Source organism: Bipolaris maydis (assembly GCF_028858645.1).
Source record: "Bipolaris maydis strain C4 unplaced genomic scaffold PSV08scaffold_6, whole genome shotgun sequence".
NCBI lineage: Eukaryota > Fungi > Ascomycota > Dothideomycetes > Pleosporales > Pleosporaceae > Bipolaris > Bipolaris maydis.
Window position 1 is genome coordinate 393,661 of NW_027093862.1, and position 473,106 is coordinate 866,766.

Below are 473,106 nucleotides of genomic sequence, written 5' to 3' on the forward strand. Positions count from 1 at the left end.
GCATCCTCGTCAGTAGCTCAAGTCAACAAACATCGAGCGAGAACATCAACAATAACATCGTCTAGACCAACTCACTACTCCTTCACACTACCACTTCACACTACCACTTCACACTATGCGTTTCGCAATCGCCGCTTTCTTCACTATGGCTGTGGCTGTTCTTGCTGCCCCCGCTGCCGAGCCTGTATAGTCTTCTACCAATGATTTTATTAGACTTGTATTGACACTCTTATAGAATGCTCAAGGCCCGAACAACTGTTGTTCTACATATATTGTTCCCGAAGGTTCCGGCTGCAAACCTGGCTGCTAAATGCTATAACCTATACATGTCACCCTGCGATAAGTGCTGCTAAGTGTTGGAAGTTATCCTGGGTCTGGGCTGTAACGTCACATTGGAACAATATAGAATTTAGCTACAATACAAATAAGGCTGCTGAGATTTGTCCTCTCTTTTGAGATTTGTCCACCGCGCTAGAGCTAGTGAAAGGTACTCCTTCAATTTAGTTTATCTCGTGGTCTATGAATGCGACAACATCAAGACGCCGCGCGTTTTTACAAGAGGTTAACAACCTTTAAAATAATTAACTAGTTATTGTCTTTGAAACAAAGCCATCGTTCACGTTATCTTTCTCCACAAGGAGTGAAAAAAACTTAAAAAACTGGATTTCAACTAACTATGTAGTATACTAACAATGTTGTGGTGCCGTGCTTCGCCGTACTATTACAAATCGCCGTCATCCCTTTTTAGTCGTCGTCTCTTTAACAGGAGCACAATAGCTGTTCGCGGTGGAAGAGGGCTTGGATATCAACTAGGACTAGCATTTGGTATAGGAAATCCCCGAAGGTTCCATTGACCTAGATCATCTAAATCATCCTCGCTCTTCTTGCGTTCTGGTGTATGGTTTAATTCTAGTGTTTGCGGTTGTGGTGAAGACAAGGGTGATAGAGATGACTTGAATGCTTTGACTCACCCCCTTGAAAGGCCCTCATTCAAGGATACGAAATATAACGGTGGTTTCACGATAGGTGCCTAATTATCTGCCTACAATAATCTTATTAGAAGTATCTAATAACAAGATCATAGAACGTATATATTCCTACATAAATATTAGCTATTAGAAACCTTACTCTTCGCAGGAAAACACTAGAGGCTACTAGCTAGGTTTCTTAATACAAATGGATATACGGATTCTACTATCAGTCGCGTGAAGCTTTGCGGCTTTGCGGCAAATGCCAATACTTCAGTCTTTAAACATGCGCGTTAGATTCTGTGGAGTGGATTTGGCTATTTTCTAGGGTGTGATAGTCACTAATTATAGGTATTAGGATAGCGACAAGTAGTAGCAATATGTATGAACAATTAGCGGAGTTGCATGCACGCTAAAACAAGCACGATTAAAAAGTAGACCATAGCCGCTAGCGCATTCAAATGTCCTCTACACGATTAATTAATCCTACTATCTAAGACAAAAGCGCTCCCACTAGTAGATAAAACCTGCAAGCGATTTCCCCATACGAAAGAGTGCCCTAATAAATAGCGCAATAGAACAGGATCCTCTGAAGGTCCTTTCTTAAGTAGATCTAATAGAGAGATTAGATTTTCTACTTAGCACGGCCGTGAAAGTCTTAGTATATCTTGCTCTAATAGCCTTTCCCTTAAGGATTAACTTCTATAACGATTGAAATAGGGTTTTTTTAAATACCTATTAAGGTGCTCTTAACGCCTTTTCTTACTTTATTAGCTATAGATACACGTAGAGCTAGATTAGTTAGAGAAAAGTTAAGGATACTATCTCTTAGAGCTTAAACTAAAAGAAACTCGCGGCGTTTACGAACTATCTAGCGTGCTAGAGGCAGTAATATCAAGCCGTGCTATTGAGATTTAGACTTCATCGTTTTCATGTATTTCGTAAATCTAGTAGGTGGAGGTAAGGTACAAGTAGAAGGAAACGGAAGGACTGCTAGATCTGATGCTTTTGTTGAATCCCTTTTAACGTTTGGGATTTGGCTGAGCTGTTGAATAGACACCCTATTTGAATTAGGATTGAGTGGGGTCTTCGAGGTAGAGATAAGGTGCGCTGGTGAAGTCTCAGATTGCGTAAAGACTTCGGCCTTCTGGGAACATGATTTAGTCCCGGGCGACGGCAGGAGCTCCGGGATTGACTGATGGGATAGGATAGGAGAGTTGAGAGGCTTCATGATGTGCCTATGTACGGTGAACTGAACAAAGCCTTTAGCAACGACGCTTTATTAACTTTAACTATAACTGCTAAAGATAGGTCTTTGCACTCACTAAATGTTTTGTTTCTCGCAAAGTAGTGTAAGTCGTGAGTTTGGTTTGATAATGGATTCATTGGCTAACTAAGGTAGTTGGAGCGCGAGTATATATAGGTGAAAATATTAGGTGGCTGGGTACCAGCCACCCCACAAGTCTTTCCTTCACCTTTAACGTTTCATACATTTAACACTCCCCCTTAGCTAATAATCTATAGCCTTATAAGTTAGCCTCGTTAAACTCTAAAACTATTAAGGAAAAAGGAGAAGAGTACTTATTTTTCTGCCTTGCTTGTGAGCCTAAGGGCTATGTAAAAACGTTTAAAAGGTTCTTATAGTAGTGCCTTCGTAAGGCTATTAGCTACTTATAGCGTTGTTAGAATATATTTAACCTTAACGTTGCTGTTTTCTTACGCTTCGCGAATAAAGTGCTATTTAATATTAATATACTTTACTCTTCTATAGTTAAATAGGTTGCTTACTAGAGCGATAGTACCTTAGTTATTTATAAGAATAGTAGTTAGCTCTTTATTACCCTTACCTTAGTTTAAATTAGCTAACAGCCGTCGTAGCTAAATTACCTTAGTAGCTACTTTTACCTAGCCTATATACTTAGCTTCGCATAAAGAAAGTATAATAGTTAGTTATTACTTTAATAACTAGCTAATTATACTACTACTAAGGTTAAATAAGTACTCTAAGGTTAAGCAGCGCGTTGCTATATCTCCTCTCTAGTTAGTATCTATATACCTCTTTAGCGGCTATAACTCTTCTATATAAGTTAGTACTAAGCTCTATAAACCATATAAGTAGTAAAGAAGGTACTTAACTACTAACTTATATTATATAGTAAGGTTTAATATATAGTAGCTAAGGTAAGAGACTATAAAAGCTATATTTAGTCTAGTACTTAGTATAAAATATATAAGGGAGCTAATAGCTTAGGTATAGGCGTAGATAGCTATTCTTATTACGTAGTAGCCTTTAGGCGCTAGCTTAAGCTTCTAGCTTATAGATATTATAACTATCTTATAGTTACTTATACTAAATTTCTTAAGTACTTACTATAGATAGCCTTATTAAGAGAGCTAGAGCGTTCTATTTAGCCTATTTTTAGTAATTTTTATCTTTAGATAGAAATAGTACTCTTTTAAATTACTTATTTTAAAATACTTTATAAAAGATAATTTTAGTTCTTAAATCTTATTAAGGCTTAGTTTAGTAATTAGTAGGTTATTAATATATATAGTAATATAGAGCTAGTTCTTAATAAAAATACTTATATCTAACTTAAGTATTATAAAATTTTAGCTTTTTATAAACTCTAATAGCGTTTAGTACTAAATTCTTAAACTATACTTTAGTTTATATAATACTTTCTAAAGTTAATATAGCTTACTTTTACTTCTCTTTAGCTCTTTGTTACACGGGGTTTGGATCTATACTTCTCTTGCCGGGTCCCACACTAAGGCCGGTGAGCTTTACGCTAGTGTTCCGTGAGGTTGTCTGGCGATTCGTAGTGGAAAAGAGTTATGGATGTAACCGGGGTTTTGACAACGCTAATCTATTCGATAGACTAACATGTAACTATCTTGTGAAGTAAACAATACTAGTAAGAAAGTACAATTTGAGTTGACCACAACGAGAGTAAATAATGAAATCCATCCATCCTTATATCCTCATTGCTTCTGTCCTGGTGCTCCCTATTCTCCCTTTCCTTTGGGAGCAGTGGGAGCATAATTCTCCCAAGGCCCCCCGTGCTCCGGGAGCAGGGCTCTTGGCGGGAGCACACATATCACGTGACCTCCAGCCCCGCGATGGTCGTTACCTTCTGACGTGGACGTGGTTGGTCTTTAACCTCGTCATCCCGCGTCAAGGAGAGAATCCTTCTTGTTACTTGTAACATTATCCCCCCTCTTAGGCGTATCGTCCCGATACCCTGGATTATCATTTTGCCGTGCCGCGTGTTGAATCGTCGGCTGCATATAAGGTCGGTAGGCCCCGGGCCATTGTAACCGTCCCTTCCTGACTCCAGCCTTCCTAACCATGCCCAAGGTTCCTTCTTCTGATCGCCAGACTTCCGTGATAACCTCGACTCAGCGTCGTCAGGCTCGGTCTGATCGAATTCGTCGCAGGGGAAAAGAGATGGCTTTCCGTTGCAAGCGCTGCGAGAAGAAGAATCTTCGTTGCTTCGTGGATACTGCGTCCGGGCAGTGCGCTGGTTGTATTGCTGTAAAGGCTGAGTGCAGCTTGTTTGTGACTGAAGAAGAGTGGGAAAAGGTGGAGGCAGAGAAGCGTCAAAAGCGTCTTGAGCTCGCTCGTTCTGAGGAGCAGACTGCGCGACTTCGTCGCGAGCTCCTAGAGGTTGAGGAGCGGGAGCGAGCGTACGCTGATCGTGATCACGCTCTTCTGAGTCTTCAGAATCGTGAAAAAGAGGAGGCTGAGGGGACCTCCGCCCCTGGTATGGGTTTTCCGACAACCGAACCATCGCTACCCGCACAGTCGACTGACCCGGGCTGGTTACAGGCTGATTATTCCTCTTCTTACGATCCTTTCTTGTCCTTTGATTATTACCTTCCCTTCGAGAATCCGGTTCTCGCTTCTTCGAATGTTTCCGGTGAAAATCACGTACCAGTGACTTGCAGTTCGTCAGATTTCCTTCAGGTTCCCAAGTGTTGTGGCTCTCGGGCCATCCTTGCCACTTGACCAAGTACTTCCACTGACTACCGATTTTCCGCAGGTCCCTAACTTCTTCGACCTCGTACTCGTCGTCTTCGAGCTCTATGTCCGTTGCTAGCTCGGCATCTGGAGGTGCTGGTTCCAGGAGTTTCTTGTGAAAGACAGGGTGGATTCGCATGCCTTGTGGGAGTTTCAACTTGTAGTTTACTTTTCCTATTTCCTCTAGGATCTCGAATGGTCCTACTCGGAGGTTGTCCAATTTTCTGCATGGTCGTTTAGTTTTCAGGTTTTGTCGTGACAGGAAAACTTTGTCCCCCTTCTTAAAGGTTGGTCCCTCAATCCTTTGTTTATTCGCTACCTTGGATGTCGTGAGGTTCCGTTGAGCTATGTTCCTGCTCAATTCTTCGTGCAAATCTCGCATAAGCTTCGCTTTGTCGTCTGCGCCTACTGCGATACTCTCAATGTCCTTCGGATCTCGATGAGCAATCGGCTCATATCCGTAGTTCGCGTAGTGCGGCGAATGCTTCGTCGTTGCGGATCTCGTGCTGTTGTAGGCCAATTGCGCTGTTGGCAACAACTCTACCCAGTTGTCCTGCAATTTGTTGGCGTACATCCGTAAGTACTGTTCTAATGTCTGGTTCGTTCTTTCCGTCTGGCCGTCTGTTTCCGGGTGAAAGCTCGTCGAGAGCTTCTTCTTAACACCTAACTTTGCCAGGAATGTGCTCCAGTATTTAGACGTAAACAGTTTATCACGATCGGTGATGAACTCTTCAGGTATCCCATGCTCTGACACCATTGCCTTAGAAACCTCGTACGCGCATTCGTCTGCCGTAATTGTTTCTTCCGTGGGCACAAACTTTGCTCCTTTAGTCAATCGACATACGATGATTAGGATTGTGTCGCATAATCGTCCGGATCCTGGTTCTCGCGATTTCGGGAGCTTCACTATGAAGTCCATCGTTACACTCGTCCATGGTCTAGATGGTGGCTGTAAGGGTTGTAACAGGCCATAGGGCTTATGTCTCTTGGGCTTGTTCTGGTGACATGCTAAACAGTTGCCTAGTATTTCCTGCACCTTCGTACGCATACGTGGTATCGCAAACACCTTAGACAGTCGTCTAACCATTTCTTCGATTCCTGCATGTCCGTATTCCGTGGACTCGTGCAGTTCCTGTATGAGACTCGATCTCATGTGTGGAGGTACATATGTTCGATCCTTCGAAACCATATCTCGGTACTCCCGTTCGTCGTTCAACAGTTCGTCGGAGTCTGCTTCGTCGGGCTCGAACTGCCAGCTGGCTGCTCGCTGCTGCCACTGTTGCTGTAGCGTTTCTACCTGCTCGGCCACCTTAGCTACCTTAGCTAGTTCCGGCTGGTTGTACTTCAGACTGCCGTCGGGCATCGTCTTAAGTAAGGCGTCATGTGGTTCCTTATGACCCTCTTCGCGCAAATCAGACCTTCTACTTAAAGCGTCTGCTGCTCCGTTGAGCGTTCCCGCGCGGTGCGTAATCTTGAAGTCGAACTGAGCAAGCGTCTCAGCCCATCGGACTTGTCGTCGGTTGAGTTTCTTTGTCGTCATGAAACTCATCAAGTTTTGGTGATCGGTAAAAACCTCGATCGTGTCGGGGAGTCCTAACAGGTACACCTCCCATTGTTCAAAGGCATCGACTACTCCAAGTAGTTCCTTATCGTGAACATCGTAGTTGAGTTCTGCTCCTGAGAACTTCCGTGAATGGTAGAACACTGGTCTCCATTTCTTATCCGTGCACTGCTGTGACAATACAGCTCCGAGTGCGTAGTCAGACGCGTCGGTCTCGACTCTGGTGGGTCGTTGAGGGTTGTACATCTCGAGTACTGGCGCCTCCAGGAATATCTGCTTGATTCGTTCAAAAGCCTCCTGATGTTCCTGTTCCCATTTGAAACCTACTTCCTTCTTCGTTATCTCCGTAAGGGGTGCCGTGATCTTCGAGTAATCTTTGATGAACTTTCGATAATAGTTCGCAAATCCTAAAAAGGATTGAACATCTTTGACTGTGTTGGGTTTTGGCCATTCCTGTACAGTCTGTATCTTCTTTGGGTTCATTTTCACTCCTTCGGTTGAGATGATAAATCCGAGGAATTCCGTTTCCTGCGTGTGAAACTCACACTTTCCTGGTTGAAGGTATAGCTTGTATTCCTTAAGCTTTCGTAAAACCTTCTTAACATGCTCGACATGTTCTTCGCGTGTGCCGCTGGAGTACACTAGTACATCGTCCAGATACGCGGTAACAAAGATTCCGAGGTATTCGTGGAGCGCGTTGTTGATGACTGATTGAAAGGTTGCCGGCGCATTCGTCAACCCGAATGGCATAACCGTATACTCAAAGAGTCCATACTTTGTCTTAAACGCCGTCATCCACTCGTGACCTTCCTTGATCCTAATTCGGTAAAATCCTTCCCGAACGTCGAACTTCGTGAACCACTTAGCTCCCTGGAGTCGATCCATGAGCTCTGTAATTAGTGGTAAGGGATATTGATTTTTCCGAGTAACGCTGTTCAACCTTCTGTAATCGACACACAGTCGCCACTTCCCATTAGGTTTCTTTACGAACAATATTGGTGAGGCCATTGGGCCTGATCCTGGTCGGATAAATCCCTTCTTCAAGTTCTTCTGGAGGTAATCCCGCAGCTCAGCATCGTGCTCGGGCGCTATAGGGTACATTCCTCCTGGGCTCAACTTCGCTCCTTCCTCCAGGATGATCTCGTGATCCCAATCCTGGTGTTCTGCTAAGTCTGTTGCTTCGTTTTCCTCGAACAGTTCCTTGAACTCTGATGTTCGGTATTCTGCTGGAACCGCCAGCAGTGGTTCGTCATGAACGGACGCAACCTGTGGTACCGGTCCTTCCTTCGTGGTCGCGACCTGCCGTATCCAGATGACTCCTACTCTCTGAGGGTCCTTCGCATAGATTCTCGCGATCTTATGCGGCGAAATCACACCGAATCGCCCATCCGGGTTCGCGCGTTGATTCATCGGGCGTGTTTCTCGTCGTACACCAGCAACCTTGTGCACAGGTTCTCGGCTGTGTATCGATTTCTTTTGCCAGTCAATGGCAGGGTTGTGTTCTAACAACCAGTCGTAGCCAATTATCATCTCGGTTTCTCCAAGATCCATAATACTAATCTTCGTTCGGCTTTCTTGACCAGCCAGGCGTAACGATACTGCCTCGGTCTCAAGTCGAATCCAGCCGTTCCCGTATGTCGTGGGACTGTCGTCGGCTAATACCACTCGCATCGGCACCTTCTTGGCCCGATAGGGTATGTTGTTCTTCTCCACCACTCGTGGTGAGATGACGGTTCGTGCGGCCCCACTGTCTATGAGCGCCGTCACCTCGTGTCCGTCTATAAGTACCGTAGCCTGCAGCCGCAAATCCTGCGCTCCCAGTTCGCGTACTTCCTTGAGGGTCGTTTTAGGACTGCCTTCACCAGCGTGACCCTGTCCCTGGCGGCATCCTAGTTTTTTGCCTGCTTATCTTTCCTTTGCGTAGGAAAGTAGCCTTCGCCGTCCTTGGCGGAATAGTGTACCGTACACTGGTCGTCGTAACAGAAGCTCCAATGGGTATTCTGGTGCGGTATGTCTTCCTTCGCAACCTCCCTCGTTGGTCCCGGCTTCTTTGTTCTGTGAATCGGGCATCCGTTTGCCTCACAGATGTTTGCTGACAGGGTGCTATGGAGGTAATCGTTCACTCCGCGAGCATCCTCAAACTGTTGTCGGTGGAAGGCGCATCCCTTCCTGCAATGCGTCCATAAGAGTCGTTCGTGGCTCTTTTCCCTTTCGGACTTTCCTTGATCCTGCCTAGGTACCCTAGTCGTCGTGACTTTTGGTCTTGCATCTCTGTGCATCCTGCAGTTCTTTGCATTGCATTCCTCGGCGGATATCGTGCTATGGTAGTAGTCGTCCACCTTTCGAGCTTTCCGTCGTTGTTCCCTGTGGAACTGGCAGTTGGTTGTACAGTTGACCCAGCATAGCTCCTCATGAGCTTCCTTTTTTCCTGGCTGGTGCATCTGACAATGCTGTACTCGACACTCGTTATGCCATAAGTTGATGTGGCAGCAATCGTCCTCGTTGTCCCTGGTTTCTTCTCGCTTCCCCAAGTGATACTCGCACTGTCTTGGGCAGTCAACCCAACGTAGGCGCTCGTGTTGCTCCATTCGCTCCTTAAACGTCCGAGGCGTCTCCTCGTCGTCAGATTCCTTGAATCTGGGTTGTTCCTGGGCAGCCCTGCAGGCAATCTCATCTGCTCGGGGTCCCGTGACTGTGATTCGTCCTTCGATATCGCAGTCGTTGGCTTGGTGCCTGGTATTTCCACAAATCCAGCACTGTTGGTGTCTTAGGCGGCGTAGTACCTCTGCCCCTTCAACCTGCCAATCCGTTGGTAGTGGTTTGTCCCACTTGAAGTCTTGGAGTCCTATTGCCTTCTGTACTAGCTCAAAGGCCTCGTCGGTGGCTTGTCTTGCTTCGTCGTACAGGTCTAGGTCGCTGAGGGTCTCGTCTAGCTCTTCAGTCGGGTATGGTGTTGTTATCCGTAGCATCCCGATCTTGACCGCTCCTTGCTTGACTTCGTTCTTCGGGCAGTCCCTGCGGAAGTGTCCTACTTCGCCGCAGCGGAGGCATGCCTTACTATCGTAACGCTTCTGGCGTTCTTCCTTAGAAAGACCGTCGTTAAACTTTCCTCGGGTTTTGTTCTTATCCTTGGACTTGTCTTGTACCTTGCCGGTCATGTATGTGTCTCCGTCGTGATCCTTATTGCTCCGATACCTTCGGGTGTTGGCAAAGGGTAGCCCTGGTCTGTATCCTTTCTGGGCTTCCTTTCGTTCCCATAATCGCGTGTCGATTCTTGTTGCCAACTCGATCAACGAGTACAAATCCTTTGGCTTGTCGTAATGCACAAGTTCGTCCTTGATGCTTTCCTTCAGACCTGCTTCGTATACCGTTCGGAGTGCCGAATCGTCCCAATTGATTCGTGCCTGTAGTTGCTTGAACTCCGCCGTATAGGCCGAAACTGCCTTGGTCTGCTTCAGGCGAGATATAGCCTTCTCCGCCTGGCTTTCCGCGTCTACCTCCCCGAAGATGCGTCCCATTTCCTCCTTGAAGTTGGCCCAACTGCTGAATAAGGTACGCGTCTCGTCCTTAGTTCCTTTGTTGTCGGTATCCTTTAGGAAATCCTCCACATACGGCTGCATCCAACTGGCTGCTTTTCCTTTTAGGTGAGAATTGGCCGTGAGTATCTTTTCTGCGTCGTTAGGTACCTCGTAGTACCCGCAGTATAACTCGATACTGGTGAGGAACGTCCGTAACCCTTCGCGGTTACCATCGTACTTGTCTGGGGTTGCCATCTTGGGTTTCTTGATAGGCTTTTCGTTTGGTGTGGCCATCAGCTGACTCGTGAGTTGGTTGATCATGTTCTGTAACTCGGCGATCTGTCTAGCCTGATTCTGGCCCTCGCGTCTAAGATTAACGAGTTCGTACTCGGGGCTCCCTGCCGCCGGCTCGTTGATACCTCCGTGGGTATCACCAGTCATGTCGATGTTCTCCTCAGGCCCCTGGCCCTGAACGTTGACATACTCGTTGGAGTTGCGTGACATGGTAAAATCTTAATCGGACGCTGTTGGTTAATCCTCCACTGAATCCGTGGGTGGTCAAAGTGTTACACGGGGTTTGGATCTATACTTCTCTTGCCGGGTCCCACACTAAGGCCGGTGAGCTTTACGCTAGTGTTCCGTGAGGTTGTCTGGCGATTCGTAGTGGAAAAGAGTTATGGATGTAACCGGGGTTTTGACAACGCTAATCTATTCGATAGACTAACATGTAACTATCTTGTGAAGTAAACAATACTAGTAAGAAAGTACAATTTGAGTTGACCACAACGAGAGTAAATAATGAAATCCATCCATCCTTATATCCTCATTGCTTCTGTCCTGGTGCTCCCTATTCTCCCTTTCCTTTGGGAGCAGTGGGAGCATAATTCTCCCAAGGCCCCCCGTGCTCCGGGAGCAGGGCTCTTGGCGGGAGCACACATATCACGTGACCTCCAGCCCCGCGATGGTCGTTACCTTCTGACGTGGACGTGGTTGGTCTTTAACCTCGTCATCCCGCGTCAAGGAGAGAATCCTTCTTGTTACTTGTAACACTCTTCTAGAGGCTTAATAAATATTTTATTATTAATATCTCTATAGAGAAAGGCTATCTTTATATCTATTTAGTAAATTTTAAAGTTAAAAGTAGTAGTAATTATAAAGATTACTTTATAGCTTATAAGTTTAATAACTAATATAAAAGTTTCTTAATAGTTAATTCTCTTTTATTTTTAAAAACCTCTTACTACTTAGTAAGTTTTATATTATATAACTTCGTCTTAGAGGCCGCGTTTAATCTTAAATACTTATTTACTTCTAAGCGTATATTTAATTATCTTTAAAACTAAGTTCTGTTGGAGATATAAGCTCACCAGCTAATCTCCGATAGAACCAAGTACTCAACCTTCAACCAAGACACGTCAATTAATCTATTACTAGAAGCTATTATGCTATTATCTAGTAATATCTATCTATTACGCCATAGATTACGCAAGCTACTACTAAGAAGACTCTTCTAGAATCTAAGACAACGAATATATAAGTAGTAGAAGAGCTAGTAGATAGAAAGTAGAGAAGAGTAGAGCGAATCCTACAGACTACCTTAGGAAGGCAATTTAACTATTCTCTCTCCCCTAGCAATATCTTTTTATCTCTTATTTATCTCTCTTTACTAGAACCTTCGATAAGCTGCCTCTAAGTCTATTACTAGACAAGTAGAAGGCAGAGACCTCTACCTCTGAGCTACTAGTAGAACAAGCAGCAACTTCCGCTACCTAAGTAGCAATATTCTAACAGGTTATGAGCCCGGATTACGCGATCTATCGAAGCTTCTAGTACTATACGTTTATTGCGATCTATTACGATCAGCGCTGTCTATATAAGAACTATACCTATCTAGGTTAGTTTCTTAGTAAGAGCTAGGGTAACAAGGGTTAAGAGGATAACCACGGCGAAGAGCTGAGAAACTCTGTCATCCGAAGTCAGATCAGCTGACTAGAACTATCTATCGATCAATTGAACAATCCAGCGATCGATCAATCCATCGATCGACTTACCAGCCCACCAATCTATCAATCCACCAATCTATCAATCTATCAATCTATCAATCTATCAATCTATCAATCTATCAATCTATCAATCTATCAATCTATCAATCTATCAATCTATCGATATTTCAACCTATCGATATTTCAACCTATCGATCTATCAATCAATCAATCGATCAATCAGTTTTTTCAATCTATCAAGCTGACGATCTGCAGCCAGAGTTCTTCATAGTAAGGACAGTAACTGCAATAGTATCAGCATAAGCTCGATCTAACCAATCAATCTATCAGTCTATCAAAATGGCTGACAGTATTTTCAAAGTACCAAAGCTTAAAGGAAGCTCAAATTACGACATGTGGGCTATAAGGATTCAATCAATTCTAATTCAACAAGATTGCGGCGATATAGCTGTAATAGCCGACCTTACACCAGAAGAACGTCCAGAATCGTTCAAAAACAATGAGACAAAGGTACTATCTACTATAAGACTTAGTCTTGAAGATGGACCTCTCCTACAAACAAAAGAAATCAATACTCCAGTAGAGCTATGGAACAACCTTAAAGCTCTATATGCGCAAGAAGGTTTTAGCTCAGACTTTCTTATCTGCAAAGAACTTATTAATACTACTGTTTCAAGCTGCCAAAACAACGTGGAAAACTATCTTCAAAAGCTATCAAGGCTTACTTTCAGCCTAAAAGCTCGAAGTATCGAATTACCAAGCAGGTTTATTGCTGCGCTAATACTCAATAACTTGAGTTCAGATTTCAATTATCTAGTCACAGCAATTACTCAAGATTTTAGATCAAATAAAGAAATTAATCTTGAAACAATGAGCAGTCAGATTATTGACGAAGCTCGACGACTAAAATCGATCAAAAACAGCTCCAACAACTCAATCCAAAGGAGCGATACCAAACCTTACCAAAGGCATCAAATCTATCAACCAGCTCATCGATCCAATCATCGATCAGATCATCGATTCGATCATCAATCCAATCATCGATCAGATCCAACCCATCGATCTGATCAATACCATCGATCCAATCAATCCTATCGAAACCAGCAGCCAAAGGATATCGAAATGACCTTACCAACCCAACAATATAAAAGCTCAAAAAACTGCAGCTTCTGCAGAAGAAATGGGCATACAATTGATCAGTGTTGGCAGAAAGATCCAAGCAAACGCCCCAACCAAGGCTCCAATAGATCTGAAACAGCTCTATCAACAATAGTATCAGTTAACCAAACTATCGCTGATATCAATATAACCCAATCGGTCAAAACAAACAAATCTATTGAATGGATACTAGACAGTGGAGCTAGTGCGCATATCTGTTCCGACCGAACGCTGTTCAGAAATATCAGCAGTATTTCCAACACCTATATCAAATGGGGTAATACAGGAACACTATTACCAGCGATTGGTAAAGGAGAAGTACCAATTACTTTTACTAGCACTAATCAATCAGTTGTGCTAAAAGAAGTACTCCTTGTACCAGAGTTTCGCGTCAACCTACTTAGTCTCTATCAAGCAGTTGAAAAAGGAGCTGAATTCAAGTTTGCGAGGGACTATAGTCTAATTACCCAATCCAGCCAAATACTAGCCAAGGGCTACTACAATCGAAAAGTCGCGATCTTTCACACGACTAGCGATATCCATCAAAACGATCAGATCCATATACAAGCCAATTATACAGCACTGCTGACAGAACAGCCCATACCATCCGAACTAACATCAGACGATACCAATATATCTGATCAGCTAAAGCTATCAGAACAGCCCAATCAGTCAAAATCGATGCCAACCGATCAAAACGATCAAAACTATCAAATCGATCAAATCGATCAAATCAATCAAACAGAAGAAAACGATCAAATCGATCTATTGCATCGACGTTTCGGCCATATTGGTAAAACAAGCTTAAATAAGCTTTGTGACAACACCAACGGCATGAATTCAAATATTAAAACAAACAACTCATTCAGCAACTGCGAGATCTGCTTAAAAAGCAAATTTACTAGCAAGATAAGCAGAAATCCACCAATAACTCAAGTCAATGAGTTTGGCGATCTTATATACTGCGATCTAGGAGGACCTATCAAGCCAAGAACGAACAAGGGCTATAGGTACTACATTACCTTCCTGGACTACCACACGAAATATCTAGAAGTGGACCTTCTCACATCAAGATCAGAGCTTATAACGCCAGTCAAAGCTTTTATTAAAAGAGCTGAAGTTCAGGATTCAAAGCTAATTAAGCTCATTCAATCAGATAATGAGCTAAATACCAAAGAATTACAAAAGCTATCAAATCGAAGAGGGTTTAAGTTACGTTTTACTTCCCCCTTCAATCCTGAAGCTAAAGGTGGCGCAGAACGAATCAATCGAACCCTATTCGACAAGATCAGAGCTCTGTTATTTGAAGCAAAAATGCCAAACAAACTTTGGGCAGAAGCCTTACTCGCAGCGGTATATCTATATAATAGAACACCGCATAGTTCTATCAATTTTCGAACACCTTTCGAAGCAAAATACGGAATAAAACCAAATATTAACAATATCAAAATTTGGGGATCACTAGCCTATCGAAAAGAACCAAAGGAATTCGTGGGTAAGCTCGATTCTCGAGTCCAACCGTACTACCTTACTGGCTATTTAAGTAACAATCTATATCGACTAATTGATCTAAAGTCGAATAAGATTGTAACTGCAAGGGATGTTCAAATACTTGAAGGAGTATTCAACGATCAAGCTTATGATCTTGAATCACAACTAGTAATCGATCAATACAACGATCAATCCGACGATCAATCCAACGATCAACTAAATGCTGATCCAAATACCAACCAAAACCTTCATCCAATGGTAGATCAGACGAAACCAGTGAATCAAAACGATCAGAAATCCACCAATCAAATGAAAACAGTTGGACGAAATCCAATTGTACTTATCAAGAATAGAGCTAGAACGACAGAATCAGCCCTATCTACCGAAGTTACAACAGAGGATATTATTCTTGAAGAAATCCTATTTACCTCCAAGGATATTACCGATCCAAAAAACTACTCCCAAGTTCTTAAGCATGACAATAAGGATCAATATCTATTGGCAATGCAAAAAGAGCTAGATCAGCTGCAAAAGAATAATACTTGGACGCTTGTACCAAGGCCTTCCAACCAACCAGTACTTAAAGGACGCTGGGTACTTAACAGAAAATATCAACAAAACAACGATTTTATCTTCAAAGCTCGTTGGGTAGCCAAAGGTTTTCAACAAGAGTTTGGCATTAACTATCAAGAAACGTTTGCCAATACTACAAGGCCCGATATTATCCGTCTGTTACTTGCGATTGCGACAGCCCAAGGCTGGGCTATACAGAGCTGGGATATAAAACAAGCTTTTCCAAATGCACTAATCGATACCACGATCTATATCGAACAACCAGAGGGATTTTCAAATTCAAATTATCCTAACCACGTTTGTTTACTCAACAAGGCTCTATATGGGCTTAAACAAGCTAGTCGACAATGGCAGAAACTGCTATCAAGCTTACTCTATCAACTAGGTTTTCAATCCTTGCCGATCGATACAGCTACCTATATCCATCAAAAACAGAAAATAATAATCGCAACCCATGTGGACGATTTACTCATTTTTGGACCAGACGAACAAAGGATTCAACAGCTATTCTACAAGCTATCTGATATATCAGAGCTTGAAATCAAAGACCTTGGCGATGTAACTGAATTCCTAGGTATCCAAATTAATCGATCTAATCGATCGATATATATCAGCCAAGAAAGCTATCTTCAACGGCTGCTTACTCGTTTCAATAAGCAGAACGTTAAGCCAAGAAAAATACCTTTACCACAAGGTACCAAGCTTGCAAAAAACGACCAAACAGCAACGCCAAAAGATATCAATCTATTTCAACAACAAATTGGCGCACTAATCTATCTATCTATCTTTACTCGGCCAGATATTACCTACGCAGTTAATCTTCTATCGCGATTTATGGCCAATCCAAGCCCTGAACATTTTAGCAACCTTGATCACCTATGGGGATACCTATCGCAATCAAGCCAAATTGGACTATTATATCAACTTAGCTCCAATATTCAAGAAGGCTCCATCAAAACTGATCAATCTACATCGATGAGATTAGATCAGATCAAACTGATCGGATCCACCGATGCAGATTGGGGGGGTGATTTTGATACCCGCAGATCCACCACAGGATATATCTTTTTACTCCAGTTGAACAAGAGTTATTGCACAATTTCATGGCTATCAAAGCTCCAACCAACCGTCGCGTTATCAAGCGCAGAAGCTGAATTCATGGCCTACCGCGAAGCTACAAAACAGAGTATCTATCTAAACCAGATTATTAAAAGTATCAAACCACTGTTTGATATATTATCAGATGGAACTGTTACTATATACTCTGACAGCCAAAGCGCAATTCAACTATCCAAAAATCCTACCTACCACGCGAGGACGAAACACATTGATATTCAATACTACTTTATTCGCGAAAAGGTGGAGGATAAACAGATCCAAATACAATACCAAAGTACCAACCAGCTACTAGCTGATTGTCTCACCAAAGCTACAAACGCTGATAAGATTCAAGATTTTCGATCGCAATCGAATCTAGTCAATCTATCAGATCTATCAAACCAATCTATCAAACCAATCCATCAAACCAATCCATCAAACCAATCCATCAAACCAATCCATCAAACCAATCCATCAAACCAATCCATCAAACCAATCCATCAAACCAATCCATCAAACCAATCCATCAAACCAATCCATCGAACCAATCTATCAAAACAATCCAACCCATCAGATCGATCGAATCTATCAGCCTAAGCTCATCGAAACAAACAAGCTAATCAAAACCAGCAGATCAATCAGATCTCAGCTGCCTAGCTTAAGGGGGTGTGTTGGAGATATAAGCTCACCAGCTAATCTCCGATAGAACCAAGTACTCAACCTTCAACCAAGACACGTCAATTAATCTATTACTAGAAGCTATTATGCTATTATCTAGTAATATCTATCTATTACGCCATAGATTACGCAAGCTACTACTAAGAAGACTCTTCTAGAATCTAAGACAACGAATATATAAGTAGTAGAAGAGCTAGTAGATAGAAAGTAGAGAAGAGTAGAGCGAATCCTACAGACTACCTTAGGAAGGCAATTTAACTATTCTCTCTCCCCTAGCAATATCTTTTTATCTCTTATTTATCTCTCTTTACTAGAACCTTCGATAAGCTGCCTCTAAGTCTATTACTAGACAAGTAGAAGGCAGAGACCTCTACCTCTGAGCTACTAGTAGAACAAGCAGCAACTTCCGCTACCTAAGTAGCAATATTCTAACAAGTTCTAAGTTTTATTTATTTAGAAGGAGGTTAGTTTTTTATTTATTATATTTAATTATTATATTTATTTAGAGGTTAATTTAGCGTATTAGTATAACTTTAGTTTAATAGATTCTATAAGTACTTTTACTTATATCTCTATAGCTATAAGTCTATAGACTACTCTAAACCTTATTAATATATATTTAGTAATATAAAGGTTTAAATAGTAGAATAGAGTTTTAGCTAGTACTATATAATCTAGTTTAGGTCTAGTAACTATAATACCTAAGGTAGATAAAGCTATACTAGTAGAGACTATCTTATTTTTAGCTTTTAGAGTTAATAGCCTAGATAATTTAGTACTATTTAAGTTTTCTTCTTTAGAGCTAGACTCTATTTTACTAAGTAGTATAGTATTTATTAGTATAGTCTATTTAAAATCGCTAAGTAGTTTAGTAGTATCTTCTATTTCTATAGAGCTTAATTTAGTTTTACTAGGTAGTTTAGTAGAGCTTAATTTAGTTTTACTAGGTAGTTTAGTAATTAATAGAGTAGTATATTTAGATCTACTAAGTAGTTTAGTATTATTATCTAATTTTATAGTTTATCTAAGTAGTATAGGCTTTAATAATCTATTAGCTTCTTATATCTTAAAGAATAAATTCTTACTCTCTTCTTTATAAAATACTTAAAGCTGCTTCTAAAGTTATTATAAAGTTATTTTAGACTTTTACTTTCCTTCTACTTAGAAGTTTACTAAATAAAGCCTAGTTTCTAAGTATATAAAGTTATATATAGTAGTAATAGTTCTATTATTTTATAGTATTTTATATACTAATACTCCTTTATAACTTAAGAGTCTATAGCTAACTTCTTTATCTTCTTTAATTTTATTTTATTAGCTTATCTTATAGCTTAGGTAGTAGCTACCTAAAAGTTTAAAATAGGCTATATCTAGTATTACTCTAAACTAGGCTTAATATAGTATTATATTTAAATAAATATATAGTATAAGTATATAAAAATATATAATTAAGCTTAAGATTTTAGACTAGTATTTTATTTAGAGCTTACTTTTAATAAGTACTATATAAAGCCTTTCTTCTAAAATTTAGTTTATAACTTTAGTTATACTATTTAACTAGTACTAGTCTATTATAGTATATTCTAGCTAGATTCTTTTATTAGTATAGTAAGCTTTTAATTTCTTACTAGTAAATTTACTAGCCTTATTTAAGTAAATTCTATAGTAGCGCTATTTATTCATTTCTTAATATTATATAAAGTAGTATAGCTACTATAAAAGCTATTATATTATTAATAATTATAATTTAATATTTCTCTCTATATCTCTCTTCTAGTAGAGGTCTAACTATATTAAGATAAATTAACTTAATAAAGTATTTATCTTTTTTTATTAGCTTCTTATATAGTATTTATATAAATTTTACTTTTATATAAGTTTTATAAATATAGGCTAGTAAAAATAGTTTTATATTTATAACTATTTCTTAGAGCTTTCTAAGGCTACTTTATTCTAAATAAGTAAAGCGCTTATACTAGAGTTCTAGCTAGTTCTAGCTTAATAAGTATATTATAAGTTTTATAAGGCTATACTAAAGTAGAAAAAAAAATAGCTTACTAATTTTATTAAAATATAGTGTAAGACCCCTAGTAGTAGATACTATAATAGTATTACTAGTTACTTAAAAGGTTCTACTATACTACTAAAGTTAAGAGAAAAAGATTAAGTTATAGCTAGCTTTTAGGTCGTAGATTATATTACTAAGCTTTATTTATCTCTTTTACTCTTTAATTTAAAGGTTAATAATTATAGTTTCTATTATTAATATAGTATACTTTATACTTCTATAGCTAATTATTAGTAACTTATTTTAGAGTCTTAAGAAGCTAAGTATAAAAATACTTTTATTATAAAAGATATAGTAGATATAGCTTATATTAAGAATTTAATTTTCTAAAAAAAAAGTTTAATTATATTACTAGTTAGCTATAAACGTAAAACTATTTATAGTATTAAATTTAAGTAGAGCTTATTAAAGAGCTAGGCTAGCTACGCCTTATAATTCTTTAGTTTTATCTATAGCTTTTATCTTTTATTCTAAATATTTCTTACCTCTTTTAGTTTTCTTCTACTACTTTCTTAAGTATAGGTATTTTAGAAAATAAGTACTCTTATAGTATAAGTAGTATTTATAAAAAGTATATAGTCTTTAAAGCTTATATATAATCTTTATAATAAGACTAACTTTATAGCTACTTATAGCCTTAAGTTTTTATTTAAAGCGCTTAGTAGCTATAATAGCTATATTAAAAATTACTACTTTTATAGTTAGCTTCTCTTTATTATTTTATTAAGTAATAAGGCTATAGATTTAGTAGAAAGTAGTAAGAAAAGTATAGTAGTTACTACCTAGCCTACTAAGAAATTAATTAATAAAGAAAGGTTTAGTAATAGTATAGTTCTTATTTAAGGCCTTTAGGTCTACTTTTATAGTTTAGAAGCGTTTAGTATATTTAGATATATTATAGTTATATAAGTTTAGAGTTAGTTACTTATAAGTCTAGTATAGTTTTTAAAAAACTACGCTTCTTATTAAGTAGTAGCGCGCCCTAAGCTTACTAATTACGCCTACTACTAATTTTTCTTTCTTAACTATAGCTTTTATATTAGTACTATAGTAACTTTTAATAGCTTATAGTATCTTATTCTAATTTTACTTCTATAATTTCTTATAAGTAACTTTTTCTTTTAAGTCTTTATTTTTATAAGTGTAGAGTCTATTAGTATTTAGTTTTTTTTTAAAGTATCTTCTATAGCTAGAGAAGCTAAGAAATTTAGTAATTTATCTTTTTTAGTAAATCTAGTTATTAGAGCTCTCTAGAGGTTTAATACTATAAAGACTAGTACTTAATAGCGTCTTATCTATAGTAGCGTTTTATATTTAAAGATATATCTCTTTTAGTAGCTTATTTTTACTTTATCTACTATATTATTACTTTCTTTATTTAGTATTTTAATTTACTATTAATAATATATTAAACGGGTATAGAGTGTGCTATAGCTATAAGTTCTACTATAGTGGACAGTTTAGTCGCGACCCTCCTCGCAGAGGGCTAGTTTAGTATGGGAATAGTAGATAAGAGGTAGTAAAATTTAAATTCTACTTAAGTGTATCTAAGTATATTCTATCCTAAAGTTCTTCTACTATAATTTATAGTTTATTATCCTTAGTAAGTAGGGACTATTTATATAATAGCTACTAGTAACTGTATATACTAGTATAAACCTCCCTAACCTATAAGCTTAGTCTTATTAAGTAGCCTCTCCTCTATACTTTCTTAAACTTATATACTAAAGAAAACTTAGAAAATTAAAACTACCTTCCTAAATACTAAAGATTACCTATCTACCTATTAGGCTAAAGAATCTAAGTATATAGTTAAGTACTTAGATTCTTTATTCCTCTTATAAGCTTATTCTCCCTTACTATCCTTTAACTATAGAGTCTACCTCTAACTTCTCTCTATAACTAGAGTCCCTCTATTTAACGCTACTATTTAGCTAGTAAAGAGAATAAGGCTATAGTTCTAGAGCTTAAACTTAACTCTTCCTCCTCTTTCTCTTCTCTATCTCTAGCTACCTTATTAGGTTCTATCTCTAATTCCTTTATAATTAGAGTTATAGCATCTTTATCTATTATATTATAGTTCTACGTCTCTTATTTCTCTCTAACCTTAGCTAGATATATACTTTTTATTAAGAAAAATAACTAATTAGGTACTTTCTCTTAACTATTACCCCTAAATACCTCTTTCTCTAGCTTCTTTATAATTAGTTAGAGGCGCTTAATCTTTAACGTAACGTAAGCTTAATACTTTTTAGTAAAAGTATTTATCTTACTAAGACTATAAAAGCTAAAAAACTCTTAGACCTTCCTTTTAACTAGTAGATCCTTCTATTAAACTTACCCTAGTAACACTTTCTAGATCTAAAACTTAAATTTAATATAGATATTAGCTAGGAATAGCTACTTAATTCCTCTATACTTATTTAGGTGTCCTAAAGGAGAGTATAATATAGTTACTAGGTTCTAGTAGGCCTTAGTAATCTTATTATAAGTACCTATCTTAGAGTTCTCTATAACTCTATCTTTAATAAGTATAAACTAAGGAAGAATTATTTATTATACCTTTATTATAGGTCCTATAGACCTATAGAGTAAGAGTAAGTATATAATATAAGCTACTCCTAGCTCTATAGCTTATCGCACCTACTTAACTTAAGAGTATTAATTACTTAACTTCTTAGCCTAGTCCTATTTATTATTCTAACCCTTAATATATCTAGTTATATACTTTCTTCTAGCTACTCTTTACTTTAAGTAGTTTAGTATAATTCTATAGAAGCCTATAAAAATAAGAGTATAGTTCTTATTATCCTCCTAATTAAATAAGATGCTATCTTAAATTATATCTTTCTTTATATCTTTAGTTATTACCTTATAGAGGTTAAGGTCTATATACTTAAACGCTATCTAATTACTAGGCTTAGCGTACTTAGTATAGTAAAGGTAAAATATAAGTAAGTATTTATTCTATAGGGCAGCGTATATAGCGTAATAACCTAAGTTAGTATAAATAACTTACTAGATAAGGGAGTAATACATATTACATAGCTATCCTAGGTTTAATTTACTATTAATACGCTGCTAATAGTAGTTATATATATTAAAAGACTTATTAATAATTATTACTAATTTAAGGTCCTTAAATATCTACCTAAAGAAACCTTTTATTATACTCCCTAGTTACTCTATCTATATTTACTAAGTTTATAATAGAACTATATTCTATACTATAGTCTAGTTAAACTCTAGTATATATAGATTTACTAGTTAGTATTAATAGCTTAATATATTATTATAGAATAGGCGATTCTAAAAAGGTTTAGTAAAGAGAACTACTTCTTTTACTTAAATTTCTCCCTATTAATTAGAGTTTAAGTAGAGTAGAGTAAGTATTTAATTAATAAATACCGCGTTTATACTATACTTACTTAATTCTATCCCTATAGTAATAGCTTTTAAATAGCTAAAGTAGATATAGTTATAGTTAAGATTAGTATTAGCGTCTTATCTTCTAATATTTACCTTATTATACTAAGCTCTAATTAGACGTCTCCTCTTATAGTCTTTAAAAGGCTTCTAGTAAAGTGCTACTTACTTAACTATTATAAGAAGTTTTAAGCCCTAGCCTATATAAAAGTAGCTAATATTTATAATCTTTAAAACCTTCTCTCTATTAATAGTAACTTCTTTATTAGTAGTTAGGTCTAGATAGCTTTTATAGGTAGCTTCTACTACCTATTTAGTACTTAAATATAAGGCTCGCTTAGTTACTACTAGTAGAGGTAGTATACTAGATTACCTTCCTCTTCTATTAAAGAGGGCTTATAGTCCTTAAGAGGCTTTAGTTTATTACCTAGTATACTATTACCCTAACTTAACTTCTTTTTCTACTATTAGCTTAGTATTTAGTATTAAAGTGCGTATATTAGAGTATAGCTAGTAGACTCTATACTCTTATTCCTCTTTAATAAAGTAGGTCGCTATACTTAAGAGCTCTCTAAGAGACTTAGCTATATTAGTATTAGTAGGTATAAATAATTAAAACCTTAAGTATTATTTAACTTCTAATATAGTAAGCTATATCTATAAAGCTAAGTAAAGATCTAACGCTAAGGTAGAATTAACTATAGAAGCTCTATCTTCTAGTCTAGTCTATATAAAATACTTAAACGCTATATTCTAGAATATAGCCTTTAAATTATTTAATCTATTAGTATTTCTTTTATAAGCGTATAGGATTACCTTCTATAAAATAAAGGTAATATTAGCTTCTTATATTCTAGCTTTCTTTATTATAGCTTTTAGCTAGTCGCGTATAACTATTCTAAGAGTACTAAGGTTAGTTAATATTAAGTAGGTGTTTCTTAGAGTAAAGTTAGAGAGTCTTTTTAGTATTATTTTAGCGTAACCCTAGTTAAACGTATAGATTACCTTATTATTTAAAACTCTTAGCCTTAGAATTTATTATATAGTATTAGTATTTATAAATATAGTAGTATACCTTAGTAGTACCTAGTAGAGAATAAATACTATATTAGTTATTACTATATATATAGCTAGAATTCTTAAGGTAAACTTTATAAAGTATCTTTTAATAAGATCTACTTTATTCTACTTAATTATAGCTAGTACGTTACTTATCTCTTATACTTTCTTATTACTAGCGTCCCTAAATATTTTTAGTATTAGCTAGTATCTTTTAAAGCTATTAATATTATTATAGATATCTATTAGCGCTACGTCCGCTTTAAATATAGACGCGGAGATATTAATTATATTAAAGAGTTTATCTAGATAGCTAAACTACACTATAAGTATCTTATTATATAATATCTATTAGTAGCTTACTAAAGCTTAATAAAAATTATAGACCTAATTTTTAAGACTATTATTTCTAAACTAAATATTTCCTCTAATACTAATAATAGCTATCTATTCTTATAAGAGGCCTTTATTATTATATAGTATATTATTAACGCTATAAGTTAGTAAGTCTAGAGTATTATCTTTTAGAAGGATTATTAGCGCTCTAAATCCTCGTAATAGATTAAGAGTTTATAGTTTAGTAGCTTAGCTAGGTATACTTAGAGTCTAGCCTCTCCGCTCCTAGTCTAGCTACTATATAATCTTTTACTATTCTACTCTCTTCTCCCTTTTAGCTTTTTTATAATCTTTAAGCGTAAGCATTATAAATAGACTAGAATTTAATAGAGTAAGGGGTAAGTTTAAGAAATAGGTTACTATAATAGGAGCTATATAACTATAGTAAGATAGTAGTAAGTTTATAGTCGCCTAAGTGTTTACCTACTACTTATTATTATTATTAAGTAAAATTAAAAACTTCTAGCTAATTAAACTAGCCGCTAGTAAGCGTAGTAGTAAAATTATAGTATAGTAATTATTATAGGTAAAATCTAGATATAGCTATAAGTACCTAAATTCTTTACCTCTTACTTAGAGTTCTTATATAGACGCTATAAGGTAGTTATTAAGGTTTATAATACGTTTTTCTTATAATTTCTTTACTAACTATAGCTAAGGCGAATCCTATTTAAGTATATATAGCTAGCTCTAGTAGGCTAAGGTAAAGGAGTCTTATAGCGCGTTCACTATAACCTATAGCTAGAGGGTAGACCTAGGTACTATTAGTATATAGTATAAGTTCTAGAATAGAGCTCTTATACTTAGAGTTAACTTATTAGTAGCTTAAATTAAGACTATATAAGGTTAATTATTATAGTTTTTTTAAATACCCGCCTCCCTCTTATATAGGAGTACCTTACTAAATTAGTCTCTACTAGTTATTATTAAATAGGTCTAGATTATTCTTTATCTAAGGATATAACTATATAGAAGAAGAATAACTAAGAAGAACTAAAGTATATATCGTACCTAAATACACTTAGTAGCTAGGCCCCTAAAGGTATACTTACTAATAGGTCACGCGCGGGGCCTACGATAGACTCTCTCTCCCTAACCTATAGGACCTAAGCTATTCTATAGCTATTAGTTTATTAAAATAATAGTTAGAACTCCTTATATAGGCCCCTATAGGCGATTACATGTTAAGAGTATAGCTCGAGTAGAAGTAATATAAGACTTCCGGTGTCAAGCTTCTTGTTGGTTGGTTTTCGCAGATAGAGCGGCAGGGTGCAATATTGGACGTAACGTGCAAGTAGAATAACTCTCTGTATTGTACTTGTACTCAAAACTTAAGTTGAACACATCGAGCCATAAGGGCTCAATGCCTATGCTATATACTAAGGGAATGTCCTATGTTCCATATTGTCCTACATGTGTCATGTTGTCCCATGCGTGGTACTTCGTGGGACATCGTGGGATCCGTGGGACACACGTGACTTGTCTCATGGTGGCGTTCCGCCAAGACCGTGGGACGCGGGGCGCTCATGCGTCATTGGTCTATATGTTCTTGTTACTTCGTGAGGCCTTGACATGGGCTTCTTCCTTTATTCTTCCTTTATCTTCTGGCTGTCCCTTCCTTAGGTTCGTAACACTATCCTCCCCTTCCTGGCTTCATGTCCTCATGAGCTAACTTGTCATGGTCTCTAGAAGTACTGCGCATCGTCATTCCGTTGGTGATCGAATTAACCGTACTGGGGGACTCGCGATGGTTTCTTGTCAATATTGTGCGAAGCGGGGTCTGGAGTGTCGAATGTCGTCGTTGAAGAAGGAGTGTGGGAATTGTTATCGGAATGGTGTGAAGTCGTGTGTTCCGGTGGAGGTTCCGGTTCCGAATTTCGAAAAGTTGGATCAAGAGTTGGCGCGTCTTGAACAACAAGAGGCTGAGGTTGATGCAGCGGAGTCTGCAGCTCTGGAGGCGCTAATGGCGGCGCGTGCGAAGAAAGATCGTCTTCGTAAACAAAGGAAAATCCTGAAACGTCGTGAACAACAGTGGGTTGACGAGTCGGGAAAGTATGTCGAGGATATTGAGGCGTTGGAGGCCATGGAGTGGGCAAATCGAGAGGTGTCCACCTTGGAGGGTGGCCTGATGCCGGGTACTCCTGCTTTGGATTGGAGTGTCTTCATGCCTACTTTCTTGGAGGGTGATCCGGGGTTCGCGGAGGCGATTGGTGATACTGTGCCAGGCGCTGGCGGCAGTTCGTGAGGTTGGTCTCTGGTTCCCATGTGTTTTCGCTGTCTGGGTATCCTAACCATTTGACTAGGTATTCGGTTTTGTTATTTTTAATTCGGTGGGATATAATTCTTTCGACTTCAAATTCGTTTTCTTCTTCGGGTTCGTAATGGAATGTTTTCTGTAGTGGCGTTTCGGGGTCTGCTGGTTCCAATAGTCGTACATGGAATCTTGGGTGTATCTTCGCGTCGGCTGGCAAGTCGAGTGTATAAGTAACTGGTCCGTTTTGTTTTGAAATTAAAAATGGTCCGACTTTGACGTGGTCTAGTCCCTTGCTTGGACGTTGGGTGCGAAGGTTCTTCGTGAGTAGATATACTCTATCCCCCTTCTTTAGCTGAGGTGCCATTTTTCTTTTCTTGTTCTGATAGGAAATGCTTTGGCGTTGAGCCTGTTCGAGTGACTCTCGTAGTTCTTCGTGGATTTTCTTAAGTTGTTCAGCCGTTGCGATGGCTGCTTCTGTCTTTAAGCTTGGATATGTTCTAGTAAAGAGATTTGGATGTCGTCCGTGGTTGGCGAAAAACGGTGTTTTGCCTGTTGCTTCTGATGTTTTGTTGTTGTATGCCATCTGTGCCATAGGTAGTAGTTGTACCCAATTGTCTTGCTGATGATTGGCGTAAATCCTGAGATATGTCTTCATTGTTCGATTTGTTCGTTCGGTCTGTCCATCGGTTTGCGGGTGGTAAGCTGTCGATAGCTTTCTCTTAGTCCCGATTGCTGCGAGTAGCGTCGTCCAAAAGTTGGATGTGAATAGTTTGTCTCTATCGCTGATGATTGACTTTGGTATTCCGTGATGTCGAATGATCCGGTCGTGGATAATGTGTGCTAAGTCCACTGCTGTGTAGTCGTTCCTGAATGGTATGTACTCCGCTTGCTTTGTAAAGCGATCCACTACAACAAGTATCGCGTTGTAGGTAACCTTGGTCGTTGGATCCTTTGAAGCTGGTAATCCTGTGACAAAGTCCATAGAGATGTCTGCCCACGGTTCTTGTGGCAGTTCTAAAGCTTGCATCTCTCCGTATGGTGCATGTGTGCTATGCTTGTTCTTCTGGCATTCTGCGCATTTGGCGATGTATGCTGTAACCTTGTCTTTCATGCCTTTGAATTGGTAATTCCGTTGAATGAGTTCCATCGTCCTGGCGATTCCTGGATGTCCGTGTACAGGATCGTTATGATGTTCTTCGATGATGGTTTGCTGTACTTCTTCGGGTACGTCGTTCCCGATTTTCATAATGATGCTGAGTTCGTGTGCGGGCCCTAATGTCCCGTCTTCATTGGTCCTGAGTATGGGTCTGTCGACTATCGTCTTAGTTCCTGCGATGTCGTGTCGTCGGCTGAGAGCGTCGGCTCTTCCGTTTTCTTTTCCTGGTGTGTAGACAATCTTGAACTTGTATTGTCCTAGTAGTTCAGCCCATCTGGTCTGTCTTCGGTTGAGTACCTTCGTCGTTGTGAAGTGTACTAGGTTCTTGTGATCCGTGTAGATCGTGAGTTCTGAGCAGCTTTCTGCGTATACTCTCCAGTGTTGTAAACATGCTACGATAGCTAGTAGTTCTTTGTCGTGTACGTCGTATCGTTCTTCTGGTCCTGAGAACTTCCTTGAATAGTATGCTACTGGGTGCCATTTGTCGTTGATGAATATGCTGGCACAGCCTCCTAGGGCTAGGTCTGATGCGTCCGTTTCAATCTTCATTGGTACGCCTGGGGTGAATATCCTAAAGCATGGTGGTGTAATACATGCTGTCTTGAGCTTGTTGAAGGCTTCGTCTGCTTCCTTGCTCCACACGAACGGCGTGTCCTTGCGCGTGAGTCGTGTCATTGGTATCGCGATCTTTGAGAAGTTCTGAATGAATTGTCGGTTAAAGTTTACAAATCCTAAGAATGATTGGATCTCTGTAACTGTGGTTGGTGTCGGCCAGTCCTTGATGACTTGAATCTTCTCTTCGCTCATCTGTACTCCGTTGACTCCTACTGTGTAGCCTAAGAAGTCGACCTTGGTCTTGTGGAATTCACACTTCTTCAGCTTGAGTCTAAGGCTGTGTTCACCTAAAGCCTTGAGCACTGTCTTCACATGTCTTATGTGATCCTTCTCATCTTCTGAATAGATAAGGATGTCGTCCAGGTAGGCGATAACGAATATGTCTAAGTATGGCCTAAGTACGTCGTTGATAAGTTCCTGGAACGTTGCTGGGGCGTTCGTAAGCCCAAATGGCATGACTAGATACTCGTAATGTCCGTATCGAGTTCTGAATGCTGTTTTCCATTCTTCACCTTTCTTCATTCTGATAAGGTGGTATCCATCTCGGAGATCTAGCGCCGTGAAGATCTTCGCACGAGATAATCGATCCCTGAGCTCTGTGATGTTCGGTAGTGGGTATCGATTCTTTACTGTGATGTCGTTGAGTCGCCGATAATCGACACATAGTCGATCCGTACCGTCCTTCTTTGGTACAAACATAATTGGATATCCTGCTGGTGACTTCGATGGTCGTATGTATCCCTTGGCTAGACTCTTGTCGATGTACTCTCTTAGTACCTTGAGCTCTCTTTCCGATAGTTGATATATGGGCCCGAAAGTCGGTGTCTTTCCTTCCTGTAAGACTATCTCATGGTCCCAGGGTTTATGCTCTGGTAACGCTGTTTCGTCTACCACTTCCTGAAATAGATGTTCGTATTCCTTATACTGTTCAGGGAACTCTGGAGTTGCGCTGTTCTCCCTTCCTCTCGCTTCGTGATCCGTTGGCCTAGTTTCGGTATCTGCGGAGTGTGGCTTCCTATCCTGGGAACTACCTTTCGAGTACGCTCTTCTCTCGGCGTTATTGCACTGCTTGGCAATGTTACTCTCATCTACCATCGAACTCTGCCGATGCGTAGGCTGGCTTGCGGTTGCGTCCGTTCCGCAGCACTCAAATTGAAACACCTTCGACTTCCAGTCGATCCGCGGGTTGTGTTTCCTGAGCCATGGGAGTCCTAAAATGATGTCGTGGGTAGCTAGTCCGATGACGTCTAGGTCAATCTCCTCCACATGCTCCTGGATGCTGAGTGTCACTTTTCTGACCTCGTGTGTAATCTCGTTTTCATTTGGCATTGGCTCGCCGTTGGCTACGTGTAGTGGGTAAGGCTGTTGTTTCCGTCGTACCTCGAGTCCGGCTCGGGTTACTACGTGCGCTGAAACATAGTTTGCCTGTGATCCTGAATCCACTAGTGCCTGCATCCGTATTCCGTTAAGCTTCGTCTTGAGCTTTATCAATCCTAGGGATTCTAGTACGTTGATTTCCCTGGAGGGGCCTTGTTGCCCTGTCGTTGGCCTAAAAAAGACTCTTCTTGTCGATATCCGTAGTAGTCTCTTGCCACTGCATGCTTCTCGCATTCGTTGCTGAGGCATGTGTACCATTGGTCTTCCCTGCATTCCGTCGAGGGACCGTCTGGGTACTGCACTTCGTATGCTGTTTGCATCTGTATAATGTCCTGGGGGTCTTCTCGTCCCGGAAAGTGCATTTTTTCTCGCTTGTCCCATAGGTGTTTTGGGCAGCTGTCGTCCTTGCATTCGTACCATAGCCATTTGCACTTAGGCATGCCTTTTGCGTGCTGTGGGCTCCATCCAGCTCCTCTCTTGTCCGAGTAGTGAGTTGGGCAGTAGTCATGCGTACACGCGGTCCATGATATACTCGCGTGGTTCCTGTTCCTTGCGTCGTACCAGTACCATACAGGTTCGCAGGAGTTGTTCCGTCCTTGCGTCTTCTGTACTCGTGTTTCCCCTTGGGGCGTGAGTCCCTGTTCTAACCTCGTAATGTTGGCCGTGATATGCGTATACGTTGGCAATCGCTGAGTTGTCTTGATCTTGTAAAAGTCGATGTCTGATCGTAGGTGCCATAGCGTGTTGTATTTGTCGAGTAGTGTCTTGTTATCGTTGTAGGCCTCGTTGGGTCGTCCAAGTAGCATGGATAGTGCGTTGATCCATTTGTCTACTTCTGCTGGGTTGTCTCTTGAATAGGTCTCGGGTGAGTCTGGTATCGCGCTGTCTTGCCTCTTTACGTAGGGCGTCGATGGTCTGTTTTCTTCCTGGAATCGTGCCATCTTCTCGTATTTAGACGCGAGGGATTGTTCTTCCTCGTCTGGCGTCTCATATTCCTCGTCGCTGACTGGTTCAGCTTCGGATGTGTCCTCAGACGTAGTTAGGGTTAGGTCGTCTAATCCGCTAATGACTTCCGTATCGTCTGGGTGATATTTGATCTCTGGTCGGGTGATAACGTTCCATGATTCGTTGTCATCTAGCTCCGACTTGTGGTGTAGGACGTTGAGCTGTCGTTTAACCTTGTTCTTGCTCATACAGTTGCGTGCTATGTGGCCTTCCTTGCCACATGCGTAGCAGTTGATTTTCTTCTTGTCGTCCTTATCCTTCTTGTAGTGAGGCTTGCTAGGTCCCTTTCCTTGATTGATGTTGTCGAGGTGCATAGGTTCATATCCATTGGTTGCGTATGCGCCGGGTGTCCTAGGCTGATAGCTCCTCTGTCGTCCCTGGTTGGGCTGTGAACGTCGGTGATGTTGTTGTCGAGGCCGATCGTTCCTATTGTCGTAGTTGCGCGTTCCCTGGTTGAATAGTCGTTCTTCCAATGCGAGCTCGTATAGCTCATTGTCGAGTCGAATAGCTTCTGCTATGAGTTCGTCGAGGTTGGTGACGTTGGCTCCACTTCTCATGAGTTCTCTGCGCACCATTGGCTTGAGGCCCTGTCGGTACATGCGCATAAGAGCGTTGTCGTCCCATTCAATGTTCGTTGCGTATTGCTGGAATTGAGTCGTGTAATCGGCGGCAGACCTGGTTTGGCGTAGGGTCTGAATCTTTTGTTCCGCGATTAGGGATTCCTTGAAGGGTGAAAAGTTTTGTCGCATCTTGGCTTTGAAAGCATCCCAGTCTTCGACTAGGTTAGCATTCTCGTTGTCGTCAACAGAGTCGTCCATGTATCGTCTGATAATAGGGTTGGACCATTTCTCTGCGTCACCTCGGTGGTAACTAGTGGCTAAGACGACTTTGTCCTTTTCGTCAATCTTGTCGCCGGCCAAGTGGAAGTATCGGTCGACCTGGAGGAGCCAGGCTTCGAGTTTGTTGCGGTCGCCATGGTAAAGGTCAGGCTTGTAGGCGTTGGCTGCAGTTCCTCCGGTCTGGGAAGCGGCTGGGGTGTCCATTGCAATATCGCTCATCGTGAGGGTGTTCAAAGTGTTAAGAGTATAGCTCGAGTAGAAGTAATATAAGACTTCCGGTGTCAAGCTTCTTGTTGGTTGGTTTTCGCAGATAGAGCGGCAGGGTGCAATATTGGACGTAACGTGCAAGTAGAATAACTCTCTGTATTGTACTTGTACTCAAAACTTAAGTTGAACACATCGAGCCATAAGGGCTCAATGCCTATGCTATATACTAAGGGAATGTCCTATGTTCCATATTGTCCTACATGTGTCATGTTGTCCCATGCGTGGTACTTCGTGGGACATCGTGGGATCCGTGGGACACACGTGACTTGTCTCATGGTGGCGTTCCGCCAAGACCGTGGGACGCGGGGCGCTCATGCGTCATTGGTCTATATGTTCTTGTTACTTCGTGAGGCCTTGACATGGGCTTCTTCCTTTATTCTTCCTTTATCTTCTGGCTGTCCCTTCCTTAGGTTCGTAACATTACATTAGTAGTTAAGAAAGTAAGGTTACTTAAACTTAGAATCTAAGTATATAAATATATACTTAGATTCTACGTCTATTCTATACTCTGAGCTCTATTAGCTAGATATCTAATCTAAATAATATATCGCTACTATCTTTAAAGTCTTAAAAGTAGGCTTTCTTTTCTATAGTTATTAAGCGCTTTATAATTACTACCTTAGGCCCTAGTAGTTTCTAGGGAGTAGTACTAGTTCTACACGCCTTACTCTTATTTCTTAATAATTCTACTACACTATCCTCCCTTAAATTAGATACCTTAGCGGGGCTAATCTATATAGTTATTAACTGTTGGAGATATAAGCTCACCAGCTAATCTCCGATAGAACCAAGTACTCAACCTTCAACCAAGACACGTCAATTAATCTATTACTAGAAGCTATTATGCTATTATCTAGTAATATCTATCTATTACGCCATAGATTACGCAAGCTACTACTAAGAAGACTCTTCTAGAATCTAAGACAACGAATATATAAGTAGTAGAAGAGCTAGTAGATAGAAAGTAGAGAAGAGTAGAGCGAATCCTACAGACTACCTTAGGAAGGCAATTTAACTATTCTCTCTCCCCTAGCAATATCTTTTTATCTCTTATTTATCTCTCTTTACTAGAACCTTCGATAAGCTGCCTCTAAGTCTATTACTAGACAAGTAGAAGGCAGAGACCTCTACCTCTGAGCTACTAGTAGAACAAGCAGCAACTTCCGCTACCTAAGTAGCAATATTCTAACAAAGAGTATATCTACCTAGCGCTTAGATACTCTTATTTAATATTTAGAGTATATTATAAGGTACGTTTAAACTTACTTATATATACTCTTCTACTAATACTACTAAGCTAGTAATAAGTAAACTCTATTAACTCCTCTATAGCTAATCTATTTATATACGTTCTAGATAGCTATAGTTTAAAGGTTTAGATTATTAATAACCTAATAAACTACTATATTTCTAAAGGTTTTCTAAAAAAGCTAGCTATTATAAATAAAGAAGTTTAGTGCTCTTTTCTTCTATACTCTAAGCTCTATAATATCTATTTTTATTAGTAGTTTTAGCTTAACTAAGAACTAAGCTTAAGCCTCTAACTTATTAGAGTACTTAGTTTTTAGGATTCTACTTATAGTTACTAGCTTAGTTACTTTAGAGTATCTTACTATATATTTAATAAAAGCCTCTAAGTCCTCCTCTAGTTTAATTAGAGAGACTTAGCCTTTAGGCTAAGAATATTAAGATAGAGTATCTATAATAACGTTTTTTCTTCTAAGTACGTACTTAATATTAAAGTCCTATAAAAGTATAGCTAAAATCTATTAATTTATAATAGATCTAAGAACGTTTATAAATAAATAATTAAGCTAAGCTATTAGAGTTACTATATTAGTTTTAATAGTAAAGCGGACCCTATATAGATATATATAGAACTTCTTTAGCGCTTATACTATAGCTTTATACTCTAGCTTTATAAAGTGCTAGTAGCTTTCTTATTCTAACTATAGAGTACTTTTAAATTAGACTAGGTACTATTTCCTATTTACTCTAAGCTATTTAATTACTACGCCCCCTCTAACGTAGCTAGCGTCTACTATTAAGAAGATAGAATATTTTAAGACGTTTAAGTAGTTAATATTAATAAGTATAGAAGCTTAAGTAATTACTATCTTAAGTAGAAGTATAGCTTACTTCTAAGCTTCGCCCTATATAAAGAGAGTCTCGCCCTTTATTAGTAAGAAGAGAGGTCTTATAATATAAGAGAAGTATTCTACTTAAATCTAATAGTAGATATAGAGGCTAATAAAGCTATATACCTCTTAGATATTTCTATAGGCTAGCTAGTCTAGAATCTTAGTAACCTTACTTTAGCTTAGATAACGCCCTTCTAGACTAACCTTATAACTTACTATCTCTAGTTAATTTATTATAAAGTAATACTTTTTACTAGAAATAGTACCTTCTACTCTTTTAATATTAGTAAGAACTTTATCTAGTTATATAATATACTTAAGCACGTACTTATAAATACTAAAGAAGGACTCCTCTTTATTATAGTTAGTCTTTAGGCCCCTATATATAACATTATTAATAAATACTATTATATTTAGCTAGTAGTCTTTTAGAATTTTTATTATTACTTATTAAAATATAGCTACTAAGTTTATAGCTTCTTAAACTATAGTATAACTATAGATAAGTCTAATTAGTATCTAGATTACTATTATATCCTAGCTATTAGAATATAATATAATTTAGTTATATTTAAAGAATAAGTCTATAAGAGAGAGTACCTAGCACTTTATAAAACGTTTTAAGAACTTATCTACTATTAGTAGTAGATTCGCGTTATAGATAGCTACGCTATTTATTTTCTAGGTATTAGTAATTATCTAGTAACTTTTATCCTTCTTTAGTACTAAGTACTAAAAGTTATAATATTAACTATTATAGAGCTTATAGATACCTTAATCTATTCTCTTAGTTACTATTTTTATAACTTTAAGTTTAAGAGACTTTAGAACTATAAAATCTCTAATCTACTAAGCTTAGTAAGAGATAGTTTAAATTCTATATAGTAGGTATATATCTAAACTAATATACCTAACTTCCTTAAAGGTCTATAATAGCGCCCTTTCTTAATTATATAGTATCTAAATTACGAGTTTATATTCTTATATACTTAGCTAGTCCCCTATATAAAGCTAGGTAATTCTTTACCCTATTAGTTAGGTTTCTTATAGAAATAGAGCGTAGCATTACTTAAAGAGGTAGTTATATAGCCTAATATCTAGCTTATAAACTCTTAGTTAGAATTACTATTACTTTCTTATAATTTCTTTCTAATCTATTTAGCTAAACTCTATTAGCTCTTCTAGGTATAAAATATTTATAAGTTAGACCTTCTTAGCTACTAACTTATATAGTATATATAGGTTAAAATTACGCTATAATATATTAAAATATTTATCTCTTAAGTTTTACTTATTTAGTTTATATATTATAGAGAATAGGCTTAGTCCTCTTAATACTAAAAGGTCCTCACTTTATATTATAATATAGAAGAAGACCTAGTTTTACTATTAGATTAGCTAGTTTTAGTCTTCTCTTATAAACGCTATAAGGTAAGGCCTAAAGCTAGTATTATAGTCTATCTATACTACTTCTTAAATATACTTTACTAATACTATATATAAAAGTAGTATTAGCGTAAAGTTTATAATTTTCTATAAGTATAGTATCTCTAAGGCTATACTTACTACTTATTTTTTAGGCTCTTATTATCTTCTTTATAGGCGTCTATATAAGCTAGATAAGTAGGCGTAGAATTTAAGGCTATAAAGATAATATTTTATTTCTTATTATCTAACACTACTTTATATATTACTCTTCTAAGAGCTATATATTAGATAGAGATACGCGTAGCTATATACTATAGTCTACTAAGTATAGCTAATCTTAATAGATTAGTAAGAATATAAAACGTTACTCTTATAATTACTAATTTAATTTTAATAGAAATATTATACGTAGTGCCTATAAAGGCGTTATATATTCTATTTACTAATATTACGCTCTACTTTAGCTCGCCTAGCTTCTACTCTATAATCTTATATAGAATTTTTAAGGCTTACGCCACACTAAGGCGTAAAATATTTATTTAAGCGCCTATATTAATTAAGCATTTTATAATATATCTATCTATTATAGCTTAGTACTTAGGTAGGTTAGTAACTACGTTTATAAGCTCTACTTATTAGTAGTAACTATAAATAGTCTTACTTATAAGCTAGTTAAGGTTATTATTTTATAAATCCCTTTACTTAGTAGCCTTATAATAAACCTACGCGCTAATATAATATATATTAGTATTATAGATTATTATAACGTTATAGTTTAGCTAAGGCTAGTTTTTAAGTCTTAATTAATTAAGCTAGTTAATAATAGGGTCTAGAGTATAAGTAGTAGTCTATATATACTATTAGGTTTAGTAGAGTAGAGAATCTAAGTAGTTATAAGAGCACTTAGATTCTTAGCCCTAAGTAGCAGCTATTATATTAACGCTTACGCCGCCTATTATATTACTATCTAGCTTATCTAATAGCTTATAAAGCTACTTCTAAATACTTAGCTACCTTATAAGGTTAGAAATCGTAATCTTATATACCTCCTAGGTAAGTATAGTAGTAGCAATTTAGTTTAGCCTACTTTACACTATCTTATAAAGCTTAGGGTCTCCTACTATATAAGAAAAGTATATAGTCTTCTTCTTTTAATTTTCTAATATTATAGAGTTAGCTAATACGCTATTAAGTACTAGAATACTTCTTAGTTTAATAATAGTAAAGGGGTCGTTATATAGTTAGCTAATATATAGAACCTTAGCCTACTTACCCCCTACGTCGCTAAGGTTACCTATTAAGCTATCTCTTAGCGCTAAATTAGTAACCTTATTATAAGTAGCTTTAAGATTAGAAGTATAAAATATTATTAGCTTTTTAAGTTATTCCTACTTTTATATATATCTATCCTAAACTCTCTTAATAGCCCCCTCCTCCTAAGGTTATATTTAATTAGCTATATTTATTTCTAATATATTAGTAGTATTAAACCTATCCTTAGCTAAGATAATTAACTATATATCTACGCTAGCTAGTAGTATAGTATATTCCTTACTTAAGTAATATATTATTAAATCTTAGAAATACTAGAACTTACGTAATACATTACTATCGCCTATACTATATAATAACTTAATAAGTATATTTATAGCTAGCTTAAGTAGGTATATAGTTAGGCTATTTATATAATAATACTAGTATAGTCTTAAGTTCTCCTTAAATTTCTTAGGCTAGATAAGAGAAGCTAGCTAAGTTATAATATTATTAGTAATATTAAAGAATTCTCTAACTTTTAACTTAATCTACTATAGCTAGAAGGTTAGAGGGCACTAGCTCTATATCTTCTTAAGCTACTTATAAGATAGGCTAAAGAAGTACGTTTTAGACTTTATATTCCTATTATAAATAAAGCTTATCTATCCTAGCCTTAGAAGCTTATTCTAGTCTAAATAGTTCTTACTAATATACCTAGACTAGCTATATATATAGGGGGGATGGCGCAGTGGTGAAGCGCCTGGAAAGCCTCTGCTGTCTCACGTCAGCAGAGCTCGAAGGTTCGATTCCTTCTCTCCTCGAAACCATATTAGTATGGTCCACCCACATAAGAGAGTGACTCATTGAAAACTACCCATTCGACCTAAGAGGAAGACTCATTAAAAGTGAAAGACCTGAGAGAGCTACTCACTAAAACTACTAGGCTACGAGTCTCACCTCGATTTAGATGACCCCCTCCCCCACCTACTCAATTTATATCTAGATTAAATCTAGCCTACTTAGATACTTGCAGGCTCAACCTGCACGTCTTATATAGCCTACCGGCTAAGAAAGGACGTTAATCTACAATAATAATAATAATAATAATAATAGCTATATATATTACACGTATTATAGAACTCTTAGTTACCTTCTTATCTTAAGCCCTAAGTAGAGTTTATATTAACTAGAGCACCTAATATAAATAATTTATTATTCCTTTTTATACTTATTCTATATATAGTTACTTAGAATACAAAATAAGTATAGTTACTAAGTTAGCTTAGTATCTTACTAATAGTAGTATGCTTTTAGAGTATATTAATAGCTCCTATTCTAATTTTTAGCTTTCTAACTACTTTAATAAGATTATTAACCTCTAGGTCTACGTCTAAGAGTCTTTCTAGCCTAGACCTAGTATCCTCTAAACCTCCACCTCTTACTACTAAACGTACGTCCTCTAGCGTAAATATTACTTTATAATTAGATGTTATAAGTAACAAGAAGGATTCTCTCCTTAACGAAGGGATAAAGGCAGGGAGCCTATAGACGTCCACGTTAGAAGGTAATAATTAACGTAGGGCGTAGATCACGTAACTTAGCATCTTACTAAGAGGTAATATCCTACCAAGAGGGCAGATACTATAACATTAAGAGATGCCAGGGACATCTCAAACATCTTAAGATACTAAAGTATTTAGGAGATATTATAGATATTAGGACTAGAAGCAATAAGAATATAAAGATAGATAGATTTTATTATTTACTCTCGTTATAGTTAACTTAAATTATACTTTCTTACTAGTATCTTTACTTAATAAGATTATTACCTATTAGTCTATAGCAATATAGATTAAGTTATCTAACCTTTTATTACCTTTCTATCTAAGTACACTACTCTACTATCTCGCTAGACAAACTTCACAGAATACTAACGTAAAGCTTATTAGCTATAGTAGTGGACTTAATTAGAGTAGTATAGACCTAAACCTTATATAACACTTTAACCACCTATAGATTTAGTAGACTTAGGAAGATTAACATTAAGACGCTTAATTAAGATTTAAGAATATCTCGCAACTAGGCTTAGTTATAGGCAAGTGCTAGTAGACTAGTCTAAAGTCCTAGACTAGTGCCTACTCTAGTAATTAATAACAAGATGCTAACCCTAAGTAATAACAAGGTAGATAACGACGCTTATAACTTATAAGAGTTGCGGAATCTTAAGCACTAGGCCACAATCTATATATAGTAGATAGCTAAAATATAAGCGATAATTAATTAGCTTACAAGTTAGCTAATAGCCACACTAAATAAAAAGCCTATTAAGAAACCTAAGATAGCAACTCTAGATAAATACAATAGTAACCGCGAAGGGTTACGAACGTTCCTTACTAATATTAAGTTATACTATAGCTATAACGATATACTAAACAATAAAGAAAAAATACTTATAGCTAACACTTATATAAAGGGAAAAGTAGTAAGCTAGATACAACCTTATATAGAGGACTTTCTAATAGACATTAATAATAAAGGAACGAAGGACGAGACGCGTACCTTATTTAGTAGTTAAGCTAACTTTAAGGAGGAATTAGGATATATCTTTAAAGAGGTAGATATAGAAAGCTAGGTAGAGAAGGCTATATCTCGCCTAAAGTAGACTAGAGTAGTTTTAGCTTATACAGCAGAGTTTAAGCAACTATAGATACAAATTAATTAGGATAATTTAGCACTCTAGATAGTATATAAAGTAGGTCTAAAGGAAAATATTAAGAATAAACTTATACACTACGATAAGCTAAAGGATTTATACTCGTTAATTAAGTTAGTAATAAGAATTAATATATAATTATAGGAATAGAAGAAAGCCTAGAAAGGATATAGACTAGAGCTACTCTTTACTAACACCTAAAGGTATTAGAATAATAAGAATCACAATAGAGACACGTATATAACTAGCAAAATATAAGATAGGTCTAAGAATAAGTATAAAGCCTAAGGAAAGTTTAACAACAACCTTTCTAAGGAAGAACACTAGAAGCGTTATAATAGTAAGGCATGCCTCTACTGCGGCGAAGTAGGACACTTCTATAGAGATTACCTAAAGAACGAAGTTAAGTAAGAAGCGATTAAGATTAGGATGCTACGGATAGTAATACCCTACCTAACTAAGGAGCTAGATAAGACTCTTAGCGACTTAGACCTGTATAATAAAGTAAGACAAGCTACTAACGAGGCCTTTAAGCTAGTATAGAAAGTAATAGGACTCTAAGACTTTAAGTAGGACGAACTACTACTAATAGATTAGTAGGTTAAAGGGGTAGAGGTACTACGCTGCCTAAGAAACTAATAGTACTAGATTTATAGAAATACTAGGCACTAAGCTAATAATTACAATATTAAAGGATAAATTATAATTATAGGACCCTATATAGAAGAGATTATCTGTAGAGCTACTTAGGAACAACCTAGATTTAAGAAATCTAATAATAAGAAGACGCCTTAGACGTTTAGAGAACAAATAGAGTAATATAAGCGCCTATATTAGGTTAACTACCTAAGATAGTGCGATTATTACTTAAGGAAGCGAGAAGAAACTAGGGATAACGAGGACGATTACTGCTATATTAACTTATAGTATAACGAGTGTTAAGTATAGTATTATTAGATATACTAGCTAGGAGAAAAAGAGGCTTACGAGGAGCTATACTAGATCTATTATACAACTAACTACTAGTTTTATAGGAAATAACGATAGAATACTTAAAAGGTAGACGACTACTACTATAGTATAATATCTGCCAAGGAATACAATATAAAGAACTATAGAATACATAGAGCTATAAGACTAAGAGTTATAATAACTAGGGTACCTAGGTAAGGTTAAGAAAGGTCTAATAAAGAAAAGAGCCACGAACAACTCTTATAGACGCATTATAAGAAGGGATATACCTTCTACTAATAATAGTTTAAGGATACTCGTGGAGTGAACGATTACCTCTATAGCACTCTATTAGTAAATATCTATAAGGTAGACAGATACTTAATTTATAGAACAAAAAAGCTAGGGCTAATAAGAGAGGTTATAAAGGAAGATATACTATACTAGAATACTTATTAGAGCTTCTATTACGACGACTAGTGTATAATACACTATTCTACTAAGAAAAGCGAAGGCTACTTTCTTAAGAAGAGGAGAAGTGAGTAGATAAAAAACTAGGATACTACTAGAGATAGAGTTACGCTAGTAAAGGTAGTCCTAAAACGACTCTTAAGGAAGTACGCGAACTAGGAGCGTAAGATTTATAGCTATAGGCTATAGTACTTATAAATAAATATAAGGTAACAGTGCTTATAAATAGTAGGGCTGTATAAACTATTATCTTACCCTAAGTAGTAGAGAAGAATAATATACTTTATTAGACTAAGAAGGTGCCGATGCGAGTGGTATTAGCCGACGATAGTTCTATAATATATAGGAATAGCTAGATTCAACTTAAGACTAAGGTAGTACTATTACATCTAGCTAGTTAAGAAAGCTAAATAAAGATTAGTATTATAGATCTTAGTGAGACTAAGATAATAATTAGCTACGACTAGTTATTAGAGTATAACTCTACTATTAACTAGTAAAAGAAATCGATATATAGCTAAGAACCTATATATAAGGTTACTAGTATATAATAAGAAACACGCCTAACGGATTAACGCGTAAACTTAAATAGGAGATTTAGTATAATTTCGCTATATAAGATTATAAGAATCTATATAAAGGACTCTTAGAGAATAGAAGTTATTTAGATATAGTAGGTCGCGACTATAAAGAAAGAACTAGTACTATAGGTTGCGTCCGTTTATAACGAACTATTACTAGCAGTTCTAGTAAAATACTAAATATTAGAGTTTAAAGAACTATTTAAGAAAAATAAAGTAATAGACTTAGTAGAACACTAGAATTAGGATTATAAGATTATCTTAGAAGAAAGAGCGAAGTTAAGCCTAAGAGGAATATACTCTATAGCGCCTAAGTATAATATTAAGCTATAGGATTACCTCTAGAAGAACTTAAAAAAGAGATTTATCTAACTAGGATTAGGCCTAATAGCCTCGCCTATATTATTCGTAAAGAAGCTTAATAAGAAGTAGTAACTATATATTAACTATAGGAGGTTAAACAGCGTTACTTAAAAGAATTAATATCTCTTACTACTAATTATAGAGCTTATAGATCAACTCTAAGGAGCTAAGTAGTTTACAAAGTTTAACATTTAGAAAGGATTTTACTAAATTAGAATTAAAGAAGGTTATAAGTAGATAATAGTATTTAAGACAAAGTATAGACTATTTAAGTATATAGTTATACTATTTAGGTTAATAAATACGCTAGTAACCTTTTAATTAGTTATTAATAACGCGCTCTACAAATACCTTAGAATCTTTGTTACTATATATCTAGATAATATACTAGTGTACTCTAGTAGTATACGCAAAGAATATATTAAGCATATTAAGAAGGTCTTATAGAAGCTTAAAGAATATAAGCTATACCTTTAACTAGGGAAGTGTAAGTTTTATATATAAGAAATAGAGTTCCTTAAATTTATTATCTTAACTAAAGGAGTGAAAATAAACCCTAAGAAGATATAGACTATATAGGAATGGCTAAAACCTAATATAGTTAAAGATATTTAGTCCTTTCTAAGATTTACAAACTATTATTAAAAGTTTATTAAAGATTACTTAAAGATTATAGCACCCCTTATAGAGATAATAAAGAAAGAAATAGGTTTTAGATAAGAATAGGAACATTAGAAGGCTTTTAATTAGATTAAGTAGATATTTCTAGAGGCGCTAGTACTTAAGATATATAACCCTTAACAACCTACTAGAGTTAAGACTAACACGTCTAACTACGCACTTAGAGCTGTATTATCACAGCAGTACACAGATAAGAAATAGAGACTAATATTCTACTATTTACAAAAGTTCTTAGGAGTAGAACTTAACTATAATATTTATAATAAGGAACTACTTAGAGTAGTTAATACCTTTAAATAATAGGAGGTATACCTATTAGGACTCCCTAACACAATCGAGGTTTTTACTAATTACTAGAATCTAATAAGTTTTATAATAATAAAGAAACTTAATTAATAATAAGTCTAATAGGCTAAGACGCTTACTTAGTTCAACTTTAAGATAACGCACTACGCAAGGACGCTTAATAGAGTAATAAACGCTTTAAGTAGAAGGTCTAATTTACGTAAAGAGAGTTATAAGGAACTATATAACGCCTTACTTAAGACAATGCCCAATAGTAGTCTAAAGTACAACCAGCTAGAACTAGCTAAGGTAGCTAAGGTAGCCAAGCAGGTAGAAACGCTATAGCAACAATAGTAGTAGTAAGCAGCTAGCTAGTAGTTCGAGCCCGACGAAACAGGCTCCAACAGACTATTAAATAATAAACAAGAGTACTAAGATATAGTTTTAAAGAATTAAACATATATACCTCTATATATAAGATCAAGTCTTATATAGGAACTATACAAGTTTATAAAATACAGACATATAGGAATTAAAGAAATAGTTAGACAACTATCTAAGGTATTTATAATACTACGTATACGTACAAAGGTATAGGAAATACTAAGTAATTATTTAGCATATCACTAAAACAAGCCTAAGAGATATAAGCTCTACAGCCTATTACAACCCTTATAGCCACTATCTAGACTATAGACTAGTATAACAATAGACTTTATAGTAAAGCTCCTAAGATTATTAGAACTAGGATTAGCTTAATTTTACGACACAATATTAGTAATTATAGACTAATTAACTAAGGTAGTAAAGTTTATACCTATAGAAGAGACTATTACAGCAAAGGAATACGCGTATAAAGTTACTAAAGCATTAATATTAAAGCATAGGATACCTAAAGAGTTCATTACTAATTATAATAAACTATTTACGTCTAAGTACTAAAATATATTCCTAGTAAAGTTAGGTGTTAAAAAGAAGCTTTTAATAAGCTTTTACCTAGAAATAGACGGCTAGATAGAGCAAATAAACTAAATATTAGAACAATACCTATAGATATACGCTAACAAATTATAGAATAACTAAGTAGAGCTACTACTAATAGCGCAATTAGCCTATAATAGCACGAGATCTACAATAACAAAGCATTTACCGCACTACGCGAACTATAAATATAAGCTAGTAGCTTATTAAGATCTAAAGGATATTAAGAGTATTACAATAGGGGTAGACGATAAAGCGAAGCTTATACAAGATTTATATAAAGAATTAAGTAAGAATATAGCTTAATAGAACCTTACAACATCTAAAGTAGCAAATAAATAAAGAATTAAGGGACTAACCTTTAAGAAAGAGGATAAAGTTTTTCTATTATAACAAAACTTAAAAACTAAATGACTATATAGAAAATTAGACAACCTCTAAGTAAGACTATTTAAAATCCTAAAAGAAATAAGAAAAGTAAACTATAAGTTAAAACTCCTATAAGGCATATAAATCCACCCTATCTTTTATAAGAAACTCCTAAAGCTAGTATCTCTAAATACTAAGCTAGTAATAAATATAGAGCTTAAAGACGACAAGTATAAGGTTAAAGAAGTTAAGAACCTATAAAAAATCAATAGTTAGTAAAAGTACTTAGTTAAGTAGTAAGAATAGCCTAAGAGCTACAACACTTAGGAACCTAAAGGAAATCTAACAAACTATAAGTCACTAGTACGTAATTTCTACTAGAGACAACTAGAGAAATAAAAGTCAACTCTAGAGCGGAGTAATTAGACTCTATAGAGAGAGAAAGAAGAAAAAAATAGTTAAAAGAAGAATTAAGAGGATTAGCCTATAACTAGCCCAAATTAGCTAATAGTTTAGATAGCGGTGGTTTAACAACAGAAGGGCCTGTACCCCTAGGGGCTAAGCTCCCCTCAGCCTACTCCTTCGCACGATCTTAGACGGCGATTATCGTAAGATTACAACGCGCAAAGGCACGTTTCCTATTCTTTACTTCTAGAAATTCTTAACACAAATAAAACAACTTAGCTATAGCTAGAGCTTAACGCTCTTTAGCCTAGGCTAACTCTAACTCTATACGCTTACATTTAGCCTAGACTTCTTCCCACTCTTTCTTAGAGACAAATAAACTACACTTAGCGCTAACTAAGATACACCTAGTATAACAGCTAGAGAACGTTTTAATAAAGTAATATATCTTCTTCTCCTTACAGCACTTACAACAAAAATCTATTTTAATACCCTCCTCTTTAGCTCGCGAAGCACGAGCACGCTTCTATTTAATTAAAGTTTAAGCATAAAGGGCACGTTATTTTTAGACCTTAAGTATAATTAGAAAGGCTAGAGTTAGGAAAAGAACGAATATAATAGCCTAGGGCCCACTAACCTTATATACAGCTAACGATTTAATACACGGCGCGGTAAAACGATAATCTAAAGTATTAAGATAATACGCCTAAGAGGGGGGATAATATTATAAGTAATAAGAAGGATTCTCTCCTTAATAAAGAGATAGAGGTAGGGAGCCTATAGACGTCCACGTTAGAAGGTAATAATTAACGCAAGGCGTAGATTACATAACTTAGTATCTCGCTAAGAGGTAACATCCTACTAAGAGGGTAGATGCTATAACATTAGGAGATACTAGAGATATCTTAAACATCTTAAGATACTAGGGCATTTAGGAGATATCACAGATATTAGAACTAGAAGTAATAAGAATATAAGGATAAATAGATTTTATTATTTACTCTCGTTATAGTCAACTTAAATTATACTTTCTTACTAGTATCTTTACTTAATAAGATTATTACCTATTAGTCTATAGCAATATAGATTAAGTTATCTAACTTTTTATTACCTTTCTATCTAAGCACACCACTCTACTATCTCGCTAGACAAACTTTACAGAACACTAACGTAAGGCTTATCAGCTATAGTAGCGGACCTGACCGGAGCAGTATAGACCTAAACCCCGTGTAATATTAGACTTAATAATCTACTATATCTATATAATATTACTATACTTCTACTAGTTAAGCTCTTATAGCTTCTCTCTCTTCTTCTAGAGAATTTTTAGATACTAGTATATAGTATTAGTATTATATAAGTTCTAATTCTTATCCTTAGGCCCTATAAGTATATAGAATAAAACTATCTTATAGTTAAATACTAGAAGTCTAGTAAAGAATAGATAGCTAATCTTATCTTTTATAATTTCTTTATTTTAAATATACTTATCTATAGATATTATAAACTATATATAGTAATTCTATAATTCTAGCTAATATTAGACGCTCTTCTAGATAAAGGTCTAAAGAAATAAACGTTTTCCTATTAGAATACTAGTATCTTAGTTATACTAGTACTCCCTTATTAATTTTTAGAGTAGTGTCTAGTCTCTATTATAGTAGCTCTTAAAATACTTAATAGTAAGTAAGAGGTATTAGTTATTAGTATCTATATAGTCTAAAAAAATAGAGACTCTTATCTTATTTAAGAGTCTCGCGTTTATAGCTTAATAATTAAACTTATATAGAAATTTAGTAATATCTTTACTAGTAAATAGTACTATATTATACTTAGGTCGCACTATATTAATCGCACTAGATAATATTATTAGGGGAGAATATAGTAGCTCTCTAGAACTATCATCTAAGAGAGAGGAAGTTAGTATAGTAAAAGAGCTTATCTTATAACTCTTTAGTTTTTATTATTCTTAGTTAGGAGCTTAGTTATTAGTTATTGCTTAGTAGGGCTCTTTTTTTTTTTTCTTCTTTTTCTTCTTTTTAACGACTAGCGTTCTCTTCTTATAAACCTTAATAATAGTCTATAGTTTTCTAAACTTCTTTACTTAAGGAGGCTATTCCCTTAGACGAGTTAGGCCCTTAGTATATACTTAAACTCTATTTCTAAGCTTCTTCGCTTAAGAAGGCTATTCCTCTAGATAAGTTAGGCCCTTAGTATATACCTAAACTCTATTTCTAAGCTTCTTCGCTTAAGAAGGCTATTTCTCTAGATAAGTTAGGCTCTTAGTATATGCCTAAACTCTATTCTAAGCTTCTTCACTTAAGGAGGCTATTCCCCTAGATAATTTAGGCCCTTAGTATATACCTAAACTCTATTTCTAAAAACTTTTCCTACTAGATAGTAGAACTACTTAGCTTAGCGTTTCTTATTAGTAGTAGTTTCCTATATAGATTAGCGCTATATTAGCTAGAGACCGCGTAAGGACCAAGCTAGTTTAGGTGTTTATTAGAATTATTAGAGTCTTAAGCTACCCCCTTCGTACAAGTGCTATATAAATATAGTAGTAGTATATTTTTATAATATAGTAATGCTAGTATTTAAATCTACTAAGTAGAAGCTTATAGCCCCTTAGGCTTCACTATTTAAATAGGTATAGAGTGTGCTGCAGCTATAAGTTCTACTATAGTAGATAGTTTAGTCGCGACCCTCCTCGTAGAGGGCTAGTTTAGTGTAGAAATAGTAGATAAGAGGTAGTAAAACTTAAATTCTACTTAAGTGTGTCTAAGCATGTCCTATTCTAAAGTTCTCCTACTATAATTTATAGTCTATCGTCCTTAGTGAGTAGAGACTATTCGCATAACGGCTACTAGTAACTGTGTGCACCAGTATAATATTTATATATCTTTAGATTTAGTTATAAAGTATTATAAAAGACTTATTCTTCTTTAAGTATTAAAAAGCTAGATAACTATAAAAGTATAGTAGTTACTTTAAGTTTAAAGAGTTTATAAGAACTTACTAAACTAGATTTATATTCTATTATATAGCTACTATAGTTACTTAAGACTATAACTTCTAACTAAGTTACTAGCTTATAGGAGTTATTATTAGTTAGTAAAGATAAAAACTTAAGAGTAGTAGTTATATACTAATAGAGTATAGTATTAAAAGTTTAATTTTATATAGCTAGCTTAAGTAGTTATAGTTAAAGGTTATAGTAGTAAAGTAGAGTTATTATTTTAAGTCTAGCTTTAAATTATTAAAAGGTAGCTAGTTCTAATATAGATTTTCTATCTCTAAGATTAGTATTAGTGTTATATTAAGTATAGACCCTTTAGTAATAGGTATTTTTAGCCTTACCTACTATCTTATTTTATTACTAACCTCTTTTTAGTTTCTCTACTACTATTCTATATAGCTAGATATTACTTTCTATAATTAAGTTTTTATAATTTTACTTAAGTAAGTACGTTTCTATTTAAAAGCTTATATAAAAAATTAACCTTTAAGTATTTTTCTAAGTAATTAACTACGCGACCTAAAAATTAAGCCTAATATTATTCTTATATCTTATATAAGTGTAACTCTAAAGGTAGTAGAGCTATAGTAGTACTATTATAAGTTAATTATATTAACTATCTACGCGCTAATACCTCTAGGTAAGCTATTAGCCTTAATTACTCTAGTAATATAAGATACTCTACTTACTATACTTCTAGTAGAGAACTATATAAAAAGCCTACTAGGTATATAAAGAAAATACGTAACTACTAATTAAGGCTATTTACTAAATAAAGTAGAGAGCGCTTATTAGGCGCTTTTATAGTTTAGCTAATAGAGGTTAGATTAAGGCACTTTAAATATAAGTAGCTTATAGTAGTAGAGTAAAACTAGTAATACTATATCGCTTATATCTTTAACTACTAAAGGCCCTACTAAGTATAGGTATATTTCTAGATATAAGTTCTAAACTTAAGTTATTCTAGTTAAAATACTAGCTAAGTCTACTTTTAGACATTTTTACTTAATACGCTATTATAATATTTTAGAGTAGTTAGCTATTACTAGTTTTATTTTTATAAGCTCTATTAGTTTTAATTTTAGCTTACTAAATTAACTAAGGGAGCTATTTGTTAGTAAATATTTTAAAAATAGGAGAGGAAGGGGTTATATTGCAGCGGAAGTATCTAGGCTCATAACCTATTTAATAATGGATTTATTAGCTAACTAAGGTAGTTGGAGCGCGAGTATATATAGGTGAAAATATTAGGTGGCTAGGTACTAGCCACCCCATAAGTCTTTCCTTCACCTTTAACGTTTCATACATTTAACAAGTTTAATATCAATATAGCGAGAAATTTAATCCATCAGCTAATATAAATGCTTCCAAGTCATACTTAAAATAAATTTGGAAACAAGTGGCGAAGGCTAGTCGGAGCGCTTACGCCCCGGTGTGCAGATACAGAAAAGGCATAGAGAATGATTTAGTAATTACGCATGCTAGGCATGTTTTATACTCTCAGTTTTCTACCTCTTACTCACTTAACTTAGTACATATTCTTAGTAGCATAGCCCGGCAAACCCATCGAGACCTCGCTACCTTACAGTATTAGTTTAGAGTTTCTCTACATTGCACTGAGGATTAACCGCTAAAGAAACTACTTAGTAAAATTTTGACGCTACGATTCTAACCTAATGATGTATTTGTGCTGAAAGCGAGTTGGTAGCCTATTATGTTCTTGATTGCTAGTGATTCACCGAGCCATAAAATCACAGCACTGGCTTTGGAGTAGATGTTTTTCATGCGGGGAGCAGATGCACGGGTAAAAGAAGGTTGTATTCGATGGAGAGTTATAAAGTTATCTATAAGAGAGCTTATATCTAAGTACGGATTGGACAGACATGTTCTCTTGTTGATCTCAGTGTCATTTTTACAGGCAACCTGCCGAGGTCTCACTGAGGATCTTACTAAGGGGGCCTTAGCCCATTACAAACTAGAGTCCCTCAAGGCCGGGTCTTGCAATTCGAGGCGTTTCTCGAAGTGGAGTAATTCCTTGACTACATGAGTTTGAAACACTGTGCCGTTGCGCACGGAATAGAAGATTGCATCGTCGTAAGAGGCAGTTAGGTTGCGCGACGAGACTATAGTGCGGCTCCCATCCGCCAAGAGAAATTCGCGGCGGAGATGAGGAGGGAAATAGTCGGCTGGGTCTGGCTCGTGTAGCCCCCACCCACCGTCCTCGGTAGCGTTTAAGTCTGCAACATGTGTCAACGATGATTTGAAAGAAATATAGATGTCATATGCACCCACCTCTGTTAGCAAGTTGATAATTTCCGTTGCCCTGGTACGAGTACTCGAACCCATCGTTCGCACCACCACCGTCAAGACAGTAAGGGCTGCATATTCGTTAGCAATAAAACAACAACAGCGAAGAGACTGTGGGGAATGGCGGGGGGAGGGTCAAGAAATCTTACGTTTGACCACCGCCTGGATTTCCAAAGGTAATCATGAAAGTGCAGGGTTGATTGCCACAGACGGAACTGAAAAATCCACTCAGTGCCGTACCCTCTGCCGTGTTCTCACTTAGCTGGGTGCACCGAAGAATTGCTCCGCTACCGCCTTCAACAACGGACGCGTAAGGATATTCGTCACAGGAGGTCTCATCAGTATTTGGCGTTGCCATCTTGCCATTGGTACATGGGGAAGAGGAAACGCAACCAGCCGCTCTCCGGCGTGCGGCAGCTTGGCCATCAGGGCCATTGTAGTTAAGGATCTGAAAGCAGGAGTCAGCGCTCAAATTTCCTCCTGAGGTAGGTGGTTCTTTCGTACCAACGGCTTGTTGGCGACATACGCCGCGTAGCAGTCATTGTTGCAAGGCCCTGGATAATCGGTGCAATCCAGGTTCAACAGATACTGCTGCCCAAGTACAAATGGAGCAAGACTAAGCAATGTGAAAGCGCGCATGTTGGATAGTTTCAGTTTAGTCAGGCTAAGAAACTGGCCAGACACGGTTGATGAAGAACGTGGAGAGAGATGTCTTGGAATAAAGAGAGAAGGAGAGGAAAGTGACAAGCAAGCCCGGCCCTTCCTCTTATAGTCAGCAGTAACCTAGTAGTGTTCAAAGTGGACTACTAGTGGCTCCGAGCCAAGAAAGGTGAGATATTGGTTTTCATCGTTACAGGTATGGATATGCAACCAACGAACGCATCGTCGATTCGGAGTGATAGGGTATGCGGGTACTTGAAAATTATTTATAAGGTACATGCACATACGCTGTATGTACACTACCTAGCGTTTTTGCGTTACTGACTGCTTATCTTGGATTGGAACGTTTGTTGAGCTAACTTTTATTTTGCCACGCTGTGGAAGAACTTTTGATTAACAACAATAAGTTCATATTGTGTATTGCCTCTCCCGAACCGATTGTTGTCTAGTCATTGCGTAACTACAAAAACCCGATTTGGATGCATTCCTGCAGAGTGATAGGGTAGGGGTGAAATATTGAGCACAAAGTATGTAAAGTGGAGTATGTAGGATTAATGGACTAAGCCCAAGCACGCAAGATGAAGGGTGGTCGCTTGATATGCAGGACGAAGGACGTAAAGCAAAGTATATTTGCTGATGTGCTATGGGTTATTGACGGGCCTGCCGTGAAGCTTTGCTGTGCCTTTATCCGCAAGGTTTGCAAACGTCTAAAAGGTTGAACGTGTGGCTGGAAGACAACAAGATTGTGCAATTTGGACTGAACCGGTCAGCATCATTTGGGGAATGTGAGACTAGAAGGCCTGGCCAATCATGATCGGACCCGCAGCGAGAATACCAACACGGCATATAGAATTCAGGGGGAGAAGTATTCTAATAAACTTTACGTGAATTTCCTTCATTGATTGATCGGATATCACCCGAGTAAGATGCGAGAACTTTTTTTAACGGAAAACTCAGTGGCCATTCCGCTTAGGTACCCAACTCGTTTGTGAGGCAAGTTAACTTGTATCCAAGCATTATTTCTGGATTCTTCTGTAAAGGCCTCCGGCCAATATCACGTCGCCATACTTTGTGAAAAGGTACAATAACGATGGTTATCGTTACAAAGCATGGAACAGTACATATTTTCATCATGGTCATATGTGCTTGCTTTCAAGAATGTCCTTAGGCCCTCGTGGTGAGGCAGATACTGTTGCTTAACAGGTGCGCACGAACCCTGCTGATCGTCACTACAGCGCATCACCACCTGATGGATATAGCCCCGCTAAGCCATGTTTGCTAAACCAATTGTCAATATACACTAGGCCCCCAGCAGCAGCAAGAAGCTCAATGAAGAGATGAGAAAGCAGATCTAGCTATGTTTGGTCCGCGGGCGAGGGGCACGGCGTAATCAGGCAACCGCGTTAGCCGAAACGGGCAGGGGACGCTGCACGCCTCAAAAGCCACTGACGTCGCACTGCTATCCTGTCCTGTTTGGTACTTTTGATCTTGTACAACTATTCTGTCTGTCACGTTGGATATTAACAACACCGGATTATCGAGAGAACCTCTTAAATTCTTTCTTCCTGGCTGTTACCCGGTTCCTACTATTCCAAACTCACCTAAACTTGGAAAGATGGGAGGTCTCTTGTTCCCTGTAGTATGCGCCGCTCCGCTACCCAAAGAGGTCAGTTGCGTCTATCCTCCCTCTACCCACTCCCTGGCCTTGGCTCCATACTAACCTCTAGCGAGGGCTGCAGGTCATGGATCGCTTCATTGAGGATAACGGCGTCGATGCGGACAATTGGAGACTTGTTTTCGTGGACAGCATTGACGACTATTACGACAAGGCATCAGAGGCACCAATGGAGCACGGAAGCAACCCAAACTCTCCATTTATCGGAAAGACGCCTCAAGAATGTCACCAACTGCTCTTGAAGCTTCGCGAGGACACGGGGTCGAAAATCATGACCGACGTTTTTGCCATTATGGACGAGAGGTCAACACAAGACGACACTGTACTACTCGTATGTGCAGAGAGGGATCTTGACGGCGAGCACCAAGTCTTGGCTATGCCGACTGTCCGTGCTACCTTCCAGGCTTCAGGTAGCGCGCTAATTTTATATGAAACGGGGCACAGCAGCGTAGACGAGGATGCCGAACGTGCTGCAAGCGAAGAAGACAATGTCTATCGCGGACAGTGGTCCACTATCACATAGTTTTTCCTGAGACAATGAAAATTAGTAATAATGAGGAGATCATCTTCGTGTAGTTTTTTTTCCTTGGCTGAGAAAGAGTAGTGTTAGATTCTTTTTGCATCATATGATCGCTGGTTGCAACCAGTTTTATATGGTAAGCAGCATCACAATTATGGCACTGAGCGTTTCCGCAGCTTAATTTAGAATAAGAAGTCTCCAAGTCTCCACGTCTAGTACGTCCATAACCGACATTCCCAACTATTCATCTTCACCAGTCAGCGCTGAACTCTCCCCAAGTTTTGGCTTTGCCCCAATATTGAGTTACGCTACCGCCAGTCTTCACGCTACTGCACCACACTCGAATACTTCTCGCTTCCTAGGTGCCCTCTCCTTGACAGCATAAGTCCATTAGCTATCGTTCACTTGTGCGACGTTCGACACAGTGGCGGCTTTGCTTTTATTAAGCTGGAATACATGCCAATCGACACCTGGAGGCATGATCTACCTACCGCCTCTCTATGACTCCACAGGATCCCAAAAGAATGAGAAAGTATTTTTTGGGAGGGAGAAGGGGTTAACTCTCCAGTATTATTATTATTCCATTATAGTCCTGTATCAGCCGTTGGCTATGTAGGACTTTGGCCGACGGCCGTTCTATCTAACTAGTTACAATTTGATACTTTGTGCTGTATTGCGTGACTGTGGTGCTTCGGCCTATATCTAGCTAAGCTGTTGCTAGCTTTCTAGACGCCTGGTGCTTAAGAGCAGTTTGGTAACAGGGAGAGATGTAGGGCAGCTAGGCTTCCTTCCAGCGAGCTCTCTTAGGGAGAAGGAAATAGTGCTAAATATTTCAAATTTTTAACTATTCTTTTTTTTTCCTTTTTTTTTTTTTTTTTTTTTCCTCTTTTGTTATTGTTTTTCTTATTTTTCTTTCTAGCCTTCTTGGCCGAGATGCCACTTTCTTGTTCCTATCCGCGTGCTAGTAATAAAAGCTAATGTAGCTTCTATACCGCTCGTGGTATGGAGTAGTCGTGGGAGTTTGAGTATTTTTTGGTTTAGAGTCTTTTTAAGCTGGTTTCTTTCTACGCTGTAAAAGCCGCAGTATCGAAGTAGGTGCTCTGCAGTTTGCGGTTTCCCACATCTACAAAGGTCGCATTCTCTTCTCTTTACTCTCTTTAGGTAGGAGTTAAAGTATCCGTGCCCTATCTTAAGAGAGTAGAAGGAGCTTAAAATGTCTCTTTTCGTGCCTCTAGGGATTGCTAGTTGGTTTTTGAGCTTTAGATCGAAGATAGCTCCGTAGCTGGTCTTCTTCTCTCTTACTTTTTCTCTATACTTTCTCCACTCTTCTGCCTGGCTAGCTCGTTGGAGGAGCTTAATCTTAGTGCCTAGGAAGGCTAGGCTTGTTTGTGATTTTTTTGGTGTTTGTTTTGTAGCTTCCTTTGCTAGAGCGTCTGCTCTTTCATTTCCTTCTATGTCTGTATGGCCTGGTGCCCATTTTAAGAAGATCTTTGCTTTTCTGTTAAGGATAGCTTTGGCTGCTTTTTGGCACCGAATTACCCATTGTTGGCCTGGCTTATCTGATAGACTTTGGAGCCTATAGATGGCAGCTTGGTTGTCAGCGTAAACGTGGATATTCTGGTCTTTTTGGGCTGTTTTAGCAGCGTATTCAAACGCTGCTGTAACGCCCTCAAGCTCTCCGTTATAGACTAGTTGTTGCTCGCCTATGTTCTTTGTCTCTGCGTAGATTTCTTCTTGGTTAGGGTTATAGACCGCTAGGCCTACTCCTATCCCATCTCTGTCTTTAGTTTTAGAGGCGTCTGAGTAGATTACTATAGAGTTATCCTCTATTGTTTGGATATAATCTTTGTGGGCGGCTGCCTCTTCTTCTTTGGATTTCTTTGATATAGAGATATTGTAGTTAAGAGAGTCCCATGGTCTGAACCTATATGAGATGATCTCTTCTATCTCTTTGGTAGATGGGATGGAGCTTGTGATAGCGCGTAGTTGTCTTGGTTTATTTGGCTGTTTTGATTGCTGAAGGGTTGTTTTTTGTAGCCTTGCAATAGCTTTTGTAATTGGATGGGTTGGAGCTAGTTGTATAGCTCGTAGAGCGTATTTTCGATTCGTTTGGCTTAGCCGTACGGCTGGTGACGGCAAGCTAGCTTCGATACTTGTTGGGATAGCTGGAGCTGTTTTAAATACTCCTAGTACCTTTCTACAAGCCGCGTTATGCAGCGGTTGAAGCTGATCTTTAATAAAGCTCTGGTTGCGCCAATAGATTGGCGACCCATAGTCTGCAATGCTGGTGACGCATGCTAGGTATAGTTGTCTGATAGCAAAGGGAGATAGCCCGCGGTCGATGTTAGCTAGTCTCCCTAGTCTATTAAAAGCTGTTTTTGCTTGGCTAGCTCTAATAGCTACGTGCTCTCTAAAGGATAGCTTATTGTCGAGGTATACCCCTAGCCACTTAATCGTATCTTTGTGGTATATTTTCTCCTTGCTAGGGAGTTCTAGAGGTATTTCTTTTCTTCTTTTGTTTTTTGTATAGTGGATTAGCTCTGTCTTTGCTATGTCGAATTCGATTGCTAGTTGTTTTCCTTTTGTAACTAGTTTGTTAACCTCGCGTTGTAGTATCTTCACGTTTTTCTTAATAGACGTTGACGAGGTTGTGATTGAGATATCGTCGATATAGGATAGCTGGAATCCATCTATTTGAGGGAATAGGTCTCTAATATAGATGAGAAAGAAGATTGGCGAGACTGGGCTGCCTTGTGGGATGCCCGCGTTAATCTCGCTAAACTCTTCTATTTGGCCGTCAAAGGCAAGCCTTAGAGATCTGTTAGATAGAAAGGTTTTAGCCCAAGTGATTAGGCTGATAGGTAGGCCTAGTCTTTTTAGTGTATCTAGGAACTGATTGTGCGAAACGTGGTCAAACGCTCCTTTAACGTCTAGAAAGACTGTTGATGTAGTATAGCCTTGTTGTTTTTGGTGCTGGATCTGATCTACAAGAAGTAGAGCTGCGTCTATAGCTGATTTCTTTAGTCTCCCTCCTATCTGCGAGTCGTGTAGGAGGTTGGTAGTCTCGGCTAGGTAGCCGAGTCTTTTAGCTATTATCCGTTCTGTTACTTTCCCTAGGCAGCTTAGTAGAGTAATTACCCTATAGGCCTTTGGGGTAGAATAGTCGGGCTTGGACGGCTTCTTTAGAATAGCTCCTGTAGCTCTTCTCCAGCAGGTTGGGTGGTATCCGTAGTTGAATAGCAGAGAGTAAGCTTTGAAGAACGTATTTGGCTGAGCTTGGTAGGCTGCTGTGATAATATCCTGTGATAAAGCGTCTGGGCCTGGTGAGCTACTTTTAACCTTATTAGAGCAAGCGCGTTCTAGCTCAGTTGTTGATAGCGCTGGCCACTCCCACTCTTTCTCTTGGTGGTTATTAAAGCTTGGTAGTGCTGTACTTGGTGGCGGTGGGAATAATGCTTTTCGAAAGGCTTTGCACTTTCCTTTAAAAGAGGTTTCTAGCGTCTCTCCCTGGATAGGAGGGATTCTTTCTACTCTCTTTTCCTTTGTATAGTCCATAGCTTTAAAGATAGATTGTGGGTCTTCTTTTTCTAGGAAGTTACTCCAGTGTTCTCTTTTAGCTCTCTTAATTGCCGTTTGGTACGTTGTTCGCGCTAGAAGGAAGTCTCTCTTAAAAAGATAGGCTTCTTCTATAGAGGTAGCTTGAAGTTGTTGTGCGAATATTCTTTGGCAGTGAGATACGTTTCTTCGTAGCTTAGTTAACTCCTGGTTCCACCAGGGCTTTGCTTTTAGCCCTTCTTTTAGTTGTGGAATAGCTTTATCTGCGGCTTGTTGGATTACTAGCGTAATAGCTTCTCCAATTGCGTCTAGTTGCAGCTTTAGCTTATTATCTTGGCCTAGGAGTAGGTTTCTTGAATCTGCTTTTCTTGGTTGGTGGATCTGATCTAGCGATTGTAGAGCTGCGTTGCTCTGGATAGCTTTGCCTAGCTCTTCTCTAAATAGGTCCCAGTCTGCCCTTTTTGTATTGTATCTTGTTTGGTTAGTAGGGCTATTAACTAGGTCCTTTGTTGTCTGGATTGAGAAGAGTATCCCATAGTGGTCAGATCCTGTTTCTGTTGTTGTTTGCCAGTCTCTTACTTTCGCGGCTAGGTCTGGTGTGGCGATAGTTAGATCTAGCGTTGTTTCTCTAGACAGGTGCGGTCTAAAGAAAGTGGCTGTTCCTGGCGTGTTAAGGAGGCTAAGGTCCTGGTCTTCTATCCAATCTGCTAATAGCTGGCCGTCTTGGCTAGTTTTACAGCCTGGGTCCCACCAAGGGTGGTGCTCGTTGGCGTCTATTAGTAGTAAGGTGGATATTGGTAGCTGAGTATTAGCGAGTAATCTTTGAAAGGTTTTTATATTTTCTGCGTTTTTTTGGTTGTATACGTTGTAGATGTTGAACTTTAGGCGTCCTTCTTGAATCGTGATAGCAATAGCGTCGTGGTCACCTATCTCCTCTCGCTGGCTAACCTCTGCTGTTAGAGATCTAGATATATAAAATAGAGCTCTTGGGCGGAGGTTTGGGTCTACTTTTGGAAAGATTTGGTAGAAGCTCTGGTGGGCTATTGACCTTGGGGCTTCGTAGTTATTACTGCTAGAAGGTGCAATCCACGGCTCTTGGATTGCGATAATGTCCACTTTAAGTTCAATTGCTAGTTGTAGCGTTGACTCTGTAGCGTGCATACTTTTGTTTAGGTTTACTTGTAGTACTTTAAGGTTTTCTACCATTATTTAATAGATAGGAATACCTCGCAGTCTTTGCTGTTAGCAAAGTGGGGTTGTTTGCAGTTTTTGCATTTTGGCAGGGTATGGTTGCAGGCCTTCCCTTTGGTTTTGCAAATACTGCAGTTGTGCTGAGTAGTTAGGTGGTTTTCAGCGCAAAACTGGCAGCTAGCTAGGTTTCTACACCTGCTATAGTTGTGTCCAAATCCTTGGCACTTGCTGCATTGCGCAGTTAGTGGGATTTGGCGGTATTTCTCTACCCGAAGGGATTGGCCAAGAATTGTTATTCTACTACCAATCTTCTTCGCCTCTTCTTCAGATTTAAAGGCAATTACAATAGAGCTTGTTTGCTTATTCTTCCAGCTTCTGGATAGCCAGTATGGGTTACCAACGATTGTTTGGTTCTTATTATACGTTGGGATTTCTGTATGGAGTAGCTGAAGGTTTTCAGCTCCGTCAAAGGTTGTTGGTACTCCATGTACAATAAGCTTAGTCCAGGACTCTAGCGGCTGGGCTTTCTTAATTGGGAGCTGGCTTTGCCATGTATTAACTTGCTTTAGAAGAAATTCTCCTGAGTATCCTTCTGTGGTTGTTAGGATAAGGTTATTTCTTCTGCTTGTTGAAACTTGCTGGATAACTGGGCCAGCGATGCCTGCCTTTTGGAAGGCTTGGTTGATCTTGTTTCTAACTAGTAGAGGGCTAATTATTTGGCCGTCTTCTAGTGTAACCAGCGTCTGGTAGTAAGATGCTGGTTTTTTAGCCTGTTGTGCTTGCTTCTTCCTTGGCTGTACTGTCGTCCAGGCCTGGTTTGAGTTGTTTGCTGCAATAGCTGCGTATGAGCTTTGGGCTGGTTTTTGGGTAGGTTGCGCAGCTATTGGTTGTGCCTTGTTTGAGGCTGCGATCGTCGCTTGTTTAAGCGTCTTTGTTGCTTGCTGTGAGGCGTTTGCGAGCGTGGCTGAGTGGTAAGCTAGTTTGGCAGATAGCTTTTCTGTGATTTGGTTGGCTACTCTGCCTGTTTCGGTATAGTCCCTAAAGACGTCTAGTAGCTCTAGTAGCTTGTTTTGGGCTATATGAGATTCTTCCATTGTAGAGGCCTGGAGAATTAGGTCTCTAGCCCAATAGATTGCCTGTTCAGCGTTCTTGGCAATTGGTTTTGGGCTGGAGGTGTTTTGGTATGGGTTTCTGCCTCTGTAGGTAGTCTCTGGCGAGAAGTTGGCGTATCGCTTGTTTAGTGGTAGTATTGGTATTTCAAACACGCTTGGTGTTTGTTGGTTTTGGGTGGGGGTGGCTGGTGGGGACTCTACGTCCATTTCTCTATTAATTTGAGCCTCTGGTCCTTGGCTCTCTTGCCCGTTTTCCTGCGTATTTACTATAATAGTATCACTATCAGGCGGCATTTTATTACTAAGCTTTTTCTCTTAGTAAGCTGCGGGGTGGTCTGTGTGTTCTTGTTTTCGTGAGTGAGACGTGTTCAAATTAGCTACTTTACCAGCTTCTAGCTCTATAGCGCGTGGGCTGCACGACTTGGCACTAGTTGCAATCGATTTCTTGGGATGGATTTGTATATATTGAGCTAAAATTACACCTATTCTAGAAAACTCGAAGTTGGTGTGTGGTGTTAACTCTCCAGTAGTTACCAAGAAAATCAACCGGATATTTCCTACAGCCTACATCGGGCTGATTTTGCGCCGAAGAATTGGATCGTAGGTCTTCTTTTTCTGATCACATGCCTATTTTGTTTCTAGCTTCAGCTCTAGGTCTCGGGCTAAAGTCTTGGGAGGCTCTAACGTCGATTTGCCATAGATCTTTCCGGTGCAGCCAGTTCTTCATCTTCGTTTGGAGTCCAGTCTTCTGGCATTCTACTGGGTTTTCCGCCATGGCCTCGAAAGATCTATTCTTAGCTGGTTAAATATGGCTACAATAAATAGGAAGGATATAAGATAGAGCGCAGTAGCCCTAGAATTAAAGCTTGCGCCCTAGTAAATAGACTTAACTAAGCGCTACTAGCAAAACGTCATCGTTACAAGCGCATACAAAAGCGGAAAGGCTCTACATGCAGCTGTCATACGGTTAAACAACCGGCGGCTCCTTACATAGCACCGCAATCGTTAGGGCGGTGGAGATATGCTGCAGTTCGACCTCTAACAGCTGTGTGGATTTTGAAATGTTCATGTTTGTGAGGGATGGGTACTAGCAGAGGCTGCAGAACTGCGGTGGTGGTCATGCTTGGCGATGTTATACTATACACTAAAGTTGCATCTAGCACTGTTTTCTTCAGCTTAGTCTACAAACTATTGCCTTCGGCGCAAGGGTCGGCCCGGTGTGGGTCGGCTGCCCTCCTTGCTAGCGCCACCAAGGCGTTCGTCCACTTAAGAGATAAGCATGGTCAGCCTAGTCGTTTGCTAATTCGCCCTCTGCTGCAGTCCCTGCATCTGCGTCCTCCACGATGGTCTTCCTCTCAATCCCCTCAACGACCCTTCGAAGGTTGGCTAGCTCATAAGTCAGAACAACTCGACATATCATGACACTTGCCATGAGCCGGACGATAACAATAACAGCATCGTCCACCGAAATAAACAGCACACCAGAAAACAGTATTGTGCCGTATACGATGTGGCATACTGCCAGTGCGTTGGTAAGCCAGTAGATGGCAAAGAAGAGCAGAGATTCTTCGAGAATTACAACGCGAAGCCGAGTTTGTTGTGCCATCGGCTTGAACTGGTTAAAGGCTGCGTTCACACAATGCCGATATTTGTGGCCACCCTCATGATCTCTCCTGAGAGTTGTGACCTTCGTTCTGAGGTAAAGCGCCAGCGCTCCCAATCCATGGATGACGAAGCCAAGGAAGGCCCAGAGGAAAAATGTATATTCATTGCCTGTGAATGTAGCCGTGAGAACTTGTGCTCCTAGTCGATAGCACAGCTCGGCAATATTTCCTATCGATGCAGCAGCAGCAAGGTACTCTAGGACGACAATGATTGGTTCGAGGCGGATGAAAAATGCGGGGCTTGAAAAATTGCGATCGTGCAGGTCCCCTATAGCTCTGGCATATTCGAATGACCGGAGAGCAAAGACTGCAGGTGATCCAGCTGCAAGAAAACCTGCTAGCAGTGGTCTTCGGGCAATCACAGAGAGCATAGCGGTTTCCTGGGGGCTTGTGCCGAGAGTCGCGAGGATTGATGGAGTAAGACTATGGCACGGGTTAGCTCAGCACCCTGCTACTTTGGCTTGGGAGCGAATGTACCCGAGAACAACCTGAACTTATTAGCGAGCTGTTCCGAAAACAGAATTGAAAGATTCCGACCTGCGCTGATGCCATTTTTGCTTTGATAAGTTCAGGGGTAGCCTCGAGAAGACACTGGACGACATCGTGCGTCATGGTGTCCATACCAAATATCTTCAGACCCGGATCAAGCCTAGTAATGTTTTCTCGATCCTCTAGATATCTGGTGTAGTTGCCAGCGCATTCTTTATTCAAGAGCTCTTGAAATCCACGGTTAAATTCTGGGAAGAACCCCGCGAAATTATCTGACCAGGTGGAGGAAACGAATGACAAGCTGCTGAGCAACACAAAGCCGCTCAGGAACCATGAAGAGAGCATTACCGCTTCAAATCACTAGTTGGAATACCTGTAGAATGCGGATATATGATGGAAACAAGAAGGAGGATAGGCGTTTAGGCAGAGGAAACGGGGTGACGAGTCAGACAAATATGCAGTTTCCTCCTCAGCCTGTCCCGAACCGTAAGCTGACGCGCTTGGCCGCTATTCCCGGGGCCGTACGACGTCAGTTCAGCCTTTATCGACCAATCAAGCACCCCCGCCACTATCTTCTGCTGCCACATATCTTGGTCTACTTGGCGAGAAACTCCCCGTGACGAACCCAATGTTCAGCCTTGCACCTCTGCCCAACTACGACTATTTACATATCTCTTAGTTCCGGAGCATTAAGACGATAGTCTTGTTGAAAAAGAAAATACTTTAAACTTTAAACACACTCCGCTGTGGAAAGTGTGCAATTCGGAATTCCTCTATGCGAGGGTATTTACGATGTGTCTTGGCGGAGGATTTAGTGCGCTTATAGTACTACTCGTCCCACGCGCTAAGGTCTTTGACCTTGTCCTGGCTGGTTCAACGCCAAAACATACCACCTGAACATTTTCCACACGCTATTTTTCTACACAACCCGTTGCAATCAAGGTTTGGCGCGTAAGAAAACGTGAAGCAGCGTATCTAGAATGCTTTCGACAGTATTGAAGACGATAAGAAACCCAATTTGAGTAGTTTAACCTATTTGCTAAAGCGCAGGCTTTAATTCTAGGGTTCTAGTAAACGGTGCCCGCATTCGCTCTATAAACTTGCATATGAGTCTTGTAACTAAAACTAATCAGCAATTGATACGTCAAATACCACAAAGTTCATCTTCCCCACGAAAATACGACTCAATTTCTCCCTCATCACCACTTCAAACACGTCCTTGAGCATACTGGCGGAGAACTTGAACCATCCATTGCATTGTATTTCCCCCGTGCCATCCCTGTATTTCGCAGTGATCGCCACCGGCTTCTTCATCTCCATATAGTCCCCAGACAGCAGCTTCACAAATGTGTCGTCACCGTCATCTGCATCAAAGCTCTCTAATGCCTCATCATCGATGACCATACACCATTCATGTTTTGGACTAAACAGTCCTTCTTCATTGTATGTGTCCTGGTAGCCAGGCTCAAATAGTCTCTCGGAATCGAGTATCCAAGCATAGCATGTGGGAAATGAGTGTATACCTCAGAGAGCAACGCGTTGGGCATAATAGCTGCAGGGATAAGAAGTACAGTATCTATCATGCCTTGGTTATAAGAAACGGGGTGAGAGTCACGCAGGTTTTCGGTTGCGAGGTCGTGGAATTTGTCTAGTAGCTTTTGGAAATAGGTGTTGTCGTCAACGACTTATACAGCGCATTAGTCACTCTCCTAGTACTATAGAGTAGAAAAATACCCCCTTTTTTGTCCGGGGAGCTATTTTGATCAGAATTGACCTCTTCTTGCTCTTGTGGGTGCGTGTAGGTGGTGTAAACGTAGAAGCCCCATGTTGGGTCCGGGCCGGTAGTAAAATTGTTCAAAAACTCCTTACATGCTTTCTTTTCATCGTTATATAGCCCCATAATAAATTCTTTGGAGTTACTTCTGATGTGATCGTTTTCGAAGGTTAAGGGTTAAGAGTGCACGAAAACGTAGTAAGAAGGCAGAAGTCACGGGTGAGCGGCCAAGACTTCACCTTGGCACCAAAATCACCCTGTTTTCAGCCCACATCAGCGCTTCGTAATCTTGTACGAATGATGTCACTTCATGCTAGAATAGACACAGTAGTAGTACAGTTTTGGTATGAACATGTCGCTACCTAGGTAGACATCAGGTCTATATTGTGAGTTAGTGCTCCTCACATCACACTGCAAAAGTCCTCCAACAGTAGGTAGACCCATGCGTCAGGAAGGCTCACAGACGAGGATTGTTAGTGATTCCGGGCGGACTGACTATTCTGGTGAGTTGAGGTGGCCTTGGAAGTCCTTACCCATGTTATTTCCTAGAAAGGCATCTACTTTTGGCAATGACTTCGATCAGAAGGCGGCTCAGCAACACTGGATATGCACTCTGGCTATCAGCTTGTGGCCTGCTAAAACCTTGTGGAGCTTAAAGTCAGCCTGATGGCCTGAAATAAGGTACCCTAGTACGGTAAAAAATTCTACGCAGGCGACCCACGGGCGAAATCCACTGCAATAACAGATGCCTGCGCCCATAGTGTGTGCGATCGCGTACCGTGCAGCCCGTGCCATCCAGGCGCCCAGGCACCCTACATACGCTAACGAGCAACTCATCACCGGATTCTATCACTTACCTGACAAGCAGCAATCCAGCGTTCAATAATTAACACTTGCTGGCATTATACTATTGTAGGCCCACTTTTTAAGGTCATATAGCTTGTAACTTCACCTTAGTATTGCTAGATACGCTATCTGCCTTTCTAAACGTTCGTTTGTAAAACAAATTGTAGCGCTAACCGAAATCGGTTTCAGGGTCTTGCACTTCGCTTGTTCTCGCCGCACAGTCCCCCAGCAAAGTACTTACTGTTCTAGTCCCAGCGCTATACACGGGGCTTGTCGTACTGTATCAATCCTACAGACTAGGATAACTTAGTCATTCCCTCTGACTCTTGTAGTAGCTTCAAAGGAGTACTTCTATAGTTGCCAGGGTATTCAGCACTAGTGCTTATGATAATGGTATCTAAGTCCTGGTATTGGCGCCATTCTTACCCTCTACCGTGTAGTAGGTTGCCTTTTCCTCGCTCCTATAATAGATAGTTCGTCAGAGCCTAACATTAGTAACCTTTTCCATGCTTTTTTCCAAACAGGGTCTGACAATATGCTGCGAGAATGTGACACATGTCTTCCATGCTTGGATCGATTACGAGAGGGTCGATCTTCAGGTAATACTCGGGAGGGTTGACGAGCATGTGCAGTTTTATGCTTTGTCTTTCGTGTGTGGTGTCTGCTTTTGCCTTTTTGTTCTTGTTTCGGGTTTTGATCTCCTACTCTCAATTCCCTCCTTTCAATAGGTTCTGTTACGGCTTTGGTTACGGCCTTGGTAACAGCAACCGACTTTGGGGGCTGCTTCTCCATAAACCCTTGAAGTAGCGAATGAGTTTCTGCATGCCCTCCTTTTGCTGCAGTGAGCAATGCACGATTCAGGCTCTCTTTTTGAAATATCTTTGTCTCGCAGAGTAATCTCACGATGCGCGCATTGCCAGTCTCGACAGCAAGCTCAAGGTGCTTCAATTCGAGATCTTCCGGGTCCTCTGTGACCAGCTTCTGCAGATGTTCTATCAGTCCTTGTTTGATCAAAAGCTGAAATAAGTATGCCTGATTGTCAGCTACGTCAAATTCCCACCCCAACTCAGCTCCATGTTCGAGCAGAAGTAGAGCTATATCATCTTTCCTAGCTCCGATAGCACAAGACAATGGCATACCTTCTTCCCGGCTGTGAACGTTCACGAATTCTGGTCTATGCTTAATAAGCATCTCGACAACACGTCGGCAACCCGATTGACAAGCAAATACGAATGCATGGCAACCGTAGTTGTGCCCGTCATCGACGTCGAGACAAGCTCCCATTTCAAGCATCATCTCGACTACAGCTTCGTTGCCAGTAGAACAAGGTGCCTGAAATTGCCCGCTCCAGTAGCATCTCAGTCCACCATTTTCGAATAAGAAGCGGATCCATCTCAGATCCCCGACTTGGCATGCATGATCCATGGCCGTCCGAAGACTTGGAGAGTCACGTTCATAGCTTGCAGTATTCGAACGAGCATAGGTGCGAATATCAAGGTGCTGAAGGCAGAGAGGATTCAGGCCTTCCGTGCAAGCACGCCACACTAGAGATCCAATAAGGTCTTCATGCTCCTTACATCCATAGATGTATGTCCATTTCTTATGGCACGCATTCTTGCAATCTCTCATGAAATCTGTCGTCTTCGCAAGGATGCCTTTCTCGTGCTCGGATGCAGCAGCATATGCCATCCAATTCTTGGAACTGTATCTTATGAATGGGAAGCTGATTTCCAGTTGAGAAACAGGCAAATCGTAATCGACATGCCGCAGGTAAGACATGCATACAACTGCCATGGAAGCTCGTGCAACCATTTCAGTAAACTTGTCAGAATGATTTGAGTACTTGACAAGATATTCTTGGACTGTGAAATGAGCGAGCCGTACTTTTGCTCCTGTGATGTTTTCTGGATCTGGTGTGACGAGCTTTATGAGACTGGAACAGTATTTTGTGACCTCAATGGGCTCGGGCATTCGATAGGCAGGGTGAAAAGCTGTTGGCTCATCTACTCGTACAGCGACAGCATCGACCAGCTCCTCAATTGACAACGGCTTTGGGCTGTAGAGAAGGAACTGTAGTACACATATAGTGTTTGCTTCATAATGGTCCGGCATGCGCGCGAGGATCCTTGCATATGTCTCATTTAGATCCTTTGGTAGATTTTCTAGTGCTTCGCTCAATGCAGTAGGGTCAAGGCAGTCCTCGAGCTCCTTGATCTGGCAAGCAACATACCGGAACCTGGCCTGTCAGCTTTATAAGGACCCACTTGTTAATTCGGTCAAAAGAAACTCACATTCCATTAGCTTTTGCAAGAAGCTTATTTTCAATCTCCATTTGTATAGTTGGTGAATTCTTCCAACGCTCGAGACCGGCGACCTCGTTCTTCACATAAGCGGCAATGTCCCCATCCAAACCTTCACCCTCCACAGCAATGAATCCATTTCGCGCGACTATTTTTTGGAAATATTTGCGTATCTCTTGTTCATCGCGGCTAGTTACCGCAAGATGAGCATTGCCATTCTTGAGATTGACCAGATCTGTGATCCAAGTCATTGCGTTCTTAGCATCCTTTTTGGAGCCCTCTAGCACAAGCTCGTCCAACGCATCAATAACTATCCACACTTCTTTCACAAGTCTCAGCATATTCAAAAATACCCTTTGCAGCTCCTCGGTCGTAGGCGGCCTAGGGGTTTTTTCAGGGTCGCTATCCTTGCAAGATGTATACAGGTCGTCGAGCACTGATCGTGTAGCATTAAATTTTTGGGAGAGCTGCCAAACGAGTGTGCGTATCAAGGTATGAATCGATAGAGTATCTTTCTGGTGGAAGGTAATGTAGAAATGGAGTAACAAATGCGTTTTTCCAACAGCTCTGATGATTGATGAGCTGAGCACCGTCTTACCACAGCCGGGAGATCCGTACAACCACAGGAAATTCTGAGAAGGCCCAAGCCAACGCTGAAATTGCTCATCGTTCAATAGCCAGCTTCCAGAATTTTGGAAATGTTGTTCGCACGCTTCGCGATGATATGTGGAGAAATCGAAAGGATTGAGCCACTGCACCAATTGTGACTGCTGTGTCTCTACGCTCAGTATTTTTAGCTTTGACTCAATCTCCGAAGTAGTCTGTTCAACTGCCGCATGTTACTCGACTGAACTGATGCACCGTAAAACTACTCGTGAACTAACTTGAATCAAGACGAGTTTCCAGTTTCTGCTCAGTATCGACTTTGCTAGGGGCTACCATAGCAAGCAATTCTTTCGTATACGCTGCTGCACACATTGCTGCGTATCCTTGCCACTGGTCATTCTTATGGGTGTCAGAATAATCGCAAATTCCGCGCACAACTAGACAGGGAAATCTGTCCATCAAGCCGGATGCCTCCATCTCGAAGCAAAGCACGCCAGTCTCATGAGAAAGTGTGTCTCGCTCCTTGGCATTCTTCATGAGAATGTCGGCAGAAGCGATAACACCATGAAACACCACAGACTTGTCGTATCGCTTTGGCCAGCCAGTCCGATCGACAATTCTCGCGGAGCCGAAACCGCAAACTGCATCACAGCTGCGGTGCAAGCCATTTTCGTCGTCTAAATGAATGAAATCAGAGTTGTAGAGTCGATCACTGGTCGGATGAGGTCGTCCAAATTCTGACTGCAGTCTGGGATATTTCGTGACAAGCGCATCCACAGATTCAGCGATTCTATTACCATTAATAGTGAATTTAGACTTTAAGCTAGCAACCGCTCCTAACAAAAGAGCGGTTGGTTTATTGAGATGTCCCGTGTACTGGAAGCTACGGTCTTGGATGTTTTTCCCATGCTGATATTGGAAGATGCCTACATTTCCGTTCTGAGGGACACTGACGACTACATCGCCTAGTTGAACGTTATTCGTTGGAGTAGGCGCGCCTCCGCCGATGCCAACCATCAGCCCGATGCGAATATTCTTGAAGGTACGGAGCATATCGCGTGCGACAGACGCTGCAGAACTAGTCCCATAGATGCCGTAGGGTAGCGTCGCAATCGCAACATTGTGCCCTTTGATACTGCCGAGGACATGGGCGTTGTCGTCGCGTGTGTCTTGTTGCTCTAGCCGTTCCGCGTGTAGGTCATCCAAGAAAAAGCGGGCAGCAGTCAGCTCGGTAGGCAGCGCACAGATCCAGCCTACTGTATACTGCTCTTTGGGAAGTGCGCCGGTGGGTTGAGCCGTCGCCATTATCATCGAATGTAGAATCATCTCAAAGGTCTGTGTGCGTTTACTCCCGTATTTATAGATAGGTCAATCGCTATGCCACGTCATTCATCCTGAAAAAGCTATCGCTACCTAAGGTCGCTTTTGCATGACCAAAACGGATTAGTGACACAGTATTCCTTTCATGCACCAGCGTTTCAGCCTGATGGTAAGCATTCTCAGCCTTGCAGAAACTACACAGTATGGTCTTCAGCTGTGGTGTCAGAGTGGCCAAATTCATATGCAATTTGTGGGAAGCCGCTGATCCAAGTCTTCACAAAAGACAATCAGTCCAAAGTTAGATTTGTTGACTGCAATGGAAATGAACATCTCCTAACGCGGAAGCGATAAACAGACTAAGAATTGAAGTCGATAGATGCATGATGAGATGTTGAGGGTAATATCTATTTGTCAGGGGACGGGTTCGCAGGGCTGATAGGAAAAATAGATATTAGGATAAATTATATGACGTAGCTCAAAAAACTACGTGCAGAAAATAAAACAGAATCTTAAATACACCTATTAGGACACGTACCAAGGCGTGCGGATCGCCATCCAGCACCTGCGTACGGCCCTTTCGGACTCTTCACGGCCACACCGTGACACTATCAAGATAAGGAAGTGTTTACGGCCGAGTAATTGAATATTGAAATTTTTTCATGAACGGATGCGCAACAATCTACCTATTTGTAGAAATACGACATCGTATATCAAATTCTTAGTAGCGAAGGCCGCCTAAGTGGAGGCTATAGATTTGAGAATTAGGTCCTTTTTCGGATAAATTTATGATTCCACCGGATTTTACTGTCGGCGGTATAGTTACGCAGAGCTATTTGTAAAGCTGATGCTATATAATACAGCATAATCATACTTTTTATAACCCTAGAAGAGCCAGTTGGTGTCAGATTGTGATAGTTGTTAAAGACCGTGTAGTAGACTGTGATAATTGTATTCTTCTGATGATTTTCTCTCGTGTTCTATATTCTGATAATCCCGTTTTATCGTGATTATTTACTAATCTAACTACTTTAGATTAGTTGTACTACGGTGGGTCGTGGTTGCTAACTAATCACAGAATCTGGGTGTTCTAGAGCACCGGACTTTATCCACCACCCCAAATATGCTCATATTCTGACAGTTAAAGGATTACCGTAACGATTCAGGCAAGACTGGAAGGATTAATATCGGCAGTAGTGCGACTCAGAGGCATAAGGGAGTGTGTGGGACAACAGAAGAACCTTGATTCAAGACAGAACACCTATAGGCCTTGTACGAAAGGATATCAGAAATCTACCGAACAACTACAGTCTCTCTGTCTACTCTGATCCTTCTCGAGCTGAGTGCTACGTACTAGTCCGAGCTAGATCTAGAGCTAGTCCGGTAGTGTCCCGGACTCGCGTAGCCCTCAGATACTTGGTGAAGAGCGGTGTCGTTACAGATTGGGCTTCTAACATGATTAAGTGCCCTACTTTAAATAGTGCGTGATATTGCCGGCGCTACCTTTTATCTCAGCTTTAGCTTATTTCATGTTAGCTTTGATAGGCACGAACCAGTCCCTACTTAGAGGAAGCGCTATGTATTCATAGATTGACTATATATTACTCTTTAGACACTTCGCTAACAGCTATGGTGCAATTCTACTTCGAACTATCTACTTACTACCCTCGGGGCTTTTTTGTTTTATTTAACTAAACATCACATATCTCTCAAGAACATGAAGTGTAATATAGATTCACTCTTAAAGCAAGCATATTAGTCTACATACTAACTTTTGTTATAATAGTCTCCACTCTATTCTTCGCGCTAAGCAGCTTTTCCTTAATAGCTGCCTATAATCCTAGGCACGTTGAGGGCCTAAAGCGCGCTGAAAATATTAAGCGCTCATCTCCCCCCGAGAGTGCTAAAATTCAGAAGAGATGGAATTGTGGTAGATGTTTCTTTGCCGCTTGTCCTGCAAACCACGAATGTTGCCATTGCAGCTATTGCAACACACTTAGCGGTAAGGATCCCAAAGTAACTTTATATATTAGTCATGTTTGCTAATTGTCACAGTGCATTGTTGGCCGGGCGGAGACGGCCACTGATTTCGATAAGAGTTAACTAGGATGTAGCTTCATGATTTATTGTTAGAAAAAATTGTGGATTGTTGTCAAAGATGGATTCGTTAACAGACACTAAAGTTCAAAGACGTAGTTAGTCTCGTCTATATTATACACGTTTTCTGGCAGTACGCATAGATCCTATAGTATCTGACTAATCACATCGAATCACTCTACTATCTTCTCGTATATATTGTTTCCGTTACGCTTCCAGTCTATAGATCTAATACTTCTCGCCTAGAGTTCGGGGTGACGCTTCTCAAACGTTCGTAGCTAGTTCTTCCCTTAGTTAAGCTAGGCTGAGCATAAAATAATCGTGGAAAAAATAACTGCAAAAAGCTCTCCAGCGAGTGAATGTTTTACTTCTACAACAGTAGCTAATGTTCTATCACCTTTCTGCGATAAACTAGCCCCTTGGCGTTGGTAGCATCGCCTTAAAGCGGCATCGCAGCGTTCAATTATCAGCATTGACTAGCTTTGTGCCTACTCTTTGAGAGAATGTGGCTTGCGACCTCACTTCGCTATCGTCCTATGATTCGCTATGTGTCTTTCTGAGTATTCACCTGTAAATTATATTACAGTCGTAACCATATAAGATAATGCGCAGCTTCGTTGTCTTACGTACTGCTTTTTTGGCGCATGGATGGAGTGTATTGTCGTACGCACAGCTCTCCCATTACACTTTGTTTTGCCGCGAAATAAAATTAAAGTAGGAAACCCTGCTGCAGCATTTACAGTGACGTGGCGGATGCGATCTTCAGCTGTGGCGCAAGGCAGATTTGAAGCGGTCATGCGCATAATTTTACTGTGATTCCAGACCGCGTCATAACGCACGTATTGCTCGGCAGCCGCACTTTCCCAACAGTGCGTCTTTCAGGAAAATCTTCCAGGGGGTCTCTAGGATTTTTTTTTTAAAATAGTAGACTTGTGTCTTCAGCTCTGTACGCCAAACTGTATATAATAGGACGTAGCGGAGTGTACTCACATCACAAATCTTCCCTTAACTGGAAGAAGACTTGCAATGCCCTCGAATATCATAACCTCAAGGTACTGGTTTGATTCTTTACCTATTATTATTATTATTATTATTGATTAACGTCCTGTCTCAGCTGGTAGGCTATATAAGACGTGCAGGCTATGCCTACAGGTAACTACGTAGTGCTATCAATTTGGTGTAGGTGGGGGAGGGGGCTATCTAAATCGAGGTGAGGCTCGTGGCCTAGTGTGGAGGAGGGTAGTAGGAGGTCTTGCGGGTGAGAGGAGAGGTAAGTTGGGTGTAGGGCGAAGGCACCTAGTGTAGGTGTTGTCCTAGTTGTCGAGGTTTCCTTTATACCAGGCCTGCGTTGCAGCCCTAGTTTCCTTAATAAAGGCAATAGTAGCCTGTACGCCTACTGTAGTATCTAGTAAGAAAGCTAGCGATAGGGGGTCCTTTGTAGTTTCTTGCATCTTCTTCCTAGCCTCCTTGTATAGCGTGCAGCTAAGGAGGATATGTGCAGGGTCTTGAGTAGCTCGATAGTTGCAGGGGCAAACTTTAGAGTCTACTTTTCCTCGCTTGAATAGGAAGTCTCGTAGATAGCAGTGACCTAACTTAAGCTGATAGAAGGCGCTAGAGGCTTCTCTACTAGTAGGAGGAGTAGCAATCTGCTTTCTAGTCTTCCACTTGTACCTTGCGGCGTAAGTAGTAGGATTTAGAGTAATAGCTTTTCTCCTGTATTGTCCTAGATAGCTAAGCCACTCTCGCTCGCCTAGCTGCTTTATTCGTGTGCCTATTACAGCTAGGCTCGTCCTGCTAGAGCTAGGATCTAGCTTTGTCGCCTCCTTTGCTAGCGCGTCTGCTCTCTCGTTTCCTATAACGCCCTGGTGTCCTGGTACCCACTGTATGGTAGGTAATATGCCTTTTTCTTGTAGCTTTTCTGCTGCTATAGTGCATCTAAGTTGCCACTCTTGCCCTGGGTAGTCAGAAGCAGTCTTTAGTCTGAATATTGCAGCCTGGTTATCTGCATATACTTGATTCTTTACCTATTATTATTATTATTATTATTATTATTGATTAACGTCCTGTCTCAGCTGGTAGGCTATATAAGACGTGCAGGCTATGCCTACAGGTAACTACGTAGTGCTATCAATTTGGTGTAGGTGGGGGAGGGGGCTATCTAAATCGAGGTGAGGCTCGTGGCCTAGTGTGGAGGAGGGTAGTAGGAGGTCTTGCGGGTGAGAGGAGAGGTAAGTTGGGTGTAGGGCGAAGGCACCTAGTGTAGGTGTTGTCCTAGTTGTCGAGGTTTCCTTTATACCAGGCCTGCGTTGCAGCCCTAGTTTCCTTAATAAAGGCAATAGTAGCCTGTACGCCTACTGTAGTATCTAGTAAGAAAGCTAGCGATAGGGGGTCCTTTGTAGTTTCTTGCATCTTCTTCCTAGCCTCCTTGTATAGCGTGCAGCTAAGGAGGATATGTGCAGGGTCTTGAGTAGCTCGATAGTTGCAGGGGCAAACTTTAGAGTCTACTTTTCCTCGCTTGAATAGGAAGTCTCGTAGATAGCAGTGACCTAACTTAAGCTGATAGAAGGCGCTAGAGGCTTCTCTACTAGTAGGAGGAGTAGCAATCTGCTTTCTAGTCTTCCACTTGTACCTTGCGGCGTAAGTAGTAGGATTTAGAGTAATAGCTTTTCTCCTGTATTGTCCTAGATAGCTAAGCCACTCTCGCTCGCCTAGCTGCTTTATTCGTGTGCCTATTACAGCTAGGCTCGTCCTGCTAGAGCTAGGATCTAGCTTTGTCGCCTCCTTTGCTAGCGCGTCTGCTCTCTCGTTTCCTATAACGCCCTGGTGTCCTGGTACCCACTGTATGGTAGGTAATATGCCTTTTTCTTGTAGCTTTTCTGCTGCTATAGTGCATCTAAGTTGCCACTCTTGCCCTGGGTAGTCAGAAGCAGTCTTTAGTCTGAATATTGCAGCCTGGTTATCTGCATATACTCTAACTTCAAGGTAGTCGTCTGCTAGGTCAAAAGCTTTCTCTAGGCCTAGGGTAATACCCTCTAGTTCTCCGTTGTAGACTAGCTGGTTGTATCCTATATTAACCTTTTCATAAGCTATGAGACTAGCTCCTTTGTAGAAAGCTACTCCTACTCCTATACCCTTGCCTTCCTTTGTAGCTGAGGCGTCTGAGTAGATCGAGAGGAGATATTCGTCTTCTAGAAGCTCCTTGTGGTGCTTTGCTTCGATTTCCTTTGACTTCTTAGATATATTAGTCTTGTAGGGCATTGTAGAGCTCCAGGGCATAGAGGCGTAGTGCTTGATCTCCTCACTATCGTCCGATAGAGCTGTTGAGATAGATCTAGTAATACGCTCTAGCTGCTTTCCTTGATTACTAGTGATAGCAATATTAAGAGGGTGGCTAGGAGCTAGCTTTCTTGCTCTAAAGGCGTATTGTCGTAGGGCGTTGTTAAGTCTAACTCTAGGAGGACATAGAGCTGCTTCTACCTCGCTAGGTATGGCAGGTGAGGTTCTGAAGGATCCTAGGATCTTTCTACAGGCTTGGTTCTGCAGCTTCTGTCTCTGGTTAAGCGCTGTCTGCTGCTCCCTCCAGAAGATTTGGCAGCCATAGTCAGCTACGCTGGTGATGCAGGCTAGGTAGAGCTGTCGTACTGCTCTAGGAGAGAGGCCTTTGTTTGAGTTAGCTAGCCTGCTAAGGCGGTGGAAGGCTGCGCTAGCCTGCTGGTTTCTAATAAGGCTGTGGTGCTTGAATTTGAGGCTGCAGTCAAAGTAGACACCTAGCCATCTAACTAGCTCCTTAGACTGTACTATCTCCTGATTAGGTAGAGTAAGTACTCTAGCTTGATCCTTTCTTGATCTTGTCCAGTTTACTAGTTCAGTCTTTGAGCTATCGAATTGGATGGCTGACTCCTCTGCTAGTCTAAAGAGATTCTGAATCTCCTTTTCTAGTAGCTTGATATTCTTCCTTACTGACGTAGATGATATTGAGATCTGGAGGTCGTCTATATAGGAGGAGGAGTAGATATTCGCATTAGTCTGAATTGCATTGAATAGTGGTTTTGAGTAGATCAGAAATAGGATGGGCGAGGCAGGGCTTCCTTGAGGGGTTCCTGTCGAGATTACCTGCGGCTCCTCAGTCTGTCCGTCAAAGGACAGCTGCAGTATTCTGTCCTCTAAAAAGGACTTTGTCCAGGCTAGTAGGCAGCAGGGGAGGCCTTGATCTTTCATGACTTCAAGAAGCTTGTTTTTTGAGACGTGATCGAAGGCTCCTTTGATATCAAGAAAGATAGTAGTAGTAGTCTTCTGCTTTCTTTTCTGCTGCTGTATGTTGTTGTAGAAGAGTAGCGCAGCGTCGATAGCGGATTTCTTTAGTCTTCCTCCTAGTTGAGAGGGGTGGAGTAGATCTGTTGTTTCCGCTAGTGCACCTAGTCTCCTAGCTACTAGTCTCTCTAGTACTTTGCCTAGGCAGTTTAGGAGTGAGATAACTCTATAGGCCTTAGGGATCGAGTAGTCAGGCTTGTTTGGCTTTCTTAAGATGACTCCCTTTGCTTTTCTCCAGCACCTTGGGTGGTAGCCTAGGTTGAATAGAGTAGAGTATATCCTAAATAGAGCTTCTGGCTGCGCTGAGTAGACCTTTTGGATCACCTCCTGGCTGATCAGATCAGGCCCTGGTGAGGTGGCTTTCACCTTACAGCAGGCAAAGGAGAGTTCGTCCTCTGTCAGGGCAGGCCAGGTCCATCTGCTGTCTCCCCTGTAGATGTGGAAGGAGGGGGTCGCTGTCGTAGGAGGCGGAGGAAAGAGATCCTCTCTAAAAGCCTTACATTTCTTAGTGAAGGATTCCTTGCCTTTAATAGCAGGTATTCGAGTACTAAGGTTATCTTTAGTATATGCTAGCGCTTTAAAGATCTCCTTAGGTGAGTCTTTTTGGAGGAAAGCCTCCCAGTGGCTCTGTTTAGCTCGTTGAATAGCTTTTAGGTATCTATTTTTTGTACGTAGATACTCTCGTTTCCACTGGTAGAGGGAGCTATTATTTTCCTTTGCTGCCTCCTTCTTGTAGGCTCTATAGGCTCTACTTAGGTCTCGCTTATGGCTATCTAGCTCGCTAGTCCACCAGGGCTTCGTCTTTGGCTTTTGGTTGACTAGTGGAGTTGACTTTTCTAGCGCTTTCTGTATAGCTCTCGTAAGATCTTCTCCTAGCTCGTCTAGCTTAGTTTCTAGTAGGATATTTTGTCCTAGGATAAGCTTTCTTGAGGTGTAGTTCGAGCAAGGAGGTAGTGTTGATAGGCGCTTCTCTAGATCTAGGACTTTGATCTCCTGTCCTAGCGTCTCCTTGAAAGTCGTCCAGTCCGTTCGTTTCGTATTATACTGTTTTGGCAGGCTGGCTGGCTGGCTAGGTAGCTGGCTAGTAGTATAGATACTAAATAGAATAGCGTGGTGGTCAGAACCTACTTCAGGTATAGTCTGCCAGTCCAGGATACTAGCAGCTGTATTGCTGGTTGCAAAAGTAAGGTCTAATACGCTTTCTTGCCGCATATGAGATCTCAAGAAAGTGCCTGCCCCTGGAGTATTTAGTAGAGTGAGATCTTGAGTATCTATCCACTCTACTAGTTCCTCTGCTTGTGTGCTAGGGCTGCGCTCCTCTAGGCTCCACCTAGGATGGTGGGTGTTGAAGTCTCCTAGGATAATTGACTGAGGCTGTAGGATCTCCTGCAGGAGGCGCCTCTGAATTGTCGTCTTATTTAGCCCTTCTTGGAGGCTTTTTTCGTTATAAATATTGTAGATATAGAGGCTAGAAGTAGAGGCTAGTACTTTGATAGCTAGGAAATCGTTATCGTCGCTAATAAAGGGATTAACCTCTCCTTTTAGGTCTTTTCTAATATAGAATAGTACTCTAGGCCTTAAGGAGGTATCCTTAGGGGTAGGTAGTATCTGAGTAAAGTCCTGGTGAGCGGTAGATCTAGTGTTTTCGTACGAGGATCCCTTAGGTAACCAGGGCTCCTGTACTGCGACGATCCTGGCGTCTACTTTAATAGCTAGGTCTAGGGCGCTCTCAGTAGCAGGGCTATTCCTATTAACATTTATTTGTAGGACTTTTAACATTCTAGTTAGAAGAGGTAGTCCTAGATATCCTAGCTTGTAGGATATCACATTCGTGGCTATTAGCTGCGTGAGGTTTGCTACAATTAACACACTTAAATATAGTGTGTACGCAGGCTTTGCCTTTAGTAGGGCAGGACTTGCATCTGTGTAGACTAGTGTGGTGAGCCTCACCACAAATCTGACAGGCTACTCTAGTGCACCTAGCCTCAAGGTGGCCAAAGCCTTGGCATTTAGAGCACTGCTTTAAGTTGTTAATAACTCGTAGCTTCTCTGCTCTTAGGCTCTCTCCTAGGATATAGAGCTTTCCTCTTATAGCCTTGAGGGCCTCCTCTTCAGTCGCAAAGGCGACGCAGGCGGAGCCATAGCTTTGCTGCCCTCTCTTAGACTCAGGAGTGAGCCAGAAGGGAGTGCCTACTACTTTAAGGCCTTTGTTAAAGGTCTCAATCTCCTCCTTGATTACCTCTAGGCCGTGGTTAGTAGGTAGCCTATGGACGACTATTTTAAACCACGAGGTAATTGGCTGCGCTACCTTAAAGGCTACTAGATCCTTCCAGATACCCTGGTTTTCCAGCAGGTAGTTGGCTGTAAAAGCAGGCGTGGTAGTGACTACCTTATTCCCTTTTGAGGATAGCGTGACTGAGGCGACTACGGGCGATTGCACCCCTCCTTTCAAGGTGAAGGCTTGGTTGAAGGCATTTCTTAGCCTAAGGGCGTCAAAGGCAGCAGGGCCTCCTTGGTTGACTAGGACGAGCTGCCTCTCCTTTAGGCTAGGCTTAGCCTTTTGAGGTGCCTTCTTCTGCATAGTAGTCCACTGTTGCTCCTTGTTTGCAGCTGCAATGGCAGCGTACGATATAGGCTGCGTAAGAGCAGCTGTCTGTCTATCACCCTGCTGGTTTGGTTGTGCAGGAATAGGCTTTTCAAGGCGTCGAACTTTGTCTCTAAGCTCCTTTGAGACATTTGAGAGAGAGGAGATCTGATCTCCTAGGATTGCTGAGTTCTTCTTACTAACTCTACCTGTCTCAGTATAGTCTCTGAAGACTTCTACTAGGTCTAGTAGACTAGTCTGCTGGGTAGGGTTGTTTTCAGCTAGATTAGCTGCTTGGATTACTAGGTTCCTAGCTATCTCAAGAGCCTCTTCTACTGTCGTTGCCTTAGGTGTCCTATTCTGGCTAGAGAAAGGGTTCCTTAGTGTCGAGCCTATAAAAGGAGAGAAGTTGCTCCTAGTACGTCTATGAGTGCGAGTCTTCTCTGGTGAGAAGTTTGCTTGTCTTTTATTTGGTGGTAGAATAGGTATTTCAAATATATTAGAGGTTTCTAGATTTTGAGTGGGGGTAGCAGGCTGCGTAGCTTCCATTTCTATCTCGTTCTGGATCTGTCCTTCTAGCTCTGCTATCTCCTGCCTTATCCTTGGTAGCTCGACGTCGATAGTATCGCTGTCTGGCGGCATCTTGCTTAGTAATCGGCGTGGTCTGTGTGTTCTGTCAGAAGTGAGACGTGTCCAAACGTGTCTACTTTTGAAGGCCTCTAGCTCTACAGCGCGTAGGCTGCACGTTTTAATAGTGGTTGTAATCGATTTCTTAGGGTTTATTTGTATATATTTGACTGATATTACACCTATTCTAGAAAACTCGAAGTTGGTGTGGTGTCTTGTTGATTCTTTACCTAGAAAGTATAGAGAATATGTGACAATCCACTCTCGTGAGGCTGAATTTCTCGACGCTTTCATCGACTTTTTTCTTGGGGTGATAAAAATTTTCCACAGGTGAGTTTCATCATTAGAAAAATGATCCAGCGGCGTGTAACGTAGCTAGATGCTCTGGTCACACGATGTTGATTTATAGCGACAGCGATCTAGAGACGGCGCTAGTAATTGGCACTATGACAGCGAGCCCGACTAGCATCCAAGAATGCATAAACAATTTTTTGCAGATGCGAAACCATCCATATTTCCGTAGCCAGTCGATAAATGAGCATAATGTCAAAGACAATGTGCTTCTCGTCATTGGCATCTGGACGCTCATGGTCGGATATTACACCCCGGGACCCCGTAGATGCTGACATATTCTGTAAACCTACTGCAATTAGAAAAGAACAGCCCTTGAAGAGAGCATTGGTCTCTAGAGCGCTCTCTCCGAATTGATTTCCGGATGTGGCTTACTCCCACACGAGGCAGAAGACCGCACTGAAGAGAGCAGCAACTATACTTCAGGCCCCACTTTTCCAGATCCTACTGCAACTTCAACACCACCAGATCCTACTACAACTTCAACATCGTTTATTCTGCATTAGTCATTTGATGAAACCATCAAAGCTCACCATCTAAATGCCTTCAAGCTCGCTACCCTTGCAGGCGTTCGTATTCGCTGGACAGATAACATTTCTCGTCATTTACTACTATATAAGAACGCGCAAACCTTCTACCTGGATCTTTTTTCACTGCCATGTGTGCTACAATTTTGGCTAGAGAAAAATTCAAATAAAAAAAATGAGAACCAACCATTTGCAGCTCTGGTTCCAGAGATCTTATGCTCGTATAGTCTTCTGTTCAATCCTACAGAGCCCTCACATCTTCACAGGTACTTGGCACCATTTATCGGTCTACGCTTCTGGTGCTAGTGCTTATGTTGCTCGTCACATCGCCTGTGTCAACGTGAACTCAAGAAACGCAAAAATCTCAAGGTCGATAACACGACTCGATTTCCATATAACGATAAACCGAACTCAGTCATGAGGCAAACGCCTACGGAGTGGGGTTCAAACACTAAAGCATGGGAGTACGCAGAATTCAAACTTCTATAGCCTAGAATTCTAGCTCTAGATTCGCACCTTCAAAAGGTCAAGCCTTAGAACTTCTAGGTAATTTTCAGAGATCGCCGAGATATAATACAGTTCTAGACGTTTTTATAAGTTAATTTAGGTTATCAGCGAATATATAAACAAACTAACGTAAAACTGTTTTAGAACTATAATTTTGTTTCTAATAGAAGTTTAAGTTTTTTTAGGAATTACTTATGTTGCTAGATTATTTAAATGATAAGATCTAGTTATAGTGACAATTTATACATAGGATAGCAATACTATAACTAGCTCTTCGTTCTCAGACTAAATCACTTAATTATATAGGAAAATCAACATTCCTGCACAATTGAGTGCTCTTCCAGTGCTTCTGGAACACAAAATGCTCCGTAAAAGGAAAGTTCACCTTTTTCGAGTCTTTTTCTCACCAAGTCATCACCCATACCCAATGAGATTTGGTAGTATTTATCTTGCACGAACGAAGTAAACCCCGCTATCTTTGCAAACTTGCTTCCATCGCCTCGCTCCTCGAGAACACAAATTGCTGTTCCGCATAGTCCGTCCAATCTTCAGGCCCGGGCTTTGTGGTAGAGACTTCCAATCCCTTGAAAGGACTCAGGACTTTCTCTATCCAGGTGGTCTTCTTGCGGGTGTTAATCACAGCTCGACCGATTATCTTCGAAATTGAATTAGAATGAAGTTTTGTTTAAATCCAAGTTATACAAACGTACGATGTTCTTAGACTCCTCGAAGGGAATATTCTTCACGATTTCCTCAGAACTACCTAGCAAATGAAGTTTCGAAGAGTTGCCAGGCTTGGGCTCACTCCATTCGGCATCTGACAACCAATCGGTAGGATAGGGGCATCTCAATGTATCTTGGAGATCATGTAATGTTGTAACTTCAACCAAACTTGTGTCGTGTAGAAAGCCAATGGGAAAGACGCCAGTCTCAGGATCGAAAGTGAGGGCTATACGGGCGTCCTGCGAACAGTAAGCATTCACGAAGAAACAAAAGCAGTGAAAGAAGAAACACGCACTTTTATAGTACCGCCTGCTGAGTACAGTTTGACGTTATCTTTCCATGAAACATCAAGATTGGCCACTTTTTTCGTCGACAACCAAGCTTCAGTGCCCATATGAGTGGAAACAGTGACGTACAGTCTGCCCTCAAACTTTGTCATGACTCCTATTCTTCCCTCGAAGTCCACAGCGCTACTCTTTGAGCCTGAAATTCGAGCTTTAATTAAACCGCCTATGCATAGCATTGTAGTAGTTGAAGTAGATGACTGATTTGCCTCTGCATTGAAGCTTATACTTGTCCGGCTGACACAAGGACGAGTTGTTTGCTGGATGTAACTGACTCTTGGTCCGCCAAATGTCTGTGGTTTGTGAGATAAAGTATCTGTAGAGTCAAAGCCTTCGTCGACAATGATCTGTAGCCAGCCATTCGCGAGGACGTAGAAATCTATGGGATTGTCGTATGTGTTGAAGATTGCATCAACCACCTTTTTCTTGAGCGAGATGCTCGGCGAAATGAGTTCTAGATGCGGGTCAAGAGGAGAACTCAACGCAGGTCTCAAATCGTATCTGAAGCTAACCGGAATGATCACAGGGGCCCCAGCTATAGTAAGAGGAATTGAGTCTAGCGATAGAGACGGTGATGGTGTAAGTGTCCAACACGGCGGCGATTGGTACAGTTCCGTATAATCTATATCCCATCGTAGCTCTTCGGGTACATGCTTGAGTATGAGTTCCCAAGTCTCGCTGCTAAGCAAGGTCGCAAATTCAGGAGTCCAATGAGTGTCAGTGAGAGAGAAAGCGGGCTTGATGTAGTTCTTCTCAAAAAGAAACTTGTGATACCCCCTGTCCACTAACCACGACAGCGGCGTCCGACCGTCATTGTCTGCGGCATTTAGATTCGCGCCTCTCTTAAGTAAGAGCTCGATAACTAATTCATTTTGATTCTTGACTACCCACGACAGTGGTGTCCAACCGTTGTTATCTGCAATGTCTGGATTGGCGTCTTTCTCAAGCAAAAGCTTGGCCCCGTACCAACGCCCATTTCCAGCTGCCCAAGAAAGTGGTGTCCGACCGTTGCTGTCTTTGGAGTCATGGTCAACACCTTCTTCCTTCAGCAAAAGCTCCATCGCTTCCTGATAGCCGCTCCCAGCTCCCCAAGAAAGTGGCGTCCCCCCCTTTTTTTCTAGAATGTTGGAATCAACGCCATCTTTCTCTAGTAAGAGCTCTACGACTGTCTTATGGAAGTTCGCTACTACCAGCAATAGTAGCGTTCGACCATCGTTGTCCTTTGCATTGAGATCAGAATCGCCTTCCTCAAGGAAGAGCTTCACAGCTACCTCGTCCCCCTCCTCAACTGCCAATGATAGTGGTGTCCGACCGCTGTTATCTATAGTGTTTAGATCGGCATCCGTCATATTCAGGATGCGCCCTGAAGAAATGGTAGCGTTATCGCCTTTTTTAGAGGTGAAGATCTGTAAGTCTGTTAGGAAGGTGGTTTTAGGATTCGGAATTAGGCAACGTAGTGTACTACTTGTTGGCTAATAAAAGATTATGGAAATGCCTTGTATGTAGCCTTGTCTCAGCTGTGGATTACGTTCTAGACCCTTGACCCCTCTTTCTGGGAAAAGCAACTTCAGCTGACTTTTGCAGCTTATCGAATTCTATGCACCCTTCTTCCCTTTCCATGTGTATTTCTTTATATATGAATCGTGTCCATGCAGACGAGATGTTTAGCTGGCGTCGGCGTTGGGCGACAGCACTATTGAGATCTAGGATGTGAGGAATTGTATGTGTCTGTAGATCCTCGAGCGTTATGACCTATATTAAAACACTATTGAGTAACCACCCAAAGGAACCCGCTATGGAAATAGTTGCGTTACAGGCTGATATATAGTACGACCTTACTTGGCTGTTGTTAAAGCAAAAGTTATTACCTTTTGCTTCTCCCAAAGCTAAGGTAGATATCCTGCGACAACTATATTATAGAAAGCAATGGCTCGAAAACGACGGGAGCCGCGAGAGGAAGTTCGACATTGTATTAACGGGAGATCGAGTTCTAATGGATTCGTGCCTTTAATAAAATGCGATATAGCGAATATATAGGTATAGGAGCGCTTTACGCAATATATTCTTATTATAACTATAGTTTATTATCTTATCGCAACTATAGTTTGCTGTACTACTACCTTCGTCGTAGCTAAATTTTAATTATTATACCTAATAGAGATTTATATATTTAATATATATCTCTTAAGAGGCTTTAGTAGTAATATTAACCTATTGTTTAGAGTTTAATAGAGTCTTGTAGAGGTCTACTTAAATCCTTTCATTTTATACTTTAACTATAAAGTTAAATTTTTTTTAATACCTAATTCTAGTAGGTTAGGGTGTGGCCTACTATTCTTTTCTAGGATAATTAATCTAATACGCTATATAGCAAACAGAGGGAAAAAAGTCAAGCGATAGAGTTATGATTATTCAGAATATCTCTGTAATAAATGTGGTTTTGTTATCCGAAGAAGAGCCTGATCTTCATTTCAGCGCGCCTCCACACACACACAACTTGTGCCATGTAGCGTTGTAGAGATAAGCTACTTGTTGTGACATAGAATGCCGGCAGATTGTAATGGAAGTTAGTATTAGCCATTTACAGTTAGATTGAATTTTTCGTTGCAAGATTAGAAGCCCGCCAGTCATATTCAAGCAGATGAGATTGACAATAGAATTCTTGGCATCTGTGTGCTTTTGAGGGAAAAAGCGTGAAAACTAGGTTGAAGCTCTACTAGGGCTGACCACAAGTATCCATTTGAAATATGCTATTCACAGTATAGCTAATGCGTTTGGAGGACCAGCAATCATGCTTGGAACATTGAGAGGAATTGAAGTTAGGAAGAAGGAATATTTTCCGGATTTATGGCAATGTTCCGACAGCTTGTCGAGATCCCACAACTCTCCAATAGGCATTCCAAACATAGTTAAGAACCAGTGATGGAGTGCTTGTTGATACTGTTAGTGAAAGGAGGAATATGTCTTAGGTTTGTACTCACGTAAGCCTGGAAATTCTGAGTTACTGGAAGTACTATTTGCACCCAGCGCCTCTACAGCTGGGTTGTCAGCAGCAACTGCAGCAAATTGATGATTCCAGATCCAACGAGCCATATTGCGACTCGGTTCTAGTCCTATATATTCCATACTCATTACGGCATTAATTTGTTCCGTTGCGTTCTGTTTGGAGAGCGCACCGATATATCCGGTCCTTACAACAAGTATATCTCCAGCACGAAATTCTGTACCTTGGAAGTTTGCAACTTCTTCAAGTACCTGTGCTGTGATACTGTGGTATTTGAACGGGGATATTTGAATACCTTTGGACTCCACGTATCTGGCGTAGTCAAGCAGAACTCCACGGCCAACAACCCCCCCCCTAAATTGCCACTGGTCGAGAGTCGGAAGTCTTGTAGAATTCGTTACAGTACCCTCAAGTTGTTCCCGTGTACATGAAACGCCATTGTATGCGATACCAGTTCCCTGATGTGGGTAATGACAATAGCTGTCCCAGTGACTGCTAATCTGAGTATTGAAGCTAATTTCCTGATCCCAACCGAATGAACAAAGACCAGCGTCTTTCAAACTTATGAATGTATTACCCATATCTTTTCGGTATGGAAGTGGGGCCTTGATTCCGTCTAAATTCCAGCTACACAAGTATTAGATTGTATCTGCAAATCCGCAGAGCTTACTCACTTTAAAGAAATGGAGATGCCTTCCGTAATCTCTTGTTTTGCACTGAGTATAACATCTTGTGTAAGAAAATTCAAAGTGCCATATATGTCTTTCACCTCAGACTTCTCAAAAACCCCCCATGCGCAACCTTGCGGCAAACCTGCACAAGATGGCAAATCATCGAACTCTGGTACAGATGGCAATGTTGAATTCAAATAGCCATTGGCAAACATCAAGGGATACAAAAATCTGTTAACACGTTCCATACTAAATAGAAATATGGTGCTAATTATTTTTCAGGGGGCTATTAAGGCAGATGAATTTATGTTTGGCGGTGTGACAGGTTCGATGCCGATCACGGGGAACTCTGTTTCCGTTCCGGCGGCGACATGGCCTAAACAGCATATGGCTAAGTTTCGCCTCTAATCACGGGAGGCTTTGTTTCCGTTCCGATGCCGACATCGTCTAGGGAGCATGTGGGTAGTGTTTCGTTGTGTCTATCAGTATGTGCTTCGCACTATTTTGCCGGTGTACAGTTGTTCAAGCTTGAGTTTTATTGCTCTTGTCTAGCTGGTTGGGGAGAGGCGCGGGGTCCGTCTTGGTCACGATGTATTCAGTGCAATGCTGTCTTACATGTCATTAACTGTTACAGAGTTACATGCCTATAAGTATTAAATTGCACTAGAATAATCAATTTAGATTACTCTCGTGCTTCCCTTTTTGGTAGGTAGGCGTAGCCTGACCGTTTGTCACGTAGTATTGACTTAGTGAGCATTGGTGCAGCTTACTAGTGGCGCACGTTAAGTATGCCGAAGCGCCGAGACTACGTAGCGTCAGAGAAAACTTTTGAGATGCACCTCCGTACGTGGTTCCAAGACAACAAACGGAACTCAGTCGTGTCCGACCCGAGGCGAAGCATGACTCGTCATATATCGAAGCATACAAATAGCACTGTTTTTGATTCACTGAACTGCATCCTCTCAACCTTTTTGACAACAAGTACTTGATTCTAAATCTAAATCGCTATGACGAGTGGAACAATGCGATCCCAAATCATCCCCGATCCCACCATCGAAAATCGTTACCAAACTGAACGCGAAAAAAGAATCAGGCCTGATGCCGCGGAACAATTCCTTAATCTGAACACGGCGGAGAACCTGTCCGATCTGAACAAGGACATCTGGGTTGATCATGATGCACTCAATAATTCTACTTCTCCCGTTCGCGACGGTGATTTTTACGATGTACTCATCTTAGGAGCTGGATACGGTGGTCTTCTGTTTGCTGCACGACTGGTTCAGGCTGGCATGTCGGCTGAAGGCATTCGAATCGTAGATAACGCAGGTGGCTTTGGGGGAACTTGGTACTGGAACAGATATCCTGGACTTATGTGCGATGTAGAAAGCTACATGTATATGCCGCTCCTAGAGGAGACAGGATACATGCCACAGCACAAGTATGCATATGGTCCAGAGCTACTGGAACATGCCAACCGGCTAGCAAGTCACTTTGATCTACAGGACAAAGCATTGTTCCGATCTCGTGTGACTGAGATGAGATGGAACGATGAAGCACGCTATTGGACATCCCAGATTTATGAGAACAGAGGCCCTACACAATCAGGTCGATCATTGAGGGTAAATTCTCGATTCGTCATCACTACGGGTGGTCTGCTGAACGTGCCACGTGTGCCGAATATTGAAGGCTTGAGTACCACAAAAATCCCACTATTTCACTCGGCCAGATGGAGGTATGACCTCACGGGCGGTACACCTACAGAGCAGGAGATGGAGAAGTTGAGAGACAAAAGAGTTGGAATTATTGGTACAGGGTCTACAGCTGTTCAAATTGTGCCAGAACTTGCAAAGTGGTCCAAGCATCTCCTCGTGTTCCAGCGCACTCCGACATCGTGCGATGTTCGTGGCCAGCGGAAGACTGACCTCGACGAATGGAAACAAATTACAGCTCAGAAGGGGTGGCAAAGAGAAAGAAACCATAACTTTAACCACTTCCTAAGAGGTGAGCCGCTTCAAGTGGATCTGGTCCGCGATGGTTGGTGCCAAATGCCAAGTTTTAGCGCGGTGATAGGGTCGGCTCGCGGGGGGATGGCGCAGTGGTGAAGCGCCTGGAAAGCCTCTGCTGTCTCACGTCAGCAGAGCTCGAAGGTTCGATTCCTTCTCTCCTCGAAACCATATTAGTATGGTCCACCCACATGAGAGAGTGACTCATTGAAAACTACCCATTCGACCTGAGAGGAAGACTCATTAAAAGTGAAAGACCTGAGAGAGCTACTCACTAAAACTACTAGGCTACGAGTCTCACCTCGATTTAGATGACCCCCTCCCCCACCTACTCAATTTGTATCTAGATTAAATCTAGCCTACTTAGATACTTGCAGGCTCAACCTGCACGTCTTATATAGCCTACCGGCTGAGAAAGGACGTTAATCTACAATAATAATAATAATAATAATAATAGGGTCGGCTCGCAAAGGGAAAATCCATCCAGAAGCAGTCGAAACCCATATTGCTGAGCTTAATGCTATTGACTTTCCAAGAGCACAAAGATTAAGAGAACGTGTCGATGATATCGTTCACGATAAAACAACGGCAGAGAAACTGAAATCATGGTATCCAACCTACTGCAAACGGCCAACTTTTCACGACGAGTACCTGCAATCCTTTAATCGACCGAATGTCGAGCTGATTGAGACATCAGGATTTGGTGTGGAGAGTATTACAGAGCATGGCGTAATTGTTAATGGTATTGAGCATGAGGTTGATTTGCTTGTACTGAGCACTGGTTTTCGAGCCAGGGCTACAGATGGTGCACACACACCATCACGGAATTGCAACATGGAAGTGTTCGGGCGAAACGGGCTTAACATGAACGACAAATGGGATGAAAAAGGACCAGTCACTTTTCACGGATGTTGCACACACGACTTTCCCAACTTTTTCTTCAGTGCACTCTCCCAGAGTGGCGTTGCTTGTAAGTTCAACCAATTTTGCAATGTTATAGGATGCTGAATAAGGACAGGCAATGCATCTTACCTTTTGGACAATCATGCAAGACTCGTGGCATACTACGTGCAATCAGCGCGCAAAGCAACGAAAACTGATGTGTTCGCAATTGAGCCATCGCGTGATGCAGAAGAAGAATGGGCGAACGAGTGTGCCAGCATGTCGACCTGGTTTGCTGCCGTTTCACCATGCACTCCAGGAAATTTCAACAACTTTGGGAAGAGGATCACAGATCCAGCGATTCAACAAAAGCTTGCGCGAGCTGCGCCATGGGGATTTGGCAGCCAGGACTACGTAGAGCGCATCGAAAAATGGTGCCAATCTGGAAGTCTCCAAGGACTTCTAATCTCTACTCGTCCTACTGCAATAAGGGCACCCTAGGTGCGCACGCACTCCTCGCTCCGCTCGTCGCCCTGTGCAGCTCAACGTAAATCTTGGTCCAAAAGGCCTACAGGATGTGGTCAGTGCAAGCAACAGGTCAGCCAATGCAACACCCCACCGAAACGCGCACCCATTAGAAAATAAAGCTTGTAACTACTACTAAAACGATATTATTACGAGATGTTTAGGTAAAATATGTAGTGCTACAATTATATATTTAACGTATTCCCCCACCGAGCCAGACACTTTTTCTAAGCATCGCGAAATTCACGTACAAAAGACAGTCCTTTGATGTCTCTTTCCGCTGGCCACCCATCTCCGAGCCTATAATTATTTCCAGTAGATTCAAGTTTGTGTTTCGAGAATACTGAGATGTCGTGCTCGATAATTGCTGGGTCGATGTCATGAAGCACAAAGTCCTGATGCTCGTCTCTTCGCACTTGGCTAAATCCGTGCTGGATAGGAACCTCAGGCCTGCTCGTCAGAAGCGCGCGTACTGGAGTACTCTGTAATGAACGTACAGCAGCTAGACAGCGCGGAATGATTTGAATGTTGTCTTGGCTGTCGCACTCATCAAGTGCATCAACAACAATAACATAGCTTGATCGGCAATCCTGGTCCTCACAGCTTGACAGTAGAACAAGTACCAGCTCCTGCCACTGATCGACAAGAGATAGGCTCGCAATATTGTTGTGTTTTCCTATCGCATCACAGACCTTACGCTTTAAGCCTGGTATACTATTGGCGATCCAGAATGCAATACTTGTAATGAACTTTCCTGCGTGGCTTACGTCTTCGTCTGCCCGTGAGAAGAAAAAGCTCGCAGCAAGCCGACTCTTCACGTGGTATCGCAAAGCCAATGTTTGCGCTATAGTAGATTTGTCAGTGCCGGCTAGACCGCTCAACCAGAAGATGCCTGGTGATTCTTCACTGTCTACCAAGTTGTCTATCTCGCGGAGGAGGTCTGTGCGGGTGTTGGGCAAGCAGGTTGGGTCGCGTTGCCGCTGGTATGCGTTAAAAGGTGCATCTTTGGCGATCGGAAGAGCGTGGAGAATCTCGTTCAGTGCTAGGCTACTAATTAATTTGCATGCTCACAGAATCTTAGTATAAAACATACTTGCAAGAGATATTGTCGTCGTCGTCGTTGTTATTGTTGTTGTTGTTGTTGTTGTTGTTGTTGTTGTTGATGGGAGCATGGTTTATGGTGCCGAGGTTGAGACTAGCAAAGCTCTGGCTGCCGTTCGTAGTACTAGACGTGCCATGGATGTAAAGAGAATGGGGTAGAGCACCGCTAGCCATCACAGAACAACACCGCCCACTATTGCGATCAGGTAGATGTGTCTTCCTAGGAAGCGCTGGAGTTATCTTTGTACATTAGAACAGGCTGAACAAGCACAAAGCTCTGAGATGACAGCGCCAAGGCATGCGCAATAATTGGTCATAGCCTCGCAGCCGCGTCCCACTGAGATTGCAGTGCCACAGCTCCCAAATCCTGCAGTCGCGTCCATCTTCTGGCTGCTATTGTCCCTTTATTCTAGATAAAAAAGCACAGCATTACTACTTCTATTGAAAGTATCACTATAGCTGCTCTTCAAAGAGTTTACTTCCTCACCAAGATAATCTACAGCATTATCCAAGCTTCCCACCACTGTCGCAAATATCAGCACTGACCTTCTAGCAATTTAGGCTAGTTTGTAAAGACTGGCTATGTTGTTGTAAGAACGTTATTCAGAACCACCACGCAACAAAAAAATGTTCAAACCAAAACAAAAAGATAAGCTCTCCAGCGGGGAGTTAAATTACTTTTGAATATTTAGAAATCTGTCTAAAGTTATAAAAAAGAAAAAAGCTCTAATAAGGAATTGAACTACTTTATAATACGTGGAAATCTATCCTAAGTTGCAAAAAAAAAGCTCTCCAGCGGGGAATTGAACTGCTTTTTAACATTTGCACATCCATCCAAAAAATGCAAGAAATGCAAAAAAGTAACAAACTCTCCAGCGGGGAATTGAACCCCGGTCTCCCGCGAGCTGTCAATTGATTGACAAGCGGAAATACTGACCACTATACTACTGAAGAAGGAGTTCTGTTGCTTTGATGAAGGGATGAAGATGTAATGGGGATATATTCGGTATGTTTTTGGTACTGCAACGGCCGCCGAACGCTTGTGTTGCGACAACTGAGGGGTAATCTCCGCACCTCCGTCGCGAAAAGCTATTTGTCGCGAAGCCCCACTTCAATTACTTCTCTAAAAAAGGCAGCATCCTTGAGACAAGCTGACGTCTCCACTCATTTGCTCAAACCTTCCTGTACGATGCAAATTTTCACGACGCTGTCAGTACCTCAGGCTGTCGCTACAGCGCAAGACACCTTTAGCTCATCTAAACTCAGAAACGCTCCCAAGCTTTGAATTCTTCACCAGAGCACCGTTAGCGAGCGAAAAGAAAAGCAATTCCAGGTTTAGCATATTAAAATCGTACTTCCTGCATTTTGCATTACTATACTAGCCAGGCACCCTGGACAAATTCATCGACATAACCACAGCGTTGCGTAAGTTGAACCAATAGCATCAACGTGTGATTAGGAGCCAATCACTTTGGTTATATTCTGTCCAGACCTACCCGGATGTGACTTGAATGGGTCTCAGCTGGACAGCCACTGCGTCTAGCCTGAGCGGCTAATTGTGAGCTGAGCTGCAGTGTCGCACTCAAGAAAGTCTTGATTCAGAGCATATTCTTTCCACCTGGTGTTGCGTCAAGCTGAAATGAACAGGCGACGGCAGGAAACCCTGAATTCCTTCACCCTATACACTAGTGCTTTACAAATCGATGCTTCAGGTAGTGTTTCCTCGCTAACTAAATACCTCACTGTTAACTTGTGAGGAAAAGCTGGATTATCCACGGAAAAAAGCTACCATATGCAAAGAGTTCTGGTGGCGATCTTATAGTATTTCAGCCTGAAGCACTAGAGACAAGGTGACAGGGAAGCCGATAATTAAAGATCATGGCATCATGATATTGCTGAATTTACTACACTAGATGCACTGTATGCCATAACATGTGCGCAACTTGGGCAGCAACATTCTACGCTGATATACCAATGTATTGAGTGTGTATAGAAAATTTAAACATGTGCGCAGCTGCAAGTCGGCTCCATTGATGGATGGCTTCTATTCCAATATTTCTGCCATCTTGCTTGATAAAGGGTAGTTGCTTACATTTTCTGTTCATACTTGAAGCCCAGCTGTGTGTAACTTGAACAAAATTCCTCTTCATGCCGAGCGCAGGGCACTGGTCAGGGGCTCGCAGCGTCAACACGCAGTATTTCATCATCGCCATCAATATTAATGGTAAACATAGGACATCTGAGGCTTCACGATTCATATCCTTGTATTGTAAACTCGGTAACGATCTACGCAACAAACTAGACTGTAGTCGCGGGTGGCATATCCGCGCTTAACCTCGATGTTAAGGAAGATCAAGAGTCTCGTCGGCGAATGAGGCTGTCTGATTCAACAAACGGGGCGGTTGCGCAGTATTTAGTACTGCAGAGCGTTTTGAAGCCTAGTTCAGTGTGGATTAGGACCGAAGACGTAATCGATACGTACAATTGTCCAGGTCACGGTAGAGGGCGGAATATCCGGCGAAAAAGGGCGATCTCAATAGTGGAGACCTCGGCAGGGTGTTCTGAAGCTTGTGTTAGCTCAAATCATGCGTTACGATTGCCGTCATGGACATGAATATGAACGATATCAATCTCCATATTAGGGACAGGTGCTTTAATCAAGCTGGCGAAGTGCTACCGCTGGAATCGCAATACCTCATAAAACAATCGAGTGTGCAAACAAATCTTAAAAAATTTGCGGCCGTCAGGATAAAAAGGCATCCTTTTGCAAAAGATTTGAAGCAGGCAAGGAACATGACTGTCGAGCACTAGTGCAAAATATCCATGAGAGTGTCTAGCAACAGTGGTCCTTGCCAGACAATTGTTTATACCCACCAAACTATTACACCAAATTCAACTCAAAGTACTCAAAACCCAAGTCTACCGGTGCCACCCCCAACATACCCATTCCGATTCTCTTCCAAAACCCCTGCTTTCCTTCCACCTCGCTCACAAGCATAATCCAACATACTCTTTCCCCCGTGATATCCAATTTTGGAGTCTGCCCACAAGTCAGTTAGCATTTCCATTGCCTTTCTCTCTCCAACCCCTCTCCAAGAATATCATGCTTACCTTCGCTTCCTCTCCAAACCTACTCGTGTCAAACATGAAGTTATACTTCATCAGCTCAGTCAATTTCATCTCGTCGAATTGCTCTGGTAATTCAAACTTCGAGACTGGGTTTTCTAAATACTGAGAAGACGGCATTGCGCTTGGAAGACGCGAAGGCAACATTAGACTTCCGTCAATATCAGGGACGACCATGTGGCTTCGTTCTTCCATGATAGGTGCCGATGTGCGGTCGAACGCACCACAGAGTCGCTGGCAGGAAGACAGGAGGATGCATTTCACTCGACTGGTTGTGGACACACAGTCAGGAACTACAGCATCGTCTAAGCTCGCGAGGCCAATAGCAGTCTCACGGTTAGGATTTCCAGGGTCGAAGAGAAAGAGCACAGGACGGCTTGTTGAATGCGCAAAGTACAGAAGTACGGATTCAGGAACCAGAGAGCATTCCCAGGGAATATGGTTCTGGGCGGCGATCCAGTTTCGACTCGTTTCTGTTGCTACGAGCGATGCCATCGGTACGGTGGTATTCAAGACTCCTGTCTCATCGATCCGAATACCGCCTTCTGTATGATTTACCGCGGTCAGGCTAAAGCCAAACTGCACCATTGTCTGCCAATAAAATTTCGGTCCACACCTGCTTGCAAAGCTCCAAGATGGCGCCTCTGGACCTTTGATATCGTACTCTGACCCCCTCATCACCCACAGTAGCAACTCTGGCATATGCGTCCAGACTCCAAAATGGTAGGAACCCTTCATGGTTGTCTTCATCTGACTGACGACACCTTCCAATGCAACACACCGGTCCATCTCGTACGTCAGATCGTCGGCGGAATACCGTTGCAGTAGCTCTGGCCACGACCGCTTCTCGTGCATGTCGTAGTAAACCTCGCGTTCGTTCCACTCACATTCTCTGCACTTCCATGATATGCCACCGTGTGTGAAGAAAAGCATGCGCCGAGAGAGAAACCATTCTTGACGTGCCCAAGCGCGTGAGCCCAGGCGAGTGTAATATGGGTGGTAGTTCTGCCATGGCGTTGCCGCGAAATGGATTGTCACCGGTACATTGTTTCTGCCGATGGATTGAACAGTGATCCGAGATGAGTTCGGTGGTGATGTTCTTTGCACGAAACTCGGCTTGTCTGTATTTACTTCTTCGACTATGGCACTCATTTCAGTGATGATTTTCGCCCTGAGGGCCTTTATCCTCTCATGTATGTCTTCAAGGTCTTGTCGTGCAGTCACAAAACAGCCTTCCGTACTGTCTCTAGCGTCCGTGGCCGCAATAGTGAGGCGAGCGTACTCATAGACAGCCCCCATATTCGCGGCTTCCTGTTTCCAGTCCTCAATGTCATCTTGAATTATGCAAAGAGAATCGATCCAGAGATACTTGACGCGGATATGTTTAGTGACCTTGACAGCGTCTCTGAAGGTCTTCGGTAAGTCTTTTAGTGGGATACCCGCGAGACGCTCAGCGTAATTTTCCTTTGTTGTCTTGAGTGGCTGGTTCTCTGAGTTCCCCCAGCAATGGCTCAACGCAACATAACACCCCTTCTGACCCTCTTTTGTTTCGACCAATTTGGCATGATCAGTGTATATGGCGAGAACACGGTGTGGAAGCGGCGCATCGGTGTCTTCCCACGGGAAACATGAGCTATCGAACTCTGAAAACCGGCCATCAATCCTCTTTCCCGCAAGCGAACGCATGCAGATTCCATGAGAGCATTCACAAACGCGCAGCCACTCGTTCAGATAATTCAGTGTCTCTTCTGACTCGTCGTCGACCAAGGCGCCGTATTTTCGATACGCAACATCGCTCGATGCGCATGCTTGGAACTGTGCCAACCGGTTATCCACAGGCTTGTCCGCTAGTATATGTTCGGAGATGAAGTTGGGTTTGTGGCGCGGGCATTCTGTTTCTGGAGGGATGTCGGCGCAGGGTGTGTCTTTCCAAACCGCGAGGCAGATTCTGCCACGTCGGATCTCGGCTTTCAGGCTCAGCCATTGGAATTCGAATACCACTTCGCTGACCCTCTCACATACATCCACTAAAATTTGAACTTTCACCTTCTTCTCCATACCTGTATTCGTCATAAATCCTAAATCCTCCGAAGCACGGATGGCTCTCTCATTGTTGAAGTAACTAAGGGAGGCGACCGGGGGCTCGAAATTATCCTGCCACTTGAATTCTACCGAGATTACAAGATTGCACAGATCGCACTCAGGGGAGGATTTCAGGATCTGCGATACGCTCTTGTGGAGTGTGTATGGTTTGAGTTTCGAGTTCATGCGGTCATGGAGGAGTGACACGAGGGCTTCGCATTCGGTGCAAAGAGGCATGGTATAGCACTATGACAAAGTGGAATGATGGGTCCAGGATGAATGTCTATGGTAGAACAGGAATAGCTGCTTGGTATACTGCTAAATTCGAGCTGAGAAAGATTCTTTATGAACAGAGAGAGTCGGCAACTTGGGCTGGAAGAAAAACGCGAGTCTTACTTGACATGTCCTCCCTACGTAGTTAAGGGTGTAGGACTTGGCGTGTCTAAGGAGAAAATTGAGGTTAGTTAATGGCGCGTATTTTCTTGGCTGATTGTGATATCCTCCCGCCACAGCGGCTACTCGTGCTGATTAAATGGCTAGCAAGCCCGCGTCTGTGGCTTGCATGTGCTGTCACTGGAGAGCGTGCAGGTCGAGGGTATGACATAGGGGTGCGGTTTGTACAACTGCTTGTGGATGTCTTGGAGGGGTTGTAGGGGAAACATCAAAACAAGAACATCGGTTAAACAAAGGAATGCATATGGCAAGTTGTACAATAGAAATAGCATGTATTTCATGAATTATGTAGACATTGTTTGGGAGGAAAATGAATAAGTTAAAATTGAATATCAAAATTCCTAGTAAACGGATTGAGAGGTCCAACGCCGTTTTGCAGTGTTGGAGGTAGCTATGGTGCGCAGCACCAACGCAGCCATCGCACAGCCACCACGAGCTGCGTAACTAGACTGCCTTTCACCTCATGTGTGGACAGAGAAAGTGTCACATGACTGTAAACATATTTCCATAGATCTTAATCTGGGGGTTAGCTATCTCATGCATAGCATTCGATCTATGTTTACATCGCGCGCCCCCGTATTAGTCTTTTACAGAAAGAGTGTTGATCTCCCGCCTGTTTCTTTGTTACTTATTCTTATGTACTAGATATTTTACAAGGCTCACAGTCGTGATGTAAACTGGTACTCGAAGGGAGCTATTCTAAAAGTAATTGTAGATGAATAATCGCAGCGTTAGAGACCATGCATATCTTGTGACTAAGTTGCATTGGGTTGTGCTATGTAAGCTACTGATCTTATAAACTATTACCAGTCGATGATACAAACAATCTTTCCCATTGTCTTGTTGCTTTCCATCAGTTCGTGAGCCGCTACAGTGTCCTCCCAGTTAAACGGTTCCTCAACATGATGTTTGAAACTTCCGTCCAAAATTTTCGGAAGCACGATAGACTCGAACAGTGCCCGTACTTTTGCTTGATACTCGACATCGCGACTCCTCAACGTGCTTCCTTCATAGCGCAATCTTTTCATGACAAACGGGCTTACATCAATTGCCATAGGCTCCGTCTTTGCACCACCAAGCAGGCCGAGATTGACGATTCTGCCATCACGAGCAGCCAGGTCGAGTAGCGAGGTAAAGCAAGAACCGCCGATAAAATCGATTATGACGTCGATGCCCTCGCCCCCATTCATGCGTCTGATTTCATCAACCCATGCTTTTGGCTCCAGAATATTGCGCGTATTGATCGCACCCGTGCAACCCAACTCTTTGATGCAAAATTCCTTCTTTGAGTCTTGTCTTGTCGTTGCGAAAACTTTGAGACCCATGGCAAGTGATATTTGGATACCGCAAATTGAGATTGTCGATGCACCAGCATTCCAGAGAATGGACCGCTTTGAAGAAAGCTCTTTGCCAACAACCATGTGTAGGACCTGTAGTGCTGTGAACCAGGACTCACATATACCACCCGCCATGGCCCAGCTCAATTTGGCGGGCTTCGCAATCAACAAGTTTTTATGCGCAACGACGTACTCCGCGTATGCGCCTCCGTAAACAAGACCAAACACCTCAGCATCCACGCCCCACCATTCTCCTGCCGCTTCGCCAACACTTACAACAACGCCACTGAACTCTAGCCCAAGAGTTTTGGGTGCGGTAGGCGGTGTTGGATACAGTCCTTGACGCTGCACGATGTCGCCCCGGTTGAGGCCAAAGGCATATACTCGAACAAGGCATTCATCAGGACCTGGTGTGGGCCTTGGTACTTCTTTATCGATAAAGAGAGCAGTGGCAGGACCGGAGCCGCCACGTATATCTAGAGCAAATAATCAGCACATCTTCAGCTAATAATGGGTCCAGGCGAGAATGATTCGCAGTATGGCGTGTGGGTCCCCTACCAATCGCACGCATGTACTTGCTAGTTGCTGCCATTGCACAGAATGCCATGAAGGTATGTTTGATTGAACAAAAATTTTGGGGGAAAAAGTATCGATTTGTATTGATGAGAGCTGATAGACTTTTACCGTTGGGGGACCGTATCTTTTATATGTAACCTCGGAATGCATGGGACCTTTTTGGACACGATCATGCAGAAGTCCCGCAGCATATCCTGGCTCTGTACGCTTTACATTCTACATTTATTTAGCCGAACCAACCAACCCTGCAAAACGCCTGATATCCCTCCTAGTTAATCTTTGCAGCTTCTCCACCATAACGCGAACTAGTCATACAGAAAAAGGTATTTCCAGTCGCTGAAAGAAACACAGCCTCTAGAAACCACCACTCTTCATCCTTTAGCTTCTCCCACGCGGCTAGCTGCTCGATTTCCTCCATTATCCATGTTTCCACTTGCAACAGGTAAGAGAAAGCTGCCGCTTTAGCAGCTTTCGCGCTTGGGAGGGACATCAAATTGTGCATCACAGCAACTATGTTGATCATATCCTTGGTTTCTCCAGTGCTCAGTGCCCGCGCCTCTTTCTCGTACGATGCTAGGTCATTGACAAGGCCCAGGTGATCTCCTATCAAACTCAAGAACCTGGCAAAGCGCGCGTCTGAAACGTCAACATTAGACTTGATAGTGAACTTCGCCGCCGCAATCACGAATCTAGAAAGAATCAGTATTCAATGTGTATGAAACTGGAAAGGTCTAAGAAATTACTTACCTTGCCCCGACGTTCAATCTCCTAAATGCAAGATAGCTATCAACTGTGGGAAAGTTGCCCTCTGGGTGGACGCAGCGGAAGGCACCTCGCAGCGCTTCAAGCATCTCATGCCCTCCGTTGCCCCCTGCAGCATCTTCTTCGTAGATGCCAGCCACTGTTTCATCCAAATGAGTCTGAAGTGCACTCGGTGCTCTCTCTGACCGTCTAGCCCTGGGACCATCAAATCGACTGAAGAAATCGTCTCTCAGATCCGAAAGCTGTGAATTGTCAATCTCCGCTAAACTTGGTTTTATCCATAGATAATCTTACCGCTGAACCTTCACTTTCTTCTATTTTGTCTGCGTTTTGTTAACTTTATGGACCGAGAATATGAAAAAGCATTCTCTACTCACCATCGAAAACAAAGTACATGATCATCAAAGTTGCTATAATCCGGATCCGCCGCTCGTCTCCACTTGGGAACATGTGGCTTGTTGCAATCACCATGCGGTTTTCGAGGCCCGGACGCAGCTCCTTTTTCGCGAGCTTGGCTAATGTTATGCCGTTTCCGACTTCGACATCAACGGTAGAAGTGTCGGTAGCAAGTAGCTCAAGGACCTTGATGGTCTCTTCCAGATTAGCCTTCCAGTGTTTGGCAGCCCGGACATAATCAAAACTCGATCGGTATGGAAGCCCTGCTGCTTGCGGTCGCAGCCGAATGGTGTTGTTTTGGATGTGTGCATTTGGCATAGATGCATGTTGAGGAAATGAGGCATACTTAGGACGAATGTACTGGGGTATGTTTGGCACCGGATCGTAAGCATAGCCAACTGCAGCTGCGTATACATGATCCCTTGGGGCTACGAGTAACTTTGGATTGAAAGCAAGAGGAAGAAGAAGGTTGTCTATTTTGCCACCCTTCTTGGCTTTGACAAGTTGCTCGAGGACATAGATAACGAGGTTGAAGAATGAATTCATTGTGAAGGCGGAGTTTGGGTGTATTGAATGAAGTTTGTAACCAGTAGCTGTTACTGAGCTTTCTTATATATGTTAATCTTGACTTTGCTGATACACCTATGATAGGATGTCCCAGACTTGATGGCTTGAATCAGCTGAAAGATCTCGGATACAAAATCGATATTACGGAACTGGTCCAAGAATCGCAACCGAGAAGTGAGGCGATTCTCTGTAACCTAGCCGTCTAGAGTATCACCTTGCAGTGGGTCTATGGTTTCAAATTCATGTTAAAAGTTAGAGTATGCGTTGCTGACCGGTATTTGCAGAGCTAGGGACGAATTCCTCAATATGGCAGGTACTATCTTTACACGGTTCGAGTACACTATCTCCTCAATGGCAATATACCAAGCTCCCCGGTTGAATACCCAACTAGAGCTAGGTACAGAGACACGTATACGGCAACTGACGGAGAAATCGGGTCTAACATAAGCGACATCTAAGTAATACATGCAACATTTCAAAAGATGCATCCACAAATATTTACAACATTAGTGCATGTTGGTTGTCCAAGGGTCATATTGATACATGACAAGGTTGCCGACAATATGCCGAACTCATCAAGAGCTGTGGGGGTACCACATCCCGTAAATCCCGCAGAAAATTCGAATCATAGTATTTAACCTGGGGGACCATGTTTTCTTGGTTCCATATAGACATAGTATTTGGGACAGGGAATAGTGAGACTCGGTTGCACCGAACGATGGGGACATGAATAGCGCATGCATGTGACCGATGCAGTCAAGTACACTCTCGTGGGGTTGATCCCGAGGCACTTATTCGATTTAGGCTGAACGATAACATGTACAGCGTCAGCTGGAAAGAAACGATGGATCAGAAGATTATGTAAATTTGTCAGACAGAGATTCCCCGGTCTGTCAGAGCTGCAGCTAACAGGCTCCTCGGATCTGCACTGTCAAGCTACGTTCCTCAGCTAGTAAGTTTCTATGGACGCCTAATTCTGCAACATTGGCCCTTTTCAGTATATTCAACGTATGCAAGAGGTTTGTGGCGTCGAGTTGGTACATTGACCCTTATTCCAACAGTTGTTCTGGTTAAGTTCAAGATAAGCTCATTGCACTTGGCACAAAGCTTAGCCGCTCAGATATTGTGGGATTCTTTCGGGACTAGCGTGATGGAGTGATTGTGAACCCTTGTTTAATGTATGATAACGATTTCTTAGAATGCATCTCAGTGTCAACGACGCATGTGCTTGGCTGCTAAGCGACAACTATAGTACCGGATTTCCTATCTTGACTGTCTTCTGATAGAACAGATATTGAAGAAACGTAATAACCTATTCTCTGCTCTTGAACAAGAACTTCACAGAGGGATCAGCAGTCGTCAACACTCCGACTACTCTTGCCATTGGGCTGTCCGCAAGCTTCTCCTTCAACTTGAAGTCATAGTTGAGAAGAACCCGTGCAAGTGCCACTTTCGCTTCGTGTATAGCGAAGAAGCGGCCCGGACATGCCTGTGAGCCATAACCAAAAACAAGATGGTCAGCTCCAGTGGTAACCGCCTAGACATGGCTGTCAGCAAAAAAAACTCAGTAATCGAATAAAATCAGAGACGTACCTGGTACTTCATCGCATTGCCTTCTTGCGTGCGCAACTTTTCAAACCTGAACCCATCAAATTTATGTGGATCTTCAAGTGTGGAGTTATTGAAAACCGCGTTTTGCGTATCAACGGCCAGCAACGTGCCGACCGGCAGCACGGTACCGTCAGGCAATGTCAGTGGCTGTATGACCTTCCTCATTGTTCCAACTAGATTGTTTAGTTAGTTGACTGTTAGATGGGCCAAGTGATCTAAAAGCGGTAAAGACTTACTCAGCATGAACTTGCTCCACCGCTGACACTCTCGGATGAAACTGTCCAATTTGACCAGCTTGGCCACATTGACCCTGTTCATCGGTACATCGCCCAAGTTGATGACCTCTTCGCGCAAGGGCTGGATGTATTCTGGATGAGTCGCAAGATCGTAGATAAGGTGAAAGACGGTGACCCCAGTGGTGAAGAGGGCGGCTCGACCAGTTCCAATTTGGGTAGCAACTTGAGTCTCAAGATTTCGGCCTTTGCCATTTTTGAACCCGTCAATGACAAGCTGGATCAGATCGGGGGGCGCCTTGAAGTCGGGGTCTTGCAAATCCTTGAGACGCTGATCCAGAACAGGTCGGATAAGTCTAGTGGCAAAGGGTTAGTAAAAACAGCACTGTTGAAAACAGTGAAATAGGATTTTTACGTACTCGCGGGCTTCTTCTTTGTATTTGCGGATTGAGCGAAGACCAGGATCGCGCCAAGCAACAAATGGTCGAGTCATCCAGTTGTATGTCCAGAGTTTGGTGACACTTCCAAAGGAGGCAGCAGTGCAGTTCAGAATAGTTTCAAGCTGGGGGATATTAGTGAGTGTTGAGGATGAGATTCAGAAGTGCTTGGACTTACCCAACGCTCATCACGGCAGAGTGGTTCACCAACGAAGACACGTTGAGAAACCTTGACAATCATGCGTACAGTCTTGGGGAGCAGCGTTACTTCCGTCCAGTCTGTTTTCAGGTTAGTCATGTCATTCTACTGAAGGCTCAAAAGATTTTGAGGAAATTAAGAAATTACCTTCACAAGGGCCAATCTCGTCCTTTAAGGCGTCCATTGCTTCATCATCCACAATCGTATACACACGATCCAACAAGCGTCCCACATCCCTTCGGATCAATGTTGCCATCTCCAAGTCATGTCCTGTAATACCCGTATGTTCGCCCATGAGCATATCGAAAGAACCCTGTTGAAAGCTCAATTTACCCTCTGGTGCGTTCTTGATCGCATCCATGTACTTGAATGGTAGGATTACAATCTCGCCTGGGTGGTGCTGGAACTTGTAGGGCCTATCGGGATACTATGATGCATTATTAAGGAATCTTTATGGTTTGGATAAGACCTTCAATACCTGCTTAGATCCGCGTGCCAGTAGCTCACGAAAGTTGCCTTCTTCCTTTATTTCCACGAGAGGGACATCGACTTTGGTGGGGTTGATACGCTGGATGAACTTGAAAGGCAAGAAGTGTGTGGGACGCTTCAAGAAAGTCTGCAAGAAGTCACTGATGGCGAAGTAGAGGTATGCAGAAGTGATAGAGAGGATGACAAGTCCAACCATGAGAGAGAGTGAGCTGGAAATCCTGCCCTCATAGAAGGCCGAATGAGTTGACTGAGTGAACAGAGTGGATTGGTTGGATTGATTCATGTTTGCAATAATGGAGGTGAGAATGAGATGCTTGAGGAGTAAGAAATTCCGGGCTTGCGTTCCCTTATCTGAAGGACTGCAGGTGTCAGCAATAAGGCTATATTTTCTCATAGCAGATTATTTCCCCACAGCGTTTGCTCCCTTACGACGCCTCATGACTACAGGATTTCATGTACCTGCCTTTCTGAGAGCCTCACAGCTCGCGCACGACAAGAATACGGACCGAAGCTGTAAAACAGGAGTACCGTAACCTTTGCCACTTTTGCCTTCTCTCGCACACATGGGTAGCTAGTTTTCATTCATGTAGCAAAGGTCATAATTAAACGTAACAGAAATCCCTGTCTGGTAGGTGTCTTGCGATATGCTGAACTCTGGAAGCACATGTGTAACGTGCATGTGTGTGGGGGTAAGCTTCGGTAGTAAATATTTGACCTAACCCAGAACAAGAAATTGGGGTCCTAACAATGATACGCATAGCTATATTCAGGCTGTTAAGGTTTTTGTGATTAAGAAAACGACAAGTCGCATAATACGGCAAGGATATCTAGTCTAGAGGCGCATACGAGGCTGTTGGAACTACTGTTTGAAACTGATAGACAGGGATGCCATGGCTTAGTGATCAGCCATTAGCTGTCTCTTATCACTCTTCTGGAACATCCTACATACGAATGATACGCAGCCATGTACCTAGTGTAGCCGAGATTATCTGGAGATACTATGTCAAGTCTGGTAGTGGCTTTCCCATCCGACGAAACGCCAAGGATTCGTTAGCTACGCACGGTAGTAGTAGTTGTGTCCGCGGGAACTAATCACCTTAGGCACCACCCTGGCCTCCGCGCGGCTTATATTGATTAAGCTCATCAAAATCCCGCGGATGATCGAAAAGATACAAACCGAGACACTTGACACCTCGGTAAGATGCAGGGTCCACTTTTGTGGCCCAACAGCCATGCTAGCTCAACCAGCCGTTAGTATGCTCTTCAAAAACGCGACTGCATTGCACCTCCGGAGTATTGCTGATAGACGGACCGACAAATACGTGCAAACAAAGTACTGGCATGAGGTGAAACTGTTGGGCTACACGCCGTAGATGCAACTAGAATGCGTGGCTGCACACACGGAACAACAGTCCCTGTCCTGAGGAGTAAAGACTCTACCGAAAGGGAATATCGGCGATACCGTGGATGCGACATCGGTTCTATGAGCGGAAGCTTGCGGTTGCCGCAAGTTGGCGCCCTCCATGTGCTGCCAGCATCCCAAGTAGTGTGCGCCTACAACATGCAACATGCTTGGATATGCAATCACACGTGCCGAAATTTTCCTTCCGTATGTCTCCACAGTTAGAAGCAGACGTTGTATGGGAGGCCATCACTAGGTGGACAGCATATCTCGACAACCTTCAGCTCCCCCGAAGTTTGCAATCCTCAACTCAGAATGTCGCTTTTTCGCAATTTTTTGATCCTGTTCGCAGGAGTAGCTACTCACATCGTTTATCTGCATGGTTCTGAACATCACATGTATGGTACTTGTTATCTACAGCTTCTGCTGCTCGTTCTCGTCACATATGTCTCGTTTTCGACCTTCACCTACTCTCTCAACGTTAGTGAAGCCTTGAAAGACGCTCTGACACATGTTTCCCTTTATCTCCTTGGCCTCTACACCAGCCTTATTACTTATCGTCTATTTTTCAGTCCTCTCCATCACTTTCCTGGCCCTGTGGGCTCTCGAATCTCCAACTTGTACCTTTCCTTGCACATCACCAAACTCAACGCACACGAAAAGCTCTTCTCTCTACACAAAGCATATGGCTCCTTCGTTCGCGTTGGTTCATCTGACCTTTCCATTACACATCCCAAAGCTGTACAAGCAATCTACGGGCCACAGTCACAGTGTACCAAAGCAGACTGGTATGATCTCACTCTTCCCATGGTTTCCATGCAAACAACGCGAAACCGTAGCCTGCATGACCGACGAAGACGAATCTGGAGCCAGGCTTTTGGAGAAAAGTCAATGCGCGGTTACGAACAAAGGATGCGTGTGTTCCAGGAACAACTTGTTGGTAAAATCGAAGCTGCAGTCTCCAAGGACAGCTCTATAAATGTGACCGAGGTGTTCAATCTCTATACTTTTGATGTTATGGGAGACCTGGCATTCGGCGAGGGATTCGATATGCTCAAGACTGATCAGCTGCACTGGGCAGTGCAATTGGTGGGGGAAGCAATGACACCATTGGGATTGATGTTACCGACGTGGATGTTTCGGGTACTAGTGTCGATACCATTTGCAACAAATGGATGGTGGAGTTTTATCCGCTATTGCTGTGACAGGCTGGATGAGAGAATGACAGTACGTATGCCTAACTTAACAGAAATACGATTTTTATATATGTACTAATCTGAAGTTCAGAAGAAGACAATCACTTCGGACATCCTATACACGTTGCTCAAGCCCTACAACGGAACTAAACCATCTGGTGCAGAGCTGAAAGTATTACAAGGCGATACGCAGCTTATCGTCGTAGCCGGAAGGTGCGTTAGCCCCTACGTTTGCGCAAAGACCTTGTTGACTTGGATGTAGTGACACTACGGCAACAACGTTGGCAAGTCTTTTCTACGAGCTTGTCCGAAACCCAGAACACATTGAATTAATCCGACAAGAAATCACACCTCATGTTAGTCCCAACGGCGACATATTGCACCAACCACTGCAATATCTTGAGCATCTGAATGCAGTCATCGATGAGACGCTGCGACTGCACCCCCCTGTTGGTACAGGCTTGCAACGTACGACGCCGCCTGAAGGTCTTGAGATTGGCGATACATACATACCCGGCAACACTACCGTCTCGTGCCCACAATACGTTATTGGGAGGAGTAAGTCTTGACATTTCCCTCCCTTCACAACCCTCAAACTCAACCCACAACCCAACCCGCTGGACTCTCGCATCATCAAAACTAACCATGGTATCTTTAGGCGAAGCCATCTACGAGAATGCACACAAATTTATTCCCGAACGCTGGTACAAATCCTCCACCTCCGTCAAGGAAAAAAGCGCCTACGCACCATTTTCCGCAGGACCATACAATTGCATCGGGAAACCGCTCGCGCTCATGAATCTGCGCACAACAGCCGCAAAACTGCTTCATCGATTCGACGTCTGCCTTGCGGATGGCGAAAACGGTACGGCGTTTGAAAGGGACATGAAGACGCAGTTTACCGCGGCTATGGGTGCTTTGAATCTCAAGTTCACTGAAAGAAAGGTTGGAGGCCTAAAGTGAGGTATGTTGATACCAGCCTCTGAGAGCAAGAAGTCAAAGTAAGTGGGGCGTAAGGTACTTACCCGGACGTCGATCTGGTGGAGTCCGCTAGCAGGGGGCGGGGCTGTTCGAGCTATGGAGATAGGTCCACTTTGTAGTCCTAAAATAGCTAGGCAGATTCTTCAATCATAATTGGTTCAGTTAAGCTTGAAGCCAAGCCGGTCCATAGAAGATTCTTACTAGTAGATTTAATCAAAATTACTGTGTAAGCTCGGGTACTTTACGCCCCAAGTTCTTGTTTGGGTTCGAAGGAGCCTTTCATGAGTCATTCTGCTAGTGTCCTTTAGAGTGGATATAGATCAAAACTCTACTGGAGCGTTAGCTGCAGATTCACAGAGGCCTTTGTAGAAGAGAAATACTTGTGATTACAAGGAACTATCAAGAAGAAGAATCTAGCATTTATCGGTTCTCGAGGCCGAGTACCATTACATATCCATCTGGCGTTCACCATCGCGCAGACTCATGTTGTCTAAATCCAAATCCCACAGAGTCTTTTCGACACGAAAAAGAGACACAGGAAGTCGATAGTCTGCCAAGCAGATCTACAAATTCACTTGAAACTTTGGGTGCGTCCTGATGCTCTCTCCATACTTGAGCAACAAGAACGGAACTGGAGTCATGGCAAGAGCAATGAAAGCCAAAGTACTGTTACCCCAGCCAAGTCCAAGAGCAGCATACAGACGGCGTCCAGCCAACGGAAGGAAAGCTCCGAACAACGATCTAACCACAGTGTTCGTGGCCAAGGCACTTGCGGCATAGACACCAAATGTATCAATGAGGTACATCTGGATTGGAAGGAAAGCGCACATGATGCCGAAGCCGATGAACGAAGTCCCAATAATAGGCACAATCCAGTGCACTTCATACTCAGCCGTCCAACCGTACCACAGCAGACCTGCAGGGATCAGGAACGCACCGACAATCAGGGGAGGGAGGCGGTGTTCCGGTTTTGTGGGTCCTTCGGCTGCTTTGCGCTTGTAGTATTTGTCTGCAGCACTGCCGACGCCGAATTGTCCAAGGATAAAGCCTACACCTAGACCTAGGTATGCGAGGCCAGACTCCCCGGCGTTGAAGTGGTATTGTCCTTGGAAGACGAATGTGAATGTTGTGAAGAGGAAGTAGAGGTAGCTGTAGATGATGGACATGTTGAGGGCGAGGATGGCGACAATGGGTGAACAGAACAACATCTTGGTCGGACGAATGATAGCCGACTTGAAGTATTGCGCTGGGCTAAGGCCTTTGTCGAATTTCGACTTGTAGTTGGGATCGCCGGTTTCTTTTCGAAGTCGCGCAGCTTTCTTGCCCAGCAGAGTAGGTGCATAGGTTTCTCGTAGGATGAAGTGTGATGCTATGACGCCGACACCAGTCTGAATATTGTCAGCCGTTTTCCTACTTGTGTCTAGTTTCCATTCCTACCATAATTGCAGTAAACCAAAAGGTCCAACGCCACCCAATGTTCTGAGCCATGAAACCACCAACCACAGGTCCAACCACGGGTCCCTAGCATCACCAGTCAGCTCTGTCGTTGATTGGATATCTTTCAATGACCTACAAGTAGGGGTCCCATTGACCAGATGGTAAGGGCCCGTCCTCGATCAACCGGAGCCATCAAGTCACCAATAGTCCCTCCACCAAGAACCAGTGGCGGACAAGCAGTGATGCCTTGACACAGGCGGAAGAAGATGAACATGCCCATGCCTGAGCTCACTGCGCATGCAATGGAAAAGATGAGAAAAAGGATGTTGGCAATGTAGTAGACCGGGAAGCGACCGTAGACTTCGCTGAGTGGCGCAAGGAGCAAAGGCCCAACGCAAAAGCCGAGAATGTAGATCGAGACGATGAAGGTTGCGAGTTCATCACTAGTGTTGTGGAAATCTCTCAGCAATTCCGGGACACCAGGCGCGAAGATGGTGGAACCAAATGAACTGTCAAAGCGTAGTCAGTAAATGCTTTGCTACAACTTTTGCTGGTCAACTTACGTGACAAAGGTGATATAAGCCACCAGAGTGATAGTAGACCACTTCTTGCTCTTCGGCCAGTTCATGGGGTTCTGCTGGTCGTCTGGCGAGTCCCAATCGACAACAATCGGCGTTACCGTCTTCTCGACATCGTCTACAGCTGTACCGTTCATGCTGGCATCGTTTGTAGTGTTTGACACAGCAGTGCCATCTTTGGTACTTTGGTCCGCCATGACTGGGATGTAGTGTTCTAAGAATCTCCAAAGCTCACAAGCTCATAAAGAAGGTCGCAAAACTTGTGGCGTATCCCAATTAGTATCTGAAATTTCCGGACTGTCATGTAGTCATGTAACAAAGGACTTTATTGCCCTAGCTCGAGACTTTGCCTAAAGAAGACATAAGGGCAACCCTTGTGTTGCTCCAAACCCAGCCTTGCGCGCTAGTGGGGTTAGTGTCCGGAGTTTGTGGAGACCATTCACTGCCTCGTCGGGGTTAACGGATTTAAATTTAACAGCTCTAAAGCTGGCGTTTGTGGGAGCATCCGCGGAGGCGTTCGGTAACGGCCCGTCTGACAAGCCAAGCAAGGTCAAGCTTGTGTAGACCTGACAAGCAATGCTACCTTGCTGTCCCAGTCCTTGCATGCATTAGTCGCTACCCATCCTGCACAAGATTACCAGGAGGCTCCTCGGACACAGTGACATGGGTATTCCATCTTGGTACAACACATTTCATCGAGGCACGTGTTCCTTTGCTTCTGGGTCAGCTCACACTCAATCAGACCTCTCCCTTGCTATATTTGTCTTTTATAATCTGGGGGCGCTGCCCCCTCAAGAAGAGCTCTATTGTACTAGACATTAGGCCGTATCATGAGCCAAGGAAGCTTCAATTGTAATCCTTGAGGCTAATGTTCCTACGCTTTACGCCCTGCTCCACCCACTATATGCTATGTTCTGACTAGTTTTAGCATAGTTCTTGAGCACCATGCTCCTCTTCATGCAAGGTATGCCAGTTTGTCTCTCTGCTACAGTAACATGCTGCTCACCGGAAGATTAGGCTATGCCGGTAACAGGTCGCTTACCTTTCCCGTGTGTGGTACAAACAGAAAAAAATCATGTCACATGCATATGCATCACTAAGGCCACCAGAAGACTAATTTTGGTGGAGAATGTCACCTTTGCACCAATCGCGATACTCTGACCAACACAAATAAATCTGACACAAAATTCCCTTTTTTTCCTTGTCCATCCAACTTCAGCCTATCATTTCCCAATATGTCACGCACAGCTCCGAGCCGAGATCAGCTAATCGCCACGGCGCTCGATTTTATCCAATCCTACAATCAGTGGGACTTGCAGGCTATCATGGCCATCCGAAGCCCAATTTGTGTTCACCATACCCTGCCGGCTACACTGGAAGTACCTCCACGCCCAAACGCCGACTACCAAACATTCATGGGGCCAATGCTCTCTGCATTTCGGGCCGTTCATTTTTCAGTCATCAGCGATGACGAGACTGTTGTTGACGCTGAAACACGGAGAGTCGTGTTGCATTGCAGCAATCGAGCGGATACGGATGCGGGAGAATATAGGAATGAGTACATGTTCACTTTGACCATGAGTGAAGATGGAAAAAAGATAGATAAGATTGTCGAGTTTATTGACGCAGCATATACTGCCGAGTTCAAGCGCCGTATGAGTCTGGTTCGCGCATCGGCGCATATAGTCAATGATGAATAGGCGGCGGTGTTTTACCGAGTGGGGGTGAACCGAGACATACGTCTTCTCGGGGGCCTTAGGGTGTTCCGCGGAACGGGGTTAAGGGAGGACGGGGGATGGCTTGCGAAAGTGGCAGGAGGTTCGGATCCTTCCTCATCCCATGCACCACCAAATAGCTCCCCATTCACCCGACCTGGTTGCTCGTTTCGAGACTGGGACCCGTACTCTCATTATCATAGGACTTTCAAAACCCCTGTCGTGGACACATCCTGTTCGGCCCTTACCTGTTGCTGGCTGACGGCGCCACTTCATGCTCAAACGCCCCAGAGTTCCATTCATAAGATTTGAGCACATGATATTTCTAAGCATTGAGTGGGATAGCAGGCGGTTATACGAGATGGAAGGTTAGATTCGGCCGGCTGTTGTTAGAAATTCTACATTTATATCAACATTGAATGAAATCAAAGTGAAAATTGTAACAACACAAACTTTGGTGCAAACAACCATGGATCACATGAACGAAAGTGCCTCTGTGGCTGTTAATCATCAACATTTCAATGGCAAATTCAGCAGCTCGAGTGCTACGACCTTTTGCATTTATATTCTCTTAATCGGATACTGCACGTCATTTGTGCTGAAAGCTGCTTCACAATCCAAACATGTTCTTAGAGCGCCGTACGCTGGGTATCGATCCATTTTTGAGCCTGCGTTCCTTGTACGCCTACGCTTCTCAAAGGGTGCACAACCTCAGATCAACGAGGGCTATCGCAAGGTAACGTCTTGAAAAGCAAACAGATGGCGAAAACACAAACCTACTAACACACTCGTAGTTCAAGGATGCCATCTTCAGACTCTCACGCAATGACCGAGATTTGGTAGTCATACCCAACAAATATGTTGACGAGCTGCGCAATCTTTCGCACGAAAAGCTTAACTCCGTCGAGGCACTGATCGCGGTAGGGAATCAATCCAAAGGCTAATAGCTGCTGAATTCTGATACAGTTGACACAGAACATATGTGGGCCTTATACTGCCTCGGAGATTATGCTCGAGGGAAATTTGCATACGCATCTCCTTCAGACCAAACTGACACCTAATCTCGCCGCATATTCTGCATTGATGAAGGAAGAAGCAGACCAGGCTATGGATACGCTCATTCCGGAGTGTAAAGGTCCGTGTGTACCTGTGAGGTATGTCCCATCCATGACGGATCGGCTAACATGGAACAGACGAGTGGATCCAAGTCCGCATCTACGAAGTTCTCGCTTTCATCATTGCGAGAATCTCAAACCGTGTATTCCTCGGTGAGCACGATGGCCGCAACGAAGAGTGGTTTCATGCTTCTATGGGTTACGCTCGAGAAGTGGCTTTTACAGTCATGGTCATGCGTTGTTTCCCTCCATGGATGCGGCCCGCTGTTGCAATGTGTCTGCCATCGAGCTGGAGACTACATGCTCATATGCGCCAGGCAAGAAAGGCGCTGCTTCCCATCATCTCCCGCCGTCGTCAAGCGCAGTGTGATCCAGACTACGTCAAGCCAAACGACTTCCTGCAGTGGATGATGGATAATGGCGTTGGAGACGAACAACGGCCGGAAAAGTTGGCCCAACGGCAGCTTATCCTCATCCTGGCGTCAGTGGATACAACAACAAGGGCTGGTGCGCATGCCATCTACGACATGTGCGCTAGACCCGAGTACTTTGATCCATTGAGAGAAGAGGTTGAGACAGTGCTTAGAGAGGATGGAGGCTGGGGAAAGCCAACTCTTACCAGAATGCGCAAGATGGACAGCTTCCTGAAAGAGTCCCAGCGACTAAGCCCAGCTAGTCTATGTAGGTCCGCCTCCCTGTACCCCTTTTTCTTCCAGTCTTTGTTCCTTTTGTAAACTGACTTCTCCTACAGTAAGCTTCCATCGAATCGTAAAAACCCCAATCACTCTCTCCGACGGTACACAGTTGCCGCAAGGCACACACATCTGCCTTGCCTCGGAAGCAACGTCCAAAGATCCATCTCTCATCCTTAATGCTGATACCTTTGACGGATTTCGCTACTACAACATGAGACAGATCCTAGGACAGGAGCACAAACATCAGTTTGCAACGACGGACAAGAATCACTTGCATTTTGGCCATGGAAAATATGCTTGCCCTGGGCGCTTCTTCGCATCTAATGAGCTCAAGGTTGTGCTCGCTAGTCTTATCACTAGATACGACATGAAGTATCCGGAGGGTGTGACTAGACCTGCAAATCTGAACGCAGATGAGTTTCTGTACTCGGATCCTTCCACAACTGTGCTGCTTAGGCGCAGGAAGTAAATAAACAAGGAGAGCGTTAGGCATGGTATGGGTCGTAGTACAGCTTTGGTGGGATGAGGTACATGGAATGGCAGAAAGTGCTGGATGGGTTATTGGACTGTGTGGGCCGACAGACTCCAAGGCCCAGGACTTCACGAGGATTTCAAGAAGATCTTCACGCATCTATTTGTTCCTTTGTATGGTATTTCCGGGGTTGCACATAAAAGCCGTAGTCAAACTCACCCGGTTTGATGCACCATCCATTACTCTTGACTCTTTCAAAGCTCAATCTCGCTTGACCACTGCTCATGTTATGAATTTAGTCGACGACTCAACAGTCAAAGATGGTGAAAATGTCTTTATTGCTACTCTTGCTGGTACAATGGTAGAGCCTTTACTATCGATGACTACATAGCGGAGTTACTAGTTGGCCATATGTTTGCCACAGCATTTACCTGTCAACGTAGGTGCCTAGATTTCCTTTCGCACTACACTAAGTCTGAGTTTAACTATATATCGCTTGACTTTTTTCCCTCTGTTTGCTATATAGCGTATCAGATCAATTATCTTAGAAAAGAATAGCAGGCCACACCCCAACCTGCTAGAATCGGGTATCAAAAAAATTGACTTTACAGTTAAAGTACGTAATAAAAGAACTCGAGTGGACCTCTGCGAGACCCTGTTAAATCCTAAAAAAATAGGTTAGTATTACTACTAAAGCCTCTCAACGGGTATATATTAAATAAAAAAATCTCTATTAGGTATAATAACTAAAATTTAGTTACGACGAAGGCAGTAGCACAGCGAACTGCGGTTGCGATGAGACAATAAACTATGGTTGCAATAAGAACACATTGCACAAAGCGCTCCTATGCCCATATATTCGCCATATCGCCTCCTTTGAAGTTAGCAATGATAATAGATGCGCAAAGAACCGAATTCCCTACATCTCATCAACGGCACGAATCCATCCGAACTTGATATCTCATCAACGGCACTTAACTATATATATTTGGCTAGCTCTTATAGATCCCATGACCTCTTTAGCTGTGTTGGGAGGGCGAGGGTGGTTGCGTTATCGCTGTTGGAGTTGTTACGGTGATTCATTCAGAAAACTGCCTCATATCTGGTCTCTTGATTAACCTCCTTATGTACGCCTTGTTGTTGCTACGCGCCTCTCGACTGCTAGTGAATGATGCGCTGTTCCATGAGATGTATGTCTCTGCATGTCTCACTACTTTACCAGTAGTATTTTCAATCAAAAGTAAGATAGTAATTACATGGAATTTCATAACTTGGCGATATTTAAGAGATAGTTTTTTACAATGTAGGTGCTTCTGTAAAGTCTCTCTTTTGCTGTTTCTCCTTCATCGTAATCAAACTCTCTCCTCTTGCTTACTCTCTCATGTTAGCATAATACATACTCGCCTTATTTTACAAGCCTATCTCTTAAAAAAAATGTGTTTTCTTCTCCATCTTCTGCTCACCTACCAATTTCTAGCAATAGGTCTAAGCGGCTCATTGCAGCGAAGACAACGTCAGCAATGCTCACCTCAATATGAACTAAGAATGAACTCGGTGTAAGCCAGGTATTGAGACCGTTCACGTGGTAAGCGTGGAATAAACTTTCAGGCTATGACTTTGTCACTTCTGGAGGTGTATTCTATGTCGTCACCCCAACAACAACAAACTGTGAAAACGTGATTCTGTGAGCTTTTCTTAGTTGTGTCCATTCAACATGTAAAATTTGCAATTTCTCTAATAAAAGATATTCCTGCGACTGGACATAGATACCAGGTACAAACATCAATAGGCATCATCATTTCATGATTTGACAATCTTATCCGAAGAGACATTGGTAGCATCACTAACACTAACACTTGCCACTTCCTGGTCATCTACTACGATGACATCGCGGCCCATCATCATATGCTCAACATTTACCTTGGGACCCGTGAACCACTTGTGCGCAGAGATGAACCACCAACAAATGATGATGAACATCGGGCCGCCGTAGCAAAGAGATGTCCAGTTCATAGTTTTAGCGCTGTTACGAATTTGTCAGTTTTTTGTTTATGAATGAAAAGAAAAACAATCGTAACAAAAAAGGAAGAAAAAACTTACGTCAATTGCGGGCCAGTGACACTGGGGAAGCAGAGAACCGGGATCATAAGAGCAACAAAAGAGCAGGCAACAGTACCGCAAGCGATAGAGTACTTGCCTAGGTTCCACGGACCAGGTCTGAAGCGGTCTCCGACGAAGAGAACGCGAATGGAAATGGGAACAGCAAAAGAACTGAAGGTCAAAGCATTAGCAAACAAAAGGATCATCCAGAAAAGATCTCGGGCGAAAAAAAACCCCATATAAACGCAGCAATACCTCCAATCGAAAACAACGCGCCAACAGCCAGATCGCCCCCGAAAATAAGGGTTAGAAGACAAATACCAATAAAAGCATTTCCCCAGACGGCATTGACGGGGGTTTTGGTATACGGGTTAACCGCCTTCCAGATGTCACTTCCAGGAAAGACATCATCACGCGGATACGCAAACGTGACTCTGCTCGCCGCAAGCATGCAACCCTGGCCCATAGTGAAACCCGCGATGACTGTCAGCGCGAGGATGCACAGGGCCATCTTCTGCGTCATGCACTGCATCAGACAGGCGGCGAATGGCTGGCCGAGCGGGGACGCAATTACAGCGGGGATATCGACGACGGTGTAAGCGACAACGAGCTGGAGGGCCCAGCCTAGAATGCCGCCGATAGTCGAAGTAGCGAGGATGGCGCGGGGCGCAGCAACGCTTGCGTTTGAGCATTCTTCCGAGAGGTGGATGGGCGCGCTGTAGCCGGACATGGTCCAGATGACGCCGATAAACGACATGAGCACGCAGATGCCCGGCGGGAACGAAGTACCCTGGTGGATGGTGCCCCAGACTTCGCTAGAGGGAGTGAAGCGCGAGAGGCCGCGCTCAGGGCGATCAGTGCCCGTGGGAATCATGATGAGGACGGGCGACAACGGCGAGGAAGTTGAAAGTCGAGCCTGCAGAGTTGAATTGGGCCAGCCACCGCGTTGGCATCGATGAGATGAGGCCGTGGATGATCATGATGCAGGATGCAAGCAGGAAAGTGTGGAGGTTGGTTGGTGATACTCGCCGCTGCGAGGATCATGGATGAAATTCCGTAGTTCACTGAGCGTTCACACAGTCAGCACAACTCATCCCTTTTTCTTTTTTTTTTCCCAAAGTTCGAAATATGTATGTTTACTGGCCAGAAGGAGCGCCCGTAATCTGCACCAGCCAGTTACTCCAGCACGTAACCCATGATGCAAACGGTGCCCATGCTGGAGGCGCCAGCACGGCAGCAGCATAGTACATTCCTCCGCTGGTATAGGCATACTGCTACACAGCTCCGCCATGCTCATAGCCACGCACTGAATGCCAATCATCGCTACTGGCCACCCCCAAGCCATGCCTGCGGTACCCGCATATCCCATGCTGAAAAATAGTGTCGACGCAAAACTCGGAAGCAGCCCTAGAATCGCAAAGCTCACCGCGCACGTGGCGAAGAGCGAAAACTCTCTCTTGAATTCAGACTTGTATCCTAACGCAGCCAGCGCTTCTTCGTCCGCATTAAAGGGCTGCTTCGCATTGTAGGGGTAGTCGCTGTCCGGTGGGCTTGCCGTCACGGGCTCCTCAGCCACAGGGCGGATCGTAAATGTGGTCATTGTTCTTGTTGCATTTGTATATTTGTGGAAGGGAAAAAAAACCCAGATCAATCAGAAAGGAAGCTTCCAATTGTGTCGGGTACCTCTCCCCAGATGAAAAAAAAGAAGTAAGGAGTTTAATGAGTAAAGACCTTGTCTCACAACGTTATTGCGTCTCCCTGTAATTCGGGGAGTAACGCCCTCCCAAAAAAAATGGTATATTAACATATATACATCTTCACCTACACTTTCAAGAGCGGAATTAGCATACCTGCATGTACTCTACGCGCTTCAACCCACCACAACACATTACGCACAGTTCCGGCGTCCCCCCTGCTCATGTTCCCAAACCAACGCCTTCTCTTCTACTTACTGTGTATAAATGCGCGCGATCCGTAGGACATGCCACACACAGACCCACACACCTGAAGCATACTCTACTTTAGTATTGTGATCGCTCAGCGATACCGGGGTGGTCGAACGCGTACCCCCGTTGAGAGTGACGAGGTCGGCGATAACAGAGCGACGCGGGCGTACGATTGGATGCAGAAGAACAGCGCCGCTTTCGCCTATCTCTTTATCAGTTACAGTGATGTGCGGGGGGGGAATTGTTCGGTCGCCGGGGTTCGTGTTTCAAGGGCTCACAGACGCTAAGCTGTGTACTACACAAACACTAAGGGTTTGTGTACCCAACGTAGAATACGCGGCCAAGTTGGTATGTCTAAACGCGTACTGTTGTAAACCGAGGTCTCCGGGGTATATCAGGTCCAACTTGGCAAAAAGGGTCGTTGCGACTCGGCGTGCTGGAGTGGATATGGGTGTGCTTCCATCGCATGGTGTTGTTTGAGGTGATGCCAGTTACTGCTTGGTGGTCGGACGGTTGTTGGGATAGAGGTGCCGGACGGGCCAACGCCGCGGACGGGCCAACGCCGGATTTTTCCCCAACAATACTATCACAAACTTGAAGCTGTAGAGCTCTATAAAAAAGCTATTATCGCAAGAAATTTTAGTGTATCAATCTAATAATATCATTAATTAGATCTATCTACTAATATTTGACTAGCAGCTTAATGGGGCGGCCTAAACGCGAGCGTAGTAATAGTAGTGCAGCTAATCAATTAGCTGGCTCTGCACTACCACTACTACCACCAACGATAATATTTTTAAATACTAGCTTGGTATAGCGCTTAGTGCTAGGCTTCTTACCTATTTTAGAGATTTTGATAGCTTTCTAAAGTCGTTTATAGGCAGCTTAGCGAGCTATTCAGTAGGTAGCTACTTCAGCTTTCTACCTCTCACGATCTAGTTTTGCCTATACCCGCGCCCACCACCGCGCATCTAGTTCTTAAGCTTTAAGTAGCTTTCTCTCCTCTCTAGCTTTAATCGCGATAGCTTTTTAGCGTTATAACTCCTTATAATCGCGCTGTTTCTACTTATATTACTAGCGAGCTTCTCGCACCTTCCGTGGAGACCAGAAAGTAGCTCCACTATAATAATTATTAGATAGCTTGAGCGTACTAGGCTAGATACGCTCCTTCTGCTACCTCTTATTAATAAGAGCTGCCTAGAGCTGCTCGTTTTCCCGCCGAAGAAACTCTATATTAGCGGATAGTTTTATTATAATTCTATTAAGTGCTGAGATTAATCTATTACTTGTAGGTAGATTAAGTAGCTGCCGAATCGTCCGCCAATTAGAAGCTAATACTACTAATGCGTCTCTATCGCTATTAGTAGCTATAGTTTTAAATTTTTAGAGTATAACTTCTAGATTAAATAGTAAGAGTCTAGTAGCTTTAAAAGCATAAAGAATTAATAATTCCTTAAACGCTGCGCACTAAGCTCTCTAGAATATTAGGAAGAAGTAAGATTTAGTAAATAGTATTAGCCCCTAGCTAGTATCGGTGAAGTTTAATAGCTTATTTAAGTATGCGGTAGATAGTAGCTTAAATAATCTAATATTAAGCGGCTGCAGCGTATGCGTTAAGTATAGTAGGAATATAGCTAATAGTATCTTATTCTAATCACAATAGTTAATAAAATCCATTGTTATATAACTATAGTGCCTATCTATAGTAAGTAATTAGTAAGAAGATTAAGCTTTTAGCTTAGTAGCTAGATCGAACACTTATTTAAGCCATTAGAGACTAATATTATTATTTAACTAGCTAGTGGGTGATGCGGTAATATATATAGTATAGATATCTAGATTAAAACCTTAGAGCTATAAGTTCTAGATAGAGCTGGATTTGCTAGAGTAGATGATGCTTAGATCTAGATACGATCTATCCGCGTAGATACATACGATTAGTGTAATCTATTCGCGATTACTATCTTAAATATTTAATCTTTTCAATTTAGACTAGAGAGTAGCTTTAGAAAAGATTTTAACTGAGCGGGACTGTACTGTTACACGGGGTTTGGGTCTATACTGCTCTGGTCGGGTCCGCCACTATGGCCGATGAGCCTTACGTTAGTGTTCCGTGAAGTTTGTCTGGCGAGACAGTGGAGTGGTGTGCTTAGATAGAAAGGTAACAAAGGTTAGACAACTTAATCTATATTGCTATAGACTAACAGGTAACAATCTTATTAAGTAAAGATACTAGTAAGAAAGTACAATTTGAGTTGACCACAACGAGAGTAAATAATGAAATCCATCCATCCTTATATCCTCATTGCTTCAGTCCTGGCATCTGGCCAAGCCGCTGGCATCTCAGATGTCGTTGGTATCTCCAGATGTCCTGGCATCTCCAGAGGACCTGGCATCTCCAGATGTCCTGTCTTGGCGAGATGCCAAGTCACGTGATCTACGCCCCGCGTTGATCATTACCTTCTGACGTGGACGTTCCATAGGCTCCCTGCCTCCCATCCCTTCGTCAAGGAGAGAATCCTTCTTGTTACTTGTAACATTATCCCCCCTCTTAGGCGTATCGTCCCGATACCCTGGATTATCGTTTTGCCGCGCCGCGTGTTGAATCGTCAGCTGCATATAAGGTCGGTGGGCCCCAGGCCATTGTGTCCGTCCTTTTCCTGACTCTAGCCTTCCTAACCATGCCCAAGGTCTAAAAACAACGTGCCCCCCGTGCTCAAACTTCGACTGAACAGAAGCGTGCTCGTGCTTTGCGAGCTGAAGAGGAGGGTGTCGAAATGGATTTTCGTTGTAAGCGCTGTGAGGAGAAGAAGATACGTTGCTTCGTTGAAACGTCCTCCGGCCGTTGTGCTGGGTGTATCTCGGTTGGCGCTGAGTGTAGTTTGTTCGTTTCTGAGAAAGAGTGGGAAGAAATCCAGGTTGAGCAGGAGCGTATAGAGCTGGAACTTGCTCTTGCTGAAGAGGCCGCTGCGCGTGCTCGTCGTGAGCTTCTGGAAGTGAAGAATAGGAAACGTGCCTTTGCGCGTCGTGATCTTGCGATAATCGCCGTCCAAGATCGTGCGAAGGAGCAGGCCGAGGGGAGCTCAGCCCCTGGGGGTACGGGCCCTCCTGTTGTCGAACCACCGCTATCCGAACCGTTGGCTGATTCGGGCTGGTTACAGGCTGATCCTCTTGATTCTTCTTTTGACTATTCTTTTCCCCTTTCTCTCCCCGTGGAGTCCGATTACTCCGCTCTAGGGTTGACTTTTGTTTCTCCGGTTGTCTCCGGTGGAAATCACGTACCAGTGACTTGCAGTTCGTCAGATTTCCTTCAGGTTCCCAAGTGTTGTGGCTCTCGGGCCATCCTTGCCACTTGACCAAGTACTTCCACTGACTACCGATTTTCCGCAGGTCCTTGACTTCTTCGACCTCGTACTCGTCGTCTTCGAGCTCTATGTCCGTTGCTAGCTCGGCATCTGGAGGTGCTGGCTCCAGGAGTTTCTTGTGAAAGACAGGGTGGATTCGCATGCCTTGTGGGAGTTTCAACTTGTAGTTTACTTTTCCTATTTCCTCTAGGATCTCGAATGGTCCTACTCGGAGGTTGTCCAATTTTCTGCATGGTCGTTTAGTTTTCAGGTTTTGTCGTGACAGGAAAACTTTGTCCCCCTTCTTAAAGGTTGGTCCCTCAATCCTTTGTTTATTCGCTGCTTTGGATGTCGTGAGGTTCCGTTGAGCTATATTCTTGCTCAATTCTTCGTGCAAATCTCGCATAAGCTTCGCTTTGTCGTCTGCCCCTACCGCGATACTCTCAATGTCCTTCGGATCTCGATGAGCTACCGGCTCATATCCGTAGTTCGCGTAGTGCGGCGAATGCTTCGTTGTTGCAGATCTCGTGCTGTTGTAGGCCAATTGCGCTGTCGGCAGCAACTCTACCCAGTTGTCCTGCAATTTGTTGGCGTACATCCGTAGGTATTGTTCTAATGTCTGGTTCGTTCGTTCCGTCTGGCCGTCTGTTTCCGGGTGAAAGCTCGTCGAAAGCTTCTTCTTGACACCTAACTTCGCCAGGAATGTATTCCAGTATTTAGACGTAAACAGTTTATCACGGTCGGTGATGAACTCTTCAGGTATCCCATGCTCTGACACTAATGCTTTGGTGACTTCGTACGCGCACTCCTCTGCCGTAATAGTCTCTTCCGTAGGCACAAACTTTGCCGCCTTAGTCAATCGGTCCACGATTACTAATATTGTGTCGCAAAATTGAGCTGATCCTGGTTCCAACGATCTCGGGAGCTTCACTATGAAGTCCATCGTTACACTTGTCCATGGTCTAGATGGTGGCTGTAAGGGTTGTAACAGGCCGTAGGGCTTATGTCTCTTGGGCTTGTTCTGGTGACATGCCAAACAGTTGCCTAGTATTTCCTGCACCTTCGTACGCATACGTGGTATCGCAAACACCTTAGACAGTCGTCTAACCATTTCTTCGATTCCTGCATGTCCGTATTCCGTGGACTCGTGCAGTTCCTGTATGAGACTCGATCTTATGTGTGGAGGTACATATGTTCGATCCTTCGAAACCATATCTCGGTACTCTCGTTCGTCGTTTAACAGTCCGTCGGAGCCTACTTCGTCGGGCTCGAACTGCCAGCTGGCTGCTTGCTGCTGCCATTGTTGCTGTAGCGTTTCTACCTGCTCGGCCACCTTAGCTACCTTAGCTAGTTCCGGCTGGTTGTACTTCAGACTGCCATCGGGCATCGTCTTAAGTAAGGCGTCATGTGGTTCCTTATGACCCTCTTCGCGCAAATCAGACCTTCTACTTAAAGCGTCTGCTGCTCCGTTGAGCGTCCCCGCGCGGTGCGTTATCTTAAAGTCGAACTGAGCAAGCGTCTCAGCCCATCGGACTTGTCGTCGATTGAGTTTCTTCGTTGTTATGAAACTCGTCAGATTCTGGTGATCGGTAAAAACCTCGATCGTGTCGGGGAGTCCTAACAGGTACACCTCCCATTGTTTAAAGGCATCGACTACTCTAAGTAGTTCCTTATCGTGAATATTATAGTTAAGTTCTGCTCCTGAGAACTTCTGTGAATGGTAGAACACCGGTCTCCATTTCTTATCCGTGCACTGCTGTGATAATACAGCTCCGAGTGCGTAGTTAGACGCGTCGGTCTCGACTCTAGTAGGTCGTTGAGGGTTGTACATCTCGAGTACTGGCGCCTCTAGGAATATCTGCTTGATCTGATTGAAAGCCTCCTGATGTTTCTGTTCCTATTTGAAACCTATTTCCTTCTTCGTTATCTCCGTAAGGGGTGCCGTGATCTTCGAGTAATCTTTGATGAACTTTCGATAGTAGTTCGCAAATCCTAGAAAGGATTGAACATCCTTGACTGTGTTGGGTTTTGGCCATTCCTGTACAGTCTGTATCTTCTTGGGGTTCATTTTCACTCCTTCGGTTGAGATGATAAATCCGAGGAATTCCGTTTCCTGCGTGTGAAACTCACACTTTCCTGGTTGAAGGTATAGCTTGTATTCCTTAAGCTTCCGTAAGACCTTCTTAACATGCTCGACATGTTCTTCGCGTGTGCCGCTGGAGTACACTAGTACATCGTCTAGATACGCGGTAACAAAGATTCCGAGGTATTCGTGGAGCGCGTTATTGATGACTGATTGAAAGGTTGCCGGCGCATTCGTCAACCCGAATGGCATAACCGTGTACTTGAACAGTCTATACTTCGTCTTGAACGCTGTTATCCACTCGTGACCTTCTTTGATCCTGATTTGGTAAAATCCTTCCCGAACGTCGAACTTCGTAAACTACTTGGCTCCCTGGAGTCGATCTATGAGCTCTGTAATTAGTGGTAAGGGATATCGATTTTTCCGGGTAACGCTGTTCAACCTCCTGTAGTCGACGCATAGTCGCCACTTCCCGTTAGGCTTCTTTACGAACAATATAGGCGAGGCCATCGGGCCTGATCCTGGTCGGATAAATCCCTTTTTCAAGTTCTTCTGGAGGTAATCCCGCAGCTCAGCATCGTGCTCGGGCGCTATAGGGTACATTCCTCCTGGGCTCAACTTCGCTCCTTCCTCTAAGATGATCTCGTGATCCTAATCCTGGTGTTCTGCTAAGTCTGTTGCTTCGTTTTCCTCGAACAGTTCCTTGAACTCTGATGTTCGGTATTCTGCTGGAACCGCCAGCAATGGTTCGTCATAAACGGACGCAACCTGTGGTACCGGTCCTTCCTTCGTGGTCGCGACCTGCCGTATCCAGATGACTCCTACTCTCTGAGGGTCCTTCGCATAGATTCTCGCGATCTTATGCGGCGAAATCACACCGAATCTCCCATCTGGGTGCGCGCGTTGATCCGTCGGGCGTGTTTCTCGTCGTATACCAGCAACCTTGTGCACAGGTTCTCGGCTGTGTATCGATTTCTTTTGCCAATCGATGGCAGGGTTGTGTTCTAACAACCAGTCGTAGCCAATTATCATCTCGGTCTCACCAAGATCCATAATACTAATCTTCCTTCGGCTTTCTTGACCAGCCAGGCGTAACGGTACTGCCTCGGTCTTAAGTCGAATCCAGCCGTTCCCGTATGTCGTGGGACTATCGTCGGCTAATACCACTCGCATCGGCACCTTCTTAGTCCGATAGGGTATGTTGTTCTTCTCCACCACTCGGGGTGAGATAACGGTTCGTGCGGCCCCACTGTCTATGAGCGCCGTCACCTCGTGTCCGTCTATAAGTACCGTAGCCTGCAGCCGCAAATCTTGCGCTCCCAGTTCGCGTACTTCCTTAAGGGTCGTTTTAGGACTGCCTTCACCAGCGTGACCCTGTCCCTGGCGGCATCCTAGTTTTTTTGTCTGCTCACTTTTCCTCTTCTTAGGAAAGTAGCCTTCGCCGTCCTTGGCGGAATAGTGTATCTTACACTGATCGTCGTAGCAGAAGCTCCAATGGGTGTTCTCGTGCGGTATATCTTCCTTCGCAAACCCCTTCGTTGGTCCCGGCTTCTTTGTTCTGTGAATCGGGCATCCGTCTGCCTCACAGATGTTTGCTGATAGGGTGCTATGGAGGTAATCGTTCACTCCGCGAGCGTCCTCAAACTGTTGTCGGTGGAAGGTACATCCCTTCCTGCAATGCGTCCATAAGAGTCGTTCGTGGCTCCTTTCTTTGTTGGACCTTTCCTGACCCTGCCTAGGTACCCTAGTCGTCGTGACTCTTGGTCTTGCAGCTCTGTGCATCCTGCAGTTCTTCGCATTGCATTCCTCGGCGGATATCGTGCTATGGTAGTAGTCGTCTACCTTTCGAGCATTCCGTCGTTGTTCCCTGTGGAACTGGCAATTGGTCGTACAATTGATCCAGCATAGCTCTTCGTGAGCTTCCTTTTCTCCTGGCTGGTGCATCTGGCAATGCTGTACTCGACACTCGTTATGCCACAAGTTGATGTGGCAGCAATCGTCCTCGTTGTTCCTGGTTTCTTCTCGCTTCCTCAAGTGATGATCGCACTGTCTTGGGCAGTCAACCCAACGTAGGCGCTCGTGTTGCTCCATTCGTTCCCTGAACGTCCGAGGCGTCTCCTCGTCATCAGATTCCTTGAACCTGGGTTGTTCCTGGGCAGCCCTGCAGGCAATCTCTTCTGCTCGGGGTCCCGTGATTGTGATTCGTCCTTCGATATCGCAATCGTTGGCTTGGTGCCTGGTATTTCCACAAATCCAGCACTGTTGGTGTCTTAGGCGGCGTAGTACTTCTGCCCCTTCAACCTGCCAATCCGTTGGTAGTGGTTCGTCCCACTTGAAGTCTTGGAGTCCTATTGCCTTCTGTACTAGCTCAAAGGCCTCGTCGGTGGCTTGTCTTGCTTCGTCGTACAGGTCTAGGTCGCTGAGGGTCTCGTCTAGTTCCTCAGTTGGGTAGGGTGTCGCTATCCGTAGCATCCCGATCTTAACTGCTCCTTGCTTGACTTCATTCTTCGGGCAATCCCTGCGGAAGTGTCCTACTTCGCCGCAGTGGAGGCATGCCTTACTGTCGTAACGCTTCTGGCGTTCTTCCTTGGAAAGACCATCGTTAAACTTTCCTCGGGTTTTGTTCTTATCCTTGGACTTGTCTTGTACTTTGCCGGTCATGTACGTGTCTCCGTCGTGATCCTTGTTGCTCCGATACCTTCGGGTGTTGGCAAAGGGTGGCCCTAGTCTGTATCCTTTCTGGGCTTCCTTCCGTTCCCATAATCGTGTGTCGATTCTTGTTGCCAACTCGATCAACGAGTACAAATCCTTCGGCTTGTCGTAGTGTACAAGTTCGTCCTTGATGTTTTCCTTCAGACCTGCTTCGTATACCGTCCGGAGTGCCGAATCGTCCCAATTGATTCGCGCTTGTAGTTGCTTGAACTCCGCCGTATAAGCTGAAACTGCTCTGGTCTGCTTCAGGCGAGATATAGCCTTCTCCGCCTGGCTTTCAGCATCTACCTCCCCGAAGATGCGTCCCAATTCCTCCTTGAAGTTGGCCCAACTGCTGAACAAGGTACGTGTCTCGTCCTTCGTTCCTTTGTTGTCGATGTTTGTCAGAAAGTCCTCCACATAAGGTTGCATCCAGCTCGCCGCTTTTCCCTTCATGTAAGTGTTGGCCATAAGTATTTTTTCTTCGTCGTTTGGCACATCGTTGTAGCCGCAGTACAACTCGATGTTGGTGAGGAACGTCCGTAACCCTTCTCGGTTACCATCGTATTTGTCTGGGGTAGCCATCTTGGGTTTCTTAATAGGCTTTTCGTTCGGTGTGGCCATCAGCTGACTCGTGAGCTGATTGATCATCGCTTGCATCTCGGCCATCTGCCGTGCATGGATCGTGGCCTGGTGCCTAAGATTCCGCAACTCTCGTAAGTTGTGTGCGTCGTCATCCACCTCGTCGTCACTCGGGGTCAGCATTTCGTCGTCGATTGCTGGATTGGGCCCTTGTCCGGGACTCTGAACTGGTCCACCGGCGCTAGCCTGTGATAGAGAGTGATTGTGAGACATCCTTGAATCTTAATCGGGCGTCCTAATGTTAATCTTCCTAAGTCCACTGAATCCGTGGGTGGTCAAAGTGTTACACGGGGTTTGGGTCTATACTGCTCTGGTCGGGTCCGCCACTATGGCCGATGAGCCTTACGTTAGTGTTCCGTGAAGTTTGTCTGGCGAGACAGTGGAGTGGTGTGCTTGGATAGAAAGGTAACAAAGGTTAGACAACTTAATCTATATTGCTATAGACTAACAGGTAACAATCTTATTAAGTAAAGATACTAGTAAGAAAGTACAATTTGAGTTGACCACAACGAGAGTAAATAATGAAATCCATCCATCCTTATATCCTCATTGCTTCAGTCCTGGCATCTGGCCAAGCCGCTGGCATCTCAGATGTCGTTGGCATCTCCAGATGTCCTGGCATCTCCAGAGGACCTGGCATCTCCAGATGTCCTGTCTTGGCGAGATGCCAAGTCACGTGATCTACGCCCCGCGTTGATCATTACCTTCTGACGTGGACGTTCCATAGGCTCCCTGCCTCCCATCCCTTCGTCAAGGAGAGAATCCTTCTTGTTACTTGTAACATGTACTCTAATTATAAAGCCCTTCTTATCTATATTATATATATGCCGCGGCTCTACTTTATATTAATTAATTTTTTAGCGTAGAAGCTTGAAGTAGAGCTAGTATTTCTTTTCTAAATTAGCTTAGCGCCGACTACAATCGATTGGCGTGGTGCGCTTGAGTATAATAAGATATAAGTTGCGATGAACAAAGCGATTAACCTAGTAGTATCTAAGCTACTTCTAAGCTAGCTGTAACGCGATATTTCGAATAATACTCCGTGTAGGTGGTAGGCCTCGCTTAGTGAGTCTATTAATATAATTAATAAGCTCAGCTTCATGTTGTGGGTAGACTACCTACTAGTTCTGTGTAGCTGCTTGTCTAGAGCTCAAAATACCTCGGTGGCGGCGGCTCAGCGTTCCTGGATCAACACCATACTTTTTCGCGATTTAAGAATATACAAGCTTTTCATTAGGCTTTAAAGCATTAATAGCAGCAAGGGCAGCGTCAATTAGTTGCATTGTGGTCACGTTATGGGTGGTTGAAGTGGATGGAATAATTGGTGTTGGAGAACGCGATCCGGCGTTGGCCCGTCCGCGGCGTTGGCCCGTCCGGCACCTCTAAGCTTCGGTCTTATTATTTCACTAATATTGGTTGGTGATAGCGAGAAGCCAGATAGGCAGTTTGGGAGTCAAGCAATACGCGTTTACTTGGGTCTCGACGTGATAGGCTTTTGCATGTGTAAAATAGTTAGATCACACTTATTTGTTATAGATAGTGAAATAGATATGGCAACCATAGACGTTAAAGCAAACCCCAAAGCAACGGGAAGAGCGACGTACAACCCACACAGACGTGGCTGTACAACGGAAACATTCCCTAGTGGATACCGACTTTACATTGACTCGATTTTAGATCCGGACAGTTAGTAATAACTGGTACTCGGAGTATAGTCTGCCTTTGTTCCTGGAAACGCTCCAGCAGGAGCGTCCCGCTCATCTTCGTCCGCGCTATCGTCTTCGTTGCCCTCGAACGCTTCGCTTGGGTCGGGAGGCGCCCTCATACGGACGAGTGCATGCTCGTCGAGTGCTGGTACAACAAACATCTTTGTCGTATGATATTCTCGGCCCGAAGGCATACTTGCAAGCAGTGGCTCTGAAGGAGGAATGAGTTGAACGCCAACCTGTAGGTGTTAACAACATGACTCGCGTATATGTATGTAGGAGAAGAAAATTACCGTGTCGTTCTGCTTCTCCCACTTCTTCAGAAGCATATCAACTATCCTTCCCTCTTCAAATTTTCCCGCATCAGTGCCCCAGTCTACCCCCTTCTCAATCTTGCGGTCTTCCCGCTTCTCCTGCCACTCTTTCTTCAGTTTAGACAAACCCGAAGACTTTTTATCTTCCTCTGCGCCCAGCGCTGCGAACCCCAGTTCTTTCTTCGCGCCACGTAACCACGCAATACCTTCTCCAGTTTTACCTCCTGCCTCGGCGTCACACGCGAGAAAACGACATGCCTTTCCCTTGGCAGTCCGTCTCAAATCGTCCACGTACTTGATTAAATCATCGCTGATCTTTGTTGAGCGCCCAAGCATAGCTTGAGCTTTCGCGGCGTGTTCGGCAGAAGCAAGGCACAGCCGAGCAAACAAGTGCGCGCGGACTTTGGGGATTTCCACGCCCCTGAACATCCAGTCTTTGCTCTGTTTGTTCCTATCCTCTATCACTACACTTGGGTAGGGGTCGTCTTTCAGAACCGTGATTAGGGTGGCTTCGGCCATGGTGAGCTCTGCAAGCGCCCCCAGCACCGCCGTTGAAATATCAACAGCCGCAGGCTGCGAACTATACTGCCCAGAGCGATTGAACAGATATGTGTGTATCGAATTTGCTTCGAGAAAGTGCTTCATAGCGGCACCAATCGCCGTTGCCCGTTGTTCAGGGGACGGTAGGGTTGCATTGTAGAGGGTGTGTAGCTGTGCTCGGGCTTGAAGGCTGTAGACATAGGCCAATGTCGACAGAGTGTAGCACAGCTCACTGTCCAGGCTCTTCAGCTTGACTCTTGCAGGCTCGCGCCCTGGGATTGAGGATCCTAGTGTCGAGCGCCATTCTACCTCCAGCTCTTTGACCAGCACCAGATCGATTTCTTCTCCCGCGCAGCTCGCACCACTCAGTCCGGCGTCCAGTGCAAATAGATATGGTATATAGTCATTGAGCGCGGATATTACAGTTGAAAAATTGGATGCTTGTGAGGAAGGCGGTATGCGCTTGTGCCGCTTTAGCACGTCGCGAAGAACACCCCGCGCAGTGGTCGCACAGTTTGGTAATGAGGGATGTGTGCTACTATTGAAGTATTCGGTAAAGGATATACTTGATGTAGTCGGCAGCACGAACGGAAAAGGCATCTTGCTGAGTGTTGGTTGCTATGGTTGGGAGCTGCCGACGCAGGTACGCGGTAGTGGGGGGCGGTGCAGTGAGTGAGCCTTGGCCTTATCGTGACACGACAAGAGGTTACTACAAGAAACAATGAGCATAGCCAGGGTTCCACAATTTATGTATATATTTTGTAAAGAATCACGTCAGTTTAGATAAGTATAGACCGTACCATTGCAGTTATGAATTGGGTTCCTATAATTCGTGCTACATCAGCCTCTTATACGGCACGCTTATGTACAGATTCGCCTGTAAAGAAGACTATCGCATCTCTCCTCACGATGCCCGTCGACCGCCAGAAACCCGACCTCTGCATTGTCCTCGTGCTGTTCCCTGTTGCTGTTCGGTAACATATGGTTCGCCTGGCATTCGTGTAATCGCGTGTACACCCATCGTTCTTTGCGGATTCGTCTATCGCTTGAGCGCCTCGTCGACGTAGTTTTGCTGTGCAAAGAGATATCCTTTAACCTTGGCGTCCTTGAGGAGCTCAAAGTATCGCTCTATGTAGCCATTGTCAGCAGTATTTCCATGCTTGTGTTTGCACTCTGCAACAAGTCCCGACACTCATGTTGTCGGCCCTCAACCCCAACGTCGTTTTTTGTTACAAACACTCAAATGTAATGTCAAATAATTCAAAGTATTTGAAAGTAAAGCGTACCTCGCAAATGTCCACACTTCTCCAAATGGTTGACTCCCTCCCTCCGGTAGCACTTGCCCATCTCTTCCCGAACTAACCTCGCCATCATGCTCCTGACCCACTGCTCCCTGATAATGGCATCCTGTGCAGCCTTCAATGCTTTGTTGTCCTCGTAGTCGACGCCATCAAAGGTTGGCGCAACCTTGGGCTTTTTGGCGAGAAAGAGTTCGGACTCGGGTGTCGGCATTGCGGCGGCGGCGAGGTGTGCGCGGGCGGATGAATCACGTCGATCTATCGGAGATGCTCTGTAGGGAGCAATCCAAGCGGTCCTGGTACGGTACTTGGCGTCGGCGGTGGTGTGGATGCACGCGAACGTCGGTGCTGGTGAGCTTTGAATGGGCTCCGCTGCGATTGGCGGCCAGTGCACGTGACACCGCATCACCACCTGCGGCCAGGGAGCGACACATTATCGTCATTAACATTTCTTTTTGCTCTTAGGTAAATTTACCGAGCGTCTTGGTAAATCCAGTGGCATCACCTCTGTTTGCACGCTTCCAATTTGCACTGCCTTTCAATTGCTCCGACGCTCATCACTCAGACGTATGGATGCAAAACATGCAATGGCGTATAAGCACGAATTTCGGGCTGCATTTGTATCTCACACAATTGAGCATTGTTTTTGATGTTTCTTTTTACTTGTGATGAGCTGGATTATCAGAAGGTGGAATGATTTTTCTTTTTTTCCTCCTCCAATAAAGGTTCATATTACAATGTAACAGTCCCCATGAGCAACGAGGACAAGACACTCAGACCGATGAAAATCTCGGTCTCGATGTACACCTCGCAAAATCGATTAGATAGAGCCGCCGCTCTATTAATTTAAATCACATTATGTAAATGAGTACCTGTCTATCATGCTTCAGTATTAGATATGTACATTCTTTTGGTCGCAAAAGCCTTCAAATTCATGGAACAAAACTCCGGCCATGATGCAACGCTAATGCAAACCCCAGAATTCAATTATATATTAAATCATGCAGTGGTTTCTTTGTCCTATTCCTTTCCAGCATCAGTTGCTTGCACCTCTGGGTCAATAGGTAGTGAGCCTTTGCTAGCTCTCTTCTTTCGCCTTTCAGCTCGCTCAGCTTCCCTTTCTAGCCTCTTGGTCCTCTCGACGTCGAGTCCAGTCTTGGTTTCCTCATGCTGCTTGTCAAGCTTATTACGCCCGATCAAGAAGCTGGCTATTAGTCCAGCGGCAGCAAATGCAACGTATAGTATCCACATGGTGCTTAGTGAGTCTCCAAACGCCCTTCTCGCCACAAACCTTTGTGCTGGGGGTAGAGCTTGGATGAGGCCTACATTTGCACGTGCAGAGCCTCCACTAAACGCTGCTGCTCGTTGTGCGCCCAGTGCGGCAGCCAGTTCGGGTTGTTTTGATTTCATCTGATTGTTAAAAACCACACCACCCACAACAACCGAAATGGCTGATCCAAGGTTGCGAACAAACCCAAAAGTGGCGGTTGCAGTAGCAATGTCTCGTTTCTGCAAAGCTTGTTAGCATCGGTGTCCTAGTTGCAGCAGTAATCATGGCCAAGCCAGCAACCCCGCTCCCTGCGTACAGCTTCGCATTGAGGTATGCATAAGCGACCCGAGGCACGGACTGGTGGAGGAACTTACCGGCACGAGACTTTGCAAGGCAATGAGGGGGCTTTGAAAGTTCGGTCCGATGCCGATACCTCCAATGATTTGGTAGATGATGATCTTGGCCCAGGATGAATTGACATTGAGATCGATAAACAATCCAAAGCCCAGAGTCATCATAAACACGCCGAACCAAATCATTGGCAGGTACTGACCAGTTTTCTTGATAAAGATACCGGTAAACGCCGAGAGGAGTGACAGCGATATCGCTTGTGGCAGGAGATAGACACCCGAAAGGATCGGTGTAGCTCCGAGAACAGACTGGAAGTAGAGCGGGAGGAAGTAGTTGCCGCTAATGAACACGAATGCGTGAAAGAAGCAGACAGCCAAGGCAGCTAGGTTGGACCGTTTTGAGAAAAGATCTAGAGGCATCAGGGGATAGGGTGCTACCCGCCACTCAATGAGGAAGAAGATGCCAATAACCACCGCCCCGAAGATGATGAGGCACAAAACAGTTGCAGAATCCCAGGGGTGTGTGATACCACCGAATTCTAGTCCCAGTAACAACATGATGACACCACCTACCATGGCCAATGAGCCTAGCCAATCAACGGCTTTGAGACCCTCACGCAGTGGGGTTTTGGGCGTTCTGACATCGAGGAAGAAGAAGAGAATGAAAAATGCAAGGCCATCAAACGGCAGATTGATGTAGAAGCACCTGTGGTAAGAGCAAAGTCAGTACAGGTTTCACGCATGTACCGTGCCATGCATGTGTGCATGCATGAGTGTCACTCACCATCTCCAGGAAACCTTTTGCGTAAACAGTCCTCCAACGACCGGTCCGAGTGAACTTGCCAGTGCCCAGACTCCGCCAATCATACCATAGTATGCGCCTCGGTCCCGCACAGAGAAAAGATCGGAGATGGTAATGTTGACCAGAATGGTCAGGCCACCGCCACCAATGCCTTGAATTGCTCTTGCAGCAATCAGCATATTCATATTGACGGCAACTCCAGCGAGGAGCGAGCCGACGAAGAATATGGCGTTGGTGAGCAGCAAGAGGGGCTTCCTTCCGAATATGTCCGAGACTTTACCCCAGATTGGCCCGGCCGCCGACTGAGCAATCAGATATGCCGTACCAATCCAAGTGTATCCTGCAGCATCTTTGAACTCTTCAGCAATCGTAGGCAAGGCCGTCGTGACGATGGTGACATCCAGGGCTACGAGAAGGATCGCGACGGCTAACGAGAACATGATCAGAGCGATCTGTAGTTTCGTTCTCGGTGGCCGCTCATCGCCCTGTGCGCCCTGTGCTGCAGCCGCACCACCAGTGGCGTCCACGGCAGCATCTTTCTCCTGTATGTCTTGCTGATCTCCTTCTACTGTGTTGTCTCGTGCTGCAATGCTGAGATCGCTCGATGAGGTGGACACATTCAGGTCTTTGTCAGGCAGTTGCGCATTCGTCTCTGGCAGGGTGCCCCCAGCGGGAGCTGCTGTGTCGTGGGTCGAAGTCATGTTGAATTGTCGTTGGATGACTGGAGAAAAACAAACGTTCGCGGCAGCACCGCGGCGGCACGTAGTATATACATATAGCTAATGGCACACGAAACGGTGGCGGTGACATTTTTGTCGCACGCGAATACGATCTTGGAAACAATACTAGGAAAGCCTCGCGCGATTCGGGGCTTTGAGAACAACGAAGACCGAGGCAACGTCATTTGCACCAGTGTCAGACCCTTGCAGAGTTGTTGCTCGGATCGATTTCAGCGCCGACCAATCTGTCAGCAGAAGTCTTCAGCCACATACACAGAGGGCCTAGACGCGCCTGGTAAAGAGTACGCCATGAGATGCGAACGTGCATACATGTGTGTATACAAACCGTTGATACATGCGTGCTGGACGCGTCAAGACGTTTGTGGCTGCTCCAAACGGTTGATCAGCCCTATGTCTGGGCGCCACCGCAGGATGGGTCCAAGGCTGCCGTACAACGTTCCACGGGCTGTCAACGTCTATCCACGAGTTCCATGCTCGCTGCAGAGCTTATCGCCTTCAACTGCTGCCATGAGTATTGCCGGAAGCCAAGGGACAGCTTCGCGTGGAATGCGGCTCGAAGACCGCGGAACGGAAACGTGTATTACGTAACACATGGCACACAGGAAAAGTACTAGTATGTGCCGCCCTCGACGGGACAAGAGCAGGGGAAAGGATGGGTGCGGGAGTGTAGTAGTAGTACGACGAGTGATGGTAGGGCAATACAGCTCGCATGACAACAAGCCTTGGTCGGAGGTGAGTGGTTTTTTTGTTCTCTCTTCAAACACGGCCATGATCCATGGAGGCTCGCCGTATCCACTGAAAGATAGCCCATGGTTGGCTTGTCCTTCGCGCGTTCCAGCAGGAGCTGAGCGGGCTCGAGGCATCGGGATTGAAAAGAGGGGACTGGGACACAGATATGTACAGCTGGGTGATGGGGTCAATGTCGTGTTGGCGCAGCACATGCAGGATAGGGCACCGATCATGATAAGGGCCCTTGAGGTGGATCCGGGGTCCTCCCGGGCCTCGACAGCAGGCGGATTTGCTTTGTTGAATTGCTGCACTGCTAGTCAACGTCATTCCCCACAGGTTCGCCAGCGCCGAGAGGTCGAAGCAGATGCGGAGGAGCAGGCGTTTGGCAGAGGGCTGTGGACGGTTTTCGTCATATGCCTGGGTATCGGCGTCGCAGTCGCGAGCAGTGGCTTGGTGTTGAGAAGCTAGGCCGAGGGCTAGTGAGGCGGGCATGCGTCGCATTGCATAGACTGGAGCGCAAGGCGGCCGCGGCATCTCGTCGAGCTGGGGCGGGAGTTGCTTCTGCGCCGGGGCAGCGCCCACCGGTGGTTCGCTCCGCCCGCGTCGTGAGGCCGGCCGGCCGGGCGCACAGCGCGAGGCTTCGACGCTCGTCGTGGTGTGGTCGCGGGCGCTCAGCGGCGCTGCAGCGTCGTCGACAGTGCGGCATGCATCCCCCGGCCACGGGGCGCTGGAGGCAGCCGGCGGCGAGGCGCGTTGTCAAGACGACTGCACCTAGCAGCGGTCTAGGCTTCCGGGTCCTTCAATCTGTTGGGCTGCATGCCGATCAAGCGGACAGGCCTGGCCTGCAGCGACTGGACAGCACGACGCAACGCTGTGGAGCCCGTCAACGCGTATGGGCCGTGGGCGAAGGGCGTCCGATTTGCCAGGGCGCAGTCGCGGGCTTGCGGGGTTGCGGCTAGCCTGCTGCGTCGCTGCGTCGGTGGGTGACGGTCTGGGTCGAAGCTCTGCGCACTATTGCCATCCATATCCAAACCTTCAATTCTCCAGTCCTCCCTCCCCAGGCCGCCTGCGAATCCCCTCACCCGCCGCCCTGCCCCGTCCTGCCCTGCCCTGCCCTGCCCTGCCCCCGGCGTCGACGACTCCCCCGCCCAAGAAGCCTCTCCCCGGTCTCTCCCCGCCGTCCCAACGCCCCAAATATACCTGGACCGCCTCGCCGCTCCGAGCCGCATGTCGACAACCACCACCCGGCCCAGCTCTGTCGACGCCGTGTGGCAGACCCTGTGATTGATACTGAGGCTCTCCACGCCTGCCAAAAGTCATGACGGCCATGCTGTCGCTACCCCGAGACGCCGCCCCCTTCCAACGCTCGCCCTCGTCGTCGTCGCTCGCCTACGACGCCTACTCGCCGCTCCGCAAGAACCAGTACTCGCTGCCCGACCTGCGCTCGCCCTCGCTGAGCTCCTCGCGCACCTCATCGCTCTACTCGACGCCCTGCAGCAGTCTGTCGCTCGACACAAAGTCGGACGACTCGGGCAGCGACGACGATGGCCTGTCGTTTCCCAGCTACAGCTCGGCACGCCAGCAGGACAAGAGCACGCTGTCGACCGATGCAGCCTCATCAAAACCCTCGAGTGCTGCGATGCAGTCGCCGGCGCCACCCTCTCCATCGCCCACGGAGGGCTTTTCGCCCGACTCACCGCTAACCACGCCGGACCCTCTGCCAATGTCCGAGGATGACACGGCCGTGCGCAAGGAGCCCTCGCACCATGTCGACTACCTCTCGTACGAGTGGCGCGAAGAAGACATTTGGTCGTCGTGGCGGCACATTGTCGAGCACCGCAACGTCTACGGCGAGCGCTCTAGACTGGAAAATGCCTCGTGGCGAACGTGGGCCAAGGCCCAGTTTAAGCTAAAGACGGTGTCGCCCGAAACACTGAATTGGTGAGTGCTGATGATTTCGATCGGCAGCCACGGCAGGGGTGTCGATCAACCCCCATCCGTGCGCCCTGCTTGCAGGTTTTTTTTTCTCTCGTGTCCTGTGCGGTGGCTAACCAATCGCTCAGGCTGAAAGATGTCGACGTGACATGGCTGTACGGCCCACTGCAGCCCGCGTCAAACCGCTTCTTCTCACAGCAAAATTCAGAGCCGCAAAGCCGGCTGTCCAAGACGAATTCGTTTGTCAATGGCGTCAAGAAGCCGATCCTCAAGAAGCGGAGCATGTCCGAGGCAATGCTGCAAAAGTCAATCTCATCGTCGTCGCTGGTGCAGCAAGCGGCCGAGTCGGTGCAGGCGCAGCGAACAACCGGTGTGACGCTGGAGCTGCGGAGGCCCCGACCAATCATCGGCCGAGTCACTCCCGACTTCCCCACATCGTCGACCCTGTCCCGAGGCCACTTCTCAGAAGGAACCGACTACTTTTCTTCAAAGTCCACCTCGGAGCTGCACACGCCGGATCACGGAGAAAAGCGCCACATCCGGTTCGACGATAAGGTAGAGCAATGCATTGCCGTCGAGTGCAAGGACGCCGACGACGAAGAGGACGACTGCAACCACAATCCCTGGGCAAAGTACCAGGACAATGATTCTTCGTCGGACGAGGGCGTCGTCATGATGAAGCGATCACGTAGAAAGAAGCCGCTTTCGCGCACAGCGTCGACAGCCAGCATCAGTGGTGACAACAAGACGATTGCCAAGCTGCCATCCACGACGCTCAAGTATCGCACCGACTCGCCAGATGTGCCCGAGACGCAGCAATCACATTCGCTTGGATTCTGGAAGCCGCGTGGGCTGTCTCCATCGCCATCTTCGGAAACACTCAAGCCTTCGAATCCCTCACGGAACTTTCTGCTTGCCGAGGATGACGAAGAGGGCGAAGAGTACTTTGATCCTGCCAGTGCATACGGCACAAATGGATCAAGTAGATCAAGTACACCAACAGGCTCGGAGCCTTACTCATTTCGACGCAGCGAATCATCAGCATCGCTGCAAAGTGGCCAACTTCGAAGGACGCCATCGGGCATGTTTATGCCGTTTGGAGACGAAGAGGAAGAGCCGCTGCCGCCCTCATTGCTAGGCAGGGTGGTTGACACAGTAAATACTGCACGAGACATAGGTCACGTTATATGGAATGCGGCATGGAGTAACTAGGACTTTGACTTTAGCGCATGGCGTTCGGGACTTGTACTATTCTTACGGACAGGACTGGGGCAAAGAGCATACTACACACTCGGGCCGCACTTGACGGCCTGGCTAGGCGGCGGTGTTTTGATATATACATCTCGATTGCAATGTTGCCTAGGAATGCATCTGTGGGCCTATAGCAATGGCTCCGTCACCAATGACAATGCATGAGTTAATTCCCACAATGGTCGACTGTAAGCGTGCGTGGGGCCTTGAGATGACATTGGGGACTAGTACGGAGGTGCCTTTCAAAAGTATTGTCTGCCAAGAATAATCTAGCCGATGTACGGCCGCCTTAGCCGAGGCTTGTCTCTCCCCTCTATGTACTCATTGCCACCTTGTAGCTCAATGATCTTTTGAATGTGTATAAGGATTCGCTCAATCCAGGCTTGGATCTTAAGTTGCGAGAGATCTCTCCAGCAGTTCTGCCAGACTCTGACTGCCTCAGCCCTTGACTGTGGAGCTCCTTTCTTCGTAGTCTCTCTTTTCATATAGAACTAGCATGGCTCAATACAGTTACAGTCTGGCGAGTTACCACACCAGAGTAGTCTCTCAACGTCGTGCAGGCGATAGATCACACTCTGGTAGTGGTGGGCGTGGCTAGGTGCCTTATCCTCCATTACAACAGTCTGAGGTCTATCTTGGAGGCATTCTTTGGCGAAAGGAATCAGCTTTGGGATCAGAACGCAGGTCTGATATCTCCACCAGTCTATGCCACCTCTAGACGTGCGCACCAGCTTGCCTGTCTTCTCTGTCCATCTCCATTGAGGCTTTCTGCCACGCTTATTACGTAGCCCTATCCTCCTCATAGACTCTAACAGCTCCCACTCCTCTCTCTGTAGAGGCTCAAGCTCAGCGTTCAGCTGCTCAATCCGACGAGCAGCATCCTCTTTCTCTGCCTTTGTCTCTGGCTGATAGACATGGCATGGACCTTTCTTGTCGTACGAGAAGCAGCCCCAGAACATGAACTCAGAGTATCCCTTCCACCTCTCACGGATGCAGCTCTTGACTACTCTCTCGTCTGCCTTTCTCCAGACTCTGTAGCCCCCACGTCGGTGGTTAATCACCACTGACGTCTCGTCTGTCTAGATGACATTCTTCCAGTCCTCCAACGTCCAGTCCTTATGCTCTAATGCCCACTTAAGACGAGCACTCCTCATCTCCTGTGTCAACCCAGGCTTCCTCGTTGGCTTGGTCTTCCTGTATCCTGCTGCTCTTAACACCCTCCAGACGGTAGAGGCAGAGATTTCGACTCCTTGGAGACTGAGCCCACCAGCAAGGTCAGCACAGCTCTTCTCTCGTCTATATCTATCGTGTCGTACTTGTTGGAATATCTGCTCCTTCACCTCCTCTGCCTGCTTAGCAGGTCTACTAGTCTTTGGAGCATCCTGAACGTGGTGTGGAAGAATCTTAATAGGAAGTTCGTTTGGCTCAAAGCCTGCAGCAATAGCTCTACTATAGATACGATCAACAGTACGAGGGTAAACACCAGTTAGCGCAGCAACTTGTGACGTATTCTTGCCAATAGGAGGTGACTTCAACGCGATTACTAAGGTACGGGTATATATATCAGTATAAGGAGCCATAGTAAGAAGATAACTACGTAGTAGCAGGTAGGCTGATCAAACAGCTCCTCAGCTCAAAGGTGGGAGTTGCGCCAAGAAGAGTTGCGCCGAATCGCCGAGATTAGCGTCAGACAATACTTTTGAAAGGCACCTCCGTATGCTTACTTACCATAATTACGGAGTCGCGCGGCTGAACAGGGCTGTGCGGGTGGTGCCAGGCGACGATGCCAAGGGTCTGCCTGTCTTTCAGTGGCCGTGCGACACCTCATTTGATTGCTTCAATCGTGACCTCGTCTCTCGCTACCCAGTGGCTTGAAGAGATAGATAGGTATCATGTACGCGAGGGCCTGTTGCCGCATCCACCGTTTTGAACGTCATGTTCAGACCGTTGAACAATACACCAGGCAAACCATGTTTCACGAGTTGGCCTCGAATGGCAACTTGAACAATGGCAAGGCATTCTTACATAACCACGAGTGGTAGTCGTGCTTATGCATTCGGGCTAGCGGGAATGCCAGGGGTGGTGGAGGTAAGTAGTCAGTGTCTCGCGCAATAAAGGCAGGAGCTATCGTGAATCCAAGACCGACTGCATAATTATACATACAGAATAGGCAATTGATCATATTTCATTCCACGGCTGCACAGGGCACTTGTATCAGGACCAACGTGCAAGAGGCCAGCTGTCAAATGCGCATGCGTACGTAGAGCGTTCTTCTGCGCGTTTCCATAGCCGTTGGCAGGGGTCCGTGGCACCCGGCCACTAACCGAGAATAGTGGAGAGCTTTGCTGCCCGCCTTCCCTGAAGTTGACCACCGTGGCCTTGAGCTAGAGTACGACGCCCGCATTTATTTAGCTACCACTTCGCCCCAGACTTCCCTCCAACCCTCCACTCCATCCTGATTCAAGTCCTCTGTTCTTCCTAGACGGCAGGCACGCACAATGCGCTTTGCAATTGGTGCTACCGCTGCGCTCGCTGCCGCCTTTGTGCGCGCAGAAGACGCCAGCTCCCCCGAAGCCGAGGCCTCGCCCTCATCCGCCATCACAAAGCCTACCTTCAAGGTATGTTTCCACACTGCTCCTCGTTCAAAAGAGGCATTCACTGACTTTTTTTTTGCAGGCCACAACCGTCAAGGCGCCCTTCCTCGAGCAATTCACTGACGACTGGGAAACTCGATGGAAACGCTCAAATGCGAAGAAGGAGGTCAATGACGAAGAGGAGTGGGCATACGTTGGTACCTGGGCCGTCGAGGAGCCTTCTGTGCTCAAGGGCATTGAGGGTGACAAGGGATTGGTTATCAAGGACCAGGCCGCTCACCATGCCATCTCCGCCAAGTTCCCCAAGGCCATTGACAACAAGGACAACACCCTCGTTGTTCAGTACGAAGTCAAGCTTCAGAGTGAGTTTTGTCGGTACGATTTGGGCTACATTGGCATTCTAACATGAAAACAGACGGTCTTGACTGCGGTGGTGCGTACCTGAAGCTCCTCCAGGACAACGCGGCCCTTCACGCCGAGGAATTCTCCAATGCCTCGCCATACATCATCATGTTTGGTCCCGACAAGTGCGGTGCTACCAACAAGGTACGCAATATTGACTTGCCGTTGTATACTTGAATGCTGACGTTCTAGGTTCACTTCATCTTCCGCCACAAGAACCCCAAGACCGGCGAGTACGAGGAGAAGCACCTCAAGAACCCTCCCATGGCGCGTATCGTCAAGACTTCGACCCTCTACACTCTCATTGTCAAGCCCGACCAGACCTTTGAGATCAAGATTGACGGCGAGTCTACTCGCAACGGTACCCTTCTTGAGGACTTTGATCCCTCTGTCAACCCCCCAGAGGAGATTGACGACCCCAAGGACTCCAAGCCCGAAGACTGGGTTGATGAGGCCCGTATTCCTGACCCCGAGGCTTCCAAGCCCGAGGACTGGGACGAAGACGCTCCATTTGAGATTGTCGACGAGGAGGCCACCAAGCCTGAGGACTGGCTCGAGGATGAGCCCAAGACCATTCCTGACCCGGAGGCTGAGAAGCCCGAGGACTGGGACGACGAGGAGGATGGTGACTGGATCCCACCCACTGTTCCCAACCCCAAGTGTGACGAAGTCTCTGGCTGCGGCAAGTGGGAGCCTCCTATGAAGAAGAACCCTGCCTACAAGGGCAAGTGGACCGCTCCTTTCATCGACAACCCTGCTTACAAGGGTGTCTGGGCTCCCCGCAAGATTGCCAACCCTGACTACTTTGAGGACAAGACCCCGGCCAACTTTGAGCCCATTGGCGCTGTAAGTTCCTCGTGTCGGATTTGTTGTAGCTTCTCGCTAACATTGCAATAGATTGGTTTCGAGATCTGGACCATGTCCAAGGACATTCTCTTCGACAACATCTATATTGGCCACTCCATCGAGGACGCCGAGAAGTTCAAGGCTGAGACATTTGACATCAAGCACCCCGCTGAGAAGGCGGAGGAGGAGGCCACCAAGCCCAAGTCTGAGGATAAGCCCAAGTCACCCTCTGATCTCGTCTTCCAGGATGACCCGGTTCTCTATGTCAAGGAGAAGTTCAACCTCTTTGTTGAGATTGCCAAGCGTGATCCCGTTGAGGCCATCAAGTTTGTTCCCGAGGTTGCTGGCGGTATCGGTGTTCTAGCCATCACCATCATTGCCATCCTCGCCACTGCTCTTCTTGGATCTGGTGGTGCTCCCTCAGCAGAGCAGGTCAAGGCCCAGGCGAAGAAGGCAAAGGACACTGCCGGAAAGGCCAAGGACAAGGCCGCCGAGGCTGTCGCTACTGGATCTGAGAAGGCTCAGGCCGAGGTCAACAAGCGCAACACACGGGCAAATGCCTCATAGATAGTCGAAAACGGTGTTGTTGTTGTTGTTGTTGCAAAAGGCACATCTAGTTGAGAGAGTGCGGGATGGGGAAAACATTAGTGCCTCGCGAATGTGACTTGGTCTGGGAGGATTCACCCGACCCGGCATGAAGGCTTTTTTTTTCAGAACTATGGTTATATAACAGTTTGAGTTCTATGGCGTTAATTGCTACCGTGTCGTGATCTAATACTAGGCAAATGAAGTATGCAATTTCTGAAGAAACAAAAATCAGCACACATTGAACGATGCAAGCAAAGTCATTGAAACTGAAACGTGCTCTTATGGGTACAGATGTGGTGTTGAGGGCGCGTGGTGGTAGTGTACGACATGTACGACCCCGTAGACGCCACAGACCACACAGACGCGGTAGACGCTGCGGAGGTGAGGATAAGCCTTGGATAGCCAGGGCTACCTCGGGAGTGGACTGCGGGGCCACTTCTCCAGAGTTCCGAGGGTTGGTTACAAACGGTAGCTCGGAACAAATTTCCTTTAACAGGTAGAGGTGCTTTTTTGGATAACACGTCGACTTGTTCTCTGATAATATAGTTCAATTCGCCTTGTGGATTGCGTTGCAAGACTTTCTCGGTTTCTCCTCGAGTCGGTCTTGAACTCTCGCATTGCATTCCCCCACGCTCGACCCGGCAACTGCCTTTGAGCAATACTATGGCCTCCCGCCGAGCGCTGGCCCGCCTTCCGACGCTGACCGCTCGTTCGTCCTTGGTTCGCGCAACTCCTCTATTCACCAGAATGTCGACTCCCATCAGTCAAAGCAAGGTTGCTGCTCGGCGGCTGCATGCCACCGCTCAGCACCTGAAGCCAGCATCGTCTGCAGCGGCCGAGTCGTACCCTATGAACCACGAGCCAATCCAATCGCCGGTAGACACACAGAACTTTATCGACAACCAGTTTGTGGCCTCCAAGGCTACGCAATGGATTGATCTGCACGACCCAGCGACCAACAACCTGGTGACACGGGTTCCGCAAAGCACGGATGAGGAGCTCAAGGCGGCCGTGGACAGCGCCGAAAAGGCCTTCAAGCCATGGAAGGAGACGAGTTTGCTTCACAGGCAGCAGATTTTGTTCAAATACACACACTTGATTCGCGAGAACTGGGACAGGCTGGCGGCCAGCATCACACTTGAACAGGGCAAGACGTTTGCAGACGCCCGAGGTGATGTGCTTCGCGGTCTCCAGGTCGCGGAGACAGCATGCGGTATCACAACCCAGATGACGGGCGAAGTGCTCGAGGTCGCCAAGGACATGGAGACACGCAGCTACAGGGAGCCACTGGGTGTTGTGGCTGCCATTTGCCCTTTTAGTGAGTACAAGAGCTGAGGTGCTACACAAGGATATTGCTAATGCATTTGGCAAGACTTTCCCGCGATGATTCCGCTCTGGACCATTCCCATCGCCGCCGTGACAGGTAACACTGTTGTCATCAAGCCCTCGGAACGCGACCCTGGCGCGTGTATGATTTTGGCTGAGCTTGCCGAGAAGGCTGGCTTCCCCCCTGGTGTCATCAACATCATTCACGGTTCGGCCAAGACTGTCGACTTCATCATTGACGAGCCCCGCATCAAGGCCATCAGCTTTGTAGGAAGCAACAAGGCCGGAGAATACATTTACGCACGCGCATCTGCCCAGGGCAAACGTGTACAGGCCAACTTGGGCGCCAAGAACCACGCTGCTGTGCTTCCTGACTGTAACAAGAACCATGCGCTCAATGCCATTGCCGGTGCTGCTTTCGGAGCGGCCGGGCAGCGATGCATGGCTTTGAGTACCTTGGTCATGATTGGCGAGACAAAGGACTGGGTTCCTGAGATTGCCGAGCGCGCAAAGGACCTTTCCATGAACGGTGGTTTCGAAGACGGCGCCGATCTTGGACCGGTCATCAGCCCAGAGTCTAAGAAGAGAATCGAAGAGCTGATTGCCAGCGCCGAGGAGGAGGGTGCGACTATTCTCCTTGACGGACGCGGCCAAAAGCCACCGTCTGAGAAGTATGCCAATGGCAACTGGGTAAGTAGCAGTGGCGACGTGTGGATTTGTAACATTAGACTAATCGAGGTCATAGGTTGGCCCTACGATTATCGCCAACGTCAAGCCCCACATGAAGTGCTACAAGGAGGAAATCTTCGGGCCAGTGCTTGTGTGCCTGAACGTCGAGACGATTGACGAGGCCATTGATATGATTAACGCAAACGAGTACGGAAACGGTACCGCCATCTTCACCCGCTCAGGGGCAACTGCCGGCCGTTTCCAGCGCGAGATTGAGGCAGGTCAAGTTGGTATCAACGTGCCGATTCCAGTCCCTGTAAGTGTGCCGACTAGTCTCGATGAATACGAAGGGATATTAACAATGGCGTAGCTCCCCATGTTCTCCTTCACCGGCAACAAGAAGTCGGTTGCAGGAGGCGGCGCAAACACATTCTACGGCAAGCCAGGCCTGCTGTTCTACACACAGCAAAAGACGGTAACTAGCCTGTGGAGGAGCGAGGATGCAGTCGCGACAAAGGCGTCGGTCAACATGCCGACTCAGAGCTAAGTAAACAAATCTGGCGTATTTTTTTGGTGGTGGTGGTGGTTGTTGCACGGCCTCTCTCGGGAGTGAGGTGGGCGTTCTGGTTTTATGAACAAAGAACCACACTATGTACACACAAAAAAAGAACCCCATTAAACGGCTGGAGGAATTTTAAAATGACCCATGTAGTACCAAAAACCTTAAATTTTGGAAATGAGAGAAGGAAACAAATAAGCTTACATGAACATTGTTTAACCGCCGTAATCTCTTTCAAGGTTCTGACTGTTCTGCATCAAGTTACCTTACTCTATACTATGCATGTAAAAGAGTCAGGTAAAATGCCAAGTCGCACCTTTTCTCTTTTAGGATAAAGTGCCACGTGACTCTAGCCAAGCGATCGGGGAAATGGGTAAAAAAGCAACAAGTGAGGTCATAATCACTCACAAACGGGCTGGGGGCAAATGTGTTCTCGGCTCCACTCGGAAACGCTTCAACGCTACCGGCCCGGGGGGCAATCCAACGAGAGAAATAATCAACCCCAGCTTCCAAGTCATTTTGTGCATTCAGTATGCAGAAGAAAAAAAACACATGTACACATAACACAGTGCATTTCCCCTTGAGCTTCTTTTGTTCTGTTCTCTTGCGACGCCCTCCCGTTGGCTGGAGGGCGGGGAGCAAAGCAGCAAGCAAGCAAGATTGCTGCCAAGGAACCAGACATACGCATACACGCCCGCCTTATTAGCAAAAGACGCGCCTCACCTGCCTTAGTACATACATACACACACATATACGCAGTCAAGTAAGAGAGTGAGAGAGAGAGGGCTATGCAATCGCCGATGCACACACACACACAGACACGCAGACAGACACGCACGGGTGGACCCCACACCCCACACACCCCCCCCCCCCCCCATGTCATCATTACCATGTGTTTGTGTATACACAGTTTATGTGTTTTTCAACTCCCCAAAAAAAACCCGCACGTTGCAGTTGCACACAACAGGTTTTGCAAGTTAAAAAAAAAGAGGTAGCGTGAAGGAAAAGTGTGTGATGAAGGCGGCCGCGTTTTTTTGCTGGCGCCGATTGCGGGCGTGATGCCAGCTTTGTCAAAGAAAGAGAGAGAGAGAAAAGGGCCAGACAGGGGGCGCTAAGGGCTTAGGGGTATGGCGGTGGGGGGTTTTTCTTGGTTTTTGGGGGGTGCGAGGTGCGTTGGTACGGTAGCGTGGGAAGGGAGGGGGAGGAAGGTCCTTTTTTTTTGTGAGAGAGAGGGAGAGGAGGGGATTAACGAGCGAAGGGGAAGGGCGAGCTACCTGGAGTGCTGATGCCAGGGTAAGAGGAGGGAGGGAGGAAGGTATTATGCAAGTGCTGATGCGGAGGGTGTGTTCTGGGCTTTGGAAGGGGGGTGCAGGGTAGCTTGCGTGCGTAGTGTACCCTTTGGGGAGTTGTTTTTGTTGCTGGCGGGCTGGGGGTCAGGGCTTGGCAACTTTGGGTGTGTTTGGCCCTTTGGTGATGGGGGTCAATTGATGGGTTGTGGACTGGCAAGGCAAAGCAAAATCAAGGCAGCGAGAAAGAGAGGGAAGAAACGTGTAATTTTTTCCGGTGGCTTTTTTTCGATTGTTTTATCTGTCCAACTGTCGAGTTGCAAAATAGAGTGGCGGAGAGGCGGAGGCTGGCTGTGCAGGTTTTTGATCATGGCAAACGCGGAGGTCAGATCATTGTGGCTGGGACCGGCGCGCGGGTAGTCAGACCCCATCTGGCAGACGGACTATCGATGCTGTCTAAATTTGTGCAGTCCATGTACATACTATCGGGCGATTCGCACATGTGGCCGCGGGGGATCGGGTTTTGGCTGGCGTGACAGATGGTGTGGATCGATGGACATGCTAAGAGGACGTGTATGCACTCGTTGTTTGTCGCTGGTCAGTCCATGTCTGAGTGAATGAAGCAGAGTAGATAAGACGGTAAGCCCACGGCGTAATCAAATAACGCCCATCTGCCGACTGTCCGCTTGCAACCGTCCGTTGTCTTGCTTGGCCCAGGTCCGAAGCAAGCTCCGCGCCAGGGCTTTGCTCTCTGCGTTTCAGAAAGTGGATCGGGCTGTGGGCGTAGATCATCTTAGACTCCAATCGGGATAGCTAGGCGGCGCCGTTGATGACGAGTCGTCGTGGGTAACTCGCAGGGCCGGGAGGGCGAGGCCTCTACGTACCGCGCGTCGTATTCGCAGCTTACTTTACCTGACCTGGCCTATGCCACAAAACCACAAGTACGATTGTTCCGGCCACCCATTTCCATCTCGCCCGCTCACATCGCCGCCAGCCTCTCTCTTACATCCTTCGTGTGCTCTTGCGACACCCATTGTCATAGCCATAGCCCCGTCCTACTCGCCTTATCATTTAACCCACTACCCACACTACCCACACTACCCACATCTTTATCGCGCTGGGATCACTTTCGCGTGCGTCCACACCCGCCGCCCACTCACAGACCTGGTCCGCCATACCCGTCCGCCGCCAGCCTGCTTGGAGCAAAGTGTAATAGTCGTCCTAAAAACAGGGAAAGCGAAAAAGGAAAGACAAAGTAGAAAAAAAACTGGGTAACTGAAGCGCGCGCTCCCCCCCAACCGAACCTGACTCCGCTTTTTACCATGGAGAACCCGACTCAGAAACCGCGCCAGCGAGGCCTCAGCTTCCACAGCAACAAAAGTCGCGACCCGCCCGCACCCAAGAGCCCAAAGAGTCCTTCCTCCAAGCACGAGCGCAAGTTCAGCGAGCACCTTGACCCTAATTCAAAGGCGGATCCAAACCACGCTATGAACGAGCTACAGCCTGGTATGTCTGCTGCTCTTCCTGCAGTCCTGCGCTGCTGTGCCCTGTCCAACCCTGCTTTTTGTTGAGTGCTCGACATGGCCTTTGCTGACCACTTGACCCAGTTGCCGCTGCGCTCGAGAAGCCTACGCTCCAGTCTCTGCGCTCATTCCAGCATACCGATTCCTCTGGTAACCCAATTGGTATGTTGTGCTTTTGTGCTTTTGCTATCCTTATTGCCATCGCGCGTTGAGCATCACAATCTAACCAACGGCCCACAGTCGACCCTGATCTCTCCAACCCCACTCGTTCTAGATGGGAGCGCCCGCTCGACACGATCCGCTCTTTCGAAGCCGCCATTGATGGCGAATACAGGCGTCGGTCGCAGTCTATGCGCGTCGACAACACGGACCATGGAAGCCGAAGAAGCAGCTACTATGGCGGAGGCTACAATGACCAGAACCGCCAATCCAACGCCAGCTACTTTCCCCAGAGACAATATGGTCGCGATAGTTATGCAGACGGTCATGGCTATGGCGGACCTGTTGGCGGAGGACCACCACCCCCACGGATGCGGTACGGCAACCGGATGCAGTCGGACCCGGGATGGACCAACAGGCAGAGTATGCAGGGCGTCTATCCCATGAACGGATACCAAAAGTCCCGCGACACGGTACATACCAACGGCTCCAACGGTAGTCATAGCGACGGTCCCTACTCCAACGACCCCAGCAGCGACAACAGCTCGATCGAGCGCGGCGTACCCGTCCAGCCACCCCAGCAAGATTTGTCATCACAATACGCCTTTATCAATAACTTTGGCAGAGGACCTATTCTCGAGGAGTTTGGCGAGCGCCCCGGTTATTCCTCCCAGGGAGCTCCGCCTCCGCCCCAGCACAACGGCATGTATTCAAACGGCTCACCCCCGCAACCCCCGAAACACGCCATGCAGCCTGCACCAGCCCCCATCAAATTGGACAGCGGCAGCGCCCCAGCCCCCGAGCAGTCACGGCCCAAGATGCTGTCCAAGAACAGCAGCAATGCAGGCGAAAAGCGCAAGAGCTGGCTTAAGAAGCGCTTCAGCAAGGGTTAAAAAGACCGCCAGCAAACGGGCTGATTAAACCAAGCGCTTTCCGTCAAAGGATTTTGATATACCCCAGGGTTGTGGTTGCTTATAAGAGCCTTGTAGCAGAAGTGGCGTATGTGTCTATATGCCACACATACACACTCACACATAAACCAAACCCATGACGATGAATTGATGAAGTCCTTTTTTTTTGCAGGCGAAGGGGAAGAGGAAATACAGAGAGAGCTGTCTCTGCTTCAACACTGGAAAAAGAAGGGAGAGGGCCGCAGGCGGTTTTAAACTTGAGATCCGCCGGCCGCATGTCATTCCTTTTTTCTCTGTTGTGCTTTAAAGCATTCTCTTGGCGTTTTCTTCTATCTGGCATCTTTTTTTGGTTCTTTTTGGTCGAGAGAGGAATTATTCACGATGGACAAAGGGAAATTATGGGATATACCGAGGGTTTCTGTGTGTGTGTGTGTTTTTTTTCTTGTTCCTTTTCTGCCTGTGTGTGTTCTCTTGGTCACTCCCTCCTTGTTATGAAGCGTCTTTTTAACTCTTTTTTTTTCTTCTCTGTTTTTCTGCACGCATGAAATTCTGTTATTATTTTTGCTACAACTATTTTTCCCCCCCGGGGGAGGAAGGCGGGATCTTGCTACAGTATATGGGAACCTAGTTTCTAGGTTTTTTTTTAATGTGGTAATCTTAATGCTTGAGATGAAAAGTAGTAACATCCCCCATCGTTTACCTTTGCTTTTTGACCTTGATGATGTTTAGAGCTGCATTTCTTTTTTTTTCTAGATGAACTTCTACAGTGACCCAAGTATTTTTTTTTTTGGCCTTGCCAGTTTGATTGCCATGTTGAATTCTTTCTGCAAGGACGCGAAGATAACTAAACTTGGTCTTATCTCAGTTCTTCGTTTCCCCTGCGCACCTTTTCCCTTCCCCTTCTAATTCATCATATGAAAAGCAAACGATTCCAAAAAAAACTACCCATACATCTCCTTGCTCACCTCGCCCCTTGTCAAGCCCCCATAATCCTATCCTTCTTGCTCCTCGCCTTGGCCTCCTCCCGACTAGCCTGTTGCTGCTCCTGCTCTGCCTGCTGCTGCTTGGCCTCGTACAACTTGCGTTGGCGCACCGCTTCCCATTGCTCAATGTCGTTTTGCGTAAGCGTGATTGTGGTGGGGGCGCGGCGGAGCATGGTTTTTGGCAAAGTAAAAAGAAGATGAATGTGTGTATGGGATGTGATTAAGGGGTGGCGCGGCGTGAGTTTTGTTTGGTTGGAGGAGGGCGGTTAAATGGGGAGGGGGTATTGTGTGGGAGAGCCCAGAGAGATGATTTGTTGGGTGGTAAGAGGGTTGGGGGGTGGATGGCGGTGAGAGTGGCGGGTGGGAAGTTGTTGTTTACAAGTTAACGAACGAATAATTGTATGAGTGGGTAAAGATCAGACGGGCGTCTTTGTGGTGGAATGCGTAAACGCCAAGTCACATGCACCAGTGAAGCACAGAGCACGTGGTGCGGAGTGTTTAACTTGGGGCAAAGGATCCCTGCTTCTGCCAAGACTTCGCGATCCGAAAGTTTGGAGGTTGAGCGTGCAATCGCACAATCGATTGCTATCCATTCCGGCATGGCTCAACGACAAATGTACGCTTCAATGGGTGCGCTGCGGCGCTCATTGGGAGCAGATGTAGCCTCGGTACAGGCTTGCTCATCGAGAGCATTGCACAGCTCGGCGAGGAGGCTGGAAGAGCAACCCAGCGATGCGTCGCCCGCCCAGCGTACGTCTTCAGTCCTTTCAATTGTACGCCCCAGAACTGCTGTATTGACACAAATGCAGCGCCAAACTCGCGCAAAGTACGCTCAGCCACTGCTCTCAAGCAGATTGCCTCGCTGCAATACCGCCGCCAGCCCGGCGCACTCGCAAGAGGTTCCTTCCCCAGCGGCCAAATGCTACGACGAACCCCCCGCTCGCCCACTCCTCAAGCCAACGAATACGGCTTCATCCCCGAAGATGGTGCTCCATCCAATACCCAGCAAGACGCCAGCCCCCGCACCGCACGCAACACAGCAGGCCCAAGGGCAATCCGCGGCTCGGCCCCTCCACCAGGCCAAATGGTCCGCGCCCCCTCCACACTGCGTATGAGCCGTTCAGCACCGGGAGCCGCCACTCGCGGTCCCAACCTGCGCGGTCGCGACGCCCGCAGACCAGCCGCCGGCGGAAAACGCAGCACAGCGGGGAACAACCGCGGCGAAGCGGGGCCCAAGCGTCGAGAAAAGACATCTGGAGGCGACGAGACCATGAGCACAAGGCTCGCGGATGTAGAGCTCGGTGATACCATTTCAGATGCTATGACGCAGCAGTTGCTCCGTTTGCAACGTAAAGAGTGGGATCGTGTTCCGTACGAGCCCAAGTATGCTAAAGGAAGCTTTGCCGCGAATGAATTGATACATGCGGGGCGAGAGTTGTTCAAGGGTGAGAGTCCGCCGGTTAAGATTTGGGGGCCGCTCGAGAAGCGGATTGGCGTTGTTGGCATGTTTGGCGCTGAGGCGCATTTGAAAGTCCGGCGGGTGCTGGATGGAGATGCTGAGCCGTTTGGACAGGAAGTGATTGAGGAGGCTGAGCCGGTGGAGGTCAAGGGCGTGGAAAAGAAGGAGAAGGCTGTTGTACAATAGAAGAAGAGGGGGCATGTGGATGATACTTGTATGATCTAGAGCAATTAAAGGATATGGACGGGGCATGAGACGGTCATTCATGTCTATGTCATGGATTTATACGTAGTATAGTCTATGGCTGTACTGCGAATCATCTTCCTACTCTGCCTGTTCAAACAGGAAACTGATCTCAACCCAGCCTATTTCGATGCCCAGACAACCTTGTACTTGAACTGCGTCGGGAAACTCTTGTCCGTAATAAGCAACTCCTCGCCCTCCTCGACCAAGTCAACCATCTTCTTCTCCAAGTTTGGTCGCGTCTGCTCCTCCAGGCCTGCAAGCTGCATGTAGAGCGACTTTTCACCTGTGCGAATCGAGGGTTTCTTGAGTTGCCTATGTTGTTCGTTAATAGGAAATTGGTATATAGCCAAGGCAAAAGGGTTACGTACGCTTCTGGACGTTCCGCCAACCCGTCAATGAACTCTTGCAGCGTGATACCGGGAAGAATCTGGAGGGGTCGCGCGATGTTCCCGGCGCCGCACACAGGACAATCATCCTTCTTCTGATGCTCAAACGTATACGTGTATACAGAGTCATCTCCAGTGTACATCATGTAGTTGTCCATGCCGGGGTAGCCCAGGAAAGGGTTGCTGTTGGTTGCGACCTTGAACGCCTCATTACAGCAGCTGGCTGCTACGATAGCGTTCGTACTGGCAATTGCTGGGATAATGTTCTTGACGACTCCTTGGGTCATGCTGTAGGTTACTCCGTCAATGTTGAATTCCTTGGCGCGGGCAGTGGCTTTGTTGAAGAGCCAGGTGATGTGTTCTGGGTCATCGGTATCGAGGGTAATGTCTTTGCGTTCCTCCTCCCACGCGATGATGTGCGCCCATTCGATGCAGTGTTGCGGCTGCCGGGGAATAGTGGCGAGTGTACAGAGCGGTACTGCAGCGCGGGGCGCGTGCATGTCTAATTGGCATTCAATGCACGAGGTCATGGTGGGGAAAATGACACGTGCTTGTCCTTTGAATCCCTCTGTGCCGCCATCGATCAAGGGCTTCATTGAATCTGGGTCGTTTTCGTCTACCATACCCACCAGTGTGGCGTTGATCCAGCGTCTTGCTTCTATGGAATCTAGGCCGCAAACAATGAGGCCAAATTGCATGTAGTACGCTTCGTCCTTGTCCTGGATCTTGCCGCAGTACGGAGTGATTTTGACGCCCTTGACGCGCTTTTCTACGAATGAAGCGGCGGTTTCTGCCTTGTACTTTCCTACGTCTGAAGCCCGGAAGAGGAATTGCCGATTCAGGTTGCTGACGTCAATTGTGTCCATGTCGATTACGTGGATGTCCTTGAAGCCTGAGAGGGCAAGGTTTTTGAGAATTTCACACCCTAGACCACCAGCTCCGCTGCATCTTGTCAGGAAACATGCTGGATAAAAGGGGCGGTCTCCATATGGCTTGATGATAGACTCACATGACTCTGCATCGGATTAGCTGGCATTTCGTGTAGTTACAAACACAACATGCTTACAGAACTTTGAGATTACTCAGATACTCAATGACTTGTTCACCGGCCATGAAGCTATCCTCATCTGTAAAAGGCCCCTTGCGAGTCAAGAACCTATCGAGGTACTTCCTATCGCGTGAGATCAGCGCTGAGCTAGGGTGTCTTCGGCTTTCTGTAGCTTACCATCGGGCCCGTGGATTGGCTGTTGATGCAGCCCCCATATCGTTGACATTAACAGCCATATTCGGTAAATGTGTAGAAGGTTGATATGGGATCAGTCCAGCAGAGCAAACAGTAGTCATAGGCATCAGAGTGTAGACGGTCCGCCAAGACACTAGCATGCGGGTCTGCGCATAAGAAGGAATCGCCGATTGGGCACAGTACACTACGCATCTCCCGCTACGCAACATTGCAGTAGGTTGGTAAAGTCACCGTTCTTGACGCCTTCATTCGCCTTTTTCCTTGGATGAATCGGATACCATGGCCGATTTCTTAACGGCGGTTTCTACCAGCAAAGTCAACCGTAGCGAGCCTCTCATTCAAGAGGTTAGGAGCCTAGATGCACAAGAAGATGCAGTAGCCATTGACTCTGCAGAATCAGCACTGAAAGCGTTAAAAAACCAGCCCAGTCGGACGACTGTAAACAGTGTTCTCGATTACCTCACTGTAGAGGGGTTTAGCCTCTTACTTCCGGACCCGCTCAATGCAAGCATCGCTCATCAACTTGTGAACGAAACCATTCCCAACTACTGGGGATCAATCAAAGACAAAAAAGAAGCAAAGAAGATTGGAAAAATCCTTCGGAATCCAACGAGTCTGGGACATATTATTACAAGACTTCGGTCACTTATCGTGGATAGTCGTCAGAAGAAGAAACTCGGAGAAGAGCGGAATACAGCTGAACACATCTCGGATGCGCTAGATGTTTTAGATCTGACACTACGCGGTAATGAGACTTCATTCCTAATATTGCAAGATACTTTTTTGTTCGGCAAGAACGTCATACAGAAGAAGCTTATATGGAAGGAGTATCTTGCCCAAGTAGCATCGGGACGTCTACTGTCGATTGCAGCAGAGGCTGAGGATGTTTTGAAGAAAAACAACGACATATCGAGAGTCTCCAGCTGGCTTGCAGAAGGCAAGGAGTATGCAGAATGGCTAGGTCGGAACACGGCTATTTTGCTGCAACGCGGGTCCGAAAGCGATGACCATCTCACTGCTACTGCAGAACTCTGCTCAAAGGCCCTGGGGTTGGGCTATACAGGTAGGCTAGTTTATCTGATTATTGAATGGTGCTGACGAGTCAGATCAAATCGTGAGCTCTCTACTTCTGACGATAATTAACGATGATAGCGTTGAGCACCTCGTGCGTTTGTTGTCCCACATGAAGACATTTGAGCAGCGAAAGTACATGAATGCAATCATCACGTTTGTGGCCAAGCAATATCTCTCAAACGAAGTTGTCAGTAAAGACTCGCCGGTTGCATCATCTCCTGTCATAGGTGCTGCTGCTGGTTTGTTTCATGACCTAATCCAAGATAACGATGTCCTCAAAGAACATCTCATCTCAACACTTACAAAATCAACGATACCCGTACTAGATGATTCGCTATCAGCCAGGCGAAGTGTCGTAGCTGCTTTGGCGAAAGATCATGGTAAGCAATGCCAGTATTCACGTATGTGAACAGTACTGACATCCATAGACAAGTTGCATACCCTTTTGGAAAACCTCATCAAACTCTTTGGAGATTTAGTCTATATCAGACACACACCAGTATTGCAACAAGAAGGCATGTAGCGATTTGTTTCTACGAAATTACTTCTAACGAAATGCAGCTCTTGCTCAGACGTTGGCACTTTGTAGTGGCTATGTCAAACGTTCAGAGCCTATGTTTCTCAATATGATGGCAAAATCATCACATCATGTCAACGGAATGTCGAACCGAATCGGCGCTGCCTCTGCGCGAGCCCGTTTTTTAGGGATCTCTGTTGGTATTGCCATCTCCAAGATGGTAGATAAACCGGAGTTGCAACTGAAGATTGAGCTGGAGGGCGCTGAAGCTGAAGAAGCAAGCTGGTACGAGCGGCTCACCAACATTGACGACAAAGTTGGGAAGGCTGCAGATCTCAAGACCCAGCAGAGCAGCACAGCCTCAGTGAAGAAGACGCAGCCGAAACCGAAATCACTTCCCAAGACCTCAAAATCTCCAGTGATAACCGAAATACAGGGACCACGAGTCATCGAAGTCGTGTCTGATTCAGAAGACGAGGATGCAGATCTGATGATGTATGATAAACCAGATTCTGACCCGGAGGACGACACAGATGACCCGACAGCCATCAACCGCAATAAACCCACAGCGCCCGTCTACATCCGGGATCTCATCGCCGGCCTTCGCGACCAAGAAAACTATGACCGACACGAGCTTGCTTTAGCCACAGCTGCATCTCTGATTCGCCGCAAAGCAAACTTTGGAACAGAAGTGACTGATCACCTTGAGGAACTTGCGACAATACTTGCAAGTCTGCAAGACAACTCGGAGCTAGAGGAGTTTGCGCAACAAAGACAGCAAGCTTTGATTGCTGTGCTGCTTGCAAAACCGGCGCAGATGGCGCAGTGGTTTGCACGGTCTTTCTTCTCTGGCGACTACAGTCTGCAACAACGCATAGCTATGCTCACGACCCTCGGTATTGGAGCGCGCGAACTGGCAGGAATGAAAGATACTTCAACCGATGACATGATACCCGCAAAACCAGACTTTCCTAGCAAGCAGCTTCCTCCACATCTCCACAGTATCTACTCAGAAGATAAAAATAGGCCATCGGTGGCGAAGATATCAAGTCACATGGCACGTGAAATGCTCTCCCCAATTGCATCACAAGCAGCCGACCAACTCAGTGGGCCCAATATTCTCAAAGTGCGAACCTTTTCTTCACGCATGGAAGTAGAAAAGAAGCGACATAAGCCAATTCCGAATGCCCTCGCCCAAATTGTAGCGGATAATTTCTTCTTTCCTCTCACTGGACGCTGGTGGCTCCAGGTTCGCGCTAGCAACGACTCCATCTACACTTCCACCCACCTTTTACCACCATTCCTACAAACGCTTTCTATACTTCTCAATGCATCGGGTCCAAATACCCTTGCACTGCCCCAGATGACACGTGAGTACTGGGATCTCTTGCTCTCGGTGCGTGGTTTGGCCAGTAAGGATAAGAACATACTCAATGCCGTTTTGTTCGGTTTCCTGATGTTGTTGGAAACAAACGAGAATAAGGAGAGACTTGCTACTGATCAAGGAAAAGAGCTCATGGAGACGCAGGCTTGGGTCAAGATGGTTTTTGACGGCCTGGGCGCTGGGAGTGAGGAGGATGAGAAGGTGAGAGTACTTGCAGCGGGCGTGGTAGTCAGGTGTCAAGAGGTAGTTGAGAAGTATCAGAGAAGGATGGCGGGTGTTTTGATGGACTACTAGGCATGTTCTATTCCATTGGTTTGGAGGTGGTGGTAAGAATGGAGCCGCGCGGCTCGTCAAACTCAGGACTTTAAGCGCCGTGATACTCAGGGTATGCGGCGCTCGAGTTCGCCGGTCCTATCACATAAGATCTTGTGGAGGATACCACAATGCAATAATTAACAGAGGGATATATGATCACTTGCCATTCATCCCACCATTAAGTTGCGATCGGATCAATACACTGAAATATGCTTTGTGAAGTATGCACTGGGGTAATTAGCCAGCACAAAGGAGCAACCAAGATCACCACCTTCGAATATGTATTCAGTCATCATAGGTCTACAAAGACACTTCAAAAATCATGGGACATGCATTGTTTGATATGTACCAAACTGGCCAAGACACTGAGTCTGGATACAGATTTCTCCCAAGATCCGCCTTTATACATCCGAGCAATACTGAATCCGGAAAGAGTCTACAGTAAGAAGACCGGAAAAAGAGCTTTCAGGCTAGATTTTCAGCTCGGAACAAATCACGAATGTAATTTTCTCTTAGCAGAAACAGGTAAACAAACATTTGGAAACACACACACCATTTTCTGACACTGATAGATCACAAAGACCACGCTAACACCCGTAGTCAAAGTCTAAGTGATGTCACGAAAGCAGCGCAGAATTGGATTGAGAGTTGTAAATGCGCAAGTTTCTGGGAAGAGCCTGGCACAAAATGGTACCCTCGCCGTCTGCTGGATTTGCAGGAGTTGCGCACCAGTCCTGATCCACACCAGACAAAAGTACGCCTGGTTGAGTCCAGGGACTGTATTCTGGAGCAAGAGATATGCATTGTATCTGATTGTCCTCCAGCTAAGCATCAGAACAATCGTTATGTCACACTGAGCCATTGCTGGGGCAACCCGAAACTTGGTTCACCACCACCGCTAAGCATGACTTTTGAAAATGAAGAGCGCTTCAAAACTGAGGGTATTGTCGTGAACGACCTACCCAAGACATTCCAAGACGCTGTCGTGTTCGCCGCGGGATTGGAAAAGGTCGGCTTCATATGGATCGACTCGCTTTGTATCCGACAACCTATCAAAGGCGATGGTGAAAATGAGGAAGAGCAGTTACAAGACTGGTTTGAACAGAGTCGTCATATGGGGAGTGTGTACCAAAGGGCTTTTCTGAACATCTCTGCAACTGCTGCGTGTGACACGCAAGGAGGCTTGTTTTTCGATCGCCGCCCAGAACTTCTCCGGGAAAACAAAATTGACGTGTATTATCCGGTAGACTCTCATTCTGCACTGGAAAACGGTGTCAATAGAACAGACGCCTACACGAAATGCTTGTTGATCGATACATCAGCTTGGGACGACCTCGTCGAGAATGCTCCAGTCAATCAACGAGCTTGGGTCTTCCAGGAGCGATTGTTGGCACCACGTGTACTCCACTTTGGATACAACCAGCTCGCCTGGGAATGTCACGAGTTCAACAGCACTGAAAGTTACTCCTCCAGTGAGTTAGCGGTCAATCCATCTGGTATCGACGGTTTTGCCGACAGAAGCCATCTGAAGCATCTCACAGTCTCTGCGGGGCGCTCATTGCGTGAAGCCAGACTAGGCAGCTTTCCAGATCCCGACCAGCATATCAAAGACGTATACATCTACGAACTGTGGAAGAAAATAGTGGAAAGCTATTCCCGAACACAACTTACGAAGCACAATGACAAGCTCACTGCACTGGGCGGCATAGCAAAACTTTTTCAAGACAAGCTATTCAGCCCAGACTACAACCAGACATATGTCGCCGGACTATGGAGTCACCACATCGAATGCCAGCTGCTATGGACTGTAAAAGTAGTCTATCGCGGCAACAACACATATGATAACCCAGGGCGACGTCACCCGGAAAGTGGACCCTCATGGTCTTGGGCCTCCATCACCACTCCACACGGAATAACCTACAACGGCACCACAGACTACGCCTCACTACAAGACAAATGCATCAAATCCCTCTTCTTCAAGGTCATATCCTACACCCTCTCACTCGCCGACCCAAACAACCCCTTTGGCATGCTAAAATCCGCCCACATACTCCTTGCTCCCGACTACCTCCACGCCATCAATCTCATACAGCATCCCGCCGGCCACGTCGTACCCTACACCTGGCACCTAAAATCTGATTCAGCATCTAAACACCCGAACGAGTTCGTCAACATCCATCTCGACGCCCCAACTTCCGACACCGACATCTTTGGTCCTGACGCCCAGTTGTATTGCATGCCAGCTGCGTATGGCAATCGTACAGAGTCAAAGGAAGTTCGGGCTTTGTACTGCTTGATGCTCAAGCATGAAGGTAGTGTTTTTCTTGAGTCGAGTGAGTTGGGGAAGGGAAAAGTGCAGTATAGGGCCTTTCGCCGTGTGGGTGTTGCGAAAGTAGGGTGGATGTACAGGAGAGAGCCAGCGATATTGAGGGAGGGGGAAACGCGCGAAGTTATCTGTATGTGCTGAGGAGACACTATGGTCTATTGTATAGACAGGTCAATTTCGCTTTCTACTCTAGAAAAAAAATTATTACGAAATGATATCTATATTTGATTTCGAGATTCCCATTCGCTATCTGCTGCCATGCTGGCGGCCCGTTTACCCCACTTCATCCTGGTACTGTATCACAACCATGTGATTATTTGTTAGCATTTGATGTTACCAGCCCTCGAATTATGTGATTTCTTCAATTCTTGTTTTCATAACCGGATCATAATGATACAAGCTCAACTTTTGTTCAACGATTACCTAATACCGGGCGCTTGGTCTAGGGGTATGATTTTCGCTTCGCATCTTCCGTGCGTACTTGTGAAAGGTCGTGGGTTCAATTCCCACAGCGTCCACATTGAGTTCTTTTTGCTTTTTTGATATTCCAACCGTTACGCTCATGCTAAGCACTTTGTCTGTGAAACTTTTTTTTGCCATCGTTTGTGGTCAGGTACGTATTTGTAAACAAGTTGCTCACATAATCGAGATTATACAAGTTCCATACATCGAAAAGTGTATGGGTACAAGTAATACATATGATAGTAATTCTGCTTAAATCCCCACCCACTTCCCTTCACAAGCCTTCTTCCTTTTCTCGGGAAAGCGTAACTAGGCATACGCCTCCTTCCCCAACTAACCACCCTTTACAACCATCGATGTACTTGATGTGAAACGACCATCTCGACTTGTCATGGCATTCGGCATGTCTTCCATGCTTCTGACACGAGCAATCGAAGCAACTGTCGATAATGCCCCAGTTATTCGTCGACGGGCACCTTGCATCGGAACTGGTACCGGTGTAGAAGTCGGAGTGGTCGATCATGCACGCGGCTTGTGTTGCGACTTCATCGTATGCATTGTTGTTTCCGGTATCGATGCATCGGCATCAGGAGAAGGGTGTTGCGGCGAGGATCTGGGGAGGAGGGAGATGAGGAAAGTGGTGGTGAGGGAGGTAGGGGTGTGCATAGTTTGCTTTAGTTGTAGGGATATGGATTAGATTTCTTTTTGCTGATGGAGTGTTGTCTCTCTCTCTCTCTCTCTCTCTCTCTCTCTCTCTCTCTGTGTGTGTGTGTGTGTGTGCGTGTGGCCTTTTTACTTGAGAGAATTTTTGTGGTGGCGGTGTTGCAGGAGAAAGTAGGTAGGGTATTTGAGAAGTGGGGATCTGCAAAAGGTGGATAGATGGAGAGTTATTGTGGATGGAGCAAGCGGCTCTCTATGTAGACCTGGCGAAAGGTTCAAGTACTAATATTGAAGGTAACAGAATAAGGCAAGGTAGTGGACTCGAGCTGCTTCTTTTGTTTGGTAACTTTCGGCAATGTCATTCTGTAAGCTTATAACATGTCAGTTCTCACCGTGTTTTCGTTATCCATCCAGCCCTTCATAGTGGTAAGCAGCTATCTTGACTCTTGCTCTAGGTTTAGGGTAAGGTAAGCACAAGTATTGCGCGTCCGCAACAGTAGAAGAACAAGAAAAGGAATAGGGAGTGCGATCAAGATGAGCGCAGTGGATTGGAGAATGTTTGGAGCAGATCACGAAAAGGATACGTTGCTGCTATTCTTGCAGAAGAAAGAAAAAGTATTTACAAAGAAAATATCATCAGGGTATACACATGTACTCCATAACCCCAGTCATAAACCAAAAGTCAACAACCAGCGTTGACCTTTTTCCCCTAATCACATCTTCCACAGCCAATTCTAGTGTTTTCCTTAAAGATGCACCGCTCTAGAACTTTGCATGGTGCCTTGTAATTCTCTGTCTGTGCTCCCTGAGGAACCTGGCCATGCGCGCGTTTCGTGCAGCAGGAGGAGCAGGGGCGGGGACAGGCGTTTCAGTGGGACTAGCTGTTACGGTAGCGTACACGGTTTCATAGACGGTGTAAACGGCTTGAACGGTGTCTGTGACGACAGGAACGACTGGGGCAGCTACGGGCGCAATGGCGGGACTAGTTGGGGCTGGTGCAGGTACTGGCGCTTCAGGAGCGGCCGCAGGACCTGAGGATTGAGGGATGCCCTGTGTGGGGCTGGGGACAGTGGCGGCATCACTGGAGTTTTGAGTGGGAGTACCAGTGTTTTGAGGAGGTGAGACGGCAGGTGCCGATGTTGGCACAGTGTCGTTGTCGTTGGAACCACCGGCACCTACAGGCCATTGGAAACCAGGCATGCCACCTGCGCCCGTCGGTGCTGGGCTTCGAGTTGGCGCTGCAATCTGGGTTGGCGGCGCAACAGGCTTTACGCCGTCTGCGATTTCGGAAGCGGTAGGGCTCTCGACTGGAGGGCTTAGAGTATCGGGAACGCTGGGGGCGCTGGGAGCTCCATAGGCGGGAGGAGTTACGATTGGGGCAGAGGCTGGGGCAGAGGCTGGGGCAGAGACAGTCTCGCTGGTAGGAATGGGCAAAGCAACACTGGATACAGACGGCTTGATAGCCGAAGTCGGTATAACAGGAGAGCCAGTTGGCACAGCAAGTGCAGAAGACACGGCAACTGTCTCGGTTGGGACAGGCTCTGGTACGTAAGCAGCACTGCTCTGCTGAGGCGCTGATGAAGGCACTGGAGCAGGAGCCTCGCCGTTGTCTTGGTAGACCTTCAAGGCATTGATCGTCCAGTATGCTTCTGCAAAGGCCTCTGGGTTGTTCTGTACCCACTCCTCGCATGTAGCAGCCTTCTTTGAGCACGAACTGGCTCCCCAGACACTGCTGCTGCCAGCCCATACACCACAGAAGGTGGTGTCGAAGACAATCTGTTGCTGTTTGAATGTGTTCTCAATATCACAACCACCTTCAAACTTGGCGGATGGCTTTCCCCATCCACTGGGGTCAGGGTTGTCACCAAGAACATCCTCCGGAACAGAGCCGCGAGGGAAGAAGAAGACACTAATGGCATCAGAAGTCCATTGAGTTGCGTAGACTCCTCCACCATTCGCATTCAAGCCTGCACCGTAACTCTTGGTTGATTGGTCTGCGATGGAGCATCCTGCGTTGTCCATTTGGCCTTTTGCTTTGACGTAGCAGTTCTTAGTGGTTACATTGCCGGCAAACTGAGTGGTGTCGGAACCAATTGTGCAGCCAGGACCTGTGTGGAGGGTCATGGAGTTGCTCATTTGGTCGTTGACGCCTTCAATGATGTCAATCTCGCCGTTGTTGGGCCAATTGGGTCCGGTTGTCCAGAATCTGTCAAGATTGAGCATTCGGTCATGGAAGGAATGGTATTTGGGTATACTCACGCTGGCCATGTGCCGCAACCGAAGGGCATGTGAGCGACATCAATGACAATCAAGCCACTGTCGTACTTCTTCTTGCTCTCTATGCGAATACTAGGCCTTCCCTCTGGACACTCGTTCTCGTGGTCCACGCCCCATGATGCTCCAGTAGTGACAGACGCGTTGATGAGATTGGTTTGCCTTGCCGTGTCCTCATCAACATACTTGACGAAGCCCTCTGTTGGGTCAGGTTGAGTGAAGAAATCAAACGATCCATAAAAGTCGGTCATGTAGTCATCCTCAAGAACATAGCCAGCTATGCTCAATTGGAAAAAGGCGGCAGCCGAAGTGAGTGTGGAGAAACGCATCGTCAAGATGGCAAGAGAAAATGAATCAAGTAAAGAATGACTGCGTACTAGACGCGCGAAGGGAAACAGACGCAAGAAGTGAATGCACGGGAGTACGGGACGGCAGCCAGGTGGTCGGAGAGATGCGACCTGCCTACCTATATACGGGGGCCAAATGCCGATACCCTAACCACAAAAGCCGGGCATTTGGCCATAAGCAGCCTCGCGGACAGGCTCAATGGGCCCGGGGGAGCGTACATCTCCCGTTAGGCCATATGAGCTTGGTTTCAACGGTGGGAGATTTGCAGGTGGATCGAGCATGTCCCCCGGGTTAGGCACAGTAAGGGGAGCTGCAGGAACCAGTCAGGTGCGCGGGGTGGAGGGCTGGTAGCGCTGGGGCAGGCTGGTCGGATGTTTAACCAAACGTGCGCTGTTTCATGCGAAATGGACGGATAGGCTGCTGGCAAGCGAGTGGTGGCGCTTGAAACAGGTGGATGCAGTACCCCCTGCGGACAGAGAGCATTGTTATCGATTGCCTGAGGCATCTCCGAAGTTGGCTGGCCATGATTCGCTGGTGCTGGCCTGAAACGCGGAGTGAATGAATATAGAATACACAAGAGGAGCCGCGAGCCAGTCGCGGGCGCTCGCGCTAGCGCTTTCAAAGCGAGCAAACATGTTCCGCCGCCCCTGAAACCAATCATCTCACCACCAAGGGCTACGTACGCAGCCGACGTGTACGCTAAGTAGTCGGCTATCATGCAGTTTTGCTTCTTTCTGTAATTCGCCCTCGAGGCGGGGTATGTCGGTGTAATTAACTTTTGTTTCTATTTCTAGCATGACTCGTCCTCCATCGACATCACACGTCTACTCCAGCGATTCGACAACAATGGCAGAGGCACCTCCACCTCCGTTGCAAATGCCAGCGCATCCAATCTTGCCCTTCTTCTGCCTTAGCACACCAAGCAGTGTGGTTGTGATCCTGGCACCTGAAGCACCCAGCGCGTGGCCGATCGCAACGGCACCACCATGTAGGTTGACCTTGTCCTCCTGAATACCAAGTATCTTCATGTTGGCGAGAGCAACAACGCTGAAGGCCTCGTTGATCTCGAAAGCATCAACGGCAGACAGCTCCACGCCGGCGTGCTTCAGCGCCTTTGGCATAGCGAGAGCGGGGGCCGTCGTGAACTTGGAGGGGTTCTGCTCAGCATCACCCCAGCCGAGGATCTTAGCAATGGGCTTGAGGCCGTGCTTCTTGACAGCCGCCTCGGAAGCAAGCACAAGGGCCGCGGCACCGTCAGAGAGTGGTGAGGCGTTGGCAGCAGTGACTGTGCCGTCCTTGGGCTTGAACACTGGCCTCAGTGTGCGCGTCTTGGATTCGTTGAACTAGACAAGGTGAGCAAGTGGTGTTTTATCGATTATTAAACACCATACGAGTGCTATGACTACTTACGTTCTTGGGCTCGTCATCGGCATCGACAACGACCGGGGGCTTGCCACGTCCCTGGGCGACCTCAACTGGAGCAATCTCCTCTTTGAAATAGCCGGCCTCTTGGGCGGCAATGGCCTTTTGGTATGAACGGATGCAGTATGCGTCCTGGTCCTCACGAGTAAAGCCATGGTCGCTGGCACACTCCTCTCCTTGAAGTCCCATGTGCTCCTTCTTGTAGGCGTCCGTCAGACCGTCCTTGATAAGACCGTCGATCAGTGACTGGTCTCCGAACTTAGCGCCGTTGCGCATGTTGGGGAGGTAGTGGGGTGTGTTGGACATGCTCTCGGCTCCGGCAGCAACGACGATTTCGGCAGTGCCAGTCATAATGGTCTGAGCACCAACAATGATGGCCTTGATGGACGAGGCGCACACCTTGTTGACGGTGGTAGCGATGGTCGACTCGGGGAGGCCAGCACCAATGGCACACTGGCGGGCGGGATTCTGGCCGAGGCTGGGAGCCACAAGTCAGCAACCCATCTGGTGGAGAATACATCAATTGGGTTTCTAGCATGCTTACTTTGCGGAGAGGACATTGCCAACAAAGACTTCCTCAACGTCGGTGGGCTTGATGCCGGCACGTTCAACGGCAGCTGTGCGGAAATGTCAGACTGAACACTGAGATGTCTAAACATGGAGAACATACACTTGATGGCGTGAGAGCCAAGCTGGACGGCACTCAGGCTTGAGAGAGAGCTGTTCTTTGTGTGAGCTGGCTACAGCCCCTCCTTTGCACATGGTAGCACAACATACCCCAAGAACATGCCCGTGGGCGTGCGGGCAGCCGAGACAATGTAGACTGGAGGGAGAGACGACATTTTGGGGTATCTTGCAGAAACTGGAAAGTAGAGAGAAAGATGGACGATGGCTGAAAGAGGATCAGACGACCGGACTGCCTCTGTACTTACTTATATATCCGATAGCAAAGTTGAACCTTTTCCAGATTAGTTTCTTGCGACAGCGGCGAGGCGACCAGGGCAACCTGCTTGTGCTCGGGCAGTTTTGGTCCCTGCAGCGCGCTTTCTCCCCTATTGGCCGCCGCCCTCACCGCCTACGCTAACCTGCCATACGCGGAAGTTACCTTTTCGCGACATTCCCGACTTTTGCGATAGCTTCGACCTGCTCGACGCGCACCATCCCCGCAGCCACCATGGACGACCTTTACGACGAGTTTGGAAACTTCATTGGCGAGGCTGAGTCTGACGAAGATGTCCAGAGCGTCGGCGATGCAGCCGATGCCTATGTCGTCGACGATGAAGACGAGACAGAGCCTAATAACCAGCAGTTGATGGAGGTCGACGATGGGCCCTCCAACGCCGTTGTCCTGCACGAGGATAAGCAGTACTACCCTTCCGCCTCGGACGTATACGGCCCCGATGTCGAGGTGCTGGTGCAAGAGGAAGACACGCAGTCGCTGGCCCAGCCCATTGTCGCGCCAGTCGTGCAGAAGAAGTTCTCGATTGAAGAGGCCGACTTGCCACCAGTCTACCATTCCAGAGAGCTACTGACTGATCTGATGAATTTTCCAGATCAGATTCGGAACATTGCCATTGCCGGACACCTGCACCACGGAAAGACTGCGTTTATGGACATGCTGGTCATGGAAACACACGACATCCAGGACCGCCTCGATTACAAGAGGGGAAAGAAGCGAGAGGAACAGCTGCGCTACACTGACGTACACGTGCTTGAACGCGAGCGTGGCCTCTCAATCAAGGCGGCGCCAATGAGCCTGGTGCTCCAGAACACAAAGTCAAAGTCGCACCTTTTCAACATACTTGACACACCCGGTCACGTAAACTTCGCCGACGAAGTCGCCGCCTCATTGCGCCTGGTTGATGGAGTGGTGTTGGTGGTGGACGTTGTTGAGGGTGTGCAGGTCAACACGGAGCAGGTCATCAAACATGCGGTCCTCGAGGACTTGCCTCTGACACTGGTGGTCAACAAGATGGATCGCCTGATTCTGGAGCTGAAGCTGCCGCCGAGTGACGCATACTTCAAGATCAAGCACGTAATCGAGGAGGTCAACACTGTCATTGAGAACACCATCCCTGGTCGTGGTGAGAGCAGGCGTGTAAGCCCTGAAAAAGGCAACGTCGCTTTCGCCTGCTCCAGCATGAGATGGTGCTTCACCATTCAGTCATTTGCCAAGATGTACTCCGATTTCTATCCCGGCCCTTCGAAGCTTCCAGGATTTGGCGTTCCCATGAAGGGATTGGACATTGACAAGTTTGCCATGCGACTTTGGGGCGATATTTTCTACAATCCAGGAAGCCGCAAGTTCAGTCGCAAGCGGCAAGAGGAGGGATCGCAACGGTCTTTTGTCCACTGGATCCTAGAGCCAGTCTACAAGATCTACTCGCATACGCTCAGTCAAAGTCCGGATGACCTCAAGGAAACACTAGAAACTCTTGGCATACGGCTCAAGCCATCCGAATACAAAGCGGACGCAAAGGAGCTAATGCGACTCGTATGCCAGCAGTACTTTGGTCCGTCCCTGGGTTTTGTAGACATGATCACGCAGCACGTTCCATCACCAGAGGAAGGTGCGCAACGACTTCTGCAAAAACACTACACCGGACCTTTGGACACAAAGACGGCCGAAGCGATGCAAAAGTGCGACCAGAACGGCCCCCTTGTCATACACGTCACAAAGCTCTTCAACGCGACGGATGCAAAGTCATTCACTGCACTGGGTCGAGTGCTGAGTGGTACCGCAACTTCGCCGCAGTCGGTGCGTGTACTTGGCGAAGGCTATACAATTGAGGATGAGGAAGACATGGTTGTTGCCACAGTGACGGATACTTGGATAGCCCAATCGAGGTATAATATCCCAGTCAGCGGCGTGCCAGCAGGCAATTGGGTGTTACTTGGCGGTGTCGACAACTCAATAGTCAAGACGGCAACAATCGTAGCGACCAAGCTGCCGGAAGAGGAGGACGCTTACATCTTCAAGCCTATCAAGCACTTTTTTGAATCCGTTTTCAAGGTCGCCGTCGAACCGATCAACCCCTCTGAACTGCCAAAGATGCTTGACGGTCTCCGCAAGATTAACAAGTCATATCCGTTAATCACAACAAAGGTCGAGGAGTCGGGAGAGCATGTGGTTCTCGGTACTGGCGAGCTTTATATGGACTGCGTATTGCACGATCTCCGACGACTGTATGCTGACATGGAGATCAAGGTCTCCGATCCAGTCACCCGGTTCTGCGAGACCGTCGTCGAGATGTCTTCAATGAAGTGCTACGCTTCCACTCCGAACAAGAAAAACAAGCTCACCATGATTGCTGAGCCGCTAGACCCAGGAATCGCTGAAGATATCGAGGCGGGCAAAGTCAACATCAAGGATCCTGTCCGTGTAGTCAGCAAGTTTTTTGAGCAAAACTATGGGTACGATCTGCTTGCAGCCCGCAATATCTGGGCTTTCGGGCCAGATGACATGGGCCCCAACATCCTACAAAACGACACACTCCCTACAGAGGTCGACGGTAAGATTCTTCGAAGCGTGCGAGACACTCTTCGACAGGGTTTTAGCTGGGCCACGCGTGAAGGCCCGCTTTGCGAAGAGCCTATTCGCAACACAAAGTTCCGTCTTACCGATGTTGAGCTTGCATCGGAAGCTATTTTCCGTGGTGGTGGCCAAATCATTCCCACGAGTCGACGAGCATGCTACTCATCATTCCTTATGGCGAGTCCCAGATTGATGGAGCCGGTATACTCGTGCAGTATGATTGGCCCAGCCGACACAAAGAGCAGTCTTTACACGGTTCTTGCACGGAGAAGAGGGCACGTCCTACAAGATGGACCTATTGCAGGTACTCCACTTTACAATGTGCGCGGACTGATCCCGGTCATCGACTCTTTTGGTTTCGAGACCGATTTGAGGGTACTTATACAATCCACTCGAAGGCAAACATATACTAACTCTGGGTAGATTCACACACAAGGCCAAGTCTCTCTCTCCCTTGTATTTGATCGCTGGTCTATTGTCCCTGGCGACCCTCTCGACACAAGCATCTCAACCCGCCCCCTCGAACCCGCCACCGCACAACAACTAGCACGTGATTTTGTGCTCAAGACGCGACGAAGAAAAGGTCTTGCCGAAGATGTTACTGTCAAAAAGTTTTTGGAGCCCGAGCTATGTCGTAGTTTGATGGAAAGCGGCGTGCTGGAAGGATAGGAGATGTATGTCTATAATATCATGCAATGGAGTAATGGCGTCAACGCAAGATTTTGAATGAATGGAGGAGGTAATTCAAAAGCATCATGAGTAGGAAATCCTGTGCCAGGGATCATCGAGTAGGATTGGCAATAAAATATACCCGTCGCCGTGTCCATTCTGCTCTCTATCTCTGTAATGTGCTTCGGTGTTCACAAGCGGACTTTATAAGCAAAGCAACATTGAATACAGACTCGATTTGCTAAAGTGAGCACCTAGACATGCGAATGTAAAGAAAATGGTATAGATATTCGGGTATCAAACACAAGCCATATCCACGACCGAGCCTCTTTAAAAAAAGAACCCCCCCACTTCGCCAACACGAAACAAACACCATAAAAAGAGACAAAACATACGCCCACCCTGCCCACCTGCACCAGACGACAAACAACAATGAGCCGCATCCCCTACTAGTATTCCTGCTCTTCCTCACTCTCCTCGGCAACAACCTCGTCCTCAATCTCCTCATTAACCAGAACCCCCATTTCGTACGTCTCCTCCCTGACCCCCTCGGCCTCGTCCCACTCGACGCCACAATCCTCCATGATAAGCAAGACGGCGGCCTCGGGCACCATAACCTGCTGCACAAACGCGGCGACACCGGACGCCTGGACAACGGCATCACGGCAGCCCTTGATATCGTGCTTGAGTAGATCGAGAATGTTCTCGGTGATGAGGCGGCGGCCGTGTGGACCGTAGTAGCCCGGGTACGCGGCGCGGTCGTCTAGAGCGTAAGCCTCGAGTTCTGCCTGGTGCGAGGGCGATAGATCTGTGCGTTTGGAGGGGATGGATGCTGCTTTTCCTGTTAGAGCCACGGGTTCGTATCTGGATCTGTGGGGGCTGGGGCGCTCGTTCAGTAATATTTGGCGGAGGGTGGATTCGTGGGATTTGAGGCGGCGAGGGAGGAGGGTCCAATTTATGGCGGGGTAACCCGCAGAGGTGTAGGCTTGTTGTGCGGAGAGCTTTTTGTGGAGGTGGCAGAATGCGGATTTGTGTTTTACGGTTTTGGGCTTGGAGGTCCAGAAGGTCCAGTAGTCGGAGGAGGAGACGGGGTGGCTGCAGAGGGGGCAGCGGGTGCCTTCTTCTTCGATTTCTGGGAGGTGCTCGATGTAGTTGCTTACTTCGTCGAGGTGGTTTTGGGCGGCGCTCGAGTCGGGTTGTGAGGAGGGAGGGTCGTTATTTTCTTTCCAGGAGTTGAGTTGTTTCAGTAGTTGGGCTGATTTTGCGGCTTTCTTGGACTTTTCTGACATGGGTTGTTCCGATATTGAATCGAGCACTTCGGATAGGTTTTCGTCATCATATGGGTCAGCCCCGGTGTCCTTGTCTTTGGTTTTCTTAGATTTTGTTGCTCTACTATTCACTCTCCGTAAATCGTCGTCATCGGAAAAATTAGGTTCACCCAGTTCTTCCGCGAGTTCTTGCAGCTCATCGTCATCCAACATGGAGACACTTGAGACACTATCAGAGTCCTGGCTTGGTTGCTTGTTCTTTAATTGACTTGCTGGTCCATATGTTCGCACAGCAGGTTTGGATAGACCCTTCCCAAACTTTTTTGGTGCTGATGAGTGAATGTTTTTCGTTTTTGAATCATATCCTTTCGCATTCTTGTTATTCTTCTGAGAGACGTGCTCCATACCCCACCGGATTGGCCCGTCGCTAGTTGACGCTTGGGAAGATGCGAGAGCATTCTCCTTGTCTTCAGTTTGCCTATCTCCCGCCTTGAGTTCTTGGCTATTTTTGAATGCACCCCTGGTTGGTGCTCGTATTGATGCATTCTTCTTCGCAGGCTTCCTCTGGGGTCTCTTCAATTCGGTATCCACGTTGCGAAGTGTTGGCATAGTGGGTTTCGAGGACTCGGCTGATCGTGGTGGGGGAGCACGTAGCTCATCGTCGGAGGACAGTGGATCGGCATTGATGTCGATTTCTTCTTGTTGCTTTGCAGGAATTGTCTTGTCCGCTCGTCTTTTTCCCGCCGGCTCTTCGTGATCATCATCGGTCGCATGGCGCTTCCCATTTACAGAGCGGAGCAGTGGACGAACATTCCGCCTAGTCAGACCCGCCATTGTCGCATAGGATACTGCCACCAGAATATCCTAGAATCAGATGGTGCCGGTAAGAACTGACACTATGTGAATCGATTATGCGCTCATGCGGAGACATGCGGACGATTTGTCCAACGCGAGACGCGCAGAGACCGCGTCTGCGCTAGTCTTATCTTATCGTCAAGCTCCGCCAAAAAAAGTTCCAGTCGCATAGCAGCGCATCTTCAATTCCACAGTCCACATACCTCTATCCCACAGCACAACCGCCCGCCATGGCCCTAGACGACTCCCTCCAGCAGCCGATCAATTTTACTGGCCATCGCCACCTGATTTCCCGCCTCCTACTTGCAACCCTCACCGGCCGACCCGTTCGCATATCGCAAATTCGCTCTTCGTCGACCAACCCCGGTTTAACTCGCCATGAAACAAACTTCATCCGACTCCTCGACTCGGTAACGAATGGCTCGCAGATACAATTTAGCATGACGGGCACAACGCTCGTCTACCGCCCAGGACTTATCACAGGCTCAGCCGAAGGCCTTGGCGCAAGCGGAGGCGTAATCCGCCATGAGATACCCGCAGAATGCAGAAAGCGAGGAGTAAGCTGGTGGCTAATTCCTCTATGCATCCTTTCGCCATTCAGCAAGGGCAACATGAACGTCATTTTCCACGGCGAAGGCTGCGTCACTTCATCCACAATCGCCGGCGACGTTTCAGCAGACACAGTCCGCACCGCTATACTGCCGCTCTACAAAAACTTTGCCATTGAACGAAACATCGAACTGCGCATCCTCAAGCGCTCATGCGCCCCTGCAGGCGGCAAAGGCGCAGGCGGCGAAGTCCAACTCGTATTCAACCACCAAGTCCGTCTCCCCAAGACGCTGCACCTCTTGAACCCAGGCCGCGTCAAGAAAATCCGCGGCGTAGCATACTGCGTCGAAGTCCCCAAGACAAACAACGAACGCATGACCTTCACCGCTCGAGGAATCCTTAACAAATTCGTACCAGATACGTACATCTTCTCAGACGCAAGTCCCGCACCTTTAATCCCTACCAACGCAAAGGGTCACGCCTCCGGCAAAGTCAAGGGCGCGGTGGGCTTCGGTATCAGTCTCGTCGCGGAAAGCAGCACAGGTTGTATATACTCGGCCGATGTGTGCTCCCCACCCGACGGTGGTGTCCCTGCAGACGAAATAGGCAAACAGTGCGCGTATCAGCTGCTCGAGAAGATTGCCCAGGGAGGTTGTGTGGAAAACGTAGCCGCACCCACGGTCCTCATGCTCATGGCTATGGGCAGTGAAGATGTCGGTAGAGTGGCGCTGGGCAAGGAGGTACTGGCCAGCGAGGAAATCATCCAGCTAGCCAGGGACGCAAAGATGTTCGGGGGTAGTGCATGGGGCTTTAGAGAAGCGGGGGGTGAAAGAGAAGAAATCGTTGTTAGCGTCGTAGGAAAAGGAGTGGGTAACGTGGGAAGAAAAGTGGCGTAAAGCCTTTTTTTTTCTATATTCATTCTTGGGACACACACAAAAAAAGCGAAAAAGAGCATCTTCTATCCGTGTATACAAATTAATGATACCCCTCAATATTCTTACCTCAATTGCACACACACACACACACACACACACATACACGCACATCCCAAGGCTGCACACACGCACAAAAAAACACAGGGGCAGTCAATTGTATTCTATCTCAAATAATTTTCATTCAGGCAAACGCGTTTGCTTCATGTCGAAATAAAGCCAGGCCATTCTTTCATATTCTATTCCGACTATAAAAGCCAAGCGCAACAAGGGATCTTTTACAAACGCCGCCCAAATGGAAGTCACCCGAGTTCAACGATTAGAAAACGAGAAGCAAAAAAAAACGCCTGTCGTACGTAGGACACGCAGATGCGAGCTTGAACTTCAAGACAACAAGACAGAGGGAGTATGTTTATGCATGAGGGAGAGAGAGGAATGGGCCATCTACTTCCTCCCTACGGAGCTGCCTCCACTTCCGCTTCCCTCTTCCTCCTCACTCTCTTCATCACGCGCATACTTCTCGTTGAAACGTTCCTGATCCCTATACGGACCCTCGTTGCCATCATCGTCACTCAGGAGATCCTCATCGGACTCGCCCGCAAAAGCATCGTAAAGCTCACCACCCCTCTTCGCACGCTTCTTCCTTGCACCAGCTCCGGCACCAGAAAGCAAGCCGGCATCATCTCTGTCCTCGTCACCATCCAGAACCTCGAATTCGTACGCGTCGCGCGAGTCCTTGATGCGCTTGCGGCGGGCAATGAAGAGGTAGGTGCAGAGGCCTGCGATGAAGACGAGGATGAGGCCGAGAGCACCATAGATCCAGATTTGGGTGTGCTTGGAGACACCAAAGGTGGGGAAGGGGCTGGGAAGGAAGTTTTCGCTCGCATCGGCGGTAACCTCCGTTGCTGTTGCGGTGGGCGCGGTGGCAACAGAAGTCTGGGAACTACTGTCAGCCGGCGTTGAAGTGGGTTTCTGGTTGACGGGGCGATCGGGATGGTCAGCAGGGAGGGAGGTGATGGTTGGCTCAGCACTAGAGGGGACAGCGACGCTGGTGACGTGCGCGGGATGATCGTCAATCTTGTCGTGGTCGTCGTCCTCGTGCTCATCGGGCATTGGATGGGGCTTGGCTTTGGATGCGTCAATGCATTCGCCCCAGAGACGCAGCTTCCAGTCGGTGAAAACGCCAGTCTTGCCGTTGCCTGCTTTTACATCTTTGATGATAACGGTCCAGTTGCCAATGGCGCTTTCGCCCCAGTGGGCGACTGACATAAAGGTCCAGTCAATGTAACCATAGGGCGCCTCGTCCGAGCGGCGCGCAGTTGAGAGGTGCGAGACCATACCATTTGGCGATCGCAACTCAACACTGAGGTCTCCACGACGCTGATGCTCTACGTTCATAGTCAAGGTAATATGCTCCACACGCTCAAAGTTTGCATTCTTGAGCATGTCTGGTGTGACTTCGAAAGAACTAGCGAGGCCCATGTCGCCCTCTGGGATTGGCTTTCGGACGTGCATCCAGGGTGAGTAGAACCAGGCTTGAGGCTTGACGAGCTCCCAGGTCTTGGCCTTTTCAACAATCGCATAAGCGTCGAGCTTTCCGTAACCAAATTGGTGGCTATACATGCGGCCAAAAGGCGTCTTGGTCCAGTCGCCAGGGGTAGTCAGAGGGACAGCGGTCATGACTGTGAGCCACTGGACATCGCGCCATGTCAATTCAGGCCGAGCTTGGAGCACCAGAGCATACACTCCCACGCCAATTGGCCCAGCAGCAGATGTGCCTCCGTGTGAGCTGGTACACTTGTTCAAGCCCACGTCGGTCGTGTGAATGGCATCGCCGCCGCCACTGCTGTACGTTACAACAAGCTGAGCAGAGCATGCCTCAGAGTAGTATGGGTGGTCATTGTTCTGGTCAATGGCGCCGACAGTGATGCTGTAGATGCTATTGGTATAACCGTCGAAGTTGCAGTTGTCGCCGCTGGCTGCGCCGTTGCCGGCTGCGAAGACATAAATGTTGCCCTTGCCGCCACGGCCGTTCTGGACAGCGTTTACCATGGCCTTCTCAATAAGAATTCCTGGTGCCTGCATGGTTTTGCCATCGTCAGGGGGACCCCACGAGCACGAGTAAATGTCATTCTTCTGCATCTCGTAGTTTATAGCAAGCGCCTCATCAACGTCTGTAATGTCGCCCGAGAGGATGCGCACGCCAGAGACCTTGGCTTCGTAGGCGAGTCCAAGTCCACAGGCATCGTTCTTTCCCGCAGCAATTTCTCCAGCACATCTTGTTCCGTGGCGGTCGTCAGAGAGTTTTGGGGTGGGTAAGTCTTCGTGATCATTATAGTCGTGAGAGCCCTCGGCGAAAAAATTGTCTTTCAAGTCGTTACTGGTGTAATCCAAACCATCGTCCACAACGCATGCAGTAACGCCTTTGCCCGTGATGCCCTGCAGCCACACGCCGGTGACGTTGATATCATTGCCCTGAGCCTTGACGTTGAAAATATGCCACTGCTCCTCGAAAATGGGGTCTTTGATTTGTAGCTGCTCTGCGACCTTGCGCTGAGCTGTGATGGCTTCCGTGACTGGGACGGCTCGATCTGGCAGGGGAGGTATTACACTGCGCTTCCAGTGGCGGGGCTTGAGCTTTTGCTTCTGCGCGAAACGGATGCTGTCAAGGGGGTGGTACTCGGCGCCGACCTCACGCTTCCGCCGACGCTTCTTGAGCTCTTGCCGTGCATCGTCTACAATGTCGTTGTCATGTTTCGGGGCTTTGAAGATGTAGTGATGGTCGAGCGAGTCGAAGGGGCCGTCGTACGTCAAGCCCAGGTGGGCGGCGACTTCTGAGGGAGACTCGGAGGGAGAGATGTGGATGGCATAGTAGTCGTGGCTCGTGTAGTTGCGGGGTGGGAGGCGATTTCCTGCTGCAGCGAGCGTCGCCACCGACAGCAGGCCCCAAAGGTGAATGCGCATGGCGAGGGCGCCGAAAGAAACGGAGACTATGAGCAGCCGGCTGCGATCATGTAGTAGCTGAGGCGCGTTGCACGGGGCTGGGCAGGTACAGACGACTGTCTATGTGCGGGGCGCAGGAAACCTGAGAGTTGAGGGGCTCGGGCTCAGGGATGAGGATACTGTGGTCGTCGGGTGAGGGTAGGGATGGATAGATGGCTAATTGTTGGGCTTATGGAGAAGCCAGATTGCGCCGGCTAACCTGAGGGATGCGGAGTACCAGAGACAGGGATAGGTCAGGCCAACCGTGCCAGCGGGTGTACAGGAAGCCAAAGAAAATGCAGCCAGGGGATGGATGCAGGCGAAGACGCGGAATGTCGAGTAATTGAAGAAGACAACAAGGGCTCTCGGCGCTGGTATGTGGTCTGGAGTGGGAACGTGGCTGAAGGGCGCGGTGAAACAAGCATTTGTGAGAGAGTGTACTCTGCTGTCTGCCCTCGCGCCACACACGCCTTGCCTGTTTGGGCAGTCCGCATCCGCACTTGTGCTTACATGTGCAGACGCCGATACTAACAGAGACAGCCCACTTAGGCGCCGAGCCTACTCGACTTGCTGCGTACTAGTGCTGCTAGCAGGCCTGCCAGGCCATGCCAGGCCAGGCCTGCTGCTCTGCTGCTCTGCTGTGCCGCCCGCCGGTGGGTGTGGGTGCATGTGCATGGGTCGAGGCGGGCGGGCGGGCGGGCGGCCGTGGCAGACGCTGTCTCCAGCCATCTCTTTCACGCCCTCCCGCCACCCATTTCCACCATGCGCTGACCATGGATATCAGTCTCTGCCCTGCTGCCCTCCCGCTCCTCCTCCTCCCTTGTATATAGCATCTTCCTGTAGTGTGGCTCCTCCGTCGTCATTGCGCTTCAGTTGGACCCGAGTTTTTTGCCCTGTCTGTCTGTCAGCGCCTCGACCGCACCGCCACACTTGTTCTTCGTACCACACCTACAGTAGGTAGCTACCGCAAATGTTACCACTCGAGCCGCTTCTCTAAGGGTCCATGTGACAGTGCTCCCTGCGCACAGAGTCTGCATCCAGCCTGAGATCTGTCCCTCTTGCACCCAGTGGTGGTGGCCCCCACTCGCTTCACCATTGCCCGCCTCATGAGCCCGTCGCAACATGGAAGATACCAAGCGGAACAGCGGCTCCTACGCCGAGCGAGCTGGCAATATTAATATTGCTCTCCGCAAGACGCCGGACAGCTCTGCCCCAAGGCGCGCAACGTCATACCGTCGCCCAGCCGATGCCCAACCAGCTGGCGCATCTCCACCCGAGACCGCCATGTCCACCGCCATGCCCAGTAACACTGCCCGCCCAGTCGTAGCTTCCTCCTCAGATCCTGTCACTCAGAGGCGCCGGAACAGCAAGATTATCCTTCCTCCCACCACCGGCGCAATGGGCGAGTCCATACCGGCTGCGCCAGACGTACCGCGCGCACCACCCTCGTCGTACAGAGACCCATACTCGAGGGGTGTCAGGGTCCCGGCACGCACAAGCTCTGGGCGGGCGCGCGATCCAGCTATCCAATTGAACCCTAGCAGGCAACAGGCGACCATCCAAACAGCCGCAGACAGACTCTACAACCTACGGTCACCGCCATATGCTCCCGTCGAGCCACTGGCAGGAGCTGTAGGGCGCCGAGGCTCCCAACGTGGTCCTTCTGTGCCAGACCGTTCACCGCTCCAGAAGCTGGAAGGCAAGCTGGATGACATCAGCAAAGAGGAGAGGAGAGCGAGGATACTGGAAGCCGAGTTGGCAGCGCAAGAGAAGGCTGAGGCCGAGGCACGGGAAAGGCGAGCGCGAGAAGCCGCTCAAAACCAGCAGCGAGTCGTATCTCAGCCCGTGGCAACACCAGACAACACCTCTGGTGCGCCCAACCGAGTAGGTAGTAGCAAGCGTCATGTTTCAATGCCAACAGAGAAGAAGCATGCGTCTCCGCAAATAACTCAGTGGGAATCCGACAATGGCTTCATTTACGATATCAACGAGCCCTGGGATCCTTCTCAACCCGAGGGCGGAGCAGTCCAACCCGCTCAACAGGCTACCAGGCACAAAGGCCAAGCTGTTCCGCGAAGCACCAGTCTAAAAGGCAAGGAGCCGGTTAGGGGCTCACCGCACAGTGGTAGTTATAGCGACCGAAGCTCACTTCCTTCGCAGAAAAACCACAAGCCTGCTGCTGATGCTGCAGGACTTGGCCTGGTCGGTGTAGACGATACATCTGCCGGGGCTGAAGTCACTCGTGCCGAAAGCAAAAGAGTCCAGGGGAAAAGAGATAGCCGAGGAGGCATCATGGCCGCGCAAACGGACATGCCGCAAGAGTCTGTTGACCAAAAGGCGGCGCCACGTGTTGTCGATATCCCACCAACCAAGCCTCGCATGCCACCTGTACCCAAGACTACCCCGGTTATGCCCCCAGTGCCCCAGACGAATCGAAAGAGTGTCGTTTTCTCCGAGTCAGAGTCTGAGTTGGATTTTCATGATCCCGAGAAGAAATCTCGCCATCGTTTCAGCCGCCACGGCGAGCCGGAGAGGACATACACGCCCAAGGCAGTGCTCGATGAATGGAAAAATGCCCCGGTCGGCGCCCTTGTTGCTGACGATCTTGACTTGAACGCCCCAGTCACGGCTAACAGCGGCAACAAGGCATGGTGGGAAGAAACCAAAATGGCCCGACGGAGACGTTCTAACAGCTACGCGGAACCCATGTACGATGGCTATGCCGATGACACACATTTGCCAACCAGCTTTAACCCGCCACTGTATCTCAAGTGTGGGCCGCTTCTGCGCTACACAGGCCTTCGCAAAGACCGCAGCAAACCAGGCCAAGAGCGCGAGATATGGCGAGGCAGTGTCATGATTGTCACTGTTGACGCGTCCTCGTCTTATTCCAAGCCACCGACGTTACGACTGTTCAAACAGCCAATGGATATCCTACCTCCACCACCGGAAGAGGTAGATCATGATCAGCTTGACCCATCATATATCGATCCTATCGAAGGCCAGACCAAAGTGTCGCGCACCGGCAAGACGTTGTTCGTCAGGCCTATTGATGAGATTGTCGAGGACGTAGATCTATCGCGCGTCGAGAACAGCACAGGGCTATTCTCCAAGACTAGGAGCACTGCTAACGGATCGGCTGCTAAGTCCACTCGCATCCACAAGCGAGACGGTGAGAAGCTAGGCAAAGTACGCGACTTCCCTGGTATTCGCCTGCACGCTGAGCGGGGTGTGACTTTCTGGCGCTTCAACATTGAAGTTGAACTCGGGACTAGCCAAACACGTATCGCCTACAAGATCAACCAGGGCCCAGCTATTGGGTTTTGGGTACCTGCTAAGGGCGAATCCATGAACATCATGTTCCACAGCTGCAACGGCTTTTCTGCTAGTGTCGATCCCGATGAGTTCTGTGGTCCAGATCCCATGTGGCGTGACGTCCTCAATACCCATCAGACCCGTCCGTTTCACGTAATGATTGGTGGGGGTGATCAAATTTACAACGATGCTGCTATGAGGCAGACAACCTTGTTCAGACAATGGACCGAAAACAGGAATCCATTGCACAAGCACCATCAACCATTTTCCGAGGAGATGCAGAATGAGCTTGAGCAGTTCTATCTAGATCGGTACGCGATGTGGTTTTCCCAGGGTATGTTTGGCTTGGCCAATTCACAGATTCCTATGATCAACATTTGGGATGATCATGACATTATCGACGTAAGTTTGGTCCTGCGATAGCATCTGAACGTTATCTAAATTAATGATTTAGGGCTTTGGTTCATACCCCCACCACTTCATGCAAACTCCGGTTTTCACAGGAGTTGGCGCCGTTGCCTTCAAGTACTACATGCTCTTCCAGCACCAGTCCGTGCCTGCAGAGACCGAAAAGACAGAGCCTTCATGGGTACTTGGTAAAAGTCCCGGTCCCTACATCAAAGAGCGATCAAGAAGCGTTTTTATGCGACTTGGTCGGCCTGTGGCCTTTCTTGGTCTTGACTGCCGTACGGAGCGGCAGCGGGACGAGATACTTACCGAGGACTCATACGACATCATCTTTGACCGTCTTGAAGATGAGATTATCAAGGGCGAGACTAAACACTTGATCGTACTCCTTGGCGTGCCCATTGCCTATCCTCGATTGAACTTTCTCGAGAATATCCTGACTAGTAGGATCATGGATCCCATCAAGGCTCTTGGTCGCACTGGTATGCTGGGTAACTTTGTGAACAAGTTTGACGGCGGCGTGGAGATTCTAGATGACTTGGATGATCACTGGACTGCAAAGCACCACAAGGAGGAACGCAACTGGTTCATTCGTGAGCTGCAACACATTGCCTCCACCAAATCTGTGCGTGTCACAATACTTGGTGGTGATGTCCATTTGGCAGCGGTTGGTCAATTCTACAGCAACAAAAAGCTCAACATACCAAAAGACAAAGATCATAGGTACATGCCAAATGTCATTTCCTCGGCCATAGTCAACACGCCGCCTCCCGATATGATGGCAGATATCATCAACAAACGAAACAAGATACATCATCTAGACTCGGAGACGGATGAAGACATGATAGCGCTATTCACCCATGGTGTGGATAGAAAAAAGAGAAACAACAATCATCTCCTCCCCCACCGAAACTGGTGCAGCATTCGAGAATACAAGCCAGGATCTACACCGTCACAGACACCGTCACCACCTGCGACCCCAGATGGTACTGGTGCGGGAAGATCATTCGCTGATTTTGCACCTGGTCAGCTGGTGAGACGGTTGAGTGGACAGCAAACCAGGCCTTCTGCACGGCGCCAGGGCCCTCCTGTATCATATCGCAATAACCCGGCTTATGCAGCTGCCGATGACCAGCAAGTGGGCCACCATCAGCTGAAGTCTTCGTTTTCACCCGATCGATCGGAGCCAGAGAGGCCTGCTCATCCTCGACGCAATTCTTTATCCTCTCTATTCCGTCGTCGACCTTCAATGGATGGCGACCGCCCAGGCACCTCGGAAAGCACAACGCCTCGAGGCCGCCGGAGCCAATCTCAGGACCGACCGTCCAACTTCCATCGTCGCCCTAGCGTACTAAGTAGAAAGAGCGTGAAGAAGCAGGAGTTCATCAACCTCGAAGGTGGTCTTGATATTTGCCTCAATGTCGAAGTTTCACAGCACGACCCAGCAGGTATCACAACACCATATCGGCTTCTTGTGCCAGCTCTCGATTATGTCGAACCTGAGTCTGATGCCGAGGTAAAGGAACCCCGTAAACCTCGAGGCTTCTTCCGCGCTTTTGGTGGAAGACGTAAGGCTACCATCGGTGAAGATGGTAACTCTATTTCGGGTAGCGAAAGCGGGAGCGAGCTTGGTGAGATTTCTAGTGAAGATGAAGAAGAACGCAAACGACAACAGTACAAAGTCGGGCCCAGGGTAGTGATTCCAGGTATTGGTCCACGTAACGGACGGGGGTCTGCCTCTGCTCCTACCACACCTGCAATACCAACTCCAGCCATGGCACCAGCCTCTACTGCTACTGCTGCTGCCGCTACCACCACTGCCCCTCGTAACGACCTCCTCAGCTCTGGTTTCCATGCCAATTCAGCCCGGACAGCAGGCCCAGCTCAGTCTGATGGGGCCGTTCACAATCCTGCGGCTCGAATCCAAGGACGTCGAAGTCTGGACACTGGGCCGAATGCCGGTGCTAGAGCCTTTGCTTGGGACAGTGTCGCTGCGAAGAGGAATGCGAGTGCGCCTCAGCATCCCCAAGCGACTGCACTTCCATCTCGCTCCGCTTCCACCCGCATCCAGCCTACATATAGCAACTCTTCCCACAAGTCACAACTACCAGCAACCCATCCGGATGATCCTCTGACAGTGAAAAGGAGACCAGTAGGGGCTACTGGAGGCCAGAGCCCTTACGGTCTCACTGCGACGCAATCACAAAGGCGAGCCAAGCGTGAATCATACCCACCACATCCCGCAATTGTTGGTGCAGGCCCCGGTTCGCCGTACGCACGCGACGGACAAGGTCTACAGCCCCGACAAGACACCGCAGGCGGCGACTACTTCAGCAGCGGCGGCCGCGACGGCCAAAGTCACCCCGCCATGGCCCCCAGACAAGTAATCGACCCCGAGTACACGGAAAAACCAGTCCAACGCGCAGACTACGCCGCCCAACCCTCCCGAGGCGGCTATGACCGAACAACCGCTACATACCCCACCTACCCGCAACGCAACGGCAGCGTCGGCACCGCAAATCGCTATCTCGGCGGCGGCGCCCCCTCTGACGATGAAGATAGCTTCGACAGCGCTACCGAAGAGGAAACGGGCTTCGCCGAGCAGCAGCAGCAAGGCGAACAGATGAGCCAGGACAGCTTCATTGTTCCCAAGCAGAAGAAGAAGTGGCAGATTTGGAAGTCTTGAGCTGCTGTTTCTTTTACTTTTTTGGGTTTCTTTAATATGATCTCAACCTTTCCCTTGTCCCCACGCTTTGGGGACAGGGAAAGAAACTTGGATTGGTAATGATGTTATGATTGGACTTTTTTCTTTCTTATGAACACACACTTTTTGGGGGGTGTTATTTCTTGGGGTGAAAAACCAGGGCGTATGATGGGCTCTTTTTTTTTGAGCGGTTCTTTTCACGTTCTAGATATCCTCCACTTGCTTTATTTTTACTCATTGTTGTTGATGAATCATACGTATTATCAGTCTTGATATTACTTTGCTATTGTGAATATGAGTTGATATGTTGATTTGTTGGTTTAGATCTTCAGCTCAAAAAATCTCAGCATATTTGTTCCTGTTATGGTTCTTTTGAGTATGTGTAGTTAATTCGTATAACATTAATTACATAAGAGTACCATTGCTTCAAAAAAAATTACTGCGTAAGTGTATGCATGCATACAGAACGCAAAAAAGCAAAAAAGCCTACCCAATATCGTAGTTGGAAGTAGGGCAAAAAGAAGGAGATATAGTCCTGGTGGGGCTGAAACAGCTGTTAGTAAAGAAAATCGAAATGATTTCTTGCGGGAGAAACCTACTTCGAACCCACGGCATCCGCATAACCTTGGATGAGGTCATAAGAGTCTGACGAATCTTATAAGAACGGCGCGCTACCACTGCGCCACAGGACTTGATGTCCTTGGACTGAATTTTAGTGTTTTTTGAAATTTTATAATTTATATTCACTGCAAGATACTGTGAGCAACGCAGCTCACGGCGTTCGAGACCCTTGGTTGTACAGGCAGCATCTTCGATCCCGAGCGGGGTAGCGCAATACCGGTGAGTGATGACACAAAGGGCGCCGCTAGCCGCTGGGGTGGCTGGCGTGAGGGGTCGGTCGGCCAACCACATCCGCGTAGTTCCACGTACCACGTCTACCACGGTGCTCTTTCACATTTGTTACTTGTCATTCTTGTTCTTACAAGACATTCCCGCATTTGAAAGAACACCTCTCTTAGTAAGTAGCACTTTTGGTGTCTCCTTATCTATTGCAAGGGCATCTCAAAGTGGCGGTCTGCATCCTTGCATATTGCTTGTTGGGAGAGCATCATGGACCTAGCAACGGAGCTGGGCATAAGCATACGACAACGCAAAGACTAACGATCTTATTTATCCATCTCATAATCTTGCAAGCTGACATCTCCAACAGGCGCCTGGTTTTCGCAGGCCACCATCATCATGACGATCAGAGCCTCCAAGTTTACGCCCAAGGTGCTCCTTGAAGCACCTCGGAGATCTCATGGCTCCCCAAACTCGGATGCATCAAAAATTTTGTATTCTGTATCGGCTTACTCTTTCTCTGAGCATGAAAAGAAATCCGAGATTCGCCTTTTGGATGTTGAAACTCAACAGACTAGCTTGGTGACTGATGACAAGGCTTTCAGCGAGCCTACGTGGCTCGATGATGAAACAATGCTCTTGTTGAAATCAAATGACGATCGCACAACAGAGCTGGTCATCGGGTCACCAGAGAATTTTGAAAAGAGGTATGTATGGCATTCAGATTACTGTTTTGTTGTCATTAAATCGTTGACTTGCTGCTAGCAAATACACAGCTGGTACTTTAGAGGGTCCAGTCAGCGATTCCAAGGTCTACTCACTCGGCAATGGTACATACGCGCTTGCACTTGTCGGTAAGGCAAAGCCAGATGGCACGATTTTCAACCCAGAAAAGGTCGAAAAATCTCATACATCAGGAAAGCTATACAAATCTGGCTTCGTCCGCCATTGGGATCATTATGTGACTGAGAACCGCAACGCAATATGGCTTGGCAAGTTGAGCACGAAGAAATCAGAAAGCTCAACAGTTCTCAAATTGGAGCAACCATTCAAGAACGCACTCAAGGGTACCTCTTTGGAGAGCCCAATTGAGCCATTTGGAGGCAAAGATCATTTTGATATCTCGAAGAATGGTCTTGTTTTCACATCGAAGGACCCTGACTTGAACCCAGCCACCCATACGAAGACCAATATTTATGTTTCCGCAGCCGAGGGATTTTGGGATGACTTGCATTCAAAGGGTATCCCTGAAATCAAAAAGACTTCGATTGACGGATTCGAAGGCGCGAGTACTTCTCCAGTTTGGTCAAACTCTGGCAAGATGATCGCGTTCTTGTCCATGAAGACTGATGGATACGAGTCAGATAAGAACCAAGCATTCATCATTCACGATTACAAAGACCCGTCGCGGGTCACTCTTCTTTACGCTTCTGAGGATGGCAAGGGCAAATGGGACCAAAGTCCGCAATCGATAGCTTGGAGTCCTGATGACTGGCACCTCTACTTCACAGCGGAGTCGCACGGTCGTGGAAATCTGTACAGCGCTGGTCCTCCTAAGCCAGGTAGTGAGAAAGAGCCTCTTCCCTCACTGGTTGTGAAGGGCGGGACTATCGGCGGTGCACATGTCCTCGATAACGGCGATTTATTCATAACCTCTACCAGCCTGACTGAGAACTCTTTATACTCGCTGGTACCTCTGAGTTCTCGTCCTAATAGCGTGGATACATATAATCTGCCTATTGATGACCGGCCATACGACTCGGATCCCGAAAATCTCACTACCAAGTACATTTCATCCAACACACGCTCAGGCTCCATGTTTGGGTTATCGCGCCATCAAATCGACGAGATCCACTGGGACGGCGCGGCGGAGGGTACCAAAGTCCATGCTTGGGTTATGAAGCCCAGTAACTTTTCGTCGAAAGAGAAGTATCCACTGGCATACCTGGTTCATGGTGGACCACAAGGCGCATGGACCGATGGATGGAGCACGCGATGGAACCCGGCTGTATTTGCCGAGCAAGGCTACGTCGTCATCTGCCCAAACCCAACAGGTAGCACGAGCTACGGCCAAGCCTTTACTGATGCCATCCAAGGCCAGTGGGGTGGATTGCCATACCAAGACCTTGAGTTGGGATTCAAATACATCGAGTCCAACGTCAGCTATGTCGACACAGATCGCGCCGTTGCTCTTGGTGCCTCCTACGGCGGTTACATGATGAATTGGATACAAGGTCACGATCTAGGCCGCAAGTTCAAAGCCCTTGTAACTCACGACGGCGTCTTCAGCATGCACGGCCAGATGTCTTCTGAAGAACTTTACTTCCCCTTCCATGATCTCAAAGGCACCCTCTGGGGTAACCATGATGGCTGGGATAAGTGGGATCCAAGCAGGTATTTCTACCCAGATGTATTCAGCTTTAAGCAGATGCTAATTTAATGATGCAGGTTTACAAAGAACTGGTCTACACCACAGCTTGTCATCCACAGTGAGTTGGATTACAGACTGACGATTGGTGAGGGACTGGCGGCATTCAACGTGTTGCAAAGCAAGGGGATCGAGAGCCAATTCTTGACCTTTCCAGACGAGAACCATTGGGTGCTTAACCCGGAGAACAGTCTGATGTGGCATGAGGTTGTACTGGACTGGATCAATGAGCATGTGGGGTTGGAAAAGTACACAGAGAGCGAGAAGGCGAGCAAGAGGGTGTAGGTCGATTGCATGAAAACATCAGATTGAACAGTTCAGGGCGTTCCATAGTTCAGCTATTGAAAATAAACATACACCCTAACTTTTGAACTACGAGCTCAATAAAAGGCTTTGATTGGACCGAGTGTGGGCGCGTTAAAGGGTGCAGTGCTAGCGCGACTTTGTTATCGATAACAATTATTTTCTCGGAACCTTTGAAGCTTCCTCGGCGGCCAGAACTTTTGCTCCCTCGCGCCGTCAATCCCATCACAACACCAGCAGCAGGTGCCATTCCCTTGCCGTTCACCCAATAGCACCTTGCGACTCATTTGCTGCTATATAATTGCCTGCGCCATCCAAATATACTCGATTACGGAAGAGGAGGCGCCGCCGCCTGCGCAGCTCTCAAGATGCCCAAGAAAGCCATCGACTCCCGCATTCCGGCGCTGATTCGAAATGGCGCACAGGAGAAGAAGCGTAGTTTCTTTGTCGTTGTTGGCGACCGCCAAAAGGACGTCATCGTCAACCTCTACCACATTCTGCTCAACGTCGACGTTAAGCTGAACAAGTCGGTGCTATGGGCATATAAGAACAAGCTACTGGGATTTTCCAGTCACCGCAAGAAGCGCGAAAAGAAGATCAAGAACGAGATCAAGCGCGGCATCCGTGATGTCGACACCGAGGATCCGTTCGAACTATTCATCTCGACGCAGAACATTCGATATGTCTACTACAAAGAGACGGAAAAGATTTTGGGTAACACATACGGCATGTGTATCCTGCAGGATTTCGAAGCGCTTACGCCCAACCTCCTTGCGCGGACAATAGAGACAGTCGAAGGTGGAGGACTGGTCATACTCTTGTTGAAGGGCATGAGCAGCTTGAAGCAGCTGTATACAATGTCTATGGATATCCACTCCAGATACCGAACAGAGGCGCATAGCGATGTCGTTGCGCGCTTCAATGAGCGCTTCCTGTTGTCACTTGGAAAGTGTGATAGCTGCCTGGTTGTCGACGATGAACTTAATGTGCTCCCCATTTCCGGTGGAAAGCACGTCAAGCAATTACCGCCACCGGACCCAGAGTTGGAAGGCAAGACACCAAAGGCGAAGGAATTGGCAGAGATAAAAGAGTCCCTAGCGGACTCGCCTCCCACTGGAGATCTGGTCAAGCTCGCAAAGACTGTGGATCAGGCAAAGGCTCTCCTCACATTTGTCGAGGCAATCGTGGAGAAGACCCTGCGAAGTACGGTTACACTAACAGCAGCACGTGGTCGAGGTAAATCAGCAGCTTTGGGTGTGGCTGTAGCAGCAGCAGTTGCGCACGGCTATAGCAACATCTACATCACATCGCCAAGTCCAGAGAACTTGAAGACGCTATTCGAATTCATCCTCAAGGGTTTTGATTCGCTCAACTATGTCGATCACCAGGACTACACCATTATGCAGTCCACCCAACCCGACCAGAACAAGGCGATTGTAAGAATCGAGTTACACCGCCAGCACCGACAAGTGATTCAATATATCAAGCCAGAAGATTCGCATGTTCTGGGTCAAGCGGAGCTGTTGGTCATTGACGAAGCTGCAGCTATTCCTCTGCCATTGGTACGGAAACTCATGGGTCCTTACCTTGTCTTCATGGCCTCGACGATCAACGGTTACGAAGGTACTGGCCGATCACTGTCTCTCAAGCTCATACAGCAACTTCGCGAACAATCACGAGGCAAGGGTACCAACGGCTCGACCCACGTCGTAGATCGCTCAACAGGAAAGGAGACAAAGGATGCTTCAGAGACTACGATGACAGGTCGCTCGCTGCGAGAAATTACGCTCTCAGAGCCCATACGATACGCACCAGGCGACTCCGTCGAGCGCTGGATGAACGACCTCTTGTGTCTCGACGCAACCCTGCCCCGAAAATCAGCCACACAAGGATGCCCTCATCCTGACAAGTGCCAGCTCCTTCACGTAAACCGTGATACACTTTTCTCTTACAATCCGGCTGCAGAAAAGTTCTTGCAGAAGATGATGGCGCTCTATGTTGCCAGTCACTACAAGAACACGCCCAACGACTTACAGCTCATGTCCGATGCGCCTGCGCACCACTTGTTCGTCCTTACCGGACCTGCAGAGGACAACAAGCTTCCTGAGCCTCTTTGTGTCATTCAAGTGGCATTGGAAGGTCAGATCAGCAGGGAAAGTGTGCTGAACAGTTTGAGCAGAGGGCAGCGGGCAGGTGGCGACTTGATCCCATGGATTGTGTCTCAGCAATTCCAGGATGAGAACTTTGCAAGTCTGTCGGGTGCCCGTGTGGTGCGGATAGCAACAAACCCGGAATACGTCAATATGGGATACGGATCAAAGGCCCTGCAACTCCTGGTTGATTTCTACGATGGCAAGCTCGCAAGCTTATCCGAGACGGAGCCTCAAGAGGTGGAGCAGATGCGAAGGGTCACAGAGGAAGACTTGGAAGATGCATCACTTCTTAAGGATAACGTCAAGGTTAGGGAAGCAAGCGAGATGCCGCCGCTGTTTGCTCGGTTACAAGAGTTGAAGTCTCCCAAGCTTGACTACGTTGGTGTATCATACGGCCTCACCTCGCAGTTGCACAAGTTCTGGAAACGCGCATCCTTTGTGCCAGTGTACCTTCGGCAAACACCCAATGATCTGACCGGAGAGCATACATGTATCATGTTACGCTCGCTCGAGACTACCTCATCAGATGGAAGCTGGGTGGCAGCTTTTGCCAAGGACTTCCAGAAGCGATTCCTCTCTCTCCTCTCCTATCAATTCCGCACATTCCCATCCACGACATCCCTCTCGATAGAAGAGTCTGCCTCAGCAGGATCCAAACTCGACGCCGACCTCGCCGCAAAACCCATCAGCAAAGCCGAACTCGACGCCCTCTTCACCCCCTTCGACCTCAAGCGCCTGGAATCCTATGCAAACAATATGCTAGACTACCACGTCATCCTCGACATGCTCCCTTCCATCGCCCACCTCTACTTCACCGGCCGCCTCAAAGACACAGTCAAACTCACCGGCATCCAAAAATCCCTCCTCCTCGCCATCGGCCTCCAGCGCAAAGAATTCTCCGATGTGGAAAAAGAACTCAAAGATGCAAACGCCAGCCAGCTCATGGCCATGTTCGTCAAGATCATCCGCAAAGTCGCCACCGCCTTCCGCAGCATCGTCGAGGGCGCAGTCCAGGAAACTATGCCTGACGTCATGGAAATTGAAGAGAACGCAGGAACGGCAGATGGGGATGCAGGCCGCTTCAAGCCGCTGGAGAAGAACTTGGAAGAGGAGTTGAAAGAGGGTGGAGAGGAGTTTCTTGCCGAGGATAGAGAGAGGCAGAGGAGTATGATTGATGCTTTGCCTTTGCACAAGTAAGTTTTTTTTCTCCTCTTACTCTACCTATTTTTGAACGCTCTGGCTAACTCGTGTTACCTCCAATAGATACGAAATCGGTGCCGGAGCTGCCGATTGGGAAGACGCCGAGCGCGCTATTAGCAATGCGGCGAAGAAGGGCGCTACAGGCAGCATGACGGTGTCTGTCAAGACGGGCGAGAAGAAGAGGAAAGTAGGGGAGGCGGTGGAGGAGGCGTATAAGGAGGCTGAGAAGTTCAAGGAGAGTGCGGGGAAGAAGAGTAAGAAGCATAAGTCTGGGAAGAGGACGTGAGATGAATGCATAGGGTATTAGGTTGGATGGGCGTTTGATATCCCGTTTTTTTTTTTGAAAAAATTTCGAATCTGGATTTTCTACGTACATGTGTTGTTTATATCGAATGTAATAAAAGTACGAAAGAAAAGTGAAATCTCTCTCGTACTTGCACATCTCTTGTCCATTACACAAGTGTAATTTGTCTAGGAAATCAAGACAAACATGAAATATTAAACAATAGCATTAGTAATCGAGTTGATCAAGAAAGAGAAAACAAGGGGAATAAGATGAGATAAGATAAAATAAGTTGACTACATAAAAGGCTACTACATAACACTTGTCGGGTTGTGTGGATGGGGGTGGCAGTTATAAACACAACTGAAGAACCGAAGGAAGAGAAAAACCCTCCAAAAATGCCAGAAAAGGAATACTGCCAAAGAAGGGTTTGTCAAAAAGAGAAGATTGAGGGGGAAATGGGATATCATGCGCTCTTTGAAAAAAAAAACGGACTGAAAACCAAATGCAAAGAAGGGCGTTGATGTGGAGAGAGGGTGGACGGATATGTGCATGTGTGTGTGTGTGCCTTTGGAACAATCTTCTTTCTTTCTACAGGTTCTCTCTGGTCCCAAAACACACGCATTTTAGGTAGGGAGATTGGGGAGAGCGATGTCGTGAGAGCATGCTTTGCCCCTGTTTCTTTCTTTTCTTTTGCTTAGGTCTCGGTGTGATTACACGCCCTGCGTTATGTATAATCTTCAACTGCATTGTTGAATTCTTCATCAAAGGGTGGGGACGTAGATAAGTTTTGGTTGGCATAGTCGGCATGAGTTCAAAGCTTTACTTAGAAAGCATCTTCGTTAGGGCAGGCCGTAACATCGTGACCCTCGCTTTCGCACAGGGCACACCATTTGTCTGGGTCGGCAATGGCGGCGCCCTTAGGGGGAACGAGGTCGGAGTTGGATGCGGTGAGGGAAGGGTTGGGGAGCGGGGCGGTGGGCGCGCTACCGGGGGTCTTGGAAGGGGTGAGGATGGATGGGCGGCGCTCGGAGAGAGAGCGGTCGGAGATGGAGAGACCGCGGAGGCCTTCAATGACGCCGTCTTTGCCGTTGTGGATGCTGTCGTTTGTGCGGGAGTAGGTGGATGCATCACCGCCCATGGCGGAGCAGTTGAGGATGTCATGGCCACCCGTCTCACAGATCTCGCACCAAAGATGGCTGCTGTTGACGGATGAGCGGCCGTCGGACTCGGGCATTATTGCAAGAGCGGGAGGAGTGTTGCGCTGTGACGAGTCCTTCCAGTTCATGATTGTGTCTTTGGAGTCACGATCCGACGGCTTCTTCTGTACAGCTGTGACTTCCGACACGCCATTGCTAATCATGCTGTCACGTTGCTCGGCAAGACCGAGCTGGCTCTTTAACTTTTCAACCTCACGCTCTAGTTCTTCTTCGCGGTAAGCCTTGCGTTCCACAAGACCACGGAGCTCTTCCTTTTCGCGCTCCAGGCGCTGTGCATCTGCCTTTGCTTGTGCAAGCTCTTCAGCGTCCACAGCAGGGCCTTGTGGTGATAGAGGCGAACGTACACGCTCTTCTCCACCGGAACTCAAGGAATGGATAATGGCTTTGAGCCCTCGGATCTCGTCGTCACGTTGCTCTACCTCTCTTTGACTTGGGCTTTGAGGCGTATCGACCATGGCACCCGCACCCTTCAGAGCTGCAGCGGCCTTCTCTCGCTCACGACGAAGCTCTGATCGGCCACGCTCCACTTCACCCCTGAGGAACTCCACTTCCCCTCGAGCTTCTGCCTCGCCTCGACGCGCATCTTCCAGGCCCTCCTCAAGCTCTTGCACGAGCTCCTCGAGTTGCTTTAGCTGCATAGCAACAGTCTCAACGTCTTCGGTACGAGACTGATATTCCCGTAGCTCTTCCGTTAGCTCCTCGACCTTCTTTTCGTATACACGCTCGGTTTCGGTGCTGGCTAGTTCAAGGGTATCAATGGTGCTTCGGAAGTCAGAGCGATGTGCGTCAAACTCGGACGTGAGCATGGCAATCTTATCGTTCTTCTCTCGCAGGAGTGCTCGCAATTGCGCTACGTCAGTGGGTTCGTTGCTACCATGCGCGGACCCCATGTCCATTCCGTCTTCTGGTATCAGGCTCTGGATCTCGGCAAGGCTTGCCTCCATTTCGCTCAGCGATGCAGCCTGCTCTTTCAGTTGCCTCTCTCGTTCATCCAAAAGCGCCTGTAGCCGCTGCACCTCTTCGCTGGGAGAGGAGCCCAGCCGTGAGCCGGGGCGGCGATGTTTGTAACTGGATATGGAATCATTGCTCGTGCGCGCTGCGCCGATGGGTGTCGTTTCAGTGTCTTCTTCAATAATATCTTGCTGGCCAACGCGAGAGCTGCTCCGCGAGTATGATCGCTGGGGGCCGGGTGTTCGCGGCTTCTGCAGAGGAGGAGCCCTGGGGACAGGACTGGCAAAGCGAGGAGGAGCCGGACTTGCAAAGCGCGGAGGTGCGCCGATTGCGCTCTTGGAGAAGCCAGAGGGTGTGCGTGAGCCACTGCGAGCCGGTGAGGCACTCAAGCCTTGCTTCTGACGATAGGGCGATTCAGGACGTGCAAAGGAGCGGCCCAGGCTGGATTTGCCCTGGGGACTGGTTGCGCGAACACCGGGCCCGATGGACTGGGAGAATTGCGACTTTGGGGCATCGTGGCCGAAGTTTGGTTTTTCGGTGGTGGAGAGGCTGAAGTTGGGATACGAAGGTGTGACTGGCTCAGGCGCAAAGTCAGATGAGCCTCCTGAGACCCGCTTTTGGGCGCGATGGACCGGGAGGAAGATGCCGGAGTTGGGGATCGAAGTGTCAAAGTACTGTGTGCTGTGTCGCCATCAGTGGATGTGCCCAGGAGGGTGTTCAGAAGAGCGGTGGGCATGCGTACCCATCGACTGAGCCGTTGTTCTTGCCCCGCGCGGCGTATTCTCTGTTGAGTTCGACGCCGGCGAAGACTCCTTGCTTGCCGCGAATGCTGCCGACAAACTTGACGACACCGACCATGCCACCAGGGACATCGACGGTGTCGCCTACATCAATGTCCTGGCCGTCGGCGCCCATGCGGTGTGCTGGCGAGTTGCCGCCTACGAGTGCTGAGAGGGAGGCTTGTCGGGCCATGTTTTTGCTGGCGGCGTTTAGGTTGGGCGATGAGGCAGTGGGATGTAGCATCGGTCGCGCCCCAAGGCGGCGAGGAGTCTGGGGATAGGCCATGCCAGGGCGTTGTTTGTCGCAGGGTAGACCTGTTCCTTAGTGTAGGGTAGGTTGGACAGACCAAGGACGGTGTTTGTTTTGATAAGAGGGGACTACAGGGGTCTGGACAGCCAAGTCATGGGCGACGGTAGAGCGTGATTATTTAACCGACAGCTGCCCAATGAATTGCGATCATCCCATTTGGGCGACATGGCGCTCCTAATTGTTCTTTATGCGCCCCGTCCCGCGTTCCCCTGGATGAAGACGCCTATAAACTCTGCGGCTTGACGCCTTGGGGAAATGTCGCTGCGATACTTACCACGCTCAACAAGGCCGCATCACGTCACCCAAACCTTGTGTGTGATAGGGCCGCCCGTGACCAGCCGTCGGTCCTTGGTTCCAAAACGGATCCAATAAAGTCTCCAGCACCAGGCTGTGGTTGCTCCTAGCATGGCAGGCAGGTCCTCGCTGATGCATGCTAGCCGGCTCAACACATAGAGAGGGTCGCCAGTTGTCAATTGTGACACCTCAGCGGTTTTGGCAAGACAAGTTGCATTCAACGCTGCCCCCCGTCTCTACAGGGGATGGTGGACGATAGGTCTAAGGATATACGTTTCCATCTGCGTGGACACGCTCAGCACATTGGCCTTGTACAAGGAAATGGAAAACGTCTGATGAACCGTGGACCGTACGTTGAAGTGGGAGCCGTGCCTTTGCCCACAGACCCGCGAGCTGGCCCTTGCGTGCCGAACATGCGCAAACGCGTGGGCACGTGAGGTCATATCGCCCGGACCAGCACTTCCACAAGTTCCCCTGGCGGCCTGCGTGTATGCAGACAATCTCGCAAAAAATACTCCATCGTGCTATTTAGATGGAGATGCCGTATCTGCTGCTTTCACTTATTAGAGTGGGTGCTATTACGAGCATCTGTTTCAGATTAAGCCAAGGAATATGTGTAGAGGCATGACAACCATCAAGAGTAAAAAAAGACTTTTGGAATCAGTGTCGGACATAACGGACCCAAATGTCAAGGAAACACAACTCCTTTTTTATGTTGATCTGTATTGAACAAGTCTTTTTCCAATGCTCATGCTCATCCCGATTCAGCTCGCTGCGGAGATGCAGCCACTCCCGACTCGCCGAGCCTGATTCCCCCATGTCCAACAATTGCCGAGGCTCATGGCTCGGTGATGCTCAACCGCGCCAGCTACATCACTGTGCGCCCGCGCTTGCCATGCGCTCTCTCCAGACGCACCCACCATGGCTGGCAATGTTCGGCAGCCCATTGATGTAGCCTCCTTGGAGCGCTACATCTCCGCTCATGTTCCTGAAATCAAGGTTCCCTTGGATGTGAAGCAGGTGCGTATGTAGTGGAATGGGAATCAAGCTTGGCCCAAGGAACACGATTTGCTGATACAGAAGCTAGTTTGGTTATGGACAATCGAACCCGACATACCAGTTGACGGATAAGACCGGAAAGAAGTATGTCTTGAGGAAGAAGCCTCCGGGTCAGCTCCTGTCAAAGGTACACACACTTCTACACATCACTCCTCTTTCAACCACCGAGAAAAAAGAAAGCTAACCTGCTTGCTTGCTTGCTCGCAGACTGCACACAAAGTCGATCGTGAATACCGCATCATCCATGCACTGGAAAACACCGACGTCCCCGTTCCACGAGCACTATGTCTCTGTCAAGACGAAAAAGTCATTGGCACCGACTTCTACATCATGGAGTTTCTCGACGGCCGTATTTTCGAAGACCCCGTCCTTCCTGATGTAACTCCAGAGGAACGAACAAAAATGTATGTCCTGAACACCAAACACTTTGTTCAACCTCGATACAATTAACTAACCTGCCCTGTCAGGTGGCACTCCGCCATCACAACCCTCGCAAAATTCCACCGCGTATCCCCTTCCTCCGTAAACCTCGCCTCTTACGGCAAATCCTCGGGCTTCTACACCCGCCAAATCGCAACCTTCAACACAATCTCTCAATCCCAAGCTTCCGCCAAAGATAAAGAAACCGGCGAACCCGTCGGTAAGATCCCGCACCAAGACGACATGGTCGCCTTCTTCAGCGATCACCGCACTCAACCAAAGGACCGCGCGACTTTCGTCCACGGCGACTACAAAATCGACAACGTCGTCTTCCACAAGACGGAACCCCGCGTCATCGGCATCCTAGACTGGGAAATGAGTACCATTGGTCACCCGCTTTCCGACTTGAACAACGTCTTGTCCCCGTACATCACGGCGTCTAGCCAAACTGCAATGTCGATTGGGCGTGCGCACCAGGGCTTTCAGTCCGGAGCTACACCCGGGCTACCCACCTGCGAGCAGCTTATCGCGTGGTACTCCGAGGTCGCAGGGTGGGATCCTCGCCCGGATTTCACGTGGGGGAATGCGTTTAGTACGTATAGGCTTGCTATCATCATGCAGGGTATTGCGGCGCGGTATGCGTTGAGGCAGGCGAGTAGTGCGCAGGCGCAGGAGTATGGGCAGATGATGAGGCCGTATGCTGAGATTGCGTGGGAGCTTGTGCAGGAGGTTAAGAGAGAGAATGAGAAGGCTAAGCTGTAGGCGTGACTGTAGCCGCTGTGTTCAGTTGTCAGTAGATCAATATTAAGCGCAATAAAGGAAGTCATGTTTTGGCATCCAATTGAAAAGCTGTTGCTTTACCCGATTCCGGTGTTGGAAATGCTGAATGGTTGGAGCCCATGGCACTGATTTGATTTCTTTCTCTATCGACCATATGACTCGGATCCTACTTGTGGCCCCCTCGAATGCTCTATTAGTGGCCCCTCTCTGCTATGGTCATATCGAGGGTACTATATATCGCGTAAATAATCCAGTCTGTCAACACAGATGTCGCGCAAGAAGAACAATAAAACACTGTTCTCTGTAAATGGTAAACTGCTCAGGAAAGGAGGAGACCAGGCAGTGAAAAGGAAAAGTGAAGAGGGAAACCTGGTCAAGGCATGCCCAGTAGTTTCTCTTCGCGCCTTATACGCCATATGCGCCGTGAAATAATCTTTCCATACTCTGTGCCATATCGCTTTCTGCTTTGATGCTTTATCTGGTATGCCGATGACTTTTGCTTCCTCATGTCAGGTCGTGTACACACACTCTTTACCGTCCGATCTTGGGGACGTCTTGGTTGATACGGTCGAGGGCCTGGAGCAGGTTGGTTAGCTTATGATTCACTACATTTGTTAGGGACATAGGGAAATTCGTACTTCAAGCATGACTACGGCATTTCCACGAATAACAACCATACCGATGCGCACCTTTTCGCCACCAGCCTTTTCCTCAAGCGCTTCGTCAAGCACAATGTTTAGGTAGACCTGCGCGGTGTGAGCTTTGTTTGGTGAGATCGGGGGGGGATGCGGAATGAGCTTACGTCGTATCCACGGAGAATACCCATGACTTTGCGACTGCCGTTCAACTGCACGAGGACGCGCTTCTCCAGGTACTATGGCTGGGTCAGTAAGAGTGGATTTGGAGACAGCAATTCGAAGCTTACCTTCTTCAACTCGGGCTGTGCTTGAGGCATGTTGGAAGCGGTGGTAAAGCGAAGAGAGATTGGTTGTTTTGTAGGCGGTAACTGGGCGTTTAGGTGACTACGCTCGTGTCGGTTGTGGGTAAACTGGAGTCGCGCGTGGTGTTCGACAAGCAAGAGCAAGTGCTACACATGGTGGGAGAGCTCTGGGGCTTTTTGCGGAGGGCCCGTGCACAGGCACCACCGCCGACATGTGAGCGCGACAGCCAGTCTTCCTCTACAAACTCCCCACGGACTCGAAGTAATTAGAAGAGCGTTGGGAAATAACAGAGAATCACCAAACATGAAACGATCTAGTTCTACGCGTGTGGCGCGCAAGATTGGCAGCTACGATGACGACGAGTCCGCCGATAGCACCAACAGCTCGCAGAGCGAAGTCCAGAAGCCTACAGGTTAGTTGTAACTTCTTCGCAATTGCCAGCCTTTCTGACGTTGGGGAAAATCGCAGCGAACCTTTCCACGCCCACGTGAAAAAGCTGGCAAAGGCTCTGTGCTAACTAAGCCTTGTAGTCGTCAAGCGGCCTGCGCTTGGTAAAGCAAAGAAGCGCTCTTCTCTACGCATGTCGTTTGGTGCTGGCGACGAGGCGAACAATGGCGAGGAATCGAGCGATTCAGCGGTTGTAACTCCAAAAAAGGCGAACCTCAGTCGCATAGCGTTGGAGAAGAGCGCACAACTACGGGCCCAGTCACCACTCGTATCGGAATCTGCGAAGCCTACCGAATACAGCAAGGATTATATTGCTGAACTAAGAAACTCGACGCCGTCAACACCCAGAGACCTCAAGATATCTGCCGAAGAAGAGGAGGAGATTCGCGAGCTGGATATTGCAGCAAAGTTTGGGCCCGTCGCGTCGCTCGAGACGACGTCATCTGCAATTCCTACCGAAGCAGAGATACGGGAAAAGAAAGCGCGGAGGCGACGCTTAGCACACGAGGAGAACGCATATGACGACGAAGATGCAGCCTGGGCATCCGATGACCAAGGAGAAGACGAATTCAGACAACACAGAGACAAGATTTCCCTTCGACCCAAGGACAAATGGGGAGAAAGCCGCCTAGTCCACGACGACGAAGACATCGCCGAAGGCTTCGACGACTACGTAGAAGACGGCAAGATAGCCCTTGGTCGCAAGTCGGAAAAGGAAGCCCAGCGACGACGGCGCGCCGAAATGGCCGAACTCATCAACGACGCAGAGGGCTCATCCGGAGACGACGGCTCAGGCGACTCGGATGAAGACCGCAACGTCGCATTCGCCGCAGCCCAAGCCCGCGCGGGTCGCTACGGCCAAAAAGTAGACGAAGACGACGACGGCACCAGAACGCCTCCTCGCATCACGCCTCTACCAGATCTAAACGACATCCTCCAGGGCCTCACCATCGACATGGAGGCCCGCAAGCAAAGAAAAGCACTGCTCCTCCAGAAAATGCAAGATCTCAAAGACGACAAAGTCAGAATCGAAGAACGCAAAAAGTATCTACAGGAACAACTCCAAAAGACGGGCGAGGAATACGAAAAACTGCGCCAGGAATCGGGGTTGCCGGCCTTACCAGCTAGTACTTTGGAAGGAGGAGGTGGTGGTGGTAGGTTGATTACAGAAAGAGGGTTGGATAGTCTGGGGACTACGCCGCTGGGTGGCACGCCGCTGGCTAATCGATCGAGCGAGGAGTCTGATTGAGTAGCGTTGGTTGTTTTGAATTGAATATAGAAAAAAAAAGAGTGACCTTTCTGGGTCGTGTCATCATACATTATTTCTCCATCTCCTTCCATGCTCCGTGACGCCTCATAAATCCCATCCAATATTTTTGTATACAAAAAAAGAACCTCTTTCTCCCACCAAAATGTAATCATCCCCTCCACTCTTCCCTCAAATCTTTCTTATTCTTACAACCCTCCCCCCTTCCTCCCCCTTCCTAAATCCTTTCTTCCTCCCCCTTTTTTGTAACGCCCTCTCACTTCGTTTCGTTTCGTTTCGTTCAGCGCTTTTATTTATTCTCGTCCAACTCCCTCCACACCTTCTGGATCCTCTCCCTCTTTTCCTTGGCCGCCTCGCGATTCTGGCGCGTGCGCTCAAGCCGGATGCCGCGCAGACACATGTTGACTTTGTGCTTGGCGTCGGTGCAATTGCCCGTTACTTTCCAGAGGAAGCCGTGGGCGTGGCATTCTTCGAGGGCGGCGACGACGTCGGCGCAGTCTGGGGTTGGGGTCGCGGGTTAGCTGGGGGGGGAGGGGGTGTGTTTGGGGAGAAGGGAGGGAGGGGAAGTTACTTTTTTGGACTTCTTCGGTGTGGAGGTGGGGGTGCATGGTTGGGCGAGGTGGGATTGGGGTGTCGCGAAAGGCGGGGAGAGTGTTTGGTTGGGTGTACTGTATGGGTGCAAGTGGTGGGAAGTGGAGGTTTGGTCGAGAGTGGTAGGTGTAGTTTGAACCAATCCGATCTCTGGCTTCTTGGACGAATCGCACGACATCTCAGCGTAGTACCCTAACGTTAACAACGTACGTCCGAGCGCGTCTTTCTTTGGCCTTTGCGCTTGCAACGTCGGTTTCGATCAACAACGCTTGCTTAATTTCTCACGGTCAGATTAGCCATACGCAGATTGGCGTATCCGTCTGCAAGTAGACTTTCATCCGCGTGGCTGTGAGTGCACTGCATTGGCCATTGCACGATCTTTTTTCTCTCATTCTTTCTCCCGAGTTCCCCGCAACCCAGAGTTGGCGTCTCTCACCCGCCACCCAAGTTCGCCATGGCGTCTCAAGCACAGCTGAAGAAGCAACAAGGTATATCTTTCTCTCTCCGTTTTTTAAAGGGTTGATTTCAAGTAAGCTAACACGAGGGCAGAGCTACAAACAACGTACCAGAATTACAAAAACACGCTGCAAACCATTGCATCCAAAATCGGGGATATTGAGCAAGAATCCGAAGAGCACAAGTAAGTTTTCCATGATTTGCATAGCGTGCTCAAACTTCAGTCACCTGCCCCTTCTCAATCACACCGCTTCTTCGGTGACTCGGCGTCTCCAACACCCCCTCCTTTGAGGAGATTGTCTATTCTTTACAGAAATGAGCAGGATGCCTGGATTGTGTCATGGAGTCAATGAGAATCATTAACTGATGTATACTAGACTCGTACTCGAGACGCTGCAGCCGCTTTCGGGAGACCGGAAATGCTTCCGCATGATCAACGGCGTCTTGACTGAGCGGACGGTCAAGGAGGTGGTGCCTATTCTGCAGACTAACTCGGAGGGGCTGAAGAAGGCGCTAGACGAGCTAGTCAAGCAGTACAAGTCGAAGCAGGATGAGATGGAAAAGTGGAAGGTACGTGTGTCTGATGTGTGAGAACGAGAGTTGCATATGACGACTGAGTCAATGATCTGGGGCTGGGAACGGACAGCTGACTTTGCCACTACAGAAGAAGAACAACATTCAGGTTGTTCAGCAGCCTGGGCAGTAGAATGGTGTCCGGATCATGCGGCACCCCTTTGACAGGGAGGGTACACGACGTATGCTTGGTTCCACATGGAATACTACCAGCATTAAGGCGGCAGAATCTCGGCCACCAGAGTCAGAACAGACGCAGTCAGGCCATGACGGAAGAATGAAAAGTGTTCCGGTTCTGGGAGCAAGGCCACAGTGTGTAGAGAGTGACTCGATGATGAGATGTTAGTACAGCATGTCACGATGTGACAGCATAGCTTTCCCCACAGCAATTCAAGAAGTACCCATAAGGGTATATGTATATAACCCCCGTACTATAGCTTCGGCAATGATGTGTGTGTGTGTAAAACTTGGAATGCAATGGGGGGGAGCCAGGCACAGCATGGCTGGGCAGTGCAATGGTCGATGACATGGATAGTCGTGTGCCCCCACATACCACATGGACTACCCACTGGTTTTATGTATGCAGGCATGATTTGACGAATGAAAAAGAACCGAACAAAGAGGGAGCGTGGGCTTGGAGGCCAAGTTTGCAACCGACCAGCACGTGCTCCCCACTCTAGGCGGGCCTTCTGCACGATGAGCTGTCGAGTTGGCTTTCAGTCGAGCCGACGCACCGATCTACGACCATGGTACCATGACCGTGGACACGTAGCTCATAGGGTACCGGCAGAGCTGGCTGCAAGGAGAAGGCGAACGGTGAGGTTCAGAGGCCGTTTGCGGCTAGGGGGGTGGACGTCATCTAGCGGCGGGCAATAGTGAAGCTGATAGCAAGGCTGTACTTACATGCAACCGAGCCCAACAAGAGAGATCGAGGGATTGACGTCTGCATGTGGCCGGGACTGTGCTGAGGATAAGGCGTGATTGTGGGAAAAGCAATGCTGGGGGTGGAGCAGACGTGGCGTGGTGGTGTGTATAGGTGCGTGGGAGAGGACACTGGTCTGATTTGTGCTCTAGTGACAAGAGCATGTTTGCACCTGGGGAGAAAGAGAGGGAAGAGCAAAGTGGAGTCCGGGCATGTGGAATGGGGAAAAAGAGGGACTTGCAACGTGGGATAGCGTAGGGCTGTCGAATAAAAGGTGGTGGCATGGCTTGCATAGAGGATCGCCGACTAGCGCCTGGGTGTTGCAGCTGTGCTTGTGACGACAGGCCCGAGGACGGCATGGTGATGGTGATGGCGAGGCTTGCCGGCCGTAGCCCGTGGCCCTGGACTGGGCCGAGACGGGTCGGGATGAAGCCGAGTGAGGCAGCGGCAGTTGGAGGCAGGCGATGGAGAGGACAGAATGGCTCGGGGCGGGCCGAGGATGGTGGGCGCAGGCGCACTGATGGCGGGAGTGGTAGCAGCAGCAGTAGCAGTAGCAAGTAGAGTAGAGCATGACATGGCCATGGCAATGCACCGTCTCTCCGCACGCTACTCTGGCCAACGTCCAAGCTTAGCCGCGCCGCCCCCATCTCGGGCGCTCAGAGCTTCGCACCCCATCTCATCTCCTCGCGCTCCTATTGGCAGGCGCGTCCCCAGCTGCTTCTCACCTCCGTTCGCGACCAAGGCGTACAGCTGCCGCAATCCATTGACTCGACCCGAATCACGGCCCTTTGCTCCAACTGGACCTTCTCCCCCACCGACTGCTTGCATCCCGTCCCACCGCCAATCCATCGCCACGGGGGACCGCCATCGTCGCACCGACTATCAGGCCGCCGCCGCAAGGCACACACACACACACGACTCCGCCGTCTCTCTTGCCGCCCCTCGGTCTACGTGTAAGTCAGCCTGTGTCTGTCGGTCTGCGTGCCTGTCTACGTGTGAGAGAAGGAGAGAGAAGGAAGGAGAGAGCCAGCAGGAGAAGGAGCGACCAGCCCGTCTGGGTCGCACCTGCCTGGCCCGTCGCCCACGGCCCGTCGCGCCTTCCTCGTCTGCTTGTCGATGGCTGACTGATGACCGACCGACTGACTGACTCCAGGCAGTTCGCGTGCCGTCGAGCCTCTCCACTCGGTCGCCGCCACCGTCGTAGCACGTCGTCAGCAACAGCAGTAGCAGCGGCAGCTTCCCAGCCTCCAAGCTCCCAAGCTACCTGCGCCTGCACCTGCTGCATGCCACTAACCGTTTCCCTTGCTCACCACCCTCGTTACACCAGTGACCCCCAGCCTGCATACTCGGCCGCCAACTCGCCCCATCTTCTCTCCCAGTGACGTGGTCGCCAACGAAATAGTCGCCAGCGCATACGCTTGCCGACCGCGCAACCGCTAATATGTCGGCCTCTCCCCCAAAGCAGGAGGGCGTGGAACCAGTCCAGTCGCCTGACGAAGAACAGCCCATGGGCCGGAACACAGAAGAGAACACAGCTCAGATAGGTTACGAGTTCGAAGTCAAGGAGCAAGACCGATGGCTTCCTATCGCCAATGGTACGTCCATTTCCCCAATGCCCTTTTTTTCCCCGCCCTTGGCCATGTTTGCGCGCCCGTCACTTCTTTGGTCTGCACGCCGACGGATTGCTCAAACGCGCGCAATCGCTCTCTGCATGTCCCCAGACTCTCTCTCCATTCGCGCGTGCCTGCGTCGAATCGCCTAAATCCGCACTTTGCTCCAGCCACTCAGCTGCGCGCTGTGCCTGGAATTTGGCCGACGTGCAGCCTGCGCCATGTCGTCGTCTTCTCCACCCTCGTCGTCGTCCCCGCTGCAAGCAACGCCAAAGAATGCAAACACAACCCAAAGTGCCGCTTCAGATGCTAACATTCGTAACTTTGCTCCAGTCGCCCGTATCATGAAGATGGCTCTACCCGAAAACGCCAAAATTGCAAAGGAGGCAAAGGAATGCATGCAGGAATGCGTCAGCGAGTTCATTTCCTTCATCACAAGCGAGGGTAAGTCTATTTGCCTCCTATTTGAACCTCCCCAAGTACCAGTCGGTAATCATGTTTGCAGCCTCCGAAAAGTGTCAGCAGGAGAAGCGCAAGACGGTCAATGGAGAGGATATTCTCTTCGCCATGACCTCCCTTGGCTTCGAAAACTACTCCGAAGCTCTCAAGATCTACCTTTCCAGGTACCGCGAAGTAAGCTACCCCTTTTTTCCTTCTAGCCCTCTCACTCTTCTTTTGTTGCCTATTGTTTGGCGAAAACGTTTATCTGAACTATTGGTATTGATTGGTGGTACGAGACCCTCCTCGCAAATCAGAACAAGCCACCCACTGGGCAGTTTGCAGCCGGGTCCGGCGGGCCCAACGCAGGCGGGTCAGAGAACCAACAGCATGTACTGAGCGGCGATTCCGAAATGGGCGACGACTCGACTGCCTTTGGCTATCCCGTCCACAATGGAAACGGAACCGAGTACTAGTTGCGCCGAGCTCTGGTAATCGCAGTGCAAAAGATGGAAGAAGAGGAAGCCATCGTCCAGGAAAGACATGGGAAAAGCTGCTGGATCACCAGAAAACGAGCGACTTACGAACAAGTTACTTGCCAAGAATTCATGAAGAGATGGGATTGAGAACATGTTTGTTGAAATCAGATTGTTCAAACTGCCGGAGCATCTGTTGTGGGGTTATAATGCGTGAGAACAGAATACCTGTTGTGTCGACAAGATGTCACCTTGACGTCTTGTCCCAGGACTCTGTACGGATAGGATGGACAGAGAAGGGCACACGTGGACGGTTCGGATACCTTTTGTCTTCTTACACGCTGGATTACTATTGGTCTAGATTTTATCTTTTGCTCACACGGGCCGACCGACACTCGTTATGCGACTGGGAATCAAACACATTAAAAATCGCTTTGCCAATGCTGCAGCCACTTGAGTATTCACTGTGATACCATTGTAGTGCGAAGAATCCTACGGACGGCTATACCCTGATGTCGACGCACCTTGCCTTCGAGCTATCAGTCGACTTAATGGTATGTCATCTTCCTGCTCATCATAAAACTCCACGTCCTCATCCACGCCAAAGTCCTTTAGCCGCTCACCCTCGGCATTGCGCCATGCAGCCTCTCCTTCCCGTCCCTTTTCGCCATACTTCTTCTCAGACTCTTCCTCTTCTTCCTGAGCGTCATCACTAGCATCATCTCCGTACGTATATCCTCCGTCGTCGTCACGAGTATTGCCATATTCTGCTTCTTCTTCTTCATCCTCCACCACCCTTTGCTGCGCCTGTCCCCCATACCCCCTCCTCCTCAACGCATCCTCCGCCTGCCTCGCCTTGAAAGCCTTGATCGTCTCCTCAGCACTCATCTCCGGCGCCTCCGCAAACTGAAACGCACCCACATTCACCGCTTTGGCATTCCTCCTGTACGCGCGATCGGGGTCTGGCGGCGGCCACACCGTACCTGGACTCTCGAACCCATTCGTCTCAAACGCCAGACCACTGGCCAGACTCGGCGTTGCATCAAACGGATTCAACCACGCGATCGGATTAGCAGAATTCATGCCCTGCACGATATTCGCCCAGATGCCAATGTCATAGGGAAATTCCTGTTTGCGGATGCGAATCTGCTGCGTACCGTCAGGCGAGGGCAGGTAGCCTCCGTGTTGGCGGGCGCGACGCAGCAGCGTTCTGTGGCGTTCAATCTCCCAGCCTTCGATGGTCGTGGTGTTGACGGCTAGGCACCAGACGTTGCGTAGGAAGAGGATGCCGAGGATGAAGAGCGTGAGGCTGTTTACCATGAGGATGGTGAAGAGGTGGGCGAGCTGGAAGGGGCTTGGGCCCATTGAGGATGGCATGTCGAGGTTTGACCAGAGGTAGGAGAGGCGGGTGAAGATGAAGGTTTCGAGGAGGGAGAGGCCGACGGTGGTGTAGAAGAGGAAGCGGATGAAGTGGGGGAAGGTGGTGTGGCTGACGCAGTTGTTTGTCCAGGGGCAGTGGTGGTCCATTTTGGGAATGCATCTGGGAAGGTGGTTAGCTGTGCTGTTGGTGAGATTGATATGATGGAAGGGTGATAGATTCCTTGTTACTCCAAAACTTCATCATATCTTCATCGAATCTTCCATGACCTTTTGGCTTAGACAAGCGTCTAGCCACGAAGCCTTTGCCTCCATATATATATCTCTCTTAACACGGACATAAACATATTAAAAATCAACCTACCTCTTACATTCCTTACAGTGATGCGCCCTCGGCGGCTTCGCAGCCTCACACCGAAAACACCACTTCCTACTCTTCCCCACTACATCTTCCGCTTCATTCCCCGTTCCTTCCTTACCCTCCGCCTTCACCGCACCCCCAACATTCCAATCCTTCGGTATCGTCCCCGGATCTACAAACACACTCTGCGTATATGTAATAAAAATAAGCACTAAAATAACATTGGCTGCGATAATCTCGTTCTTGCTCAATGGCGCGGGCTCGAGCTGCATCAGCAGGTACTGCGAGGGGTACCCAAGAAACAGTATCAACGCATAGACTGCGGGTACCGCGAGTTGGGAGAGTTCCATCTTAGTGACAACATCCGATGGAGAAAAAAAAACCGGGATAGAAAGATGGGAAATACAAGAGCGGAAATGGGGCGGGTTAAAGGAATGTTTCTTTACAAAGTCACGCTTAGAGGGTTTCGTGTTACAGGGTAGATCGCGAAAGCACGTGATTTTTTTGGCAGCCGGGGCCCTCCAAAAGAGCAAGTTGGACTTACTTCATCCGACCCAACGAAACTAACTGACCGCCATCCATACACACCATCTCACCGCCTTCAAACTGGATACCCTGGATTCCCTAAGCAGACAATTCTGACCCTGCGCAATTGCGCAAAGCTAGATGCAATGGCGTCAACGTGGCCTTTTTTGCTGCTCATCCCGACAGTCATCTTGATACACCTCTATGTATCGCCGTACACAAAAGTCGAGGAGTCATTTAATATCCAAGCCGTCCATGATATCCTTGTTCACGGTATTCCGACAGAGAACGTAGACCAGTTTCTGACTGCGAATTACGACCATGTTTCTTTTCCGGGGAGCGTGCCCAGGACGTTTGCGGGTGCGGCGGTGCTGAGCGGGTTGAGCAGGCCGTTTGTGGGGTTTGTGAAGGATTGGGAGTATGTGCAGATGCTTGGTGAGTTTTTACTTCAAAAAAAAATCCTTTGTGTGGGGCTTGTAAAAGGGGGAGGGCTGACGGTGAGGGGGTTAGTTAGGGCGGTGCTTGGGTTGCTTAATGCGGCGGCACTGATTGCGTTTGGGAGGAGTGTGCAGAGGGCTTTTGGGACTGCGGCAGGGATTTGGTATGCGTTGTTTCAGGCAAGTCAGTTTCATGCTATTTATTATGCTTCGAGGACGCTGCCGAATATGTTTGCTTTCATCTTTAGTAAGTTTGCGGAATGCTTGTCGAAGTGGTTGTTGGCTCATGGTTACAGGCAATATGGCATTGCGAAGTCTAGTTCTCGCGTGTAATTCGCCCAGTACTTCTTCGAGTGTCTCGGGACACTACCGGTTGAGTTTGTATCTGCTCACTATTGCTGGAGTTGTGTTCCGGTCTGAACTGGCTATCCTGGTCGCCACTATCACTGTGTATCTGTTTCTCACTCGCAAGATATCGATCGTCAGCGTCATCATTCCAGCCGGCATTGGAGGTCTCATCGTCGGTCTTATCTGTACAGTACCTCTGGACTCTTTCTTTTGGCAATCATTTCCCCTGTGGCCTGAGTGGACAGGTTTCTACTACAACACTATCCAAGGAAACTCGGCTAATTGGGGTGTCTCGCCATGGTATTTCTACTTTGCAAATGCACTGCCGCGACTCATGCTTAACCCTATAACCTACCTGGTCTGCATACCCATTGCTGTTTCGAACCCTGCAAGCCAAAGACGAAGCCTTGACCTACTCATCCCTCTACTCAGCTTTGTGGCGATATACAGCTTTCTTCCCCACAAAGAATGGCGTTTTATTCTCTACGTAATACCAGGATTGACGGCAGTAGCGGCGGATGGAGCAGCCTGGGTTTGGACTCGACGATCTAAGTCTATCATATATGCTTTCCTCAGCTTGGCTCTTGTAGGATCAGTCTTCGTGTCATTTGCTGCATCCACAGCCATCCTGGGTATTTCTAGTCTCAATTACCCCGGAGGAGAGGCTCTACACGATTTACACAAACGGATGGATCACCCGCACGATAAACACTTTAACGTATATTTTGACAACCTTGCGTGTCAAACAGGCGTTACACGTTTCCTGGAGAGCCACAGAGGCCCGCAGACAGTACTCGATGTTCTCGAAGAGCAAAATGTCCTGCAAAGCCGAACATGGGCCTATGACAAGACTGAGGATCCGAGCGCGCTATTGGATCCAATGTTCTGGACAAAATTTGATTATGTTCTTACCGAGAAGCCGGAGAGGATAATTGGAGCTTGGACTATTAAACATGTGGTGTACGGCTTCGGGGGGGTCAGGCTTCTGAAGCCAGGGGAGGAGAGCAAAGATGAATCCGAGCCTATGTACGAGGGGAACGGACCAACTGCTGATGTGCAAGTTGACTGGACTTCCAAAGTTGGAGCAGAATGGTATCGATTGGAAGGGCGATTGAGAAACAATTTGTTGAGGGGTTACTGGCCCATGATATGGATGCAGCCAAAGATCTATATTCTGGAGAACAGTATGAATCCGCCAACAAACATATAGATATACGGTCGTAATTTCAAAAAAAGAGATACATACCGCAGTACACGAAGCTTTGGGTGAAAGTGTCAAGCACGTCCAAGGACCCTTACGTACCCAACTTCTCACACGTACCCCGCCACGCTTGCTCTGCCCCACCAAGCTCTCTCCTTCGCGTCAACCCCAAAACTCTCTGCACCCCACCAGATACATTGTCAGCGCATAGAATAGCCGGCAGTTTGGCTGTTGGTACAATCACCATGTCTGACGATACAGTACCAAAACAAGTCATTTACTGCGGAGGTATGTAGATATTGCTGCGGGTAGCTTCCCTACTCATCTACTAACAAGAAGCAGTATGCAGTCTACCACCTGAAGTAGGTATGACACTGAGACGCGTCGATACCGAACTCAATAGTAATCCGAACCCCATTTAGTACTGCGAGTTTGGCGGCACAACAAAGAAGTGTGAAGAATGGCTTGCAGAAGCGCACCCAGACCTTCATGCCAAGTTGTACTCGGCAGGTATGTGCTGCTCAACTTCTGGGATGCGCTTGGTTGGCGCAATGAATTATAGCACGACAAATCATCTAACACTTCCTCTAGAGGCGCTACAGCAGAACATGGCCTCGCTCTCTGTCGATGCCCAAAAACGCGCGGAAAAGGATGCACAGAAGAAAGCCGCCAAAGCTGCGACCGCTGAGGCGCGAGCAGCCGAGACACGCGCATCCTCCAAGATTCTCATCAAGCGTATCGAGCGTAACAAGCGAAAATACGTGACTGCTGTTCAAGGACTTGAAGCATTCGGTCTCGACATCAAGAAGGTGGCCAAGGACTTTGGCAAGAAATTCGCGACTGGCTCAAGTGTGACCAAGATTCCCGGTGGCGGCGAGGAAATCACGGTACAGGGAGATTTGAGCGAGGATATACTTGAATTCTTGGTAGACAAGTATGATGAGGTGCCGGAGGACAATGTGGAGTTAGTCGAGGATAAGAAGAAGAAGAAGGCTGAGGGAGCTTGAATACTTTGGGTACAAAGTGCAGGTATGGAGAGACCAGAATATGGGATACCTGAAAGGCGTACAAAATGCGCATTTCAGCATGTGTATTGGAGTTGGTTGGTGAGAAATTGGAGATGCAGAATATGAAAGGCATGGGTCTCGTGAGCTGGGACAAACCAAACTGTAGAAGCAGTAACTATAGAATCAATGATAGTACCATTGTTTAACAAAAAAACGTCAGATTAGGCAGAAAAATCATATCAGCGATCAGAGACATGCAGAAAGAGGATATGGTCTGCCTAGAAAATGTGCGCGTGCGACATACAAGCCCCTTGGTGATAGCGGAGGTGATGCGGTGTCACGTGCTCTTGCTGCAGCCTTTGGAAGCTCCATCATTGAACTTTTCGAGATTCCGCCGCCGCTCATTTACATCCACCACCAGGGCGTGTCCACAGCCCGACCACACCCAATCGGACAACTCTTTTCTTTCGTTTGATCTTGATAGGACGGCGACTCGTTCTTTCGTCGTGTATTTTATTATATCTCGCGTGTAGACAGCTCGAGAAGACGAGACCAAAAAGCGCAAGCCGCGCAATACCACGATACCCACCGCCACCATGTCGAAAGATCAAAACAACCTCGCGCAGTTCAAATATGCGGCCATGTCCAACTTGGTCCTGCAGGCCGACAGACGATTTACGTCGCGCCGACCGGACGAGCACACTGGTGACCCCGAGTCGCTCGCAGGCCGCATCAACATCCGCGACATGGGCGCGCGTACTGCGCGTGACAGTGCAAGTGCGCAAACTAAGAAGCTCAAGGGGCCCGGTGTCGAACGAGGCAATCTTGGAGAGGGTGGCGATGTCCTGGAAAGAGAGCAGCGCAAGAGGAAACGGGACGATGGGACAAGCGCCTTTGGAGCTATTGCTACCGCCGACCTGAATATCGAAGGCCTTACATACAAGCCGCGGACACCTGCTACTCGCCAGACTTTCGAACTTATTACCACCATTGTGAGCAGAGCTCTCGGCGATGTCGACCCTGCGACTACACGAAGTGCGGCCGATCAAGTTCTGGAATACCTCAAAGATGACTCTATGAAGGATTTTGACAAGAAGAAGGAGGTGGATGATCTCTTGGGTACTTCTATGGGCGCAAAGGAGTTCAACGAGCTTGTGAACCTCGGCAAAAAGATTACGGATTACGACGCGCAAGACGACGAGGAAGGAGGCGATGAGGAGATGGCGGATGGCGATGGCGCAGATACTGGTGACAACCAGGGTGTAGCTGTCGTCTTCGATGATGAAGAGGAGGACGAGGACGGCCCTCAGACTTTTGAAGTGCGTGATGCCGACAGCTCGGATGAAGAGGATGAGGCAGAGGCGCCAATAGAACAAATTGGAGGCGACGACGCAAAGGACGCAGGTTTTGCGGAGACCGAGGAGACGATAATACAAGGCGATGCGGCCATTTCGGATCGCAAAAACGGCGCAGACCAGCTCATTCCCGCACACGAGATCGACGCATACTGGTTACAACGGCAGATTGGACAGATCTATGAGGACGCGCATATACAGCAAGAGAAGACACAGGAAGCGCTCAAGTTTCTTGCGGGAGTCTCGGAAGACGGTGAAGAGAAGGAGTTGCGTGAGGTTGAGAACGACCTCATGGATCTCTTTGATTACGAACATCACGAGCTGGTCGCCAAACTTGTTCTCAACCGTGATAGGGTCGTTTGGGTTACAAGGTGGCGACGCGCAGCGGAAGATAATGACGAGCGGACGGCTGTTGAGCGGGAGATGAAGGCTGCCGGCCAGCAACAAATCCTGCAAGAGCTGCGCGCACGAGAAACGGGCATCAAGGCGGAAGAGGGTGCTGGCACAGGAAAGATGAAGTTCAACCTCAAAGATATCAGTCTTCCCGAGGTGTCGAACGACGTCGAAATGGCCGACGCCAAACCAGAGGGCATTGTTGGTGGTCTACAACCATCAAGCCGACTTGTCAACTTGGACAACATCGTGTTTGACCAAGGTAACCATCTCATGACAAATGCGAGCGTCAAGCTGCCTCAAGGATCAACACGACGTCAGTTCAAGGGATACGAAGAGATTCATGTCCCTGCACCAAAGGCGAAGCGTGATCCTAACGAACCGCCACTCATGCCAACCTCCGAGCTCCCAGACTGGGCTCGCCCTGGTTTCGGTAACTCGAAGTCACTTAACCGTATCCAGACAAAGTGTTTCCCGACTGCCTTCAATGACGACGGCAACATGCTGATTTGCGCTCCCACTGGTTCCGGAAAGACCAACGTTGCCATGCTGACTATGTTGCGAGAGATTGGCAAACACCGCAATCCTCAGACAGGAGAAATCGCCCTCGACGACTTCAAGATCATCTACATTGCTCCGCTCAAGGCTTTGGTCGCGGAACAGGTCGGTAACTTTGGCAAGCGTCTTGAACCATATGGTATCAAGGTGTCTGAGCTTACTGGTGATCGTCAACTTACCAAGCAGCAAATCGCAGAAACCCAGATCATTGTCACCACTCCTGAGAAGTACGATGTTATCACTCGAAAGGCCACCGACACAAGCTACATTAATCTCGTCCGCCTCATCTGTATTGATGAAATCCATCTTCTTCACGATGATCGTGGTCCAGTCATTGAGAGCATTGTCAGCAGAACCCTTCGGCATAGCGAACAGACCGGTGATCACGTACGCATTGTAGGTTTGAGTGCTACTCTTCCCAACTACCGCGATGTTGCGAGTTTCCTTCGTGTAGACCCCGACAAGGGACTGTTCCATTTCGACGGTACTTTCAGGCCGTGTCCCCTGAAACAAGAGTTCATCGGTGTTACAGACAAGAAGGCTATCAAGCAGCTGAAGACCATGAACGATGTCTGCTACACTAAAGTTCTCGAGCAAGTTGGCGAGCACCGCAACCAGATGCTTATCTTTGTACACTCGCGAAAGGAAACTGCAAAGACTGCCAAGTATATTCGTGACAAGGCCCTTGAAGAGGAGACTATAGGCAAGATTCTCCGATCAGACGCTGCTAGTCGTGAAATTCTGAGGGAGGAGTCCGAGTCGATACAGAATGCCGATCTCAAGGACGTCATGCCCTACGGATTTGGTATACATCACGCTGGAATGTCGCGAGCGGACCGTACCTCTGTAGAAGATCTCTTTGCTGATGGTTCAATCCAAGTCTTGGTTTGTACAGCAACCTTAGCTTGGGGTGTTAACTTGCCAGCACATACCGTCATTATTAAGGGAACACAGATCTACTCTCCTGAGAAGGGTAGCTGGGTTGAACTCAGTCCACAAGACGTTCTGCAAATGCTTGGTCGTGCTGGTAGACCTCAATACGATACGTATGGAGAGGGCATTATCATCACTACACAGTCTGAGATTCAGTATTACCTGTCACTGCTCAATCAGCAGCTACCTATCGAGTCGCAACTCATCAGTAAGCTCGCAGACAACCTCAATGCCGAGATTGTTCTGGGCAACGTCCGGAGCAGAGATGAAGCTGTGGACTGGCTTGGTTACACATACCTCTTTGTTCGAATGCTTCGGTCACCGGCTTTGTATCGGGTAGGCCCCGAGTACGAGAACGATACAGTTTTGGAGCAAAGACGTGTAGACCTTATCCACGCAGCTGCGCACATTCTTGAAAAGTGTAGTCTTATCAAGTACGACAGGAAGACCGGAGCCCTTAACCCTACCGAACTCGGAAGAATTGCCTCCCACTACTACATCACCCATAACTCTATGGCTACTTACAACATGCATGTTCAGCCTGGTATCAGCGCAATTGAGCTTTTCCGAGTATTTGCACTGAGCGAGGAGTTCAAGTACATTCCTGTTCGTCAAGACGAGAAGTTGGAGCTTGCTAAGCTGCTTGGAAAAGTTCCTATTCCTGTCAAGGAGGGTGTGGAAGAGCCTCAAGCCAAGATCAATGTTCTTCTCCAGGCTTACATCTCTCGTCTCAAGCTCGAGGGTCTAGCGCTCATGGCGGATTTGGTCTACGTCACACAGTCAGCTGGACGTATTCTTCGCGCAATCTTTGAGATTTGTCTCAAGAAGGGTTGGTCGCAGGTTGCCAAGTTGGCTCTTGACATGTGCAAGATGGCCGAGAAGCGCATGTGGCCTACCATGACTCCTCTGCGACAGTTCCCCACTTGCCCCCGGGACATTGTGCAGAAAGCAGAGCGTATTGATGTCAGCTGGTCGAGCTACTTTGGCCTTGATCCACCCAGCATGGGCGAGTTGCTTGGTATGCCTAAGGCAGGCAGGCTCGTCTGCGGTTTGGTTGAGAAGTTTCCCCGACTTCAGATTGAAGCAACACCACGCCCGGTGACCAGATCGCTGCTCCGTCTGGAGCTTACCATTCGACCGGACTTTGTTTGGGATAACGAACTTCATGGAACATCTGAGGCTTTCTGGATTCTGGTTGAAGACTGCGATGGTGAACAAGTTCTGTTCCACGATACCTTTATTCTCCGTCGTGACTATGCTGATGGCGACGTCAATGAGCATCTGCTTGAGATCACAGTACCCATTGACGAGCCAATGCCACCAAACTATTTCGTCACAGTCCTTTCCGATCGATGGATGGCTTCTGAGACCAAGCTTGCTGTCTCGTTCCAAAAGCTTATCCTGCCTGCGAAATTCCCTGCTCATACGCCTGTTCTGGACTTGCAGCCATTGCCAGTCTCTGCTCTGAAGAAGAAGGAATATATGGGCTTGTATGAGAACATTGGTCGCTTCAACAAGGTTCAGACGCAAACTTTTAACACCCTCTACACCACAGACGACAACGCACTCATTGGTGCATCGGCCGGTATCGGAAAGACCATCTGCGCTGAATTCGCCATTTTGAGACACTGGGGCTCCGGTGACGAAGGCCGTATAGTTTACCTAGCGCCGTTCCAGGAACTTGTTGACAATCAATACAAGAACTGGAATGAGCGGTTGTCGGGTCTCTCTGGAGGCAAAGACATTGTCAAGCTTACTGGCGAAACTACGGCAGATCTGCGACTCCTTGAGAAGGGTGACCTCATTTTGGCTACACCTTCTCAATGGGACTCCCTCTCTCGTCAATGGCAGCGCCGAAAGAACGTGCAGTCTGTGTCGCTGTTGATCGCTGATGAATTGCACATGCTTGGCGGGTCCAACGGTCATGTATACGAGATTGTTGTGTCTCGTATGCAAGCTATGGCGACTCAGCTCGAGTCGAAGCTACGTATCGTTGGGCTGAGCGTCTCTTTGTCAAACGCACGAGACATTGGCGAGTGGATAGGTGCAAACAAGCACACCATCTACAACTTCAGCCCAGCTATCCGAGCTGTACCGCTCGAGCTCAAGATTCAATCGTTCACCATTCCCCATTTCCCATCTCTCATGATGGCTATGGCGAGACCGACATACTCTGCCATCACGCAAATGTCGCCCGATAAGCCAGCTATGGTCTTTGTTCCCAACAGGAAGCAAGCCCGCAACTCTGCTACTGATCTCTTCAACGCATGCATTGCGGATGATGATGAAGACCGCTTCCTCAATGTTGACCTATCGGAGATCCAACCCATCCTTGAGAAGATCAATGAGCAAGCGCTTGCGACTTCGCTTTCTCACGGTATCGGGTACTTCCATGAGGCTCTCAACTCGTTCGACAAGCGGGCTGTCCAGCATCTATTCAAGGTCGGTGCTATCCAGGTCATGATCGTTTCACGAGACTCTTGCTGGGAGATTGACAGCAGTGCTCATCTTGTTGTCGTCCAAGGTACCCAGTTCTACGAGGGACGTGAACACAGATATGTCGACTACCCCATCAGCGACATTCTGCAGATGTTTGGCAAGGCTGGCAGGGTTGGACTGGACAAGTCAGCCAAGGGTGTGCTCATGCTGCCTGCAGTGAAGCGCGAGTACTACAAGAAATTCTTGAATGAGGCGCTGCCGATTGAGAGTTACCTCCACGACTACCTCCACGATGCATTTGTCGCAGAGATTAGCGCAAAGACGATTGAGTCTACGCAGGAAGCTGTTGATTGGTCGACATACACATACTTCTACCGTCGCTTACTCGCCAACCCTAGCTACTACAATCTTCATGACACTTCTCACGAAGGACTCAGCGCGCATTTGTCCGACATGGTCGAACAGACCCTCAAGGAGCTGACGGATGCCAACCTCATTGAGCACGACGAGGACGAGGATGCCATCACGCCACTCAACCCATGCATGATTGCAGCATACTACAACATTTCGTTCATTACAATGCAGACACTCATGATGTCACTGAATGGTAGAACCAGCCTGAAGGGCGTACTGGAGATCATTACTGCAGCCACTGAGTTTGAAGATATCCAGATTCGACGACACGAAGATCATATTCTTCAGCGCATCTACGACCGTGTTCCATTCAAAATGCAAGAGCCAAACTTTGAGACGCCGCACTTCAAGGCTTTTGTCCTTCTCCAAGCTCACTTCTCGCGCATGCAGCTGCCTATTGATCTAGCCAAGGATCAAGAGATTGTCTTGCGAAAGGTCCTTACCATTCTCAGCGCCAGTGTCGACGTCCTCTCCTCAGAAGCACATCTCAACGCCATGTCCGCTATGGAGCTCTCCCAAATGGTCGTCCAAGCAATGTGGCAAAAGGACTCTCCCCTCAAGCAAATCCCGCACTTCGACGCCGACACCATCAAGGCCGCCCAGAAATTCGGCATCAATGACGTCGACGACTTCATCAATGCCATGGACGAAGACGAAAACCCAGACTACAAGCAACTCATCTCCGCTCTCAACGTCGACCAACGCCAACTCGCCGATATTGCAAACTTCACAAACAACTTCTACCCCAACGTCGAGCTCGAGCACCAGCTTGTCGACCCAGAGAACATCGCTTCGAACAGCCCTGCCCAACTCAAAGTCCGCGTCACGCGCAACCTCGAAGAAGACGAGGAGCCCAAGACCGAAGTCCACGCTCCGTTTTACCCTGCCGACAAGACGGAGAGCTGGTGGCTTGTGCTTGGAGACCAGAAGGAGCGCACGCTGCTTGCTATTAAGAAAGTACCGATCCTACGGAAGCTCGAGACGGTGCTGGAGTTTACGCTCGAGAAGCCGGGTAGCCATGAGTTGACGCTCTATCTGGTAAGCGATAGTTATCTTGGTGTTGATCAGGCGCCTACGTTTCAGGTTGAGGCTGCGGAGGGGATGGAAGAGGATAGTGATGAGGAGGAGGAGGATGAGTAGCGATGCCAAGAGGGGTATGAGGTTGTGCGGTAGATTATATACCTATTAGTGATTGAAAGGGAGAAAAATCAGATTATTGGGGTGTATGGGCGTTGAGAGACTGAGTTAAATTGGATGTAATTATATATAGTAATTTCATGATTGCCGTTCTTAGGTTGTTTTTCCTTTTCTAGTGCTTGAGCGAGGACGATTTCATCTCCTAATGTACCATCGATATGTGGCTTAGCCACTGTGATCTCGCCGTGTTGTAAGTGACTTGCGCGGATTTTGAGGGCCAGAGGTGAGGTATCTGATGGTCATCTCGAGTGATCACAGAAGTAAGTGAGAAAATAAGCATGTGATGCTCCTATGGAAGTGATCTCAGGGCAAATACAGAGATCTGATGTGCATTAGTGGTATCTCTGCCAACCGCCACTGGCATCAGCTCCGATTATTATTTTCCCGAACGGACAAGTAAGCCTCGGTAAGTCACAGAGATAGTCACTGAATATTCTGGCCTCTAAACCATGACGCGTCGAGCGCTTTTCACCCGAAGTCAGTCTGGAATCGGACCGACTCACATGGGAACTACTGGTGCGGGGTCTAAAGAGAAAGCCTTGGAAAACGTGTCCCTGTTGCCGCAGACTAATACAGTCACCATGTTGATCATTAATGCCAGCTTGCCAAGGCATCCGGTACGTACTCGGGTGTGTTTGATAACACGAGACGGTCTCATGTATGTATGCGATTGCTTCAACTTGCAATTTGGCCGAAGGAAAAAAAGAGTGGCTGCATGGACTAGTGCAAAGTCCCGTGTCTAATTCCGTGCCGGATCAGGCGAATAGTAACAGAATGATGCTACGATATATAGATAAGTCCGAGAACATGCCTGCCTACCGACCTTGGCGTAGTTGGATTTATAATGTATGACGGGTTGTCCATCGAGCTTATAGTTTGAATCCAACGTTTTGTTGTACTCTGTGTGTGTATTATCATGAATAAGACCTTGTCTCTCTGCTTGTTTCATGGGATTTACTTTTTATGAATCGCACACCATCATAGGGCTATCCTTCGGGATTTGAGACCCCTGTCGTCTTTGCATGCATTCACCGGTTACATGAACATCCATCTCCTCTAGAGGCATGCTAGCGTCGGGCTATCACACCATTTTACCGATTTGGTACTAAGCTGAGTATGCCTGGTCATCGCCCGAACAGATGCCAAGTGGTATCACAAATGCTGGCCCTAGGTAAGTACAGCGGCACCCCTCTTGTAAGGCCCATATCACAAGACTGAGCTGACGTCGCAGTCTGAGAAACCCGATCTGAGCTTCATTCAAACTGTTGAAATTATGGCACCTTCAGCTATTAGCGTGGACACACCAGTGGGCGACTACCCACCCAAAGGTAAGCCACACAGCACTACCTGGCAAAGCAACCAACACATCATGCACTCTGCTTACAATCAACAGTCTGGACAACACTCCTCACAAACACAGCCTACCTCACGGGTCTCTTAACGCTTGATTACTCACTGAAACGCTCCAAATCTCTCTACCCGCTCATCGTACTGTACACGGATGAACTACCAGCCGAAGCTCATGAGGCACTCGACCGCCGCGGTATCCGCAAGCGGCACGTTCCTTACCTACTACCTTCAGCTGGAAACGACTACAGCAATGACCCACGGTTTTACGACTGCTGGACCAAGATGGTTCCTTTTGGGCTAACAGAGTTTGAGCGAATCGTCCAGCTAGATAGTGACATGCTCGTCATGCGCAACATGGACGAGCTGATGACTATTAAACTTGATTCTCCCGCTCTCGAAGGCAAGGGCGACAGGGTCTTTGCAGCTTCGCATGCATGTGTGTGCAATCCCCTGAAGAGGGCACATTATCCTAGTGATTGGTAAGCTTACATCTTGTTAACACCCAAACGTCAATTCTTCCTTTTCAAACGCTATTGCTAGAAGATAAGTCGCTGATGAGTAGTAGGGTCCCTGAGAATTGCGCCTACACACATCAACATGGTAAACCGGATGAGGCGCAAACAACTGGATCTCCCTGCACCACTGGACTTCAGTACATGAACGGCGGCCTCCAGGTCGTCAACCCCAGCAAAGCAGTATACGACCTTATCTTGAAAACCCTGGACAAGCCCCAAACAGCAGACTACGCTTTTGCCGATCAGTCGCTGCTTTCTGATCTCTTCCGTGGCCGATGGGTTGGACTGCCGTATGTGTATAATGCGCTAAAGACTTTACGCTGGAAAGGCGTTCATGATTCTATTTGGAGAGATGAGGAGGTCAAGAATGTTCATTATATTTTGGCTCCTAAACCGTGGAATGGGAAAGAAGTGCATAATGAGGCGGATCTTGTGACACATGGGTGGTTCTGGGACATGAATGAGGAGAGGAAAAAGGCTGAAAAGGAGGCTGGAATTGATGACGACTATTAATCAGGACGTAAATAGATATAAGAGATACCGTCTCTGCGATCCGTTCGTATTTTTTTATTCCAAGCGGATTGTCCAAATAATTTACGATGGAGCTTCCACGAGTTCAACCCGAGTAGGTGCAGCTTTTGCCCTCAATTGCTGCAAACCATCTTCCTGAAGCTGCAGTGATTCCGCACCAAGAACACCTCTTAGTAAAGGTTCCCACCAAATCCCCAATCTTTAACTCTCGGCCTAAAATTCTTCGCATCCCCAAACAACCCCATAATACACGAATCCCATGCCTGATCCATTCCATCCCCATCCCTCTCCCCATCATCCTCACGTCTAACCCAAGCCCTAACCCTCTTGTCCCCTGATCACCTCCTGTAAAATACAACCCAAGCCGCACCTCGCCCAGCGCCCGAAAGCCCTTCAGCTTCCTAAACGCTATGTCCATATCCCCCACCAGCTCCCTGTATTTCTCGGGCAAACTCTCAGCAGGCGCACTCCTGTACCCATCTCGGAAAAACACCGTATCAACGCTGAACCGCGGGATCACAACGAACCGAATCAGCTTCCGCATTCGTTTGCCGATCTGCACATAGAATTCGCTCATCAGGGTCAGAAGGGAGTCGAAGTCGCTGTCAAGGCGGAAGATGAAATGTGTGAAGCAGTAGTGAAGGGTTTCATGGTTGATGAGGCGGTTCGTGAAGATTAAGCTCCGGATTGGTTCCAAGCCGTGTAGTTTGTAGTTATAGTTTCGACGGGTCATGGATATGGTGATTGTGCGGGTTTGGAGGGTTAGGACGAGGACGTAGTGGTAGATTTGTTGGCGGAGTTCGAGGGGGGAGTTTGAGCAGACCTGTGGGAGGGGTGGTCATTGTGGGACAGCGTCTTGGGATCTGATGGATGGCTTGCTAGTATTCGTGGTGCTTATTCATAGGCGCTGAGCAATATGAGATCTAGTGAGTTTCTTCAATCCGGTGGCATAGGTATGAGCATACTAGTAGGATAGTGTATTTTCTTATTTGCGGGGTTTCTGACTTACGCACATGGACTTACGTACTTGTAATATGAAAGGGTCGCAATAGCAGCAAGATGTTCTGCACGACAATATCTCTAGTTGTGTCTTTTTGTAACCCTTTAGGCTATGAGGTGCCAACCTGCATCTCATTCCTGAGCACCGTGGTTTTTGAGTGACCTGATTCATTTAGGCGAACATAAAACAGCACTACATTAGAAGTATTGGTGATATTCCCATTGGGGTAGAGTAGACGCCTTGGGCAAAAACATATCTCGCGGCTGGTAGACAGAGTTGGGGAAAGCTGGGCAAAAAAAAAAGAAATCAACAAACACTCGTTGGTCCACGACATTGGACGGATGGATGATCGAAATCCAGACCTCCCGCAATTTTGCTTGATGCAAAGCGGGCGCTCTACCACTGAGCTATACGCCCGATGGATCTTACGTAAGATGGAATAATAACAAATTAGATTAAGTATATACTAAAATTCAGAAAGTCCAAAACTGATGTGTGTTAGTTCGCACATGTCAGCTATGCTGAGCGGCCCCAAGTCTGTGGGGCATTGACCGGAGGGGGTTTCGAGCCTCCAGAAGCGTGACGTGAGCTACGAGTTCACAGCCACACCCTTGGCGCATCTCGGACGAACCACGCCGTCAGCTTCTCCGAACACCGTTGCGCCTTGCCTCAGCAAGCAACATCGTCTTTATAATTCCCACGACCGTACTCGGCATCTACAATAGTTTCGCTATATTCGCGGTGTGGTGTCCAATCAAAGCCTGTCCATCGACCGCGCGTCCGGCCTCTACGCTAGAATCGCGCCCCGAAAGTTGTTGATAGCTGGCAAACAGAGAGTATCGCAACTGCAACAACTGCAACCATGGGGTCACTAGGCACATACTTCCTCGACTTTGTCTATTCTTTCACAAACTGCATGGTTTGCTTTCCAAGCTCACCTCAACTGAAAGTCAATAGCCGAAGCTTCAAGATACTGCGGTTGCTGGGTGAGGTAAGTTCGCAAGGCGCGATCGAACTTGGGTTCAATTAATTGATCTCGATGCAGGGTGGTTTCTCTTATGTGTACCTTGTGCAAGACAATTCAAATCAGCAGCTTCTTGCGCTGAAGAAGATAAGATGTCCTTTTGGACAAGAAAGTGTCAGTCTTGCGCTGAAAGAGGTTGAGGCATATTCACTCTTTGCGCCACACCCGAACATTATTCACTCGATCGATTACTCCGTCGAGACCGACAAGTCAGACCCGTCTGCAAAGACCGTCTACATCCTCCTTCCATACTACCGCCGCGGCAACCTACAAGACATGATCAATGCGAACCTGGTCAACCACACAAAGTTCCCGGAACGTAGGCTGATGGAGCTATTCCTGGGCGTTTGTAAAGCTCTTAAGGCGATGCATCAATATAAGGTCAAAGAAGGACCCGGAGGCGGGGCGAGTGAGGGGAAAGCGAAGAAAGTCAGGAAAGACGCTAAGAGGGCAGACGCAGAGGCTGCGGAGAGTATGGAGATGCGGCCAAGCAGACGGAATCGCGACCATGATGAAGATGACGAGCAAGAAGCTGAAGGGCTGCTTGAGGAGTCTGAGGTTACAGCGGCACACGAAGGCATTGCGCCTGGCGGGGAGAGGGCATATGCGCACAGGGATATTAAGCCAGGTATGTAGCTCATCACATGAGCACCTCAATCGCGAAGACTAATAGAAATACCAGGGAACATTATGATAGATGACGACGGCAAGACACCCATCCTAATGGATCTTGGCTCCCTCGCGCCTTCACCGACGCCCATCACATCGCGCTCTCTTGCTCTACAAGTCCAAGATACCGCTGCTGAACACTCGACAATGCCTTACCGCGCACCTGAGCTATTTGATGTCAAGACTGGCTCCGTCATTGATACCAAAGTCGACATATGGTCGCTAGGTTGCACACTATACGCGTGTCTTGTAGGCAAGAGTCCTTTCGAAGCACGATCAGACGAGACTGGAGGTAGTTTAAGTATTTGCGTGCTGGGTGGAGACTGGAGGTTTCCAGACGAAGGCATCCAAAGGGGCAAGCAAAAGGCCAATCCCGAGGATGCCATCTCAGACAGCGTAAAGGAGGTGGTCAGGAAATGCTTGAGACTGGAACCAAGTGAACGCCCAGATGTGGACGAGCTGATTAGGATTGTAGAAGACGTGCTGAGGAATCTACCCGAGGATGGCTCAGACGACTAGATGGTACCAGCGTGGTCTAGCGTGGGGTAAAGGCTACACTGCTTGTCTTGGACAAAGAATGGCTTTCCTATTCTTTGTCCATGGGAAATTGAGTACTCCAATTCTACCTGATGGCGGACATGGTTTTGCATCAAAATATACCCCTTTAACACTGGAGTTGGTCTGGGTGGTGTGCTGTGACAGGCTTGGGTAGAAGCGAGATAGTGCTGTTGACAAGGAGAGTCCTGCTTGTCGGCGTCAAGCGTACCCAATAAATGAAGAATATCTCAAGTAGCTCGTGTGCTGGCCAGGTGTTGTGTGCCCCTAAAAGAAAAAGCATTGGCGGGGAAAGCGAAATCAGCGCTCAGGCATCCGAGATTGTACGGGCACGTCAAAGCGATCTGAAACACGCCGTTTGTGGACATTACCGAGAAGAGACGTAAGCAGATGGCAAATGTGTCCTCCCAAGTCGAGAAAACATGGCCAAATGGCAAAGAGCGAAAAGAGTGTTAGCGGAGATGGATTATAGTTCTGTAGCATCATAGCTAGCTGCATGACATGGTTATCCACGTGGACCTCCGCAGTCCGTCTTGGTCTTGGTGGCTGTTGGAGGTGGGGCGTGTCTGCAACGGCGGGAGTGCCCCTGCAGCAACAACAGACTGCTGAGATGAGAAGCCGGGGGCTGCTGCGGGCCGTACGGTCCTGGCCTGCCTGTAATCGTTATGCTTTCCCCTTTCACCATCTCCACTGCCTTGATCCGTACATAGGTACTTAGTTGCGCGCGCGCCTGGTTTCTGCTTGTTTACACACTTACACCTGTACCACCACCCCCCATCGCGCCCCGCCAGAAACCGCCGCTGCGCCAACAACCATCCATCATCCATACGCACCACAGCGATTAGCATATAGCAGCAATAAAAAAAGGCGTCATGACGCTCCGCGACACGTATGCCAAATTTCTGGCCACGCCCTCGACAGGCGCGCTGGCTGAGAACGCAACTCTTCACTACGTCTCTACCACAACTAGCATCAGTGATGCGACCGCCATCATCAAGCACTTGTCTGTCCAGGAGAAGCTGTTGAAGAAGACGAAGCAGAACATCCTCGACGCCGTTGAGGGCAGTCGCGCCCTGAGCGTTGATGTGGAGACGACCGTTGAGTTCAGCAACGGCGGCGGCGCATACCTCCCAGGCCTAGACGACAACTTTGTTGCAGACCGAACCGCCACGTTCCCCATGGTATGCATTGGCTTTCACCCACGCGATTCACCGACACTGACACGAACAGGTTCACGTGGTCCATTTCGATCACGCAGGCAAAATCACACAGATCCGCCAGTACTGGGACCAGGGCTCGCTCCTCAAGCAGATCGACGTCATCGGCGCGCGATCGCGCAACTGGCCTATTCGGGACGCCAGCGAACAGATCCGCTTGATATCCAACAATGCCTCTGCTTCTCAGCCTGAGTCTGCGGCTTCGTCGCGCCCAACAACCGCCGCTTCCCGCGGCGCAGACGAGGTTTCCATTTCCTCGCGTTCGCAGAGGTCGACAAGCAATGCCATGAATGACCCGCACGCGTCGCTCTCGCTGTTTGCGCCACGCGAAACTGAAGAAGAGCCAACTTACACAGGCCAACCTGGAGCACCCCGCGCTCAGTCGGCCAAACCTCCGCCACGCGAGTACTCCGAGTTGTTCGCTACCGCCGAGGGTGGCTCGCCTACTCCATCACAGAAGATCCCAGCCAAATCAGGCGCTGGAAAGAATTACAAGCCCAACCGCCTGTTCGAAGAAGACGACGATGAATCTGTTACCAGTGCGCCCTCGAGTGTCAAGACAAACTCAAAGAAGTACGACCACTTCCAGTTTGGTGACGGCGAGGAGACACCCAAGGCCCCGGAGGCCTTACGGCCAAGGCAGAACCAGCTCCGTACCAAGAACTCTGCGCACTGGGACTTTGACGATTTTGCTACTCCTGACAAGGCCAAGCCCAAGACTCACCCCCAAGCCGTTCGACACTTTGGCTGGAGCGATGATGAGGTTAGTTTATTTTGTCGGCTAGAGAGGGAGGCTGCGATTTTTCGTCTCTACTTGTCAATTAAGAAAAAAAACAAGATGCTAACATATCTCTACTCTAGGACGATGTCTCGCCCGTCCGCCGTCCAATAGTCCACAAGGCCCGCCCTGATGCGGATGCGCACTTTGAATTCAACGACGATGCCACACCCGAGGGGCAGCGCGCGCGCCCCGTGAAGAGTAAATTGGGCAACAAGGGTCAAGGTCTTTACGATGACCACGTCACCAACACGACCGACGACAGCCCCGGCGTAGGCAAGAAAGAGAACATCAAGTCGAGCCAAGCGGTGCGCAGTTCCATGAAGACACATTGGGGCATGCACGCTGATTCGCCCGAGAACCGCGGCATCAACATTGCCGGCAACGGCATGGGCGGCCGCAAGGGCACCGAAGCTGCCTGGTCCCTGTTCGACGAGAGTCCCGCCAAGAAAGAAAGCACAGGCAAACAGGTCGGCATTAAGACCGAGGGTGATGGTATGGGTGGGCGCAAGACAGCTGACAAGTCTTTCTGGGACTTTTAAAAATAACAAAAAAGGGCAAAGAAAGAGTACTAAACAAGAGAAACTCGGCATTTTAACGGCTTTCTTTACCGTCCTCCTCTTTTTGGGGGGGCTAGGCTTCCACGTGTAAACCGAACGGAATGCGGTCGACTTTCTGTCTTTTTTTTTTTGCCTCCTCTCAGTAGTATGCCATGAAAGCCTTGTTTTTTGGGGGGTTATTAACAAATGTCCCTCCTGACTTCCCCCCCCCTTCTGGCCCTTTTAACGATTGCGGGGTAATGCAACTTGGGCAGCGTCAATAAGAAGATTGTAAAAAGCCATCTTGCGTGTACATTAGTCTTTCTTCTTTCTTTCTTTCTTTCTTTCTTGTCTTTTTTTTTGGGGGGGGGGGGATCGATCGATACCCAAGGCTGACCTCGGGTTGTGTGCGTTTGTTTATTTGCTTTTACACGCGACTGAGCTATTAATGCCATGGAAACAATGATGTTATTTCGCAAGTCTTTGAGCCAGCCAAAAAAAAAATAATAATTCCAAACGCCAAATTGAGGTCTCCTGAATATCTAGCCTTCTTTTCGTACCCAGAACTGAATTTTTGGAAAAAAAAAAATTAAAATTAAACAGTTGGCTTTAATTTTTATTTTTATTTTTTGCCTCTTACTGACTATTCCTTTTAAGTCGGGTGGCTTGACTTGTTCCTTTGCATTTATGTAGTACAATTTTCCTCTCCCCCCCCCCCCACCTTGATACATTAAATCTCGCGAGTGAAAATAAATCACTCAAATCAAACATGTCCAACCGTCGGCATAATTATCGGGAGGAATGATCCCTAGTAAATACGACCTCGAGCTCGTCACCAACCCTGCCATTATCAATCTCGCCATCCCAAGGGACAAACGAGACGGCGGCACAAAGACCCCAGCGCTCGCCTAGCTCCTTGCGCTGCTCCAGAGGAATCCGTGCCTTCATGCCTTCCCACACTGCACGAAAGGCTTCGCCCTGGCCCTGGCGGTCATCCTCTTGCCCCTCGTCGGGAGCGTCAAACCAAACGCCCTCATCCACCATACGCGCCAGATCATCGGCAGGTTCCATTGACGCCCAGATATCCGTGGGGGCATAGCGAACCCGCACTTGTTGCAGACTCGTCGTCGTCGTCGCCGCCGTCGTCGATTCCGCACATCCGAGTGCACGCGGGGCAACGAGCATAAGTAGTGCGTGGACACAGACTTGGATCCAGTAGCGGATTTTCACGGGGAGCGCGTAGCCTGGGCGCGAGAGGTGGCGGTGGTGGTACGACTCGCGGGATATAAAGGCCAAGGGGAGGGTGATGCTGGTGAGGTTGAAGGAAGGCGAGGAGAGGTAGGTGAACAAAGGGGTTACTTCGAGGGAGACGAGGAGATCGAGTTTGCTGGATATGTCTGCAGCCGAGGCTTCCTGTGCGGGATCGCGGTTGGGGTCGATGAAGGGGTAGTGGGTTGAGAGGCCGAAGGGGTCGTTTGCGTTGGGGGGCTGGGAGGGGGTACGGTGGCGGAAGGAAGGGTATAGAGGCATGTTTGGAGGATCATACAGGTTGTCGTCGTAGTGTTGGCCTTCGTGGTCGTACTCGTCGTAGTGGGCGTTGTAGTATGCGCCTCGGATGTAGTCGACGTCAACTTCAACTTGGTCGTGCTCCCAGTAGTCATCGACTCGGGCCTCATCTCGCTCTGGGGGATAGTTGCGTAGGTTGGGGAGTGTCTCCCAGTCCAGGTGTATCTTTTTCAGCCACTTGAGCCATTGTCTGCCGGGACCATTTGGTTCTTCAATCTTTTGAAACAGGGTCTTGAGTACAAAGGGCCCACAGCTGAGATAGACGGTATGGTGCTTGAAGAGCACCTCGAGCGCTTCACGGGCGACTTGGCGGTTGAGGAGGAAGTAGTCATGGCGGGTTATGAGGAGAATGGCAGCGGCGCTGGGCTGGAAGTACTTTAGATTGCGCCGCTCAATGGGGCGCTGGCAACGGTGGTTTTGAGCAGCAAAGGCATAGTCATATATCTAACTCATATGTTAGTTGTGCAGCAGGATGTAGGCATGTGCATGGACGATATAGGTGAAGTGCGTACATGGTCTCTGAGCTCCCGAGGAAGTTTAAGAAAAGGGAAGATGGCTTGTTGCGGCAGTGCATCCTCACCTTGGCGTTTTACTGCATCGACATGGTACGCATCGCCGGCGGCCATTGTGCGTGCGCCGTGTTCTTTTTTTCTTTTCTGTAATTTAATTCTCCGCTTCACGCGTCGTGTTCCTGTCTGCAGACCAAGCGCTGCCCCGCAAGGCAGCAGCTAGGGAAGTGTTCCAGGTTCCCCGCCACGCCGATCCTCACGTGAAGGCAGATTTTCAGTGCCGACACCACCCCTGTCGCGCGGCAGCATGGCGGTGCAAGCGCCTGACACAGAGCTTGGAAGAACGGGCCGACTTGTGCCTGTAATGACCTTCATGCGCGTAGCGTGCCGTCTTTTCGGGTCGCTAGTAGTCGCGTCAGTAGGGAGCCCTGAAGCGACAAAAAGCCGTCGAGGCCAAGTCTCGTTGTGCTACTAGATTCGTGAGGCAATAGCCCCTCCGAGAAGGTTTTCTCGGCGCGCCCCGGAGCTAACAACACAACCAACCCTTCTCTGAAGGCCTTAGTCAGTCGACGCCAAGCGGAACCTGCTTTACTCATGGTCGCACGGCATCTAGGTAGGACTTGGTCCATGTACACATGTCGTATCTATGCGCATACATATGCATGTACGACTCCAGTCTGTGGCCGGCGCTGCAGGGCTATTCGGCTCCTTTGATTGCAGACATGTTACGGTACATTGCCTGTTCAGGTACTGTCGCCACCCCCGTCGGCCCATGGCACGCCGAGTTTGTCACCAGCAAAGCATGCAGAGACAAGGTGCAGAATACACATGTATCAAGGACGGGTCGGCAGTCGTCTCATTTCGTCGGTCATAACCCTATTAGCGCCGAGCTGACTGGATTGGATAGCACCAAACCAAATTAGCCAGCACCCCAAACTGGTCGAGCCCTTTGACAAGCGAATGCGCTTGAATCAATGCGTTGCGGAGGCTGTATACATACGGGTCGTGGGCCGACTAGTTTTTGTTGTTGTTGCCAACCGATACTCAGCGTGTAATGACGGGCTTGGGCTTGTCTTGCATGTGTACTACCCCCAGCGCCTCAACAGTTCCACCTATGAGCGGATACCAGCCGCTGGCAGGTTGACGCGTTGTGTTGTGAGTGCACAACATCCGTCCTTGACGCCCGTCTGCTGTGCGAATCTGGCGCATCTGGATAACGTGCCGGGCCATGTGATGATGATGATGATGATGATGATGCAGAAAGAGGGTGTTCAAATGCTGCAGCGTCATAAGTGGCATGTACTTGGTGTGTATGCCGTGTTTGAAACTTTATTAACAAAAAGTCCCTGGACCGTTCCTCTCGTGTGGGGTGTAGCCCTGCATGTACAACGGCGTCTGTGTCTGATGAGGCGCACATCTCTTACATGCTAATGATGCTGTGTTTGTAGCTCCAAGTGTTGACATGCATGTACAAAGCGGGACGGAAGCGTAAAGAGTGACGATGATTTGTTGCGTAGGAATGTTAGCACCTCGGTGCTAGGGCCATGTGGACGGTGTGATACTATTGGAACGACAATAATGGTGATTATGACGATGATGACAAATGACGGTGCTGGTGCCGTGGTCAAGCGATCCACGGTACTAATGTGGAATTGCAAAGCAGGCTGGCTAGACAGAGCAGATATGGAGCAGTGTGCTGAGGTACAAGACATCAGGTGGCACCTTGCACAAGGCCGTTGGATGTGCGGTTGAATGTATGGACCCGGTGGTTGGGCCTGGGTGGGGTGGCACCGTCAAAGTCGAGTAAGCAATTGCAGCGTGAGGAGAGGACAACATATACTACAGGCATGGTGCAATAGAGGGCCGAGGCCGGCACGAGGCGAAAGAGCGACAGGCGGTGCAAGAACAAGTGTCGGCGAGAGAATGCAGTCAGCAGCGTGGCCTGGCCGTGGCCCATGTGGGTGCTGGTCGCGGGACTAATGCTGGATTGATAGAAGCGGGTTTAGCCCTCGGTCGTGTCACTTGAGGATGGCATGGATACTGGATCTCGTCGGCCCCGGATGGGCGTGGTGGGCACTGGCACGTCGATGGAGAAAGCAGGGACGAGTGAATGTTTGTGGACGGGATGGAGTGGATTGAGGGTGCCAAGAGTGGCAGAAACACGGGACCGGCAGCGAATAGGCGTGCGGGCTCGGGCTACAGTGGCATGATTGCGGTGGCTGACGCGGGCAATCCTGGCTTTGTCGGACGGCTGCCTCGAGGGCCCAAGGATGGAAACAGCAGGTATGAAGGGCCATGGCCGGATGGTCTGCCTGGGCACAACGGTCACTGGCGATCTACGAGAGGGCCCCCGGCACGACAGGCACGGGGCTAGCAGAGTATGGCAATGGCAAAGGCGAAGGCGACGGGAGCTTGCGGGCAGGGGTGCATGTGCTGCCACGGACGGATGCAGAGGCGAGGCGCGCGTGTGAAGGAAGGGCGCGTGGATCGGGGTTATGGGGGGGGAGAGAGGAACGTGGAGCAAGAGGGTCCTGATGGCGCGGCGTGGCTGCAGCTTGGGCGGCGAGGAGTGGCCACGTCGATTTGTTTCGCCGCCGCTGCAGCAGAGCGAGGGCGGGCGTACAGTAGGCGTGAGAGCCGTGCTGTGCTGTGCTGTCCTGCCTGTCCTGCCTGTCCTGCCTGTCCTGTCGCAGAATTGGCTTGGGCTCGGCGCACTCGCCGGTTGGGTAGCATGTGCAGAGGGACATGTGGGACCTCGTGGCGGCACAGCGGGCAGCGGGCTAGCACCACCACGGCTTGGGCGACGGTGACGACAAAAGGACCAGCCTCTGCCATGTTCGCATCCCGCTTCCGCCGTCGTAGCCAAGGGCGAAGCAGTAGTAGGCGTCGTCCAAAGCAGCCCGAGTCGTGCCGTCTGCTCGCCTGTCGCCGTGCTGCCATGCCGTCTGTCCGTCTGCATCCATGTACACGCTGTATACATCCATAGTGCACATGCTATTACATAGTAGGCACTCTGCGCCGCCCCCCCTTCCCCCCCTTGGCCGCCCCGAGTCAATCCGCGTCCCCCGTCTGGAGCAGAGTCGGTAGCGCGGGCACCAGTTCACGCGTCGAGACAGGGTGCCCATATTAAAGTGCAGCTAGCCGCCGCTAGACGGGCTGCTGAGATACACGAGGCCTCGATTGAACGATTTCCCACGTGTGGCTCGCTCGTGTGCTCGGCGCCAGCATATCCATTAATTGGCTGTGCCCTGGCCCTGTCCACCCTTCACCCACACTCGACTCGACTCTCTCCGTTCTCTACAAGGCCTCGTCCGACGGTCGTACATTGCTCCCTGACCGCCAACCGCCGGCTGCCCGCTGCTTTGTTGTGCTGCCCGCTTGTGTTCCCCCCTCCCCCCTCCCCCCCCAGCGTCCTTCAAACTGCCTGGGGCCGTCTATGCAAGGCACCACTACTGCTGCTGTTGCTGTCCCGTCCTTCTCTCTCCCTCTCTCCCCTTCTTCTCCCTGCCCGGCTCCCTGTCCTTGTCCTGGTTCTTCTTCTTCTGCTTCTTCGTCCTCTTCCTCTTCCTCTTCTTCTTCTTCTTCTTCTTCTGCCGCTGCTGCTGCCTCTTATTATTCGGCCACTTCCTTCTTTTTCCCCCACCTTCTTTGCGACATGCACCCGACCTGCTTGTCTGCCGAGTGTGCTTAACGCCCTGGGTGCATTCTTCGGTCTCACGCGCCCTGGCCCTTCCAGAACCTGCTACCCGCATTCGACTTTCTTTTCACGCCTCGCCTCGCCTCATCGCACCTGAGCCTAGTAAGACGTCAACTCGTCGTGTGTACCACGCCAGCTCCACGCCACCCTCCCTCCCCGTCCAGCGAGTCGGCCCAGCCGGCCTGTCTCTTGCTCGAGCGCCCGCCCCGACGCTTCGCTTGACGCCTGAGTGCCGCAGTCCCTCTCCCCGTCGTGCCGATCCCAAATCCCACCATCTGGACGCCCTGGACCAATTGCGCCCGCCAGCACCCACTCCCACCCGCTCTCGTCGCAGCATTGCACCCGCAGCACCCTCCTTTTTTTTGCCTAGCCACTCGTCGTCCTGCCTCTGGTGTCATCGCCGTTGGTGCTGCTGTCCCAAGTCGCTGCTGCTGTCGCTGTCGTCGACGACGCAATTCAACGTGTGGCGTGCGCGCGCGCCCTCCCGCGTGCCTCGTCACATCGCGCTTACCCTCTGAGTCGGTGCCAGTCTGGCTTGGCGTAGCTTTATCCTGCCCTGCCCCACTTCATCGCCTGCGATTCTCTCGTTGGAGCAGGTGCAAACCAGTATCCCCTGCTGAGCTCGACTATCCTTCCCACCCCGCCTCGTCGCTCTGACTTCTCCGTTCCACGCTTCTACTACACGTCGATCCTTGGGAACAGGTCCCCTTTTATTTCTCAATCATTACTTTTGGACCCTCTTCCAGACCCTGGGTCCTGCCCTGACCCGTTACCACTTGCACGCCACCCTGTCAGCCTCCCTATTGGTCCTGTCTCTCGTCACCAGTCAACCCTGTGATCCAGTACCCTACCAAGAGACCTTTCTCACCGACGCAGAGGCCACACTGCCCACTACTATTAAACCGCTCGCTTGTGAGCAAAGCCCACAGCCATGGATTCCGCAGCACAACCGCGAGTGCAGCATGGCAATGGTGTGCATGGTAAACTGCCTCAAGGACAGCAATCACTGCCACCATTATCAACCCTCACAAACGGCTTGCCCACGGCCGAACACAGCCCGGCCCAGCCAAAGCAACAATTGGACAACCGGGACATCCGCGACTCGGGAAATTGGTCCATTGCTCCAAGCAAACGTGAGTATCCAACACCACCCGCCTGTCACCAACACGTTGTCCTAACGTGCACACCAGACTCATCCACTGTCTCGCAGCACATGGGGCTGCAGGTGCAAACGCTTCTGAACCCCTCAGACGATTCACCCTCGCGTGCATCGATACCAGAGACACCGTCTTCGGCGAGGTACTCTTCTGGCTTCTCTCAGTCTTTACAGCCAAGTGCTTTGCCATCTCTCAACCAAGGGTTTGACAACAGACTAAGTGTTGATGCTAGCTCACATCTAGAATCTCGACGCAGCAGTGTAGACAGCCGCATGAATGTCGGTATGGGCCATCTCAGCATCCATCCACAGTCGCCGTACGAGAGCCAGAATGCATCCCGCGTTTCCCTCGTCTCGAATCTGCAGCAGCAACGAGGCATTGCAAACCCCGAGTCGCGCCCCAATGGCACTTCTCCTCTGTCGCCTAATCGCAATGGTCCACGTGCCAACCACCCTCCACGCCGTGCTCCCGTCATTACTCCAAACCCCAAGAGTGTATCGGGAGCCCCTAATCCTACCGCCTCGGCACCGACTAAGGGATATGCTTGGGCCTTTCCAGCAGATGACTTTGAGCACGAGGACAAGAGAGCATCGAGTAGTGGTGAGTCTAGCATTGATCGCTCAAATGTGCCTTCGCGTCAAAACAGTATTGCAACTTCAATCAATAGTAGTATATACACTACTGACTCAAGATTACCCCAAGGTCAACAGCGGCTAGATGACGGCATGTATCCCAATCTGTCTCATGTGACGTTGCTGACTGGTGTAGACATTCCAAGTACCCACCATCATTCTATGCAACATCGTAGCGTTACGAATCTCCAAAGCATAGATCCCAGCAATCCTTTGACTCCTGGTGGCGGAAGCTATAGCCGGACGCCCGAGCTTCGCGTGAGCCACAAGATGGCTGAGAGGAAGCGCAGAAGCGAGATGAAGACTTTGTTTGATGACCTAAACAACATCTTGCCCAACTCGCCAGGCAGCAAATCAAGCAAGTGGGAGATACTTACCAAAGGTAGGCTTTGCCATGGTTTCTCCCATGTATCTTCCTAACAGATTACCAGCCATCGAGTACATACGAAATCTCACGAGAGCACATCAGACTGCTCGTGAAGAGATTGGTCGCTTACGACCTGACGCTGAATATTGTCGACGGGCCCAAGAAGAGAATGAGTTACTTCGCTCCGAATTGACAGCCGTATGGAATGCTCTTCGTCGTGTTGACCCAAACAATGCACACGTCTACGGAAGCATGACTGGTCATCTCGCTCAAGGGCATCCTACAACACCTGGTTCTGCCACCACCGTGCTCCCACCACTTCAGCAACAGCAGCAGCAACAGCAGCAACAACAACAACAACCGCCAGCTTCATGGGTGCCACCGCATGCGAATGCGATGCAGGGCGTCGAGTTTGGTGGAATGCGCCCATACGAACATTCACATCGCTAAAACCTTATTTCTCTTCCAATCCAGCCAGGTTGAACGCTTCTGCTCAACAGCCTGTCTACGGCACTATCCCACACAGTGTGCGGACGGATAAACACTTGCGCAATCATTGTCGATATAGCGTCGGATCCAGTCACGCCACATTTACGGGGTGTTCATCTTAATTTATTATTTTTTTGCTCTTTCTCATCGAGGGGTTCGAGGCACGTGTACTTTCCAGTGTTATATCGACATGTGTACATGCCTTAGTTGACTTTAGGTCAACTGAACCTCCTGAGTGTGGCGTTAATTACTTTCGAATGTGCTTTACGACCTTTTTCAGCATGGAAAAACTTCTCGTAGCATGGCCTTTGCGGCCTTTTTTTGGTCTCCCGGGGGGCGGGGCGGGGGGGGGGGGGGGGAGGGCACTTTTATTTCTACTATGTGAGCGTAGGGCATCATCTATTGGCAACAGGGAGTGATTACCCGACAAGCTGGACAAAATTTATACGCCATATGTTTCCAGGGTGGATTAAAAAAAAGATGAGAAAAACTCAAAAAGGCATCTGTTGGCGTGTACTTGTAGTTTATCACCGAAAAGGGACGGATGCTTGTGTATTTACCATAACCTGAAAACAAACAAGGTCAATATTGTTTATGATTTAGATTTCATTGTGATTTGTTCATTATGTATCATGCTGCTATCCTTGTTTAGTAGCTTAGGACCTATCTGCTGTTGTTTTTTACCAAGGTCAAAGTTAGTCACCATGGCTGGAATTTAACAGCTGCTTAGATTTGCAGCCACTAAAGACGGTGGTGAAATTCCCTTCACAGAGACTTCGCACAGATCCCTGCGTGCAACAACGGTCTTTGGAAATTTCACCTCGCCAACATCTTCTCTATCTAGCGTTAATGAAAAGAATTCTTCTTGCTACTAGCACTGCTTGTTTATACTCTTTGTCTCTCTTCATGCAACTTTTCAACTCGTACTATTCATTGGAGGAGAAAAGTTATCATGTATTAATTTCTTAACAATAACTATACCTTGTGTTAATCTTCTTCCTTTCTTTCGAATGTTTTTTTTTTTGGGGGGGGGGGGGGGGGGGGGGGTTTCAAGAGAGAAACAAAAAGAAACACGCTCGACATCATGCATATAGACGTCTAGTCAAGTATCTAATCAATCCACTTTTCCCCCCCTCCTTCTATTCCACTATAGTAACCTTTTCTTTTCTTGAAAAAAAAGGGAAATGAACTGTGGAATCTTCTTCCCCCAACGATGACAAAGGTGCGTTTTTTCCCCACCTCTCTCTCTCTTTCTCTCTTTTTGCCTCTCTCTATATGTTACGACTAGCTAGCTAATCCAAAAATGATGGATCTATTTTTTTTGTGGCTATATTTCTAGGGGCCAAGTAAGCTGTAAATGTAATTCCATCACAGCATAGATATATAACGGCTTATAGACGTTCAATTCATACCATGATTAGACAAAGGAGAAGGAAGTTTTACCGAGACCCAAAACGGGCATTAATTGAAGAAGCAAAAAAAGCAAAAAAAAGGTACTTGTGCTAATCTTCGTACGTGGGTAAAAAAAAAGACACTTCCAACTCAAATTCGTACTTGGTCGATGTAATACCTGCAAAAATCCCCCAAAAAGTTATCACCTGGTAGAAACGGTAATAGATGCTTCTTTTTTTTTTCCCTCGTGCAAGATGGCTGCTATATCGAGGACTCTGTTTTTTCTTCTTTGGGCGTCCATAGGTACCCCCCGTCCCTTTTTTGTTAGTGCGGAGGACGAACGTCAGCGGCATACCGGGTGGCATGCCGCTGGATAACTTGCAGGAACGGTATTTAGCATGCATACCGACGAAGAACATTGTAACGTTGCTAATGGCCGAATGGGCTGGAAATAGCCCCCTAACGAGCGAACGGGGTATGAGAGTCGACACTTGGGGAAATGAATGCCCCCCCCCCCCTACGCCATATAGTTCATATGCATGTATTTTTTTTTTCTTCTTTTCAACACCACAGATTCTGATTGACTTTGGTAGTATACAATTTGTGTGGCATTTTGCCGATATTTTCACAACTGGAGTAAATGTAGTTTCTGGAAAGGTTTACTTGGCAAAGTTTAAGGAGAGTGAGAGTGAGAGCTGTCTAGGCCCACCACGTGTTCAAACTCTGTTTGTTTTTTGCGTTTACCTTAATCTCTTGCATTAGGTTTCGGGACAGAGAATGCGGACAGGGGTAGTGTGTGTTTAGGTTAAGGGATCCACGTACAGGCGAGTCAGACATGGGGTGGGTTTATGGATGGGGACATGCCATTACTCGTACGTTTCCAGTTTGTCGAAACGGGAAGGTGGGCCAGGTGGGCGATATGGAGACGGCGGAGGGAAAAAAAAAACTCGCTCTTTACCTTTTTTGGGGAAGCTTAGGTTTGAAGGGAGAAAGAAAAGCGATGCAGGGAGGTGAAGAAAAGAGGAATGGTCAAAGTCGGATTCGGAAATGCAGAACAAGGTATAGCTTGATGCGGTCAGACTGAGTAATGCTGAATGAACAAATATGGTATTGTATGTGAAGGGAAATGGCAACCGAGACCGCCAAAGAGGGTATATGTCATTAAATCCAATACAACGACAACATGTCTTCTCACAAAACTTTTCTATACTATTTGAAAACAAAAGACGTAAGCGACAACGCTAGCAGTCTAACCGCGATGCACAATAGTGTCCAATGGATTCTTGGTCCTCAGACCCAACTTCTTATTCATCTGCTTCTTCTCCGTCTTATTCCTAAGACCTTTTGCCTTGATACCGCGTTCTTTCCTCAGCTTCTTGAGCGCTTCCTCCGTCATCTCTTGGCGGAGCATCTGCTCGACTACCAACGTCTTGCGGCTGCGCCGGTCGCCTCGGCCAATGAGGATACCGGCAGTAATGTTGCATGTAAGACTGAAGCTGAGGATGATAGCCGTGACTTCTTTGGGCCGATCCTTGTAGTAGATGCCCCATGTAGTGCCACCAAGGGCACATTGGAACATGGAGTGGAAGTCGAGAAGGACGATAATGGTGATGAGCAGGCGAATGGAGAAGGCATGGTGCGTATATGTTTCGTGAGGCCGATAAAACGTATGCGATTTGGCCAACTTGCTCTGGTGATGTTCCAGCTTCTTTTGCTCCTCCGCAGTCAACACAGGTATCTCTACATCTTCCTGCATCGCTTCTCCAGTTTCCCAGGCAGAAGACGGTGGCATAGCTGGTAGCTCATTGTGATCCTTGAGGTCCTTTAGGCCCCTCTCTTTGCGGACCCTCCAAGTTTTGTGCGCATAGTAGGCGACAAAAGCCATGTGGTAAGTGTCGACGAGGCGGAAGGGAAACATTGTGATTCCAACCACACAGAACAAAGCGGTAAGAATCTGGTCGGCGATTTCGACAAAATAGTCCTGTCGGTGGCCAACGTAGATCCAACCGATAAGAAACAGAACCCATGCTGCTCCCCAAAAGGTAATGAGGAAGAAGTATAACGTGACAATAAAGCCAAGCGGGTTGCGGACGTAGCGTCCGAAACCCTTCATGGTCCGCTTAAACTTTGCACGTCGCGAGTGGAGGAGGTGGCGCACATGGTCATCGAGAGCTGCCTTCTCCTCGTCTGTCCATCCTGTCAAGGAGGCCCCATGAGGGAGCACGGCATAGTGGTGACCAGGGCCTTCCTCCATGGTGGACAGAACCGAGTCGATTGAGTTTCGGCGAAGCAACTCACCATCATCGCCGCGTGTATCGTTCGTTGGTCGTCCTGCTTCGCCTGTTCGTGTCGTTTCTGCCCCCCTAGTCGTGCCCATTTCTTCATCCGATGACTCGGACTCAGTCTGTACTAGATCGTATGTAGGCTGGCGATTGTAGAGCCAGGGCAGATTGGGTATAAATAGCGAGTTTTGGACATTGTTTAGTGTCGTCAAGGTAGATATTTCGGGGTCTGGGAATTGCATTAGCCTACGATAGTGAACTGTTGAGAGATGACTAACCAATGACATCGAGTACGTCAACGACATTATCACCCATCATGCTTTGACGGGGAGTCTTCTCGTTGCGACGCATATGGAAGGCTGAAGAAGTCCGAATAAGGCCTCTTCGCGTGTCGCTAGTACCTTGAGCCGCCGGAGGACTGTTGCCGGAAAAACGGTTCGTAGCTTGCGATTCATGTTCGTACAAGGGCTGTAGATGTGGTGTTCCTGTCAATTGAGGGCGCAGGACATCGTCATTGAACATGGCTTGCGGAGGCGGGCGCGGCTCGGAACTGCTTCGTCTACGACCAGCTTGCCATGCATCGTCGACAGCCAGAGCTCGCTGTGAAGAAGGAGCGGGCGCTGCATCGGCCTCTTGGATAACCTGTGAAGTACTTGCAGGAGGGTGTGAAGTTCTGTGACTGCGGACGGAGGAACTGCGTAGTCTCAGCGGATACGAAGGCACTCGGTGCCCGCTCTGTTGTGAGGCAGAAGGTTGGGGCGCAGGTATGTGGGTGGTGGTGGTAACAGTAGGGTGAGTGATGGTAGTTGAGCCGTCTGGAGATTGTTGTAGCGTGGTCCCCTGTCCCGGGGTGGTGTCAGTGGTTGAGATAGTAGTATGGGGGCCATGGGTGGTAGTCGTGGTAGTAGTCGAAGTGGTGGGCGACGTCTGTGGGTGAGCTTGATCGTTTTGCCTGGGTTCCATGGTTGCAGTGGCGACGACGAGCGCTTCCCCAGAACAAAGAGCGTGGGGAGCAAAGGAGCCGGGCCCAGGAAGTGGAGAGGCAGATGGTTAGATGCAGTGCTTGCTAAGCGTGCGTCTGTCCGGTCGCAACCGGCAAGAGCTTGGCTGATGGTTCAGTAAGCGGACAGCGATGAGGCTAGGGCGGCGCTAGGAAGGGGACGGGCAGCCTGTGTACACATGCGGATGCAAGGCGTCCTGCAAAGGGTGTGGACAGAGGTTGTAAGGGAGCGGGCATGGATGTAGTCTTTGTAGTGCTGTGGCTGGAGGACGGGCGGCAGCGTGTACGGGGAGGGCTCGCCACAGCCACTCCGCGACGGCCGGCGCCCGGACCAAGCAGCAGCCGGGAACTTTGCGTCATAAGCACGCTGGCCGTGCGGGGAGGGCAAATGTCCGTGTTGCACAGCGCCGCCAGCTGCTGACACCCACACATGTATACTATGTACTGCTGCTTGATTACATCCCATGTGCATACAAACACGCGCTGTAACATAATGTGCCACCAAGACATAGACGAGCCGCCACCCTGGCCAGGTGCTAGCGTCCCAGCGTCAAGCTCGCTGTAGGGCTGAGACGCGTCTCTGCCTTGGCCCGTCACGCTTTGGCCAATGCTGTGACGCAACAGTCCCACGCCTACTGTCCCCATCTGTGCCTGAAACAGGGCCGCCTTTGCGCCTCAGCAGTTATAGAACCCAGGTCCTCTCTTCCCACCTATCGCCATCACTTCCCACCTCTCTCCACCATGAAACCCATTCGCGCCCTCTTGCCGGGCCTCATGGCTGTCAGCCATGTTGCTGCCGCTCCCCAGCAGGTAGTCCTGGACGCGTTGTCCAAGTCACCCACCAAGCCTGTAGGAGTCGGCCATTTCAGCGAATGGAGTCGCCAGACCAAGAAGGAGTTTTTGATCGATTGGCAAGCTGGAAAAGAGTCGGAGTGGATTTTGGTCCAGGGCAATGAGGGCGGTGACATGGACTCGATGACTGCAGCTCTTACTTGGGCATACCACCTCGAGCATGCCACCATGAACACCTCCAACCCCCTCAAGGCAATTGCCCTGCTGCAGACCCCGTCACATGCCCTTGACCTGAGGCCCGAGAACAAGCTGGCTCTGGACAATTCGCAAATGACGCCCGGCCACGAAGACCTACTGACACTGGACGAACTGCCCGAAGACCCAGAGACATTGAGCACCAAGCTTAAGGGCATTGTCCTCGTCGACCACTCGGAACCCCTTAAGAAATGGTCAGCCGCCAAGATTCTGAGTATTTTCGACCACCACAAAGACCGCGGCACCGCGCCAGACGCCGATCCCCGTGTCTTTGAGACAGCAGCGAGTTGCACAACCCTCGTCGCCCGTCAAATGCTCGACGAATTGGAGAAGCTCGACGAAGAATATCACATGCCGCACGAGCTCCTCGAGCTCATTCTCAGCGCCATTGCCATTGACTCTGGCGGCCTCACAGGTGACAAGACCACCAAAGCCGACATTGAGACTTCCAAGCGCGTTCTCGCACGCAGCAACTGGAGGAACGACGACCTCAAAGACGTCATGGAAGACCTCGACGACGAGCTCACCAAGGCCCAAAAGGACATTGACAACCTCGGCCTATACGACCTACTCCGCCGCGACTGGAAGTCCGACGCAATCGACACGCCTTCTCCACGCACCCCTGCCATAAGCGTCGGCTTCGCATCCATTCCTTACTCAATGGACGAGCAGATCCTCAAGACGGAGTTTCAGGAGCTATTCGGTATGTTTCCATTGTCCCTACTTCTTACCACCTAAAAATTCCAAGCTAACAATTTGCACAGACTGGTTCGCCATCCACGCCGCCTGGACCGCCCAAGCCAACGTCGACGTGTCCGTCTCAATCAACAAGTACAAGAAACACTACAAGGACGGCAGTAAAGAGAAGATCAGGGAAATCGTACTTGTTGTCCGCGACGACGTACGCATTGATCAAGATCAAGCGGATTCGCTCTTCAAGCTTGTCAAGGACGCGATTGAGAATAACAAAGAGGGCATCGATTTCCAGCCCTGGCACAGGGCCGATGAGCTGGCGCCTAGGCAAATGGTTTGGCAGCATAGATCGGATGCGGGCAGGAAGGTCATCAAGCCGCTTGTCGAGGAAGCTATTATGGAATGGGACTAAAAAAAACGCGTCTGGAAGAGAGGGACTTGTAAAATGACCCTGCTGTTAATCATCGCTGTATACCTATTGTCTTTTGAAGCCTCTGGATTAGGCTAGTCAAACACCACGACTATTGCTATGACGAAGAATGAAAACGTCATGTCATGATTCATCTCTCTCCTATACTACGTGAGCAAAGCCTTCATCGCTATGCAAAACTGAACAATCAGACAAGATCCAAAAACAAGAAAAACAAAAACAACAAAACTAATACACGATGCGAAGCGCAACCCCCACCTTCCCCCACCAATTCTAGCAAGATATACATCTCCTCCAACCCGGCTGTGTTCCGGAACTTCCCCCTCCCGTGAGAGCCTTCCCTTGCGGGCGGCTGGAACTCGAACGGGGGGAAAAACATTCCTTCATTCAAGCCAAGGGCGAAGAGAAAACAAATTGCCGAAACTCGATCAGGATGATGTGAAAGTCCTAGTGGAACAAAAACCGGATATTCAAAAAATCCAGGAAAAAAAAACAAAAAACAAAACAATCAAAAACTTTGAAAAAGCGCCGCCCAGATGCCATTTTAAAAAAAAGAGAGGGGGTATCATCATCATCAAACGCCAAAATTAACCAATGCTGTGCGTAACCATGTCCGTCTAAGGGCGCTACCGGGGGCGGACGCTACGTGCAGCAGGAGCGGGCTTGCGCGCGTTGGCTGCATTGGTCTTGGGAGAGAGTACATGGCCGCCGCTCGTAGGCTTGGTGCGAGATCCAGCCCGGGTCGAACGTGTGGTGCCTGTCGCCGTCTTCTCCGCCTTCTCAGTCTTCTCAGTTGCGGCCTTGGGAGCAACATTTCTAGTGCGCTTCTTGGGCACAGGCAGTTCAGAGTTTTCCTTGTCCTCGCCAGACATTTCGTCGCTGCTGCGCTTCTTTGCTCGGGCCGTCTTGGTTGCTTTGGCGTATGTGGGGACAGTCTTGGTAGTCTTGGGGTTGGAAGTCGACTTGATGCGCACTTCTGGGGAGGATGCGGGTCGTGAAGAAGGCGCGCTGGGTACAGCATTGCGGGGTTTGCGACCAGCAGTGCCAGTACCGGCTGTCTTCTTGGTGGCGGCAGTAGTGGTAGTTGCTGTTGTTGTGGTGGCGGTAGTTGTTGTGACCTTGGTTGGTGGGGCAGGCGCGGTGATAGGTTGTACTGGTGCTGACGCCTTGAGAAGGTTGGCAAGTGTGGTTTGGCGCGTCACGATCGGAATGCGGTTGACGCGTCGCTCGAGGCGCGACTGCATACTGGCGCACTGAGCCTCGCATTGGGCTCGTAGCTTCTCAATGCGCGAGTTGAGTTCGATTTGGAGGTTTGCAAGCATATTGGCCTTGGCCTCAGCCGTAAGTCCGCTGGCGATATTGTTCATGGTGATGGTGGGAGTGACGCGTGAACAGTCACCAGGTTGATGGCAGTAACGGGTATAAAGAGAAGTTTTCAGGAAACCCCTTAGAGTCTCGAAGATATCTTTGGGTAGTCCTAAGAAGCTTTGGCGTCGTCACTGCGATTGAGGTTGGGTCCTTCAGGTGCTGTGTCCAGAGAGTAAACAACGCGTATTCGGCCGCGACGCTGACAATGCAAGGGCAGATAGAAGGTGAAGAAAAACGCCGCAAGGCTATCCAGTACTTTTTGAAACAGCTGGAAGAGTTTTTGGGCTCTTCTGATGTGGTTGTGGGTGGTGTTGGCTGCGGCTTCTGAATCTGGTGTGGGATGGTAGAGGAAGGAAGGATGGACAGTAGGCGAGGCTTTTGTACTTATACCCACGCCAAGGTTGCCAGCCGCCTCCAGCCTGCACACGATGTAGAATAATAATTAAGATATTGAAGCCTCTTCGAACACCCAATGAGTCACTTCCAACAAAATGACTGCAACACAGCGCTGCACAGCAGGGCGCGCAATTCACGATATCTCAAAACACATGAGTAAGGTTTCGATTATCTGCATCGAAATACGAGTCATTTCTTCTAGTATAGTCGCGCACGGTCTCCCGCTGTCTCTCGTCTCCACGTGACGTCGGGGGTTTGCTCGCCAGCCTCCGGTCTCCGCTGCGGCGACCTAAGCTCAGCAGCATACCGTAACCGTCGATCTAATCAACTACCCCAAACTATCACTTCGACACCTAGGACAAATCACATTCAAGATGGTGTTAGAAGCCTCCATGATAGTGTACGTTTGCCTCCAAACCCCAGATGTGCCTTCCTTACTAACCTTCGCAGTGTTGACAACAGCGAAGCTAGTCGAAACGGCGATTATGTACCCTCGCGATGGGAAGCGCAACAGGATGCTGTCAACATGATCTTCTCCGCGAAGACTGGAGCAAACCCAGAGTCTTCTGTGGGTTTGATGAGCATGGGAGGCAACACTCCGGAGATCCTCACGACTCTGACAACGGACATTGGCAAGGTGCTTGATGGACTGCACAGGACAAAGATAAAGGGTAGCTCACATTTCGTCACCGGCATCAACGTGGCGGCGGTACGTTTCCCTACAACATTGGAAGAGGTCACTTCTGACTAGGTCGCGCAGCTGGCTCTCAAGCACAGGCAGAACAAGTCACAGAAGCAGAGAATAGTCATATTCAACTGCAGTCCTATCGAGGAAGAGGAGAAGAATCTGGTCAAGTTGGCAAAGAAGATGAAGAAGAGCGGTATTAGCATTGATATCATCGCGTTCGGCGAACTCAGTGACGACACCACGCGGAAACTCCAGGCCTTCAGCGACAACGTACAGAGCGCTGAAGGCTCCTACCTAGCCATCATTCCACCCAGCGCAAACCTACTCAGCGATTCTTTGATTACTACACCCATTGTCGGCGGAGAGGGCGCGTCTAACGCTGGAGGCGAGGGCGGTTCTGGAGGTGGTGGCGGCGGTGCATCGGGCGGCAACGACTTCGAGTTCGGCGTAGATCCGTCGGTCGATCCGGAACTTGCACTTGCGCTCAGAATGTCTTTCGAAGAAGAGAAGGCACGACAGGAGAAGGACAAGAAGGCAAAGGAGGCTGCGGAGGGCAAGTCGGAGCTAGAGCCAGTTGCTGAGGGCGATGAGAAGCAACCATTGCTAGATGATCAGGGCCAGCCTAGTGGAAGTGGAAGCAAGAACAAAAAGGACGATGACCCAGACAAGATGGACACAGCATGAGCCAGAGTAAGCGTGGCACGGCGTCAAGGTGCGTTTGGCATAGCTTCCGTATAGAGCCTTTATATCGGGCAAAGCATCTACGGCGTCTACTGTATGACTAGAGCTAGTGTCTACCACATCCGACACAGATGGATGAATGAAACAAATAATGACTCTGCCAGTCTGTTTAACCTGACATGGTCATGTGTCTTGTTTATTGATGACTCGTGTTTCTCGAGTCCGGCTATCCCTATCCAAACGACGCTTCAATGACGTCGACGTCTGTTGCAACTGCAGGAGCCATTGAGAGTCGTCTGTCTTTGAAGTCGCTGCTCTCAAGCTCAACAGTCTTTCCACAATCGCCGCGCTCCTTGATGCACACTATATATGCAAAAATGGGCGTGCAAGCTGGGCGCTTCCTATATGGCCATGTATATCTATTACGGCAACATGCCATGGCCAGCCCCTCATTCCGCGATCGTCATGTCCTGTCTTGCAGACTGTGCTGCCCTCACCCTCTCACCTTCACAAATCCATCCAACCCTCGATCGAACTTGTCGCATCGGATGGGCATTTCCACGGTGTAGAATGGATTCTTCATTACATAGTCGGCATACAATTCGTATATCTTCTTTATCATTGTGTCCACGTTTGGCTGTTGCGGCTCGGTGAAGAGTAGAAACTTTACTCCGGTTTGTGTTTGGAAGCATTGGATGCGGAAGTGGGAGCTCTCGAGTACTTCGATACCGGTAGCACGGACAGGGAAGGTTTGCAGATTTGGGGTAGTGGTTGAGGGAGGGGGTGGGCGAGCGGGTGGGACAGGAGAGAGTTGGGCGGTTATGGCGTGCATGCTGGAGTGGGGTCAGCAGAGCCATGATTGCGCTTGTAATAGGGCTGACCCATGGAAGGACCCAGCAAGCATAAGGTAGTCATTGCTGGTAAGCTTGTTCATGCCCGTATGAAACTCGCGGTTGTAGACGAGGCCGCCCGACTTGCTTATTATGAAGAGCGCAAAGACAACCCTGTGACCGTTAGCTATAACACTATGATACAAGTCCTGAGGCATACATGTTGCAGACGCAGCCTTATCTGCTAGCTATCGCGACAATTAGAGCGTGGTGTTGCGGCTTGGGTTCCGTGAGCGGTGACGGATTCTGCCCCTCCGCATGCATCTCCCTGCAACCCGAGCTACTAGGGCTCCGTTACCCATGCCTGCCTTGACACCATAACGATCTACGGTCTTCCTGCAAGTTCTTTCACTGTTGTCGACTGGGAGTACAAGGTCGCCCACATAGTACTTTGTTCTCTCCTCACTTTCTTCTAAACCACAACTCCACCCCCGTCGCGAAGTCGAGCAGACGAACCCACGAGGCTGTTGAATCGTGCCGGAATTGCGCATTTGACTGCCGATACGGTAGCCTAGAGGTGCCTGAGCGACTGCTTGTCGGCTGTCAGTCACTTTGCCCAATAACGACTTCCAGACCGTTCGATCAGCTGTCTCCTCTAGGCCGTCACTAAGCCCACCAACCCCGCGCCTCCAGCCCGCACAACCTACACACGTACGAGACCCTAGCAGAGACGTTGCCACGGGACCATGTCGAATCAGTGCATTCTCAGAATCACCCGTGAATTGGGCGAGATTCAGCGCGGATCCGATCTCTCAATAGCGGTCGCCTGCCGCGACATCGATGTGCGCCATGTGCGGGCACTCATCATAGGCCCGCCTGATACCCCATACGAGTTTGGCTTCTTCGAATTTGCCGTCAAGTTCACTCGAGACTACCCAACCAAAGCGCCGAGCGTGACAGCCATAACTACAAATGGCGGGCGCACGCGCTTTAATCCCAACATCTATGCAGGCGGAAAGGTGTGCCTGTCAATTCTTGGGTCAGCAAAATCACGTTCTCTACCTGTTCCAAAACTTACATGATCCAGTACATGGCGTGGCGAGCGTGGCGAAGAGTGGTCATCTGCACAAGGCCTCGAGTCAATCCTGATCTCCATCCAGAGCCTCATGTCTGGCAACCCGTACGAGAACGAGCCCGGTTTTGAAGACGCAAACTCCGACTACGATAAAAAGAACCAAGAGGCATACGTGGACAAGATTCGGCATGAGTCTCTCCGTATATCTGTTGTTGAACGGCTTGAGGAATACTTAGGCATCAACCGACAGAGACCTGGTGTGACAATCTACAATGCTGAAGAAGACTATCAATCCAACAGAGACGATGCGCCGTTCGAACCTTTCAAGGATCTCTGCAAGCGACGTTTTCTGTGGTACTATCAGTCCTATCTCACTCGGGTAGACGAAGCGGTCAAGCAGAACAAGGATGGAGATCGCTTTGAGAAGATGCCATTCGAAGGCCCAGGAAATACCATGGAAGGTGTTTTCCAATACACGTCTCTTCGGGAGCGTCTCGTCAAGATCTTTGAGACACTCAATAAGGAAATGGAATCTTGGGCCTTGGAAGGCATGTCGGCCGTTAGGAAAGAGATGAGCATTGCGAATAACCTTCAGCGCCAATACGAACAGATTGTCGAGAAATACAAGAAGCAAGACGCGATCGCATTGGACCTCGACTTGGTCGACAAGAATCCATTCGTATGGCAGCTAGTACTCTTTGGTCGGCCAATGACAAACCTCGACGGAGGCATGTTCAGGATCAGGCTGTACATCAGCCCCAAGTTTCCAGATGTCCTACCTAGAGTCAGGTTCGAGACACCAATTCTATACCACCATCGCGTGTCTCCCGACGGTATCCTCTGTTACGACGCTGCTCGCAAAGATGATATGCGATCCCACATTGAGGCTATCATTGCAGCTATTGAGGAGGAATCGCCTGCGTACGACCCACGCACGCTGGTGAATCCCGAGGCTGCAAAGCTTTTCTGGGGAAGTCCAGAAGACAAAAAGCTCTACAACCGCCGCTTGAGACGGTCCGCGCAAGACAGCGCTGAGTAGGTCTGCCAACTATCCTTTATTGACCATGTGCTGACCGAGACATAGAAATTTCTTCTAAGTAAAAAGAGGATTATGCGGATGACGATTTAACGGCCGACCGCATTAGTTATGATCTTACATGATACCCCAAGTCTGATCCAGGCTTGCATTATACGGCGTTTGTGGGCTCTACTAGGCATCGTAGTATGAAAGATGACCACCTCGAAATATGGCGTTAGTTAACCAATGGTGGTACAATTTATCATGAATACATCGAGTTCTTGCATGGGCGCACATGTGCGCGTAAATGCATCTACATGGGTTACAGGCACTGAACAAAAGCCAGATGATGCGAGCCAAGTCTATGCGTGCAAAATTTCGCTTCACATTTCCGAACAGGGTAAAATTCTCTTCTCGAAGAGCATTTACAAGAGCATGATTTAAAGAATGATGTGGGGTTGAAGATTGTAAAGACTCGTCCAGGTGTAGTAGAGCATGGCCGGACTAAGACCGTCCGGACCCTAAGCAACATGCGGGGACTGCCAATCCATGCAATACCCCTGGGCGGAAATAGATCCCCGACCTCTCTCCGCAAACAAACCTCAATACCCGTACCGTCGCTTTCGCCATTACCACACATCATCCACAATGTCGCGTGCGGAAGAAATACAGTCTCTCGGAAAGGTCCTCGTCGTCGGCGGGTGCGGCTTCCTGGGCAGTCACATTGTCAGCTTCATTGTGAAGCGTCACCCACAAACACAGATTGCAGTCCTTGATTTGCGGACCAGTTCAAATCGCCATGCCAGTCCAACCGTCTCCTATCACGATGGCGACATCACCGATGCTGCCGCAATGAAGGCTCTGTTTTCCCAGATCAAGCCCCATGCGGTCATTCACACAGCCTCTCCACACTTCGACCTGAAGCCTGAAATCCACGACAAGGTCAATGTTGGAGGAACCAAGGTCTTGCTGCAAGCGGCGCAAGAAGCTGGAGTCAAGGCCTTTGTCTACACAAGTTCAGCAAGCGTGATTCTTGATCCCCGGACAGAGCTCATCAATGCGGACGAAAGGTGGCCCCTTGTCACTGGCGCTGACCAGCCCGAGTACTACACCACTACCAAGGTAAGCGGACACTCTTTGTTTACTTGTCATCGCTAATTCGCACATGTAGGCCTATGCAGAGACCGCCGTACTCCAAGCGAACCGCAACCCCGAAAACTTCCTGACCTGCGCTATCCGTCCTGCAGGCATCTTCGGCGAGGGCGACGTTCAATTGCTTCCCAAGATGGTCGCCGCATGCCGCAAAGGACAAACAAAGTTCCAGGTCGGCGATAACACAAATTTGTTCGACTTTACATATGTTGAGAATGTCGCTCACGGTCACGTCCTCGCTGTTCTGGCTCTCCTTCATACCCACAAAGTTCTGCCCACCATCCCTCTAGACACAGAGCGTGTGGATGGTGAGGCCTTCTTCATCACCAATGGCCAGCCTGTCTACTTCTGGGACTTTGCCCGCAAGGTCTGGCATGAGGCAGGTGACCGCGTGCCCCTGAGCAGCGTCTGGCATCTCAGCGCTGACTTTGCATGGGCCATTGGCGCGGTCTTGGAGAATGTGTTCTGGCTCATGGGCAAGAAACCAAACCTGACCCGGGCTCAAGTAAAGTACAGTAGCATGTCCAAATACCACAACATCAACAAGGCAAGGCAGCGGCTGGGATATGAGCCGCTTGTTGATCTTGACGAGGGTATAAAGAGAGGTGTGCAATACATCTTGGAGCAGGAAAAGAAGGCAGGGGAGAAGAAGGGACAGTAGATGCGGTTTGGATAGGCTGAAAGAAGTCCTGAGCAACATGGTTGAGTAAATTTAATTTCATGTCATAGTTGATAGCATGATTGCATGCAGCAGAAGTAGTATTTAATACATATAATTGCGCCGTATGGCTCCGCGCAAGATGCATCAGGAAGGCTGAATGTAGTTAGAATCTCCCAGGCGGACCCACTCTTGTCTTGGTTAAGTAAACTCTGTCGCGCGCAAGCTCATTGACCTACTAGCAACCCCACGTCCATCCCCGCCACTATGGAGCCCAATTACGAAGTATGTCGCGCCCGCTACTTCCCGAGTCGGCATACGAAGCGCTCGGTCTGTCTCCTGAAGCGCTCAAAGACCTGATGAATCCCAAGCCTGCGCCGGAACCCACCAAGGTTCACGCCCCGAATCTGCTACAGAGCGACGAGGATAATGCGCGCCCCATGTTGCCCAACGAAACGTCGATAACACTGTACGCCGAGCTCTTGCTGCATATCCGTACGGTAACGCTGTTCGCGTCGCTGCGCACAAATCACTCGCGGCAGACAGACGCGAAGCTGTCCGCAGATGGCTCCTACATCACCGTGTCGCATGAGGGAGAGTCAGCGACAATACGTCTGCCGATTAATGTCAAGGGTGCTGGCGATGCCGCACTCGAATTACCACCGCGTCCTCCAAGCAAAGAGCTGACGCTACGCCTACAAATGGAAGAGAAGGAAGGAAGTGATCTTTTGGGTGCTCTGCAACGCCAAGACCGACAGGCTAACATTGTGCCTTGGGACGGTGCCTCGCTGAACGGCGCAGAGGATACAGAGATACTATGCAAGACCTGCGAGGGCGTTGTTGTGCCAAAGGGAAAGATTCAGCAGTGGAAAGATTTGCCTAATGAGAATTGGGCTGAGATGATGGATTTCTGGCACTGTCACAAACCAGATGAGCATCATTTACACAATCACACGCATGAACATGCGATTGGACAGAAGGGCTACGCGGCTGCCAACCGTCTGCAGGCCAAGGAAGGGGTAGGCTTTGTGGATCTGGCAAGCTTCCTCCTTGCGGAATCTGATTGCGAGGGCGCGCAGGTAAGCCCACAGCTTTCTTCTGCCTTTCTTGATTCGCGCGCCCGTATGTTGTTAATTCACTGCACGCGCGTCGGGGCGCAAAGAAGGCGATATAGCCTTTTTTTTCGTGGCACTATCGTCGATACAAGCGCCCCAGAGCAACAGGCTCATACACAGTCTCCCGGTTCCGGATGTACCCTCTCCTCTCGAGGTTGATGGGTTGCCGCTCTCGTGTAGACAGCGGCCTGGCGTTTCACTGTCTCTATACCCTTTGACCATTGGGATTGACAGGTTTAGCCCAAGGCTACATGCCCTTTCTTCATACTTGTCGATATCCTTTTTCTTCTTTGTGTGGTTCTAACACTTCGTAGCTATCAGCCGAAGAGAACAAGGAAGAAGAAAGACCGCACCCAATCCTCTGTAAACACTGTACCCAACCCCTCGGCACCCGTGATCCCCTCACAAACGGCTGGCGCATCCACAAATGGCGCTTAACCCTGACTTCCAAACTTTCCAATATCCCATCTTACTTCTACTCCCCCCGAAAATGGATCTCAGCCCGTCTGCTCTACCTCATCGAAAACACCGCAGTCCGCAAATTCCACATCCACACTCCTGCCCCTCCCTCAACCAACATAGTAGAACCCACACCCTCCATCCTTATATGGGTCTTCACCCCAGACCTCCTCTTCTCCTCCTCCATCCCCTCCCCCAACCGCTTCGATCCCACTCGCTGCATGAAAATCTTCTACAAAAGACAAACCTGGGAGCCGCTGCGACCCGGTGACGCCGAGAGCGCGAGTATAGAGGACGTCGAGTTTTCCAAAGATTTGTACGACGAGTTGGATCAAGCGTTACGGCAGAGTCAGCGGTTGTTGCCGCCGACGGCAAAGAAGTTTCAGGGATGGGATGTTGGGCTTTTGGAGCGGTTTGAGGTTGTGGAGGGGGGCATGGGGTGGGTTGGGGAAGAGGATGGAGAAGGCCAGGAAGAGGAGAATGAGTGGGGGATTCCTTCTGAGCCTGTTGATTGAATAGATCAACGGATGAATATATGATTACATGATGTATTGAATGCGTTTTTTCTGCCAAAAGTCTAATCTTGTAAGCGTGTTTTTGGTATTCTTGGATGCATGTCGAGTCGGCCCTACGCAGAGATGTCCGTAGCGCAACCAGCTCACTCGCAGCAACCAGTGCCAGAGACGACGCACAAGCCTTATCATCCCAGACTTCTTCTTATCATCTCCATGAGAGTTCCAGACTCCCAGTGCCCAGAACAACCAGTAAGCGGCAGTTGAGAGTCCGTGACTGGCAGACGATAAGTAGATTCATTCCTATGCTGAGCGTCGAAAGACCACTATCAGGTCCACAATAGTTCTATACTGACAACTGATCTGCCTAGTGCTTACTTTTTGCAGACTCTGAAGGTATAAACCGATCGGACATATGAAAGCCAAGCAGACAGGCGAAGCATAACACGGCGTAGTTAACACACTCTAGACATGAACGGGCCACCGACGCTTAAACTCGTATAATCTATTCCGATGAGTGACATACATAACTAGTAAACAAAGATTCTTCATTCGGGCTTGTTACAACCGACCCTCCGGATTCGGAAGCAACCATGTTGACCCTCCGGCGGGTCGCTACATCTTGAAGATCCGATGATTAATCATCAGTTCCGAGGCCTTCCTGTATTTAAAGCTAGCCAAGCTACTATGACATCTTCCATTTCTAAGTACGACCCCACGCTCCGCCACACTACTCAGTCCTACATAGAGCCATAATGTTTTCCAGTACGAAGAGTCATGAGGAGGATTCCAAGCTTGAAAGTCAAAGAATCCCGCATTGGAAGATGATTCTTGAGCCGGGGTTTGTTACCCGGGAAATTGCCGAGTGGAGCTATCGGGGCGCGGGTACTACAGAAGACCCTTATATTGTTGAGTGGATAGAGAATGATCCACGAAATCCCATGGAGTGGTCAAGCGTCCACAAGTGGATTCTCACCGTTTGCATGGGCTTCGCAACCCTTTCTATTTCTCTTGCCTCTTCTGCATATTCTGGAGGTAATGTGAACCCAACGTAGAGAAGAAGAAGAAGAAGAAGAAGAAGAAAACTTCGTTAGTAAACAGGCTGACTTGAGGATGGCCAGGTATCGAGGAAATCAGAGCTGAGTTCCGTGTCAGCGGAGAAGTCGCCACGCTCGGATTGTCCTTGTTTGTTCTGGGGTTTGCCTGTGGGCCTCTCCTTTGGGCGCCCTTTTCAGAATTATACGGTCGGCAGCCTGTTTTCTTCGGGACCTTCCTTGCCTTTGTTGCTTTCAGTGCCGGTGCAGCTGGATCACAAAACATCTGGACTCTCCTTATTCTTCGGTTCTTCGCAAGTGGATTTGGATCTAGTCCGCTAACAAATGGGGGCGGTGTCATTGCAGACCTCTTTCCAGCGCGGCAGCGCGGTCTAGCAATGACTATTTTCACTGCTGCCCCAACAATGGGACCTGTTATCGGACCTATCGTCGGAGGCTTTTTAGGAATGACTGAGGGTTGGAGATGGATTCAAGGAGTAATAGCTATCTTCTCTGGGGTTCTATTCTTTGTTAATATTGCCGTCGTACCGGAGACCTATGCGCCTGTTCTGCTCAGGAAAAGAGCACAAAACCTGTCGAAGATGACGAGCAAAGTGTACGTTTCGATAGCGGACGCCGAACGAAATAGGATTTCGCTTGGTGAGGCCATCTTGGTAGGCACGAAACGACCATGGATGCTGCTTTTCCGCGAGCCTATCGTCTTTCTTTTGTCTCTATACGCGTGAGTGTTCTAGGCACCATTGTCGTTCTCTCAAGCTTACAAGTCAAAAGGGCTATTGTATATGGCACACTTTATATGTTTTTCGCAGCCTACCCTATTGTTTACCGCTTAGGCCGCGGATGGAATGCAGGCATCAGTGGTCTTCCTTTCATTGGAATAGCCATTGGTATGATGGGTGCAATGGCCTACACCGTTTTCTACGAAAACAAGCGTTATATTCAATGCATGAAAAGGTCGGCCTCCGGATTTGCTGCACCCGAAGATCGATTACCGCCAGCTATGGTTGGCGGTATTGCTCTGCCAATCGGTCTTTTCTGGTTTGCCTGGACGAATTCTCCATCTCTCCCATGGGCAACAAGTGCAACAGCTGGAATACCATTTGGTTTTGGTATAGTGATGATCTTGTTGAGTATCATGAACTACCTTATCGATGCATACACGATCTTTGCAGCTTCAGCTTTAGCGGCCAACAATACCCTTCGTTCAGCCTTTGGTGCAGCCTTCCCTCTCTTTACTACGCAGATGTACTCTAGTCTAGGTAAGATACATCTGAGCAAATCATACTTTAGGGACTAACAGAACTAGGTATTCATTGGGCTTCCTCAATCCCGGCATTCCTTGCTGTAGCGTGCCTCCCTCTCCCGTTTATCTTCTATAAATACGGTGCTACTATCCGCAAGAAATGCGTGTACGCCGCCCAAGCGGATGAATACATGCAAAAAATTCGCGGCTAGATAGTGCAAAAAGAAGGCCTTTAATATCCCGGTAGTAACTACCGCGGTTCCCCTTTCAACACCAACGTGGAGTTTTTTTTGTAGAACAAGTGCAAGTAAGTGTCGTCAAATTTAAATATAAATCTACCACAAAAAAATTAATTACAACTCACACTAAAACATGCAGCCAGCGTACTATCGAACTACAGGCTATATGTTACAAGTAGCAGGAAAAGTTTCTCTCCATGACAAGTGATTGGAAAAGCAAAAGGCCCAAGGACGTCCACGCCAAAAAGTAACAAGCATCGCAGAACTAAGAGATGACCATCAGTAATGGCGGGTCAAAGTCTGATGGCAGGACCAGAAGCAATAACGATATAAGCATGGATAGATTTGATTCTTACATTCTTACATGTATCTTTATTTTTACAACAATCTTACTTATCAGTCCACAACAATACAGATTTAATATTTGTTAAAACTCCATTATCTTCTCTCCCTTCCCCCCGCTCCAAAATAATATATATATATATATATATATTGCACAACCTCCACCATAATCGCTACGCAAACATTCACTTAAAAAAAAGACGCTAGCAGTAAAGCTCACCACCAGCCCTTAGTCATGGGACCTAGCAAAAGAGAAAGTTATAGATCCCAAAACCTGTAAAAACCGGTCCAGGTATACTGACACAACAACCATAACTATCAAAATCCGGGTACTAGGATCCGAAACTAGTGTCCGATCCTCCCGCCTAGTAGTGGGTGGGTGGGTGGGGGGGGGGGGGGGGTGTGGAACCACGAATACAAACACCAGAACCTCTCTCCCTCCCATACTTTTTCACCCCGTAGAATTCTTTGATATTCTTTCGTAAAACAAGGGCCCCCTTTTTTTTTTTTAAAAATCAGAGATTCTTTGGCTCGGTTTTGTATACATGTTTACCCCCCCCACTAACACTTCCCCTATATATGCCCCTCTTGTGTGTGTGTGTGTGTAACCTCAACTGCCCGAAAACGTAGTATCCAATAACCAAGTACTTTTTGCCTGCAACGAAAGTGGTTCAATCCAAATCCGTGAAACGCAACAATAAACTTTCACATGCTTTCGTAAACACCCTTGTTACCCTTAGACTACACTACAGACACACACACACACCTTGCAACTACTGTACACTTATGCAGACTGCAAGGATGTGTGTGTGTGTGTGTGTGCAAATAGTGGGCGCTTTTATTATCGGCATTCTCCATGTGTGTGGGGCGCTGTGCAATGTGCATCGCCACCACAATCACATCGACCTAAGGCGCTAGCGCTGACTCACACATGCAACCAATGTAACTTGGAACCATGCATTTTGTACTACCCTTACTCAGCCCCAGAGTCATAATGGGTAGCGCGAACCAAATGACGAAAGAGAAAGAGAGAGAGAGTGGAGAGCAAGAGTGAGGGAGGGAGGGACAATATTGTTTGTTTGTTTGATTGTTTCGTATTTCTATCCTACACTATCTGATGATCTCTACCACAGCCTTGAAACTCCGTATGAGAGGGACAATCAAAAAAGTGATGAGGAGAAAGAAGGGGGGAGATCCAAATCAGTCGCAAAGAAGGAAAAACCCGCTCGCCATTTAAACAAAGGTCATTTGTTTTTTTTTTGTGAGGATTTTCTCTTTGGTAATTTTTTTCCCTCGAGGAAGTGGGACAAAAAAATGAGGATGAGATAATACGCGTTGATAATAACAGGAGTGAGAGGGATAAACATTCCTAAATTCCAGGTCCGATGGGACTTCCATCCTGATCCACCTCTTTTGTCATAAACAATCATGAGCGCTAGTTGCAAAAACGATGAGAAACGCCAGCTCGGGGGAATGAATCTGCTCCAACGTACAAAGGCAAAAAGAACTTGCGGAGAAATGGCTACACAAATGCGTGATAAGTGTATACAAATTAGCACCGGATTTACTGCGTGCTCATGAAATTCATGTAGTTGAGATCATCCAACGTAGTGGTGGGCTCTGGACAGAAATCGTCAAATTGGCCCCCAACCTGGTTGAACTCTGGGAAGAAGTTCGTTGTGTTGGTGAATGCCATTGTGCTGGGTGGCGAGGCGTCGAACAAAGTAAAGTCCTCGCCCGGAAGGTTGAAACATTGGTTCATGTCCATGTCGCCAAAACCTTCGTCCATGTGTGGTGAGAAGAGTGTCACATCGGGCTGAGCCAGTGGAGAAAGCTGGGGGTAACCGTTGTTCATTTGGTTATTCGATGTGAATTGCAATGGCTCAAAATCAAACGTAGTGCTCATAGGCGTTGGCTGTTGGAAGCCAGTGTTAACGTTGGTGTCGAGGTTGCACATGTTGTACACATCATTGTGGTTTACACCAATATCCTCGGGAGTCACGACCGCATCGTTGAACGATGTGGGCTCAACGGGTGAGTGTCCAGATGAATAAGTAAAGTGAGAACCGTCAGTGGCAATAGAGTCACGACGGAAGTCACCCTGGTAACCGTTTGCGCTCATTGCCGGTGTTCCGAAGCCAAAGTCCATCATGGGAACTTGAGGCGAGGGAATGAATGGCGTTACTGGCGTGGCCATGGTTGCAGACATGGGTGTGCCAATGAAGGGTGTGAGAGGGGTTGCGGGGCTGCGGTTGTTGTTGGAAGGAGCCTTCTTGCGACCGTTGCTCTTGGAGCGAACGTATTCCCAGCCGTGTGCCTTCTCCATGTGTTGCTTGCAGTTGGATTCTCGCTTTGAGGCGTATGTGCATGGAGGGTAGAGACACTTGTATTGTGCGGGGGCAGCAGAGTGCTTATCGTTCATGTGTCGGTCGCGTTCCTTCTCGGTTGGCCAGCCAAGATCAAAGTATTTGCAGTTCTTCTCAGAGCACTTCCACGGACGAGAATGGGTCTTCTCGTGTTTGGTCAAGTCGCATGGGCGTTTGAATTCCTTGTTGCAGTCACGGCAAGCATGAATGACATCACCTGGTTTCTCAGACTTGCGTCGCCGGGCCATGGAGCGGGTAACCTCGTCGCCGTCCATGTCGTCATCAACATCGGCATCCGACAGACGACGCTTGATCCTGAAAGTCTTTGCGGCATCCTCGTCAATGGAAATGACCTTTCCGTTCTTCTCCCGGACGAGCTCAACAGGACGGCCGTTGTGGCTGAGGCCACCACGGAGCGTGATCTTCTCATCGCTGTGGAAGGCTTTGTCAGTGCGGGAAAACAGAAAGGCGGCTGCGCGGTCATACCGTGAGTAGTCCATGTCGTCCAGGTCCTCGCCTTTGGATTCCTTTTCGCGGGTGGCGGCCATGATTGAAGCGTATCGTCTAATCTGTTCCATCAAGTCGAGGAAGTAGCCGTCAGTATAAGGGCGGTCGGTTGGCAGTCGCTGGTCTTGTTCGGAAAGGTACTGGACAGTCGTGGCCAAGAGCTGGATTGATCGTTCACAGAATCGGGAGTATTTGTCCGGTGTTGCCGAGAGCTCCTTTAAACCGCGAAGAATGCAATAAGCTTTTGCACTCCCAGAAAGACAACGAGTATCACTTACCGGAGCCAAGAAGATGAGAGTCTTCTCGAGATCACGAAGGTTGCGGATGTTCTTCTCACCTATGCGTCGGGGGACGTCTTTAATAAGTTCGTGGAAGTCCTTGAGGGACTCCTCGGCGAGAATGGGCTTGATAATGCTGTCGTGGATCTGCTTGCACGCGTACTCGCCGAGGGTGTGGCCTTGGTCAGAGGCACCCAGGGCAGAGAATGAGCGCGTGACGGCAGAGTGGGTTGAGCTGATTGAGGTGCTGATGGATTCACGGACGCTGGAGCGCCGGGAGCGGATGTCGTCTTTATGTATGTTAGAAAACGGGGCGTCCTGGTCTAGCATGGGTGGCTGCAGTGACTTCTTACCGTATCTCGATCCGCTAACGCTGGAACCAAGACCGCTATCAGAAGCGTGGTCGTGGGGGCTGTGGTCTTGTGCAGACGGCTTGGAGTCAATGTCCATGGGTGTGTGGTCCAGTACGGTGTTGTCTAGGAACAAGCTCGGAACAGGGAAGACCTCAGGGTCGCTGAGGATGTTGGAGGAGGAGGTCGATGGGCCTTTTTGACCGGCAATCTTGGCCTCGATGTCGTTGAGCAGGTTGGTAACACGGCGGACGCTGGGATCCTGGATGGACTCTTGGACAAGCTGTTCGAGTCGCTCCGTGTTAGTGGGCGAGCGCCTGGGCACAAAGTGTCGATCCAGATCACAGATGTCGGATGATATGTGGGTTGGCGACGAGAATGTACCGCTTTTGCGAAGCTGCATGGCATGGGTGCTAAGAGGGGAGGCCCCGCCCTTAAGTGGACGCCGCCGGGGATGGCGGTTCTGGTCGAGGGGTGCAGACATGGCGGGTGTGACTGGTTGAAGGACCGGTGCGAGGCGAAGAGGCGGCCTCAGGCTTATGAGTCACGGACTGGCACGGTTCCCCAGAGGCCAGGGATCCAACAGTCCAAGTGAGAGTGAATGGGCCAAGCCGAAGTCACGTTGTCATGAACTAGTGACGGTGGGACCTCGTCTGGAACAGAAACAGATGACAGGCCGGGGGGCGGGGGAAGAAGGCAATGAGGGAGTGGTAAGAGAGGGAAGGGCGCCGGAGAAGTGGAGGAGCAGTGGTGGTGCAGTATATAGGAAGGCGCAGCAGCCGGCCTGGCACGAGCGGTGGGCGGCGGGCGGCAAAGATGCAAAAAGGGCGGCGATAGTGCAAAAAGGACAACGGGCACTGGGGCGTCGGGGGGAGGCCTGAGGTGTCGAGGTTGAAGGTGGAGGAAGAATCAAGGCATTGGGGGGGAGGGGGTATAGGTGGTGGTAAAAGAGAAGCGTCGACTATGAGCTTTGGTGTCGCTGTTGCCTAAGCCAAGGATTGCACGTCCCCACAGCCGATGCGCCACAATGGCCTCTAGGCCGGATCAATACGAGTTGAGCGCAGAGCAGCGCAGAGCACCGCCCAGTGCTCGCCCACCACGGCCGTCATGAGCGGCCAACTGTCGACGCTCTGCCCGTTCTGCCTCCGCCTGCAGCGCCGGGCATGTGCAGTAGCGGCCCCAAGGTGCAGTTGTCGAGCACCACGCGCTGTCAAGCCAGAGCATCGGCGGCACAGAGGCCATGCCAAGGCTACCGGTCAGCCCCAAGCAGCGCAGGAACGGGTGTTAGTGCGAGCCCTTCACTCGCTCACCCTGCAAGGCGTCCAGGCTGTGCATGGACAAAGCCATCTCGCCATCTTCGCCCTCGTCGCCATTCTCGTCCGCCCGCGGCTGCTGATAAAACCCGCCGCCCCGCGACCTGCGACTTGCACAAATGCCCTGCTCCGCCCGATCCGCCCTTCCCCTAGTCGCCTGCTCGTGCCCTCGCGCTTCTCGTCGCCCGCAGCGCCGTCATGCTCCGGGTCCACGCAGACATACTACATACATACGTATGCAGCACCGCCTGATTGGCCCACGCCTGCCTCGACTTATTCACCGGTATCGTGTGGGGGCCGAAACAGTCGTCAACCTGCAGGTCATGTTTAGGGCTGCGCATGCAGGGCAGACGACCATTGTCGCTTTCGAGGCTGGCACCGCTTTGGACGGACCAAGAAAGACGCGCACCGCCGCCGTCCGCGGACACAGGCCACTCGCACCAACTACACCCTATCTATCTACACTTGCACTCACGATCCATACGGCGCCCCCTCTCCTCCCCTCTCTTCTCCAGCCCTTTTTGCACCAGCCCTTCCAACCATGCTATCCTTCTGTCCTCATCCCATTGCCCCCACCTTCTGAAATCTGACCTTCCACACAGTTCTCTGACCACCTCCGCCTTGCCTGTCATCTCAATCTCCCCTCTCATCGCACTGGCAATCTCCTCCTCGCATGGCTGCAGCATCTCCTGCCCTGTTGTACACTTGGCAACATACTCCTTCTTCTCCATGAACCACATCGCGCTGGGGTAGCCAAACTGTTCGATTGTGAAGTCTGCAATGTACTCTTCGCCCGACTTAGTCGTGATGCTAAAGACACTATGCCGTACCTTCAGCTGAAGCGGATAGTAGCACCAGTGGAAAAGTATGAGTGGCTTCGCATCCACCGCAAACCACTCGATCTTTGCATTCACCTCTCCAAGACGGCGCAAGAACAGGCCAAGAAACAGCCGGATACTATAGTCGCAGTGGTTGTACTTGTGACTACTTCTTCGGAGTTGGTGTGAGACCCATTGTGGATAGGCAGCCGCCCCGGATGCTTCGACTCGTTCCTCGAGAAAATGGACAAGTACAGGAGGCGAAGACGTCGATCTTCTCCACGGAATCAGCGCCCGTGTCTTCGGCCGTTGCTCGTGCTCCAGGACAAAGTTGAAAATGTGCCAATACGGCTCTAGTATCGCCATGATTGCAGCACAATCTGCTGACGGCTCTAGTAATCCCCCTTTAACTTTCTTTTTCATGCCAGACCAACATCCAAACCTACCCCAAATACACACCTTCCTGTACTGTTTCCTTCTTGTATATGATATAGACATCCTCGCCATTCTATGAAATTAGAATACTCCGTCTAGTGCGTCTTGTCGTCTTGCACCGCACACTTGGCCGCATGGCCGCTAGAAACTTGTCCTCTATGTATCTACACATAATTCGCGAAACAGACTTGGTGATGTGATGCTGTGGTTCCGAATCATTAAATCCGAGTCTAAATAGCCCAAACCGAATCCGATAAAAGGTAATGTATGATTCTCGGCCAGTGCTAGAGCACATTTCCCTAGGGCGAGGGGTTTTTTTTTTGCCATACATAGATGCGAAGTGTGTAGACCAAATTTAAGCGTCAACAAGTTTGAAGGTTCACAATCCCACCACAGTATCGTTTTATGACTGACCAATCACCGAACATGGATTATAATTCTCATCACGAAACGGCGTAACTCAACAGCGTGTGCCCATGAAACCATCATCGAACCACTCTGTGATGTCTTTCACTGGGCTTTCCCGTATATATATACTTCATTCCAAACACTCTGGAAGAATGTCATCGGGTAAGGTACCAAAACCCCAAGGCCACGCCCCTCTGGTTCTACCTAGCGCACTTCCCGCACTACACGTTGCCATAAACCTGTTACAAACACTTCGGTGGTAAGATCACTTCGACTCCAGGCTCTCCGCATCGGACCGTCTAACGCCCATTGTTTCTGCCAGTCTTGTTCTATCTTGGGCCAGCCCATCTTCTCTCACGGCCCTGTGCAAGTCTTGGCCAAAGCAAGCATTTAACAGCCCTGATGGGCGCATGGAATCCTGCGCCCATTAGCGAAACCATGACCTTTATTTGAACCCCAGCCTGGCCGAGCACGTCCCAAAGGGGTGGCTCACGGGCGAGAACCATCTCAATCTGACATCACATGGGACCGCGTTAAGCGGCTTGGCGCTAGGTGGTGGCTAGCGCCCTAGGGCGGGAGGCTGAGATCCAATGGGCGCGCGACGCACCACTCCTTCTGTTTCAAACGCTCCATCAAGCTCAAACCCCTCGCGCCATGTTGGTGTCGTCGCCGCCGCCGTCGCCGTCGTGAGCGTCCAGTCTCTGTTATCTCTTCCACAGTGAGCCTGTCACTCCCTTGACAGTCCATTCTCGTCGCTCTCTCGCCATCTCTATCTCCATTTCCTTTGGGTCCCTTTGTACCCGTCGCAGTCGCTATACGCACAGGTTCACGCTGGTCGTGCCTGCCTACGCTCCCTCTTCCGCGGTACACTGTTCTACCGCACATTCGAATATTCCAGGATAGGCTGTTTGGGTTTCTTTTGCAGAAAAAAAATGTTGGGTTTCCACAGGAGAACGCGGTCACTGATCCCAGTGAAGGATCTGGGCAAGTATGACAAGGTGTCTATGGTCGAAGAGGAGGAACAAGAAGTCGAGCAAGAGATGGATAGTCAAGATATACCGGATGGTGCGGATAAGTCGCAAAGAGGGCAACTGGTGCTCGTTTACCTCGTCTTCTTCGCTGAAGCGTATGTGTTCTCCGACTGGCGCTCACTTGTAACGGGCCGCCAAATCTCACTCGACTAGTACTAACCTTTACCTGCAGCATCATGGCATCGAGCCTACAGCCACAACTCCAAATGCTCCTCTCATCTTCCGACTACTGTGGCACTCTATCTTCATCCTACCTGCGAAGCATACTCGATTGCGCATACGCATTCGGCGGAACCACAGGCCTCTTCTGGGGCTACCTCGCGGATCGCATGGGCAGACGGCGTGTGACCCTCATTGGACTCTGGAGCATGTTTGTCTGCTGCTTATCCATGGGATTTGCGACCACACTTGTTGGCTGCACCATCTTCCGGTTCATTGCAGGCATGGTCAGTTCGGCCATTGTATGCACAACTTTAACCATGCTTGGAGATTTGAGTGTGACAGCAGAGGAACGCGCAAAAAACGTTGCTCGCCTACCCGTCATTTCCCTCGGTGGTTCCATGGGTCCAATTATGCAACTCATGGTCTCTGAAAGTCTGCAAGCATACAACATGGTATGGCAAAACTACCCCACCCTGGGCTCTGAGCTGGCATGCGGAATCGTCATGTTCATCATCGCACTTGTGGCAAGCATTTTCCTCAAGGAGACGCTGCCTCACTACAACGAGCGCACAGCAGACACTGCAGACGTCGACTGTGAGAGGGCAGCTTTCCTCCGCCGTGACTCGCACGACACAAATGTAACGCTCGTGGACTTTGCTCGCCCAGAACCCATCACCATCAGCCAGTTCCTCCAGGCCCCTTCCCTCATGGTTCTCCTATCCTCCTTCTGCCTCCTATCTCTCCACGCCTCCACCTTTGACGTCGTCCTGCCACACCTTGGCCACAGCAGCACCGAATCCGGCGGCATGGGCCTCCCCTGCGAATGGCTCAACATCATCGTCCTCGGCGTACGCGGCCTCGCCGGCGCCGTCGTCTTCTACGCCGTCCCCTACGCAACCTCCAAGCACGGCCTCGTCAAGCTCTACCGCTCTCTCTCCGCCCTCCTCCCCGCAACATACATCCTCACCCCTTTCCTCGCCGCCGTCGTCACCTGCTCCGGCTTCGGCCCCATCATCTCCACCTTCTCCATCTTCGCAAAACACCTCCTCACCGACGCCGCCGTAGTCGTCGTCTCCCTCCTCGTCCTCAACACCACCCCAGACGCCTTCTCCGCCGGTACCGTCGTAGGCATGATGCAAGTCGCAAGCCTCTTCAAGGCCTTTGCCGTCGCCGTCAGCGGCACCACCTACTACTTTAGCGACGACGTTAGCGTAGATACTACCAACCTCGCCCTCTGGACTTGTCTCGCCCTCTTTGGTATCGCCGGTGCGGGTCTCGCCTGGTTCGTGCGCGAGCGACCTAGCGTGGAGAAGGACTTCCCAAGCGAAGTCCTGTGCTGGGAGACGTGCTTCGATGCTGATGCTGAGAAGCAATTCGAGCTAGAGAATACCGATGTTGAGTCGGATGCCGAGAGTGTATAGTGGGGGTTTTTTTTTTGCCCATGGCTTACTCCAAACTCCATTCACACTCTTTTATTTTGTGCGTGTTGTGTCTGTGTGTTTTTTTGAGTTGCTCACTCACTTTCATTCATTTTTCGTCTATGCAAGTTTGTTCATGGCGTGGGGCTCTTTTGTTTTGTTTTGTCTTGTTTTGTTTTTGCGTAGTTACCCCCTCCTTTTTTTCTTCTTCTTCTTTTCGTGCTTGTTTTGTTAGTCTAACTTTGTTTCTTTGTCTCAGTCTTTCTTTCTCTTTTTAAAACATCACTCGTCATGTCTCTCGTTAGATAGTTGACTCGGAGGAGATGTGTCTCTGTGTGTGTGTACAACAATTCATTAAAGTTCTTGTCATATTCTGTGCCAACAACCTGTCAAATGTGTAGTTCTTGATCATCTAAGCAGTAGTAAGAGAGTGGTACGTGTGCCTGATCCCACCTAGACCTAGAGCAAACTCGGTACCACAGTTCCATGTGACATGTTGTCAGAACGAGATCTGACACAAGTGACAGTTTGTGTTACTGTCACTCCATAAACGCATTAACCACACGGTCTCAACTACATTACATCATGGCATAGAACACAAAGGCATGAATCATGTTTCAGCAAAGAGTTTCATACTCTAAAGATAACTAAAGCTATCACGACCCCAACCTATATAGCAAATGGTCGAGTCATCTAACCAAGCAACTTTTTATTCCCTCCCCCAGTAAACGCCATACACATCCCATAAGGGCGTGAAAAATAGGACCTCTCTCATGCGATAATCATGTCACACATCGTTATCGTACGGGCAAAAACCTCCACACATTACTTACTCTCTCTCTCTCACCTCGAGATGATCAAAGCAAATACACAGAATGCATACGAGCGACGTAGAAGTCTACAAGACGCTTAGTCAAAAGACTTCTTCTGGCCCTGGAAGTCGCCAAAGCCACCGCGGTTGAATGAACCACCACGGCCGCCTCCGCGAGCACCGCCACGGCCTCCACGACCGCCAAAGCCGCCGCCACCACGGCCACCTCCACGACCACCACGGTCGCCGAAGCCTCCGCGGCCGCCACGACCACCGCCACGACCTCCTCCAAAGCCGCCGCGGCCACCGCCACCGTTGTCATCACGGGGAGCGGCGAAGTCGACGCGAAGGGGGCGGCCTGCAACGTCCTGGCCCTGAAGAGCCTCGAGGGCAGCGGTAGCCTCCTCTTGGCTGCCAAAGTCAACGTATCCGAAGCCCTTGAGCGCGCCACTGTCGCGGTCAGTGGGCAGAGAGACACGAGTGACGTTGCCGTACTCGGCAAAGACCTCCTGGATGGTCTCGTTGGTGCAGTCGAATGAAAGGTTGCCAATGAAGAGAGTGTTGCTGGGAGCGCTGCGCTTGTCACCAAACTTGTTGGCACGGGCATTGGCGTCAGGCTTTTGGCGGGGAGTGCTGAAGTCGACGTTCAATGGGCGACCGTCGAGCTCGTACTCGTGCATGTCCTTCTGTGCCTTGGCGGCATCAGCAGCTTTGGCAAACTCGACGTAGCCGAATCTAAGTTGGTTAGTATTTGATCGGACAGAAAGACATGCATTTGTTGTAGAACATACCCCTTGGCACGGCCAGTCTCGCGGTCGGTGATGACACGGCAGCCAACGATCTCACCGAAGCTCTCGAACTCGCGGCGGAGCCAGTCCTCGTCGATGTTCCAGCTCAGGTTGCCAACAAACAGGTTCTTGACACCATCTTCAGCAACGGGCTCATCAGTCTTTGTCTTCTTGATGACAGGCTCGGCAACCTCCTCAGCCTTGCGCTTCTTGGAGGGAGCCTCGGCCTCATCGCTTTCAGATTCGGAGGAATCAGAGTCGGAGTCGGCGTCGGAGTCAGAGGAGTCGTCAGAGTCGGAGGTAGAGGCAGCCTGTATTCGTTAGTGAAAGATGATCAAACCATGGAAAAAGGCAAAAACTAACCTCAGCCTTGGCAGCAGGCTTCTCGTCCTTGGACTCGCTGCTGTCTGAGTCGGACTCAGATTCAGAGTCGCTCTCAGAGTCGCTGGACTCAGCCTTGGCTTTAGCAGCACCGTTTGTTTTGACACCGTTGGCCTTAGCCTTGGGGGCGGGTTTCTCCTCCTCGCTGCTGTCGCTGTCACTGTCGCTATCCTCCTCGCTGCTGTCGGAAGAGTCAGAATCGGAATCGGCCTTAGCAGCGGCCTTGGGAGCAGCTTTGGCTTTGGCGGCGGTCTTCTTGGTGACCTCCTCCTCCTCGCTGCTGCTCTCCTCGGATTCTTCGCTCTCGCTCTCGCTCTCGCTCTCGCTCTCGCTCTCAGACGAAGAATCAGATTCAGGCTCGGGGGTAGGAGCCTTCTTCGACTTCTTCTTGTCCTTCACGTTGGAAGCAACTGACTTGGCAATGTCCTTGCTCTTCGACTTGGGAGTCGCAGCAGGCTTGGTAACGCGACCGGCCTTGATGCTTGAAAGCTCAGCCTTCTTGTCCTTCTTGGACGACTTGTCCGCGACCTTGGTCTTGCCCATTTTGATGGTAGTGTACTAGATCTACAATGTATCAGTATTGTGACGTGCGCGACGTAAAAATTAATGGTATTGCGGTGAAAAAAAAGAAAATAGAGGAGCCGACTGCAATAGTGTCGTCGCTCAGGCGCTGATGCCCAAAGGCCATCGTATGCGCTAGCCTGCATGATCTGATTGTCTCAAATTGCGAAAAGCCCACTGGTATCTCTCGAGACCGCACGAAGCGGATATCCCTCAAGCCCACGGAAAGCCCACAAGAGCCCACAGAAAACCGAGCTTCAAGGCAGCGTGTTCCCACAATGGCCGAGAAGCCGGAAGATTAACCCTCATAGTAGCGCAAAGCCCTCTGGTTGATCTTGCCGTGCTCTGACGAGCGACAGACGTGCCCTCTAGATGTGTGTCAAGGAAATGCCAAACGTTGCCCACTGACTTGTGATATGATCTGGTACTGGATGTTGCCCTCAGTAGCCCACTTGAAGTTCGCGAAAGCCCTCAAATGATGCTCGAACTGATAATGTTCGAGGTAAAAGTAAGGTGAAAGATTGGTGATAGACGGTGAGTGCTTGAGTGGGAGAGGCTGGCATTTAATACCTGGAGGCGCAGAAAAGATCAGCGCCGAACTTTTCAGCGGAGACGGTGGCCCGTGCTCTGCGCCGCGACGCGTTGTGTGGCTACACAAGACGGAAACCGCCCCACTGGCGAACTTGGCCGGCCACGGTCAAGGCAGTATTTGGCAGCAAAGCAGCGGCTCAGGGTCCAGCAAGGGACGCTGTTTTTGCCATGGATACGCGGACGTAGATATCAGAGAGTGGAGCTGTATATTGCGAGCACGGCTCTTTACTGTGTAGATGCACATGCATGAGTATGCGCATGCTCTAAGAGCAAAATTGCCAGTTTTGGCTATGCGCAGAGCACTTTGCTTCCACACATGTTGCTCATACAAACTCGATAGACTGTAATCCAATTGACAATTCAAATGTATTCAATAGACCAGGCACTCCCGGTTGTGCTCTTGCACACCTGCTTCGACGTTGGAGACTACGACCTGCACAGTTTGCCAGAGCTTACGCGGGTCTACGCTAGCACCACTACGGTAAGGCGTAGTCATTCTTCCACGAGTCCGAACCATGAAGCCATGCAACTCCTGTTCAAGCAGTGTCATCATGGCTTCACCAGCAGTCCATAAACCGCGGCGGCGGAGAAAGATCGAAGAAGGCTCTCTTGCTCAGGTCGCACACGGGACCCTCGACCACGACCAATCCACAAACTCAACGAAACCAGCCTTTCCCCTTGTCGCGTTCCTGTGGCCTGCAAAAGGCACTGTGTCGCAATGGATCACCATACCCCTCATACTCATGGCCGTCGGCTTGTTCCGCTGGGCCGTTGGTCTCTGGGGATATTCGGGCTATCAATCGCCGCCAATGCATGGAGACTTTGAAGCGCAGCGCCACTGGATGGAAATCACGCAGCACGTCCCAGTCTCACTGTGGTACTTTTTTGACTTGCAGTGGTGGGGACTAGACTATCCGCCTCTGACTGCATACCACAGTTGGCTTCTGGGGGCCATGTATGTTTGGTTCATTAGACATGCAACGCTTATACTGACGATTGTCATAGCGGCTCTGCCATCAACCCCAAATGGTTCGAATTCCACGAGTCGCGCGGCCTCGATGATCCGTCCCTCAAAATTTACATGCGAGCCACCGTCCTTGTGTCCGAATACCTCATCTACGTCCCCGCCCTCGTCATCTTCCTCCGCCGATTCTCCCGCCTCGAAGGTGTCAACATCTGGGAATCGTCAATTGCATTGGTAGCCATATTGATGCAGCCAGGAGCCATATTGATTGACCATGGACACTTCCAATACAACACCGTTATGCTCGGCTTCGCTGTTGCCACACTGTCAAGCGTGGTCGCTGGGAGGCCTCTCTGGGGTTGTGTCTTCTTTGTTGGTGCTCTTGGGTTTAAGCAGATGGCGCTATTCTATGCGCCTGCCATCTTTGCCTATCTCCTGGGCATCTGCGTTTTCCCGCAAATCAACATTGTACGATTCTTTGCCATTGCGCTGACTACTGTCGCTGCTTTTGCTATATTGTATCTGCCATTTCTTGCAGGTGTGGCACATGATGTTTACATTGGCTTCTACCATGGCCTCCAAACACAACCTCCGCTACTAAATGTGGAATGGTTCATGACACCGTGGAACAGAGAGGCTTGGTACTACCCTTATGTTCTCGAGGTGGGGCAGTCCATCCATCGCATCTTTCCCTTTTCCCGAGGGCTATTCGAGGACAAAGTCGCCAACATCTGGTGTACCATCCATACCTTTCACAAGCTGCATCGCTATCCGATCCAGTCACTACAACGGCTGGCACTCCTCGCGACGTCAGTTGCCATTCTGCCGCCATGTCTGATCATCTTCCTCAAGCCGAAGAAACAAATTCTTCCGCTCGCCTTCGCAGCGGTTTCATGGGGCTTCTTCCTCTGCTCATACCAGGTGCATGAGAAGAATGTTTTGTTGCCATTGTTGCCTATGACTCTACTTCTTGGCGGACATGAAGGTCTACTACCAAGTACCCGCGCATGGGTAGGACTCGCAAACATGCTCGGTGTGTGGACCATGTTTCCGCTATTGAAGAGAGACGAACTGCGGGTCCCGTACTTTGTCGTTTCACTTCTATGGGCATATCTTTTAGGTCTTCCTCCCGTTTCATTCTCTGCCTATTATGAAGGCAGCCGAAGCGGACTTGATATTTTTAGCAAAGTGTTGCACATCAACATCTACATTGCTATGGTCGGATGGCATATCGTAGAGGCATTCTTCCCTCCGCCAGCAGACAAACCGGATCTCTGGGTTGTCGCAAACGCAATTGTCGGAACGGGGGGGTTCGGCCTTTGCTACCTGTGGTGCCTGTGGCGGCTTGTGGTCAAGAGTGAATTGGTCGGAAAGGCTAAAAGCAAAACAAACTAGGAACAAGGAAAATGATTGTGGGAGGATTTCAGTATTTCTTTGAGATACCCCGGCTAGATATTCGGAGCGAAGATTCCAATTCTGTTGATACATGTTGTACAACAAAGAAACGATGCCGTCTAACATTCAACGCCACCCATATGCTCGTGTTGTCCATGTTTTCCCACCCATTCATTAACTCAGTCGCCACAAGAGTCCATTGGCGTTATATCTTGAAGCCATAACCAGCCATGCATCGTCTGTAATCGTCGATGACGTTTGCGCATTCCTTTTGCGCGTCATTCGAGGTGGAGAACAGCATGCATTCGTCGCGCTTCGCTTTCTGGTCGGTACAGACGCAGCAGGGCTTCACTTTCGGTTTTTCGGATGTCTTGAGGTCTGAGCCCATATTGGCGGCAGCGGGTGGTACTGTAATTCCTTGTGTCAGCTAATTGGCGTCGCTGCTATAGTTGCATCTTCTTGGAAGCATACCTGAGGACATGTTTTATGCGTGTATGTGTGGTGATGGTGGTGAATGGAAAGATGCTTAGCAATCGGAATTGCGCACCAAAAGTTCCCGCCGGGCATGGTGTCATCAATCGGCCTGGTCTTGGCGCGCATTCCCGCGGCGGCCACTCCACGAGGCAAACCCCCCTGCAAGATTTCAACGGGTCTAGGCAAATCAGCCCCCACTACGCCCGCCAAAACATTGCGCCCCACGACTCACACGACCTTGTCGCCCGTTGAATATTATTCACTCGCCCCCTGCTAGACTGCATTTTACCACGACTACAAGGGACATTCAAACACAATTATGGCTGGCGCAAAGGTCTTTTCTATCGAGGGCAAGGGTCTGAAACTCACCACAGCGGCGGACATTGAGCCGCACATTCAGGAGTTGAAGATCAACGACGATGTGGAAGAGGTCAAGTTTCTGGGAAACACTCTGGGTATCGAAGCCAGCGAGGCGCTGGCCAAGGTTCTGGAGACCAAGAAGAATCTGCAGGTATGGAAAACTTCCCTTTGTTGTCGCCAACTGAGGGGCACTGACTGACATGAACAACAGGTCGCAAACCTCGCCGACATCTTCACCTCCCGTCTTCTCTCTGAGATTCCACCTGCGCTGTCGCACCTCCTCACGTCCCTCCTCACGCTACCAAAGCTCCACACCGTTGATCTCTCCGACAATGCCTTTGGCCTCAACACTGTTGCCCCGCTCGTCGACTTTCTGTCGCAACATACCCCACTTCGCTACCTCTACCTGAACAACAACGGTCTCGGCCCAGCTGCTGGTGTGCTTGTCGCTGATGCGCTGACTGCACTTGCCGCAAAGAAGGAAGCCGCGCGCAAGGAAGGCAAAGATGTACCAGACCTGGAGCTCGTCATCTGCGGTCGCAATCGACTAGAAAACGGCAGCATGGCCGCATGGGCAAAGGCATACGCAGCAAACAGCGGCGTCAAGACGATCAAGATGACACAAAACGGTATCAGGCAGGAAGGCATCTCCCACCTCATCACCAACGGGCTCGCACACCTGACCAAGCTCGACACCCTCGACCTCCAAGACAACACCTTCACTGCCATGGGCGCAAAAGCCCTCAGCCAGGCCGTAGTAAACTGGACCGACCTCCGCGAACTCGGCGTAGGCGACTGCCTTCTCAGCAGCCGCGGCGGCATCGCCCTCGCCGCCGCTCTGGAAAAGGGCAAAAACAAAAAAGTCGAAGTCCTGCGCCTCCAGTTCAACGAAATCAACGCAAAGGGTCTCGCAGGCCTCGCCTCCGCTTCCTCCACCGCCCTCCCCCTCCTCCGCCGCATCGAAATCAACGGCAACAAGTTTGACGAGGAAGACCCCAGCCTCGATAAGCTGCGCGAGGTCCTGGATGCTCGCAAGGAAGAGTCTGGCGAGAAGGCCGACGATGACGAGTACTGGGGTCTGGATGAGCTGGATGAGCTCGAGAGCGATGATGAGGAGGACGAGGACGAGAGCGACGAGGAGGAGAAGAGGGGAGAGGCGCAGGACCGTGCGGCGAAACAGATCGCTGATGACAAGAGGGCTGAGGAGAGTAATGTGGCTCAGGACAAGGATGCAAAGGTTGATGATCTGGCTGACTTGATGAGCAAGACGGAGATCAAGTAGTTTCTTGCTTCCTGATCTTTGTGTTTTCTTGTTTGGTCAATTGGGGTCGGGGTGGTGGTTGTGGGAGACCGTTTTGCATTCAGCGGTTCTGGGACTTTTTGTCATTAATTCCTTTTCTTCCCTTTTCTTTTGCCCGTTGATACTCAATGGGTTATGTAGCATTTTCGATACCATAGACAATGCTCCAGCATCATCACTTGTATGATGCCTTTTGTTATCTTGCGTTTGTCGTCTACCTACCAACTTGATTGCTACAGGCAGTGAATTGAGTTGGCCAATGTTACCAAAGACAGCAGCCTAAGAAAAAAAAAACAGAAGAAGAAAGAATTTGGTTTCAAGAAAGTACCGTTCATTAGCAAGATACTAGGCCGATTCATCTAAACATACATTCTCGTATTGTCCTTGTTGTTTAGCACATCTGGCTTCAACGTTCTCTGCACGCCTCACGAATTAATCTTCCTCCTCAAATATATGCTCGGAAACACCCCCATGATGATCTTCTCAAAAGCATGACAACGAACAAAGCTGCGTTGTTCGAAGTGATCTCACTGAGCCTCGTTCTCTGTTTTTAGCACATCGCCCAAGTCTCCCTCGACCTTCTTGGGCTCCTTGCCGACATTAATGTCTTCCTTGCGTGATTCAGTATCCGTTTCCGAGGGGTAAGGCGAGTTGGAAGTGTCACTGAGAGTTTTCTGCTGACGGGCAACAACAGACTGTGCTGTAGCGGCCAGTCCGCCCTTCTCAGTATGCCCATGAGCACGCATCTCGCACGAGTGAAGCTTGTTGGCTTCGGCTGCCATGACGGTGCCGTCTTGAATCTTCAGTCGGATTGGGAGCTCTACTTGGCGAAGGTTCTCTTCTTTGCTGTGGTAGGGTTGCTCTTTGGAGGATAGGGTATTCTTACTGTCAGCGCAAGGGCACGCATCGTTAGCATTCGACTCGCGCCTTGCAGTAGTTGATTGAGCAGTAGCAGCAATACCTCCCTTGGCGGTATCACCGTGAGCGCGAGATTCAAGGGATTGGAGATGGCTGGCCTCTGCTTTGGTCACAGTGCCCTCCTCTATCTTATCCTTGACGGCGTCCGCTGCCTGCAGAAGGTTTTCTTCCTTTTCATACTGAGATTGCTGTTCAGATGATGTAAAGCTTCCTTTGTTTCCTTGGGGCTGTTCACTGTCCGAGGGCTGTAAGGCCTCAGGGCCGCCACTTGGTGATAGCTGACGCTCACGTCTCGCGACAACAGACTGAGCGGCAGCAGTGATACCGCCCTTCTCGGTGTGTCCATGTGCACGAGCCTCGAGCGAATGGAGTCGATTAGCCTCAGCCTTTGTCACTGTGCCTTGGGCAATCTTGGGCTCGATCCTGGCGATTTCCTCCTGGAGCTCGTCTTCAACTTCTGGATGGAGAACGTTTGTGTTGCCAAGAGCCTTCTGCATTTCTGTGGCAGTGTCAGCGTGTGATCTAGACTTTTGATGCCTAATGAAGTCTTGTTCATGGACAAAAGATGTTTGGGGGGTGTGACAGGTGTCTACACTTACTGCTAACAATACTCTGTGTGGTGCGAAGGACCTCTGTAGTGACCTCCTCAGGGCTGTCATCCACGGCGCCATGCAGGTCCTTGGCGGCCGTCAACAGCGAGCGGCGATGAGTTTGAGTGTGACTAGATTCCTGATGGTGCACACCTTGTTAGCAATAGCTAGATATTCGACGGCGAAGATAATGCGCACCGCTCTCTCATCACGTGTAGTGAAGTTGTCAGACAGAAGACGAGCGTCATCAGCCGTGATACTACTTGGATCAGTCTTCAATTTGTCCAATATGGCCTCCAGTTGGTCCTGAAATTGGCTTGGCTGGCTGGTAGCAAGACTGCTCATATCGGAAGACATCTTCTCACTGAGAATTTCACTGATAGTGAGCAATGAGGATTCGAGGTAGTTGTAGGTGGTTCTTGAAGTGGAGGATGTAAGGTGAATGGAAGAGTTCGGGGAAGAAGTGGTGTTTTGGAATGAAGTGCGGTGTCTCGAGGTTTATATTTGGGGCCGATGACGTTGCTGGACGACAGGTGAAGGGAAGTGCAGGTGCCAAATGTACCTGCCTTTGATACAGCATTGATTTGATAGCATGCCACTCCGAGGAAACAACGCAAAGGAGATTCCTCGAGGATACATAATTGTATGCGGATGAGGCAAGCACAGTTGAGTGCATCGTGAAAGAAATAGGGGCTAGAAAGATCGAAGTGTAGTAAGTAGTAGTAGAGACCGAAAATGTCAATCGAGGCCTTAAACTATTATGTATCGCCAAATATACAATAGTGATTCCTAAAAATAGAACATGCACTTTTCTCAGTCTGTTTACCAAAAGTCAGCGAAGCATAGACACTGCTCATGGCGCCACATTCGAGAGCCGGCCATCGGCCAATCCCAGCCTCTCATCCATCACCTCCAAAAAGTCCCTTTCCCTGCCAAACTCTCCAATACTGGCAAGTTTTTCGAGTGTCTTCTCAGAACTCTCGCATTCATTGTACCACTTCCTTTCAAAATTGTAATCGCCATTCGATTCATCTGGGAGAATTACCCACTCAGGCAGCGCGCACTTTTCCTTCTCGCCATCCATGTACCACCAGAACCTCATCTTGCCTTGCTCTTTCCAAGCCTCCCTGTTCCATGACTTTGCCAGCGGTGAGTGCGACTCCCAGCCCCTTATTAGACTACGAAAGTAGGTGATGGGGTGAATGTACTCGTTCGTATCACCCAAGTCTCTTAATTTGGTCCATGTGTGCACTTTTGACTTTTCGTCATATTCTTCGCCGCTTTCATGACCAGGCATGCGTACATGCATGCCATTCAGGTAATACATTGTGGTGTACGAGTCAACGAGGGGGCCAGTGCCCCAGCTGAAGTCGAACTTCTCATGTGCATGTGGTGAGGAAGCACGCGGAAGTTTTAGCTCCTTGCCACGAGAGGTCAGGAATGGAATGGAAGGCAGTTTTGGGACGCTGTCCCACATCTTTTGCAGTGTGTTTGGGTGGTAATAAGTGCAGGCGTAGCGAATGCGGAATAGCCAACGCTTGTACTGGTTGAGATGCATTGAGAAGGCGTGTCGGTCTATAGTCAAGTGAGGAGAGATGACTTGAAGCATCCAGCACAGAGTCGCTGTTGATATGTCTAAGCATAGTTAGCATTTTCATTAGCTCAGTTCCAAATTGGGAACGAACTTTCTGAGTCCCCCTTCATCTCCCCAAGAGCGTCCTGTGAGCCGCCACCACAATTGATGTGTACACCAGGGAACTAAACAGATCGCTGTTAGCTTATTCGTTATCTCAAATACGCTGTGTTAGACTACGCACCCAGACCTGCTTGAGTTCAGGTGTAGGCCGGTTTGGATCGTCGACGAGATCCTTTGGAATATACCAAAGAGTCGGACGGAAAGCTTTGCGTCGTTCATCTAGCGCCAGTGCTTGAAATGCATGTTCAATATCTAGTGAGTGCTTAGCAGCAATCTCATGTTTCTAGTTGTGCGACTTACTCTCTGTCAGCTTGACATTATGGAAACCGTATTGCGTTCTCTGAGAGGCTAGATTGAAGCCCATCATATCCGGTATACCCAAAGATCCAACAGTGTCCCAAACACCGACGACTTTCACCTTTCTGCTGTCTTCACTGACGGCGAGTTCTCCATGCGGTCGAATTTCCCACACCTCTGCCAGTAGCTTGAGATCGTTCAGGCCAATTGCCTTAACATCCACACCCTGTTTCTTCATCTCTTCTCCCTTCTTGCTCAGTTTACCTTCAGTGAACCACCTCCATGCTTGTGTTTCACGAAAGTCAACCCCTTCATCATTTGTCTGATACAGGCTGTATAGTGTCGCGAAGAACTGCATGCTAATCGGTGCTATGACCCCAATGTCGGAAACGAGTCCTGCAACTGCACGCGCAGTGTAGGCGCCTCTTGAGAAGCCAAAGCAGAAGATCTCATCACCCGGCTCATAGTTTTGCACGATGAAGTTGTATGCTTCGATGACGTTCTCTGCTAACCCAGCTCCCGTACCACCTTGTCGGTTCCTTTCAGAAGAGCTGAGGTTTCCTGTTCCCACTCCAGAATCATAGTAGACAATCTGGTGAAACTTTTTTGAGGGGTTGTTCCGATCTGAGCCAACACGGGCAATCAAGCGGCATAATTTAGTGACGTTGGATGGGACGTTTGTTTCGATAGTGACGCTCGACTGCCAAGTCCCGTCGCAGCATATGACTAGGCGTCGTCCCCAGGCCTTGCTGTCGTCGTCGGTCATGGTAGATTGGGTCAAAGGCAGGGAATAAGATGCAATGATACTTGAGTGGAGGTGCTATGCCCGGGGACAGCAAAGTTTATTGCTGTATTTGTATGACGATTCCAAAATCGTACCAAGGCTGTAGTGGATGCAAACGTAGCAAAAGAAGGATTCGACTGTAACATTCAGGGGCAACCCCAGATAGCGGAAAAAAGAGAGAAAGGTAATAAGGCAACCAGACTGCGTGATCCTTCCTTTCAGCTGTCTATCCGCTAGAAAGCTCACACCGCGATAGATCGACGGAAAGCTGAGGGTTAGCCCCCAAATGGCCCAAGACAACGCCCCATCCCGTATGTTACGGCTGAGAGCTAGTACGGCGGGCTGCCAAGCAACATGTTTCCACCAGCTGCATAAGGCGATGCCGCTGCCTGCATTCTTGTGTTTCTCACTTTCTTCAACTGAGAGGTTGGATAAAGGGGTCGCTCAGATTTCTCTGGCTCCAAGCGAAAGGTGGAGGTGGGGCATTTCTTTTTCTGGCTTTTGACATGACAAATTGTGACGAGTTGTGAGGGGTTGAAGGTGTGCCGCTCGACTGTGCCAATGGTGACTGTTTGTTTGTTGGTTACAACATGACACTTGCTTCTCAGATGGAGTATGCCTATGTGCATGAACAGGTCATCTGCTCCTTTCCATGAACGGTAAATGGCTGAGGGAGAATAGGTGTGCTTATTCCCGACGTGGCGTGGGCAGTGCTTTTGTTCAGAGCAAGAGGAGGCGGCACGCGGGCCCACCCGACTCCCGTAGCCTGCGTTAACGACGGACCACGGGCATGTCGCAGCTGACCCTGTCTCTCTGAATAGCTTCAATGTTATGCACACAGCCACTGCTCAACCCAGTTCACTATAATATCACCGCATTATGTCAGCGTCATTACACCACATGCAATTCTCCAAATTGTTCGTGCTTATTTTCTTTTGTAGCGACACTACTACAACTCACTACGGGGCTGAAACTGCTTGTGCTGCTCTCAAAAGAGACAGAATACCGATGCTTCATTCTCTAAAGCCACTGGATGTACCAAAGGCGCGCGACCTGCGCTAACATGAAACATGAGATCATAACTATTTTTGCACAAAACAAAAGCAAGCTGATGGAGCCGACCACACATGTGTCGGACGTTGTGTGTCGCGATATGGCGCCATTTTCGCGCAATATGCGAAAGCCCTTGTGGTATATCTGCGCGCACCACCAGTACATAACGCCTGCCATCCAACAGTAAAGATGTCGCTGAATCGCTAAAAATCGTAACCAACAAATCTAGTATATGCCACCCAATAACCAAAACCATTCCAATATCGTAACCACCAAATCCTATCAAGAGCCTGCTCATTGAGAGCGAGGCGAGTTGCCAGCCGTATGCGGACGACTACCATACTGCGAGCCATCGTGGAACCCGTCAAAGCTTTCACCAGATGACATTCTTCGAAGGTCATCACCGTCGGCCATATCGATGTCTTCCTGCTCATACCTTCCCGACCCATTGGAACTCTGTGGCGGCCCCATGTTTGAGAAGGATGAGTATTGTCGCGGAGGTGCTGCAGGGGGCACACCAGCGTTGCTAATCTGCTCGGCCAGACTTGGTTTTTCTGCTAGGTTGCTGAGCATGGCGCGGCTAGCGTCCAGCATGGAGACTGCGTAATCGAGAAAGTCGGCGCGCTTGGAAGAGACGGACAGGGTCCAGCGGTATTCGCACAACCTCAGCTTGTAGAACTCGGCCTCTTCTTTGGCGGGTGCTGTAGCCCACAACAGCGATCCAAAAGTTCCGATGAGGGTAAAGTTGACCTTGGAAGCAAAGTACCAGAAGGCCTGCAGATGTTCTGGCTTAAGGCGGTTGACAAAGTCCATGGCAGAAATCAATCGCGTCTTGGCAGCACTGCGGCACATGAAAAGACCGTAAGAGTCTGGGTTGGTCGAGTCAAGAGACTGCACAATGCGTCGATGCAAAGTGATTTCTGTCGCAAAGTATGCGAGGTGCAGATAGCCGGTCGACGTGAGCTTGCCCTTGTCCGGTGTGTTCATCTTAACTTCAGCAGGCAACTTCTCGTGCCACTGGCGGAGCTTTATTTGTACAGGCTTGGCGCGTGCCAGAATGAGTTCAGTGGACTTTTTGCCTGCATTTGCGAAATCTTGAATGGCAGTTTGGGTGTAAAATGTGTCCATGACTTCTGCCATGATTTGGGTAAGTCCGATCATCTGGGCAAACAGTATTCGTCCTCGCTGGCTATCTGCTTTTTCGTCCTCAGTCTCTTCTTGCCGTGTTTCGTATCCGTCTCCTTCTTCAATAAAGTCTTCTTCAGTGATGGGCTTGACTGCCCAGTTAGCATTGAAGATGTGTGAGGGGCGACCGTGGATCAATGAGCTCCATTTATCCTGCATATACAATGCACATGCGATGCGCTTCCTCAATCCACGCTCCCAGAGAGGGACCGACCATGAGGAGCAGTCAAGATGGAGGCCTAATTCTTGACCAACGGCGACCAGTTGCGTAGTCAGACTCCATGAATCTGCTTCTGGACGCTGAAGCAACAACAAACCTGCCTGCACAGTTGACAGTTTAGGCCGCTCCATTGACAATGTCAATGCCTTCATTGCAACCGCTTCCAGCCGAGCGGCATCGGGTTTGGAATAGCTTGCGAGCTTGGGATTAAAGGACCACCAGTTTAGGGCCAGAATGTACATTCCAGCTAGAAGGGCGGGTGAGAAGCCCCGATCGCCACTGCGATAGCGCTCGACGAAAAGGTGCTTTTGGATAATGGGGTAGTTTGGATGTACTACTTGAAAGTACAGGTCTAGCAAGGCAGGGCCATGTGGGTGCACAAGCTGCTCGACCTGAGTCAGTGCCTCGGACTCGCCGGCAAAATCTTGCGTGTTCTCGTCAGGTAGCATGATGAAGCATTCATGATCGTTTACTCGTCGAAGGGTGCCGAGATCAAAAGTAGATTCGTTATGGGTATCGAATTGGGAGAGGCCAATGAGTAGAGAGTCGAAAGGGGAACTCAGACCAATGTATCTGCTGTGCTGGCGCCGTTGCAGGCCCAGCGTCTCTCCAAGCTGAGGTAGGTGCAGACTTTGCACGTGGGACAACTGTGGTTGTGGTGGTGATTGTGGTTGTAATGGGGGGCTTGGCGCCGTTGCTGTGATGGTGGGGGTCGACAGTGCCAATGGAGGAGGTTCCGAGTCGACGGATCTAGCAGACGGTATCAGTCATGCCATCTAGCTGGGGGTAAAGCACAAGCCGAAAACGAATATTCAAAAAGGCAATGGATACAAAAGCACACGAGGGGGTGGGGAGGAAAAGGCAGGTAGAGGGCATGGCACGTGAGCACGTGACAGTTTGGCGTGGTATATGTCCGTAGTGGTTGCTCCTTGGCCAAGCAAGCCATCGGACATTTTGTCGAACGCGGGGCAGTGGAGGAGCCTAGACATACCTCTTCTTTGTGTTGCTGGGCGAATCCTTTTTCTCGCCGTCGACGACTTTTCTCTTGCGGGGCAGAGGACTTTGGACAAAGGTACAGTCCTGCTTGTGGAACTCGCACAGGACACACAGGGCGGCGCCCTCGTGTATCACACAGCGACTCTTCCTCCGTCTGCAGGCGTCACAGGGGCGTTCTCTCCGCGAGCGGATGTTGGAGACGGGGCCGTTGGACGAGGTTGGCTTGGTCAGGTTCTCCTTGGTCGAGGGCGACTTGTGTACTGTGCGAGGGCGAGCTGGTGCTATGGAGACGACTGGGCGTGGGCCCATGGCAGGCTGCTGCATTGCTACGGCCGTCATGGCTGGGCAGCGGGCGTGGAAGGGGGCGATAAGGCTATGAGAGGCTATGGGCCGTTGGCCAGACTGCGGATCAGGATGCAAGTATCTTGCTATCGGAGCAGGGTATGTGGCAGGTCTTATCGCGTGGGAGATGGCGAGGTCACTTTGGATACTGGGCTATGCCAAGAAGAGCAAATATATTTGGGCAATGCAGCGGAGGGCGGGAGAGGGACAGGAGAGCGGCTGCTCAAGGGCCCAGATTGCCGGTGACGGCTGTGAGGAGAATGAGGTGGCTGATGGTTCGCGCCGTCATTGAACGTGTGGCCAACTACTACAGTGTAGAAGATGGAGCGACGTCGGCGGGGCGGGAGCGGCGTGGGAAGCCTGGGCTGGTGCCGGGGCGGAGAGCTAGGAGGTGGAGCGGGGAGAGGGGGGGTGCATGGTCGGGGAGGGTAGACGATGGGTGAATGGGTGTTTGTGTGTTTGCAAGTGTGTATGTATGTATGTATGTATGTATATGTTTTTGCCTTGGAGAGAGCGCCGGCACTGTCTTTTGTGCCAGACATGTGCTCGGGATGGGTTTGGACATGGACCGCGCACGGATGGGCAGGGCAGTAGGCCGGATGGGGCATAGCGCCGTCCCTGCTTTGTGCTATCTTACGTACAGCCGAGAGATAAGGAAGGCACGACGGGCCAATGGCCGGCGCACGACCGCTCCCCCACCTGCGTCGTTTGATCTTTCCATTACTCCAGCCCAGCAGCTTATCTGCTGCGCTGCACTACTCACGCCCCAGCTGGCCTGTCTGGGCCAGTTGCTCTTATGTACTCGTTACCAGACTCCATCCGTGGGGCCATTGGCATATGCACGTCACCCACGACTCGACGCACCCAACTGCCCATCACCGCGCCCGCCTGCCCACGACATCATTGCCCGTTGCTCTGCCTGTCCCTTTGCAACCGACCGTTCTGCCCCGATCCCGCCTCGCCACCTGCACATCTCAGGCGCTGCATCCGTGTACGTAACGGCTGGCTGCCTCCCAAGGGCCTGCTTACGTATACCGCACCCCGTTGCAGCAGCAGCAGCAGCAGCAGCAATTCCATGTCACTCTCCCGCGCGCTGACTATGCCAGGATTCCCCTCCGACCTGCCAATCACCCTTCTGCATGGCTTGTGCTTGCACTTGTGCCAGCGTACTCTAGGCGCCCTCCGCACGTGTCGCGCGACCGTCTTCTCCACAGTGCCCTAGAAATACTTACATGCGAGTGGGTCCCTTGGTTGCCATGTCTGCTCCGCTCCAACCCTGCCCACGATACCCTCACCGCTCGCCCTTCAGGCAAAACGTCTTGCCCTCCGACCACCGGCAATGCGCAGCCTCCGGAATGCTCCGCCAATCCCATCTCCCGTCCCTCTCTTTTCCCGGTGATGTCATACCCGCCTCGTCTGCTCCTCTGGAGCCCCATTCGAGCCCATGTCGCTCCCGAGCCGCGGTCAATTGCCCTCGCCTGCTGGGGTCGGACGGTCGAGATCTACGCTTGTGTACGTAAAAGCTCCAGCCTTTAGCCTTGCGCTGCCAGCGACCTCAGACTTGGGTCATGTTCGTTGCAAACCGACAGGTGGGTCTCCCAGCTGCACTCTCTGCGTTGCCCTATCTGGCCTCGCTAAAGGCCGTGTTCCAATTTCTCAACAACGGAACCTTGCCCTTAGTCGTTATCACCCTCCAAAGGCCCGTAACCACCCTTGACCTCTGCTCCGCCCGCTCAGACTCCGCGCTCCCTCACTGGTCCACCCCAAAGGATGTCTACTTCCGCCCAACCGCGTCAATTTTCCGACACATCAGCGTTCCATGGTTACGATTACGAGATCTTTGATCGCAGATCTGCATGTGACAGCATACTACGCGAGCGAACTATGCTTAGCCCAATGGCATCGTTTGGCAAGTCGGGCCGCTATTCTCCGGATCCAATCCTCCATGTTACCTGCTCTGCGCCCGTCTTCTTATGCGTCTATTGTCGCAGCTGCCGTCTATCAAGCATCAACCAGCCATGTTTACTTGTACTTACTTACATCAGCAACCTACACCGACAAGCCGCCTCTTCACGCCATGTTGTACCATCCGGCGGTGTGAGACTACATACTTGTGATAGCAATACAGCTACTGCATAGCCACTGAACATTTCTCATTGTCTCGCTGACGACACCTTCTGAAACACGGGAACTGTAGCGCGCGCACTGCATTTATTGAGATGTGGCTATAAGGTTGTTTTGACAAGGCGCATCGCCAATCCTTAAAATCTGGGATATCCTTTGCGTCTCATCCCTCCCTCTTGTCAGATTGATTTTCAGAGCTGGGATCTGGGGTCTGGGGGACTTGTTTTTCGCCCGTTTAAGCTTTAAAGTTTACAAGATTTGCCGCGGCATTTGGGGACCCCACGCCAATGCTGACATGGCAATATACTACTTACCAATATCGATGAAAATCAATCAATCTTCTTACAACACCTACTAGCATTAGCACCATACAATTTTACAAGAGCCACAGTGTCTTAGCTGCTCCCAGCGGCTTTCATGTCGATTTTCCTTCTCGAACTTTTTTTGGGGTTATTTCCACTACAATATAAACACATAAGTTGACTTTGTGGTAAGCAAAGCAAAAATCGGGCACAGAAATGCTCATTTTATACATTACTCTATGATCTTGTGAGAGAAACATCCGAATATCTATGTGTAATGGTGGGCATGGCTCTGCTTTGTTAATGAAGCAAAGTTCTTTTTTCCCCTCCATTCAAAACCATCTTCTTTTTTTTCCATCATCTCTGATAAAAGGTACATCTTTTCTTTTTCAAACATCCACTATACTACTTCTAAATGTTCGAGGGATTTTGATAACGAAAATGAAATTTCAACGTTGGGCGAAAGCACACGTGAGTATGATTACCATTACTAGGCCAATCAGCAACAAAAGCTCAAAGCTCTGTGACTGGCCATGAGTCTTCACCGTCACACCTGAGGTACTAATTTTTTTCTACTCTAACTACACTTTTTTGAGAGGGGCACAACGTGTGAAATACTCATCATGTTCGTGGCTTTCATCATCATGATTGGTCTGTGTGGCCCATCTTCCCTCAGAAACACCAGTCTCAAAGCCAAACTTCTTGACATCGCTAGCGGACAAGGGAATGCAGTGCAAAATGGGATCAGTTGTTGATTTTCTTACTACAACAGTCACTACCCGTGCACTAATTTCACGGAATCTGCTGATTGCTCATGCCCTCGGCGAAGCTCCTGTGATAATCATATGTACAAAGTCTGGGCACTCGTTCACCCCCCCAACCCCCCCTCGCATAATGGAATCCCAAAATACACGCCTCGTATGAAGGCCATGTAGCGCATCATGTGTTTTGCCATGATCATATCGTCGTTATATCTAGCGTCTCTCGCTCTAAATCGACAAACAAGCAGGAAGGTATCCCAAGGAAAAAAAAGGCTATGCCGAGTGCCGTCATAGTCTGCGCAAAGTGTTGCGCGTGTCGTGTTTGACGTGAAGAAAGCCGGAAGCCGCGCAGAGGCATCCTCTTCTTCAGTGCATGGGCGGCTGGTAGTTGATAGGTCGCCTGTATTCAGTCAGTCTGAGCTCTGCCGTATACACACAAAGAACAAAACGTACTTGAAGAGCAAAATATGCGGCTCTGGCTCATGTACCTCATAGTGTTCCCATCCCAAACTCTGTCTTCATGTCAGCAAGAGGTATGCATATTCAGTCGGTGCCCGTACCTGAGTGATTCCCAGTGCCCTCCATTCCTCTTCCCATAGCAGCTTCAGTGTGCCTCGTGCGCCATCAAAGTAGTCCTTGGGAATCGCCTTCAGCATCTGCTTAGGCAGTTGCACATGGCGATATTCGTAAACGTCGTCCGAGTACCTATCGCCAGCGTCAGTACAGCCCGCGCTGACCGCTCCTTGAACAAACAACCGACCTTGCCGAGTAGTGGATCGCGTCAACGAACTCATCCAGCTTCTCTTTCTCGTGCTCAGAAAGCGGGCGCGGTTTCTTGTTCCGGCGCGTGAAGTCGATATCCAAATCGCCCGACATGTTTGCAGCTGGGTGACGCGAATAGAGGCGTTCGTGTGCTCGTGCGGTGGGGTGTTCGCGGCGGAGGGAAGCGAGTGGGGCAGACGGCGGCGCGGTTTTGGTACGCAGCTGCGATTACGTATGCGGAAATGGGCGCGTTGATAGAGAGTTCTGGCCCTTGGATGCAGAGAGAGAGAGAGTCACCGTAACAGTGAACTAGAGGAGAAATAGCTCAAGGCATCAAGCCCAAACAGTCGTTGTTTACGAGAGTCATGAAATTTAGTCGCTGCGTCGGCCCGAGCTTCGGCGCTAGCCCCAAAACGGCCAAGGGTATCCGCTCCTCCATGTTCATACCGCAACGTCTTTCACCCCTGTATCTGCATCTCTGCTGATCAGCATTCGTTGCTCATGTCGGCGAGGCTTACGCCTTAGCCGGCGGAACAGGCATAAAAACAACAACTACGTGAGCTGCTCTATGCAGCTACTCATTGACCTTGTCTTACCATTAAACATATTGAATATCTCTGCTCGACGATGTGCTAGGTAAACCATTAGGCCACATAGAATTTGACAGTCCTCGATGGCATGATATCAGTTTTTGCGAGACCACTGACTGAGCAACCGATGCATAAAAGTGTGTTAATAGAATGCTGACATAGAACCATCTAAGGACAACGACACTGAGAACATTCGCATGCTCGGCGAAAACAATGGAGGCTCAAAACTAGCCGATGAACCAGCAATGCGATTGTTGCCCGTATATCCCAAATCAAACAGCAACATCGAGTGCCTTCTCCGGTCGGTATTCCGTACATGCTGTTCCGTCACCTTTTGTATCTCCAGCTACCCCCGCCACTCCGTCATGACTGTTCGTGTTTTCGTCTGTACATTTCCATCTCAGGTGTTTCTTTGGTTTCATGACCGCCATTTGTCGCATCTCGGGCTTCTTTTCTCCAAGGTCCCCGTCAACCACATTGAACCCCTTGTCGGTGACACCCTGTTCCAACCACTCACTTGCTCTGTCATCACTAGAACTAGTCTTGATCTCGGGAAGAAGTTCGATAGATGGTGGCCGTGACACTGATGAGTAGTGCTGCAGTAGGTCCTCTCGCTGCTCTTGCTGTGTTTGCTGTCGGGAAATTCGATGCGATAGACGAGACTCGCGACCACTTTCGGGGTCGAGAAGCCTCGGCTCGAAATCTTGTCGAGGATGAACTTTTCTCTTGTGCCGATTGACGAATCGAATGAGCAGGTAAATCATGATCACGATCAATATCGCTGAAGTCAAGACAACAAGGCCGAGGAAGAGATTGGCCGTGATGCTTGAGACAATCATGTCGCAACTTGAAGCTGCCAGTTGCCGTCTGAATATGCAAAAGGACGAGTCCAGAGATGTTGTTGATTTTGTGGTCCCTTCAGTAGCAAGCCTACTGCGTATTTAAGCCTGACATGAGCGACGTGCACTACGTCACTGCATCTCAATCAGGTGCAAAGAACAAGAAAATATGTGCGAGCCCATACATGAGCCTTACTGCACGAAGATCTGACCAAAACGTTGAGTTGTATCCTAACGTTGTGCAGAGTCGCACGACCATGGGCAATACATTCTGTGCGACAGTTGTGGACTCGAGGGATATGACTACCAGATTGGATTTTTCAAACACGGATACGATGAAGAAAAGGACAACTTTAAGATTCAGCAGATAAGCTCAATGAGGACGAGCTGACTCGTAGACGATACTTTATGCGGACTACTTCTCCAATGGACCAAGGTAATCGTAAACCATCGTCACCCTCACAACCGCACCCGTATCAATCTTCCTAACAGCAAACTTCTTGATCAACTTCCTCTGCCCGCCAGATTCAGCGAAGCCCCAAACGTTCCATGAAATCCACTTGCTCGCCGCATTGGACACGAAGCATTCTACAATATCTCCTTGTTGGGTTTCCTCCAACCACCCCTCAGTCATGTACTTGATATCTTCATCCGTCGCACCTGTTTCCCTGGACTCTTCCCGGAATTTCTCGAGAGTGGAGTAGCGGGAACGGCCTTTGAGGACGCCGAAGATAAAGTCGGTGTGATCGCGGTAGGTCCAGTCCAGGGTTCGTTTTTCGGGCGAACCCTTGAGGCCACCGGTGAGGACCTGGTCAATTTTAATGTGCGTGGTAGGCGCACCGTCTGAACCATCAACGGTGCTTTGGTTCAAGTATTGGGTCAGGGTTGCTGCATCAATGGCCTTTCGTGTGAGCCAGCCGATGCCCTGGAGGGAGAGAACTGGATCGAAGGCATCAGACTCAGACTTGTTCTGCAAGGTAACGTTAGAGGATCTGTTGAAGCATCGCTCATTTGGTAATCATGGCATTCGCCAGAGTCTTACCATACTCCATCGTCCAACGAGGTTCTTGATGTCAATGTTCGCGGGAGACGCCATGTTTGCTGGTACCGTGTTTTGCTGACTTTATAGATTCCTTAAAAGTGCGAAAGGCTGATGATTTATCTTTAATTATGTTGAGTTATCGACGTAGGAAGCTGCATGTCATCTGAGGGGTAGCCGTCGTCGGTATCCTTATACCGCCCCAACCCCACCTACACACCACGATTCCCGAGGACAGCCATTTAGGCATGCATCTCCTTTACTCCGCAAATGTACGCTGTCACATTCATTCCAAAAGCATGTGTAAGCCTTGTCGTACTGCCTACCGAGGCTTACCCCCTTTGGCGTTATCCCCTTTGGGATGATCCCCTTCAGGATAGTAGCGCCCCTCGGGAAACACTAAAATCGCCTGTCTCACACCAACCACACGGGAAATATGTAAGTCAGTACATGAGCAAAGACATTGTCAAAGCACCCCGATGGCTCAACGGACGATAGAAGATGGGCGGAAAAACAAACCGACGATGGCTTGGGAATGAGTGCGTCGGAGAGCGGTGAAGCGAGGCATAGAGTCCCAAAGCAGAAGGCGACGAATCCGAGAACTCAGGCTCATTTCACAGAGGATTTCTCCGCCATTCCGAAACCGCCGTCCCCCCGAGCCTTCAAAAACTTGTTGTTGCACCCCCATCTGCGACGAATTGGAATACCACGGTCCGGCTCTGGTAACACGCACACATACACATCCGGATAAACGAGCGCCTTCACAAGGTCGCAGACAACAAAAGACTATCTCACGATGATCCAATTGTAGGAAAGACATGCGGTGGTGTCGCAACTGGTTTCAAAAATCCTCGTTGTTGGTGCCTGTTCTTCCATCACCAGGACCATCGAATCTCAAACCGAAGACTTGAAAATCTCTCCCCTCCTCACGATGGCGCTACTACTTTCAGGGTCTATGTAATTTCCCTCAAAAGGCGCATATCACCTCAGGCACGAAGTACTTGGATTGGCCAGAATATCCCGAAACCTCCGTCCTGTTTCAACGGCCGCAGGTTTGGTGTGCCGTAGCGCAAACCCGTTGCGCCAACAATGACTTACCGCGTCGTGAACGCGGGGAGAAGAATATGAACACGGCACGTTTCCCTCGTTCAACGCTAAGGCTGCGACGCAGAATGTTTATGATATCCATAGACCGTGCCATGGTTCTACGGCCGAAAGAAATACATAATGTCTGTATCATCCTCACATGGGAGTGTTTTGGTTCTGGCTTTCGCTTTACTTTACCCTTGACTCCCTGCAATCCTTCGCTTTTACATTCATGCGCAAATACCTGTCAAAATAAGCGCCAACTGATTTTTTTACCCCCAAGTGTCTTTTGTTGCACACTCGGGCATTCAGATTGCAGAATTTGTCACGCAGAGTCTTGTCACTCTTTACTCATTGGCAGCGCGCACAAACTTATACCACTCTATTACCGCGTACGATCATCTCACAGCGTTACACATACTGGAAACGTGTACTTGTGCACATTCCAATCACCATTTCACAAATCCTCGACGTTGTACCTCTTCCAAGCAGGCTTACAATTCACGACTCTTGTTTTGAGCGACTGGAAATTGGATCTGAGGTACGGTGTGCAGGACACACAATAATTGGCGCGGATATTCTCTCGGTCCATCCTTAGCCCTCATCTCACGATACTATCCACGAACCAGACGAGTTTTTCTTCGAGCAGAGATCCTAGGGCGATCAAAAGCTTCTGCACAGACCCGTCAAGTTGGCCAGCCTCTCGTTCACTTGGTCGTTTTGGTCGCGCTGGCCGTTTGCTTGTTTATTAAAACCCCCTGGCTCACCCACAACCTCTCACCCGCGACACTTCAGCAGCCATTCTTTAATATCCGGTCCTTTAGATCAAGCCGCTCATTAGGTTCATCTCTCGACTACCCACGCAACCCTGCAAGCAGCGCACCCGTTTTATTCTCTCCACGATACCCAACATCTACATTACATCAGATAGCAAAACACCGACAAACACTGGCAAAATGAGACTAACAACCCTCTTCTTCGTCGCCAGCACAGCCATGGCATCTCGATTCCACTTACTTGAGGATAACAATGCCGCCAATATGCTTCTGGACCGTGCCATAGACCCTGCCGACATGAACCCCACACAGTTCTCCATACTGTCAGTGCTCAAGACCGCCATGCCATCTGGCACCAGCATTCCCATGCCGACGGGTACTTCTGAGCCAGATTGGTACAAGAACCTGCCTGATGACGTCAAGAGCCTGTTGCCTCAGTTTTACCCTGCAACTACTACTGCGTCTGTAGAGCGTACCAGTACCAGCAGTGAGGTTGTTAGCCAAGCGTCTTCGACACCAACTTCGACTCCGGTTTTGACAAGCAGTCTGGTGAGCGAGGAGGCATCATCATCATCTGCGTTTGTATCTGCCGCTGCAGTTACATCTGCCTCTGTGCAGGTTTCATCGGTAAGTAAACATAAACAACACATATCCCTTTCAAGTCTACTACCGTACACGGCCATCCCTACCAAAAAAACCTCTCCTCTGTTCTGAATTCTTTTTTGGGCATCCAACTAACCAGCCACAGTCTTCTCTCCCATCCACCTCCACACCAACAATCCCCCTTTTCTCCTCCACCGTCTCAACTTTCCCTTCTGCCTCTTCCAACAGTAGCACTACAGTCACTACGACATCCGCCTCGCCAACCCCGTCTGCGCTCTTTTCTGCTGGCCTGAGAAATACCGTGCATACAGGCTTGCTGGCAGCTGTGGCGTATGTTAGTGTTGCGCTGGGATTCTGTTTGTTTGCTTAGAGGATGAGTCAATGACGAGCCGTCGTTATTTGCGTGTTGACGCGTGATCGGTAGGCGAGTAATGTAGTCTAATGTCTTTATGCCCTTCTTATTTCTTCTCTTTTTTGTTAGTAACTGCTGTATGTGTATGCGGAAAGAGTAAGCAGGTGAAAGCCCTTGTGGTTGTGCGTTTTCAAGGAAGCGACAGAGGGAGACAACGATTAGTGTTCTTTTTTTTTCGAAGCGTGTGTATATTAAAATACCCCCAGTGGAGATATCCATCTGCATCACGATTACTATGAATCAAGTTTTTTTTTTCATTTTCCACACTTTACACTTTTCATGTAATCATCATATAGCCTCTCACAAACATAATACCCCAGCAACCCTAACCCCCAAATCCAGGACGGCAAGATGCTCATCACTCCCATCCACCAGCCTCTTATCCGTCTCACTAAACACTGCTGCAAGCCGCACTTTCTTCACATCCTCTACCCGCTCATCAAACATAAGCTGCTCGTACAACTGTCCAACCGTCTGCGCTGCACTCCACCCCTCTGCAACCATATTCTCGACTACCTTGGCAATCTCATGGTACCGTATCGACTTTTGTGCTGAAGACTTAGGGAAGAGCGCAGATGTGAAAGTAGAGAGGGTATCGGGGGGTAAAACGCCTGCGATTTCGGCAATAGTGGGGAGGGACACAGACGGTGTTGTCGCCGTGTTGCTTGAATCAATGTCCATCTCGTCATCCTCCGGGACCGCCGTACGCTTTTTTCCTTTTTTGTTGCTGCCGCCTTGAGATTGTATAGCGCCAACAAGCCGTGCAGCAGATTGTAAGAATGTGATTGCCTTTCGTAAATCGCCATCCGCTACACGCACTAGTTCCTCTGCTACACCGTCGTCCAGCCGCACATTCTCAAGCGCAGCGATGTCGCTAACGCGCTTGACGGCATTGCCCTGGTCGAGACTTTTGAAGCGGAATTTAGAGCAGCGGGAGGCGAGGGGGTCGATGATGCGGGTGACGTAGTTGCAGACGAGGCAGAAGCGCGTCATGCGGCTGTATGTTTCCATTGTGCGGCGGAGCGCGGATTGTGCGTCTTGCGTCATGCTGTCTGCCTCGTCGAGGACGATGATCTTGAAGGGTGGGCACGGGTACTTGTCCCGGTATCGTACCATGCCTCCTTCTCCTGTCCCGCTCTTGTCTTCTACCATGACGTTGTATGTTGGTGCTACGCTAAGTTGTTGGCGGGCAAAGTCTTTGACTTTTTGTCGTACGATGCTGATACCACGCTCGTCGGATGCGTTCAGTTCCAGCACGCGCGACTTCATGAGTTCGGGTCCGTAAAGTTCTTTAGCAAGGGCGAGGATAGTCGAGGTTTTTCCTGTTCCTGGGGGGCCGTAGAACAGCATGTGGGGGAGGTTGGAGGACTGCATTGTGCGGGAGAGGACTTGAATAGTGTTATCCTGGGCTGTAACTTCGGACAGCGTCTTGGGTCGGCTGCAATGGTTGTTAGCCTGGAGTCTATGAGGTTGTTACGTGGGGTTGTGTACTATTTCTCTACCCATGGTTGCAAGCGATTTGGCTCTTGCTTTGTTGTAGGGGCTTTGGACGAACTCGCTTGCGCAGCGGCCTGTTGCCGAGCCTTGATGTTGAAGAAATCGGCCATTGTCGCTTGTAGTGGCTGCGTTGAAGTTGGGCGAAGTTGGAGAGCTAAAGTGCGACGCGTCGACGCGAACTCGCGAAAGCACGTTATTGCCAACCGTGCGGTGGCTCACCAATCACGTCACCATCACTGCACATAGAATGTCATGTCGTTTGGAAGATCAAAGTATTTCTTGAATTATTGGATCTAAAGCTGAACATTACAGCTCAGTGCTTATCTCATGCACGCCTCGCTCATCTTGGCGTAATCCATTCGTTCATCAAGCCCACATGCCATCATAACTGGCGCTCTGCTACGCTGCCCATCATCGGTCGAAATTCGTACCTATGGTGTTAAGGGTCACGCCTCAGGAGCCAGACTAGAAACATCTAATCTACTTCCCATTCAGCCTAACCCCCTTGACCCGCTTAGCCAATTGTACTGAATCGGAATCTGAGCCATAGGAGGGCTGTCGCATTGTACGCTGGTGCTCCAGGGGAAGAGGTGCTGCAGCCCCCCTCCTGGCTGATTGAGAGGGAGAGGGAGACTGATAGGAACGTTTCGGGGGGCGCTCACCACTTTCTTTGAGAATGGTTAGAAGAGTTGCCCAGCCTGGCGTGTGCTGGAGTGCTGAGCCTTCTGACGTATCGTGCGTCGATGCAACCTTGAACAGAAGCGATTCTTCGTCCTTTTCACCAAATTAGTAAACACTGGCAGAATTCAGGAGGCAATTTACCTTTGATAGGATGCCCAGGTTGTGGATGAAGCAGAGCATATGAAAATTCGAAATCGCTTTCAGGCCACTGGCAGTGTTGAGAGCGAGACCATTTGCCTTGGCATTGAGAGCCTTGCTAAGATGCGTAATCTCGGGCATTTCGCCCATGGCTTCACGGTTTTCAATTGGAAACTTGCCGCCAGTAAAGAGAGGATTTGGCTGAGTAGGAAAACCATGAGTAAGTGTAAGAAGCAGATACTCAACTGGAAAGTCAGGTTTAGCAATTTCTTGTACGTTTGCGCCGTGCTCGTTGATCTTTCGGTAGAAAACTTCAGGGATATATCGCGTGCGGTTGAGGGCCTCGTTGTCTTCTTCTGACTGGACAAGCATGACCTTGGGTTCCGCCGAAGGCTCGATGATGTCGGCGCGCACCATCTCAACAGCATCGTTTGATACCTGATAAGATGAGATGCCAATCTGACCTTGGTCGTCACCGCTAATAACACATGTTACAAAGTTAGATCCATGTCGACCGGTGTCGCTCCATTTTGACGGCCGAGGGTACTTTGCCTGATACCGTGCCGCGAAGCAAACCTCAAGTGAAGACAGATAATAGGAATCTATATGTCGCTTGCAGATGACGGAGCCATCACCCTTGTCGGCGTCGAGAAGATCAGTAAAGATGACACCGACTCGCTGTAGCCCGCACTGTGCGGCGATGTCGTCAATAACCTGTTCGTTATCCCAATCACCCAACGATATCCCGTCTACTTCATTGATCTGTGGAGGCTCGTAGATGGTCTCAACCACAGCCTTTGTCCCTAGTGGCACCTCGGTGTACTCCTCATATCTGCCGTATAAGAAACCCAGTCGCTGACATCCAGTTTGCCTCCAGAAGTTGATCAAATCGTCGACAACCTGTATAGATGCAAACTCGACGTGGTCCACCATGCGATATTCTTGCGGCTTGAGCGAAATGGCGCTGGGCATGCACTTCGTACAGATGCCCTCCGGGAATGGCTTGTGTCCCGATGGACAGTCGGGTCGTACGCGGTAGTAGGGTTCGGTCAGAGGTGGGATGTAAGAACTTCCGAGCTCCGGTCTGTTTTTTGCCGAATTGACTTTGCGCAGATACGAATGGAAGGAAAGATGCTTGATCTTCTTTTCAGCAAGGTACTCGGGCGAGTAGGGTTCCAGCGGCATGCAGTAGTCGCACATGCCCTTAGGTCCGTGGGTACACATGCGGACGTCGCGTTTGCGGGGAATCTTGCCATCTTGCTTGTCGAGCCGATCGTCAAGCGGAGACTGCCTGATCACTTCCCATGGCTTCTTTATGATCTGCGTGGGGGCGTCGAGGGGCACAGAGGCGGTTTCGGAGGGTTGGACGGGTTTGCCATTTAGTCGCGCGCCACCAGAGGCAATTGCAGCATGACCATTCGATGGTGTAGATTGCTCTTCAAAGGATAGAAAGAGCTGTGCGCCGTTCCTGAAGAGACGTGAGCGGCGACATCAAGCTTGGCCAAGCTACTTACGACAGGTTCACTTGCTTGAAGCTCACGCCTTTGAGATCAACGAATTTCCTCGCATCACCACCTTGCGGACGGTTGCTGACGCTGAGGCTCTGGAGATCGATATTCTTGGGAAGCTTCTCGGCGATTTGTGGGAGAATGTCTGGGAAAGTATCTTCGGGCTGCACCGTCAATCTGAATTGGCCCTCTTTGCTAACGAACCTAAGTATCATGGCGGGACACTATCAGTTTTGAGGGGAGGGACAAATGCGTCGGGGGGTGGAACAGGCCAAGGAATAGAAGCGGTAGAGGTTGCAGGAGGAAGGAGAGGCGTAAATACAAACAGAGTCGGGATGTAATGAACGGTGGTTGTAGACTGATTACACACACAGTGACTAGGAGGGCGTCGAAGGCGGCAGAATGACGCGCGCGACGTTAGCGCACACCCTGGTTGTAGCGCGAAACCACCCGGGCCTTTGCCGAGTTGCGAACTGGCCAGATATTCTATCGATAACTGACCATACGGCGAGCGCATCCCACAACTACCTGGCCTTCACCCTCCTGCCCAACTGGATCTCACTTCTGAGGACACCGCCGCTCCTTTAGCACTTTTGCACAAACATTTGCCGTCACCTGCAACGTGTCCCGCCAACCAAACACTTCTCTACAACACCAATAGTAATTCCCGTGGCCCTCATCTGACGCCCACGATCCAAAATGTGGCCCTTTGACGCCGTCGACTGGCTTATGCTCACTGTACCCTTTGCCTACATTGGTATACTGGCTGGCTCTTTCGGTGTCTTCACAAACCTATATCGCAAGCGCAAGGCTGCCAACGCTGCGTCTCTCGAACCCTGGTTCCCCACCCACCTCCAGCGCAATGTCTACCTCTCCCTTCTGCACATGGAAGACCCCAAGGTGCCAGACAGCATCCTAAAGGCCGCCCTGCTGCGCCGGGCAACAGAAGATATCCACCGAATTGTCCAGATTAGGAATGCGAAGCAGGCGCTCCAGGTCCTGTTGCAGAGGGGTAGTGTGGGCGATGATTTGTGGCAGAGGTTCCAGCGCGCTGAGAAGGAAATAGAAGAAGAGCTCAGAGACGTTGTCAACGAGGTGAGTTTGCGCAACGCATTTGCGACATGCTGCATATGAACTGACGATTTGCAGGCCAATGCATTCGCACCAAACTGGGGCCAGACCATCTTCCAATCCGCTTCTGAAATGGCCCAGAACAACCACATCCGCGAGCGTCTGGCCGAGATTGAGTCAAAGGCCCCCGCCGAGAAGGAGTGGTGGGAGAACCGTCGGGCTGGTATCCAGTCAGAGTTCATGAAGGAATTGGATGACGAGAAAGCGAAGAGCGAGGAGGACGGTGTAATGGTGGAGAAGAGCAAGAACTGAGTGCCTTGCATGTCATGGTATACTTCAAGCTCCAATTCGAGTACATTTCTAGGGACGGGGGAAGAGGGATGAGGCTTTTGGCGTTTCTCAGCATTCGGGTGGCGCATTGTTTAGATGATTGCACACAACGGCATCATAGGCGTGAATACCATGATTTTTTTTAACTTGCTCAAATATTGATTGCACTGCTACCAAACGCCAATGATCCCATAGAGTACATGCTACTACGCTCTGCCATCCTAACCAATGGTTCTGATACACCATGTATAAAAGCCAAAACTTATACAGCTCAGCCTCCCTCTCTTGCTCTGTATCTATCCTCGTCGACTTACACCTCCGTCTCTTACACTTTATTCCTTACTAATTTCATTCCTTACACTTCATCTCTTGCACTACATTCTTCTACTTCCTCGCGGTGGGTCCGCTAACACCGGCACCAATGACGCTGGGAAGCTCCTCAGCACCCATTGAGTACAGCATGCCAATACCAGCCGAGACGAGGAAGGCCAGGATAACACCACTGCCGACAAATAGCCAGAACTGAACAGAGATGTCCTTCTTCTGGCAGGCGGGGCCTCCCCAGTAAGTCACCTTCTTCTTGGATTCCATGCCCTTGTCTTCGCCCACATGCTCAACTGTGGCTTTGCAGGCACATCCGTAGCAGTCGACCGTCTCTTGGTTGGATCCAGATCCGCGGCCCTTGTGGAGGAGCGTGCACTCGCCGTGGCTGGAGCAGTTGTGAGTCTGGCTCTGGCAAGCGTCCAGCGACTTGAAGCAGACGGGGAGGATGCCGCGCACGGGTCCCTTCTTATTCTTGCTGCTGTCGGCCTGGGCGATGGTAGAGAAGTCCTCGAGAACGGGAACCTTTGAGGTTGAGGGGGTGGCAGAGAGAACGGCTTCTGGGTTTTGGCGGCGCGCCTCCATGGCAGGGACGTCGTAGATGCCCCAGGGGTTGGCGGCACGCTTGGACTTGGACTTGGACGAGCGCGGCATCATGACTACGGTTGTGGAGAAACCAGCCTCCTCTGCCTTTTTGTTGACGTTGCTCAGCACCTGGGCGAGCTCCTCGGTCGTCATCTTGGAGCTCTCGTCGATGCGCCACATGTTGAGGTAGCCATTGTAGGCCTTTGATTTGCTCTTTGGAGGCAGCGCTGATTCAATCTCAAAGTTGGACTTGTATGTTCGCTGCTGGGGGTCTGGGTGTTCTGGCAGCGACTCGGCCTGTGTTATAAAGTCGTGGATCAGGCGGTCGTTGTCCGATGCAGAGGGCGCGCCGGATATCGAAAAGTCTAGTGTGCGATCTGATCCGTCGTTGATGATGACTGCAAGCTCGAGTTAGCCGGCAGCTTTCCGTGGCCGTGTTGGCCGTTGCCTCTGCCCACCTGTTGGTTCATCCTGGTCGACATCCTCTGCCCAGACTAGCAGATGCGCTTTGGAGACGTCTGCGTCATCTGCTCCAAACAGCGGCTGTCGCTTTCCTCCGTACGTGTTGATGTGGTGAATGGTGTCAGCATCTGCATGCTCGAGTGAGTGGAATCGCGACAGGCCCAGGCGCTGGGCGATGATAAGACGCGCAGTCTCTGGGCTGACGGTTGGCCGAGCTGCAAGCACAGCGCAGGACAGTGATGAGGCGAGAAAGGCCCCGGATAGCTTCATCGTGGGTGATGGGTTGGGGTTGGAGAGATTCGTTGCTGCGGCGGCGATGATGCAGTCGCCGGGGAAGCTGAGACCCAGATCTCGGAACTTGCCTTGGACGCCTCCGAGCCTATCGCCCACGCCTATAGCCAGAGCACCATTTGTCCACAACATGCAATCTATTCTTTGTCCAGCAAACTTGACCTGCATTTTTTGAGTCTACATTGCGCCTTCATGTCGCTTCTTGTCACTCACGTCTCTCATAATCTCTGCTTGCCATGTCCAGGCCACTGATGCTTCGGCGCAACTTCTCCCTCTTGAACAGGGTCCCTCATTCTCACATAGTGCGATCGGCCGCCCGCCATGGCCACGACAGCATCATAATCCAGCGAGTGCGTATACGCCGGCCTTTCTTTAGCAAGACGTGAGCAGTCTCACAAGTCCACTCCCGTCACATGCTGATTCATCTTGCAGACGTCTCGTTGGCACAGTCGCAGTCACTGCCGCAGCCTACGGCTTTGTCCAGTACTTGGGCTTAGAAATCGAGGTTGAAGAGGTACAAGAACAAGGCAGAAAAGACGGGTGGGAAGTGGCTGGCTCCGAGGAAGACGGTGAAGAAGAAGAGGACGATGACGCCATTCTATTCTTACCCACGGGCTTCTCGCGACCACGGCCAAGGACATTCTATAAAGGTTCGGATGCAGAGTGGAAGACGTTCAAGGAGATAGCCAACGACCGTGCAAGAGCGAGTAAGATACGTAGTAAGTACGGCTTGGCGAAGAAATAATCGCTCGTCACTAACAACACCATAGATGAGTTGGTTAGCATGGTGCGCAACAATGCCGAGAAGAAGACACTATACACTTCCCGCCTTGGCAAGATTGATACCTCAAGGGGCATGTCATGGGTGGAGATCCAGTTCCCAAACGGTCCGCCAGTTGAGTACGAGCGCCCAGGCATCGAGCTCACTGAGAATCTGCAATGGCGCAAGGCGACACGCCCGGTTGAAGATGCCCATCACCGGCGCCTGGAGAGGGTGCTGTATCCCAAAGAAGCCACGGATGCCTTATACAAAGATACCACAAGAAAAGCAGAAAAGGCATGGAAGAACTTCAAAATCTACATGGGCTGGGACCAAGAATCAAAATCAGAAACCGTCCAGGAACTCTTCCAACGCATCTCCACAAACCGCCAGCCCACCGGCGAATCAACAAGCATAGCCCCAAACACCTTTTCGGCCTCTGCAAATGATACCCAGCGACCGGGCGCCTCGCCCTCCCCAGCCCCCGTTGACGGCCCCGCGAGCATAGGCTTCGATCTCCCGGACCCAAAAAGCATGACGCTAGACCTTACTCAATTCCGCGCCGACTTTGCCAAAACCTATAGGCCCATCGTACTGCAACCTCCCCGTGGCGCATTCATAGTAAGAGCGCTCATAGAAATCTACGGTGACCGCGCCCGCTTGACGCTCAACGTGAGCGCCGTGTACGACCCCAAGCAAGGCCGATACGTCCAAATGTCGGTGGTTCCTTGGAACTATGTCGAGCATTACCAGCCTCCGCGGGGCGGACCGTGAGCGCGTTTCCTGGGTTGTTTGTGTGCATTGTTACTGGGCGTACTGGATTGGGGGGATTTGAGCGCTACATATTTGGATATCTTTGCATGGGTGGTGTCTGTTTTGGCGTAAAGCGTTCAAGCGGTATTATTGGCGAGTACATTACATGCTGTGTAGATGTGAAATGAAATATTCATGCTTGATGTGTTTTTTTTCTGTTGTTGATTTTGTTCCGTATACCAATAGAAGGCACGGTAAAATAGTATGTGTATCATTATATAATGCATGAGTAGTCTTTTGTGATTAATTTCTCCTTGTTGTAATTTCCATTTAAAAAAACTATCTGTGTTTCTTGGTTATAGTTTATTTTGTCATTCACCTTCTCCTCTCTACAAAGCACACCTTGCTTTTGTATCAACATTTACATCACGTTGTTGCCTGTAATTGATTCCTCGCTATCACTCTCATCCTGCACAGTCAATTAACCCCGCAAAATTATCTTGAGTCAAGAACTTTGATATGTGGCAACATGTGCACGGCTATCACCCTATCACCCTATTACTATTACTAACATTACTAACAGACTAAACTCATCTCACCAACTACGGCGCCGCACAACTCGAAAACCAGTATAAAACAACTCGTTTAGCCTGCCTCTAGCTTCTCCTGTTGTCTATATTAAACTATCAGCTCTACAGCATGCGCAAAACGCCTACAAAGTTGGCTTTTTTCGTCTATGTACTGTATCTTCTCTATCGATAACACTCTTAGCGTAGCCGTGGCTGTCACGTGGCTGCGCCCGACACCTTGAACAAGGTAGCCTAGGCCAATCCCCTGGCATTCTGATCCTCTCAAATTTTGCACTCATCAGTGACAAGGCACTCCTTTGTATCATCAAACCTCCAAAACCTTGTTAAAATAATAATATCCCTTCAAATCCGGGTCTAATTTTCATGTCCATATCTTACGTCTTATCTACCAATGCGGTAGTAGATGATATCAATTTGTTGTTGATGTACTGAGAAAGCCTTTTCTATCTAACTACCTATGTAGTGACCATACAATACGACTTCACTGAAACAAAATGAGACATTGCTGTACAGCAAGACTTGCAACGTCTTTCCTTCGAGATATGGGATGTGTGGAAAACGAAGAAGAAAAACGCTCAATACCTTCCTCCCTTCAAGATGAAGAGTCAAGATATCCTTCCAAATCCTATTCTAAGAGAGTTTTGATCTTTCCTTTTAGGTAATACATCTACGAGTTTCTGAGATTCAGTGTTAGAAAAGCTTCCTTGAGATTTTCTCCTTCTCTGATTACCGTCTATCCCTTAAAGTCTGCCTTTTGTATCTACACCACTATAGATACTCAAACGATACAGGAATCAAACGCGAAAGCCGACCAAGATATCTATAGTACGTAAACGACGATATTATGAAGCCAATGCTTCGCATTAGTGTGGGCTTCTTCACTTTGAGGTTATGGCTGTCGAGTACATGAGATGGGAGGATGTGCACGGTGAAAGCATGTGTGCTTGTGAGGGAAGTATTATTTATCAGGATTGCGCTTGCTGTACTTGGGCCTCTACCTTTTTTTACTATTAAAAGAATAAGACGATAGATGTAGTATTGGATTCCAACCCATCGATCTTAAGCGCCGAGTGCTTGGGGGCTAAGTCCTATAAATACCCGTTTTATATTTGGTCAAGTGACGCACGCCTACTGCACCACAAATTGTATTGCAGTTCTAGAATCTGCCGTGTTTGAACATAATGGTGAGCGGCAGTGGGAGAAGAATTCGGATAATAATCCGCAGCCGTCTCGTCTAGGTTGTGAATGCTCAAAACGGTCAAGATTATGGCCTGACAAGAGCACGACTTGGCAACCAACACGCCATCCCAACAGACCCATGTAGTCATCAACATTTTGTTTTTTCCAAGCTCTAAAGTTGTCTTTTGAAAACAGACGCGATGCAGACTCGCCTAAATACTCGCAATACAGCGTACGAGTCACTGACCGCATCGCACAGCAAGACAGCACGTACCCAGCGTCGTATGCATTGGCAGTGGAGTTTGAGTGGTGCCAAAAATTGTCGTATAGATAATAGCAGTTTCGTGCTATAGTGCTTGGATCGTCGTCATGACGCGACTTGGAAGACGCGTATGTTTGACACCGCCCCGGTAGCCCGGACATGCTCTTGTTTCTCAACTCGGGCTTGGAAAGATCAAAGGAGAGGTCGTACATGCGTGCTGCATAGCTCAATTAAACGCAGAACATGCGTAAATGGAATATATCGAAGTAGGGGCCAAGGTGCACTGGGGAGCACGTGCTCTGCTCTCTACCCAAAGTACATATGTACAGGTATACCACCAGAAAAGGCGTACCGTACTCTGCAGATAAGCAGATGGCTTACAATTGCCCCCCCCCCCCCCCCCCCCTGTGCTTCCCTCAGCTGGCGTTGCAGTGCATCGCCACCTCGTTCCTGACCTATACCGCATGGGATTGCTTTGGTCCTTCTCTTTCGAGACGTGTATCTACGTATCCGCTCGCCCCGACCTTCCTATCATGCCCAGCAAAACATCCTCAGGGGAATTCGGCCAAGTTGCATTAGTGCAACATAGCTTTTCTACCAAGAAAATGGCGTCGGTAGTGGAGGCGCGAGTGGCCCCTTTGGCGAAAAACCGTCTGGGCGTGTCCCCAAAATTCCGGTGCCTTCTAGCCCCAGCGCAAACTTTGGTGGGACCGAGTGTCTCTGGTGCTGTATCCTAAGTCGACGGTATTGGTACTTGGTAAAAGAACGAGTCAGGCGCTTCTAGGCGCCGGGTAGTGGAGGTACGAACAACGCAAGCGCCTCGAAATGAACAAAGAAGCAAAGAGGTTTGGTGTGAAACGGGCCGAGGGTGTGTAGATCGGCAAAGGGTGTACCTGACAGCAGCGCCTTGGAGTCCGACGCTCGCCACTCGTGTGCCAAGTACGCGGCCCAAGAGAGAAGACGTAAGTCCGCCAGTAATACGATACGCAAAGCCAAGTCACCACGCATTAACACCGTCCAAAGTTCTCGACCATCCCAACCCCCCACAGTGATATCACTCAAGCACTCAGACGTCGATATGGCGGGCAGGGAAAGACATCCTTCAGCTATGTTGAGAGCGCCACGTAAACACCGGAAGGGAAAGAAGGCGTGCCGCTGAGCTGTCGCCCGAATCCCCTCTCAAGCGCCCGAGTCGACTGAAGTTTAGCGGGAGATCACCGCCCGGGCAAGGCAGTCTTGGTAAAACTGATCTCATATATTCAGGTTTGGTATGTACAGATTAGCATTTGAGATTGCATAGGTAATTTTCACAACACAGAATGGATTTTCGTGATGCCTGGCCACAGTGGGTGCAGAAGGGAAAAAATGGGTGCCTGGCAGCTGTAGTGGTAGTTCGGGGCCCGGGACTAAAACCATGGTTTGGATGACAGCGTGCGTGGTAAGGCGTAATGGTGGGCTCGCAAACTCAAAAGATGGTAGGATCAGCGACGGGACGTTGGTTTTGCCGGACAAAGTACTTCCTGAAACGGACTGGTAGACATCGCTAAGGTACGCTGTGTGGGCTAGACGGCCAGCCAGAATCTTTTCCACGCCGGAATCCATTACCAAACATCGTTTGCTGCGGCCGTACCTGCGTAGGCACACCACTGATCTAGACAAGGGTTCCTGCGTTAGGCCCCTCTTAACGTCTTCTTCCCCGGGCGAAACCCACAGAGGTGGTGAAAAGCCTTTTTTTTCTTTCTCTTCGTGCATATGCCGCGGAACTCTACGTGGCTCCAGCAACCTGCCTGGTAACAGTGCACCGTTGCTGTCGTGATTCGACGACTGTGCCAAAATGCAATTTCCACAAAGTCTTAGCCATCGTAGCCCTATTGTGATTGACGAATGGCTAGACCCCACAGCCGACGCCGTGACGCCGGGCTGACGGGGCGTGCGGGAAAGGTGATCCATAATCTTATCGCACGTGTGGACCTTCTCTCTTCCCGAGTCGGCACCAAGTCTTGGATGAAACACTGTATCTGGGCAAACATAGCTTGTGCCATGTGTTGCTTACCCGCATCCGTGGTGGGCCCTTTCGAGGCTTTGTCCAGGCTTCTTTGTCCTATTCTCATTTCGCTACCTTGGTATAAGTATCGACATGGCCCCCAGTTCATGATATTCCCTTCCCAGCTCAGCACTCCAGCAACTCAGTCTCTCTTTTTTGACATTTTTGTCTATCCACGCTCTTGCTAGCACCCCACATTCCTTCTTGGACCCGTCAGGTATCACACTCCTTCAAAAATGCTTACCTCGACCTTCATCATGGCCCTTGCTGGCCTGTCCGCTCTCACTGAGGCCGCCCCTCTTCAGGCCCGCGCTACAGCCAAACGTGGTATTGCCTTTCCCAAGCAGCACAATGGCGTTGCCGGCTCCCAGTGGGCTCGCATGATGGCCCAGTCCTCCAAGATCTCCTGGATGTATGACTGGGAGGCTGTGATCGATGGTGAAGCCCCCGACCTAGAATACGTTCCTCTGCTCCACTCCAACCAGGAATGGTGCGCCTCAACCTGGGTCAACAATGTTGCCAACGCCCGCAAGAACTACAAGGTCTCCCATATCCTCAGCTTCAACGAGCCCGACCAAGTCGGTGGAGGCGGTTCCAACATGGACGTTGGCACTGCCATCGACACGCACCGCAAACTCATCCAGCCCCTTGCCAACGAGGGCCTCCGCATCGGCTCCCCCGCCGTGACCAACGGCAACGAGCCCGGCAAGGGCATCAACTGGCTCAAGTCCTTCATGGACGGCTGCACCGGCTGCAAGATTGACTTCGTCGTCGCCCACTACTACGCCTGGGCCAAGCCCCAAGACTTCAAGGACTACCTCAACAAGTTCCACAACACCTTCAACCTGCCCGTCTGGGTCACCGAGTTTGGTGTCACCGAGGGCAACGCCGACGAGTTCCTCAAGGACGTCCTTCCCTGGCTCGACGCCCAGCCTTGGATCGAGCGCTACGCTTACCACATGGCTGCCCCCAGCGACGGCAACCAGTTCCTCATCACTGCCGATGGTGGCAGCCTCTCCGCTGCTGGCCAAGTCTACGCCTCCACTTAAACATGAGAAAAAGTCTTTCCTTTCTCTCTCTCTCTCGCGCGAAGACAAGCATACGCATGCTGGCGGTTCCCCTCTTGCCCAGGACATGCAAATGACGATTTTACGACCAAACCACCCATTTCGCTTCTTGTTAGATACCATTTTACGATGTTGTTCTTTTTTAGACACTCTCTTTGTGGGGTCTTGAACTCCCCCTGAAGCAATATCAATCCATTCATCCATCTTGTTACTATTTTTGATTTGCCTTTGTGATGTTTTTTTTCCTTTGTCTACCCTACCAAACAGCATCCCTGCTTCTTTCCTTTATGCAGAACATTGATTGATGACGCAATACACCATGCATAAACACACATATACTGCTTGCAGAAACAAAATTTGTCCATCATGATCTCCGCACATACACACCCCACAATGCTTACAAAATTTCCGCGGGGAGGAGGGGGGGGGACAACACTTTGTTTTGTTCCAAGCACAGTCGCAGTTGCACTCAGAGTACGTACCAATCGACGAAAATAAAGTCTGGTCGTGTGGTCTAAGTAAGCGCCCACCCACCCCACCCCACCCCCAACCCAACCTAACCCAGCCTCCGCTTGAAATAGAAGTACAAGTCCCGAAAAAAAGGAACATGGAAATGAATAGGATCGATCTGTGGAATGACAAAGGAAAAAAAAGCAAGACAGCAGCAAGAAAGAAAATAAAAAAAACAAGTCAACATGGGAGTGGGTAGATTCACGCGGCTGAGTGATAACCCAACTGGGAATGATAGGGGGGTGGGAAAGAAGCCATGGAGAGAGTAAGTAACTCGAGTTGAAAAAAAAGTTTCCAAAAGGTTGAGGAAAGAAGGCTGTAAATCTGGGGATGTAGAAGACGTTGCATTACAATGTTGATCTCAATATACTTTGCATCTAAATCTGCATTGCATGATTAATTATAAACACCAATTGGTATATTTTCCATATGCATATTGGCAGTTTTAGAAGAGGTTAACATTAGACACTATATGCCCTTCCCCAAATCTCACTACACCCCGTCATCATCAGTCCTCGATATCATCATCACTCAACACTAGACCCGCACTCTTGTCCAAAAGCCCCGGTATCGCCGATTCGGGCTCTTGGGCTTTGGTCTCAAACCTTGCTCTTTTCTTCTTCTTGGGCGTTTCTGCGGCGGGTTTGTCCGTAGTCCACTGCTCCTGTTCGCCGGGGTCAAGCTCGTCTTCTAATTCGTCGTCGTCGTCGTCGTCACCGCCGGATGGAGCACCTCCGGTAAAGGCCGTGATTTTGCGCATCTCGCGTACTGTGGCAGCCGTTGATGGAGATGGCATGCGGGATTTGTGGAGGATAGTGACTAGATAAGGGAGGCGCTCGAGGAGCATCTCGTAGCGAGCTGAACCACCGCTTCCAAGGATGAGTGGGGCTGATGCATCGTCACCGGTAGGGTTTGAGCCTTGCGTCGACGCTTGTTGTGACGATGGACCGTTCCTTCTCCATGTGTGTACACCTCCACTGGGAACCGCTCCTTTTGGTGCGCCTGACGCAATTGAAAAAAGTTCGCCGTGTTGCGCGCGCGACACCCACATATCCAATAAGCCGCCAATTTCTTCTTGCTGTTTCCATATACGCAGCGATGCTGGGTAGTACATGACGAATGCATTGCCTTTGGGCATGCCGCCACTCGATCCCTGCCCCTTTGTTTTGAGTCCCATGACGCCTGGAGGGGGGGCCATTCGCTTTACGGGATGTGGTAGGTTATACAACAGACCTCGTACGCTCGTTTGGAAGCACATTTCATCTTGGCGCAGGTTGTCTGCACTTGTTCCTTGGATATTTCTGCGACCACCCCCAGCGCCAAAACGATCTGGAGAAAGAAGATCGGCGTCAGAGAGAGCGTCTATACACCCTTCAATCGAGTCCATGGTTTCTTCACTGTCTGCACCTCCACAAGATAGAACATAATTCTCATGTAATGCTGCAACAAAGGTCTGCGTATCGGTTCCTAGTTCATCGATAAGAGCATCGACGTTGATCTCGGAAGCTTTTGGTCTTCGTCGTTCGGGAAACCAGTTTGGTGGGTGCGCAAGTGGTACTTTGGGATCTTCTGGGATACGCTTATTGTAAACAACTTTGCCTACCGAGTGAAAAATACCCAGAGTGCTCTCCCGTTGTGTCACCATCTCGAGTGACTCTTGTTCAGTTTTGGTCATGGTGGTATCTTTGACCGTCTTCTTCTTTGTGAAATTGACCTTGGCGCCCCAGCCCTCGGCATCGTCGCCACGTAGACACAGGAATTCGAGCGATGAGATTGCGCTCCGAATATCACCAAGTTCAGCCAGGCGCTGGATAGCCTGTGGACTCAGGGTCTTTTTTCTGCCTGACCTCGTGGCCTCTTTGAGGATGATCGTGTCCAGCGCCTTCGTCATGTATGTGGGTGCAATTGGATTAAACTCGACAACGCTCACTCCAGGATGGGTCAGAATCTCAGGACCCAGGAGACGATGGGCGGTAAAGCTATCCGCTGCCGCCGTGTTGGTGGATAACAATGTCTCGGAAATGATCATAACGATTGGTGTCACAGAGTGTGTAGGATCGGCTTGACTTGAGAAGAAAGCAGTGGCTGACTGTGTATTTGCAGCGAGATACTTGAGGACAGAAGAGCGGAAAGACTGGACGGCCGAAGAAGTACGTGTAAATGTATTGGGAAACTCCTCTACTAGGACCAGCTGCTGTTTCCTACCAGTTTGAGTGGCGGGCGAAGCCGTCTGGGTGGCTGACACTTGCGTGTCAAAGGTCAGACTTCCAAAGGTGCCAGTTCTCGCCACAAAGTCTTCAAACTGAGCGGTGATGGAGACAAGACTATCGGAAGTCGACATGGCACCAGTGGGATTCTTCCACTCGTGCATGTCTATGTCCAATTCTTTGGATAGCAGGGCCATGGTGGTCGTCTTTCCGCTGCCAGCGGGGCCTTTGAGCAGGAGCAGTCTTTTACGCGATTTGCCAGCCAGGACATCAGTCAGCCATGTGCGGACATGTGCAACTTTCTTCTTGTGCACGGCAAGCTCATCAAGGGATACAGGGCCAAACTTTTCGGTCCATGGCCGGCCATCTTCGGCATCCCGCCGTGCTGGCTGGGAGGATGACGATGGAGGAGGCGTGCTCCGGGCTCCGGTTGCTGTTCGCAGGAACTTTTGGCGTGCAATCACATTTGGGCCATGGTCCGTTGGCGCTGTTGCGGCAATGGGCCGTTTGCGCAGAGGAAGCGCATTGGATACCTTGGCTGGCTTTGCTTGATCCTCGTCATAGTCGGAATCGAAAATGTCGTCAAAGTCGTCGACCGACGCAGCCGGCTTCTCCGGGCTGGGCGTGGGCTGGGAGGAGTGGGAGCGGGCGACGGTGGTGAAGAAGGACGTTATAGGCTTGTAGACAGGCCTTGGCTTGGCAGGGGATTTTGCAGGCGACTTGTTATTAGTAGTGGTGGAGTGCTCGGATGGATCTGGAGAGGCAGCACGTGTGCGTGGCCGGGTCGGCCTCGTCGTCTGACGGTGTGCATGCGAGGCAGAGGGGATGCTTGTTAGTGCGCGCCCCTTGCGAGTGCCGGGAGGCGGTGAAAGGGACTCGCTCTGCTCGGAGTCGGACGAGAGCACGACGGGCTTGTTCCGCGCCGACCGCAGCCTGGCCATCTTTGCGCCCAATCGCTGGATATGGACAAGTGGTGGGCGCAGGGCAACATTATCGCACAACGGAGGGCGGGCGTGGGAGCGAGTCTGGGTTGCTGTGTCGTGGTGGAGGAGTAGGGGCCGAGGCGGGCTACGGCAGGCAGACGGGCAGGCAGGGTGGGGCGGCAATGAGCCCTCTGCTGCCAGCGCATCTTTGCTTCTGCACCTTCACCCACACCGCTGCACCATCCATGTCGCGCCGCCCTTGGTGTCGAGGCTGGCATGCGGCTAGCAACACCATGCACAATGATGCGCTCCCCTGGCCCTCACCTGGCATGCACCATCGGTTCGCTGCACCGCTCTGCCTCGCCAGGACAGCGAGAGGCCGCAGCCGCCTCGTTCCATTGTCGGCTCGTCTCGCCGCTGCTGCTGGCCGTCGTGGTGCTGATGCCCGTACACACACGCCCACAGAGACACCCACCACGCGGCCGACACGCTGCGAGCCCCCGAGATACTCGAAGCCTTAGCGGTGGCTGGGAGCCGTGGGAATGCAATCGGTGCGCAGCAGCCTTGGGCCGCTCAGATTGTCGATGAGCTGGCAGTTCCCTGCCCCTCGCCCATTGGCCGGCACCGCCTTTTCACTCCGTACCATCGTAGTCCCGACGTTGCATTGGCGCCCTTATATACTTCTTATGCGCGTGCGCAGTCGTTTTTTTGCTCAATTTTCTGCCATTATGCCATGTCCACAAGCACACAGCCCTATATTTGCAAGTGCCCGCGTCTTCGGTGAGAGGTGAGAGGGACATTGATCAGTTTGGGACTTTCTCGTGGGCTCTGGGCTGTAAATAATTTTCTTCCGTAGTCAGCGGTAGTCAGAACCAAGAAGAAGAAAAAAAAAACAGCGACATCAACACCAACAGCAGCAGCAGCAGCAGAACAGAGTCAGAAACCAGTGGAGTCTGCGTCTCCACCTGACATTGTGCCAACCAACACGGGGGAGCCAGTCGCTGAAGCGCTTGCAATCCAAATGCCAGCAGAGCCGCCAGCCACGGATGCAATGTCCGGGGAGCAGTCAGTGCTATCCGCGTCCAGAGTGGAGCCCTTGGAGCCGACCATTCCCAAGCACTTGGAAACGTCCACAATTGCATCTTCAACTCTCTTCGACAGTTCACAGTCTAATCCCCACAGGGCTGCAGCTCCATTAGCTGCTGAAAGCACATCTGCCACACCACAAGATCCACTCATGGACGCACCACGCCAGCTTGAACCCCAACCTGCACCCCCCAAAGCCACACTATCCGACATAGCCAACGACAACGCTGAGGATCCCCGGCCGGCTGCCAATCAAATCGACCACTCTTTGCATGATGAGTTAGACGATTATTACTACCTAGAAGCAGGGTCCATTCCAGACCAAAGCCCGTCTCTGCAACAAGAGCAAGACGCCATGCAGCCAATCCAAGACCTCACTTCCACAACCGTGCTTCCAAGCCCAGACCTCGTCCAAGCCTCAGATTCACCGGGAGAGCCGCAATTAGATACCGCACCCCTAGACGACCCTGTTGTTGCCATGGCGCCTGAAGTGGAACAAGATGATTTCGCACAGAGCATCCCCACCGATGACCAAGTCGCAGATGTTCAAGAAGAGGAATTTCTAACGCCTATGGGGGAAGAGCGCCCAGAATATCCTCAACCGCTGAATTTCGATGCTCCCACGCCACCCACGGCTCCTGTCGCTCCTGTATCACAGACACCTGAGCCAGTTGAGCCGGCAGATATTGCTGCCCCACCTTCTGATAGCGAGCCAGTCGAAGGAACACCATCAACTCAACAAACAGAGCCTCCGTCTCTTCCTGATATCGACAATGATTCAGAAAACCCACCAGCCGACGAACCTCTTGACGTGCCCGAGGATCAGCCAATACCACATGAACTCCCCGAGGCGCCACCTGTGCAGACCGAGTCACTTGCAGACGAAGCTTCAGAAGAGCATACTGTACAGATGGAGACGCCTGCAGACGAATTTTCAGAAGAGCGTACTGTCGAATCAGCCACAGTGCCCGTGGTATTTTCCCACGATGAAATGCCTGAAGCTCCTATTGCATTTCCAGAGATGCCCCCAGCACACCAAGAATCCCATGATCCAGAAGAAGAAGCAATGAAGAAGGACAAAGTCGAGCGGCACGATACCATGCAAGAGAACGGATTTCCTCCTGGGCCTGTTCCAGACGCTCCAGAAAACGACGCTGAAGTCCACTGGCAAGAAAATCACCAAGAGAAGCTGAATCAAGAGAGTTCTGAACAGGAAATAAGAAGAAACGAGGAAACTAGGGCCAAAGAACTACTAAAGGAGCTCAAGCAAAAGATACACATGAAACAGGCTCGAGACGAGGCAGAAGCTGACGGAGAAGCCGAACAATCACATGGAGAAGCCAAGAGCAGGACCGAAGCGCAGGAGGCGTCCGAAACAAAGCAGCAAGAAGGCGCCATACGCGAGAAAATCGAGAGAGAGACTCTGGAGCAAGTCACAGAGGCCAAGAGGCTTCTCGCTCTGATGGAACAAGAAATACGTGCCACTGAGGCTCAAGATGAGATTGAAAAGGCTGCACTTGCTGAGCGGGCCAAGAGGGAGAATGAGCAGCTCGAGTATAAGCAGATGCAGCGGGAGAGGATGGAGCAACGGCGAAGAGATATGGAGGCTCGGATGGCTGCAAGTGGCACCACAAGTGCCCAGAAAGAAGCTGACCAAGTCGAGGCTGCACGAAAGGCTATTGAAGAAGCATCACGTGTTCGAGGACCCAACGGCGTGGGATCTCGTCCCATGGCATCCTCACCGGCTCAGGAACGGTGGCCAGGTGATGAACTACCACGCGCTCGGACGCCTCCGTCGGCTGGCTATCGTGCACACGACCGGTCTCCAAGCCAGTCTGATCGACCCTTTAGATCGTTCCGATCTTTTGCGCCACATGCACGGAAGCTTCGAACGCAGGAAGCGGGTCCCAACTATCCGCCAAAACCCTACTCAGTCTCCCATTTTCTCGAGGATGACATACCAGCTGCACCGAGTCCACCCATGAGCAGGGTACGGCCAAGGTATGTAGTCCAGTCCCTTTTTCCCTTGTTCTCCAGCCACGTTGTTCGGCTCTTCTCCGGCCAACACCACTTCACGGTCCGCACTGTAATGTGACGTCTTGCCAAACGCCGGCCTGCCCTAATCCTACTAACAAACTTGACGAGCTGGCTGGCTGACCACGCATTTCCCTGTAGGCATGCTCCTACTTTTGACAGCGACGACGACTCAGAATACAGCCTAATACCAAACGGGGTAGCGCCTGGGCGCCCATTTAGCGGTGAAGCGCATGAAGTGTCGAGGGCCCACTTGGGCCCGCATCAACCACGTAGCGTTTTTGCATCCCGAGTGCCTATCGAGCCGGCCTATCCCGCCCCTCCACCAAATTACCATCCTGGCTACCATGCCCCGCCATCCCAGCCGCCTCACTACCCAGATCATGGCTATGGTATGAGTCAGCAGGGTTGTCCCGCCCCTAACCCCAATCCTTACGGTCCTTCGTCACCCTCTTCCTCCTCTCCATACCAAGAAGCATGGAGCCAATACCCACCAGGGTATCCTCCTTACGGCAGTCCACTTCATCATCGTCATCGTCAGCAGGACTCCTCGGGTTCTAGAGACTACCCCTTGCATGCTTTGGAAGCCCGACCTGCCATTGAAGACGGGTCTGGTGACGCTTACACACGCATCGCGCAGAACGTACCTGACCTGCCCGCCTTGCTGGCCCGCTACAAGGACACTCACACCCAGCTAAGCGCAAGAGAAGACCTACTCCGCCGAGCAGGCGCCGAGAAGGAAGAGAAGCTGAGAGCAAAGGATGGTGAGATTTTTGAGCTGAAAGAGAAGATTCGTACCTTGGAGAATAGGCATTCAGCCGAGGCAAATCGACTACACTTCCAAATTGGTAACCTGGAAGAGCAAGTCCGGGACCTTCGAGCACAGATTGCCCAAAACAAAAAGGCAACACAAGAGGCCGAGGAGATAAAGCTCGTCTTAAATGCAGCAATGAAGTCGTGGGAAGACAGATACAGAGAGCTGGAAGATGTCCACCGCGCCCTCGAAAGGAGCACTGCGGAGGAGAGGGAGCGAACATGGAGGGACTTTGACGAATGGAAAGCTACGACCAATACCAAACACGACGCCGAGAAGATTGCCCTTGCTATCCAGTTCGACAAGAAGCTGAAGAAGGCCGAGGCCGCCGCCGATGAGTGGCGACAAGAAGCTTCCGAGGCAACTGAGCTTCGCGCAAGACTCGAAGAAGCTCTTCAGCGTGAGCGGGACAACCAAGAATCTTGGGCAACAGAGCGAGAATTGCTCATCAGAGAACGTGACTACTTCGAGAAGACGTGCGCGGAACAGCGCGAGCTCTTGGAAACGCACCACCTGCAAACTGAAGGCCACACCGACATCTTCAAAAAGGCCGTCGAGGAAGCAGCCAGAGCAGATGAGCTTGCGCGAGAAAAGGATGAACTGATGAAGCAATATGAACAGCTCAAGGCTGAAAGTCAGCAAGAGAAGGAGATCATCAAGAGCGTTGCCAGCAACCTCGAGTCCGAGAAGTCCAGGCTAGAGAAGATGATGGAATGCTACGGAGACATCGCAGAGATCAAGAGCAAAGGCGACACCTACTAGTAAGTCATTCTATCTTCCTTTCTTTTCCATTACAGATGTTCATCGCGTTGCTGTGGCTGCGCGTGCCAGAGGGGGAGGGGAGGGGTGGCCACGGGGTCTTCAGCTGGGCTGTACCCCGCAGTCACCCCCCCCCCTCCTTGCAGCTCCATGAAACGCACCGAAGCCCTTCAGCCAGTGCTATTGCCAGTGTCTATACGCGCTCGCTGGATGTCACCATAACTTACACTATGGCGGCTGTGTATTTATTGGTCTCACGATATATTGTTTCTTTCTTGGGACGGAGTTGGTCGCTAACTTATCACCTACAGCCTGACATCTTTCACCCATCTACAAAAGCAAATCATCGATCTGGCGAAAACTCACTTTGTCCACCTTCCAGTACGACCGCCGCCAGAGGATCTTGGACAAGTGCCTTCGAATCTGCCATCGTTCATCGGCGACACGATAGCTTCCAGGTAAGGAAGAAGATTGCGAAGGAAAGATTGCTTACTAACGAGACGACCCCGTTACAGACAAGTTCGAGCGGCATACATAGCTCACACGGTAGCCAAACTCATCACTTACCGCGTCTTTGGACCCTTCCTGTTCAGTCTTGGCCGTCGTTATGACAAAGCTGACTCGCTGTTCTCTTCAATGAGCCACCACATTCGCGAGAAGAGTACACGGAAAGAAGCAATCTGGCGTCAACAAACACTTCTTGCAGCTTTCACAAGCTCTGGCGCTAAACAGCGCATCAACACTGCTGCTGGAACGGTCGTAGAGGAAATCGTCAACGCCATCAAGCATTTTGCTGATCCAAGAGAAGAAGAAGGTATCAAGATTGCAGTGAAACGCATAGTGAAGCTTGCTGCCGAGACGTGGAGATTTGCACGTCTTGAACGTGAAATGATCACGGCCGTCATGCCGGCTTTGCACGACGAAGACCACCAATTCACCGGTAGCCAGTATTGGCCAGCTTACAAACCAGATGACACTGCAGGTTCTCCGATGGACACTTCCATTGATTCGCAACCGAAACTGCTTCTGAGAATTTTCCCTGTCGTCTTCCGAGAACCGAAGCACGAGAACTTCCAGATCAACGGAGAGCCGCGCGACGAAGGCTGCGTCCTTCACCATGGACTGGCTCTGTACGACAATTCCGAGCCCGTAGTGGCAAGGCTTGAAGAGCTGAAATCTGCTGGTTTGCCATCCCATACCACTGTATTAACGAGTCCGACTGACGAGGGCAAGTTTCCGGCGCCGGTACGTAACACAACCCGCATGTGTTTACCTGACCCCAACGCTCACCTTGGCATCTCCGAACTCTACCTGATCACTGCAATGCCCACGAACCACTCCAGACTTTCCCCGAGACGACGACTGCATAAAAACGCTTGGCTAACATCTTGCTATCGCAGGCATGCCCCCCGACCCGAGACGAGCAAACAAACCCCCCCGCTCCTCGTTCCCCGTCCAAAACCGAGTTGAATACGGCTGAGAAATCTACCCCGCGGCTACGTCCAACTTCACCAACCGAAAAGACTGAGAAACCTGAGAAACCCGAAAAGTCCTCGACCATCAAGCGGGCCCTAAGTCTTTTCTCTGGCCCTTCGTTGGGCGACAAGGGTGTGAAGCCACCTCTTTCCACATACTCACACATGCCGCCCCCACCTCCACCAACGTCTATCTTTACGTCCCCGAGGAACATTATTGGCATGCCAGTCGAAAGCCTGGCTCCTTCACATACACCAAGTTCAAAGAGGAAGCCGCCACCGCCACCACCTAAGCCTGCGTCCAAGCCAGAGGTACCATTGCCTTTTACGGAAACTCCACACCACCGCACGTTGTCTGAAAGTACTGGCTTACCCCCAATTTTCTCTCGAACCCCACTTGACGATACTGTCCCATATCACGATGTGGAGCCTGACACATGTCCTCCTACACCTGTAGATACAGTATCTCCAGTCTACGATGCCATAGACGAAATCGAGAGTCTGTTGCCTCAACGAACACGCACTTCCTCGACCACACACTCACGCCGTCGTTCTACACACACGCGCCGATCCGGCGAATCGGCCATTGACGACGAGCTAGAAGACTTTGCCACTCCTCGACCTGAATCCATCCGTCGAAGGAGCACCTACGCTTCTAGTGTCCGCACACACAAGTCTGCTGATACAGAGCGCACAGACAAGAGTGAGCGAACGGACAAAAGTGAGCGTACAGAGAAGAGCGAGCGCACCCACAAGAGTGAGCGCACTAGCCGGACAGAGAAGAGCGATCGCTCGGATAAAACCGAGCGTGAGAAGGCTCGCTACTTGTACGAGAGTCGAAGTGCAGGCGTCAAAGCTCTGTACCCCAGTCCTGCGACTGGGCAAAGTGCAAATGGAAGCACTAAGAATTCTACTCGAAGTGAAAAGAGCGAGCGGAGGAAGGAACGCGGCAGTAGGGACTCGACCAAGGAATCGAATTCCCTCAGGGATTCGAAAGAATCAAAGAGGGAGTCTCGTGAGATCAGGAAGATGAGGAGCATTTCTGATGCTGGCACTTGGGATACAAACAGTGTCTTCACGCACAATGATTTCGCACCTACGACGGTTTCCACCAATGTTCCCTACCCACACACCTATGATGCAAGGCGGGACTCGAAAGAGGTGAAGAGGGAGTCAAAGGAGATAAGGAGGCAAAGAAGTATCTCTGATGCTGGAACGTGGGATACCGCCAGCGAGGTTACTCGATTTGCGCCGCCTACGACCGTGTCTACAAATGTTCCTTACCCGACTGGGGTGTCCTGGAATCTGCGACGAGCAAGAAGCATCCCCGATGACGCTACCTGGGATACTAGCAGTGAGGTTACTCAACGAGCCCCCGAAACCACCGTCTCAACCAACATTCCATACCCTACGGAATTTGGCCGCGAGACTAGGAGAATGAGTGTCTCTGATGCTGGTACGTGGGACACTGAAAGTGTGTTCACGCAACGCCCTCCGCCGACCACGGTCTCGACCAATGTTCCGTATCCAACCAACGCCTCTATGAATGATGTTTCTTACGTGCCTCCCTCACCACGGCAGCTAAGACGACTAAGTGTTTCTGATGCCGGCACTTGGGATACCAATACTGAAATCACAACGCATCGTTCCCGCCCCCCACCTACGACTGTGTCAACGAACGTTCCGTACCCGACCAGCTTCTCCACTGACGAGGATTCTTCTGTGCCAACATCGCCACAACTATCAAGAAGACTTAGCGTCTCCGATGCTGGCACTTGGGACACTAACACGGAGATTACAACTCATCGCGCTGCGCCAACAACTGTGTCAACCAACATACCCTACCCAGCAGGGATGCCTTATGAGCGAAGAAGGCTAAGTGTCTCTGACGCTGGCACATGGGATACCGATAGTGTTGTGACACATCACCGTGCCCCACCTACAACCGTGTCAACCAATGTCCCCTATCCTAGGGGATTTGGGGCACCTCCATCTTCAGTCCACCTGCCCGGACCCTTTGAGAGATTGAAGAGAGAGCAGGAGCAGCACAGCTTTTCTGATGAAGGCTCTGACTCTGGCACCTGGGATACAAGCAGTGAGATCACCCATGCCAATAACGGGCCTTCTACAATCGTCTCAACCAATGCACCCTATAAGCCTGCGAAGCCAGCACGGCTTGAAAGGCCAAGGGTCTTGAGAAGTAAGACCAGCGTATCCGACGCCGGGACTTGGGACACCAACAGCGTGATTACGAATAATGACATGAAAACAACCGTTTCAACGAACGTCGCATACGCAGCTGAACGACGATCTCGCTAGAACAACCTAGCGAAAGGACATGAGTTCATTCCAGTAGTTTCGTTTTCTCCCGGTGTCACGCCGCGAGAACATTTCCTTGTTGTTGTTGTTGTTGTTGTTTTTCCTTGCTCGTTATCTGACTTTGACGTTTGTTTATTTTTTTTAACGTACGCTGCATGCTTTGTTGGACCATCTCATTGGTTATATGCTGAGGAGTAAGTGGAGATGAAATATATGAAATATGAATACGCACATGAAATACGAATATAACGGTTGAGCAAACACGAGTTGGAGAGAGTAATGCATTGATTTGTAGCACGGCGTTTTGGGTGTTTTAGCATGCGTTCTTTGGTCCGCAACTTAGATCAGTTTGAGTGATAGTCAAATATACAAGATTATTTTGCGGACATGACCTTCTAGTCTTTCTACACGTGACAAGAGTAATTAGAGACGTGACTTTAGATGTGAAGTGAAGTGAAGAAAGAAGCTGTCAAGGCAAACGCCGAGGCCAGCCCGCAATCCCCGAACGTCACAGCAGAGCTCAGAGCTACCACCCTCCAGAAACAATCCACACTACATCCCAGCACTCACAACCACTCTGACCACCCTACCAAAATCGCGCCATTACGCGTCAATTGATTGAAGAAACCACCACACAAAAATCCGCAAAATGACTGAACCATCCCCGAACCCTGCGCCAGAACACGACATGGACGCTCCGATCCTAAACGGCGAAGCCCAAATGCAACAGCAACTCGCAGACGTAGAAATGGCAGATTCTACAAGCGACCAACCGGTACTGTAACCCCCCTCCCTCCCTTGCTAGAAAAGAAGCCCTTGCTAACTCTACCAAAAAAACAATTAGCCTCAAGCAGAACCCTCACCTCCATCCCAAGCACCACCTCTCCAACAACCAACAACAACAACACAAACGCAACCCCCAACACCCTCTCAAACAACGACTACTACGCCCTCAGCGCCAGCGCCCAGCGCCCCAGCAGCACACCCGGCCACGGCACCCGCATCCTCGCGCAATTCGCCGCACCCGACGGCGCAGGCGCCCACGCAGCCGATTCCGCACGGGAGTCCGACGCGGGTGTATTTGAATCAGCATGTGACGCCGTATTTGCTCGAGGCGATGAAGCATCTTGCGACGCAGGAGCCGGAGAAGCCGTTGAAGTGGTTGAGCGAGTTTTTGGCGAAGAAGAGTGCCGAGGTTGAGGGGGCTTGAGAGAGAGAGTGTGTGTGTATGTGGGGGGAAATGAGATGAGTTGAGAAGAAGGTTTGGAGCGCGTGCGGGTATGGATTGGGGAGGAAGGGATAAGGGATTGGCAGAGGAAATGGAAAGCAAGCACGGCGGCAGGAGGGGTTTACCATGGTGTACAAAGAGGATACCAAGCAGGCATAGCTGGCGTTCATACAAGTTCCCAAGGCAGGCAGGCAGGCGGCATTTGCGAAAAAAGATACCCAGGTCAAACAAACATCAACATCACACACAACACACGCTCTGGCACCTTGATTGCAATTGGGTATAATTTCATCTTGAGATGATGCTTTTTGATTCATTCCGTATCGTGATGCTGCTAGATATCCGTAAAGCAAGCATCCATGCCCATAAACTCCACGTAAATGTCTTCCATCACGATTACCAGCCACACCAATCCTACATCTGCTTATGCGACGAGGGTAGAGGCGGTAGCGCTCTCGTACCTCCAGGTAGGGGGGAGGGCACCGACGGTCTTGTAGTAACGGGAGAGCTAAGAATTATTAGCTCGAGTCCTTTTTTTTCTCTCTTCCCACTTATATCTTCGGCTCAACTTACACGGTGGATACGGGACTCGATGAGAATGAGGCGGAACTTGCTGTCCCTGTCCTTGCGGTTGGTCTGGAGGTGCTTGCGGACGGCAACGGCCTTCTTGATAAGCATGTAGAGGTCCTCTGGGATGTCTGGGCTCAGGCCTTTATGCGCAAAATGTTAGCCTAGACCAACAAATGCAGATTTGTATAGCGCGCAGATGCTCACGCGGAGCAGAGCTGTGTCGACGTGCGCTTTTCATGTGTATAGGGCTATCGTACCGTTCGACTTGAGGATGCGGAGGATCTTGTTGCCGGTAACAACCTTGACCTGGGCGACACCGTGAGAGTCACGGAGGACCTCACCGATCCTGCACTCCTGTCAGTACATGCAATTCCTCCCAAAATCTCCTGTTGAAGTGGGTTCGGCTTACTGAGAAGGAGTAGCACCCTTCCTGGCGAGCTTGCAGATCTGGTCGACAACCTGCTCGGGGGTGGTCTTCAACCACGCAGGGGGGTTGCGAGAGTAGGGGATGGCAGAGGCTGATATGCCCTTTCCGTTGCTGTGAAGACGACCCATTTTGAATGAATGTACCGGGCGGCGAGCTGGTGGATTAGTACGGAGACGTGTGGAAGGCTTGAAGTCGTGTTGGAAGTTCGCGATCCAAGGACCAATTTCTCGCGGCTCGGCTAGGTGTGTGGTGGACCGTGCGCCGTTTTTAGCGTCAAAGCTCCTGCTGCCAGACAAAAAGTCTGTCGACCTCATCTTTTCACACTTCGCAGCTTCGGAACAACCACCATGCAGAAAGAGCCGTCTTTGTGCTTTGTTGCAGCCGGACGAGCTCCATGCTGATGGCGCTGTTGATACTGCTCTGCTGAAGCGCCCTACTAACACAGTTCGAGACAGGTCACATTCTCAAAGGTATGTTCATTCTTCCATCTCCTTTCTGCTACAGCACAGTGATGATCCACCAAAATTATTTTCTGATACCTCTTATTTTAGGCGAGGCCTTAACGGGTCTTGCCGGTGCATTCAACTTATATTCTGAAATATGCTATACCTATCTACTTCTTCACTTCAGACCTCGAAAGGAAACATGGACTGACTAGAAGCAGACTTTGAGATTACTGGTCGAGCGAGCTCTTGCCAAGTAGACGGTTTTCTACTGGTATTTGCTACGGTGCTTTGGGTGGCTCTTTATGTGCTACTCCTTGACGAGAATTTGCCTTGTTGCACTTTGAGCTGGAGATCGTCCTCGTCTCAGATAGGAGTTCGACACGGTTATGTAGCTACAATGTCTAATATAATCCATTTCGCAAGATTTCTTGATGACATTGATCGAGTGACGGCAGTGTGCTTGATGGACACGGGTTGTTCAGCACTAACTGCAGCCTCATTGTTCCTCTTGCATGCAGCGAAACTTAAAAGAAGCTACGTCAAGATACTTCCCAACTCTATACCTAAGCTTGTACTAGGTGCACCGACTCGCTCAGCCGTGTCAGGTCAGCTGATGACACCGGAAATGGAGGTTAAGTGGGTTAGGTTTACTAAACGAAGCTACATTTAGTACGAAGTATTACTATTGTGCTAAAGCCTGTTTTATCTAAAGCATAAATAGTAGAATACATATACTCCTTTTCTTACATACAAAATTAAGACACCTATATAGCTCCCATGAAAGGTAGAGGCCCACAGCGGAGCATGGGGTATCGATAGCGTCACGTGAGCCCTCTAGAACAATACCTCAGACTTATCATGCAAGTTCATATAATCAGCCCCAGACTGGTGCGCAAATAAAGTTTCATGCACACGCAAAAAGCTGTTTCCCCAACGTGTACAGTTTCAGCTGCAGCATTGTCCTCCGGCTCCGGTTCACATAGGCGCAACAGCGTGCGGCCCAAGCATACGTTACATACAATCGATGGCCTCAAGTAAGAGACATAAAACTACGGTGTATCAGCTCCTTAGCCAGAAAGTGACAAAAGGTCTTAGCCTCCGTAGCCATGAATGTCCTGCCAAAGGATGATTTGCCCGATTCGAAGAGTCCTAATCTCATCCTTCAACATCCGACTGAGGATGAGTGTATCACCATCTGGAACAACACTTCCGCTGAATGGATCGATTCTCTTACCCTTCCCCTCTATCTGAAAGAGTGTCGTCTCCTTAGAACAGTCCCTCTGGCTAGAAATGGGGGTATGACTACTTGGATTCTCGTCCACAAAGATTCCGTCCCAAACAAACGACATATCTTATGTTCGTGCGAAACTTTCAGGAAACAGTCTTTGACCAGTAACACACAAGGAGAAGTTAGCGATAGTATCGTACATGGAATTGCTAGCGTCTTCTGTGCACCATCGTACCGCCGTCGTGGTTACGCCGGTCGCATGATGCAAGAGTTGGTCAAGGAACTGTACAGATGGCAAACTGATAAATTTCCCTGCATTGGAACCACGCTCTACTCCGATATTGGGAAAGAGTACTACGCGAAGCTGGGATGGACTCCAAATATTACAAACTCACAAGTGGAATTTCCGCCGAAGCCCATCGTGTGGCCATCCCTGGTCAAGCCGATCCTGGAGAACGATCTTGACGACATCTGCAAGAGAGATGAAGCTTTGGTACGCTCTCAGATGTCAGTGCCTGCAGATGAGATCAAAAGCACACGTTTCACAATCGTACCGAACGTGGACCACATGGGCTGGCACATCGGAAAGGAACAATTTGCGACCGACTATCTCTTCGGAAAAACTCCAACTGCGAAGGGCGCCATCGCAGGATCTCCAGGCAAGCAAGTATGGGCAACATGGGTACACCGATATTATGGTTCCCTCGATGCCGAGAAGCCACGCAACGTTCTGTACATACTTCGGCTAGTCGTAGAGGCTGATGAAACGGCAACAAGGCTTCGCAGGGATGCTGTCAAAAGACCCGAAAAAGATGTCTACGACATGCAGATTGAGCTTTTGAAGGCTGTATTGCAAGCTGCGCAAGCTGAAGCTGCTGAATGGAAGCTCGACGTAGTGGAGCTGTGGGACCCAACGCCACTAGTATTGGGCATGCTGAAGGACAGCGGATTGGAACACACTGTCACAGAGCGGGAGAAGGATCACCTTGCTAGTTTGCTGTGGTACGACCAGCAGGGTGGAATGAGCAAAGAGCTGCCATTGTGGGTGAACAATGAGCACTATGCATGGCAGTAAGATATGCAGTGTTGGCCTAAGGAAACCTAGGTATAGTTTCGTATAGTAGCTTGATTAATCTAAATGAGCTTTGCGCATTGCATTGACGTACAATATCTTTGGAGATTATCATTGTTTCATTGTTGATATAACCGTCGAAAAAGGTCAAGATTGCAGTACATAATTAACGAATGCGTTATCTTTTAAACGCACGATGTGCAGTTGTGACGGTAGCTATGTTTAGCGATGCCAGTATTTCCGTGTCAAGTATCTTTGACTACAGGGCGAGTTCAGCTTCTTCAGCCTGCTACGCGTATCATCAACACTCTCCATCTAGTCGAGTTTTCAAAGTCATGCAGTATAATGTTGGCACAGTCGACTTTGCTCAACTATAGATTCTTACCAGAGAGTGCCCTGTCCATGCTGCCTGGCCGGTCATAGTATTCAAAAAGTCACATTTTGGAAATTTATATGATGTCGCCACTATGCCAGCCGGAAGAGCGCTCTCGATGGCTCAGCGTCTGGATCTTTGTGTTGAGATAGGCTCTGCCGTTATCAGTATGCATGCGAATAGTGAGTAATGAAAGCAACATTCTTTCGTTCAACTTGCTGAGATCTTGGTTGACATCATATACGGAGATTTGAAAACTGAAAATGTTCTTATGTTTCGGGATGAGAAAGAAGTCTACTGTGCAAAGGTCTCAGATTTCGGTTATTTCACCAGGTTCTTGAAACCCGACGAGGTCTGCCCCATGCCTAGATCACAGCCCTGGGACGCACCCGAACATCACTTCAACATGTTCACCATCAACCGATGCACAAAATATGGATATATTCTCCCTCGGTCTGGTTTGTTGTTGTTGGATCCTTTTCGAGAAGCATCTTGCTCGGGTGGCCCCACTACCAGCAAGCCTAGAATGGGCCGAAGACGTGCTTGTCTCAAAGAAAAGTTTAGACTGCAGCAAGGAGTCCATGAGTGAGCTGAAACGACTCAAAATGATCTTAACCTTCGCTGGACTGCTCTTGGCGAGAGGCCGAACCTAAATAAGCAATGTTCAAATTTCTCCGGGAGAGTTTAAGCTACGAACCAGATTTGCGGGGCTTTCCAGCTTGCTATTTGCACCAAAACTGGATCTAGAGCTCCCAAAAACAACGCCCATGCATTTCGACTTCTTTCCCAGTGTCAAAAAACGTCAGAAGATCTTGAAAGAGCTTTGAAGAAACTCAACACCGTGGACGGTCCTCAAACAGCCAATAACCCCACAACATGGCACATATTACGCAACGCTCACAATATAAAGTTGATCAATCTAGCCAAACAATACACACAATTGGGTGGGATTCGTGTGGCAGTGGAGGAGTTCAGCAAAGAACTAGCTGACATCGAGTACACCCTAGGAAGGAAAAATGGGGCAGTCTTGCTAAGACATGGCGGCTGACTCTAGACAAGATCATAGAATAGTTTTTGAGTTGTGTGCTAAATGATCGATAAAAGGGCTACAAGGACGATGTAGGTAGCCGAAACTAGCACCTGCTTCGCGGAAGCAGATTTCCCGTTTCGGGAGATGGGAAACATTCCAGCATGACAAGAGACGGCGGAGCGGACGAGAGAGAACTTGCTGTCACTCGTTCCGGTACCACAAAGACCGCTAAACTATCTGCTTTCAGTATCGCGCACCCCGTAGCAAGAGTGTTCTTTTTTGGAAGGCAGAAAGGAGAAGGATCTACTTGCGGTTACACTCCTTCGGGGGCTGCGCAGCAAATCACCCCGAAAACAGTGGAGCTCGAATGATTTCTTTAATCTACAATAAGCCACAAATCAGGGGGCTGACATGAAAAAACCTCCTACTAACCTTGACAGTCAAACCGCTCTACTAATTTTAGCAAAAGACGGCCTGGCTCACCAATCGTTTCCCTCCACTAGGGCAAAGAGGCGTGATAAACCACTAACATAATAGGCGCCGTGATCCCCCGATGCAGACAACTGCCGGCCGGAACGTGTTTGGTTCTGTCTCTCGTAAATTCCGCCCCCCCCTCAAGCATGTAAGACTACGTACTCGTCGGTTTTATACTTTGCACAACCAAGCCGTCGGTACTACCGAGCTCGCCCCTCCCTACATGGCTCAACACTGCTACACACTCAGTTTCACGCAGATTCAGTATATCAGTCATGCGCATAATATATACACTGCCCCGCCTTCCCCCCCCAATTTATAGTAATAAGTGTTTTTGTCGGTATTACGTGCCTTTTAGAATTGCGTGAGTAGCCATACGTACCATGCTGGATAGGTTCAACACCAAGAACCCAGACGTCATACCTGATATAAATTAGCGGTCTTGTGCGGGAACTTTTCAGCGCCAGGATATGATACATTTAGCAGGGGATTTGCTGGAGTTTCGCAGGATAAGGGGTCTCTATCCAGTAGATTGTGTTGTCGAGATTTATTCAGGAAACTAGATACAGGGGGGCGGCTCCTCTCACAGGGAAAGGTTTTACACGTTCCAGGCTGGAGGCTTAATAGATTGGACCATAGCCGTCTTTGTAAGAATTCACAGGGCACTTTACAGAACAGACGGAAAACACTCATCATGCACGAAAAGCAAAAGTTCAGGCAGATGTGGACGACAGAGGTCATTCCTTTTAATAATATCTTCATCGATCTACACCCATCTACTTCTATTACGTCTACTCCGCTACACCTTCCAACCTTGTTACGCTTAAGCGTAGACATATTCGACCTTGATGTTGGTAACGCACACATCGTTCCATGGCTGAGGAGCCGTGAAGGGAGCAACGTAAACTGGAGACGTGGGAGCAGCGTGATGAGCGGCGGCAGTGGAGGAACCAGTGGAGGAACCAGTGGAGGAACCAGGAACACGGGAGGGGTAAGGAACAGTAGCGTTTGAAGATCCAACAGAGGCGACGACAACGGAAGAAGCAGCCGCAGAGCCAGAGGAAACAGCAGCGCTTGAGGATGCAACAGCGGCAATGGTAACAGACGAGGCGACGGCAGAAGAAGAAGCGCTGGGCGAAGGTGTGGGAGCGTCACAGAGAGGGGCGACGGCATTGATCTTGTTAACGGCCCAGGTGGAGGCGTCGCCGGTGTACAGCTCAAAGTAGCTCAAGTGCTTGGAGAGGTCGTCGCCGTTGGCACAGATGGGGTCTCCCTTGGCGCAGTAAGAGCGCAGGACGGATGAGTAGCGGTTCAGGCGGGAAAGAGAGGGCTCGGGGCGACCGCTCTTCTGTAGACCAGCGCCGTCAAGAACGTTGTATGGCTCGTTAGCCTCGTGCAGGACATCGCCCCAGAGGAGAGCAGCAGCAACTAAGTTGCCATATTAGCACAGTCCAAGGTTCGAGTGTGTCGTGTCAAGAATACTTACTGGCATTACCAGGAGCCGTGGTAGGGTCAAGACCGGTGGTGAATTGGGAGCATCCACCAGGTCCAGCAAGGATATCACCCATGATCCAGGCACCCTGAGAGTAGCCATTGAGGATAAGGTGCGTGCAAGGGCACTTCTTGTTGAAAGCCGTGATCTGGGCTTGACCGTTGCGGACTCCATCGGCAATTTGTGGGCAGTAGTCGCCGCCATAGGGGAAGACAACCTCGATGTAGTCGCAGGTCTTGCCCTCAGCCCTCAGTTTGCCGCAGGTAGCTTCGACGAAGGGAAATGTACGTGAGTCATGGTACGGCGCATTGTTACCGCGGGCCATGAAGATGACAACATCGGCGCAGGGAGCGTCGAGCTTGGGGGCTGGGCCTGAGACTTGTTGAGCGACGGCGACGGAGGCGACAGCGCTGAGCGCGAGAAGGTTGCGGATGATGGAAGACATTATTAAGAATTAAAGAATGGTATTAGTTGGTCGTGGAAAAGCGAGTGTACTGGTTAAGTTGCGAGGTTGGAAGACCTGTGAGAAGAGAAAGTCGGCTTGGCTTTGGGGAAACAGAGTTTAATAGGAGCGTCCATTTTGCATTTCAGCCGAACTGGGTGTCGAGTCGGCTCAACTCCGCAGAAACGGGCGGAAAAGGGTGGTGTGCCTGACTAGATACGAGTTAGATCCCGTTTTGGATGAGCTACTGTGGTCGAATGGTGAATTCATGTGTATAAGCACTAGCAAGGGTGTAATACAGAACGGGGTAAAAGACAGAACTATACTGTATATAGTAGCCGCTAGGCCAGAAACGTAGCATTGTCCTGTATTCAATCATCCGAAGATGAGTCTGATCGGCATTTTAGCGTCTCCACTGCTGCACAAAGTGCACGCCCTTGGCCGCCGTGTCTATCTTGGGTCGTGCGCTAGCAGAAGCGCGGACAAAGGTCGTATTATTGAGATTGAGGCTACTAATAAGGTTTTGGAGGGTGACTCAGGGGCCGAATGTCCCCTTGATGGATACCGGCACACTCTGCTATGTTTGCGCAAGGGGTCAACGGGACACGGATAGTGACTGGTTAGCGCAGTCGTGAATGATGCTTCGGGGAGGCAGAGATGATCTGAGAGGTTGCCGTTGATGCTTGCCTCGAGGCTAATTTCTAGCTCAGGGGATCAAGCAAGAACTAAGAAAAACGCTAGCGTTGGCGTCAATAACCGACCTATGAGCTTGTCTTAGATAAGACTTGGTGCACGTTCCCTCGACCAACCCGAAATGTCTTGGCTTTCGCCACTGCATGAAGAGCATGCATACTGCCTGAAGCACCACCAACACTAGGCTGGCATAAGTACATGCTATCCTGCCGACCTCCCGTGCCGACCTCTTCGCAACCCACAGCTCTTGCCAATCTATACTTCAAAAAGAGCAGAGACATACATGATCCGCCGGTGGACGACGACTTGACGGCGTCGCCACCTTGAGCCTCGGAAGGGGTGGCATACGAAACCCCTCATCTCTCGCTCCGTATCGAATATAGCAACACGGATGGGCCGATACCGTCAAATCACTTACACGAGTCCATACGCAGCATATCCGAGTCGATAACCTCATCCATTGGGATATCAAGACTGCCTCTATGACAGCCGGCAGCACAAGAATCGCTGCCTTCCAGGGGCCATGTACACATCAGTGTGCGTGTGTGTGTGTGACATAAAATGGACTGTGAGCTGCCTGTATCCGGTTCTCCGCAAGCTTATAAGGGGTGGGGCCTCAGTTGTAGTATAAGGGAGTTATGTCAGCCTCCAGAGCAGGCTAGCAGTACTGTGATGTACTCAGCACAACCTACAGCATTATAGATACAGTTGGTGCCTAAGCAAGCATACGAGCGTACGCATGACGGAGGATGCTTTGTTGCTTCAAAGGCTGTTAGAAGCGGCAAACGAGATTCAGGTGGAGGCGTGGCACAGCTGCAGCAGTTGGAAGCGTCCGATTGCCGCGCACTTGCAGCAAAGAACCCGGAAACAGTATCTCGCTATCTAAGTAGTTGATCGGACAAGAGAACTTGACGTCTCCTGCCTGTTGAACACAATCGCCCTTAGACCTTCTGTTTGCGGCAAGTGGGAGTCGGACAAAACAGGAAGCAAGCAACTCGAAATAGGGGGTTTAGCCGCGTCATTCAGCCGCGTCATTCCCTGTACTACCCTTTGGCGCAGCAAGGTCGAATACGCGCTGACAAAAACCGCCAGCAGCTGGCTTAACTAGTAGCATTGCTCTGTTAATCATACTTAGCCATCGACCCGAGTCGCCATCCCTCTTGCGCGCCCTTGGCTTGCCCGGTGCAGCAGCCCTGCTCTTGAATCGTCAGAGCCAAGCTGCTGTGCCTCTTCCGCCCTTTGCGGCGTCACGGCGTCAGATGTTGTGGCTGGGCATGCTCACCAAGGCTCCCCGAGCGTCGTCGGGCTTACTTAGTCAGACCAAAGGACGATCCGTTCGTAGGTGAGCTTGCAACCTTAATGTCACATCCGACAAGTTGTACACCAGAAGCACATGTCGCGATAGCTATGTATACTCATAAAGATGTGGCCATGATGAGTAGCAGCCAACTCAGCACTGCACCAGGCGGGCATGCAGAACAATAGTTCCTCCACGAGTCAACAGTGTGGAACCAGGGGTTTGCGACAAACTGTGCTTAGCTCCTCCTGAAGCCTCAGCGGCTATATTATTTGTGTTTCCTTCCATCTATAAACACACACAGCCCCCCCCCCCCCCCCCCAAACGATTTTTCAGTCAATCTCTATCGTCTTGAACTCCAAATCGGGTAAATCGAGGTCTTCTCCTGCCATAAACCCATGGCAGTAAGCCTCGCCAATAAACTCCCAGGTTTGCGGGTTCGTAAGATGCGGTCTAAATACGTAAGGCTGCTCCGCTCCTGCAACAATCATGACAACGTCGCTTTTCTGCACCGTCCACGGCCCCGTACCTAGGTACTTGTTCTTCGTCAGGAATAAACACCGCTGCAGATATCTCGTCTCGAATACGTTTTCGTATGGTGGAGGATAGGCCTATTCCTTATACCGCACCTCAAAACGGACATGGTACCTAGCTTCAGCAAAGTTTCGTCGACTTAGCAGCTCGTGCCTTTCCCGAATCTCCTGGCATAGGGGATAATTTTTCAGAGTCGAAAGTATCAATAAACTTGCGAATCATGTTGATTCTCCGTTTGGCCCTGGCTCGGAGTCTAACGGCAAGAAATCCGCGATTTTCGAGACCTGCCTGATCGTTTTCATTGAACTGCATTTCATCGTTTGCCAGTATGTGTCGTCCGGCATGTTGGTCCGTAGAAAGCCGTAGTATCCACCATGACACCGAACCAATCGAGGAAGTCGCTGTTTTTTTCAATTCAGTCACACAGTCTTCGCCACGTGAGCTCACGGCAAATCTCTCGCCTGAGATTAGGGTTTTCCAAAAGGCAGTAACTGTGTCTTCGTCCGTAGGCTGATAGTGATCTTCAGCGAGGATGGGGGAGATTGAGTAAGGTCCAATAGGTATTACCAATGTCCTTGACATCTATGCAATCCCCAACGTGTTCAATGACATCAAGGACTGCTGCCTTGACTCGCAATGATCGACCGCCGTGATGGAAACTGAATTTCGCCTCCATTGATCCGGATGGCTTGGAACAATCGAAATGCTTGTTCTCGTCATGCCATAGTATGTCACGGAAGGGCAGGGGTCGAGTTTCCGTTATGAGATCTAGTACCCACGAAGGTAGTCCTTGGATCAAGTCGACACCCTTCATCAACTTTTTTAGTAGAGGCGACGGGAAATCTAGGGTGACTCTCACACCTGTCTCGTAACTGTCCAACAAGAGAAAGTAGGTGAATACCAGTTGGACCTTTGAGCATTTGTGCGGCGCAATCGCAGTAGATGTCAATGATGCATCTACTGTAGTCCACTTTATACCCAATCGGCGGGGATATTGAGACGACCGAGAAGAACTTGTCGTGGGCTTTAGTAGTTTTCCGTCTTCGTATCTCCAGAATAGCGTCTTCGAGCGGACATGGCGTACCGGTTTGGAATTTTTGTCTGGTGTTGTGTGCACATCTAAGACTGCTGAGTGCCATGCTGAACGATCCAGCAAGAAGATCCGGACCTCTCGTCTTTGATTCGGCTCTGTTGTAGTTTTGTTCTGTCGATTCAAGCTTTTCGGCTATCTCTAGGATACGTACGTAGGGGGTTCTTGATCGCCGAGCAAGAACACCATTTTCTTTGCTAGAACCACCTCTTGTAGTGTCCAGACGCGCTCAAAAAAGCCTCGAGTGAATATCCAATAGAATGCTGGAAGGTATGCCAGCAGGTTTAGTAATCTCAGCATATCCTTGTAGTTATGGGTTTTTTTTTGCAGTTTTCTGGTATAACGCAAGGACCTTCTCTTGTTCTGACTTTGGCATTGACATTGCCTGTTGGACCCACCTTGCAGCTATGCCGGAAAGCAGACTGCATCTCCCTAGCCAAACAACTACTGTTTTTGCAGAGCCAAAAATAGATTCCATGTTGCTGACTTGAGCACTCTTTTCAGCCTTCCGTTTTTTCTTCTCATCATCGCTCATGTCCTTGCTATTTGCTTGATCAATACAGATGGCATCAATCCAGATCGATGTGCCTCTGTTCAGGGATCTCAGCTGGAACAGCGCGTTGTGGAGATTCTGATGCACCTTAAGCGTTTTTCCATTACATATTATCGTGCGCATTCTTCCCTCAGTCGGGCTTCCGGTATCTCTGTCGATGTACCAAGTGTAGGATAGAGCCTCGAAATCGGTTATCTTGTCCAGTTCTTCTTCGACAGAACACCGGATTAGGTAGTCCCACGTCGGCGGTTGGATAGTGACAAGCCTGGGGTTTCTATTGTTATCCTTGAGTCGTTGGTGCTTAAACCTAGGAAGGTAAAAGTCCTGCAAATATCAGTAGACGAGGGTTGGTTTAGATCGATTTCCTTACCACAACCACCGCAGAGCAAAGACGTATCAATGGCTCAATGAACCAACAAAAGAAGGAACAGACTTTGTCAATTCCGCGATGAAGCATGGTGAGTCAACAGCCAAACCACTTGTGCAAGAGACAATGATCGCGCGTCCAAAAGATGGAAAGGAGGTCGAGTTATCCCTGGATGGATCGTTCAATACCAGGTGCCGGTGTAGAGGTGTGGCGTGAGAGACAGAGCTCGTCCCTCAAATAAATAGCAAATTTGTAATTCGGCAGCGTAGGAGGTGTGTTGGCGAACTTCCCTTATGTCAGCCTCCCTGTTCGCAGTGGCCATCCCTCTTGCAGGTGTAGAGACTCTTAGATTGCCACGCAGCGATCTATGGTGCCGCGCTAAGCTATACCTATTCTAGGCATTGGAAAGGAAGAATGACAACATAGTCTAGGGAATCCAAATATTATACAATGAAAGACGTTTATGATCTTCCTTAGACGAGCTCAAAATTTTCAACATTAACCAAAAGCAAACACTCGAGCAACTAAATGCAGATCCTTTAAACTTCCTTGCTTGACCACTTTTTTAGACGGCAGCTATAAAGAGAGAGACGGGCCAATAAGACCTCACAGCTGTGTAACTCTGACCCCGGGCAAAGTTTCCAAACTGCTTTTCAACGCCAAGTATCAGGATATTCCTTTTGCCATCGGAGGACCATCTCCTAATATGGAAAAGAAGTGGGGGGAAGATACAAGTCGGCACTGTATCTGGCAAACGGTCTCAGGGAGGATTCATTGAGCATGAACGGGTATGCAAATTTTTGGGACATGAGCAACTTTTAGGACAAATCTTCTACACTGACTCTCTGGCGTCTCCATGAGGAAGACGGAAAAAAAAGACGACTGCTCTCGTTTTCATGAAGATGCTACAATTCGCATCGTCCAGAATTCGTAACAGTGTGGCAAGTAGGTAAATGGCATTTTAAAATGACCCTGGTCGCCCCAATCGCTTCCCCACGAGTTTCGCACAATGAACACCTTCTCTTCCTTGTTGCAGCCGACAGCCATGAGCGAATGTGTGTGTTCGCCATTTGCCTTGTCTTCTCTCGTTGGCAATTCTGTGTAGAGGGTCAGTCTGCGAGTTGCTAAAACGATGTAGACGAAATGTACTTAGTTTGAAGTCCGGTCCTTCCAGCTTGTTACGTAGGTTGTATGTTTTCATCAAAAACACAAAAGGATACTTCTCGTTGAAGCATTTCAAGAGATCAGACAACAGTGACTTTTGGTTACTGTGACAAACCGAATAGTAGTTTGCCGTATGCTTGAGAGCAAGTTTTCCGACCGTTTTAGGCGGCAACTTTGCTGCCTTTGCTCCGGGTACAAAGTAACAGCTCTTCTTATTGTACTCTGCCACTTCGTACGACCAATCTTGCTCAGAACAGACTCCATGAGAATTTGCCTTTAAGGAATGGAGGGCATCTTTAAGGCCAACGTCGACGTTCATCCGGACGGCGTTTGGAATGGTTGATACGCTCCGGGCGTTGTACCAGATGAAGAGCCTTGATGGATCGAACTCGGTGTGCAGTTTCTTGTAGACACCATACTCGAATGCTCCCGCGACAGACTGCCATCAAATAAAATCGAGAGAAATGTTGTCGAGCTTACTGATTGCCCATCGTCCTCATCTTCGTCAAGTTGCTCTTCAATCAGCTCCCTGTCAGAGTGATGTGCAGATGTGCTATGTTAGATGTCAGATATAGCAAGTCGTTCTCATTGTCCCCAAGGGGGCTTACCTGCCCCCTCTCAATAGTGTTGCAGCACCTTGTCCTCCACTCAGGATTATATTCTCGCTGGCGTTGAAAGCAGCGTCGATAGCATTCTAAATTGGCGTGGGTATCAGATTTTTGATACCAATAGCGTAGAGGACACCGTTGTGAGTCCGATGGGCAACGTTAACTGCCTGGGCGGCTAACTCGGCGTTTTCATCAGTGGCATCTGCTAAGATGTTGAAGAACATATTGGACCACTGATTGAGGAAATAAGGGCAGTATTATGTGTACGAAGACAGAGGGGAACGGGATTGAAGTGGATTTGGCTTTGAAAAAAGTCTTGACAATAACAGTGAACAGATCTTTTATACGCAACATGTATTATTGGCATGGTCACGAGAAGTCAGTTGAACTAGGGTAAATTTCTCAACGGCTGCCTAGAGGGCAAACCTTAAAATCACTTCGGCCTGACGAGTGGGGATAATAGAAAGGGTATATGAGTAAGTTGTTGATCTTTTACCCCCCTCGAAGTGCTTCTCGCAGGTTGATGTTTGTCACATCCTCCCCCAAGCCGGCAAGCCGGAGACACTGAAGGCCCACTCTCGCGCCGCAAAACTTCTGCCCTCCCAACTGAACTGAAACATGTCCATCCGACTACAGCTCAGTGTGTGGCAATTCAATGATCAGCGCCAATGGCGGACCGTTCCGGCACGTGTGATGCGAGGCATACTATGACCCAAGATGGCAGATATGACGACTGACTCACCAGCGCACAGCGAGCAAGGCTGGGTTCGTGCATCGTGGCAGCAATGAACGGAAGACGTATTGGAACAATCAAATGAATATGCTTCGAGATTTCAAGAAACAAAATCCATCAAATTTCTGGGCCCCGTGTTTTTTGCTTTGTCATTAGCAGCTTTGTATCTTCATTCATGCAATTAATTCAGTCGCGACCGCAGGCACCTACATCCCAATCCGAACACGCTACTGCAAGTGAATCGCAGTGACATTGATTTGCTCCCACGGTGACTTGGGCTGTGGGCTGGAGGCCGGTAAGGCCGCTAGGCCTGGCTGCCTTCTACCCACCATGGGGCACTCGTTTACTGGAAGTCGTCTTCTGGAATAGTCTAGTCGTTACAAATGTCAGCACTATCAATCTATTGATCGACGCCACTAGCCGGTAATGCGGCTCGAATGATGGTGATCTGAACCTAAGGACGAAGCGCCTGGTTTCTCAACAGTTCCTGACTCTGAGGTCACGATGTTGGACACCAGCACACAAACATGAAAGCTGGGCTGGCAGCCAAAGAATTCAAGCCACTAACTTGGAGTTGCCTACCCTTTCGTTGCTGCCTCGTCGGCTAATCTGTCTTGCCAATTATTCTACTGTGTTTGCTCGCGTAATTGTCAGAGCCTAGCCTTCTCTAACCTCCTTACCAGTGTTGGCGAGTTCAGTATGTCACGGCCGGGACGGCCACCAAAAACGGACAGTATATATCAAAACAGTATGGTACAAGTGTCTATCCCGAGACTGCGGGAGGTGAGCTAAAGTACAGGATCCCAGCCAAGGCGCTATACCCAAACAGGCTGAGTCAAAGGCAGCGTCATAACACAGTATGTCACAAGGCGATGCTGTATTTGTACTTGGACTGCACCGCTAGAGGCGAAAGGTTACTGTCTTATCCCTACAATGTAAGAGTTGACGAATCATAACTTCATGACTCAACGCTGAAGCAAAACATTTCCCCTTAGGTCCTATTTATGATGTTTCATGTCGTCACTTAAAGAGAGAAGATATAGCAGAGATCTGGATTTCTTAAGGAGACTAGCGTCTACCCCTACAATGTCGTTTAAAACCGTGAACGAAAAGAGCTGTCAAGCTGTTGAGAATCCTTAGATAACTTCTCGCAACACTGACAACTCCTTCTCGTGATCCATGTCATCAGAAGAGTCGAATTGTAATTCAACTTTCTTGGTTACTGATACACCATCGGAAAAAGTGTGAGTATGGCGTCGAGTGATGGTTGGCATTGTAGCGTGTTACTATGACGCTGCCTTTGACTCAGCCTGTTTGGGTATAGCGCCTCGGCTGGGATCCTGTACTTTAGCTCACCTCCCGCAGTCTCGGGATAGACACTTGTACCATACTGTTTTGATATATACTGTCCGTTTTTGGTGGCCGTCCCGGCCGTGACATAGGGATGAAGAGATACAGGGTATTATGATTTTGATAATATTGCTATTCTGAGGTAAGCATGTGCACAGTGTTCTTAGCTTAGGGACATTCCTATTTCTCGAGGTGTTGTACGTATGGTTGGAACTCTCTTGAAACTGTGATGGCAACAACGATCGCGACGACTCTAATGTACTTTATACACAAAGCAGATTTTATCATTTACGTCACCAAAACGAAAATCGAGGTCCACGCTTTAGACTTATCAGCAGTATTTCCAAGCAATCTAGATTAGCTATCAGCCAGAAGCCACTTGAAAGGAGGACTACAAGGTGTTAGTGATAGGACAGCTAGACATGTATGAGGCTGTTTTAGTCTCACCGGAAGACTTCACAGCCTCCAAGGTGCACATGAAGGCTGCTATATAGCCAACCATATTGGCTCTGTTTTACTTTCAATAGTCCCCCCTCGTATCTGCACGAGCTGCTTCCTCCTGCTTCTTCTCCCATAGACTGGCAGCCAATTAGCAAAGAGAATCTGGGATCGAGAAGTGGAAAGGAGGACATCCCGTTTATGGGTAGGCCTTACTTCTAGCAACATAACCAACTAAGGGCGGATGCAGTCTAAGAACTTGAGAATCATGAAGATGCGGTTGGCTCGATGAGGTCGCTGAATCAGTTAGCAGAGACAGCAACCACAGGCGTCGGAGCTTGAGGGCATGATGGTACAGAAGGGGGACACATTGGGAAGCTGCATAAAGAGAGCTAGCAATTTGATTAATCGTATTGCAAGTTCTCCCTGTGCATCTCGTCTGCATCTATTGTGCAGTGCTCATAATCTTGGAGGTGCTGGAAGCGCATGGAGGCATGCTAAAACTTATTACGATAATAGAGCATGGTTTATCAAGAGACATCGCGCGGAAAAGCGCAGCATCATCGATGAAAAGAAGGTGGGGCTCTGATGGCAGCCTTCTGTAGCGCAGGTGTAAGGTGGGCTAAGCCATGACAGCCCTGGGCAGCCACAAGTCCTTCCCTTCAACGAAGAAGTGACTTTATCCTATGGCATCTCGTGCGCGCCGGAGCAAAGGCGTCCTGCATCTTCCTACTAGATTAAGGCAGCCAAGCCTTTTGGTGAAGCGATTCCACCTTGTACAATTAATCCGCAAACGATGCGTTGATATCGCAGCACTTGAAAGACGGAATTGATCTGGCGAAGCCATCACTAGCGATTATCTTTGAAGCAACACCCCTAGGTGTGATACCAAAATGGTTTAGTGGAAGTACAGTATGTCGCTTACACATTATCTTGAGATGTAGCCTGCGCGAAGCGTTAGTGAATATAGTGATAGTCGTGGGCTCTGTGAATATTAACTAAGAGGCAACACCACTAAATATACATGGATACAGCACCGTGAGTTTTAATATATCGAGCGAGATCTCTAGCTATTATTTCTAGCAGTTAAATGTAGTGTACTATAATACGGGTTTTCGGTTTAGTATATTGGTAGACAGGATGTGTATATACTGTGGCACGATAAAGGATCAAGCCCAAAAGATTAAGGGGCGACCAGCAATCGAGCTGGTATAACAGAGGTGAAATCTAATCATTATATTGTATTGAGTCAAAAAGGTAGTCTATCTACTCTGAAAAGAAAACCCAATGTAGATCCGCGGCCTGATCACGTGATGCTCACCACAGTACTAAGCTAGGCCTTAGGTAACTATATTTCTATAGAGCTCACGTGATGCTATCGGAATCACACGCGTCGCAGCAAGTTCCCAACTTTTGTGGTAGCTGGTAGTGACATAGGTGTATTGCCACTACGCATTTTACTGCCTATATTTTATACATTAAAAGACCATGTTGCGATGGTAATATTTCGTTCCGGGCATGGCTTGTTTTAGTAGGCTTTGCCCGCTTGACCTCTGTTTCCTGTTTTACTATGTACTAGTTGACCATGGGGTTCGGTGTTTTTCGATTCGGTATTGCTGCCTTCTCAGAATAAGGTTTGCTGTTGGACGCACCCCCGCTTTGGTTGGATGCAGCCAGTCCTTGTAGTATAAGCTCCAGTCCGATCTGAATGCTGTGCACTGGCGAAGAACAAGTACATCATCGGGAAGCATACACGGCAAGGATGCAGGCGCGGTAGATATGTTGTCTGTGGTAATGCGCAAGGCCCAGAAGGAATTTTCATACGCTCACGACTGAAGAGGGAAACGCACGACAGATGACATAGGAGCGCTGGGGTGGGATTGGTGATTACAAAAGGGAGTGGCAAAGTGGGTATGGTTTTCGGCTTGTGATTGCTCGGCGGTTGGGCTTGCCTAAGCGGGCACAAGAAACCGAGGTCTGTCGCGGTCACGATTCAGGCTCTCAAAGACCAGCCGTATCCCGGCCGACGGCAAGGCGCCCTCAGCTTTCCCCATCGCCCCCCATCCCATCTCCGTCACCCAAACCGTTCGCGCTCTTGTTCGTCTATCCGCGGGACTGCAAACGAGCGCGTGCAGTGACCGTCGACGCGGATCCGCTGTTTTGCGATTACAGCCCCCCGGCTTTCGGCAGGTTCCCCGCAAGAAGTCGCTCCTGCTTCCGTTGAATCGCCGCTGCTCACCAGCCTCTCAACCGTCGCACGCCCTCGCCATCTCGCTGCAATCCATCGCCGTCTGCACGTAAAGGGCAACGACGGGACACAAACGACACACACGACACAATGTCTTCGCCATCGCCGCCAAAGCCATGGGAAACCAGCGCCGGCGCGACAAGTGCCTCGGTTGGTCAGTTCCACCAGTCGATCGGAGGAACAGGGACAACCGTGACTAACGATTGCACAGGTCTCACAGGATCAAACACTAGCACAGCATCCACAACCGCCACATCCCCAACTTCTTCAACCGCTCCTCCATTGCCATCGGTACCCGACTCTCTTAGCACCGTCGCGAACCGCAACGCGACCGCGTATTCCGGCATGAACAGCCGATACACCTCACCCTACGGCACGGGCTACGGAGGCATGAGCAGCTACAACTCGCCATATTCCACCATGGGCGGCGCGTACGGCTCCATGTACGGCGGCATGGGTGGTATGGGAGGCATGTACGGAGGCATGGGAGGCATGTATGGCGGCATGTACGGAGGCATGGGCGGCATGCCGGGCGATCCAAACAGCAGCCTTACACAGTCCTTCAGCCAAAGCACAGCAGCGACATTCCAGCTCATCGAAAACATTGTCGGCGCCTTCGGTGGCTTCGCGCAAATGCTTCAAAGCACATACATGGCCACTCACTCGTCATTCTTTGGTATGTTCCTGCCCCGACTATTCTTCTCTGCCGGTTTTTAACGTGTTACAGCCATGGTATCCGTTGCCGAACAGTTCGGAAACCTGCGACAAACACTCGGTTCGGTTTTGGGCATATACACCGTCATGCGGTGGATAAGAACCGCCATTGCAAAACTTACCGGACGACCCTTGCCAGCCGACGCAACCGCCTTGACTCCCGCGAGTTTCGCAGCCTTCAATGGCCGCATGCCAGATGGCTCACCAGCACCCCCAAAGCCTTCAAAGAAGCCTTTCATCGTGTTCATGCTCGCGGTATTCGGTCTGCCATATCTAATGGGCAAGCTCATCAAGGCCCTTGCCCGATCACAAGAAGCCGAGGAGCAACGAAAAATGCTGGAGAACCCACACTCGGCACAACCGCTCGATCCCAACAAGCTCGAGTTCTGCCGTGCACTATATGACTTTACCCCCAATGCCAACATGCAGGGTATGGATCTCTCGGTTAAGAAGGGCGACATGGTTGCTGTTCTCAGCAAGAGTGACCCTATGGGCAACGCATCAGAGTGGTGGAAATGCCGGTCAAGAGACGGTCGAGTGGGCTATCTTCCCGGCATCTACCTGGAGACTATTCAGCGAAAGACACCCGCTCAGATCACCAGTGGAAGCCAGATCGGAAGCCCTGCTGGAAGCAGGTCCCAGACAATGACCAGCAGCAGTGCTACAAATGGAACTGCTACCATGACTGAGTCGAGCATGGGAAACAAGGTTGGACCAAAGATTGACAGCAAGGCGGGAGATATGGGTGTTGAGAGTTTCCAGAAGGGTGCATTCTACTCGTAGGCCTAAAGGGCTTGTTCTTGAGCAATCTGCTCGTTTCATTGCATAGGGCGTTTTTCATATCATCACTTCATGGCCTGCGGGCTTGTTGTACAAAGCTTGTTCGGGAAAAAGCTATGGTTAAGGCGTATGGCGCCCAAAGATATCACGGACGGGATCAATGACAAATTTAATGCTCAGAAACTATTCTATTGTTAATAGTACAATTTGACTATCACGTGAAAATGCATCTGTTTCTACTATGATCTAAGGCTGCATGTAACATGGGTGTGCGGATAGGCAGATCCGCGCTCACGTCACTCGCACATTGAACCTCAAAGCTTCGAAGCAAACCGCGCAAACTCCTGCCCTTCGCTTTTCCTGTATACCTGCCTTTACCCGCTCACAGCTCTGTCACCCTTTCTTCGATCTGAGCATCCTACACTTCCTTCCACTGCGACTTCTACGATACCAGGTTGCCACGTACAAAGGTCCACCGCTCTGCCCCTCCCCCACCGAGCGTCGTTTGTTGCGCCCGCGTAGACCGACAGCACCACAACACTACATCCAAAGCTTTAGCAAAGACAGTGCATTCTTTCGAACGAACTTGGAACTATTCAGCTTGATTTACACGTGGTAACCCATCCGAGGAAGCAGAAGGCGCAACTCAGTCTAACATGTTCGCGTCCAAACGGCTAGGCAAGGTACGTGTAAACAATCGGATGCAGACATAAAATTACGCGCAGTGGCAAGCATGCAAATGAAACAAGGCTAATCAACCTTGCAGGAGCTATCCAAGGTACCGTAACCCTCCTGTCCTTTGCGAATTACACCGCCTCGCATCACTGCGGTCAAGTCGACGCGCCCAAGACACAATACACAGAAACATACGAGTTTTATGCATGTATATGAAAAGGTCGCTAAATCAGAGGGATAGATGCATGAGAAGCTTCCGCCAGGCATAACGCTTGTTCAGGCTGACGACTTCCAAACCTGGCTCATGGACATCAAAGTCATGGACTCGAACCCCATCTACGAAGGCGAAACATACCGCTTGAAATTCAGTTTTAGCCCGCAGTATCCTATCGAGGTATTTGATTCCTGCTTCGAGCTAGTCGAATTCGCCTAGCTAGTTGCTAAACTCCCCACTTCATAGGCCCCCGAAGTCGTATTCGTCCGCGATGAAACTCATCCGATACCCTGGCATCCGCATATATACTCCAACGGCATCATCTGTCTCGACCTGCTAGACCGCTCGGGCTGGTCTCCTGTACACAATGTGGAGAGCGTATGTGTGAGCTTGCAGAGCATGCTCACGAGCAACACGAAGAAAGAAAGACCTCAAGGAGACGAGAATTTCGTAAGGTACAACACCCAGAGACCAAGGGACATCAGTTTCGTGTTCCACGACGAGAAAGTTTAAGGCTGTGACAAATTCTGGTTTACATGGCGGGGTTTTTTTTTTGCAGAATAAGGGGGCATTGGTGTATTATAGAGTTGGTGTATGGCGTTTTTTACGGGATGTGCAGGCTAGGATGGGAAAGGACTGGGCGTTACATGATGACGGTTCCGAGCATGAAAGCAGAGAAGGCTTGTCATTTGATCAAGCCTTCGATGAAGACATAGAAAATTGACATGCTGGAAACATTCCATTACATAAAGAGTTGCATTACACACTATTCCTTACTGGTATTACAGCTACCAGAATGAAGTCAAATTTTTGATGGATTCGAAGCAATCTAGTCCGGTAGTCATGCGTAAACTTTTTAGCGGTGTGTGTATGATTCTTAGCCCGCCTATCTGGTTGAGAAAATGGATATGGTTTTCTGGACCCGCTACCAGTGTGCAACCATGGAGGTACAACATGCTTTCTAGATATGATGTGTCGCACTGTCTGGCCACACTTCTATATCCGCCTATATGCTATCAATGGCTTAGGTATGGTGTGATTTTCTGTTTCGTTATGATGAAGGCCTCTGGGTCGAGGTTCGTGTCTTTCCCAAGTATCTGGAACAAAGAAACGCGACCCGGGTTGCCATTCTGCAACTGTCTCCTGAAGCAGAGTTGGTATTGGAATTAGTGTCTCCCGCAAAAACAAAAGAAATATGCTGGCTTTGAGAATGGACTGATACCTGGGTCCACCAGCAGAACATGAATGTCAGCTGCACAGCCTATGTTGTTACCTTCTACAAAGGTACTCGCGCTCTGGGATATGGAACTTCTCAGCCCGCAAAAGGCACCGCTGCTCTTGAGCATTCTGAATGAATATTCTGCAAAGTCTCGCTCACCTCTTGTGATGCAAGGAGAAAATAACTCTCTCCGAGACCAACCGAGGTTCGCCTCTGAGTTTTGTTGCCTCCAATTATTTTATTTTCCAAGGTATCGATAAGCGCCGGCGAACAAGTTAACCGAGTGCGCCTAGCGTCGCCCGCCGACACTACGAACGATCCCTGCGAGGCCAATTTTTCTCCGTTCGCTCGCCTTTAAGCAAGCGCAAAAAAGATTCCCAGCCCTTTTTTCCCACCTTCTCTCCAACACCTTCCTGCTCTTCAATTTTACTTCAGGTTGTTCCTTCCACACACACCGCAATCATGAGCGAAGAAGTCTACGAGGGTGCCATCGGCATCGATCTTGGTGCGCAACACTCGCAATATTACCCCACAGTGGCATGTGCTAACCGATATCCCCAGGCACTACCTACTCTTGCGTTGCCAACTACGAGGGCACCAATGTCGAGATCAGTATGCGCCCGATCAATATATCCTCATCAAAGCAATCGTCTAACCATGCTTTCCCACAGTTGCCAACGAGCAGGGTAGCTTTACCACTCCCTCGTTTGTGTCCTTCACCTCAGAGGAGCGTCTTATCGGTGAGGCGGCCAAGAACCAGGCTGCTATGAACCCCGAGAACACTGTCTTCGACGTCAAGTGAGTTTTTTCTTTTTCGCAGACATGCTGGACATGCGATCAGTAGACTGACTCTGTCAGGCGTCTCATTGGTCGCCGATTCGAGGACGAGACCGTCACAAAGGACATCAAGTCATGGCCATTCAAGGTCGTTGACCAGAACGGCAGCCCTATGGTCGAGGTCGAGTACCTCGGTGAGAAGAAGCAGTTCTCTCCTCAGGAGATCTCTGCCATGGTTCTCGTCAAGGTACGATCTGCGCCCACATACTCTGCCCAGCGGGGCAAATACACATTTTGTGTGGCGAGGTGGAACTAACACATCCCACAGATGAAGGAGGTCGCTGAGACCAAGCTCGGAAAGAAGGTCGAGAAGGCCGTCATCACTGTCCCTGCTTACTTCAACGACAACCAGCGTCAGGCTACCAAGGATGCTGGTGCCATTGCTGGCCTCAACGTTCTCCGTATCATCAACGAGCCCACCGCCGCTGCTATTGCTTACGGTCTGGGTGCCGGTAAATCCGACAAGGAGAGGAACGTCCTCATCTACGATCTCGGTGGTGGTACTTTCGATGTGTCTCTTCTGCACATTCAGGGTGGTGTCTTCACTGTCAAGGCTACTGCCGGAGAGTAAGTCCTCCTTTTTGCTTTACTACACAAAAACTTTAGCTAATTAAACATTACAGCACACACTTGGGAGGTCAAGATTTCGATACCAACCTCCTTGATCACTTCAAGAAGGAGTTCACCAAGAAGACCAAGAAGGGTACGTAAAGTGATCCAAAATTTTCTTTCCCCTCAGGTGTTGACTATGGCAACTACGATGGCAACAACGTCATTTCGAATGGTTCTAAGTTCGCTATGTTTCGATACTCCTACTGACATTTTGTAGACATCAGCGGTGATGCCCGTGCCCTTCGCCGTCTCCGAACTGCTTGCGAGCGTGCCAAGCGTACTCTCTCCAACGCCACCCAGACCACCGTTGAGATTGATTCTCTCTTCGATGGTGAGGACTTCAATGCGAACATCACCCGTGCTCGTTTTGAGGACCTGAACCAGAAGGCCTTCGCTGGCACTCTGGACCCCGTTGCCCAGGTTCTCAAGGACGCCAACATCAGCAAGGACAAGGTCGACGAGATCGTCCTCGTTGGTGGCTCTACCCGTATTCCTAAGATCCAGAAGCTCCTCAGCGACTTCTTCAACGGCAAGAAGCTCGAGAAGAGCATCAACCCCGATGAGGCTGTTGCCTACGGTGCCGCCGTCCAGGCCGGTATCCTTTCCGGAAAGGCTACCTCCGCCGACACCGCTGACCTCCTCCTTCTCGATGTCGTTCCCCTCTCCCTTGGTGTTGCCATGGAGGGTAACATTTTCGCTCCCGTCGTTCCCCGTGGCCAGACTGTTCCTGTGAGTATTCACCCATTCCTGTTTAGATCATGATCTGACTTTTTTCCAGACTATCAAGAAGAGGCAAGTACTTTCGATGGTTCCCGATGTTCCTCTGACTCCACATTTCTGCTTTTGCTGAAGTTGTTGGTGTTCACATCACGTGATGCAACATTCACCACTCCCCTTTCCTTTGCACCCCCACTTTCGGTATCTCATGAACAACTGCTAACTTCCTATAGGACATTCACCACTGTTGCCGGTAAGATAATCCCCGCTACTTATTTCTGAACATGTACTGAACTTTTTCCAGACAACCAGCAGACCGTCCAGTTCCCTGTCTTCCAGGGTGAGCGTGTCAACTGCGAGGACAACACTTCTTTGGGAGAGTTTACCTTAGCACCAATACCGCCTTTGAGGGCTGGAGAGGCTGTGCTCGAAGTAGTCTTTGAGGTTGACGTTAACGGCATTCTCAAAGTGACGGCTACGGAAAAGAGTTCGGGCCGTAGCGCCAACATTACGATTTCGAATGCTGTGGGCAAATTGTCATCTACGGACATTGAGAACATGATCAACGACGCCCAGAAGTTCAAGTCCAGCGACGAGGCGTTCAGCAAGAAGTTTGAGTCAAGGCAACAGCTCGAGTCCTACATCTCCCGTGTCGAGGAGATGGTCTCTGACCCTACCACTTCCATCCGCCTTAAGCGTGGCCAGAAGGAGAAGATTGAGTCTGCTCTCTCTGATGCCATGGCCCAACTGGAGGTTGAGGATGCCTCCGCTGAGGACCTGAAGAAGAAGGAGCTCGCGCTCAAGCGCACTGTCACCAAGGCTTTCTCTACCCGATAAGCGTATCATGTATGAGGAGCGCCACATAGGTTGGCGGGTAGGAAGTAAGGGCGCAGGTGCAGGATACCCAGACTGCAAGCTGTGAACGGAGTTTCATCTATTGCGGCTTTTAACGATAGACTTGGTGTGTTTGTTTCCTTCTTCTTTCATGGGTTCCCGTTTCCGGCATTCATGGAACGTGAAAAAAAGTCTTCTTTACGCTTTCACGACGATGCCTGACGAAGCGATCGTAACGGATGTTCTGCAAAAGTATGCCTGGCGGTCAACGTCTCTTATGTAGTTCACGAGGTAGATGCATGCAGAGAGGAAAGGAAATTGAAATGAATTTTTTTTAAAATTTAACCTTTTTGCTATCCCTATCACTGCTTCTAAACTGTAAAGATGAAAATAGGTCTAAAATTCTTTGTTAAGTATACCATTAAGTCTAAATTTCTCTCTTGTGTTTAAGGATGGCTCCTAAAATAAGCACTGCGAATCGGCTTAGTTGCGAATCGGCTTAGTAATCTATCGTAACTCTAGAGATTTAAACATGTAAGGTATTGTGAATATAGACAGCGAAAGCTTACAAGTAGAAAGTAGCAAGGAGAAGAAAATGTTAAGATTTTTTTCGGTGTTCAATTCCTACTAGTTCCTAGCTGTAGTGCTTAATAATGAAAACAGGGTTCTTTCTTTGGTAGAAAGAGTAGGAAGTTTTGGTAGATACTTTATCTTTTTTGGTGGAGAGGGGAAGAGGTATGGCTTTGAACTTTCTCCCAACTGAAGCTGTGTTAGTTACTACACTGACCATTCAATACCAACACCAAAAAGGCATGCAACTCATTTTCAAACACATATATTCATACTTCACTCACACATTTACTCCTCTCTTCCTTCCTTCCTTCTTCCCTCCCTCCCCCGTTTCCCTACTCATCTGACCCCTCTTACCTCCCCACCATCCTCTCCAAAACAGTATCAACAACCGCCCAAACAGTCGAGCTATACGGCGCACCCCATGCATACCCCGCAAACCACATGCCCCTATATCCCTGCAAGCCATTCACCTCGCTCACAAACCCGCTCTGTATCTTTGCTGCATCCTGCGGCCACCACGGCCGCGAATGATCCGAACTCGCTCGGAACGTCACCTCACAGTTCGCTGCTGCTGTGGTGTTTACCGAGCCCGCTCGAACCAGCTGATCGACGCGGTCTCGCACGAGTTGCTGGAACGCAGGTGTGGAAAGCGTGTAGTTTGCGCCGAAGATAACGCGAAAGAGATTTGTGCCTGCAGGGCCAGTGGCGTCGAGACGCAGACTGTAGGGGTAGTCTTTGAGTGCGAGGTAGCTGGTTGGTACAACAGCCTGGGGCAGGAAGGAGATGGAGGTTTTGGATGGGAGGCAGGGAGCGTGGATTATGGCTACGAATTCTGCGCTGGGGGTCCAGGGGGTGAAGAGGGACTTTTGGCGCTTGTCGGGGTGGAAGGGAGAGAGGTTGGTGAGGGTTGGGGGTGCGGTGAAGAGGATCTTGTTGGTGGTTATGAGGTAGAAGGTACCGTTTGCGTTGGTGACGGTGAGCTGTATGCGGTTTTTTGTGCGTTTGGTAGATTGTACGGTGCTAGAGAGGAGGGTGTCGGACTTGAGGAGGGAGAGGGCGCGGGTGTAGAGGAGGGCATTGTTGCTGCCGGTGGGACGGAAGAGTTTGGATTGGAGGAAATCTGGGGGGAGAGTAGAGAGTCAGTAATGAGTTTTTCTTTCTGGTAGTAGCAGTAGGTTGAGGATCTATTACATACCTTGTGTAAGTGATGCCCCAAATGCTTGGAGCACAGTCAATGTCAGGAGATTCCTCACACCACCATATCCAACACCTGAAATCGCAATTATGCGTGGTACTGCAGCTTCGATTCTCTCCCTCTCTGCAAACTGTTCAAAGGGAATCAGGAAATCATCGGGGATATCGCCTGGAAGTGGGAAGTTCCAGTAGCCTGGCTCCAAGTACTGTTGATACTTTTGGGTAATGGTAAGCCAGCGGCTAAATGCTTCATTCGTAGCATCCAAACTTGGAGCGCGGTAATCCAGTAGCGTTTTTCCCGTTTCGACGTCGACGTTCAGCGGAGTCAGTCTCTCTGGAGAAAAGACTTCGGTTGTAATATTGAAGCGGGCGAAGAAGGAAGATGCAGGGCCGTAGGGAAGATAGGATTGTACGCCGTAATCGACAGTCGTGTTAGTTTCTGGGATGAGATATGTACTTGTGTGGCCCCCTAGGTTTGGTCTGGGCTCGATAACGACGATGCTTTTTCCAAGGTCTTCGCGGAGACGGACTGCAGCGTAGGTGCCTGATGCACCTCCTCCAATGATGACAACATCTTTAGTTATTTGAATTGGTTTTGGTTTCCCACTTATTGCTGAACTGGTGGGAATACTAAAGAGAAGGAGAGACAGGATGCTGATTGATTTAGACATTGTAACAGAAATTGATGCATGGTATCATTGAAATGTTTGGGGATTGTATATATAAACGATGTTAAATGGGAAGCACGGCAGTTGTCTAGGCACTCTAGTAGTGAAGGAAGCTTGGCGCGGCTGAGGTGGCTGCAAATGGCGTTGCGTTACTACATCTGGAATGGTATGTATGCAGGTCGAGGCTCATTCGAGCGTTTCGTGGTCAGCCTCGGGTGGGATCATGGTCCAAGCTGTACTTGCTATGGGAGTTCCGTTTAGCTAACAGTGCTTCAAAATGTGGATTTCTGGCGTTACATGTCAGAAACGCTACTGTCTTAGCCATCAGAGCGGCAATGAAGTCGTTCTTCTCTAATATAGTCTGCGCAGTCGCCATCGCCTCAATGTTCGATAGCAACTTATTAGTCGTACCCCCCATTTTCCACAGTCCTTTGATTGGACGGCTATAGCGCGTAGCACGTCGCGCAACGAATATAATTTTGGCCCCCAACAATATAGCGTACATGGAAATGTCTGCATGTGCACTGATCAGCGCAAATTGCATGTAGAGGGCACAGTGGTTGTGCGGCACATGCTAGAATAGTCTATTGTGACACGTGAAATCCCAAGTACTGATTCGAGTGGGTCGTCAGACTCAATTTCTCTCTTGCGGCTGAAGTCGTTGAGGTGGCTGTGGAAATATGGACGTAGGCGGGTGATTGGTTGGTATACTTAGGTGGTTATTTGAACCGCGTACGCATCGCTAGGATAGTACGTAAGCGCTCTTCCTTTCAAATCTCTCCTCTAGAGCTTATCAAGTGCTGCTATGTTGAACAAATGCGAAGATGATGCTGTATGAGCTCTCCAATAACATTTTCCAAGTAGTACAACGTTTTCTCTCGATGTATACTCTAATGCAATAGTCCTTGACAAAGAAGATTTTGCGGCAACGCGAGCGCTCAATACGATGGCCGCCCTGCCTCTCAATTCCACGATCTTCGTCACATATTGTCACGATATTTTGAATCAGAAGACGACCCTTGGGGATCGATCAGACACTCCTCGGGACAGGGCAACCCCAATCACGTGTATAGAGTATATGGTCTCGTCCGAACCCTCAAGTACTCCTTAAAGATTCGTCTTGATTCACTCTAATTAATATCTTTCATGTCTACCCACGAAGCTCTTCACATATAGCTGATATAGAGTAATCTTAGTTTTCGTACATGAAGTTTGCAATGCTAAGAAAAAGTGGGAAGCTCGGTAGTAGAATACGTTATCTTTATTGCTCTTAAGAGCAATACCTTGTCTATACCACCTTGTTACTCATCCGCGAAAACTGACTCTTAATCCCTCAACACTTTACTTAGGTAAATACCGTCAATGTTCTTATCACTACTCTACTACCCTACTCGATCGGAGGGCACTCAGGATCACCTAGTCGACAGCAGCACCGCTATGTGAATATAGTCAGTGAGCTGGTTATTTGAATAAGAGTACTAGTACTTAGATCAATAGCACAGGGATTCAAGTGGTCACAAGCAAAACGACGGTGATATATTTCAAGACAGTGTGTCCGAGGTGGGCAATATAAAGGACTGATTTTTGGATAATGACAATGGCCAGTCCGGCTATTGCACGTGTCGTTGATGGTTTCTGGTCGTTCTGTAGGACACCCTGCCGTTATAATGCCACGTATTCATAGGAAAATAACTTGTGCATAGATTATGTTTATTTGCTTATAATGATATGAAACTTTCATAGAGAAACTCGTTCATTCAATCGTTACACTTGAATTACCAGTTATATGAATTCCAGTAGCTATCATATATGATAGAGCTAGTTATTAGGAGGAACAAACTCTAGCAATAATTGATTATGGTTTAAACCTTAGGGTTGCTGAGTAACAGGGGACATAATAATGTGCACCACCAGTAAGCTGAACACACTAATAGGCTAGCCTGACCTTGAGGCCCTGAAGCAGCCCATGGAAGAAGCGTCAAGCAAATGAACTAGTATGGTCGTTTACAAGAAATTGCACACCAATACTTTTGTAGTCGAAACGGAGAGTTGGGGAAGCACCCCTCATATTATTGAGTTAAGCTACCACCATTAAGTTGTCAGAATACTCACATCCTGAAGGCAACAGTCCTGGCTCTTATCACTACTTCCAGTAAACACAGACGACCAGATGCTGGTAAACTTTTTGTGCAATTGGGAGTCGCGAAATCGGAAGAATTACAGCTTCCTGTTTTTCTACAGACCTCTGCGCAAGGCTAGCGACTTTGCAAGAACTATGGGTTCAGAAATATCAACACGATCAAGCTTACTCTTGCGAACTATAGGCTTACAAGAATAGAAGTTATATCTGTAATAATTAGATATTCGCCCAAAAATGAGGTTAATGAAGCTTTGATATGTCAGCAGTCTCACACCGGCGCCGGCGCCCATGTACAGTGGTGGTTAGAGGCTAAACTATTCAAGAGCGCTTCTATATAACGTATTCTAGAGCTCGTTAGTATATAGAATACGTTAGCTAGTATGATACGTTATATGGAAGCGCTCTTGATTATTTTAAAGGATTAGCCCTGTTTACAATACAGAACGTTATTCCTAGATTTTTGAATCACCTGTACATGTAGCTCTGGCTATCGTCGGGCGTGGGTAGGCACCTGTGCGGTATAATCAATTATTATCGTCATTCAGGCCCAGCCACCAGAGCTGAACTTGTAGCAGGGACCTACGCATTTCAAGTCTCCAAACACAGCCCTATCCTTCTCCTACTTGAGCGATTCTTTCAGTGCAGATTCCAGACAATTTTAGTCAAAGTCATGTTTGCTACACGGGCGACACATTCAATCACAAAAGCAGTCCAAGATGGCGGAAGAGCTGCAGTGATAGGCAAGGAATCGCGACAGCAATCCGGCTTTCGAGTGGATCTTGCACACTATCTTTCGGGGATGTGATTTTTTTTTGGAAGTTCTGTTGTGTCTGAGTTCATCTTCCATTTGGTCACTGTCACCTCTATTTCTATGGGCCTCTGTATCCATTGCCCAAATAGGGATGTACATCAGGGTACACTTGTTATTTGATATATATATCCACCTTAATTGCTCTTTCGCACTTCAAGCAATATGGAAAGTCATGCGCAATGTGTGGCCTTTGATGATTGGTTTCGCTGGCGAAAAGGGCGAATTGTCGAGGGGCTCGCGACCAAGGTGAGGCTTGAGACCCTGAGTTGAGGATGCATGGAAGCACGGATGTACGTAGTGGCTTGTGCAGCTACACCACCTTCCGCAATCGCCCAATAACATTCCGACTGCTACAATGCACGCATCCTGTTCTATGCGTAGCGAAGAACGATAGGCAAAAGCAAAGTTTTTTTCTTAAAAAAAACAAGAGAGTCAGGTTTTTGTCTTACCCTCTTTCCATCGAACCTACACTCCCTGGCGCAACGTGTGCAACAGCATATCGCGAGGGGGCATTGATGCGGACTCCGACCGAACCATATGCCTGGCCTTTATCCTTCTCTGGAATCTAGTACGCACGCCAGCCTGTAGTGTCCGGAATCATGGATTCGGCGCTGACGCTCAATGCAGCTGAATACGATCCCATCGACCATCTCAACGCCATCTTCTCCCACCCCGCCACGCTCGCCTCCGTCTCGGCCACGTCCGAGGCCCTTCGCAGCTACCAAGATGATCTCGACGAGGATATCGCAGCCGTTATCGCGTCGCAGTCCAGCTCAGATGCAGACAGCGTGCAGCGCATACAGTCGGCAAAGGCTGAGCTGGCCGACCTCTTCAAGAGGATCGAGAGCGTCAGGGAGCGGGCCATGCAGACGGAGCAGACCATCACCGAGATGACTGCGGACATAAAGCGCTTGGATAGCACAAAAAAGAACTTGACCCTCTCCATGACGGCCTTGAAGCGGCTGCAGATGCTGACGACGGCATACGAACAGCTGCGTAGTCTGAGCAAGTCGCGGCAGTATAGAGAGTGCGCCCAGCTGCTGCAGGCGGTTCTACAACTTGTGGCCCACTTCAAGAGCTATCGTTCAATAGACCAGATTGCCACCCTGAGTCGCAATGTGGCGGATGTGCAGGGTGAACTGCTGGAGCAGGTCTGCGAAGACTTTGAAGTGACATTCGCCAAGGGGGAAACGGCCCAGCGAAAGGCCATGCTAGCAGAAGCTTGCCTCGTCATCGATGCGCTGGGTGAGCATGCGCGGACACGGCTTATCAATTGGTATTGCAATACGCAGCTTCGCGAGTACCGGCAGGTCTTCCGTGGCAATGATGAAGCTGGTTCCTTGGACAATATCGGACGGCGATACAGTTGGTTCAATCGAATGATGAAGACGTATGATGTCGAGCATGCCTCCATCTTTCCAGCATATTGGCGTGTAAACGAGATGTTGGCCAACTCGTTTTGTGAAGGGACCCGTGAAGATTTCAAGTCCATACTGCAAAAATCCGTGCGAAGAGGCGACGGTCAAAGTCTGGACGTCACGCTCCTTCTTTCGTGTCTCCAGGAAACACTTGATTTCGAACAAGGCCTGGAACGGCGGTTCTCCAACGAGGTTTGTCTGAAGGGTACAAAGTTGAGTCATGTATACTGATATCGCACAGTCTCGCTCTTCCGTGGACACCATGGCTTCCAAGGAAGAACGATCGCATGGCTTCAGCCAAGCCATTTCTGAGGCTTTTGAGCCTTACATGAGCCTCTGGGTAGAGTCTCAAGACAAGTATGTGCTGTATGAATGGTTGAAAGGTATCTTTCTAACAAATCAGACAACTAGCAACCTTGATACCCAAGTATCGGCAGCAGCCTTTGCGGAATTCCGAAGAGGAGTTCTCGCCTCAAGCAGTCATACCGTCATCAACCGAGTTGTTCCATTTCTACCGCATGACTCTGGCACAGTGTGCTAAACTCTCGACTGGAACAAGGCTACAGGAGCTGTCTGCGACTTTTGCCAAATACTTGGACCAGTATGGGCAACAGGTACTCTACTATTTCCTCAGTGAGAAGTCGGGCTCCCAGGGACCGTCTATTGAAGATGCTGTTCTCATCCTCAACACCGCAGACTATTGCTACGTCACTTGCAACCAGCTAGAAGAGAAGATAAAAGGCCGGATAGACGAAGAGTTTCGAGAAAAAGTCGATCTACAGAGCCAGGCTGATGCTTTCATGGGCATTGCCAGTGCGACAGTACGCATGCTGGTCCGAAAGGTTGAGATTGCATGTGAGCCCAGTTGGCGTGAGATGCGCAATACGCCCTGGGCAAAACTTGAGAGCGTTGGTGACCAAAGCACCTATGTTGCCGAGCTGCTGCGCAACGTCAAGGAGAGGTCTGGCGAGATTCTCAAATACCTCCACAAGCAACAGTATGCGCGAGCGTTCAGTGACAATCTAGTCGACCTGATGGCATCTGCGTACATTGCCAACATTGTACAATGCAAGCCAATTTCTGAAGTTGGGGCAGAGCAGATGCTGCTGGATTCATACGTCTTGAAGCAAGGGCTCACGGAGATACCCACACTCAACGATGAGCCAGGTACGGCGCCACCAGCAAGGTATGTTCTTCAACGGTTTTATTACTTGGTGCTATGACAGACCATTAACACATGAACCCAGTTTTATCAAACGCGTCAATCAATCAACAGCAAAGATTGACCCTCTCCTCAAGACGCTGCAAGTCCGCCCCTCACCACCTGAAGCTCTCGTACAAGCATACCTCATCCATATTGCCGACAAATCAGACACCAACTTCCGTAAGGTGCTGGAGCTCAAGGGTATCCGCAAAGCCGAGCAAACCCAGCTCTTGGACCTCTTTGCTGCTTTCCGCGCGTCGCCTAACCACGCAAACCTGGTGCAGAACTCGCCCTTCCTTACCCCCTTGCTGATTCAGAACAACACGGGTGTGGGCAGTGGAGCGGGAAGCGTTATGGGTACGCCAAGTCTAAGTGGAGGTCGATTCGATGCAGCAGGGCTTGGGAATATGCTTGTCAATGCTGCAAGAGACGGCGTGGATCGGTTTGGCAGCCCCGCGCCTGGACAGCAGCAGCAGAGTGGTAGTGGTGGCACAGATGGCGGGGCAAACCTGGAGAGCAACTTGAAGAATATTGGCAAGTTTTTCAGGAGGGATGTTGGATTCAGGGGGTTTGGACGGAGTGAAGATGCACGATAGATGTGGCTGTTGAAGACCCAGTATGGAAAGATGATGATGATGGTGAAATGCACATATTGCTTTGAAAATCTAAGGTATCATAGTCCGCCGCTGCTTGTTTTCCCTCGTTTTGAAAGAAAGGGATGTGAGTCCCATTCAGAAAGCCGGTATAAAGTCCAAACGCAGCCCCGGCGATTCGTCGTCATCCTGATCCTCCTCGCCCTCTTGATCCCTTGCGAAGACGCCTCGACTCGCAATAGTGCCTTCGCCATCGCTAATCACCACCGCTTCCCTCCTCCTCCGGCGCACGTCTCGCTCAGAGCTGCCTACCCCGCCAACCTGCGCCCGACTCTCCATCAAGCGCCACCCACCCCTCGGTATACGCGGTGCAAGCGACGGGTCCCTCCACACACCCATGTCGCATAGCAAGTTGAACGCCAGCTGTGCACGATGCGCTACCTCCTGATCCTTACTACACAAATCCTTGATCAGCAGATCCTTTGCTGTCTTAGACGCATAGAAGCGCGTGCAAAGGATCTTAGTGGCCGAAGCACGAATATCATTGTTGTGGCTTGTGGCAAGGGTCAACAGCGAAGACGTCTTGATTGCGTCTTCTTGGTGTGTGGGCGAGCGCGGGCTCGAGGGTATGGCGCGGCGTTGCGAGGGCACGTTTTGGGGATTGTGAATCGCTGTTAGGGTGCGTATGTTTTGCAGGCCATGAGAGACTTGTTGGACGGCTATGAAGGTGAAGACGCCTGAGAGATTGGGTTAGTTTGGGGGTGTACGTGGTGGATGGACGAGAAGGGTGTACCTAGGCCAAGCCAGAGCCAGTGGTCAGGAATGTTGGGTATCATTGCTATGGAGGTTTTTTTCATGATTTGGGGTATGTCGGGTGGAGGGTTGGAAACATAACGACGTAGGGCTCCGGTGCAGATTCACGCGTGCGAGCGATGATGTCGGGAGTAGTGCGGCGGGCGGACGTGGGTGTGGGGGAGACAAGTCGCGCTAAGCCGAGGACCCATGTCGAACTTTTGGCCCGCTGAAATAATTTCATGCTACCGTCCATCTCGTGTCGCCTGCGACCTCTGCCTTTTTTGTAGCGCCTACGGTCACTACCTGAACAGGACTTTACCGGTCTTGAGATACCAACACCAGGAAAATGCCGCCTTCGCAATTGAAGCGGCTGAAAAGCTCGCTGCGCGAACAGGGCATCACTGGTCCGCAAAAGTCGAAGAAGCAGAAGAAGTCGCAGTCCAAAAACGCCGAACACCACCAACGAAGAGCCTCTGCGCTCGCATCGATCCGCGAATCTTTCAATCCCTTCGAGTTCAAGCACCTTGCGCGCCCACACAAGCATGAGTATGTCTCTGCGCAAGCCGAAAATGCGCCCAAGAAGATTCTCGGCAGGCCTGGCGTCACAAAGAGTCAGGGTGAGGAGGCCCGTAGGAAGTCGCTGTTGCCAGAGATGCACCGCAAAAACAAGGTTGGAGGCATTCTCGATAGGCGTATAGGAGAAGATGACCCGACAATGAGTTTGGATGACAAGATGATGGCGCGCTTTGAGCGGGAGCAGCAGCGCAAGAGGAGTGGCAATGTGTTTGATCTCGAAGACGACGCTGACGAGGTCGAGCTTACGCACGGCGGGCAGTCGCTGCGTTTTGATGATGAAATCGGTGAGGAAGACTATGATGCAGCTAGTATCGCTGGATCGAGCGATGACGAGGATGGTTTCTTGAAGAAAAAGAGACGAAGAGACGACGTGGATGGCGAGGTAGACGACGGTGCTCCTGCAGAAGAGCAGCCGGAGAGGAAGAAGAGCAAGCAGGAGGTTATGAAGGAGGTCATAGCCAAGTCAAAGCAGCACAAGTACGAGCGTCAGGCACAAAAGGAAGACGATGACGAACTGAGAGATGAGCTCGACAAGGATCTCAACGACGTTTTGACTGCCTTGCGAGGACACATCAACAAGAAGCCTGAACCTGAAGCACCCAAAGGCTCGCAGCTCAACGACTTTGGAATGAATGCCGATCGCGCGGCACTTCTTGCTGGAACTACACAACAGGACAAGGATAGGGAGTACGATACTAGAGTGCGCCAATTGCTGCAAGACCAGCGTGCAAAGCCGACAGAGCGGACAAAGACAGAGGAAGAAAAGGCCAAGGAGGAGGCTGACCGACTAAAGGAGCTCGAGCAAAAGCGCATGAAGAGGATGCGGGGAGAGGCAATCAGTGATGACGAGGAGCCACGCAAAAACAGCACTGATGAGCCCGAGGAAGACGAGGACGAGGATAGCCTTCTAGACGACGCTGCCGAATTTGGATTGAAAGTTCCAGGTCAGCTCCGACCAGAGGGCGTGGAGGACGAGGATGACTTTATCATGGATGACGATCTCGTCGCTACTGATTCTGAAGCTGATATCTCTGACGAAGAATCTGATGCTGGCTCCGCTATTGACGACACCATGGCCATGAATGATGAAGATGCTGATTTCCTCAAGGATGTCATGCCAGAGCGCAAAGAGCAACCAAAGGCTGTCAACGGTGTGCTTACTCTGAGTGCTGAGCCTTCATCGAAGCTGGCATTCACGTATGCATGCCCTCGGTCACACGAAGAGTTGTTGAAGGTCTTCAAGGGAGTTGCCCATAACGACACTTCGACTGTGATCCAAAGGATACGCGCACTTTATCATGCCGGTCTCCATGCAGATAACAAGAACAAACTTGCTGATTTTGCTTGCGCACTCATTGACCATGTCTCATACCTTACAAACGAGACTCCAGCCGCTCCACTGGCAGTTATTGAGTCTATCATCCGACATGTTCATTCCATGTCACGCTCATATCCTGTTCAGATTGCAACCAAGTTTCGACAACACTTGAAGCAATTGCAGATCTCTAACGATCCTACGTCTGGCGATCTCGCTGTTCTATCAGCGATAGGATCCATCTTTCCTACCTCTGATCACTTCCATCAAGTCGTTACGCCAGCCGTCACCCTGATGGCACGCTGGATGGGTCTTACCTCGCCAGCCTCGACTAAAGACGTTGCTACTGGCGCTTTTATCGGCGCACAATGTCTCCACTACCAAAGGCTATCAAAGCGATACATTCCCGAGTTCGTCCGCTACACTGGTCTCTGTCTGACCTCAGAACACGCTACACCAGCACTTCTCACAGCACACGGGAAGAACATCATCACAGCCGCTGAACTCTGGAGCACTTCGTCCTCGTTCATCGAAATCTTTACACCCTTCCTTGACCCCCTGAAGACAGCCAAGCAAACCTCCACCCTACAAAACCTACAAGCCCGCATCTCCCTCGCACGCTCTAAACGCCGTCCTCTCCTCCTCCACAACCACCGACCCCTCCCCATCAAATCCAACATACCCAAATTCGAAGAATCGTTCGATCCCAACCGCCACTACGACCCCGACAAGGAGCGCTCAGAGGCCAAGAAACTGCAGAAGGAGTACAAGCGCGAGAGGAAAGGTGCGATGCGTGAGTTGCGCAAGGATGCCAACTTCATTGCGAGAGAGAGTCTCAAGGAGAAGAAGGAGAAGGATCGCGCGTACGAGACTAAGTACAGGAGGCTCGTGGCGGAGATTCAGGGTGAGGAGGGGAGAGAGAAGAATGCATATGAGAGGGAGAAGAAGGCGAGGAAGAGGGGTTAGGTTTAAATTAGGTTCATACAGGGGAGAAACTAAGGATGGCGTAGGGAACTGTGTTTCAAACATGGGATATTTTCCCGTATTATTTATGTTACCAAATACAAGGCTACAGTCCTTTCTCCGTTGGTGTATTCCGGTGTGTAAATGGTATCACGTGATGCACTGTTCACGGACAGAGTGGCCCAAGGCAGTCTCACCAAGTTCGTCTACATCAAGCAGAATTCTTGGGAGCATAGCATACGCACTATGCTGCCCCGCTAAAATTATATGCGTAACATGAAGAAATCAGCAGTTCCGGCGATTTCCCCCCGAGGTTTCTGTGGGGGAAGTGGAAAGAAATCCATCTTTCAGGTATCGTGAGCTAGGCGGCGGAAAGGCCCCATAATTCAAACAGAAACTGTTCACTTGCAGATCTGTTCGCCCCGATGACGTGGAATTGTTTGAGATTGCCATGCCCTGATTTTCTCGTGGTTCCTTGACAAGAAGAGATAAAGTGGGTGTAAAGAGAACATTTACTACGCCTGCGTGGACTTGGACATGTTTTCGGTCGTTCTTTTGGAATTTTGGACCAAAGAAGAGGCCGTGTAATTCTCAGCCGAGGCGTGCATGCCCAGCACACCAACAGTGGAATGCGCATGAAGGATCAAAATGCCATTTTGTTGACACGGATTTGTCTGGACATTAGCAGCATGTACCCCGTGTGTCTCTATGCCCTGAAGAAAGGTACCCCCACATTCAACTGAGTCCGTGCGCTCAAATCACACACAAAGTCCCCCACGGCCGGCTGCCATTCATCCCAATCCTCCGAAGAAACCTTAATTGAACCCACAAACTTATGCACTCTTTGTATACGTTAGACGAAGCTCCAGTCTACCATAATAGTGCATATTGTTCCTGACAGCTTTTTACCCTAGAGTGGATGCAAGTTCCTGTTGGGACTTCAAGCGCCGTCTAAACGATGCCGTGGTACCGATTTCGCACACGATGTGACGTCAGCTGGAATATCGCAACAACATGAACGCCGTGCTGGGCAAAGAGCACGCTCGAGATGGAGATCACCATCCTGGCGATTTTCGGCTACTTTTGCGTCATTGTCGAGTCCAGTCTGTTCCATAGAGCCCAGCAGCCCTGCGCAATCCGCCGTGGAGCAAACCTCATACTACATCCGCGGAAAAGCAGACGGCTTGAAGACACGGTAGTCAATGGTTTGAAATTCTCAGCTCGCCATGATATGTAAGCTCTGGTACACGGTGTACTATGCAGACAAGCTTCTTGGACAATGCTCCCACGTTGAAGTCGACATCTTTGCTCCCGAGCACGCAATACGGGTCCTATCCGCTTTTATTGGGTACTAGTGCGAGCCAGGTCCAACTATCACATCCTTCACCCACCATCCCTGCCGTCTCGCCCGCACACCCTTGTGGACCTGACCCATATCGAAGCTGGAAGTGCGGCGAAAGATGTCACTGTTGCTTACAACCTGTGGCCACATGGTCGGCATGTTCAGCCATCCTGTCACTCTGTCTCAAACCTTTATTCACGCGGGCATTGCATAGAAGCATTACTCTCCCAGCCTCATCTGCGTCCGGTCCTCGGAGTGCCCTCATTGCCCTTGCATCCTGTAGACTGACTATTTGCCGGTCGCGTAATTCGACAAGCTCCACTACTATTTACATATTTGGATAGCTTGCTGGTGGTCAAAGCAATCACGCAATCAGCACAGCAACTAAAGTAATATCGAGACGCTGTCACGGCCTCGGTCCACCTCACACCCACCATCTTCAGACGCCATCTACGTTGACAGACAGCCCTCGAGAAGCTTCGCTTCAGCTGCGGCATTTAGGATTAGCACCAAATCATTGCTATCCCATACTTCCCATCTCCCCCCGCCGTCTTAAAGAGACAAGCTTCCGACTAGCCTTCGACATATTCCCGTCGCACCTGTTGAACCCTTCTTGGTCTTGTCCAACTCCCTGGTACTGGATATCAAGCACTTGGCATTCTAAGGCTGACCCGGTACACCAATACACGTTCAAGTTGGAGTAACGTCCAATCAATGATGGCTTCGACAGCCAACAAGGTTGGCCAAGGCCTAGCAAAGGTCTTGGGTATCGATCTCCATTACCGGAACGAGACCGGCTCGGACCGTGTCACACGAGGCGAGAGTGTGTTTACCGTCGATTCTGCCGACATCTATGTTGAGGAAGAGCCAACAGCGCGGGAATGGCTTCAGGAGGTTGTTCCCAGCGCTCGAGAATTCGGCGAATATGTGTACAGCTTATTCCCTTTTGTTCAGTGGATAACGCGCTACAATATGCAATGGCTAATGGGAGATCTTGTTGCTGGTATGTCAATACGCGGGATCCTTACCGTCGCACTTCTCACATGTTCTAGGTATCACGGTTGGTGCGGTTGTCGTGCCCCAGGGCATGGCCTACGCGAAGCTCGCTGAGCTCCCTGTCGAGTTCGGACTGTATTCCTCCTTCATGGGTGTACTCATCTACTGGTTCTTTGCTACCTCCAAGGACATTACCATCGGGCCTGTTGCTGTCCTTTCTACAGTGACGGGCGGAGTTGTGCTATCAGCAGAACAAAAACTGGCTGGTCAAGACATCTCACGAGACATGATTGCATCTGCATTGGCCATTATTGCGGGATCAATCGTCCTCTTTCTCGGCCTCATAAGGCTAGGCTGGATTGTCGACCTCATTTCTCTACCTGCGATCTCAGCTTTCATGACTGGTTCTGCCATCAGCATTGCTGCTGGACAGTTCCCAACGATGATGGGAATCAAAGGTTTCTCTACGAGGGAGGCTACATACAAAGTCATTATCAACTCTCTGAAGCATCTTGGGCGCACTGATCTCAACGCAGCTTTCGGTCTTACATGTCTCTTCCTCTTGTATGCTATCCGATCCGCCTGTGGCCAGCTTGCAAAACGTTTCCCAGCAAAGGCTAGAGTGTTCTTCTTTTTGAACACACTCCGCACTGTGTTTGTCATTCTGCTGTACATTTTGCTCAGCTATCTGGTAAACCGTTCGCACAGGGCCAATGGAACCAAGCCCAAGATCTCCACACTAGGAAATGTTCCCCGAGGTTTCCAACACGCTCGCGTACCAAAGGTTACGATTCCGATCATCAAGTCGTTTGCCACGGACCTACCGTCCACAGTCATTGTGCTTCTCATTGAGCACATCTCTATCGCTAAGTCTTTTGGTAGAGTGAACAACTACGTTATCAACCCCTCGCAAGAACTGGTGGCCATAGGAGTATCCAACTGCCTGGGTCCATTTCTCGGAGCTTATCCTGCGACCGGCTCTTTCTCTCGTACCGCTATCAAGTCCAAGGCTGGAGTTCGCACTCCTTTTGCAGGTGTCATTACCGCGGCGGTGGTGTTGCTCGCCATTTACGCCCTCCCAGCCATGTTCTGGTATATTCCGAACGCATCACTAGCAGCAGTAATCATCCATGCTGTGCTCGATTTGATCACACCACCAAACACAGTATATCAGTTCTGGAGAATCTCGCCACTTGAAGTTCTCATCTTCTTCATTGGTGTGTTGGTGACGGTTTTTTCCAGCATTGAAAATGGTATCTATGTCACCGTATCTGTATCTGCTGGGATGTTTGCCTTCCGTCTATTCAAAGCCAGGGGTCGCTTTATGGGACGAGCTAAAATTCACTCTGTCGTTGGTGACCACGTTCTTGACCCGACGGATGACGACAAGAGATCACCCAATTCAAGGCAGAAGCCAATCGAGGGAGAGCACTCCATCCGCGAAGTCTTCCTTCCTATCGACCACAGGGATGGGTCCAACCCTACCATCGAACTGGAGGACCCGTACCCAGGCATCTTCATCTACCGTTTCAGCGAAGGCTTCAACTACCCTAACGCAAACCACTACCTCGATCAACTCACTGACACCATATTTGCCAAGACTCGCCGTACCAATCAGTCAACCTATGGCAAACTAGGCGACCGCCCATGGAATGACCCTGGCCCACGACGTGGTAAGGACACTGCCGTGGAAGACAACCGACCAACCCTCAAAGCCATCATCCTCGACTTCTCATCGGTCAACAACGTTGACCTCACCGCAATCCAAAACCTAATCGACGTCCGCAACCAGCTCGACAAGTATGCCGCCCCCGATACCGTCGACTGGCACTTCTGCAACATCAACAACCGCTGGACCAAACGCTCCCTTGCTGCCGCAGGTTTCGGCTACTACACTCCCGATCTCCCCGAAAGCGGCGTCGCCCACCGCTGGAAACCCATCTTCAGCGTCGCCGAAATCGGCGGCTCGGACTCTGCCGCCGCACAAGCTGAAGCCTGTCAGAACCTGCTTGCCCAACGCACTCTATCCCAGATCCGTACTCAAGATGTTGAAGCCGCGCACGGCGGCGGTAGTGGCGGCGCCCAAGCAGCAGATATCTCCGACTCTGCTACCTCGGAAACTGACAGCTTTAACAAGCAGCTTGAGGATAGCAAGGCATACGAAGTTAGCCAGGGGACGCGAAATAGAGGACGCATAGCGGTGGTGCAGGGACTGAATAGGCCGCTGTTTCATGTGGATGTTACGGCTGCGCTTAATAGTGCGTTGGCTAATGTTCAGAGGAAGAGTCATTAAAGCGTGTTTTTTTGGTTTTCAATGTAACGAATAAGTTTTTCTAATTCTTCTACAAAATGGGGGTTTTTTTTTAGTAGAGCATATGAGATGAATGAATTGCATGGTTGCTCGGCTTAAGGGGCCTAGAGCGAGATTTCTTGTCTGTTTCGGGGGGGTTTTTTTTGGTGTATCTATTTTTGCTGTGATTGAAGACATGGCATGTATGAAGTGCTCTTGTTAAGTCACTGAGCGCATCACGATAGAAATTACTGTACAAATGTTGAGAAGACAAAGAATGATTCATCATACATGGATTTTTCATTTCCCCTCCATCTACATACTAGGTATTCTGCCTTTTTGCATCCCTCGTTCCCCTTCCTTGTACCTGGGTAAACCCCCCCTGAGATTCCCTTCATCCCAGGATGATATTCCTGCATGGCAATTCCAATACCCTTGCCTCACACTCGCTTGACAAGTTTTTCTATTCAAATGACGACAAAAAATTGGAAAAACGAAACAAAAAGAGGAACGCCATGCTATGCTTTAAGCTCTGCTGAGTGTGTGCTGTTCAGACCGTGGGTACAAGAAGACAGTGTGTTGAAAAAAAAGAGCATCCTGCGCTTTCATAGTGGGTCCGTGGAGGATAGACAACGCGATATCCAATAGCAGAGATGTTGCTAGTGTCCTTTTTAGGTAGAGTGGAGGAGGTGGGTGATATTGTATGTATGTGCTGAGTAAAGAAGTCAAAGCTCCATAGCGTGTTGTGTGTCATGGTGAGGATGGACATATGTGCTGAAAGACTACTGATACACGTGTTGATGAGAAGAAGCCTGGATTTTCGAGTTCGTGGGGTTTGGCGTTGATATGAAGAAAGCGTAGTAGGTTCCTACTCTTTGTTTTTGATTCCCAATCATCACACACAGCCAGCCGTTCTTGTAATGTTTTTACGACACGCGCTATTGAACGAATCCTATCCCACTCAAAAACCTCAAGTGGAGCACGTGATCGTGTTTCGAAGCACGCAGAAGAAGCACATGTCGATGGGCTTATGCTTTTGGGTAGGCAATCCTTAGTTGTAAGCCTCCGGTGGTAGAGAATCGCGACTTTGAGCGAATAAAGCACCTGCTTGTTCGAGGTTCCATTGGCCCGCTTCCAGGCACTGAATTGCATAGTCGCGTGTGAGATTGGTTTCGCGTTGTACGTAGAGAATCATCTCTTCTTTTCTCTGCTGCTCTGGATCCATTGCTGCGGCTGCGGGTACTGGGGCGTTGGATTGAGCTATTTGCTGTGGTTGTGCGTTGGCCCCTGGTACTGCGCCGGGGCGTACTTGTTTGCCGTTCAGGATTTTGAGTTTGGGGAACCACGAGATGATCTCGTCTTCCCAGTTCGACGAGGGAAATGAGTCGATGATGAGGTGTTCGACGTTTCTGAAACGACCTTTCCATGGCTTCAGCGCGTCCAGCGTTGCAAAAGCGTTATTGCTCAAGTCAAGGTTCTGAATGTGGCGAAAGTGATTACAAAGTTGGTAAACAGCGTGCGTATTTTGAAGATTGTTGCCAGACATTGTAACGCTGTGGATCGCCTGCTCTTTCGCTTCCTGTGTCTCAAGGATGGCGTCACAAACAATCATAAGGGCAGGGAAAAACTTTTTTTGGGCTCCTTCTGTGGCAAACATGCCGGATTGGAGGATTTCCTGGTCGCTGGCAATGGCGGAGAGATTGAGTAGCTTGTTGGCCGCATCGTAACGGCGCCCGAGAAAACCTTCCATAAGTGGGTAGGATGGGTTTGACTTGACTTTTTCAATGTCGATAGGCGGCTCTCGCGAGCGGTTGTCATGTTGAAAGTGATTTTGACCTCCTCTAAAACCTCTCCCACGTCCTCTTCCTCGGCCTCGTCCACGAGAGGAGTCGCCATCAACCATCATCTGATCGCCGTCGTTGTTCTGTGGTGTAAAAGAGACACTCCAGTTGCCACGGCCACGGCCACGGCCACGTCCTCGTCCTCGGGGCTGGTCGTTCATGGCTTTTGAAATGATCCCAGTGGGTTTGAGCGAGTGCGAGAGAAATGTGGAGGTGTGTAAGCAAGTTGACTGAGAACGGGGCCGTATATAAAGGCTGACTGGCCGTGCGCCGCCAAGCCACGATGTCATCCTACGACACTGCTCATTGGTTTAACGCCAATGACTCTTCTGACGTCGAACGACACTTTGTTACCACGACATGTTCACTCTTTCTCATTCTTCACTGCAAATATGTAACGTGTGATGTTGGATATGCAGTAGTCCTCTAATATGCGTAACTCTGGAAAGTTCAATCACCAAAGCTACGATGCGCACTTCATACCCCAGCCTTCTTTCTGAGACAATTGGTAGCAGCCTAGGCATGTCTACGTCAACCAGACCAATAATCTAACTGTAAACAATGACGCGAAACCACCGACTCTTCGTCTCGCCCTTGAAGCAAGGTACCCGACGTGAAGTCTCACATTCCATAACTGTTGTCTTTCTGCGTTTGAGTTGTAGGCAGCTCTACAGTCACCACTGTGCAACAGCCGCAAACGGCGATGCCTTGCAAACGAACGGACATCTTCTCATCTACCAGACCCAGCGAGCGATGCATGTTGATACGTAGAATCCTTCTTTGATTGCCTAACCTAAATAATACAAGAACTGTCCGTTCCCTAAACCGGAATATTTCTATCCTCCTCCACCTCTGCCCACACCTCCCCCCCCCCCCCCCCTAACAGACTTCATCTCAGTCTACAAATCTAAATCGCTTTAGACCAGCAATGCAAACTCCAAAACTCCACACAAAGATCCCTACATGGACGCAGCAAGACATGGCCTCTGCCTTGCGCTTCTCTCATGGTTTTACGATAGGTTACGACTACTGGGAATGAATCTTCTTGATCCTGTTCACACCCTCGTATAGGGCGCGGTCAACAGCAGCAGCGACAGTGAGCGTACCGCCAATCACGGCGCAAAGGCCGACAAGAAAGCCAGAGAACGTCTTTTCACGGACTTCGCGGTTGATGACTTTCATGGGTGAGATGTCCTATTCAGGGGTTAGAAGCCATGTCTCACTTGCATATTGAAGAATAAGGCATGACTTACGTAAGAGAAGAAGACACCTGGAATGCCACCACGAGCGTGAATCCTTTCCTTGTGTCCATCCTTTTCGTCATTGCCACCCTTCAGGTTTCGCTTATGACTCGTTACAGAGTACTGGTGGGTCTCGATGCTACCCTTGTGCGAAGCATCGATGGTAGAGCCGAGGAGTTCATCATGCTTGGTGAGGCGAGGAGCAGCGTCTTCCCAGCCAAGGGGCAGATAAGCTGTCGAGACAACCTTGATAAAGTACATAAAGTTGAAAGCCTTTTCGTCAGTGTGTTGTTCAGTGTTATCGAGGGGGTTGATGTGGTGGTTCGACCAGCTACCAGGGCCAGAGCCTTTGTGCTTATCTTGTATGCCCTGGATAACTACATCGCTCAACTGAGGGCCGAATCGAAGCTGGTGGATCTTGTGCGTAAAAGTATGCGCATATTCGTCTTTGAAGTAGTTTTCCAGATCGTGCACGTGCATATTGCCGTTGGAGAACGACTTTCCGGGAGCGATATGGAAGTTTCCAACGACCTTGTTGACACGGATGCTACCTTCGAGACGGCATCCTTCCTGGCGCTGCTCGTCGAGATGCTCTGCGTAGTGCTCTCGCTCGCATTGTTCGACACCCTCTCCGCGACCGAAAGACCATGATATGGAAGCATAGGCATCACGCACTTCGTCGCAGGTGTTGCAGCAACCAGGCTTCTTCGCGTTGGCAGGGGGAGGCGCGCCAAAACATTCACCGCAGTAATCAGGGGCGAGGTGGGAGGCTTCATCAGCATGCCTAGAGGCGTGGTCAGTATACTTTGCCCCTCTCTGCATGTAGCCCCACTTCAGAAGTAGAAGTTCAAGTACACTTACAGATCTAGGGCCTTGATTTCAATGGTCTTGCTACCCTCTTTCTCCGGGCCCAATCGAACCTTGTTGATACCGTGTGTTACACCCATCTGTAGTTCTCCAGAGACATCCATGACATCTAGGGTAATCAGTTCGCATGGTACCCGCGGGAACGATATGTTCAACGCGATTTCCATGCGCTCGCCTCGTCCCTTGTCCACGACTAATTCGGGCCTAACAGTCACTCTCCTATAGTCGGCCCATTCGCCCCATGTTAACCAGAAGATGACCAACAGGCTCACGATTGTGACGATTCCTCCAGAGGTTGTACGAATGCGCGCATCTTCGACCGTTTTGGTAAAGGCGTCTAGCCTCGTGAATCGCGATTTGGCGGGCATGATGGTGGGCTACCACTGCAGGATAGTTTTTACTGTAAAATGTTCCGGACAATGGATCCAAGGTCGATGTTACAACACCCTCAGAGAGAAAGCAAGACAACAGCCGAGGTGGTGGGGTGAAAGGGTCCTACTCAGCGTCGTCTTAGTATCCAGGGAGTAGCCGTGCGTTAAACGGTCGGCTGAGTTGACTCGAGGATGCAAGGGCAATTGACGTTGCCGGGTGATTTGAAAAAAGAGAAAAAGAACGAAGATCAGCACTGCCTGTGCCTGAGTCGCCAGATCATTGTACAGAAAAGAGAAAAGGGTAAGCAATTCAACGCGTGGACGTTGCGACACTTCGGCTGGCACTAAAGGACAGCTATGCGACTGATCACTAGCTCCGCGCGGTGCAGCCGCGCTAACGTGCATTGGGCAGGCCCGTTCCTAGATTAAGTGGCGGTGCACTGCGCCATCATTTGAGTGAGCATCGAGTCCGTGTGCAGCGATGAGGACATGTGTTCATTGTTTCATTAAATATATTTCTTGCAGAATCGAATTCTATACAGTAATGCTATGCGGAAAGACAGGTATAGACTAGCGACTATCCACATGTCTCCGGACGAGGTTGCAATCGGCTCAGGATGCAAGTACGCTTCGAAGCATGCTGTTAAAACTGTCGTTGAGCTTGTATAGCTCTTCAATATGCGGCTTCTCAGGCTCGCCTGCCTTTCTGCGTAACCGGTCTGCAGCTTTAGCTCTACTCTTGCGCTCAGCTTCAATCGGGTCTGCAACATCTGCATCATCCACGTCTTCCGAATCGGTTGAATCGCTGCCGTTGTCATCAAGTTCCAGGTCTTGGAGATCCATCTGCAACAGAATTAGTATGCAATCGCAGATTTCATGGGCTGGTGAGAACAAACCGGGTTGAGGCCAAAGTCGCTAGACTTGAAGCCAGCAATACCGCCAATCAGTGGATCAGGCTCGTCCCCGCTCGCCATCTTCTGTCTCGTCTTGTCTGAGTGCCACTTCTTCCTAGCCATTTGCCATTTGATTAAACTGTTGATCTCGCTAATTGCCTTTTCCTTGTCGATCAAGTTCGAGTCTATAGCGCCCTGGAACAGTGCATTCATATCGAGCTTACCACCACCTCCAGGACCATGGCGCAAGAAGTCCAAGATGCCCTCCAGCCAGCCCATCAGTTGGTCAAAAAGACCATTGTCGTGCTTGTGGACTTCGTGAACGAACTTGTAGAAATTGTCCTCGTGACGGGCGCACAAATCGATAAACGCTTGAACGGTTTGGTTGGGGTCTGCTGAGACCTCCTGTCGTTGACATGCTTCTATTGTCTTGATAGTATCATCGGCGAAAAGAGCAAAGTCAGTAATACTATTGTAGACATTCGCAGACTTGTAGACGCGAACCAGGGGTTCGTAAAAGATGGTGAACAAGTCCCGGAATAGTTGCAGTGTTGTCGGCTGTAGTGCATTAGTCATTGTTGTTATAATTCTAGTATTGGGCAAGCTTACCTCCTCGATGATTTGAAGCATCATAAGCTTATCTCTTTGACGTAGGCAGAGCTTCAAGTATTGCTTGAGGTGAGCGAAGAGCTCTGCGCCTGAGCGCATTTCTTTTTCGACCTGATCGGTCGCGTTAGTTGATATGCTGGTATTACTTCGTCGGCTAGCTGTTCGACTCAGCCGTCTCGATCTCACATTTTCGACTGCGTTGTTCCAAGCAACGTAAGCATTGAATACCTTCTCGACCTGCTGCGGGCTCAGCTCCGGTTGAAAGTACTCTGATCGCAATATTGTGACCACAACATCCACATTCTCGCTCGCAGCCTCCTGACGAATAGCATCCTTTACACCCTCATCAGCTTGCACGTATGCCTTGATCTTGTCGCAGAGCACATCGTCCTTGATCCTTGTTGATGCGAGGACGGTGATGGTCTTTTGCACAGAGTTAACGCCATCGTTGATAGCCATGCCAAAAATACGCTGCAAAAGTGATCGAGCGCCAAAGGGCTGTGCAAGGAAAAGATCCAAGACTCCACTCATGACGGCTGCCGGATTGGCAATCCTTATGACGTTTTTTAGGACGCTGTATGGCACTAAAGAATGTATGCGTTTCGCCTGGGCAAAAAGCTCCGGGGAATTGTCTTCTGCCAAGAACAAGTGGTAAAGAGTGGCAGCAACTTCTATCCGTAGCCATTCGGCAAACTTTTGATACTCCGGTTTGAGTTCCCTGATGGTGTTTTTGACCCTGATTTCCTGGAACAGATGAGAGAGTCCATTGCTCTCTACTATCTCTCTTCTGAACTTCTCCATGTGGATGTCGAGCTCTGCTGCTCGTTGTCGTGCAACTTCATAAAATTGCCTTTGCTCTTCTATGCGCCTTTGGTCCATTTCCTCTCGTCTTTGAATGTCCTCCATTTCTTCTTCGTTAATTTCTATAGGATCGCGTGTGAGAAACTCAGCCATGGCACTTGAGTGTGCAATTCGCTCATTGTGCAAGAATGATCGCAAAAACGCACGAAGGGAAACACGCTGCTCTTCTCTGTACAGTTTGCGGGGGGGTTTGTATCCAGAAAACTCTCCTGAAGGCCGTGGTGAACGCTTTCCCAGTGAGCTTTGAGACGCATTTTTCTTGTGTCCGCCACCAAAAATGTAGCTCCTAAGACTACCACCCCCGCTGCTCTCATTGGATTCGATAGGAGGCGGTCCTTGGGTAGACTCCGAAGAGACGGAGCTAACTTCGTCGTCATCGGCATTTGATTGTAGGATTCCGTCCTTTGCATTTTTCCGGGGTAGCGGGGCGAGAACCTTGCCAGGCAGCTCAAGGCGGATCCGCTTGTGCAATTGAACAAAATCGGCATATCGACGACCAATGTAGATATCCTGGCCATGTCCTTGTCTGACACGTATGATGTACTCCTAGAATTTTTACGTTAGACTTGTACCGTAATGCGCGGGCATTGACTTACAGCATGTGTGTGATACCGAAGGTGTCTCTTCACCGATGTTGTTCTGACGCCCGCAACGTTTACATCCCAGCCATTAATGGAATGACCGCTTGGTGCATTCATTGTGAGGCCCTTTTCGTCGGCTTGTCGGTCGACGATTTCCATTTCTGCAAAGCGAATCCTCTCTTCGTAGCCTGACGCGGTCGGAATGCCGGAGACCATCATGAGCTCGACCAACTTCTCGGCCTTGAGCGCCAGTTTCCTCCGCTTGGTCTCCTCGAGGCGGTCCTCTGAAGACGAAATGTCCTTGCTCGCGAAGGATTCCAGAAACTACGGCGGCACTGTTGTCAGCTCCCTGTCCACCGGTTCTGGCCTCGTGCAACGTACGACTTGAAGTTTGTCCTGCCAGAACTCCTTCTCCTTGGCTTTGTCCAAAAAGGGGAAATTTCGCACATGATTGACGAAGATGTAGCGGAGGAGAGGCAGTTCAGAATCTTCGGGCGCAACTTCGCCTGCATCAGAGCGAAAGGGTGCGCCAAAGCGCCTCAGAGCCGTAGGGGAGGAGAGCTCGGAGATTTCGTACTTTGTCTGTCTCGAGATGAGTTCACGCTTGAGGTCTGCATGTTTGTTTAGTGGCTTCGGGTAGTATATGCCTGGAAGAGAAGGGCGTACAGTGCTCCTGCTTGCCCGTCAAGATGGAACCCTCAGGCGGCACGGACACGACGGAAAACTTGGAGTAGCTGGTGTCATTGCGGGTTGGGTGGGCTGGCCGGGCCGGCACAGTGAGGTGGCTTGCGGTAGTCTGAGGACTCATGGTGATGGGCTGGGTAGCGCCGTTGAGCTGAATGGCAGGTGGGGGGTGAGAATGGGTGGGCGTGCCTGAATTAATAGTAGTACACCACTCAGTGTAGGGGTACGGCCGACCCGGGCCAAGGAGCTACGACGCGAACAAAAGGCGACGCGGTATAAGAATGCGCATGCAAAAAGGCAGCCTGAAGCGATCTGGCGGGGGGGGGGGGGATCGACGCGTGTTTATGACGCCCGGAATAGCACGTTGCTGTGCTGTGGCTGCGTATGAGGCTGGTGCAAGTGTGGAGATGTGGGCACAGCAACGGAGGCCAGCAGGCGGAATGGGGCCTGCACCGCCCGTGGTTGCCCTCAAAAGGCCTTGACGGAACTGCAGCGAAGGTCGACGGCGCGCACTCACCTGTGGCTGAGTGACGCAATCCCCGCCCACCATCCCGGTTACGTATGGGCCCGTCAGGATCCACGGCGCTGCTCTAGGATGGCACGGCATCTCTGCGCCTTGGCCGCGTGCACAACTCCATTGCCCTCCCTTATCTTGCAACAGGACGGATTCCCCTCGCCCATGCTGACGCTGCATAGGGGGCGGCTTTGCCTTGTCGCCATGGAAGTACTTACGCATACGCCTGGCCGGCCCGAGTCTGATCTGACTGGCCTCCCCCATCTCATCAACCACAACCGCCGCATCGCTTAGCCTGCCAAAAGCCCGCCCTTGGCGTCGAGGATAGCCTGGATATGCAACAAAAAAACCGATATTGCACATGCTCTGCCCATTGGCCCAGTCGTTGCATCTGTCTCGGTTCCTGGCGGGTGCTGGCTCCACTCCATGGCTGATGCCCAACCTGGTCACATTGCGGCTTTCTTCGCACCTTTTGGTGCTCATATGACGATGCCCCCTGAAACCTTGCTTACCTGCAATGACTGTGCACTTGCCAACCCGTTGTTGTTGCTATCAATCTGGATTTGGGCTTATTTACTTAGACGTACATACACAATACCCCCGTGGGCCTAAGCAAGCCCAGACCACAGTCAATGATGAACCATTCTCAAGACACCGCCCAGTACTTATCCTTCCCAAGCAAACTATCAAGGCAATCTGGGGGAAGCCTTCAATCAGGGATAACAAAAAAAAGCAGCCTTGTCAACGCCGACCCTGTTACCATCTTACACCGTGACCGTGACTGCAGGGACCCGCACTAATTACAGAGCTTAGTAATTAAGCTCTCCGCCGCCGCCTCCACCAACCGCATCTAGATCCTCGTAACTCTTAATAGATCGACCTTGCACAGACTGTACAGGTCCAGGTCCACCTTCGCCATAGCGTTGAGTTCCTGGCCGAGTACCGCGTGGAGGTGTCAGACGACCGCCATTGACAGCCGGTCGACTACGTCCATCACGAGCCTGTCGGTCGTAAGGTCCTGTACGGTTGTTGAAGCGATGGCCGCCTCGTCGCATAGGTCCTGCACGGTCATCATGAGCAGCAGCAGGGTCCCAGGTGCCGCCCATGGCAGGATTGAACATGCCACCCATGTGCATTCCATTCTGCATTCCATTGCCCCCCGCCATAGCCATGCTCATGTTGGCCAGGTTGAATCCTCGCGGAGTTCCAGTCGCCTGAACATGGTTACCCATTGGGAAGTGACCATTGCTGTTGGCATCACTGCGCGACGGGGCAATGTGTGCAGGATCGAGAACATAGCTATTCACAAGGCGCAGCTGTATTCGAATTAGCAAAACTCGATCATCAGGCAATTCCCACAAGTACTTACATCCTTCTGTAATTGCTCAAGCCACTCAGGGTGACGCTTCTCAATGTGCTTACGCCAGAAATGTTCGCCCTTGAATAGCTTGGTGCACTCTGGAACTTTACATCGCCACTTGGACTCGTCTTCTTGCTTCACATATCGAGCAAGCTCATCTTCTATCGCTTCATCTAGCGGCTTGCCGCCCAGCTTGCGAATGTCGACGTTTTCAGGCTCAAGCAGCTGGAGGAGCTTTTCTTCATATGTCTTGACCCAGTTGAAAGCCCGCTGCAGTTGCTGCTGGTTCTTGGTGCTCAAACGCATAGGCTTGCGCTCTTGTACTGGACTTCCGCTCTCTCCATTCTCAGCATCACCCGAGGCTTCTTGCTTCCTGTAAGGGAACGGTTCTCCAGAAGCTGTGGCCTTTGCCGTCGCCTTTGCCGCTGTAGTAAGACTGGCACGTGGCCGGCGAAGATGTCCTCCGGCGCACTTTCGAATCAATTCATGGACAGAGTCGCTCTCAAAGACACAGAAGAAGCAGAAGTTGTACACCCGGCGCAGGTATTCAATGAGCAGATCCAACTTCTTCTTCTTGACCAAGAGCTCCTCGTCATCAACTTCATCGTCAAAAGTGCCCTCGTCATCCTCCATTGTTTCGTCTTCACCTTCTTCCAACTCTTCTGGATCTCGCTCCTTCTTCATGGGGGCTGGTGCATTTGCTGGAGGCTGAAGCCAGCCCTTTTCGCGCAGGTCCTCGACCCGCTGCTCGATTTTACTAACGCCATCAACATTTGAGAACTGCTCCTCATGACCAGCCTTGAGTTCAGAATCAAGCTTTCTGACCAGTCGCTCGGCAAGCTCGAGATCACGCTCGATTCTCTCGGGCGCAGAGAAGAGATCCCAGAGTGCTTTCTTGCGTGGAGCGGCAGGTGGCTCATGGATACCAACATGGCAGGTGAAGTTGCCCCTGACCTCGTCGTTTACTGTTTTTCCGTTGAGCGCTTCGAGAGCCTTGTGTGCAGTACTCTGTGTCCCCTGAGTAATTTCGGGCTTCACGTCCATATCACCTTCTTCGTCATCAACGTCACGTCCGTCACCACGATCGTCAATGATCATTGGCTGCTCGTCGCTTGGATTGAGAATGACCCAGCCGATGCGGTGGCACTTTTTAAGGGGGTTTGGATCGCTCATGCTGAGCCACTTGAACCCACCGGGGCCCTCTCCCAAGTGCTCCTTGCAAAACTCCTCGACCTTTTCGCGATTCACGGTTGGCGCAATTGTCTTGATGAGCAGCGTTGGCTGGAAAGCGGTCTCGTCACGAATCTCGCCACCTTTGCATGGGAGAAGATCGCCCACACCCAAGACTTCATTAGCAGCAGTTGTTTCTCCCTCTTCCTTCTCAACAATGCCGCCAGCTCCGTTTGAGTCATTCTTGTAGATACCCTCGAGTGTGAATTCATCAAAATACCCATCGTCGATCTGACGCTCCCAATCCTCGTAGATACCATGGCGGTACTGGCGAAGCTTCTCCTTGAACGCCAAGTCGTACTCTGGGTCGTATCGCTCCTTGAACCATTCTTCGTTCTTGTGCTTTTCAACGAATGTCTTGGCCATTTGCACCTGCAGCTTTTCCTTGTACTCATCATAGGCTGCTTGGATCTGCTCACGTTCTTTGCCGCGCTCCTCACGGGCTTCTCGTTCGCCTTTGAGACCGGGCTTACGGCCACCATTTTTCGCGCGTTCTTTCTCTTCCTTCATGAGTTGCTCAACACGCCACCACTCGGCGAAGTAGTTGAATCCAACCTGATACTCAAGGTGCATGGGGTTCGGGACCGGGTTTGTCGTGAATGTCGGTGCGAAGTTGTCTTGACCAGGCACATATCGGTCAATGCCAGCCTGTACTGGTGGAGGGGAGGAGCGACGGCGATTTCCGTCACGTCGGGGCCCATCGTAGTCGCGGGCACGATCGGGTTGGTAACGGTCGATATTCTGGGGGGACCGCGATCGCCGTCTACCAGTTCTGCGGTCTCCGGAGCCTTTGAAGTGCATGTTAGCTAAGTTCCTTTCCGGCAGTGCAGAAAGTTCCTGGGCTTGCGAGATGGGTCAGCGCAACGCCCAAGGCGATGAACTGTACAGTAGTGGCTGCACGTCTTCGGACCGCGCAATCAAGCTAAACCTGGAGCGCGTGACGATCGCGTTCGAAGACAAACGCGCACCAAGAGTAGCGATATACAGATCCACGATACAATAACCGAGAGATGCGTGCTGACCCCAAACAGGAATCTAGAACTTACCTGGTGAACGACGCCTGTATGAGTCGGCAGGCGGCCTGGCCTCCTCATGAGTGGCGCTGCCAATTGTCAGTATTACTCGTCGCGCGACGGGTCAGATATGAACCTACGTATAAGAATCCATTATTGCTGGTGCTCGGATTTGTGGTGCTTCGTTGGGCGACGGATGTCTAGAATCCTGGGTAAAGGATAGAGGTATTCAGGCAGTTGGCAGGTAGCGCCGTCAACCAACCATAAGCACCAGACGCGTGGTCTTTGCTCTCTCGGACGCGCAATCTCGCCTGGAGAATGCGATGGGGTATATCGGGTGCTCGACAGGCAATCGGGCTGGGTAGCTGTTTGCCATGATGGCTCGGTCAGAGAGGGAACAAGTAAGAGACAAGACGGTGAGAAAAGGGCGCGACTAGTAACGAAGGAGAAGAGGCATCTAAGGAGTGACAAGACGAGGATGGCTACCACAGACACCCGGCGCGATTGATCGCACACAAGCAGCGGCGCACGTAGACAAGGTCAGAGAGGTGGCTGGAGGGAGGCCGAGGCGCAGGGCCACGGGGACAAAGGAATAGGAGCTATGGAGATAGCTGTACAAGAGGAATGGTGGGGTACGAACAATTGGGGGGAGGCAAAGGACGAGAAGCTCGTGCACTCACGATGTGCTAAAGTGACTCCCGGCTGAACGACGCCGGCGGAGATGGAGATGACAGAAGGAAGGGTGAGGTTGGTCGCGGCGGCTGGAGAAGCCCGAGGGCGGCTGAGACGGGGCTAGCGCCGCACGGCTACGCGGAAAGTGGGCCGGCTCGTGAACGCGTTGCTCTCGTGGAGGGCCGAGGCTGATGATTGGCAGGCCCGCTTTATGCTCGACGCCCGATTATCACGAGATGCGGAGTGCAGCTGGCTTTTCCTTTTTCACAGGCACCTTTGCCCAGGGCCATTGCATGCTTTGCGCAGGTACACGTTGATCACACCCCCCTAGCCCAGCCCCAGCCCAGCCATGACGACCTATATCTCCTCCCTCACCCTCCCGAGCTTTGTCTTTGAAAACCCAGCAGTGTCCATCCTGCTGCCGCTCGTCTGCGGAACAGCCACTGGGTTTGCCATTAGTCGTGAGTTTTTTTTTCACCGAGCTGGTGCAATTGTGAAGAGCTCTAACATTGAGAATAGCAAGTGTGTCTCAGACAGCATACCGTACATTGAAGCAGCCTCCTCTGCATCCGCCAGGCTATGTCTTCGGCCCGGTTTGGACAGCATTGTATGCAACCATGGGCTACACGGCCTACCGCGCATACACCACTGGCACATCCTCCTTGAACCCTAACACTGTTGCTCTCGCCCAGGTATGTTGCTGCTCAATTGAAACGTAAATATGACCGTCCAACTTACCATCACGCAGCACGGAGCTACTCTCTACTCCATCCAGCTTGCCCTGAACCTGCTATGGACACCTCTTTACTTTGGCTTGAAGCAACCCATTGCTGCTTCAGTTGACATCCTGGCTCTTGGTGGAACGCTCGCTTATCTTGTCAACGTTTGGGGACAAGTTGACCCCGTCTGTGGATGGCTGCTCGCACCATATCTTGGCTGGGTTAGCTTCGCAACTTATCTCTGCGTAAGAACTCTTGTTGAAGGTGCTTATTGAGCGTAATACTAACGTTCAACCAGATTGGCTCCGGTTACTTGAACAACTGGGACTTCAAGGTTCTTTCAAAGAAGGACTAAAAGAAGGCATATAGCACGTGAACAAGGTGGCCGTATACTTACTAATCAGCCAGCCTTGTAAAGCTCATTGCTTTTTTCGGACACTGTCGCATCAAACAATCCCCGGTCTGGTCGCGTTGTCCACGCCAAGAACAGTTACCCTGCTGTAGTTACCGTTAGTATCCTCTGTTTTTCTGACACCAGAGACTTTTGTAAGCACTCAATCCCAACGCCAAAAATTCCTCACAATAAATTGTAGTACTACAATTTTTGAACATGTTACATGCCACAGGGAATATGCATGCAATTAAGAAAAGCAGATCCCGTGATCCATCTCCTCCCTCGTATCTTATCGAGATGGCGATAAACTATTTTTAGCCGCCCCTGAATTGTTATCCCTGTTGACATTCCATAACATCATAAGCCCTCACGCTCACTTTTCATTGAAACTATGCCTGCCGATTGGACCCTTCCCCACAGCCTCGCCCGCATGTTCTCTACCAGTCCTAAGCGATGGATCCTTTGAATCGACTGAAGCGGCGCCTGTCCAAGCGTTCATTTCCACGCGCCTACGAGCATTCTACACACCCTTATGAAGACGATGAATCTGACGCCGCGTACGTGCACTTTGTGGTGTTTGTTTACATCTGTCATGCATGCACTTACGTACTTACTTACATAATCCAGCACTATGGTCGAAATCGAGCAAGACTCAAGTTTCCTCCGTCTTCCCGCCAACGCGCGGGAGCTAATTTACGGCCATGTACTCGGCAGCATACAGATACGCGTATGCGACACAAGGAATTGCACCCGCCGTCACAAATGTCGCTCTCGCGGACGAAAACTTCACTTCGCCACTTACTTCCACCTCCGGAGACGGCATTTAGCCCTACTAACCACCTGCCGCCAAATACATGCCGAGACCAGGCTCCTGCCGTTTGCACTAAATGAATTTCATGGATATCACTGGGATATGCAACTTGCTGTCTACTACCGCCTGACGGATGCACAGGTCGGTGCTATGACGAATCTTCGCGTATATTTTGAATGCAACGATGTGATCTATTATCCGGCTCTCGGCCGACGGAGCCCGAGTGTCAACCTTGGTAAAGATGCTCTTGCCACGCTGCGTGTCCTCGGTCATCTTCGCGGGCTGCGTAAGCTCACTGTCGAGTGGGTTGGCCCGCACGATTGGGAGCATGACTGGGATATGGTGGAGGGCAGGATGGCTTATCTGATTGAGGAAGAACTTGAGCAGATCAGGGGCTCATGTGATATTAAGGTTGTGGTAGTGGGCTGTGATTATGTAGAAGACCTCGATACGGAGCCTGTGTCTGTGTTGGGTGATATGCCGAAGCTTGTGTCTTTTTCGGTGTAGTTGTTGCAATCAGTTGTCACTTGACCTGACCTATGCACACAGGCCTAAGGCAACCAAGGGCACATTTACTGCAAAATGCAGCGTATCGCGGTTAATTTATTGTTCAAAATCTGAAAAGAAAAACACTTGCGAGATTCTGCTCAGATCTCATGGGCATCAGAAGCCCATTGGACTTAGCTATTCTTAACAGAATCAATATCTGTGGCAAGTCTTTGTCTTGTTGGAAAGACAGATCTCACGTCACTGATATTTTTGATTCAGACAAGAAAAATCAACCTGTGAAGAGTGTAGTTGAGTCAGTAGACAGAAAGTCCAACACCGCTATCTCGTATCACACAAACGCAGCCCACAACACAAACAACATGAACCTAAGCAGCATGGAACTGGCAGGCGCAGCAAAATTAAAACGGACTTTAGGCTTTTGAGATTTATCAGTGACTTGGTTTGAGGCCTTGTCATACTATTCAGAGCATCTGGTGACGTCTCTTTCCTAACAAACGCCTCCCATCACGCCTTCCCTGCCAATTCACATCACAACCAAGCCACTCGACAGACCCTGTTTCACCTCTTACTCGCCTTAATCACCATTCAATACCTCACTGATCTGAGCGAAGACAAACGCTCACCCCCATTCTATATCACTTGCCTCCTTCTTCCCTCCGATCTCTGTCGCTCCACCGCCATCCAACATGGCTACCCGACCGAGAGCCCAGTCAGATCCGCTCCATACGCATGCGTACCGCTATCATGTACAGTTAATGTACCTCATTGCAGAAGTGTAAGTATTTACAAATCCCCCCCGCCGTCTCTGCACGAAAAAAAAACAAAAGGCACTTACTCTGAAACCCGACCCACCACTAAACAAAACCTCACTCGCACAGCTACAAGCGCAACCAGGCAACATCTCCCCTGCTGCGTCTCCCAGCCGAGCTGCGCATGAAGATCTACGACTACGTCTTCGATGCTGGAAGCATCAGTCCCAAGTACGAGACGCAGGACCATCGTACCTGGGAGTACCCGCGCACCAACCTGTCACTCATCCAAGCCTGCCGCCAAACATGGGCGGAGACCAGACTGCTTCCCTTCACTCGCAACGTCTTCAGCGGCTACTCGGAGCACGTGATTGAGATGCTGTGCAAGAACCTCACGCGCAGCCAGGCCAATGCTATTTCCAGAGTAAGACTCCTCGTCGATGCGTTCGCCATCTATCGCGATGGCAAGATCCCGCATTCGGGTCTCAAACCATGGATCATTGTGGAGCTCAGCGACTTGTGCATGTTTGAGGGCCTCAAGGAGTTGGAACTGGTTTGGTTTGGCAGCGATATTGAACCTGTTCAAACCGAGTTACATAAGCAAGTCACCGAGGTGTTGGAGAGGTCGGGTCGCACGGATATCTTACTCACAGTTGTTCCTGACCCTCCTCCTCCTCCTCCAACGAACTGATGGGGTTATGGAAAGGGCGTCCTTTAGACTTGGGAGGTATAGTGAAGTTGGCGCTAGGAAGGACTTGGTATGGATAGAGAGGTCACTGTCATCATCACCAGGTACAGTGAGAAAGGACTAGTGCGGATAGAGAAGTCACTGCCAACATCAAGTACAGTGAGGGGTGTGGAAAGCTGATGGGTGATCGTACTGGCACCATCACCTTTACACACATGGAAGGGAACCAGAGGTTTGAGGAAGTGAATTGAAAAATGTCTTGTCCAACCCGGCCCATATATACAAAGAGAGCAGCCGTGAAGTCACCAGTGAAGTCTACGTTCCTAACTCATCATGAAGCATTAAAAGCGTATCCCAACAAAGGAGAGAGCAAAAGAAGTTGCGCCATGACTGTACAAGAGGAAATAAGAGTTGACGCTTGAACGCATACAAGAGGCGGCTTGCGAGAACCAAAGCAAAAAGAGAAAACTAAGTAGATGGGTAGGTCCAGGAAATGGCAATCGCAAGGCAAAAAAAAAAATGAGAATATAGTCAAACTCCCATGAAGCGCCAGAGCACCAGTCATAATCATTAAGCGAAAAAGAAAACAGAAATCCCTTTTCTTTTTTTTCTCTCCAAATTCCCTTAGGAAAGAAAAGCGATGACGCCTGTGGAACCCAAAAGGAAGAGAAAAAGAAAAAAAGAGGACAAGAGTAAAAAAAAATGATGAGTCCAAGGAATGTGGAAGGAAAAGAAGAGTAAGAAATTGTAGAGAGCGAAGCATTTCAACCTCTTACTCGCTCTCTAGCAACTGCCGTATCTTCTCGTAAAAACTTGCTGGATACTGACGAATCTCATCATCAGTAGGCGCGGGCTTATTCGGGTCTCGGAAGCGATCCGCAACGCGCTGAATAATCTGGCCAAGTAGCTCCTGCGGAATCTTGAGGTCTTCACCGCCATCGGGGTACAAAAAGGGATCGCGTTCGTCGAGGAGCTGCGCGATATTCGGGCGACGCGAGGGATCGCGGTTGAGGCAGCGGCGCATAGTAGCTTTGAGACCCGGGGGAACGCGAACGTCGCCGACGCCGAGGTCCGGGAATTCGATTTTGTAGTCACGATTTACGATGGCGAGGACGCGGGCCATTTGGTTGGCGATATGGGCGAAGGGAGGGCGGCCGTAGACCATTTGGTAGAGGATGCAGCCTAGACTCCAGACGTCCGAGGGCTTACCGAGAGCCATGTCTTTGGAGCCGTTGCCGTTGCTGAGGAGACCGCGGGCGCCGCCGGCGGAGTCTTCGAGAGACTCGGGGGACATGTAGTTGGGGGTGCCGATGTGCGAGTCGCGGTGGACGTTGACGGTGTGGTCGACTTCAATGGCGTTGGCAATGCCGAAGTCGATGAGCTTTAAGCGGCCAGAGGTGAGGAGGAAGTTTGCGGGTTTGAGGTCCGAGTGGACAATGTCATGGTCGTGGACAGCACCAACGCATTCGAGCATCTCTTTCCAGTAGTAGCGGGTGAAACTGAGGTCGAGTTTGCCATCCCCATCGGCAGGGTCAAGCTTCATTCGTATTATGCGGGCCAAGTCTGATTCTCCGAGTTCCATGAGCTGTGACATGTTAGGACTAAAACTTTGACTCTTGACAAAAGGCTACTTACTACACTGAGCACTTGGCGTTGCTCATCCACTTCCCAGTCGTAGAGTCTTACAACTCTGTCGACGTTCTTGAGTTTTTGCAGTAGATCAATCTCGCCCTTGAAACCTCGCACAGCAGCCTCGTCGGCATCTTCAAGCTTCACCCTCTTCAGGGCCAAAGTCTTGAAGTTCTCCGCCATGACACGGTACACCGCCGAACTGCCACCTCTGCCTATCCTGTCCATCTGAGAGTAGTGCTTTCCGTTGACGGACAGTGTGACCCTCTTCTTTCTCTCTCGTGTCTTGGTGGTAGCAGCTCCAGCAGCAGCGGTTGCGGTCTCCAATACAGACATCTTTGGCGGTGGTGGAGGCGCTGGTCGTCGTGGGGTATTTGCACTCATTGACTGTAGTGGTATGGGTTTTTCTTGTTGTTGCGAAGCCCTTTCGCTAGGTGACTGGTGTTCTAGGGAGGATTGCATGTGGCGGTCCTCTGCGACCTTCATGACCGAGCCAGTAACCTTCAAGACGGAATCGGGGACGTTCTCAGGCTGGGTTTTGATGGCCGACGCAGGCATGTTCTCCTGATCTTGGGAAGGAGGATTCTCTTCTTCGCTTTGGGGTGTTCTGCGCAGTCTCCTCATGGGTGCGCCCCGTAATGGAACTCGTTTGATGCGTAGACTAGGTGCAGGCGTAACGGAGTCATGCACGGGTGTATTTGAGCCAGAATCATTGCGCGAGATTTTGAGCTTAGGCTTTCTCTTCTCTGGTGAATCAACCTCGTTGCCTTGGGCAAGTAGAGCTGCCGTCAGAGCACTGAGCTTCATGGGTTGTGGCATCTCGTCATCCGAGCTGTCGCCAATGTCGATGCTCTGCATCATGGGCACGTCGGCAGAGAAGCCCTGCGATTGACCCAGCATAGAGAGTGGAGAGTCTCTCCGGGGTCGTATCGATGATTGCGCACGCATGCGCCCATATGAGGAGCCGCCTAGCGGCGTGGGAGATCCGGTAGCCATTCGAGAGTCGCAAAGGGATGGTATGCGCGCGTGGCTATAAGCGTGTTTGTTGGGTTATGTGAATAGCGATTGAAAGCTGTAGTGTTAGTTGCGCATACATAAGGCCCGGAGGGAAGGCGGCTGTTTGTCGTAGAGATGCTGGGGGTAGTGGTTGAGTTTGGACGTTGACATCCATAGCGCGTGCCGGCCAATCCTAGTTCTCGCGTGGTGTGGTTGCTGGGCAACGAGAACGCGGCAGTAAACAAACAGGGCCAAAACACCTAGTGCGGGACTAGTGGGAACTGCTAACGAGCACCGAGGGTTATACCACGCCCATTTCACACCAGTGCAACTTTCTGTGTCTTATATATACTTAGTGATATGGGTATCCATGGAATGGCTTTGCCCTCAGGTTTGGTTCCTGCAGCAGAACCGACAACAGCAGCTTCAAGGCAATACACAGTGAGCCAAAATGTCGGTTGTCTTTGAAGTGCTTGCTTTTTCTATATGCACCTGGATAATGACTATTTCATGCGTATTTCTTTTTTTTTGGACTGGTTGTGGTAATTGTGCATTTTTGCCAGTGGAAGCCAAAGGATTGGAACACCATGTGGTCTTGTAGAACTGTCCGCCCAGTCATGGTTTACTTTATTGACATGTGATAACTTGAAAGCAACAATATCTTATAATTCCAACAGTTTGCATACATCGTAATAGTGATAAAGTCTTAGATACCAGCCGGTAGCCTCCAAAACAAATACTTCGTTACTTGATACCCCAGTCCCCTCTCTTCTACAACATCTATCCAAACGAGAAAACACGCTGTAGAGACATGAACGACAATCCAATCAACTATAACGGAATGAAAGGCTTGGTAAAAGACACTGCGTAGCTAGAGCAGCCAATGAGATTGCCTCTCGCGAGTGTTGTATGCAGTCATGCCCCGGTCCCGATTGTGCAAGTCTTTCCCCCAAACGCCATGGCCTACTCATGCATCCAAACGGTAGGTCGTACAAATGATCACAGTTTTGCTCGTGGGGATGCCTCCTCGAGCACAACAGCTACCACGGCAGCAATGTCATCCGGTTTGCCGCCATGCCAGTTCTCCCCAGGGTAGTATCGCTGTACCTCTCTGGCAAAAGGCCCGTCCCGACGAGTGTTGAGTCCCGTCACTTTGGCCTCCTTTGCAATTGCAACTGCGACCTTTGCCTGGAGCGAGGAACTGTCGGCCTTGCGAGATGAGTTTGCCTGTACCAGCTTTGCTAGATTTTTTCCGACCACAATTGTGCCATCTCTCTCAACCCAAGCACCTAGGTCGACCATCTGACGGCTGACAATACCTAGCACATCCTGTGGACTGAGATTATCCCACACACCGTCGGTTGCGAAGACGAGGACATCTCCATGCCGTACTTTATGGTGCGTTACACTCGACTCCTTTGGTAGATCCGAGAGTGTGGTTGGACCACCAAACACAGCCATCTGCACCAGCATACGTTGAGGGGTTTTTGAGAGCTGATAGGGAGTGTTGAAGGCATGTGTTTGGGGCTGTGTGAAATGTCGCACTGCGTTTAGACCCAGATGCATGAATCCTGAGTCGCCCAAGTTGGCGACTTCGACATGGCCGTCTGGTTCTGCGACCGCCAGGCATGCGGTGCTGCCGCCACCTTCAATGCTGGCGTCATCGGTAACTTCGTCGTACGCAACCTGAAGCAGATCCTTCGGGTGTAACGACGTCGTGTTGAATCCGTGCGGCCATGAGCGCGCTGCGCAGGCCATGTACTCGCACAATCCATGGGAGAAGTCTGCGGGATCCAAGCCAGACTCGACCCAACCGCCGACTCCGTCTGCGACTCCAAATGTCGTGGCATCAGTGGTTCCCACTTGGCTGAAGAAGAAGGCGTCCTGTCCACTCTTTGCTCGCTTCCGCTTGTCGATGGCCTCTTTGCATTCGCGCAGATCCTCAATCTTGCTTTTCCTCGGGTCGTAGAGCGGGCGCGTGAAGAGATTTTGCTCTGCATCAAAGTTGTCTTGCTTGGCCGAGTAGGAGGCAGCTACATGATAGGTGTATTGCGGCATACTCCGCCAATTGTGCGAGGAAGAATGGAATGACCGTAAGCCGACTGTGGCCGGGGAGGTGTTTCGATTCAAGGGACAGGTTGGGTGTGCGTGGGAGGGCATTCGCTGCAAGGGGACGCCGGGACTGCGGCTGGTCGAGGCAGGTGCTACCAAAGGCGATGCGGAGAGTGCAAGGAGGAAGAAGCCAGTAGATGAGGCGCGTCGCGGTGCTGGTGAAAGTCGCGCAAGGCCCGCTGCACTGGTAATCGCAAATGACATGGCCAAAGCCCAAGCCTATCGATTACGAATTAGCACGTGAAAAGGGTGGTAGCAGATAGTGGTAGTGAAGGGAATGCATCATGGCGGCGCCGTACCTTTGCGACAGACGACGTTGGAATAAAAAGGGTCCCTTGGGCTAAGAATTCACATTGGCCGTCGTCATTGCCGATCGGCTAGCTGCTGAGGGCGGTGATACTTACAAGTACAAGGCGCATCGTCTCAAGATGCACAACAATTTAGGGGAGGATGATGCAGATGCAAGAGAGGACAAGCCGGCTTGCTCTGACAGTCCTCTGGACAACTGTTCGCTATTCTGCAACCTTTTGGCTGGGCGGCCAAACGCTGCTGGCCTTTGGCTCAAACGCGGAGAATGACATAACCGACGCTAGTTCAGCCCTATCGCCTAAACCCGTGGCTGGCCCCGAACTTCTTTTCGAGAGACGCCCCCACGAGCTTCCAATCACCTTCCCCGCCGTGGGACAGCCAGTCAGTCAAGATGAGCATGCATCCGGCGCGTCAGGCCTATGTCGAGGAGGAGAATGGTGCGGTATGTGTTTTGTATCCTGTCTCTGGATACCAGGCAGCAAGCTTCACATGTTGCGCAGCTACCTCCAGGATGGTGTATATAGCTTCTGGCAAATACAAGATCTAACATGAGTACCTAGGGCGATGCCATGGAGGGGATAGACCTTGCCAGTGTCCGTAAGTATCTGGGCGCAATTCACACATTCAATCCTAGAATGCTAACCAGCCCAGCGCTCGACCGCAACCATGCCATGCCCGGTGGAGGAAACGCGTCGGCTTCTTCGCTCATGGAGGATTTTGATCGCAAGCGACGAGCCGCCCAGCTAGTTGTGCCCACGGCCGACCGCGATGTCAAAGCAAAGCTGCGTTCGCGCGGAGAACCAATTACCCTCTTCGGCGAGGGTCCTGCTGAGCGCCGCGATCGACTTCGCGCATTGCTTGCAGAAGCACAGGAAGCATTGGGCGAGGAAGCGGCAGACGTGGACATGCAAGACGCAGAAGAGGGGGCTGGAGACGAGCAAGAGGAATTCTACACGCAGGGCACGCAGGCACTTCTGGATGCGCGACGGGAAATGGCCAAGTATTCGCTGCCACGAGCCAAGGAACGAATCGCATATCAGCGTCGCGAGGCTACGATACCGCTCAAGACGCATATCGAGTTCCGGAACGGCATCAAGGAGCGGCTAAAGGGCTTTGAACTCTACGGATCGCAAACAGCAGATCGACCAGTGAGCATTGTACGCGTCTCGCCAAATGGGCAGTACGTCGCATACGGAACCTGGGGTGGCAAGGTGGCACTACTCGAGATTCCCAGTCTTGAGCAGAAGAAAGCCTACCGGGGTGGACATGCGGAACGTGCGACAGGCATAGACTGGATGCCAGACGCAACCCTGCCTGGTAGTAGTGTATCGAGTTCAAGCGTAAACTTTGCCTCTGGAGGAGCAGGTGGAAAGGTTCAGCTATGGTCGCTTGATGACGACAAACCTCTGCGCACGCTAGAAGGACACACTGACCGTGTTTGTCGTTTAGCGTTCCATCCTACAGGACGATACCTAGCGTCAGCTTCTGATGATACCACATGGCGGCTTTGGGACGTGAACACGGGCCAGGAGCTTCTCATGCAAGAGGGTCATTCAAAGGAGGTCTATACTGTAAGTTTCAACGGTGACGGTTCTTTGGTTGCAAGTGCTGGCTTAGACAGCATTGGTCGTGTGTGGGATGTTCGCACAGGTCGAGTCATCTACATGCTGGAAAGCCATATCAAGCCCATCTATGGTTTAGACTGGGCTACCGATGGCCACCGACTACTTTCTGGATCGGGAGATGGATTTATGAAGTGCTGGGACGTTCGTGCGATGAGAGAGACCAACTCGATTGCGGCCAACACTGGAGGAGTCACTGATCTACGATGGTTCAAGGGGACGGATGGTCCGACGAGCGGAATACCGCTGCAAGAGAATGAGCAAGGGCAAGTGATTCCGAAGAAGGCATCAACATTTGTCATTTCGTCTGGATTTGACAAGAATGTTCAAATCTTTTCGGCGGACGATTGGGCACACTGCAAGACTCTCCAGGGACACTCTGGGCCCGTGTTTAGTACGGATGTGACAAGGGACGCATGCTGGATTGTGAGTGGAGGCAAGGACCGCACCGTGAAGCTGTGGTCTCGGGATGATAATGGGGGAATCTGAGGTTGAGGCGGGGGAGAAGCAAACAATTCAGTCACATGCACGGTAGGCTGCCTACAGATGCATATGCAAGCTGACCCAGAAGCAAAGATGGAGAGCTTACAAGAAGCAAAGAAGACGAGTTCACATGAACAAGAGGAGAAAAAAAAAGCATACAAAGGCAAATGCTCTGGTTGATATCACTTGTCAGGTGGAAGTTGAACAGCAAAAAAAAACAGGTCCATAGCTTGAACCGAGATACCCAGTACATACTCCGATTGCGCGTGGAGTTTGCACAACTACAAAGCATATACATTTTACGTATGGTGTCATGTATGCAAAAGGCATCCCTTCATTTCAGAAGGCACTCTACACCAACTACCGGTGTGTTTCAATATCCTTCATCTCAAATGAGTCACATACCCTTCTCTCTCTCTCTCCCCAATTTCCCCCATCCCCCTTCCCAAACAAAATTAGCCCGAATTGCCGTCCAAGAATCCGGCACTGATCCCATTAGCTCGGTACCACTGTACCAACATCTTACACCCGAGTCTAATCCAAGTAGTCTAAGTAAGACACACTGACGCGCGCAACCCGGGCACCATGATTCCAGAATACACGTTTTTTTTCCCCTTTCCCGGATCACGCATCGACCCCGTGTGTGCTCCGTGCTTTTCTAACCCACCCCCATATGCCTTTGTCTTACTTCACTTATCGCATGGCCCAGAAAAAAAAAGCCCGTAAGCATGTTGTCTGTGTGTGTGTGTGTGTGTGTGTGTATGTAATGCGTGTATGCACACACCACCTTTTTTTTCTCTCCCCCCAAGGCCATACTAAAAAGACTCTTAGCCTGTAGTTTATGACGTTGACAAGCCTTACGCACCACCCATACATGATGTTTCCCCATAATTCTCAAACACGCCAATCTTTCTGGGTAAACCAGGGGGTTGTGGAATGTTATTTTTTTTTCTTTCCCTCTTTTACACCGCAAGAGTCACATGTTTTTTTTGGTTAAGCTTCTATATCAGTGTAGAGAGAAAAAAAAATAGTGCGTGTGGATGTGGGGGAGGCGCGCCTCTCCGTCTCTCTCTCTCTCTCTCACCGCAACATGGAACGAATCGGAACGCCGAGCCAAAAAAAAATCAAGCTAGTAAGGGAATAGGGTTTTTTTTTAGGTTTACTGGGAAGAGAGAGCAGAAAAGGACGCTATGTTTCAGGTTTCGGGTTCTGGAGGTGAAGGGGCGGTCTACATGGAATGCATATGCAGTAGGTGGAGGGGTCGTGTGCGCATGTGTCTGTGTGTGTATGTAGACCGAGCCTATGGTAGGACAAGGGTAATTGGGAGGAGATGCCGCACCCGCGATGTGCATAGTGTCAGCGGTTGCGGGTTGCGGTAAAATGTGGGAGATCCACACACACACACACACTGGTTGGGGGTGATGACTTTTTTTCCATCCAAAGGTTGGGAATTGTCATTAGGGTTTATTTGCAAGTACGGATGTATTATGGAATTATGATTGGTTGGTTAACTGTCCGGTCTTCGGCCGGATTATATTTTTTGGGGTATTGTGATTGGTTGCATTTATTTGGGGGGAAAGGAAGCGACGGAAGGTCAAAGTTTTCCGGGGATGCGGATGGTTAGTGAGGTGAGTTGAGGTGAGGTGAGGGGAGTGAGTCATACATTCACATACACAGGGTACACTGACAATGTTTTTTTGGGAGAAGGAGAGAGTAAGTTGAATGCAGGGCTAAGATGCAGGTAGCGGCGATCAATTGTAGTGAAGAATACGGTACAATACACAGACTGCACAAGCCTTTTTTTCGGGAGCGGGCAAAAAAAAAGGTTCTAGTGGCTGGAGACTAGAGCGCGGGAGCGGATAGTGGAGCGTGAGCCTGGAGCCTTTCTTTACTCGTCCTCTGACCGCTACAGCCTCACCTTTTGCATTGTGCAGCCACAATATCACGATTGCAACCCCCCCGGAGGAAACGTGGATGGCTACGAGGCATTCACTTGACGAGCTGGGCTTGGTGGAGAGCATGGAAATAGATGTGATTGATTTCTTGTGCAGCAGGATTGTGATGATGTGTTCCGGTCAAGACAGGGCCGTTGTCTCAGGGTAGAGAGCAGAGTGGGCAGATGCGAGGATAGTCGAAGTGGAGCCCCACTGTCGAGAGTGGCTCTGGGCTAGAGGAGAGTTTGTTGGGGTGGCTTTGAATTACGCGTGCCACAGTAGGCGCCGCAATAGAGAGAGAGAAAACAGAGTTGCGGATCAGCCGCGGCAGTCGAGAGCAGATGCAGCATCTGTGCTTGTCATGCACGTCGGCTCCCACAGTGGGGTTGGTTGCTGTGGCATCTCAAGAGAGCTTTGCTATTTGCGAGAGGGCGCGCGTCGGGATTGGCGTGACGCGGTAGTCTTGGATATGTACATGTGTAGTCTGGTTGGGGGAGGGATTGCATGGGTTGGCTTGGCCGCGATATGCGTCACACAGAGCACAGGTTGGCAGGAGCAGGAGCGAGAGGGTCAAAGTATGGCCTTGGTGAGGACTTTGGCGGCAAAAAAAAGGTATTTTTGAGTGCACTGATTCTTGTCACGGGCAGAAGTTGGCAGTAGTGGACGGGCGAAGTTGGCCGGGGGAGCAGAAAACGGCGGGCTGGGCAGGCATGTTGCAAGTAGAGAGAGGCCAGTGGACGAAGAATGACGCACAGAGGGACATGCAACAGTCTGGCGGGAACCCGGCGGCACGGTACTGCGAGCAGCAGTCGGGACAAGGGCGGGCTAGAGCTGCCGTGTTTGTCGCGTCCTGGCTCAGCCAAAGGCCGATTGCAGGCAGATGGAGTGACGATGGGGGGGTAGCGTCGACGAGAGAGGGAGTGGGCAGAGGCCGGCTTGGACAGGGAAGCCTGGCGCGGGCAGAGAGCGGTGAGATGACTCGTGCACAGGTGGGAGAGGAGAGGCGAGGGGCGGGCGCTGGACAGATGACACCATGACGCCGCGGGCTGGACGGCCGGCGACGGCCAAGCCAGGCTCAGCACACAGACGAGAGCGCACGTCGGGTGACGGCCGAGGGCGCCAGCGGCGGGTGTGGTTGGATGGAGGGCCGGGGCGTGGGCAGCGGGCATGATGATGACAGCAGCGTGTGGGTGGTGGGTGGTGTGCTTGCTTGGTGCACTGGACGGCGAGCAGGCGAGGGAGCACCAAGCAGGAAGACGGCCTTGACTGTTTTGGGCACGCCCTTCACGCATGCGTCGCTGGGATCGATACATACGATACATACCGGCATGGATGGGCTACATGGTTACAGCATCGACATGGGCCGGCCCGCACAGGCTAGCCAGTCATGACGGGCTGCGAGCAGCAGCAGCAGAGCAGCGCGCGCGGTATGCGTGACAGCGGGCGCACTGGCGGGCGCGACAAACGGCCCAGCAGCAGCACAGGGCGGGCGGGCAAACACTGGCTAATGGCTGCTACGACGCGCCAGGGAAGGCTGCTGCAGTGCTGCATCCATACCCGACGCTATTGGGGCGTCGTATCCCGCACCCTGGCCGCCCTCGTCTGCTGCTCACACCCCGCCCGCCCACTACCCACCAGCTTTAAGTCCGCGCTCCCGCCCTTCACCCAGCCTCCACTGCTGCCACTACCATCACCACCACTGCACCTCTGCCTGCACGCCTGCCGCTACCACTGCACGCCAGGCCCAGCTGCTCTGCCTCTGCAACACTGCCATTGTATCGCCCTCGGTGCAGCGCGCTGACAAGTCCTGTTGCCGCCCCCCGCCATTTGCAGCTTGCCTAATCCAGCGGCCCACACCGCCACTCCCCCGCCCACACCGGTACTTTGCTACGGGTACCATACATAGAGCCCGCCATGGACCACTCCTACTCGGCCTCGCAAAATCACATGGACTTCCACTCGCTCGACCGCAAGCCCTCGGCCTTTTCCTTTGACGACAACGCCACCCTCGACTCCACCATCCTCGACACCCCCGTCCTCATGTCGCCCTCGACCAGCAACCAGGGCATCTTCTCGCCAGACACGTCCATCTGGGAGGACTTCTCGGCCTCGCAGTTTGTCGACCGCACAGCCACCAGCTCCGTCGTCAACACAAACGGCAACAACCCCTTCTTCACCGAGCAGAGCAACAACCCCTTTGCCCGCCTGCCCCCCAACCAGGCCGCTACCTACGGCCAGCAGTCATGGCCCGTCGCCGACAACTCGGGCTCCAGGACACCCACGGCCCCCAAGGCCCTCAACCCCTTTGGTCCCGGTGACTTTGGCGCCCCTTCGTTTGTCGACCAGCCCCAGATGCCCTTCCACGGACTCCCCGTGCACCAGAACGTCCGCCCCAGTGCCGTCTTCCAGGCCGCACCCGAGCAGCCCATGTCCCCCCACACCCACTCCGACTGGATGGCCTTCAACCAGCAAGAGATGGACGCCCGCCCGGGCCCCAAGCGCATGCGCCCAAACACGCCTCCTCGCTCCTTCTCTCCCCGTCGTGACGGCGGCATCCGCAAGAAGAATGCCCGCTTCGACATCCCCGCCGAGCGCAACCTGCACAACATCGACACCCTCATCCAAGGCTGCACCAACGAAGAAGACCTCAAGGAGCTCAAGCAGCAAAAACGCCTCCTCCGCAACAGACAGGCTGCGTACGTACCACCACCACCACCACCGCCTTTTGGTTCTTGGCTCCACGCTCCATGTTTGGTCCAATTTACCTCTTGGTCTATGCTCTCCATGTTTCATCCGCTGACCTAATCACAGACTTGACTCGCGCCAACGCAAGAAGAAGCACACTGAGGAGCTCGAGGAAGAGAAGAAGCAGTGGATGGAGAAGATTTGCCAGATGCAGGATGACTTCGCTGCCATGCGCCTCGAGTATGATGCCCTTGTTGCCGAGAAGGAGAACTGGCACCGCGAGTCCATGGAGATGCACCACATGGTCAACCAGCTGCAGTTCGACAAGGAGGAGCTCGTCCGCACCCACACCATTGAGACGAGCGAGCTCCGCAAGAAGGTCTCGGTCCTCACTGAGCGCCTCGAGGCTGCCACGGGCAACGGCATGGCCGTCGCCCCCAGCACCACCTTCACCGACTTTGCCTCGGAGATGGACAACCTCAACATGGGCAACAGCGACTGGGACAACTACATCTTTGTCAACGACTTTGCCTCTGACGACCAGCCCACTCCTCAGCAGAACCAGGAAGTGTCTCTTGTCTCGCGCACAAAGGACGAGGACAAGCCCGTCGCTTCCGGTCTCTTGCTCATGCTCCTGCTCTGCGGCGCCTTTGTTGCTAGCAAGTCTGGCACCGCTGCTCCTCCTATTCCCCGCATGCCCGACGAGGTCCGCGCTGCCTCTGCCACCGTCCTGGACAGCATCTTCAAGGACGCTGGTGTCGCAAACGGCCTGAGCGAGCAGAGCCTCCTTGCCACCCACGTTGCCGGTCTCGAGCCTACGCCATCTGGCATGGCCTGGCCCAAGACCACCATGTCTGGCTCGGAGCTTGCTAGCATCTCTGGCTCCAGCCTCGACCAGCTGCACTCTCACCTCACTGGCCCCACCAAGGACCAGGAGCACGAGCAGCTCTTCTCCATCACCCCCGACCAGTACAACAGCATGACTTCGCTCGACTTTACCCGCTCGCGATATAGCGTCACGAGCGACGACCTCTCTGACCCACTCTCGCCTGGCGCCCAGCCTTCGCACCGTCGCAACCTTGCCGAGACTCTTGCCGCCATGCGCGAGCAGAACAAGGGCGACTCTGCGGCTGAGATCTACACGCGTAGTCTGCTTTGGGACAAGATTGCCCCCGAGGTCGTCCACGAGTTCAAGCGCATCGTCGAGGAGTCTGCTGCCATGTCACGGCCTAGCACTTCCGAGGGCACCAAGGTCGAGAACCTTGGCTAAACAGCCCCACCTGGCCATCCACCCACCCACACGCCACCACATACCACCACCACACATGGACACACCAACCCACCTTTCCTTTGTTAGTTTCCTAAGTTGCATTAGTCCTTTCACCAGCATAGCGATTCACTTCTTCCCCCTTTGGACAAGGGGCTCTCGTAGGGACACAAGTTGCATCACGGTCTGGCTGAGATACCCGTTGTTTTTACACGGGCATCGCCATTTCTTTTCTCAACGCTCTGGCCTTGCCAGTCTTCTATACTATGGGACGGCAACGTCGATTTTGGGTACCTTGTTGCCTGCATCGCTTGAGCATGGCGGTTGTTTCTTCATGTCGAGACCTGGTTCACGACTTCATCCATACTGGGTTTCTGTTTTGTTCTTCTTCTTCTTTCCTATTTTCTATTTTCCTTGTGTTTGTCATATCCTTTGCTCAGCAACATTCGAGATTGGCCTTGATTTTGTCTGATGTATCTATTCTTTTTTTTTGTTTTTGCACAGCGTAGCGAGCGTTGAGATTTTCCTTTCACGTTTACCACGAAGATTGAGAATTTGGCAACGAAGGATATGGGAACATGTATCGACGAGCATGACCAATGACGATTTGTACATGACGAAGCGAAGAAAGATATTTTATTGCGCATTCACACTTGTTTTGTTCTATTGTTGCTTGTCTTGTCTTGTCTTGTTTGATGTTTTGTTGGCGAGCGATGCGATGAGGGCATGGACAAGGTTGGATATGATTCTTGTTTTTTCCTAAAAGAGACGAGGCCTGTTTTTCTTCATGCATACCCCTCCATCTTCCTGCATCCACACGCACATCTGCTTACCCCATCCCATGACTTACCCTTTAAGACTGTTTGCGGCCCCCTCTATCGTAGACCTTTCGGTCTTGTTTTTTTTTCCTACCTTTCACAATACCCTCTTACCGCTCTTTCCCCAACGTTTGTTCGGGGAAACGGACGATGTTCCCCCTTGAGATACCAGCTTTCTTTGCACACTTGGTTTTTCTCGTTTTTTTTTGCAGCGGCCGTTTCTGCGGCCCGTGGTCACAGATTGTGCGTGTGCCGAGCTCCATTGGCTGACAACGGAGCCGGACGCAACATCCTTTTTTGTACCTAGGTCATCGACCGCGCCTTCTTGATTGCCCCATTGGTGGGCAACCAAAGCATGGCCGAGTCAGTCTTAATGCTATCAGACGCTTCTTGCACTCTACCAAGCGCTTATGTCGCCGTGATACGAAACCGGCCATGCACACACACACTCTCTCTCTTGCTCAGTCACTCTCTCTGCCTCGCTCCATCGGGCGCCCCATGTCCATGACCTAAAAACACATCATTACTGTGGGCTTCCACTTGACTGGTTCCCCACCATCGTCACCGGCCGAGCAGAGTGAGACATTCTGAAACCATGCCGTCTTACCATTTCCCACCATTGCTGACTTTGTGCGTTGTTATTGCATACCGTATTTTCATTCCTGCATTTTTGCTCTCTCAGCTTCTCCCTCAACTTGATCCTCCACCGAAGATTGCACCGAAACAACTAATACACACAGATACGTACGCATACATGCTCCCATCCTACTTACGCACAATGCATGCGAGGCAAAAAAACCGCACGGTCGGTCCCCATTTTTCGGGGCCTTGTCACTGATGACTGGAGATTAGACGTACCTCGCATCGCATGAAGCGGGAAGGGAGGATTAACATCGACCCACTCCATTCTTCTCTGGATAGTCAAACTAGGTGTAGATGTACCATGTGCTGCAAGCGATACAGCCGCACTTTCCACGGCACACAACAAGGGCCCACAACTTGCCGGCCGAGCTGCACGCCTTGCATGTACTATACTGTACTGTCGCTGTATGTACAACATCTACCGCTTGTTGCGAAGCTGTGGATTCATACTTCACACTATACGGCTTCATACTCCACGGGGCAGTTGATGGAATCCCCGATCATGATCGGGTGGCTCAGAGCACCCACGACGACGTGACCGAGGCGCAGCATGCGCAGCTGATGCCACAAGCCGCGCAAGCACGCATCTGATCACTGACTCGATTAACTTTGCACATCTTCCGGGTATACTTACTCTATGTATTACACAGTACCAGACAAATCGATGGTAATGAAAAAAGCAATGAGACTTGTAGAGAAGTCTGGTACATCCTACGCAAGTCACAAAAGAAAATACATCCTGCGGATCTCCCCACAAACCCTAATCTCACTCACTGCCTTACCCTCCACGCATGACGTGCGTGATTTCTACATACAAAGGGGAAAAACAAAACAACTTTTTTTTCCCGCGAGAAAAAAACCAAGTAACACTCACATATACACAGAAAAAGAATGCTGATTTGCATATCCGTGATCCTCCCCCATCCTGACTCACATGACCATCCCCCACAAAAAGCACCTTCCGAACCTCCAAACCCCCCTTCCACTTTTGTCCACTTCCATCGTAAGAAAAAAACAACAACACCACAGTAGAATCCCCACTACTACCCGCTCCTACCTTACCTAACCACACACCTCTCAGGCCACTTCTCACCTACATACATAGACATGCCTCCTGCATCAACAAGTCTGTTTCAGAAAAGAACAAAAAAGCGGTCCCGCATGTACATACATACAGGCTGCATGTGCAGTAAACTAAGTAAGAGGGTCTCTTTCCATCTAGTAGATTCTACACATGGTACATACATATGTAGTGTACGTACGACTGGTGCAGATTTTGTTGGCGGAAGACGCGTTTAAACCACATTCACCACTTTTTTTTTTGCTCGGTTGTCGCTTTGGGTGAGAGAGTAAAAGAGGAGAGAGAAAACGAGGGTGACGATGATGGAGGGGGTGGGAACCAAGAAAAAAAAACGTTGCGGGCCCCGCGGAACGGTCCTGGCTATGCACACACACATACACACGCGCATACGCGAAGCGTTGAGCCGGAGAAATCTCCGTTTTGCTTTCTCTCTCTCTATCTCTCTTGCTTTTCAGCAAACGACAACAACCCCTCCCCCCCCCCTTGCTTACTTACAGAGATACGTGGCTAGGCGGCCTGGGATGAGGGTAGGACAGGGTAGGGGTACGGGGAAGGGGGAAAGAGAAGAAAGTGTGGATGATTGAGTCTCTTGGGTGGGTTCAGAAGGTTTGTAGAGTGAGTGCGAGTGCGTTTGACGGTGTAGGCCATGCGTGTGTTGTACGCTTTAGAAGAAGGATGATTGAGAGAGAGAGAGGAACCCACTTCGCTACAAACGATGGATATGGCAGAGATACATGGGGGAGAAAGAGAGAGAGAGAGAGAGAGAGAGAGAGAGAGAAATGAATTCGCTATGCGGGTATACATGGGATATGTAATAATATCCCATAGTATACAAATGATGCGATTATAAGCCTTTTTTTCTTCTTCTTCTTCTCTTCCTTCCCTACGCAAAAGAAACGGCAGGCATCCAACGGTAACAACCGAGAAAAAAAAGAAGGGAAGGGAAAAAAAGGAAGGAAAGGATTCGCGGGTAGAGTAGAATAGTGTTCTGTCTCGTAAACAAACGGTAAACAAATCGTGTATGTAATCCTTCCAATTCCTTACTCACTCACACAGCAAAGGGAAAGGGAAGGCGAAGGAGGGAGGCCTAAGTTCTAGAACCACACACCCTTTCGCCACATACAACACACTCACACACACACACACTTGAGGAGAAATAGTACTAGGCGCACATCATCGGGATTTAACATCCCGGGCGAGTAGAATAAAAACAGGACAAAAGACATCTGATAGGACAAGATGCAGAAATCCAATAAAAGAAAAAAATAGAGAATCGGAATAATTTCGAGTATAGTAGAAGAAAAAGCAAATCAAAGCAGCAGAAGATCTTCGCTTCCCCACGGGAAAGACGACGCGAGGGCCGCTACAACCACCCAATCTCTCCCTCTCTTTCTCCCTTTTGCTCTACTCTCCCACACTTCACTCACAAGACATCGTCTCATGACTTTCCGCAAATGGAAGGGGGGTGGGTAAGGAATCCCATCCTAATCGGGCCGACAGGGGGGGGTGGGATGGATGGGGGTTGCGGCGGCGGATGTGGGCAACAACAATCAACCCATACCTGGTTTTCCGCTTCAATATAACGGCCTTTTATTTAGGGTTGTATTTATCTTTCCAGATCCTATAATCCGAACACACACGCACAAACTCGTTAGCACATGGTCATCTTTTTTTTTCCCTTTGGTTTGCGTAAATCGGAAAGCAATCCAATCGGGGGTAAATGGTTAAAAAAATAGTCCTGGGTCCAGCTTCCGGGGCTTTTTCTTCTTTTTGGAAAGAAAAAAAAGTTGGTTGGTGATTGCGGGCAATGAAGGGCGACCGACTATCAAAACGGGGGTGCCGAGGCTACTGCAAGTCAAGATCCAGATCGTGACCAAGACGAGTTTCGTCCATGATCCGCTGGTCGTCGGCTTGTCATGGTCATAGTCGTCGTAGTCGTCGTCGCCCTTCGCCGTCGCTGTCATCCGTCCGTCCGTACGTGCCATCCGCGCCCCGAGCGAGGTTACCGTCGTTGTCGCGATAGCCGTGTGGTCGTCGCTTTTTTTGTCTCGTTCCAAATCCTTCCCGTTTGTCTCTTTCAAGCCCGCACGGCCGTTCAAACATGTTTACTACTGTCGCGCCATTATGCATCTCAATTTCCAGCTCGCCATGATTTGATGCAATCATCTGACGGGTGCTCCACACACACATGAACGTGCTGAACTCCGTCATCGGCTACACCCTCCCACCCTTCCGCTGATGCTTACTCCAGAACCGAGGCCAGCGACACGCTGCCACGTGTAGCGCCGTAAACAGGCTTGTGTGCACCATGCACCCAGTGCGCCGGGTCTAGAGGTATGCCCGCTTCCACTATTGGCATACGACGACGAGGCTTGCACCAAACGGGCAGCGTCCTAGTGCTGGTTTTTTCTCCTCTGTCGGTGGATGCAATCATGTGTGCGTAGCGGGGAACTGGCAGCAAGTGTGACAGGTCGTACTGCGGGTGAGGGCGAGGGCCGCCGTTCAGCGTCCGCATCGGCTAAGCGAGGGGACTGTCAAAATGGTGCACTCATAGCCAATCGACTAGCCTTGGCAACTGCGCGTTCAGACTGGCTGGCCTGAATGGACAATAGCGCCGTGTGTTGGATTACTCCATCACGCCTGGTGGCTTGGTGTTGAGGTTGATTGAGGGTGCAACATCGGCTGGGACGGGATGGCGCGGGTCAATGCCATACTAGCAGCTCGTCATGTCTTGCATTGCGCGCGCTCTCTTGACACGGCATAGACTGAGGCTCGGTCCGGGGCTGATATGGATCCTTTGGTCGATGACGAGGGTAACGAAAGTGGTGCGACTTACCATGTGTTGCCTAATGTTTTGTTACCCTTGGATTCTGCGAGGCGCAGGAATTGAGCCGCTTTGAACTGGAGACAAGGCGCAGTCAGCATACATCCACATCAGCCGAGTTCTTGCTGCTGCCCAAACAGTGAGGCGGAACAAAGGGGGACGCCGTGTCTCAGTGGGACATGGCGCATGATGGACTGAGGTCCAGGCTGTACACTCTTTTCCAAGCTGACAGTTCGCGTCGATATTGCATAGACTTGACCGGTCAAGCGGATGCACAAAGGAGCATAACGACCGCAAGGTAGGGGAAGAGGGCTGACACATCTTTGCTTACCTTGTCTTTCTTCGTACCAAAGCCCTCGATGTAGCACCAGGCTACCTCATTCATCGCATCCGTGTCGCCCAGGTTTGCAGCTGTTTCGTAATATTGCTTCGCTGCTGTAGGATCTTTCTTGATACCCCAGCCATTGCGAAAGCAGTTGGCCAACTCATACATGGCCAGCACAAGTTCGCCTTTGGCTGCACCTCCTTTCTTCATGCCAGCCCCAAGTGCTAGTTTTTCAACTTCAGCACTGTTTGATGCTGCCATGGACAAGTATTGAACCGCTTGCTCCTGATTGGATTCACAACCCCAACCATGGCTGATGCATAGTTAGTAGTGAATTGCATCAGATACTAACGAGTATTCACGTGTCGATTGACAACTCTAGATTGCAGTTGGGGGAGAGATCTTACCGCAGGGCGAGGCCGTAGAGAACTTGAGCTAGAGCATTGTTCGCACCATTGGGATCAGCAAGTTTTCCAAACAGGGACGTTGATGCTTCAAGATCTTGTTTCGTTCTCGTCAGTTTCGCCAGCAAGGCGCACACCTTTGTTGCAATTACTCACCTCCATGCTCGTGTTGTCGAATAGCCTCCTGTATGGTCTCCTATACAAAGCTTAGACCGACTCTTGTGCTCTCCATAGTTGAGCGTACCTCATCCGCTGGAGCGCCAATGGTTGCACTGCGACGCCTTGGGGTCGTCGGTCGACCTTGTGACATTGGACTCATGGGCACATGGCTTGGTGTACTGGGCTGGGAGCCGTGTTGCAGCCCTGATGTAACCAGTACTGTAGCCCTCCTTTCCCATTTGGCCTCCTCCTCCTCCGTTCGTGCTACTCCATCTCCACCCACTTCTGGAAGATTGTCCGGTACGTTTGCCGATGCGTTCGACTTGCTTCGCCCAAGCTGGAACCGATGCCGCTCCCCTCCCGACGTGGAGCCCTGTGACGAGGTATTGCTACGACTTCTGAATCTGGGGAATTTGCCTCGAGGTTCAGGTGACAAGAGAGGGGAATCGCGCTGGGGGTCGCCGGGAAAGCTGGGGGGCTCAATCGTCTCTTGCGTCGACGTTGTGGTGCGAACGAACTGGAACTCTGGGGTATTGGGAGAAAGGGTAGCCCCTGTCGGGGATGCAGGGCTTGCGCCATCATCCCTGATTTTGTCCTTCTTCTTCAACAGGTCTTTGAGCGTCATGGTGTCTCGCAAATTTCCTATTCTCGTGTCGGGCTTCGCGTTGCCAGCGTAGGCAAGGGGTTACGCGGCAGGAGACCTAGTATTGTTCGAGAACAGCTTCGCCAAAATTAGAGCGCGCCGTGCTTTCCCACTATTGAATCTTCAGGGTATTCTTATATCTTCGCAAAGTCATGGTAAATGTGGCAGAGTCGCACATTATGCTGGCGCGGGCTGTCGAATTGTAAGGCACGACGGACAGTAGGATGGAGGCTAAGCAGTAGTTCCAGCCCGCCTCAGCCTCCACACGGCACCGCCCCTGTCAGACCCTACGTACACGGTGAGCACTTGCAACGCTAAGCATACGCAAAAACAACCTCATCTCTACCGTTATGCAACCGACTACGCTTCCGGAACACACGGATACCAGGTGCATCTTCATTTCTGCTTGGACAAGGCAACTTCTGGATGTTTGGAGCCTCAAGTCCTAGCCGTTGGCACATCCAGCGCTATCCATGCGTCGACGTTATGCCTATGTACGCAATCCAGTTGCTTACAGCCGCCACATTTATAAATACACCCTGGCAAACGCCTGCAGCGTATATGCAGCGTAAAGCGCATACAAACGCGGTAACAATATGTCATCCTGCAGATCTCTCACCACTTCAATATCCAATCATTCACAATATGTACACCAACGGACGGAGCATATTTGTATACTTTCATTCTTTTTCTCGTTACATGTGTTTTACTGACTTCTTTCTTTCTTTCTTTGATTCGTTGAAACATGTGCATAGGGTACAGCCCCTTGAAAAGAAACGAAAAGACAGCATAGAAAATCGCACGAAGGGGTATCACTGAAAAGAACCCTGAAAAGCCAAGGCCATCCCTAAACAGTCAAGACGAGCTGAACGCCATCAGGACGAAAACCTACCAGGTTATGAGATACACAAACATGAGACTTGAAGAGAAACAATTAGGGTGGCCCAAATTGGAAACAGAGCAAGGGGAAACATACAGTATCCAGGCATCACCAGACCTTGCTCACTGGTCTGCATCGAAGGGAACGAAGTCTGCCTGCTGTGTGAACTGAAGAGGCTCATGGTCAGCGCCGGCCTTTGGTGTAATCTGCCCCAAGTTATTCTCGACAGTCACCATATCCTCGGGGGTTCTGGAACGATTAGGCGTATTCGACGAAGGAGAGCCTGCTGGTGAAGAGAAACGCGTGGGCTTTCTCATTCGAGAAGCACGGCGAACATGTCCCAGACGGCATTCATCGCCGTAGCGACATGTTCCTGTGTTGGCAAAACTAGGGCACTCATGTGCATGTAGTTCAGCGCACTTGTCTCCCTTCTCACAGTAGCCGAAGTTTCCGAACGCTTCGCAGTTCAGCGCAGCGGGATTAGTGCGAACATGAGCGAAGCGACAGCCATCGTTAGCACATCGACCAGCTTGGAAATGCAAGCAAGTAGGCGCATTGTGTGGCGAGGCCTCGTGTGATAGAGAGCACTGCTCCCCCATGGGACAGGCGTCTTTGTAGAACCAGCGTTTGCACACAGCTTGCTTGTCTGGATCATGGACGTAAGGACACCCATGCCGTGAGCACACACCTGTCGATGCGTTAGAGGCAAAAAGGAAGAAAAGAAGAGTTTCCGAAAGTGTCGTTTCGTGGAAATACCTGTGGAAGTGAACGTGCGACAAAGATTCTGGAGATCCGTTGAATGATCGTTCGTCGAGGCGGTCCTGTTTGGTGGTTGCTTCGACGGACTTTCACTATCGCTTGCCTCTCGAGACTTGGTCGCATCTATGGGCTTGTGTGTAATCGGGCGCTGGTATGGATGATAAGATCTGTTGGCGAAACCATGACCATAGCCACCTCGCTTTCGATGAAAAGCGTTGTGGTATGGATTGGGAGAATACCCTCTGGCCTGTGCATTCTCGCGCTCTTCTTTCTCTTTCTTCAGGCGCGCAATATAACCTATCGTCAGACTGTCAACATCTTGCGCTTATGGTCCACCTATTTCGCGCTTTTCTATACGCCTCTCCCACATACTCTTGAGCTCTGCATAGGCGCGTATTCGTTCCTCCTGTGAGGTCATCGCAGTGATTTGTTCGTGCGTGTACGGCGGGGGCCCCGGAGGTGCCATATTGCTGTCGCCTGATCGGTTAGCAATGTACGATGACAGTTGGTAGGCGGGCGACGGCGCGCGACGGCAAGTAGATTGAGGTTGTCGAAGGGGAAAAGCAGCGGGGCAACAAAGAATAATATAGTACGGTGAGGCAACGCCCATACTTGGCAGGGTCCAGGTCACGTGTCGGTTTCATCATATTTATATTCACTCTATGACAAATACATTCATGCCAAGAAGAAGTATCATCTATTAGTCCCACCACACCTGTCAGACGGTGCTGATGTTGTCTAGATGCAGAGGGGGTGTTCGATAGTCACAAAGGGTAATGTAGACAGAAAGATAAACATGCGCAATCGCTGGGCGCGCAACGAACATCCCTTGTTGATTCTCTTACGAACGACACCCTTTGTGTGAAGGCCATGATGTTTCCTTTCTTTAAGCACATGTTAGTTGTTGGCCGTAGTCTTCGAGATGTTATCCATGCAAATATTGATTACAGGTGACTTCTACATAGCCCTTGCCATACAAGAGAAGACAAAAAAGCATCAAGGGCACCGATGCGTCTCGGTATGTGATAAGTTATAGATAAACGCCGTCATGCAAAGAGAGCTTCTGAGCCCTGTTTCCCAGTAACTCCGTAAGAATGCTGTGATCCTAGACGCCATCCCGCTGTGAATGTTCCATTTCCCCCCATGAACCAGTACCAAATATTCAGACCGCGTTACAAGGCGGATGGTTATGAAGAAATGCCCTGTTTATTATTCATCCGCTTCCTCGTTCAACTGCTTACGTTTGATAGCAAGGTCTGCCTTCTGCTTGTCGATCTGGTTCTGGACACGTTTCTTGAAGAGGACATTGGTTTGTCGGTCGCGCTGCTCTGTACTCTGAATAATGGCCTTCTCCAGCTCTGCGATTTCAGTTCGGAGCTGTTCCTGACGCTGCTCCTCAGCTGCGGCGACTTCATCTACTTCGTCACCATCCTCATCAGAGTCGGCATCGTCGTCGTCGTCATCATCATCGGCAGAAGTGGCTGCAGCAGGTGTCGAGGCCGCAGTCTCGGGCTCGATAGTTATGTTGCCGTTATGGCTAAGAGCATGCATGGCGACGTCATGAGCAGTCGTGGGGGTGCCGACTTGCTCGACTTGAACATTGCTCGAGTTTGCAAGCAATGCATTAAGCTGGTCATTGTCGCCGGTGAACTCAACTTCATCATCCATGAGACCCTCTGCAAGCATCTGCTCAAGATCGTTGGCGTCCATCTCTTCTGCTTGTGAGGCGTCGACCATTTCCTCGTCAGCCTCTTCTTCCGAGCTTGACTCCTCTTCTGAGCTCTCCGCGTCGCTGTCTATCATCTCATATTTTGTAGACACTGCGTTTTCGTCCTCGGCTAGCAGTCGGTTCATCTGCGCTTCAGCTCGCTCAACATCGATGTATGATTTTCGAGGGCGGAAACGTCGCTTGCGAGCCCATTTCATGGGCGGCGTCAGGCCATGAGGGAAACGGTGTGTATCCGGGGAGATGTAGGACGGCAGCGGATACTTTTTTGCCTCTTCCTCGTTCTTAACCTCGTCGAGGACCAGCAGCATCTGGCAGACATCTGCAGTCTTGACCCAATCTTTCTTGTTCCAGCTCTTCAGAGATTCGATAACGGCGGGTAGCTCGACCATGGTAGCGGCGTACATGCGGTTCTGTATCGTGAGCATAGCGCGACGGCCCTCGCGATCAAAAAAGCGGAAGTGCACACCAGGGCCTCCTTGTGACATGCTCTTTCCGATTGTCTTTTCCTCAATGGATTTGCGCAGTAGGTCGCAGTCTGGGCCAGGCTTCATCCGCAACACGAACTGGGACTCAATGGCTGGGTCGGCTTCTGCTTCCTCAGCCTCACTGTCATATCCAACACCATACGGCCTCACTGGCGGCTTTCCTGCACCCTTGACTTTCAGAATCGCTGTGCTTCGGGTCGGAGCATTCGGATTCAGGCCGCCCTTTGGCTTTATTGACAACTTGATAGACTGTGTGCGATTGTGCGTCTTGAGTGGAGGAGGCGGCTGCTCGACAGCTGCAAGGTTATCGTCGTCGTCGCTATCGTTGGTCATAGCAAGACTCTTTGCAGTAGGCTTTGGCTTGCGCTTGAGAGCGGGTGACTCGACATGCTCGCCTTCGTCGCGCGCCCTCTTCTTAGGACCGGGCTTTCCTGGAGGAATGGCATTGCCGCTTTCATCAACCTTTGGCTTTTTGTTGTACTTGCGCTTGATCTTTGTTGCATCGCCGTTGCCTGCATCTACTGGGTCGCTAGAGACAGGTGGCGGGATTTTAAACTTGAGCTTCGGGCCTGGCTTTGCGGCAGCCGGTGTAGGCGCGTCGGATCGGGGAGGCGGTGCGGGCGCATCGCTGGGAGCCGCGTCGGGGTTTTTTAGTTTGAGCCTCATCTTGGGCGACGGTACGGATTATTTCGTCGGTTACAATGACAGGAAATGGACATGCGCCTGCGGGCGCGTCATTTGCGGGGATGTGCAAATGTGTACAAACTGGAGAGGGAGGATGGGCGATGGTGGTGATGCGTCGAGGGTCGTCTTGGCGAGCCGCGAAGGTGAAGGGCCAAAGCTTCCAACCCGCGTACCTTCACTCTATCGACACTGACTCTCTTCTCAGCCTGACCACAATGCGCCTGTTCCCACCGTAACATCTACCTCGCCACTGGACCTCTGCATCGATTCCTGTTTCTTCCATACACACCACGTATACGCGCACACACGTACAAGCATGTCCCAAAACGATCTCTTCCTCAGTTTACTGCGGCCCGCCGTCCTCCACATTCTGCGCGCGACAGGCTTCCAACATGGCAAACCCTCAGCCGTCGATACTATCGTCGACTTGACAGCGCGCTATCTATCTGTCCTGGCTGAACGAACTGCCTACAATGCCTATTCAAACCACAACGACCTTGTACCAAACATCACCGACGTACGCATGGCCATGCAGGATTGCGCACTCCTTGTGCCGACCATGACCGCTGGAGAAGAACTATGGAAGGAGATATTGCGGAAGCCGCTTGAAGAATACAATGTTGAGACAGGCGCACGCGAAAACGAAGCGGCACGACGTGACGCCGAAGATACCGCAGACATTACCGAGTTTATTGAATGGGTTAAAGGCGAGCAGAACAAGGAGATTCGGCGCATCGCAGGCACATACAAGCCGGTGCCAACGAATCCGACTGAGCAGCTTGACCAAGAGGAAATGGAGGATTATCTGAATAGTACGTCGCATATGTTGTTGTGATGTTTTCTGGAAATGCTGATTGCGCCTAGCCCTCATGAAAAAGCACAGCAAAACCGGAGTCGAATCGCGTTTCCAAGGGACCGTCCTGGGCGTCCCAGCCGAGCCAAAGATGATCAAGATTGAGGGAGGAGCTGCCGACTCGATAGAAGAATGGTGTCGTAAGATGCGCGAAAGAGCGGCCAAAGAAGCGGAATCAAAACAAGAGAATCGCACTCTTCCGAATCATGCCGAAATAAGAGAACCCTCAGAGGATGTAGTGATGGAGATGGAATGAACCCTATTAATCAATTATGGAAGCATAGCGAAGGAGTTTGGTCACATCATTTTTCTGGCGTTTTGGGTTGTCGTGACTTGGAAGTAAATGGAAGCAGCTGCTTTGGACATTGCCGTTTTGCTATTATCATGTTTATTTCTCGGGCTGGGTGTAGGCACATCTGCCTGAACGGCATAAACAACTCTTTCAACGCCACCGACAAATGGAGCATCTATTGCTGCTAATTAAGTAGAAATGAGATAAAATGATGACTACCTGAAAAAGAAAGCATACAGCAACCTGTCATGGTACATGTGGAAGTGAACTTATGACGTACATGTCTAGCGGAGATGGTCGCTCCAACAAGCTGAGTCGCGATCCAGCACCGCAAGAAACCCACCCACGCTCGATACCAAATTACTACATGCAAAGACTAAAACACGGCCCATGTACACATTAGTTTCCCATGCATTCAAACTAGGCACGAAATTGGTGGGGCTTGAAATGAATGACGGACGCGCCCCGCAGACGTCATAGCAATGACAAGGTGAACCAAAACAATCACCTCAACCTCTTCCACTCAACCCAATTCCCTCCCCATTTCCACAAAATAAAACCTTCACAATCATCCAAAACCCCTAACACATGCCCCTCTAATCCACCAAAATCCAATCCAGCACAAAAACAACAACAACAACATCAACATCAACAATGTCCGCCCTCTCCCCCTCGGCCCCCTCCCAACCCACCACATCCCAAGCCTACACGACGCCCGGCAACCCCACAGAAAAGACACCCCAAGAACAATCGCAAAGCAGCTTCAACGCCTCCGATAATGCCGCTTTTGCCGACCAGCGCATCCCCGCCAAGCAAGCCACGCACGAGCAAGGCCTCCAAAACGCAAAGTTCGAAGAGGGAAAGGGCGTCCACGGCGCACCGGCTGGCGAGGAGCAAAAGGGGCTGAGCGACGAAGATGTAGGACGCCACAAGGAGCTGGATGGGCAGCAGATGGCTATGCCGGGTGAAGGGCGGGTAGCGGATGCGGTGGCGAGCAAAGGTGTGGGACTTGGGGGTGGAGGTGCGCAGCCTGGGTTGGAAAGTGATTTGGATCGGTGAGTCTCTTCTTCTTCTTCTTCTTCTTCTTCTTCTTCTTCTTCTTCTTCTTCTTCTTTCGTGGCGAAGTGGGTTTGGCTGACGGGGCTTTTTTTTACAGGAAGAAAGCAGAGCAGGCAGAGGCGAGGGAAGCGATTAAGGCGGAGAAAGCGCAGGCTGGGACCCAGGGTGGTGCGCTGGGACAGACGGGCGGACCGGCGAACCCTGTGGATAATGCTACGCAGGGAGGAGGTAATTATCCTAATTCTAGTTATTAGGGCTGTGTGAGTGGGATGGTTTATGATGGGACGTGTCTAGATGGGAGATAATGCCGTGATTAATCGTGCATTTTCGTCTGATTAAGTAGTGCACATTTGGATGTGTATTTTCAATAAGAGAATTTATAGAATCGAGGCTAAATAAAGAAATTCTTTCCATGAAAATGTTCATGTCAAAGAAGAAGGTTCAACAGGGCAGTTGCAGTGTTCCCATATACCACTCTATCAGTAAGCTGCTAGCGATGGGGCAATTTTACCAAGTAAAGGAAGAGGAGAATCACTGAGGAACAAGGCCAAGAAGAGGGAAAGTAACAAAATTTGTTTGAATTTCATCCATTGCTCCTATAGAGCTCTAGAAGAGCTCATGGGAAGCAACATAGTATTAAACCATCCCATCCATCCACTGTTGTTGAATGTTTTCCAGCATCTATATGCACATACATATACGACCTGCACCGGTCCCATCTAATCTCAGCCAACATGTGCAACGTGAACGTTATAAACAAACAAAAAATGGCGAGGGCTGCCTCGCGCACTGTCCTGATTCGTAGAAAACAAAAGACCAGAAACAAGAAACAAAACGCCACCGATGCGAACCTACCGCAGCCCTCGGCGCTCCATAGAAGTCGCGGCTGGTGGTCACAGTCATCGAAACGCCAGACAGAAAAGCCCTAAGAATGAGATATGCAAGAGCAGAAAAGAAGAGAGGGGGGAAAAGAAGCAAAGACATTATGTACATCAACAAGACTCATAACCTTGCGACTAGAAAAGGCAACGATCATCGACGCGTAGATAAGGGGCGAGAAAGGGGGACAAGAGCAAGGGGTATGGGCACCTCGTCTAAGAACCCATGTTGTACGTGTCGAACTGAAAGTTGTTCATGTCGGTTTGGGGGGCAAGGCTGGGGTCGAAAAAAGCCGTGTTATCGAACACCATAGGCTCACTTGCATGCATAGTCACACTGTAGTCCACAAACTGATTTGGGTCCACAGGGACTTGGTTGATCAGTGGCATGGGCAGAGGCTGTTGCGATACAGGGTACTGGGCAGCAACAGCAATGGTGGGGTCGAGAGTGTACGAGGCTGTGGTGGCAGGAGCGGGAACAGCGATGGCGGCGGTGCTGGTGACGTCGAAAGAAGTGTTGTTGTCGATGGGCTCGGGCATGTCGTTGTCCGAGTTGTCGGCGGGAGATTGAGGAGTGGGCTTGTTCTCGACTTCCACCTCTTTGATCCAGTTTTGCTTCAGGTACTCCATAGGAGGGTGATCACCACCACCAATACCACCACGCTTCTCGTCACTGCGACCCTTCCTGCCCCGCTTGCGAGGATGGAAGTGGGCACGGCGAAGATGGGCAGCAGCGTTGTAGTAGGCACCGTATACCTTCTTGTTACGGCAGTGTTTACAGTTGGCAAGAAACTTCTGGTCCGCTGATGAATCGACGCAGATGTAGCCCTTCCTACGCGAGGCATGGGCACGAGCAATGTGACGATCGAGTTCGTGAGTGCCACGGAACCCATCGGGTCGCTCGTTGCAAAAGTTACACTTGATCTTTGGATGCTGGGGTCGCACATAGGGCGTTTTAGCTATGACACCAACAGTTTTGGACGAGCCATCCTCTGACCGAATCCTTGTCATCTGAGCATTGGACGACGCAGACTCGGTCTCATCGAGGCTGTCAATTGCTTTTGGGGCAATCTTGCGAGACGCAGCTTGTGCAATGATCTCGCGCTCGCGTTGCGACTGGCGAGAGTTCGTCGACGAGGATGCAGACACCTCGCTCGAGTTACCCAGGCTAGACGCGGCTGAAGTCGACCTCCGCATATCCTCCGCCAGGCACGACTGGTCGTTGTTGTTGAAGAGGGTGATGTCGGAAGAGGCAAGTGCAGGCACACTTGCGGGGAGCGAAGAAGAACAAGACAAAGAAGCAGAAGAAGAAGAAAGGAAAGCTTCACTGGAGGAGCCAGTGAAGGAGAGAAAAGGAGACACACCAGCGGACTCGCTGATGGGTTTTGATTCGACATCAAAGGAATAAGGAAAAGTCCCATCCTCTGAGAGGATGGGCATGGTACATGAAGAGTCAGACTGAACACGCAACATGGAAACTTGATCGAAAAACAGAGGGTTGTAACTACCCTGACGGCTCATGTTACTGGACTGAGTAACAGGCGTCATCAGAGCAGTTGACGGGGTCTGGGGCGAAGAGACATCGGACGATGAGCTCCACTGTGGGGTAGGTGTCAGTTGCAACTGTTGCGAATGCTGGGGAAAGGGGAAGGTGGAGGCGTCAAGGGGCTGGATGCAGGTGCTGACATAGTCGTCAACGCTGTACTCGGCAATGGCACCGTCGCAGCCAGTTTCTGGCAGCGAGTGCAGGCTGGGCTGCCTCTGCATCGACGAGTCAGAGTAGAGGGTGTAATCGGCGTAGGCACCGGTTGAGAGGTCGTTCATGGCCGAATCTGAGCGGTTCATGACTGGGGCCGAGACAGACATCTGGGGCGTGTGTTAGAGCGGGGGAAGGTAGGCGCAGACCAAACAAGATCCATACTGAGAATTGCGTCACGTCTGATGCGGGACAGGGCATTGAGCGTGGTATTTGCTCGGCCGCAGAGGCTGATGTGGGCTGGCAGGCGAGCTGGAACCAGGCGTGATTCCGCTCCTCCTCGGTGAGGTGGGCGTTGCTCATCCAGAAGTTGCGCTTGGCCTGCTGGAGGAAGTCGACGTAGGTGTTGGCATTACTACTACTGCTACTACTGCTAGCGGACAAGGTTGAAGCCATGAGCGGTGGTGGTGGTGGTGAGGATGGAGTTTTGGCGGTAGCGCAGAGTGACGTTGTGCGGTGGGCTGTAGCACAACAATTAGCACGGACGCAACGAGGAAGGAGCGAAGGGCGTGAGTGCCGCCAAACTCACAGGTTGTGGTGGGTTGCAAAGGCAGGTGGTGTATGTGCAGATGCGAATGCGTGGATGAGTAGGCAAGTATGTGAGACGGGATGGACGATCAAATGGTGAAAACGAGCGGGCTGCGTCGGGGGGGAGTCGGAGCCTTTTAGCATGGCGTGGCGCACATGCACATGGGGGACGAGCGATGCGCTGGCTCGCGTCGGCGACAGTCTGACGCCTGCGGCCCGCGCTGAGCTGTGGGCAAAAGGACCAGGGCAGCGCCCAGAAGGGCAGCGTGCCGTGGTGATCATGGCCCCGTACAGCGGCACACTATTGGACACGACCAGCCCGTCCACGCCCTCATTTGCTGCCTCGCGCTGGCGAGCCTGTCAAGGCCCTGCAACTCCCCAGCAGGCCCTTCCCCAGCGAGCATCCAGCGTGCATTCAGCCTACAGCCCGCCGGCGCCCTATCGTGTATCCGCACTGGGCAAAGAGCAGGGCACATGTCCTGCATGAGGTCGCATCTGGCAGCCTGTGCGGTCAGTGGCAGCGCCATCCACCGCACCCTGTGGCCCTGGCGCCCAGCCCACGCCGCCCATCTTCCCCGATGCGACATCACCAGCCCACCACATCGTCGTCATTCCATCCCCCTCTGCGAATCGCGGAAACGGCGGATCGCCCTCAATCGACTCATCTTCGTTAGCTGCCCTGAGCCGCCAATGGTCCAGACACGTCCATGGAGGCGCGTCTTTGGCAATGCTCTGCAAACCACCACGTCCCCTTCCTGTCGTGAACTACCGCTTCTGGTTGGTGCACATCTCGTCAACCCCCCCGGATCGACCGTCTGAATCGTGTCGAATACCACGTTCATTTCACAAGGTTTAATTATCTATACTGCTGCTGCTGCCCTTCTTAGCTCGCAGGGGCATTGGCAAACACCGCACCAGGCATTCCTGGCGACAACAGCAGCTCTATCAGCCTGCTCCGCTTGCGCCTGTGTCGATGCGATGACACTGGTGCCGAGCATGACGACGCTGACGAAAAAGAGAACCTCGACGCCCGACTGCCTTGTGCCTTATCCGACTCTGCCTCGCCCACGCCCACGCTTGCTGTGCTTGATAGGCTTGCCTTGTCATCATGGCCCTCCTGCTCGACACTGCTGCTGCAGCTGCCATTGCACAGCCAATACCTATCCAGCGAAGCCTCAGTCGCCTCTGCAACAACGCCCAGCTCTTCAAAGAACGTGACCACATCCTCCTCGAGCCCCACCAGCTCCGCGTAACGCTTCTCCTCGGATGCTAATTTGGTGCCATCAAACGTGCATGCATCAAGTGCTGTTGCAACAGAGTCTCTGCGTAGCTTTACTGGCTCCCGTGCAAGCATCATGGTCCCCGGCACATAGATGATCCGCCCGCCAGCCACGTCAACGCTGCTGCGCCTGTGCTGCGTGTCCGTGTGTGTGTGCGTAATACTACCATTCCTACCCCATCGCATGTTTGAAGGCGACGGGGGCGAGCACATCTTGTCCGTCACCACCATGATATTGGCCGGGTTGTCGTTCCGAGCACACCATACCTGTGGACTGCCTAATGTTTCACTCGCGGCATGCCCTTTGCCAATCGCGTACAGTTCCTGGGGTGTCAATAGTACCGAGCTTGGCGACCCTGCTACTGTTGCCGCTGTGGTAGTGTCTCCTCCTCTGATGATACACCCTCTACTGCTCAATTCGTACCCTGCAACGTCCGTGTCGAGCGCCGCCAGTTGCCTGCCTTGCCGCTTTGGCCCGACGCGCGTCTGTTGCGCCAAAGACGTGCGAGATTGCTTTGCACTACTAGGAGAAATTGCTGCCCCGCTGCCTTGTGCCTGTGCATCTGCTTGTGCTAGTAATTCCCCCATCATCCCTCTCTTGCTCATCTCCACGTCACATGACCGGACCCGCTTCTTTCTCCTCTGCTCTCCCTCCTTCTCCCGGTTGTTGTGCTTCCTCCGAATGGTATCAAAGTACCCTAGCCCACCAACACCACCTACTCGCCCCTCTCCAGCCGCTTCAACCGCTTCAACCAGCGGTGAAGCACGTGATGCCAAATTGCCATACGGTGTCGAGTGTGCTTTTCTCCGTAATCGCGCCCGAGCCAGACCTCTTACTACACCGCTGCTCACTCTGATGTCATTGGTGGGGGGCAATGTAATCGTCGTCGTACTCGGTCTTTCTTCTCGTGACTCTGTCTCCGTTGGTGGGGGTGGTGATACACTGGATCCGTCTCTCCGTTGCGGTGAGGCCTTATCGTCTCTATCGTTGTCGTCATGACCATTCCCATCGGCTTCGTCTTCGGAAGATGAAAAATTCGAGTAACTAGCAGCCGTAGCCCAGAGTCCAGCCAGCATATCGATGTCACTCGTCGGCCGTCCTGCAAAGTTTGCACTCGGCAGTAGCTCAACTGGCATGTCATAGTAGTCTTCTACAACATGTGGCATCCTGGCAGGCAGTATAGTAATGGAAACTGGGACTGATCCGACAGCAAAAAATGTGTGCATTCACAATAGTGACAAACAATACCAGTCGAACCTCTTTAACAAGCACCACCAGGTCCCCCTTCGCACCTAGCTGAACATATATTTCTTTGTCCGCACACATCTGCACTGGTCACGCTGCAGACTGCACAGACAACGGCAGCAGCAACCCGCGGGGTACGCTGCATCCCGATTATTTTTGGTATACACAAAGAATCGCGAGGCTGAGTAAACCCATCCTGCATCCCCTCGCCCTCTTTCTGTCTACCTCCCAGACAAGGAATTTCCGCTATCCGGCTCTTGTAGACTCCGTGGCCCCCAAATCCGCTCGGAATCCGGTTAAGCTTAGCTTTGCTCATATATTAAACATTTCACACCCCCTTGCAAAATATGCGCAGTCAAATCGCTGAGCCTCATTCGCTTGACCCGGCTACTTGGATCCCCTCAATGATTTGCAACCCCGACACATGCATCCTCTGCTATTTTCAACCCCGTCTAACTTAAACTACCAAATCCTACTGTTTCTTGACTCAAGCATGCAATTGACATACGATGTTCAAGTGTACTTTTTCGTCTTGATTCAAGATATGTGCCAAGCATCGTGCACGTGACATGGACTCCACCATGAGCGAAAAAAAATACATACGACAGCGGGTATTCGCCAGTGGTCTCCCACCTGACTACTAACCCGCCGGTAAACTGTTTAAGTATGGAAGATCAAACGGGTTTCCCTGCTGCCGAGTTTCCTGTGGCCGTATGTGAAGGGAGTGGGAGATAGATTTTTTGTCATTATCGGTGTAGAGCAAAGAACAACGGACTTGGCCGCTCAAAAGCAAGGGAATTGGTATTTTCCCTTATTGCAAAACAATACAGACGTGCATAGTTATCATAAAGGTTCAAAACCGTTTGTTATTCAGAGAGAAACGATATGGAAGAACACAAGTCCTCAGTTTTCAAACACACATTACACACTACAAATTCCATATACCCAGCACTCCCATCCCTTCGCCTACAAAACCTACACACCCTCCCCAAAAATCTCCGCCCCCTCATGCCCACCCCTCTTCAGGAAAATCTTCATACTCTGCAAGACCTGTGCCTTCAAATCCGGCCTACTCAAATTCTGCCCCGCAAAGCCTCCATACGTGCTATCAAACTCAAACGGCTTGATTGCCTTCCAGATAGCCAGGACAGCAGGCGGAGGTAGAGGAATCATATTAGGATACGCCCACATGAAAGAGTAGGACGTTGTATCCGGGATACGATGGGCATTGTTGAAGCCAGACTATGGTGATGGGATTAACAACAAGTTTGACAGAGATGGAACAAGGGGTAGATAAAGCAAGGAAGGGAGGAAACCTACAGGCACACTCATAAACGTATCAGCAATAAACAACTTGCCCTCCCAATGCGCGACCGAACTTCCTTCGAAATGGCCGCCACACTGGACCATCTTAACCTCACCGCCCACCTCTTCGATCGGCGTGACACCGCGCACAAGCTTCCTTACGCCCGTCTTGTCCTCGCGGTTGAGCCATTCGGCGTCGTCTTGGCATATGTACACGGGGCACCCGAATGCGTCTGCCCACTCGAGGTGCGTGGTGTAGAAGTGCGGGTGACTGATTACAATTGCTTTCAGTCCACCTTTTGAATTGATAAAGTCAATCGTCTCCGGGTTCAGCAGCGCAATGCAGTCCCAGAGCACGTTGCCATGGCTGGTCTGGAGCAAAATGGCGCGTTGCCCGATGCCTAGTTGCTTGCGAGTAGTGCTGGAGTCGGCGAGACCGGCGGGGAGCTCCGAAGGCGTCAGAGGTTGCGTGCTGATGTAGTGGATTCGGCCATCCTTGGAGTCGGTTTCGAAGACGTTTTTCTGCGTCTGTTGGTCTTTGGCCAGACTGGTCCAGGATTGGCCCGAGGCTGGGACGTATTGGCGGGGGTCCTATGGTGTGTTAGGTTTTATATCCCCTCTTGGAGTTGACTCTTTTTTTGGTGTTTGCGGAACCAGTAAAGCGTTGATTCGTAAATATTTGTATGACGTATGTATACGTACATCGCAGATGCGGCATGTTTCAGGGTGCTGCGACAGCGGAACGTCGTATTGTGTTCCGCATGTTTCGCAGATGGCTAGGTCGCTTGGTGAGAACTTCATCTTGTGTAATCCGAGGTTTATTGTATGGTTGTATAACGTAAATGTATAGATTCATGGAACAACTGGCGTATGTCATCTGTCAAGGATGTCATAGTTGCTCTTTTATCCGACTACCAAAAGTGGGGTTCACAGAGAGGGGGTCAGCTTCTAGAGCTCAACCTAGTATCAAGGCACATCGATGATGACAAAGTCTTGGACTTCGAAGCTGGTGAATTCGTTCCATGGGCTTCGTGACTGCAGAATTGGGCCTAGCCTTGGAGACCTATCGTGGATGCCTAATAGGAAAAAATACGGTACTGTGTGACAAATTGGAGCGTACTAGACCACGAATCCGTACATTTGTCAGGATTCATCCAAACCCTCACAAACTTAGTCATTTCGTTCAAGAGAGATGATATTTGTTGCGTAATACTGAACATTTACAAAGGCCAACTGCAACGCTCCCAAAACGCCCGTTACCAAAAGCGTTCTCTACTTTTCTAGAGACTTGGCGTCAATCTGTGCTTTTGGACTTGCATTTGCAATTCTCGACCATTCGCCGTTAAAAGCATTGATAAGCCACCATCTCAATTCTGTATCTTTGTCAGTATTAACTCTTGTCTGCACAATAAAACCACTTACTGTCATAGACAATCTTGTTGGCGTTGTGGAAGTATATGCTATGGTCCGAGTCCGGGAACACATGTACGTCGTAGTTTTCAATGCCTGCAAGATCCAACCGGTCCAGTAGAGTAAGTGTGTTCTGCATGTGCACGTTGTCATCGGCAACACCATGCATGACAAGAAATCGGACATTCTTCGCGAGCGATCTCACATCAGTAATGGTCGAGTTTTCGTAGCCATCTGGGTTGTTCTGGGGCGTGTGCATATAGCGCTCTGTGTAGATCGAGTCGTAGAAGCGCCAGTCGGTAACAGGCGCAACGGCCATTCCATACTTGAACGTCTCTCCTCCATCCTGCTCAAGCGTCTTGAGGGTGTTGAAGCCTCCATAACTCCAACCCCATATAGCCAACCTATCAGCATCAACATACTTTTTGCTTGCCCAAATCTTGGCAGCTGCAATCTGGTCGTGCGCTTCGTAGTATCCAATGTTGCCTCGAGTAATGCAGCGCAGCTTGCGACCGAGGAAACCCGTACCGCGTCCGTCTACAGTGACCACAATGTATCCGAGACTCGCAGCAATGTAGGATTGGAAATCAACCTTGAATCGCTTATTCACTTCCTGCGAACCTGGGCCGCTGTATTGGTAGAACAATACAGGATACTTTTTCTTTTCGTCAAAGTGTGGCGGGCGGCGTTCGAGAACGTTGAGTTTGAAACCGTCAACGTCGATTGTCTGGTATTTGAGAATTGGCAACTCAAGTTGGCGCACTAGGCGATCGAGGTCTTTGTTTTCTTCGATTGTCTTTTCGTATTTTTCCTTGTTTGCCGATGTGCTGATGATCTTCTGCCAAGGAATTCCGGGGCCTTTGTATGATATCAAGGCATATGAACCACCGGCCGAAAATGATGCATCGTAGTACCCTGAACCGCTCTTCTCTACGACTTCGCTCTTTCCGGTGCCGTTCAGATACACAGAGTATGCATGTCGCTCCGTAGAGCCTTTCTCGGTGGATATGTAGTAGACCAGGTTGTTCTTCAAATCCACTCGGGATGGCGCCTCGACAACTTCCCATTCGCCCTGGGTGAGCAACACAGGCTTGTCACTGTCCAAAGGTGCAAAGTAGCCAATGTGGTCATAACCCTCGTGAATAACAGTGTCGATGTAGCCATCGTGTTCGCGACCGTTGGCAGGATCTGCTGGTACAAAGGTAGTTTTTTGCGAAACTTCAAACCATCCACCGTCTAATTCTGCAACGTTCTCAGTCCTGATTGTTTTTCCAGTACGTTGTTCGACGTCCATCAGCACTAGCTTGAGGATATCGCTCTCACGGTTTGTTTCCCGAACAAGTACCTGCTTTGTCTTGCCCGCCCAAACGATCTCGGTGATTAGCCTGTTGTCATCTTGGAAATCGTCCTCAATCTTGACACTGAATACCTCGCCCTTCTCAACGTCATAGAATTGCAGCGATACGATCGGATTTGGCGCGCCAGCCTTGGGGTACTTGATATCGCGAACTTCGGGATAATTTTCTTCGCCAGCCTTGGGTCTTTCTCCACTGGGCCGTGACAGAAAGTATTGGACCGGGTACGTCGGGACGGTTGATTCATCTGTGCGCAAAAAGGCAATGTACTTGCCATCTTCAGACCACCATGTTGCACTGTTGCCTTGGAAGACCTCCTCTTCGTATACCCAATCGGGAATACCATAGAACAATTCAGTTCCACCGTCCTTTGTGATTTGGATGACTTCTTTAGAGTCCAACTTGCGCAAGAACATGTTGTTGTCCCGCGTGAAAACGACAGTATCCGATTGCGGTGACAAGGAGGCCAATTGAACCACAGCTCCTGGGTTTTGTGGATCCAGAGGTTCGCCAGTTTGTGTCTCAACATCGAATATCCAGTACTTTCCTGTACCAGAGTGTCGCCAATTCTTCTGGTAATCCGACAGGACCAGTACCTTCTTGAAGTCCTTGCTTGGCCAAACATCGTTGGGATAGACAGATGTCCCGTCCACCGTGAAGCTCTTTTCTTTCATAAGTATTGTTTGTGCTTTTGTAGCCCTTGCCTTTCCCTTGCTCCTGATATCCTCGACGACCAAGTATCCCTCCTTCCCAGAGTCTCTCTCGAGCAACAAACCGTCCTCACCCGATGGGCCTGCTATCCACTCGACGCTCTGTTGTTGGGGGTAGAATCGACCACCCAGAACATCATCCATTGAAATCTTCTTTCCTGAGCCTTTTGTTGAGCTCGCGAGAGGATCGTGTGGCCGGCTCGAGACAGGCTTGTAGGTGCCGCTCATCAAGAAGAACACCAGCGCAAGCGTCCATCCTGCTACGCATGCCGTGCCTACAACCCATAACCATCTTCGCGTCTTTTTATCTACCCCTGTTGGGGTGCGGTATTGTGCGCCCTCGATATCAAACTGTTCGTGTGGGCGATTTGCATCGTCGTCGTCGTCAGTGTACTTCTCTCCACGATTCAAACGCGATGGACCGGTGACTGCTGGGTTGTTGATATGTTCGAGAACTAGCGACGTGGTGGAGATGGACGATATGGAGGCATCGGTCTCCTCTTCTGAGGTGCGCGCGGATCGCTCATCTTTGGTTAGAAGCTCCGCTTCCTCTTCAGGAAGGGCGCGGTGTCGCGGCATCGTAACTGTAACGTGGTAAATTTGAAAGAAACAGGATCACTTTGGAAATCAACGCATCCTCATAAAAGAGCAATACAGATCGCGGTAGACCACCTCCAGAAATTGGTATGTGGCTGTGAGGTGTGGTTAGGGGTTACGTGTATAAGCTAGCATGCGGAGGTGCGGAGTTCACGCGGAGGTGTCAGAGCTGGAGTTCGCCCGAAACATACCAAGCCACTCTTTGATGCAAGGGGGGAATGCCAACGCAACACAAAGAATCTAAGAGATAAATTCCTATTCAAGTCCAAACTAGGACTGCTTTAGAACGGTATAGTTTCCGCTTATTCTTTCCAACTTTCCAACTCATTAGTCCTTTCCTTGCAATGTGATAAGCCGAGCCTCTGAAGCTTTCTCACTTGAACGAAATCGTGGCCAATTTGTTGAGTAATACACCGTCCCCTAAATTTTACTGACATGACCAAGAGGCTACTTAAAACAAGGCGGTAGCTATCTTGCAGAATGCTTGTCCGAAGAATTGTCGAAGGAAGATGTTAGGCCTGGGGGAACCTGGGAAGTATCGAGTGCTAGCGTAGAGCTTTGGCTGGAGGAATCACCCGTGTCAAACAGAACGTGCTTTATCATTAGACTAAGATGGCAGCGGGCCAAGGTAATCCTGGAGTTTTGCTTAGTGGGTATTCATTAGGATTGGCTCTGAAAGTTCCTACCTCCTTCATTGTGCCTACGGCGTACATCTTATCAACTTCAGATCTCAGACCCTTGATCTTGATACGAATGTTGGTGCCCTTTTCAATAACCTGTTCTCCGTCGTCGGTCCATTGCGGCGGTGTGGCGTTCGCGTCAAACTTGATCTCGGCAGGGATCATCTATTCACTGTCAGTGAATGGGTAGGCGCATAGGGAGGTGAGAAATTACACTTCGTCCTACAAACGCTTGTAAAGAACCGCAGTCTACGAAGAAACCTGTGCGGAGTACTGAGGTGACGATGCCATCCATCTTGACACGGTTAGCTAAGCAATCCGCGGTCGCGCCCCCAATTTGCACATACCACCTCGCCTTTGTATGGCCTCCACACAACTGCCTTGTAGTGTACAACGTATTCAGCGGAGCCAGAGCCAGGCATGACTTTGCCATCGGATATGTCGAACGAGTCCAAGATGCACACTATGGTGTACTTTCCCGTACTTGATCCCTCCTCTTTCTGTAACAGTTCGCGGTGGATGTGCTGGCGAATCAGAGGACCAAAGTACGACGGGTGCAGCTGGATCGTCTTCTCGAGTTCTTTGAGAAAAAACATATTGTGCGGTATGCGACTGGCTTTGCTGACAGGGTAGAGTAGATGGGCGCGGTTTTCTTTGAGAATACGAACGGAGTAGCACAGGTGAAGGTGAATAACGGTAGAAGGCGAAGAAAGCCAGACGATGCTCCTTGGTATTATGCGACTCTAAAAGTCTTTATTCTGACGGGCCCAGTGAAGAGTCGACAGTGTGTAGTGAAGCCAGCGCGCGTGTTTCAGCGAGACGCGCCCTCGGCCTGCAAGCCAGCCCTAGTGATTATATCCAGCAGCCCATGCGCACAGCCCACAGTGTATGCGCGCTGCTCGTGGTAGTCCGGGGATACAGTGGTAGCGGATTCGGGGAAGTTTGGTGGAGGGCTGGGAAAAACAGTCGAGTGCTGCGACTTGAGCGTTGAGCTCCTGGAGATGCAGGGCTCCAGGGCTCTCGGCACGGAAAATCATTCGCTAAGGCCCAAGCAGTGACCAGACTCCCACCTGCCAGCTTGCGCACCCCCACACACCCATGCCGTGATACTAACGTTCACTTTGCGCCATCCGCACATCCTTGGGCCTCCACGGACGCTGCCCTGACTCCCCGCAACTCGTCGAGCGCTCGCATCCCCCATCCCCAAGATATGATTTAGCCGCTTGACACCCTCTCGCAACGCCAACACGAGCTCAAGTTCCGCATCCGGCACCATGTCTCTGAATCTGGAGAAACAACTTGTCTTTGTACGTCATTCTTCAACAGACACATGTATCGATCTAACTGGACAGTAGTATGGAGCATACCACCATAACAAAGTAGGCCTCTTCCGCCCGGCCGTTTTCACATGTCAGCTAACGCGCCGCCCATCAGGTTAACGTGGGAATACATATGCTTTGCGTGCCTCCCATCCTCTTGACATCTTTTCTCCTGGTACGGCCCCTGAATTGTCACCGCCCAAGCCCCACTAATCCGAATCATAGCTCACCAACACACCGGCCGTGCCGCTGCCATCATGGCTTTCCGTTCCCAATCTCCCGCTCAACGTCGGCACCGCCGGAGCTGTACTCTACTCGACCCTATATGTCCTCATGGAGCCTGTCGCAGGAGCCATGATTGCCCCGATCCTTATCGGTAGCACCGCTTATGCGAATCACCTCACGTCCACGTATGGCGCATCAGTCAACTCCTGGGCTGGCGCAATCAACATTGCATGCTGGATTGCGCAGTTTGTCGGGCATGGAAAGTTTGAGGGAAGGGCGCCAGCATTGCTAGACAATCTCATTCAAGCCATCTTCCTGGCTCCATTCTTTGTCTGGTTCGAGGTTCTCTTCATGCTCGGCTACCGTCCAGAGCTCAAACGTCGTATAGACCAGGCTGTTGAGCAGGAGATCCAGAAGTTTCAGAAGAGCAAGGAAAAGGGTCAGAATGGCTCGGCAAAATAATTCGATACTTGAAATATGGATTTGATGGCCAGAGCACAAGTGAGGCATAGTGATGTCTCTACCCAAGGTAATAGAAGGATGCGTTCAGGCGGCACTGCCCTAGGATGCGCATGTAATGTATGGATACTACAGCAGAGTGAGCATTGCATGGTGCAAGGCGTATACGGAGTTGTGTCGCCTATGGTTGTTAGTTTTGCACATTTTGTCTGTATATTCCTGCTGGAGGGGTTGCAACATAGTAGGATACCAATCTATACCGTTGTTCGCTCAGACTAGTGTGTTAACGTGTACCAATTCGTTACAAGGTGTCTTTTCTTTGGAAGTACGTTGTGAGCCTTACAAGTGATATTCCCATGGCTGAGGATTCGATCCTTGAATTGTACGTCGAGATTGTGACAGCCAATCGATAAGGCAGCTTGTGGGATGTGAGCTTGTGTTCCACACAGTAGCCACTCTCATACAGGAACTCGCAGGGGCCAGCCGCTTTCTTTTTACCAATTGAAGTCTCCGGACCTTCATTTTCCAGCTTGTGACCTCACCAAATCTCCTCGAATTTGAGCGTCGATGTCGTGGTAAAGTTGGAGCTCGGTTGAGAAACGGCTTTTTTAGGATTAGTGGTTGACGCCAAGGTCCGCGCTTTCCTTCCGAACCGCAGGACTTTCTTCCTCACAGCAGAGCTCCCATCCTCAACTCCATCACCATCTCCCCTCTTCCATACCTGCATCAATCTCAATTGGTTGCAGAGCTACCGAAATAGTCTCTTGAGCAGCTGCAGCCATGTTCTCAAGGGCCATCCGCCAGTCGAGCCGCCGGGTCGCTGCAATCTCTGCCACCAGCAGGATTGCTTCGGTAAGTCCATCGCAACTGTCTGCAATTGCGCCTTCCCCCGGTCCAGCCATCGTCCGCTATTCATGGAACCGATTTCCGATGCCATTGGCTCCACAATGGCGCTTTGTTGATGGAAGTGGGCGGCCTGCGCAGCACTGCGGCGGGACCAAGCTCCCCTCTTCCGAAGATGCAGCGCTGACGGCTTTTTCTACCAACAGACTCGCGCTCCCGCATTCACCAACGCCACGCGCTTCTACGCTTCCGACGCAAAGGCGACCCCAACCGAAGTTTCCTCCATCCTTGAGCAGAGGATCCGCGGTGTCCAGGAGGAGACCAGCCTCTCCGAGACTGGACGTGTTCTCTCCGTCGGGTAAGCCGTCAATGCAAATAAATAGGCAAGGAAACTGACCGCAGGACAGTGACGGTATTGCTCGTGTCCATGGCATGAACAATGTCCAGGCCGAAGAGCTTGTCGAGTACGCCAAGTCCACAACACTATTTCCCCACGGTCTAGCTAACACCCGCCCAGGTTTGCCTCCGGTGTCAAGGGCATGTGCATGAACTTGGAAGCCGGTCAGGTCGGTGTTGTGCTTTTCGGTTCCGATCGTTTGGTCAAGGAGGGCGAGACCGTCAAGCGTACCGGTCAGATTGTCGACGTTCCCGTTGGCGAGGCTCTTCTCGGACGTGTCGTTGACGCTCTCGGTAACCCCATTGATGGAAAGGGTCCCCTCAAGACCAGTGAGCGCCGCCGTGCCCAGCTCAAGGCTCCTGGTATCCTGCCCCGCCGCTCCGTCAACCAGCCCGTACAGACTGGTCTCAAGTCCGTCGACGCCATGGTTCCCATTGGACGTGGTCAGCGTGAGTTGATCATTGGTGACCGTCAGACCGGAAAGACTGCCGTCGCTCTCGATGCCATGCTCAACCAGAACAGGTGGAACAAGGGTAGGAACTTATTGCATTTACAGCAAGATACGGTACTGACATGAATTGCAAGGTACCGACGAGACCAAGAAGCTGTACTGCATCTACGTCGCCGTTGGTCAGAAGCGATCCACCGTCGCTCAGCTTGTCAAGACTCTCGAGGAGAACGATGCTATGAAGTACACCATTGTTGTTGCTGCTACCGCTTCCGAAGCTGCTCCTCTTCAGTATATCGCACCTTTCACTGGTTGCTCAATGGTAAGTCTAGCATGTGAGTTTTCACGCGTGGCCAATGACTAATGTTTCATAGGGAGAATGGTATGTGAATTTTTCTTTGCTGTTGTAATTTGTAATTCCTGACCGCCTTTACCTTTTTGTTTGCATCTGCGCGGGCTTTGTTCTTATTTACTCTGGTTTCTGTATTTCTGGTTTATTTCTGGGTTTCTTCTCTCGGTTTTCTTTTGTATTTATTTCATCTTCTTTTCTACCTCTACCGGCATTGGTCGCGATGAACGCGCCGTTGCCTGCCGTGGATCTGGAACCGGACTGAACCTTCACCTGGACGCTGTCCATGTTTTACAGGCATGCTATCTTCATGCCTGGTATCTTTTACTGTTTACACTCACCCACTCGTCCATAACGGGTCCAACCAGCATTGTTGGTAGGCTGGCCTGGGGCGGTTCCAGACATTCAGACCGCCCCGGCCATGCCCTCCGCCATTTACAACCACCTGCTCTTCTATAGCGGTGTGTTTTGGCATTGCTCTGGCCACGCGCCATGGCCATTTGCTCTTACCCAGCGGCCTCGCGCCTTCCTCTAGACACGACCCCGCACCGTAAACAACCCATCGCGGTGCCCGTCGCGTGCCTTCCCTCGCGATGGGTGTCTCAGCCCAATGGCCGTCAACCTGGGTGCCAAATTTTTCCGCCTCCTCGACTCGGTCCTCTCCCTCAGCCTGAAGTCACTGTAGTTACTTTAGTCACTCCAGTCACTTCCCGGTAGTCACCTCGGGATCCTAAGAGTCCCAGCACTTCCCGGTAGTCACCTCGGGATCCTAAGAGTCCCAGCACTTTCCGGTAGTCACCTCAGGATCCTGAGAGTCACTCCAGTCACTCCAGTCACCCAGCACTTTAGTCGACCCGGGAGTCACCTCAGTCACTCCAATCGTCCCGGGAGTCACCTCAGCCTTCCTGCAAGTCACCCCAATCGCTTCTGCCGATCCGGGAGTCACCTCAGGAGTCACTCCAGCACCCCGGCACTCACCAGCTCCAGTCATTCACTATGGCGGTGCTATCAAAGGTGGAGCAAACCGAGGAGCTCCGTAAGTGGTTCGACAACAAGGTTTTCGACGCTGTCCAACTCGATGCCCCTCACTGGTGGCGTGAGCCTGCCTTCAAAGCCTCATTTGGCCAGGAGGATGTGTTCCGGGACGTCTGCCGGCAAGACCGTCATTGGTTTGCCGAGGGTCTTCTCGAGGTGCTCAATTCCCCGACTCCCCCCTCGCTCGACTACTTCCGTTCTCTCCCGGTAGCCATTCCCAAGATGTGGAAGAAGCACTGGGTCGTCTACCTGCACATCTACGAGCGTGAGGGCCGGAAGCCTCGCCTCTACATTGGCTCCACTACTTCCGAAGGTGGTGCCCACGCCCGGCTCTCTCATTACATCAATCCTGGTGGCAGCGCTATTCCCCGCCTCGTCCGGGAAGCCATCAAGGAGGGCTTCACCAGGACTCACACGACCATTCTCTGCTACAGCCAGATCCCGGAAGTACGTCACCGCCCCAAGACCAGCCAGCGCTATCTCGGCGTCGAGGGTATCTTCCAGATGTTGTTCTTCGCTTGCCGGTACGACAAGTTCGAGCCCAACTGGATCGACATGGTGCCCTGGTCCCGGGAGGATGTCGAGTGGGACCCCCTCTGCATCCGCACTGCCTTCTCTGAGTACGGCCACCGTGACCTCGACATTACCCCCGAGGAGTTCGAAGTGATGCAGGCTGCGAGAGACGAGTATCGCAAAATGATGAGACCTATCCAGGGCAAGATGTACCGGGAGACACACAGGGAGTACCGTGCTGCACAGATGAAATCGAGCCGGGCTGCCAAGAAAGCTTCCGGGAAGTATGAATACAAGCCCTGCAACAAGTCATTCCGTTCCCCATCCGAGCTCAAGCTTCATGAGAACAATAGCCGGCACAAGAAGGTAATGGAGAAGCTCGCCAAGGGTGAGTCTCTGGAGCCATCCCGGGCGTATAAAAACCGAGCTGCACTCAAGGCCCGGTCGCTCGCATCCAAGCGCTTCCACTGCGACGTCTGCAACACCAGCTACCCAGTCCGGGAGAACCTCCTGAAGCACTACAAGACCGACATGCACAAGAAGGCTGTCGCTGCCGCCGCTGCTGCTAAGAACGCCCGTTCCCGGGAGAAGGAAGTTGGCACTGTTCCCGGCACCACCGCTCCCGGCACCACCGCTCCCACTGTGAGTCCGTTCTTTGCTCCAACCAGCACGACCGCTACCAAGCCTAACAAGGCTGTCGCTGCTGCCGGCACTGCCCCTTCCAAGATGCATCCGTTCTTCGCTCCAACCAGCACGGCCGCTACCAAGCCCAGCAAGGTCGTCGCTGCTGCCGGCCCTGCCCCTTCCAAGATGCACCCTTTTTTCGCTGCTGTCGGAAATGCCCGTCCCAAGGAGGTTGCTCCCGCTGCCGGCTCCGAGCCTCTCGACCTTCCTGCCCCCAAGTCTCAGGGCTTTGGTGCATCGGCCCTCAGAACCCAGGGCCTCGGTGGCAACTCCGATTCCGAGTACGAGTACACCGACGACTCCGACTCGGACGTTTCCATGGACGACGTCCAAGAGGACGACTCCCTCTCCCTCGAGGATTGGGAGTAGGCCACACCCCACGGATCTCCTAGTATATTTTTGTTGGAATCTTTCTCATTTACTTTTCATTTCCCGGACATGTCGGGTTCATCTGCACATCATGTTTACGGCTCATGTTTTTTATCTACACTCATGTCTGCTTTCAAACGCGCCGGTTATTTCCGGCGGTGTTCACTTAATGTTTATTTCAGCCTAACCCCCACCCAGGTTCCGCGACAACGGCAAGCACGCCCTCATCATCTACGACGATCTTACCAAGCAGGCCGTCGCCTATCGCCAGATGTCTTTGTTGTTGCGCCGCCCTCCTGTAAGTTCCCGCACGGACCACCACACCACACGCACAGACCACCACACCCATCATGCATCCAACCCATCCCAACTCAACACCAGCCCACCCCAACCCACCCCAAACACTTCTATTGACTATTTCTAACTGTTTAACAGGGCCGTGAAGCTTATCCCGGGGACGTCTTCTAGTCGGTCGCCCTTTTTCTTCAAATCCGATCGACCTGAGTTGTGCTAACCTTTGACAGTCTCCACTCCCGCCTACTTGAGCGTGCTGCCAAGATGAATGATAAACTTGGAGGAGGTTCCCTCACCGCCCTTCCTGTAATTGAGACGCAGGGGGGGGACGTTTCTGCTGCACGTATCCCTTTTTCCTTTGTTGTCGTCGTTTGAAAATTCCGAGTTTTGAGAATTTTCGGTTGGTGTTGGGGGGTCACGTGGCTAACTTTTGACATAGTACATTCCGACCAACGTCATTTCCATCACCGACGGCCAGATCTTCTTGGAGGCTGAGCTCTTCTACAAGGGTATCCGTCCCGCCATTAACGTCGGTCTCTCTGTCTCTCGTGTCGGTTCCGCTGCCCAGGTCAAGGCCATGAAGCAGGTCGCTGGTTCCCTCAAGCTCTTCTTGGCCCAGTACCGTGAAGTCGCTGCCTTTGCCCAGTTCGGTTCCGATCTCGATGCCGCTACCAAGCAGACCTTGGCCCGTGGTGAGCGTCTTACCGAGCTCCTCAAGCAGAAGCAGTACTCTCCCATGGCCGTCAACGAGATGGTTCCCCTGATCTACGCTGGTATCAACGGTCTCCTCGACAACGTACCAACCAGCAAGATCCTCCAGTGGGAGGCTGACTTCCTTGCCCACCTCCGATCAAACGAGTCCGACATGCTCGCCCAGATCGACCGGGAAGGTGCTCTCAGCAAGGAGCTCGAGGCTAAGCTGAAGGAGGTTGCCCAGAGCTTCACCAAGAGCTTCGTTGCATAGATGGGTTGAAGGATGGAAGAGTGTGTACGGTCTATTCCAATGTTCTGAGGGGCCAAAAAGCGCTGATTGGTCTTTGAGAATAGATGTATAATAGAAGATGCGTCTTCACCATCAGCTGTCAATGGAAGATTTGCTTGTTCACTTCACGGATGGCTAGGTATCGCACGCCTGTCTCTATCATCAACGACGACTACTCCTTGTGATTCTGCATGCCCCTTTTAGCGCCCATGTGCGAGTCCGTTCCTGCCTATAGAGATGGTGTTATGGAATGGGCTATATGACAATTGAATGTTTTCTCATGTTATCCATGCTTGACTGTCTACTTTGTGATTCTGTTGAGACGGTGCTAACAATGTTCAACATGAAGCGTGCTAGCGGGCTCGACATCACTACTTCTTTGTCCTAGCACTACTTGCCGTCTTAATTTTCTTCTTCGACATGTAGTGTTGACTGTATCCCCAAAAGGGAGTGGTAACAGGACAGCCACAGAGATTTCGGAATCACTGTTGTCAATTGTACTAGGCACTACTATCAACCTTGTTGGCTATTCATCTCATGCGGCGTTGGAATGCGGATCTGATTGTTCAAATTGTTTGACGCCATTGTCCAGTCTAAGCCATCTGACTGCATTATCCAAACACCATCAATCTATCCAATAGATGCCTGTCTACTTCTTTGTTCCTTGGTGTTGCTCCTCTCCTTCGCTTGTATCGCCATCTTTAAAGGGGTCGTCACCAATCTCCACCGCATCACCTGTCTCAGGGGGCTCATCGTGATACTCGTCGTCCCATGCTGTCCTCAGACTAATGTCATCATCATCTTCGCGTAACCGCTCGGCAGCTTCCAGCGCGCCCGGGTCATCGTGATATTCATTCTCCAAGTCCTCGATGCTTACACGTCGGACACCAGCGCGCTCTTCAGCCTCAAGCTGGGCAGCGCGGGCCTTTGTCTTGCGGTAAACTAGCCAGCCAGTGGTTACGCCCGCAATCAGTCCGATAATGATGGAGATGTAGGACAGTGCCTTTGTGCGCGGGTCCATCTTGCCTCCGCTCTCGGCAATCTTTTCCAACTGGGCACCGATGAAGACGTGGAGCATCAACTTGGGCGACACAATGGCAGTAGCAAGAGCATAAGACGCCCAGTGTACGGTTGGAAATGTGGCGACGGCGCCATTGGATATGGAGTATGGTAGTGGACACAGGCGGTACATGATGAGGAGTTTGATGCCATCATGCTTGAGGGTCAGAGAGAGGGCGGCGAAGCGGGTGTCGTTTGCTACGAGGCGGTGGACCATGGATTTGAGAAGCGTGCGCGAAAGGAGAAACGATGCAGTGCTGCCAGCGACTGATGCTGTTGCTGCTATGAACCATCTGTATCGAGTCAGCTTACTGTCAAGGGTCGCCTGGTAAAATTGCTGGTTTAAACCCACCCATTTGGAAAGCCATAAACGAAACCGGCAATGGTAAGGAGACTGGAGTATCCAATTAAAGGTGGAAAGGAGACGACGAATATCAGGGCCCATAGTATCAGCCAGCCTGCTGTGACATCCCTCCACTTCTTCGCCATCGGCAGCAGGGCGCCGAATATCCGTTCACCGAACACCAAGAACAGTATGCCGCCCACTAATAAAAGTATATTCCCTATAATGAACAGTACTCTCTTGGCAGGTGAGAGTTTGTTGTACTGGTCCAGGGCTCGTCGCGAGTATTTGTCCCAGTTGCCCATTGCGCGTTGCCGCCATGTGGTTTGTTGGCTGCTATGCGAGGCGCTGCGCCGGAAGGTGGACGATTGTCGCTGACTCCATATTGGCGTCTCACCCGTTTCCTCATTCTCAAGCGGAAGCGCGAGGGCGCGCACATCATAATCGGTCGCTGGCATAGCTGCCTCGGTGTTTATGCGCTGTGGTGGCCTGGATGGAGCGACCCGGGCGTACGCGGAGGTAAGGAAGATGTAATGGCAGGTGATGGGGGAAGGGACTGTCAGTTGGAACGGCTCAAAGGGGACATTCCGTGGATTGGTAATCGGGCGTCAGAAACAATCGAGGGTGTTGGTGTAAGATGCTAAAGCTAGTGCTGGTGCTGGACAGCTTTTGGTTTCATCGTCATCCCGGGCGGACGAACAATGATGCACCGCCGCATCCGCTCTGCATTAGGCGCGTACATGAGATGTGCCGGGACAGCCACGGAGCCGCAGCGTGGCTGAGTCCTTTTATCCAAGGACTCGAAGATGGCGTGATTCGAAGAGCACACGTAGTTTGTTTTGCGCAGACGCGCAGGGCTTGCTGCAGGTAAGCTACCACATGCCAGTCATGGTGTGGATACGGGATGTACATAGACGCTGCACGCACGTGACTCTGGCTAGCCTCAGCCTCCGAAGTGTGGCGCCCCCCTCAATTTGGCCTGTTAGCAAAAGAGGGTTGAGGCATATGTAGCAGCTTCGTTTCGTGGTGTCGAGGCTCCAATTGCCCATCAACCCGTCGCCAGCCTTGTCCATCCCGCATCTGGCCAAGACTCTCCCTCTCATACCGTTCCCATCCGAATGCATCTCGAGGCTCCGAGGGCCATGTAGGGACTGCTGGGATTCCAGTGTGCAGATTGCCTGTTCCCGCTGTATGGTTGACCTGCTGCACGGTGCAGGCTCCCCCCACCCCTACCTACGTAGTTGAGCGGCCTGAGCCTAGTCCCTTGAGCTTCATTCGCGCTCGCGATCGCCCGCCCCCCAAGGCATACATTGGCTTTGTCCTCTTCGGCGCACTCGCTGTGTGTCCTGCAGACAGAAAGCTGTAGGACAAACTGTTTGCCCTTCCCGTTGCTGCTTCACTCTTCTGAACGCGCCGGTCGCTCTGCCAATAACCGCAGTACTTAATCAGTCCGACGGCCTCCTGTCTCGACCTCGCTCTCTACCCTCGTCCATCCCACGCGCCCCCCTCACCGCCATATCTACCATTCCCTTTTTTTCTGCATCTGCAACTAATCAACATGGTCGCAGACGATTTGTATGAAAAGGCTCTGCCTGTACTGCAGGATGATGCCTTAGACGAGGAGGACAAGACGGACAAGCTCGAGGAGCTCATGCGCAAGGAGACCAATCTCACGGGCAAGTCTCTCGAGAACATTGTCCTCGACTGCCTATGGCGTTACCGCGATGCCGGCAGCTCATCCAGCTCTCCACCCAGCCGCCATACCGTCATCCGCCGGCCATCGCCAGCCCCGTGGCAGGCCAACCGCGCCCCGACTCCTGTTAACAACTCTCCACGCATGATACATCCCCCTCCAGGCTTTGGAATAGGCCCTCCTGGCTTTGCGCGCACAAAGTCTTCAACCGCATCACCTTTTACTTCCCCACGACCCTCGCCACGGCTTGCTTTTTCAACACCCCATATTCCCCACAGCCCCAGCCTGAGCGCATACCAATTCAGCGAATGCGCCAGCCCGAACACAGAAACATATGGTGATCTTGATACACAGTCGGTGGATTGGCTAGTCAACGAGGACATTGCAGGCACCGAGTCGTCGTACGTAGGCGATGGTACGCTCAATGGTGCCGCCGCTGAATGGGTTCAGCCGCAAACTATGGATATGGGCCCCTATGACATGTTACGCTCAATCCTGCGTGACGACCGGTCAGACGAGGAGCTAGAAAAAGTCCTCGAGGCCAACGGCTACGACCTCAGTGCTGCTCTGCTTGCGTTAATGGGTCAGCAGATGGAGGCATCACAGCTCCCCGCTACGCCTGCTGAGCACTCTGGATATCTCATTGGAAAGTCCATGGCCCCGACTTTTAGACCTGCTACGCCAATTGGGCAGCAAAAGAGCAATATTGTGTGCAAGTACTTTTTGTCCAACGGTCATTGCGCTAGGGCGGATTGCCGGTTTGCTCATGACACAAGCAAGACTTTGTGCAAGTAGGTATCTAGTATCCGTCGAAGCCTATTCAAATCTAACATGTGGTCAGGTATTTCCTCAACGGTAATTGTCTGGCTGGAGATACTTGTCTTTTCTCACATGACCCTTCTGCTCTCATGGCTCGTATGGCAGTTTCAGATGCCTCAACCTCGCCATTGCCCAATTTCCAGATGTCCGACTATGAATTCCCCACTCTTCACTACAATGGCTCTCCCCTAGGTACACCATCTATATCAACTACCGAAGCAACTGCCTTAGAACAACTCTATGGTTTTACGAGTGGTGGTCCTACACGTCCTCCACCCGGTCTTAGCCCCTATGCTAATTTCACGCCTGGAGCCGGCAGTCGGCCTCAATCAAGGACAGGCAGCCGTCAAGTTTCCCGTGCAACCACACCCTCTGTGCTCGCAGTCGACGACAAGGACGCTTTTCCTGCCTTGGGCTCTGCTGCAGCTGCAAAGACTGGAAAGCGACACCACGGAAAGCGGGGTGGTCACGGCAACAAGGATATTCCAGGACCAAACCTCGCAGACGTTGTCCGCATGTCGCCTTCGCCAGCCCCTGCAACTCCCGTTCGAAAGGGTCTACGACCAACCAAGAGTTTCAATGGTTCTCGCGAGAATAGTGCGGCTGCACAGGCAATTCCCGCTCCCCAGCACATTCCGTGGCTAGTCACTGGTGAAAAAGGTAATCAGGCATATCTCGATGCTCGTGCCGAGGCTTTCAAACACGGCAGTCTGCGGAATAAGTTTTTGCAGAGGTAAGTCATTGTTAGAGTGTACGAGTGAGAACGTACTGACACGTATTAGTGCTGCACAGGCCTGGAACCGTAGTGACTCGCGCGCGGCCAAGGCTCTTAGCCTTAGAGGACAGACTGAGAACAACCTGATGCGTGAGGCTCATAGGGAAGCTGCCCGTATTCTATACGAAGACCGTAACAAGGATAATGATAGCTCAAGAGAGCTGTATGTTGATCTTCATGGTACGTACACATCTAGTCAGGGATAGCAATCATTGCTCATACCTCTCAGGTTTGCATCCAGATGAATCGGTATCGTATCTCGAGGGTATTCTGCTGAAGCATAGCTCATCTTCCCGCCCGGTTTATGCCATTACTGGAACTGGTCACCATTCAAAGAATGGCAAGGACAAAGTTGGAAAGGCTATCCGAGGTTTCTTGAATGAGTGGAGATATGCTTTCCGTGAGTTCTCTGTGCCTGGCGATCGTAACAATGTCGGCGGCATTCTTGGTATCGACCCGAGTAGCTATGACAAATCCGTTGCAGAGCGGGCAAAGGAGTCGGAATCAGATGCAGACAGTAAGAAGGACACCAAGATCCGCATCATGAAGAGAGATGATGTAGGTGATGTACCGAAAGAGCTTAAGCGGACTGCTTAAGCCTACTGGGTTGGATGTGGGAGGGTACTTGATAGGTAGCAAGAAATAAGAAAGACTTTACTACATTCCTGGCGCTTTCGTTCTCTCATAGGCGAAGGTCTTGGAGTCGGGACTAAGCGGCTTGCGGGGTGTCTAGATGAGAGAGGTAGGTACGGCATAGGGCGCGGCTTCCTTGTAGCTTTAGCTCATTCTCTCTCACTTCAGCACACCCCTGACCTTGCCCTCGATCTGCTTTTTCCAGCGAGTCGAAGCCGTCCAGCTGTACTCCATATACGGTGTCCCAGGGACTCATTTGGTCAAGTCTGCCTTCACTCTGCCGCCATTTCCGCGAGTCAACTGACCTTATATCAACTTCACGCTTCAGCAGTCACCGTCTTTATCATGACGTCTCGCCGACCTAGCACGGCTAACGATGCAGGCTCATCACGTATGTCTTTAACATCAGTAGAGGCACTGCTCTGGGGACCGGAAATGAAAAAACAACATGCATTCCTTCTCACAGAGATGCGTGCACTTCAGAAACAGAATGAAGGCTACGATGCTCGCATACGAGTTACTGAAGCTGTTGCAGCAGCCACAGAAGCCACCGCAGCACGAATTCGTCACTTGGAACAACAACTCGCTGCCATCGAGGCGGAAAACAATGACAGGACTTTCGAGAAGTGGGCTTCGGGCGAAATGACGCGACTGAGTGTTTTCGTCGATACCAACAAGAACATCAGAAAAAAGCAGACTGAGCTCGACAACAAGGTATTGAGCATATCAGAAACGTTGGGGAAGCTCTCACATAGACCTATGGAATTGGACACTGTCCTCCGACGCCTTGAAATACTTGAGCATAGTCGCAAAGAGGATGCCGATCGGATCCAAAATTTGGAAGGAGAGATCGGCCGTCTCAGGTCTGTACGGGAAAGCGAAACTACTGATAACTTGTGTTCAATAGCGGGGCCAACTTCAAAAACATACACCGGGACAGAATTGATAGATTCACAGCTGCTTAATTGTGGGATAGTGGACGAAACGACTGGACCGAATGGCGAGTCAACACTCCTTTCGCAAACAACCCCACGCGAGGAATTGCAAGTCCCTCAAACTCCTGTGATACGAACAACGTGAGTACTAGCTCAAAAATATTGTGGTTGTTAAATTAATCACTGACCACGACTTGCAGAATCCATGGTGCGACCGTTGTTGTATCTCCTACCGAAGACTGGCTTCTTCCACCAGCTAGACCGAGGCTATTGCAAAGACCCTCAATCCATGATGCAAAAGTACCACGCCCTATAGAAGAGGAGATTTTAGAGCCATCACCGGCCGAGAATTTATGTTCCAATATAGGCCATGCCTCTCCACCACCTACACAGCTTGTTTTTAGAGGGCGACAACGCAAGAAGCCTATGCCTACGCTTGCGCCACAGCAGAAGGGTGCTCCGATTCCTAGAGACGAAGCTCCAGCAAGCGTAGCCCCAGCCACACAGCTCGTAGACAGGAGACCACTCCGAAAGCGGAAGCAACCCCATCCCGAGCCTCAATCACAGCGACTAACGCGTTCTTCGGCTAAGAAAATGGAAGCGAGAGAGTGTGAGATGCAGGCATCGATAGGATTGAACAATGTACCAAGAGTTCAATCGACACCTAAAATTGAGCCGATATCCTCACCACGGAAGAAATTGAAGGCCATTGGTTCACCAAAAAAGAAGAAAACTTCCACTCCCCCTCCGGTGGTCACATGTCCAGAAGTTCAAAAAAGACTAATAGTGAAACTACCATCTCCACGAAAACCAAATCGTGTCGATACTGGTCTCATAAACCATTCACCAAGTGAAGCGGCCAGGGTAAGGAAATCACCGCGAAAAGCAGGAACTGGACCACGATCATCCTTCAAAACACCTAAGACTCTCGCGAGCTCTCGGAGTAGGCAGCCTCAAGATGAATCAGTCGCCATTCCGGTGAGGAAAAAAGGACCAAACTGCGCCGCCAGCGACAACTCCCATTTGTCATCTCGAACAGCGAGCCCTGAAAGGCATAACTTCCTTGAAAGAGCATAGTCCTAGCAGTCATTCCAATATTGAAGAATAGCCACAGTTGAGGAAGTGCTATATCAGATATGCAAGGTCTTGATATCTCCAGAGGTCTCTAGGGCGCTCGTGACCTCTGGGATTTGTGCATGTGACACTACGGAGCAGGCTACGCGTTACCTTATGTCTCCTTGAACTCATATATACCCTCTCTATCTGCAACTGGAACTTCCATGTTGGCCTCTTCGATATCCTTTCCATCAACTTTAAGACCCGCACGCATGATATCACCAGTCTTTACTGGACCTACACCTTTTGGCGTACCCGTAAGGACAATGTCGCCTTTCTCTAGCGTCATTACTCTACTAATGTCGCTTAGCTGTCGCGGAATGCGGAAAAGCATGAGTTCGGTGTTGTCAGACTGCTTCATCTCGTTATTGACAGTAAGCCAAAGATGGGCATTCTGGGGATTTGGAATCCGGTTCTTGGCGATGAAGTTACTGATAGGCATGAAGGTATCAAAGCCTTTGGCGATGGACCAGGGGAGACCTTTCTTCTTGGCTTCGTCTTGCACATTGCGCGCCGTCATATCAATAGCGAGAATGTAACCTGTTCGGGAGAAATGTTAGTCTTATATTGTCGTTATCTACTGCATATTTCAAGTAGGGGTTTAGTTGTTACTTCGAACATACCTTCAATGGCATCTATAGCGCCTTTGGTGTCCTCTGGGTGGAGATCCCGAACTGTCTTGCCCATGACGAGGCCTAGCTCAACCTCGTAGTGCATGATCACACCCCAAGGTCGTAGCACAGGCCCCGCGCCAGGAAGCAGTATAGACGATGGGGGCTTGAGAAAGAAGAAGGGTTGCTTGGGAGTTGCACTCGAGAGCTCCTTGATGTGATCGGCATAATTTCTGCCTATACACATTACCTTTGAGAATGTTAGCCATGTTCCCAACCTGCAACCTACTCCCTGTCTACCCAGCTCCAACGATTGATTGTTGACAGGTATAAGGACTCCCACAACAATAAGAACAGCAGCCCTCCGGTCTCTTTCAGTGTCTCCTTCTGCTCTGGTTGCTTATGTCGAATTTCATGAAATCTTCCCAATTCCTCATACACTCGTTTACTGATCATGCGTCGAACACAGTACATACCTTACGGCAATTAGCCCGAATAGCTTGTATACTAGCCATGCTAACCAATTGGTATCCAAAATGACTGTACTAAGAACAATGTGGTCAAACCAGAGGGTTATCGGCAAAGCTCAAGCAAGCGACGTGATGAAGTAGCTAGGAAAGACGTTGCGCGACTTCGGTAAAGCACTCACCCGGCAATTGACGGGGGTGGTGCTCCACGAAAAAACCACGCTACTACGGGCTGTGAACCGAACGTGGGGCAGGCGCGATTGGCAACGTCAGAGCTTCCCTGTGACATGCACATGCATTCCTACATGCCTACCCGTAAATCCAAATTTCGAGTAACAGACTTGATTTCAACGGAGAACTTTACATTCTGCCCTTGATACTGCGAACTATTGTCCAAACCATCTCAATTTGCTTTGAAGAAAGAGACAACATATTTGGCGACAAAAAGACACAATGGCAGAAGACCAGACCCCACCCCAAGAAAACACCATGCAACTAGCAGAAATCCTCTCTGATCTCGTCTCTCTACGCGTTTGTGTACGCATCCTATCAATCCCCGCATCCTCTCTTTCTCCCAGCAACTAACATCACTTTAGGACCCCGCCGCCGCTCTCGCCCTCGTCTCCGTACGCCCCGACTCTTCTCCTTCTACTACTACCCAAGACGCTACGGCTCCCGCTGAACCAAACACGGCTTCCACGACACAGCAAGACGAACCGGATCCTGATCTGAAGCGCGCAAAGGACCTGCTCAAGTTACATTTTGAAGTCAAGGAAGCGCAGAAGAGAGGGGAGTTGAGTCGGGGGTTGGAAGAGGCGAGGGCTATGGTGGAGAGGGCTGTTGGGGGGTGATGGGGAAGCTGATAAAATGAGATGTATGAAATTGCAAGGGATACATTAGGATGATCGGCGTGGGAGAAGAGAAGAGAGCATACCGTACGGATGGAGTTTCAAAGAAGACTTGACAAGTTAGATGCGATGTCATCCACTCCGCCCAGTACTTCCGTCTTGTCAAGGGATTGACATCCTACTTCTCCCAGAATGATCCCACTCGCAGTGCTGCCTGCTGAGAAAACGAGACCAGGCCTGAATGTCAAGAATACATTCGAGAAGTATAGAGCCCATGATACGACCTCCGAATCGCTATCATGACACGGAGTAGTCAATACACGGGAAAAGAAGAGTGCACAGACGACGAGGCAACGGAGCAATATCAACCATGGATAGTCATAAGAATGATGATTAATTCGACAATCTACATGATAGTCTTGGTGCACTATTTAGGATACAAGGGAATATGAGGAGTGGACTCGAAGTTCGCCGCCCAAATCCAGATACCAGTCTTCAATCTCGATTCATGGTCCCGCAGCCAATATCAAAGCTTCGATAATAGGCTTGATATCTACACCTGCTGCACTCTTCTGGGCAAGCAGCACAAGAAGGGGCATGCATCCGGGTAGGATAGCAAGCAAGGGTCGGAGCAGCTTGATCATGTCACGTTTGCGCATTGTTCTGCGTACTATTAGTATGTGTATAGTGAATAATGGATCAAGTGCACTCACTTAGTAGTTGCAACCGACGGAGCCAATCCTGATGTTGCATTTGCTAGTGTCTCGGGCGTAGCGGTAGGTAATGGCGCAGTAGGAACCGGCAGAGGTAATCCTGTCCCTGCAGTGGGAAGGGCCGTCGGTACACTTGGAAGAGGCCCTGCTGGGAGAGATGCCTCGGGGAGAGATGCTACTGGCAGAGACGCTACCGGCACAGACGCTACAGGAAGAGATGTTGTATGGACTGCCCCTTCAGTAATTGAAGTTGTGGGAAGTGACGCCACAGGAAGAGACGCTACCGGCAGAGACGCTGTAGGAATCGATGCCACAGGAATAGGCGCTGTGGGGAGCGTTGTCTCAGGAAGAGGCACTATTGGCACAGAAGTTACGGGAAGAGACGATGTAGGAAGTGATGCTATTGGTAGAGGCGCCGTGGGGATTGATGGCACAGGAAGAGGTGCTACCGGTACAGACACTTCAGGAATTGAATCTGTGGGGAGTGGCGCTACAGGAAGAGACGCTGTAGGAAGAGGTGCTACAGGTTCTGTCGCCACTGGTTCTGTGGCAGGCACTTGTAAAGCTGGCTCGGCTACTGGCAGTGGCTCTGACTGGGGAACATTTGAGATCGGTGCTGGAGGTACTTCCGGGACAAGCTCAGGTATGGTTGAAGTTACAGCTGGGGGTATGGCTGAAGAAGGCTCAAGTGCTGCTGGGGGCACGACCTGAGGCACTTCCGGAGCGAGCTGAGGTGCTGGCTGTGAGATAGTCTCAGTTGGGACCGGAATGGATGCACCTTGCGTTGCTGTGTCGGTAGGCGGCTGAGTTGGAAGAGGGTCTGTTGCGGTTTCGAGCTGCTTTGCTGGTGCAAACATGTCCGATACCGCCGAAACGGTTGCCTTGGTAAGTGAAAACAGGGTGAAGGATGCGTCTAAGGGATTGAAGATGGGCTTTGGAAGAAGTAATCAGATGAATATCGATGGATGATGGCAACTGGTATGAAAGAAGAGGAAGACGATGGATGAAGTAGGATTTCGGGTGATGGGATTTTGTTGAGTCGATGGATCAGAACAGAAGTCATGGCCGAGGGATGTGGATTACAAGATGGCAGGAAGTTCTGGATAAGCGTAGCAGGCACGAGGGTCACATTGTTAGTTGACATCTACGCAGTTGCTCAACTGGGCGTGTCGAACAAGTCCTGGAAACTGTCACTGCAAGTGGTCATTGCTTGAATCGCTGCATACTCAAGCTCTTCATATGCGCTCCTTCACATCCCGAATTGCTGTTCCGTATGATAACCTACTGTGCCTCGCATCCTTGAATGCTAGTGGAAAGAAAGAGTGAGAGATGAAGCCCTAGTTGACAAGAGCTTAGCGTGATGTGTCGTACCTGCATGAACGACTGACGTAATCCTGAAGTTGTCGCCAAGCCCGCGCGGATGGACCCGAGTGAGCTCTAGCTTTCACCGTCGCGTATCTTACCCGCCCTACACCTCACTGGCCTTGTCGCTCTTACAACCACCTACAACCTGCAATCATGGCGCTCAGTATCGACCAGAAGCGCCTTAAAGCGACCAAATTCCCGCCAGAGTTTGACAAGAAGGTGGATATCGAGAAAGTCAACATCGACCTAATGAAAAGATGGATTGCCAATAAGATCACTACCATCTTGGGCGATGAGGATGACATTGTGGTCGAGACCTGCTACAACTTGGTTGAGCAAAGCCAATTTGTTCGTAGACGCTCGCTTCGCCTTCTCGCTAGTGTTGTACTGACTTTTGTCCAGCCAAAGATTAAGGAAATCCAAATCCAACTTACCGGCTTTTTGGGAAAAGATACAGCGCCGTTCTGCAAAGAGCTATGGGATCTCATGCTCAGCGCCCAAGACAGTCCCATGGGCGTACCGCGTGAGCTCTTGGAAGCGAAGAAGGCTGAATTGCAGCAGGAACAAGTATGCCACATCTTGAGTTCGCGTCACCAGCTCTGCTGACACAACCTACAGCTTTCGAAGGCCGCTGCCGATGCAAGGCGTGCAGAGGACCAAGCGCAGAATGCTATGATCGACTCTTTCCGCCAAAGCGAACGTTCAGATCGTCCCGAACGTGGACGCGGTGGCGGTGGACGATACCGCGGCAGTGACCGTAGAGGCCGGGGCAGAGATTTTGACAGAGGCCATCCTCGGCGTGACTCGAGATCACCACCGTATGTGTCTTATCCCTACATTAGAAAACTGATTTACTCACACGGGATAGGAGAAGAAGGCATTCCCCACCAAATCGCGAGCGCGACTTGTATATACCTGGAGGAGGCCGAGGTCGCGGTCGTGGAGGGCGTTACGATAGGTCTCGCGAGCGCCGTCGTTCCCCTTCAGGCAGTCGTTCTGCATCCCCACCACCTCGTCGTGCACGTCGCTCACCATCGTCAGGACCATCGCGAAGTCCACCCAGGCGCCGAACACGTCACTCGCCATCGCTTGATCGCTCCAGGTCTCCGCCTCGCCGTACGCGACGGAGATCTCCTTCAAGAAGCAACTCTCCGCCCCCGAGACGGCGAGGAGCGCGCAAGGACAGGTCTTGGTCTCCTGTCCAAGATAAGAGAAGGCTACCTAGGCACAATTCGCGATCTAGTTCTCCTCGTGATAAATCGAGCTCACCAGCGCCCAGGCTCCGAACGAGATCACCATCACATAGCCCTCCACGCCGTCGACGCCGCTCTCCTTCGAGATCTTCCCGATCTATAAGCCCTGTGCGTGAGCGGCGACGTAGATACTCCACTTCTTCTGGCGCTGACTCAGTTGACTCTCGCGCTGATGCCAAGAAGCGCAAACGTTCGCCTAGTTCTAGCAGGTCCCGATCACGCAGCAAAGCTGGTAAGGGCAGACGCCGTGTCACTCGCTCGCCATCTAGATCACCTATCCGAAGGGATCGCAGCTCGAAAGAGTAGTTCAGCTTGTGTGGACTATCCGTGAATGTCACATACATACAGATCTTGATCCAAAACTGGTCTTCAAGTTGGATTCGAGTAGAAGAATCCAAAGGTTATGACTACTATCGGGCTTGATATCCCGAGCAGATTTCATTCTAATCCTCACCAACGCGCCACCGAGGATTGTAATTTTCCTTCTAAAGACGAGTAAATAGAGTAATGATTCAAATGCTCAGAATAGGTAGCGTCAGTTGTTTTGTACAGTTCGTCTTTGGGTAGCTATATAACTCATTTCGGCATTAAAATGGGTTGCCATTCAATACACATGTATGATTTTTGTACTGTTCACTGTACTCAACCCATGACGCGTACTGTGTGATACTGGAACTCTGCTCCCCGTACTCTCTCCAGACCTGCGGACATATGTAGGTTCAAACTCAGCTTACAGGATTCGTGCCATGTGCCATGCGACGTCAGAAAAAGGCCTTCCCAAGTATCAGAGCGCTCTTATAACGTTGGAAGCTTCGGGATGATGGCAAGATGTAGTCAGGATCGTGATCAGTTTTAAATGCATGTCCCTGGGAAGAGTCATGGGTACTCGCAGTTGCTAAGCTACCTTGTGGTCATGACTAGATTGGTCAGATCTAACGAGGTCACTGAAGAGTCGATAAATAGTGGGTTATAGTGTAAGGGCCTGAATTAGAAAAGCTTCTTGTTTGAATGCTTCTGCAATGGACAGGGTTTGCCCATAAATCTCCTATACTATACAGGTGCCTATCCAGGCCCGACGATAGCTGCAACTATGGGTATGGATGATGTGAGGATCTAGGATAGATGGTGATCAACCTGACTAGTCGCTCTCATAACGTGGCGGCTAACGAGTGAGCCATCACCTCTCTTGTGAATCATCCCAACCATGTCGCAGAGCACCGCTGCTTCTGTTGCGACCCCTATACGCCCAATCCCGTTGACCAGAGAATGATTTTTGGTGGAGAAGATGGACCCTGGAATGGCGGTATCTAAGCACATAATGCGGACGTTGAATATCCAAACGATCTGTCCAGTATGACAGTACAAAGCTCTGTATGTGACAGTTTCATGTGTGATTCCGGGTTCATTTGTAGGGACTTCTCAGGTCGTTTCCATCTCCGATCCAATCGTTTGCGTATTCTCTCACACATGTAGTTGGATTCCGATGGGTTGTAATAGGTATTTTTGATGTTGCAGAAAGACTCTCGTCATCCGTATAAAACGAGGCCTCAACCTTTTCGCCGTTTGCACTGAGCCGCTACAACGCTGATGTCGTCGAGTTTACCTGTATCAGTTTAAGCAAGAGAAAACCCACAGTCGGTATCGAGTTTCCCAGAGTACTAACCTCCTTCGATAGACAGACCCTCATCGATCGCCTTCTCCATGTACGGACTCTCAGCAAAAGGATCCGAAGCAATCTCCCTCGCCGCATTAACGAGTTGCTGAGCCACAAACTGCATGCCGTCCGCGTATGTCTGCTCTTCTGTATCTTTGTCTTTGTCACCATTCCATCTCTCCATACTGTCGCAGACATTTTCTACAATTTCGTGTTCCCACAGATTATCCACCACACCGTCTGTCATGGCAATTACTACATCGTCTTCCTGAATTTCTACACGATCCATCATCGCATTCTCGCTCGGCGTGTCAGGACTGTTTGTCCCTATCTGCCGCGGACAATCAAACCAGTGCCATTGCTCTTGTGTCCTGAATATAACTTCCCTTGTGTCTGGGCGTATGACGAGGATCTGGGAGTCGCCGAGCTGCGTTACGTAGAGGACTGGGTGATTGGGTTCTTCGTTGTCGGCGCTGAGAAGCGCGCCACATGTGGTAGTTGTGCCATACCACGCGCTGGGTTTCGAGGTTGCCTGTTGGGTAAGCTTATAGGCATTCTGCAGGTAGGTGACAGGGTCTGGAGGAGTCGTGGCGTTGTAGGTTGCAGCTTCTACTTCGAGAGCCCAGAAATGGGCGATGAGGCGGGACCAGAGGCTACCCGTGTCCTGTGTTAGCAGTGATCTAGCGCTTTCCACATTGATGGATGGGAGGGCTTTGGTTGACTAACGCTGCATGCCCTCTCTCCCTAGTAGCCCATGCTCCTACGCCGTCATTTGCGGCAATGAAACTCTCGCTGACTAGTACGGCATCATCACCATTTGTAACTCCTCTAATCATCTGCCCGTTGACTGTTGGCCGCCGGTCTCTACTCTTGTTGAATGTGCTGAGCGGCTCCGAGAAGCTCGTAGAGGGCATGGAGAGGAATGGCGGTGGGAATGGTCTCGAGGGTCTTTTTGCAAACAGCGCATATCCAGCCTCAAAGTAAAAGGGTGGCTTGGACTTTGGTGGGTCAGCGTTGGGGGGAACGGGCGTGGTCGTCCCAGTGCCTATTTGTGGCTTCGGTACGTCTTCTGAATACCATCTCGACTGCTTCTGGAGGCTTATGGTCACTGATAAGATGCGCGTTCGTTGTGGTGCAGATTGCTGTGCCGTGGTTCTCCAGGCTTGTGATAGTGGGTGCTGGAGGTGGGGTTTACTGCCAACACGAAAGGCAGATGCGAGCATGCCAGCGGCTGCCCTATTTCCAAGAACAGGGATGGAGTTGATCAATTCAGGGACTTCTTTCTAACCCCGTGGTGAACTGGGGCCAAAGCTACATAAAGAGCCGCTGTGCTCCAAGGTTACGGTATGCGGGGAAACCCGAAAGTGTGGTTTGCGCATAACAAGCGGTGGATCGGGGTTGAGATTAGGGTGCGAACATGAGTCAGCACGTTTAAGGCGTTTGGTCGCTTCATGACGTCTTGGGCGGACTCGATCTGGTGGTGGTTGCCAATTTGCAGGCTCGTCATTAAATTATGGTTATCAACTGAAGACTTGGCCAGACTTGATGGTCATTTCTTGGAACCATCGAGCGGCAAATGCCCATGTCCCACCAGGACCACATGCTAGCGCAATGTAGATTAACTAAGCATGTCCCGATTTAACCTGCGGTCTGATATATTTTTACAACTGTGAGCGGAGAGGGTTTGGGAGTTCCATGGATTACTGGGAGTTACATGCCGGATTATTCCTCTCTCTACACTGATGATCATTGGTATCCCAAGTAAACGCCTGTCGATGCACCACCTACCACGACCCGTTCGTGTGATTCGTTCTCCCATTCCCCAGGAAACCATGACCGTCCTTTATGCCCTCCTCTTCGCAAAGTTCTCCAGGTCCGCCCTTGTGGCCACCCCGAGTACAAACTTCCTGCTTGCATCTGTCACCACCGCAAACTCCTGCTTTCCGCTGCCATCTACTCCACCATCGAAGAATTCCTCAAGTTCTTCGAGTGGTGTCTCCGTAGTGATGACCTTGTATCTTCTGCCACGTCGCTGGAACTTGTGCATGGCCTCTTGAACAGGGTCGCTGTCCTTGACTTTGCCTTCTTTGAGAAGTTGCTGGAGATGTGGGATGCTAATGTATCCAAGCAGTGCGCGATTCGCTTCGGCGATGACAGTGAGGTGTGTATAGTCGCGCTCAAGGCCAGACATGAGTGCCCATGAGATTGGGTCGGTAGGCTTGACGGAGAGGGCGGGCGGGGGATCGAGGTCTTCTACTGTGGCCTACCAGCTGTCAGTCAAGCATAGGTAGAGCAACGGCCGCTGCACCAACATACGCCGCGGTATTTGTTTGCCCATAGTGCCTGATAGTCGCCATTTGGTGCGTCGCTCGCAGTGCTTGGATCCGCTGCCATAGTGCTCGCTGGGTGGTACGTGAATATGGTGGGGATGCTTATTGCGCAACTATGTGCCCAGATTAAGAGCCGCAGATGGTCGGGCCTGCAATTACATCACGCTAAGCATGCGGAAGCGGGCTTTAGCGGGTAAGGCTTTTGCAATGTTTGGAGCGTGTGACAAAAGTCACAGGTGGCTGTGAAGACCCAGCACAAGCCTGCGGTTGCAGCCCTCGAGATTACAGGAATGCACGCCTCGGCCTTGAACTGAACCGCGCTTTCGATATTGCACTTGGTTCTGGTTCCTGTGGTTGTGCCTTGGAATTGTGCACAGCCATATCTACGCTGTACATTTATTCCACGTAGCTCTGCTTGTGCCAGTGTTTGGTTTTGCAGTTGATGCCACACGTGATGAGCACTAGCGATAACTGCAGGTCACTCGCTCGTGAGAGCCGCCCACTTCTAACACCATCAACGCCCTCAACCCTGCCAGCGAAGGAACATCTCGTGTCCTTGTTGCACAGTACCCAAGTGGCTAGCCCCTGTGCTGGCGTCAGATTGATCCCGATACCAGGACAGCACGATGGCTCCCCCGACGCACCGCTACCCCTCGCTCGATCCCTCCTATAAATCGCCCCGACGGACGGCAATTGTGTGAAATGCGTGTCTAGATACATGCACTACAAGTGCGCGCAGCTGGACATTCTGAGCCTCTAGGGTATACAAAATCTACGGTGGCTCTCGAAGTCGTTGTTAGCCGGGATGGGAAGCAGCAGCTCTGGACATACTCCGTGAGCCATTACAACGGCCGGGCAGCGCAACCACACTCATCTCACCGCGCCATAGCTTGCCTATGGCAGCTGGTGGCCAAGATGTATTTCGCATCCGTACGAGTAGTTTACGGTTGCCCGTTTCAACATGCCAGTACGCTCGACAGGAAGTCCGGCTATTTAAATAGCTAGCACGACGACAGTTCGTTACGGATCGACTGATTGAAAGCGGAAATCCAAGGCAAGTCCAAATGCCTCCGTCGTGTGCTGCACCAGAAAGATGGCTACTGGCTTATCGATAGCCAACACGGGAACGGAAATGCCCAGCCCTCCGGATCGCCATAATCTGGGATAGTTGTTCAGCCCAAATCTGTCTATGCAGCGGTACAGAGACAATCCCGACTCAAGTTTCGATCTGAAGATGGGTGTCCTGTTCGCAGTGTAGCTCATACAGCTAATCTGTTCGGATCACAAGGTCTCTACACAACTATCGGGTTACGACTATCCTTGAATGCCCCAACTGAGTGAAACGTTCCTATCGAATACTAATTGCATATTCCAGCATATCCGCAGTAACCCACCTTGACATATGCTTCTCTATAAGACGAATTGGCTCCAAGAAGCCTATAACACTCGGGTTGTACTCTCTAGAACCCATCAAGGGAGTAGCGGCGGGTGATCCTTCCTGTTTGTGACGCCGTTGGTCGATCCTTTAAGATCGTTACTTTCAGCATGACGGAAACAAGAGCCTTGGAAGAGATGGAGTCAGGCAAGTCTGAAGAGGGTAATGGGGTAACGAGAGCATACAACAACACACTTCCTGATACAAGTTTTTGCCCCATCGTAAGCTATGCGGGAGTGAACCACTCAGCATACGGATCATGTAGGCATTTCTTGACAAGCAGCAGGCTTGATGGACGCCTATAAGTCACTGAGAGCTGAGAATCAAATTTTGATGGATCGCTGAAAACTGGAATCGCACCATCCTGTCTCATTCCTGCGGCTGATGTACCTGCTGCAGTCGGCCTTGGTACAGATTTGCGCAAGGGTTTGGGTGTTTCCTCTCGCGACCCTGTGTTCCAACGGTCTCTTCAGTGTATGGTAAAAGGTTTCGTACTTTAGGTACGGGCCTCGACAAAGGTAAGTAGGCGAAAATATGTCCGTACAGAAAACAGACACACAGGAATCACCACAGGAGTGAGATACAAATACAGTGAGTGATTGCTCATCCCCCAGGATAGTTGTTTGTTCGAGCTGACAAAGGCTGAAGTGTAGTCGAAATGCCAATCATCCCTGACAAGCCTATTGAGAGCACGTCTAAGACCCCGCAGCTAAGCGTTACTATATATTGCAATCATTCTGACCGTCCTATGATGACCAACATCAGACAAAATATCATGATCCACTGACAACAAACGTGCAGATTGTGCAATATGAGAAAGAGCTAGGGGCAATAATCTAGAAGAGTATCGGTTCTTCCAACAACGTGCGCGTTCACCTGGAGGCTTCTTACGACAAGTTGCAGGTGCATGCCAGGTGAAGCCAATCGACCATCCATTGCGCCTCAGCAAGAGTAAAAGGAAACCGCCAAAGGAGCTATGTCGGTAGAGAAGACTCTTCGCATAGGGACCATCTGCAAACCCATTGCGTTGAGTTTGTAACTGTGGGTTGGCTGGCTGAAAAGGCGCAGCAGCTTCGTACTCCAGCACGGACCTAAGTCATCGCATCCCGCCAAACCTTGGAAGGCGGCGATAGCAGCAGTAGCCAACACCCACAACACAGCAAACACTCCACACGTTTGCTGCAACATTGCTAGAAGGTGGTCGGTCCATCTCAAGGTGGCGGCGAATCACCTCGAAATTTTTCCTGACCGATAACACGCCCGTTGCGGGCAGACCGACCAACGTCACGTGCTGCGCCTGGCGTCGCTGGAAAGTTGAAGAGTTGCGTTTCCGATCTCTTCTCTCTCGCCCTCCCCATATCACCACAAAACAACCCAGCCACCTCACCCACCGCGCATCATCAATCCGCGCTGTCAACCATCAACCACGCGGTCTTGCTGTCGCATTCATCCCATCAACGTCCTAAATCGCGACCTTGCGCATCACTTACGCGTCGACTCTACATCACACAAACGTGAGCGTGACTCGCACAATGGCGGAGGAGGCGAAATCACCCGTTCCTGTGGAGGCCACAAACACTGAGGGGGAGGCGACGCGCTCTACAGATGGTGTTGCTCAGCCTGCCGTCGCAGAGGCAAACCCGGCTGATGACGGCGTTGTAGCTACCTCTGGCGTTGCTGAAGGTAAGAGACTGTTCTTTGCAAATCGGCGAAGAGGATGCTGACATGATTGTCTGTCAGTTCCTGAAAACAAAGACACTCAAGAAGATGTTGCTAGCAAGGATGATGTCACCACTGACACGCAGGCAGCGCCTGTCGCTGCAGGCGATGATGCAGGTGAGTGGTAGACAACCCAACTAACTGGAGGCGGCACAGATGGGCCTTACTCTTTACGCTCATATACTGACATGTTCTCGTAGATGCCGCACCTGCCTCCGACGCGCCAGCGACCAATGGTACTCCGGCTCCCAAAAAGGCTCGCAAGTCAGGCGCTGGCATTCCCGAACACAAGAAGAAAACGCCGGCTAAGAAGGCAAAGAAGGCTCCTGAGCTTCGCCTGAATGTGTCGCCAGGGGACATGCACATGGTTGCTATGCGTGGATACCAACCATGGCCGGTCATTGTATGTGACGAGGAAATGCTCCCCGAGTCACTTCTCAGCAAGCGTCCTGTCAGTGCTAGGCGTATTGACGGCACATACCGAGAAGACTTCCTTGAGGGTGGCAAAAATGCCAAAGATAGACGGTACCCTATCATGTTTTTGGGTACTAATGAGTTGTGAGTAAATAACGATCTACGCTTCTGTACGAGAGGTTATTGACCAAAGTTGGCAGTGCGTGGCAAGTCAACACTGATCTATTGCCGTTCGATCTCGAGGAAGTGAAGAAGGACGTGGAGACCGGCAACCAGGGAAAGAGGAACAAAGCTCTTTGGGAAGCATATCAAATTGCTGCTGAGGGCCACGACCTGGCATATTTCAAAGAGATGCTTTCTGCCCATGAATCTGCGATGCAAGAAGACCTTGAACAGAAAGAGCAGAAGGAGCAGCAGAAGAAGGAGAAGGCCGAGAAGGCCTCTAGGCGCAAGAGTACAGCAGCCGCAACATCAGAAACCGCTGATGTGGAAGACACTGGTGATGTTGCTGCCTCAGCTAAGAAGACCAAGACCGCAAAGAAGCGTAAGAATGACGGCGAGAGCGATGGCGAGAGCGGAAAGGTATGCATCACATGCATGAATCGATTTGCAACTACTAACTTGGCGACAGTTCGCAAAGACTCTGAAGACCAAGCTCAAGCTGACGACAAAGACACCAAAAGAGGCATCTGCTGCAAAGACGAAGAAAGAGCCCAAGTCAAAGAAGAAAGCCAGCGAGGAGGCTGAGCCTGCAGCGCCCGAGGAGCCAGCCATGACTGAAGAAGAGTGGTTACAGAAGCGCGAGAAGCAAGTTCTCTACCTCCGACACCGCCTCCAGAAGGGCTTTTTGTCTCGCGACCAAGCACCCAAAGATGAAGATATGACAAGCATGTCCGAGTATCTGAAACAGCTTGAAGCTCATGCGGATCTTGAGGCTGAAGTCATCAAGAAGACCAAGGTCCACAAGGTCCTTCGGGCTATTATCAAGCTTGAATCTATTCCAATGGAGGAGGAGTTTGCTTTCAAGAAGCGTTCGACGGAACTCCTTACCAAATGGAACAGCGTACTAGCATCCGACACAGAGCCAGCTGGTGCGAACGGTGTCAAGAACGAAGAACGCGAGAAGTCTGAATCTGCAGAGAAGACTGGGGAAAAGAGCAACGAGGAGACGGCAGCGAAAAAGGACGATGCCGCTCCAGAGACTACTTCGAAGACAACCGATGCGGAAGGCGACGTCGTTATGGCAGAAGCAGACAAAGAAGACAGCAAGGAGGTATCTGCACCTCAAGTCGAGGCGAAGACCAGCGAAGAGGCAGCCGAAAAAACCCCTGCTGAAGACAAGATTGACGCAGTTGCCGGGACTACAGACGCTATCACTGCCTAAATCATCATCGGGCTGCGTGATCAACTAGGGGAATGTAGATATTCTTTCTTCCATTTCTGCTACTATCGGCCCTCTTAGCAGGACTGCACCCTATACTTCAGAGTCATTGCGGCTTTGTTGGCTTTGTTGAGCGAGTCCAGAACGCCCGCATATTGAGGATTCTCTCTGGCGTACACTAGCTTTCACGGGGTTTGAATGATCCCGCCATTTCTAATATTTATGCCTACAGTGCTGAGCGGGCATCGCTGTTTATGCCCTATGGGACCCTATGGGAGATATACGAGCTAATTTCTGCTGCCCATGTTTATCTCCTTGGGCGGCTCTTTACCGAAGGGTAGTTAGTGGAGTACAAACATGTCTTTGCAAATTAAACAATAAATCCCAATACTTTCCAGCCCCAGTATCCGTGTTCCTTAGTATGCTCATGTGAGTACGCGGCCGGCTATGCTGTCCCAGATGTTCCTCTTTGCTATGCGTCCCGTTTGCGTAGTTGCTAGATGTGGCGCGTCGCGTCAATGCCCCACCATCATTATGACGTCCCTATGCGTTGAGCTCCATAACAAAACCATGCGGAAAGCGTACAACATCGTTCTTACCACAGAATCTTCATAGATCCCCTCGTGTTCTTCCTGCTTGATATTCAAACCTAATAATTCCGAAGTGTTCCAAAATGGCCGGCGCATCAAGAAAAGACCTTCTCAAGAAGGTGTACAACATGGTACCGCCTATGCTCGAGAGCTTCCACAAGGGTATGGAGACTACTCTGGGTTCTAGAATGCGTGTCTAATTCATCTCTCCAGGTCAATTGGGTCGTGTAGCAGTCATTGGTGGCAGTGAAGATTACACTGGCGCACCCTACTTCTCCGCCATGGCCTCTGCAAAATTGGGTTGCGATATGGTGCTATCTCCTAGAAACACTCATATGAGGAGATCTGCTGACGCTACTTTAGTCTCACGTCATATGCGAGCCGGGAGCAGGCGCCGTCATCAAGACCTACTCTCCTAACCTCATGGTACACCCGTACATGCGGCAATCTAAGAACCTTGCGCAATCCGAGAGCGCCGACAGTGTAAGCGCAGAAGTTGTTGGGATGCTATCGCGGCTCCACGTTGTTGTAATAGGTCCTGGGCTTGGTCGCGACAAGCTCATGCAAGACACATGCGCAAGGGTGATTGAAGAGGCTAGGAAGCAGGGCATTCCGTTTGTACTAGATGCAGATGGTCTGTACCTTGCACAGACGAGGCCTGAACTCGTCGAAGGCTGCAAAGAGTGTATCCTCACGCCCAACGTTGTGGAATTTGGGAGACTGGCCAAGGCAAAGGGCGTCAACGTTGACGAAGGCGATCCTTCAGAACTGTGCTCTAAGCTATCAAAGGCTTTTGGTGGTGTTACGATTATCCAGAAAGGCGCCAAGGACTACATTTCCAATGGTTCGCATACCCTGGTCTCCGACGGCGAGGGCGGCTTGAAGCGCTCGGGTGGCCAGGGCGATACTCTGACTGGTAGTTTGGCGACTCTGCTGGCCTACAGGAAGGCATACCACGACAAGCTGTGGGATATTGGAACTGAGATGTCAAGGAGCGAGACGTTGGCTCTTGCAGCATATGGTGGCTCGTGTATCACAAGAGAGTGCTCCAAGTTGGCGTTCAAGGAGAAGGGCAGATCGCTACAGGCTAGTGATCTGACGGAACATGTTCACACTGCATTCCTTAACATCATTGGAGAAAGGGAGGAGACACCGATGCTATAGATAATGCCTAAGAGTTCGAAATATGAGATATAGGAGGTCGAGCCTACTCAGTCAAGGCAAAACTGGGTGATTGTAAGATAAATACATAATAGCAATGATACTTCGTATACATTCTGAAGTGATAGCTTAGAGTACATGTTCTAGAATGAGTATCTGGAAGATGAGAAGAAGAACTGAAGTAAGTTTGGAAAGTGGACGGACATGGGGGAATATTCCAGTGTTCATGATATAGTTAATCCTCGGGACTTCTATACTTGATCTATACTAACATTGCAATTGAAGGAAAGAAAAAAGAGTATTCTTCTGCCTACCATCACGGGCCAGCCTTGATTCATAGAGCGAAACATCTAAGCGAGAGATCCTCCAAGCACCCAGACTTCACCGTTGGCAACTTTGTCGGCGATACTCTTGATTTCGACGTTGGCGGGCTGGATCTGCAGGATTCAATTAGCTCGGAATCTGGCAGTGCTTGGCAAAGAAAAAAAAAGCATTGGAACGCAACCTTTGGCAACACCACAAAGAAAAGCAGGATAGAAGTACATCCCGATGTGGCCAAAGAGAAACAATCCAAGAAAAAAAAGAACCTGGGGTATCTGACTGAAGCCAGACGAATGCTGATGAGAGTGGGACTCGAACCCACGCCACTTTCGTGACCAGGAATATGATGTTAAGAAGACCTTAACCTGGCGCCATAACCAACTCGGCCATCTCACCAATTGTTTTGGTTGTTTGATGGAAGTTTTAGAAACTGCATCGAATATGTTCGTGGGCAGTTGAGCCGAGACGCGAATGGCCGCCTGCGGTCTGGTGGGGCAACTCCGAATGCAATGCAGACTACTGTACTTGCGGGCATGGGTATGCTTACCTTCTTTTGGCCGTCCTTGGACTCCCACCAGATCTCGTTGCCGGCAAGTGTCTTGATCTTCTTGCCCTCTTCCCACGGACTTTCGGGGATAATGTGTCGCTGGATGAAGCGCTCGAGGTTGCTCTTCGCGCGGTCTTCTCCGCTAGCGCCCTGGTAGGCTTCGGCGCCTAGTTTGTTGTAGTCTTCTGGGTCTTCCCACGGCTTCCTCTTCAAGTCGCGCATGACGCTGTTGTGGGGAGCGAGTACAGTGGCGTTCTGCGCTGCGTCGTCTAACCGTCCGGCTACGGTGTCGACGTCCCTTGTCAGGCCGCTGAAGATGGCAATCTCCTGTGTGTTTCCGATGACATCGGATATGATGACGCCAGTTGAGACCTGTCCCTCTGGTTTGCCCATGATGTAGTCGCGAAGCGGTGATTGCTCAGTCAGGATGTGGAGCGAGTTGACGATGCTGTCGAACGGGCGAGACTCCGCAGAGCAAGCAAAGATCAGAGAGATGGTAGCAAGAGGGTATGCGAAGAAAGATCCGGATTTCATGGTGGCTTAAGCGGGGTGCATTAGGGTGTTGCTGGAGGGTGTTTGTGAGCGCGGCGGTTGGCGTGGGCAGCACACACGTCATGCCGCGGTGAAGCCAAGACCTCGTGCTCACGCGAATGATCGTCGGCCCTCTTTTCGAGCTCGGGGACTGATTCCTCTTCTCCTTGCACTCATGTCTCGGCCAACGTGAAATTCCGCGCCTTTGAGCGCGTCGCTGTTCGACCCGTCTATCCAAGCAGACGATCAAAAATTATGGAGTTGCAAATTCCAACGGTCAGAGTTGTGAGTACGATCGATATGCGAAGGCCCTTAAGACAGTACTTACAAGATTAGGACGATCTCCTTGCCTTTCACACGCAACACTTTCCCCACGCGTCAACGCCTGAGCATATTCTCTACGGTGTACATCACGAGCCGGAGGTGTCTGAAGAGTATTATGATGAAGAGGACGATGGACTCGGCTACTACCCCGACGGGACCAAGCGCACTCTGACCGATGAGCAAATTGCCATGTTCCGACACTCAGAGATCCAGGCCATCCTTCGCAAACGGCGATTACAGAAAGAGAACGGTGAATCTTCTGACTGTAAATCTACTGCCGAAAAGCTGTCTCCAGATGTTGCCAGCCCAACGCAAGAAGGGTCTTCGCATGTGGCGGATGATTTGCAACAGGCTCAGTCCAAGGAGTCGGGGCAAGCAAACAAGCAGCAATGGGCCACAACCAGTGCGAAGAGCAAAGCTAAGGCCAAGAGGAAGAGAGACAGATATGCGAAGAGGAGAAAAGAGGTTAGGCTGCAGAAGGGCCTGCCGAGACGAAGGAGTGGTCGCAATGGTCCAGGCAGTGATTACAGTGATGATGAGAGTGATGAGTGGGATCCATGGCACCAGGCGAATGGGCCGGATGTGCAAAAGGACGACACCCTGGATTTAGATTATTGAACCAGACAACTCTTGCAGTTATGGTTACTCGTCTTGGTCCATCCTCCATCACGGCTATCTGCTTTCAACAGCATTGCTTCAATGCTCTTGCGCAACCAAGCTTATAGTCCACATACTGAAGTCCTCATGTAAGTGTCCCATTTTTCTTTACCCCTTGTGCAATGATGAAACTTCGTTATCGTCATCCTTAGGCGGAGATGGTGCCACGCTTGAGACGAGAGTGAAAGACTACTTGCGGCCTGAACTCTTGACTCGTTTGGCGCTGTCAATGGCGAGTTTACAATCTTCTCTCTGAGCACTTCTACGTCGCTTTCACTGCTGAGTATATTATGCGCAATAATGTACTGACATGAAGGCTAGGGGCTAGCTTCCCTTTCGTAATTTTGATTCGAGTGGCGAGCATAGGTGAAGGTGTGGTTGCAGTGAAGACGTGGGCTTCTGCTACGATAGTTCTATACAATATGGGCGTTGTGAAAGGCTTCTATTACCTTGCCGTTCCACTGGGATGTGATTGAATAGTTATTTGTTAATGCCTTATCACCAAAAGATATGTTCACTCCTTCACACTCACTATCACTGTGTTTGCTCCCCGCCCACAGAACTGCGCTAGTTGAACCTGATTTCCTGCGAAGGTTTTGTCGTGCTTTTCTACGCTGCAACAGTCTCACTTAACTCTTCAGCCTTCTACTCTCTACTTATATCCCGAACACGACTTTCCTCGTCAACCAGTCACTCTCGACATCACCATGGCGCCTCAAAAGCCTGCTGCCAACGACAAGGCCCCGAAAGCGAAGAAGTCTCCCACTGACAAGCAGAGCAAAGACAAAGTCGTGAAGAGGCCGGCGCGTGGATACCACACCTTCAGGAATGGTATGCTCAACGTCACACCCAAGGGTGGAGAGAAGGACATGTAAGGACATCATGACTGGATTTTGCAGGAGGGAACTAATATCTTCCAGTGTCAAAGCCAACCAGCAGTCGCCTCTACTTCGTCTCCCGGCTGAGGTAAGGAGCTACTCGCCACCCAAATATGTAACGGATACTAAATATACAGGTCCGCAACATGATATGGGAATTTGCGCTCGGCCGAAGATTGTATGAAATAAAGCCCCGAAAAGTATACGGTCGACGCACGTATCCGCGAGGGGATCCTAGCGAAGTCAGTCTTCTACGAGTATGCCGTCAGATCTATGCAGAAGCAGCTAGTATTCCACTGCGACAAAACACATTCCTCATCGCGGACCCTCTTCAACCAGAGGCATGCTTAAGCACCTTCAAGTGTTATCAGCGTCGCCAGATTACTTCCCTCCGATTCGAGTGTTCTATGCCATACCCTGTTGCATACCTATTGGAAGCCATGGATTGGCTTTTCTTCATATTGAAATCATCAATGTATCTTCCTGGTCTGAAGAAACTGGTTTTCTGCATTTGTCGCGATCCAAAAATCTACACATTTGACAGACAACGAATAGAAAATAGGATACGCCGCCAGATAGGAACCCTCTCCTCTAAGATGATCTTAGACTTCGAATTTGAGTAGGAAGTACTTGAGTAGTACTGGTGACATCTCCGCCATTAGTAAGTCCTAAACATAATGCATCAATACAGATAGGGACTGACATGGGAATCTGAATAGGGTCGGTATTCCCTACAGCTACGAAACCGGATGGTATCTCGTATGAGCAGCCTCATGGCACGGTCGTGATGAAGGGTATCATGAATCCGGTGGTTGGGAACTGGAGCGACACATGTCCTTCATCTTCCAAGGTACTGGCATCTTCAAAATTATGCAACCAAAACTGATTTTACCATGGCGAATCTGGTCTTCTTTCTTCAGTAGGAAATTGCAATAGGGCAAAAGGTACTGCTTTCTGTCATTTCTGCGAATCCAAATTATAATTTGCCGATGATATATATTTTCCCTTGAATTATTGCCCAATTCAGACTCTAGTCCTGAAAACCTCGAAAAGTTTAATCAGAGTGCGTCCGGTCAGGTGTCCGTACGATACAACAAGGCCCCTCAAGTATAGTCCGCTGGGTGTTCAGAGATGGGCAGGCGAGTCACTTCATCTCGGCGGTTGTACATCAAGAGAAGAGAAAGATCATGTCAAATTTATGCAAAATGAATCAAGTTGGGGTGGTTTATTTTGGAATCAAAGTTTGTATGTTCCGTCAAGCCTAATTACAGAAGCCGGCCACACGGCATGTATATATGATATTAGGCTCCTACAAGCTGTGTCTGTCCACTACTTTCACAGTCAAATACCGACTGTCCACCATACCAAGCCACGGGTGCCTACTTCTGAACACAGCTCGTGATGGACTTTGCGGGAATCTCTTCGCGTAAGAAATTGAAAAGGAGCTCTTGAAGCTTTTCTTTTTCTTCGACTTTTGTGGCAGAGTCGATGTCCTGGTTAAAGTGGTTGTCCCAGACAACTCGCATATCAATATTGGATATCCTTCTCAGCTTCTTGAGTGGCAAAATAGCGGCCGAATATGCGGCATATATTGAGAAGACAATTGGTTCCTCACGGAATTGCCTGATCAGGAAATCAAGCGCGCATCCACCAATCCGGATTTCGAGCAAATAGTCAAAGATGTCGAGACCTACATCGAGACTTTTGATAGATGGTAGCATGAGCGACAATAAGGTTATGCCTTTTGGGATATCCTCGACAAGTGCTAGGCACACCTGAGATTTTTTTCGTGATCACTCCCCATCGAGACGTTGGAGATAGTCAGAGTAATCTGGAAGTTTGGGCAGTCGTAACGGCATTAGATGGCCATACTTTACGGGAAATTTTTCTCGGTGGATAAGACTTGTGACTCGAAGTTTTCGTAAGTAGATATGCTTGATGCGCTTTCGGATGTCGAATGGAACTTGTTTGTAGAAGGCGGCGAGGAGAGAATTGTGCGGCTCCTTGTGGCTGATGAAGACCCACCGAAACCACCGTGTAGTAAGATACTCTGCTGCTTCTTTGTAGACATCCGCTGGGTACCGCTGCGCCAGTGATGCCAGAAGGTCTAGAGCTGGTGACTTGAGTGACTGCTTGTTGTCATGCGCAAGTTCGACCTCGATGTCCGTGACGCCACCGTTGTCGACGTTGTTGCTGACTGCCCACTTGAAGACCATGTGCTTGAGTTCCAAAGGCATCCGCCGAGCAAAGTTGTCCTCGAATGTACCGCTCTTCGTTGTCATCTTGAACAATGGATTCGTAATCGGACCCGAGGGGAAGCGCCTTGTTTGGCTGACTCTTCGGTTGTGGTGTTAGATGTTAGAAGTGTGGACAGAGATATCGGTCGAGAGCAAAGTATTTGTTCCTGCACGGCTACATAGGAAGTAGAAGGTAAAAGAGGAAGGTTTTAGTCAAGGTGTTTCACATGTAAAGAAAACGATCTTCACCGCAAGTCTGTCATAGGTGAGAGATAGTCTCGAGTATTGTTGCGATATTTGCGGGCTTCTTAGACTGGTCGCGTGCAGCCTGAAAGGTGGCATTGGTTCACCCGTCGCTGTAAATCCATTTTATTCATACTATTCGTTAGCTGATGCATGATGCGAGTAGAGTAACAGAAGTGAGATATTTCGTGCAATAAGAAACGCCAATGCATACAAGTGAGAGAAGGTGCAGATCACGTGCGAACCATGACGTACTACCCCACCCCCACGTTTTCCAAAGTGGGGGAAAGGATCCTTCTTGCACTTGCAACATCTCGGCCGCGCAGCGAACATCGGCAAGACTGCCGGGTGTCGTCTTCCTCCACCGGAATCTAGAAGCTGTGGGCTAGGCCTCCCATGCAACGCGCCAATGAGTCACTTATAAAGATGGGGACTGTTGCGACTACTACGCTTAAACCCGCGACGGGTTTAACGTCCCCACTAACCATGCAGGCCATCACCTGTCTTTTGTAGGCTGCAACTCTTCCTCTTTTTCTTTTTCTTCTCTATCTTCTCTTGATTTACCATTTCGTGGCTGTTGGAACTGCGTATTCCATCATCCACGAGTGAGTCGACCCAGAGCTTTCTATTCCGACACTATCCGTCGTATATCGCCACTATGGCTCCCGTCTTCGTATCACGAATTGCGAGCTTCCTCGGTATCCAATCACTCAATGCAACGGGAAGAGATGCCTATATTATCATTACACTGCGCTCCTTGCGCATGTTTACTGCTGGCATTCCCAGTCTTGTCCTGGCCCTGTTCTTCGCCTCGCTCGATTTTCCTGATTCAAGAATCGGGGCTTTTATGACCTTGACGTTACTTGGCGATGTTATGCTCTCCTTGCTACTTACCTTGGTGGCGGACAAGCTAGGGAGAAGAAGAATCTTGTTTATGGGCAGCGTGATGATGGCTTGCTCAGGTGTCACGTTTGCTCTTTCCGAAAATTTCTGGATCCTCTTAATCGCGGCAGTCTTTGGCATTATTTCCGTTACTGGAGCCGACTGCGGGCCTTTCAGGGCGGTCGAAGAGAGCATACTCAGTGGATTGACGAACGAGAAGACAAGAAGTGACGTTTTGTCGTGGTATGTGACGGCGACCACAATGGCTGGTGCTATAGGAGCCGAGGTTGCAGGGCGAATGGTAAATGCTTTTGAGAAGAGCAGCGGCAACGCTACCAAAGCATACCATGCTTTGTTCTGGGGGTACGCTGCCTTTGGTGCGCTTGGCAGTATATTGTGTCTGGGATTGAGCAGCAGATGCGAGGCTGCTGGCGAGAAACTTGCCGAGATGAAAGAGCGAAGGAGAGCTAGTGGTGACGGAGAAGAGGGAGAAATGCTTCTGGAAGCAATGACGCCGAGTACAACAGACGGATTCGATCATGGCGGCGAACCCTCGAGGAGACAGGAAAATATCCGAGTCCCACAATCGCCTAAGAAAAAAAGTTATTTCAGTCAAATCTCCAAAACCACGCGATCGATCTTGTACAAGCTCTGGATCCTCCTTGCTGTCGACAGCTTATCGGATGGAATGACACCCTACTCGCTCATGAACTACTACGTCGACCGCAAGTTTAGCGTCTCTAAAGCTACACTCGGAGACATCACATCAGCCTCACAATTCCTTTGCGCAGTCGGCGCTGTTTTCGCTGGGCCACTAGCCAAACGGATTGGACTCATCAACACCATGGTCTTTACGCATCTCCCTTCGTCGTTATCCATTGTTTTCATCCCTGTGCCCACAAAGCCTGCATGGACAATCGGGCTGATGCTTTTCCGCGCCGCTCTCAACAGCATGGATCAAGCCCCGCGTACAGCCTTTATTGCTGCAGTCGTCAAACCCGAGGAGCGCACAGGTGCTATGGGTATCACAAGTATGGTGCGTACCCTGGCTATGAGCGTGGGACCGTCAATCACTGGTCTGCTCGCTGGCAGTGACAACTTCTGGGTAGCTTTCTTGGCATCGGGTACGTGTAGAATAATCTACGACATTGGGCTGTGGATCTTGTTCGTGAATGTCAAGGTTGAGCAGGGTGCTGGGAGGCAGGATGAGGCAGACAGTGTGCAAGATGAAGCTTGGGATGGTTTGCTTAGCGACACGGAAAGTGATGTCAGCAGCGAGGGAAGAAAGAGCAAAGACATTGAAAGCGAAAGCAGTGTTTAGATTGTAGAGCCAACAAAAAGCGTAGATAGACTTTATACAAAAGAAATCATCAAACAGTAACAAATCTCTACAAAATTAGCACTGCGCCTTCTCAGCCCGCAACAAGATCTCGTTCCGATCGTCAGTCTGCAACTGCACCTTCACAGCCTTTGCTTGTTTCTTTTTCGCGCTCAAGCTGCCCTTGCCACTGAACCTGTCTTTTGTCTGGTGATCCAAACCATGGAACAACGACACCAGCGCGCTCGTCTTCCAGGCCTGTGTATCGGACGTATGCGTCATGGTCATGGAAGCCAGCAAGAAGACAAGAGTAGCCAGAACAGCAGTAATGGGCAGCACTGCGAAGCCCCATCGAACATGCACATACGACTCGACCGTCATGGACTTCCCGGCCGTAGGCACGGCGCCCATGAAGCTGCGGAATGCCGTGGTCATGGATATCGCCAGGTCGCTCATGAGCATGTCAAGTCCATTAGTGTACTCGTAGTAGTTCCAGTAAAACGCGGTCAGGATATCCGTGTCAAAGAAGGTTTCTCCTGATGCAATACCGACTGTGAGATTAACAACAACAGCGCGATCAGGGTCGGTGATGCTGCGGGTGAAGTCGCTGGTGGTCCGGGTCGCAGAACCGTTTGTGAAGATTGCGCCGAACCAGCCGCGGATACTCAGGAGGGCACCCATGCCAAGGAGATATGCAGGGTCCTTGGAGTTACCTTGGATGTAAATACCGTAGTCGGCCTCTGGGTCTGGAGAGCTCATGTCGAGGACTGTGTGGTTCATTACGGAGTGCGTGATGTTTTCTTGATGCGTACCGTTTACTACTGATGCTGATATTGTGTTAACGCAGGCTTGCAGTGTGCACTGTGTGGCCCAGGGGTTGAGGACTCGGGGGGTGTCCTGGTGCTCTGTACCCATGAAGATGAGCTTGATAAAGGTGGAGTGAGACATGTCGCCGTACGCGGATGGGATGAATGAAGTCATGCTGAATACATCGGAGCTGGTGTTAAGCAGCGCTCCTTGAGGTACTTGCCAGCCACATGAGGATATGTTGGCTGAGTCGCTTATCTCTGGTGGACAGTATCGCGTCATGAGGGGTGTGATGTCGGTGCATTCGTGGCAAACAGCGAGTGACTCGAAGGGCTTCCACGCGCAGTTACCACTCGAGCATTGAAATTTTAGAGATGCTGCTGGTCTATTGTTCTCTGCGAACAGGCCGTTGTAAACTGCAGCTTTCAAGGGAAGTATTGGTACAAAACCAGCTATAACGTGTTAGTAGACTGGCTGATGATATTTTCCGGAGAGACTTACTACTGCTTGTGTTACCCGGCAATGCACCAGTGTAGTTGACGGCTCTAGGGATGATAGCACCGACATCGCTTTCGACGATTCGCATCTTGTACGTCGCTATCTGCTGTGCGAAGGGCCCAAGTGCTAGACCAACGATAGCAACGATGGCTCCAAAAGACCCAAGCAATCTGAGAAACAGACGTGTCAGTCATACGAAGCTAATGTATGAAGCAAATTGACTTACCCTCCTCTACCCGTTACGAGTAACTTAAGGGACCCCCAGGAACCACGACTGGCTTCGTCAAAAACCTCAATGTCGGAGAGTGGATTCGGCTTTTGCTTGAAGCGAATCCATTTTGCCTGTGAGATTCCGCTCGAAAGGCAAACGGACATTGTAGCGTTGGCACATGTAGCCATCAAAGCGATGAGGGCGTTCAGAGTAATGTCGTGAGGCCAGTCCGGTAAAGCACGCCCATTGTACTTGAAAACGACTCCAATGATAGCACCAACAGCTCCGAGAGCGACGAAGATGGCCATCATCTCAAATGCCCAGGTACGAGCATGAGAAGACTTGGGCTTGCCCCCAGACCTCTGGCTGGATGTTTCCGAGGTGACGGCGGTGGCCTCTGTAGAGGTGCTCCAATGTGCAACATGTTTGGTATTTCGTGTTCCCACTGTAGATACCGGGCTGGCATGATCGTATTCAAAATTACGATCGTCTTGCCCATACCGTTGTTGAGTTGGCGAGGGTGAGTTGCAGCCCTCGTTTACTGGCTCAATCTCAACGTTAGGCTGACTCTTGGGCAGATGTTGGTACGCCATTGGAAATTTGAGATGGAGGAGATTCGTCCCTACGCAGAGGCTCAAATGAGAAACTCAGAAGGGGAAATGGCTCAACATCAGTATTGATATGGGAACTGGATTTTCGCCTTTTGTTCAGCTGGCTTCCATGCCTTGGCTCCCAAGCCTTGGCTCCCAAGCACGATAAGCTACAGCAACCTACTCCAAGGTGTGGTAAGCTCATGCCGCGGACCTTAGATTAGGATATGCCCGTCCCGCATTGCAGTAGGGCAGATGGGGGCTAAAATAAAGCAACTCTAATTCGTCGCCTACTCTACAGGAATCGCCTACCGCACGGAGAAACCTGAAAATGTGTCTTAGTTGCCTAATAGAAACACAAATTGTGTGGATAGATGCGGTGGCACTGCATAATATACAGGGTGCAAGGCTGAACAGGCGCATCGTCAGAGTTACTGAGAAGTGAGCGGATGCAGAAGCTCGGCAGGCTAGTATGTGAAGTCTTGGTATATGCATGGAACAACATGTCTGAGTGCTACTGGGCGCCACAATGTTAGCAGAGGACATTCAATACATCTGAACAGATAGAATGGTTCAGCCCCGCACTTTCAGCCCCCATTATCGGCTTTTACAGCTTGAATTGGCTACGTAGTTTTTTGCGTTAGATAAGCTGGTGGAGGCGATAGATAGCAACGTGCGTGAGCTGAGGTTGGTGGGGCACACCTATTGGTCTGGACTTTTTGGTGGCGCTGAGCATGAGGCTGAAGATGTGAGTACTATGGGGCCATTGAGCGACGAAGACTGGTTCTAGACCCTTACTTACACATTAAATGTTTACATGATTTTGTAACAGGAAATTTGATAGACAATTTCTTTGCCTTCGATGTTATTGTGGCTGTCATAGGTTCCATCTCATTAGGAAATCAAGAATAGTAGAGAAGTCTTTGGTTGAAGCTTAGAGCGGGACGGCCCATGCACCATCTACTACGTACCCTAGAACTATTCCGCTGAGGTGGCATCATAACGCCGGCATTGTTGAAAAGCACATTCAATCTCTTTTCTTTGTTCAGAAACTCTTCGGCGGAAGACTTGATCCCTCGTGGATCATTGAGGTCTAGCTTGAGGAAATGCAGCTGACCAGTTGCATTTGGATGGCGTTCCTTGATCCAAGATATCGCAGTCTTTGCTTTCTCTGCTGAACGTGCCGCAACGTAAACTGTGCCGTTACGGCTATATATGTAAGAGACGAGCGAGCTCTTTGCCCACGCCTGCTGAGGCCCCGGTGACGATGTAAACTTTTGACGTGAGGTCAGGAACGTTTTCTTCTGTGAAATTTGGAATTGGAGGAAAGGCTTGGGAGAATTGACTGGCTATCATATTTAGATCCCGAGATGCTCTAGTAATGAGCCAATAGTTTTTGGACAGAACCGGAATAATCGCTCAATATGCCTGGGTCTCGTTGAGAACTGCGTAACTGGAACCGAAGTATCGGAACGAACGATGTGTAACTTCCTCAGGTAATCATAACAAGTTTGTTTGTGGATTGAAATCTTTGTACCTTCAGGTTTATGGCGTTAGGTCTTCAGAGATTTATCGAATGCTGAATTGTGACCCTACACAGCACGTCTGTTCTTCATCCTCTCTCTCTTTATGGACATCTTGGAGTGGTTTGATAAACTTTCGACCTGATTTAACAGTCGTCTTTACTAGTGAAGCCATAAAAATTCGGACAAATTGCGTGGAGCTACTCGTCATGTGTTTTCCTTGTCAGCAGTTGTATACTGTCTTTAACAACAGAGGATAGGAGTAGAATCATGTGACGACTCGGATTTAAGGCATTACTTCCATGGGGCTTTTCGTCCGTCTGCTTAGTCTGCTCAGCATCGACCTGGCATACTCATCACGTGCTGCATCAAACTTAGCTCGTCGCCGTACTTTTGAACAATACTCAAGATTTGATAGTGCAAAGGAATCAACAAGCGTAATAGTTTTCAGATGGTTTACCATTCAGGTGATGCAGATACTTTGAATACAGCAAAGCAAGACCGTGTAAGGAGAGGGGACACACGGAGCAAGGCAGGGGTGAAGGCGACTAGTGCAACCAGAAGTAACTCCGCAAAATGACTGCATGACAACTGTCAATGCTGCATTCTGCACTATGGTACCTCATGCCGTACTGCCTACACGTGTTGTTGCTGCCTTTATTTCTGTAACCTTGGGTATAGACTCTCTCTCCTTCTTCAGCTTCTCTTGTATGGCTTGATAGTTCCTACTCATAGCATTCCTGGTAAACTCCTCGCCCGTAACCATTGGATATCTCTTCAATGGACCTTGGATCTTGGCGTCTTTGCATGGCTGGTTGAAGAAAGCAATGCTGTATCGCTCGCCATAGTAGTCGTCTGGCTCACATGGTGCCTTGACGCGATGAAAGGTCGATTTGAAGCGGTCATCAGACCATGACATGAGCAAGTCGCCGACATTGCATACTATAGAAGTTCAGCGCCATGTTAATTTTCTAGCCAAAAATCAACGTACCAATTGCATTCTTCTCAACATCAGGCTCGACCTTTGTCCATGCGTCGCCATACCCAAACGAAGTCGAAACTTCCCTTCCTGGGCAAATCTCAAGGCCCGACTGACCAGCTTTTTGAAACAACAAAGTCAAAAAGTCCCAGTCAGCATGCGCACCGGCCCTATGATATACCTGCCCAGTTGAGTCTTGCACTTTGGGTGTTTCAAAATAGTGTAGGAGCCGACAAACGGTCTGACACTCTGGTCTCCTGACATCGTGGGCTTTGACAAAGTAGTCGTCTTCGAACTTCAGACCTCTAGCAAAACACTTCATGAGCTTTTCGCTGACCACTTGTGCTTGATGCATGAACTCCAACGCTTGTGTCTGAAAGCCTGGTAATGTCTCCTCATCCAGCCAGCGCCCTTTCACCCATCAGATTTGCAACAAAGTATAAAATTTACAATCATGACTCACCATTCATGGCCTCTCCAAATTGCATCTGGTACGACTCTTTGCGATCAACGGCCCCTGTCGAAGGCCTTATCTGCGCGTTCTTTTCCCATCCAGCGTTGTGCTGAGGAGAGAAGGGTACCCTTGACTTTACGTCGTCCGACTGATTGAAGAAGCGTGATGACTGATCAAAGATGCGATCAATAGAGTCACGGCTGATTCCATGATCTACAATGCAAAAGAAGCCATGGTTTTCAGCGGCATCAATGAGCTCCTTGGTGATCTCATTCACCCGTGAGTCGAAATCACGAAGCGAAATTGTCGGCACAGGACGATCAATGTATTTTGTGGGCGCCATAAGGAAATGCTGATGATGTAAATTATTCAATGCTGATGAGCTGTAGTTTCAAGCCTCCCTTCAACCACATACCATACTTACTCTTATGTCCTCTCACATCCGTCATAATGCACGCTTCTCGGGCGAAGATCATCAAACCCAAAATCGCCGTGGTCGGTGCGGCCGTTAAGCCCGGCCGCCGTTGGTGGCAAGTGATGGAAGTGTAACGATAAGCAGTGCACACTTGGGGCGGGTGGGGCATGCGAGACTAGATTGGGTGTAGATAAGGCCACCCTCAGTGCCGTCCGCCATCTCGGCCGCCCCCTGCTCCTCGTCCATGCCATCTCAACATGTCGACCCATTGGTCCACCTGCTGCTGCTACGTCCTGCATGCGCATACTATTACCACGTGATGCTAACAGTTAGGTCTTTGAGGTCTTGGAACGCCCTCGAACTTAACTATCGACCTGATATCGACTGTTATCAGCATCTATGGACGACGGTAACGCTTTCAAAGGGCAAAGGGCCCGATTGACATGCACAGAATGTTATAGGAGGAAGATCAAGTGCGACAAGAATGTGCCTTGCAGTACCTGCATCAAAAGGTTAGCACCTCTCTTCACATTGTAGACTAAGACATTAGGGCTTGCGTTTGAGCCAGCAGGCTGAAACCATTCACGATGATACTTGTGCTTGGTTGTCGCTGTACAAAATAACTCAATTGACCGAATTTCTCTCTGCAACATATGGTGCTAAGTCGCAACTAGGGGTTACGCAAACTTTTGTACAAGAGAGGATGCTTCAACTATACCATCGGTACCCCCTCCCGCTTACCAAGCCCAAAGGGTTCCAACAGCATCCGACGGTTTCATGCGTACAATTATGGAACGTGTAGGCGAACTTGAATCCAAGCTAGGGAGACGGCATGATGCATCTTTGAGTGAAGCGCCCTTCCAACATCCCGAAGATGCTTCATCGAGTCCGACACATAATCATGTACCGACTTCTCCTCTACAAGAAAACACGGCCGATGTACCTTCTGAGGCTGCTGATACGGCTACTGTCCTGGAGTTCCTAGCATGGGGTCGCAAGAAAGATGCCCAATACGGGTCATCGGCAGAGCACAACAGTGGGCCGAGACGGTTCAGCGTAGGGCAAGATGACCCAGCAATCGCATCCAACACCATGACCGAGGCTAGTAGAGACGCACAGCTCGATATTCTAGAAGCTCTTCTTCCTAGCAAGGAACATCTTTTGCAGCTTGTCGAATACCACAACAGCTCGATCCTCTGGTACCATTGCTCCTACTCGTCAACGATATTCAATCAAGATTTGGATCTATTTTTCACAGAGTACGAAAGTAATGTACACAATGAGAACCTAAACCTACAGTGGCTTGGACTTTTATTTTCCATCATTACTGGAAGCATCACATGTGCGCCCCCATCTGTGTACCAATCATGGGGATTCTCATCAGCCGAAAAAACAGCGTTATCAAAAAGATGGTACGAAGCAAGTGTGACATGTCTCAACATTGCATGTTACATCGAGAATCACACCATATATTCCGTACAAGCAATCGCCACTCTGACAATCGCGGCTCACGTTTTGGGCAAATCGAATAGCCAATCAGTCTTGCTTGCTTCAGCCGGACGTATTGCGCAAAGCTTAGGTCTGCACCGCCTTGGCCCTGAGGGCACAACCGCTGCTGTTTCCCAACAGCAACTTCGCCATCGTGAAATGGGACGAAGAGTATTTAACCAGCTCTGTACGCAAGACTGGTTTCAGATTCCGTTTTCCGAAACCTATTCACTCAACCCCCGCTTCTGTCAGAACGCAAAACTTTTGAATTGCAACGACGACGACATGATACCTGAGCTTTTGTCTGTACCAACCCAAGCAAGTTATTGCAGTTACCGTTATGATATTGCTAAACTTATGCCACAATTGCTAGACGCTACGGCTGACTGCAATACGCTTTTCACAAAGTATGAAAAGGTACTGCAGTATGACGAGAAAATGCGGAAGCTTGCCACGGCCTGTATGCCGACCTTCTTATCAACCAACGCGCCCGTATCCAACGACTGGCCGGTCCATGTAGGGTGGGCAAGGCGATCCTTAGCCATTTGCGCTTCGCACAAGATCATCATGATACATCGAAAATTCTTGGGACTTTCGTTTACTAATTCAGCCTTCTCATTTACTCGCCGCACATGCATTGCAGCTTCCAAGACTATCCTGAAAGAAGCGCTATCAGAAAATGATGAGCGGGCCCCGATATTATGGATTGAGCAGGCGTTCTCGATTGCAGCAGGCATCATTCTTAGCCTCGATGCGTTGCATCGAAGCACAGACGAAAAAGAAGTTGAGGAGCACATGAAGCTTGTTGCGGACACAATCGATTACTTGAAGGGTCTCGATGAGAGCAAGATCGCTTCGCGTGGTATTCAGTTACTTTCAGCGCTGCAACGAGAGATCCGGGAGGGTGGAACGATTGGGAGTAGAAAGCGACCACGAACAGCAGAGTCCAGTGATACAACTTGCTCATCGAGGAAGCGGGCCCGCGTGTTGGATGTGGAAAGTTTCATCAGCAATATGTCGCAAAATCTTCAAGTGACTATTCCCACCTCTGCACCAACAGCCCAGGTTCCCGAGTATGTGGGGGATGCTTCATGGGACTCTTTTGTGAATATGGTGCCTCCGCAGACAGTTTTGGGAGGACACAGTCTTTTCGATGATCTGCTTTCATTTCGGTTTTGAGTCTATATATACTTCAACGACATGTGGTTTCTCGCACCCACGCCGCTTCTTTGTCGTATGCCTGCTATCGAATCCCTAGCTTTATCTATGACTATATCTTCGTCAATGTGCAACAATTCTCCCTTGCTGACAAGGACCTGGCCGTCCACTATCACAGTGTCGACATCGGCTCCTGAAGAGTGAACAAGCACCGTGACTGGATCTACTCCACCGGTACTCTGCTCAGATGCAACCCATGGGGCATTCGATACGCCTCTCGGTTCAACAACGACAACATCCGCCTTTTTCCCAATCTCTAAACTGCCAATCTCGCTGTCCAATCCCAACGCTTTGGCACCGTTTATCGTAGCAAATTCTAAGACATCATACGCACTCAGTACACCGGCCTGATGCCTCACCCCGCCATGAAGTATTGCCGCTAGATGCATCTCCTGGAACATGTCGTACGTGTTGTTGCAAGGCGCGCCATCTGTTCCCAATGCCACATTGACGCCACTCGCGACCATATCCGGTATACTCGCGACTCCAGAGCCAAGCTTGAGATTGCTTGTTGGATTGTGCGAAACAGAGCTGTTGCTCTCACGCAATATGTCGTAATCTCCAGCTGCTGGATCTAGATGCACACAATGTGCAAATACGCTTTTAGGACCTGTCAGCGACGCATCGCGACAAAACTCCATGGGGTTGCGTTGGTAGTAGTCCCGATAGATGGGCAGATCTTTTGGGGCTTCTGCGCAGTGCATGGTAATACCGATGTTTTGCGCTCGCGCTGTCTCGCCTATCGAGGTGTGTGCAGCCATTGGAGAGCCTCGAGGTGTGCCGGCGGCAAACCACACGTGTAAGCGGTCGTTGCAGGTGCTGTGGTGTTTCTTGTGGGCTGAAAGTGCAGCAGCTACAGACATGGAGTCGACGTCGCGATCTCTTGCGTCCTTCATGTTGAGATTTGCGTTTGTTTCAGCGACCTTGATCAGTTTTCCCTTGGAAGTTTGTCAGTAAGTTGTTCAGTGACTTTGGTTGATCTTTCCGAAACCTACTAAGCAAGCTCGTATGCCCGTCTCTTGTACAGCTCGAACGACGTTCTCAAGCCCGCTTCTGTGCGTGAGCATGGCTTCGAGAAAACACGTTGTTCCTGTCTTGAGCATCTCGGCTATCGTCAACATAGACGCTACGTAGCCATCGTCTTCGGCATAGTTTGCTTCCAACGGCCAAATTGCGTCGCAAAGCCAGTTGTGAAGTGGGAGATCCTCGGCGAGCCCCCGTAACAGTGACTGTGCTAGATGTGCGTGTGTGTTGACCAGGCCAGGCATAACGATTTTGTTCGTGCAATCTATTATTTCGAGATCTTGATTACTTTCCGGTTGCACTTGTTTCACGAGATCCGCGGTCTTTCCAATCGATGAGATATGGCCATTTTCGATAAGCAGTGCGCCATCAAGGATGATTTCCCGGCTCTTGTTGACGGTGATGATGGTCGTATGAACTAATAGTCGTCTGGGAGCTGCGCTTATCGAACACATCGCTCCCTTGACAAGATTTGGGGTTTGTTTGGAGTGTTGAGATATCTGCAGTAAAGTCAGGTGTTAAATGTAGCCAGCCTTCTTCCTTGAGATGTTGATGTATGTGGATTGGAATATGAACAGAACCACGAATCACGAGCGAGTTCCGAAACCAAATAGCCCATGTGTTTAGTGAATCAGTTTCTGTACATATGGGTATCTGCTGTCCTCTAACCATGAGTACAGTGCTGTGTATACCAATCACTGCTTCCGCCAGCTCGCCTAAAAGTGACAAGGGGCGGCCGACGCTAACATGATAGCATCCCCTTATCGTCATACTGTCTACCTTACTTCACAGGACATGCCGACAAAGTTCTTGCGCTCATTGAGTATTATGCTGCCTCTGATAGCGGGCCTCCAGTGGATTGGCTATCGCGGGATCTGCGAACTCACGAACGCCTATCATAGGAAACGCGCGCTGCCGGCTTAGTACCACGAAATGACAATGGCAGGGACCATGTTGTATATACATGGAGCGCGATCGCGTCTGCCAGATCTACGTAGAGCTACTTGGAATCGTAGCTGACGCTTCAGCTTGAACCGATAGCAGCCATGGTCGTGGAACCTCCAAGTGACGTGGAGCAAAAGTCAAAGTATGCCGAAGAAACAGGTCCATATTCGCCCGTAACCAGCCACGAAGCAGGCACTGTAACGACAAGATGGCAAGACACGCTTGCAGAGCTCAAATACTCATTTACTACAAAAGACGGTTGGATCGGTAACTACGTGAGTTTATCTTCTATGGACGTTACTCAGGATATCAAATGCTAACAACACCAAGGACTACGTCTACCTTATCACCCCCAATATCTGGCCCTTGAACAAAAAATACAAAAACTACAAAGCCCCATTCTACGGCCTAAATGACCGTGTCCCCATACTATTAACTCTCCTCCTCGGCCTCCAACACGCCCTCACCATGATCGGCTCCATCGTCTCCCCTCCCCTCGCCATTGCCTCGGGCGCCTTCAAGTTCGATCCAGACATGACCACGTACCTCGTCTCCACCGCTTTCATCACCACCGGCCTAGCAACAGCCCTGCAAGTGACACGCCTCCACATTACGAAAACGCCCTTTTTCATCGGCACCGGTCTGCTGAGCGTCGTAGGACCCACCTTCGACATCCTCCCCATCGTCTTCAACTACGCCGCCCTACGCTACAAATCCGGTACTTGTCCCGTCCTGCCCGACGGAACACAAGCACCGTGCCCAGACGCCTGGGGCGCATGCCTAGGCACCATGCTGTGCTGCGTGTGGATCCAAATAGCAATGGCCTTTGTGCCCCCCAAGCTCCTCAACAAAGTCTTCCCCAAACTCATCACCGGATCCCTGCTCACGCTAATCGGCGTTTATCTCGTCGGCAACGGGCTGCAGAACTGGGGCGGGTCCTCGAATTGCCATCACGGCGACGGCTTCTACGCGCTTTGTCCAGATGTGTCTGCGCCGAAACCGCTGGTTTGGGGGCACCCGAAACTGATAGGGCTGGGGTTTAGCGTGTTTGCTACTATCATAATTGTAGAGGCTGTGGGTGCGCCGCTCATGCGCTCCGCTTCCGTGGTCATCGGTTTGGTGGTTGGCTGCGCCGTGTCGGGCGCAACGGGGTACTGGTCTACGGAGCAGCTGGATCGAGCGCCTCGAGGCACCTTTCTCTGGGTGCATACGTTCAAGCTGTCTGTCGATGGAGCACTGGTCTTACCCATGATCATCATGTTTGCGTGTCAAGCGGTGTCTTGCATCCCGGATATCCTGGCCACGGCCGAGCTGTCAGATGTGGATATTGAGGGCATAGTGTTCAACAGCAGAGTCCAGGGCGGTATCTTGTGCGATGGCATTGGCAGCTTCCTCAGTGCTCTTGCTACCGGTCCACCGATGGTCAGCCAAGCCGGTAACAATGGTGTTATAGTGCTTACAGGCTGTGCGTCTCGTCGAGCAGGTTGGGCAGCAAGTGGGTTTCTGGTTCTCATGGGAGTCGTTGCTAAATTCGGGGCTGTTTTTGCTTCTATGCCTCCTTCGGTGCTCGGTGGTATGCAAGTCTTCCTCTACAGCACCATTGCCGTAGCGGGCATCCGCGTCCTCGCACTCATCTCGTGGACACGCCGCGACCGCTTCATTCTCGCCGTCGCACTTGGTATCGGATTTATGGATATCTGCCAACCTGACTGGTTTGCCCAGATTCTGGCCTACAACGGACCAAATGAGAACTTAATCGGATTCGAGCAGGGAATCAATCTCGCGGTTGAAACGCCGTTTGTTATCGCTGCCATTGTAGGCATAATCTTAAACGCAGTCCTTCCGAAAGATCAGAGTGCTGTGCCGATCCTGGCATATGGCAACCAACAAAGGGTATCCTAGGGCTGCCATGCGTGAAGATTAGTTTGATCCTGACAAGCTTCCGATATCGATTTAAACAATTTGTTACACTTTTGCACTACGTAAGCAATGTCAGACCCGAATCCCGAAGTAAGAGCCAAAAAAAAGCAGCGTTGTCCCTGCTCAAAAAAAAAATACCGCCATGTCGTTTGAATTGACGGATAGATTCAGTTTCACTAGTAGTGTAGTCTCCCTAAAGTTCCGGGTTTTGCCAAGGCTTTTTTTTTCAAATCCCGAGAGAGACATTTTGAATACTAACTACGTACTCTCTCTCTCTCCCTTACGTACTTACACAGCAAAGAACTCTGGAGCACATGCATCTTCGACTCAAAGAGTAACTAGGTGCAGGGCCCCGCCTTCCCAGTTCGTAAAGAGCAAAACAACTGCACATCATTTGCCTCGTGCGTGCAAGGAAATCATAGTGCATACAACGCAATGTAACACTCTCTCGTACACAATGTACAAAGTACCACACTACTATACCAGCCTCGGGGCCAACAACCATTAGGCATCTTTTCGTATGCGTGTGCCCCACGATCCCCCATCTCTCGCCATATTTCCAAGCCGACAATCCTCTAACCTCATCTTGTTACCCTGCCCCGCTCCAGCGGATGTCTTCGGGTCCACGAAAGGTTCTTTTTAACACTACTTACACGAGCAAAGAAAAAGAGGGTGGGGTTACACACACATACGTCATGTTATGCAACTTACTCGCATAAACGTAGCGTACAAAAGGAAAACGAGCGATTTCCCAACACACTGATAAGGTTCACTCGCTCTGTCTCTCTCTCTCGGCTATAGTATTTACTATACCCGACACACGAGAAAAAGAAACAAGGCCCGATAGTAAACCGCCGCTAAACTTTTTGTCTTAAACCAAAAACACCATGCATGAAGGACATGAATACGATGATCGGTGAGGCGGGGGGGGCCGGAGTAATGCGAGAGATAGAGATAGATAAAAGCCCACTCTTTCGGTGTCCGGACTTTTTTTTCTTCAAGGGATATAAAAAAAAAGATAACTAAATTGTAAACTAGTTAGTTTACTTACCTACCCAGATGTTACGGGCCGATACAATACAACGCCGCGGTGCTACGTATGTAGTTTATTATTATTATTATTATTATTGATTAACGTCCTGTCTCAGCTGGTAGGCTATATAAGACGTGCAGGCTATGCCTACAGGTAACTACGTAGTGCTATCAATTTGGTGTAGGTGGGGGAGGGGGCTATCTAAATCGAGGTGAGGCTCGTGGCCTAGTGTGGAGGAGGGTAGTAGGAGGTCTTGCGGGTGAGAGGAGAGGTAAGTTGGGTGTAGGGCGAAGGCACCTAGTGTAGGTGTTGTCCTAGTTGTCGAGGTTTCCTTTATACCAGGCCTGCGTTGCAGCCCTAGTTTCCTTAATAAAGGCAATAGTAGCCTGTACGCCTACTGTAGTATCTAGTAAGAAAGCTAGCGATAGGGGGTCCTTTGTAGTTTCTTGCATCTTCTTCCTAGCCTCCTTGTATAGCGTGCAGCTAAGGAGGATATGTGCAGGGTCTTGAGTAGCTCGATAGTTGCAGGGGCAAACTTTAGAGTCTACTTTTCCTCGCTTGAATAGGAAGTCTCGTAGATAGCAGTGACCTAACTTAAGCTGATAGAAGGCGCTAGAGGCTTCTCTACTAGTAGGAGGAGTAGCAATCTGCTTTCTAGTCTTCCACTTGTACCTTGCGGCGTAAGTAGTAGGATTTAGAGTAATAGCTTTTCTCCCGTATTGTCCTAGATAGCTAAGCCACTCTCGCTCGCCTAGCTGCTTTATTCGTGTGCCTATTACAGCTAGGCTCGTCCTGCTAGAGCTAGGATCTAGCTTTGTCGCCTCCTTTGCTAGCGCGTCTGCTCTCTCGTTTCCTATAACGCCCTGGTGTCCTGGTACCCACTGTATGGTAGGTAATATGCCTTTTTCTTGTAGCTTTTCTGCTGCTATAGTGCATCTGAGTTGCCACTCTTGCCCTGGGTAGTCAGAAGCAGTCTTTAGTCTGAGTATTGCAGCCTGGTTATCTGCATATATTCTAACTTCAAGGTAGTCGTCTGCTAGGTCAACAGCCTTTTCTAGGCCTAGGGTAATACCTTCTAGTTCTCCGTTGTAGACTAGCTGGTTGTATCCTATATTAGCCTTTTCTTGAGCTATAAGGCTAGCTCCTTTGTAGAGGGCTACTCCTACTCCTACTCCTTTGCCTTTGCTTGTAGCTGAGGCGTCTGAGTAGATAGAAAGAAGATGCTCGTCTTCTAGTAGTTCCTTGTGGTGCTCTGCTTCGCTTTCCTTTGATTTCTTAGATATATTAATCCTATAGGGCGTAGTAGCGCTCCAGGGCATAGAGGCGTAGTGCTGAATCTTCTCGCTATCTTCTGATAGAGCTGTTGAGATAGATCTAGTAATACGCTCTAGCTGCTTGCCTTGATTGCTATTGATAGCGATATTAAGAGGGTGGCTAGGAGCTAGCTTTCTTGCTCTAAAGGCGTATTGTCGTAGGGCGTTATTTAGCCTAATCCTAGGAGGGTAGAGAGCTGCTTCTACCTCGCTAGGTATAGCAGGCGAGGTTCTAAAGGAGCCTAGGATCTTCCTACAGGCTTGATTCTGCAGCTTCTGCCTTTGGTTAAGCGTTGTCTGCTGCTCTCTCCAGAAGATTTGGCAGCCGTAGTCAGCTACGCTGGTGACGCAGGCTAGGTAGAGCTGTCGTACTGCTCTAGGCGAGAGGCCTTTGTTTGAGTTAGCTAGCCTGCTAAGGCGGTGGAAGGCTGCGCTAGCCTGCTGGTTCCTAATGTAGCTGTGGTGCTTGAATTTAAGGCTGCAGTCAAAGTATATACCTAGCCATCTAACTAGCTCCTTAGACTGTACTATTTCCTGATTAGGTAGAGTAAGTACTCTAGCTTGATCCTTTCTAGATCTTGTCCAGTTTACTAGTTCAGTCTTTGAGCTATCGAACTGGATAGCTGACTCCCCTGCTAGTCTGAATAGATTCTGAATCTCCTTTTCTAGTAGCTTGATATTCCTTCTTACTGACGTAGTTGATATAGAGATCTGGAGGTCGTCTATATAAGAGGAGGAGTAGATATTCGCATTAGTCTGAATCGCCTTAAATAGTGGCTTTGAGTAGATCAGAAACAGGATAGGCGAGGCTGGGCTTCCTTGAGGGGTACCTGTCGAGATCTCCTGCGGCTCCTCAGTCTGTCCGTCAAAGGACAGCTGCAGTACTCTGTCCTCTAGGAAGGACTTTGTCCAGGCTAGTAGGCAGCAGGGGAGGCCTTGATCTCTCATGCCTTCAAGGAGCTTGTTTTTTGAGACATGATCGAAGGCTCCTTTAATATCAAGAAAGATAGTAGTAGTAATCTTCTGCTTTCTTTTCTGCTGCTGTATATTGTTATAGAAGAGTAGCGCAGCGTCGATAGCGGATTTCTTCAGTCTTCCTCCTAGTTGAGAGGGGTGGAGTAGATCTGTTGTTTCCGCTAGTGCGCCTAGTCTTCTAGCTACTAGTCTTTCTAGTACTTTGCCTAGGCAGTTTAGGAGTGAGATAACTCTATAGGCCTTAGGGATCGAGTAGTTAGGCTTGCTTGGCTTCTTTAGGATAACTCCCTTTGCTTTTCTCCAGCACCTTGGGTGGTAGCCTAGATTGAAGAAGGTGGAGTATATCCTAAATAGGGCTTCTGACTGCGCTAGGTAGGCCTTTTGGATCACCTCCTGGCTGATCAGATCAGGCCCTGGTGAGGTAGCCTTCACCTTGCAGCAGGCAAAGGAGAGTTCGTCCTTTGTTAGAGTAGGCCAGGTCCACTTGCTGTCTCCCCTGTAGGTGTGGAAGGAGGGGGTGGCTGTCGTAGGAGGCTGAGGAAAGAGATCCTCTCTAAAAGCCTTGCATTTCTCAGTAAACGTCTCCCTACCTTTAATAGTAGGTATTTGAGTACTAAGGTTATCTTTAGTGTATGCTAGTGCTTTAAAGATCTCTTTTGGTGAGTCTTTTCGAAGGAAGGCCTCCCAGTGGCTTTGCTTAGCTCGTTGAATAGCTTTTAAGTATCCATTTTTCGTACGTAGATACTCTCTTTTCCACTGGTAGAGAGAGCTATTATTTTCCTTTTCTACCTCCTTCTTGTAGGCTCTATAGGCTCTACTTAGTTCTCTCCTACGGCTATCTAGCTCGCTAGTCCACCAGGGCTTTGTCTTTGGCTTTAGGTTGACTAGTGGAGTTGACTTTTCTAGTGCGCTCTGTATAGCCTTCGTAAGATCTTCTCCTAGCTTATCTAGCTTAGTTTCTAGCGCGATATTTTGTCCTAGAATAAGCTTTCTTGAGGTGTAGTTTGAATAAGGAGGTAGTGTCGACAGTCGCTTTTCTAGATCTAGGGCTTTGATCTCCTGTCCTAGCGTCTCCTTGAAAATCGTCCAGTCCGTTCGTTTAGTATTATACTGTTTTGGCTGGCTAGGCAGCTGGCTAGGCAGCTGACTAGGTAGCTGGCTAGTAGTATAGGTACTAAATAGTATTGCGTGGTGATCAGATCCTACTTTAGGTATAGTCTGCCAGTCCTGGATACTAGCAGCTATATTATTGGTTGCAAAAGTAAGATCTAGTACGCTCTCTTTCCGCATATGAGACCTAAAGAAGGTGCCTACCCCTAGAGTATTTAGTAGAGTGAGATTTTGCGCGTCTATCCAATCTACTAGCTCCTCCGCTAGTGTACTAGGGCTGCGCTCCTCTAGGCTCCACCTAGGATGGTGGGTGTTGAAGTCTCCTAGGATGATTGACTGAGGTTGTAGAGTCTCCTGTAGGAGGCGCCTCTGGATTGTCGTCTTATTTTGGCCTTCTAGAAGGCTTTTCTCGTTATAAATGTTATATATATAGAAGTTAGAAGTAGAGGCTAGTACTTTAATAGCTAGAAAGTCGTTATCGTTGCTAATAAAAGGAATAACCTCTACTTCTAGATCTTTCCTAATATAGAAGAGTACTCTAGGCCTTAAGGAGGAGTCCTCTAGGGTAGGTAGTATCTGAGTAAAGTTCTGGTGAGCGATAGATCTAGTGCTTGAGTAGGAGGATCTCTTGAGTAGCCAGGGCTCCTGTACTGCGACGATTTTGGCGTCTACTTTAATAGCTAGGTCTAGCGCGCTCTCAGTAGCAGAACTACTTCTATTAACATTTATTTGTAGGATCTTTAACATCCTAGTTAGTAGGGCCTGTCCTAGTAGTCCTAGCTATAAGAATATCGCAGCTAGAGCTATTTGCCGCGTGAGGCTTACTGCAGTTAACGCACTTAAAGATAGTGTGTACGCAGGCTTTGCCTTTTATAGGGCAGGAGTTGCATTTATGTAGGCTAGTGTGGTGAGCCTCACTGCAAATCTGACAGGCTACTCTACTACATCTAGTCTCAAGGTGGCCAAAACCTTGGCATTTAGAGCACTGCTTTAAGTTGTTAATAACTCGTAGCTTCTCTGCTCTCAGGCTCTCTCCGAGAATATAGAGCTTTCCTCTAATAGCCTTTAGAGCCTCCTCTTCAGTTGCGAAGGCGACGCAGGCGGAGCCATAGCTCTGCTGTCCTCTCTTAGCCTCAGGAGTGAGCCAGAAAGGGGTGCCTACTACTTTGAGGCCTTTGTTAAAGGTCTCAATCTCCTCCTTGATTACCTCTAGGCCGTGGTTAGTAGGTAGTCTATGGACGACTACTTTGAACCACGAGGTAATGGGCTGAGCTACCTTGAAGGCTACTAGATCCTTCCAGATACTCTGGTTTTCTAGCAGGTAGTTGGCTGTAAAGGCAGGTGTAGTAGTGACTACCTTATTCCCTTTTGAGGATAGCGTGACTGAGGCGACTACAGGCGATTGCACCCCTCCTTTTAAGGTGAAGGCTTGGTTGAAGGCATTTCTTAGCCTGAGGGCGTCAAAGGCAGCAGGGCCTCCTTGGTTGACTAGGACTAGCTGCCTCTCCTTTAGGCTAGGCTTAGCCTTTTGAGGTGCCTTCTTCTGCACAGTAGTCCACTGTTGCTCCTTATTTGCTGTTGCAGCTGCGGCGTACGATATAGGCTGCGTAGGAGCAGCTGTCTGTCTATTACCCTGCTGGTTTGGTTGTGCAGGGGTAGGTTTGTCGAGGCGGCGAACCTTGTCTCTTAGCTCCTTAGAGACGTTTGAAAGCGAGGAGATCTGATCTCCTAGAATTGCTGCGTTCTTCTTATTAACTCGGCCTGTCTCAGTGTAGTCTCTAAAGACTTCTACTAGGTCGAGCAGGCTAGTCTGCTGTGAGGGGTTGCTTTCAGCTAGACTAGCTGCTTGGACTACTAGGTTTCTAGCTATCTCGAGGGCCTCTTCTACTGTCGTAGCCCTAGGTGTTTTGTTTTGGCTAGCGAAAGGATTCCTTAGTGTTGAGCCAATAAAAGGCGAGAAGTTGCTTCTAGTGCGGGTGTGTGTGGGTCTATTAGGCTCGGCAGGTAGGTCATCTACTGTAGAGGGGGGTGTGCTATCCCTAGGGCGCGAGGATTCCTGAGTCCCTTGGGTTCTTTGTACTTCTACTACGATTGTGTCCATCTCGTCGATCTCCTGAGTGTAGCTAGTAGCGCTCATCTTTGATCTTCTACTAGCCTCTTCTAGGCTAGTAGTAGAGGCTGATCTTTTCTTCTTATTCTGCTCTATACTAGAGCTTCGCTCTATGTCCTGCTGGACTCGAGCTTCTAGATCGCTACCTTCGAGTTCTACCTGATCTCTCTGAGTTGGCATTAATCTAGATGGTCTGTGCGCTGAAAATTTTTCTTGAGGTTTGTAAGATAGCTGTAGGGAGACGAGTACTTTCCTCTACTGCGCGACAGCGCGCTAGATGCACGCTTTAGAAGTAGTTGCAAACGATTTTTTATAAGAGATTTGTATATATTTAGCTAATATTACACCTATTCTAGAAAACTCGAAGTTGGTGTGGTGACGTATGTAGTTTAGTTAGGCTGAGAAAAGTAAAACCCCTTCCCCCCCTCCCCCCCCTAAGAAAAGTAGCGCCGCAAAAAACGGGGCGAAGGCCTAAGTAATAAAACTTGTTCTGTAAAAGAATTCATTCGGGCACTTGTTTTTTTTTGTTGGTAGATAAAGTCAAAAACATGGAATGTGATTATTATTTGCTGGTGATTTCCAATTGTCGTTGTTGAAAGTGAGCAAAAAAAAAAAAACACTAGGGAAGAAAAGAAAAAAGCAAAATGGGTTCGTATATATATAAAAAAAAGCTTGGTACAAGAAGATTAAAAGGGCCCACATGCGAAGAGCAAGAGTGTGTGAGAGAGAGAAAGAAAATAACACGAACAAACACAAGTGCGGGCCCTTCCAAAACAGAAACCGGCCCTTTTCTTGTATTATATAGTACTTGGATACAAAGATATGCGCATTTTAGCCATTTTTTTTTAAAACATACACCTCGTGATGAGAAACGAAGAAGAGAGTCATGAAATCGACCCACCGCGCAGCCCTCATCCGGCGGCTCCCACACGAGCCGACAGCGCCCGTCGCAGCCGCTGCCCCTCCTCAAACCCCCTCCCTCCCCTTCCCCCCTTCCTTCCTATTCTGTTTGCTTCGAAAAAAAAACGACGATCATGATGCGTTTTGTAAGCCGGGGTGGGTGGGCGGTTCCGCCAGCACCAAAGTCGCGCAATCGCCAGATCGGCAACGAGTCAACCCAACCCTTCTACCCACAGACCTCTCTCTCCACTCTTATGCCAAGCCCCCCACTGACTCAATGCACACACGCAGAATGTACGAACGAGTCGAGCGGCGTGTATCGATGGGAGTGGTCGGTGTGTGGACCAGAGCGAGCGTGATTGCTACCGGTGGGGTTATTCAGGACGAGAGCAACAGCGTAAAAAAATGTGGGTATGTGGTTAGTCCTTTCGTCTAAAGAGCGATGAAACCAGGGGCCAAGGGGTGTGGAGAAGGAAGAGAGGGACGGGGGCAGTTGCAGATTGCTGGGATTATAGAAAAGGAAGGAAGAAAGGAAAGAAGGACTAAGGTTTGCAAATCTAGTATGGTCCTTCTGGGCGCGTGGGCGCGCCTGCGCGCGCCTGCGAAGAGGCAGCAAGATTTTGTGGGGGGATGGGGGAAAGGGTAATAGAAATGCATAACCCTTGGTGCGATAAGTTGGGGAGGGGGGGGGGGGAGGGGGGAAGGGAAGTGCATGGGCAAGTTTGCGGTTTGTGGGCTAGCTGCATTCGCCGATGTAACTTTTGCGTGTATTAGGTTTGATAACCGCATGCTCACACGTACACCACATGTACATGTACAGTGATACGCTGCAGTAGCGTACGTTGACTACCACCCGTCCCTCCCATGTCGAGATTGATCCTTTTGATTCCTTAGCGCCTTCTTCTCCACATTATGAAGGCGGTTCGTGTCGACTAGTCCAGAGGGCCCTGCTTGCAAGGGTGACGCTGTCGACTACCAGTCAGTGCGTGGCAACGATTTCACATGCCGAATTCCTGCCACAGACATCGACGCTAGACCGTTGAGCCTCGGGATCTTTCCCAGCCTTGTGGGTGTGCTCGATATTGCCTAGTACTGCGAAACCTGGTTCAACAAGCCCACGGATTTGATTGCCGGTACTAACCAGGCCAGGGTTTTGTGGCAACGTGCAATGAATAGCGGTCCGACTGTCCAATGGCTGTCAAATTTCCAACTTCATATTGGCCTATCAGACTTGATGTCGACAGCAGCTATACTCCTTCCACAATAGGTCTGAAAGGAGGTTGGAAACTTAAGGCCAGCCACCATGCTGCTGCACCCCACATGAAGCCTTTTGATTGGCGCATTGGCGCATTGCAGACGTTCGGCCTTCTGGCTTCGTCAACCGAGTAATATGGATAGTGGCCGGAATAAACAATGGCATATAACGCATGTGTATACATGGAAACTGATGGCTTTTGTTGCCTGTCCAAGCTGGTAGCTAAGACGGCTTTTGCTTGCATCCTGGAACAAAACAAGAAGGATCAAGTGGAGACCGTTTGGGACACCCATTGATCCAAGTATCAATCTTGACAGAGTTCCAGCCTGTCACAAGTCCGTGGGACATTCCCGCCAGGCCCGAGTGCTTCATGAACTGAGCCGCCATATTGTTGAGGTTATCATAATACCCCCATGGCTATGGGCCCATGCGACAAGTGGATATCACACAAAGTAACCCGATGAATGAGGAAGGTCCGTGTAAATGTAGCGACAACTTGAGAAAGGTTTTTTCTTGTCTAGCCAGTGTACTTAGTGTTACAGTAAGAGCATTAACGCTCAATTCTGCCAATAGCGCTGCTTATTCATTATTCCAGTCGTGCTTGCGTATAGTGCAAGGTCAATATATCGTACATCCGCGCTTGTGTCGTAGTGTGCATAGTGCTTCGGCTGTTATTCGCAATCCAATAGAATGGCTTGTAGCCAAGCTAAGATGGCTGTCTGAAACCGCTTTTGGGGGCAGAGAACAATCCCGTAGGACCGCACAGCAGTCTTGAGGGAATGTGTAATCGACGGTCAACACGTGCAACAAATCTATCTTCCTGTGTTTTTTTTCTTTTTGCAGGGAAAATCCAGTATTGAATCGCCTAGCCGTGCCCGTACGTAGTTTGCTGTCCCCTTGATTTTGTTTTGCTCTCATCAAGCTCCTTCTGATAGGCCCTGGTGCAAGTAATGTGATCTGTCACATACTCTCATATCGTATCAACGCGATCGTTTGTACATGGACTGGTCCGGCATAGAGTTACTATCCCACCTGCGCTTGAGGCCATCTGGTAAAGAACTGGTGACGGCCTCCTGCCACATGGTTGGAGTGACGTAAACGGGCGCAGGGTTGCTATAAGTCGACGATGGCGGCATTTGACCAGACGCGCCATGAATGTGGCTGGACTGCGGAGAGGTGTTGGCCATCTGGTAGCCGGGTTGCATGGTTTCCTGCGCCTGTCGCATGTCGTAGCTGGTTCCTGAAGGAGTGGGTCTTAGCGGCGGGGAAGACTGGGAAGAGGCGCTAGTAGGAGGGGGCGTACCAAAGGCAACATTCCATTGACTGCACTGCGTTAGTATGGCGCACAAGCTCCTTCGTAATACCGGATAACTTACTCAAATATGCGTTGTGGATTCCATTGAACATTGTCCGGCATTTGCAAGTTAGATGCGGACTGAGGCGCACGTTGACCCGAAGCCATCATGACCAAAGACTGGGCTACTGGAGAGTCAGCCTTTGATCCGTGGTCGGATGCCGAGATTGGTGGAGTAATGGGAAGTGCATGGTAGTTGACCTGACCTGGTTGTTCCATCGGCGATGAATGGCTTGCGTGACGAGACCGGTAAGAGCCTTGGTGGCTCATGGGGCTCGTTTGCGGGGCCACCTGAGGACTTCCAAAGGGAAACGATGGTTTCAGCTCAAATGGCTTGGAGCAGTCAGCCGAGAAGGCTTGGCGCAGGCTATTGATTTGCTGTTGCATCTCGGGCATTGGGAACGAAGGTGACATGGTTTCCAGAACGCGCATGTGCCTCACGAAAAATTCTCTGGCGTCGTGGTTGATGTCTGGATCAGGGCAGGTCACGGCCACCTATATTTGTTAGTGAGCGCGTACCAGACTTGTAACAGGCAACTTACTAGATGAAGCATGGTGCAGGTGAGCAGCGCATAGATGTGGAAGCTGATGCCTCGTACCGCGCACAACAGACCAGGCATGCCGTAAGTCTTGAGGATAGCCTCCTGGAGCTTGCATAGACTCTTGGCAGCTGAGTAACACGTGAGCATATGTTGTTTCCATATGCCGTCATACGAGTCAGACACCGCATGTAATTGAGGTCGGAAGTGCATTACGGTGGCCAGGTAGTGATAGCTGTGCATGTTTGCAACATGGTGAGACGGGATCCATGGGGCTGAACCATCCTGGGGGTAGACAAGCTGCATATCCTCGGGCAATTCTCGAAGCCAGATGGAAAAGTCGGTATTGTGAGCCACGAAAATAGGGTCCAATGGCCAGTCCGGTGTCCTTTTCTTTAGCTTTTTGAATATCGAGGCCGAATGATAAACGTTTCTGACAACGCGACAAAACTGGACGAACTGACGCGCGACCTGGACCTCTGCAGGATCCTGTCCAGCAACTGACCTGGGCATTTCCAAATCGACAGTGTCAATGTCAACACCGAAATCATAGCGACCTGTGAAGATTGCGTTAGCATTCTGAGTCGAGTATTCGAAACAGGTTGCCTTACCTTGCGGACCGCCAATCATTACCACAAAAACCATGCACATCTGCCACACCCTCGTCTTTGCAACACAGTCGTGCGGAGTTGAGCCACACGACTTTCCCATTTGATGAATGTCGTAATGCTCGTGCAACTCCAAGTCTTTTGCCATTGTAACAAGGCTGACAGCAGCCATCCAGGAGCGCCAAAAGTACCCGCGCTTTGGCGATGCTTCGCGAGCCTTGAGAAGAAGAGTCATGGCTTGCATTGTGCTGAGTCGCGATACGTCTCTAAAACTTTCTTCGTGCCCTACAACTATAGTCAGTAAAGCGAGTCAGTAACAAAAACAGAAGATCACTGACTCGTTGCAAGCGCTAGCCACTTGTTGCCTTCGTCCACGTCTCCGAGCATCAACGTAGCGCAGGCAAAGATGGCCTCGAGCATGAGAGGCGAGATTGAGTCTGGCGCACTGTGCCATTGCTGATAGAAGTAGGCCTTGTTGATGACTGGACAATAGGGGTGTACGTTGGTGAAGAAATAGTCAAAATACTGTAGAGCCTGATCATCCGAGGGCATCATTTCTGGTGGTATGCGGACGGTGTGGTCCAGGCTGACGGATTGTGGTAATTGTACCTCGTATTCTTCTTGAGCTGGTGTTTCGGCTAGTGCCTTCTTCATGTTTGTGATATAGGGTGCTGCATTTTTTGTCAACTTGGAGATTGTGCTTTGCAAAAGGCTTTGATGCAACCTACCGACAGCGGTGTGGTCTATCTTGAGTTCGCCCAGAGCTTCAGACAAGCTTGAGGCAGAATCGCTTCGCCAGTGAGGTTCTGACTCGGGTGGAGTCAAGATAGTTGGTGGTGCGGGTGATGCTTGTGGGTAGGGTTGTTGGGGAGCATAGCCCATTGTCTGCTGGACTACCTGAGGCTGCGACAAGGGCTGATAGTGACATTGGTCTTGCGACTGTTGGTCCACGTAGGGCGAAGGCTGATACATGCCTTGGGCAGCACCGGCCATGGAAAGCGGCATTTGATGAGGCATGGCTTGGGTCATGGATGGTTGCCGTTGGAATTCATGTTGGGACGGCACATCCGAAGCATACTCCAACGGCTTGGGTTCCAGATCAAAAGTCTGGGAACCGTTGTAGTCCTTGTCGTAACTGACTGTTGGTGGTACACAGTTGAGTTTCAGGCGGATGCAGGCAGCGCAAGGCCATGCATTCGTCGTAGCGGCATCGCATTTGATCTTGCGTCTGCGGCAGCCTTCGCATGCTCTCATTACTGCATCACGTTAGCATGCGCATGCCATTCTCCGCGAGCGCGAGCAACACGGGCGGGTGAGGCGATGGAATCACACCTTTCAAGCGCTTGTGTCTGTTGTGTTCATCTACGAATACATAATCTACATGGGCCATGTCAGTTGCTTCTTCTTCTTCTTCTTCTTCTTCTTCTTCTTCTTCTTCTTCTTCTTCTTCTTCTTCTTCTGCGCCCATCATATAGGGCGGTGTGTGTGTGTGTGTGTGTGTGTGTGTGTATGTGTGAACTTACTGCGCTGGTTCTCGCGCGGCGCCAGCGTCGGCGGCGCAAAAGTGAAGCTCTGCATTTGGGCGGTTTGGGGCAGTAATGGGCGTCCAGTTGTCTCTGGGGCCATTATGTTTCTCGGTCAAGGCCAGGGCAGACCAGAGTGGAAGCGCGGAAGCTGGCGCGGTGGTTTGCGGGCAGCGGGGTCGTGGGTTCTCCACCAAGGTGGTGATGTTGTGTGCAGTTGCGGGCGGGCGACCAATAGAAGGTCGGGGTAACGGGAAGGGGAGGGTCCAGAATGGGACAGATTGTTGCTGGCGGACAGAGAAGGGCCTTGTGCAGAATGGGGTAGAAACTAAACCGCCAAAAGACACAGACAGACGGTGCAGGTTGTTGACTGACGATGGTATAGCGCTCGCGAAATCTCCGCAGTGCCGCGGGCGTGGTTAGGTTATACGGCAGATCAGGGCAGGAAGAGCAGCAACAGGTGCATAGGGAGGGCAGGTGGAGACGATGTCTGGCATGCCAGGGTTTCGACGACGCACTGGCAGCGGGCTCGCAGCGTGGCTCACGCGCGCAATGGTGGCGTTGTCGTGTATGGATCTCCTGAAAGGCTCGAGTATTGTGGTCCCCAAGTGGTTCGCTGTGTATGAAGGGGTTAAACAGGCGGACGAGGGGTAGGTGGTATGCGACGTGCAGGATCCAGGAGCCGCACCACACTAATAGCGTCTCTGTGTGGGCGCCCAAGCTGCAGGCGCGTGAGCGCAAGCGTCCGCTGCCCAGATGCTGCGGACACAGGGAACTGCCGTGCTGTGGGGGGCGTGAGGCAATAGGGAGCAGGGGTGGCGGCGCCCGTTGGATACTACTGCTATCTGAATCGTATCACGTATGTTGAGCGACGGGTATTAGTGTGGACCTTTTGAGCTTCGCGATCCGCCGGGAACTGGTGCTGCTATAAAAGCGGCGGCGGCGGCGGCGGCGGCGGAGGCGGGGGGGCAAGGCAGAGTCTGACAGCTGATGATGAATGAGCAAAGCAAGAGGACTGTCGCACACGGGCGAATGCTAGGCACAGACGCCCTCGCAACACACGCACACGCACACACACGCACACGCACACACAGGGACGGGTGCCGCTCATGTCCAGCAAACCACGGGCGAAAAGGCAAAAATCTTTCCGGCTGTCCGCGTAGGCTCGTGTGCAAGATGAAGAGGCTGCTGGTGGCGGGACGCATCCGGTGGATGGACTGCCCAGAAAAAGTACATTAGGGCGCCGACCACTTGACGACGACGACGACTTGGATTGTACAGATGGCCAGCAGTGTGCATGACATGATACGATTGGGGAATTAAGGGCAGACAGGCTGCGCATGCATGTAGTCGAATCGAAGATGGCCTCTCTGGCTGGGCTAGAGCTGGTGCCTGAGCAAGCGTGAAATGCTCATCTCACCAGGACATTGCTGCCATGGCATGCCATGGGCAGAGCGGGTGGGTGGGTCTCTGCAGCAGGACCGAGCATGAGCGAGCGAGGGAGCGTCGGGAGCAAGAGATTGGCATCGATGACGAGGACTTTGACCTAGCCGGGGGACCATCATGTACTAGAGGCGGTGCGGTCAGAGTAGGTAGTGGTGGTAGCAGTACTAGCCGGCTAGAAAGGGGTACGAGCATTTTGGCGGCGTGCTGGCAGGTCTGGCAGCGTCTTGTCAGGAGCTCAAGCGAAACGCCCGTCTTTCCACAGACAGGGCGAGAGTGACATGGCGCCTTTCCGGGTTGGGCATAGGGCCGTGTACCGACAGTCGCTTCGCTGCCTTGCTCATGGGCCCCTCAGGATCGGTGCCATCTCCATGGGCGCGCACTCGATGGGCAGGCCAAGGAGCCCTCGGGCGGACTGGGCCTGGCGAGATGCCGTCGTGTGCCGTAGGCTGAGCCGGTGTCGATGTCGCGCACCGCACTTGTCGGCGAATTGATTTGGGCCATGGCATGGTAGTCGCAGTCGCCTGCAAGGTTCTAACGGCAGACGCATCACCATCAGCACAGCCTGCATAAAACAATAATCCTCGACGTGCCTACGCCGCATGGGGGAAGGGCGGCTTGGGCCTGGTAGAGGGCTCTAAGTAGTCTGCATGGACACATGGACAGACAGGCCTGCCGCATGGCAGCGCATGAACTGAACACGACCATTGCGTCTGCGAAGCGAAACACGGCCGAGCAGACTTCGAGAAGGCCTGCAAACCATGTGCATCGACAGTCGCGCACGAGGAAGGGGGCCTGGCGCCCCTCGTGCCGTGAGCCGCCAGCCCGCCACCAAGCAGGCACACGTAGTAGTGTAGCGGGCAGGACAAGAGCAGGAGCAGTTGCAGTTGCGTGCACACGCAGCAGACGAGACCCCGGACAGTCGACTGGGGGGGGGAGAAGAGGCCCAGGTGCAGCTGGGGAGGAGAGGCCATGGCTGACCGAGAGCAGTAACCAGACTGGCGGGTCGAGTGCTTTTGCGCCGCACGCGACAAGACAGCTGGAGGGGCTGGGGGATGGCGGGATCCTGGTTCCCAGGGTTTGTACGTCTATCGTCGCTGGGAATCATGGCGGCCTGGCTGACGGGGTTGCAGTGCGGGCGTTGCCAAGCAGAGGCTCGTCTGACAGGCGGGTGGTAGTGGCTATGATGCTGGTGGGTATCATGGCCACGGTAGTCGTCGTCGTAGTGGTGGCGGCCACGGGCGACTGGCGGCGCCGGCAAGCCATCGAAGGCGCATCGAAGGCACAGGAATGCAGGTGGCAGTCGTATGCAGCTGCAGGCCTCTCGATCCAAGAGCCAACCCGCCGTGGTCCATGGCACTGCAGCGATAGCACTCCCGTCTCGGTTGCTGCTAACACGACTCGACTCGACTCGCCTCGACACGACACGACTCCTGTGCTTGTGCTGTTTGTTGGCTTCACCGGGGCGGCGCTGATCTCTGGCGTTGATCTCCCTGCCGCTCAGGAACACGCGGTGGTACCAGCCCTGTGATTGACCGTCTACCGGATTGGGAAGCATTTCCGCCAGAGTGCGGGAGGAGCCGACAGCAGCAACACGAGAGACTCAGATTGCCTCCGTCTCAGGCCAGGCGTCCGGAAACACGACGAGAAACCCTTTGATTTGGGTCAACCGTGGCCCGGGAGGCGACCGAGCAATTCACCGCTGCCCGCCCTCGGTGCTCGTCGCCTTGAAGCCTCAGGCTGCGGGGCGACGAACGTCGGGTCTTGCCGATGCTCGCCGGTGGGGGCCCGTCATGTCGACGAGCGGTATACACGGCTGCTAGTAGCAATGCAGCATACGCACGTAGACTACATACGCACGTAGCAAGAAGAGGGTGTATGCGAAGAGAGCGTGCGTGTGTGCGTGTCTGTCTACAGCCGCCAGGCCATAACCTGGAAAGGACAAGACAACGCCCACTCGATATGCGCAGACACTAGTCAAACGGTCTACCACCCCACACTCGTCTCCCCTGCATCCCATCCTGCTCGCGGGTAATCTGCGGGAGATTGGAAACATACATGCAAGGTCTACGATGTATGTGTACGTCGACAGACGTTTACACAGACAGTTACGTACATGTCCATGTGTGTGTGTGTGTGTGTGTGTAACAAAGCAATTGCTAAGCAGGTGCAGGCTGCGCGGGTAGGCGGCAAGCAGGGCCATGCTGCTGCCCACATACTCCAATATGCCGAATGACGATTGCAATGGCCGGCCCAACCGAGGCGCTGCAGCAACCACACACACACACACACAACCGCAACCACAACCGCCGCCATCGCCATCGCCATCGCCATCCCCTCCCTCGCACCCGCATCAGCATCAGCAGCCACCACCACCACCGCTACCACCCCGCCAAAAGCAGCGCCATGGAGCTCGACAAGGACAACGCCAACCCCACCATCTTAAACCCCTCGGATCTGCCCTCGCGCCGCAGCGATGCAGCCGGCAAGAGGCAGCACCACCCCGGCTCTGGCTTGTTTGACGACCTGATCCCCCGCTACACATATCTCCTCGACCCCCTGGACCACCCTGTTTCGCCTGCCGACTCGGACAGCGACGACACACATGACGACCCCATTGACGAACAGGAAATCTATGGTCAGTTTTTCTTTCCTGTCTGCCCCTGCCTGCCTGCCTGACCCCACGCATGAAAGACCTCATTTCCACCATCTGCGACCCTGAGCATCCGCTGTCCCTTGGCTCCCTCTCCGTCGTCAACCTACCCGACATCCACATCCTGCCCCCTGCCTCGCCGTTGTCCAACATCAGCACCGTCGTCGTCGAAATCACCCCAACCATTACCCACTGCTCGCTGGCCACCGTCATCGGCCTAGGCGTGCGTGTTCGTCTGGAGCAGGCCCTGCCCCCGCGCTTTCGCGTCGATGTCCGCATAAAGAAGGGCACCCACAGCACAGACGAGCAGGTAAACAAACAGCTGGGCGACAAGGAGCGCGTTGCCGCTGCCCTGGAAAACGGCACCCTGATGGGCGTGCTCAAGAAGATGCTTTCCACGTGCGAGTAACGCGCGCCGAGGCCCAAGTTCTTGCCCTTCAATACCTTCACATGCATGTGCCACATGTTCGCCAAGCAACCAAACCCCCAACCTTTTTCGGCGCGCTCGAGGATATCATCCGGCCCCTCAAGGCAAACATACTTGGCCCTTGAACCACATGTTGCCCAATGCCAAGTATCGATTCCAAACCATCGGTAACGCTTTTTTTTGCAATCACCAATTCCAGCTTATTCCTGTCAGCCTCGTAAGCGGCCGTACGCGTAATCTGTTTTGGTCATCGTCCCTTGCGCTGATCATTACCCGTCCGTCCCCAGGGCATGGTGTTTTGTTCCCAATTCTCTCATAAAGTGATAAACGAGCCTCGTATCGTTTTCGACAAAACCTACAGTCCAACATATTGATCAATGGAAAGCGGGGAAAAAACCATAGGTCCAATTTGCCACAATGATGGGCTGATTTTTTTTTTCGTCCGTCTATAGGAATAAGAGTCCTGGCTATATACCCCCCCGGTTTTTTTCTCCCTTTATTTCCTTCGCAAAACAATCCCTCTTTGCGCGCGCCTAATTTGGGTATAGGGCTTGCTAAGAAGTGGATTGCTTCCTATATGTACACGTTATATTAGCCGCGTCTTCACCTTTCCAAGGGGCATGTGTGTGGGGGTGGGCGAAAAGAAAATCAAGGCACGGTAGGATCATCGGGAATTACGCTTAGATAATGCTCAACGGTCATTGATTTTCATTCTTCTTTGCTT

At 49.2% G+C, this 473,106-nt stretch overlaps 143 protein-coding genes and 7 non-coding genes across 150 annotated transcripts; 74 read left to right on the forward strand and 76 right to left on the reverse strand.

The window, feature by feature from the left end:
- Positions 1–1,820: 1,820 nt before the first annotated feature.
- Positions 1,821–2,335, reverse strand: PSV08DRAFT_292135 (uncharacterized protein). Its single transcript, XM_014219731.1, has 2 exons — positions 2,294–2,335; positions 1,821–2,220 (listed from the first exon to the last, which is right to left on the reverse strand). Exon 2 carries the CDS (start codon positions 2,197–2,199, stop codon positions 1,873–1,875), a length of 327 nt encoding a protein of 108 aa, XP_014075206.1. The 5' UTR covers positions 2,200–2,220; positions 2,294–2,335; the 3' UTR covers positions 1,821–1,872.
- Positions 2,336–37,091: 34,756 nt separating this feature from the next.
- PSV08DRAFT_t25 lies at positions 37,092–37,178 on the forward strand. Its single transcript has one exon. It is a non-coding gene; the product is annotated as a tRNA-OTHER (tRNA).
- Positions 37,179–48,975: 11,797 nt separating this feature from the next.
- PSV08DRAFT_201117 (deoxyribonuclease NucA/NucB-domain-containing protein) lies at positions 48,976–50,207 on the reverse strand. Its single transcript, XM_014225780.2, has 4 exons — positions 49,988–50,207; positions 49,633–49,931; positions 49,469–49,554; positions 48,976–49,413 (listed from the first exon to the last, which is right to left on the reverse strand). The coding sequence occupies exons 1-4, from the start codon at positions 50,120–50,122 to the stop codon at positions 49,145–49,147; spliced, it is 789 nt and encodes a 262-aa protein (XP_014081255.1). The 5' UTR covers positions 50,123–50,207; the 3' UTR covers positions 48,976–49,144.
- A 1,542-nt stretch (positions 50,208–51,749) lies between these two features.
- PSV08DRAFT_292208 (uncharacterized protein) lies at positions 51,750–52,374 on the forward strand. Its single transcript, XM_014225781.2, has 2 exons — positions 51,750–51,809; positions 51,883–52,374. The coding sequence occupies exons 1-2, from the start codon at positions 51,759–51,761 to the stop codon at positions 52,339–52,341; spliced, it is 510 nt and encodes a 169-aa protein (XP_014081256.1). The 5' UTR covers positions 51,750–51,758; the 3' UTR covers positions 52,342–52,374.
- Positions 52,375–59,484: 7,110 nt separating this feature from the next.
- On the reverse strand, positions 59,485–60,472 carry PSV08DRAFT_221856 (uncharacterized protein; the record flags this gene model as incomplete). The annotated part of the gene is made up of 3 exons (XM_014225782.1): positions 59,485–60,283; positions 60,338–60,348; positions 60,398–60,472. 3 exons carry the CDS (start codon positions 60,470–60,472, stop codon positions 59,485–59,487), a joined length of 885 nt encoding a protein of 294 aa, XP_014081257.1.
- A 969-nt stretch (positions 60,473–61,441) lies between these two features.
- PSV08DRAFT_370606 (uncharacterized protein) lies at positions 61,442–62,249 on the reverse strand (the record flags this gene model as incomplete). Its single annotated transcript, XM_066093196.1, has 4 exons — positions 61,442–61,468; positions 61,502–61,825; positions 61,873–62,033; positions 62,084–62,249. 4 exons carry the CDS (start codon positions 62,247–62,249, stop codon positions 61,442–61,444), a joined length of 678 nt encoding a protein of 225 aa, XP_065949185.1.
- Positions 62,250–64,547: 2,298 nt separating this feature from the next.
- On the reverse strand, positions 64,548–65,520 carry PSV08DRAFT_160885 (uncharacterized protein; the record flags this gene model as incomplete). Its single annotated transcript, XM_066091838.1, has 2 exons — positions 64,548–65,205; positions 65,261–65,520. Coding segments are annotated over 2 exons (918 nt in total), but the record flags the coding sequence as incomplete, so codon positions are not given.
- Positions 65,521–66,148: 628 nt separating this feature from the next.
- On the reverse strand, positions 66,149–67,180 carry PSV08DRAFT_179215 (nucleoside phosphorylase domain-containing protein; the record flags this gene model as incomplete). The annotated part of the gene is made up of 1 exon (XM_014225784.1): positions 66,149–67,180. One exon carries the CDS (start codon positions 67,178–67,180, stop codon positions 66,149–66,151), a length of 1,032 nt encoding a protein of 343 aa, XP_014081259.1.
- Positions 67,181–78,990: 11,810 nt separating this feature from the next.
- On the reverse strand, positions 78,991–79,949 carry PSV08DRAFT_160270 (uncharacterized protein; the record flags this gene model as incomplete). The annotated part of the gene is made up of 2 exons (XM_066091837.1): positions 78,991–79,158; positions 79,215–79,949. Coding segments are annotated over 2 exons (903 nt in total), but the record flags the coding sequence as incomplete, so codon positions are not given.
- Positions 79,950–80,033: 84 nt separating this feature from the next.
- On the reverse strand, positions 80,034–80,612 carry PSV08DRAFT_179218 (ankyrin repeat-containing domain protein; the record flags this gene model as incomplete). Its single annotated transcript, XM_014225786.2, has 1 exon — positions 80,034–80,612. A coding segment is annotated over one exon (579 nt), but the record flags the coding sequence as incomplete, so codon positions are not given.
- Positions 80,613–82,017: 1,405 nt separating this feature from the next.
- Positions 82,018–83,153, reverse strand: PSV08DRAFT_178527 (putative cyclase-domain-containing protein; the record flags this gene model as incomplete). The annotated part of the gene is made up of 3 exons (XM_014225787.1): positions 82,018–82,193; positions 82,269–82,894; positions 82,942–83,153. The coding sequence occupies 3 exons, from the start codon at positions 83,151–83,153 to the stop codon at positions 82,018–82,020; spliced, it is 1,014 nt and encodes a 337-aa protein (XP_014081262.1).
- Positions 83,154–83,945: 792 nt separating this feature from the next.
- Positions 83,946–85,040, forward strand: PSV08DRAFT_246743 (uncharacterized protein; the record flags this gene model as incomplete). The annotated part of the gene is made up of 1 exon (XM_066092339.1): positions 83,946–85,040. The coding sequence occupies one exon, from the start codon at positions 83,946–83,948 to the stop codon at positions 85,038–85,040; it is 1,095 nt and encodes a 364-aa protein (XP_065949188.1).
- Positions 85,020–85,106, forward strand: PSV08DRAFT_t26. The gene has a single exon. It is a non-coding gene; the product is annotated as a tRNA-OTHER (tRNA).
- Positions 85,107–86,513: 1,407 nt separating this feature from the next.
- PSV08DRAFT_201122 (uncharacterized protein) lies at positions 86,514–87,710 on the reverse strand. Its single transcript, XM_014225789.2, has 2 exons — positions 87,442–87,710; positions 86,514–87,395 (listed from the first exon to the last, which is right to left on the reverse strand). The coding sequence occupies exons 1-2, from the start codon at positions 87,621–87,623 to the stop codon at positions 86,576–86,578; spliced, it is 1,002 nt and encodes a 333-aa protein (XP_014081264.1). The 5' UTR covers positions 87,624–87,710; the 3' UTR covers positions 86,514–86,575.
- Positions 87,711–88,317: 607 nt separating this feature from the next.
- PSV08DRAFT_t34 lies at positions 88,318–88,403 on the reverse strand. The gene has a single exon. It is a non-coding gene; the product is annotated as a tRNA-Asp (tRNA).
- A 1,952-nt stretch (positions 88,404–90,355) lies between these two features.
- Positions 90,356–92,261, reverse strand: PSV08DRAFT_221861 (heterokaryon incompatibility protein-domain-containing protein; the record flags this gene model as incomplete). Its single annotated transcript, XM_014225790.1, has 3 exons — positions 90,356–90,520; positions 90,561–91,580; positions 91,707–92,261. 3 exons carry the CDS (start codon positions 92,259–92,261, stop codon positions 90,356–90,358), a joined length of 1,740 nt encoding a protein of 579 aa, XP_014081265.1.
- Positions 92,262–93,913: 1,652 nt separating this feature from the next.
- PSV08DRAFT_370613 (uncharacterized protein) lies at positions 93,914–95,054 on the reverse strand (the record flags this gene model as incomplete). The annotated part of the gene is made up of 2 exons (XM_014225791.1): positions 93,914–94,923; positions 95,006–95,054. The coding sequence occupies 2 exons, from the start codon at positions 95,052–95,054 to the stop codon at positions 93,914–93,916; spliced, it is 1,059 nt and encodes a 352-aa protein (XP_014081266.1).
- Positions 95,055–95,291: 237 nt separating this feature from the next.
- PSV08DRAFT_179131 (isoprenoid synthase domain-containing protein) lies at positions 95,292–96,727 on the reverse strand (the record flags this gene model as incomplete). Its single annotated transcript, XM_014225792.1, has 4 exons — positions 95,292–95,712; positions 95,771–96,052; positions 96,159–96,619; positions 96,683–96,727. 4 exons carry the CDS (start codon positions 96,725–96,727, stop codon positions 95,292–95,294), a joined length of 1,209 nt encoding a protein of 402 aa, XP_014081267.1.
- Positions 96,728–98,060: 1,333 nt separating this feature from the next.
- PSV08DRAFT_370615 (cytochrome P450) lies at positions 98,061–100,000 on the reverse strand (the record flags this gene model as incomplete). The annotated part of the gene is made up of 7 exons (XM_014225793.2): positions 98,061–98,285; positions 98,342–98,532; positions 98,596–98,948; positions 99,012–99,154; positions 99,208–99,308; positions 99,376–99,655; positions 99,707–100,000. 7 exons carry the CDS (start codon positions 99,998–100,000, stop codon positions 98,061–98,063), a joined length of 1,587 nt encoding a protein of 528 aa, XP_014081268.2.
- Positions 100,001–101,434: 1,434 nt separating this feature from the next.
- Positions 101,435–103,278, forward strand: PSV08DRAFT_370616 (cytochrome P450; the record flags this gene model as incomplete). The annotated part of the gene is made up of 4 exons (XM_014225794.1): positions 101,435–102,346; positions 102,407–102,528; positions 102,578–102,873; positions 102,974–103,278. The coding sequence occupies 4 exons, from the start codon at positions 101,435–101,437 to the stop codon at positions 103,276–103,278; spliced, it is 1,635 nt and encodes a 544-aa protein (XP_014081269.1).
- A 581-nt stretch (positions 103,279–103,859) lies between these two features.
- On the reverse strand, positions 103,860–105,448 carry PSV08DRAFT_179105 (major facilitator superfamily domain-containing protein; the record flags this gene model as incomplete). Its single annotated transcript, XM_014225795.1, has 4 exons — positions 103,860–104,684; positions 104,734–104,817; positions 104,870–105,242; positions 105,297–105,448. The coding sequence occupies 4 exons, from the start codon at positions 105,446–105,448 to the stop codon at positions 103,860–103,862; spliced, it is 1,434 nt and encodes a 477-aa protein (XP_014081270.1).
- A 1,061-nt stretch (positions 105,449–106,509) lies between these two features.
- Positions 106,510–107,411, forward strand: PSV08DRAFT_39129 (uncharacterized protein). The gene has a single exon (XM_014225796.2). The coding sequence runs from the start codon at positions 106,547–106,549 to the stop codon at positions 107,009–107,011; it is 465 nt and encodes a 154-aa protein (XP_014081271.1). The 5' UTR covers positions 106,510–106,546; the 3' UTR covers positions 107,012–107,411.
- A 61-nt stretch (positions 107,412–107,472) lies between these two features.
- Positions 107,473–109,546, forward strand: PSV08DRAFT_39133 (cytochrome P450). Its single transcript, XM_066093515.1, has 5 exons — positions 107,473–107,762; positions 107,821–107,946; positions 108,002–108,161; positions 108,220–108,822; positions 108,893–109,546. Exons 1-5 carry the CDS (start codon positions 107,496–107,498, stop codon positions 109,303–109,305), a joined length of 1,569 nt encoding a protein of 522 aa, XP_065949189.1. The 5' UTR covers positions 107,473–107,495; the 3' UTR covers positions 109,306–109,546.
- A 1,562-nt stretch (positions 109,547–111,108) lies between these two features.
- PSV08DRAFT_179572 (amino acid permease-domain-containing protein) lies at positions 111,109–113,008 on the reverse strand (the record flags this gene model as incomplete). Its single annotated transcript, XM_014225798.1, has 6 exons — positions 111,109–111,331; positions 111,409–111,579; positions 111,654–112,252; positions 112,299–112,439; positions 112,602–112,660; positions 112,681–113,008. The coding sequence occupies 6 exons, from the start codon at positions 113,006–113,008 to the stop codon at positions 111,109–111,111; spliced, it is 1,521 nt and encodes a 506-aa protein (XP_014081273.1).
- A 3,029-nt stretch (positions 113,009–116,037) lies between these two features.
- PSV08DRAFT_292247 (uncharacterized protein) lies at positions 116,038–116,849 on the forward strand. The gene is made up of 2 exons (XM_066092592.1): positions 116,038–116,652; positions 116,745–116,849. Exons 1-2 carry the CDS (start codon positions 116,132–116,134, stop codon positions 116,839–116,841), a joined length of 618 nt encoding a protein of 205 aa, XP_065949190.1. The 5' UTR covers positions 116,038–116,131; the 3' UTR covers positions 116,842–116,849.
- Positions 116,850–123,624: 6,775 nt separating this feature from the next.
- On the reverse strand, positions 123,625–125,275 carry PSV08DRAFT_292260 (uncharacterized protein; the record flags this gene model as incomplete). The annotated part of the gene is made up of 2 exons (XM_014225800.2): positions 123,625–124,059; positions 124,114–125,275. Coding segments are annotated over 2 exons (1,420 nt in total), but the record flags the coding sequence as incomplete, so codon positions are not given.
- A 175-nt stretch (positions 125,276–125,450) lies between these two features.
- PSV08DRAFT_361651 (uncharacterized protein) lies at positions 125,451–126,316 on the reverse strand. Its single transcript, XM_014225801.1, has 2 exons — positions 125,961–126,316; positions 125,451–125,802 (listed from the first exon to the last, which is right to left on the reverse strand). Exons 1-2 carry the CDS (start codon positions 126,184–126,186, stop codon positions 125,714–125,716), a joined length of 315 nt encoding a protein of 104 aa, XP_014081276.1. The 5' UTR covers positions 126,187–126,316; the 3' UTR covers positions 125,451–125,713.
- A 475-nt stretch (positions 126,317–126,791) lies between these two features.
- Positions 126,792–129,117, reverse strand: PSV08DRAFT_361652 (major facilitator superfamily-domain-containing protein). Its single transcript, XM_014225803.2, has 3 exons — positions 128,377–129,117; positions 127,617–128,298; positions 126,792–127,481 (listed from the first exon to the last, which is right to left on the reverse strand). The coding sequence occupies exons 1-3, from the start codon at positions 129,093–129,095 to the stop codon at positions 126,993–126,995; spliced, it is 1,890 nt and encodes a 629-aa protein (XP_014081278.1). The 5' UTR covers positions 129,096–129,117; the 3' UTR covers positions 126,792–126,992.
- Positions 129,118–131,181: 2,064 nt separating this feature from the next.
- On the forward strand, positions 131,182–137,767 carry PSV08DRAFT_409295 (Calreticulin; the record flags this gene model as incomplete). Its single annotated transcript, XM_066093819.1, has 10 exons — positions 131,182–131,804; positions 131,927–132,953; positions 133,025–133,122; positions 133,672–133,733; positions 134,017–134,062; positions 135,532–135,667; positions 135,726–136,005; positions 136,059–136,189; positions 136,238–136,891; positions 136,943–137,767. The coding sequence occupies 10 exons, from the start codon at positions 131,182–131,184 to the stop codon at positions 137,456–137,458; spliced, it is 3,573 nt and encodes a 1,190-aa protein (XP_065949191.1). The 3' UTR covers positions 137,459–137,767.
- Positions 137,768–137,949: 182 nt separating this feature from the next.
- On the forward strand, positions 137,950–140,261 carry PSV08DRAFT_201137 (Aldehyde/histidinol dehydrogenase). The gene is made up of 4 exons (XM_014225807.2): positions 137,950–138,797; positions 138,852–139,495; positions 139,551–139,790; positions 139,845–140,261. Exons 1-4 carry the CDS (start codon positions 138,143–138,145, stop codon positions 140,019–140,021), a joined length of 1,716 nt encoding a protein of 571 aa, XP_014081282.2. The 5' UTR covers positions 137,950–138,142; the 3' UTR covers positions 140,022–140,261.
- A 2,380-nt stretch (positions 140,262–142,641) lies between these two features.
- PSV08DRAFT_178331 (uncharacterized protein) lies at positions 142,642–143,894 on the forward strand (the record flags this gene model as incomplete). The annotated part of the gene is made up of 3 exons (XM_014225808.1): positions 142,642–142,825; positions 142,927–143,004; positions 143,083–143,894. The coding sequence occupies 3 exons, from the start codon at positions 142,642–142,644 to the stop codon at positions 143,892–143,894; spliced, it is 1,074 nt and encodes a 357-aa protein (XP_014081283.1).
- Positions 143,895–143,985: 91 nt separating this feature from the next.
- PSV08DRAFT_292356 (uncharacterized protein) lies at positions 143,986–144,608 on the forward strand (the record flags this gene model as incomplete). The annotated part of the gene is made up of 1 exon (XM_066092593.1): positions 143,986–144,608. A coding segment is annotated over exon 1 (220 nt), but the record flags the coding sequence as incomplete, so codon positions are not given.
- A 280-nt stretch (positions 144,609–144,888) lies between these two features.
- Positions 144,889–145,068, reverse strand: PSV08DRAFT_350828 (uncharacterized protein; the record flags this gene model as incomplete). Its single annotated transcript, XM_014225809.1, has 1 exon — positions 144,889–145,068. One exon carries the CDS (start codon positions 145,066–145,068, stop codon positions 144,889–144,891), a length of 180 nt encoding a protein of 59 aa, XP_014081284.1.
- A 412-nt stretch (positions 145,069–145,480) lies between these two features.
- PSV08DRAFT_389318 (uncharacterized protein) lies at positions 145,481–146,620 on the forward strand. Its single transcript, XM_014225810.2, has 2 exons — positions 145,481–145,645; positions 145,705–146,620. Exons 1-2 carry the CDS (start codon positions 145,495–145,497, stop codon positions 146,538–146,540), a joined length of 987 nt encoding a protein of 328 aa, XP_014081285.1. The 5' UTR covers positions 145,481–145,494; the 3' UTR covers positions 146,541–146,620.
- A 99-nt stretch (positions 146,621–146,719) lies between these two features.
- Positions 146,720–148,270, reverse strand: PSV08DRAFT_350830 (uncharacterized protein; the record flags this gene model as incomplete). Its single annotated transcript, XM_014225811.1, has 5 exons — positions 146,720–146,912; positions 146,969–147,928; positions 147,996–148,001; positions 148,053–148,157; positions 148,212–148,270. The coding sequence occupies 5 exons, from the start codon at positions 148,268–148,270 to the stop codon at positions 146,720–146,722; spliced, it is 1,323 nt and encodes a 440-aa protein (XP_014081286.1).
- A 238-nt stretch (positions 148,271–148,508) lies between these two features.
- On the forward strand, positions 148,509–151,567 carry PSV08DRAFT_389323 (telomere length regulation protein-domain-containing protein; the record flags this gene model as incomplete). Its single annotated transcript, XM_014225812.2, has 4 exons — positions 148,509–149,292; positions 149,336–149,683; positions 149,732–149,822; positions 149,893–151,567. The coding sequence occupies 4 exons, from the start codon at positions 148,509–148,511 to the stop codon at positions 151,496–151,498; spliced, it is 2,829 nt and encodes a 942-aa protein (XP_014081287.1). The 3' UTR covers positions 151,499–151,567.
- Positions 151,568–151,728: 161 nt separating this feature from the next.
- Positions 151,729–154,037, forward strand: PSV08DRAFT_221883 (heterokaryon incompatibility protein-domain-containing protein; the record flags this gene model as incomplete). The annotated part of the gene is made up of 2 exons (XM_014225813.1): positions 151,729–151,960; positions 152,101–154,037. 2 exons carry the CDS (start codon positions 151,729–151,731, stop codon positions 153,984–153,986), a joined length of 2,118 nt encoding a protein of 705 aa, XP_014081288.1. The 3' UTR covers positions 153,987–154,037.
- A 239-nt stretch (positions 154,038–154,276) lies between these two features.
- Positions 154,277–154,363, forward strand: PSV08DRAFT_t27. The gene has a single exon. It is a non-coding gene; the product is annotated as a tRNA-Ala (tRNA).
- Positions 154,364–155,540: 1,177 nt separating this feature from the next.
- Positions 155,541–159,901, reverse strand: PSV08DRAFT_409302 (Thiolase, N-terminal domain-containing protein). Its single transcript, XM_014225815.2, has 7 exons — positions 159,789–159,901; positions 159,682–159,731; positions 159,556–159,628; positions 159,000–159,489; positions 158,418–158,932; positions 157,227–157,610; positions 155,541–157,173 (listed from the first exon to the last, which is right to left on the reverse strand). Exons 1-7 carry the CDS (start codon positions 159,851–159,853, stop codon positions 155,730–155,732), a joined length of 3,021 nt encoding a protein of 1,006 aa, XP_014081290.2. The 5' UTR covers positions 159,854–159,901; the 3' UTR covers positions 155,541–155,729.
- Positions 159,902–160,147: 246 nt separating this feature from the next.
- Positions 160,148–163,371, forward strand: PSV08DRAFT_401337 (P-loop containing nucleoside triphosphate hydrolase protein). The gene is made up of 2 exons (XM_014225816.2): positions 160,148–162,921; positions 162,970–163,371. Exons 1-2 carry the CDS (start codon positions 160,186–160,188, stop codon positions 163,213–163,215), a joined length of 2,982 nt encoding a protein of 993 aa, XP_014081291.1. The 5' UTR covers positions 160,148–160,185; the 3' UTR covers positions 163,216–163,371.
- Positions 163,372–163,646: 275 nt separating this feature from the next.
- On the reverse strand, positions 163,647–165,317 carry PSV08DRAFT_389337 (RTC4-like domain-containing protein; the record flags this gene model as incomplete). Its single annotated transcript, XM_014225817.2, has 1 exon — positions 163,647–165,317. The coding sequence occupies one exon, from the start codon at positions 165,315–165,317 to the stop codon at positions 163,665–163,667; it is 1,653 nt and encodes a 550-aa protein (XP_014081292.1). The 3' UTR covers positions 163,647–163,664.
- A 187-nt stretch (positions 165,318–165,504) lies between these two features.
- PSV08DRAFT_201160 (RNA 3'-terminal phosphate cyclase/enolpyruvate transferase) lies at positions 165,505–166,893 on the forward strand. The gene has a single exon (XM_014225818.2). The coding sequence runs from the start codon at positions 165,569–165,571 to the stop codon at positions 166,781–166,783; it is 1,215 nt and encodes a 404-aa protein (XP_014081293.1). The 5' UTR covers positions 165,505–165,568; the 3' UTR covers positions 166,784–166,893.
- A 69-nt stretch (positions 166,894–166,962) lies between these two features.
- PSV08DRAFT_361665 (peptidase S8/S53 domain-containing protein) lies at positions 166,963–169,783 on the reverse strand (the record flags this gene model as incomplete). Its single annotated transcript, XM_014225819.2, has 1 exon — positions 166,963–169,783. One exon carries the CDS (start codon positions 169,781–169,783, stop codon positions 167,264–167,266), a length of 2,520 nt encoding a protein of 839 aa, XP_014081294.1. The 3' UTR covers positions 166,963–167,263.
- Positions 169,784–170,923: 1,140 nt separating this feature from the next.
- On the forward strand, positions 170,924–176,479 carry PSV08DRAFT_221903 (uncharacterized protein; the record flags this gene model as incomplete). Its single annotated transcript, XM_014225820.2, has 2 exons — positions 170,924–173,518; positions 173,571–176,479. The coding sequence occupies 2 exons, from the start codon at positions 170,924–170,926 to the stop codon at positions 176,208–176,210; spliced, it is 5,235 nt and encodes a 1,744-aa protein (XP_014081295.1). The 3' UTR covers positions 176,211–176,479.
- Positions 176,480–176,803: 324 nt separating this feature from the next.
- Positions 176,804–176,919, reverse strand: PSV08DRAFT_t33. The gene has a single exon. It is a non-coding gene; the product is annotated as a tRNA-Ile (tRNA).
- Positions 176,920–177,190: 271 nt separating this feature from the next.
- Positions 177,191–183,438, forward strand: PSV08DRAFT_409308 (n-acetyltransferase-like protein; the record flags this gene model as incomplete). The annotated part of the gene is made up of 7 exons (XM_014225821.2): positions 177,191–177,246; positions 177,439–177,775; positions 177,834–179,462; positions 179,517–179,744; positions 180,137–181,485; positions 181,525–183,145; positions 183,216–183,438. Exons 2-7 carry the CDS (start codon positions 177,468–177,470, stop codon positions 183,436–183,438), a joined length of 5,358 nt encoding a protein of 1,785 aa, XP_014081296.2. The 5' UTR covers positions 177,191–177,246; positions 177,439–177,467.
- Positions 183,439–184,233: 795 nt separating this feature from the next.
- PSV08DRAFT_401343 (uncharacterized protein) lies at positions 184,234–186,671 on the reverse strand (the record flags this gene model as incomplete). The annotated part of the gene is made up of 2 exons (XM_014225823.2): positions 184,234–186,287; positions 186,349–186,671. 2 exons carry the CDS (start codon positions 186,669–186,671, stop codon positions 184,262–184,264), a joined length of 2,349 nt encoding a protein of 782 aa, XP_014081298.2. The 3' UTR covers positions 184,234–184,261.
- Positions 186,672–187,869: 1,198 nt separating this feature from the next.
- Positions 187,870–189,328, forward strand: PSV08DRAFT_201178 (kinase-like domain-containing protein). Its single transcript, XM_014225824.1, has 4 exons — positions 187,870–188,009; positions 188,077–188,175; positions 188,256–188,452; positions 188,516–189,328. The coding sequence occupies exons 1-4, from the start codon at positions 187,911–187,913 to the stop codon at positions 189,228–189,230; spliced, it is 1,110 nt and encodes a 369-aa protein (XP_014081299.1). The 5' UTR covers positions 187,870–187,910; the 3' UTR covers positions 189,231–189,328.
- A 30-nt stretch (positions 189,329–189,358) lies between these two features.
- PSV08DRAFT_292482 (uncharacterized protein) lies at positions 189,359–190,317 on the reverse strand. The gene is made up of 4 exons (XM_014225825.2): positions 190,174–190,317; positions 190,051–190,122; positions 189,887–189,994; positions 189,359–189,824 (listed from the first exon to the last, which is right to left on the reverse strand). Exons 1-4 carry the CDS (start codon positions 190,201–190,203, stop codon positions 189,780–189,782), a joined length of 255 nt encoding a protein of 84 aa, XP_014081300.1. The 5' UTR covers positions 190,204–190,317; the 3' UTR covers positions 189,359–189,779.
- Positions 190,318–190,492: 175 nt separating this feature from the next.
- On the forward strand, positions 190,493–192,063 carry PSV08DRAFT_201184 (nineteen complex-related protein 2-domain-containing protein; the record flags this gene model as incomplete). The annotated part of the gene is made up of 2 exons (XM_014225826.1): positions 190,493–190,601; positions 190,720–192,063. The coding sequence occupies 2 exons, from the start codon at positions 190,493–190,495 to the stop codon at positions 191,883–191,885; spliced, it is 1,275 nt and encodes a 424-aa protein (XP_014081301.1). The 3' UTR covers positions 191,886–192,063.
- Positions 192,064–192,192: 129 nt separating this feature from the next.
- Positions 192,193–192,573, reverse strand: PSV08DRAFT_361673 (cytochrome c oxidase biogenesis protein Cmc1-like protein; the record flags this gene model as incomplete). The annotated part of the gene is made up of 2 exons (XM_014225827.1): positions 192,475–192,573; positions 192,193–192,401 (listed from the first exon to the last, which is right to left on the reverse strand). Exons 1-2 carry the CDS (start codon positions 192,509–192,511, stop codon positions 192,193–192,195), a joined length of 246 nt encoding a protein of 81 aa, XP_014081302.1. The 5' UTR covers positions 192,512–192,573.
- Positions 192,574–192,694: 121 nt separating this feature from the next.
- PSV08DRAFT_292485 (Prefoldin beta-like protein) lies at positions 192,695–193,983 on the forward strand. Its single transcript, XM_014225828.1, has 4 exons — positions 192,695–192,982; positions 193,044–193,134; positions 193,328–193,520; positions 193,615–193,983. The coding sequence occupies exons 1-4, from the start codon at positions 192,949–192,951 to the stop codon at positions 193,654–193,656; spliced, it is 360 nt and encodes a 119-aa protein (XP_014081303.1). The 5' UTR covers positions 192,695–192,948; the 3' UTR covers positions 193,657–193,983.
- Positions 193,984–195,857: 1,874 nt separating this feature from the next.
- PSV08DRAFT_292504 (histone-fold-containing protein) lies at positions 195,858–197,068 on the forward strand. The gene is made up of 4 exons (XM_014225830.2): positions 195,858–196,040; positions 196,389–196,499; positions 196,561–196,688; positions 196,793–197,068. Exons 1-4 carry the CDS (start codon positions 195,887–195,889, stop codon positions 196,967–196,969), a joined length of 570 nt encoding a protein of 189 aa, XP_014081305.1. The 5' UTR covers positions 195,858–195,886; the 3' UTR covers positions 196,970–197,068.
- A 393-nt stretch (positions 197,069–197,461) lies between these two features.
- PSV08DRAFT_409315 (DHHC palmitoyltransferase-domain-containing protein) lies at positions 197,462–199,057 on the reverse strand (the record flags this gene model as incomplete). The annotated part of the gene is made up of 2 exons (XM_014225832.1): positions 197,462–198,509; positions 198,711–199,057. 2 exons carry the CDS (start codon positions 199,055–199,057, stop codon positions 197,462–197,464), a joined length of 1,395 nt encoding a protein of 464 aa, XP_014081307.1.
- A 307-nt stretch (positions 199,058–199,364) lies between these two features.
- Positions 199,365–201,285, forward strand: PSV08DRAFT_201197 (glycosyltransferase family 22 protein). The gene is made up of 3 exons (XM_014225833.2): positions 199,365–199,667; positions 199,743–199,916; positions 199,966–201,285. The coding sequence occupies exons 1-3, from the start codon at positions 199,379–199,381 to the stop codon at positions 201,225–201,227; spliced, it is 1,725 nt and encodes a 574-aa protein (XP_014081308.2). The 5' UTR covers positions 199,365–199,378; the 3' UTR covers positions 201,228–201,285.
- A 71-nt stretch (positions 201,286–201,356) lies between these two features.
- PSV08DRAFT_201200 (translation initiation factor SUI1) lies at positions 201,357–202,434 on the forward strand. Its single transcript, XM_066092026.1, has 4 exons — positions 201,357–201,506; positions 201,555–201,580; positions 201,641–201,728; positions 201,810–202,434. Exons 1-4 carry the CDS (start codon positions 201,464–201,466, stop codon positions 202,223–202,225), a joined length of 573 nt encoding a protein of 190 aa, XP_065949193.1. The 5' UTR covers positions 201,357–201,463; the 3' UTR covers positions 202,226–202,434.
- A 387-nt stretch (positions 202,435–202,821) lies between these two features.
- PSV08DRAFT_409317 (Sec63 Brl domain-containing protein) lies at positions 202,822–209,610 on the forward strand (the record flags this gene model as incomplete). Its single annotated transcript, XM_066093820.1, has 15 exons — positions 202,822–203,260; positions 203,294–203,328; positions 203,365–203,496; positions 203,536–203,544; positions 203,575–203,629; positions 203,663–203,991; positions 204,022–204,076; positions 204,113–204,261; positions 204,295–204,678; positions 204,715–204,758; positions 204,795–204,876; positions 204,907–205,015; positions 205,046–205,161; positions 205,198–209,355; positions 209,386–209,610. 15 exons carry the CDS (start codon positions 202,822–202,824, stop codon positions 209,455–209,457), a joined length of 6,168 nt encoding a protein of 2,055 aa, XP_065949194.1. The 3' UTR covers positions 209,458–209,610.
- A 1,109-nt stretch (positions 209,611–210,719) lies between these two features.
- PSV08DRAFT_292533 (glycosyltransferase) lies at positions 210,720–212,001 on the forward strand. The gene is made up of 3 exons (XM_014225835.2): positions 210,720–210,842; positions 210,908–211,343; positions 211,430–212,001. Exons 1-3 carry the CDS (start codon positions 210,788–210,790, stop codon positions 211,890–211,892), a joined length of 954 nt encoding a protein of 317 aa, XP_014081310.1. The 5' UTR covers positions 210,720–210,787; the 3' UTR covers positions 211,893–212,001.
- Positions 212,002–213,244: 1,243 nt separating this feature from the next.
- Positions 213,245–213,327, reverse strand: PSV08DRAFT_t32. Its single transcript has one exon. It is a non-coding gene; the product is annotated as a tRNA-Ala (tRNA).
- A 232-nt stretch (positions 213,328–213,559) lies between these two features.
- Positions 213,560–215,395, forward strand: PSV08DRAFT_201209 (kinase-like domain-containing protein). Its single transcript, XM_014225837.2, has 3 exons — positions 213,560–213,901; positions 213,956–214,562; positions 214,617–215,395. The coding sequence occupies exons 1-3, from the start codon at positions 213,773–213,775 to the stop codon at positions 215,120–215,122; spliced, it is 1,242 nt and encodes a 413-aa protein (XP_014081312.1). The 5' UTR covers positions 213,560–213,772; the 3' UTR covers positions 215,123–215,395.
- A 635-nt stretch (positions 215,396–216,030) lies between these two features.
- PSV08DRAFT_221948 (uncharacterized protein) lies at positions 216,031–217,770 on the forward strand (the record flags this gene model as incomplete). Its single annotated transcript, XM_014225838.1, has 3 exons — positions 216,031–216,339; positions 216,389–217,138; positions 217,237–217,770. The coding sequence occupies 3 exons, from the start codon at positions 216,031–216,033 to the stop codon at positions 217,693–217,695; spliced, it is 1,518 nt and encodes a 505-aa protein (XP_014081313.1). The 3' UTR covers positions 217,696–217,770.
- Positions 217,771–218,481: 711 nt separating this feature from the next.
- PSV08DRAFT_409321 (uncharacterized protein) lies at positions 218,482–221,453 on the reverse strand (the record flags this gene model as incomplete). Its single annotated transcript, XM_014225839.1, has 3 exons — positions 220,986–221,453; positions 219,771–219,833; positions 218,482–219,702 (listed from the first exon to the last, which is right to left on the reverse strand). Exons 1-3 carry the CDS (start codon positions 221,064–221,066, stop codon positions 218,482–218,484), a joined length of 1,365 nt encoding a protein of 454 aa, XP_014081314.1. The 5' UTR covers positions 221,067–221,453.
- A 115-nt stretch (positions 221,454–221,568) lies between these two features.
- Positions 221,569–222,726, reverse strand: PSV08DRAFT_401355 (uncharacterized protein; the record flags this gene model as incomplete). The annotated part of the gene is made up of 1 exon (XM_014225840.2): positions 221,569–222,726. The coding sequence occupies one exon, from the start codon at positions 222,724–222,726 to the stop codon at positions 221,770–221,772; it is 957 nt and encodes a 318-aa protein (XP_014081315.2). The 3' UTR covers positions 221,569–221,769.
- Positions 222,727–224,342: 1,616 nt separating this feature from the next.
- PSV08DRAFT_409322 (uncharacterized protein) lies at positions 224,343–226,070 on the forward strand (the record flags this gene model as incomplete). Its single annotated transcript, XM_014225841.1, has 4 exons — positions 224,343–224,597; positions 224,655–225,344; positions 225,390–225,635; positions 225,685–226,070. The coding sequence occupies exons 1-4, from the start codon at positions 224,396–224,398 to the stop codon at positions 226,068–226,070; spliced, it is 1,524 nt and encodes a 507-aa protein (XP_014081316.1). The 5' UTR covers positions 224,343–224,395.
- Positions 226,071–228,591: 2,521 nt separating this feature from the next.
- PSV08DRAFT_221956 (uncharacterized protein) lies at positions 228,592–230,840 on the reverse strand. Its single transcript, XM_014225842.2, has 2 exons — positions 230,062–230,840; positions 228,592–230,012 (listed from the first exon to the last, which is right to left on the reverse strand). The coding sequence occupies exons 1-2, from the start codon at positions 230,744–230,746 to the stop codon at positions 228,751–228,753; spliced, it is 1,947 nt and encodes a 648-aa protein (XP_014081317.2). The 5' UTR covers positions 230,747–230,840; the 3' UTR covers positions 228,592–228,750.
- Positions 230,841–231,521: 681 nt separating this feature from the next.
- PSV08DRAFT_221960 (uncharacterized protein) lies at positions 231,522–233,079 on the forward strand (the record flags this gene model as incomplete). Its single annotated transcript, XM_014225844.2, has 2 exons — positions 231,522–232,533; positions 232,595–233,079. The coding sequence occupies 2 exons, from the start codon at positions 231,525–231,527 to the stop codon at positions 232,933–232,935; spliced, it is 1,350 nt and encodes a 449-aa protein (XP_014081319.1). The 3' UTR covers positions 232,936–233,079.
- Positions 233,080–233,563: 484 nt separating this feature from the next.
- On the reverse strand, positions 233,564–234,322 carry PSV08DRAFT_389400 (uncharacterized protein; the record flags this gene model as incomplete). The annotated part of the gene is made up of 1 exon (XM_014225845.2): positions 233,564–234,322. A coding segment is annotated over one exon (743 nt), but the record flags the coding sequence as incomplete, so codon positions are not given.
- A 715-nt stretch (positions 234,323–235,037) lies between these two features.
- On the forward strand, positions 235,038–236,519 carry PSV08DRAFT_201229 (uncharacterized protein). Its single transcript, XM_014225846.1, has 3 exons — positions 235,038–235,117; positions 235,168–235,426; positions 235,478–236,519. The coding sequence occupies exons 1-3, from the start codon at positions 235,092–235,094 to the stop codon at positions 236,087–236,089; spliced, it is 897 nt and encodes a 298-aa protein (XP_014081321.1). The 5' UTR covers positions 235,038–235,091; the 3' UTR covers positions 236,090–236,519.
- PSV08DRAFT_201231 (Sybindin-like protein) lies at positions 236,503–237,166 on the reverse strand. The gene is made up of 3 exons (XM_014225847.2): positions 237,137–237,166; positions 236,968–237,090; positions 236,503–236,919 (listed from the first exon to the last, which is right to left on the reverse strand). Coding segments are annotated over exons 1-3 (465 nt in total). The 5' UTR covers positions 237,139–237,166; the 3' UTR covers positions 236,503–236,579.
- A 496-nt stretch (positions 237,167–237,662) lies between these two features.
- PSV08DRAFT_370655 (HECT-like ubiquitin-conjugating enzyme-binding-domain-containing protein) lies at positions 237,663–242,908 on the forward strand (the record flags this gene model as incomplete). The annotated part of the gene is made up of 7 exons (XM_014225849.2): positions 237,663–237,955; positions 238,004–239,026; position 239,409; positions 239,682–240,131; positions 240,181–240,818; positions 241,106–241,898; positions 242,249–242,908. The coding sequence occupies 7 exons, from the start codon at positions 237,663–237,665 to the stop codon at positions 242,906–242,908; spliced, it is 3,858 nt and encodes a 1,285-aa protein (XP_014081324.2).
- Positions 242,909–243,660: 752 nt separating this feature from the next.
- PSV08DRAFT_389408 (major facilitator superfamily domain-containing protein) lies at positions 243,661–245,415 on the forward strand (the record flags this gene model as incomplete). The annotated part of the gene is made up of 4 exons (XM_014225851.1): positions 243,661–243,940; positions 244,027–244,681; positions 244,732–245,213; positions 245,261–245,415. The coding sequence occupies 4 exons, from the start codon at positions 243,661–243,663 to the stop codon at positions 245,413–245,415; spliced, it is 1,572 nt and encodes a 523-aa protein (XP_014081326.1).
- A 1,933-nt stretch (positions 245,416–247,348) lies between these two features.
- On the reverse strand, positions 247,349–249,769 carry PSV08DRAFT_178396 (uncharacterized protein; the record flags this gene model as incomplete). The annotated part of the gene is made up of 3 exons (XM_014225852.1): positions 247,349–248,872; positions 248,936–249,225; positions 249,289–249,769. The coding sequence occupies 3 exons, from the start codon at positions 249,767–249,769 to the stop codon at positions 247,349–247,351; spliced, it is 2,295 nt and encodes a 764-aa protein (XP_014081327.1).
- Positions 249,770–250,907: 1,138 nt separating this feature from the next.
- PSV08DRAFT_401366 (uncharacterized protein) lies at positions 250,908–251,782 on the reverse strand (the record flags this gene model as incomplete). The annotated part of the gene is made up of 2 exons (XM_014225853.2): positions 250,908–250,912; positions 251,074–251,782. 2 exons carry the CDS (start codon positions 251,780–251,782, stop codon positions 250,908–250,910), a joined length of 714 nt encoding a protein of 237 aa, XP_014081328.2.
- A 1,110-nt stretch (positions 251,783–252,892) lies between these two features.
- Positions 252,893–255,247, forward strand: PSV08DRAFT_201245 (major facilitator superfamily domain-containing protein). Its single transcript, XM_014225854.2, has 2 exons — positions 252,893–253,385; positions 253,463–255,247. The coding sequence occupies exons 1-2, from the start codon at positions 253,192–253,194 to the stop codon at positions 254,871–254,873; spliced, it is 1,605 nt and encodes a 534-aa protein (XP_014081329.1). The 5' UTR covers positions 252,893–253,191; the 3' UTR covers positions 254,874–255,247.
- A 280-nt stretch (positions 255,248–255,527) lies between these two features.
- Positions 255,528–257,393, reverse strand: PSV08DRAFT_389416 (uncharacterized protein; the record flags this gene model as incomplete). The annotated part of the gene is made up of 3 exons (XM_014225855.2): positions 255,528–256,416; positions 256,473–256,780; positions 256,833–257,393. 3 exons carry the CDS (start codon positions 257,391–257,393, stop codon positions 255,780–255,782), a joined length of 1,506 nt encoding a protein of 501 aa, XP_014081330.1. The 3' UTR covers positions 255,528–255,779.
- A 1,147-nt stretch (positions 257,394–258,540) lies between these two features.
- On the forward strand, positions 258,541–262,694 carry PSV08DRAFT_409332 (glycosyltransferase). Its single transcript, XM_014225856.2, has 5 exons — positions 258,541–258,957; positions 259,008–260,331; positions 260,697–260,771; positions 261,137–261,346; positions 261,407–262,694. The coding sequence occupies exons 1-5, from the start codon at positions 258,554–258,556 to the stop codon at positions 262,475–262,477; spliced, it is 3,084 nt and encodes a 1,027-aa protein (XP_014081331.2). The 5' UTR covers positions 258,541–258,553; the 3' UTR covers positions 262,478–262,694.
- Positions 262,695–263,022: 328 nt separating this feature from the next.
- PSV08DRAFT_178336 (uncharacterized protein) lies at positions 263,023–264,360 on the reverse strand (the record flags this gene model as incomplete). Its single annotated transcript, XM_014225859.1, has 3 exons — positions 263,023–263,912; positions 264,013–264,091; positions 264,157–264,360. 3 exons carry the CDS (start codon positions 264,358–264,360, stop codon positions 263,023–263,025), a joined length of 1,173 nt encoding a protein of 390 aa, XP_014081334.1.
- Positions 264,361–264,761: 401 nt separating this feature from the next.
- PSV08DRAFT_361699 (uncharacterized protein) lies at positions 264,762–266,762 on the reverse strand (the record flags this gene model as incomplete). The annotated part of the gene is made up of 4 exons (XM_014225860.1): positions 264,762–265,638; positions 265,689–265,761; positions 265,821–265,951; positions 266,000–266,762. 4 exons carry the CDS (start codon positions 266,760–266,762, stop codon positions 264,857–264,859), a joined length of 1,749 nt encoding a protein of 582 aa, XP_014081335.1. The 3' UTR covers positions 264,762–264,856.
- A 916-nt stretch (positions 266,763–267,678) lies between these two features.
- PSV08DRAFT_221997 (fungal-specific transcription factor domain-containing protein) lies at positions 267,679–270,697 on the reverse strand. The gene is made up of 2 exons (XM_014225861.1): positions 270,230–270,697; positions 267,679–269,922 (listed from the first exon to the last, which is right to left on the reverse strand). Exons 1-2 carry the CDS (start codon positions 270,571–270,573, stop codon positions 268,128–268,130), a joined length of 2,139 nt encoding a protein of 712 aa, XP_014081336.1. The 5' UTR covers positions 270,574–270,697; the 3' UTR covers positions 267,679–268,127.
- A 551-nt stretch (positions 270,698–271,248) lies between these two features.
- Positions 271,249–272,682, forward strand: PSV08DRAFT_389431 (uncharacterized protein; the record flags this gene model as incomplete). The annotated part of the gene is made up of 4 exons (XM_014225862.2): positions 271,249–271,567; positions 271,595–272,088; positions 272,113–272,165; positions 272,314–272,682. The coding sequence occupies 4 exons, from the start codon at positions 271,249–271,251 to the stop codon at positions 272,675–272,677; spliced, it is 1,230 nt and encodes a 409-aa protein (XP_014081337.1). The 3' UTR covers positions 272,678–272,682.
- Positions 272,683–273,886: 1,204 nt separating this feature from the next.
- On the reverse strand, positions 273,887–274,639 carry PSV08DRAFT_401373 (regulatory subunit of cyclin-dependent kinase; the record flags this gene model as incomplete). The annotated part of the gene is made up of 4 exons (XM_014225863.2): positions 273,887–274,163; positions 274,217–274,275; positions 274,324–274,468; positions 274,524–274,639. 4 exons carry the CDS (start codon positions 274,637–274,639, stop codon positions 274,130–274,132), a joined length of 354 nt encoding a protein of 117 aa, XP_014081338.1. The 3' UTR covers positions 273,887–274,129.
- Positions 274,640–275,387: 748 nt separating this feature from the next.
- Positions 275,388–275,954, reverse strand: PSV08DRAFT_246808 (uncharacterized protein; the record flags this gene model as incomplete). Its single annotated transcript, XM_014225864.1, has 1 exon — positions 275,388–275,954. One exon carries the CDS (start codon positions 275,952–275,954, stop codon positions 275,388–275,390), a length of 567 nt encoding a protein of 188 aa, XP_014081339.1.
- A 298-nt stretch (positions 275,955–276,252) lies between these two features.
- On the reverse strand, positions 276,253–277,229 carry PSV08DRAFT_361702 (uncharacterized protein). Its single transcript, XM_014225865.2, has 2 exons — positions 276,997–277,229; positions 276,253–276,924 (listed from the first exon to the last, which is right to left on the reverse strand). The coding sequence occupies exons 1-2, from the start codon at positions 277,048–277,050 to the stop codon at positions 276,370–276,372; spliced, it is 609 nt and encodes a 202-aa protein (XP_014081340.1). The 5' UTR covers positions 277,051–277,229; the 3' UTR covers positions 276,253–276,369.
- A 1,845-nt stretch (positions 277,230–279,074) lies between these two features.
- Positions 279,075–279,910, forward strand: PSV08DRAFT_361703 (uncharacterized protein; the record flags this gene model as incomplete). The annotated part of the gene is made up of 2 exons (XM_014225867.1): positions 279,075–279,482; positions 279,604–279,910. 2 exons carry the CDS (start codon positions 279,075–279,077, stop codon positions 279,826–279,828), a joined length of 633 nt encoding a protein of 210 aa, XP_014081342.1. The 3' UTR covers positions 279,829–279,910.
- A 260-nt stretch (positions 279,911–280,170) lies between these two features.
- PSV08DRAFT_179514 (NPL4 family-domain-containing protein) lies at positions 280,171–283,909 on the reverse strand (the record flags this gene model as incomplete). Its single annotated transcript, XM_014225868.1, has 5 exons — positions 280,171–281,308; positions 281,362–281,492; positions 281,869–282,141; positions 282,190–283,654; positions 283,701–283,909. The coding sequence occupies 5 exons, from the start codon at positions 283,907–283,909 to the stop codon at positions 280,171–280,173; spliced, it is 3,216 nt and encodes a 1,071-aa protein (XP_014081343.1).
- A 287-nt stretch (positions 283,910–284,196) lies between these two features.
- Positions 284,197–285,248, forward strand: PSV08DRAFT_361706 (Sec62/63 complex, subunit Sec66). The gene is made up of 2 exons (XM_014225869.2): positions 284,197–284,789; positions 284,844–285,248. The coding sequence occupies exons 1-2, from the start codon at positions 284,394–284,396 to the stop codon at positions 285,075–285,077; spliced, it is 630 nt and encodes a 209-aa protein (XP_014081344.1). The 5' UTR covers positions 284,197–284,393; the 3' UTR covers positions 285,078–285,248.
- PSV08DRAFT_401378 (uncharacterized protein) lies at positions 285,224–286,778 on the reverse strand. Its single transcript, XM_014225870.2, has 2 exons — positions 286,460–286,778; positions 285,224–286,399 (listed from the first exon to the last, which is right to left on the reverse strand). Exons 1-2 carry the CDS (start codon positions 286,731–286,733, stop codon positions 285,480–285,482), a joined length of 1,194 nt encoding a protein of 397 aa, XP_014081345.1. The 5' UTR covers positions 286,734–286,778; the 3' UTR covers positions 285,224–285,479.
- Positions 286,779–286,879: 101 nt separating this feature from the next.
- Positions 286,880–288,568, forward strand: PSV08DRAFT_201280 (uncharacterized protein). Its single transcript, XM_014225871.2, has 3 exons — positions 286,880–287,136; positions 287,187–287,473; positions 287,525–288,568. Exons 1-3 carry the CDS (start codon positions 286,991–286,993, stop codon positions 288,286–288,288), a joined length of 1,197 nt encoding a protein of 398 aa, XP_014081346.1. The 5' UTR covers positions 286,880–286,990; the 3' UTR covers positions 288,289–288,568.
- A 3,895-nt stretch (positions 288,569–292,463) lies between these two features.
- Positions 292,464–293,617, forward strand: PSV08DRAFT_292829 (glycoside hydrolase). Its single transcript, XM_014225874.1, has one exon. It carries the CDS (start codon positions 292,579–292,581, stop codon positions 293,389–293,391), a length of 813 nt encoding a protein of 270 aa, XP_014081349.2. The 5' UTR covers positions 292,464–292,578; the 3' UTR covers positions 293,392–293,617.
- Positions 293,618–294,289: 672 nt separating this feature from the next.
- PSV08DRAFT_222023 (Rad17 cell cycle checkpoint protein-domain-containing protein) lies at positions 294,290–297,448 on the reverse strand (the record flags this gene model as incomplete). Its single annotated transcript, XM_014225875.2, has 2 exons — positions 294,290–297,082; positions 297,374–297,448. The coding sequence occupies 2 exons, from the start codon at positions 297,446–297,448 to the stop codon at positions 294,428–294,430; spliced, it is 2,730 nt and encodes a 909-aa protein (XP_014081350.1). The 3' UTR covers positions 294,290–294,427.
- Positions 297,449–298,070: 622 nt separating this feature from the next.
- PSV08DRAFT_401382 (uncharacterized protein) lies at positions 298,071–305,776 on the forward strand (the record flags this gene model as incomplete). The annotated part of the gene is made up of 5 exons (XM_066093617.1): positions 298,071–300,136; positions 300,332–301,744; positions 302,054–302,200; positions 302,258–302,987; positions 303,143–305,776. 5 exons carry the CDS (start codon positions 298,071–298,073, stop codon positions 305,534–305,536), a joined length of 6,750 nt encoding a protein of 2,249 aa, XP_065949195.1. The 3' UTR covers positions 305,537–305,776.
- A 318-nt stretch (positions 305,777–306,094) lies between these two features.
- Positions 306,095–306,992, forward strand: PSV08DRAFT_389451 (uncharacterized protein). Its single transcript, XM_066093495.1, has 2 exons — positions 306,095–306,311; positions 306,381–306,992. Exons 1-2 carry the CDS (start codon positions 306,186–306,188, stop codon positions 306,744–306,746), a joined length of 492 nt encoding a protein of 163 aa, XP_065949196.1. The 5' UTR covers positions 306,095–306,185; the 3' UTR covers positions 306,747–306,992.
- Positions 306,993–307,037: 45 nt separating this feature from the next.
- On the reverse strand, positions 307,038–307,956 carry PSV08DRAFT_292859 (40S ribosomal protein uS15). The gene is made up of 4 exons (XM_014225878.2): positions 307,744–307,956; positions 307,592–307,680; positions 307,338–307,474; positions 307,038–307,272 (listed from the first exon to the last, which is right to left on the reverse strand). The coding sequence occupies exons 1-4, from the start codon at positions 307,887–307,889 to the stop codon at positions 307,189–307,191; spliced, it is 456 nt and encodes a 151-aa protein (XP_014081353.1). The 5' UTR covers positions 307,890–307,956; the 3' UTR covers positions 307,038–307,188.
- Positions 307,957–309,313: 1,357 nt separating this feature from the next.
- PSV08DRAFT_222030 (uncharacterized protein) lies at positions 309,314–310,610 on the forward strand (the record flags this gene model as incomplete). The annotated part of the gene is made up of 1 exon (XM_014225879.2): positions 309,314–310,610. The coding sequence occupies one exon, from the start codon at positions 309,314–309,316 to the stop codon at positions 310,508–310,510; it is 1,197 nt and encodes a 398-aa protein (XP_014081354.1). The 3' UTR covers positions 310,511–310,610.
- A 2,486-nt stretch (positions 310,611–313,096) lies between these two features.
- On the reverse strand, positions 313,097–314,392 carry PSV08DRAFT_292866 (carbohydrate esterase). The gene is made up of 2 exons (XM_014225880.2): positions 313,871–314,392; positions 313,097–313,812 (listed from the first exon to the last, which is right to left on the reverse strand). Exons 1-2 carry the CDS (start codon positions 314,319–314,321, stop codon positions 313,208–313,210), a joined length of 1,056 nt encoding a protein of 351 aa, XP_014081355.1. The 5' UTR covers positions 314,322–314,392; the 3' UTR covers positions 313,097–313,207.
- A 2,248-nt stretch (positions 314,393–316,640) lies between these two features.
- Positions 316,641–318,942, reverse strand: PSV08DRAFT_409347 (heterokaryon incompatibility; the record flags this gene model as incomplete). The annotated part of the gene is made up of 8 exons (XM_014225881.2): positions 316,641–316,919; positions 316,950–317,009; positions 317,101–317,363; positions 317,410–317,650; positions 317,724–318,071; positions 318,119–318,235; positions 318,285–318,809; positions 318,856–318,942. 8 exons carry the CDS (start codon positions 318,940–318,942, stop codon positions 316,641–316,643), a joined length of 1,920 nt encoding a protein of 639 aa, XP_014081356.2.
- Positions 318,943–319,746: 804 nt separating this feature from the next.
- PSV08DRAFT_246823 (uncharacterized protein) lies at positions 319,747–320,848 on the reverse strand (the record flags this gene model as incomplete). The annotated part of the gene is made up of 6 exons (XM_066092340.1): positions 319,747–319,949; positions 320,002–320,026; positions 320,132–320,455; positions 320,497–320,569; positions 320,625–320,681; positions 320,805–320,848. The coding sequence occupies 6 exons, from the start codon at positions 320,846–320,848 to the stop codon at positions 319,747–319,749; spliced, it is 726 nt and encodes a 241-aa protein (XP_065949197.1).
- Positions 320,849–325,181: 4,333 nt separating this feature from the next.
- Positions 325,182–327,089, forward strand: PSV08DRAFT_201301 (Peroxin 13, N-terminal region-domain-containing protein). The gene is made up of 3 exons (XM_014225883.1): positions 325,182–325,547; positions 325,605–326,069; positions 326,121–327,089. Exons 1-3 carry the CDS (start codon positions 325,484–325,486, stop codon positions 326,888–326,890), a joined length of 1,299 nt encoding a protein of 432 aa, XP_014081358.1. The 5' UTR covers positions 325,182–325,483; the 3' UTR covers positions 326,891–327,089.
- An 89-nt stretch (positions 327,090–327,178) lies between these two features.
- PSV08DRAFT_292962 (ubiquitin-conjugating enzyme/RWD-like protein) lies at positions 327,179–328,590 on the forward strand. The gene is made up of 4 exons (XM_014225884.2): positions 327,179–327,570; positions 327,654–327,665; positions 327,804–327,956; positions 328,023–328,590. The coding sequence occupies exons 1-4, from the start codon at positions 327,544–327,546 to the stop codon at positions 328,287–328,289; spliced, it is 459 nt and encodes a 152-aa protein (XP_014081359.1). The 5' UTR covers positions 327,179–327,543; the 3' UTR covers positions 328,290–328,590.
- A 751-nt stretch (positions 328,591–329,341) lies between these two features.
- On the forward strand, positions 329,342–332,340 carry PSV08DRAFT_361717 (heat shock protein 70 family). Its single transcript, XM_066093013.1, has 10 exons — positions 329,342–329,500; positions 329,557–329,607; positions 329,667–329,793; positions 329,854–330,019; positions 330,101–330,399; positions 330,456–330,535; positions 330,662–331,173; positions 331,223–331,236; positions 331,395–331,414; positions 331,466–332,340. Exons 1-10 carry the CDS (start codon positions 329,458–329,460, stop codon positions 331,996–331,998), a joined length of 1,845 nt encoding a protein of 614 aa, XP_065949198.1. The 5' UTR covers positions 329,342–329,457; the 3' UTR covers positions 331,999–332,340.
- A 481-nt stretch (positions 332,341–332,821) lies between these two features.
- On the reverse strand, positions 332,822–334,478 carry PSV08DRAFT_401389 (uncharacterized protein). The gene is made up of 2 exons (XM_014225886.1): positions 333,764–334,478; positions 332,822–333,688 (listed from the first exon to the last, which is right to left on the reverse strand). Exons 1-2 carry the CDS (start codon positions 334,431–334,433, stop codon positions 332,919–332,921), a joined length of 1,440 nt encoding a protein of 479 aa, XP_014081361.1. The 5' UTR covers positions 334,434–334,478; the 3' UTR covers positions 332,822–332,918.
- Positions 334,479–337,891: 3,413 nt separating this feature from the next.
- Positions 337,892–344,366, forward strand: PSV08DRAFT_409351 (garp complex subunit vps53). The gene is made up of 9 exons (XM_066093821.1): positions 337,892–337,949; positions 338,009–338,991; positions 339,041–339,156; positions 339,203–339,985; positions 340,047–340,582; positions 340,621–340,641; positions 340,739–340,995; positions 341,071–341,198; positions 341,734–344,366. The coding sequence occupies exons 1-9, from the start codon at positions 337,919–337,921 to the stop codon at positions 344,246–344,248; spliced, it is 5,370 nt and encodes a 1,789-aa protein (XP_065949199.1). The 5' UTR covers positions 337,892–337,918; the 3' UTR covers positions 344,249–344,366.
- A 1,935-nt stretch (positions 344,367–346,301) lies between these two features.
- PSV08DRAFT_201319 (sulfate transporter family-domain-containing protein) lies at positions 346,302–349,008 on the forward strand (the record flags this gene model as incomplete). Its single annotated transcript, XM_014225890.1, has 2 exons — positions 346,302–346,590; positions 346,640–349,008. The coding sequence occupies 2 exons, from the start codon at positions 346,302–346,304 to the stop codon at positions 348,874–348,876; spliced, it is 2,526 nt and encodes an 841-aa protein (XP_014081365.1). The 3' UTR covers positions 348,877–349,008.
- Positions 349,009–349,924: 916 nt separating this feature from the next.
- Positions 349,925–357,818, reverse strand: PSV08DRAFT_370685 (px domain-containing protein; the record flags this gene model as incomplete). The annotated part of the gene is made up of 11 exons (XM_066093197.1): positions 349,925–350,877; positions 351,776–351,908; positions 351,968–352,739; positions 352,817–353,199; positions 353,821–354,036; positions 354,090–354,644; positions 354,696–356,102; positions 356,186–356,461; positions 356,519–356,748; positions 356,804–357,010; positions 357,185–357,818. The coding sequence occupies 11 exons, from the start codon at positions 357,816–357,818 to the stop codon at positions 349,925–349,927; spliced, it is 5,766 nt and encodes a 1,921-aa protein (XP_065949200.1).
- Positions 357,819–357,861: 43 nt separating this feature from the next.
- PSV08DRAFT_201333 (uncharacterized protein) lies at positions 357,862–361,314 on the reverse strand (the record flags this gene model as incomplete). Its single annotated transcript, XM_014225894.1, has 5 exons — positions 357,862–358,651; positions 358,705–360,767; positions 360,972–361,027; positions 361,079–361,146; positions 361,201–361,314. The coding sequence occupies 5 exons, from the start codon at positions 361,312–361,314 to the stop codon at positions 358,145–358,147; spliced, it is 2,808 nt and encodes a 935-aa protein (XP_014081369.1). The 3' UTR covers positions 357,862–358,144.
- A 574-nt stretch (positions 361,315–361,888) lies between these two features.
- On the forward strand, positions 361,889–362,928 carry PSV08DRAFT_293074 (TspO/MBR-related protein). Its single transcript, XM_014225895.2, has 4 exons — positions 361,889–362,071; positions 362,130–362,302; positions 362,359–362,574; positions 362,628–362,928. Exons 1-4 carry the CDS (start codon positions 361,960–361,962, stop codon positions 362,682–362,684), a joined length of 558 nt encoding a protein of 185 aa, XP_014081370.1. The 5' UTR covers positions 361,889–361,959; the 3' UTR covers positions 362,685–362,928.
- A 248-nt stretch (positions 362,929–363,176) lies between these two features.
- On the forward strand, positions 363,177–364,041 carry PSV08DRAFT_401397 (uncharacterized protein; the record flags this gene model as incomplete). The annotated part of the gene is made up of 2 exons (XM_014225896.1): positions 363,177–363,280; positions 363,351–364,041. The coding sequence occupies 2 exons, from the start codon at positions 363,177–363,179 to the stop codon at positions 364,039–364,041; spliced, it is 795 nt and encodes a 264-aa protein (XP_014081371.1).
- A 689-nt stretch (positions 364,042–364,730) lies between these two features.
- On the forward strand, positions 364,731–365,484 carry PSV08DRAFT_350906 (uncharacterized protein; the record flags this gene model as incomplete). Its single annotated transcript, XM_014225897.1, has 2 exons — positions 364,731–364,819; positions 364,923–365,484. 2 exons carry the CDS (start codon positions 364,731–364,733, stop codon positions 365,482–365,484), a joined length of 651 nt encoding a protein of 216 aa, XP_014081372.1.
- A 231-nt stretch (positions 365,485–365,715) lies between these two features.
- On the reverse strand, positions 365,716–366,389 carry PSV08DRAFT_293083 (uncharacterized protein). The gene has a single exon (XM_066092594.1). The coding sequence runs from the start codon at positions 366,242–366,244 to the stop codon at positions 365,813–365,815; it is 432 nt and encodes a 143-aa protein (XP_065949201.1). The 5' UTR covers positions 366,245–366,389; the 3' UTR covers positions 365,716–365,812.
- On the reverse strand, positions 366,254–368,106 carry PSV08DRAFT_178700 (kinase-like domain-containing protein; the record flags this gene model as incomplete). The annotated part of the gene is made up of 2 exons (XM_014225899.1): positions 366,254–367,066; positions 367,117–368,106. The coding sequence occupies 2 exons, from the start codon at positions 368,104–368,106 to the stop codon at positions 366,254–366,256; spliced, it is 1,803 nt and encodes a 600-aa protein (XP_014081374.1).
- A 647-nt stretch (positions 368,107–368,753) lies between these two features.
- On the reverse strand, positions 368,754–370,551 carry PSV08DRAFT_401399 (phosphatase 2C-like domain-containing protein). Its single transcript, XM_014225900.1, has 2 exons — positions 370,518–370,551; positions 368,754–370,437 (listed from the first exon to the last, which is right to left on the reverse strand). Exon 2 carries the CDS (start codon positions 370,420–370,422, stop codon positions 369,106–369,108), a length of 1,317 nt encoding a protein of 438 aa, XP_014081375.1. The 5' UTR covers positions 370,423–370,437; positions 370,518–370,551; the 3' UTR covers positions 368,754–369,105.
- A 367-nt stretch (positions 370,552–370,918) lies between these two features.
- On the forward strand, positions 370,919–372,924 carry PSV08DRAFT_389481 (WD40-repeat-containing domain protein; the record flags this gene model as incomplete). Its single annotated transcript, XM_014225901.2, has 3 exons — positions 370,919–370,969; positions 371,088–371,124; positions 371,179–372,924. 3 exons carry the CDS (start codon positions 370,919–370,921, stop codon positions 372,636–372,638), a joined length of 1,548 nt encoding a protein of 515 aa, XP_014081376.1. The 3' UTR covers positions 372,639–372,924.
- Positions 372,925–376,245: 3,321 nt separating this feature from the next.
- Positions 376,246–378,653, forward strand: PSV08DRAFT_39558 (uncharacterized protein). The gene is made up of 2 exons (XM_014225902.2): positions 376,246–377,262; positions 377,378–378,653. Exons 1-2 carry the CDS (start codon positions 376,481–376,483, stop codon positions 378,519–378,521), a joined length of 1,926 nt encoding a protein of 641 aa, XP_014081377.1. The 5' UTR covers positions 376,246–376,480; the 3' UTR covers positions 378,522–378,653.
- On the forward strand, positions 378,394–379,169 carry PSV08DRAFT_293126 (uncharacterized protein). The gene has a single exon (XM_066092596.1). The coding sequence runs from the start codon at positions 378,577–378,579 to the stop codon at positions 378,988–378,990; it is 414 nt and encodes a 137-aa protein (XP_065949202.1). The 5' UTR covers positions 378,394–378,576; the 3' UTR covers positions 378,991–379,169.
- A 3,480-nt stretch (positions 379,170–382,649) lies between these two features.
- PSV08DRAFT_222084 (uncharacterized protein) lies at positions 382,650–385,396 on the reverse strand (the record flags this gene model as incomplete). The annotated part of the gene is made up of 6 exons (XM_014225903.1): positions 382,650–382,680; positions 383,896–383,960; positions 384,215–384,521; positions 384,616–384,709; positions 384,769–384,808; positions 384,857–385,396. 6 exons carry the CDS (start codon positions 385,394–385,396, stop codon positions 382,650–382,652), a joined length of 1,077 nt encoding a protein of 358 aa, XP_014081378.1.
- A 684-nt stretch (positions 385,397–386,080) lies between these two features.
- PSV08DRAFT_409361 (transcription initiation factor tfiid subunit 7) lies at positions 386,081–389,933 on the reverse strand (the record flags this gene model as incomplete). Its single annotated transcript, XM_014225904.2, has 4 exons — positions 386,081–386,982; positions 387,051–387,350; positions 387,426–387,530; positions 388,295–389,933. 4 exons carry the CDS (start codon positions 389,931–389,933, stop codon positions 386,417–386,419), a joined length of 2,610 nt encoding a protein of 869 aa, XP_014081379.2. The 3' UTR covers positions 386,081–386,416.
- A 200-nt stretch (positions 389,934–390,133) lies between these two features.
- On the forward strand, positions 390,134–391,117 carry PSV08DRAFT_201359 (uncharacterized protein). Its single transcript, XM_014225906.1, has 2 exons — positions 390,134–390,763; positions 390,816–391,117. The coding sequence occupies exons 1-2, from the start codon at positions 390,268–390,270 to the stop codon at positions 391,058–391,060; spliced, it is 741 nt and encodes a 246-aa protein (XP_014081381.1). The 5' UTR covers positions 390,134–390,267; the 3' UTR covers positions 391,061–391,117.
- A 633-nt stretch (positions 391,118–391,750) lies between these two features.
- On the forward strand, positions 391,751–392,509 carry PSV08DRAFT_401406 (uncharacterized protein; the record flags this gene model as incomplete). Its single annotated transcript, XM_014225907.1, has 2 exons — positions 391,751–392,151; positions 392,253–392,509. The coding sequence occupies 2 exons, from the start codon at positions 391,751–391,753 to the stop codon at positions 392,407–392,409; spliced, it is 558 nt and encodes a 185-aa protein (XP_014081382.1). The 3' UTR covers positions 392,410–392,509.
- A 672-nt stretch (positions 392,510–393,181) lies between these two features.
- On the reverse strand, positions 393,182–395,185 carry PSV08DRAFT_222098 (uncharacterized protein; the record flags this gene model as incomplete). Its single annotated transcript, XM_014225908.2, has 2 exons — positions 393,182–394,899; positions 394,955–395,185. The coding sequence occupies 2 exons, from the start codon at positions 395,183–395,185 to the stop codon at positions 393,250–393,252; spliced, it is 1,881 nt and encodes a 626-aa protein (XP_014081383.1). The 3' UTR covers positions 393,182–393,249.
- A 1,015-nt stretch (positions 395,186–396,200) lies between these two features.
- Positions 396,201–397,763, reverse strand: PSV08DRAFT_350917 (uncharacterized protein; the record flags this gene model as incomplete). The annotated part of the gene is made up of 1 exon (XM_014225910.1): positions 396,201–397,763. One exon carries the CDS (start codon positions 397,761–397,763, stop codon positions 396,201–396,203), a length of 1,563 nt encoding a protein of 520 aa, XP_014081385.1.
- Positions 397,764–398,686: 923 nt separating this feature from the next.
- Positions 398,687–404,876, reverse strand: PSV08DRAFT_409364 (dipeptidyl aminopeptidase b). Its single transcript, XM_066093822.1, has 8 exons — positions 404,247–404,876; positions 404,114–404,194; positions 403,906–404,064; positions 400,570–403,171; positions 400,424–400,520; positions 399,850–399,931; positions 399,163–399,738; positions 398,687–399,084 (listed from the first exon to the last, which is right to left on the reverse strand). The coding sequence occupies exons 1-8, from the start codon at positions 404,493–404,495 to the stop codon at positions 398,818–398,820; spliced, it is 4,113 nt and encodes a 1,370-aa protein (XP_065949203.1). The 5' UTR covers positions 404,496–404,876; the 3' UTR covers positions 398,687–398,817.
- A 123-nt stretch (positions 404,877–404,999) lies between these two features.
- Positions 405,000–406,174, forward strand: PSV08DRAFT_293235 (uncharacterized protein). Its single transcript, XM_014225915.2, has 4 exons — positions 405,000–405,206; positions 405,255–405,278; positions 405,334–405,393; positions 405,444–406,174. Exons 1-4 carry the CDS (start codon positions 405,174–405,176, stop codon positions 405,903–405,905), a joined length of 579 nt encoding a protein of 192 aa, XP_014081390.2. The 5' UTR covers positions 405,000–405,173; the 3' UTR covers positions 405,906–406,174.
- Positions 406,175–406,633: 459 nt separating this feature from the next.
- PSV08DRAFT_401413 (uncharacterized protein) lies at positions 406,634–411,999 on the forward strand. The gene is made up of 12 exons (XM_066093618.1): positions 406,634–406,754; positions 406,952–407,103; positions 407,153–407,209; positions 407,263–407,675; positions 407,728–407,925; positions 407,965–407,972; positions 408,927–410,536; positions 410,739–410,838; positions 410,976–411,007; positions 411,065–411,140; positions 411,274–411,818; positions 411,877–411,999. The coding sequence occupies exons 1-11, from the start codon at positions 406,683–406,685 to the stop codon at positions 411,796–411,798; spliced, it is 3,243 nt and encodes a 1,080-aa protein (XP_065949204.1). The 5' UTR covers positions 406,634–406,682; the 3' UTR covers positions 411,799–411,818; positions 411,877–411,999.
- Positions 412,000–412,293: 294 nt separating this feature from the next.
- On the reverse strand, positions 412,294–413,960 carry PSV08DRAFT_401414 (uncharacterized protein). Its single transcript, XM_014225917.2, has 2 exons — positions 413,228–413,960; positions 412,294–413,168 (listed from the first exon to the last, which is right to left on the reverse strand). The coding sequence occupies exons 1-2, from the start codon at positions 413,674–413,676 to the stop codon at positions 412,466–412,468; spliced, it is 1,152 nt and encodes a 383-aa protein (XP_014081392.1). The 5' UTR covers positions 413,677–413,960; the 3' UTR covers positions 412,294–412,465.
- An 816-nt stretch (positions 413,961–414,776) lies between these two features.
- On the forward strand, positions 414,777–417,167 carry PSV08DRAFT_361745 (uncharacterized protein; the record flags this gene model as incomplete). Its single annotated transcript, XM_014225918.2, has 4 exons — positions 414,777–415,702; positions 415,753–416,463; positions 416,513–416,685; positions 416,735–417,167. The coding sequence occupies 4 exons, from the start codon at positions 414,777–414,779 to the stop codon at positions 417,100–417,102; spliced, it is 2,178 nt and encodes a 725-aa protein (XP_014081393.1). The 3' UTR covers positions 417,103–417,167.
- A 316-nt stretch (positions 417,168–417,483) lies between these two features.
- Positions 417,484–419,109, forward strand: PSV08DRAFT_222121 (uncharacterized protein; the record flags this gene model as incomplete). The annotated part of the gene is made up of 3 exons (XM_014225919.1): positions 417,484–418,214; positions 418,274–418,937; positions 418,963–419,109. The coding sequence occupies 3 exons, from the start codon at positions 417,484–417,486 to the stop codon at positions 419,053–419,055; spliced, it is 1,488 nt and encodes a 495-aa protein (XP_014081394.1). The 3' UTR covers positions 419,056–419,109.
- Positions 419,110–419,205: 96 nt separating this feature from the next.
- Positions 419,206–420,454, reverse strand: PSV08DRAFT_293299 (uncharacterized protein). Its single transcript, XM_014225920.1, has 3 exons — positions 420,277–420,454; positions 419,813–420,050; positions 419,206–419,729 (listed from the first exon to the last, which is right to left on the reverse strand). The coding sequence occupies exons 1-3, from the start codon at positions 420,313–420,315 to the stop codon at positions 419,302–419,304; spliced, it is 705 nt and encodes a 234-aa protein (XP_014081395.1). The 5' UTR covers positions 420,316–420,454; the 3' UTR covers positions 419,206–419,301.
- Positions 420,455–420,553: 99 nt separating this feature from the next.
- On the forward strand, positions 420,554–421,167 carry PSV08DRAFT_39661 (uncharacterized protein). Its single transcript, XM_014225921.2, has 2 exons — positions 420,554–420,804; positions 420,864–421,167. Exons 1-2 carry the CDS (start codon positions 420,721–420,723, stop codon positions 421,116–421,118), a joined length of 339 nt encoding a protein of 112 aa, XP_014081396.2. The 5' UTR covers positions 420,554–420,720; the 3' UTR covers positions 421,119–421,167.
- Positions 421,168–421,584: 417 nt separating this feature from the next.
- Positions 421,585–422,685, reverse strand: PSV08DRAFT_389529 (uncharacterized protein; the record flags this gene model as incomplete). Its single annotated transcript, XM_066093496.1, has 2 exons — positions 421,585–421,778; positions 421,829–422,685. The coding sequence occupies 2 exons, from the start codon at positions 422,683–422,685 to the stop codon at positions 421,622–421,624; spliced, it is 1,014 nt and encodes a 337-aa protein (XP_065949205.1). The 3' UTR covers positions 421,585–421,621.
- Positions 422,686–423,346: 661 nt separating this feature from the next.
- On the forward strand, positions 423,347–424,549 carry PSV08DRAFT_246858 (PWI domain-containing protein; the record flags this gene model as incomplete). Its single annotated transcript, XM_066092341.1, has 3 exons — positions 423,347–423,541; positions 423,596–423,760; positions 423,812–424,549. The coding sequence occupies 3 exons, from the start codon at positions 423,347–423,349 to the stop codon at positions 424,547–424,549; spliced, it is 1,098 nt and encodes a 365-aa protein (XP_065949206.1).
- Positions 424,550–425,878: 1,329 nt separating this feature from the next.
- On the reverse strand, positions 425,879–427,461 carry PSV08DRAFT_389536 (phosphatase 2C-like domain-containing protein). Its single transcript, XM_014225924.2, has 3 exons — positions 426,827–427,461; positions 426,110–426,753; positions 425,879–426,049 (listed from the first exon to the last, which is right to left on the reverse strand). The coding sequence occupies exons 1-3, from the start codon at positions 427,321–427,323 to the stop codon at positions 425,994–425,996; spliced, it is 1,197 nt and encodes a 398-aa protein (XP_014081399.1). The 5' UTR covers positions 427,324–427,461; the 3' UTR covers positions 425,879–425,993.
- Positions 427,462–427,786: 325 nt separating this feature from the next.
- On the reverse strand, positions 427,787–428,549 carry PSV08DRAFT_293348 (uncharacterized protein). The gene is made up of 2 exons (XM_014225925.2): positions 428,417–428,549; positions 427,787–428,363 (listed from the first exon to the last, which is right to left on the reverse strand). The coding sequence occupies exons 1-2, from the start codon at positions 428,492–428,494 to the stop codon at positions 427,944–427,946; spliced, it is 498 nt and encodes a 165-aa protein (XP_014081400.1). The 5' UTR covers positions 428,495–428,549; the 3' UTR covers positions 427,787–427,943.
- A 2,782-nt stretch (positions 428,550–431,331) lies between these two features.
- On the forward strand, positions 431,332–433,408 carry PSV08DRAFT_222132 (uncharacterized protein). Its single transcript, XM_014225926.1, has 5 exons — positions 431,332–431,548; positions 431,606–431,701; positions 431,785–432,142; positions 432,199–432,580; positions 432,630–433,408. The coding sequence occupies exons 1-5, from the start codon at positions 431,398–431,400 to the stop codon at positions 433,380–433,382; spliced, it is 1,740 nt and encodes a 579-aa protein (XP_014081401.1). The 5' UTR covers positions 431,332–431,397; the 3' UTR covers positions 433,383–433,408.
- Positions 433,409–433,926: 518 nt separating this feature from the next.
- PSV08DRAFT_293369 (Ribokinase-like protein) lies at positions 433,927–435,251 on the forward strand. Its single transcript, XM_014225927.1, has 3 exons — positions 433,927–434,131; positions 434,183–434,280; positions 434,333–435,251. The coding sequence occupies exons 1-3, from the start codon at positions 434,053–434,055 to the stop codon at positions 435,131–435,133; spliced, it is 978 nt and encodes a 325-aa protein (XP_014081402.1). The 5' UTR covers positions 433,927–434,052; the 3' UTR covers positions 435,134–435,251.
- Positions 435,252–435,329: 78 nt separating this feature from the next.
- PSV08DRAFT_39696 (uncharacterized protein) lies at positions 435,330–436,570 on the reverse strand. The gene is made up of 2 exons (XM_014225928.2): positions 435,999–436,570; positions 435,330–435,567 (listed from the first exon to the last, which is right to left on the reverse strand). Exons 1-2 carry the CDS (start codon positions 436,530–436,532, stop codon positions 435,481–435,483), a joined length of 621 nt encoding a protein of 206 aa, XP_014081403.1. The 5' UTR covers positions 436,533–436,570; the 3' UTR covers positions 435,330–435,480.
- PSV08DRAFT_t31 lies at positions 435,749–435,847 on the reverse strand. The gene has a single exon. It is a non-coding gene; the product is annotated as a tRNA-Leu (tRNA).
- A 130-nt stretch (positions 436,571–436,700) lies between the features above and the next one.
- PSV08DRAFT_293382 (uncharacterized protein) lies at positions 436,701–437,552 on the forward strand. The gene is made up of 2 exons (XM_014225929.2): positions 436,701–436,814; positions 436,866–437,552. The coding sequence occupies exons 1-2, from the start codon at positions 436,785–436,787 to the stop codon at positions 437,469–437,471; spliced, it is 636 nt and encodes a 211-aa protein (XP_014081404.1). The 5' UTR covers positions 436,701–436,784; the 3' UTR covers positions 437,472–437,552.
- Positions 437,553–438,217: 665 nt separating this feature from the next.
- PSV08DRAFT_350937 (uncharacterized protein) lies at positions 438,218–439,011 on the forward strand (the record flags this gene model as incomplete). Its single annotated transcript, XM_066092838.1, has 3 exons — positions 438,218–438,381; positions 438,431–438,476; positions 438,526–439,011. 3 exons carry the CDS (start codon positions 438,218–438,220, stop codon positions 439,009–439,011), a joined length of 696 nt encoding a protein of 231 aa, XP_065949207.1.
- A 578-nt stretch (positions 439,012–439,589) lies between these two features.
- PSV08DRAFT_361757 (uncharacterized protein) lies at positions 439,590–440,109 on the reverse strand (the record flags this gene model as incomplete). Its single annotated transcript, XM_014225931.2, has 1 exon — positions 439,590–440,109. One exon carries the CDS (start codon positions 440,107–440,109, stop codon positions 439,768–439,770), a length of 342 nt encoding a protein of 113 aa, XP_014081406.2. The 3' UTR covers positions 439,590–439,767.
- Positions 440,110–440,181: 72 nt separating this feature from the next.
- PSV08DRAFT_361758 (uncharacterized protein) lies at positions 440,182–440,804 on the reverse strand (the record flags this gene model as incomplete). Its single annotated transcript, XM_066093014.1, has 1 exon — positions 440,182–440,804. Exon 1 carries the CDS (start codon positions 440,668–440,670, stop codon positions 440,182–440,184), a length of 489 nt encoding a protein of 162 aa, XP_065949208.1. The 5' UTR covers positions 440,671–440,804.
- A 617-nt stretch (positions 440,805–441,421) lies between these two features.
- On the forward strand, positions 441,422–443,102 carry PSV08DRAFT_39705 (major facilitator superfamily domain-containing protein). Its single transcript, XM_014225932.2, has one exon. It carries the CDS (start codon positions 441,527–441,529, stop codon positions 443,069–443,071), a length of 1,545 nt encoding a protein of 514 aa, XP_014081407.1. The 5' UTR covers positions 441,422–441,526; the 3' UTR covers positions 443,072–443,102.
- On the reverse strand, positions 442,858–445,177 carry PSV08DRAFT_361760 (uncharacterized protein; the record flags this gene model as incomplete). Its single annotated transcript, XM_014225933.1, has 3 exons — positions 442,858–444,327; positions 444,377–444,543; positions 444,600–445,177. The coding sequence occupies 3 exons, from the start codon at positions 445,175–445,177 to the stop codon at positions 443,147–443,149; spliced, it is 1,926 nt and encodes a 641-aa protein (XP_014081408.1). The 3' UTR covers positions 442,858–443,146.
- A 1,948-nt stretch (positions 445,178–447,125) lies between these two features.
- On the reverse strand, positions 447,126–448,659 carry PSV08DRAFT_201414 (uncharacterized protein). The gene is made up of 3 exons (XM_014225935.2): positions 448,140–448,659; positions 447,689–448,087; positions 447,126–447,639 (listed from the first exon to the last, which is right to left on the reverse strand). The coding sequence occupies exons 1-3, from the start codon at positions 448,471–448,473 to the stop codon at positions 447,320–447,322; spliced, it is 1,053 nt and encodes a 350-aa protein (XP_014081410.1). The 5' UTR covers positions 448,474–448,659; the 3' UTR covers positions 447,126–447,319.
- A 265-nt stretch (positions 448,660–448,924) lies between these two features.
- PSV08DRAFT_222152 (uncharacterized protein) lies at positions 448,925–451,212 on the forward strand (the record flags this gene model as incomplete). The annotated part of the gene is made up of 2 exons (XM_014225936.1): positions 448,925–449,057; positions 449,220–451,212. The coding sequence occupies exons 1-2, from the start codon at positions 448,945–448,947 to the stop codon at positions 451,210–451,212; spliced, it is 2,106 nt and encodes a 701-aa protein (XP_014081411.1). The 5' UTR covers positions 448,925–448,944.
- Positions 451,213–451,214: 2 nt separating this feature from the next.
- Positions 451,215–452,729, reverse strand: PSV08DRAFT_222154 (uncharacterized protein; the record flags this gene model as incomplete). The annotated part of the gene is made up of 2 exons (XM_014225937.1): positions 451,215–452,189; positions 452,247–452,729. The coding sequence occupies 2 exons, from the start codon at positions 452,727–452,729 to the stop codon at positions 451,215–451,217; spliced, it is 1,458 nt and encodes a 485-aa protein (XP_014081412.1).
- A 507-nt stretch (positions 452,730–453,236) lies between these two features.
- On the forward strand, positions 453,237–455,263 carry PSV08DRAFT_361764 (permease family-domain-containing protein). Its single transcript, XM_014225938.1, has 2 exons — positions 453,237–453,494; positions 453,550–455,263. Exons 1-2 carry the CDS (start codon positions 453,321–453,323, stop codon positions 455,119–455,121), a joined length of 1,746 nt encoding a protein of 581 aa, XP_014081413.1. The 5' UTR covers positions 453,237–453,320; the 3' UTR covers positions 455,122–455,263.
- A 7,295-nt stretch (positions 455,264–462,558) lies between these two features.
- PSV08DRAFT_389545 (uncharacterized protein) lies at positions 462,559–463,969 on the forward strand (the record flags this gene model as incomplete). The annotated part of the gene is made up of 3 exons (XM_066093497.1): positions 462,559–462,991; positions 463,499–463,650; positions 463,848–463,969. Exons 1-3 carry the CDS (start codon positions 462,567–462,569, stop codon positions 463,967–463,969), a joined length of 699 nt encoding a protein of 232 aa, XP_065949209.1. The 5' UTR covers positions 462,559–462,566.
- An 846-nt stretch (positions 463,970–464,815) lies between these two features.
- On the reverse strand, positions 464,816–468,274 carry PSV08DRAFT_389553 (uncharacterized protein; the record flags this gene model as incomplete). The annotated part of the gene is made up of 9 exons (XM_066093498.1): positions 467,860–468,274; positions 467,669–467,713; positions 467,065–467,592; positions 466,675–467,007; positions 466,340–466,621; positions 465,732–466,285; positions 465,212–465,684; positions 465,139–465,158; positions 464,816–465,075 (listed from the first exon to the last, which is right to left on the reverse strand). The coding sequence occupies exons 1-9, from the start codon at positions 467,960–467,962 to the stop codon at positions 464,816–464,818; spliced, it is 2,598 nt and encodes an 865-aa protein (XP_065949210.1). The 5' UTR covers positions 467,963–468,274.
- A 2,229-nt stretch (positions 468,275–470,503) lies between these two features.
- PSV08DRAFT_350948 (uncharacterized protein) lies at positions 470,504–470,833 on the forward strand (the record flags this gene model as incomplete). The annotated part of the gene is made up of 1 exon (XM_014225940.2): positions 470,504–470,833. The coding sequence occupies one exon, from the start codon at positions 470,504–470,506 to the stop codon at positions 470,831–470,833; it is 330 nt and encodes a 109-aa protein (XP_014081415.2).
- A 746-nt stretch (positions 470,834–471,579) lies between these two features.
- On the forward strand, positions 471,580–472,466 carry PSV08DRAFT_39753 (uncharacterized protein). Its single transcript, XM_014225941.2, has 2 exons — positions 471,580–471,940; positions 471,997–472,466. The coding sequence occupies exons 1-2, from the start codon at positions 471,709–471,711 to the stop codon at positions 472,362–472,364; spliced, it is 600 nt and encodes a 199-aa protein (XP_014081416.1). The 5' UTR covers positions 471,580–471,708; the 3' UTR covers positions 472,365–472,466.
- The last annotated feature ends 640 nt before the right edge of the window (positions 472,467–473,106 follow it).

What these genes read in the sequence shown, in the direction of transcription:
- PSV08DRAFT_292135 (XM_014219731.1), bottom strand. Translation starts at nt 2,199, where the DNA reads ATGAAGCCTCTCAACTCTCCTATCCTATCCCATCAGTCAATCCCGGAG.
- PSV08DRAFT_201117 (XM_014225780.2), bottom strand. Translation starts at nt 50,122, where the DNA reads ATGCGCGCTTTCACATTGCTTAGTCTTGCTCCATTTGTACTTGGGCAG. An exon ending in ATGTCGCCAACAAGCCGTTG is followed by an intron (nt 49,932 to 49,987) that starts GTACGAAAGAAC and finishes TCCTGCTTTCAG; the next exon opens with ATCCTTAACTACAATGGCCC. An exon ending in AATCCAGGCGGTGGTCAAAC is followed by an intron (nt 49,555 to 49,632) that starts GTAAGATTTCTT and finishes ACGAATATGCAG; the next exon opens with CCCTTACTGTCTTGACGGTG.
- PSV08DRAFT_292208 (XM_014225781.2), top strand. Translation starts at nt 51,759, where the DNA reads ATGGGAGGTCTCTTGTTCCCTGTAGTATGCGCCGCTCCGCTACCCAAA. An exon ending in CCGCTCCGCTACCCAAAGAG is followed by an intron (nt 51,810 to 51,882) that starts GTCAGTTGCGTC and finishes CGAGGGCTGCAG; the next exon opens with GTCATGGATCGCTTCATTGA.
- PSV08DRAFT_201122 (XM_014225789.2), bottom strand. Translation starts at nt 87,623, where the DNA reads ATGGCTAGCGGTGCTCTACCCCATTCTCTTTACATCCATGGCACGTCT. An exon ending in GACGACAATATCTCTTGCAA is followed by an intron (nt 87,396 to 87,441) that starts GTATGTTTTATA and finishes ATTAATTAGTAG; the next exon opens with CCTAGCACTGAACGAGATTC.
- PSV08DRAFT_39129 (XM_014225796.2), top strand. Translation starts at nt 106,547, where the DNA reads ATGTCACGCACAGCTCCGAGCCGAGATCAGCTAATCGCCACGGCGCTC.
- PSV08DRAFT_39133 (XM_066093515.1), top strand. Translation starts at nt 107,496, where the DNA reads ATGGATCACATGAACGAAAGTGCCTCTGTGGCTGTTAATCATCAACAT. An exon ending in GCTCATTCCGGAGTGTAAAG is followed by an intron (nt 108,162 to 108,219) that starts GTCCGTGTGTAC and finishes AACATGGAACAG; the next exon opens with ACGAGTGGATCCAAGTCCGC. An exon ending in ACTAAGCCCAGCTAGTCTAT is followed by an intron (nt 108,823 to 108,892) that starts GTAGGTCCGCCT and finishes CTTCTCCTACAG; the next exon opens with TAAGCTTCCATCGAATCGTA.
- PSV08DRAFT_292247 (XM_066092592.1), top strand. Translation starts at nt 116,132, where the DNA reads ATGGATTTTCGTTGTAAGCGCTGTGAGGAGAAGAAGATACGTTGCTTC. An exon ending in GTACCAGTGACTTGCAGTTC is followed by an intron (nt 116,653 to 116,744) that starts GTCAGATTTCCT and finishes GATTTTCCGCAG; the next exon opens with GTCCTTGACTTCTTCGACCT.
- PSV08DRAFT_361651 (XM_014225801.1), bottom strand. Translation starts at nt 126,186, where the DNA reads ATGCCGACACCCGAGTCCGAACTCTTTCTCGCCAAAAAGCCCAAGGTT. An exon ending in GAAGTGTGGACATTTGCGAG is followed by an intron (nt 125,803 to 125,960) that starts GTACGCTTTACT and finishes ATGGCTACATAG; the next exon opens with AGCGATACTTTGAGCTCCTC.
- PSV08DRAFT_361652 (XM_014225803.2), bottom strand. Translation starts at nt 129,095, where the DNA reads ATGACTTCGACCCACGACACAGCAGCTCCCGCTGGGGGCACCCTGCCA. An exon ending in CAAAAGGTTTCCTGGAGATG is followed by an intron (nt 128,299 to 128,376) that starts GTGAGTGACACT and finishes CTCTTACCACAG; the next exon opens with GTGCTTCTACATCAATCTGC. An exon ending in CCTTGCAAAGTCTCGTGCCG is followed by an intron (nt 127,482 to 127,616) that starts GTAAGTTCCTCC and finishes CAAGCTTTGCAG; the next exon opens with AAACGAGACATTGCTACTGC.
- PSV08DRAFT_201137 (XM_014225807.2), top strand. Translation starts at nt 138,143, where the DNA reads ATGGCCTCCCGCCGAGCGCTGGCCCGCCTTCCGACGCTGACCGCTCGT. An exon ending in GGCTGCCATTTGCCCTTTTA is followed by an intron (nt 138,798 to 138,851) that starts GTGAGTACAAGA and finishes GCATTTGGCAAG; the next exon opens with ACTTTCCCGCGATGATTCCG. An exon ending in ACGTGCCGATTCCAGTCCCT is followed by an intron (nt 139,791 to 139,844) that starts GTAAGTGTGCCG and finishes ACAATGGCGTAG; the next exon opens with CTCCCCATGTTCTCCTTCAC.
- PSV08DRAFT_389318 (XM_014225810.2), top strand. Translation starts at nt 145,495, where the DNA reads ATGGCTCAACGACAAATGTACGCTTCAATGGGTGCGCTGCGGCGCTCA. An exon ending in CGATGCGTCGCCCGCCCAGC is followed by an intron (nt 145,646 to 145,704) that starts GTACGTCTTCAG and finishes ACACAAATGCAG; the next exon opens with CGCCAAACTCGCGCAAAGTA.
- PSV08DRAFT_409302 (XM_014225815.2), bottom strand. Translation starts at nt 159,853, where the DNA reads ATGTCGTCTCTCCCTCCAGTCTACATTGTCTCGGCTGCCCGCACGCCC. An exon ending in ATTGTTGTCGAATCGCTGGA is followed by an intron (nt 157,611 to 158,417) that starts GTAGACGTGTGA and finishes TCTAGTACGCAG; the next exon opens with TCATTCTTTACTTGATTCAT. An exon ending in GGTTGCGGCACATGGCCAGC is followed by an intron (nt 157,174 to 157,226) that starts GTGAGTATACCC and finishes CAATCTTGACAG; the next exon opens with ATTCTGGACAACCGGACCCA.
- PSV08DRAFT_401337 (XM_014225816.2), top strand. Translation starts at nt 160,186, where the DNA reads ATGGACGACCTTTACGACGAGTTTGGAAACTTCATTGGCGAGGCTGAG. An exon ending in GTTTCGAGACCGATTTGAGG is followed by an intron (nt 162,922 to 162,969) that starts GTACTTATACAA and finishes AACTCTGGGTAG; the next exon opens with ATTCACACACAAGGCCAAGT.
- PSV08DRAFT_201160 (XM_014225818.2), top strand. Translation starts at nt 165,569, where the DNA reads ATGGCCCTAGACGACTCCCTCCAGCAGCCGATCAATTTTACTGGCCAT.
- PSV08DRAFT_201178 (XM_014225824.1), top strand. Translation starts at nt 187,911, where the DNA reads ATGGCTGGCAATGTTCGGCAGCCCATTGATGTAGCCTCCTTGGAGCGC. An exon ending in TTCCCTTGGATGTGAAGCAG is followed by an intron (nt 188,010 to 188,076) that starts GTGCGTATGTAG and finishes TACAGAAGCTAG; the next exon opens with TTTGGTTATGGACAATCGAA. An exon ending in CCAGAGGAACGAACAAAAAT is followed by an intron (nt 188,453 to 188,515) that starts GTATGTCCTGAA and finishes CTGCCCTGTCAG; the next exon opens with GTGGCACTCCGCCATCACAA.
- PSV08DRAFT_292482 (XM_014225825.2), bottom strand. Translation starts at nt 190,203, where the DNA reads ATGCCTCAAGCACAGCCCGAGTTGAAGAAG. An exon ending in CACAGCCCGAGTTGAAGAAG is followed by an intron (nt 190,123 to 190,173) that starts GTAAGCTTCGAA and finishes ACCCAGCCATAG; the next exon opens with TACCTGGAGAAGCGCGTCCT. An exon ending in GTATTCTCCGTGGATACGAC is followed by an intron (nt 189,995 to 190,050) that starts GTAAGCTCATTC and finishes CACACCGCGCAG; the next exon opens with GTCTACCTAAACATTGTGCT.
- PSV08DRAFT_292485 (XM_014225828.1), top strand. Translation starts at nt 192,949, where the DNA reads ATGGCGTCTCAAGCACAGCTGAAGAAGCAACAAG. An exon ending in ACAGCTGAAGAAGCAACAAG is followed by an intron (nt 192,983 to 193,043) that starts GTATATCTTTCT and finishes ACACGAGGGCAG; the next exon opens with AGCTACAAACAACGTACCAG. An exon ending in CAAGAATCCGAAGAGCACAA is followed by an intron (nt 193,135 to 193,327) that starts GTAAGTTTTCCA and finishes GATGTATACTAG; the next exon opens with ACTCGTACTCGAGACGCTGC.
- PSV08DRAFT_292504 (XM_014225830.2), top strand. Translation starts at nt 195,887, where the DNA reads ATGTCGGCCTCTCCCCCAAAGCAGGAGGGCGTGGAACCAGTCCAGTCG. An exon ending in TTCCTTCATCACAAGCGAGG is followed by an intron (nt 196,500 to 196,560) that starts GTAAGTCTATTT and finishes TCATGTTTGCAG; the next exon opens with CCTCCGAAAAGTGTCAGCAG. An exon ending in ACCTTTCCAGGTACCGCGAA is followed by an intron (nt 196,689 to 196,792) that starts GTAAGCTACCCC and finishes TGGTGGTACGAG; the next exon opens with ACCCTCCTCGCAAATCAGAA.
- PSV08DRAFT_201197 (XM_014225833.2), top strand. Translation starts at nt 199,379, where the DNA reads ATGGCGTCAACGTGGCCTTTTTTGCTGCTCATCCCGACAGTCATCTTG. An exon ending in GGAGTATGTGCAGATGCTTG is followed by an intron (nt 199,668 to 199,742) that starts GTGAGTTTTTAC and finishes TGAGGGGGTTAG; the next exon opens with TTAGGGCGGTGCTTGGGTTG. An exon ending in TATGTTTGCTTTCATCTTTA is followed by an intron (nt 199,917 to 199,965) that starts GTAAGTTTGCGG and finishes TCATGGTTACAG; the next exon opens with GCAATATGGCATTGCGAAGT.
- PSV08DRAFT_201200 (XM_066092026.1), top strand. Translation starts at nt 201,464, where the DNA reads ATGTCTGACGATACAGTACCAAAACAAGTCATTTACTGCGGAG. An exon ending in TATGCAGTCTACCACCTGAA is followed by an intron (nt 201,581 to 201,640) that starts GTAGGTATGACA and finishes AACCCCATTTAG; the next exon opens with TACTGCGAGTTTGGCGGCAC. An exon ending in TGCCAAGTTGTACTCGGCAG is followed by an intron (nt 201,729 to 201,809) that starts GTATGTGCTGCT and finishes CACTTCCTCTAG; the next exon opens with AGGCGCTACAGCAGAACATG.
- PSV08DRAFT_292533 (XM_014225835.2), top strand. Translation starts at nt 210,788, where the DNA reads ATGGCACCTTCAGCTATTAGCGTGGACACACCAGTGGGCGACTACCCA. An exon ending in GGGCGACTACCCACCCAAAG is followed by an intron (nt 210,843 to 210,907) that starts GTAAGCCACACA and finishes TACAATCAACAG; the next exon opens with TCTGGACAACACTCCTCACA. An exon ending in GCACATTATCCTAGTGATTG is followed by an intron (nt 211,344 to 211,429) that starts GTAAGCTTACAT and finishes GATGAGTAGTAG; the next exon opens with GGTCCCTGAGAATTGCGCCT.
- PSV08DRAFT_201209 (XM_014225837.2), top strand. Translation starts at nt 213,773, where the DNA reads ATGGGGTCACTAGGCACATACTTCCTCGACTTTGTCTATTCTTTCACA. An exon ending in TACTGCGGTTGCTGGGTGAG is followed by an intron (nt 213,902 to 213,955) that starts GTAAGTTCGCAA and finishes ATCTCGATGCAG; the next exon opens with GGTGGTTTCTCTTATGTGTA. An exon ending in GCACAGGGATATTAAGCCAG is followed by an intron (nt 214,563 to 214,616) that starts GTATGTAGCTCA and finishes TAGAAATACCAG; the next exon opens with GGAACATTATGATAGATGAC.
- PSV08DRAFT_221956 (XM_014225842.2), bottom strand. Translation starts at nt 230,746, where the DNA reads ATGGAACCCAGGCAAAACGATCAAGCTCACCCACAGACGTCGCCCACC. An exon ending in TGACGTACTCGATGTCATTG is followed by an intron (nt 230,013 to 230,061) that starts GTTAGTCATCTC and finishes TGCAATTCCCAG; the next exon opens with ACCCCGAAATATCTACCTTG.
- PSV08DRAFT_201229 (XM_014225846.1), top strand. Translation starts at nt 235,092, where the DNA reads ATGGTGTTAGAAGCCTCCATGATAGT. An exon ending in TTAGAAGCCTCCATGATAGT is followed by an intron (nt 235,118 to 235,167) that starts GTACGTTTGCCT and finishes TAACCTTCGCAG; the next exon opens with TGTTGACAACAGCGAAGCTA. An exon ending in CCGGCATCAACGTGGCGGCG is followed by an intron (nt 235,427 to 235,477) that starts GTACGTTTCCCT and finishes TAGGTCGCGCAG; the next exon opens with CTGGCTCTCAAGCACAGGCA.
- PSV08DRAFT_201231 (XM_014225847.2), bottom strand. An exon ending in CTTGCTGGGTCCTTCCATGG is followed by an intron (nt 236,920 to 236,967) that starts GTCAGCCCTATT and finishes ACCCCACTCCAG; the next exon opens with CATGCACGCCATAACCGCCC.
- PSV08DRAFT_201245 (XM_014225854.2), top strand. Translation starts at nt 253,192, where the DNA reads ATGTTGGGTTTCCACAGGAGAACGCGGTCACTGATCCCAGTGAAGGAT. An exon ending in CTCGTCTTCTTCGCTGAAGC is followed by an intron (nt 253,386 to 253,462) that starts GTATGTGTTCTC and finishes CTTTACCTGCAG; the next exon opens with CATCATGGCATCGAGCCTAC.
- PSV08DRAFT_409332 (XM_014225856.2), top strand. Translation starts at nt 258,554, where the DNA reads ATGGCTTCACCAGCAGTCCATAAACCGCGGCGGCGGAGAAAGATCGAA. An exon ending in AGTTGGCTTCTGGGGGCCAT is followed by an intron (nt 258,958 to 259,007) that starts GTATGTTTGGTT and finishes CGATTGTCATAG; the next exon opens with CGGCTCTGCCATCAACCCCA. An exon ending in AGACCAAGAAGAATCTGCAG is followed by an intron (nt 261,347 to 261,406) that starts GTATGGAAAACT and finishes CATGAACAACAG; the next exon opens with GTCGCAAACCTCGCCGACAT.
- PSV08DRAFT_221997 (XM_014225861.1), bottom strand. Translation starts at nt 270,573, where the DNA reads ATGACGGCCGTAGCAATGCAGCAGCCTGCCATGGGCCCACGCCCAGTC. An exon ending in CCCAGCAACACAAAGAAGAG is followed by an intron (nt 269,923 to 270,229) that starts GTATGTCTAGGC and finishes AACGGCGCCAAG; the next exon opens with CCCCCCATTACAACCACAAT.
- PSV08DRAFT_361702 (XM_014225865.2), bottom strand. Translation starts at nt 277,050, where the DNA reads ATGGCGTCTCCCGCGAACATTGACATCAAGAACCTCGTTGGACGATGG. An exon ending in TCGTTGGACGATGGAGTATG is followed by an intron (nt 276,925 to 276,996) that starts GTAAGACTCTGG and finishes GTTACCTTGCAG; the next exon opens with AACAAGTCTGAGTCTGATGC.
- PSV08DRAFT_361706 (XM_014225869.2), top strand. Translation starts at nt 284,394, where the DNA reads ATGTGGCCCTTTGACGCCGTCGACTGGCTTATGCTCACTGTACCCTTT. An exon ending in TCAGAGACGTTGTCAACGAG is followed by an intron (nt 284,790 to 284,843) that starts GTGAGTTTGCGC and finishes GACGATTTGCAG; the next exon opens with GCCAATGCATTCGCACCAAA.
- PSV08DRAFT_401378 (XM_014225870.2), bottom strand. Translation starts at nt 286,733, where the DNA reads ATGAAGCTATCCGGGGCCTTTCTCGCCTCATCACTGTCCTGCGCTGTG. An exon ending in CGACCAGGATGAACCAACAG is followed by an intron (nt 286,400 to 286,459) that starts GTGGGCAGAGGC and finishes TCGAGCTTGCAG; the next exon opens with TCATCATCAACGACGGATCA.
- PSV08DRAFT_201280 (XM_014225871.2), top strand. Translation starts at nt 286,991, where the DNA reads ATGTCCAGGCCACTGATGCTTCGGCGCAACTTCTCCCTCTTGAACAGG. An exon ending in CGGCCTTTCTTTAGCAAGAC is followed by an intron (nt 287,137 to 287,186) that starts GTGAGCAGTCTC and finishes TTCATCTTGCAG; the next exon opens with ACGTCTCGTTGGCACAGTCG. An exon ending in AAGAGCGAGTAAGATACGTA is followed by an intron (nt 287,474 to 287,524) that starts GTAAGTACGGCT and finishes ACAACACCATAG; the next exon opens with ATGAGTTGGTTAGCATGGTG.
- PSV08DRAFT_292829 (XM_014225874.1), top strand. Translation starts at nt 292,579, where the DNA reads ATGCTTACCTCGACCTTCATCATGGCCCTTGCTGGCCTGTCCGCTCTC.
- PSV08DRAFT_389451 (XM_066093495.1), top strand. Translation starts at nt 306,186, where the DNA reads ATGACTGAACCATCCCCGAACCCTGCGCCAGAACACGACATGGACGCT. An exon ending in ATTCTACAAGCGACCAACCG is followed by an intron (nt 306,312 to 306,380) that starts GTACTGTAACCC and finishes AAAAACAATTAG; the next exon opens with CCTCAAGCAGAACCCTCACC.
- PSV08DRAFT_292859 (XM_014225878.2), bottom strand. Translation starts at nt 307,889, where the DNA reads ATGGGTCGTCTTCACAGCAACGGAAAGGGCATATCAGCCTCTGCCATC. An exon ending in CCGCATCCTCAAGTCGAACG is followed by an intron (nt 307,475 to 307,591) that starts GTACGATAGCCC and finishes TTGCGCATAAAG; the next exon opens with GCCTGAGCCCAGACATCCCA. An exon ending in TCGAGTCCCGTATCCACCGT is followed by an intron (nt 307,273 to 307,337) that starts GTAAGTTGAGCC and finishes AATAATTCTTAG; the next exon opens with CTCTCCCGTTACTACAAGAC.
- PSV08DRAFT_292866 (XM_014225880.2), bottom strand. Translation starts at nt 314,321, where the DNA reads ATGTCTTCCATCATCCGCAACCTTCTCGCGCTCAGCGCTGTCGCCTCC. An exon ending in CACGGCTCCTGGTAATGCCA is followed by an intron (nt 313,813 to 313,870) that starts GTAAGTATTCTT and finishes ATGGCAACTTAG; the next exon opens with TTGCTGCTGCTCTCCTCTGG.
- PSV08DRAFT_201301 (XM_014225883.1), top strand. Translation starts at nt 325,484, where the DNA reads ATGTCTTCGCCATCGCCGCCAAAGCCATGGGAAACCAGCGCCGGCGCG. An exon ending in CGCGACAAGTGCCTCGGTTG is followed by an intron (nt 325,548 to 325,604) that starts GTCAGTTCCACC and finishes ACGATTGCACAG; the next exon opens with GTCTCACAGGATCAAACACT. An exon ending in CACTCACTCGTCATTCTTTG is followed by an intron (nt 326,070 to 326,120) that starts GTATGTTCCTGC and finishes AACGTGTTACAG; the next exon opens with CCATGGTATCCGTTGCCGAA.
- PSV08DRAFT_292962 (XM_014225884.2), top strand. Translation starts at nt 327,544, where the DNA reads ATGTTCGCGTCCAAACGGCTAGGCAAG. An exon ending in GCCCGCAGTATCCTATCGAG is followed by an intron (nt 327,957 to 328,022) that starts GTATTTGATTCC and finishes CCCACTTCATAG; the next exon opens with GCCCCCGAAGTCGTATTCGT.
- PSV08DRAFT_361717 (XM_066093013.1), top strand. Translation starts at nt 329,458, where the DNA reads ATGAGCGAAGAAGTCTACGAGGGTGCCATCGGCATCGATCTTG. An exon ending in TGCCATCGGCATCGATCTTG is followed by an intron (nt 329,501 to 329,556) that starts GTGCGCAACACT and finishes CGATATCCCCAG; the next exon opens with GCACTACCTACTCTTGCGTT. An exon ending in CTGCCATGGTTCTCGTCAAG is followed by an intron (nt 330,020 to 330,100) that starts GTACGATCTGCG and finishes CACATCCCACAG; the next exon opens with ATGAAGGAGGTCGCTGAGAC.
- PSV08DRAFT_401389 (XM_014225886.1), bottom strand. Translation starts at nt 334,433, where the DNA reads ATGTCTAAATCAATCAGCATCCTGTCTCTCCTTCTCTTTAGTATTCCC. An exon ending in TGGGGCATCACTTACACAAG is followed by an intron (nt 333,689 to 333,763) that starts GTATGTAATAGA and finishes CTCTCCCCCCAG; the next exon opens with ATTTCCTCCAATCCAAACTC.
- PSV08DRAFT_409351 (XM_066093821.1), top strand. Translation starts at nt 337,919, where the DNA reads ATGCCTGGCCTTTATCCTTCTCTGGAATCTA. An exon ending in AACGGCGGTTCTCCAACGAG is followed by an intron (nt 338,992 to 339,040) that starts GTTTGTCTGAAG and finishes GATATCGCACAG; the next exon opens with TCTCGCTCTTCCGTGGACAC. An exon ending in GGTACGGCGCCACCAGCAAG is followed by an intron (nt 339,986 to 340,046) that starts GTATGTTCTTCA and finishes ACATGAACCCAG; the next exon opens with TTTTATCAAACGCGTCAATC.
- PSV08DRAFT_293074 (XM_014225895.2), top strand. Translation starts at nt 361,960, where the DNA reads ATGACGACCTATATCTCCTCCCTCACCCTCCCGAGCTTTGTCTTTGAA. An exon ending in ACACTGTTGCTCTCGCCCAG is followed by an intron (nt 362,303 to 362,358) that starts GTATGTTGCTGC and finishes ACCATCACGCAG; the next exon opens with CACGGAGCTACTCTCTACTC. An exon ending in GCTTCGCAACTTATCTCTGC is followed by an intron (nt 362,575 to 362,627) that starts GTAAGAACTCTT and finishes ACGTTCAACCAG; the next exon opens with ATTGGCTCCGGTTACTTGAA.
- PSV08DRAFT_293083 (XM_066092594.1), bottom strand. Translation starts at nt 366,244, where the DNA reads ATGCTTCGCTCTCTACAATTTCTTACTCTTCTTTTCCTTCCACATTCC.
- PSV08DRAFT_401399 (XM_014225900.1), bottom strand. Translation starts at nt 370,422, where the DNA reads ATGTCATTTGCGATTACCAGTGCAGCGGGCCTTGCGCGACTTTCACCA.
- PSV08DRAFT_39558 (XM_014225902.2), top strand. Translation starts at nt 376,481, where the DNA reads ATGGACCACTCCTACTCGGCCTCGCAAAATCACATGGACTTCCACTCG. An exon ending in CTCCGCAACAGACAGGCTGC is followed by an intron (nt 377,263 to 377,377) that starts GTACGTACCACC and finishes ACCTAATCACAG; the next exon opens with ACTTGACTCGCGCCAACGCA.
- PSV08DRAFT_293126 (XM_066092596.1), top strand. Translation starts at nt 378,577, where the DNA reads ATGGACACACCAACCCACCTTTCCTTTGTTAGTTTCCTAAGTTGCATT.
- PSV08DRAFT_201359 (XM_014225906.1), top strand. Translation starts at nt 390,268, where the DNA reads ATGTCCCAAAACGATCTCTTCCTCAGTTTACTGCGGCCCGCCGTCCTC. An exon ending in AATGGAGGATTATCTGAATA is followed by an intron (nt 390,764 to 390,815) that starts GTACGTCGCATA and finishes GATTGCGCCTAG; the next exon opens with CCCTCATGAAAAAGCACAGC.
- PSV08DRAFT_409364 (XM_066093822.1), bottom strand. Translation starts at nt 404,495, where the DNA reads ATGTTTTTTCTCAAAGAACTCGAGAAGACGATCCAGCTGCACCCGTCG. An exon ending in CCGTAGGCACAATGAAGGAG is followed by an intron (nt 403,172 to 403,905) that starts GTAGGAACTTTC and finishes CTTCCTGAAGAG; the next exon opens with GAAGCGGAGCTTCTAACCAA. An exon ending in GACGCCAAGTCTCTAGAAAA is followed by an intron (nt 399,932 to 400,423) that starts GTAGAGAACGCT and finishes GTTCTCACCAAG; the next exon opens with CGACCTAGCCATCTGCGAAA.
- PSV08DRAFT_293235 (XM_014225915.2), top strand. Translation starts at nt 405,174, where the DNA reads ATGTCTCTGAATCTGGAGAAACAACTTGTCTTT. An exon ending in TGGAGAAACAACTTGTCTTT is followed by an intron (nt 405,207 to 405,254) that starts GTACGTCATTCT and finishes ACTGGACAGTAG; the next exon opens with TATGGAGCATACCACCATAA. An exon ending in GAGCATACCACCATAACAAA is followed by an intron (nt 405,279 to 405,333) that starts GTAGGCCTCTTC and finishes GCCGCCCATCAG; the next exon opens with GTTAACGTGGGAATACATAT.
- PSV08DRAFT_401413 (XM_066093618.1), top strand. Translation starts at nt 406,683, where the DNA reads ATGTTCTCAAGGGCCATCCGCCAGTCGAGCCGCCGGGTCGCTGCAATC. An exon ending in CCACCAGCAGGATTGCTTCG is followed by an intron (nt 406,755 to 406,951) that starts GTAAGTCCATCG and finishes TTCTACCAACAG; the next exon opens with ACTCGCGCTCCCGCATTCAC. An exon ending in CAGGCCGAAGAGCTTGTCGA is followed by an intron (nt 407,210 to 407,262) that starts GTACGCCAAGTC and finishes ACACCCGCCCAG; the next exon opens with GTTTGCCTCCGGTGTCAAGG.
- PSV08DRAFT_401414 (XM_014225917.2), bottom strand. Translation starts at nt 413,676, where the DNA reads ATGCCAGCGACCGATTATGATGTGCGCGCCCTCGCGCTTCCGCTTGAG. An exon ending in GTTTATGGCTTTCCAAATGG is followed by an intron (nt 413,169 to 413,227) that starts GTGGGTTTAAAC and finishes GACTCGATACAG; the next exon opens with ATGGTTCATAGCAGCAACAG.
- PSV08DRAFT_293299 (XM_014225920.1), bottom strand. Translation starts at nt 420,315, where the DNA reads ATGGCTAGTATACAAGCTATTCGGGCTAATTGCCGTAAG. An exon ending in TTCGGGCTAATTGCCGTAAG is followed by an intron (nt 420,051 to 420,276) that starts GTATGTACTGTG and finishes ACATTCTCAAAG; the next exon opens with GTAATGTGTATAGGCAGAAA. An exon ending in CGCTATAGATGCCATTGAAG is followed by an intron (nt 419,730 to 419,812) that starts GTATGTTCGAAG and finishes TCTCCCGAACAG; the next exon opens with GTTACATTCTCGCTATTGAT.
- PSV08DRAFT_39661 (XM_014225921.2), top strand. Translation starts at nt 420,721, where the DNA reads ATGGCAGAAGACCAGACCCCACCCCAAGAAAACACCATGCAACTAGCA. An exon ending in TCGTCTCTCTACGCGTTTGT is followed by an intron (nt 420,805 to 420,863) that starts GTACGCATCCTA and finishes ACATCACTTTAG; the next exon opens with GACCCCGCCGCCGCTCTCGC.
- PSV08DRAFT_389536 (XM_014225924.2), bottom strand. Translation starts at nt 427,323, where the DNA reads ATGCTCGCATCTGCCTTTCGTGTTGGCAGTAAACCCCACCTCCAGCAC. An exon ending in AGGGAGAGAGGGCATGCAGC is followed by an intron (nt 426,754 to 426,826) that starts GTTAGTCAACCA and finishes GGACACGGGTAG; the next exon opens with CCTCTGGTCCCGCCTCATCG. An exon ending in GGGTCTGTCTATCGAAGGAG is followed by an intron (nt 426,050 to 426,109) that starts GTTAGTACTCTG and finishes AAACTGATACAG; the next exon opens with GTAAACTCGACGACATCAGC.
- PSV08DRAFT_293348 (XM_014225925.2), bottom strand. Translation starts at nt 428,494, where the DNA reads ATGGCAGCGGATCCAAGCACTGCGAGCGACGCACCAAATGGCGACTAT. An exon ending in GGGCAAACAAATACCGCGGC is followed by an intron (nt 428,364 to 428,416) that starts GTATGTTGGTGC and finishes GACAGCTGGTAG; the next exon opens with GCCACAGTAGAAGACCTCGA.
- PSV08DRAFT_222132 (XM_014225926.1), top strand. Translation starts at nt 431,398, where the DNA reads ATGGCGGAGGAGGCGAAATCACCCGTTCCTGTGGAGGCCACAAACACT. An exon ending in CGCTGCAGGCGATGATGCAG is followed by an intron (nt 431,702 to 431,784) that starts GTGAGTGGTAGA and finishes ATGTTCTCGTAG; the next exon opens with ATGCCGCACCTGCCTCCGAC. An exon ending in TTTTTGGGTACTAATGAGTT is followed by an intron (nt 432,143 to 432,198) that starts GTGAGTAAATAA and finishes CAAAGTTGGCAG; the next exon opens with TGCGTGGCAAGTCAACACTG.
- PSV08DRAFT_293369 (XM_014225927.1), top strand. Translation starts at nt 434,053, where the DNA reads ATGGCCGGCGCATCAAGAAAAGACCTTCTCAAGAAGGTGTACAACATG. An exon ending in GCTCGAGAGCTTCCACAAGG is followed by an intron (nt 434,132 to 434,182) that starts GTATGGAGACTA and finishes TCATCTCTCCAG; the next exon opens with GTCAATTGGGTCGTGTAGCA. An exon ending in CAAAATTGGGTTGCGATATG is followed by an intron (nt 434,281 to 434,332) that starts GTGCTATCTCCT and finishes ACGCTACTTTAG; the next exon opens with TCTCACGTCATATGCGAGCC.
- PSV08DRAFT_39696 (XM_014225928.2), bottom strand. Translation starts at nt 436,532, where the DNA reads ATGAAATCCGGATCTTTCTTCGCATACCCTCTTGCTACCATCTCTCTG. An exon ending in CCAAGGACGGCCAAAAGAAG is followed by an intron (nt 435,568 to 435,998) that starts GTAAGCATACCC and finishes TGAATCCTGCAG; the next exon opens with ATCCAGCCCGCCAACGTCGA.
- PSV08DRAFT_293382 (XM_014225929.2), top strand. Translation starts at nt 436,785, where the DNA reads ATGGAGTTGCAAATTCCAACGGTCAGAGTT. An exon ending in AAATTCCAACGGTCAGAGTT is followed by an intron (nt 436,815 to 436,865) that starts GTGAGTACGATC and finishes TTACAAGATTAG; the next exon opens with GACGATCTCCTTGCCTTTCA.
- PSV08DRAFT_39705 (XM_014225932.2), top strand. Translation starts at nt 441,527, where the DNA reads ATGGCTCCCGTCTTCGTATCACGAATTGCGAGCTTCCTCGGTATCCAA.
- PSV08DRAFT_201414 (XM_014225935.2), bottom strand. Translation starts at nt 448,473, where the DNA reads ATGGCGCCCACAAAATACATTGATCGTCCTGTGCCGACAATTTCGCTT. An exon ending in ATTTGGAGAGGCCATGAATG is followed by an intron (nt 448,088 to 448,139) that starts GTGAGTCATGAT and finishes GATGGGTGAAAG; the next exon opens with GGCGCTGGCTGGATGAGGAG. An exon ending in TGTTGAGAAGAATGCAATTG is followed by an intron (nt 447,640 to 447,688) that starts GTACGTTGATTT and finishes GAACTTCTATAG; the next exon opens with TATGCAATGTCGGCGACTTG.
- PSV08DRAFT_361764 (XM_014225938.1), top strand. Translation starts at nt 453,321, where the DNA reads ATGGTCGTGGAACCTCCAAGTGACGTGGAGCAAAAGTCAAAGTATGCC. An exon ending in ACGGTTGGATCGGTAACTAC is followed by an intron (nt 453,495 to 453,549) that starts GTGAGTTTATCT and finishes AACAACACCAAG; the next exon opens with GACTACGTCTACCTTATCAC.
- PSV08DRAFT_39753 (XM_014225941.2), top strand. Translation starts at nt 471,709, where the DNA reads ATGGAGCTCGACAAGGACAACGCCAACCCCACCATCTTAAACCCCTCG. An exon ending in TGACGAACAGGAAATCTATG is followed by an intron (nt 471,941 to 471,996) that starts GTCAGTTTTTCT and finishes CACGCATGAAAG; the next exon opens with ACCTCATTTCCACCATCTGC.